General features: G+C 28.6%; 26 protein-coding genes across 31 annotated transcripts; 14 read left to right on the top strand and 12 right to left on the bottom strand.

The window, feature by feature from the left end:
* Window positions 1–1147: 1147 nt before the first annotated feature.
* Window positions 1148–198193, top strand: LOC123292520 (nephrin-like). The gene is made up of 14 exons (XM_044873233.1): window positions 1148–1192; window positions 38082–38110; window positions 112615–112823; window positions 145809–145919; window positions 177451–177657; window positions 186891–187042; window positions 188952–189096; window positions 190505–190635; window positions 192015–192174; window positions 194084–194683; window positions 195718–195951; window positions 196736–196896; window positions 196954–197170; window positions 198173–198193. The coding sequence occupies exons 1-13, from the start codon at window positions 1148–1150 to the stop codon at window positions 197158–197160; spliced, it is 2391 nt and encodes a 796-aa protein (XP_044729168.1). The 3' UTR covers window positions 197161–197170; window positions 198173–198193.
* A 6956-nt stretch (window positions 198194–205149) lies between these two features.
* LOC123293613 (microsomal glutathione S-transferase 1-like) lies at window positions 205150–207086 on the top strand. The gene is made up of 3 exons (XM_044874491.1): window positions 205150–205247; window positions 205328–205407; window positions 206764–207086. Exons 1-3 carry the CDS (start codon window positions 205200–205202, stop codon window positions 207011–207013), a joined length of 378 nt encoding a protein of 125 aa, XP_044730426.1. The 5' UTR covers window positions 205150–205199; the 3' UTR covers window positions 207014–207086.
* Window positions 207087–207190: 104 nt separating this feature from the next.
* On the bottom strand, window positions 207191–211654 carry LOC123291440 (DNA replication licensing factor Mcm5). Its single transcript, XM_044871729.1, has 11 exons — window positions 211413–211654; window positions 211126–211318; window positions 210428–210490; window positions 210183–210355; window positions 209883–210123; window positions 209322–209568; window positions 208746–208939; window positions 208089–208406; window positions 207900–208015; window positions 207569–207840; window positions 207191–207507 (listed from the first exon to the last, which is right to left on the bottom strand). The coding sequence occupies exons 1-11, from the start codon at window positions 211565–211567 to the stop codon at window positions 207278–207280; spliced, it is 2202 nt and encodes a 733-aa protein (XP_044727664.1). The 5' UTR covers window positions 211568–211654; the 3' UTR covers window positions 207191–207277.
* Window positions 211655–214215: 2561 nt separating this feature from the next.
* Window positions 214216–226736, top strand: LOC123292519 (centromere-associated protein E-like). The gene is made up of 13 exons (XM_044873232.1): window positions 214216–214420; window positions 214826–215078; window positions 215288–216137; window positions 216717–216971; window positions 217206–217361; window positions 218181–218320; window positions 218474–218647; window positions 219344–222611; window positions 223038–224582; window positions 224667–224686; window positions 224828–225208; window positions 225293–225334; window positions 226144–226736. The coding sequence occupies exons 1-13, from the start codon at window positions 214323–214325 to the stop codon at window positions 226276–226278; spliced, it is 7317 nt and encodes a 2438-aa protein (XP_044729167.1). The 5' UTR covers window positions 214216–214322; the 3' UTR covers window positions 226279–226736.
* A 722-nt stretch (window positions 226737–227458) lies between these two features.
* LOC123292240 (DNA repair protein RAD51 homolog 1) lies at window positions 227459–230102 on the bottom strand. The gene is made up of 4 exons (XM_044872816.1): window positions 229935–230102; window positions 229258–229611; window positions 228427–228765; window positions 227459–227822 (listed from the first exon to the last, which is right to left on the bottom strand). The coding sequence occupies exons 1-4, from the start codon at window positions 230019–230021 to the stop codon at window positions 227574–227576; spliced, it is 1029 nt and encodes a 342-aa protein (XP_044728751.1). The 5' UTR covers window positions 230022–230102; the 3' UTR covers window positions 227459–227573.
* A 981-nt stretch (window positions 230103–231083) lies between these two features.
* On the top strand, window positions 231084–237515 carry LOC123293512 (hormone-sensitive lipase). Its single transcript, XM_044874362.1, has 9 exons — window positions 231084–231304; window positions 233072–233525; window positions 234087–234273; window positions 234433–234560; window positions 234642–235201; window positions 235587–235781; window positions 236205–236887; window positions 237027–237152; window positions 237220–237515. The coding sequence occupies exons 1-9, from the start codon at window positions 231193–231195 to the stop codon at window positions 237298–237300; spliced, it is 2526 nt and encodes an 841-aa protein (XP_044730297.1). The 5' UTR covers window positions 231084–231192; the 3' UTR covers window positions 237301–237515.
* A 1966-nt stretch (window positions 237516–239481) lies between these two features.
* LOC123293515 (39S ribosomal protein L41, mitochondrial) lies at window positions 239482–240411 on the bottom strand. The gene is made up of 3 exons (XM_044874366.1): window positions 240143–240411; window positions 239959–240062; window positions 239482–239730 (listed from the first exon to the last, which is right to left on the bottom strand). Exons 1-3 carry the CDS (start codon window positions 240303–240305, stop codon window positions 239512–239514), a joined length of 486 nt encoding a protein of 161 aa, XP_044730301.1. The 5' UTR covers window positions 240306–240411; the 3' UTR covers window positions 239482–239511.
* Window positions 240412–240875: 464 nt separating this feature from the next.
* Window positions 240876–243615, top strand: LOC123292518 (protein crooked neck). The gene is made up of 2 exons (XM_044873231.1): window positions 240876–240965; window positions 241497–243615. The coding sequence occupies exon 2, from the start codon at window positions 241522–241524 to the stop codon at window positions 243613–243615; it is 2094 nt and encodes a 697-aa protein (XP_044729166.1). The 5' UTR covers window positions 240876–240965; window positions 241497–241521.
* Window positions 243616–244188: 573 nt separating this feature from the next.
* Window positions 244189–245977, bottom strand: LOC123293514 (N-alpha-acetyltransferase 20). Its single transcript, XM_044874365.1, has 5 exons — window positions 245808–245977; window positions 245630–245745; window positions 245434–245563; window positions 244569–244705; window positions 244189–244312 (listed from the first exon to the last, which is right to left on the bottom strand). The coding sequence occupies exons 1-5, from the start codon at window positions 245858–245860 to the stop codon at window positions 244227–244229; spliced, it is 522 nt and encodes a 173-aa protein (XP_044730300.1). The 5' UTR covers window positions 245861–245977; the 3' UTR covers window positions 244189–244226.
* A 1092-nt stretch (window positions 245978–247069) lies between these two features.
* On the top strand, window positions 247070–263071 carry LOC123293513 (REST corepressor 1). The gene is made up of 7 exons (XM_044874364.1): window positions 247070–247321; window positions 247518–247661; window positions 249555–249769; window positions 250345–250635; window positions 260915–261018; window positions 261746–261953; window positions 262024–263071. The coding sequence occupies exons 1-7, from the start codon at window positions 247213–247215 to the stop codon at window positions 262630–262632; spliced, it is 1680 nt and encodes a 559-aa protein (XP_044730299.1). The 5' UTR covers window positions 247070–247212; the 3' UTR covers window positions 262633–263071.
* A 14868-nt stretch (window positions 263072–277939) lies between these two features.
* Window positions 277940–289459, bottom strand: LOC123292454 (glucose dehydrogenase [FAD, quinone]-like). The gene is made up of 4 exons (XM_044873122.1): window positions 289410–289459; window positions 280422–281344; window positions 278996–279911; window positions 277940–278378 (listed from the first exon to the last, which is right to left on the bottom strand). The coding sequence occupies exons 2-4, from the start codon at window positions 281315–281317 to the stop codon at window positions 277992–277994; spliced, it is 2199 nt and encodes a 732-aa protein (XP_044729057.1). The 5' UTR covers window positions 281318–281344; window positions 289410–289459; the 3' UTR covers window positions 277940–277991.
* Window positions 289460–308724: 19265 nt separating this feature from the next.
* LOC123292516 (neural cell adhesion molecule 1-like) lies at window positions 308725–365059 on the top strand. The gene is made up of 15 exons (XM_044873230.1): window positions 308725–308825; window positions 341727–341818; window positions 341864–341980; window positions 348506–348823; window positions 350578–350729; window positions 352349–352493; window positions 354066–354196; window positions 358573–358732; window positions 359276–359575; window positions 360572–360704; window positions 360786–360940; window positions 361647–361700; window positions 361926–362123; window positions 363432–363613; window positions 364619–365059. The coding sequence occupies exons 1-15, from the start codon at window positions 308782–308784 to the stop codon at window positions 365057–365059; spliced, it is 2622 nt and encodes an 873-aa protein (XP_044729165.1). The 5' UTR covers window positions 308725–308781.
* A 9264-nt stretch (window positions 365060–374323) lies between these two features.
* LOC123293458 (keratin-associated protein 19-2-like) lies at window positions 374324–377723 on the bottom strand. The gene is made up of 3 exons (XM_044874286.1): window positions 377638–377723; window positions 376322–376481; window positions 374324–375017 (listed from the first exon to the last, which is right to left on the bottom strand). Exons 1-3 carry the CDS (start codon window positions 377650–377652, stop codon window positions 374650–374652), a joined length of 543 nt encoding a protein of 180 aa, XP_044730221.1. The 5' UTR covers window positions 377653–377723; the 3' UTR covers window positions 374324–374649.
* An 8352-nt stretch (window positions 377724–386075) lies between these two features.
* On the bottom strand, window positions 386076–391830 carry LOC123293798. Its single transcript, XM_044874709.1, has 2 exons — window positions 391807–391830; window positions 386076–386548 (listed from the first exon to the last, which is right to left on the bottom strand). Exons 1-2 carry the CDS (start codon window positions 391807–391809, stop codon window positions 386105–386107), a joined length of 447 nt encoding a protein of 148 aa, XP_044730644.1. The 5' UTR covers window positions 391810–391830; the 3' UTR covers window positions 386076–386104.
* A 3621-nt stretch (window positions 391831–395451) lies between these two features.
* LOC123292066 (ras-related protein Rab-8A) lies at window positions 395452–401209 on the bottom strand. 2 transcript variants are annotated; one of them, XM_044872581.1, is made up of 6 exons: window positions 400915–401209; window positions 400650–400710; window positions 398855–399200; window positions 397529–397531; window positions 395990–396135; window positions 395452–395666 (listed from the first exon to the last, which is right to left on the bottom strand). In XM_044872581.1, exons 1-5 carry the CDS (start codon window positions 401036–401038, stop codon window positions 396040–396042), a joined length of 630 nt encoding a protein of 209 aa, XP_044728516.1. In that variant the 5' UTR covers window positions 401039–401209; the 3' UTR covers window positions 395452–395666; window positions 395990–396039. The 2 variants fall into 2 exon arrangements, with proteins under 2 accessions (XP_044728516.1, XP_044728517.1); XM_044872582.1 differs by lacking the exon at window positions 397529–397531 and having other exon boundaries at window positions 395457–395666.
* Window positions 401210–403098: 1889 nt separating this feature from the next.
* Window positions 403099–407756, top strand: LOC123291403 (protein sel-1 homolog 1). The gene is made up of 5 exons (XM_044871677.1): window positions 403099–403363; window positions 404279–405264; window positions 405486–405714; window positions 406281–406966; window positions 407500–407756. Exons 1-5 carry the CDS (start codon window positions 403114–403116, stop codon window positions 407692–407694), a joined length of 2346 nt encoding a protein of 781 aa, XP_044727612.1. The 5' UTR covers window positions 403099–403113; the 3' UTR covers window positions 407695–407756.
* Window positions 407757–410321: 2565 nt separating this feature from the next.
* Window positions 410322–414226, bottom strand: LOC123292515 (39S ribosomal protein L37, mitochondrial). Its single transcript, XM_044873229.1, has 6 exons — window positions 414110–414226; window positions 413714–414018; window positions 413261–413641; window positions 412073–412389; window positions 411278–411438; window positions 410322–410603 (listed from the first exon to the last, which is right to left on the bottom strand). The coding sequence occupies exons 2-6, from the start codon at window positions 413905–413907 to the stop codon at window positions 410322–410324; spliced, it is 1335 nt and encodes a 444-aa protein (XP_044729164.1). The 5' UTR covers window positions 413908–414018; window positions 414110–414226.
* Window positions 414227–415435: 1209 nt separating this feature from the next.
* Window positions 415436–421461, top strand: LOC123292514 (zinc finger CCCH domain-containing protein 14). The gene is made up of 8 exons (XM_044873228.1): window positions 415436–415695; window positions 415773–415815; window positions 415883–416047; window positions 417370–418082; window positions 418245–418592; window positions 419004–419320; window positions 420102–420727; window positions 421178–421461. Exons 1-8 carry the CDS (start codon window positions 415660–415662, stop codon window positions 421459–421461), a joined length of 2532 nt encoding a protein of 843 aa, XP_044729163.1. The 5' UTR covers window positions 415436–415659.
* Window positions 421462–424260: 2799 nt separating this feature from the next.
* Window positions 424261–426495, bottom strand: LOC123292513 (pro-resilin-like). The gene is made up of 3 exons (XM_044873227.1): window positions 426432–426495; window positions 424940–425095; window positions 424261–424542 (listed from the first exon to the last, which is right to left on the bottom strand). The coding sequence occupies exons 1-3, from the start codon at window positions 426462–426464 to the stop codon at window positions 424261–424263; spliced, it is 471 nt and encodes a 156-aa protein (XP_044729162.1). The 5' UTR covers window positions 426465–426495.
* A 4021-nt stretch (window positions 426496–430516) lies between these two features.
* LOC123293173 (DNA ligase 1-like) lies at window positions 430517–435616 on the bottom strand. 2 transcript variants are annotated; one of them, XM_044873900.1, is made up of 4 exons: window positions 433211–435616; window positions 433026–433146; window positions 432231–432338; window positions 430517–430564 (listed from the first exon to the last, which is right to left on the bottom strand). In XM_044873900.1, exon 1 carries the CDS (start codon window positions 435449–435451, stop codon window positions 433313–433315), a length of 2139 nt encoding a protein of 712 aa, XP_044729835.1. In that variant the 5' UTR covers window positions 435452–435616; the 3' UTR covers window positions 430517–430564; window positions 432231–432338; window positions 433026–433146; window positions 433211–433312. The 2 variants fall into 2 exon arrangements, with proteins under 2 accessions (XP_044729835.1, XP_044729836.1); XM_044873901.1 differs by lacking the exons at window positions 430517–430564; window positions 432231–432338 and adding an exon at window positions 432796–432947.
* Window positions 435617–437175: 1559 nt separating this feature from the next.
* On the bottom strand, window positions 437176–442210 carry LOC123293336 (OTU domain-containing protein 7B-like). Of its 2 annotated transcripts, XM_044874119.1 has the most exons (4): window positions 442195–442210; window positions 441928–442122; window positions 440492–440903; window positions 437176–440223 (listed from the first exon to the last, which is right to left on the bottom strand). In XM_044874119.1, the coding sequence occupies exons 2-4, from the start codon at window positions 442109–442111 to the stop codon at window positions 438927–438929; spliced, it is 1893 nt and encodes a 630-aa protein (XP_044730054.1). In that variant the 5' UTR covers window positions 442112–442122; window positions 442195–442210; the 3' UTR covers window positions 437176–438926. The 2 variants fall into 2 exon arrangements, with proteins under 2 accessions (XP_044730054.1, XP_044730053.1); XM_044874118.1 differs by lacking the exon at window positions 442195–442210 and having other exon boundaries at window positions 441928–442173.
* Window positions 442211–444469: 2259 nt separating this feature from the next.
* Window positions 444470–448795, top strand: LOC123291722 (signal recognition particle receptor subunit alpha homolog). Its single transcript, XM_044872113.1, has 7 exons — window positions 444470–444610; window positions 445794–446175; window positions 446504–446560; window positions 446629–446767; window positions 446834–446996; window positions 447419–447728; window positions 447993–448795. The coding sequence occupies exons 1-7, from the start codon at window positions 444494–444496 to the stop codon at window positions 448778–448780; spliced, it is 1956 nt and encodes a 651-aa protein (XP_044728048.1). The 5' UTR covers window positions 444470–444493; the 3' UTR covers window positions 448781–448795.
* A 761-nt stretch (window positions 448796–449556) lies between these two features.
* LOC123293559 lies at window positions 449557–453553 on the top strand. Of its 3 annotated transcripts, none has more exons than XM_044874418.1 (4): window positions 449557–449583; window positions 450604–450712; window positions 451744–452083; window positions 453154–453553. In XM_044874418.1, exons 2-4 carry the CDS (start codon window positions 450620–450622, stop codon window positions 453363–453365), a joined length of 645 nt encoding a protein of 214 aa, XP_044730353.1. In that variant the 5' UTR covers window positions 449557–449583; window positions 450604–450619; the 3' UTR covers window positions 453366–453553. The 3 variants fall into 3 exon arrangements, with proteins under 3 accessions (XP_044730353.1, XP_044730352.1, XP_044730355.1); XM_044874417.1 differs by lacking the exon at window positions 449557–449583 and adding an exon at window positions 450447–450532; XM_044874420.1 differs by lacking the exons at window positions 449557–449583; window positions 453154–453553 and adding an exon at window positions 450447–450532 and having other exon boundaries at window positions 451744–452323.
* Window positions 453554–456696: 3143 nt separating this feature from the next.
* LOC123292512 (mutS protein homolog 5-like) lies at window positions 456697–463146 on the top strand. The gene is made up of 13 exons (XM_044873226.1): window positions 456697–456821; window positions 456896–457052; window positions 457136–457349; window positions 457859–458102; window positions 458174–458344; window positions 459012–459150; window positions 459383–459578; window positions 459913–460149; window positions 460222–460360; window positions 460988–461204; window positions 462000–462149; window positions 462298–462513; window positions 462886–463146. Exons 1-13 carry the CDS (start codon window positions 456787–456789, stop codon window positions 463144–463146), a joined length of 2376 nt encoding a protein of 791 aa, XP_044729161.1. The 5' UTR covers window positions 456697–456786.
* Window positions 463147–464291: 1145 nt separating this feature from the next.
* On the top strand, window positions 464292–473392 carry LOC123292511 (cilia- and flagella-associated protein 61-like). The gene is given in 18 exon segments (XM_044873225.1): window positions 464292–464404; window positions 464789–464923; window positions 466130–466283; window positions 466615–466790; window positions 467178–467449; window positions 467542–467780; window positions 468042–468112; window positions 468557–468742; window positions 468867–469074; window positions 469212–469462; window positions 469623–469817; window positions 470030–470301; window positions 470745–471119; window positions 471216–471388; window positions 471659–471877; window positions 472295–472402; window positions 472850–473113; window positions 473204–473392. Coding segments are annotated over 18 exon segments (3600 nt in total).
* Window positions 473393–474511: 1119 nt separating this feature from the next.
* On the top strand, window positions 474512–480725 carry LOC123291992 (diphthine--ammonia ligase). The gene is made up of 10 exons (XM_044872489.1): window positions 474512–474609; window positions 474827–475011; window positions 476365–476623; window positions 476806–477081; window positions 477813–477964; window positions 478039–478275; window positions 478762–479114; window positions 479407–479569; window positions 479634–479798; window positions 480290–480725. Exons 2-10 carry the CDS (start codon window positions 474894–474896, stop codon window positions 480715–480717), a joined length of 2151 nt encoding a protein of 716 aa, XP_044728424.1. The 5' UTR covers window positions 474512–474609; window positions 474827–474893; the 3' UTR covers window positions 480718–480725.
* Window positions 480726–487587: the final 6862 nt, after the last annotated feature.

Below are 487587 nucleotides of genomic sequence, written 5' to 3'. Positions count from 1 at the left end.
TGCCATTAATACTCTTTCATGAACACCACAACGAAGGTGCCTTTTGATTAAAAAATCGGCCCCATTACAATAACTTCCTATACTGGAAAATTAACAAGTGAAAACAAACAATTGACTGATTAAATTGTTGAATACCATGTATAGACAGTGTTGATTGTGCAGTCGTTTGTTTATATACGTCATATAAGTACAGCTGCTCTCTCACACAAATTAATAACAGTATCTTTCTTCTCACTTTCTCGGTGTATATACTATATGCAATAAACAAACAAACAAATACATAATATATGAGATGTATAAATTTAAAATCTATACCTGTATTTATACTAAATAATGTTTCAAAACCAAAACTTACATGATGGGTCCTACGTATCGGTTTACAAGATGGATCCTACGTACTCAATTGATGTATATTGCTCATTTACGAACTTGACCTCACTTTTTATGTCCTTAGCACACTGTACAAATTTCAGTTTGATATCTCTTTTCGTCTTTGAGTTATCATGTTCACAGACAGACAGACGACTACACGGACACCCGCAAATGGACTAATTAGATGATTTTATGAACACCTATACCAAAATTTTATCGTAGCATCAATATTTTTCAAGCGTTACACAGTGAAGTGATTTGACCCCGCCCCCTTTTATATAGAGCAGACCACTAATTTTATAGAGGAGGTAAAAAAACAATAGTAATTCATTATAAACCAACCCAGAGACAAATATGTCAGTTTACGTATATGTAAATATTGACAACCTCCAGCAGATCCTGATTACACACATTTATAAATTTTTTAACAATCTTGGATGAGCTATGTGTCTCAAAAGAAACTGTTTTTTGAAAGTTACGTCCAGAATCTTTTCTAATTTCTCAAAAATATTTATCAGAATCAAAGTTGTCGCGGAAAAAAGGCACACTTAGTACAGCGCATACAACCCTAAAATAGCAATAAATAATTTTTAATAAATGGGGCTAAAATATTACTATTAGTTTTTCAACGCGTTACATTAAATTTAAGTATGTTAAATGTACAAGATAATTTATGATAGCATTTCACTATAAACACTATACCTATAACATAGTATTCATAATATTGTATATATGTAATAATAATAATGTTTATAAAACATAACAAAGAGTTACAATGAAATCAACATATTATTTATTACCTGTTGTTGACTTATGGAAGGTAAATTAATTAACAAAAGTCAATATTTAACAAACACATTGTTAACAGTTCTATTAATAATGTTACCTAACAAATGAAACATACATTATTTATTATTATATTTACATTATATGCACAAGTTTTGCATATAATATATGCTATTTATATGTATAAATATATACATATTAGACCATGAACTCATGATGAAACGAAAGATGGATTTGTTTTTTCTGTATTTTTGCGTCTTGATATTTTGGTAATAAAGAAATTTGAATTTTTTATCGTGTCTATGTCTATTTTATTAACCGACTTCAAACAAAAAAGGAAGAAGTTATCAATTCGACAGTATTTTTTTTTTATTTGTGTTACCTTAGAACTATGGGTGAACCGATTATGAAGGTTTTTTATCTGTTTGAAAGCTGGTGCTTCCCGTGTGGTCACATTTCATTATGGTTATAGTTCTTACAACGGCTTCCATGTGAAAACCATTAAAGTCTTAAATTTGCATGCATGGCAAGAGGACGAATAACTCAATATCACGCCAACCGATTTCGATGATTCTTTTTTTTAGTGACAAATTAGTTAGTGTACTCACTAATCAGATTCACTAAAAATCACAAAATAAATCAAAAAACTTTTAACAAAAAGAAAACCGACTTCAAAAGAAAAACTTTTCCAAAACCAATTAATATGCTATTTAAAAATTATTATTCATATACTAAAAAGTAAAAAAATACTATAATATAATGTAGTTAAAATTAATGTTATTTTTGAAGTCGGTGTCAGCCAAGTTAATGTAGTAAACTGTTCTGTCAGAGTTGTTTTCTTGGCTGACACCGACTCCAAAAATAACAATAATTTTAACTACATTATATCATCGTTAGTTTTTTACTTTTTAGTGCATATTAATTTGTTTTGGAGAAGTTTTTCTTTTAAAGTCGAATTTCTTCTTGTTAAAAGTTTTTTTCATATATTGTGGGCTAACTCGTGCTATAAATTTGAACACTCGAACCACGATCTTCAATTTTCGTTGTTATCTTTACAAATCCGGAAATATTCACGCAAAAAAAATTATAGTTTTGCTTCGTTATGAGCTCACGGTCTTGAAAATAATATGTATAGTTCATTATATACCTTGGTTCATTTAAATCATAGATAGAATACAGCGTGGGTATAAATTCAATTAAATATACGTTTGAGTAAAACTGAGAAAACTTTTTTTATTTGTTTTGTAAGCTTAGCTTACATATTGTTTTTTAAACGTTTTGTAAGCTTATTGATTTATGTCTCAACATAATATTCGAAAATTCTCGTTTGTTACTAGTAAAACAGAAATACTATTTCCAGAAAAATATAAAGTTCTTGAAAATGAAAATTGAAAAATAACATTTCCACGTAGTCAATGATAAAACTACGTAATTAAGTATCGACGTTGACTCCACTATTTAGTTATCCCTGATCTATGTATTAAAATTCTATGGTATTTTACAAATGAAATGATTTTAATATAATATTTTATATTGACTGACATCTATCATATGTAGTAAACTCCATTATTTATATGGTAGATGCATTTAAATTGAAAAATATTATAATTAAAGAGATAAATAAAATAACACAATCTTTGATGAACAAAAAAAAAAAATTTACAATTATATAAAATTAATTTTCAAACAAAAATAAAAAAGTAAATATGGAAAACTCATCGATTTAATTTAATTTATAATTGGATATTTAGCTTTAAATTGAAAACGTAATCAAATTTCATACTATTTAAAAAAAAAAAAAAATAAATAAAAGTAATATTAACAAGTGAAAACAAACAGTTGACTGAGTTAATTGTTGAAATACCATGTATAGACAGGGGTGAGATAGACACATACATTTCTCGTACACATAACTGATATTCCCATATAATACATACTATATAATTTGCTCTCTCACGGGTAAACAGTGATGTTATCGAAAAAAATTTTCAAGCAAAAGTTGCTTATAAGGAACCTTTTTTACATTTAAACTTTTGTTCTATCTCTAACGGTTTACAAGATGGGTACTACGGACCCGTTTGAATGAAAATTAATTTTTGACTCTTTCTTTTTTAAGCATACATAGAGTAACGAATAGCTGTTTTTAATTAGGCATTATACACTAAGGAAAATGACTTTGTATAAAAGATTTTAAGTGTCCAGTATATTAAATTATAACCCATTAACATTAGTCTTCATAACAACACACCCACACCATTTTTAGTAACATTATAGAGAATAACTAACAAACAACAGGTTACCGTTAAAATAACATAAATTCATTAGAGAATACACTCATACGTCGCTTATTATACAATGTGTTCTTCTCTTCAAAAATATCCACCGTTTATAACTCTTTACCTGTTGTAATTATTGTTCTGAGTGAAAAAACGTCGATTTAGATATCGAAGGGGAAGTTAAAAAATGGTACCTAGAAAATTTTAGGTTTCACCCATTCTCCCCTAGCCACCCAACTTTGAAATTTCAAATGGCATTTCCTACCTTGTGATACCTCATTTGAAAAGGCATACAATTTTCTTTTCAACCATGATAAAAAAATATGAAACCGATCCCCATCCCATCTTATGGGTAGTCTATCTTGATAACCAATCGATCAATTTCAATTTCTTTTTATGGTTGAAGAGCCAAATGTACAGTCTTTCAAACTAGGTACTACAACATAGGGTGTCAGTTTGAAATTTCTAAATTGGGATGACTAGAAGTGAAAGGGTAAAATCTAAAATTCTCTTGGTATTACTTTTGAACTTTCTCTTCGATATCTAAATCGACGTTTTTTCACTCAAAACAATTATCATATCCGGTCAGGAGTTATTAAGGGTAGGTACTTTTGAAATGACACACTGTAAAGGTTATTTGTATGTGTTGTATCAAGCTAAATAAAATGTAACGAAAGATGTAACATAAAATTCATATATAAATAATAATAATAATCTTTTTAACAAAATTATTTTGTTTCGTGTAGAATTTCATCTCTAATATAGCAGACAAAAAAAAATGTACGAAAAACTTCTATTATTTCATTTAATAGAACTTTGGAGTCAGTCTTACTTTATACAAACTGAAACGTAAGTGGTTATGAATGAAAATATATTTTTTTATCTAGAAAATTAGACAAAAAAAATTGAGAATAAGGGGAATGTCACAACTAACTAAGTCAATTGATTAAACACTCTGTATGTATATGGGTATCCTTGTTAGATTACATATTATAGATATGTAATATGATTGTAATTCAGAAGCTTAAATTATGGCCAATATATGGAAAGGTTTCCGGCATAACTTGTTTATTTTTACAAAACTAGTTTTGTTTGTTTTTTTATGTTTTAAAGGTACCCATAGGTGTACGATCCATTGTGCAATTTCACATAGGTTCACGAATTAAGAGTTACTTTAGGCGTAGATTAAGCTATTACAATAACATTTGGCTATATTTCTCCGTCTTTAAATTTTCGTGATAATGGCAGGATTGTGAAAATAGACTATTAAGATTCTATGAATAGTTATTTTTCCAATTTGAATGAGCAGTAAACTTAACCAACACCCCCATATATAACGCACAAATTCCTAGTTTGCCTAGACTAAATACATTTAATAGAGATAGCAATAGATGGAAACTAGCAATCCCTTTAACAAGATACCTACTTGTTGAAAAGTTTAATCATTAACATACTTCAAGAAAATCAAAGTCCGTTTAACTCGTATTTCTATGACTTTTTCTGAAGCTCTACCATCAACTTTTATAAGTTTACTTAAAATGAAGTTATATTAAATAATTGACTTCAAAAAAGATTCTCTGTTTTTTCTGGATCTTTTTCATCGAAGATTTAATAAATTTATGAATTAATAATAATAACGAGTACTATATTTGCTATATGCAAACTTTGGTAATCATAGAGTTCCATTGATTATAAACATCAGAAAGGTGGAAGAAATCCACCCTTCTCATGTTATTGTGAATTAAGGTATTAATGAAATTTGAGTTCGTCCTCTTTGCTTTCTTTCTTTTCTCCTCTAAAAAAGTTGCCTTTTTCTTAAATTTCCTAATATTTCGAGAATAATGCCAGACAGTTTAAGCACTTTGCCATTGGGGAGGTATATTGTCCACGAAATACGCTAAATTCTTCGATATAACCACATCTCCACTGCTTCCAGAACTTTTTTTTGTTCTTTTTGTAACCATTCACGACTTGCATGTATACCATAAAATAGGCGACACACATTTTTGTTCTTTTTGAAATGTTTTTATTTTTCAGTAACGAACTGAATTTATTAAAAGCCATTTTTGCGAAGGACACACGCCTCTTGATCTCATTTAACACATCAGTCGTCTACAAGAGCTCCAAGGTATACATATTTGGTCTTACTTGTGTTTATCATTTAGATGTAGTGTTCCCATTATTAAATGTGTAAAATCACTAAACTCAACGAAAGTTGTTTTTGAAATGAGAAAAGTAGAAATTGCAAGCAAATACTTTATGAAACTCACGCCAATGAATCAATTTCGGGTTAGATGTACAATTGGAATTGACTTCAAAGACGTAATTAATGCCTTGCAGCAAAATTATATATGTATATTGTTAAATTTTATTTGTTTTATAAAGTAATTTCTATTCTTCAAATAATTTTTGTACTAAATATTTTAAATATTAAAATATCTAAAATACATTTCAAAGTATGAAAGAATCTTTAGTATAGGTAACGATGTATACATTTTAGTACTCTTGTAGTCATGTATTCTAGTTACTAAAAGTTATTGTATTGCCATGTAGAGAGAAAAGCATCGTTTCTTAACTCACAGAGAGTTTATACTGTGGAGAAGATAGATACTACAAGCATTAGTCGAATGTATGTGAGTAGTCATTCTTGTTTTATGACAATCCTCCCGTTGGGAAATCTATTTCGCTTGTAGGACAATAAGGAGTATGAGTAGTTTATTGATGGTGCTACGTATACATATACAGGATGAGTCATCAAAAATATGGAAAGAATTAGTTTAAAATGCCATCAAGAATCAGTTTTAATGAAATTTTGGCAAGGCTTTATAACGAAATTGTGATTTTGTTTCTATCGAATAAGCAACGATTGTTGTTTGTACTATATCATTACGGAATAAAATTTGGAGAAATTTTTATATGTCGGGGCAAGACCCTACAACTTCTTGGACCTTGGATATCTTCTTATTCTTCCAATAGCTCCACGTACAGAAAATATTTTCAAGCCTTAATAGACTACGAATAAATATTAACCAAAATTCAAAGTATTTGCAGCCCAAAAGTCTCTCATTTGATTTAAAGAACGGTATTACAAGGTAAAATCTGTGAATACAGATGGATGTCAATAATATGCATATGCAGGCTTCTTGTTTTCTTAAAGATTTTAAAAAAGGCATACCAAATGCAATATAGCTGATTGAAAAACAAGAAGCCCTGCAGCAAATAGTTATCAATTTTTCTCAAAATAAGAAGTTTTTATTAATGATCAGATTAATATGGCGTTCAAACGGACACTGACAAAAACTCCTCGAAAAATTACCTTACAGTTTTGTTAATAATAAATAATAATAATATTCCAATTGTTTTTGTTAATTTTTTATCGATTTTTATATATCACACTGTATATTATCTATATATGTACAGTGGGTGTCTTTTGTAATGCGACACTTTGATAGAGTATATTGAACTTGAAGTTTTTTAAATGTGAAAATTTTCACAAAAAAGTGAAGATTGTAACGATTATATCCCAAGTTTTTATCATACCAAACGATCTACTCACTTTGTCTCGTCTACACTAATTAATTAAAATTGTGAAACATTCTAGGTAAATTTAAATTAAAAATTAAAATAAGAGTGGTAAATTTTGTAATTTTGTTTATACAATTTATTCTGAATTGATTAAAAGGTGACCAGCAACTTACGTGGGAAACCTCGATATAAAACTTGATGAAAATCTATTTAAATATAAAATAAATAAATAAATAAATACATTTTTAATTTGTGACAATTTTTTCGAAATTACAGTTTTTCGTCATGGCAAAATTATATATGATAAAAAATTACATTTTCAATCACAAATTAAAACTACAAATGATAAAAATTTTGTTGAATTCAGGTAAAATGAAATAGTCGGTGAATAATTAATACAGAAACAAAATCAAAAGTTATTTTAGTTATTTATAACATTTTTTATTACCTGTAGTCATTTTTGCTATACATACATTTGCCGAATATTTAATTTTAATGGAATTCAACAGAATTTTTATCACAATTTAACTAAAATTTTAATTTGTATCGTTTATAATATTGCAAAGAAGAATGGGCTATTATCTCGAAGCAAATTTTCCACATAAAAAAGGGAAACAGTATTTACTTACGTTCGATTTAAAAAATAAGCCCAAAAGGCCAACTAATGTGATTAAATTTCCAAACTAATCGCTAGAAATAAATTTACTTATCTTTCTCCATCACTGTAGTAATTTGTTTTTTTTTTTTCATCATAAATTTGCGTTAGACTTTGAAAGTTACTTAATCTTCGGAATTTTGTACTGTGAATCATTGATTATATGATTTTAGTCTCTAATGGAGTTATGAACTTTCAAAGCTTTTGAATTAATATAACACAATATAACACAATATAACACCCGGTAATAGCCATATTCCGGCATACAGAAATCAAGAAATATACACAGGCATGTAGAAGTTGTTTTTTTCGTCTTAATCTTTCTTCTATACCTCAACCCATATACATTTTCTGACAACGGCAATCAGCTGACTTCATTGAAAGTGTACATCACGTAACAAGCAGCTTAGTATTACAGTTTCTCTTTTCTAACTCGTCCTGATGTTCTTTATAAAACTTTCATGAATGTCAACTATCCGGTATTCCTAGCTTCGACAGAAGATGTAGCTTTAGGAGAAATTTCATTAGAATTACACACAAATTCAAAATTGTAAATGAAAAATAACTGGCCTAGGTAAAGCATAAGTTTAATTTTTATCAGCTGTGTTTAGTAGGGTAAACTGTAGTAACTTGACTCATTTGTGCCTTGAATATTTTGTACTTTTTCGACAGAGATTGTTATTTACTGGGCAGTATTTGTATTAAAAAGAGAATGTTTTCGAATGTCGAATTATAATGTGTTCGAATAAATTAAAAATACTTTTTTTTTACCACAATGTAAAAATTTTGATCTTCTAGCTGTCTATTTACAAGCTTACCATTGCATATTGTTTTATATATTTTATTAAACGCAAATCATTGGCTATTGGTGAGTAAATTGTTCACGTTCCCCACATGGAAGTATTATTAACTAAATGTCGAAGAGAGCGCCATCAGGTACAATCAGCAGGAATATTATAGGTACATCATGATCCTGTTTTTAAATCGATAATTCTAATAAGATAACATTTGAATTCTCAAAAAAATACGAAGTGTTCATCAATAATAGTGCTTCAAAGTTTCCAAGATGATATTTTAATGCATGATTATAAAATAAGGAACATAGTTCCAAAAATGTTCCAAAAACATAAAAATGTAAATTTTAATTCTGAGTATTACAGCCAAGCCTATAAAATTGGAAAATTTTCAGATTTTTTTTATTACAATGTAAGACTCTATTTTCTGGCAGTGAGAATCTAGCAAATTCAGACTATGTACAAGAGTTTTATTATTTTTTCAACTGGTATTACGTCTCATTTATAAAAAGTTTGTACCACCAAAACATTGTGTTGTCTTCTTATGTCTAGCTGGTATCTAGGAGCACATACAAAGTCACAACAATTTTGGATGGTTGAATTCATCATCAACTGGGACGCAACATATTACAGGGGTTAAATGTGGTGCGTCACTTTTATATGATACGAAATAATAATGGTAAATGATCATTTATTCGGTTTTGGTCTCGTAGTTCGTAGCAATAACAATAATAAAGACCAATATGTTTGAATGACAAGAGGCGACGTGACGTCAAATTTTTTTTATGGCACAATTTATTTCAATTTTTTTGCTTGTCATAATTTAGGATTTATGTTTTGTTGGGATTTGAGTTATGGTTGTTTAAATGAATTGTTTAATTTTCTATGCCAAAATGTTTATACTGTAAGTCATTGGCGGCAATCAAATTCATTTGTAGAAAGAAAATGCAATGTGGGATTTCGGTTTGTATCGAATTATGGTAATAATAATAATAATAATGGAGTTTAACTTCCATTTCTCTGACATATACGCCTATAACAGAGGCCACCCGCATCATTATTTGTTTAACTACATACATATTTACAATTACATTTTGATTTGAGTATATCAGAAAAGGTGGTGAATTGTTTGACATTTACTATTAAAAATTTTTACAGAAATCTTTAATTTATGGTTCAAAATGATATCAAAGATCTGTTCCATCTATGATCATCATTTTGATCCATAAATTATAGGTTTCTGTAAAAATTTAAAATAGTAAATATCAGATTAAATTTAATTTATTTAATTTTTTTTTATTTAATGTATCTTTATAAATTATGGCTCATGTGTTATTCTGATGTCTGAGCTATATTGGTGTACAGTTTCATTAAAAATCATTTGCTATTTTTTGGGTGAAAGCGTATCAAACAAACAAAAATTCTTACTTTCACATTTGTAATAAATATAGGTATATGCAAAATAAAAATTTCAACATAAAAACAGCGATAAACGTCAAATATCCAGCGTAAAGTTGAAATCCATTTCAGACATTTCAAACATATATGTTAAAAATTGAAATGTTAGATTAAAAATACCACAACATTGGTGTATTTTCTGGGTAAATTTTTACCAACTGTTGTTACGTTCAATAACAAAAACCACAATACCACCATTAAAAAAATATATACATTTTTTGTTAGTTAAACAAAAATAAAATATTATTCTTTATGTTTGTTTGAAACTGTTATTAATCATTCAATCACTCTTTTATGTGAATTTACGATTTTTAATTTATTTGACACAGAAATTATATTATTTTATATATTATTAAAAAAACTCGTTGAAAAACTAAATGCCATCATGAGCCTCCTCTGATTTTCTACAAACTGTGTAAAAATACGTTTTCCGAGGATCGAAAATTTCTCACATCTCTCTTTCTCTTCGCAAAATATATCAATCTATAGCCTAAACATTAATGCTAAAGCTTATACGATTATCGTTCCACAAGTTATGGAGAAAGTTGAAATTTATTTCTCTGTTTCATACATGTGACGGAAGAATCGACTGTTGAGTGATATTATATAGTTGTTCCGAAAACAGACGTTTGTACACCGGACAATTCACAAAATATATTTTTATAGATTGTGATTAATGATTATGTTTTCTTTTTCCTAAAGATATTAAAAATATAATAAGCTTGATTTATTTATAAAGAAAAACAATCATTTTTATTTATATTTAATTTATAAATTTAATTCACTTTTAGTGATAAAGTTTAATTTTGAAAAATTGAAGTTAAAAATAAAATTTCATTATACTACAGAGTGCAACATTTATGGCTATAATTTATAAAATATATAAAAAAAAGTAGAAATAAAAATAAAGAAAATAATGTAATTTTCTATATGTATTTTTACGATAATGAAAAAATATTTGTGATACAAAAGAATACATTTTCCTGAATGTCTGTACTATGGGAATGTTGGCTAGAACACAATTAATCTGATCGCATTTTAATTTCTAAGGCATCCTTTTCGCTAGGTCATAATTACCTGAAATTCATATTTTTACCAGAATAGGTAAAATCATTTTCGAATTTTTCCGATACAGAATTTAAGAAAATATGAAACGAGAAAAATGTGACTGAGTGCTATAAAACTCATTTTATAAAGCACCTAAATTAGTCCCAAATTTAAAAAAAAATCGTTTTTATTGGAATGAAGACCGAATCTTTTTGGATTCGAGTTTCACTACCATGGGAATCATATCTTGAAAACGATAAAAACGCTGTCCATTTCCGAAGTTTAAAGTCGTTTATGATTGGATAATGATTTTGATAATTAAGGAAGGGAAACAAATAATGCCAGTTTTAAAAATTTTATTGATTTAAGTCAAAATTTTTGTTTCTATCCAAATGAAAAAATCTTATTTGGAGATTGCATAGTTTAGAGATTGAATGTCTTTCCATTTTCTTTCTTTAATTCATACTTGAAATATTTTTAATAATAAGAGCCTAAATGGCCTAGCGGTCTAAGGCGTCGTCTTAGAACGTTGGACTATTTAGACTTGGGTTTCGGGTTCGAATCCAGGCAGCGGCAGTGTGAGCAATTTATAATTAATGGGAGTGCAGAATTGATCACATTGTCGTCGCTTGGATAAGAACGAAGTTGCCGACTCCACCCACATCAATAATGTAATTGCAAATATGTTTGTAATTGAATAAATTAAGAGAAAGAATGGTGTGGGTGGCCTCTGTGATAAGACATATGTCACAAATACGGAGGTTAAACCCCCATTATTTGAAGTATATTATATTTTTTTTTCACGTGTTTACGATAGCTGGTATCTAAACACTCATATTATATAGCATAGACATACGGTGCTCAATCCAGAATTTCTTAAGATTTTTATTATTATTATAATTTTTTTTTTTAAATGATAAAAATAATAATTAACAATCTTTTAACATATTTCTCATTGCTTATCAATATTGAAATGAAATATATTTGAAAAGAAAATCAAGTAGGTAACATCCACAACTACATTCTACAAAGATATTCTACATATAAACAGCTATTCGTTGTGTGCGTAGTCATGGTAGGGATAATAAAATCGATGCCAGCGCTTTAAGTGAAAAATTTTGGAGATAAAGTGGGCTGTTATGACTAATTTGCAATTCTTTACATGTTAATGATATAGAAACTGTCAAATTAAAATGATTGAAAAACACTAATTAATTAAACTTAATGCATTAAAAATTGTGAAAATAAGAAATCAAATTGTACAAATATTATTTTTCAAATGTTAATTATCGTAATTATTTATTTAAATTTGTGAAACAAGAATATTAAATTTTAAATGTAAGTTTTCAATGCAATCCACACAATTATATATGCATCCATTAATTCTATAATTAAAGTAGTGTATCGTTGTCATGGAAACGAAATTCACGCTCGGAGCGAATACCGTAAGCATTGTTTTGTGATTTTATGATGAACATTAAAATAACAATAGATTTGTTTTCCATCACCTACCTGGCTTTTCTCTTTTCAAAGAGGCAAAAAAAAAAAGTATACAAAATATAGCTCTGAAAAACCATAAGTTAGTGTATTTATACAAAAGCACTGTTTAGATAGATAAATATTTTTCTATATAAAAAAAAAGTATAATAATAATCATAATAATCATTTCAGCACAAATGAAGAAACGAAAAAATTGTAATAAATAAATATACACAACTTTTTATATAGGGGATGATTTTTTAGTGAAAATATTCCTATTCCTATTATTTCCACAATGCACAAATAGAAAGTGAATATGGGAATGCTTTCTACTGCTATGAGTTGAATGTTTTCTACAGCATAAAATCAAATTTGTACATCGATCCCCGAATATGTACAAGATATTGCACATATATGCATATGTGCAATTTAATGTTCCATAAAAATTTAAGGCGAGATTTTTTGCATGCAAAAAGTTTAAATCAACCTTTGGTCAAAGAGCGTTTTTGAGATATACCACCCTAAGTTTTCAAACAAAACCAAAAATTATAATAAGAATGTTTACTTTCGTTTGTTTCGATTCAAAATTCTTTTTACAGAAATAAGATTAAAGGTTCTTAAAGACACATTCTTTTAGAAATCCTATTTCATTTCTGACCATAAAAATTTTTGTCATCTAATATCTCCAAAAAGAAAAGATTTTGACCTAATGTTTATATGTACTTTTTGTTTTGTTTTTATTAAAATATTATAAGATGCAATCAAAAACCAAACATTTACTATATTTTGTGTTATTTTTGTTCAAAACTGTATCATTGCATATCTTGAAAAAAATTACAGGTTTATTTGAGCTATCTCCTCATTTTAAGATAAGGATTATTTTTTTTGCAATATTAAGAGCACATTCTTAAATATTACTTAAAAAAATTTATATGATAAATAATAGTAAAGCTTATTTCGCCAACATTTTGCAACTAAAGAAAGAAAAAACTATAGTATCATGTATAGAATCCAGAAACGGACCTTCCACTGACCACTGAACAGCTCAAATCAGAAAGTTTGTAAACTATTCTGCCAATACATACATTCAAATAACCAAACTAGCAAAATTGTCGTGTACTAAAGACAAATCTTTTTGAAATTTGTTTATTCAAATATGGAAAAAACTGCACATTATGCCTGGAATATTGTGAAATTTGATGTGAAAAACTACACATCAAATCAAGCATCGTCCATATTCTCGTTCAAGTCTCGTAGGCTTTCTTCTGGTGATATTTCTCAAATATTGTTTTATCAAACTTACGTACTTTTCATATTCAGTGAGACTCTTATTTTGATACATTTTGATAAAAAAATCACTTATATTTATATCACCTTTCATAAATATAAATTAATGTCTCCGACGAACAATATTTGTTTTGTATTATATAAAAACGTCTATCTATCTGTGTATGTATGCTTTTTTGTAGCCAGTTATTGTTCAAAATTACTTTCAGTGACATTCATGATGATTCCTCTCATTTAGATCAACCATTTTCATTTTACTAATTAACTGAATACTTTATAATACAAAAATAATAATATAGTAATGGTAAGTGAATATAATTTATTTTTATCTTACATTAAATAAATTATATTTAATTATTACTATTGTTTGAAACGTTGACAAATGGCCATTGTCTGTCAAGAAATATTCAAAAAAAAATTATTTTTAAAACTAGGTTCATTATCTTGGGTAAATATTAATTAGTAATTTATGATCTAATAAGAAGCGGGACAGAACTTTTAATCTGCCTTTGTGATAAAAGCTTCATCCCAACAATTGTAAGTGAAGGTATTCTCCTCAAAATTTGATCTCAAAAATGCACTCGAAGAAACGGTTTTACACGAAGTGTTTGATTGAGACATTGTAAAACCAATTAGTTTCATTTGTTGGTATCTCTGACGATGATGGTTTACGATTTGTTTACCCTCTTAAAAAATTAACTCAGGGCCTATGTGGGCATTGGCACCCAGCTACGGCGCGTTTCAACGACTTTTACACAGAGTTCCTCTAGTATTTTTTGCTCAACTGAACCACACACACTCTTACCAACCAAAGCACTCCCACAATAAATGTGTTTGAGCAAATTGTTTTCGCTCAAACTGAGCTACGCACCTTCTCGCTTCATTCAAAAGTATATGTTTTTTCTTATGTGATGTAATAGTTACTTTGGTAAAAAAATTAAAAAATAATTAACTAAAACCACTTAGTCCCATTCATTAAGAATGCGTCCAACACGCATTTTTAAATAGCACTTTTGTGTCGCTCAACATATAAACGGGTAAATTCTTTTTCAGTTATGTATTATAAAAACGAACCAAACGGAAAGTTGGTGGGAAAAAATAGTAGACTTTTTATAATATCAGATACGTGATAAGGAAGGAACTATGAAAAAAAGCTTAAGTAACTACATTACGAATGTTCTTCCTCCATTTATTTTATGTCAAATTGTTAACTGTTTTTATTGCATTGTGAAAATAAACGTACAAGAAAACATATACACACACATCATTTTTCTTCTTCATCTTCGGGGTACTCCATCTACAAAACTAAATTTTTTTTTCCTGTTTTGGGACCGTAACTCAACTAACATGGTTTATTATTGCTATTTCTCAATGTTTTAATTCATTTTAATTCAGTAGCAAAAGTTGCAGACTTTAACAAGAGACGTCATGTTCTGGCATCAGATAAGACATAGTTCTTCGGGTTACTTTAATAGATAATTTAGATTCTCAACGGCAAGAGATAGAATGACACTTTAAATTAGAAAGTTGATCGTCATAAAAAAACAAACTATTTATATTTTTTTCGAAAAACGTTAGCTTTCGGAGGAAATGTGACTTAAAAATATGTCATTAATGCTTTTAATCGAAAAATATCTATTATCAAGGACAATAGAGGTCAGATACTAAAGCGAACACCAAACAACAATGATAGTAGGCGATTTCATACTTGATAATTGAATATTTTTGCTGTCGTTTGTTGTTCACTTTCGTGTCTGATCGAAGCAAAATAATTATTTGTTTATTAGAATAATTTACATTTAAACTTTTAATATTTCCGCTTTTTATTCCATTGTAACCTAAAGATAATACTGAAATATATATTTTATCAAAAAGTAGTCAAATTTTTTTTTTAAATCTGAATTAATAATAAGCTCTATTCAATCATATTATCATTATGCAAATACATTTGCAAATATTATTTCAAATACACATACATAATCAATGGTTATATTACGATAGTTAGAAATAATTTGTTGGTTCTCTGTCCGTTGTTCGAAAAAATTATATATTTGAAACTTCTTGCTTTAAAAAACAATTCTTGCTTTACAGTTGAATCTGGGCTTATTTTATTGTATTCCAAATTTAAGTAAATTGATTATGAACTTAACTAATTTCCATAACGATTTCTATTTCAACAAAAATTTTATATATTCCCCCATCCTGCTTAACCTACCCCGCTTAATCCATTCCAACAAGCCCCGGTCTGACCTTGGACTTATGGGCAGGCCTTCTGAATTGGAGCTCGCTGCGCCGCGCTCGTATGTTGCTATAATAACTACCTATTCTCAATATCTGAATTATAATAAATAATACCTCAATACTATTAAAAATGCAAAGTACATAGTAAGTTGTAAGTGGAACCCACAAAAACCGTTGTAGTGGACCGAATGGTAAATCTAAACCATCATCGAATCCACTTCCATCAAAATTTCATCAAATTCGGTCTGTCCGTTTAGGTGAAGTACAGTGACTAACATCTGAACACTTGAAATATGTATACTAGATGTATCAGATTGTATTTATTACAAAACGACTCTAACAATAAGTATTTTAGTTGGTTCATGAATTTTCAACGAGTTTTATCTATTTATTATAAAATTAAATATGTATGAAATGGCTCAACAATCAGTAAATATAAATGGAACAGTAGTACAGTAGTAGATCGTTTTAAGTATTCAATATAATATATGAACATTGAACATTCATATATTTTATATATATATATATATACAAACATGCATCGATACTATACACCATATTCAAAGCTCGTTCTGTAATAGGCAGAAAACAGGTCATGTGTGACGATTTCTATGAAATATATACCTATAACATGATATATATTTTGAGAAGTGAAGGGAAAATGAAAATACTCTAAATGTTTATGGTGATTTTTTAGTTACTTTACTTAAAAACGCAAGCATATTTGGTATTTGAAATTATTTTCTTTCATTTTATACCAAATTTCAAAAAAGGAGATAGCAAACAGTTTTTTATTCTGTCTCTCTCATCTCCTTCATGAAATCTCGATTAATCGGCATTTAAATATACTGTCCATATTTGAAATTACGCCTCCTCCCATATTTAAAAAATCCATTTTTAAATATTAATAGTTCATGAAGCTGTGAATTAAAAAAAAAATTTAATTGATAAAATTTTTTTTTTTTTTTTCGGAAATTCTCATTGAATATTAATGAAATAAAACATGCAACGAATAATAAATACACTCTTAGTAAAGGCCTTCAAAATTCTTACAATACAATCATTTCCTAAGTTTTTCTAGTTCGTTTATTATTGATATATTTAGACTTGACTGTAATGACTGTTTGTTTCATTGGACCGACCATCTTCGTTCAAGAAACGTCGAATCAAAATTTTGTCAGCACTCTCACCCAAAAAAAGCTCTTTTAAACCTCCGATAAAAAAAAAAGGAGTGTTAAGTTTAACTTCTTCTTTTTGAAGAGATTTTAACCTTCATTAACTTGAAAAAAGATGATATTCTTCAAACGACTAATCAGATTTACTTGAAACATAGCTAACATTAGATCCGATATTGTTCTAGAGGTTCCTTTTAAGTTTTATTTAACCTAACGGTTAGTTGGATTTTCATATATTTTGATGTCTGGTTCGGCTCACCATCGTTTAACCAGGTTTGAAAATCATCACAAGCATTTCAGCACTTTTTATTGAAAAGATATTTGACAATCTTAAATTCGCATAGAATTTTTAACCATAGCCAAAATAAAAAAATTTATTTTAAACGTTAAAGATTGATAAAATATTGAGGTATTATCTTACACTTTCAAATATAATTTCTATATGACCGTCCTCCACATCTGAATCATAACAAAACATTATTTCATTCTATTTTCGCAATAATATCTTCCAATGAAAACTAAAATTGTAAACACTTTATATGTATAAGGTAGAATGGATAGATTATAGATTTGAAAAACCGACAACTGGTATAGTGGTAGAGTATTCATATATATATATATATATATATATATATATATATATATATATATATATATATATATATATATATATATATATATATATATATATATATATATATATATTATGTACTGCTCACATCTGCAACGATAAAACACCCTGGATCTGTTTCAGATTCGATTTATGGCATGTTATTGGTTTTTGAATAAGAGATATTATATTGACAATACTAAAATTAAACTATTTATTCATAACAAAAAATATAAATCGATAAGTTTATATTCAACGACAACTTTACACGCTCGAAGTTCGATAATCCGTGATTATGTTTACTTTGTCAGAAATTATATTAAAATTGAGGAATAACATTAGTTGTTATTAGTATTAGTTATTTGGACATCTGATTTTATTATCACTATACATAATATTTGGATTCGAAATTTCGAAAATTAGGTTTGAAACTTGGCTTCCAAAAGATAGTCTAGGTTCTTCTGCTTATAATATAATAATATAATTCTGCTTATATCATTTTCGATTAACACCTAAACCGAAGTTTACACAGTTATTAAAATAATGATCCATTAAATTTGAGTTAAAGTTCATTACTTATTAGTTTGACAGCATTCAACATCCTTATTTTTTTTTTCTTAAACATTTTCATGTAATACAAATGTTAACCATATTTTATTTGACAAAGTATAAGACATCCGTATACAATGTGTTTTACTTTGAATGTAACTATCCTTGTATTTTATAGTATAGGAGAACAATTGCAATTATTTAAAATTTTTGGTCACGTCTGAAACGAAAAGTGTATAAACAAAGTAAATCACAGGAAAGTTGGATTAGGTATCAAATCAGAACATTTCAATTGATCTAGTTGGACGCTTCGTCTCTTTATTGCGTCTTCATCGGCAAATACAAATTATATCTTATTATCAATTACTGAAAAAAAAACTAAACAAAAAAATATTTTGTTAAAAAACCAATTATACATGTCACTAAACGATCGATCAACGCTTAGCTGAAACCTCTGGAAGCTGAAGCATGAATGGAATACATTGAACTAGATCATTATCACGAGCGAAGCCGTGAGCAAAACTACTTATACATGTCCTTAAAGTACACGTTACTTTGAACTTCATGGTAAAAATCTTGAATTTTTATTTGTTTAGTTTTTTTTAAGTAATTATACATTAGAGATTATAAATATAATTTGTACTTGTGAAGAAGTCTCAATAAACAGGCGAAACGTCCAATTGGATCAACTGTTCTGATTTGATACCTATTGCAACTTCTCTGTAATTCAGTTTCTTTTATTTAAATAATTGTTTGTTGCAGAATTTAGATATTACTCAAAGAACCGTATAAAATGATCTTCTGATGTTCAAAGTATTTCAAAAACTGAGAAAAATATATAACGCATTGTTGTATTACGAAAACTGATTGCAAAAATTTTTAATTCAGAATTAAATCATATTTGATTATTTGAGATATGAAGAAACAACTTAAGCCAACATTTTTCGCTACAAAACAATGCCTTATATACAAATATTTTTTGCGATGGGGCTTAAGACCCAAGAGGCCATGAAATCATGAAATGATAGCTATATCTCAACTCATCGAGCTTTAGATACGTCTCTTATAGCAGCATTGCATTTAGATACGTCTCTTAAAGCGGCAAGAAACTGGATCGTTTTCTCTACTAAAACCAAAATATGAGGAGGACTACTTTCAAAGAGAGGCACCCGGTATATACGTATTATTGATAAATTTGATATATATTTTAGTAAAAGTCACACATGTTTCATTGGCCATATGTTGACGAAAACGTGTTTCATTGTTAATAAAATCCATATCTTATCTAGATTATTACTTTCATAATATATCATTTTAATTTCATAAATTTTGAAGAAATCGAACAATATTACTGTTTTCTTCATATAAGACGTTGTAATAATTATTTCATCATTATGACCACCATAGATGGATAGATGTGTATGAAATATATAGGGCAAGGGTCAGTACACATTTTTTGCAACTCTTTAGGAGGCTGTTGTCGTAGTTACGTCAATGAAAATCCTTTGAAGTATAGAGTTATACCGGGCCAAACATATTTTTTGACATAAAAACAAATTTGTATCGATTGAAAAGTTTTAGTTTCCTAGGTAACCTAGATATCGGTGTTTGGTGCCTGTTGCAGTTTTTTTGGCGTTAACTCCTAATCAGCAAACAAATATCGTGCGATAAGGAACATAATTCCAAAAAGTAATATAAATAAAACACACATTCCCTGATCATATTTTTTGTAAAACTAAATTTAACAGAAATATTTTTTATGATTAATTCCATGAATTGTATAATATACAAATATTTTTCCAATTATGTATATTTATTATTTTCAGTAGCTTTTTCGCAGAAGTGGGTGTATTTAACCTCTAAGCTACACTTCCATGTTCCAACTTAAAATTCTAAAAATTGCAGAGAATTGTTTATTTCACCATCTGAGAAATTTTGTGGTAAAATGTGTAGCCCACAAGAATGGCATCCCTATTAACGGCTTGTTTTTTTTTTTCAAGTTTTGACAATATTGTTCAATTAGTACCGTTTTTGAAAGCAATTTTTTGGTTAAATTTGTTTTTTCTTCAAATTTTAACAAGTAAAGTTAAGTTATGTGTATTAATTAACACATTCATTCATTCGTGATTGGTCATTTCATTATTAGAGAGAGTTAAACTGCAATTCCAATTTAATAGTCGCCATGTTATTTAATTTTGAGAAATAACAATAAATTAATTACATCAAACATTACAAACATATTTTAAATGAAATAATTGAAATAATTGTTTTGTTGAATTCAATAAATACTTCAACCATGTACATATACCTACATACACACATAGGTATATTGTATATTATTATACAGGGCTATTTTCAATAATTACCTGAGTAGAATAGATTTTTTTCATGAAAAACAGAAATGCTTTTGTTTAATTTTTTGGAAATATAGGTCGAGTAGAGCCTGTAACTTGAAAATTACGCATTTTTAACAATAAAAACACTATGTAAGAACCACCGCACACGGGATCAGTGACGTCAATTCGACAAGCAATGACAATAAAACAGTGTCAACAATCGTATTAATATATCGTAAACATCAACTTTAAAGAAGGATTGTCAATATTATATCATTTCTAAAAGTGAAGAATAAAATGCCACCAAATTTGACCCAGGATTTTCAAAGGCAGATCAAGGAAATCTACCGAAAATAACTGTTTTTATGGTATGTACTCAATACCCTCCCCCTCGAAGCATTCGAGATCATATCGACAGTTTAAGGACACAAGTTGTTTTTGTACAGAAAACAAATCTTGGAACTTTTTCTTTGCTTAAAAGGTATTCTATTTTTTTTTTGTCCATGTCACCATAGAATACCTTTCTGTGTTGATGGAAGACCGTCATGGTTGATTTTTTTCAATGATAGTTTGTTTAAAAGTAGCAATTGAAAAGCAATGATTTTTTGTTCGAAGGTCATTAAGGGCATCCACACTTTTGGACATTTCCTTTGATTTTGATTGTCGAGAAAATTTGGAAAATCTAACTCTTTCAATAAAATGTGTGTTGAATGAAATTAAAAATCAAATTATATGAATTTTTCCTGCTATGTTTTTCGGAATCATTATTCAAAATATGAATAAAGATTTTATATTCGTAGTATTCCAAAACTTTGTACGAATATCGCCACCAAGTAACTTATAGAAGGTCTTATAACGTAGCAAAATAAACGGTGAAAGCCACGTTATAAGATCATTGAAAATGTCCAAGAGTTTGGCTGGAAATTTCTTATGTAGCAGCGTATGAAAAGAACGTTACTAATATGCAAATTAAATATAAATAAACAGATTTTTTAATAACTGCTACAAAAAAAAAAAAAAAAACTGCACCCAGGCACACTAGACAATGGATAACCTAGACAACTTTCCTCTACATGTTTAGTATATGTACACATATATATATACCCCAAACATCATATTATGACATATAGTTAGTATAATGATTTGTGATATTCATCTATTATTTTGAATTTAAACACATTAATATTTTCATTAAAATGTTAGCATATCAAAATTTGACAGAAATAAGCACTTGCAAGTATTTTCAGAAATGAGAAAATACATAGAGAGTAGCTAACTATAAATACAATTAAATTGTTTATACCGTATTGGAAATTTATCATATACAAACACATCAATTTTTAATAGACCATGAGCAGTGCTAGCATAGAAGATATACAGTATTTTACGACTTATATATGTATATAGTCGCAGAAACGAAACAATAAAACGGTTCAATGTTCGAATAATTTGAATAACAAGTCGGATTTGAATGCGGTTTTGGGCATTCGATTCGTTAGAGCGTCAGAAAATTTTGTGACCTAAATTGATTTAGAGGAAATTAAAATTATGCAATTTGCATAAATAATATGCATTTTATAATTGCCTTTTAAATTCACTGTAAATATACTAAATTCACAATTCAGTTAATAATGATTAAAATGATTTCAAGCTTGTAAATCGGGTGTTTTGGGATCAATGAGCACGAATTTTGCGATAGAAAGATTCTGTCGCGATATACGTGTACGACCACAAAAACCCCCGAGTAACGAATTTGGACCGATTATGTAACGAATTTCCCGAAAACTGCAGGTGACGAAAGGAATACCGTTTACTTTGAGTACCAGATACCAATTCTGACGCAACTCAAATCCTACCTACTGTTCAAATTTTTCGAACTTCACTGCCTCGTTTCTGAGACTAAAAATAGAAAAACTTTTACACTTTAGATTTTTAGCTTATACCCTGTTATTTGCCTGTTTATCGTATACTTTCTGCTGATTTTAGAACCGCACTGACCGTGAGCCCATAATGAGAATGTGTAGTCATCAGTCACGTCCCAGATTTTTTTAAACACGGTGTTTATTTTATTAATGTTTATTTATTTACAATGATAAGTTATTTTCTTATGTAGAGTTTAAAAATTCCCAAACTGGTATAAGAATCGTCATATAAATATCCCAAGCTAGATATTTTGATGAATGCTTGTCTACTTCAATGAAATGTTCCTCCTTTAATAGTTTAAAGTGTTTGTCACATTTTAATTGATAATATCATATAAATATGAGTAATTTGTATTAAAGCTCAGCGACTACGAGGGTACAGTGTGTCACATTTAAGATGAAGACCCTCGTATTTTCGTTATTTTTAGACATACTGACTTGCAATTTTACACACATAAACAGAGTATTGTATTACATTTTGTAAGATACTTAATTGCAATCTGAACTTTAAACTCAGCTTACTACTTTATAAATAGGGCCGATTCTTATACCTTGTTTAGCGTCAGCTATTTCGTAAAAAATTACTAGAAAAAGTTGCTTAGAATATTTTTTTATTCTCATATATTACTTTTCATGACAAAATTCACATTTTCCCTTTGCCGCATAAACGATTAAACGATTTTTACAATGCATAGATATGGTTAAAATATTAATACTTCTAATATCTATGCTATATTATTAGGGCAGCGAGCTTCGAGAGCCATTCGATGAACAACTCCATACCAAAATCCGTCTTATTTACCAAAGTAAAGCTGGTGTTTACGTGGCGATTTGAGCGAAGGCAAATGAGTATAGGAACAGCATGTGTAGGATTTGTTCACAAACATGGAATTGTCAATATTTTGTGTGCTATGGAAGTAAATAAAGCTATAGTGCGGAAATCCTTATTTTTAAAAATATAAATAAAACGGTGAAAAGGAGATGGAATAATGAATCAATGCATGAATTGCATTTTTATGCGTTTATAGAATTCATACATCTCACAGATAACATTTAGACCCATACCACTGAATAGAAGACACAGGACATTCAACATTCATGTGAATGATAAAATCTATTAATGATTGTATTGTAAGTAACAGATGAAAGAAACCACTTTATAATAATTAAATATAAGACAATAATAAATAATTAAATAAATTTTATAGTCGAGTAATTGATGTAGACGGTATTTGATTATATGATGCTTGTGTGCAATAAGTTTATTTAACCAAATAATACACAACTCTTATCCACTTCAAATATTTTTATTTATTATTGTATGGTTTTGAAAATTTATTGTTTTGATCGTTAGAAGTATCTACTTATTGTCTACCTTTCTACCTATTTTCTTAATGCCTTTTGTTGTATCAAAACAATTTATTATTTAATAAATAATTAACTACAGTTTAATATAAATCATAATAAAATTGTTAAAAGAAAAAGAAGTTCATATTGAAAAAGAAATTAAAAAGTAGTTTTTTTTTTTATAAAAGTTGTTATTAACAAAAGTAGCTGCTTAATAATAAATAACTTATGGAAAAAAGTGGCTTATCTCAGCCAATTCAAAAATGCACGGAATGGAGTCAGGTGCAGCTTTTATACCTATAACCAATCTTCTTCACGAAAATCTTGGTTCAAGGCAAGTAAGTAAAAAAATGTACCATGACTATTCGCTATGGGAACTGATTCTTGCGCCGTCTAGTGGTAGAAAATAGAAATTGTCTATCACAAGTCAAATTTATACATGGCTATGATTGAATTTTTTTTTATATTTTGATAATGAGTGCAATAAAAAAAATAAATTATTTTAAATTCAACACGTTCGTACTCTTATTTCTGTTAAAATTCGACTTGTCATAGACAGCTTCTATTTTCTACCACCAGACAGCGCTAGAATCAGTTCCCATGGCGAATATTGTCTGCAGTATAATACAAAAAACGAAACAAAACTGTATAAAAACAAAATCGTTAACAGTAATAAAAAGATAATGTTACAAATTCATAGAACTGTGTATTTTATTTTGCCTTTAGTCACTTTCAATAGATAGTAATCATTCAAAAATAGCTTTATATGTATTTCATATATTTTTAGTATTACAATCATAGAAAAAAAAACACGAATATATAAAAATAACTCTATAATATTGTTATATTTTTCCTTCATGTTTATTCAATTTAAGTAAATATAGAAGTTATAGATATCTTTTTTGCTAAATTTTTCACTACAAAGAACATTCACTTATATTAAACAGAGAATTTGAAAAATGTTCAAGTATTCTTCGTCTTAAAGTATCTTGAAAACCGAATGTATAATGCTTTATCAATACATCGTACTTTGTACTTTCAAATACAGTAGATATAACATTATATAGTAAGTATATCATTAACAAAGATAATAACAAAATATGAAACTTCTTCTTTCTATTTATCTCTTTTTTGGCAATTTTTTCGAAAACTATGAACTCAAAAACCCAATGTTCTAAGCCTATCGAAAAGCAATTGAGTTTTTAGACAAATATAATGGATTAATAATAATAATGGCCCTTAATTTTAAAATCAGTTGAGCTGTTTGAATGAATCGAGGTTAAAAAAGAAATTTACAAACAAATATATATGCATACTTCTTGACAGTCGGGTAAAAATACCGACTGAAGCAGTTATATCATACATCATATGATGTTGTTCCCTGGAGTGAACTGTTACGATTAAATGGTGAAAAGAGCGCCTTCATGTACAATTTGTGAGAGTGACTGTAGAAAATTTAGGAGGTGAATCATGGTGCATTATGATATTTTATCATGGTTCACATGTTCTCCAGTTCATACATTTTTATCGATACTTGTTTAATTTTTCAACTCTCCAAAAAATACATATTGTTTAGGAGAAAAAGTGCTATAAACAAAAAAATTTCCATCGTAATATTTATTAAACACATGAATATTCTCTATTATAAACAAATAAAGAATCCCTGAAATTTAGTATATTTATGTTCTGGCTAATCAGAATATGACAAACTTTTGGATATGATTTTGTTCTAAAATAAATCAAAATGTTCTTTCAAAATTTAACAAATTTATTGTAAAAGCAAGGAGACACTAATAGTTAATAATAAACATGTTTTTCAATAAAATTATTGATAGTATTGAACAAAATTTACTTTCATATTGATTTGAACCACGACAAAATTATAGAAATATGAATTATTATTATCATTTTTCTGTAACATGATAATGTTAAACTAAAATATATTTTGGTTTCATGTCCAATGTCAATTCAGCAGTAAAAATAAGTTAAAATTCAGAAACGCTATTCAGTCCCTTTTCCTTTAAAACGATTTAGAGCATTACATCCAATTTTTCAATAGAAATTTTCTTGATACCTATTTTCCTCACAAGACCTTAAGATATCCCCATGTCAAATATTATCCAAATTCAATCATTTAGTCGTAAAACGCAACCAGACAAACATTAGCCCACAATAATTTTTTTTAACAATTTTATTATCACCAAAAACTTCCGTAGATTTCCTTAAAAAAGAGAGAACAGTGAAATTAGCTTTTGTCTTTGCATCGTGTCAGCAGATCGTATCTGTACTACCTATGATAAATATTTAAACATATAAGTAATATTTACAACAAATAATAAATCTTATGTCAACAAATGACATAAATTTACATATGATTGTAGTATGGAAACAGTATGAAGAAAATAGATGGTAAAGATTTAATATTTATTATGTTTTTTTTTTCGTCTTTTTTATTTTGTTTGCAAAAGATTGGATACATGAGAGAGTGTTGTAGCTTCGTGTTGTAACTTCACCAAAACACATACTTTGAATTTGTTTGAGAACTTATATACTAAGCAGCTATCGATTAAAACAAAATTTAAATTTTTGTAATAAGTATTGTATTCTACAATAAAAACTGAAGATCACTTACATATGTGCTTTAATTCCTCCACTGATTGTTACTAAAAGTGCTCTCTCCAACTTTTACTCTTTTCGTCAACTTTTTAGTAGCTTCTGCAACTTTTTTTTTGTGGTTACAATCGAATCATATAGCGAAAGACAACAACGGTAGCATTAACTAGTGCATCGTTTTTTTGATTCAACGTAATTGAAAATGAGGCTTTTGCAAACTTTATGTTTCCAACATTTAATGAAAAACTGATATGTGAACTAAAATATACACCAAATAGAAGTGATTTAAGTAAAATGTACTTTAAGCCATTAAATACGATAGTGAATTAAACTGCAAAAGCAGTAAAACAAAATAATAAATTTATAGAAAAGGTAAAATTATTTATTGTTTACACCAAACACGTGGACAGTAACTCTCTCGGTTGCTTGCCTTCTGTTTAAGTTTGTTTTCGAATAGTTGATCTGTCATAGATATAGCGATATTTAAAAAAAAAAAAAAAACTAAGAAATTCTCCAAGGTACAACCATTTACCGTATGTATGCTAGGGAAGCAAAGACTATTTTATGTATGCCATTCATATATGTAGTATATTCTTGTATGTACACTGGAGGTAAAGTACGATATCTCCACAATACGTGATACATTTTAGACTATTTATGTATTCTAAAAAAGTGGATGTTTTATTCTTTAACTGTCTACTATTTGCTACATCAGTATATAATAGCAAAGTATTTTATGTACCTATATAGTAAATATAGTTTTGTTATAATCATAGTCTAAGAGCCAGTAGCCGACAGACTCAGGGTATTTTAACAAACCCTATATAATCAAGAAAATAAAACCGAATAAAAAAAACATAATTTTTTATCGAGTTACTCATATGATCAAAATATTATCATAATTACTGATATTTACATAGAATAATATATTTTTACAAGTTTAATACAATTTTTTACTTGGCCATATACAGTCTCATCATAAGACTACGATTTTCTATAACTTTTTAGCTTTTTTAATGCCATAAATATAAAACTATAATAGTATAGGTATAAGGCTGAAAATGGAGGCATTATCTTTACTCTATCTTGAACAACTCATTATCATCAAAAATATCAAACATGTTTATTGCTAAATTATTAGTAAGTTAAGTTAGGTTAGAGTGTCTGGCCAGGGGTCTGACACACTTAGACCATATGGTCCGTTGTGATACCGAAAAAGACCATCCCAGACCAACACTCCATGAACCATTTGGAGCTGTTTAAAATCAGCAGGAGTGTTTTGACGTCGACGGACTTTAGGTCGGAAAGGTCGTCAAAGAGAGGCTGGCTCAAGTAAGTCCGTCTTCTCATGGCAAATCTCCTCCTCCTCTCTACTGTGACAGCTCCTGCAGTAGTCGTGATACACTGCCAGGCGTGCTTAGTTATTATATTACATTAAAAATTTTAATACACTGATACGTAAATTAAAAGGTACGTTTTCAAGAGTTTAAATCGAGTAATTCTTTAAAAGACACATATTTTAATTAAAAGTAAAAACGTTTACTGGCACAATCAAATGCCATAGAATAATTCGAGATGATTTTCAGAAATCTATTAAATAATCTATAACCGACGTTTAAAACGTCAAAAGATAACAGCGATGTACCTACTACAGAAGATATTCTTTTTAAAGTCCCAAAAATAAAAATTTACGATAGTTTTATATGTTGTAAATAACGATATGATATGCTAATAACGATAGCGATATAACATTGAGCACGGTCAAAGTTTTGCAGCAAATTACAAAATCTGTCTGTTGGCCACGTTCTCTTAGGACTACATAAATCACTAAAGAAGATAATACAATAACTAAGATCTAAGAAGTGAACGAAAACTGAAAATGGAAAGAAACAAAAAATTTACGTCACCTTCCTTGCTCTCACTTATTCTTCTTCCATAACACTCGAAATAAGAATTTTACTTTTAGACTACTTTAGCCATTATTTTTTAGTTGTTATCTTTAATATCAAAGCAAAATCTATAATCCGAACTTCCCAGTAGAGAAATGTCATTCATATATCAGATATCTTTATGTTTTATGGTCACGAGAGTTTATTATTACAATATTCCTAAAAAACGCACACACGGATACACGAACAAAATCTTTCTCCAACGATATTTACAGTAAGGTAAGTGATATACAGTATACCAACAACGGTTACCTTGAGAACAAACTTTTCACTTTTCCACGGAGGAAAATTGTTTTGTTAGTATGATTTTTGGCTGATGTTTTCACTTTTACTCTTTACACTCTTTGTTTGAAAAAAAAACCTATTCCTTATAAATGAATTGATGATATTGCTATTCATTAGTATGTGGACAAATGTTACAGGAAAAGTTCATTGTTAGTAAGGGTGGATTCTTTCTAGACAGAGTAAAATCTTACTACAAACATCAGTAACAGTTGATTCAAAATAAGTTAACACACTTTTCCTAGCAAAAGTTAACTATGCCTGCTATGGATTAAGAGTTGATTCACTGAGAAGTTCGACAAAGTCATAGTTTTTGTTGTGATTGTGCGTTTGTTTTAATTGATATCTTGTCTGTTCAAAGTTGAAATGTTACTGAAAATATAATATTTTGAGCAAATATTACAGTTTAAGTTATTTTCCTAATAATATATAACTTTATTAGGACACACAGTCTTCTTTCAAATCGTATGACTTTATTTTTTTCATTATTCTGGGGCAGAAATGAGACGTTATTGATTTCCCTCCTTCCCGTTAATTAATTAAGCTTAAGAGAATAATTATGTCAAATTCCTTGTTGTATCAAATGATTGTCTTCATTTCTATTAGTTTTTTTTACCGTAAGGATATACGGACACTACCGAGTGTTTAGCGTGACTATCACGTTAAGATAACTTGAAGTAGATAATTACCGTCAACAGGATGTTATCTAAGTTTTTTAAGGAACAGGTAGTGGTTTTTCTCCGTGATTGCGTTCATTTAGTGATCCACGGGTTGGTCATTACTTGAATGGGTCAAGTAAGCACGGGTTTGCGAGTTTTTTATTTTTTTGGTTAACCTTGCCATAACGTTCATTCACTGAACCTCAAAAAATCTGCGAAAAGCTGAGAGAACTTAGATAATAATCTGTTCACGCTAATCATCTACTCGAAATTATGTTAAAGTGACTTTCACACTAAACGAACAAGAATACTTTTTTTTTAAAGTTTTTTGTGATATTTTTGAACAGAGAATCGATAATACTTGAAAAAGAATTTTTGTATGTACATGATAATTTTGATATTATCTTATACCGTCTATTGAGTTGTCACAAAACTGTACAACTAAATATGATATAGCAACATTATTAACACCCACCTAAAGGTAATAAATACAAATTAACTACATAAGAATTTGACACCTTAATAAAGTCTAACACGAATATAACTAGCGAACAAAACATGTGAGGAAGGTACAAAGAATATAGATGGATAATCTATAAAAAAATATGATAAAAGGAGAATGTAGTACGTGTATACGAACGAACGAGTTTGTGTTACTACAGTAGTGAAAAAGTGCTATGTGCCAACGAAACATTCATGTTTTAAGAACAATATATTATTATATGGATATTGAACTTTGAAAGAATTTACAGTGTGTTCCTTGAAAAACATATGAAAATCTTTCTAATTATTGCTGTAGCGGGCTTAACGTAATTAAGTGCGAGATTAGTGTTCCGTACTCGAAAAAACTAAAAAATTGGTGATGATCTTCAAAATCGATTCAGTTTGGAAAAAGCATGACGTATAATTTTAACATATGAATAATTACTATGGAAATGAATGGTCAAATAAACCTGGCTCCATTCATTTCGAAAAGTGTAATGGTAAAATAATTAACCTAAATTCAAAACAATAATTCAAAAGAACAAAATTAACTCAAATATTTCAATTTCAATTAAAATATTTTCAAAAATTTGTTCCAAAAAATGATAGCTCTTTAAATATCTTTTTCATCTCATCTGATGTCCTTGATCATCACTTTGATATTGATTTAAAAAGTGTTATAAGTTTAAAGTGTTTATCTGTGCGTCTGTGTGTTTCTCAGTAGCGTATCGTACTCCCTAAACGGTCGAACGACTCGATTGAGTACATTTTTAACCTCCGAACTTAAAAAAAAAGGAGTGTTATAAGTTTTTCTGCTATTTGTGTGTATCTGTGTGTATGTGTCTGTCTGTGGCATCGTAGCGCCTAAACGGATGAACCGATTTTAATTTTATTGGTTTCGTTTGACAGCTAATTTATCTAAGAGTGTTCTAAGCTATCAAGTACGAGTTAGGCTTCCATATCCGAAAAATATTAAAAAAGTGGCGACGGTGCGAGTTTATGGTTCCGTAAACGAAAAATTTGTCAGAGGTTTTTTAAATTTAGCCAATTTCACTTGTTAGAAAACATATGTTAATTTTTACGTTAATTCGCATTCTTATCCACAAACTTACATTTTTGCTGATACGCCACAACTCTAATACATGTAATGGTGCGTATATATCCTTATACATACGTATAAGGATAATGTTTCTTTAAAATGGAACAGCCTGTTATTAACTTACATGATTCTATGTATATATCCTTTAGGTTTTCGATATTGTATTATATAGTTTTGAATATTATGATTTATTACCGAAATAATGTGATTTATAACAAGTTACAAGTTACAGGTTATAGTAAAATGTATGATTATATAAACGATAATATATGTTATCGATATTGTAGATAGTGACCACTTTATTATTTCAACTTAATCATATTAATAATGTTGGTCAAAATTGATTGTTAGTGCATTTTCAGTAATTGTTGTAGATAACGGTATTTACTATTTAATAAGAAAGTTTATCTATCAATCTATATGTCTTATATTTTATTTTCCTGGCCTGTTTTATCCTGTCCACGTAAAATCTTCGTTATTCCATTGTGAAATTCACGAATTACCTTCGATTTTAAAGATTATTATCTATGCTGGCTAATGACCAAAAATAGAATCATGGTCATGGGAAATAATGTTAAAATTTAATTTTGTTCATTTTGTAATTTCTACATCTTATCTGCAATAAAATTGTCTACCAATAAAAAGAAAGTCAATTACTATTGATATTTTGTATCACTAATCTCAAGTATGTATTAGCCACGGCATTCACGCTGCGTAATTCCACATGGATCAAGCTAGTAAAAATATAGAAGATAATTGAGTGACTGACTACTAAGTTACAGTCCAAACTCTTTTGACACTGTAGATTTTCAGGAAGGATATTTTTATATTTAGCACCGGTGAAAAAAAGGTTGAAAGTTTTTATGAAAGTTATTCGTCATTTTTGAATCAACCACTTAACCGATTCAGAAACACACGGTGAAAATAAGGAGAATAAAAAGGGTAATAGAATTGAAGGCTATAATGCGATAGTCTTTGCTTTAAAAACGGGCGGATAACTGCTAGTTGATAAATTGGGAGTATTTTGATTAGCTTTTGAACCAGCGGTTATTTCGCCACTTAGCTCTAAGGTCATCTTACAAGTTAAAAAATGCAGTATCATGTTCTCAGCGATGAATATACACTCGATTTATTTTGGGAAACATTCAAAGCTCGGTATCAATCAATAGTCAACACCTCGGTACCAATCAAAGCTCTTGCATTCAATAGTCAACACCTTCAGTCCTAGTTGAACTATAATTTTTACTACTAATAAAATTAGTAGTTAGTTTTGAAAAAAAAATATTTTTTTCCATCTCTGAATCCATATAAACAATTTCATTTTTGTTCGAAAAAGAGTAAACTCAAGAGCACTGATTGTAATCAGTGCAAGTATAAACATTTTTTTCGCACGTTTAAAATACGCTGAGCTACTTTCAATTTATTGAGTTTTGATATAATTATAAAATGGGAAATTTAGACCTGAAAATTTGTAATCAGGTTTATCATAAGTTTCGAGACAGATTTGTTGCTCAAATTTTTTTTTGTAAAATAATAGATGATAGCATTTTTTTTTTTTTTTTTGATAATTTTTGTAGTAAATATATTTTCACGTGTTACTGTTCTAGAATTGCAATTTTAAAACCGAGGGAATTATTTTTTGTATTTATTGATCAAAATATCTTCAAATAAAAATTTCAGATAAATTAATTGTATTTTTCTTATAATAAAAAATAATAATGGTATATAATCTTGAAAATTAATTGTATTTTTCTTATAATAAAGAATAATACTGGTTTAAATCTTGACTAAAAGTAACACGATTATACTTACTTTAATGTATATCCATCCATTCATGCTTTATCCACACACAACATCTCACATTAAAACCATATAGATAGCATTGTAACCTCTGAGTATTGTTTGTAAGATGAATGTTTTAGGATGAGAATAGTAGATTACATTTAACAATCCATTTGTTATACTCAACAAGAGTAGTATCCAACATAAAGAGAGTAAAATATATTTAATGTACATAGAAAATAATAATATGCATAATATTTATAACTAACTGAGCCATGTTTGTTCGTTACCTGTGTGATAGTATGTGGTTACGATTGCATGATAATGTCACTTTGATATAAAAACTATCTTTTGTGCTAGTTAATGTATCACGCAAACTAGATGCATGTCTTCTGAGCTTGCAAGCTCTTGCAATATATTATTACATTGTGAGGTTAAAAAATGAACGAAATTTTTTTATATTTGTTTTTGTATAGATTTCATGCATTAAAATATCCTACTCGTTAGTCTCCCGTCTGCTAATTTGTTAATTTTTCATCTCTGCGAATTTTCGCCGTATCCCCTATTTCAGTATATTGAATATAATATGAAAGCAAAGAATCGTGGCCTGCGGGCAATGTTTGAATTTGAAATAATTGTGTATATTTTTAGAGGTAAGAAAAAACTTGATACTTGCAATAAAATTAGATAAAACGTCTGTGTATTTGTGTAGCCTATTTTTCTCTCCAAGTCAAATTTTAATACGAAGAAATATTGCCAAAAAATGCATTTCAAATGTCGGAAATCCAATATTTCGTGGACTTCAAATAAAAGTTAGTTTAATCGACATGGTGGGAGAGCAAATAAATGAATATCATATACTAAGTTTTAATATAATAAAGAATTTATTTGCGTTTCCATCATTTAATATAAAAATAACAATTCAAATATAATAAATAATAAGCTAAGAGTTTTGTACTCAAAAAAACTAAAAAATTGGCGATAATCTTCAAAATCGATTCAGTTTGGAAAAGGCATGGCATTATAATTTTAACACATAAATAATTACTATGGAAATGAATGGTTAAATAAACATGGCTCAATTCATTCCAAAAAGTGAAATGTGTAAAATAATTAGGTAATTCAAAACAATAGTTCAAAAGAACAAAGTCAACTGAAAATATTTCAATTTCAATTAAAATATTTTCAAAAATTTGTCCCAAAAAATGATGAGCTCTCAAAGTATCCTTTTCATCTCATCTGATGTCCTTGACCATCACTTTGATATTGATTTAAGAAGTGTTATAAGTTTATCTGTGCGTCCGTGTGTTTCTTAGTAACATCGTAGTGCTTAAACGGTCGAACCGACTTGATTGAGAACATTTTATAGCAAAGTTTTCAAAGTCGACAAAAAATAAATCGCATTTGTCGAGGGTTTTTTAAATTTTGAAAATTTCACTTGTACTATGAGTTTAGCGTCTATAAATTTTAATATTGACACATGACACGTAAAATAGAATATGGGTTGATTGTAGGTATAAATTGAAACATTTAGTAAAATCAATTATTCTGTGTGTGATATGTGAAGTAGATACTGTATATTCATTCTACAACAAGAACTCAACGACCTAGTCGTAGTAATACACAGATTACATTGAAATGGTTTTAGGGATTCAAATTAATAAGATATAGTCTATACACAATGATTATTATTAATAACCTACTATTATCAATTACATACATTTCTCATATGTGTTATTCGATATTTAATCGTATTAAATGGAATTGAAAAAAAAAATAAAGATGTATCAGGAATCTAACCCAGGTCTCTTGAATTCATGTAAAGCATTCCACCAACTACATTTCATATATTACGTAGTTTTAAGTGAATTTTTACTTTGTTTTTCTATATGAATCAATTTTTAAACTTATTATGTTTTTTGTGATCACTTCTTATTCGGCCAGTCATAAAATACATCCGATTTTTGTAATTTGTTGGTTAAAATTACGTTATATACTGGGATGGACTTTGAAAAAATCGAAAAAAACTCAAAAACAAATTTTGTTTTGGAATTTGATGAAACTCGCTGGATGGGGTAATTTTGATCCAAAAAGTATAAAAATCAGCTTAATTTAATGATTGGATGCAAAGTTTCTGAGATATCGCAATATTTGCATCGATTTTAGTCCGTATCTCAAAAAATATTCAGCCAGTCATCAAATGCACTCGATTTTGTACTTTTTGGGTCAAAATTACCCTGAGTTTTATCGAAATTGGAAATTAAAAAAATTTCTCGATTTTTTGAAATTTTTTTAACGGGTGCCCCTTTGAAATTTAGTGGATGGGTAATTTTGATGCAAAAAGTATAAAAATCAGGTTAATTTAATGATTGGACCTATAGAAACTTACAATGTCAGCGAGTATCATGGGCAAAACTTCATTTTCAAAACAGTTCTCCACCAAAAAATTAAAATCCATAAAACTGTGACTAAAAGGATGGATTAGTGAGGGCTATAACGTGATAGTCTAAAGGAAAAATTGCCCGGCAAAACGGGCGGGTATCCACTAGTAGTCTACAAAAATTTTGTAACAAAAATTAAAAAAAATGATTTTAAAGATTCGAATTGTTTAGTATGCTTGACATTCGTCCATCTTTCCGTTCATCATCCCTCCATAGTCGTTATCTTTTAGTAACAGAAGTAATTAACGTTTCATTCTGATTTAGGTATGATTACCAAAATGTCACTTAATTTTCAAGCTTCAAATAATTCTAAAGGCAAAATTCCATGATTCTTGGTATGAAATCACGGTTTTCAATCTCATAATTTGATCGGTCAATTGTGTGTCTTTGAATTTGTTCACCATTAACGCAAATAAATTAGTAACCGGCGATAGTCATTGTTTGAACGAAAATTGCTATTAAGTGAATTGAGCCTAGAGAAATTTCATATTTGGTTACGAATTATTCCATTGTCTCCTGGATGATATTTAAATGAAATTAATTGGTTGATTAAAACTGGTTAAACGGGTGCTAACTTCACATGTTACTAGATATTTTTTACAAATTTTAATCCTTGTGACATTAAAATTTAATTCAATCTATCCACCTCTGTATATTATATGGTTAATTAAGCACACGGCTATAACATGTATTTAATATCTGCATAATTGTCAATATAACCTAAATAAAATTAAAATTAAAAAAATTCGTTTCAAAGGATCTTCATTACCTTAGAGAATTCCCACTCTGGAAAAATTAAAAAAAAAAAAAACTCAAGTGTTTTCTTGAAATTAGTATAATTAAAATTCGCTCATTTTAGAATTCTGTATGCTAATTTTTAATTATTTCATAAATTTTTATATAAATAAATTTTATATAGAAAAGTTAACTGAGTATTCAAATTATTGTGTTCAAATTAATCTTTGATATGACGCGAATGCAGTTTTACTAACTTTATATTAATTACTCTAGACCTAAAAACGCAAGGAAAGTTTGGAAAATGGAAAATAAGCAACAAAAAATCAGCTTTTCGATTATAAACGCAAAGAGGGATTTTAATTAAAAGAAGGTTGAATTCAAAAGTTGTGGCTGATATAATTCTACACATTTTCGTTTATTTGACTCTCTAGCTTCAAAATAGCTGGCTGATATTTTCTACTAATACGACAAACACATATTTTCATATTTTTATACAAACTTTTATGTGTGAAATCCCAAGAATGTGCAATTTTTTATTAATTTTTTGGCGAATACTATTGATTAATGCGTCGCAGCTTCCAAATCCAGCTTTTAGTATAACCAAATCAATAATTTCTATCAGTGTAGCCATCAACGACCTTGGTCCTAACTTGCTGATTCCAAAAGCATCTCGATATCCAATTGTATTCCAATCGGCTTGATCTATAGCTAATTTTGCTGAAATAAAACATTCGCTAAAAATCACTGTTACAAAAAATACAACCAAAAATACCCACTCAATTAATTAAAATGTAAAAAATAAAATCGTGTCTGATTTAAACCATTTATTTTATTTAGTGAATGATGATTGTGATAATACATTACCAGCGAATGGGAGCTAGATGGGAACGAGGATTATAATAAAAAATATATAATAAATGATTATACTGTATTTTTTGTTGCATTTTTATTATACTGTGACATCAAGCATGTTGATCGATGCACAACAAAATAGAAGCAAATTCACAAAAAATTTGTTTGAACGTCACACCTCTTTATTTATCACAGAACGTCACTCTTCAATTCTGGAAAATTTCTCTACGATAATAAGAGCGTTGTTTCAAAGGTCAGATGAAAATTTCTCCCATTAAAGCCGGTATTTTGAATTACGAAAGTTAACGTCCTAAAATCACTAAAGAAGTAAAAATTAAAAATAGCAAAAAGTAGAACCGATAAAAAAAATTATTATTAAGCGATTATTTTTCACTTTAAAGTAATGAATACTATCAATAATTTCCTTGTGAGCAATAATGATTTGAAATCGACCATATTTTTGAGATAAAAATTGATTCATTGGCTTCGACTTCGAAACGTAAAACATAGCGACGGTTAAAAACATGAGTAGGAACACTTATTCACACAGAGTATTTTTACACGTTATCCTAGAATATTTAACACGCATATATGAAACTATGAAAATTATTAGAATATTTGAGTTCACAACGACGGGTGTGTCCTCACGCAGCTCAAAAACTATATCGTTACCTCGTGGAGGTCAAAAACTGAATTGAGTCAAACTAGCTTAAACAAAATTGCATAATCTGTTGTTTTATATAAAAAAATAGTTATAAATCTATAAAAAAGATTCAATTATTTGAATATTGAACCAATGGCGTCACCAATTATGATTTTTTTTAAATTTTGATTAATCTCCTATTAATTTCCTTTATTTTGATACCTTACTGGATGGGTTTTGTTAATTTTTTTTGGTAACGTATTACTATTTTGCTCCGCCATATTTTGTTTTTTCAAACAACTATCTAAGAACGCTTGAATTTTCGTGACAAATATAATGTTACCTTAACTTTTGATATCTATTGATATATTGGAATGTTAAAAAACATAACGAGTCGGGTAAAAATAGAATTTACATCCTTCATTTACGCTGACTTTATATCATATTAAAAAAAATTTTACTTTACATATAGTTAGCTTGACGTGCAGTTAAACTTTGCGCTTTTCTGCATATACTGCAATTTTTCATAGCCAATATTACGACGAACTTTTTCTAATCAATAGGAATAAGTATACAAAACAATAATTTAAAATCCTTAAGCTAGTTAAGAATTTTTTCTTTTTTTCTTATATTTTATCTTAATTTAAGAATACTAAAACTAATTTTATTTTTATTTTTTAGGTAAGAGAGACGTCAGAATATCGAGTTGTGTAAGTTAATTAAATATTTTAATACCTACCGACTATTACATGATACGATTACTGAGCCTTCTCGTCACATGCTCATTGCTTTGACCGATTTTATATGCATGATTGATTAAAAAACATAAATCATAATTAAAAAAGCTTTCATTTGTCATAAAAGCACACATACAAACATTTTTTAAATATGCATAATAATAGTACACAGAACACCCTAATGTGATTCCCATACACCAAATGATACACAGATAGGTGCCTTTGAAGTTTTCGAGCTTGTTGAATAAAAAACACTGAGATTATCAAATATTATCAAATAATCAAATATTTTGATCAAAGCTACTTAGCTTTCGTTTTCATAATGTCAATTATTTAGCACGCGATACCGTATGTTAGATAATGAGATAATCAAGTTATATGTCATTGAATAATCCATTGAAGACATATTTTTTCACAGAATTTCGATCTGTTGAGAGGTATCCCAATTTTACTTAAGATACCTAAAATTTTGCAAGACGAAGACACGTGAAATTCTCAGACGTGAAAGTCACAAATATAAGTTATCTTTTACAAAATGGTTACAAGACTTTTAAGTTAATGTGAATAAGCAGTAAAAATTCTGCTCAACGTGAAGCATAATAAAACGATTTTTCAATAATTTAATTATTTTACTTGTCAGTACTTTCAAAAATATGTAATTTTAATAGGCTTGAAAAGATTCTATAAAATGTTGAATGGTTCCTACAACTAAATAAAACGAAATTTGAAACGTAAATAAATATTCATGTTTCTTTATGTTTATATTATACACACAACGTAATTTTATTCGCCAGAGAAAATAAATCATTTGATACACCCAACTTTTATAATATTGCCAACAATGTGAGAAAAAATGTTCGCATATTTTTTTACCTGTTATTTCACCTTCATATTTGAATAATTTACTAAAAGCGTACATTGAAAAACGGAAAAGTCATGAAAACGGAGCACATAATTCAGGATAACTTTTAAAAAGTTACAAACAGAAGTTGTTTTTTTGCATCAAAGAATAAAAATTTGTTTTAAAAATATATGTTAACATTTGGCAAAATGGAGAAGAATCCTGTCTGATCAAGAAGAACCATACCTTGCATGCCAAAAAAGTTAATACTGTATTTTAATCGTCTTAAAAATTAACAGATTATTTTTTTCATGTTATTTGATTTTCCATTACGATTTTGAAATATTAAGGCGGAAAATTTTCAAAAATCACCATTTTTCCACTCCTGTATTCAGGAGAATTTAGTCATTAGAGTCAGCTTTTCTTCTAGATTTCCCCGAAGTAATTTTTTTGAGCTATAATCACTAGCACTATCTTTGTAGGAGTGCATAGTTAAAACTTCTATCGGCGAGAATAAATTAAAAATGAAATGCAAAACATGTATGTGCATTGAGTGGTCTAATAATAACGAAAAAGCATCAAAGTAAACATTGTGAAAATTTTTTTTCTCTGACATATCTTTGCCTTTGGATTTTCGTGGACCTATAATCCACTTTCGAAAATTAAACCATTGATTCTTCCATACCTCGTAAAACGTTCAACACGGTATATCACATTTACACATGGCATTAAATCTTGAATACACCTTCCTCATAAAATAACAGGTCTATATCACATTGTTTAAATTAAAATTTACTACTCTTATATTATTTCTAATAACAATATTATATTTATATAAAATTTTTATAAAATAAATTTTTTTTTAATATTAAAATTTTTTCTGTTTAAATTGAAAAATTTTTGCAGTTATTTATTACAAAATTAATTTTTTTACATTTGAATGATTAAAAAATACATATGTAAAAATATGCTTTTTAGTTTTTTGTTGATAATAAAAATAAAATAAAAACTGCCTTCTCAGGTAGCAACTTTTTTATATTTAGCTGGTACACTTTACAAAAATATGCAAGGGAGAGTTAGCACACTAGTCCTGTTCATTAATAATAATCAATTAGTACTTCATTAACTGACTCGAGAACGATAAAATATTTTAAGAAAGTTTTTCCTAAAAATATATATATTACTAGCTTGATACCCACCCGCTTCGCTTTAAAAGTAAAGATTGATAAAGATTGCTCTCAATTATCCCCTTTCTATAAAAAACTCGAAACAATACTAAGGATTGTTTTACACAGGTATAATATATGTATTGTTTTTATTTTTTTAAATGTATAATAGTCGTAATTATTCATTGAGTATATTAGAAAAGATGGCCGTGAAATATATTATATTGACTATTTTTACAGAAATCTGTAATTTATGGCAATGTCAAATGACTACTTTAACAGAAATCTGTAATTAATGGTAATGTCAAATTAAATTAATAATTTTTTTTATTAATATATCTTTATAAATTATATCTCATGTGTTATTCTGTTGTATGAGCTATATTGCTGTACAGTTTCACTAAAAAAAATTCGCTAGTTTTAGCGTAAAAGAGTAACAAACAAACAAACAAACATGCTTACTTTCACATTCCTAATATATAGAGATTAATCAAAAAGTTTAACATATGCATTTAAAAGAAAATGTGGTTAAACAAAAGTAAAATTTTCAACTTCTGCAATATTGCCTATATAATTTATCATTGCAGTACCTTTTACGGATTTGCAATGAAGTTAATGTAATATTCAAAATGCCTTTCTAGAAAGTTACTGAGCTATTCCGTACTTACACAGGTCAATAATTCAATTAAAAAATTTATTAAATAAAAACACTTATAGTCAAAAATTGATAATTCGCAGAAAAATAGATAATTTTTTAATCGAACTATTTTCATATTATTCTGTTGGTTTGTTCATGAGTGAAAATAAAATTTGTATAATTTTTTATTTACTCTCAGTATATAACAATTTTCCTTTCATTAAACTCAAATAAGTCTGTCTATCATTTTTAATTGAAAATCATACCTTTTTCATTAAAAAAAATATCAGATTTATTATTTGTTTAATGAACTAGAAATAAATATTATCTAACAATTCATAACTTGTAGGAAGAAGCTTAATGTTGGATTATTGAAACGTTGCGTTGAAAAGCGTTGATATAAAAAGTATAAATATATATATATATATATATTTTTTTTTTTTTTTTTTTTTAAAAACGTATATAAAAGCGAATGGTAGCTAGCCGATAATGAATATGCAAACTATGCAAAAAAATCAGTAAACTTTTACATCTTCTCAAGAGTAATTTTTACACTTCTGTTATTTTTGAGATATTGTTATAAAAATCCATACAATATCGTTGTATATACTTTTTTTGCGATGAGCACGATTTGCATATGATTTAAGTTTAAATATTAATGTTATTACTATTTGGCCCACTACCCTTTTATTTACTTCTACATATCTTCAATTAAAGGAAAACGTTATTAAATTCATTTGGTATCGATAAACCTAGTAAAGACTAGATATATTACTGTGAAGTAGTAATTTAGTCTCAAAATTGTATAATATAATGCATTGCAATTTGCCTACTTGTTTCTGACATGTTAAGGATTTGAATATTTTATTTAAAATGTCATTATTGAAGTGATATTGATATTATCTATTTTATGGGTACAAAATGTTTCAGTGAGAATTGGAACTTTTTGGAACAAATTGGCTGTAAGAGTGATTGATTGAAATTATTCTAATCAAAAAATCTACAAGAAGAATTATTCTTATCAAAATATCTTTTTTACAAGTGATTAATGTAGCTTCATTAATCCTAAAGCATTTTTATTTCGAAATAAATGAAAATAGAAAGTTTTCTTAAAAGGAGATTCGGCAATTTTTTGATTGCACTACATTTTAAAATTGGTAAATAACCGTTGTTCTTTTTATTTAAAAAAATAAATATGTTATTCTTAAAACTTTGAAAAGCCTGAATAATTTTTACAAACTATGGTGTCGAAATATCTTTAGCACATAAAGTTTACAATGATAGTTCTTGTGTGTTATCCGTACACGGCTTTGTAATGTTTTTGAATGTATTTTTTTGTCATACTAACTTATTTTTAACGTAAAACTCAGATTTTTTTTAAAAACAGTAAACAGCTAAACTCAAAAGGCTCCACTCCTTTCTTCTTTTACAAGGTACATTGTTTTAAATGTTGTACAATGTTACAAAACTACCACTAGATCAAACTATTTCAGTCCTACCCGCCAAATAACGTTTGGTATCCAACTTCGTACCAATAGCTTTCATGATTGTAATGTTGGTAATCAAAGTTAATACATATTTGAACCAGTTTTATGTATATTGGAAAAAGCAGTACAAGATTATGGACTTTATGAAATTTTCTATATCCCTTACAAAATTAATTTTTCCATATAGAATTTCTGTGTCACATTGTTAAATCTAGAAACATGTGACAATAGAAAAGGAATTTGGAACCCTTCATAATAACGAGATATACACAACCATGTACATGACAAGCACACTAGAAAATAATCTAACACAATGTGATGTGTCTCTGTAAATTCAACATTATACGCTTTGATCTTATTTGAAGAAGTAGGTTTATTTCACACACATAACATTATCATAATAATACTTACTTTACATTATAGCATTATCATTTGTTTCGACCATGGTCGTAGATATCAATTTCAATAGTTTAACATTTTTTTCTGCATTAAATTACAGAGTTATTTTATTATTTAAATAGGTTCAGGATCACGTACTGAATGTAAATGCAGTAAATCCTTGCAAAAGTAGGCGGGGGAAGTGTCTCCATTTTAAAGAAAACTGTTTTAGACTATACCTCCATAACCGTGCACATTTGACCAAAAATGGTGAATACCTTTATTGATAATTAAACCAATTTTTTTTGTATCACTAACCGTTTATTACCTATTCGCACCGTGCGTGAGTTTTTTTGGGGGGCGTTTCCATGGTACCGATACACTTTAATTTTAGAATTGTATTGCATTCATGTAAATAATATGCATTTTAAACTAACCGTAAATATACTAAATTCACAATTAAGTGATGAAAATGATTTCAAACTTGTTACTGTGGGTTTTTGTGGTTGCTGAACACAAATATCGCGACAGAATGGGTCTCCGAGGTATCTGGTGCCCAAAGCCAACAGTAACCCGAGTTTTCCGAGTATTCCATAATTCGTATTCAGCGATCCCAAAAACCCCCGAGTAACAAGTTTGTATTTATTTTCATCAAAAAATTTCCTGACGCTCTAACGAATAGAATTTCAAAAACAGCATTAAATTTCGAATTACTGTTCAAATTTTTCGAACTTTTAACGTGGTTTGTTCTGCGACTAAATAGTTGATCCACTCTTCTTATACGACCGTGGTGCACAGCAACTTTCAGTCACAAATAACATGAGAATGGTGTTATTCATTCACATATACTAGATAATACATTTTGTATATAGAGTTAGTGGTGTATTGTGTCACCAATACTCTTGTTTCGTGTGTGTTATGTAGTGAGTTGCTCAGTTGGTCACACATCTTTAATGATGGATTTGATGTTCACAGCTTTATTGTAAAGAGGAGTAATATTTACCCTAAATCACACATATCCACTATCTTTTATCGTTAAACCATCATTAATAGTAAATCCCTTCGGATTTTAACGTACATAATTAGTATTAGATGGTATTAAAATGGTATCCAATTGAATATATATTGAAATAAATTGGAATGTTAGTTATTTTATATCACACTACTAATTATTTAGTTTGTTAAGTTTATAATAACAGTATATTTAATACAGTTTTTTATAAGGATGTGTACTATTCTTAAAATGGGTGGCCTCTGTTATAGATAGACTAGTTTTTACCCACGGCTTCGCTCGTGATAATGATTCAGTTCAGTTTATTCCAGAAATGATTCATTAAATGAATCGTTTATTCACTTAACTTTGCTTATATCATTTTGGAAAATAACGCAGCCTTCGACCATAGTTCGCTTTGATCCTTCAAAGAATGAAATAAAAGAGTGATACAGTATACTTCTGGCTCAAATAATGAGCACATATATCAGTTCATATATCAACACATACCTTTAGTTCAAGAGATGGTATATTAAACAGTTTTGTCCACGATTTTTTCTGCTGGTTTGAACTTTAAGTATACAGCTGCATAGTCATTGTTTCAAATATTTCTTACAACGATACTTATATGTTCAAAGATTAAAGCTTACAAGCCTTAGAAAAGAAAAAAGAACTATAGGTGTTAGCTGGCACAAATATATAATATTTAACGGAAATTTTGTTTGCATTCTTATACATATAAAACAGGTTAATATAACAATTTTTGACAACAAAACTTTGTTAAAAAGTTGTATAAGACGTTTTTAAAATAAATTCCTTAATTAATGTCGTTTAAGTATCGTTGTAAAGTGCCAATCTACAATTCTTCAAAAAAATATAAATCACGACTCAAGTAAAAACAGTACAAAATTGTACAAAATTTATATAAGAACCCAAAACTGCAAAGTTTACATATAAAAATTAAGAAAAATGTCGCAATCATAAAAAACTAGAGGAACAAATGTGACATTAAAATGTAAAATGAAACTGGTATTTTTTTCTATTTTCATCCAATGGAAAATCAAGTCTAACCGATATGGTTTGCATTTTTTTACTTGTGGCACTAGCATCTTAGTGTTAGAATCCAATAGAGGTTCCTGTTTTTCATTTATAGACGTTTTAGACTATTAAAATTAGTAAACTTAGCAGTTACTTAGTTAATTTTGTCGCTTATTTAGATCTCATTCATTCAGTTTTGACATTATTAGTAATAAATAGTCTTTGAGATTTTGTGTATTCCAATTTATCTGTCTTTTGTGGCTTAAAAAGTTATAATGAAAATAGTAAATTTACAGATATCGTTGAAATTATACAATCACTATATTATATCGTGTAAGCAAGCAGCTCTTATTTTATTATTTTAATAAATTTATTTATATTACAAAAACAATTCGTTATTCGGAATTATTTCGAGTTGTTAGTCAGTTATATTTTAGGTATTAAAATTTAAAATTAAAATTACTTAATTAAAATTTGAAAGATGGATATAATATAATGATCTATCAAATAAATAACATGCGGTATTTGGATTAGACTTACCATTTATGTAAACATTTGAAAGTGTTAAATACCATCATTGTCAAATAAGTTAGTTGTTCATGCTGTTAGAAATACGATTCTATTCACTGCCATGGATGGCATGGTGTTAAAATTAACATTAGCTATATAAGGAATATACCAAATTATATAATAAACTAACAAATAAAGAAGGGTTCTTTGGTGTTGCTGTTTCATTTGAGTGTAACTCAATGTTAGAAATTTACACACAAAAAATTAATTATAGAATGTTCCGAGAGACTATGATGTAAAGCGTAAGACTAGACTATCATTAATATTCAATAAAAACTAAATATTTAAATTGGAATAAAAACAAAACGGTATGAGATATAACAGTATGATTTTTGTTATTTTTTATACATTGAACTATGGAATTTTTATTTAAAAATGATTTACCATCCAATTACATCATATACAAGCTGTTAATTTTAACGAATACCAACAGGACTCCTGAAAATATGGGAACAAAGCGAGAACATCTATGTTCAAACAGATTCATTATTTCATGAAAAATCCCCCGAACCAAAAAGAGGGATGTTATAAGTTTGACCGCTATTTGTGTGTGTCTTTATCTGTCTATGGCATCAGAGCGTTTGTTTGAAAGAAGAGTATCCTTAGCTATGTTTCAAGTCCGAGTTTAGGAATCCGTACCCGAAATAACAAAAAAAGAGGGAATGATATTGAAAATCGGTTCAGTTTGAAGAAGGCTATAAGGAAAAAGGTGATTTAATGGAGAATGTTCTTAGCTATATTTCAAGTGCAAGTTTAGGGTTTCATACCTGAAACATTTGTCGGGTTTTTTATAAATTTTGTAAATTTCACTTGTTGTTAAATACCTTCATGAATAAGTAAGAAAAACATTGTCGTTTTGGAATTGCTTGAGAATAATACATAATACATTAAGCATGTTCACATTTGCAATAATTTACAGTTTGGTGTAGTTTGTGGTATGGAAGTGTAAATAAGAAAAATTTTTTCAAAAACAAATCGGGCATTTTTGTTATTGCGAAGAGGTACACGAAATAAATTTTAAATAATAATGGCGTTAGGTGGTCGACATATTGAATTTTCATCATTGCATCAATATATCATCAGTCGAATCATCGAAATCGGCCCATGTGTTTGGTCTCTACTGCGCCACATAGGAACACATATACATTATTTTCATAATATGACGTCTGATGGTCGCAATATTGAATTTTCATTACGGCCATTTCTTCAGTATCACTCGCAAGGTTTAGACAAATCGATTGACGTCTGACTCATCAAAATCGGCCCACACGTTTGGTCTCTAGTGTGCCACATAGGACTACACATATATATAGACTGATAAATACATTACCACTCCTTTTGCGTTTCGCAGTCGGGTAATTTTAATAAAATTAAAATAAACGGAAATCTGTATGGATATACATCGGTGTATCGTACATATTTATAAATAAGAATATATTAAGAGAAGAAATAGGATAAGCCTAGTTATTTGTATGTTCATTTCGTCAACAAAATTATCATTTTAGTATGTATATACCATATACATATACATACAAGGATAAAGCATATAATATTGAATATAAATGAGGAATAGACACATGGTTTTAGTTGTGTTAATTATTCTATAAAATTTTACTGAATGATACTTCAAAATTAATATTTCATTCAGTCATTAAAATTTGTTATACCATCATTATTATTATTGATATTCAAGGTAATTAATTAAAACATTCGTGTATACTTGTTTACTTTGTATATATACAGGGTGTTCTCTTATTATAATCACTTAATGAAAATCGGGTTCATTTTACGAATGGATAAATATTTCCATTCCAAGTCCAATAAAAGCAATATCTCGGAATCTATTCGTCAAATCGTTAAATTACCATGATTTTTGAGTTTTTTTGTCAATTTTTGGGTCAAAATTACCTTATAAACTGAGTTTGATCGAATTCTGAAGCGGAAAATAATTTTCGATTTTTTCGATTTTTTTTAAAGGGGTACCCCTTAAAAAATTGCAAAAAATCGAAAACGAAATTTTATTTCCGATTTCGATAAAACTTTCATTATAAGGTAATTTGAACCCAAAATTTACAAAAATCGTGTTCATTTTACGATTGGATAAATATTTTTTAAGATATCGTCAAAAATCGGTCCGATGAAAGCAATATCTCGGAATCTATTCGTCAAATCGTTAAATTAACACGATTTTTGAGTTTTTTGGGTCAAAATTACCTTAAAAACTGAGTTTGATCGAATTCTGAAACGGAAAATAATTTTCGATTTTTTCGATTTTTTTTGAAGGGGTACCCCTTAAAAAAATTGCAAAAAATGGAAAACAAAATTTTATTTCCGATTTCGATAAAACTTTCATTATAAGGTAATTTGAACCCAAAATTTACAAAAATCGGGTTCATTTTACGATTGGATAGATATTTTTCAAGATATCGTCAAAAATCGGTCCGATGAAAGTAATATCTCGGAATCTATTCGTCAAATCGTTAAATTATCACGATTTTTGAGTTTTTTGGGTCAAAATTACCTTATAAACTGAGTTTGATCGAATTCTGAAACGGAAAATAATTTTCGATTTTTTCGATTTTTTTTGAAGGGGTACCCCTTAAAAAAATTGCAAAAAATCGAAAATAAAATTTTATTTCCGATTTCGATAAAACTTTCATTATAAGGTAATTTGAACCCAAAATTTACAAAAATCGGGTTCATTTTACGATTGGATAAATATTTTTCAAGATATCGTCAAAAATCGTTCCGATGAAAGCAATATCTCGGAATCTATTCGTCAAATCGTTAAATTATCACGATTTTTGAGTTTTTTGGGTCAAAATTACCTTATAAACTGAGTTTGATTGAATTCTGAAACCGAAAATAATTATCGATTTTTTCGATTTTTTTTGATGGAGTACCCCTTAAAAAATTGTAAAAAATCGAAAACAAAATTTTATTTCCGAGTTTATTTGGCCAATAGTGTGTGCAGCTGCCTTACTAGTGCTATCTTTCTTTACTTACATGACATAAAAAACATACAATTCCGTAATCAACACTTTTCTACAATTGACTCAGCCAGTTGTTTATTTTCTACTATAAAAATATGAAAAATAAGATATACGAGATTTTAGAAAGATCCTTCATTTCGTTATTCGGCATTCAGTGTAGACATATTTGGTATACAGTGACTAAATGCATATCGAATGACAAGATATATTTTTGCAATATAATAATTTATATACAAAATATTAATAATAGCTGCTGCCAACACAGAATAATAATAATGAACATAGTATGAAATTTTAAATAACTTTAATTATTATTATACTTCTTCTTCAACGAGAAATTGTATATACATGTACAGTGTGTTCAGGAGCAGGGTTAACAGAGCCATCAAGCCGTTTGAAAGATCCGTATTTATCAAGAAGTTTACAAATAAATATACATACATACATACATAAAACATAACCGCCGCGCTCCTTGATAGTCGGGTAAAAAGAAATTCTCTTTTAAATACGCCTCAAAGCCTGAAATGATTTTTATGTATTAAAAATATGTATTTCGACTTCAGTGAAGAATACCTAGAAATTCTCAATAAAAACGTTCAAATATTACATATTGTTCATAACATGTTTTCTTACTACGTTCAGATTTTAAAAAAGCTTTGGATTTCTCACAAATTCTTAATATATTTCATGGAAATCAAATCATAAGATGAATAACGCAAAAAGCATTGTTATTATTGTCGAAGTTGAATTTTAATAAGTCATATCGTTTTGTAGTTTTAGTGCCTACAAGAGACGGTATAAGGTCGATCTTTCACCATCTGATAACCAGATGATATATATTTTTTATGAAATTTTATTGATTTTAAAACACTCCCATCATACTTTTCTATCATTAAGTTTTGATAGCAGCTTCGATTGGTTAATATATCGGTGTAGACCTGTTCATGCCATATGAACAGCTTAGTCATTATAGGTAACTACAGCAATCTGCTAACCAGATAAGATAATAAAATTTTGAACATAGTGTGATATAGGCTTGCATGGGAAATATCTTTCATGGCAAAAATAAATTTGAAATTTATTAAAATAACTTTAATAATTAAAGACAGCCATGAATACTTTTCGATAGAAAAACCATGATATTAGAGTTTAAAAATCGACAAAATTTCATACAAAGAAGGTCTCATTTCGTTAGATGGGTGAAGATAATTCTTACGCCATCTCTTACACCAACTGTGACACACGCTGTATTTAACACACTTTTTTATAAGAACACAAAAAATTAATTAAATACGAGAAGAGGAAACATAATTAAAATGAATGATATACAAAAAAAAAAAACAGCAACAACAACAAAATGAAAATGTTTTTGAAAAAAAAAAATGAACAAATATTTTATAATGAGTTTGATACACATGCAACGCCATATACATTTTCACTGGTGTATCTTCTAACAGTCGTGTAATAACATCACATATATAATGTTATGTTTGTTTTTTCCTGTAAATATTACAAACAATATAGATATTATATGCTATTTATTATTAAAAATATAATGATAAATATTTGAGACAAAATATTGTTTTCTTTAAATAAGTTGTCATCTCTATCTGTATATATTAAAAATGCGAAAGTAAGCATGTTTGTTTGTTACGCTTTCAAACTAGCGAATGGTTTTTAATGAAACTGTACAGCAATATAGCTCATACTTTAGAATAACACATGATATATAAATTATAAAGATATATTAATAAAAAAAATTTAAAAATTTATTTTATTTCACATTACCATAAATTACAGATTTCTGTAGAAGTAGTTATTTGACATTACCATAAATAATAGATTCCTGTTAAAATAGTCAATATAAAATATTTCACGGCCATCTTTTCAGATATACTCAATGAATAATTACGACTATTATACATTTAAAAAAAAAAAAAGGAAAACCATACATATATTTTACCTGTGTAAAACAATCCTTACCATTATTTCGAGTGTTATAAAGGGGATAAGCGAGAGCAATCTTTATCAATCTTTACTTTTAAACCCAGCGAAGCGGGTGGGTATAACTCTAGTCATATATATATTATTATAACATGTAGCAGAATCATTATTATTTTTTATTACTGAAAGAGATACACGTTGAAAAATTATTAGACCAAAAGGGATATTTACACTGATAAGCACTTGACTGCAACCATCCATCAGTCAGAGTGTATTTACATCACTGCATACAAATCTGAGGTTAAATCATCCGTAATCAATGATTGAACACATATTATAATAATCAAAGGAGTAAACACTACCGCATCAATATGTTTTAAAGCTGCACATTAGAAAGTTACCAGTTAAAAAACGAAAGCACAATTTAAGTATTTCACATACAATTGAATAGCATTTCGTGTTAAACCATTAACTTAATGTGATGTTCAAATAATTTTTATTTACTTACTTTGTTATGTTTGTTTGTTTGTTCTTCTCTTATTTGGGATACTTTCCCCGACTTTTTAAATAAGTTCAAAAAATTTTGACGCATAAGTAATATAAATTTTGTAATATCATTTGTGTTGCGTGATAATGAATGTTATGCAACCCTTGGGCAAAACAGCTTTGAGTGTTTTGACGGGAAATTAAACAATTTTCAGTCCACATTTTAATCAGAATATGTTTTTTATATTTGTGAATCTATTTTTTTTTGGAAATTCACTCCCGAAGGTATTAAAATGAGAGCAGAAAGTTTGTATGAAACTTAATTTATAAATTTTGAAAAGTAAATGATATACAAGCTCATGGTTCAAAACAAAAGTTTTCTGGATGACTATTTCGAAAAATTCATTCTTCAAGGGGGTAAATAGGGGGTGAAAGTTTATATGAAATTTTGTCATTTTAGAGTTAGAAATGAACAAATTAATATATATTTGCTTATGCCTCAAAACAAATGATTAATGTTTTACTTATTTATTTCATTCTTTATAAGCGCAATAAGCTCCATGACTGAAGAGCGCGCTATATTGTGCGTATAAAGAGCGGATAATTGAGGTAAAGTAAGGTTCTCTAAATGAATCATTTATGGAATACATTGAAATAAATAGTTATCACGAGCAAATCCGTGGGCAAAAGCCAATTACCTATTCAATATGCCCAATATATTTACTATTTTTGAAAAACCAATATAGGTTAATTTGGCGACTTCTTAAAACTACAATATTTCTTTATGGCTTGCTAAACGTATGATCTGTGGAGATGAATTTTTCAAGAAATAATATCAACTTTAACCAGTTTAAAATACGCCCATTTAGCAATATGACCAGTTGAATTCTTAAAGAACTATAATTTAAGATTTGAATTTATAAATTTATTACCAGTTTCGAGATCAATTAATATTTTCGAACGAAAGATCCACAAAAATAGATCTTTTCTTTTAGCTGAAGCTTAAAACAGAATTACAACGAACTACGTAACTTTATCAAGAACTTTTCATTATGAATTTAACAAAGCTATATCCAAAATAGCTTTTTTGCTATTTCCATACACATAAAATTTTTGGAAATAAAACTGAGGATATTGAAAATAATTATGTTACTAAAACTATGGAATATGTGATGACATTGAATAAGTACGCAACAGAGTTATGTTTAAAGCAACAATTTACATTTTTACATAAAACTAATTTTTTATCATAGCGTTAAGATACTTTAAAATTAATGACAGTGATAACTTATCTTCATAATTTAACTAAATAATTTATGGGCACAAGAAATTAAATGAAGAGAAAGTTTTTGTGACATTCTCATTTTACAATTCACTCATAATAATAATGTACAAACAGATATCAATTATTTTTAAGTAAAAATAATATATCAACTCAATCTGTTCGTAAAAGTGTCAAGTTTTTATTTTTCGTAAAATTTGCGACCATAACTCTGAAATTTCAGGGTGAATTTTTCTATCAACTAATTATAGCAATGTTTATAACTTATGAAATCCAATTTATATTAGTAAAAAAGAGGTTATTCAAAGAAAAATAAGTATTTACGAAATGATTTAAATCGTTTAGATGTGCAATGTTGGCCTGTTGTTTGGAGTCGACCCCTTTCACTTTAACAAGAGCCAGGAACCCTCAAATTGATATCGATAGCTACAGTATATTTTTGCAAATTCAATAATATTTACCAACAATTTCCATCTCATAGGTATTTCTTGAATTCCCTTAAAAATAATTCACAAGTGAAATTTACAAAATTTAAAAAACTTCCGACAAATTTCGGGTACAGAATCCTAAACTCGCACTTGAAACATATATCTATGAAGACTCTCCATTAAATTACCGTTTTCCTTAAAGCCTTTTCCAAATTAAACCAATTTTGAACATCATCGCCAATTTTTAGTTTTTTCGGATGTGGAACTCTAAACGCGTGCTTGAATCCCCTAGCTAAGAACACTCTCCAATAAATTATCTTTCAAACGAAACCAAAATAATCAAGTTCATTCGTTAAGGCGCTACGACGCCACAGATAGACATACACACACACACACACACAGACACACACATATAGCGGTCAAACCTATAACTCCCTTTTTTTTAATTCGGGGAGCGGTCAAACTTTTATAACGCCTCTTTTTTATAACACCCCTTTTTTTGAAAATCTTGCAAAATTGGATATTGTAATTTATAAACAGAAGTATATATTGTAATGAATTGAACAATCGATACGTTAAATCAATTTTTTCAAAAAGGATTCGAATTGATTTTATTAATTGGTATGTATTTCAATGTGTATGTTTTTAGAAAATTGGTGTTACAATGATCTAAAGGAATTAGTTTATCTAGATCTTTTTCGAAAATGTAATAAAACGCAATGTTGTTGTTGAGATTACTAGAATTTATTCTAAAAATTCGTTAAATCTCACATTTACAGTGTGACTTAAAAATTAGGAAACAAATGAAAATTACAAGAAAATCGTATTTTAAGTTTATATCAGCGAATAAATTTTCCTAATCAAATTGAAGAATATTATTAAAAAGAAATTAATGATAAATCAAAGTGATTAAGAAAATCAAAAAGAATAGAAATTTTGTTTAGGCATTTAATATTTGCGTTTTACAAAGAAGCTTATTTTAATATTATTAAATATGTTTCATTTTATTAATTGTATACATTATTGTTATTTACTAGCTAATTAGTGTTTTTAGGAGCTAAAAATATGTTCCAAATATAGTATTCAATTGAAATTATGTAATTCCGCAAATACTTATTCGTTTCTATGACTAGAACCCCAGAATTTTCCAAATTTACTTTTAACTCCGTCTTGTGTCACTGATAATACTTTTCAATTTATATCTTTGCATTCAGCATAGAAAACTTGAACGATTATTTTGAAAAATTGTTTTGGATAACATGGTGGAGAGGCTACAAACACTGTGCTAGATGAATTAATAAAATAAAATGTAATGTGGCATTATATGCATATTTTATGTTTCAGCAGTAATGTCTGTAAAAGAAATAAAAGTTTACATAAAAGTACGTACATGTTTACAGGGCGATCTATAGTTTAACTCATTTTTATTATACAATTAAACAAGTGAAATTTACAAAATTTTAAAAACCCTCGACAAATGCGATTTATTCCTTGTAAACCGATTTTTTGAAACTTTGGTAAAAAATGTTCTCAATCAAGGCGGTTTGACTGTTTAGGGGCTACGATGCCACTGAGAAACACACAGACGAACAGATAAACACTTTAAACTTATAACACTCCTTCTTAAATCATTTTCAAAGTGATGGTCAAGGACATCAGATGAAATGAAAAGGATACTTATAATGCTAGCATTTTTTGGGATCAATTTTTGGAAACATTTTAATTGATATTGAAATATTTGAGTTGAGTTTGTTCTTTTGAATTATTGTTTTGAATTACCTAATTAAGTAACCATTTCAGATAAATTAAGCCAGGTTTATTTGACCATTCATTTCCATCATAATCATTTATTTATGTTAAAATTATACGTCATGCCTTTTCCAAACCGAATCGATTTGGAAGATTATCACCTATTTTTTAGTTTTTTCGAGAACGGAAAACTCTCTGTTGAATTACCTTTCAAATGAAACAAAAAAAAAATTAAATTGGTTCATCAGTTTAGGCGCTACGATGCCACAGACAGACAAACACACAGAGGCTCTGAAATGTGTCATTATCATACGGTGTTTATCAACTATGGATCGTAATAAAACTTATGTTCTTGTAAAATATATAAACAAAGCCATAAACTTCAATATTTCTTCTGGGTGGGTGGTATACGAAATAGAATACATTTAGTGTTTCTTTTTTTTTTTTAAATATATCAAAAATTGCAAATAATGTAATATAATGGCTTTTTTGAATATTTTATAAAAACATCCTTTACATATCTATTTGTAAATGTGTTACATTGTTATATGGAAGTTTCTAGAAAAAGACAATTGATGTTGTGTAGTACGTACAGTGGGCATAGTATATACTATCTATTACAATTACAGACATAAATGCATATATAAGTCTGTCTACATTGAAGTGTTGCGCTGCTGTTTTTTGTTTGCTGGTCTGTTTTTTTGCATCTTTATAGTTGTGCTGCTGTATACAACTACAAATACACACATAAAGACTCACTACCATTACTGGTGTTCCTAGAATTTCACAAGGATATGTTCTATCAAAAAGGATATGTGTTTGTAAGGTATATAGTGTATAGTCATAGTATAAAGTGAATTCATCTTCATTGTAGCTACACTACTACAATTTGTTAAAATGCATTTGTTTGCATATACAGATTGTACAACTACGTATTTAAGGATGTATGAGCATGGTAGTGGGGGCACAAATTTAAAAATAGATATTTTCAATTTTGATGATAAATTTATGTTATTACTTGACGATATAAGACGAAAAGTAAGAATAAAATTTTTCGATATCTGGCTTAATTTTCAAAATATCGAAAATTGAAAATTTTGTTTAATTATTTAGCTTTCGATATTTCGAAAACCATCGACACATATCGAAAAATTTTATTCTTATTTTTCGTCTACATTCATGAAGTTGTAACAAAATTCATCATCAAAGTTGAAAATAAGATAAAAATAATTTCAACCCTTAATCTACCTTGCTCTTACATCCCTTATATGGACGGTGACACTTAGTTTTTTTCTTTTCTAATTCATTGCTAATATGTTTACTTTCTATTAAAAAGTTTTTTTAAAATTTGTTTTCATTCATTCCAAATGAAAATTATCAAAAACTTCCAAAATATGTCGTTTTTTGAGATTCCTCCATAAGAGCCAATGTATTTTATATCGATTTTTAATGACTTTTTTCTTAAAAATTTGCACGGTTACCTAAGCTGAAATTTTAACCACATATTCTTTGAGTAAAAGACTACCTACAAACAAATTTTGAGCCTTTAAATCAAACATTGTTGTGATGCTCATACATCCTTAAGTAACTGATCGAAGTTAAAAATCAATTTGGTTGTTTAAATTTGTATACAAAAATTAGTAAACAAACACAAATTATTAATACATTTTAATACCTGAAAAAAAAAACTTCAGAAATGTACTATAACAAATCGTAAACTCACCCCTTCTCTAGTAACAAAGTACAGCCGGCTTAGTGGCTGAACGAGTAAAGGCGCAATCGCTATTCAAAAAGAATAAGAGTTTTAATCAATTATAATTAATGGTTCGACGAATTGATTATAATGTCGTCGCTTGGATAAAACGAAGTAATCGAAGTCCACCCACATCATAAATTTAATTGTCTATTCGAATGTCCCACCCTGTATTAATAAAATTTATATTTTGATAATATACATAGAGTAGATATAGTTTTACAACATATTTAAGACTTGGTTATAAATACGGTAAATAAATGGTGGAAACGCAATGAAATTATATTCACTATATCTTTTACTATTGTGGTGTATATTTATTTGCGCTTCCACCATATTTATTACACGAACCCCTTTAAGGATGTATGAGCATGACAACAATGTTTGATTTAAAGGCTCAAAATTTGTTTGTAGGTAGTCTTTTACTCAAAGAATATGTGGTTAAAATTTCAGCTTAGGTATCGGTGCAAATTTTTAAGAAAAAAGTCATTAAAAATCGATATAAAATACATTGGCTCTTATGGAGGAATCTCAAAAAACGACATATTTTGGAAGTTTTTGATAATTTTCATTTGGAATGAATGAAAACAAATTTAAAAAAAACTTTTTAATAGAAAGTAAACATATTAGCAATGGATTAGAAAAGAAAAAAACTAAGTGTCACCGTCCATATAAGGGATGTAAGAGCAGGGTAGATTAAGGGTTGAAATTATTTTTATCTTATTTTCAACTTTGATGATGAATTTTGTTATAACTTCATGAATGTAGACGAAAAATAAGAATAAAATTTTTCGATATGTGTCTTGGTTTTCGAAATATCGAAAGCTAAATAATTAAACAAAATTTTCAATTTTCGATATTTTGAAAATTAAGCCAGATATCGAAAAATTTTATTCTTACTTTTCGTCTTATATCGTCAAGTAATAATATAAATTTATCATCAAAATTGAAAATATCTATTTATAAATTTGTGCTCCCACTACCATGCTCATACATCCTTAAACAAATATTTAAAAAAAAGGCAAAAACAACCAGTGAAATATAATCGCACTGATGTATAAGGAATATATTTGATTTAGGGAAAAAAGACTGAATAGACTCCGAAAAAGTAAACCGAAAAAAATTTCTGTTATAGATTTATTCCTATTTTTAAGCGCAAAGGCTAAAAACTTCAGAACCCAACCAACTCGTTATTACAACAATAATCCGGGTCTATAAAATTTTTGGTTCATTTTTTACTACGCACATACTTTACCCATATACACAACATCTCAGTTTTAGGTCGAATTCATACAATAAGCTTCTATTCTATATAAAAAGTTTCAACTGCGTGTTCGTTCCGTAATCTTTCAATAAAATAAAAAATTTGTTTGAGAAACAAATAAATGAAAGAGAGAAAAGGAAGATGAATAGTTAAAGATGCGTGGTGAATTTATTCGTACGATATAAATGCATTATGAAGAGTATGATTTCAGTAAAAGTATTTATTTGATGATACACTCAATATTTTCGGTTTGTTGTTTAAATATGTAGGATGTCGTCTCATTTCTATCATATGTATGTGTATGTATGTATGTATGTATGAATGTATCTTTTTCACACAGTTTAGTTTTGTGTGTGAACTGTTGGTTGATGTGACAGATGCCCGCAAGCAACATTACTTGTTTTGTTGCTTGTTTCTTAATATTACATTTGTATGTATGTATGTGTCTTTAATTGTATCACATGAAAACTATTACTATAGTTTATTGGAAAATTTCACATCATCCTTTTTGTATGCAGTTTGTTTTTCTATTTTCATTTATGTAAAAGCTAACATTTTTTTTTTAAACTTTTAATAATAGTAGCAGACAATCTTTAGAGCTTTTTAATTGTTAAAATTGTCGCTCGGTTTCAATATACAAATAAAAGTCATTTTTATTTTAGCTATCTGCGCCCGTTAGATAAGAACTACTTACCCACTCATTTTGCGAGGGTTAGTTTAATAACGCACCGCATTTTAAACCAATCAATTTAGCTAAATGGCTGTCAAAATATAAACTAACAGCAAATTACTATAGTAACTTTTTTAATGTTCTAATTTTTTCAATAACAAATTTTAAATTAAAATTACCGTTTATTTTCACATTTTAGAAGTTTATTGCGATATACATGTAATAACATATTATTAGTGTAATTCTGCCATTTCCCAACTGGTGCTTTGCACGTATTGTGAACATTTTGCATGCGTGCGTTAATACTCTTAACCCACTGGTATCGTAAATCATAACACGCTTTTGCGAGTTACATTTAATTATGATACCTCTCAAGTTCCTAAGCAGAAATAAAATTATGTCCTTTGATGCAATCAATCGTTAAAATGTCGTACTAGTGACATTTCTTTAATCGTATGGCCATAGTTAAAGGGTGCGTTCTTGGGGCATAATTTCAAACAAATGATTGATTTTTCTATGACAAAGTATCAATGCACATTCTCTTATAAAAAATCAAATACAAATCTAATAATGCTTACGATCAAATAATATGTTAAGTACAATTTTTAAGAACCACTACTTTAGAAATTACATTACAGTTGGCCGGTAATAAACTAAGTAATATTAAGTTTTAAAAACTATACTGATTGTCGTTCCCTAGAAAAATATTTATTTATTCAGATTAATTTTGTTTTTTATTATTTCGAAGTTTTTTGTTAATCAATTTGAAAAAGATATAATTTATTCATAAAAAATTGACTTCGCTTCAATTTCATTTAGATATTTCTTGTTGAAAACCGTTTTTAAGATCTTTGCGAAAAAGATATTTTTCATAGTTTTCTCGCACAATTTATATTGGTACGATTGATGGGTTTTTTTTCGCACTAAAAAGTTATTTTTAATTAATTTTCTTGAATCATTGGGTGTATTTCTGAACATACGATAGTTTGTACTGGATATGGTTTAATTGTATCACATGGAAACCAACTTATAAGCATTTACTTACATTTCTTCTCTATGTTCAATTTTCATAGACTGTATTATGATTACGTAGGAGCTCTTCTGTGTCTGCAATGGTATTCAATTATATGAAGAATTCACGAAGGTGTTTATTGCAATGGTAGATGAGACGAGACTGTTGTAAGATATAGCACATTCATAGAGTGGTTTACGTATTTTGTTGGTATCTACAACTATTATTACTAATATACAGAGTATCACAGATTGATCCACGGAGGAAAACATCAGCAATTCTACATCGAATTTCCACCAAAAACATTCCTTTACAGTTTTTGGATACGATGTATCTACCATAAAAGATATACGACTTCTTAAATAATCGTTTTTAATGTTACAATTTCTCGATGAATCGATGAATATTAATCGGATGGACATTTTTATGAAAATTAAAATCCATAATAACTTAAAAGCAAAATAGACCATAAAATTTTATTATTGTTCAAAGTTCAAAAAAACCAAATTTGAATTAAAAAAAAAAAAAATTGCAGATATATTTCAATGTTTGATTTCTTGTCGAAATATCCCTTCGGGAATAATCACTTTAGAGAAAAAAATTCTTTGAGGATTAATATTAATTGACAGATTTTGTAAAAAAAGAACTTTCATTAACTATGCCTAGCCCGTTAAAGGAACATCGGATAAAAATACTGTAAAGGATCTTTTTAGGTGGATTTTCGATGCGATGTAGAATTTCTGGTATTCTTCTGCTTGTACTTATCTAGGATACCCTGTACACATAGCGATATATTTGTGGAATTTTAAATTATTAATTTAATTTTGTATTTTTATGATTCTCTTATTTGAATACAAATTTATCGGAGAAAATTTCAGCCAGATGGATGAAAGTTTCAACTTAAGAAATCTGACATATATAACGGAATATCTATAAGATTAAACGATTTATAAAAGCATAAATTTAATGCAAAAAATGAAATATAATTATATAAATCGCTTGAATGTTTAGAGCTCATCACAGAAGGAAATATGGTATGAGTTTACGTTTACACAATCATTTTTTACAACCTTCAGGATTATTTTATGTTTTACTTTTTCCTTAAATATTATATTATATTATAAAACTTGTCTCTGTAAGTCACATTAGGATTGAGAATGCAGCTGTAAAAATAGGCTTGCGATTGAGTGCAACAATTCTCATGGTTTATTAATTAACAGCTCAGTGGATTAGCCATGGTTATTCATTTTCATGGAAAGAGCGCATATACAGTGACTTTTGCTTTGTTTTTTTTTTTTTTTAATTTTCTAAATATTAGGAAAATATTTAGAAAATTTAAAAAAAAAAAACTAAACTAAAGAAACAAGCTGTTAGAAGTATCCCTACTTTTTATAAAAAATAGCGGTTTGATTATAAATTAAATAAATACGAGGAAAAATGATTATCATTAAATTATTGTGCTTTGATTTAATTGAAGTCCAACAGTTAATAATTAACAATTTTGTTGCAATACAAATTTTTAAACAAAAATGTATACGTGTTCTATTCTGAATTACAATTTAAAACTAAAGTTTTTTTTCTTCCAAGATATTAAAATATACATTACCTGTATAAAATATACCTTCATGAATGAGAATTATGAAAATGTTTGAAGATATACCGTCATTACGATCTTGTCTAATATAATTATCTTCATTCAAATAATACTAACAGAAACATAGATAAATATTACTCTTGTGTGGTAGTATCTTATGGTTTCTTGTCATTATTTTGTATACCGCTGTAAGTACAATTTTATGAAATAATAGAACTCGGCTACCTACTCTTTTATTTTAATCATCTACATATTATGACGTAGTAACAAAGAGGGTTTATAATTTTTCTAGAATATTTATAGAGGCGAAGATGCTGTTAACAAACTTATAATCTTAGTAATAATGAAAGCTCTTTATAATGATCAATCTAAAAAGTTATTTTCTTATAAGTGAAGGAGCCACCCAGACGCATATGAAGCATTCTATTACCTAATTGTTACTCAGAGCAGATGATTTATTTTTTTCCATTTTTTTTTTTACTACAGGCATGGGTAACAAATGCGAGTGAGATAGTGACAACCGAGCCAGTGACAGAACATAAACAGAAAGAAATACTAGTAAGACAGAGAGACGTTAATTTAAGTTAATTGATTGATTTTACATGCTTTTTTTTTGCACCTAAAAGAATAAAACGTTACTCAAAGCTTATGTATTATTATATCATAAAGGTGATTGGTAGTTACTTGCACATATGGGATATAATTTTAATCAAATTTTTCTAGAATATCTTCCCTGCATTGCATATTTGATATTGATTTAAGAATTTCTCTAAAAGTTTATAAATTGTACGTATAAGAGATAAAACTTTTTTATATTTGGTCGTTAAACAAAACAACATATTACTAAATTGATTGATATCATTTTACATTATTAAAAGCCTTAATAAACTTCAATATATATACATACAGGGTTGGATTAACAAAATAAACAAGTAAGACGTGCTAATTAAGTATTGGATGAGCTCTTATAATAATCGTATAATTTTGCAATGCTCTGCATCCAATGACAATATTTAGTTTTTCTTATTATTAACGTTTATAGGTATGATTGTATAGGTTTAAATAAATGATTGTATAGATTAACTCGTGAAATTCTTCTAAACGTCGGGATACCCGAAGCGTATTGATCTTTCTCAGAAATACAAATCCATGTTTTATCTGATAGACTAGCAAGACGGTATAGAATAAGCTTGAATATGATAGAAGACTTACAAGAGACGGTATCAGGTCGATCTTCACCAATCTGATAACCAGATGACACATATTTTTTATTTAGTTTTATTGATTTTTAATCACCCCTAGCATAGTTTTTCTACCGAAAGAAGTTCAAGGCTATTATAAAATAAATACCATTATTTTCGTAATTAAATCTTTCTTCTGATACCATTTTCGATTGGTTCACAATCGGTGTAGATCTGATACCATTTGAACAAGTATGTCAATATAGGTAGCTACATCGATCTGTTATCCCATCGAAATTGGTTTGCAAATCTATATCATTACAAAAATAATGGAAAAACCGTTCATGGAAAAAATTTATTAAACTTAATTTAATTAAAAGTAGTCATCGATAAAAAAACTGTGATAGGAGTGTTTAAAAATCAATAAAATTTCATTAAAAATATTACTCATCTGGTTATCAGATCCTACACTGGAGCACAACATCGACACTCAGGGTCAGAATTAAAATTCGTCGATGAACAAACCGTAACATATAATATCCTCCTTAAGACATAGGTTGTTACGTAATTTTTGCTTGGTCCCTAAATATTATCGAACTTATAAAAAACAAAAATTGTAAACAAAAAAATTACTGAATATTTTTAGAATTCGCTAAGGATTAATACGTCCCTGGCTTAGTTAAAAAGAACGATTACACGGAAAAGAAATCGCTTTTATAAAAATAAAAAGCCTGTTTTATACCTTCTTTTATCCTCGATGTCTCCTCGATTCTTACATGTTACATATAAAAATTGATAGTGGTTAATATTTAAGCACTTTATTTAATGTTTGTAACTTAACTTATATTTGTGGTAGGTAGATAGGTAGGTAGATGTATACATATATAATATTCATTCACTACAATATGTGGTATATATTTAAGTTATTATATAAAATTACACATTCATTACATTATAATATTTAAATATTTAAAAAGACATCATATACTCACTCTCACTCATATACAAGGTACAATATACCATTATACTCTACTTATTCTACTCACTCTACTCTCTTCTTATTCTAAAGAAAACCTACAACAATATAAACCAGCAACAACACCAAAATATATGGGATATTATGTACAGAGTGGTATACAGAATATTCGATTTACATCTAGGCATATAAATATCACGAGTTTGACAGAAAACATGCCTTAGGCAATGTATCTAAGTAAGAGGTATTATAGGTGTTAGATGAAATTGCAAAAATGACTTGTATCGTGGCTTATCTGTTGTACTTCATCTATTCAACTAAGAAACTCCCACTCTCCAAGCGTATTACAACTATGTTAACGCATATCGAACCTTCAACACATGTATATAATACCTCTCACTTAGATACATTGCTTAACGCATGTATTCTGTCATACGTGATATTTATATTAAATTTAAATCGAATATTCTGTTATGTATACCTTTGTATATTAAAACGATTTGGTAGTGTAATGACTTTGGCAGAATCTGAATATGTTTCTTGGGAAGTTTGGCTACAGTTATATGATGCAATTGTAGGTAATTCTCTATTATACGCATCACTTGTTTGATTATTGTGACGGTATTGAGAAAATCGAGCGAATACAAGTAAGCTTCTCTAACTTTAACTCCTACAGCAGCCAAGAAATACTTCAGGGTATTTGTTACGATTTGAATGTGGCTTACAACATATATCCATAAAAACTGTCTATCTGGCTTTGCTATGGCGGCAGAGATTACAAAGAATGGATCAGCATAGATTACCTAAACTATGTTTCAACCCAGCCTGATCAAATTGCTAAGTACAATTGGGCATTACAAATTAAAAACCTTCTGAAAAATATTGGCTGTAGAAATTTATTTGTTTTGGAAAACCTCAGAAAAAGTTACTACATACTTTGCATGCAATTCCCTCTGATTGGTTCCTATCCCTCGGCTTCGTACTTTTTGATTTTTCATTTTCTTATTATGGGAGCAAGGAAAGATTTTCTGGCAAATGTTATCGAAGTTGGGGGCCCAATACATTCAGGCCTTGTTTAATTATTACCCTTTAATCTTGTCTTGTTTAATCATTATCCTTTATTTATTAAAAATGAGAGGTATTTTTGTTATCATTCTGATTTGTTGATTTGTGTGTGTTGGGTATTTAATTTTCAAACATTTAGAATGTTTTTTATCCAGCTTCTTCCATCCTGTATTTTATAAAAGAAATATAAATGTAGTTTATGAAACCTTTATGTTTGTAGCAACAACAGCAAGCAACAGAATAAGAAGAAGAAGAAGAAGCATTTGTGCTTCACAATTCAGATAATGTACTTATGTATTAAATAAACTACTTGTGTTTGTGTATACATACTTATTTACTTTCCTATGTATTGTACCTACATAGGTAGCTAGGTATATACCTAATGTAAATCCACACAAATACCATTAACTAAAGGTTGTATATACTACCTACCTATATATATATATATATATATTTAGTAAGGTACTTCTTAAGGATAGGTACAGGTGTACATGCATATCTTGTACAGTTATATATTTATTTACTTATGTATCATAATTATAATGGTGTTACTAATATTAATACGGTTTAATAGTGTTACTGTTGTTAATAAAGTAATGACCGTATTATACAAAATGATCCAAGTATTAAAAGGCAGAACTACCAGCAAATGGTATATAACGTTAAAATAATCACAATTTCATAATACACTTATAACAGAGAAAGCGTCCTTTTCTCGATACAAGGTTCTAAAATTTTAGAAAACAAATGATGCTTACAAAATTTAAAAAAACCCCGACAAATTTTTTGGGTACGGAACCCTAAACTGGCACTTGAAACATCTATATAAGAACACTCTTCATTCAACTACCTTTTTTACTAAAGGTAATTTTTACTACTTTTTGAAGAATGTCACCAATTTTTTTGTTTTTTTCGAGTACAGAACCCTAAATTAAAATCGGTTCATCCGTTACGATGAACCGATGACCGAGGCGCTACGATGCCACAGACAGACACACACACATTAAACACCCCTTTTTTAGTTCGGGGGTTAAAAAAAGAGTATTTTTGTGAATATTGCCTAGTCAGCTTAACAACTACTTCATGACCTAAGGCTTTTGGCCTTAAATAACGAAAACAGTGGTAGTAACTTATGGGTATGCCATTATCATGATCCAAATTATAACAACAGGCTTTCAACAAATGGAATATAACGTCAAAATAATGACAATTTCCCAATACACTCATAACCGGTAGAGCTTCCTTTCTTCGATACACGATCCTGAAATTTTATAAGCAAAATAATATTTTTGTGAACATTGGCAAGACCTACTTAGAAAACTTTAAAACTTGACATCATAAGTTAAAGACTCTTTGTGGCCTAAGGCTAACGGTTCAAAATTACGAAACCAAAGGCAGTGCCACATGGATATGCCATCAATCCATTCCAAGAAAAAAATTTAATTTCGATACTTTATGCAATGCAATTATAGATTTTATTGCCAATACGTTATGCAATGTAATTATTGATTTTATTGTCAATACGTTATGCAATGTAATTATTGATTTTATTGACAATGCCCCATGCTTGGAGTATTATGAGGCAATTTTCAAATTTGCTCAGCAGTCATTTTGACAATAAGCGCAATAATATTCTTTTCTTTCTAAAATTTCAACACCCTGTCTCTAGAAAAGGGCGCTTTCGCGTTTATAAGTTTGTTGTGAAGGTCATTATTTATGCTTTCTCTACCACTTGATAAATTTTTGCTGTTTTAATTTGGTCGTTCCTGTACATACACATCCTTTCAATATGAATTATTTTACACTTAAATGTTTCTAAGTATTCCAGGGATAATACAGACCTTTTCAATGTCGATTATTGATGTTTGCATCGTATCTTTAAAGTATGTATATATAAATGCTTTAAATTCAAAGATGAAACTGGAAAATAAGGAATACCTACTGTATAAAATACTCTAACTTAAAATCATGCAGCTTTAATCGTATCTTCTAGTGATACTTTGTATTTCTCTTTTATTATTACAAACCTAATAGTCGAAGATACGGTACAACATCGGCCTTTTCACCTACCTGATAACCAAATGGCACACATATAATAAACACGCCTATGATAGCTTGTTTATTGGAAAGTGTTGATAGCTATTCTTAATTCTATTAATTTAAATAAATTTTTATTCGGTGACCATATCGGTGTAGTTACGTATATAGATTTATAGTAAGAACAGGTACGTTAAAAAATACGCGTATATCAAGTAGTGGTAAGAATAAATTTCATTATTACTAGCTTTGAGAATGTGAAAATTTTTGAAGTGGACCAAGACTTTGATCAAGAAAATTTTACAGTTACCTGACTCAAAGTCATTACTGCCTGAGAGCAGCCTGGACTGAGATTGATTTAATTGTCTGTACAAAAACAGGACCCCGCAAGGGTACTTTGAATTAATTAGTACACTCATTTACTTCACATATATAGAAATGTTTCTCCAAAATATTTTAAAATATCAGTAGGATAAACCCGGCCTTAGATGTTAAACTAAGCTCAGAGATAACATCAAACTAAATATAAAAATATCAGTTACAATTATTAGTTATATAAAAAACAAACTTAGATTGATATGTTAAAAGAAGAGTTGCTACTAAATCAAATCGTAGACATCAAGTACATACACACAATAATTCATTTATTAATTTATTTTAAAATAAAATTTATTTCACCTATCAATTACAGTTAAAAAAGTTAATTTTGATTTACTAATAAATTAATATCATACAATTATAATTAAGTACTTTTATACTCTTATTACCATTATAACAAAAAGTATCATTTGTAGTACTCCTCACTCTCTTTATCCCCCCTTACCTCTTACTTCTCTACATATAGTAAGTATCTAAGTATAATTATAACAAAACTAAATGATAAATTAATTATGTATAAAAGTAATTATAAATTTTGACAAATTTATATATAAACTATATAAGAGTAATCATTTAAAGTACTTTTCTTCTGTTCTGTTCATTATTGTACTTTGTAACCACAATGACACACACTCACATATAAGTAAGACAAGTTAAGTATAATCATAGTACCATTGAACTTCTTATACCTAAAGATACATGTTAATAAAAAGCTATAATATCAAGGCAGTACTGTCACGGTAATATTAACATCTGGTAGTGTCTATTGGGCTTTAATTTAAGCTGCGTTATTTTTAAATTTTTTTCTATGTAAAAAAAATTTATCATTCCAAACGTCAATGAAGTATTAGTCAATGGCATATTTCCTCAATGATGCAAACTTTGAATGGAAACCGGACAATATTCTTTGAGTGTTTAATAAATCACTACTTCTGACAAGGGTAGTGTCTTTCTAATCATTCTCCTACTTTATGTTCAGCATTCTAGCATGAATCCAAGTGATTCGGGATCGAGTCCTGGTGCAGGTGTATTTTTTTCAATTCTCTTTTTCTTTAGTAGGGTTTTAAAGGTGATATCGTCAATAGTAGAATCTTTATTCCTGATTTGGCTGGAAAAATTCATTTCATATCTTTTTTACTCAAAATGAGCTTTTCAATGAAATCGGTTCTTGGGGACTGAATTACAAAGTCATCATATGAATATATAATACACTTAGAGTCTATTAGAGTCTGATAGAGTCTATGAGAGTTGGTAATATAATATCAATGTGATAATATCAATGTACAAATAGCATTACAATTTCTTTAAAGATTATGCTTGACAAGATTTTTTTTAAGTAGTTCGATCTGATAAAAAAATATCAAGCTACAAGATAAGAAATTTTTTGTAGATATCACTATGTCAGTATCGGTGTGAACGCCATACCGGTTTGACCATTGCGGAAATAGTAACATTAGCAATAGTTATGACAGAAGATTTAGACCGATACTGGTTGGCGTTATCAAAATACTTCCGGTGGATAACTCTTTTCAGTTATGTAATATTACTTTTGCTCACATAGAAACTATTGTATCTGTCTCTATACAATACCAGCATTGTATTAAACGCCATACATTTCTTATCATGTACTTGTTCCTTACATATCGTTTAACATAAAATGCGAATAAAAGTGGACCCAGTAATACCATGTGTGTGCCAAGAATCTTCAAAATATCTGGACTAATTTACGGACATTTTCTCTCATTTCTATTCAAACCCAACATAATTTGATTCACATGTATACTCTGTGTCACAAAAAATGCACGGATGTCATATAGTACTAATGTAATCCAGGCATTTTTTTGGGAGTGAAACTTGAATTCGCATATAATTTTCAATTTGGTTAAACACGACTGGGTCAAGCTTTATTGGGTTAATTTAATTGCATGGGATTGATTTTGGATAGCTTAGTATACAGAAGTTTAATGTTTGTACATTGACAAAGGTTTCCACTGGTTAAAAGAACTTTGTAACATACATACTGAGAATAACCTAAATACATATAAATGAATAATGCTTCAAGTATGAACTAAGTGTGTGAACCAACCCATATAGATGGTATCCCAACAACATATTGGTGTTACTTATTATAAACACCAAAAAAACATTAGAACACAACACGCCATAACAACGCAGCTTCCAGAATGACTAGTTTATATATATGGTTTGTAAATGTAACAGACTTGTTACATTTTGCTTGTAATATATAATGTGGCACAAGGAAGGTTAACACCTACAAATGGAAACATTATTTAAAAGAAGTCAAGAGAAACAAACTCGTAATGTGAACTCCGCCCAAACATTCACTTAGAAATAAATACTGTTTGTTTGTTTGTTTGTTGTGTTTGGTATTTTGTTATCAATGAGTATAAGAAATATATAAATACGAACAAACACACACACACACACACACACACACACACACACACACACACACATGCAGATGTATTTTAAATGTACTCTACTGATCAAAAAAATTCATACTTTTTAACCCCCGAACTGAAAAAAGGGGTGTTTTAAGTTTTACCGCTGTGTGTGTGTGTCTGTGGCATCGTAGCATCTGAACAGATTTTAATTTCTTTGGTTTCTTTTGAAAGGTAAATTACCGGAGAGTGTTCTTAGCTATGTTTCAAGTGCGAGCTTAAGTTTCCGTACCCAAAAAACTAAATAATTGGCGATGATCTTCAAAATCGATTCAGCTTGGAAAAGGCATGACCTATAAATAATTACTATGGAAATGACTGGTCAAATATACCTGGTTCAATTCATTTCGAAAAGTGAAACGGTATAATAATAAGGTAGTTTAAAACAATAACTCAAAAGAACAAACTCATCCCAAATATTTTAATTTCAATAACTCCTCTATAGTCAACAAACAACTCTTCTATAGTCAACAAACTCAATCCAACCAACTGATAATTACAACAGTATTCCGAGTCTTTAAAATTTTCGGTGAATTTTTCCGATTACTTTAGAGAAGTCATCAAGTGACCGCCATGATTTTTGATCTTTGAGAACTACTTCGTGAACTACAACTTTTGATCATGCAATCAAAATTGCGTCGGTTCATTCAACAGCTAGCCTACGATAATGACAGATTTTTTTCGATTATGTCTCTGAGAATATCGAAAGTTATATAAAAACTAGCAATGTAAATTCTCGAGATATATTCGGCAAGTTATTTTTGTTAGTCATGCATATAAGAATTTCCTTGTCATGCGACTATTTAAATTCAAGCTTTGCGATAAAGTATTATAGGAATATCACAAATTAAAGCTCTCTACCGTGAAAAGTATTAAAGTCGTAATATTTACCCATTTTGAAGTACTTAACTATGAAGCAATGTATTTAAAAACAGTACGCTTATAAACCTTTTAAAAGTGATGCAGAAAGTGTGGGGTTTCAGTTGAACCAAGTATCAAAACTGTGCTACGTATCCGTATCGAAATAGATTTCTCGGATCACGATTTATTTTTAAACGGTTCGATTGTTTATAAATTCTATAATACATGTACCATGATACACATACACATTTAAAGAAGAAGGGTGTTATATTATTGTCGCTGCCAAATAAACAAAGTACCATTATTCTTACATGTCGTTATGTTGTCACAGACAGAACTTTAACAGCTTTCGTCTTTGCCCTTACACTTCAATGCTACATGTTATTATTATAGAACAACAAGATTGTTGTGTTTTAAGTACATGTATATGTGTGTGTGGGGGGAGGTGTGTATGTGTGTATGCTACGCTCAATGCTACGATGTAACGTCATGTATAAGGTACTTACACTTTAAACTTGTAAGTGTGTCGCGTCACACAGAGTGACTACGATGTGTCTTATTAAACAAAAACAGAACACATAGATTGTGTGTCAAAATGATACAAATATATTGCATTAATGATAATATAATTTAATTAGATATATATGAAGATTACTTTCATAATTAGTTACATGTCTTGACCGTTTCTGTTATGCTTTCGAAAGCTCCTTTATGTTAATAGTCATAGCTGAAAACATTATGATATCGTACTATACATATAAGTTATATGTCAGGGGTATAATAAATGTCTTAAGTTTGTAACACTAGGAAGAAAAGATTTCTACCGTAATGATAGAAATAAAATTTTGGTTTCCGCTTTTAAAAAATTTCCTCATTCAATCATTTCATTTGTCCGTTTGCTTGTATATCTTTCCGTACGTAAAAGTTTAAGAAAAACTCGCCTAAAAACGAAGATGCTAAAATGCAAAAAATGAACAATTAAAAGTTTTTTAGTTTGTATGAAAATTCGTCATTTTTTGAATTAAGTACTTAACCGATTTTCAAAATTATTCCATCTATAATAAGTTACAATACAGAGTTTCTGAGATGTCGCAATGTTCGGTTCGATTTTAGTCCGTATCTCAAAAACTATTCGACCAGTCATCAAATGCACCCGATTTTTGTACTTTATGGGTCAAAATTACTTTATATACTGAGTTTTATCAAAATTGGAGATACAAAAAATTACTTTAATTTTTTTCAATTTTTTTAAGGGGTATCCCTCTGAAAAAATCGAGAAAAATGAAATAAAAAAATTTTGTTTTGGAATTTGATGTAACTCGGTGGATGGGATAATTTTGACCCAAAATGTATAAAAATCAGGTTGATTTAATGATTAAGCCTATAGAAACGCTGATTTTTCACTTTTAAGCTCCTGGTTTAATTGAACTGTTATTAGACTTAATTGTGGTAGAAACTTTAAATATGGTTTACGACAGTAAACTGTAGTTTATTTTAAATTTTTAAGGGAGCATTCTGTATTAGAACGTATGAAATTTTAAGACTCAGTGCTCTCTAGTATTCTCTCTAATACAAATATTATATATTATTTACCTGTAAGTAAATACATCTAGATAAAACAGTATCTATTAGATGAATATAGTTAATAATATTGACAGAAACATCATTCTTGCATCAACAGCATTAGATATATATCCCTAGATATTATTTAAATATTTTATCATTGTTCATTACATCAACATTCAATTAAATCATACATACAATAATATACACGGAGAAATTTGTTTAGTACTAGATTTGTAGTACATTGGGTATTACTACACTGAAAGAAAAATGAAAATAATGACAACCTCATCCCGAAGTTGGCCGTTTCATAATGAAATAAAGTAAAAATACTTAAAGTAAAAATGCGAATTCCTTGATACAAAACCACTAAAATTAAATAAACAAAATCATTAATTCTTTGATAGAGATTGCATTTTAGTTTAAAGTCATGCATTTTATTGATGAAAAATAAAATTGTACTTAGTTGGAATATATAATCGTGTAAATAAAGCGAATGGATGAATTAAAAGAAAACTTCTTTGCGTTTGCTTTAAATAGAGTATTTGGTTATTATAATCGCATAACTATCATGTCTAGTCCATATGTGATTGAGGCAACTTCATGAAGGTTGTTGTTAAACGCAAAAAAAAAAATTGTTTTGGAATTTAATGAAAGTCGATGGATGGGGTAATTTTGATCCTAAAAGTATAAAAATCAGGTTAATTTAATGATTGGATGCAGAGTTTCTTAGATATCGCAATATTTGGATCGATTTTAGTTCGTATCTCAAAAACTGTTCGACCAGTCAACAAATGCACCCGATTTTTGTACTTTTTGCGTCAAAATTACCTTATATACTGAGTTTTATCGAAATTGAACATGAAAAAATTTTTCCGATTTTTTGCAATTTTTTTAAGAGGTACCCTTTGAAAAAATTGAAAAAACGCAAAAAAAAATTGTTTTGGAATTTGATGAAAGTCAGTGAATAGGGTAATTTTGATCCAAAAAGTATAAAAATCAGGTTAATTTAATGATTTGATGCAGAGTTTCTGGAATATCGCAATATTTAGATCGATTTTAGTCCAAAAAATCTCAAAAAATATTCAAATGCACCCGATTTTTGTACTCTTTGGGTCAAAATTACCTTATTTACTTTAGCTATTTACTAAATTTTAGCGAAATTGTAGATAAAAAAAAATTTTCTATTTTTTGCAATTTTTTTAAAGGGTACCCCTTTGAAAAAATTGAAAAAATTGAAAAAAACGCAAAAAAATTTGTTTTGGAATTTGATGAAAGTCGGTGGATGGGGTAATTTTGATCCTAAAGGTATAAAAATCATGTTAATTTAATGATTGGGCCTATAGAAAGTCACAATGTCAGCGAGTATCATGGGCAAAACTTCAAAAAAATTTGAGTTCCCCACCGAAAAATTAAAATCCATAAAATTGTTTGTCCCTGTGAAGCGTTTAAAACATAAAATCCAAAGATGTTTTAATGTACAGATATTTGTGGGAATTTGATTTCCTATTTGTATTTATTAGAAAACAAGTTTTGGTTGATCAAGTACGTATTTAAGATCAGTTTGTTTGAAATGAATTACGAATTTTTTCAAAAGAAAAACGGCTGCCAAACGAATGAATATTAGTCAAGAACGAATTGCTATGAGGAATTTAATATTCTTAAAAAAAAAACTTTCGAAATATGAATATTAAAAGTTTCTACATAATATAAAAAAAATTAAACCTACATTCATTCAAATATATTAAACTTTTTAATTTGATTTAACTAAAAATCAATAACCTTAAGAAAACATTCAAACGAATGGAATGTGCAAAGAAAGGCATTTTATATGTGATGTGGTTTGTTAGTAATATAAATCTTAAAAAGGTTTCAATCTGACAAATGTATAGTAAAATGTAGTAAAATGCTTGAACGACATACAATAAAATCAAATATTTTGCATATTGGTTGTAGGTAGATAGGTATGTGCTTGTGTGTGCTTGGTTTAGTATACTAAACATGTTCTCTAATAATACTATACCTTTGGTTCGTTCGGATAGCAGGTATAGTAAGCGTTTATACTTATACTTACTACATAGGTACGTATAGTACCTTCGTTTACATCAACCATTTCATTCTTATAAATGTTTGTGATAGAAAGGAAAAGATATAGATAATATTATAGAAGGGTTGCACAAACAAAATATAGAATAAATGATAGTTTAAAACAAGTGAAAACAAACAATTGACTGAGTTAATTGTTGAAATACCATGCATAGTCAGTGTTGATTTCTTTATTACACATACAAACATGTGACACATACATAACTGATAATCAAGTATAGTACATATGTAAATGACTTTATAGTGTTCTGCATTACCGACCGACATTTAGTGTATAGTTTGTACACATATTATAAAATTTCCGCCTAATTGGCGCCCTCACGGGTAAACAGTGATGTTTACGAAAAAATGTTTCAAACAAAAGTTGTTTAATTTTTGATAAGGAACATTTTTTACATTTAAACTTTTGTTCTATCTCTAACGGTTTATAAGATGGGTCCTACGGACCCAAGACCCAATTGACCTATGATGCTCATTTACGAACTTGACCTCACTTTTTACGTCCTGAGTACGCTGTAAAAATTTCAGCTCGATATCTTTTTTCGTTTTTGAGTTATCGTGACCACAGACGGACGGACGGACAACCGGAAATGGACTAATTAGGTGATTCTATGAACACCTATGACAAAATTTTTTTGCTAGCATCATTATTTTTAAGCGTTACAAACTTGGGACTAAACTTATAATACTATGTATATTTCATATATACATGGTATAAAAACTAAAAGTCAAGCTTTTGTAACTAGCTAAATTTCAATTATTCTTAAATTTAATTGACAGATATAAGTAAAAGTAAAGTAATTATAAAATATCTTAATAAGCACCCCAAGTTTTATTACGATAAAATTATTTTTTCTTAGTCACTCAATTTTTTTTTTTTTTTTTTAAACTTTTTGGTGCAGATGCTTAGAAAAACCTGGTTTTTTAAACTTTTATTTATTTTGTACTTTTGATTTATTACAAATGGGTATTTTTTAATTTCTTAAAACAATTATTTATTAATATTATCGAATTGTTATCTGCGCTTTCACCATCAAAAATTTTTTAGTTAATCGTTAATGTTGTCGATTTTGGTCAGGATAATAGGACAAACTTATTAAATTATTGTTTATTAGTTATTTGTGTGCGAAGTTTCAATTCAATCCGACGTTTTAAAGTGCGTGAAAATGACGTTCAAAGATTTCGTTATATAGATACCAATCTAATGTGTTAAAAATATCCAAAAATTTTCACAGTTTCTTACTATCTGCTTATAAAGAGGTATTTGGATTTATTCGAAATGTTCTGTAAGTTTCTGGAACTTTTTGGAAACCTTTCAATCGAATGATTAGGCATAAAATTGCACGAACCTCAGCTCAGGGTTCTAGCATTCATTCATGTTGTTTGTTCTTGTATTGGAAAATGAAATCACATTTATATTCCCAAGACTTACGAGAAAATCCAAAAGGAATACTTCAGATTTTGAAAGTGGAAGACAACTTACATTATTAAAAAGGGCCCTGATAGTCGACAGCTCAGAACTCAACCAGACCAAATACAACACTTCGGGTCTATACAATTTTCTGTCTTTTTTTTTCGGTCTATTTTGTCCGAACACCCTCGTTTTGTACTCCATATTGTTCAAACCTTAGATCGAAAAATCGTATAGGAAATTTTCTTCAATTCAGAATGTCTTTTGATTTATCTTTACACAATTGATGCCTTCTTGCATTTCTGTGGTTCAAACTCTTGTTGAGAATTCCACTACCTATAGACTCGATGAGTCGCCACCAAAAGAACAAATGAACTCGTGACTTTTCTCTTAAAATAGTATAAGTATTTAAGCTTGATTAAGCCAAGAATGTGTTAATTATTACACACAACATGAAATCATCTTCAACATTACTTATATGATAAAAATTTAGGAAAAAAAATCAAAATTTGTTCAACCATATTTAAAGAAACATATCACCAAAAGCATTGTGACAACATCGACCGACAATGATCATCACATTCTGGTGATAATGGCAGAATTATTCTGAACAAGAATAAGAGGCTGAACACTCACTATCGGTTTCGTCGTAACCAACCGTACATCGTGGTATACATACGTATACATAAGAACTAGTCGACTCATCACCATTATGTAAATAAAGTACCAATCATAATTTGCATATATTTAAGGAACAACTTAAATGAACATAATTTTAGTTCGCTAATGTTCTTCTTCTATCTATCTGTGCTATGTGTCCTCATCTACGTATCTACCTACCTACCTTCTACTTACTACCTACCTAGAGCATCATATACTCTACTGCTAGAGCTTCTTCTCCAAAATATATAACACATTCTACTTAAATATATCAAAACCACAAACCATTTAGACAATATATTATAATACTTCTTATTTTAAATGATTTTCCCATTGTCAGATTGTCGATACAGGCTGTTCCAAGAAAGAAGTGCCGACAATATATTTTTTATTCAAAATGAAGCCGGCATATGTTGAATGGATTGTAATTCACCGAGATTAAATAGCTACTGGTTGATAAACAATTTATACGATTTGATTTCCTTGTATGTTTTGGCCAAAGCAAAAAATATATGTATTAAAGATTGCTCATTCGTAGAGAAGGTTAGGTTAGGTTATATTGGCTGTCCACGAAGGACACACTCATGAAGGTTATAAAGAAGGACAAAGATCGCTATGTACTAAAGCATTAGCGCACCTGTCCCTGAAAATTTGTAGAATTTATAGTTAATTTTTAAGCCACCAGCCGCGCTGTCATCAAGAAGTTGTATCTGCGAAGTGGATGAAGTTAGTTGCATAATGTACAAATTGATATATCATTTCAAATTAGCGCACAACAGCCCGCCTTTATTGATACTTCTTAGCGGTCGCAGCGCCTCACTTATTTTATCCATATTTCGGGGACAATATTTTCTATAGCGATCGTTCTCCTTCTTATAAGCTTCATGGACACACTTATCGAGCCCATTGTGATACCATATATGTGTATTACCACCTTTCCGCTGATAATTTCATTTATATGCTCCTCAATTTCAGAGTCTGAGTGCACCTCCTTCATGCATATACTATGCACTACACCAGCCCATCACAACTAATAATTAAATTAATTTTGTTGCGACGGCGGGAATCGAACCCGCTACCCTAAGCATACCGTGGACGGAAATGGAGTTAACCAACTGGGCTAATACGGCAACTTAACCTCAATTGAATTTTTGTGTAATTAACCGCCCTAAAACATTCTGTAGATGAATGGTTAGTATAAATATCATGATGTTACAACCCATTCCTAGCCATCAACAAATTAATGTATTCGATACTTGTGGTAGGTATGTAACTTACATTGACTACTATCTACCTACCTACTGTTCATGAACAACATTCATTTTATTAAATGATTTGTGCTACATGTTTTAATATCAGTTACAATTTTGTTTCACTTGTTATATTTAATCAAATTATAAAATATCATTTCTACATCTTCATCAAATCAAACTTACTCTTAGCTATAAAAGTTTACTATTTAGTTTATATATACACATACCTGCAACGAATCTAAGAATAAGTATTATAAATATATAAATGTTTAAGACCGTAAGCATATAATGAAGAAAAATTTATATGCTTTTTTTATCCGGAAAATTGATGCAGTTAAGTTTGATAATAACCAAAATGAGAATTTGAATTGTCGAATTTATGAAAATGAAATGAAATTTTCGTATTTTTTGACTATTTTCTTTCTGCGTTAGATAATTTTAGCTCTTATTTTCGGCCAAATACTTTTTCTTTTGTATTATTTATGTTTTTATTTTAGATTTTATCCGAGCCTATGGGGACACCTACTATGATTAGGAAGTGGAACGGCTTGAAATCTGAAAATTTTTTGCTGAAAGTTTCAAGTTGACTACAACATAAGCTTTTGGGAATCGTTTTAAACTTCTCTCCTGTGTAATCAAACTATTACAAAATAAAATTGAAATAAAAATATTAAAATATAATTTGCTTTTTATAATAAAATTTCTAATTAGAAAGAAATAATATAATTAACAAATTAATAATAAATAAATAAATTATTAACGTTAAAATTTATGTAGTATACAATATTATAAAACAACACAAAAATTCATTAATTATTTGATGTAATTAGTAAATGAAACTAGATGAAACCCATTGAAAAATTAGCAGTACTATAACTATTTTATAAATCAATAAGCTTTCAACTAAAGAAAATTTTTATATTCATTTTAAAATGACAAATATTCGACATATTTATTTCTGAGAAGAATGTGGTGTACTCGGTAAACTTTTTTCTTTGTTAAAAACTGATAGATAATAAATATTTATGGATATATTTCAAGAAAGATTCACTGAATTATAAGAGTTTGTTACCCGACAACAGACCCTCTTTTATCCAGTTTTGAACAAAACTAATTTTGAATTTAATATTTAAATATTTTAAGTAAAAGAGAACGCTCTACCTACAAGAAGAGGTGTAATTATTAATGACAATGAATTCTGATAGGCGACAAAACTATCTATTCATTTCGGATTGATGTAGTAGTTTGTGTATTTAGCAGGAAAATCATCAACAATTTCAGAAAAATAAATTGTTGAAAATTTTATAAAATACGATAGCATTTATTAACTTCATGGATGATTTAGGGAAAAATATCCCAAATAAAGGTTTCAGCTTTATAAGAGCTTTTATGATTAAGATTTAACTTATCAACTCTAAGCATTAATTGGCTTTTAAAAGTGAAGAACATTTAACAGACGATGCTCATGTGGTTGGAAAATGAAATTAACTATTGTTCGAATCAAATAAAAGAAAATGATGGAAATATTCAATAGGTGGCGGTGGTTATTTGTATTGTTTTTTAATTGGGGGTTGAGTTTATACCCTTCACTGAATATTATTAGCATTATTAAAATATAATAATAATTTATTGAAAAAGGGTTTGATATAACCTAATTGTTTATATTTCCTTTTAAAAACAAATGTTATTAATTATTAGGTGGGAATATAATATTTTAATTAATAGGTCTCGAAAAGTATCCAATTTCTTAAAAGTGAGTTGTTTTGGTAGACATATTTCTATTATTAAATTAGCCTACGTATCAAGAGTACTGGATTTGTAACTAAAATATTAGCAGATTTCTTCATAGGCCTAAGGGCAGTGTATATTTTAACAAAGTTGTCAAAGATCTTATCATTGTTATAAAATGACAAAAAATGATTTTGTTGATTAAATTTGAATATCGTTACGGATATTTAAAATTTGCAGCTTGTATTATTAAAATATTTTCCGAGAATTCGATTTTTTGAATTTAACTTCCGGTAGAGAATACAAGGCCATGTTACTTTAAATTTTGTTTTTCATTAATTTATTAATACCTACTTTTCCTTTTTCAGGTAAGACGTTACATAAATCATTAATAACCACAAACCGTAAGTAATACATGTTTACTTCACAATAAAAATAATATTTCTGTGAACCTATTGTCAAAATATGATTCACGGGAAATTGTTAACGAAAAAATGACTACGGAAAAACTTACATTTATGCCTACACACAGTATACATCACACAGTAGACATCAATTTAAAAGTGGTGTTAAAACATTGTCCTGATGAAACATAAAGATATGTTGAAAGTTTCGATTAGGATTTTCGAACCCATTACAAAAAGTTTCCAATAATGGAAAGTTGATAGATTAATAATGTTATGAAGCCACAGATCAAAAGACACAAATCCTTTTTAATAGAAAACAAGTGAAAACAAACAATTGACTGAGTTAATTGTTGAAATACCATGTATAGACAGTTTTGATTACTCTGTCACAAATACACATACATACATTTCACACATACATAACTGATATTCCCATATAATACATAGTAAACAATTTGCGCATAATTTGCGCTTTCACGGGTAAACAGTGATGTTTCCTAAAAAATATTTCAAACGAAAGTTGTTTATTTTTTTATAAGGAACATTTTTTTTAATTAAACTTTTGGTCTATCTCTAAAGGTTTACAAGATTGAGTCCAAGGCAGAAACAAGACCCAATTGACCTATGTTGCTCATTTACGAACTCGGCCTCACTTTATACGTCCTGAGTGCGCTATAAAAATTTCAGCTTGATATCTTTTTTCGTTTTTGAGCTCGTGATGACAGACGGATGGAAAAAATGGACTAATTAGATGATTCTATGAATACCTGTACCAAAATATTTTTCGTAGCATCAATATTTTTAAGCGTTACAAACTTGTTACTAAACTTTATATACTATGTATATTTCATATATACATGGTATAACAACAAATTGTATCGAACAGTTAGAATGCGTAAAAAGCCGCGAGGTATAGCTTTATACTACACATACAACGTACACATTCTCATACATATAAATAATAGTTACAAGCAAATATTTATTTATTTGAATTTAAATCTTGCACACAAAAGGATGTCTATGTTATTCCTGAAGGATTATAAAACCAAGTTCAGCAATATAGTTTGTCTCTTGAACTTGTGGTTGAACCTGCCAACTATTGATTCAGTGTTTCAAGTACCACTTCAACAATAACTTCTTCAAACGCCTTCCCAATTCTCTCGTTCTCTATTATGTATACTTTACAAATATACCGGGAGTCATAACAATTTATGCATAATGTAGCTTTTTTATAAGCTTTATTACGTTAAATCTATCGAAATTTGGGATTAAGTTTTCAAAATTTAAAAAATAATCAATTGAAATTACTTTATTTTTCTTTTTTCACTGTGACAGGCTAGACCGACTATTTATCATTTAGACCGTGGAACACTTACAGATTTGAGTATATCATTGTATCGCTTCTGCCTAGAAAGGGACTTTAACTAAGCAAAATTTACGGCTATTGTCTTTTGTGGGTATCGTAGTATTCCCTTTCGTATTTTTGGTTATTAAAATACTCGTTAAACGCGCGGAATTGCAATGTTTCCTTAGTAAATCAAAACCTGAAAGTTGCTATTATTATTAGCGTTTGCTCTATAGTTTTTCAATTCTACATTTTACCAGAAAATGCATTAGCAAACATGAAAGAATCGAAAAAATTATAACTGTTTCGAGAAGTGAAAAGTGAATTTTTCAAAATGTTAAGCACATGAAAATTTAAGAAATTTTGCCTGCTTCTGTAATTTATTACTGTTGAATCCACTCCAAGATACAAGCGGGAAAATGGAACAATGAAATCAGACAGATTCAGGCCAGGAAGCTCTGATGTTTCAAGTTTCAACGATGATTTCGAAATATATTCATTTTTTGAACTTGCAGTAAAAATGGGATAAAAATTAATTGCAATCTTACATTACATAATTTTTTGTATTCAGAGAAATTCTGTACCTTTAAGGTACAAACGACTGATGCTTTATCAATAGTTTTTTTTTTTTTTTTTGTTATAATATTTCTTTTCTATTTGAAACAGCAACTAAAAGTCATTTGAAATATTCTTTGTACACTGTATCTACATAGACTGGTGACTGGGTAAGTGTTATTACTTACTCTTTGCATCGTTTTCATTATTCATTATAAATGCCGACATACGTACATATTATAGAATTCTACATAAATATGAGTAAAGGATATTTCTACAGCTCTTGCGAAACGAATAAAATCAAAGAAAAAATAAATTTAAAAAAGTTGTTAATACAAAATAGGATGCAGGGTTGAACCAGTTTTTGAAATGAAGTCCAAACTTTCTAATGTTAAAGTAATAGATTTCCTGAGCCTCATTCGTAAAACTAAGGTAACTGATGTCCAAAACTTCTTGTAAAATATTAAAGCAAAGGATTTTAAGTATAACATAGGATTATCTAAATGGAATTGTTTTCACAAAAAAGGAGTTTTTCAAGTTTAATTAAATCTAGAGACACGAATATCAACATCAACGCAGTGTTCAACTAGTTTAGCTTACTTTTGATGGGATGTTGCTGTGAATCAGGTCCACCTATTAACTATATATTGTGATTTCATTCTTATACTGAATTACTTTTAAATTAAAATATTTGTTCTGTGAATTATAAATATAAAATTGCAATTCTTATCAATTAAATAGTTCTTATCAAATAAATAAAAACGCAATAAATTTCGAGCAATTTACATAAACCTATACACTTCTATAACCGCTACTTCCCTTTTGCTTAGATTGAATAATATTTTATCACAAAATGACTACAAAATATATACCGAATTCTAAAATTGCAAGCATTTTTCATCACCGCCATCGACCTTCGGCTACATATGGCCGTGCCACCATATCTCGGTACGGATATGTGTTTTACTCGAAATTCATGATAACTTTTTGTGTGTTTCATGTTTCATTTTCAAGGTTTTTTATAGTACATTGAAAAGTGTATGATCTACTTTTTTCAAAATACGTCAAATTTTTCAATTGTTTAACGTAAAATATTCCGAATTTCAATCACCAATAGCTGGAAAAGTATTGACCTTACGAAATATACTTTAATGAAACTTTTTGCTTAGATTTCATCATTTTATCCATTTCTCTTGCCATTTTCAACATATGGCATTCCATCCTTCTTTAAGAATTGGTTACCATCCCCTAGGAAAAAGAACCACTAGGCATCATGTAAATTTTCATTTTGATAGAAGGTGAACAAAGCTTAGTCTCAAATTTCCAAGTAAATCGTTGATATAGGAAAATATTTACAGGTTTCAGCATCGTTTTACTGGAGTATTAATGTGGACTCTTATTACTTTAACATTTATTCTAAGATAGAAAGTATATGTAAAAAAACGAATTTGCCTTAACCAAGCCTTGAACCCATATTGGCGCTTGCTTTAAAATTAGACGCCTTAACTATCACTACTACAAAAAAAGCACAAACCATCAATTTAATATAACAACAAACTTGGTTAATTAACTAAACCTTAGTCAAGGGCTGATTTAAATCATTAGATCTTGGTCGATTACATTGTCAGCCTTAGTATTATCAACTTGGGTAAACAATCTTTTGTAGAGCTCTGTTGCAACGACCTAAAATTAAATGGTTTGAAAAGTTGTTTAAAAACAAACAATTTTAGTATCATTTAAGCCATTGTTAGTATTTAAAGTCTTTAGTAACGTTTGCCCTATAACTAACTAGTACACACATAAGTATAATATGCAAGCAGAATGTATAGTTTTCATTACTGTAGTTAATATTTAGTAATTATTATGATATCTAAGTTTTAAGTACTTACAACAACATAACACAAGAACTTGTTACTTTACTTTGATACGATACTTGATAGAGTGAGTGCATTTAACTAACCTGTACTATATATTTATTATACATATATATACATACATACATGAACATTCATTAGCCTTTTAAAGTTTTATAAAGTTCATTGATCAATGAATGTTGTATAAGGATATTACATTTCTCCTATCATTTCACTTACATCGATAGATGGGTGGGTATCTGAATGTCAATTCTCTGAAATCTTCAAATGTCTTAAAAATCTTAAAAATTTTAGTTTATAAAAAAAAACTTACAGCATTCAAGCATCTTAAAACCCAAAAAATTGTTAGTTACACATAGTTTGATTTTGTATGTAGGCTTACGCACATAACCATTCACTGTAAGAATCCATTTTTTATTATTACAAAATTTTGATGTTGGTGTTCATAAAATCACTTAATTAGTTCATTTCTGGTTTTCTGTCTGTCTGTCTGTCTGTCTGTGATCACGATAACTCAAAAACGAAAAAAAAATCAAGCTGAAACGTGCTCAAGGCGTAAAAAGTGCGATTTAGTGCGTAAATTAACAACATAGGTCAAATGGTTCTTGGGACCAAGAACCCATCTTGTAAACTTTTGGAAATAGAATAAAAATTTCAGTGTAAAAAATGTTTCTTATAAAAAATAAACAACTTTTGTTTGAAATATTTTTTCGTAAGCATCACTGTTTACCCTCCAAAACTATAAAAGATAGAGAGTTGAAAATTTGCAGGTAACATCTACAGTAGGCTAGTGAAACATTCTCGAAAAACGTAAACAAATTATACCGGAATTTTCAAATTCTTCGAAATATCAAATAAATAGCAGAAAGGTCGCCATAATTGTGTTGGTTTTTTATTCTCTTCTAATTTATAAAAAAAAAAAAAAAAAAACAAAAAAAACAAAAAAAAAACAAGGCACTGATATTCAACACTTTCTAAACAGGGTATTTCAACAATTAACTCAATCAATTGTTTGTTTTCACTTATTTAATAGAGATTTCCAAAAATACGGCAATTATTATAATCACAAAATAGAAATCAGAAATCAGTGGAAAAACCGAAAACCGTTTGTAAAACGGTGGTGGCGTCTTAAAAAAACTCAATCCACAATCTATATATAAAAAAAATTATATATAGAGGCTACGCTCAAACGGGAAACAAAGTTCTAGAGTAAATATAAATAAAAGATAGAAGTGGATTTTTAGACTGTCCACGAGAGATACACTCAGGCCATAGGGCTCATTGTGATTCTATGTATGTGTTTTACCACCTTTTCCGCTGATAATTTCATTCATCAGCTCCTCAATTATTTTCAGAAGCTAAGTGCACCTCCTTCATGCATATACCATGCACTACACCAGCCCACCACAACTATTAATAAAATAAATTTTTGTTGAAACGGCGGGAATCGCACCCACTACCCTAGGCATACCGTAGGCAATATAGAAAATAACGAATTTCACTCATTCCGTATTTTAAGTGAAACATTTTAGAAGTAAAAGTAAACATTTAACTAAGACCTGCTGCTAACAGCATATAATTGCAATATTCTTCCATCCATTAAATCCATTAAACTATTTTCAAACACAATTTATTTAATAAGTTGATAATTTTCTCGACAATTATATATTTATCGGTGTTTGCCGGCGAAATATTAAAAAAGTCAATAAATAATATATAAGATGCTTATTTATCGTTTCGAATAAGAAGGATAAAAATAGAATGAAACTGTTAATTTTATTTAAATGCAATAATTCCTGAAATAAGGATCAATTTTCTACGAACAAAAATTTGCATTTTTTAATTGTTAATTACATATAAGCGAAACTGATTCATCAAGAGACTTCGACACCAAAGTCGTTCTTCCTATTTATTAATAGGAAGGATTTAAACATGTCCTAGAAGGAAGTAGTTTCGGAATAAGGAATAAAGAATTTTCTCCACAGAAAATTGAGAGACGTTTTTTTTTTGCAACATCCTCAGTGCACAAATATTTCTTGTATATTTTAAAATTTACTGCAATAATCACAATTTTCGATATTAAAGAAAACAAACTTTTTAATAACAATAATGTAATCATAATGGATTTCTATTTGGTATTTTCAAACCGATCGATAAATATATGTGTACAGTCGCAGGCATTTAAACCAGATCACTTAATAATTAATTTTGAGATTATAAACATATATGTTTTACTAAAATTTGATAAAACTATGAGCCCCACACTTTTGTTTTTTTATATTAATTTAGTTCTGAATTTTGGCTTAGGTGTTGTAAAAATCAATTTCCCATATGACAACTTGTGGCCTAAAATATCACCCAGATAAAAGGTTTAAAAGTGGGTTTCAGTGGCCGTTATGCTATTTACAATCAGATACTCAAAATCTTAATGTTTAAACAGTAACATCAGGCGAAATTTGTAATTTATTATCATTATTGCGGTTAAATATGAATATCACAGATATGATATTAAATTGCTGTTGATTCGATCCATCTTTGAAAAGACATTTTCTTTGTCCACAAGTATACATTAACACATATGGTATGGTTGTATCGATATGAAATTGTACAACATTACCAACCAGAAGCAAAGCAAACACCAGTCAGGAGTATAGTCGTAACAGTATGTAGTCAAAAAGCAAAGACTTAAAATACAGTTGTATGTCGTCGAATAGAAAGAAATTCCCGTAGGGTATTACTTATCAGTTTGCATTGTAGGGGGTACATATAACACTGTATATAATATATTTACTATGTGTTTACAGAGTGTCCCCTAAATTATATACACCAAAATTCTGGAATAAATCGGCTGTTTTACAGTAATGTTATTCTTTGATATGTTCTCGACTAGCATTTAACAGTACTTGCTTTGAGCTCTATTTTATTTTAGCTAAAAAACATTACTATTACAAATTTTAGACATATTTTCAAATTTAATTTAATTTGAACTAATTGTTATAATTTATATAAAAGGATATTACAACCATTTTTAAAAAGTGGCTTAGTTAGATTCTATAGTTAAAAAAATAGGCAATAAAAAAACATTTATTTCATATTTGACGAAACGCACGAATAATTAATTGCTCTGTGCTCAAAACATTAGTTGGCTGTGTAAACAAATACCCTGATATTTTGTATTTTGAGTTTTTTAGTTTAAACAGCCATATGACGTAATAACATGGCTGACAACTCTTCATCATAATAAGGTATCTCAATAGAATATTTTTAGTTTTTTTCTTATTTAGTGAGTATACGGTGTTTAGTAGCAATTTTTCCTACAATAGATATTGTTTCGAAAATTTTAGGATAATTTTGACAACAACAAAATGTTAAAAAGAATGTGGTTACTAAATTTGAGTCCATTATTACAAATTCTATTTGAGATTAGTTGTATCTTTAAAGAGAATACATCTAATTTAGACAATATCGAATTATCTTTTTTAGAGATTGATACTTTCAAATATTTACTATTTTTACAAACTTTACTTGTATTAATTTACTTTTTTTGTTCTTGTAAATTTAAATACCTACTAGAAATTTATGCCCTGATTACTTTTTTGCGGATTCTAATATTTACAATAATATTTTGTTAGTGGCGAGTATTGATCCCTGCACTTCCTGTATTCTCTCCGTGTAAGGGTTTAATTTCAGACCGTTACCATGGTAACGATATACTATTTTATTAATATAATTTTATTAATGGGCATATAAGAAGTCTATGGATTGTATATATGGTTTATATTGAAAAAGTAGTACTATTTTTTAAACAAAGGAATACATTCACACGAACAACTTGTTTACTTAAAATTTATTTTTATGATACATCTTGTACGTAAATGTATGTGTTTGATGCAGATGTGTTGTATAGTCATATAGAAAATATTTCTAACACTACAAACTCAAACAAGCATGTATTTCATACAATATTCTACATCTATGTCTATGTAAAGTACACTTTTTCTTTTGTATATTTTACTTCATTTTATATACTATATGAGTGTGGTAAACACTTTTTATTACATTTACATATGTGTGTATATAACTACAGTATGTAACGACGATAGAGGTGAAAGAGGGTCAAAACTTAAGACTTAACGTAATAACGTAATAATTATCACTGCAAAATTATTTTGTTACATATGAACACTTATTCTTTATGAACACTTATACAAAATTTTGGTATAAGTTTCATAAAATCACCTAATTAGTCAATTCTCGGTTGTCTGTCTGTCTATCGTCGTTCCATCTGTCATCACGATAACTCAAAAACGAAAAGAAATATCAGGCTGAAATTTTTATAGCGTGCTGAAAACTTGTGAGGTCAAGTTCGTAAATGAGCAACATAGATCAATTAGGTCTTGTTTGTACATCACTAGAGATAGAACAAAAGGTTAAATATAAAAATGTTCCTTATAAAAAAATAAACAAGTTTTGTTTGAAACGCTTTTCGTAAACATCACGGTTTACCCGTGAGAGCGAAAATTATGAGCAAATAGTGTGTTATGTATTATATGGGAATATCAGTTAAATATGTGTGACATGTATGTATGTGTAATGTGATAGAGTAATAAACACTGTCTATACATGGTATTTCAACAATTAACTCATTCAAATGTTTGTTTTCACTTGTTTTGAAATGAAAATAGTGCTAGTAATGCTGTGGTAATTCAAACATATAAATTCAACCATGCAACCTTTTTTTTCTTATGTCTATATGAACTTTTGATGGACATTAGAAAAGTATATATCTACTAGAATGAACTGTTGGATAAAGACGCAGCTTAATTACATTGCCAACATATTTTTAAAGAAATGCACATTGTACTCTTTAAATCATTTAAAAGATTAAAAAATCAAAAATTATGGTACTAATACATCCTGTATAAAGAACATATTCGGTATACACTAACTTGGCAGTTAAAGCTTCCAGTATTATATAAAAAAAATGCGCACAAAATTCGCCCGGCGCTACATTCAAAATAAGAAAATAAAAGTTTAAGTTATGTATGAATGTTAGCGTATATTCATAAACGGGAAAGTGTCGTACCTTGGATTACAATTTACATTTGTATCCACCAAAGCCATTTTATAATTATAATAATGGAATAACTTCTCCGAATAACATCATTATTCCCACACACTATGTATTTTATGCCCAATATCAGTTAAAACTGCCTATCGAATGTCAGTAAGCTCCTTTACACTTGCACCATTACATGATAATCTATAGCAAGAAACTTAAAATTTGTAAAATTGAATACCAACCTATCAACAGATTGATCTCAATGATTAACAGAACATGTTACAGAACGTTGTTGTGATCCGAGGTATATTACGGAAATTCTTTTAGAGTAGAAGTAGAACTTTTCCTTTTACTTTCATCCTAATAAAAAAAAACACCTGAATAAACAATATTTCCGTTGCTTGACTATTGTTAAGCAAAATTTATTTTCATATGTTTATGTCTCATAAATAGTAATACCTTTCAAGAAACTGAAGGATGATTCAAGGTAAGACACTTTAGCCTTACACTATGAGCCATGGTTGCTGATACTTTTATAACCGTTGCTCAACTTATATATAGAATATTCTTATTTACATCTTTGGTTTTAATTTCATTTTTATGAACAAATAATACCAACTTTTTAAAGCACACATCTCTATCTCTATCTCTATATATTATAAATGCGAAAGTAAGCATGTTTGTTTGCTTTTTTTTTGTTTGTTACGCTTTCACGCTAAACCTAGCGAATGGTTTTTAATGAAACTGTATAGCAATATAGGTCATACTTCAGAATAACACATGAAATATAATTTATAAAAATATATTAATAAAACAAAAAATAATTTATTTAATTTGACATTATCATACAGATTTCTGTAAAAGTTATCATTTGACATTACCATTAATTACAAATTTCTGTAAAAATAGTCAATAGAAAATATTTCACGGCCATCTTTTCTGATATACTCAATGAATAATTACGACTATTATATATTATACATTTAAAAAAATAGAAAACCATACATATATTTTACCTGTGTAAAACAATCCTTACTATTATTTCGAGTGTTATAGAAAGGGGATGCGCTGGGGATTTAAACCCTGCGAAGCGGATGGGTATCAATCTAGTTTTTGTTATAAATGTATTGTTTCTATCGTATTTTTTATAAACAATAAACCTTAAAAATATTATTCATACGCATGAAGAATTTTCATTGCATGCAAAATTTTATGCATCTTTATTTTATTTAACATATTAAAGCCACTCTCAGGCACCTGAAGGGAACGTATTTCTTAATCTACGTCATATACAAGGTCGTTTCGTTGAAGATCAAAGTAATAATAAAAAATGTACAACTATCATAAAAACGAATCATGCTCGCATGTAGATATAACTAAACTGTATATGGAATAATCACAGCTACACTTGTAGGTTAGGTTAGATTAGGTTAGAAAGGCTGTCCTGGGGTGGGACACACTTAGAACATGAGGTCCGTTGTGAAACCGAAAAAGGGTTGGCTCATTCTCGCCCACTACTTCATGATATACTCGTCCTTTTTGTTCACAATTTTATGGATTTAATTTTTCGGTTAACTCTAACTTTTTTTAAAATGAATTCTATAGGTCCAATCATTAAAATAACCTTCTTTATTATACTTTTTGGATCAAAATTACCCCATCCAATGAGTTTCATCAAATTCCAACATAAAAAATTTTTTCCCCATTTTCTTGATTTTGTCAAAGGGTAGTACCCCTTAAAAAAATTGCAAAAAATTGAAAAAGTTTTTTATCTCCAATTTCGATAAAACTCAGTATATAAGGTAATTTTGACCCAAAAAGTACAAAACTCGGGTGCATTTGTTGACTGGTCGGATAGTTTTTGAGATACGGACTAAAATTGATACAAATATTGCGATATCTCAGAAACTCTGCATCCATTCCTTAAATTAACCGGATTTTTATACTTTTTGGATCTAAATACCCCATCCACTGAGTTTCATCAAATTCCAACATAAAAGTTTTTTCCCGATTTTATTGATTTTTTCAAAGGGGTAATAGTAATGAATTTGCTTAGAATGCACTCACCCAGTATATATCACATGATTACGTGATTATTTCTAACAATTTGCTCACCATGGCAAGCCACGAAAAGGAACTTCATTTCCAAAAACTCGCTGGTTAGAATTACTGCTGTTAGAAGGATTGTGAAATTGTGAGAAGTACAAAACAAAAAAAAGACGAAAAACCGACAAAAATCTCACGTGAATAAAGTAATATAATATAAGAAATTATATTATAGGTATATATTTCAAAAATTGTATAAAGGATACACAATTTATTGTCAAATTGTGTGTTTATTTGTAATTTAGTAAACGCGAAGTTTATATTTTTAGGCAAACATTTTTGAACGATATTATACTATTATATGCACAATTTCTATAGCCTGTCATTATATATACATATACAGCTTTATATATAGATATTTGAAATAGATTGACTTCCTTTGACAAAACGATTTTCATCCTTTTTTACTTCGTCATCAGCATTTTCCTTGAATAATATATACTTACACCACTGAACTCGGTACAAAATATATCAAAGCATTTTCTGGTTATAAACATTATTAAATATCTAGAATTCGTATAAATTTTCTTTTATAAAAGTTTAATTGAGATAAGTAGGACATACCTCATTGTACCTCTAAAATAATTTCATACTAGCTCGAACTGTGCGAAATTCTGCACCGTAGCTACCCTCTACCCGTGGGTAAAAACAACAAATTCGTAGAAAAGTGATCGTAAAAAACGTTTCGTCAAAAAATCAAATATTTTTATTATTAGGAGAAAATGTTTTAAAAACAGTTTATAAACAAGTGAAAATAAACAATTGACTGAGTTAATTGTTGAAATACCATGCATAGTCAGTGTTGATTTCTTTATCACATAACACATACATCCATGTGACACATACATAACTGATATTCAAGTATAGTACCTACGATAAAATTTCCGCCCAAATGGCGCCCCCACGGGTAAACAGTGATGTTAACGAAAAAATGTTTCAAACAAAAGTTGCTTATTTTTTAATAAGGAACATTTTTTACATTTAAACTTTTGTTCTATCTCTAACGGTTTACAAGATGGATCCTACGGACCCAAGACCCAATTGACCTATGGTGCTCATTTACGAACTCGACCCCCCTTTTTACGATAGATTTTGAGCTATCGTGTCCACAGACGGACGTACAACCGGAAATGGACTAATTAGGTGATTCTATGAACACCTATAGCAAAATTTTGTGCGTAGCATCAATATTTTTAAGCGTTACAAACTTTGGACTAAACTTAATATACTATGTATATTTCATATATACATGGTATCAAAAATGGTTAAATGGTTTTGAAATATATGTTATTACTTCTCAACTTTCGAAACATGTTTGCCTAATACACTTATTATAAGACTTATTTAAATTTATGTGATATTTTTTCTTTAAAATAAATTATTAGCCTAGCTAGCCTCTTTTCTCCTAAGTGGAGCATTTTTAGATTGTGAGTCTATTCTCACCATAAACCAGCTTGATAAGCTTGAAAATGGGGAATAAATCATGGAATTTGAGAAAGGAATAAGGAAGATAAGGTATGCACCGAAAAAAGCATGTCTTAATGTATACGAATTGTTTTGGCAAAATGTAGAGCTCTAGCGCCAGCAGTATACAATAATGCAATTCATTGTATCAGTGAATTAAATATCAAAGTATGTTATGAGGGTCGCATTTTCAACCGGAAAGCTACTTTCAAATTTAGCTGGGCATTGGTACTAGATGTTCCAACTTCGCTCTGCTGCTCATTTATCTCCAAACCTTAATCTATGACCAGTAATAGGCATTTCATTATTTATGTTTGTTTACTAAATTTGGTATACAAATTTAAACGTCAAAGTCTTTCGGCTATTATTAATGTTTTAAATATATACACAAATTACTTGTTGAGGTAATCTGAATTAACGAGAATTGACAATAATACGCATAAACCAGGAATCTTAGATTCATGCCAAGTATCTTAACCAACTACATCATTTGTGCTCTAGACAAATGTGTAATTTCTAAAAGAGACCCGGGTTCGACTCCTGGTTTGTGTATATTTTTTCAATACTCTTGAATTAAGAGTAGTTATTTTTTCACTAAATATAAATTTCCCAAGATTGTCCAGAAGTGTATTTTTAAAATTGAAATTTTCGTTTTTTCCTGTAGTGTGAAACTTACGTGACCTTGTGCGATATTGATTTTCGACCACTATTAATGCGGTAATAAGCCCTTAAAATTTCCAAGTAAAACAATCTTTATTTGTATTTCCATAATTGAAAGTCGCAAGAAATTGGTGTCCCATCCCAAAGCTGCAACGTGATAATGAATTATTTTACTGCCTTTGTTTTTAAGAATTTATGGTTATGATAAAATCCTACATAGACAGTAAAAAAATTAACGTTCATTTTATAACACGCACAAAATGAACAAAGGACAATAAGATATTTTTAAAGAAACCAGAAGAAGTTTAATTATTGTTACCAGTAATCCTACAAGAATAAACGTAAAAAAGAAATACCAGCAAGTTCAGTGATCCGAATGTGTAGTATATTTCGTATAATACTTAATGTATATATACTTGAAAAATTTATACGTAAATGATTATTTTTTGTCATTTTATATGTACTAGTCTAATACTTATTACCCTATAAACAGGATGATTTAATATGTGTATAGTTTTCGTTATCGAATGTAATGATAATAAAATATCAACATTATTGCATTTAAATGTACCCAATTTTAAAGACAAGCCTGTTGGTATGAGTGCTGGCTACATCACGTAACATTTTATTTACATGATGTCTAAATTTGTATACCATGTATATCTAATATACAAGGTATACAAAGTTTAGTCCCATGTTTGTAACGCTTAAAAATATTAATACTATGAACAAAATTTTGATATAGTTGTTCAGAAAATCGCCTAATTAGTCCATTTCCGGTTGTCTGTCTGTCTGTCCGTTTGTCTGTCGTCTGTCTGTCATCACGATTACTCAAAAACCAAAAGAGATATCAAGCGAAAATTCTAATAACGTGCTTAGGATGTAAAAAGTGAGGTCGAGTTCTTCCCATCCCATCTTGTAAACCATTAGAGATAGAACAAAAGTTTAAATTTAAAAAATGTTAGTTATAAAAGAATAAAAACTTTTTGCTTGAAACCTTTTTTCGGAAACATCACTGTTTACTCGTGAGAGCGCAAATTATGCGCAAACTGTATAGTATGTATTATATGGGAATATCAGTTATATATGTGTGACATGAATGTATGTATAATGGTGACAGAGAAATCAACACTTTCTATACATGGTATTTCAACAACTAACTCAATCAATTGTTTGTTTTTACTTGTTTTCTTATTAAAATTAGAAAGGAATGAAGTTCGTCTACTAACTCGAACCGTGACTAAAAACTGGTTAGAGAAGTAACATATTATCAATAGTAATTAACTTCATTTTTATTTATTGGCAATTTTATTACAGACATGAAATAAAAATTACATAACGAACAAAATTAAATGTTTTTCTTAAGCCGTTCATTTTTAGATCGTGAGAATATTTTATGTCAGTAACCAGCACGATAAGCTTGAAAATGAGGGTTTCGTTCATGGAATTTGATATAGGAATCAGGAAGATATCGCATGGACACGAATTACAGAATAGAGAAATATAATAAATAAGATAACTGTCCGACAGTTTTTCCATCGCTTTCATCTCAACAGATTAATATAATAGTAAAATAAAATGTCTTCAAAGTAATTTTTATACGATATGGTATTAAAATTTAAAAAAATTTTTTTTTTTACCGGACAGAAATTTGGTTGCTTTACTAGTGCGCATCCAGCGTTAGTTAACGCAACTGCTCCTAGGTGCAAAACGTACTTCAACGGTACTTCATATCTAATCCCTATCACTAAACGGTACTTTATCAATCAGGAAAAACATATCCGAAATTCCGTCGTCTTAAAATTGACACTTGAAACGTTGTCAGCTCCATTACCTCGACTGCTTATTTGCCTCTTTTTATTATATTATCATATGAATCTTTTTCCTCTTTTATATATATTAGAAAGAAATATATGTACATTTAGAAAATGATATGGAGAAGTTTTTCAATTTACATTTTTATTTTATAACTGTTTTATATAATTTTCAATGTAATTGAATTCGCAATTTAATTATATTCTCCTTTATAGGAGCGTTAAACAAAAGATATAACCATAAATAAAAGTGAGCAGATTTTCAAAAGTTCAAATCAAAATTTTACGAAAAACGGATACAATGAAATTCAAATTTTTAAAGAATTTGGCTCATTATATTCAAAGCTTATGACTGAGATACCTGCAAATTATACTCCGATTAATCAAATTAGATTTTGGCCATTATAACTCAATTTATTTGATATAATTGATTGGTATACATATTTTTAGCCCCAGGCAAAAACAAAGAGAGTTATTAGAACATTAAGATGCAATTTCCTCAACATAATGGGATATTATTGACCATTAAGTAACACACTCTGCAATTGTGGGTGTGTTCCTTTTCTGACCAACTGCGTTAATTTCCATTTGCGATAAAATATACAAAAGTAAGACTGACAAGACGTGCCACTAATATAATTTGATTTTTTTAAATTTTTGAAATAATTAGCATGATACTCAAGTAAAGACCACCGGCTTATAGGCTTCACATCCCTTGCTCCCACTTATCCTTCTTCTGTAACACTCGAATTACTTTTTTTATGAATTCAAACTATTTAGTCTTTCCTTTTAAAATAGAAATTTTCGGGCGATAACTATCAGTTAAGAGCTATATTATTGCAAAATCTACAGTTTTTTTTGCGTGAAAATAACCAAACAAGCATATTGACTTCCGCTTTTATGATATATATAGGGATATCTGGCGCGGTGTTTGTAACGGCGAAACTGTCTAGCCATTGTCGATTGTAAAATCAGCATTTTTTACGTTTTTTCGTGAATATGTACTAGCAAACTGTTCTTAGGTGTCAGATATATAATTGAATTACAAAATCCAGCAGTCTTGAAATCAACTTGTTCGTGGAACTGCTAGCTTTTTGTAACACTTCTTATAACGATGCTTGCTTAATGGTTCCAGGTTAAAAAAATATAGTATTACACTTTCTGTTCCTTAGTTTATTTGTGGTTTAAAATATTTACATTAAACCATAAAAATATTAACCATATTATCCATAAATATGTTGTAAAGAGATGTAGTTAAAGAAAATGACTTCTCAATAGACGAAATAAATTAGTGGATAAAGATCCGAAAATTTGGGTACCGATTTTTACCTTACTCATCAATTAAGACAGTAAATAATTAATTCAAAATACGCTAAATAACATAGCCTGTTATGAGGATGGTTATGGTATTAAGAGTATTTTTTATTTTTTATTACAGCCGAGGAATGGTCCTCAAAAGAAAATAATAAAAACATCCTATATATATGATAAATATAGTTATCACCCAACAAAAACACGATAACAGATTTGTATAGTGTGAGAGTAGGTACATAGTAGGTGCACACAGCCTGAGCCAACAGCTAACAGTAGCTATATTGGTAGATTGTAGTGAATGCTGAAGGAAGCACATCCATCCGTTTCTATTAAAATTGAGTTCACGAAATCAATATATTGAATGTGGAAATAGGGTGAAGAGGTTGGCAATGTAAGATAAATTGTTAAAACATTTAATTTCAAAACGAGCATATGTTTTTTTTTTTTTGCTTTGGATGTGTATAAATACATCTGTAGTTGCACCGGATGTATCAAAATATGTTCAATTTTTACAAAGCACCTAATCTACTGTGGTGGGGAATAGCTCAGAAACCCTCAAATAACAGTCAAACAGTTTAGAATAAAAGGCTGAAGTTTTTATGTTTTGAAGAAAACTATAATAGGAATATTTTTACGACAAACACACGCAGCACCTTTAAGAGAGGCAGGGTCAAATACGTTATTTGATGGTATGAAAGGGGGTCTGGTTTTAAAAACAAATTCATCAATTTAAATTTTACGTCTACCATTCATTAATTCAATTGGATTAGGTTGTGATTGTTCTTACGTTTCTTTTTTATTTAAAAAATCTTTGTAAGTAGCATTTTATTATTATTAACTAACAGACCCGGCAAAATTTATGCCACCAACAGTCAATGGATATTGTATACGCTGGGAAACTTCCCTTACCTGCATTTGTCTATCCTTTTGTTCACAATTTCATAGATTTGAATTTTTTTTGAATTTCTTTAGAAAATAAAATATAGCTTATATTATTTGCTGACAATTTTGCATTCTATAATCGAAAACATTTTCCATGGTATAGTAAGATCCAAAAATGTTTTTTTTTTTTATACAAATGGTTTTTTCATACAAAATGTCATCCTCTGTCCCTTGGAAAAAGTGGCTAAAAAACATGTTAAACAGCGAAATTATTTGAGTCTTTTGTGTCGGATATTTATAAAATTTTTGTGATTTTACCGAATGTTTACTGAATTTTATTACACCTTTATGTTTATCTGTTTCCTCACAACTTTTAAAATACTTATCGTAATTTCACAAATGAGGTACCGTTGTAAGCGTCTTAACTGTCGATTGTCCGTTTTAGGTTGCAAATGAAAAGCAGAATTAACGCTTCATGGCAATTTAAAAAGAAAACGTGTTTTTGTTTTCATAATTTAAACGTTAGGTTAGGTTAGGTTATATTGGCTGTCCACGAAGGACACACATAAGCTGTAGATCAGAGCCCATTGTGATACCATATATGTGTTTTACTACCTTTTCACTGATAATTTCATTTATCAGCTCCTCAATTTCAGAGGCTGAGTGCACCTCCTTCATGCATATACCATGCACTACACCATCCCATCACAACTATTAATTAAATTAATGTTGTTGCGACGACGGCAATTGAATCCGCTACTCTAAGCATACCGCGGAATTGGTTACGCCTTAACCAACAGAGCTAATAGAGCGGCATTTTTCAAACGTTAGTTCCTAGTCTTTGGAGCTGTCTCACAATAATTGGAAAAATGATTTTGATACATTCAGTAAGTAGGTACATAATACCTATATCGTAATAATATGTGTCTAATGGGGCGTTATAATGGATATTAATGTTCTTTTTTTTGCGTTTTTTTTTTATATTATTTTTACATAATATAACTTATATATAAATTATATCATACTGAAAAATGTAAATAAATTCAAATGATATTTTTGTTACTTTTCAAAAAATAAAAACTTTTCTTCGTTTTTTTCAGATAAACAAACAAAGTCTTCTTGAAAAATGAATATTATACTTTAAAATATATTTGTTTTAGTCATATTGGATATATTTATTTTTAATTTCTTTTTTTAATTTATCCCTGTACATGAATTACGGACACCCAACTATCTATGGCATAATACTAACATTGGATTAATGGATTATACAATTTTTATGGTATTATTATAAACTACAAGATTGTCTTAAAATTATTAAAAAGATTTTAATGGTCACAAGTGAAAACAAGCAAATTACAAAGTTATTTATTAAAATACACTGTTTAGAAAGTGTTGAATGTCAATGCTTAAATTACTTTTAATAAGAAAAGTTTAGCATCATGATAACCAGCGACTTAGTTCATTTTTACATCACTTGATAACTTTTGTCTCAAATATGGGACATTCATTTTTCATTTTGAATGACCTAAAACTCATATTTTACGTCCTGGGCACTTACTATAAAAATTTCAGTTTGATATCTCTTTTCGTTTTTCGTTATTTTGTCAACGAACGGAAAAATGGACTATTTTGATTTTATGATCACTTATACCAAAGTTTTGTTCGTAGCATCAAAATTTTAAGTGTTACAAACTTGGGACCATACTTAGTATACCTTGATATATATTTCATTTATACAGGGTATACAAATTTTAATCGTGCGTTCAAACCGTCTTTAATGCTAACAGGTTCATTTTATTACCATCTTATTTATCTTAAAAGATTTGTTAAAGAAAATAAACATGTTACGAACGGATTTGTAATTATCTATAAAAATTGTATTAAACAAACAGAAAAGTAACGAGCAATCGAAGAAGAGAAAAGTGACAAGTAGAAATATTCAGAAAAAATAAACCTCAAACCCTCTACATCATCAATCAATGGTAGTGACAATTTGGCACATAGGATAAAGTTTTTCAATTGTTATTGATTTTGCCACAAACTTTACACACATTGAAGAAAAAAAAATCTTTCGTCTTCACCTCGGAGAATGTATGTAGTATACTTATATTTTTAACCCGACTATACAGGGCTATGTGTTTGACCGATATGTAAGTATGTTCATCTGGACTTTTAGCTTCTAAACTACTTATCATAATTTGACAAATGAGGTATCATATCGAGAAGCGTTTTGATCTCCCGATGTTTATAGAATATGTACCGTCACATTAAAGCGAATACGACGCCCTCTAGAGGACATAAAGCTATGATAGCACTTTTCAAATATATATATATGTTGCTATACTTTCACACGAAATTATAACCACAAAATGGTTTAAATGAAATAACGTTTGAAAACTGAAACCCGGACAATTGCAGAATCGCGCCCTTAAAAGTATGAAAACAAGAAAATATTTTCATCTGAAATTGTTATGATAAGTAAAATCGTCATTACCGTCGGGGGGCCTCTAAGATTAAACAGTTTTCCACAATGCCAAAAAGAGGTCCCCCGCCTGTAATGGCGATTTGGCTTATCATAACAATTTCAGATGAAAATATTTTCTTGTTTTCATACTTTTAAGAGTGCGATTCTGTAATTGTCGGGGCTTTAGTGTTCGAACTTTATCTTATATTTTTTTGATTCACTAAAAGGATTGATTTTCTTTAAACATTTATATCACTTATTCATATAGAAAAAATACTAATATGAAACCATTTACATTCACTTATATTAGGAACCACTTTTACTACCTAGTTCTTCCTTTAATATTTTTCGCATAAAATACGAAAGTGAACTCCAGTTGATCGAGTTCGAATCTTCTTTTGGTGCTTGCCAAATCTTAATGGCCTTCAGAGCATTCATGAAAAGCAAACACGTTAAAAAAACATTCTGTATAATTTAAAAAATTATTACAAGTATTTATATTAAATTCAAAATGGCCATCTTCTAAATTTCATAAAACGATAAAAATGGATCGACATATTCTCTATTTCATAAAAATATATTCTATACATTGATGTGTATATTCTTCTGCCATTCGGAGACTATATCACGAAGGCTATAGTTATAACTTGAAGCTTTCATTTCAAATACATATTTTTTTATTTCTGAGGGAACATTTCTTTGGTCCCATCGGAGCTTCACTAAAACGTTATAGGCAACATTTATAAACTGGAGTTCAATGAACGCACATAAAGTACGTTATAAAATATGAAAATTGCTCGGAAATACAAATTTTTTGAACGTATGTAATTTTTTTTTAAATTACAACGTTTATAGTTGAAAAATTGCCTCTTTAACCAAACTTCAAGTTGAAAAAGAGTTATATTTTAATTTACAAATGTAGAAATGATTAGAGACATGATTTTGAAACACTAAGACCTTTATTTTCAAAATTCCGATAAGATCTTTCATTTATTAAAATAGTGTAATATTAAAGTTTACTCTAAACATTACAACATTTACATGAAATGTAAACCATTTTTTACACCAAATTTAATATTTTATTAATAAAGAAACTACCTACATAGGCTACAGGTGTTGCAATACGACTAAAAACCAAAATCAAAACATATAAAAGTAAATTTATGTAAACAATTTATGATTAAATTCTAACCACATGCTGATAGGCTGTAGGTGTAGGTTTAGACAACTATATCTGTGTATACAGGAATATTATAAACATGTTGTTATCCCATGGGATATCATGTAAATACAAGGTACACATCAGAAACTAAACTGTAAATATAACTCAAGAGATAAACATTGGTGCAACAATATGAACAAATATGAATATTTAGAAAACTTTTGAACAAACTATTTATTAGTCTAGGACTCAACTTTCTGTTAGGTATCTACTCCATAGAAACAAGTGTACAAAGTGTGTACTTTACTTTTTTTGGCTATGTGTTTGACCGGTATGGATGTATATTCATCTGATCCCTCCTATCTTATACACTACTTATCATAATTTAACAAATGAGGTATCGTTAGAAGCGTCTTGATCGTCTGCTGGCTATAGGTAGGCTATGTCACATTAAATTTAATAAGGCGCTCTCTAGAGGACATAAAGTTATGGTCGAAAAACAAATTTCGATTTAATGATAGCGTATTTGGTATCAAATGAAAGGGCGTAATTATCACTTTGCAAATACATATGTATATAATGTTGCGCATAATCACGAAATTGTAATCGCAAAATAGTTTGAAATGTATGTATTTTCGTCTGATCCCTCCGATCTTCAAAACTCCGTATCATAATTTGACAAATGATGTATCGTTAAAAGGGTCTTGGCCGTCCGCTGCTTATAGGCTATGTGGCATCATATCAAATTTAATAAGGCGCTCTCTAGAAGACGGTTATAATCTAGCCAAACGTTATATTCTATAATCTTACGCAGTCAGGCATTTTGATTTTGATTTTTTTTTTTTTAACATGCCAAGTATAATTTATTGTAAAATAGAGACGTAACATCAAGCATATTCATATTTTCTACACTTGCATGATAAAATATGGACACCAAACTACAATGTTTTATTACATCGACGCGTTTTTTTAGTTAAACATCACCTAATTTGAGAACTTGATTTAACTTTTAACACAACAAGCTGTATGCATACCTTTATAATATACATATAATATTTATATTTATACTAGCTTGATACCCGACCGCTTAACTGGGCTTAAAAGTAAAAACCACCGCTTTATGGCCTCCACCTCTTTTGATCTCACTTATCAACGTTTCACAAAACTTGAAGGTATTGTTTTACTTGTAAAGTAGTCATAATTCATTGCGTATATCAGAAAAGGTAGCCATGAATTGTGACATTTACTATTTTACAGAAATCTTTAATTTATGGTTCAAAATGATGATCATAACTCTGCTCCACCTGTGTCATCATTTTGAACCATAAATTAAAGTATCTTTATCTTATTAATTTATGGCTCATGTGTTATTTTTTAGTATCTGTATCTTATTAATTTAAAGCTCATGTGTTATTCTGATGAATGAGCTATAAAGCGTAACAAACAAACAAACAATCATCCTTACTTTCACATTTATAATATATAGACGGATACTAAACATAGAGGAGGATTAATTTTGTAACAAAGTGGTTTTGAAATACATGGAAAAGTACTTGAATACACAATAGATACAAATTTACTAGATATATATGTATGTGTGTGTTTGTGTGTGTGTGGGTGTGTGTGTGTGTATTTAGAGCACCAGCATAGCACAGAACATCATAATGTTAGACATGACCGTGTTTGGCTACAAAACTATTGCAATGTTTGGCATACATACATCACATTATGTTTTAGTTGTGCGAATTGTATTACCAGAAGGTAGAAAGGAGACTGGCCCACGCCTATTTATAGAAAATATCATATTTATAAAATATCATTATTACCTGATACTAGCTTGATACCCGCCCGCTTCACTCCTGATCTCGCTTATTCTCCTTCCATAATACTCGAAGGAATTGTTTTACACATCTAAAATATTTGCAGAATTTTCAATTTTGGTAAAACTAGGAAGCATAGTTAATCGTATGACACCCGGTTATTTTACGTGCTGGTAAAATATTTAGAATGTATTTAACATTTGACCTAGTGAATAAACAAGCAAACAGATAGAGTGATTGTTGAAAATCTTTATAGTAACCATCAAACCGTAGACAAACCAGCCTTTTTCAGTAAACATTTTACTTTGTCAGTTTATTGAGAAAATCATAATGCAAGTCTATACACATGCATGTAAATATTTGATGCATATAATTTCTCTTTGTGTGGCATAAATTTTTTGGAAAATACTTCCACAGCTTAATTAGATAAACAGCTTAAAATCAGAGGTGCACATAAATCCGATTAGAGTATAACAAGTGAAAGCAAACAATTGACTGGCTTAATTGTTAGAATACCATGTATAAACAGTTTTGATTACGCAACTAACTCTTAGATTGTCACACTTACATACATGTCACAGCTCACTCTTAGATAGCCGTCACTCTTAGATAGTCACACATACATACATGTCACACCCATATAACTGATATTCCCATATAGCACGTACTATACAATTTGGGTACGGGTAAACAGTGATGTTTACGATAAAATGGTTCAAAAAAAAGTAGTTAATTTTTTAAAAAGAAAATTTTTTTTTATATTTAAGCTTTTATTCTACCTCTAACGGTTTACAAGATAGATCTTACGGATCCAAGACCCGTTGAGCTATGTTGCTCATTTACGAACTCGATCTCACTTTTTACGTCTTAAGTACGCTATAAAAATATCAGCTTCAATATCTCTTTTCCTTTTTGAGTAATCGTGTTGACAGACGGCCAACCGGAAATGGTTTTAATTAGTCTCAACTTTAATCTTTCTAACTATGTAAGTTACTCATAGAAGCACTTAATTTTTGTACGAATTGTTAACTCAAAAGTGTAGGAAAGAATAATAGTTTTAGTAACACGTGAAAAAAAAAACTGCTTACTTTGTTTGATATGCCAGTTTTCTCCCAAGTTAAATTGGACATAATATTCCCAGCTATGCATCCTAGAAAATTAAAAAATAGATTAACAAAACAAAATAAACAAATAGAATAATAATTTCCATAAAATGTTTTTTAACAAAGAACAATATTATTTTTCCATTTACAATCGATTTATAAGCGACAATACATTAATACAAAAAAAATAGTCAAAACTATTTATTACGAATCTAAATATTTTGAAAGAAAGAATTAGATACCAGAAAAAATATTATATCTCGACAAAAAAAATCTTGAAAAAACAAATATTGCTTTAAAAAAATTGTTTCAATTTAGACGTTTTGAGGGGGGTTGGTATGATTGAATGTACATTTAGGTAGTTTATATTCAATCTTATTTTAAAAGGTATAAAATTTAATTCTTAGTTCTTAGAATGAAAATTTCTGTCGCCAAGTACTATCAATTATTATTTAACAGAAAATAATTAAGAAAGTCGATTGTGATACCAGCTTTTCGCTGATAATCCGTGGGTCGTATCCAAAGTTATGTATTCAATCCTAATGCTTCCTTATTGTCCCTGTTAATATAATACTTTAAAAAATAACTTTTCACAGTCGCTGCTTGGACCACTTAAAAAAATATAAAGCTATAACTATAACTATAACTAATATAACTATATATAATATATAGTTATATTTGTTATAAACAAATTTTGTATAAATTAATTTAATCCCGTGAGAATGAACGCAAGTTCGAAATTTTTTAAGATAAAATAAAAAACTCCTAGTCATACGCCAATAATAAAATTATTTTTTAATATTTTTGTTATTTATTATAATATAGTATGTACTACCAAAAACCTGTTATAAATTCAATCAATAAAAAAATATATATACAGCACTGCATTGGCCAAATTTTATCTAAATGTGCGCAAAATAAACGATCACATCGGCCGTGTATGTTTGTTTGCCTCAACGACGCTGAGTTAATGATTCCAATATCGCTGTAAATAATTTTCCCCGTAACATTTATAGCAAAGTTGATAACAACGTTGTAACAACTAATGTAAAAACAATATAATTGAAGTACCTAAATAAAACAAACAAAAACAATAAATAAATCATTAAAATACGTAGTTAAAATAAACTAAAACAATACAAATATTGTTAATATATCTGTTTTTTTACTTGTTGCACAATCCAGATATACTTGTATATAGTTTGATTGCTTCTATTAAGAGTGTTTGATCGCGAGCCAATACTGGAGTAAAATTTACAAAGACACACCCTGTTCTACACACCCCGTTGTCAAAAAGACTCGATTTTCATAAATTCGACACGCAGGGGGACGATTAAAACTACATTTTTTAATTAGTATTAGAATTACCTTTATCAATACTGGAGTATTGCTACAAGAACCTTTAAAATTTATTTCAAATTTCAAAATTATTTCAATACTAGCTGACCTGGCGAACTTCGTACCGCCTAACAGTCAATTCTTCTTTTTTTTTTAATTTTTTATTCTGCTATTCGGGACACCGCGTCAGCAAAGAGTCGTTTACATTTCATTTGACATTTTACCACAGACAATTTACATTTTACCATAGACAATTTGTTTTTGAGTAATGTTACAATAGTATAAATATTGATAAATATTGACATTAATAATTATACGATAGTAACGTCACTCAATTGTTATGCTTTCCCGGAACCTCTCTACTAACACTTAAACTTTATGGTATGGTATTAAAGTTCAAATTGACTTTTAAATATTATTACGAATCTTCTGTATGATAATATAGAAAAGTGTTGTTTGTAGACTTTTTCAGGCAATTTTTTAAATTTTTCTCTCCGTAAGAACCATTTTCGTACTTCAAGTAATATTATTAAAAAAGAATTAGCGAAATCGGTTCAGCTGCTCTTGAGATTTGCGCTTAACAACACATTCAGCGATTCATTTTTATATATAAGAATATTTCATAAAATTCACAAATATTGAATAATTTATTAAAATTTCAATGCATCTTTGGTATAAAATTGATTAGACAATGTTTAAAGCCATATGCACATGAATGATGCCCAATATTGTTCGTATCCTAAACACACATATATACATAATATGCTTTTCTACATTAGTGACATTATTATTGTGATACGTGTGTATATGTGTATGTGAATGCTTGTGGGTGTAACCGGATTTTCTTGTCCGGAATCCAATTTCCGAGTGATGTCACGTACGTCTACCGATTCGTAGTAGTTACATGTAAACGGTTGGCTGGCCGATCAGACGACCTATATATAATAATAGTACTATGGTTGATCGTAAGCGGTGATATTCATGGTTATCTTTCTTCTAACAACTATTACGACCAACGAATTTAATATCATCAATAGAGTAAGTAAATGGAAATTTTCAATCAACCTACAGATAAAGTAGATAGGGGAGTTTAGTACCTACTTTTAACTATTTTATTTTTTTTATCTTTTACTTGGAAAGTAAGTAAAATCAATAAAAGCTTAGATACATGAACTATAAAGATACAAAGAAAAAGTTTACGTTTCAATTATGCTCACTTGTTGATTTGTTTTTGTTTTTTAGATAATAGAGAATTTTGGAAATTATGATATTCTTATTTTTATATCTTGATAATTTTATTAAAAATAAAAAAATATCATAAACAGCTCCAACGATTTGCATGAAATTTAGTATGAAGAGGGGCGAAAAGTCGATCTACTTAGGTTTCATTTTTAGAAAATGTCACCTTATCCGTATTGTCAGGAAAAACTGAAACATAAACTGAAAATTATGACACTTCTTTGCTAATTGGTGATTAGTTAGAGAACTTGGCATCCCATAACGCCTGCTATATCGACTACATTCACGGTTTTCTGCATTCTAGAACGAATTCGCAAGTTTACTTTCTGTAATTTCAAAGATTGGCCAGATATCGAAATCAGGTCCTGTTCAGATATAAATATATTTTTTATTTGTGACAAAGTAAGCATTTGAAGCGCATGGTCGATAGTATCGACTCACACTCGGAGCGCAGAGTCTCATTGTCATAACCTGTGTTTTATCACCTTCCTTCGTGCATAAACGTGAGCCTGTCGAAATTCTGAATTGTGGGAATCAAACCTGCTACTATAGGCACTAGGAATTGGCAACGTTTAAACCAAGCTATTGGTGTTGGCTCTAAAAATATAAAGTTGTTGTTAAAAAAGTATAAAAACCATGTCGAGTTTTACTAATCTTCACGAAACTTTACTTAAATTACTCTAGTACTCACACATAATATACTTCATTTGTTTTCAAGGAATAATTACTTAAAACAAAAACGTCACCAAATATGTTACTTTTGTCCCCACTGTATGTACGCATCTACAAACATCCAAACACATCCCCATGCATACATTTTCTCTTCTCTCTATACAAAAGCTTTACAGCATTAGGTATCTTCATTTTCTATTGTGTAACTTAAATGTGTCTGTATTTGTGTATCAGTCAGTCACAGTCACAGTCAGTGTTTGTTTAGAAAGTATCTATTAGCTTTCTGCTAGAAACGTTTTGGTCATAGTCCCAAAATCGAAAAAAAAAACCATTTCTTCATTTTTTTCACGTGGAAATATGAGTTTCTGTTAGTTCAATAATGAATAGATAATTTGATTAAGATTCATCTTACTTCTTTCAGACAAAATTTTCCAGGATGTTTTGTGAAGCTTTTTGTCCGTTTAGCTTTATGCCATTTTTTCAAAGTTCGCAGGCTTCGCAGTTTCCTGGAGTGATTCGATGGCCTGGTTTCCATAAAAAGTTTACATTGGCATTTATCGACAACTAGTTTAGAGAAGAATAATAATTCTAAGCTACTCACGTACCTCGTTAATGACCATTACTTCCGCTTGATACACACTGCAGTGACTTAGAAATCGAAATAATAGCCTCAAATTTAGGATCACACATTAAATCCCGCAGCTTAGTTTTTCCTCTAATTTGATCGTTTTAAATTATTGGATCAGATAGTTATTGGTGCAGCCTCAGAAAGCCACATTCACCACTGTTTTGTATTTGCTATTCTTCATATTGTACAAAGTAAAGTATTTGTATGTATATTCCATTGGTTTGTTATCTGCATTAGCTGGAGATACACATGCTCCAAATAGATTCATGGTGCGGTTAAAAAGAGTATGCCACCAACGATTCTCTGCGAAAAAAAGTATAAAACCTTCTATTTCTAATGTGCGGAGGTATTGTAAGACGATTTCATATTTTCGGTAATGTATCAAAGCATTTACGTAAATATTGCAATTTTTATTGGTTATAGTTAAAATTTACTTTAAATATCATTTTATTATAATTTATGGTGCACAGTTTTTTAATTTCCTCTATTATTTTCAAAAAATCATAAAGAAATAGCCAATTTTCTTTTTGAAATTGCACAAATATTTTAAATAGCAAGTATATTTTTATCTTTACATTTTGTTGATACAATTTCAACTTTAAAACATTCCAAACTTTGGGTGTGTATTTATTTGGCATATACTTTGTTTGACCAAAAATATTCAAAAACAAATGGAAGAAAACAATAATAATAATATGTGTGTAGTTGCCGATATAGCAATCGAGCGGAAATATAATACAACTGCGATTCAATTTACCTCTTTCGTATCTGGAATAAAAGAGATTGAAAGAAAACACAATAGCAAAAAAAGAACATCTTAGGCAATATGAAGTGCAGTTTTCTGGGTTGGCAACTATTTGGAACTCGTTAGCGAGTTACCAAGGCCAAAGACAAAATAGCTTTATTCAAGCTTCGCATATTTATGTTTAAACTAGTTAGTCGGTATCAACAAATGAGCCATACTTTTTTCTTTTTCGTAGCCCAAATGACACTATTTTAATTGCAATTATCAAAATTCGAACAAGTTTTTACAGTTAATATTAAGCTCGTGGAAAAATGAGGTTTCCGGCACTCAAAAACTTTATAGAGGAAAAAGTTCTTATGCACGATTTTGAAAATAATTTCTCAATTTTTTTTAGTTGTGCTAAAATGACTGCCACCAACTACTACGTTTGGCTCGAGGCTCTTTATGCTTGTATTCATGAAAATGATAATATTTTTACCCATAGGGTGACTTTAATTTGAAAGGTCAATGCATATGCAGGAAATAAAACTATGAAACACCAATAAAACAAAATGATTATACAAACTATAATAATTTTTTATTAGTTTTTTTTTACACAATTTAATAATTTAACATTACTGTAAATAGAATATAAAAATTGTAAATAACATTTTTGTTTACATAAAACATGCAAATATATCTGTTTACACATAAATTAATAAAAATACACACACTCTAGAACAATTCAAATACAACACGAACATCCTCTCTAGATTCCTCTACCGGCGCGGCGCGTCAATACTAAAAATATATTTGCATTGTATCATTGAGTTAATATCATATGGCATGTATTAGCATTGAAAAGGAATCAAATCAAGAAAAAAAATTTTAATTTTTTTATTCACAAAATAGGAAGGGAAAAGCTCCTATGAGTTATTCGGATTTTTGGTTTCTTCGAAACTTCGGTTTTCTAATCTACTTAGCATAAATATCTGAACCTAAGAAAAAGATTTGGTCCTAATTAGATATGACCTAAACTTCTAATTTTGACCTAGCTTTTCTGAGATTGCAGTTATGTATCCAAAAATAAAATAAAATCAAATTATATTATAATCTATAACATGAACTGAATAGATAAACATTATTGTACCCGTTAAAATAGAACAGCCATTTGCTAACGTTTATAGAAAATAACTCTAATCTACTACCTTGTATAAATTATTTTGTAGCATAAATATTCAGCTTGCTTCTGTACAAACTATATTCCTAGATATATTTACGGAGTGGGCATAAATTAACTTCTTAATTCCCCCAAAAATAATATGAAGTTTAGGTTAGGTTAGAGTGGTTATTCTGGAATGGTTAGCCCATCTCCGATTACTACTCCATTTGAAGCTATTTAAGCCAGTGTCTATAGAAGCCGCAATAATTTTGCTAATAGAGGCCCTTGGAAGCGCTGCGGAACACCGATGATTGTACTAAGACCATATCTGTCTTGTTGTACCACAAGTACGTTCCTCCCTCCATCTAATATAGGCCCTTTTTAAGATATCTCCTTTGAGGAGTAACTAGTAGAACGCAAATGGAGCTTCCGAATGTCTTTTGATGCTTGTGTCTGGCAGTATTGTGTCTTTTCTAGCAAGCTCGCCGGCATCACAATTTCCCAGAATGTCTCTGCCCCCAAGTATCTATACCAGGTTTACATTTAATTGTTCCGGCAGCTCGTTTAAGATCATTAGATAGTCCAGTGCTACCTGTGAGGTTAGGTAGCTGAACTGAAGGATTTTAGCACTGCTTGGCTATCGGTGCATACGAGAGTGTTCAATCTTATACATTCACAAATCTCTTAAATCACCTCAGCTTGATACACGCTGGTTTAACCAGGTTCTCATCCTAATCCTGTCAGGAAAGTTTAACTACAACAAAAAACTTGTGGACGAAAAGGCGACCTTTGATTGGAATCGTTTTATGAAAACATATTCAGCAGTTTTCAGATTTAAGGTTCATTCTATATACATCACGTACATTAAGGGTCTCCGTATATACGAGTTATATTGAAATTGTATGTTTATACTAGCTTATACTAGATAAAGGCCAGTAGAGTATTTAGTCTTCATACAGAATGATTGAATCATGCAATACACGTCGAAGTTTATTAGATATTTAAGTTGGACAGGTTACTCGCTGAAAATCGCTGATTAAAAACAGTGATGTCAAAAATGTTTAGAGCTGTTCAATGCATACTAGTTAAAAGTAATTTAATATTTCCTGGCGGACAACCACTTTGTAATATCCTCATTTGTTACAAGCTTAAATAAAAAAAATAAAATAAAATTTAAAAATTAATTCTTTTGTATTAATTTTTGCTTAATATCAACTGTCCGAAAATTTTGATCAATCGTGTTCAAAGTCCTTCCCTTTCAAATCCCAATCCAGTGAATTCTTAAACCAGCTTTAACGTTTCCGTCTTCGTTCGTAAATAATAATTTCATTGTATTAAGGGATAACGGGATCTTTTGTTACAAATGGCATCTATGTAAAAACGATGATGGTCTTCATGACTGATGTCCTCCAACTGTTCCCCTTGAATAGTTTACTACAATGTAATATAACAAGAACCTTAGCCACTAGTAATAAGGTCTGCTAGTAATAAATAATTTTGAACTTGAACTAGGCACTATTCGACTGTAAATTATGTCAATAATATTATTAAATTGCATATCGCTTTCTGGATCGCCCTCCTTCTTTTGCTATAATTCAATCATTCTGTATAATGTTACAAAATTAATATTGCCAAACTCAGTATTTTAGTTACCTACTCAATAATGTGTATTGTATATAAGTACATAATATACATATATACATCCATTCATATGTGAACTCAATGGTATACTTTTATTTTGTGTAATTTAAAATAAAGTTTAATTCACTGCAACTTTTGTAATTGGTTTTTAGTAAATTACAGGTAAAGTATACATATAATTGTATTTAAATGTAATTCATCTACACAAAATTCGAACTAATTACGAATTCAAACAAACTCCAAATATATACGTACACTAGGTAGATATATACATAACAACTAATAACGAAATACGGATTTTATTTATGTTTTTAATGAAAAAAATGTCAATACACTAAATTTAAACTATTTCCATTTCTAATAATTACTTAGTTTACATAAATTGTTCAAAAAGAGTAATATTCAAAAACCTATATTCCTTTCGCACATGCATCATTCCGCATAATTCAGTGTCTGGCGCTCTTTACTTCGAGTAGAGGATATTCTAGTTCATAGACAGAGTCACGAATTGTAGTATAATTAAAAATGTTATACATTTTCATTCTAGTCCTTCTAGTCCGCCAAATGTGTAACGGTGTTAAGCAATTTACAAAATCTTAATAAAGACATGAACTAAAAAATGGTTTTAAGAAAAGTGCGTTATGTTTCTGGAATCGGACAACATCGGATATGCATCTTGAATCAGGCAGAAAAAGTATTTTCTTCGAGACGACTAGGTTTGTTTGCTGTTTTGATTGTAGTCACACTTAGACCACGCGGTTCAATATTTTACTTATTTTGCAGATTAGTTCAGCCTCTCATTTATTTGGAAAGGCTGAGCACATCTCGTTCATGTATATGTCAAGGTAGATAAATACATAACACCAGCAATTGCCACCTTTTAGATTAACTTTTGTTGCAACCGACGATGGGAACGCAACCCAATATACTGCTTCAAAATTTTGATACGCTTTAACCAACTGAGTTGTTCAAATTGACTTCCACTAGGACAAAAAGCTGAAAACCGCGAAGAAAGTGCAAATCATATGACAATATAATTTCATGGTGGAAAATATTCGATGGGAGCAGTTCTAAAATAGTTTTACAAAATTGAAGATGTTTTTATTTACAGTTTAGTTAATTAAGCTTTTAGTGTACCGTAACTAGGTGCTTTTAAAATTAGCCGGCCGGGCAGGTAGATTAAAACTTTGAAACGTAATAATTAATTGCGAAACGCTTTTGAATTCAACGATGAAAACCTAAGTTTTTGAGAACCAATACCCAAAGAAACATATAATTTACTAAACTTTTTAGATAGTATTACCCTTTGATCTTATTCATACTCTTAACAACAAATTTTTGTTGAAAATTATTATAGTAATATTATATTTTATTTAAAAAATTGTTTGAACTTTTTTCACAATAGTTAAACTATTCATTTGAATATATTTGTTCTTGTTAAAAATGCATTTAATTTAAAACAGTATGAATTTACAGTAAAAATTTATGCTAAAAAATGCTAATTAAATGAAATAGTGATTATGCAATTATAAAAACAGTTAAAAAAAATTAGTTGTATTTTTCTTTTACTTTTCAAGAGTCAGTGTCATCTTTATTCATGATAAAACAGTTGCTTTATATTGTTAAACAGAATGATATAGTAGAAATGTACAGATGGTCTCAAAAAAACGTATTCCAACTATGAAAAGTAATGCTCCTTCTTTTAATACTTCTACTATTATTATCATTTTCTGTATAAAATCATGGAACCAGCCACTGTTAAACGCTAGTTATAGTAAATATATTAATCAATAATTCATATTTTAGAAAAAAATCTTACGTACAAATCCAAAAGCAGATATGTCAATCTTATATATTATTACGTCTTTTTTTCCTGTCCACTGGATATATTCCTCATTCTTTTATCAAATCCCATGATTTAACCCCCCCCCCTTTAAGCTTATCGTGCTGGCATATAATTGACTGGCATATAATAAACGATCCGCTAAAATGTAAATACCTACAGATGGAAAAAATAGGCTAGAGAAATAGTAACATTGAATTTTGTTCATTTTGAAATTTGTATATCATATATGTAATAAAATTGCGTATAAATGAAAATAATGTAAATTAATGTTGATATTTATCACTGTTTTTAGCCACGGTTTTTAATTTTGGATATATTGTTGAGGATAAATGCTTATTTAATTTTCTAAGAAGCTTTAAATTAAAACCGATTTTTTTTTTCAAAAATGACAAAACTAGTTAGTGCGTGTAAGAGCATTAAATTTCACAGTTTTTCTTGTTTTTTTGAGACACTCTATATACCATCATACTGACAAACGGTAAAAGTTACAACTATAAAGTTGTTGTTTTTTGTCTTTAGAATGTTTTTTGCCAAGAGATTTTTATACAGTTTAGAGTAAGCTATGAATTTTAAATAGATAGTTTTTATGGAAAATTTTTATTTATGTATGTATGAATTGTAAGTGTAAGTGCATACTTCAAACAAGGCGAATAAATTTTTTCGCCCACACCTTTTGTACATCCATCGTTGTTCTGCTCTCTGTAAACTTTATAAACTATTTTTTTTTTAATTTTTTTTACTTGAATTTGTTGTGCATTTTTATTTAAAAATAAGTTTACTGTTCAAATTCAGTGAATGTTTTATTTTTTCAAGTTTTTTATTAATTGAGATTTGCATTCATTGCTTTCTGACACAAATGGTTTATCAAAGCAGTTTTTGAATTAATTATTGTCAGTTTTTATCCACTTATTATAAACAAAATAATAACTAAATTTGAGAAATTACATTATAAGTAAAAAAATTTTTTTTAACGTAAACAACAAACGATTGCGTAGTAAACACTGTCCATACATGGTTTTTCATCAGTTAACTCAGTCAATTGTTTATTTTCATTTGTTTTTAGCTATATTTCCCCCAAAAATATAAACTTATTGAATATTACTGTTATAATCTATGTATGAACATACATTTTAGATAAAAGTTGAAAATTGAATAATTTTAAAACAAATTTATTTGATATTGTAAAACAGAAATACAATTATCAATAAAATAATATTTTGTGTTGCAGTTATGATACACGCGGTAGACAAAGTGAGCATGCAAAACATTGGCGAGATGGTGAAATTCTAGATGAACGGGCGTACTTCCGCACGATTACAGAACCTGCCACATTATCCATTGACAATATCAGTGAACGTGATGAAGGTGACTACAGATGTCGTATTGATTACCTGAAATCGCCAACAAAGAACAGTCTGGTTCGACTTACTGTTATTGGTAAGTTTATAATTTATTCTTTAATTCATTCTCTGTTTTTTTTTATACTTTGATTTGTAATTTAAAAGGCAAAGTTATGTATTTTTCTTTCTTTTTTTTCGGAAAATATCAAGATTAAATATCCAATTAAAAACTTTCTATTTTGTTGTTTTTGTTTTAAATATTAAATACTTTTTGAAAGTTTTTGTTAAAAGATAAAAACATGAGTGTTATTTATTAAGTGATAAAAACGAAGAAAAACTTAAATTATTTATAATGTTTATTTTTCTTGTACACTCACGTTTAAAACAGGAACGTTAAAATATATAGAAAAATTTGTATTTATGTTACAAATATTTTTTAAAATAATATACATCTTATAGTTAAGATAGAAAGAGTGCCTTTTTGTTTGCTTCACAATAATTTCTTTTCTAAGTTTCGATCTTCAATTATAACTAGTTTATACTCAATGTTTAATATCTTGGATGGATTTTAACACTTCACATGAAACCACTTAAAAGTTAAAACAGTTAAAAGTTAAAAAAGAATCACAAAAAATTAAAAAAATTAAATTTTTTATGAATTGTTCGAATATAAAATTTTACGCAAATTTGTAAGGAGTGGTATTTTACAACTTTTTTTTTTTAATACCGGACTGACCACTAATGTGTAAGGTAAGATTTTTTAGATGAAATATAAAGGTACAATTAGTCAATATTGGGAATTAGTCGCAGAAACGAATCAATGTAGTTCGAAAAATTTGAACAGTAAATCGGATTTGAATGCGGTTTTCGGCATTCGATTCCTTAGAGCGTCAGGAAATTATGACCTAAATTTGGCCGCTAAACACGAATATCGCATCAGAATTGGTTTCCGAGGTGCCTAATGCCCAAGGTAAACGGCATCGTCCCGTCGTATCCTAGAGTTTTGGGAAATTCGTTATATAATCGGTCCAAACGGTGAAATTGATCTCCGAGGTATCTGATGTCCAATTCTGTCGCTATATTCGTATTCAGCGACCCCAAAAACGTTCGAGTAACGAGTTTAGACCGATTATATAACGAATTTTCCAAAAACTACAGGAGACGAGGGAGATACCGTTTACCCTGGGCATTATTCTATTTGTCTTATAAAATAATAATTTATTGACAAATAGAAGATGATAAATTTTCGATTCTTTAATTTCAGTAGTTGATTGACGGTATGCAATATTATTTTGTTAAATAGGAGCTTGGACTTTTCGTTGAAGTGTCCCCACAAAAATGATAATATCACCTGTCATAACTACCAAGAGCTTAGTGCGATTTTAAAACCAACAATAATTATCTCGAATAGAATAAAATGAAATTTAATTATTGATTTTATTATTAGTCAGTCTTATAAGTGTTAACGTCTTTTAAAAGAAAAATTCTTGAAATTATATAGAAATGTCATACCTATTTCATCTTGACATAAAATATAGAATTCTTCATCTACAAGATTCAACGTTATAATATTATGTGAGTATCAACTCATGTTACTTTCATGTTAAAACAAAATCATAAATGCTACTTTTTTACCCGACTGAGAAACGCAAAGGAATGGTAATGTATTAAAGTCTAAATAGGTGTTTTCCTATGTGGACACTAGAGAACAAATTCGTGGGCCGATTTTGATTATTCGGACGTCAATCGATTTGTCTTAACCTTGCGAGTGCTACTGAAGATATGACAGTAATGAAAATTCAATATGGCAACCATCAGACGCTATTTTGTGAAAAAGAATGTATGTGTGTTCCTATGTGGCCCATAAGAGGCCAAGCGCGTGCTCAAATTTTGATGATTCTGACATCAACCGATTTGCTTTAACCGTACGATTGCTACTAAAGAAGATATGGTAGTAATTAAAATACGTCCTATTATGAAAAGAATGTATATGTGTTCCAATGTGGCGCAATAGAGACCAAATCCATGGGCCGATTTCGATGACTCACGTCAATCGATTTGCTTTCATCTTGCGGGTTCTACTGAAGATATGGCAATAATGAAAATTCAATATGGCGACCACCAGACGCCATATTAATAAATCAATAAGTTCAATTATCAATTTTTTTTTAACTGTGCAACATTAATAATTCAGTTATACTGAATTTATTCAAATTCTTTACATTCAAACTAATATTATGCACGAAAGTCAAAAAATATGTTATCAAAGAGTAATAAATACATCCAAGCGTGCATAGATGACACATTGGATGATCGTCCAATGTATATAATACATATGCCATATTTTCCATTAGGTATGTTATTTCCATTTCACATTTTAAGTAATTGAAAAAATAAATAGTCACGATTTCTGTATCAATTTGACTTTTATATACTAACATACATTCTTCGTTTACAAGATCATCGTAGCGTACAGGGTGGATCATTTTAGTCTGTAATGGCTAATAGTTCGTTTTGTAGTTAACCAATCTAAAAATAGGACTAAACAATCTAGATTGGACCTAGCTCTTCGAGTTACTTAAATAGGACTTCAAAACTTGGACTTATTTATTGCATTTAATCGAGAGAAAACACGATAACTACGGAAAAATGCTTAAGCCAAAAGTTGTCAAGGGCAATAGAGGACATTCACCTGTGACGATGACTTAGACCTACAATTGTCGATAAATATTTAGTTTTGAAAAAAATATTTTCCCGCTGCAATTAGTTACCATCTGTGATAAAGAAATTTGAAGTGCCACTTCTGCATCACAAAAAGTAGACTGCACATTATTTTGCAAAATTGTCCGGTAGAGAATTTCCTAGTAGAGAAGTGGCTAGATGAATCAATTTATTTGCTAAATTCAAATCTTAATTATCAGGGTAATGATGTACCAAATTTTTTTTATTTACCTTAGCAGGTTTCATTGTGGTCATCTCGGCCAAGAAATCGAATCAATGACTTCGGATTTGAGTTCATCAATGACTTCGTAAGCTGAAATTCGTACATTCAACGATACGATCAGTTGGTCAGTGTAAGGAAAGAAATAATAAGTTCCAAATATGTCCCAAGGTGACTGTTGCTTAACATCCGCTGTTACATAATCTAGGGATCTCCATTCAACCTATCTTAGTTTCTAACGAATTTGGGATCAATGAAAAAACATACCAATAATTCATCAATTTATCCGAATAGGTGGGGACCTTGAGGCTCAGTTACTACCGTCCTACATTTGGATCTGGGTAAAATTCATATATTGCAGCAATAATTTCCCTTTTAATAAATTTTTCACCCACAAACACTGATTTTTATACGCACAAGTATTTTTTTTTTTAATGTTTGATCTGCAAGAAAATATTTCGTCGTACACTTTTTAGAAATTCTAAAATAAAATAATAAGTTTTGTTTTATTTTGCAATACTTTTGAAGTGCTTCTTCTCGCTATAAATAAACCAACTGTTTGTTATTTATTATAAAATAGAAATGAAGCTATATAAAAAAAAATATTTTCAAAATTTTATTTAACAAAAAAAAAAATTTTTATTTAAAAAAAATATGAAATTTATATTTATGCAAAAAACCGTGATAATTAAAATAAAATGATTATTTTTAACAAAAATAAAATTATGTAAACAATTTTTCGCATATATTCAGTCTACCAAAAAAAAAAAATATTTGTTAATTTTTGTTTTTTTTTTTTTTTTAATTAATTAATTAAAAGGTTTTAAAACTTAATTTATTACCACAAAAATAACCAAACCCAACAAACATCACATAACATATGAAAATATGTTGAGTGCTCTGGTCTCGTTCCGCCATCCATACATAGATACATACATACACATAATATTTGGGTTGATGGTAGTGGTATTTTGTCCTTTACACTTTATTAAAAATCATCATATCAAAAGCATATAATCATTTTGAACCCTTATCCATTAATATGACAAAATAATACAAGTACCAAACAACTTAATTAATATCATCATCAAATTTTATACAAAGTTACTGAGTATGTCAAAAATATATTTACCCATAGACACGATTTTTCATGAGCTACAGGAAAAGATTCGAATTGGGAACAAAAAACTTCTTTTCTAGAGAAATTTGCTTGAAATTTCAAGTTTTGATTTAAAAAACTTGCCATATTCAATAAACTATTTAAAATGCGAGCGATTACTTCTCAGTTCACGATAAATTGAGCTGGAATAAAGGAAACGACTTTTATTTTTATATTTTTCATATTTTTTTGAAGGCCTTATGATATTCCTAAGCCATAGGGGCCATTGTGCTACCATATTTTCGCTGAGAATATACCTTTCACTATACGAGCTCATTACATACCATTAATTAGATTTTTTATTTAATCACTGTTAGTTAACTAAATTTATACCGTAAAAGTGGGATTCGAACCAGTTACCCATTCGTACCGCGTACTGAACTAACTAACCAATTGAGTCACAACAATTGGCTTTCTATACATTGTATATATGAAATATATCAAGGTATACTAAGTTTAGTCCAAGTTTATAATGCTTAAAAATATTGATGCTACGAGCAAAATCCGTCCGTTTGAATATCAGTCCGGCCTTCTGTCTGTCTGTCTGTCAGACAACACGTTAACCCAAAACGAAAAAAGAAAGCAAGCTAAAACACACACCCACTTTTTCTACAAAATTTTCTAATTTTATTTTATTTTGAATGAGTGAATTCGTACAAAAACTGAATCAGAGAAATGATATTTTTTGAAAAAACAACGTATGATTAAACCGCGGGTCTGAGAGACCAATGCACGATTATGCGCACGTCAAATGACAGTGAAATTTTTTAAAACCGACATTCTATATTTTAAAACGACTGTGTTAGACTGATTTCAAACACTTGGTATCACAAAAATATTCCACGAAATTTTTAAATAAAAAGAGAGCTATATAATGCCCATTAATCAAATGATACAGTAGAGGATTTTTGCTGTAGTAAAAACAGATGATGTTATTAAAAAAAAAAAAAGAAAAAATAACTCATTCAAAACATATATTATACATGTGGAATTTAAACAAAAAACATTAGTCATTTTTTAATAAACATAATGTATTTGGATTGTTACTGTGGTGTTGTATTTTAAAATTTTCGAAACATTATCTATACAAGATAAATTTGCCATTGTGGATTTCATTGACTTCTTATAATAGAGAGGCCCGTATCCCGAAAAATGGATCGAATCTCTGATTTGGATACCTCACGCCATTTTTCAGTTTTGTTTCAGTTTGGCATCTTTCCACAACAGTATAAACGGCGTCAAGATCCAATTTGTGTAACAACAAATTAACCGTTTTATTTCTAAGGGGTTTTTACAATTGATGTGAGTAGTTTCCAAAGGATATGAGTGCCGGTCCAGTTTTGGAACTAGGGATCGAAATATAACATTGAAGTATATTTGGAACCTATTTCCAGTTACAGAATAACAGTGCATATTGCTGCACAATCCGCTAGTATAAAGTTTCAGTTAACTTTAAAGCTCATTTGATACATTTATACATAGACTTAGTGTTTACAAATTTGGACATTTGCAATTAAATGTAGTTGTGAATGCATATACTGACTGTTTTAAGTTATTAACAGCAGTTCATCAAATGGTAGCAAATGCTAAAACAATGACAATTTCACAAAGTGCTTATAGGCGGGAAAGCGTTCTTTTTAAATACAGGATGTTCAAATTTTAGACAAAAATAATAATATATACCAGGCAGCCAAGCAACTTCCTGGATGCTCCAAACATGGAGTATTGCATAACGTTACTATATTTGCAAGTCTAGCCCTTGTAATTTTTCTTTCTAGAAACGAGGTGACGGCATATCTTTCTCCATACCACTAGTTTTCGTAGATTATTACCATAAGTTTTAGATTATAAAGCATCGTTACTGTCAAATTACAAATTTTTCTACGCAGTCATTTTAGTAATATTCACAAAAATATCCATAGGTACTCTTCCAAAATTCAAACAGTCTGCATTTAGAAAAAGACGAATGCAACTTTTTCCTAACTCTGCAAAACTAGCGTTTTCACGAATGGTTCATCGAAACCAACTGATTGCAATCTGAATCGTTTAAACAGCAGTAGTTCAACTAGAAATCTATATAGATTTATAATGGAAAAAATACTTCGCTTTACGTAATATAACATTAGAGTGTTAATAATAATTGATATAATGGTAGCATATAGCATGACTACTGTCAATTCTTGATGAGAACACAAGTTATGCACAATGAATATTAAATATCTAACAGTCATGTCTATGGTCTATATATTATTGATATGTTCTGATTCCATACCTTGTGATTTAGTCTTTTAAAGTAAACTTTGAAGTAATAATCATGATATGAAATCAAGTTTTGTGTAGATCCGAAGATTTGGTTAAGCTAAAGAATTTATAATCGATTGCAATGTATTTCTGTGTCACAAAAAATGCACGGATTACATATAGTACTATATATAATCCGTGCATTTCGTGAGAAGACCCACTAAAATACATACACAAAGTTTCATCAAAATCTGCCCAGCCGTTTAAGAGGAGTTCAGAGAGTTGTACGCCATCAGCAGTGATTTAAAAAAACAATTAGCCATTCGTTACTAGACAGCAGGCAGTTAAGTAAAATAAAGTGCTACAATACACAACAACAAATTTTCATTATGAAGCATGATTGTCAAAATGGTGAAAGTTTCCCTGCCACAGTTCACAAAATGCGTTCAATTATGAGCCATCTAAATTGCCCAACTAAAGCCACTATGAGCAGATTAATGGAAAAATTTGAGCAAACTGGGCCTGTAAATGATTAGAGAATAGAAAGGCGCGCCCGTTTTGGTCGCTCGACTGAAAATATCGCAACAGCGCGAACAATTGTTGATCAAAGTCCAACCACATCAATTCGGCATACAGCTCAGGAAATTTGTGTTCCCACAACCACTATGCATCAAATCTTAACAAAAAATTGAAAGACTAGCATGTGGTTTCAACTATTGAATTACTGCATGCGTCATTTCCTGGTCGTGTTGGAAGCGTTAAAAATGAAAATTCAACGCTGTATCACTGAAATACTGCAAGATTTATGCGACACAATCGTTGAAAATTTCATGAAAAAAGGAGGTCTGTGCCAGCAAAGCCAAGGCAGTCATTTTCATGATATGTACGACATTATTCAATAAATGTTTCAAACTTATGCCACAAATATACATGTTTTATTTAAAACTCGAAATCGGCGTTCTTATTGGAACACCCATCGTATAAGGATAAAATCAAAGTCATATAGGTATTCTGAAATATTAAAACACTCGTAGATATTTTAAAGATTGCAAAGTCAAAATCTTGTGCATTTGTATGACCATGTACGATTTACTCTACAATGCCGTATTCAAAACACGTACATATGATTTAAAACTATATTACCTTGCATCAAGGTATTTTTAGTGTAAAGTAGAGATGCAAATGGGAATTTTCATTCTGATGAATTCCCAGAAAACATACATAATATACATACATGTAAAGTTAGATTTTCGTACATAAATGTTAGAACATATAAAGTTTTAATGATCAAATTCCATCCAGTTATTTTCATTGTACATAATACTTCTGTTATACAATGTGTTCTGAAATTTACATTATAGGATAGTAATCCTTTAATAAAACACTCGTGATTGATTGAATTCTACAAAATTTTACTTTGATGAGATTATTAAAGATTATTAATTTTTCTAGCAATCGCGTATGTGTGTCTCTCTAAATATACTGTAGTACACTCTGAAATATAACTATAATATGAAACGTTTAACCACTCAAAACATTACAGTCCATGCCACGACTAGGCCTCCTCTACATTGCTCCTCCAAATTATGTTATTAACTGCATCTCTCGCTCCCACTATTTGCAGATCATTTGTCACAACATCCACTGTATAACTTTTCCTGTATGGTATTATTATGTGTTCGTGACTTTTTTCAACCTTTGTGATTTTGCGTCAATCATTTACATTTACGTTATTGGATCCATAAGAAAATGTTCTTATTGGAACGATTTCACCCATTTGATAAAGTCCAGTTCTTTTAACTTGGACTAATCTATACATAGATTAAACAAGATTGATTTTTCTGTAATTTTTCGTCTGTACTACAAAACAAATGATTCATTTTTGTTGACTTTTCTACTTTTTATAACATTAATAGTTCCGGAAAAACCTCCCAGCGATGATAACTGTTTAAATGTTGTTTTAGGAATCAATTAATTAATTGATACTACAATTATTTTCTCTAAAGTTTCTTTTAATGTGTTCTATTTTAAGTTGTTTTACTTCACTTATACGTTTTGTTTAACGATGAAGATTTTCAGATTAGTTTATTTTCATTTTTACGTGAATGTAAACCTCAAATATTGCCTGATGAAGTTATAAATAATAACGAATCGTTGCAATATTTGACAATTTAACATTTGTTTTTATTTATTGTCATAGTTCTTGATAAAGCCCCATCACAATTAATTAATAGTACTTTGTGTTGTGCGAAAATTCAAAAATAAGTATTCTCAAAAGTGCACACGTATTTTGTAAACAAGCCAAGAAGCTCTTCGCATTACAAAATTTGTAACAAGATGTGTGGAGAGATATATGTAAGTATACCCAAATCCTTTTACACTCACATCTGGTAACAGATTTAAATAATTTTTACAAACTAATCCTAAAAAAAAAAGTTAATTAAATCAAAGTTTTTTGTGTTTGTATTCTTTTTTTTTTTCCTGAAAATAACATGGTAGTTTTTTTTACTCTATAATTATAATTAAATCTAATAAAATAAAATTATTAAATTTCTTTATATTCCCATACGTACATTTTACATGAAAAGTTTATTTAACAAATTTAAAATATTTTAAGCATTATAGTAAACAAGTGTACAACAATATCACACATTGCATATGCATAAATGTTACAGTAAAAGTGCAAAATATGATGTAATCTTAATTCCTAGTTTTCTTTCTATGATACAATCACCCGTCTAATAATCGTTGGCCTTAAATTTTACACGGACAGAATTTTATTATAAATACTGCTATCCAAGTATTGTAAAAACAGGCTAACTGATATCGATACTTGCAAAAACTATTATAATTGTTCGCTGTACCATACAGATAGTAAAGTTTACCATCTGTATTATAATTATTATCATCTTGTTGGTAACTTAAAGATCGTAAATTTTATCATAATTTATAATAACTGCAAAATTCATGTAGATAAATCCTACGATCAATGATGGTAACTGTTACCATCAGAGCTGATAGTATAATACATTCTTTTTTTGCTAATGTCGAGCGCTGCAGTCTCATTTCTATCGGTTTATTAATGCTGGGGTGGTGCTATATTAATGCTGGAGTGGTGCTTTTTAATAAATTTGTGTTATTATATTTTTACTGAAAAACCGAAAAAATTGTATTTTTTATATTTTCTGTGTAATTTTTACGATTGATGATTTTAACTACTTCCGATGGTAAAGATTACCATCTAGATAATAAACCGTACAATCTTCACTGTAGGAATTAACATATGATGATTATGCCAATTACAATCTCTATATAGTTGTATTCAACATTTTAACTTTTGAGAAGTTAGTAACCATATGAGATAGTAGCAGCTACAATATAGGGATTGTTACCGTAAAAATAAAATTATCTCCGTGTAGTTTTTTGCCTTGTATTCTTTCTTCTACCACGAGAAACAATTTTGAAAATAAAATATGAATCTTTTGTATTAGAAGTAGTTTTTAGTGATTTATCGGTATAAAATAACAAGTCCTCGAATATATCGCTAAACTTAAACGTTTACAGTAACATATACAATGCACGTACGGGTTACTAGAATACTTTATTATTCTATAGCTTAGAAACCCTATGGAACATATCATCAAAATGGAGTACCTAACATTATTCAGTAGAAAAAGTTGCATTGTAAAGCTACTGAAAACTAAAATTTTTGCACTTTATAAACAACTCGTAAAAAAAATTACTCATAAAATATGCATCTCTCTAAAAATAAAAGTGTCAACGTTTCGTGAACCCAAGAATCTCGAAAAATTTTGCATGCATATGTTAAAATTGTTTAGTAAAACAGTTTAGAAAGAAGATATAATGATTTGGAAATGAGAAAAAAAGCATTCTTTGTTAAATATTGAAATTTTTACAAAGGTCAAAGATATCTTGAATATCTTTTTTGAAAATGGTAAATCTGTTAAGGTTTTACCTACCTTTTAAGCGGAACTCGTGAACTCTGAAATGCTGAACACCGTATAAATTTTAATGCTAAATATCTTCATAATAAAGGATTTTATTTTAAAAGCAATATTCAAAATAAAATAAATTGACCTGGAATTTCCTGGTATCGTTCTTTAGTATTGAGACAGCACGAGTCTTTTCAATACAATTCAGTTGCATTAGAACACAAAATATATATATGTACAAAACACCTCCAACAAAATTAGCTATTTCATTTAATTAAAAAACTTCTCATATCTTTGTGAATAATTTTTTTTAAAAAGAAAATATTGTACAATGCATAACATTAAATTATATAGAAGACATTTTTAATTGCATAAATTTATTCATGTTTTAAATGACAGAAGGAAATATTTTCTAAATGAATAGTCATTTTCGTATAAGTTGTTCATTTACTTAAAACTCTTTTTTTTTCCAATCTAAGGTTTCTTTCGAATTTTTTCTTTACAAAAAAGTTGTATCTAGAAGTTGCATTAGAAGTTACCAACGATCAAAATTGCTTAGTTAATAGTTAATTGTACAGCTTTAATTGTTATTACATAGATGTCGTTTTTTTGATTGGAAAAAGTTTTAGTTTTCTAGAATACGGTGTTATATTTGTAGCTATATTCATAGTTTGTTGATGCCTTCCATTTTTAGCTCAAGCTCAGTTGGTTAAGGCGTAACTAATTACGTCCGCGCTATGCATAGGGTAGCGTGTTCGATTCCCGCCGTCGCAACAAAATTAATTTAATTAATATTTGTGATGGGCTGGTGTAGTGCATGGTATATGCATGAAGGAGGTGCACTCAGGCTCTAAAATTGAGGAGCAGATAAATGAAATTATCAGCGGAAACGTGGTAAAACACATGTATGGTATCACAATGGGCTCTATAGCCTAAGTGTGTCCTTCGTGGACATCCAATATAACCTAACCTAGCCTACCATCTAAGTTTTCACCCCCAAAAATTTATGTGAAATACACTAGTTTTTTGTCATAGTCACTAAATTTTGTGTACCTGGCAACCCTACAACAAGATTATATGAAATATCTTACATATATGTAATCTTATGAATATTCTTTAATAAAGTTAAGTATGAATTCCATAACTTTTTTAGGAAAAATTATTTTAAAATTTAAATTATTATTTCTATATAAACGAGTATTCTATATAAATGAGTATCTACTTGCTGACTAGTAAGTGTATGTATATATCGTCATGTTTTTAAAATTTTTAATTAAAACTTCCTCACACTGTATCCAAGAAGTTAGAGATTACCAACTATCATTACATCCAGAAACCTAAATTAAAAGTGTACATATATTTTCGACATACTCTGTATACCCACATTTTACGTTTTAATGAAGTAAAATAATAATTTGTGCAATAACAAGTGAAATTTACAAAAATTAAAAAATCCCCGATAAATGCGATTTATTTTTTGTAAACCGATTTTTGGAAACTTAGCTATAAAATGTTCTCAATCAAGTCGATTCGACCGTTTTGGTGCTACGATGCCACTGAGAAACACACGGACGCACAGATAAACACGTTCTTAAATCAATATCAAAGTGATGGTCAAGGACATCAGATGAGACGAAAAGGATATTTAGAGAGCTATGATTTTTTGGGACAAATTTTTGGAAATATTTTACTTGAACTTGAAATATTTGAATTGACTTTGTTCTTTTAAATTATTTGTTTTGAATTACCTTAATTATTTTACCATTTCATTTTTCAAAATGAATTGAGCAAGGTTTATTTAACCATTCATTTCTATAGTAATTATTTATTTGTTAAAATTGAACTGAATCGATTTTGAAGATCATCGCCAATTTTTAGTTTTTCCGAGAGCGGAACGATATGCTTGCACATAGCTTAGAACACTCTTCGTTAAATTAACTTTCAAATAAAAAAAAAACAATTAAAATCGATTCTTCCGTTAAGGTACTACTTACTTTTTTTTTAATTCAGGGGATAAAAAATCAATTAAATACTCTTTCCAGAAAATTCATTTTGAATATGCTTCACTCACCACCATACTACAAACATATATAAAACTTCATATTGTTCAAACTTTATTTTTGTATTATATATTCTTTTACAATATAAGTATAAATATATATCTTTATATTTATATTTATATATACAAATATGTTTGTATATTGTCGTAAAATTAGTTTTAAAGTGGTGGTCGCACATGCATTTGGCATTAAGATGTTTATTGTAAATGTTATATGAGAGTTTTTAATACATGTTTCCCTATACAGCTACATATACATCCTCCATATATGTTCTTGGTGTTTGTTGTACATTTTATTCTTCATCTTGTATGTGAATATTATCAATAGATGTCAACAATTTAATATAGATTTTCAAACTGAACCGATAAGGTTTGTTCAAACATAAGTATTTTGGCTACGTATAAGATATGGTACAGTCAATCTGGCATTTTGACTGGAAAAAATTTCAATGGTGGACCTGAGGTTATAGATCGTTAGGGGGGCATGTAAATAACTTTAAAAAAAATTAAGAGAATTTTTCGTTCCGCTGTTTTTGAAAAAATCCAAAAAAATGGAAAAAAAAATTTGGAATGTGTTTTTCTCGGAATCTATTGGTTTAAGGGAAAAGTTTTTCAAATAAAAAATGTAGAGGACATTGTCGGCTACATTTTATGTCATAGAAGCAACGTCATACGAGTTAAATTACAAAAAGTAGATGGCGCTAAAGTATCAAAAAAAGTGTTTTTCACAATTTTCATGAAGAAAAAATGATTTTTTTGTAAAAGTGTAAATAAGAAAGTTGTTTGACTGAAAATTATCTTCAACTTTTATTTAAACAATTTTTTTGTATAACTTACCGTTTATATCCAATAATCCAATATCCAATTTCGAGTCATGGGACGAGTATATCTTTTTCAATTCTCTTTTCATTAAACGATGATTTTATTGTTTTATTGTATGAAAACTCATATTAGTAATCTGCATTTATAAGAATGGAAGCTGACTGATCGATCAACGCACAGCTGAAACCGTTGGGTCTAGAAGCCTGAAATTTTGTACACACGTTGTAAGTAAGTAACGTAAGTGAGCACTGAGAAAGGATTTTCGGAAATTAACCCCTCAAGGAGTTAAAATGAGTGTTGGAAGTTAATACGAAACTTGGTTAATTTTGAAGTTAGAAATGTCATTTAGAAATATAATAAATGATATATGGTGATGAAAAGAAAATGATTGGGGATAAAAGTTTATATAAAAATTCGTCATTTTTGAATTAACTACTTCATTGATTTTAAAAATTATTTCACCTATAATAAGTTACAATGCAGAGCTTCTGAGATATCGCAATGTTTGGATCGATTTTAGTAAAAATCGAGAAAAAAAAAAAATTTGTTTTGGAATTTCATGAAACTCGGTAGGTGGGATAATTTTGATCCAAAAAGTATAAAAATCCAATTAATTTAATGATTGGACCTACAGAAAGTTTCAATGTCAGCAAGTGTCATAGGCAAAACTTCACTTTCAAAAGTTAGAAAATTAAAATCCATAAAATTGTGGATTAGTGGGTTACAAAAGGGCGGATTAGTGAGGACTTTAACGTGATAGTCTAAAGGAGAAATTGTCCAGCAAAGCGGGCTGGTATCTTATAGTTTAGTATAAAGGTAAAAAACTTAAAAAACGCACGCGGATCACAATTTTACTCCATGCTCTAAGAATAACCGACCAAGTCTAATGATTGAGGTATGGGTATCAATTCGTGGTATTTGAGTAATTTATTCAATTATTTCTACATTATATTTTAATATTTACATTTTTATAATTTTCATGTATACTCTATTATATATAAAAAAATTTACGACAAAGAATTGTGCCGTTGAGGAGGGCACTACTGTTCGTACCTACAATTTCTTATGTACATACATACATACATACATACATACAGTCACATGTAACAACAACAATCTTGTTCGGTCTTTGTGTATTGTATGTCGTTATTGTCAAGGAACATATCGTGTTTTCCTATTTAAATATAAATGAAATGTCACATTTTTCAAAAACTAAAAACATATGAATAAAACTTTGATAAAATACAAAATGCTTATTATTATTATTATTTATACTTCCAATACTATTTTATTATTTTCTTTTTAGAATTTTCTAGATATCGGTAATGCTTTATTCTAGATTGTAGATATTACGATATATACAAATAGAAACGAAGGCTAGCAATTAGGAAAAAATTACGCAAAATTAATCATTTAATATTATTTATATCCTCCACCTCTCTTAATCTCACTTATCCCCCTTCCATAACACTGGAAAGTATTGTTTAACGCAGCTAAAAGATATGGATAGTTTTCAATTTTTTAACTGTAAAATAGTTGTAATTCATTGAGTGTGTCAGAAAAGATAGCCATAAATTGTTTGACATTTATCTACTATTTTAAATTTTTACAGAAATCTTTAATTTATGGTCCAAAATGATGATTATAGATCGAGCAGATAGATAATCATCATTTTGAACTATAAATTAAAGTATTCTGTAAAAATTTAAAATTGTAAATGTCAAACCATACATGGCCAACTTTTCTGATATACTCAATGAATAACGACTATTTTACAAAATTGAAAAATGTGCACATCAAGAGAGGTGGAGGTATTTTTTACTGTTAAGCCCAGTGAAATGGGCGGGAATCATGCTAGTATTAATCATACAATAGAAAGATATAGAACTTATGAATATTTCCGTATGCGGAGCACCATCCAATTTCTTAACATTTAACACCACATCTTTACGTCATAGGCGGCAACCAGCATGGCTTGTGATTGGTCAATACCACCTTTGGCGCTCGATTATAGTGTTACTTGATTGGAATCTAAAATTTTACACCGAGCGGTTTTGTAAATAAAGAATCTATATTTTAATAATCAATAAATTTTATTGGAAGTATGTGTGTATAATATGTGTTATTTTTTCAAATGTTATATACATATTTTCATTTATTATTTATCAATTGATGTATATAGGATATATTTTCATGTAACATTTGGGTTGCTTGCTATTGTGAATTTTGCATTATATGACGTCTTTCATTAAAAAAAAAATAGATATTTGTTTCTCGAATACAACATCCCCTTTATAAAGAAAACTCTTTCCCTAAGAATTCGAAAAAGTTGACTAGTCCACAGATTTTCATTTCAAGAAGTTCGAATGGGGTTCATTTTAAGTGAAGTAATGAAATAATGCCTGCCAAATAAAGACAACCAAGTCTAAGAAAACATTAAATACACCTTTATTAATTTAGTCCTCTTGGATTTTTGAAAAATGTTTTAACTAAAAAATTTTGTTTTTTTTTATGAGGATCAAATTTCTCATTTAAGATGTTATTCTATCTCTTACCTTTTAGGATCTAAATTGACTATCAAGGCAACTCGGAGAACTAGGTCCAATCTGATGTAAGCTCATGATGTCCCACATCGAACTCTGCAACTTCTTTTTAAGTTATTTCCTGATTGGCCAACTATAATACGAGCTATTAGCCAAAATAGATTCAAACGATCAACTCTGTACATGCCATAGCGAACGAAAACAATCAGGCAACTCAGCTGCTGCATATTTTATATGCTTTTTACTTTTAAATAGACCCAAAAGCCGTTAGACAAGCAAGTCAAGGGAAATTTTCAAAAAATTTGACTCTTGGTGTTTAATTGTATGGTACCACATATTTTTAGGCAACCCGTTGGAAGAATGTATTGAATATTTTTTATTTCACAAAAATAATTTTCATACGGTAAGCAGATAATAGGCGAAGGTCTGTTATATCTCAATTTGGCTTTTAGGTCATAAGTTTTCTTGTTATGGACTAATTATTGTCAAAAGAAAACTACAATATCGTACCCCAAGATTAATATCCTTCATTAATAATTAAAATTTTGAAAAGAATAGTTAATAATTTACTTAGAAACATTTAATAATGGTCGTATTGTCTTAAAATAAATAATGTGTTAAAGAATATAATGCTTGATTTATTTAAGTATCTTTAAATCTTCCAAAAGTCAAAAGTCAATTAGTGAATTTCCGTTTCGATTGTGTGAAAGTTAATGTTTTGAATAGTTATCGCGTGTTCTATATACATAGTTTTAACCACTATTTTACAAAACAACACATGAAATATGCGAATCATAGAATATTCACCTTTATATTTTATAAAAATAATATTTATACTTCAATTATAACGGGTGTTTTATTTAACACCTTTTTTTAGAAAACTTCGAATTAAATTTGTCTCTGAAGAACCGGATGACCAGTAAGTACCATTATTGTCAGAATATATTAAAAATTACAAAATTTGAACTGAAAATACAGACAGGTTACATATGTAACATGTTAAATACATAAAAGCTTTCAAAAAATTAGATTGAACTGCTGCAGCTAGGGAAATTTTAAAGCACTTTGTATCATTTGGATTACGAAGCTAGTTTCAATGAGTTTTCCGTTTCGTAATAATAATAATGATAATAATAATAATAATAATGATAATAATAATAATAATTATAATAATAATAATAATAATATGAATGATTCTTTGACTAAAGTTTAAAACAAAGAATAATTTACATTTGAAAATGTGAGTAAATATAATTTAAATGTGATACGAAACACTACAATAATAAATGTATGTGAGTATGTATGTAAACGGGTTTCCATTACGAAACGGAAAATAGTAGAACTAAAATTATTCAAATTATTTAATTTGTGTTTCTAAATTGTGAATTATTGAATTATTCATTGTGCCAACATCATAAACAAGTCTGCAAAAACATCAGAAATACTGGATTTGATGCAAACTACTCTGTAATTCCAAGCGACAAGGTTATTGGATTATAAACTCCTTCAAATAAAACTAAGCATTTTATACACAAATTGTTAACTTCCCAGGGGAAGTTTATGTAATGGGGCCGATTTTGAAAATCTCCAGTTTGTTATATTTCCGCAGTTTCAAGGCCGCAATATCCGAATTAAACCTTTTCAATGTGATATCTGTGTCTGTGTGTGTGTGTACGTATGTGCGTATGTTCGTATGTTCGTTCGGGTTTTTTCGCCTTTTCGAACCAGCTACGCCATTAACACGTGACTATTCTGTGCTTTTTCGGCGCGTAATCGCGTATTTAAGAACTGTAAGAGTTTTTAGCAGAATTATTTGAGTGGTTTTTTAATGATAATAAAAAAAACTGGAAAAAACTGCATAAACTGAAAAGTGGATAAATCCACCATTTATCTATGGAGATAATGATCGTTCCAGCATAAGCTGCAGTCAATGTTCGAAGAATAATCTATGAAGGCTAACAAGACCTTTTTTATTGTTTTTTCCTTTCTGGGAAGTTAGGACTACAAGGATCGCACTCACACGACTTCAGTACAACACCGACTATATACTGCCAATTTTTTAATTTAAAGTATCAAGTTCGTTCTTAATGGAAAACTTCGATTTATATGTACCTAACCTATCTGCCTATATGTAATTACACAGTACAGACGTACAAATAATAATAAAACACCTACCTTTGTCTAAACACCTTCGAACTCATACTATTTATGTTACCTGCTACCTTTATCTACAGAAATAAACAAAATGTTGAATGAAAATCAAAGAGCACTTGATTTTAATTAAACGATCTTTCACAAAGTAAAGTATGTGTGTTTATATATATATATATGCAACCTACAATAAATAGTACAGTATGTTACAAAACGATTGTATATTAGATCAGCTACAACAAATCAGCGAAAAATTTAAACCATTAAATTAGAAAATAGGTGGTTTAAATTTCGAAAAATTGTATCTCTTAAATAAGAGAACAATTGGTTCAAATTTCGGTGGTCTCAGATAAAAATGTGCCTTTTCATAGAATTTTTGTAGCCCCTAAACGAATTCTAGGTAAATAATCGCACAGAAATCGTAATGATCGCACAGAAATTCAACGAACAGCATTCAAAAACTAAAAAAGTCTTTTGTAATGCACTTTTTCTCAAAAATAATTTTTCCCTTCCTTTCTGTCAAAAAAAATTCCAAAAGCAGTATATCACCTGAACAGAATTTGAACCAAATATAAATAATTCGACAATTTCCCAAATGACTTATTAGAACTTTCATTCCATAAATTTCCCATAAGATGATTTCGACTTTCTTTTCAAAGGCTAAAAATAACTGATGAATATACAGTCATTTCAATCCACAATTGCTAATTCCGTTTTTATAATTAATAAGTAGCCCTTAAAACTCAGTTTTTTGATAATATCAGTTTTCATCGATTGATTTGACTTTTGATTGATTTCGAATCTTTTTTTGTGGAGATACAGATTACATCTAAAATTCAGATTCTTTGATAATTCAGTTGTTACAAAATTCTGTTCCGGTGAGTTTAATTAATAGATATCATCTTCTTGGACTAATTTCATTCATTTACGTGTAACATCTCACTGAAAAATCATGTATTGTTTATTATTAAGCTATACAGATATTTACGAATAGCGGAGTATATTTTCTACAACTTTTCTAAGAGAAAATTTGTCGAATAAACTGTTTTAGAGATTGTGGCTACAAAATATGTTTCTTAAAATGTTTGTCAGTGTATTTAATGTAAATCCTGTACATACTTATACTCTTATACTAATCAGTAGAAATCTAGAAATATACATATTAGTTAACAAGCAATAAATAGCAATCAATACTATAATTATACATTTTATGAAGCTGTTTGTTAAAAAAACCTTCAACAACTTAAAAATCTTTATTAGTTCAATATTCTATTACTGTAAGAAATAAAGCCGGAAAAAGGTCATAAGGTTAAAGGCAATTCTATGGAATAATATGACTTTTTATGGGACCCGGCTAAAAGCGTATGAGTGTGTAGAACAAAGTCATATTGATTAGAAAGTGGGCTTTTTCTATGCGCACGTGTGTGAAATGGTAAAGTAATTAGGTAATTGAAAACAATAATTCAAAAGAACAAAGTCAACTCAAATATTTCAATTTCAATTAAAATATTTCCATAATTTTGTCCCAAAAAATTGATAGCTCTCCAAGTATCCTAAATATTTCTATTACAGAAGGAGTGTTATAAGTTTAAAGTGTTTATCTGCGCGTCCGTGTGCTTCTCAGTGACATCATAGCCCTTAAACGGTCGAACCGACTCGATTGAGGATGTTTTATATAGCTAAGTTTCCAAAAAAAATAAATCGCATATGTCGGGGGTTTTTTAAATTTTGTAAAATTTCATTTGTCTTATACCTCCATTAATATCTTATTAATGACATATTTATTTCACACATTTTTAATATTTAAATTGCAGACAATTTTATAATCATACGTAATATCATTTCATTCAATCCGTTGTAAATACATATTTCGTGTAACACAATTGTTATGTAAATGCTTAAAAAAAAAAAGAAGGCTTGATTATTTGAATGATACGTAGACAGGCGGCCGCCGGAACTATAACAATTTTGTACCATGCGGTGTCTACCTAGTTTCAAAACTATTAAAAGAATGGTACTTTAAATAATAAGTAGGATAAAGTATTGTACCTTGGCAATGAACCCTTCAGTTCGTCGTATTTTTTAACATGTCTGTTTTTAATAACTCGCTTTTGTATGTGCGGGTGGAATTTTGCAATTTTAAACTAACTTCCCGATAAGCTAGAGACTTAACAGCAATAATATTGAACCTAATAAAAATTGTTTAGGTTAATTGTAATAATATTTCAATCGGAGTATAAGATAGAGGAAAAGGCTCTCATTACTGGCAATGTTAAAAAAGCGTATACGAGTTTCAACGCCTTAATGATTGAATCCAGTCATAGACACTCTTCACCTCAATAATTTTGTTTAAAAAAAGTATGTTAGCAGAGCGTAGTTTCGATTTAGAGATTTCTGGGTTATGAGCCCATCATGCTCCCACTACGCCACTCTGATTCTATTGTAAATACTGATTCTGTTGTAAATACTGTATACGTGACCTTCTCTTCGATCTAATTCCCATTGATTTCAATCGCGTACCTCCTCTAAATCTGTTCCTTGGAATGAACTATAGAAATTATATATTAGATAGATAGGTTACATCTATGTACAAGCGGTGAATATGGTTCATAGTACATTATGGTCTTGTACCATAGAAATCAGAATGTTATTTAAATAATAAGCTATGAAAGCCAATAATTTCCACAGTTTTCTTTCAAAAATTGATTTTAAAACATATAATACAAGGTACAACGCTCTTTCATATGGGTAATGTATATTTAGGTGTGTAAGGTAAATGGGTACTTTTCGTTCAATTTTTATGATTTTAGTCAAATAACCTTTGTACCTAAAACCATAAAACATAATAGAGGTCATCGATGTTTATAATTTCACAAACAAACTGTTTAAGAGCAGAGCACATAAAAAAACAACGATGCCAATTATAAAGTTTTTGATTATTACCTCCATAATTTTATTTCCCTCTTGGATATTGTCAAATAGCAATAAGTAAATCGTCATAGTCGTTTAAGTCATAAACGGTTAGTGATACAAACAAAAATTAGTTTACAAAAAAGGTACCTAGGTTATTTAATTATCTACAATAAAGGTTATCACCATTTTTGGTCTAAAGTGCACGGTTATGGAGACATAGCCTAAAACGGTTTTCCTTAAAATGAAGACACTTCTGCCGCCTATTTTTGTAAGGATTTTGTACATTTACATTCAGAACGTCATACTGAATCTGTTTAAATGAAAAAAAAAAACTCCTGTAATTTAGTGCATTATGAACAAGAGTAACTAATTTCTATATAACCTGTAGTACAGCGGTCGGGGAACCGAGGTAAATTACCCCAAATGGGGTAAAAATGAAATTTTTAAGGGTAAAAATGAAACTTTTGTGAGTAAAAAGTAAATATTTTTAATATATTATATGGTATTACATTGATAAATTGAATAAATGATGTTTAAATTAAATTTTTAGTTATTGTTTTCTTTTCAAAATTATCATGGTGGCTATAATATGAAAGATGCTAAAAAGAGGCGATTTCATTTCGGTTTTTTGTTTGCTCTTCGCCATGGGGTAATATCAACTTATACAAGAATATTTTAGGGTAATGATTAAAAAAGTTCCCCGACCGCTGCTGCAGTATAAGTATTAAAACCAACTTTTATTATTCAGATATCTTGATTAATGAGTACTTAAATTGAGAGAGAACTTTCAATATGAAGAACGATGTAAATAAGTATAAATGATTTTTTCTTTTCTATATTTTTCTTTTATCAGTTTCTAAGGTTCATAACCTGAACCCAATCACATCGATTAAATGCTTAAATAAATCATTTTCTAACTGAATTTCCTTACAATTGATTATGTAGTTAATATTTCCCGTAAAAATGTATAATACACTTGACACCATACACAATAAATAAACATATATCATTGTTTTTTTATACCCTGTTTATATGAAACATATATCAAGGTATACTAATTTTAGTCCCAAGTACGGCTTAGAAATATTGATGCTACTAAAAATTTTGGTATAGGAATTCATTAAATCACCTAAGTAGACCAGTTCCGTTTGGCAGTCTGTCCGTCTATCATCACGATAGGTCAAAAACGAAAAGACATAGATAGAGTACAAAATGAGTTTCATTGAGTTCGTAAATGAGCAACATAGGTCAGTTGGGTCTTCTGTGGAACCCATCTTATAATCCGTTTGAGATAGAACGAAAGTTTAAATATATAGAAAAAAGTTCCCAATAAAAAAATAAACAACTTTTGGCAAAATTTTAGTGTCTATTTTCTCCAAAACTATAAAAGATAAAAAATTGAAAATCTGGCAATAATGCAAGCACTGTTATTCAGCATTGTCTATACATTGTATTTCAACAATTAACCAACTTAATTGTTTATTTTTTTTTGTTTTAAACTATATTTTAAAATTAGTTTTAAATTTCAAGTTATAACAAGTTAAATTTAACATTTTTTTTGAAATCCAATATACGTATAATGTGTTTTCAAACTAAATAATACATTATTATGGATATAAGTCACGAAATACAGATTTCTTTAAAACTTATCGCATATTATGAATATGTTATTACATATAGTGTAATAAAAAATGAAAAGAGTGATGATAGCGATTGATTTTTATATAAATATCAACTTATTTTTATCTAGTTAGAGGCCGATTTATGCCCCCCTCCTTATCCTCATGTAAGGGTATAGTCTCCCCCCACTATTTACGTAATAGTCTCTCTCGTTTTTTCCCTAAAACTCATAATTTGACGTAAATCACAGATTAATTCGCCTATATGTTGTTTTTCTCGATGTCGTGAAAGCTGAAACATTCATGTATGTGTTTATATAGAGATTCAGTTGGTGTCATTCATTTTCGTCGTTATACTAAGTTGGATGCTATAACCGATGTAGTTATAATCAAGTTTGACTGTACTACTATCAGCAAGCACAGTGGCATAAGCATATGTGAATAAGCATTAGTAGATAATTACACTTCACAAGCAAAAGTAATTGACATTTACATAAAATTAGACAGTTATTAAACTTAAATACAATTGTTACATCGTAATTAGTTCATGTGCCTACCGAGTGTTTCATTTGAACCAATCAACGCAAATATTTTGTAATGAGGCTCAATACAAAAAAAATTTTAATGAAAGTTTTTATTTTCAAAATTAAAATCGAATGAGGACACTGAATTTTACCTAAACCTTGCGTACCATTTAAAAGTCATTCAAGTGGAAACGTTTGGTCGATATGATCCAGAGAAGTCAAGTCAAAAGGCTTATAAAAATGAATATGAACTAAAATCGATCCAAATATTGCGATACCTCAGAAATTCTGCATCCAATCATTACATTAACCTCATTTTTACACATTTTGGACCAAAATTACCCCATCCACCGAGTATCATCAAAATCCAAAACAAAAATTTTTTTTGCGATTTTCTCGATTTTATCAAAGGGGTACCCCTTAAAAAAATTGCAAAAAATCGAGAAATTTTATTTATCTCCAATTTCGCTAAAACTCAGTATATAAGGTAATTTTGACCCAAAAATTACAAAAATCGGGTGCATTTGACGCTTGGTCAAATGCAAATATTGCGATATCTCAGAAACTCTGCATTTATAACAATAAAATTTTCACATCCGCTACTTCACTGGACGTGCCATGCAGATAAACTAAAGTGGTTGATTTTTCCCCTTCTTGATTAATAGAGAGAATATTATTTACATTTATGGTATAGCTGTATCATCATTCAGACTTTCAAACTATAACGACATAAACCCAACATACTACTTGTGAGAAGATAGCAGAATAATTAAAATTCTCTCTAATTTTATAAACCACATAAAGTTAACAAAACCTTGGTAACATTACAGACATGCAACAGTTGATCTTTATTTGTCTATCAAATTATTAATACGTGTTTTCCATATACGAAATTCACATCCCTTTTTCAATCCCTTAGGGGATGAATCCAAAAATTCTTTCTTAGCGCTCACTTACGTCATTCAAGGAACGTGTGCACAAAATTTCAGGCTTCTAGGCTCAGCGGTTTGAGCTGTGCATTGATCGATTAGTCAGCTTATATAAGATATATACTTCACAACAAATATTTGCCATTAAAAATCGTAACTTTATAAATTTATGGATAATAAAATACATTAGCTGTGTACAGCTAGCTGTATACATCTCTATAAATATGAAAAACATAATTTCTTCAAATTAAATCATAATTTTCTATGTCATAAAATATACCGACTAATAAATATTATTCCATGGATATATAAATTATGTTATAAAATTATACCCATTAATAAATAAAATAGTTAATAAATAATGCTTTTATTATTACAGACAATGTGAGAGTGTCTTTTTATACCATGCATATAACAAATATACATAGTACATTAAGTTTAGTCCCAAGTTTGTAACACTTTTATAAAACACGTTTATAAAATCATCTAAGTAGTCCACTTTCGGTTGTCCGTCCGTCTGTCAACACGATAACTCAAAAAACGAAAAAAGATACCAAGCTGAAATTTTTACAGCGCACTCAGAACGTAAAAAGTGAAGTCGAGTTCGTAAATGAGCAACATAGATCAATTGGATCTTGGGTCCGTAGAACCCATCTTGGAAACCGTTAGAGATAGAACAAAAGTATAAACGTAAAAAAATGTTCCTTATAAAAAAATATACAACTTTTGTTTGAAACAATTTTTTGTAAACATTACTGTTAACTCACGAGGGTACACATTAGATGCAAATTTTATAATATGTATTAATATGGGATTATCAGTTATGTATGTGTGCTCAGTCATGTATAGGTGTAATGTGATAAAGTAATCAACACTGTCTATACATGATATTTCAACAATTAACTCAGCCAATTGTTTGTTTTAACTTGTTAGTCTTATAAATTTAATATACAATAACCATAAAAACAATGTATTACCTACCTATATGGTATATACCATACATTCATACAACTTTTAACCTTATCAAAAAATCAAACGTCGTCTAACACGACGCGACGGGAAGCATTTTAATAACAATCAGAAAATTCTATCTGTGTATGTACACATTTTATGAAGATATTATTTTAAGATATATAGAGTGTATCATTAATAATGCAAAAATATATAAAACTAATTTTCTTGCACAAAAATAAAGAAAAAAATTGCATATAGCCTTTTTAAAAAAGACTTTTCGAACGAGATATACCTACGATAATGAGATCTTCTTCGATTCGCCTTGTTACAAAAATTGAGAAAAAAGATCCAGAGGAGACGTGGGACACTCAGAATTATATTCCTTTCGTTCCTTGGTGCATTGTAAATGTAGCGCTTACTTTTTTTATTTACAAGATATTTGTTTGAAAATTTAAGATATTAATCCTAGAAGTCAAATACTTGTTTGATTCTTTAAAGAAATTAAATTTTATAGCTACTTTTAGTTTATACTGAATGAAATAATTATAGTATTAGTTTAAAAAAGACATACGTCTGATTTAATAGTCAACCCAATTTGTGTGTACTTACGTTTGAATTGATTAGAATATTTTTTATGATATAACATAAAAATTGCATTGTACTTAAACTATATCTGTTTTCTTTAACTTTATATTCAATCTCTCGTTAAAAAATAATCCAATCTCTCGTTCATATGAAATTTTTTTCTTCTTTCTGGGCAAAGAGAATCACCTTAAATTTTTTTCTGCCCTGTATAAAAGGTGATTATTAATAAAATAAAGTCAAGAAAATAAAATCATTTTAATTCTTTTGAGAATGACTTTTCCATAGTGTCCATTTCCACGAAAAACACTTTAAGATTACCGCGTGCGCTTGCATGGTTGAAATGTAAGCCAAATTGAATTTTTTGGTTTAACAGGACTTGAAAATGGATTTCCACTAGTTATGAACCATTACTACTCAACGAAACTGACTTTAATTGATTTTATTGTTTCATTTTTTTTTTCAGGTAGATCACTTTCGTCGAATTGTACATTACAGTTTATATTATTTAAGTGATTTATTACTCATTTAATGAAAATCAAAAAGAAAAAAAAAGAAACTTGAAACATTAAATTGAAATGATTGCGTGAAAAGTATATTATTTATGTGATCATTAAATTTATGTCTACATGTACTAAAAAGTGTATTTGTTATTACTTTTATTTCTAATCAAACCAAAAAAATACGATTTATGTCTTAATTAATGATTTTGATTTACCAGACTTTATAAACGCTGTAGTCAATCAAATTAATCAAAAATAAAATGTGTAGGTATATTATAAACCGAATTTAATTTTTTGGTAACTTTTGTTCTCAAAAATCAAAAAATCGTTTTTTGATCTTTTTTTAGCACCAGCCACATGTTTTCCATACAAATTTAATTTATTTCAGTACCTATGTCAAAAATACGAAATTCCTAATCATTTCACAATATATTTTCTTAAATCGATGAGCAAACTTGGTAGAAAATTTGGGGTTTCTCAGGAATAAGTTTCAAGATGACGGCGAATGATTTTTTATTTGCAAAACTATTTTTCACCTAATCACATTAAAGTTATCACTAAGGCAAGCAATAAAACGTAAAGGCCACTTCAAAAATCTATTGAACAAAACCGCTTGTTTCCCATCATTTAATGTAGATATCCCCAAATTTCATCCTTCGTTAATATGAACTACATTTTCAAACGATTTTGACATACATTTCAGAACAAAACAACAGTTACATTCGTATGTAGGGAATAAGGGGAAAATTTTATTCATACATAGGGTTGAAATTAAGTAGAATCATAAAATATATATAAAATGGATAAAAAAATATTGTTTTGTATTCAAAACGCGAATAACACAATACACTGACTAGTTATTATTAAAATGGGTTTTTTAACCGATTCAGGTGATGAAACTTACTGTGAAACCAACTGTGACAACGTGCTAGAAAGATATTCACATTCATTGTATTATACCCTCTCCTACGGGCATCAAATAATATATCGTACAGTATGTATCAGGCCTTTAAAATGATATACCCTTGGCTTTATTTTTCAAAATTTTTCTTGCTTGTAATTCATATTTGGTATGAAAGAAAACATTCTAAGTGTTATTACTTTAACATTATATGATAAGATTATATTAGGAATGTAACTTATTATACTCTAAACAATACAAAAACAATTGAAAACAAACAATTGACTGAGTTAATTATTGAAATTCCCTGTATATAAAATGTTGGATTCCAAAAAACAACACAATTAACTATTTGGTTTATTGTGTTTTATCTTCTATAGTTTATATTCTATTTTACAAGACCCATTTGACCTATGTTGTTCATTTACATACCCAAACTCACTTTTTACGACCTGAGCACGCTATTAAAATTTCAGCTTGATATATCTTTGTTTTTTTTAATTGTTGCAAACTTGGGACTAAAATTACTATAAAAATGCGAGTCTTTTACTTCAGTATACTCTATGACTCGAACTATTCGTCGTTAGTTACTCAATTATTGGTGTAATATCTTCGCTTCGGTGAGCAACAAGTGTATTGTTTGGTTTTACAAAAAATAATATACTGATTGGCAATGATAATATTCGATGCCTTATCATTTATAATGAAATTAAAAGGTGATATGATGAGCAAAAATAACCTTTAGAGTAATGTCCAATTAAATATTGTTTGGCGACAAAAGTCTCTGAGATCCAGCGAAATTTGCATAAACATAACTTTAACACATTGTACATTGAGAGAAAGAAAGTATTGTTAAAAAAAGAACCCTTGAAAAAGTTTGATATTCGAATACGAACGTTCCGTAATGAGCAACACAAAAAGTATATGTAATGGAACCAGGAAAAAGAGGTTTGTTTGGATCATAATGGAGATGAGAGGTAGATGATACCATTTGATCACACCGTTTACTTCTCTTCATATATAAACATTATGGAACTGCTGCTATATGTGTGTTTCTGTTGATCCAGATGGTGTATCAGTATGACTGGAGTATGGACTGAATATCATGTTTATTATGCTAGAGAGTTTTCAAAATAATTCATACTGAAAATTATCGCATTTAGGTTACCTGCCATTATTTCTCTTGAAAATAACATCAAATTTGCCTGTATTATCCAAAAAATCGAATTTTTGGACTATATGACGTCATCAGAGTCCAAAAAATTTTATTTTGCTCTATCAAATCCAAATTTTATCCAATTTTGATAAACCAAGTATGTAATCCTACTAAATTTGGGTCATACTTTTCATGTTTGTGACCAAAATTAACCTAGCCCTAATAGGTTTTAAAAATGTTGAGTCCTGGACCCGGAATTAAGCACATAAGTTATAGTTAGCGAAAAATTTACATCACAGCTGAAAAGAATGCCCCAATATTAGTGGATTTCCAAAAAAATTCCAATAACGTCGGTTCAAATTTGCGTGTATTATCAAAAAAATCGAATTTTTTAACTTTATGACGTCATCAGATTCCAAAAAATTTAATTTTGCTCTATTACATCCAAATTTTATCCAATTTTGATAAACCAAGTAGGTAGTCCTACTAAATTGGGGTCATACTTTTCAAATTTGTGATCAAATTTAACCTAGCTCTAATAGGTTTTAAAATTGTGCAGTCCTGTTCCCGGAATTAAGCACATTAGTTATAGTTAGCGAAAAATTTACACCACAGATGAAAAAAATGGCCCAAAGTTAGTGGGTTTCAAAAAAACCCAAATTCCAATAAGATCGGATCTAACTTGCCTTTGTTATCAAAAAATCGAATTTTTTAACTGTATGGACTTTATATAAATTAATGAGCGCCTTTTACATGATTTTTAACTTTTTGTTTTATGTAAAAAACATACGTTTTGTTTTGCGCTTCTATCTCTTATGCTCCGATGGCGGGTGCCTCCTTTGCCACGCCCTATTTACGGGTCTAAACTTACCCTCGTCCTTGTGACAGACCAGCAAACTCCACCGTAAGAGGTGAATCAAGGAAAGCCGTTACTGTGCGTATTTTGTTTTGAAGTTATTACGGTTTTAAGAGCCGTAGGGTATTAGAAACCGAGCAATAATGACGCCAGATCAATGTTTTAATTAATATACAATCTTCCACGACACGTTTTTTATAATTTCCAATAGTAAACAAAAAAAGAAAAGAAGAATCAACCACAATAATTTTGCCCTTACAAAATTAATTTTCGAAGAGGTAAGGTAGGATAAAGTTTGATGTTGGGGAAGTACAGAGGTATCAATAAGCAGAGAACCCAAAAATTAGATTGTAGGTCTAAACAACTTCACTATGCTTCGTGTTCAGTCTTTTCAACTGTTCATCGAGTCTTTTTAATTTCGTATTATGTTTTTTTATTATGAAATTTAATTATTTAAAAAAAAACTCACACTATCAAAAATAGGTATAAATAGAGTTGGTAGTGTTGAATTTAATATATTTAAATTCTAAAAAAAAAACATTATTTTTTGTAAATTAAAGTATAAATTATAACAATAATAATAATTAATGATTTTATTTATGTATAAATGTGTTATATATTATTTTATCGTATAATAAATTATGGAGATATCATATATTTTTTTGTAGGATATCGATTATATTTACACCTCAACTATTAAAATAATTATTTTAAACAACTCTATAAACAAAATTATAATACAGAGTGTTTTTGAAATTTAAAGAATTATTTATAAAAAAACATACCAAAATTCATTATAAAATTGCAAGTGCAACAATCCTTCCGAAAATATAATTGTTTGTGCTAAGAATTCTCACAATATAAATGTTTTCAAACCCTCGACAAATGCGATTTATTCTTGTAACTTATTTTTGGAAACTTAGCTATAAAATATTCTCAATCAGGTCGGTTCAATCGTTTAGGGGCTACGATGCCACTGAGAAGGACATAGACGCACAGATAAACACTCCTTCTTTAATCAATATCAAAGTGATATTCAAGGACATCAGATGAAATGAAAAGGATATATAGAGAGCTATCAATTTTTGGGGCAAATTTTTGGAAATATTGAAATTGAAATATTTGAGTTGAACTTGTTCTTTTGAATTGTTTTGAATTAGGTACCACTTTTTGAAACGAATTGAGCCATGTTTATTTGACCATTCATTTCCATAGTAATTATTTATATATGTTAAAATTATATGTCATGGCTTTTCCAAACTGAATTGATTTTGAAGATCATCGCCAATTTTTAGTTTTTTCGGGTATGTAACCTGCTCAAGCTCCCGCTTCAAGCTCGCACTTGAAACATAGCTAAGAACACTCTGTTAAATTACCTAAATTAAAATCGATTCATCCATTTAGGTGCTACGATGCCACAGACAGACAAACACACAGGCACACACACATAGCGGTCAAACTTATGACATCTCTTGTTTTTAGTACGGGGGTTAATAATTACCAAAAGTGCAATTTTATATACGAGTGAAGACTCAGAAAAGCGTGATTCAACATAAAATCAGTGTCCTTAAAAAATATAACAATCTGTATATGGATATGCATATCGAAGCTTATGTTTATTCTATGTTAAAACTATCCTGTTTGTTGTTATATAAATTAATATAATATACCAACATCATTAAATTGTATCAATATAAATATAAGCGTATACGTAACAAGGAGAGAACAACTTTGTGAATTAGTTTTATACGTAGGTACAACGATCCGTACACCTAAGTAAAGTTCTCGTATCAGTAACGAGTACATCATAAAGCACCTTAAATTTAAAAAAGTAAAATGATAGTAGGTAATCTATAAATAAATCTTCTCTATAAATCAGGGATGGCCAACCTGCGACTCTTTCAAAGATTATTTGTGGCTCTCGATAAATGTAACCGAGATCCCTTTTCATTTTTGTGTTGTTATATTAAACCGTATATGTTTCAAAATGTCTTTTAAATTACTGACAGCAAATACGAAAGACTAATTGCAACTTTGTAATCAATTTCATTTCCGTCCAAGTTAAGAATGGCATGACTATCGAAATGACCCATCGAAAATGGCGCGAACGAACATGTGCAACAACTTTTATATTTAAACATTTCTACGTCACCCACACTTTGCCTAAATAACGTTTGCAATCTGTGAATTATTTTGTATACTTTATTCATTTTAATTAACTAATATTTAACTTTTAAAAAAAGTTTTCTCGGCGAAATTCAATATTATTTTTATTTATGGCAGGCAGTCAAATTATATGAGGGTAGATTTGGTACATAGACTTAAATTGGGAAATTGTGGCTGTTTCCCTATGAAATAGGATTATGAACGTTTGAATTTTGGGTAGGCTAAAAGTTGTCAAGATAAAAAAATATTGGCGACAGAGCAAATCAATTTTCAAATTAACGAAATCAATTTTCTTTATATAACAGGTTTGAAAGAGGTTTTTTTTTAATATCGGCTATTTAAAAAAAATTTTTTGTTTCTTTCAAAAAATTCTCATTTGACAAAAATTCATTATTCTTCCGAGCTTATCATATTCTCTAAATGTTTTACTGTCATCCTTACCTTTTATCATTTATAAAGAGTTTATTAACGCTTTTGTAACTGCTCAAGGAGCTTGGACTATAAACATAATACAGAGGTGGGTGTATAAAATTGTTTCATGTCATTTGTAATTAAAACCTGAACGAGATTGATTTTGTGAATACAAATAAATTGTAATTTTGTTTTATACATATATGAGCTATAAGCCATAGGTGTGTATTTATACGTTCAAAATTATAATTAAAATATTGTTATTAATGTGTTTGGTTTAACATAAGTGTACACAGGTGCGAACAATCGTATCGATATATACGACTGAATTTAGGAATATATTTTGTATAAATTTTAAGGAGTACTAAATATTTTATAAATTCAATTTTACTCAATATAGATAGATTTGAAATCGAAATCAAAACAAGACTATGAAATAAAAAAAGTACGAGCAGGGTAGGTTGAAATTTTGTAGTTAAATTTTCAATGTGGACGATGGATTTTGCTATAACTTCACGAATTTAGACAAAAAGAATGAATAAAATTTTTCGTTATCTGGCTTAATTTTTGAAATACCTGAAAAACCGAAATTTTCAACCTGATTTTGAAAAAGGAACACCCGGTATGAACTATGTCCCTTTCCTACAAATAACTGTATTAGTAATTAATTATCAATATTAGTTTTGTATTTGATACTTTTTGCATTTCTGTGCGATGGTAGAATCTTGCGGATTAAATTATCATTTTTGAAAAGTAAGAACAGCTTGGTGATTGCATAAATTTTAATGCAATCAGTGTATAAAATATGACCCATATAGACGAGATTATTTAAAATGTTAATGGAAACTAGGAATTACGAAGGTTTTTCATATTTCTAATTATAAAATAATTTCTACTTAAGTGAAACAAACCATTACCACAATTTATTCATATGTCATAAATAGCAATGAGGTAAATGTACATTATTACGGGGTAGTACGTAATTCCGGGAGTTTTTTATTTTAATAAAAAAATAAGAAAACTAATTGACAGTAAATTTTTAATTTTAAACAATAACACAGCTTTTAGAACTAAAATATGAACCAAAAAAAATCGATACGTAATCAATTAAATACCCGTACCGATCGAAAAAGAGAGCGATGAAACTAAAAAATTTTTTACATAATAAAGAAAATTTAAAATTAAGTACAAGGAAATTTTATGTTATATGATATTTAATATCCTGATCAAACAAATTGTGGGTAATGTACGCACATATTGGGTTAACTAAAAAATAAGGAGTATGTCTTTTTTAAACTAAGATTACAATGAATTCATAAAGTATAGAAATCATTAACAATAAAATAAGTATTTGGCTTCTTAAATTAATACATTAAATTTTCCAAATTACAATTAAACAAAGAGTTATACACCAAAGTCAAGGGAAAATCACAGCAGTCATAGAATCTAAAGATGATAAAACTTTATTTGGTGTCTAACCGAATGGTATTACTATTTTGAAATCGATTACAAGTGATTTGCGTGGTTTTTCATTTTTGATGTTTTTATTGTATAATTGACGTGAACAAAATAAAATGAATCATCCTATATGTTTGATATATTAAAATATCTGTAACTAGTACCACCATGTTTTACTACATAGTTGAACTCCAGATTATTTACTTACACGACATAGCTATAATTCTTGTGTTTGTTTTAGTGCCACCACAAAAACCAACTATCTTTGATGACAATGGTAAAGAAGTACCGTCAATAGCTGGTCCTTATGTAGAAGATGGTGAAATGAAACTCACGTGCATGGTTTCAGGAGGTGAGTACAAAGTAATACTATAGTATTAGTAGTTGTAGTAGACGAATAAAATTTTATGACTCAATTTTACAAGATGTTACAAAAATGGTAAATAAAATGTTCCAATTCATGGGACATATTCGAATTCATGGATTCAAAATTAAAAAATTATGGTATAAATGGCTGATTATGGGATTTTACCTCCATTTATCAGCACTGTCAAGTATTAACTATATATAAAATACAATTATTTCTTCAAAAGTTACCGCTTTTGCCTTACATCGAAATGAGGAACATACAAATTTTCCAAGTTAAGGACCTAAATGAATATGATTTTTGAAATTTGTGATAATCGATGAAAAACTGTCTATGAAAATTGTTTTTACTGAAATCGAGAGACATTTTTTTCCATTATTTTTACAGTTTTCTAAAAGTCTGTTAATAAATGTTTTGTCTCCAATAATAACAATATCTTTATTCTGGACTTATTCAAACCCAATATAATCAATGCTATAAATACAAAAATGACCCGCTGCACTATTCTTGCCACATTTATAGCCTCACAGACCTAAATTTGAAAATCCAGAAAGTTAAAGGCATAATATCTTGAATTCTTATGTCCAAATGAAGGTGATTAGCTGGTTTTTGTAATTTTTGGAGAAAGGGTGGAGGCAAAAGAGTTGGTGGAAGAAGGATCCGATATACTGTTTGCTACCAGCCTCACAGGTCTCACTTTAAAATTCCAAAGACTTACAGCGTATTAAAGTTGAGATTACGAAAATTCGCCGAGCTGAATACAAATGTAGCGTTACCGGGCGATTTCGGGTCATATCATTTATTAAAAAAAAAATGGAAACATAAAAAAATAAAAAGTTCAATAAGAGACCAAGAGGACCCAAATATTTCTTCCTCGAGGTTGCCTTAGCTTATATTAATTTTTCATGACTATGTTTGCTAATTTTACGCCCTTTGGAGCAAGGTCTATCGCAGGTGTATAAATATCTTATTCATAGAATGGCTCTTAAACAAATTTAATTAACGATTTAGAAGTAAATTATATGTGCACTGTTAGGAATCTATAGCTTTACTTAAATTGAATCGATACGGTCTCCATCTTGAAAACGTTTTTTCTTTTATTTAAGTTGAGCAACTAGAAAAATTGCCTGTATTTACAAATTTGACACATTTCAGAATTGACATCGAAACATGCCATTTTATTTGATAGTAGATACCATTCTGTATATATTATATTAACTATTCGTAATACAAACACCGTTATACATAAACCGAAAGTATGTATGTCGTTCCTTGAAAATAGAATAACATAGAAATGTCACTTCGAACTTGTGTCATATGTGTTATTCGTTATGAACGTGATCATTTTGTCATAATATATTGATAAAGACTACCGTATTTCAATCGAATTACATGAAATTTGTTATAAAAACAATTTCTTTTTCAGGCAACTATAAAATTTACAAACGTCGTACTGTAATTTCATGGTATAATCACGTGGGTCCTATAATTCTACAATGAGAGTGTACTATAGACTTAAAATAAGAGCATAGATTAAGAAATTATAGTTCAGCCGAAATTCTATTTAAATAAGTTCTACAGGTTTCTGCAATTGCTAAGCCAACAATGCAAACTCTTACTCGAATGCAGTAACATATGATAAACTTCCCAAAACTTTTGCTTAGAAATATTTTAAGCTCTAAGCAGAGCTATTTATTTTCTTTACCCACATTCCAAGCCCCGGTCAGACTATTAAAAAACCGGATATCGATACGGTAGATGTTCTATTTCTTTTTCTTTCTCAAAGTATTAGTTGTCATTAGTTATCTTTCATTATTTAAAGTTTATCGATCCCAAAGCAATGAAATTACTTTACTTATGTTTATCTTACTTTATGTTTTAAAAATGGTTCAACGTATAAAAAAATTTTCAGCCGAAGTTTGTGGAGAATTTTATCCTCTACAACTTATTTGTAATAAATGTAAATACGATTGAAAGCAAGGAAACGAGACATTCCTCGACCCTAAATATCGGATAATGCTGGCACGTGACCATATGTGACTTTTGAGACAACATTTGTACTATTAAAATAAAAGTTTGAACAAATATTCAACTCATTTTGTTAGATTCCAAGGTAAAGCCCTAAAATGATTGGACTAATATACTATAGAAATTCGAGTAGGCTCTTTAAAATCGATAAATCAAAATGAAGAAATTAGTTAATTTTTTTCTGAACTAATCTTTCCTTTTAGATGATATACTTGGTATATACTTATTGATTGGAGTAAAAGTTGTACTTTTGAATTGAACTTAGTCAAAGCAATCATTTACACAAAATAAAACACAATACTTGGAGCTAAATAGTCTGATATTCATTTTGTGCAGTAAAAGATAGAAAAACATGTGTTTCTATAGTAGTTGAGAGTATCATCAATAAGTTTTACTATATGCTTATTGCACTAAGTTTTCGAACGGAAACTGAGGTACATATGTATGTATTCTATATACATGTTTTCCGTTCCAAGTTCCATAGCTCCATCTGTGTATAGGTACTACGTATTGCATATTTCTAGGTATGTTCTTCTAACTGTTGTCGTACGTTCTAAGTTATTCACCAACGTGATCAGATATATTTTAGATATTATATAACATAAATTAAGTTATATAAAAACTTAACTTTATATAATATAGTATGTACAGGTTGTCACTTAATCAATAAAACTTTTATCACGTGTTGGTGCGAACCAGAATATTAACACCATAAAAAGAAACTAGTGAGTTTTGGCTTCACCTACTACTTTCTATTTTTAACATAGTTGCAATTTTCCTTTTTTTTAATTTCCATATTCTCAGCTACTGTTGCTACAAAACACTCCCTCAAGATTCGATTATTCTACCCACGCCAACTTAAATTTGTTGGAGGATGTTATTGAGCATAAATGTAGAATATACAAAATAAGTTTAGGGAGAATATGAAACTTAAAAATAGGGTTTCTGAACTGATAACAGTTGTATGTAACTTAATTTTTGCTGCAATTTTTTGTGTAATAATTTTTTTCATTAAATTTAATATTAGAGACCTTTCTGATTTTTTTCCCTTCTTCTTGAGTGACTATTTTGGCCAGTTTGCCTGTTTGATTTTGAGGTTGCTTTGTCTCTATATCAAGCCTGGCTTAATCAGAACTTGATGGTTATCAAATATGTTTTCTATTAAAAAGTGATCGTCACTTGAAGAGCGGTGGCTTAGTGAACGATCTTATATTCTTCTATAAAAGTACAATAATTTGTAGCACTCGATAGAAACCTTCATGATGAAGTTTCTGGAAAAGTGACTGGCTTGGCATCGCAGTCATAAGATATTGTCAATCGTTACTATCGTTACAGAATATAGAACTGAAATATTTGATTTAAACATTTTTCATTTGAAAATTCCTTTCTTGAAACCCCCAGATTACTCTGGTCCCATTGGGGTGAATATTTAATGATTTTCAAGTTTTTAAATTGCTCCAATAACGCCTGTAAAGTTTGATCATTAAATTTCTCTGTATACGTAGGTACTTGTTTATGTAATTGGACAAAAACCAAAAAAAAAAAATCATTTAAAAACAGCTTCGAATAGAAAATAGGAAGGAACTTTAGATATCCCATTATTTTTCTTACCACCTCCCACTACATAAACCTTCCGGTTTTCACAAGTATTTTAATTTATTAATAAAGTATATTTAACTTTTCTAATGTCGAATCCTCTAAACACGGTGTATACAGAATAATGTTTACACACGAAGGGAGAGATGTAAGTTATATAAAACTCATCCTCTTACTCGCACACACATATTAAGATAAGAAACGTGTACAACTTGTTAAACAAATTTGTAAGATGTTATAAGTTATTACATAACAACATTAAAATGAGTATAAAGTAGCTAAAATTATTCAGATATAAGGAAATATGTCTAGAAGAGTATTTGCGGTTATAATTTCTGGTTTGATTACAAATAATATTAGAGCTTGATGGAATTCATAGATTTCTTACCTAGTTTTCGAGATATTGTGGTCTGAAGGTGAAACTAACAGACGACTCAATCAAGAAATGGCATTCTCATTAAGTAAGAAACGGGGCGAATAGGAAGAAAAAAGGTCAATTTCAAAAATTTTTATCGAAAAGAAGGCAAGTGCTGTTTTTATATAATCAATCGTAAATTTATTATTGCCTTCCTTAATCAGAGTGACTGGAAAATTTAAAGTTAGCTTCTTACAAACCAAAATAGTTGTAACGTGACGTTTTTTTCTTTTGGAAATCAAAATACGGAACAAAGGAATAATTACGGGCAAACTTACTCAATCGACCACAAGCTTGTGGTCGACTTTTCAATGAATATAGTTTTGGATTTTTAAATGTTTCATTGGATTTATCACAATTCAATTAAACTTAAACTTTGGAAAATAGGATGGGTATTTCTTAAACATTTGTCAGTTTCTGACTGATAAAGTGACAGAGGATAAGCAAAGGTTTAAGAAGGACTTTTAGCTTCAGGGAACATGTCTTGGGCATACCTTAATTGGATTATGAGAGTGTACAGAGACATATTTTAACAATCCCGATAAAACTTAAAAGTATATATACGAACAAAAATTGATACAACATTAATTTTATTCAAAGAGAGCTCACCAATACTCTTTTCAGGCAGGAAATGTTGTGCATATTAAAACCGGAAACATTAAAACTTTATTTAATAAATTCTTTTGTATTTGTCATTCTACATAACACTATTTTGTATATAAAATTATAGGTTAGTTATGTTAATTGTAATAATTCTATATTGTAATAATTGGTGGTAAAATTATTATAATACTTGAGAAACTATTTTCTGAATGATAAAATAAGTTGATATCAATATTTTCTTTACACAGTCTATATTTTATACATAGTAATATTCTATTCAATCTTGGGATGTCAACAGTCACGATTCCCATGTCATAGCCATTTTTCAGAAATTTTTTAATATCATGAATATACAGCGAGTTCCAAAAGTTGTATAATAGGTTACAAAAATATGTTTCATAAATATACAGCGTGTTCGTAGCTCGGCGGACATAGTTTAAGTGAGTATTTTATGGGCACTGTTTAATTTAACCAATAAAGTAAATACATAGTTGAGTAAAGGTTTTAAAATGAACCTTCGCTTCATCACAATACACTATTGCTCTTTTAGTACTTAAAAACGTAGCTATTTGAAGAATGTTCTGATCCTCTCGAGATGACCCAAGAGAGTTAGTTAATAGGCTAGCTAGACCGCTGATTGCTGTTTCGTAGCCTGATTAAATTTCGAAAGGTAAAATTATTTTTTCCGGTGTCAATTATTGAATCTTTGAATGAAGTATATCTAGAAAATAAAACTTCCATATTATCCATTCCATAAAAAACAAAAACATCTATCCATCTATATTGTAGGGGAAGGTGTAGTACAAAAAAATCTTTTTAAATAATACAATGAAACTAAATATGTAAAAGGAAAAACGAGTCGCATCTTTGAAATTTTTCCACAGTTGTTAATTAGATTTGTTAGACACTACGACCCCTCGATAACTTTAACAATTATTAAACAATTTAACAAAATTAAACTATGTATATATTGAACAAGTGAAATTTACAAATTTTGAAAACCCCCAACAATTTTTTTCTGGTACGGAACCCTAAACTCGCACTTGAAACATACCTAAAAACTCTCACCATTAAATTATCTTTTTTCTTAGAGCTTTCTCCAAACTGAACTGATTTTCAAGATCATCGCATATTTTTTTGTTCCGGGTAAGGAACCCTAAACTCGCACTTGGAAAATAGCTAAGGACACTCTCTATGAGATTACCTTTCAAATGATAAATTAAAATCGGTTCATTCGAACACTCATTTTATTGGTTCGGGAGTTAAAAACAAAAATACTTAAGTACGGCATGTTCGAGGTGGAAGACAAGGTGCAGTATCATTTGCCGTTCCGAATAGTTTATTGTTGCACAAATTCCCTGCTGCATTTCTTCAGACCAATAGCTTATATACAATATTATGCGATTCGTAAAGAGAAAGTTTGGTAGACTCGCAAAAAGTAAACCACTCACGAAGTTTTAAGTTTGCATTAATCATTTACTAGGAAAGGGTGCTGTACCGCGGGCTACTACATCTTACCCTAATACATGTTTGAATAGTTTACTATCTCTAATGGTGTTTGTACCGACTAACTATCTGTGATGTTAGTTTTGTTACTATTTTGTTTTGACATTTTTCCCGTAAATTTCTCTACATTATATCCTCTTCTGTCTTATAACGTATATTATATAGGTAACATTTTCTGTTTTACTAACAGTTTATTTCTGTTATGTGGTTTAACTTTGTAGACATCTTTTGGAATGTATGATAGTATGTGCCTTACTTACTATATACTATACTATTATATATACAATCAACCATTGTACAATGTATCTACCAAACTACCTACCTACAAAATGATTTATCATGGTTATGAAAATATTTTATGCTACATAGAAGGAAAAAAACTTGAGTAAAATTCATGTATAAAGTATGAAAACTATTTTGTATTGTTATACACTCTCAATTGATAGTTGTGAATATAAAATGAGTAGGATGAGGCTTTTTATTGGTTGATTAATTTTATACGGGATGGTCTACAGGGTGGACCATTTTAATGTATTATTGGTAATAGGTCGTTTTGTAGTTAATACATCAAAAAATAGTTTAAACAAAAGTTGCAGAGTTTGATGTATACATCATGCTCTAATATTTGTTCGAATCTAGTTATCCACGTTGTTTAATAGCCAATTTATATCCTAAAATGTAAGGAATAGAATAACACTTTAATTAGAAAGTTGATCCTCATAAAAAGTCACATTTTTATACCATGTATATATGTAATATATATCAAGGTATAATTAGTTTAGTCTCAAGTTTGTAACGCTTAAAAATATTGATGCTACAAACAAAATTTTGGTATGGTGTTCATAAAATGACGTAATTAGTCCATTTACCGTTGTCCGTCCGTTCGTCCGTCTGTGAACACAATAACTCTAAAATGAAAAAAGATTTAAAGCTGAAATTACGGCATACTCAGGATGTTAAAATTGAGATCGAGTTCGTAAATGAGAAACATAGGTCAATTGGGTCTTAGGTCAGTAGGACCCATCTTGTAAACCGTTAGAGATAGAACAAAAGTTAAAATGTAAAGAATTCCTTTCCGTTCTTTATAAAAAAATAACTTTTGTTCGAAATATTTTTTCGTAAACATCACTGATTACCCGCGAGGGCGCAAATTGTATAGTATATATTATATGGGAATATAAGTTATGTATGTGTGACATGTATGTATGTGTAATGTGACAAAGTAATCAACACTGTCTATACATGGTATCTCAACAGTTAACTCAATTGTTTGTTTTCATTTGTTTATTTAAAACATTTTTTCGAAGATCATTGGCTTATTTACTTGCTAAAATCTAAGCATACAAGGAAATGATTATCCATATGCTGTTGTTTTCAAGTAGAATATAAACACAATTGTTTAGTGTAAAAAGTAAATAATTTTTCTTGTATTATTTATTTATTTACAAGTTAAATATTGCGTATCTTGTTTATGTATTGGGTATTTGACTTACGTAATTACGTCACTAATTACTCATCTTAAATTTTTCTTTAAACTATAAAGCCACTTTAAATATAGTCTAGTAGATCATGTAACCGGCTTGCATACGTCCAATGCAGCTAGTTTTTTTAGAGAATGGAAAAATTACATGTTACATGTTATAATCGATGCGTATGATCCAAGGTATATAATAATGTGATCCATGGAACATATAGTCATTAAATACAGTTTTTACCATCACTTATTTAATATTTATATTCTCGAAAACATACGTACGGCATAGTAATAAAGGCGCTATGAAAAACAACTATTTCCTTTTTTTAATGGTTATAAAAATCATATCACTGTGATTTTTCGTTCGCTTCTTGTATTCGATTTTCTGCACCTTTCTTTCTTATATTTCCATTTTGTTTGTCTAGTCATAAATAAAAACTTCTAACAAGTTGTAATTGAGTGAACAGATTATAATTTTCCACTGTGTATCTTAGTTTTATTGAATGTATGGAGGGTAGAAATAAGGATAAATAGGTTTGTGCATCAAAAAGTGTCCGTCGAAAAGCAGCAAATGAGGATGGCGCTGCTGTAGCAGAAGTTTAAGTTTTAAAAAAAGGTCTCAAAGTAATATGTATAAGATAAAGATCTAAACAAGTTGTAGAGAAAGGCAGAGAAATCCACATCTTTTGCGCCTATACAAGCGTCAGTCTAGTCAATTTTAGAACTATTATTTGATATTTTCAGCTGGACACTTTTTTTAAGATGATCTTCCTTACTTCTACGATCCATAATTGCATGGGTTTCATCCCGTCATTGATTCTAATACAATAACTTATAAATTAGGAATCACTGTGTATATTATAAATAATGTTATATATAAGAATCATATAAGTTGCACGTTGCTAAAGCTTACAGCTTAGGTATCACCCTATCAAATTGACGGTAGTCATCAGTGATACTGGCTGCCTGCCACTTTTCGTCTTTAGATTTGTGTTATATATATTATGTCAAGATGAAACCAAAGTTATAAATTTGACGTAAACTGTACATATATAAGTGAAACGTAATTTTAAATAATGTCACACAATGTTTACAACGTAAACAATATGTTTACTATGTTTATATTTTATGTTATACAATTCTTTTCTTTTTTGTAATTCTCAAATATAAATAGGCATTGAATTTCAGAATTCCTTCAAAAGCAAAAATAACAGCAGTGCTAAATTTACCGGCAGTCCGAGCACGTTCCCTTCTAAAGCGGCTCTTGCTTTTATGGGCTATATTATATAATTGTAAAATTTAGCGCGTATGTTTATATTATCATGTATCAATCGAATGCACCAAGGTGTATAATTTTAGTTTTAGATTCAAGTTACATCACTTTTCGTTTTCGAAAATTTAATGATATGTTTAAATCTGAAATATTAGACGAATCATTTTAGACGAAAAAAGTGAAAAATGAGGATTTTTGTACCTCAACCTATTGGTTGGTTATTCACTGATCAGAATTTTGATAAACTAACCACTCCCCTCCCCCACCTGAAGTAGTTTACTCTCTACTGGTCCAAGACAGCAATATTCCGCAAATATTCAATAAAATTGACAAAAAAAATATGATCGGAAGTTTTTAAAATCGCGGACTTCCGGTTTGCACTCCCCTCCCTCTAATATAATTCATAATTTTGTTGAATATTTGCAGTTGTTGTTTTGGACCAGCGAGGGTGAATTGCACTAGGATATGGGGACTATATCAAAATTCTGACTTCGTTTATTTAATTATCAGATGCGTAATTTCGGAGAAAATCGCTTTTTGTATGAGATTTTGGTTGATATTTCAGAAATTACGCATCCAATAATAAAATGAACACCATTTTTGAACTTTTTGGGTCAAAATGACCTTGTATACTAAGTTTTATCAAAATCGGAGACATAAAAATTTTTTCGATTTTTTGTAATTTTTTTAAGGGGTACCCCTTCAAAAAAAATCGAAAAAATCGAGAAAAATTTTTTGAATCCAATTTTGGTAAAATTTAGTTTATAAGGTAATTTTGACCCAAAAAAAACAAAAATGGCGTTTATTTAATTATCAGATGCGTAATTTCGGAGCTATGATTAGCAATCTCAAAAGCCCCCGTGAAAACTTTGTTGACCCATTTTGTTGAATATTTACAGAATATTGCTGTTTTGGGCTAGTGGGTCGAATTACTCTAGAAGGGATTAAAAAATCGGAATTCTGATTTTGGAAACGTGATCATTGACCCCAAACATCCCCGAGAATAATTTGTTGGTCCATTTTGTTGAATATTTACAGAATATTGCTGCGTTGGGCCAGCGGGGACGAATCAACCCAGCAGCGTATATCCACATTCTAACTTCGGAATCATGATATGTGACCCCAAAAATTATTTTTATGATTTTTAGTACGTTTTATTAACAACGTGGTATAATAAAAAAAATATTAATTTATTTTTAGGTTAGTCTGATACAAAACAAGAAACTTGCGTCTTCTCTATTGATATTACATTTCGTGTCACACCTTGTAATTTATCTTCCTGTTCATTTCCTTCATATAATAAAAATAAAAAGTTTTCCAAGATTGTTTTACGTTCAAGTTGTTTTTCATATAATCAATTCTTTATGTTATTATTTTTATTTAATTATATTTTTATATAACATGAAGATTACTGACAAACGAAAAGAAAACCGATTACATAACAATTTTGTGATAAAACTGAATCAAAACACTTCGAGATAATCTATCGTTAAAAATAATTTTTAATTTTCAATAATTTTTCAATTTTCTTAATAGAAAATTCGCTTAATTAACGCAACTACTGCGTGATTACTTTTAACCTTTTTAAAAGAAAAATTCACACACACAAATTTTGAAAATATTTATAATCACGACTTTAATCTTTTCACTCGAAAGTAATGTTCCTCCCCGAAAATGAGTTTTCAACGGATTTAAAAGTTTCCAGATACCTACTTTAATTGCAAATACTTTAATTTTTAGCATTTATTTTTAACCTGAATAGCGTTTATTTCTAGAATAAATTGATAAATCGCTGTAAAAATGAATGTGTTCTCTATTTAATGAATTTTCCCCTTTTGTTTGAAATCGGTTTATAAATCCAAACGTTAATTACTTGAAGTAACAATAACGTTTGTTTGATTGCAAAAAAAAACTTTTTTAATAAAAAAAAAGTAATTTATTTCTGTTTTCTATGAGTTATTTTTATCTTTTGTAACTATCAATAAAAATACATATCTTGATATTATTAATATCATAAATAAGTATCAAATACCAAGAAATGATTAACACCCATCTGCTAAAAGGTGGTATACTTTAACCGCACTTAATAAGTAAATTAAAATAGAAAGGTTCAATTGAGGATTAAGATTTTGATACAAACATCGGAAGAAAGATACCTGAATAAAAACTTTTAACAGACACTCTATCAATTAGAATCAATATTGAAATGGAAAAATTCAGAATGAATTGAAATCCTCTTAATAAATTTTATCTTCAAAACTTAAACCCAGAAAAAATTCGAGCTAAATACAAAAATAGAAAAATTTGCAGATATGACACACTTTTTAAGTTGAATATTGGACATGTGTTTTCCCGATCATGTTAACATATTGAGATCGAACTGAATAAAAACAATTTAAAAGTTTTTACAATTTTTACAGAAAACACGATCAGAAATTAAATATGTAACTAAATTTATTGCTTACAACTTATGTAAGAAAAGCTGCTTACATTGCTTAAGGTGTTTCGATACCAAACAACTGAAATTTTTTGTGTCAATTAATGAGTATTTAATACGCCTTCTGTATAAATCTTAAGTCGATTCTCTGTATGGTTTAAGAGAAATTAATTATTAAAAACAGCCCTTATTACATGGTGACATATGAACAAGTCATAATAAATGTTGGGTTTTTAGTCAATACCTAAGTGCTTTTAAAAATGTTTTACCATTTACATAAAAAAACTTTTATCAATATATCAAATTTTTATGTGCTGAAAAATGCTTTTGGCACATTTTTCCATATCATCATTCCGAATACAACACGTATTTTTACGACCATCATTTCTATATTTCAACAATTTGCCCTCTTGATGTAAGCCATTGCAATGTTTTTCTTCGGCTAACTTTGGCGAGTATAATCGATGAGGATACTCTGGAAGAGTATGGATGAAGTCTAAGAAATATTCAAGAAGTTTATCTAGTCCTATGGTATATTCCAGAAAAAAGTCAGTAAAAAAAGTCTCTTCTAAATCTTCACGTTAATAAATACCTACAGCAGATATTCTAAAAAGAAATGGAAAATGTGAATGTAATCAAACCAAAAACGTAGTCAAAAGTCAATCGTCGTCAGTCATCCATACGAGTAAAATAAAAACACATACCCTCACATAAACAAAAAAGAATAACCAACGAAAAATAAAAAGGAGCCATTTCATTTTTTTTCTTATTGGTATTCCGTACCAAACTCAATCAAAGAAATTCATTGGCAATAGAGTGCAATAGGACAAACAAACACTAGAGTTTTCAAGTATAGAATCAACATATTTGAAACAAATTTTTACATACACGTGAAAAAAGGATTTCTTGACACCATAAATATTTACTTAACTCAGGAATATTTTTGCATTTTAAAATGAAGAAAAAAATTTCTTGGAGCGAGATGATATTTTCTTTAACCTAAAAAAAAATTATGTATATCAAATCTTCTACCACGTGGTGCAAAGCATTTCTTATTATAACATGTATATATGAAATATACATAGTATTTTAAGTTTAGTCTCAAGTTTGTAACGCTTAAAAATATTGGTGCTACGAAAAAAATTTTATAGTGTTCATAGAATCATCTAATTAGTCCATTTTCGGTTGTCCGTCCGTCTGTCCGTCGTCTGTGAACACGATAACTCAAAAAACGAAAAAAGATATCAAGTTGAAATTTTTACAGCGAACTCCGGACGTAAAAAGTGAGGTCGAGTTCCTAAATGAGCAACATAGGTCAATTTTGTCTTGGGTCCGTAGGTCCCATCTTGTGAACCGTTAGAGATAGAACAAAATGTTAAATGTAAAAAATGTTCCTTATCGAAAATAAACAAACTTTTATTTGAAACATTTTTTTGTAAACATCACTGTTTACTCACGAGGGCACACTTTAGATGAAAATTTTATAATATGTATTAATATGGGAATATCAGTTATGTATGCGTGCGTGATATGAATATGTGTAATGTGATAGAATAATCAACACTGTCTATACATGGTATTTCAACAAATAACTCAGTCAATTGTTTGTTTTTCCTTGCTTAGATTAACTTAAAGATATTGACTTATCTTGGTGTGATTAATTCAGAAAAGAAGATTATAAAAATCAGCAAGTAATGCCCTTTCGAAAACTTTTGCCAAGTCTATTTAAAAAAAACTCTTTTATAGCTAATAAAATAACGCCCTTAATGTTCTTTTTCTTTCAATCATTATGTTATGCAATATATCTTTCAGTAATTAAAGCTCATCTTATTAAGGGGATACTGTACAGAATTGTTTCAAATTTAAGATCAGTGCTGCCATGTCTACAATGTTTTCACTTTTTTTTGGAATCTTTAATATAATTTTCAGAGTATGAAAATATTGATTAATAAAATCTTCAGTATATAAATAATAATGGAGTTTAACCTCCGTTTCTCTGACATATACGCCTTATAACAGAGGCCACCCACATCATTATTTTTTAATCTTTATTTATTTAACTACATACATATTTACATGTACATTTTGATGTGGGTGGATTCGGTTACATCATTCTTATCCAAGCAACGACAATGTGATAAATTCTGCACCACCATTAACAATAATTGTTCACACTTCCGCTGCCTGGACTCGAACCCGCAACCTCCCAGTCAGTAGCCAAACGGTCAAAGACTAACGCCTTATACCGCTCGACCACTTTAGTATATGAAAATATTGATACACGCTCTGTCGGTTTTTTTTAAATCATTTATTTCCCCCCGAAAACATTCTATTCCAATTTGGTGGTTCACTGTATATTGTGTGCTATGTTCACGTATTTTTATATAATAAATGAAAATCTATTAGGTTTTTTTTTCCTCATGTATTTTATTTTGTTTCTTCGTTGTTGCTCTGAAAGCATATACCGTTTTCCTTTTTGAACTTTTTTCGTATTGATCTAAAAACAGAATTATGATATTAAAGGATATTTGATTTACTTTTTTTATTAAATATACTTTTACACTATGCTTGGTTTATTAAGTAGCAAAACATACATGAAAAGGGATTTTTATCCTTTAAGTTTTTTGTTTATAAAATAGAAAATTTGCTGTGAAAACATGATCTGTATATACATGTTGAATATTTTTTAGTTATTCGGCGTTTACCAAAAACAGATAATAGTTTTTAGTTTGTAAAAACAATTTCACTTCAATGGTTGGTTAAAATATGTGTAAGATTACTAATATAGACTTAATTATCAATGAAATATATCATCCTATCTGCTATTTGCTGCAAAGATTTGATTAATCTAACTGTTTAGAGAATGAAGTTTTGCCCATGATACTCGCTGACATTGTAACTTTCTATAGGTCCAATCATTAAATGAACCTGATTGTTATACTTTTTGGATCAAAATGACCCCATCCACCGAGTTTCATCAAATTCCAAAACAAAATTTCTCTTCCTTTTTTCTCGATTTTTTCAAAGGGTACTCCTTAAAAAATTGCAAAGAATCGAAAAATTTTTTTGTCTCCAATTACGATAAAATTCAGTTTATAAAGTAATTTTGATCCAAAAAGTACAAAAATCGGGTGCATTTGTTGACTGGTCGAATAGTTTATGAGATACGGACTAAAATCGATTCAAAAAGGACGAATTTCCATACAAAAGAATCTTCTTGCCGGTTTGAACTTTAAGTATATAGCTTTAAAACCATTGCTTCAAATATTTCGTACAACGATTAAATATAGTCTCAGATTTTCGATCAATATATATATAATGAAAATTTATTGAATATTGTAAATATTGTATATTTAAAAAACCTTGGTAACATCGACTACTATACTTTACTATACCATGTGTGTTTGTACCATCTAGGCATATTCATATATGTAGTATGACAGAATACATCCGTTTAGTAATGCATCTAAGCGAGAGGTACGATACGACAGATCTTCTGTTGTATGCATGCAGAGAGTGGAAGTTTTGTTGCATACAAATATTATTAATTGACTAAAGAACTCCAACTCTCCAAGCGTCTTCCAACTAATGTTCAATACATGTATATAATACCTCTCGCTTAGATGCATTACTAAACGGATGTATTCTGTCATACTACAGATATGTATATGCCTAGATGGTACAAACACACATGGTATACTTTGTATAAGCTAAAGTATAAATAATAATAATATAATGATGAAAGACCAAACCAATTCCATTGTCTTATTTTGTCATTTGATCTCTAGTCGCTACAACACCAGCCACACTGCTATATATTGTCAGTATTGAAAGACAAAAGCGTTATGCACTTACATGCTCGAATACTTATTTATATTTTATTATTATAATGCAGATGTAATGTTACAAAGAGAAGCAAAATAAACAACTTACTACGAAACATTAGTTCGTCCTATTGACAGCTTCATGGTTTGTGCTAAAAGTGCTAAAACTCAATTTGCAGCTATAGGATGGAACAATCTGTCCCCAGTATAATCTTAGTCGGGGCTCCAATTTTCAATTTTATGACAATATTTTGGGTTTTTAATTAACTCCTAGGGCCAGTATGTACAATTTCTTTTAGATTGGATGCGGCAGTAATGCTCGGTACTATGTTTAGTGCACATTATCAGATATTCTTAAAAATCGTATAGGATGTGTCATCTTATATAAAATATATGCTTTGACTGCTGTCAGACTTTCGTATAAGAAATTCTGATCATGCGTTGTCAGCTTACATTCAACTCAATTTACGTTAATCGTTTTGACAAGACATAGCTAGCTAACTCAATTCATTTTTGATTGAGACATTCAGTAAGTACACAAAGTATATCGTATTCGTATGAAGACTATAAGCAGTGTTGGATTTACCGGGAAGCAAAGGAAGCAATTGCTTGGGGCCCCGCTTGGACAGGGGCCTCAAAAAATGGAAAATTTTGAAAACACATTCGATAAATTTGAAAAAAAAATAAATAACACATGAAAAAAAGAAAAAATCCATGTCAACAATATATATATTGTACCAAATCATTTTCAAGGATGAACTGTTTTCAGCGTTTCCAAATGTTGAATGCCTCATCAGGCTATTCCTTACAATACCGAAAGCTAATAGTACAGGGGAGAGATCGCTCAGCGCATTAAAACGCGTCAAAAATTATTTACGCTCATCGATGTGTCAAGAAAAAGTTAGTGATTTAGGCTTACTGTTTATCGAAAAAGACAAGCTTGAAAAACTTGACTTTGATGATGTCATTCATCAATTTGCGACTGAGAAAAGTAGAAAAAAGTTGTAATTTAGATAGTAAATTATAAGTTAACTGTAAAATATATTGATTATGCAAAATTAACTAGTTATTCATTATTTTGAAATATCGGGGGGGGGGGGTATTTTACAATGAGGGCCCCAAAAACCTGAGGTTGCTTGGGGGCCCGTCAAAGGTAAATCCGGCACTGACTATAAGCAATCCTTACAAACTAATAATACAACAGCATTTTGTGTAAACAAATACACTTTATTAAATAAATAACTCGTAATTAATAATTTCATAATAATGAAACTTCTAATGTCACATCTGGTGTTATATTATGAGAGAGAATTTTGTACTCTTACATTGTTACAACAGTACAGCAATACTTACAATACCCAGTCAACATTAAATATCCACCATACATATACAGTCAGTAGTTACAGTCTTTATACAAATAATATTTCTTATATATATTACTTACATAATAACATAGCATTGTTTTATAATATACAAGATGCTCTTCTTAAACATGTCAAAAAAAAAGTTTGTTTCCTTTAAATATAGGATTTCATGGCTGAAAGGTGACGTTATTTAGCGATCCTGATAATAATAACGATCACTGATTAAATATAGAAGTTAACAGATGGTCCCGAAGATAAACGAGAGAAAATCATCCGAGATTACTGCCTAGAGAAAAGAATAACAGTCAAATATGTCGTAATATTTATCGTTTTGTACCCACATTTGATCTCGTTTACCCAATAAAAGGAGAGATGTAAACTTTCAAAAGACTACATTCCAAAACATGGACAGATAGATAGCAATGAATCAATCTACCTCTTAGCAGCAAATTTCGTCTCTAGTTTCAGAACGTCAGAAATTTAAAGAGACTAGTTTATTTACTATTTTTATGTAAAAAAAACTCTCTACGGAAGTCTGACGGAAATCAGCTTCAACTCAAAACGACGACTCAGCTACTTCTCATTCTCATTTAGCGGAAAATTCACTCCCTCATAGGTAAATTGACAAAATTTACTACAGAAGAGTTAAAATAATCTATACAAAAGGTTTGATTGGTCCATTTACCCATGTTACCCATGTAATAATTTATGGTGGAAGCGACGGGAAGAGAAGAAGTAGATTAAACATTTTAGTTTTTCAATATTTTCGGAATATTTATATAATTTTTAAATTAAAAAAATATTGAAATATGTTCAGGATTCGATCGACACAATACTTGTATAGTGACTGACAGTCTATTTAAAAAATGATATAATATTGTGACACACAAAAATAGTTTTATCCAAAAAACTTTCAACCTTACTTTGTCCTTAAAATTTTAGGAGAGTATTCTTTAATTGTAGAGACATCAAGACAAATTTTTATGCCGAAAAATTCGATTTTTTTGAAAATGCCGTTGATTGAAATTATATCAACCAAACAACACGTTAAGTTAGTGTTAATTTCTCGGCCAACCAATTTCACTTCTCTAATAACAATCTGTATACCTATTTTGTAATAATCTTGAGTACGCAAACAATGAATGAATGTTCGATAGAATTAATATAATATAATGACTATTATTGTATACATATTGTATGAATAAAACTCGTCAAATCCATGTCAAAGTATACATAAAGTAAATTAATTGCCATAGCATTTAATTAATTTTAACAAAGTGTCTATTTGCACCATTAACATTCAAATAATAGCAAATATTATTTGCACGTAGACATGCTTAAAATGTTTAGTCAAATTCTCTTCAAATATGAAATTTTAATACACGTTCGGAATGATTTTTAGTGGACCTGACTACACTAACTGATTTATTGAAAGAATTATCGAAATCGATTGGCGTCATATTGAGTTATTCGTCCATTTGTCGTGCACATACTTAAGACTTATATGGTTTTCTCATAGATTTCATTGCCATAACTGGACCAAATTGAAATAGAACCACACGGGAAGCACCAGCTTTCATATAAAAAATTGTTAGGTTGTTGTTTTTCAATTGCACACTTCTCTGTACCATCCTGTATATAATTTTAATTGTGATATTGTTCTAACTCAAATAGTTAGAATAATTAAAAATTTTCAAATATTAATATAATTCAAATAACGAAGTAGCGCCGGTACGATGCATGGTACACGTTACATTACATAAATTTTTTTCTGTGATAGTTTCGAATGTTTCCCAAACTACTTAAAACTATACAATGCATTATTAGGAATTATTTTAAAAACTTTGAAACCTACTTAAAATTTTATAAACTGTATTTGACGTACAAACTACAAACAAAAATAGTCAAACACTCAGAGTAGGTAGGTAACAGTTTGTTATTTTTTAATATATAAGTTATTCATAAAACTTTTTTAAATTGAATATTCAAGTATATGTTTTATATAAAATACAAAATTTTTAACATTATATACTGTATCTAGGTATAGTACGTCAACCAGTCAAAATTAGGACCATTGCCACTTAGTTTTTCCTTTTTATATTGAATACGAAAATTATCTCTTTTCGATCTACCAGCGAGATATCCACGACCTTCTAAATGACTGTTATTTTCTTCTGTTGTGAGAATCACTGAACTTAGATTTCTTATTTAAGATGTATTATAACTTTTTTGACCTGCCTGCTTTCCAGTTAGACCAACGAGTCATGCAAATCAGCTGAACACGCAAAAACTTTAGGTCACCTTGCAAAGACTTGTAGAATTCGTATCGGATATGAAGGGTACGTATTTTTAATGGCAGATTCAGGCACACTCTATTTAAAAAAAAAAAAAAACTTTTTTAGAATTTTTACGTTTAATAAAGACATTTTATACGTAAAAAATTCCAAAAATTAGGTAATTTGTTACCTTTATAAATCAAGCCCCAATGGATTTGATCTTTTATTTTTAAGATCGGTTAAGTAATGAATTCCAAAATGATGGATTTTTATACAAACTTGTCTACTCGTCTACATCACGAAATGAGTAACTATGCTAAATTTCAAGTTAATGTGCTTATACATAACTAGCGACCCGCCCCCGCTTCGCACGGGTGCAATGCTGATACTAAATACACTACAGAAAAACTGTGAACGTTGTATATAAAAACATAGCGGCCCGCTCTGGCTTCGCACGGGTATAAAATATATAGCCTATGTGATTAAAATCGATCCAGTAGTTTTGATTTATTCATTACTTCCCGTGGCCCGCACGCGTTAAATTTGGAGTAAAACCTTTCCCTTTACCATGAAGATTTCCTGCTATCTTTGGAATATCTAAATTCATACACTACATTTTTACTTATTTACTTTTTACATTTTTAACTATTAACCTCAAAAATAGCAGTACTTCTCCACTATTTAATGGATGTTATTATACATATAAACCTTCCTCTTGAATCACTCTATCTATTAAAAAAACCGCATCAAAATCCGTTACGTAGTTTCAAAGATTTAAGCATACAAAGGGACATAGGGACATAGGGACAGAGAAAGCGACTTTGTTTTATACTATGTAGTGATGATAAGCGAAATTTTCCAAATCGTATGCTTCAGAATATTAAAATTGTACATATCTTTGTTGAATTCAAATGTAATGATGAACTTTTATTTTGTGGCATCATTGACCGGCTTCTTTTTTGTTAAGTTTTATTTAGTAAAACTTACCACATGTAAACAAAATTCATTGTTCGAAACACATGCTTGGTTGATTGCATATATATTACGTTACCGCACTACAGTCCAATTGGATATAATCACTTCATGGAACTTCTGTAATTTTATATATGACGAAAGAAATAGTACATTGTGCGACAAGGGTGATGCCAAACACCGCCTTAAATAACGCCTCATCCCGTGCCACATAATATTTTTATTCATATTATAGTGTGATCAAATTAACTTTTTGAATAATTTAATTCTGAGTTCGGAGAAAAAAATTGAATTTAGTAGATCATTATGATACAAATTGAAGAAACTAAAATCTAACATTTTTTGATGGTCGGAAGGGGTCCAAAAAAAATGGTAAAGTGGCCTAATCCGGTCTTTCGCGTCAGACACCGTCGGATTGAGTTAAAAATAAAAAAGTGTTTAATAAGCTTACGCGCCGTAAAAAGACGAAAAGAATGAGCTGAGAATGAACCCGATTGGTCCATCGATGTCCCCACAAATTGCAAAAAACCATCGATTTTGCTCGAAATTTCAAAACTTCATAGCTCTTGTTGTTTTAAAGATTCAATGCTGAGATTTAAATGGATTGTAGCTTTTGTACCCATGAAGTATCACACACAATTTCAGCAAGATCGAATGTATACTTTTTGCAAACCGCAGCTGAATGCAAAAAACAGGGCTTTTGTAAAACAACCCTAAAAAAGTGGTGGCGCGGTAACGCGCTATTTTTTTTACGCGATCATATGCTTCAATAGTTAAAGTAATACATACTAAAGTGTCAACCTCTCATCTTAAGTAAAAGTTACTAAAATATTAATTTTAAATTACTATTATTTTAAATTATAACATTAAAAATAGGATGGGAGTAATGGGAGCAATTATTAAGACTATAATGTCACATAACTTCTGTCTCTTAATAATTGCTCCCATTACTTCCATCCTATTTTTAATGTTATAATTTAAAATAATAGTAATTTAAAATTAATATTTTAGTAACTTTTACTAAAGATGAGAGGTTGGCACTTTAGTAGGTATTACTTTAACTATTGAAGCATATGCTCGCGTAAAAAAAATAGCGCGTTACCGCACCACAACTTTTTTAGGGCCATTTTACAAAAGTCCTGTTTTTTGCATTCAGCTGCGGTTTGCAAAAAGTATACATTCGATCTTGCTGAAATTGTGTGTGATACTTCATGGGTACAAAAGCTACAATCCATTTAAATCTCAGCTTTGAATCTTTAAAACAACAAGAGCTATGGAGTTTTGAAATTTCGAGCAAAATCGATGGTTTTTTGCAATTTGTGGGGACATCGATGGACCAATCGGGTTCATTCGCAGCTCATTCTTTTCGCCTTTTTACGGCGCCTAAGCTTATTAAACACTTTTTTATTTTTAACTCAATCCGACGGTGTCTGACGCGAAAGACCGAATTAGGCCACTTTACCATTTTTTTTGGACCCCTTCCGACCATTAAAAAATGTTAGATTTTAGTTTCCTCAATTTTTATTATAATGATCTACTAAATTCAATTTTTTTCTCCGAACTCAGAATTATCTAAAAATTGACGCCATTTTTTTTTTATTTGATCACACTATTACTGCAATTTTTAACGTCTGAAGCAAATCAGAACTAGATATTTTCTGGCTAATAATGAAAGAATATGATATCTCTAAGATTAATTAATTGATACCATATTAGAATTGTAATAAACACTATCTTTTTTACCGTGTATCCAATCCAAATTGGCTTTGTTTATTCCATTCTTTTATAAATAACGCCATATACCATAACAGCATTGTAATAATCGCCATGCATTTCAAACCGTGTACAAAACTGAACTTTTTTCAACTTCATTCAGTTGACAAAAACAGATTGGTTTCTGATTTCGAGAAGAAAACGATCGGTTCTGTCCGCCAGAAGTCGCATTTACTTGAAATTGTCTAGTTTCAATTGGCTCAACAGGATCATCCGTATCATAGTCTATTCTAAACTCATGATATCTATTGAAATATCTGGCCGTATTTCTTTCTCTCAGCACGAAATTGTTGATACCTCAGTTTTTTGATGTGGGAAGTTTTAGTTTCATACTCCACCATTGTGTAGCGTAACGTTAAACACCTTCTTTAAAATAGAATAAAAGTGGGACTCTTCAGATAAATATTTCGAAAATTCGGTACTTTCTTAATATATGGTTACTAATTCAAATGATATTGCAGTTTTGAAGTCTTGTAGGTGCAAAACTTTGTCAACTAATAACCAATCAAAACGCCATATTGTATATGTGCCATTGCTGGTTTCCTTGTAATTCACCAAAATTTAAAATAAAAATTCATAACAGTTTGCGTTGCCTGTATCTCGAAAACTACTCGTTAAATTTTTTTGTGTTAGTTTGGATCAAATTTACCCGAATAACACTTTGGGGTAGTTTGAAAAAGTTTTACAGAAAAAACTATTTTCCTATCTTATCGTGCAGGATCCTTTAAGGGTAGAAACTTAATACAAATTAATACAGATATCTGAAAACTAACTAACTCGTAGTTAGTTAGAGAATAGTAAACGCCAAGTTTCTATGTTAATTTATTTAAAACACTTCTGAAACATAAGTTTCGACAATTTTTCGGTGATAAATTTGAGACTGTAGGGAATAACCTGCTAAAGCATAGAATATAGTTATTACGTCAACGCAAGCAGAAACGAAAATGGAAGTATTGAAAAAAAGAAAAATGTATGATAACAATAGTGAAATGCTTGTGAATAAAACTTGTATTCAAACTTCGTCTTCATGTTTCATATGACCCGACCATAAAGAATAAATAGTTGTGAACTAACTCAAAAAATAGAGAAAAAACCCTTTTGATGACTGAGTATATCAGAGAATATATGTGTATATCTGACTGTATACTTCAATTCAAAAAAAAAACAAATATAAAATAATCAATATTTTTATACCCTGTATATATGAAATATATATCGAAGTATACTAATTTTAGTCCCAAATTTGTTACGCTTAGAAATATTGATGATACGATAAAAATTTGGTTTGGGTGTTCCTAAAATCAATTGATTAGTACATTTCCGTTTGCCCGTCCGTCGGTTCGCCTGTCTGTCTGTCTGTCTGTCAGTCAACATGATAAGTCAAAAACGAAGAGAGATATTAAGCTGAAATATTTATAGCGGGCTCAGGAATAGTGAGTTTGAGTTCGTAAATGAGAAACATTGATCAAATGGGTCTTGACAACCGTCTTGTTAACCATTAGAGATGCTCATTTCGCTTATTTCAGTATTTAAAAGGGAATTCCAAGAAGAAAAACTGCTTTTGTTTTTAGGGCTTGTAATATCTGTACAGATTCTCCAAATTGAGATAACAGGTTGGAAATTAATATGTAAGTTGGGTTAGTATCAAGAATGTGTCTTTTGGGATTATCGACTCTCAAGCCCTGTTTCTTCTATGTCAAAATATTATGCTTTCTTGCGGTTTTTTGCACACCTCCAAAGATCTTCCAAATAATGTTACACAGAAAATTTATATATAAGTTAAGTCGGTGTCAAGGAAGTGCCTTTTGGTGATACCAATTTTCCTTCCCCCTTTTATAAAATAATGGGATAAAATTCGAGAAACCTCAAATTATTTCAAAACGGTTCGATATAAAAAGCTGAAATTTTAATCAGTTCCAACGAGCTATATTACAACAATACGAATCTTTTTAATATCTCTCACGAAACCTCCTTGGGAGGAGCAAATTGAGGCACAGCTTTATTTTTTAAATGCAACGGAGGGCCCAAAAACTTATCCACGGATTTTTTAATAATTCGGTACGGTTTTAAAAATTTGTTTTTTGCGAACTTACGACGATTTAAAAGCGTTCGTTTTTAGTAGTTTTTTGTTACATATTCTGTGACGTTTTTCATAAATTAAAGTTATTCGTTTTTGTTTGAAATTAGATCGTTAAATTTTTTTGAATCATAATATACATTGTTATAGTAAATAGTAACATCATCTTTTTATAGCAAACTACTCCATCACTGTTCAATTTTCTTGTTCGTCGTCTCGAATTACAAAAGATTAACTTTTTTCTCTTGATTCTATGATGTTTTTCTTTTTTCTTGCTCATACAAAAAAATAATACTATATGTTATATATGTGTACTCATATGGGTTGATTTCTTAATTAAATTCTCTTACATGATAGTTTAATTTCACTCTTTTTTGGAAAATTAACAAAATCTTTACAATATGATGGCAGTTGCATCACTAAAGTAAATTGAAAAGGTTCGTTAACATCAAGATCATCGCTCAGTATCTTAAGTATAGTAACAAATTCATGGAAATATGGCTAACTGTCTATTATGACAACACAATTGTCTAATAAAGGTACAACTCTCTATAATTCATAAATATAATGCGTATTCGCACCGTGAGTGAGTTTTTTGAAGGCGTTTCTGTGGTAACGATATATTACTTTAATTATAGAATTGTATAGATGCATATATAATTGTATGGATTGCATTTATGACTCACATTGAAAATTTAATATTATTGTCTCAAAAATTTAAATAAATAATTATGATAATTTACATTTGAAAAATAATATTTGTGCAATTTGATTTCTTATTTTCACAATTTTTAATGCGTTAAGTTTAATTAATTAGTGTTTTTCAATAATTTTGATTTGACATTTTCTATAATTTTAACATGCAAATTAGTCATAACAGCCTCCTTTAACGCCAAAATTTTTCCCTGAAAGCGCTGGCATCGATTTTATTGTCCCCTACCATGACTAAGCGAAAAAGACAATTGTCTAATAAAGGTAAATTTTAATTCAAGACACGCAAAAATTTATTCCATTTGCCCTAAAAAATATACAACTCTCTAAATCATAATTATAATGCGTATAGGAAATAATGCACAATATATTTGCAATTAAATATTGATTTAAATTTAAAGCCGTGCTCTGTTCCTTGATAAAATTTCCATTGAAATAAATTCATTTTATTCTGATATTTAATTAATTACATTTTTATTCAATTACATATTGCCAATTTAATTCCTTTTTCCTCCATATAGGAGACATTCTACTACTTTTTGTGACACTCTCAATCGTATCTCTTCTAGATTTTCCGCTAAATAACCGAATTTTTTTGACACATTTGAAGGTGCCATTGCAAATAAAAATTTTTAAAATAACTATGCATTTAAAAGTAAGCGATTAGTCGAGAATAACGAATTTATAGATTGATTCAATTTTTCACAAAAACCTTCCTTTGGCATGTACATAATATTCTTACTTCATTTTCATTAAAAGAAATGGCCAAAAAAAAAATTTCCCATTTGATATTGCGACTCAATTCAATTTTTTGGCGTTTAATTTTGGTATTTCAAAATGTCGATAGTATTTAACTGGTAACTTAAGTGACTCGTTCAGTCTTGGAAATATTCTGGTAAAAACCATCATCAAAGTTTTCTTCTTCAAATATGAATTCTTCAATGTCTGGAATAGACCATAAGAATTTGTTGTTATTTACCAAAAAATTTTATGTAGGAGTTAAAAATATATCATATAACATTCCTTAAAAAATATATATACAGTAAATACGTAGTCGCCATACAGAGGTTGTTTGGGGCTAACATCATTTTTTATTTTATTATAAAAATCCACAAATTTTATTAGTTTATTAAAAATTTAAATTTAAATATTTTAATATTGAAGTGGGTTTGAATTGTATGTACATTTTTGAACAAAAATGAAATCTGTCAATTCCCTTATGGGCTTGAATGACCATATTTACACGCTATCGCTTTAATTCTTAGTCAACCGGTTAAATACTGTTGTTAAAATATCGTATAGACCTCCTATTAACCCGCAGCATGATATTATTTGCTTTTGATTTTCAACAAACTATTACCCAGGCTTCGGCGAAGACTAATAACCAAGTTTTTTGTAATGCTCGACAATTACCAGCCAGGCGTTAAGCAATATTGGTACTAATGCAGGAAATCCTGCAGATGATCAAAATTTTTCACAACCTGGTCTTTTAATATCACCTATTCAAATAATTTTATTTAATTAAATTTTAATATTGGGGTGGAATGTTAATGATAATATTTATATGTATGTTTATTATAAAACAGGCCCTAATGCTATGAAATTATAACGATTTTAAGCAAATATCGATTCTAATTTTTTTGGAATTTGTGTCGTTCCTGGTATTTTATGAAAATACTTGAATTTTATGAAAAACAATATATTATATTATTTATTTATTATAATGTTATACAAAATTTGTTATGTAAAGTTATACGATAAAACGTCAGTAAACGTGTATACAAAATATTAATAAATGTTGAATGAGAGTATGAATTATGCAATCAAAAAAGGTATCGTATAAGAATATACTTTTGGATCAAAACTAAATTAAACAAAGCAAATTTAGTGGAAATTTTGGCTTAAATATTTTCTAGAGCATGAGCGTAGACTTTATTTTTAACGTAATCGCAAAGAAAATAGTCCAATGGTGTGAAGTTAAAAAACTACAAATCCGATTTTAAAAATTAATTCACGTTCCTTAAGTTACGAGTGTTGGCAGTTTGTATGAAACTTGGTCAATTTTGAAATTATATGATCCAAAAAGTATAAAAATCGGGTTAATTTAATGATTGGAAGCAGGGTTTCTGAGATATCGCTATATTTGGATCGATTTTAGTCCGTATCTCAAAAACTATTCAAATGCACCCGATTTTTGTACTTTTTGGGTCAAAATTACCTTATATAGGTTCAATCATTAAGGAACTAAAGAAAGTTACAATGTCAGCGAGTATCATACGCAAAACTTAAAGAATTAAAATCCATAAAATTGTGATCAAAAGGGTGGATAAGTGAGGGCTATAACGTGATAGTCTGGAGGAGAAATTGTCCAGCAAAGCGGGCGGGTATCTGCTAGTCTACAATAGTTTTGTGCTTGACCACATTCCGACTGAACGTAAAGAGGAGAATTAAGATACAGGACGTTACTGTGAGCAGTTTTCATTTCTTAGAGATCTACCCTGTAGCAAGCTTAATGATGAGAAGCCCTATCTAAAAAATTTTTGCAAATTTACAACACATTTTTGTGCTTGTGCCTTTGTCCGCACTGTGCGTTGCTCCTTTAAAAGAGCTTTTAAATACGGTATTCTAAAAAGTTAATATATACAATAAGCATGTTATTCAATACTATAAATAATGAACAAATTGTAATATAATACATTATATTTCTGTGTATATTATTAATATTATTATGTATATATACACAACCAGATGCTTTAATTAAATAAGAAATTTCATTTTACATCCACAATAACTTCATCGACGATTCAAAACGTATTATAATCGAAGAATGTTTGTACGGATGGTTTAATTTTCAAATGTATAAGTAAAACAAAGGTTTATGCACGAGAACTTTTGAATGAGAGATTCTTTTCATCATACAACCCTAAAAGGATTGTAATCAGTCTTTATTATTAATATACTTCAGACTACAGAGAATTTTTTCGGCATTAAATTACAGTAGTTATTTTAACGTACTGAAAGTAAATGCACAAAATTCTCACAAAATTAGGCGGGGGAAGTGCCTCCATTTTAAGGAAATCCGTTTTGGGCTATATCTCCATAACCGTGTACTTAAGACCAAAAAAATTAATGGTCTTTATTGTAGATAATTAAATTTCCTGTCTTTTGTAATATTTTTTTTTTGTATCACTAACCGTTTATGATTTATACGACTATGACGATTTACTTATTGATTATTTAGAACCTAAAGGCCGAACAGTCAAAGACATTAGTCTTCGACCGTAGGACTACTTAGACTTTGGTTGCGGGTTCGAATCCAGGCAGCGGCAGTGTGAACAATTTATAATTAATGGGGGTGCAAAATTGATCACATTGTCGTCGCTTGGATAAGAACGAAGTAACCGATTCCACCCACATCATAAATATAATTGTAAATATGAATGTAATTTAATAAATAAAGATTAACAAATAATGGTGTGGGTGGCCTCTGTGATAAAGTGTTTGTCATAAAAACGGAGGTTAAACCCTATTATTATTATTATTATTATTGATGACCGAAATCTCTCCTAACATTTTTTAAACAATAAAGTATGTATTTACGAAAATCAAAAAGGGATTACCCAAAAGTTTATAACGCTAGATTTTTTTTATTCAGTAATTCAATTGGAGGTTGTTTAGAGACCCTAAATCTAATTTTTCGTGTTCGAAACTAATTTGCAAAGTACACGCTACAATTAATAGAAAAAAAGTTATTTGTGTTCAAATACAAATTTGTGTTTTTCTATTCATTGTAGCTCTGGAAACCGTTATGACATTATTCGAAAGGAGAAAATGCCTTCTTTCAAATCCCGATTTTAGTTTTTATAATAAAAATGACGTATTTCAAATAGGATATAGAAATGGATTCGTAATAATAATTTTATTAAAATAAATATATAATATAGAATAATATTTAAATTACACGTAAATTATTAATTAATATTCATCCTTAATAAGTTGTAAGTGAAAAATACATAAAATAAAATCACAGGTGTTGTTTTATAACCTATATTTGAATTTAAAAAAAATTTGGCTCAAGTACAAAATTTTTCCCATACCTACACGGGAAATATCAAATAAAATCATTGATACATGGAAAAATATCTCTACAGTATGTCCAATTAATTCGGCGCCAAATGCAAAACTTTTTTATTATTTGTTTTATGAAAAAAATTTTTCATGATAAAAAGTCCTGCATAAATTATCAATTATAATACAGAGAATAGAGAACAGTATTGAATAGAATAAGATCGGATCAAATATGGTTGCGTTATGAAAAAAGTCGAATTTTTTTACTTTATGACGTCATCAGAATCCAAAAAATTTTATTTTGCTCTATCACATCCAAATTTTATCCAATTTTGATAAACCATGTATGTAATCCTACTAAATTTGGGTCATATTTTTCAAATTTGTGATCAAAATTTACCTAGCTCTAATAAGTTTCAAGAATGTGGAGTCCTGGTCCCGGAATCAAGCACATAAATTATAGCTAGGGAAAAACTGACATCACAGCTGAAAAGAATGAACCAAAATTAGTGGGTTTTAAAAAAAATTCCAATAAGATCGGATCAAATTTGCCGGTGTTATCACAAAAATCGAATTTTTGAACTTTATGACGTCATCAGAATCCAAAAAATTTTATTTTGCTCTATCACATCCAAATTTTATCCAATTTTGATAAACCAAGTATGTAATCCTACTAAATTTGGGTCATATTTTTCAAATTTGTGATCAAAATTAACCTAGCTCTAATAGGTTTCAAGAATGTGGAGTCCTGGTCCCGGAATCAAGCACATAAATGATAGCTAGGGAAAAACTGACATCACAGCTGAAAATAATGACCCAAAATTAGTGGGTTTCAAAAAAAATTCCAATAAGATCGGATCAAATTTGCCGGTGTTATCACAAAAATCGAATTTTTGAACTTTATGACGTCATCAGAATCCAAAAAATTTTATTTTGCTCTATCACATCCAAATTTTATCCAATTTTGATAAACCAAGTATGTAATCCTACTAAATTTGGGTCATATTTTTCAAATTTGTGATCAAAATTAACCTAGCTCTAATAGGTTTCAAGAATGTGGAGTCCTGGTCCCGGAATCAAGCACATAAATGATAGCTAGGGAAAAACTGACATCACAGCTGAAAAGAATGACCCAAAATTAGTGGGTTTCAAAAAAAATTCCAATAAGATCGGATCAAATTTGCCGGTGTTATCACAAAAATCGAATTTTTGAACTTTATGACGTCATCAGAATCCAAAAAATTTTATTTTGCTCTATCACATCCAAATTTTATCCAATTTTGATAAACCAAGTAATGTAATCCTACTAAATTTGGGTCATATTTTTCAAATTTGTGATCAAAATTAACCTAGCTCTAATAGGTTTCAAGAATGTGGAGTCCTGGTCCCGGAATCAAGCACATACATGATAGCTAGGGAAAAACTGACATCACAGCTGAAAAGAATGACCCAAAATTAGTGGATTTCAAAAAAAATTCCAATAAGATCGGATCAAATTTGCCGGTGTTATCAAAAAAATCGAATTTTTGAACTTTATGACGTCATCAGAATCCAAAAAATTTAATTTTGCTCTATTACATCCAAATTTTATCCAATTTTGATAAACCAAGTATGTAATCCTACTAAATTTGGGTCATATTTTTCAAATTTGTGATCAAAATTAACCTAGCTCTAATAGGTTTCAAGAATGTGGAGTCCTGGTCCCGGAATCAAGCACATAAATGATAGCTAAGGAAAAACTGACATCACAGCTGAAAAGAATGTCCCAAAATTAGTGGGTTTTAAAAAAAATTCCAATAAGATCGGATCAAATTTGCCGGTGTTATCACAAAAATCGAATTTTTGAACTTTATGACGTCATCAGAATCCAAAAAATTTTATTTTGCCCTATCACATCCAAATTTTATCCAATTTTGATAAACCAAGTATGTAATCCTACTAAATTTGGGTCATATTTTTCAAATTTGTGATCAAAATTAACCTTGCTCTAATAGGTTTCAAGAATGTGGAGTCCTGGTCCCGGAATCAAGCACATAAATGATAGCTAGGGAAAAACTGACATCACAGCTGAAAAGAATGTCCCAAAATTAGTGGGTTTTAAAAAAAATTCCAATAAGATCGGATCAAATTTGCCGGTGTTATCACAAAAATCGAATTTTTGAACTTTATGACGTCATCAGAATCCAAAAAATTTTATTTTGCCCTATCACATCCAAATTTTATCCAATTTTGATAAACCAAGTATGTAATCCTACTAAATTTGGGTCATATTTTTCAAATTTGTGATCAAAATTAACCTTGCTCTAATAGGTTTCAAGAATGTGGAGTCCTGGTCCCGGAATCAAGCACATAAATGATAGCTAGGGAAAAACTGACATCACAGCTGAAAAGAATGTCCCAAAATTAGTGGGTTTTAAAAAAAATTCCAATAAGATCGGATCAAATTTGCCGGTGTTATCACAAAAATCGAATTTTTGAACTTTATGACGTCATCAGAATCCAAAAAATTTTATTTTGCCCTATCACATCCAAATTTTATCCAATTTTGATAAACCAAGTATGTAATCCTACTAAATTTGGGTCATATTTTTCAAATTTGTGATCAAAATTAACCTTGCTCTAATAGGTTTCAAGAATGTGGAGTCCTGGTCCCGGAATCAAGCACATAAATGATAGCTAGGGAAAAACTGACATCACAGCTGAAAAGAATGTCCCAAAATTAGTGGGTTTTAAAAAAAATTCCAATAAGATCGGATCAAATTTGCCGGTGTTATCACAAAAATCGAATTTTTGAACTTTATGACGTCATCAGAATCCAAAAAATTTTATTTTGCTCTATCACATCCAAAATTTATCCAATTTTGATAAACCAAGTATGTAATCCTACTAAATTTGGGTCATATTTTTCAAATTTGTGATCAAAATTAACCTAGCTTTAATAAGTTTCAAGAATTTAGAGTGGTCCCGGAATTAAGCACATGTGATAGATAGCGAAAAACTTTGTATAAAAATCTGTGTGGATTTGTTCAGTTATCTATATGACAAAAGTAACAGGCCATAATTGTATTTTTATTTTTTAAAAAGAATATACTAATGATTGTAATTGTTTTTTTTAATAGGTCGGCCAGAGCCTTCAGTAAGATGGTGGCGAAATGGTACTTTAATTGATTCAACAGATCGTACCACATCATACAAAAATGTACGAACAAATGAACTTCTTGTACGAAATTTACAACGAGAAGATCAGCATGCTGTATACACTTGTCAAGCATCGAATAATAATATAAGTCAGCCAGTATCCGCATCAGTTACCATTGAAATTTATTGTAAGTATGAAAATTTTTATCAATATTTTTAATTCATAAATGTCCATAAAAACCCAAATTATGAATACCAAAATAACAGTCCGCCGATATAACGATAGAACATGAGTAAAATGAAAGTGGTTCTTGACATTATCTTCAATCCTGAAGAAATATAAAATTTTATATTATTGTTTCTTGTGGAAAAAAAAAATGTTCCAAGTTTTTTGACATACATTTTTTAAATGATGGATTTTATAAAAATATACTTTCAATTTTTGACGTTCTATGTAATCGATCATTTTACAGGCACAAAACTAGACCTTTTTTTCCATTTGGCATATAATATTTGTTTCAACAATAAAATTTTTATAAGAAATATAATAATGCTTTATTTTTTTAAGCATACCGTATCTAATTGTCTACAGTACAGATGGGAGTATGACTTCGTTCACGAAACTTCGTGAGTGGCTTCATTTTAGTGTAATCTACAACATTTTTATTTACGAAAACTTTGGAAGTTGGGGCGTTAGCATAATAAAAGATATAGTCGTTAAACTGACGTAGGTCTGAGAAAACGGCTCATGAAATATGTAGGCCAGTATGTACATTTAATTTTACTTGTATTTATTAAACAATTGTGTAAAAATGAACCGGATGTTCATAAATTTTCAAATCCCCGTTTTTTCGACATGTTGGGGATGGAGGTCACACCAAACGGCCCAATATTTTTGTGGGGCACCATTTGCGCTGTTGTCTAATCAAATATAATGTATGCCAACCTTATTTTTTCGATAAGAATTTTTATTTGAATAAGAAAGAATGGAAATTTGCTATTGTCTTTCAGGGTTTAAAAATACATGAAACACTGAAATTTCATCACAGAAATTTACGATTTTACGAAGCACTGTTGAAGTTGTTTAGGTTAAAAATACCAGTACGATCAATTTATTTCACTTATTTTATCAAGTGAGTTAAAAAGCGCGAGTAGGTATCTCGAAATTATTTTGTGCTCGATTTACTTGATGTATGGTTTTTGTTCAAGCTTATCTGAAGGTCTCTATTTTTAAACAATAAACAAATAAAATATAACTTGTTGTTTTTATACTCGTGTGGTTTCGATTACAGCTTTAACTCATATTTCCTGTCATGTAACCATACATACATAAGTCTATATCAATATCCGGTTACAGTAAAATAAATTCATATTCGAATTTTTATTCTAATAGTTGTACGCAAATCTTTTCTGCTAGGCCGATTATAAAAGGTTTTCCATTAAGAATTTCCAAATTTTAAACTAATATTCAACAAGCTCGCGTATGCGATGCCTCAAATACTTCAACGAATTTCAATTAACTGGTTCAGTAAACAAGGAAATAAGACGCGAGCGTCGTCCAAACAAAAGATTTGAATAAGAGCTAGAAATATGCGTTCGAGTCATAGAAAAATTGTTATTTTCTCACAAGAGCTGTCCAGCAAAATCGCAGTTACTAGTTAAAACAATAATGTTTACAATCAAAATTTTTTTAGTTTTTATAACTAACATTTTTTGTAATTAAACTTTTCTTGTATCTCTTACAGTCTAAAAGGTGAGTCTTTCGGGTGAACATATGATCCAATTGAACTTTGTTGCTCTTGAAAACTCAAAGTAACTTTTTACGAAAATAAAAACACTTAAAATTGCAGCTCGATATCTCTTTTTTTCGGACAGACAGGTGGACAGGTTTTAATCATCAATATTTCTAAGCTTGGAACTAAACTTAATATATTCCTGATTTACTACATACACGGAGTATATTAATATTCTTTAAGTTTTTCTTGCATTCATAAGTAATGTAGAATGTTGATTCGATTCCAACTAAATTCATTTTATTAATAAATAATATCTATAAATCGTGAAAGGTTACACAAACGTCCTTGCTTTTATGAAAACAACGTTTATAATAAAATAGACCTTTTTTTTCAATGTAGCAATATATTTGTGAATAAAAAAAGAACTTCAAAGAAATTTCTCGTGTAAAAATAAAATTGTGAAGATTTGTATAAAGCAACTGTTTGTTTTTAATCAAAAACTTTTTTTATTTTTCTTGAAAAATAAATAAAAAAATGTTATCAGTTTGTAAAATAAATTTAAAATTATTATAACAGATAAATTAATCAATACAACTAAATTAGAAAATTCGAATACCTAATTTACACAATAGCGGCGGGAATTACTAAAAAATTATAAAATTTATATAATTATTTGGTGTAAAAATCGATTTCAAAAACTATATTTGAGCTCTCTAAAATGTATTCTGTAAGAAGAGCCAATTAGATCAACCCAAATGAATTAAAAAAATTAATATAAAACGTGAATAAACCAAACGTTATTTAAAAAGTGAAGCTCAGTTCAATTATAATAATGATGGAGCTTAACCTTTGTTTTTCACACCATGTCTATAACAAAGGCCACCCACATCATTTTTTTTAAAATCATTAAAAATATTTAAAAAATCTTTGGAAAATATAAGTGAATGTTTAAAAATACAAATAATTAATATAACATCTAATCAAAGAAAAAAATTAACAAAATAAAAAAAAAATTCATTTATAAAATAATAAAATTAATAATATAAAATAATTACAACAAAATTTTCTGCTTTCTTTTAATTAGGAATAAAAATTATTATTTTGTTGTGTAATTTAATTAGAGTCATTAAATAAAAATCATTGAAAGAAACTTTTTGCCCTAAATGGTTTTATTATAGATTTATATAATCGAAGATATACATTCTAGAAAATAATATTAATAACTAAAGTATATCTTTGTAGAAGCTTGCGACTTTGTTGCAATATGTAAAAAGCACGTATGGTTTAGAATATTATTTATGTATTTTTATATAATATGTCGAAAATTAATAACTTTAATTTTTTTTTTCAATGGCTAAAAGTCAAGCGTTTTTTAATTAAATAATGGAAAAAAATAATCACGAGCAAGGCATGTTGGACAACATTTATCTTTAATACAAATATTTGCCATAAGATTAAGGTAAAATTATTTTACTATAATAGCGATGTAAAACAATTCTCTTTTAAAAAATGATACATAACTTTGGGAACATATTTCAATGGTCTAGATCTTTTGGTTTGAGAACAATTAGGTAACACTAATATATGTAAATCTATAGAGACCCCAACGACAAAAATTATATTCTACGATTTAGAGTACCTTAAAATGTAAGGATTCGTTGAAAAATCCAATAGTATGAAAATACTATACCTTTGTGATATTCGTATTTACAACTTAGAATTATCCGTTGAAAATAGGGATATTCATGATTTTTTTTTTCATTCAGAGATAACAAAAAGTGAAATCAAAATTAAAATTGGCCAAGAAATAAGGATGCTATATTTGAAATTACTAATTAGATAGAGAGATAAGGGATAGCATTTGACTCTGTTTTGCTAGAAAGAGATACAAACAAATCTTTGATGGTTTTTATCTAGGTTGTTTTTATAGTTTTACGAAAAGTAATTTTTCTCTACTCTTTCTAACATAAATGAGAAAAAAATATCATGAATATTCCTTGTTCTACTGAATGACAAGTCAATTGTAAGCTCCAAAAAAACTGGCATCATACATTTCATGAGTGAATAATAAAAATTACAAATTAAAATATTCCTCTAAGTAAATAAAATTCGTCGATAAAATAAATTTAGTTGCAGGTGGATATTATAGAATATAAAAGTAAGAATATAAAAGGTGAAAAGACATGTGAAACCTTGGTAAAAAAGAAAGGTTGAAGAGAACAACTTTACCACCACTAAAAACTATGCCAATAGAATGATGACTATAGAAGTTTCATGATTACAGAGTGCTCAAGAAGCTTTTGGATCGAAAGTAAATTAAACGACTTTCTAATCATAATTCTAGATAGTGAACTAAGAATGGAATTTTTTCAAATAACCAGAAATTCTTTACGAACTTATTATTATTACATTAGCATGTTCTTTTTATAAATTAACAGAATTATCTGAACACTAACCGAAAATAATTACTCGTCAATTTGGCTAATTCCGACTAATTACAATTGCTTACATTTTATTTTATATTTAACAAATAGAATAAAAGTGTTCGTATAACCTTTATCAACTTGTATTTCTCGAAAACGGAAAGGAAACCAATAAAACATCAAACTATAATGTAATTACAATGATTCTATACTCTCAAGCTTTTACGTTAAAAAATATTGATGATAGAGACAAAATTTGTTAATCAAGTTGAATCCTCTCGAATAATTTTTAACACCAGTTAAATTTTAACAAATTACTCTCAAAAAAAATTTTTTAACTCTTTGTATCGATGGTTTACCACCAATATTGTATGTTGGTAGAAACTCCTTTGAGTCAGTTAACTCCCAGTACTTATATCGCATACCAAATAAGTATATAATACTCCCATTCATGTATAGGTAACATGTATAATAGCTAGCTGTGTAGATTGTTATACGAAAGACTTATTGCCTGAAGGTTTCACGAATTTTCGTTACGATGGTATCATATTCTTTCAGTTTTTTTTTTTTTTCATTTGTCTATATTACACACCGATAAAAGTATATTTCAATTTAATATAGATTTGCAATATTAAATTCATTAAAAAGTACATAATGATAATAATTTTACTAGATAAATTAAACGAATTTTCTCAATGGACCTTTTTTCAGAGAAAATGCGGATAACTAATAACAAGACGGCATATTCAAAAGGGGTATATTCAAAAGGGTTCAAGTAAAATTCACAAGTAAAGTTATTTTCATAAAAAGATAATCCGCTATTATTCGAAACAATAACATCTAGTCAAGACACTTGTAACTGATTAATGAATTTTGTTTATCAGTTCTACTTGTAGGAAAAAAATCCTACCCGGCTTAATATTATCAAGTAGTCATAGTGTCCGCCAAATTCCCTGCTACATCTTTTCAATCCGTCGTTTCGATAAAATTCGTAGAGAGAAGGTTTGATAGAGTCGCCAAAATCAAGCCACTCACTAAGTTTAAAGTATGTATGTATTGATCATTTAAAAAAAAGGATGTTATCCCCCGCACTAAATCTCGTTTTGCAAAATGTTTATACTGCATCTTCTAGTAAATTCAAAAACAAAAATCGTCTTTTCATCGCTCCAAGAAAAGCTTGTTCTCAAAATATAATCCTGATGATAAAATTGTGTTAGCGAACATTTCGGAATCCATTTGTTATTATTAGGTTCATGATAATAGTATTTGATATTAATATGCAATTTTCTACTTTGTATTCTTTAGTAGAAAATGAACTGAAAATGTTGAGGCGGTATTCCAGCCTAAAAGTACAGATTTTTGCCACCTGTAAAAATTTAAAAAGAAAAAATTAACAAATATTTTTAGTTTGCAGTATATAACAGATATTTATTGATATTTTAACAAACAAAAAATTTTCAAAATTCAAGCTACAGCCTGATAAAGTGGGAAGTAAAAAAAATGGTGCGTCCCGGTTGACACGATTCCAATATTTCTAGTCACCTAAACAAAAAATAAATAAAATTCTAACTAAGTAAGGATGTCATTATATAGACCCTACCTCAAAGAAAAATAAATCGCAAAATGGCGGTTGTTGAAATAAAAAACTAATTATTTTCTTTTATCAAATTTTTTTAATATAGTAATAATGAGGTTTAACCTCCGTTTCTCAGACCATGTCTATAACAGAGGCCATCCATATCAATATTTTTAATCTTTATTTATTTCTTTAACTAAATTAGAATATACAATTAAATTTCGGGGTACGAGTGGTAAAGAGCGAAATGTTGTGATCCATCAAAATATAGTCACTGCTGAGGACATGCTTAATACTACAGACAAAAAGACTATACATGATGTAGCCAATTACTTACGTTCCATTTTGAACAAAATTGAAAAATATTTAAATTAATTATCTAATGCTTTTAATATTTTGGTACCTGTTATTTGTAGTGTTGTAGATATGTCATTCATAGTTTTTCTGTATTACATTAATTTCCTATGTTAGAATATTTTTATTTTATTTATTTATTAATTAATCTTTTTTTTTTTTCTGATTATTTTGGTTATACCTTTTCATTTTTTTAGTGTTGTTTTGGAAATACCATATAATGTGATATATAATATTTTTGTTATTGTTTCTTTTTGTAAGACGTTTGTAATATTGATTCTATGTATTGATTCGCTCAGTAGAGTACATCAATTAATTAATAAATTCACAAATTAAATTTATGATGTGGGTGGAGTCGGTCAGTTCATCCAATTAATTTTTTTGTTCACACTGCCACTGCATGGACTCGAACTCACAACCTCCCAGCTAGTAGCCACAGTAATTTAAGACGCCTTAACAAGCTCGGCTACTAGCCGAGGTATTTTTTAATAAATCAAGTAATATTTTGAAGAAAAAACCCGTGTTGAAGAAAGATATTTCAAGAAAAAAGCGTTATAGTTCATTATACTTCATAAATACTCCGTAAGTAATGAAATTTTGGAAATTCCTTTGGAGGATATAATTTTTAAACATATAAGCATTATAATATGCACATACAAAAAATTATTTTTTCAATATTCTAGACTAGAATACCCCCTTAAATAAAGATAACTTATACGTATTATACATAAATCATAGACTAGGTATTTTATTAATATACTTTATGTAATATTTTTATATTACATATTTAATAAAGTTACGTAAGTACGTTATCTTTTCTTTTTCGTTTTTCATAATAAAATCAATAGAGAGATAGGTACAGATCATTCAAGAATATGACGATCACATATTTTCAGTTACAAACAACTTTGGCGCTACAAATTAGTTTTCAAAAGTAAAAAAATTTAAGTTATTATTAAATATTATTATTAAAATTTACATCCATATTAATAGTTGTTATGTAATGTGTTGTGAATGTTCGGAAAAAAAATAAAGGAAGATATACTTAGCTTAACTTCTAATATTGCGCCCGCCACACACAAGCGCCAAATCAATAAAAGATGGCCTAAAGCCGTTAGTAACGAAAAACCTTACGAAACCTGTGCAAAAACAAATGTAGACGTTAAATAAAATATTATATACAAATGTATTAGCTTACTTTTCTAAATCTGTATTATTATACATACAATCATATTTTTTTATTTAATTTGACCAGATCAATCTATACCTTTGATAATTTGAATTTGATAGCTAAAGAGATAGACGAGCATGTCAACAAAATTCCATGGATATTTTCATGATTTTACGAAACAATAAATTACTAAAGCTTTTCTTATCTCTTTACAATCTAAACATCTCTGTTCATCTTTTACAATAATAAAAATATGAATTATTCAATATGGCAAGGTAAAAATAAAAAATATATATATATCGATGATAAATAAATACCATCGTCTTTCTACCAAAAATCAAGCTATAAAAAGAAAATGATTTTCATTCTTTTTTTATATGAAATAAGTAACTCGTCGTATTACCTCAACTTACCAACCACATAAGAAAGCTCCTGCCACCATCTGGGTACTAACATATCATATTATCTATATTGATGGCCACATATTATTATGTTAAGCTACCAAATCAAAATAATGGTTGAAATATGATATAAGATTTGGTGAAGAAATATCATGTAAAATTCAAGTAGTAATGTACCTAAGCTTCGGAGTAGATGTCGGTTATTCAGATTGGTAAATCCACCAAATTTTTAAACGATCTTATTTACCTGCTTGAAATTCCATATGTTTGCTTCCAATTTTATATTTCCAAATATTTCTACTTAATAGTAATAATACTTCTACCGATTTTAATGAAGCTTAAAATTACAAATTCAGTGAGAGAAATTCAAATTTCTAAAACGGAAATTTAAATTTTAAAACGGACGTAACGTCATAATATGTGGCTTGTCAAAAGAGGTTATATATAATGTTATTATTTCTATAGGCTTGTCAGACTTGTTGACATATTGTATGGTATTAATTACTTATATTTTGTATGATATTACCATGAATATATACTATAATTACTACATCGATGAGTATTACACCTGTAATAAACAGTACATTGAACTGTTAAAAACTGACAGATCACATCCTTAATTTATGTTGACTCATATTTCTTCCTTGCACTCCGAAATTATCTGCAAACCATTGGCAAAAAACTTGCCTTTCTTGAGATATTTAAAAAACTCAATGAGAAATGACAAAAACTCAAAAATTTCACTTGATTTTGTAACCCTCTTTATTAGAGCTAGACCTTATCAAGATTGACCAAATTCAAATCTGCCATTGACGATACTCGTATAAAGACTTATGTAAGAAAGAAGAATAAATCTCTAGTGTAATCTTTAAACTAAACTCAACTAAATTTAGTATTACTATCTTTACCTATAGTAGATTTGTCCTCATTTTTTACAGCATTATTATTTTTATTAAGTGTTACGCCATCATTACAGTTATATTATTTATTTACGAAACGATTTAAAAATTTAGAGGAAACTAAATGAACGAAAAAGAATTGATAAAACTGTTATTTGTAGATTTTTATACACATAGAAATATAAGTTTTTTAAAAGTTTTATTTTTTTTTTTTTTTTGTTGATTTATTATCCAAAAATTTATCAATCATTTGAAATATCTTGATATTTTAAGACATTTAAAACTTTACATTTTAAAGGAATTGGATCCTATAAAATGTATAGTTTGAATGTTTGAAATATCTCAAAAATTGTAATATCTGCGCTAGCCTATTTTTTTCTTTATCAAATTCCATGATTTAGACCTCATTTTTAAGTTTATCGTGCTGATTAACGACGAAAAATTGATCTAAAAATGGAAAACACTTATGAAAAAACAGGCAATTTGTATATCATATCTGAAATAAAATCGCCTATAAATAAAAAGAAAGTAAATTACCACTTTTATATTACTTAGCCTGTTTTTATCCACGGTACGCACTGCGAAATTTCGTACGAGACGAGCTAGTCTCAATTATTTTGATAGTCCAAATCGTAAAGTTGACCTAATAAATGTATATTGCTGATAAATTTAATAATCTGTACATAACCTTTCTCAGCTGTTATCTTTGGAAATTGCCAAATTAATTAAATTATAAGTATAATATAAACTGCTCACAATTCCATTTATGAGTTGATCCAATTCTCTATATTCATTAATCTAAAATGAAGAATTTTATACTTATAATAAGTTTTTGTTTATATTTTAATAATTTATTTGCAGTTAAACCAATCAGCGTTGAAATTTTAAGCAGCAATCAACCATTTTCAGCGGATAGAAGTTATGAAATACCATGTCAAAGTGTTGGATCACGACCACCAGCGCAAATTTCTTGGTGGATGGATGGTAAACAATTAAGCAACCATAGCCAACAGGTAAAAAATTCATTTTTGGATTCGAAAAAATTAACATAAAAAGTCAGTAAATTGAAATACATCGCAGCCTTTTTACAAAACACAGCATGATCATTTCGACCAAAGTATACGCGCAAAGAAGGTTCATATACATGAAAAACTTCGATGTAGAGGTGTTTTTCTGTCTTTAATTATCTGAACACCCAGTAGGTATATAGAGTTTATATAATCGATTTTTCGTGTCTTAAAAACAAACATTTTAAATCGATATTCATTTGTACCTATAATTCACAAATGTGATATAAATCAAACAAATCGATGTTAAAACGTCGTTTTTGAAATAAATAAACATACAAACGTTTTTAGAACAATAACATGGATGGTTGAATATAGAATTGAATGATTGTCGAATAACATTCAAGATGAATATAGTTCGGTTCAAAAACTATAAAGACTTATAAACGCTTTCAAAAACACAATCAAAACTTAAATCTAGATAGTAATCAGATTCTAGAACAATCTTTGAGAGATTCATTTCGATATTATTTTAACTACACTTCTACTTTTTAGAATCAAAACTCTTTTTTTTCGCTCAGTAAACAATCGTGTGCTACCTTGTCACATTTTTTTTCGGTTTTTTTTAAATATTCTTTGAACATCCAATAAAAGTACCAGCTCTTGTGCTGAATAGTGCAGCTACAAATAGGATTGTTTATTTCAATGCTTTTTTCATGCTGATAAGCTTATCTTCGCTTGTTGAAACTCTAATTAACCATTAGTTGATCATCGGCTCTTTTCTTGGATATAATGTATAGATTTAATAATAAAATGGGAAAATTGCGAAGCGTAAAAGCATTGTTTGTGCATTAAAAGCATCTTAGATGTATTGAGAAAGATCATTGCAGGTCGTCATATTTGGTCGAAGAGTTTAAATTAATCCAAGTCTGTGTATTTCTAACTATAAAAAATTTGTCTACAAATTTCAAAATTAAAAAAAATTGCGAATTTTCTTAATGTTTGTTATTTTCTATGAAATTTACAATTCTCAACTTATTTGGTCGAAAAAGAACCAAATCCTTTCCTTTCCTACGTTCAATAAATTTAGGACCGTTACTTTTGCGTAACAATTTATTAACTTTTTGATGGTAGTGTATTTTTAATATAGTTCAGTATTGTTCATTTATACCGGGAGTTTGTTTGAAAATTTTCCAATTGAAATACATTTTCATGCAAATTTATTATGACAATAAACTCCCCTGAAAACACTCAAATCAAACATATTCAAAATAAATAAATTTTAATGTAATTATTCAAGAAGCTTTCATTCAACTGCGGCAACTTCTTTTAGCACAGCGGTACGAAGTTCGACACTCTCCGCGTGGACGGAAAAAATTTTTTTTAATTCTCACAGGTGCATCTGTAAACTTAAACTACGCAAATTCTCTCTTTAGCATAATTTAAAAGTAACTAATGTTAACCAAGATATTATAAAAAATTAAATTATGATTCACAAAGATTTGCTTCGTTAAGAATTAGTTTTAACTCTAGCAAAAATCGTTCTGGGGATCTTTTTCTTCACAATTTTTCCATTCAAAAAGGACTACTTTCAAAGATTTCTATTACAGAATTTTTTTCAAAATTATACTTTATATATACCTACTCCCAGGTAATTATTCTTAACAAGAAGCTGCTTTAAATTCTTCTTCTACTAAAATTTTAGAGTGAAATTTTATTCTTTTTGTGCCTTTTTGTACTTCCAAAAAAGTATTTAGGGTATATTCACTAAAAAAAGGTAATGCTACAGACAAATTGAAAATTTTCAAATAAAACATCCGGTATAACAAATAATAATAGAATGAATGAAGTAAGTATACATATAGACTATATTGTATGATGCTGACTAATGAATGTGGTTTTGATGTGTTTACAGAATTCAGCGGATGGGAACGTCAGCACTTCGACGTTAACGTTAATGCCCACACGCTCTGACAATGATAAGTCCCTTACGTGTCGTGCAGAGAACACCCATGTACATGGTGGTGTCGAGGAAGCAACATTACGGCTGAATGTTTTCTGTTAGTTTAATTATTATTACAATTTTAACTTTTGTACACAATATTTTCACAAATTTAAATGTCACTTCACTAAACAATTCATTTCATTTGTATTAGGTATTACTAACAATAAATACACAAAGATCGTGAGCCCATAATGAAGTGCTTCGAATTAATCATTTCGAAAAGGAATTTTTAGATAGCAGAAATTTTGCAAATATTAAAAGATATGAAAAACGACATGCGCTTAAAAAAATACTACATTTTCTACATATTCTTTTTACTTATTCAAAAGTAGATGACTTTCTTTTCAGACAAAAGCTATCGTCAAAAACATGAAAAATTAAATACTCGTTTTCCATTAAAATGACGTTCGTTAAATTATTATTATCATGAAAGTCAATTTAATTTAATCAATCTGCATGTAAAATAATCACAGAATTTTTACTTCATTATAAGCTCACGGTCCAACAGAGTAAACCACCAATACAAATTAGTAAATGCGCTTCAAAACATTTAACAGATTTTAAATATTATTCTGTGTCAAAACGTTTAAGTAAAAAAAATTTAATGAAATGACTGATTGTATTCAAAGTTTAGTAATTTAAAAAATGTTAAATAATTTTTGAATGGTTGTGTTCAAAGTAAGTTTTTGTATTAAAAAAAACTGCATATACAATCTTTCAAGTAGCTCAGACACTTGCCGCGAATCTAACGGATCCATTCTCAGAAATAAAACGAGTCTCAATAAGCTACTTTCTACGGGTTTCGGCAAAGTTGATTTACTTATAAGGTGTTTGTGTCCATATAATATTGTAAAAATGTTTTGGACTATGTTAATAATCAAATAATGTGTTATTTTTAACTCTAGTATACAAAAAACTATTTCTCGTAGTAAATACTATGTATCAATGCTGTGTTAATATAGATGTCTCTTTTCAACCACCTATTGTTTCTGTTCAACTCAGAACAGATGGATCAATCTTCAGTTAGTTTTTAAAAATATCTGAATGTTAGTCTTTTTTTTAGAATTTAAAAACTTGTTAAAAACACATACTCTCCTATGCTCTCCATGTTAATTATCCGAGCTTTAATTAAGTTTATCTCGAGTTGGTCGAGATGCGGCCAATCGATTTCAAATTTTTATGGTAATTGTATTATAATATCCTTAATAAGTATAAAAATTTAAAATTTTCTGACACTATGCCTATAGCGAGACAACAGCGACAGCCTTAAGTATTCCTACTTTAATCCCCAATTACGTTAAATGCTTTCGAACTAAAAAAACATTATGTGGGCATTCTGAATACACATAAACTTATGGCCTTCTGTTAATTTAGAAGTATTTTAAACATACTATATAAATATTGTAAATTCATTTATATTTTTCAATTTTAATATATTTTCTCTCATTTTTTTCTCCATACAGTTATACCAACTTTAGAATTACAATTGGGAAAAAGTTTAAATCCAGACGACATAGAAGAAGGTGATGATGTCTATTTCGGATGTGAAATAAAAGCAAATCCTCAAGCGTATAAAGTGCTTTGGAAACATAACGTAAGTAATAAATAAATTTCGTTTTATGTTATAAATTATCTTTCGTTTGACAAAATAATTCAAGTTTTTCCTTTTTATTTATTTTTTATTACAAATTAATTTTTATTTTTTTTTTTGATAAATGTTTTTATCATTTAAGTAAATATTTTATCAAAGAGTTTTCAAACAGTCAAGGAGCCGTTTATGCCTCTCTATTCAACGGGACTATCTATCTTGAAATTCAGAATGCATGGTCTGTCAATTTGGCTGCTATAAAGGCAAGTCACGAAGTCTATAATCAAGAAATCTTTGGCAACCTTGCCTGTGGCGGAACGCACATTATTCAAAGGTATTTCAATTGATTCCGACGGCTAAACATCTCTTGAGTGTTTCCTTGGGATTATTTAAAAAATATAGTAAGTCTCGCTATCTCATTTCGAATGTCTTCGCTCTAAATTTGAAGCCATAAAACTTGAAGTTTTCGAAAACGACTCTAATCATTCATCAATATTTCTTGCACCAAAACCTTTTGAAAAATATGTATCACATTTCTGAAATGCGTATAATAATAAGAATAATAGGGTTTACCGTTTCTCTAACATTTACGCCTATAACAGAGGCCACCCACATCATTATTTTTAATCTTTATTTATTTAACTACATCCATATATACAATTACATTTATGATGTGGGTGGAGTTGGTTACTTCGTTCTTATCCAAGCGTCGACAATGTGATCAATTCTATCGCCCCCAATTATTATAATTGTTCACACTGCCACTGCCTGGATTCGAACCCGCAACCTAAGTCTAAGTAGACAAACGGTTAAAGTGCGTATAAAAAACTACGAATATTCGATTTCGTTTATCATTTAGAATTTGAAATGTCTAGAAAATAAAGCAATATAAATGCTTCCCACCAAATTTTAATGCAATCAAATTTTAGGATCCACTAACCAAAAACGTGATTTTAATTTTTCGACGAAAAAAACGATCAGTCGACGAAGTGCTTCTAGGAATTTTCAATATTTTGTATCAGAATTTTTAGTTTCATATAACTATACTGTCCTCATGTACATACAAACAGTAATGCTTCTGCAAGTGTATATAGAAAAAAAATTTCAATTACTTTTCATACTACAAAAAAATGGATAATCATTTAAAAAGAAAGAAAACCGATCTTTTTAAAAAAATATACACCATTTTTAGACTGTTATTTAAACTAGATATATTTTTCTTTCATACATTTAAATCAGTTATTCAATTTACAAAAAAATGTAAAAAAATAAAACTGAATAAAAATGAACAAAAATTCCGAAAATCAAAGATTTCAATTTAGATTTTGTAAAAGGGTATAATAATATTGTTGTATACTCACATATATATGTGTTGTTATAAACAGGGGCAAGTTATTCAACATAATCAAAAAGCAGGCGTTATAGTCAGTAACCGAGATTTGGCATTACAAAATGTTGGACGCAATCAAGCAGGAAATTATACTTGTGTTGCATCAAATGTTGAAGGAGATGGAATCAGTAATACAGTGAATCTGAAAATTATGTGTAAGTTATATAATGTTGTTTCTTTTATCCAGTATACTAATATTATAAATGTCAGGTTTGTTTGTTTGTACATTTGTATGTTTATTTTCATCCTTCTTTTGCGTCGAAACGGAAGATATAAGACGATTAAAGTATTATGTAAATCCAAAAATAAATTTATTGTTTTAAATTCTAGGCCGATAATATTTTATTTGGAAATTTACAAGAAATAACCTGCCTGACTCTTGTGAATTCAGTTTTTAAATTTTTATGACAGTTTTTACAAATGAATTGAGTTTCATTCAATAATTATAAAAATATCACCTGTTTATGCAAAAATGTCAACTTGGCTTTTATAATAATAGCAGTCACATACGGGTACCGGCTTTTTGCAATTCTTTCTTCTTTTTCACGTATCATTTTCTTTAGATAAATCAGAGACAGACGTTACATTTTAAAATAATTGTTTTAGTTGCACTCGCAGCTTCACTATATTAAGTTTGGTAAATTAAGACCTTTTACCTTGATAAAAAATTTTGGAAATACATTAATGGAAATCAAATTTTTCAATTTTTTGTCTTCTTCGATTAAATAATAGAGCCAGAGAATTTACAAATGCCAAAGGTTGAAAAGTGGAGTGTAGTTTTGAAAAACCAACCCACGTTTAAAAACTTCCTGGTTGCATTTTTTTATTACCAATAACTTTTTTTAACGTATAATGGCAGAAAAAAAATGCTAAGCAAAAAGGGCAAAAATTGAGAAACTCAATTTTTCATCAACGCTACTCGGGCCACAATTAAAACCTCAAATTGCTTAAGTTACCAAGCTTGCCAATTCTCCAAATGGCATTTAAGAAGAATCAGAATTTACTTCATTATGAAATCACGGTGTTTTAATACAGGGTGTTTTTTTAGCTTGACATTTGCAAACAAATTAAAAAATAAGTCAGGTACAAAAGAATTGTTTCAAACGAAAGTTTGATCGTATGAAAGCCTCGATTCCGATTCCAAATGCATTCTTATTTTTAATGGTGAATAGGTTCTAGGTTAAATGGTGTTAATTGCACCATTCAAACTTCATTTTTTCAAATGGAACCTTATATTTTTTGTTGGTGATTCGTATTTTATAAGTGAAAAAAGATAACTTTTATCTGAACAAAAAAATTTTTAATACATATTTTTTATGATCTGAACAATAAATAACATATATTTACTTTGATTTCTTATACGTAAGAAAATTCGTAGAATGTGAAGAAGTATCTTTTATTTAAATTTCTTTCATAAATCTTTTATACATCTTTTGCAAATGTCAAGTTAAGCAAATGTCAAGTTAAAAAAGCACCCTGTCATAGTTAGATGTTTATAAATGAAGCAAATAAATGGTGGAAATGCAATTAAATTATGTTATATATGAATTATCCCTATAGTATTTGTATTTATTTGCGCTCCCACCATATTTATTATATCAATAGACCAAAATAGTTGTAAGTTATCATGTACACTCACTGTCAGAAAAAGTGCCACAGTTAAAACATTCTAAGCGTACGCATCATATGTTATGTTATAATAGTAACACTTAGAATGTTTTAAAACGAGCATTTTTTGTGACATTGAGTATACGTTTGTGCTTGCTTCTTTTCTACATTATTGTAATATAGGGTTTATATTTGTGCTTATAATGTATTAGACAAGGAATCTATCATCAGACAAAGACATACGTATATGAAAACGTAAAGCTATTTTGGTCTATTTGTTTGAAAAATGTATTGTTATTTTTTAAAATCTTGTCGAATTCCTTAGCTATAGTTTATGCACTAAAATCTTCTAGAAAGAAAACTATCAATATGTAAAATAGTACACTCAAATAAGTCGATAAACACAGGGTATAATATTATTATGGTATAATAATTCTTTCAATATTTTTCTTCCAGTCAAACCAATTTGCCGAAGTGATCAAAAACGTATATATGGTGTAGCTAGACATGAACAGGCTCAAGTATTATGTGAAGTAGAATCATTTCCACCACCTGAAAGTTTCAAGTGGTCATTCAATAACACTGCAGAAACGATCGATGTACCACAAATTCGTTTTAAATCCACTTCAGTATTATCCATGTCAACATTACAATATACACCCGTTACCGAAATGGATTATGGTACAGTAATGTGTTGGGCAAATAATCTTGCTGGCCGACAAATTGAACCGTGTGTTTTTCATATAATTGCTGCGGGTAAACCCGATCCACCGTTTAATTGTACATTAGCAAATCAATCAACTGAATCGTTACAAATTGAGTGTATTGAGGGCTTTAATGGTGGTCAACAACAAAGTTTTATGGTTGAAGTGTTTGATCAACAGAATGATATTTTACAAGCAAATATTACGGGTAGTAATATACCAATATTTACTGTAAATGGTTTGGGTGCTGGTAAAATACTTAAGATTCTTGTATATGCTGTCAATTCAAAAGGAAGAAGTGAACCGGTGTTGTTGGAAGGTTTCACATTGAAAATTGCAGAGAAACAAACTGGTAAATCAATTAATGTGTTTATAAATCTATTATTATTACTTTTATTTTCTTTCCGTTCAGAGTTTTTCTTCTATAGGGTGGGGTAGAAAAGTGTGTGATTTTCAAAGCATGGTGAAACAAAATCTATTTTCTTTTTTCCAAATATTTTTTTGTCATCAGTAGTCCAACTCCCAATCAGTAGCCCAACGTTTTTAAGACGATTTAGATCGCACGATAACTGAGCCAGCTTAATTACATAAAATGCATTCACGAAAATTGACTTAATGGAAGCGAGTTCAGTAATAACTACAACGTAAAATTTTGACTCCCAGGCGTACACATTAATCCTGGCAACCAAGCTATTCATCAAATTATTACGTGCCGCGTGATTTTAACCTTCTATATTATCATTTCCGTTCTTTTAGCGCTTTTGTTTCCATTTCTCCTGATACTCTTCTTTTCGAGTAAACAAGTTGTTAGAACGGACTTATCTACAACGTATACTTAATTAACCTTATTTACTTATTTTCAATTTACATTTTACCTGCCCTGGGTTTATTTTTTGAAAATCCTGTTAATTTTTCCAATTTTCATTTTTCACACCCAAATACAGTGGAATAAGAAAAATTTCTATAGTCCCAGGGCAGGTAAAACTATCTGCCCATTAAAATGGTGAAAATAAAATTGCAAAATTTTTTTACACAACAGCCTTAAAGACTTAAATGATTTTTTATGTATATTAGAATCGTAAAAATTAATGAGTATTTTTTAACTGGGTTTTCAAAATCACATACTCCTTTGTCCCACTCTATATTTTTGTTATTTTAACTACAAAAAAATATATAAGTTTGAAACAGTTTAATACAATATAATGTTTCGTATTTAAAATGGCCAAGTTTGTGGCCAAGTCTGTTTGCCTAAACTGAGGGTTTCGCAGTATGTATTACAAGTCAAAAAAAAATTTAAGTCAAAAATTAGAGTCAATTAGCCGATCTATAAATGAATAAAATGAAATAAAAATTATATTATAGCAAATTTATTTTTCCATAATTTAGGATCACCAACAGAATTTACACCTATGTTATCAGTATTAATTGGTATTATGACAGCATGTTTATTCGTCACAGTAATTATTGTTGGTGCGTTAAGAATGAAAGGTCGACGACAACCACCACATCAACCATCCGTTATGCCCTTAAAACAAAAACCACCCATATCATTACCTCTTCATTCAGAATCTGAAGAATTAAAAGATGATAAGAATCCGGATGTTATTCCAGCAAATAAAGGTATGCAATTACTACATTTTCTATTTCTATTCTATTACATATTCTGTAGATAATACATATTTAAATAAAATAACGATTTTATCAAAGGGATACTCAAAAAAAATTGCAAAAAATCGAGAAAATTTTTTTATCTCCAATTTCGATAAAACTCTGTATATAGGGTAATTTTGACCCAAAAAGTACAAAAATCGGGTGCATTTGATGACTGGTCTAATAGTTTTTGAGATACGGACTAAAATCAAAACCAAATATTGCGATATCTCAGGAACTCTGCATCTAATCATTAAATTAACCTGATTTTTATACTTTTTGGATCAAAATTACTCCATCCACCTAGTTTCATCAAATTCCAAAACAAAAGTTTTTTTGCGACTTTCTCGATTTTTTCAAAGGGGTACCCCTTAAAAAAATTGCAAAAAATCGAGAAATTTTGTTTATCTCCAATTTCGATAAAAATCAGTATATAAGGTAATTTTGACCCAAAAAGTACAAAAATCAGGTGCATTTGATGGCTGGTCTAATAGTTTTTGAGATACGGACTAAAATCGATCCAAATATTGCGATATCTCAGAAACTCTGCATCCAATCATTAAATTAACCTGATTTTTATACTTTTTGGATCAAAATTACCCCATCCACCATATTTCATTAAATTCCAAAACAAAAATTTTTTTGCGATTTTTTAGCAGAAACCTTCCCTATAAAATAAGAGATGATTCGGATAAAAAATTATCCGAATTAAAAAATATACTAACGACAAAAAATAATACAAATATCTTTTTAGATTCTGATTATCAATTAACTTCTGCAACACAAACGCCCGGAGAAAGAACGTATAGCGTTCATTCGGACGATCTTCATACGTTACAAGGTACTCCAATACCAACAATTGAACCTGTAGTATTTCAAAATGGAATTCCACGAGATCAAAAAATTATTTCACCGGTAAGAATTTTTGAAAGCAATAAGAGAAAATTTTATTACTTAATAACTTTGTTATAGATTGTTGGAAATGAAGTAACTTATGCAGAGCTTTGTCTTGGTCGACCATTGACAGAGAGTGCAGCAAGAAAAGATGACACAACAATATACGCTCAAATCGATCACAATCGACGACCACCTCCACCGCCTGTTGGAGTTTATCATCATAGGGAAGTAGTTACAGTTCGAACACCGCTCATGGGATGTCAGCAAGAAAGTTGCGTTTAACTTATGACAGGTAAATAATTGATTTAACACTTAACAAGTTTTGTTCAGTTAGGTATACAAAATATGGTAGTAATAGATCATGGGACATCACTTTTCCACTTCTACCTCGTTGGGGGACTGAAAAACATATCAGTGTTAATTAAGTGAGCGGAAATAAACGTGTAAATAAAATATTAGTCCACGGGGCAACCGCCAAAATGTACTTCTTTTTTTGAGTCTTCTAAACTTTCTTTCTGCTACTTTTTTAAAAGTGCTGCGTTTTCAAATGAGTATGATAACGTCATATTTAAGCTATTTGTCTGAAAAAATGCAGCAGGAATTTTGTCGAACACTTTGACCACTTGATAATATTGATAATTTTAAACAATTCAGCCAAATGAACTGTGTATGTATTGAAGTAAAAATGAATTAAATTCAGCAAGTTCGAGGTGGTAGACAAATTCATCGATACCGTATTTTTGTCAGTCATAGTGTCCGAAAAATTTCCTGCTGCGTTTTTTCAAACCGATAGCTTAAATATAACGTTATCATATTCATTTGAAAACGCAGCACTTTCTAATAAATTCGTAGAGAGAGTTTTGTAGAATACACGAACCTCGAAGGGCCAAATTCCAAATTAAAATTTTTTCGCTGGATATTTACCATGTCAACCTTTGTACTTTACAACATTTTGCTCTTCTTTCAATCCACATGCCTATCGATTCAATAGATATGTTTTTGTGCCTTTCTGTCGCAAATTTTCCCTAATTCTAGCCAACAAAGGCATCATTTTCACATCCTTTCTACTTTCTAGACATAAGAAAAGGTCGAGAGATTCTGTTCCAATCAATAGACATGTTTTTGCGCCTTTCTGTCGCAAATTTTCCCTAATTCTAGTCAGCAAATGCATCATTTTCACATCCTTCTTACTTCCTAGACAGAAACAAATGTCGAGACATCCGTTCCAATGTCATATTACGATCTTCAAAATCTCGTGAACGACTTTTATTTAATTTTTTTTCTTTTTTTGCAGTTTCTCCAAGGACCAGGAATTTATATAATTTATAGATTGAAATAAATAATAATAAATAAATTTTAAACGAAATCTAACTGAATTGAAAATTTGTACAGATATTATATATTAAATATTATATATAAATATATAAATAAATTAAAAATAAAATAAATCATAAAAAATCAATAATATCTTTATAAGTCAAAATATTTTAATAAGAAAATATTGTTCTATAAAAACTAAATTTTTTATTTATTATTTTTAATAAATAGTATATAAATTTAGGAATCAAATTTAAGATCACTTGTAATTACTAATTAATTATCTTAACAAAGTAGAGATGAACTGATTAATTTTAGTTATTAGTTTTGTTAATATTTTATTTAATAAATATTCTTACCAAACATAAGACGAAAAGGAGACTGCACATTACACAAAAAGACCGATTTCAAGCGAGAGAATTGACAAAATTTATCAACAACAAGTGAAAATAAACAATTGACTGAGTTAATTGTTGAAATACCATGCATAGTCAGTGTTGATTTCTTTATCGCATAACACATACATACATGTGACACATACATAAGAGGCCCTTTTGAAACTTTACAATACTAATAATCTGAAGAACTACCAGTAGATTATTCTCAAAACCTTATGTCTTAAGAGAATCATACGCCTGAAGCCTGAAGAATTGTAACAGAGAATTTAAAAAATGCGCACAATTAAACAATTAGTAGTTGGTCAACAAAAATCAAATATGGCCTGAATAATTTTTTGAGGTCGTTATAATACATTGGTGTCTCTTTTGGCAGTGCCCGATCCAGAGGGGGGGGGGAGTGATCCGGGCAACCGGATCGGCAAAAAAGTGGCGGCAAAAGGGTGTCTTTTTTAAGTTGACGTATGCTTGAAACTCAAAAAATTAGTTTTATTGATAAAAATGCTTCAAACGAAAAATATTGGGTGTGTAGGCGCACATCTTACGTAGACATTAAACGCGACCTAGGTTTTCAAGCTCACTCCATAACTGGCAATCGATAGATGAACGCTTCAAATTAAAAAAGTTGTTTATGATTAAAAAAGTAACATTTTTTGTTCGAAACATTTTTCAGCAAACCGCACAGTTAAAGTAAAAACGGATTGAAGAGTTTTACCCAAAATTGTAATTTCGTACAATCGTTTCTGCAAAATCTAGGCACTCATCGACAAAATTTTCCAATAAAAATGGTTCGTTTTTCTATAAAGACCACTTTAGTTCAAAGTGAATGAACAAACGCACAAAAAGATAGATTTTTGCTATCAATTACTGTCCAAACTATTCGAATTACAAAAAAAAATGTTTTCGTATTTATAAAGAACAACTTTCTATTTTAAAGCCTTCATCTGTTTATCAGTTATGAATTAGAGTCAGGCTTTAATGTAGGCTGAAAACCTAGATCGAATTCGATACCGGTATAACATGTGTCTCTTTGAAACTAATATTTTTCGTTTGAAACATTTTCCTCGATTCAATTTATTTATCGAGTTTCAAGCATATGCCAATTTAAATAAGATATCTTGTATATGGTATGAGTGTAAGGGGGCGGCAAATATTATTTTTTGCCCGGAGTGGCTAAATAGCTAGATCGGGATCTGTGTTTTGGATAAATAAATGAGCAGCAAGCTATTCGTAACTTTTTTATTTCCTTACTTATCTATGATGGAAGCGAGTAATTTTAGTTTATAAATTTTATGAAAAATGGCGTATTAAATACACCAATTTTGAAAATGTACATAAACCACGATTCTATCGAAATGAAATCTCAAAAACTTTTTATCGGAGGCCTATAATTTATTTAAATGTCTACTATCTAAGAATTATTCCCACTAATTAAATCATCTCTACAAATTAATATAAATTTTCTTGTACATATCAACCTCTCCCTTATAAATATTAAATTTGTAAATGTAATTAAAACTAATAAAACGCTTATAATTTCATAAGCGTTTAAAATAAAAATTTTTTTAAATACAATGATAAATATGAAATGGAATGTATGATGATTAATTGATGAAAATCAATATCTTTTTTTATTAATATTGATGAATAATTATTATAAAAAAGAAAATTGTATAAAATATAGTAAAATGGCGTTTTATATTTTATTAAGAGCCAAGTTATTTCGATTAAGACGAATTAATAATAATTACACGGTTCGAATGTAGAAAGGAAATTTTGATTTTGTAAATATATAAAAACAGCAAATAATTTTTTAGATTAATGTATTTTTTTTATTCGTTCAAAATAATGAATTTTCCAAAAAATTTTCAACATATTCGAATCGTCGAATTAATATGTAATATATTATTTAGTATGGTAAAACAATTTTATATTAAAAATTGTTTACCATAATGACAATAGATCTTTTCATCGATTTGCTTTTGTTTCGGAAAGTTGTCAAAAAACTATTCAAGCTAAGAAAGTTAAATATATTTTATCTTTTTCAAGCAGTGTTTTTTGACAAGGATAGAATATTTAAGATATGTCTTTACTTGATTGAAAACAGTCCGAAACAAAAAAGAATCATTTTGTAAATGAAAAGCCCTATTAAAATCAATAGATCGCATCGGCTAAAAATTCAACCTCATGATCATGATCTATAATTGAGTAATTCTATGTGACACAGAAGCGTGTATTATAGAGAAATTCCATATTTTAGAATTTAATCAAAAATCAGTGGCGGGGTTGCATGCCTATCAACTAAATAGACTAATAATTTAATAAAATTTAAAAAAGACAATGCATCGCTTCGAATAGTTAGTCTTTTGTTCCTAATTTTATACTAAAATTTTATAATTTTTGAAAGAAACATTTTTTTAGTTTAAAAATTTGTTTCAAAGCATGTAAATTTCAAAAATCGAAAACAATCATAGCGAAATCGGTAGAAGAGTACTTTCAGAAATCAATTACATACCCCTATTAGCTTCAGTTATCAATGATTTGGGTCAAAGATTGTACTGGACCAATTTCAAATGGGAGTTTTACTACCTGAACCAAATGTTCGTGTCCAGGGCATGAATATCGATATCCAGGCAGTGAAAAAGTAGTTCAGATGTATCGGCGATTCATTAATGATAGTGAAAAATGTGCTTGTCAAAAATAATTCAACAAAAATAAAATTCTTTCCGCCATCACGATTCTATTAGAAACTACAGGTTGCAACATCAGACCTACAAATTCCAACATCAAAAGTTCTCTATCGAGTATAAACAATTAGCTTAAATATAACTATACTTTAATCAGGACCAAGAAAAGCTGAAAAGGCCTCGGGACAAAATCTTTGGGGGTCCCATTCAAAAATGACTCGTTATAATATAATATTGATTTTCGTTATATGATCTCAATTTACTCCGAAAAAGATAAAATTTTGATCATAAAGAGACCATTTCTAATCGAAGGCGTAGACAAACTATCTTCAATGTATAAAATGTCAATTGTTTATAAAACAATTTCTCGTGTTTTGTAATAAAACAACTATTTTTACACGCTTTTGTGTATTTATAAACAAATTGTTTATAAAAATGACATAGTTTTTATTGTGACAATAGTTTTTAAACAAACATACAAGAAAAAACTTTTAAATTTTTTTTAATATACTTTCTCTAATTATAATTAAATGAATACTTACAGTAATTAATTATATTTATAAATAAATTAATAAAAGAAATTATATTATATAGTTATAATTAATTAATTAATAATAAATGAATAAGGCGCAAAACTATATTGACAAAATTTTACTTATTCATAGATTTTTGCAACAACAAAACAAATGTTTTTATTATTGTTTAAACATTTTAGTAAACGAGATTATATAAACTTTGTAAATAGCTGTAAATATTTCTATAATGTATTATTACTGATAATATACATATATATTATAATAAATGTGATACTGAATGGTACTACTTCAAAAGCTTTTATTTTAAGAACCTTTCCTTCTTAATGAGCCTGGACAATATTTTCATGTGTCCCATAATTTTTCTGGAAGTCATTTTTCATACGGTAATTAAGGCTTAAAATATATAAAAATCTGTTGTGAGCATCGTGTGACCTTATCCGAGAATAATTTTAAGATCTCAGCGTCGCGGTAATAAAAAAAAATTTTTTCCAGGGTAATAAAAAAAGAAATCTTTATTTATTAGAAATTTTGGTGGGGAAAAGGGTATGATAGTTTGTATGAAAATTCGTCATTTTTGAATTAATTACTTAACCGATTTTAAAAATTATTTCCCCTATAATAAGTTACAATGCAGAGTTTCTGAGATATCGCAATGTTCGGTTCGATTTTAGTCCGTATCTCAAAAACTATTCGACCAGTCATTAAATGCACCCGATTTTTGTACTTTTTGGGTACAGTATATAAATTTCTCGATTTTTTGCAATTTTTTTAAGGGGTACCCCTTTGAAAAAATCGAGAAAATCGCAAAAAAAATTTTAGTTTTGGAATTTGATGAAACTTAGTGAATGGGGTAATTTTGATCCAAAAAGTATAAAAATCAGGTTAATTTAATGATTGGATGCAGAGTTTCTGAGATATCGCAATATTTGGATCGATTTTAGTCCGTATCTCAAAAACTATTAGACCAGTCATCAAATGAACCCGATTTTTGTACTTTTTGGGTCAAAATTGCCTTATATACTTAATTTTATCGAAATTGAAGATAAACAAAATTTCTCGATTTTTTGCAATTTTTTTAAGGGGTACCCCTTTGAAAAAATCGAGAAAATCACAAAAAAAATTTTTGTTTTGGAATTTGATGAAACTTGATGAATGGAGTAATTTTGATCCAAAAAGTATAAAAATCAGGTTTATTTAATGATTGGATGCAGAGTTTCTGAGATATCGCAATATTTTAATCGATTTTAGTCCGTATCTCAAGAACTATTAGACCAGTCAACAAATGTACCTGATTTTTGTACTTTTTGGGTCAAAATTACCTTATGTACTGAGTTTTATCGAAATTGGAGATAAAAAAAATTTTTCGATTTTTTTGAAATTTTTTTAAGGGTCCTTTTGATAAAATTGAGAATATTGCAAAAAAAATTTTGTTAGAAAAAAAGTATAAAAATCAGGTTAATTTAATGATTGAACGAACCTGTAGAAAGTTACAATGTTCAAAAAATTAAAGTCCATAAAACTGTGAACAAAAGGGTGGATAAGTGAGGGCTTTAACGTGATAGTCTAAAGGAGAAATTGCCCAACAAAGCGGGCGAGTATCTACTAGTAATTGATGTAAATCATTAATTCTTATTTAGTTAACTGATAGGTATTAAAGATTACAAATCCATTAAAAAAATTTGATATGACGATAAGAAATTATTTTTTCGATTGGTACAAAGTGTTTCGTTTTCATTAATTTGGATTTATTTAATACCTAATTCAAAAATTTACTCGTTTATTATACCTTCACCCAATTTTCGAAATTTTCGAAAACGAAATGAATGGCGGCCAAAAGGCATAATTAAGTTGGCTTTTTAAACTCTTCTAATTCATAAAAAAAATAATACAAGTACTGACATTCAACACTTTCTACATATGGTATTTCAACAATTAAGCTTTACAAACTTGGGACTAAACTTAATATACTAGGTATATTTCATATATACATGGTAAAATATCACCAAGTTTTTAATTTGAGAGCATTCCCTTCTCATAAATTCCCTTTTTCCCATTTCGGCGGCTTTTTAGTTCAACTACAACTAGCTTTTGCCTGAAGAAAATGAATGTATATGACAAGTAAGTACACTGTACCTTTTTTGTAACGTCATGTTTGATGAATGTACTGTATTAAGTTTAAAAGTTTTTTACCTCTGTAAAATATTAATATGAACTAAACGAATCATTATAATAGAAATTTTATTGATTATTTTAACTAATAAATGCATATTATTATTATATTATTGAAACATTGACTTTTAGTCTAAGAGTCCACGTTAGATTACAGGGCAAGTTTACTTCCGACGTATAGAACACCCCTAAAAAGAATTAAAAAACCAGGCCTTGCATTAGCATTACAATGACTAAAGAATGTTCACGTTTTTCTCTAAAATAGTTTGCTTTAATTGTTTGAATTTTAAGAGTAGTTCACAAATGTCAGAACCCTTTTTTGTCTGTATGTACATACGTGTACCAATAAATATTAATATTTATCCTGAACTTACCATTCATTTGGTAGGCTAATCAATATTTGAAGCCAAAATTTCATCGACCACAATACTTTTCACAGACATCTTTCTTTTGTATTCTCACCTCAGAACATACCTCTCTTGCTTACTCTTATTGGGGGGTACGAAAACTACCTGCAGAGCTTACTGAGTACAAAGAGCAATTGGTGCCCACTAGTTCTCTTAACCATCCCATCATAAATATTTAAATAAATTTTTGTTGTGAAGACGGAAATTGAACTCTCACTGGAGCAGTTGATACTCCTTAACTTACCTGAAATTATGCCATCATAGTTAAATCAAAACAAAAACAGGCACGAATTTTAATTAAATCTACGAAATTGATGCACTTTATAGATCAAGAATGGACAAATATTATCAAGATAACTAACTAAGATTAGCAATTAATCATAAAACTGGAAGATGCAAATTTGTAAGCATAATCGCAATATTAGCTGATTTTCAAAACGAGCTCAAATGTTTAAAGAATACTCGTTTTAAACTTCCTCTCTGATTAACATATACCTTTTGGAGCAGTTTTCTAGTAAAATTAAACTAAGCGAGAGCTCTTAGACTATGTAATACGTGTATACTATTTTAAGAATATGTGTCGTTTTGACTAATAAGTAAAAAAGTGAAATGTATTTCGTTTTTATCTATGCTCATACGATATTTATTAAACACAATTTTTTTCTCCAATAATTAGAAACTATTTTGTATTCGATTCGAAAAACACTCATGGCATCTAAACCAGATGAACTTCCGGTACAAATTACGAATTGGTACGATGAACCCGTTTTTAAATCTTATTGTTTTTATGCATCTTTATTAGCAATAAAAATGTTGCTAATGGCATCGTTAACGGCATTTCAACGTCTCAAGCGAAAGGTTAGTTTATTTTAATATTTCAAAATAATTTTTAATATTTTAACAATAAACATAAAAAATTTTGTTTTAAACTTAAATAGGTATTTGCAAATCCAGAAGACACAATGGTTTCTGGGGCGAAAGTGGCGCTAGATGATCCATACGTGGAACGTATAAGAAGGTAGGTTTCACCAAAAGTTTATGTATGTGTGTGCCTATGTGCGATTAAATTTATACATTCAAAATATTGACTCGTGATAATTAAAGATAAAATTTTATTTATTTGCAAGGGAGTTTCCCTTTTTTTTTAATTGTATGTTGTTTGTTACCTATTGCCATTGATTTTTATTAATTTCACTCTTAGTTTTATAGAAAACAACTGATAAAAATTGAAAATAGAGGTAGATATCATAGAATAATATAACCTTGAGAAAATATTTTTCAATTTAACTCATATAACCTAAATAAAATCAATATTCAACTAAGTAAATCAATAATATTGCAAAAAAAATGATAATAAAAATGCTGCTGTCTCTTATTATCGAACTTTACAAGAATCAAATATTTTCGAACATGGGCTATAATACGCTCTCCGGACCTTATTTCCAGACGTAATAATATTAAATTATAAAATAGTAATTATGCTCGAACAAAACTTTTTGTGAATTTTAATAACTTAACTAAATTGTTATTCAAGAATTTTTCATCTAAATAAATAATTTATATAACTTTTGAAGAAAAACGGCATTTATCTAGAAGCTATACCAATCGAGATGTAAGTAACAATGATAAGTACTGTTTATGTTTATACTGTTTGGAATAATTATGAATAATTATTTTTCGTCGAAATAATAATATACCTTGATTGCCAGTAATCATATTATTTCATAAATAATAAATTATTATTGATATGCAAATTATATTTCTAGCAAATGTTAAATGTTCGTCTATATAGGTTATTTCAATAGTTAACTCAATAGTTAAAAAAATTAGTAAATAGGCATCTTGTATGACATAAATGTTAAATGTTCGTCTATATAGGTTATTTCAATAGTTAACTCAATAGTTAAAAAAATTAGTAAATAGGCATCTTGTATGACATAAATGTTAAATGTTCGTCTATATAGGTTATTTCAATAGTTAACTCAATAGTTAAAAAAATTAGTAAATAGGCATCTTGTATGACATAAATGTTAAATGTTCGTCTATATAGGTTATTTCAATAGTTAACTCAATAGTTAAAAAAATTAGTAAATAGGCATCTTGTATGACATAAATGTTAAATGTTCGTCTATATAGGTTATTTCAATAGTTAACTCAATAGTTAAAAAAATTAGTAAATAGGCATCTTGTATGACATAAATGTTAAATGTTCGTCTATATAGGTTATTTCAATAGTTAACTCATTAGTTAAAAAAATTAGTAAATAGGCATCTTGTATGACATAAATGTTAAATGTTCGTCTATATAGGTTATTTCAATAGTTAACTCAGTCAATTGTTTATTTTCACTTTTTTTATTCTATATTTTGTTTCAGAGCACATTATAACGACATCGAAAATATTCTACTGTTCATATCCATTGGATTTTTGTATTCATTAACCAAACCAAAACCAGTTATCGCCGTGAATTTATTTCGAATTTTTACAATTGCAAGATTTCTACACACAGTTGTTTATACAATAGTTATAATACGACAACCGGCTCGAGCATTATGTTGGATGACTGGATACACGATCACCATATTCATGGCCATTTGGTGTATTAAATCAAATTTAGCACCTTAAAAAAAGTAGTTTTTTTTTGCAAATGATATTGTGGTTTCAGATCAGTGCGTAATAAATTTATAGACAACTTGGACGTTTCGTTATCATTTATCAATTAAATTAAATTCTAGTTTAATTTTATCACCTTATTAGAAGGATCGAATTGATACAACATCGAGAAATAAAATTGATTACAAGTTTTGTAAAACATAGAGAAAATGGGTTTATTTTAACTTAAAAAGAATATTACAAAAATAGTATAAAATTAAAAAAAACTTGCAAAATTTAACTGATTCTGTAAAGCATTTTTCTTTGAAGGCGATGTTGTAATTGGCCTCTTCGAATCATTGTTTGAATCACTTTAATAATGGAACGCTCAGGATATTGTTGTCGTAGAAAATCTTGAATAATATTTTGTTCTGATACTTGTGTGCCAATAGCAAATCTTCGTTTTAATTGTTTTTCAATTCGAGATAATATCTCTTGATCTTCTTCCGTAGTAAAACCTTCAGCGCCTAAAAGATAACATCAATCATTTACAATATTTATTATGATGCAATAATATTGAAAACTTACCAGCAAGTGAGCCTGTCATTGCCGCATCTAATGTTGAAACTTGAAACAAACGTAATGCTTCATTCACATGAGTTTCAGTAGCAAATGGTTGCAATCTCATTTTTGCAAGACTTTCGGAAATACGAATTACAGCTTCTAATTGACGTACAGTAATGGGAATAGCTATGCGCTTCTCTGTCTCTTTTTCATGTTGTAAAGTACCTGAACGCATTAATACATAACGACTTTTTAATTTTTCACCAGCCTCTGCACTTAAACGTGGTCCACAATGCCTAAAATAAGTTGTTTTTTAAAATTTGTTTATATATACATTTATTTCTTCTTTACGTACGTTCGACAGTAATTGATGTATTTTTTAAGCATTTCCAATGGAATTTCACCTTCTTTAGGTTCCTCGGTTGTTTGTCCGGCACTCATATGTACGTTCATAATGTGTTTGGCTAAAGTCTTTAAAAAAATTCAAATTAAATTAAAAACTAGACTACTATAATTTCTAAAAATAAAAAAAAATTATACGTACCACATCACGTGCTTCATTATGTTCATCTTTAACAATAAAAATCATATCAAAACGTGATAAAATTGTTGGCATAAAATCGATATTTTCTTCTCCTTTTGTATCGTCCCATCGACCAAAAACACTGTTAGCTGCTGCTAGCACAGAACAACGTGAATTTAATGTTGTAGTAATTCCAGCTTTGGCAATTGATATAGTTTGTTGTTCCATGGCTTCATGAATAGCAACACGATCATCCTCACGCATTTTATCAAATTCATCAATACAAACAACGCCACCATCTGCCAATACCATTGCTCCACCTTCCATGACGAAATTTCGCTGTAAGAAATTTAAATTTTTAAACTTAAAATTCCATAAGAAATTTACGTTTTTTCCTTAATAGTTCGCATATTTGAAGAGAGGTAATATAATATAAACAAACAAAAGAAAACTTTTATCCGAAACTGAAATGATGTGCAAAGTTTCTGATATTTATAGCTCCAAAGAAAGGCGTTTTCCAGACACATGTTTATAATTCCAAATGCTTTTTTCAGCGTGGCTTACCACCCATGATTGTTGACCATTTGTTCATACATGGCTCACTACATTTGTACAATCATTTTTCAAACATACGAACTTCAAAGTAATTCAAGTGATTTGTTGTTTGTGAATAATTACCGTAGCAGGATCACGCATAACAGATGCAGTTAGACCAGCAGCAGAACTACCTTTACCACTAGTATAAACACCAATGGGCGATACACGTTCAACGAATTTTAACAGCTGAGATTTAGCTGTACCTGGATCACCAAGTAATAAGACATTTATATCACCACGTCGAGCTAATCCATCAGGCATTCTTTTTCTGGATCCTAAATTCATTAAAAAAATTAATTACATATTTTTGTTTTTGTAAAAATATTTCTAATGCAAATTAAGCTCCCTATTATCGATTTTTAGGAACCTTCAAGTCTTTTGATATTGCGATTAAGATGTCTCTAGAAAATACATCAGGCACGTACCTTTTTTGATATAATAAAATATTCAGAAACTCGAAAAGAGTTTCTTGCTTTTATTGACTTTGCGACTTTACATGATGATCAAAAGTTTAAACCTCCTAGAATGATTCTTGCGCACGGGACTATCACTTCTCTATTATTGTAAAAATGTATTTCCTTGTTGAAAAAAGTATGTATTTCGACTTGGACTATTTAAATAAAAATTTTTTTTTAGTAAAATTAATAACATAATTACCTCCAAATAATAAACAAGCAATTGATTTTTTAATATCAAGAGCCCCGTATATACTTGGTGCAATACTTTGGGCGATACGATCATATAAATTTGGTGATGCTGCAAGTCTACGGAATTGTTCTTCTTCTGTGGCAGATATTATACCACCAGTACGACCGGCAGCTAAATTTTCTCCAAGAAGTTTTAATCCTAAAACTCGTACATATGATGAACGCACTCCAGTAATATTTTTTTCTTTTCCTTCTTGCTATAATTCGTAAAGTAACAAATATTATAAATAATTAAATTAATTATAAAGAATCAATTTCTAATCAATCCCGATATACATTGAAAATTTTTAATCGTAATAAATGGGTTTAAATCTTTAAAAATTAATATTTTTTTCAAATTAATCTAAACTGGAAACCATGTTCCAATCTGAATTTTCGAATAGAACACTTTTGCCAACGTGTTTACAGATAAAAGTAGTTAGAGATAACTATACGATCGATTCTACAACTGCGACGTGGAAATGTTATTTTAAATTGCAAAGGAGAAATAAGTTATGATAAAAATTATTACCTTTGAAGCTCGCCCTAATTTCTTAATAGAATAAATACCAAGAATTAACACTCTATTTCCAGGAACCACTTGTTCGCACAAATATCTGTCCGCATAAAGTGGAATATGTCTCGGTATTTCACCCTGAGGAATTGAATCTGGTAACTCTTGCAATTTTAACGTTTGAAAATCAACACAATGGCATTTATCTGGTAAAATAAAATATGGATCCAATGGACATTTTGGTCTACCAGCTTGTTCCCTAAAATTTGTTATAAAATAAAAATAAAAATCGTAACATTTGGAGTAAAAAACACTTACGTATTACATTTTCGTGGCATTGCGTATCCTTCTAAGCCCGGCTTGATTGGTAAATTAGGAATGACATTACTACAAGATCGACACTGAATTGCAATTTTGGTAGCCTTAGCTCGAACTCCCGATGCACTTACAATAATTCCAGGTATCTTAACTAATCGTGATACAACTTCTGACTAAAAAAGGTGTAATAAAAAAATTAATTTTAAAATAATTTACAAATTTTGTATATTAAATAGATAACCTACTTTCATATCACGTAGTCCTGCTGGATTTGCATCAGATGTAAGCATAATTTGTATATCTTCAATCTAAAAAAATAATTATGCAGAAGTGTTAAAAATAATTTTGTAGGAATGTTTAGCTAAGAAAAAGGTAAGTTTATTGTACTTGGATGTTTTGGAAATTCATTTTTGCTGAAATGTTTCGGAAAACGAAAATTCATCAAAAAACTTTTAATTTCGAAAGCTCATCAATGTTTTCCTAATATTTTAAAGATCAATTAAAAAAATTTCATATTTTAACAAATAGATAGGTACTATTTCATGTAATTGTGTCAGTTCATTCGACTGCTTACAATTAAGATAGAATAATTTCTACATATCGCACTCCTAAATGGCTCAAATTCTACAAAAATCCTTTAAGAAAATTTTAATTAATATTACTGATTGTGCAGGTGTCGATCTCAGATTAATGGAAAACAGAATGGGATTATAACAGCAAAATAAAAGGCACCCATTTTTACTCAGTAGAATGTCTTCTACTTGAACACAAAAGACCAAACTTTATAGAAATAATATGACATACTTCCAGTCCCTAAACAATAAAAGTGTCCTTAAATACATAGACCTAGTCATTACATCTTCGAACACCTTTGTCTTAACCCACCTCTAAAATTTTTCGAAAAGGAAAATTAAATCTCTATTAAACTAAAATCTATATTTACTTGTTCTTCGCCCTCTGGTCGTGGTGAAGTAATTTCGTCAGCAACATCACGGGCAGCTTCTTCAAATATGGGAACATGTTCACTAGGTTGTTTGTATACTTTATCAGCCAAACTTTCATCATAACTAGCCAAATCTTCTAGATTAACTTCAAGATAATATTGACGCAAATTGTAATTTCGTTTTAATGCATCTCTAAGGATAAAAAATGTTTGGTTAAAATACGTTTATTCATTATTGACACCATTAAATTTCAAAGAACATATTTAATCGTAATCTAAGGACATACCTGTATTTGTAGTTGAAATTATCTTCATTAAACTGACGAATAAAATCTTTGAACTTTCTCTTAACTTCTTGTAAATTCACTTGACCTTCGGTTCCAGTATTAAACTCCCCTAAATTATCACTAAAAAATACTCCACCTTGATCAAAACCTTCCATTTGAAATAAAATTTAAAGGAAATTTCAGAAAATTGAGAATAGTAATGAAACTTAATCAACCTTCTGTTCTAGCATAAAAAATAATCGCGCCAAAATTAATAAGAGTGCCAACCAAAGTTTTTACATTTAATTATGTTGGCGTTCTAATATTAATATCAGTATACTGTCTAGCACAGTTTGGAATTTCAAAGTATGCATAATTAACATTACCAACGACGACGTTACCTACTCAGCAGCACGCTGGTATTTATAAAAGAACGCATTCGCAACCAAGAATCATAAGAATGATAAAGATAGTACCAACATAATCAAGTAAAATTAGAAATTATTACTAGCATGTCTATCTCTATGGTATTATTATCTCTATGAATATATCAGAGTATCTTAAGTTTAGCCCCAAATTTTAACGCTTGGGAATATTAATGCTACAAACAAAATTTTGGTATAGGTGTTCATATAATCACCTAATAAGCCCATTTTTGTTTGTTCGTTTGTCATATGATAACTCAAAAACTGCAGGATATATCAAGATTACATTTTTTTGGGTATTAAGGGGCTAACAAGTGACTTTGAAATCGTAAACGAGTAGTAACTCAATACCATATTTTGCACCGTAAAAGATTTAAAATTTAAATGAAAAAAAAAATGTATTTTCCCAAAATGTTCTTTATATAAAAATTAATAACTTTAGTTTGAAATATTATTTCATAAATATTGTTTTTCCGCGATGGTCCAAATTAGAGTCAAAGGTCAATTTTCGGGAAAAACATTTACATGAATCTTCTTGGTTTTTTAAACTTATTTATGAAAGTTTTAAATTCTGAGTTCGAAATTTAACTTTAGAAACAAATTTCTTCGAAGAAATTCCGTCTCTATTGTACATAGTACAGTCTACAATACATACATTAAAATTTTCCACTTTGTTTTTTATGTGTCTGTAGTACACTAATAAGTGTGGGTAAAAAAAAGGATAGCGCTAAAGTAATAACATATCACCTCTTTGACTTACACTCTGTTTAAATAAAAATTTAAATCACTCGTGTACAAACGGTCGGGTTAAAATGACTTTTTAAAAGCGTTGATGTGCAAAGTACCATTCACGTGTTACTGCGCAATAAAATATTAACGTATTTATGTGACAGAAATATGAACAAAGTTACAAAAACATTTTTTTAACTTTTTTAATTTTATATATATATATTTTTAATTTAATTCAAAAGTGATTAAAATGAGTGACAATATAAAAGTTGCTATTAAGGTTCGACCTTTAATAGCACGAGAAAGGGACGAAAATTTACCTGAGCAATGGATCATACAAGAAAATTCATTAAAACCAAAACTAAGCTCTTCAGCAAATGAAGTTTATTATTTTGGTTTGTATATTTATTGTAATTTGATGTCTACAAAAATATCAAAATGAACATAGCACGTGTTCAATATAAATAAATTGATAAAAAAAGATATCATTTGCTTTTATCAATATTGAAATTTGTTGTTAGGGAAAATTATTTTAATCGCGCAAAATTTAAAAAAGTGATCTTAGCTTATATATAACCTTGTTTTGTTGATTTTTATGAAAACAAAGTTTTAAACATTTTATTCAAAATATTTTTGTTAAAACATTAGGATGTTTACGCTATTAATTATTACATAAACTTGAAACCAAACCAAAAATTATGAATACTGCAAATAATGCATTTTTTTAAAATGTGTAAGCAAATTATTTATATACAGATAATAGAGAATTTTGTCCGTCACGTCTGTGGACACGATAACTCAAAAACGAAAAGAGATATCAAGCTGAAATTTTTATAGAATCCACAGGACGTAAAAAGTGAAGCTAAATTCGTAAATCGGAAACATAGGCCAAATGGGTCTTATATCCGTAGAATCAGGTCCGTAACTAGGGCGCGGTAAAGGAGGCACTCGCCACCAGCCACACGGTAAAGAGGTAAAGAATCATGTAAAAGGCGCTCATTAATTTACAATTTTATAAATATCATAATTTGGATGATGGAGCAAAATTAAATTTTTTGGATTCTGATGACGTCATAAAGTTAAAAAATTCTACTTTTTTGATAACACAACCAAATTAGATCCGATCTTATTGGATTTTTTTTTGAAACCCACTATTTTTGGGTAATTCTTTTCAGCTGTGATGCCAGTTTTTCGCTAGCTATCACTAAAGTGTTTAAATCCGGGACCAAGACTCCACTTTCTTGAAACCTATTAGAGCTAGGTTTATTTTGATCACAAATTTGAAAATTATGACCCAAATTTAGTAGAATTACATACTTGGTTTAACAAAATTGGATTAAATTTGGATGTGATAGAGCAAAATTAAATTTTTTGGATTCTGATGACGTCATAAAGTAAAAAAAAACGACTTTTTTGGTAACACAACCAAATTTGATCCGATCTTATTGGAATTTTTTTTGAAACCCACTATTTTTTAGTCATTCTTTTCAGCTGTGATGTCAGTTTTTCGCTAGCTATCACATATGTTCTTAATTCCGGGACCAAGACTCCTCATTTTTTTAGAATCTATAAAAACTTGTTCCTTTTTAAGGATAGTAAAAAAGATAACAGTAGAAAAGTAAATCAAAATTATTTTACAGACCATGTTTTCGATACAAAGGCAACAAATATTGATGTATACAATGCAGTGGTTGCACCAATTACCGCTGCTGCTGTCAGTGGATTTAACGGAACTATTTTTGCATATGGTCAGACATCATCTGGTAAAACTTACACAATGACGGGCTCAAAAAAAGAATGTGGTATTGTTCAACTAGTCATAAACGATATCTTCAAACTTATAGCAACTCATTCTAATCGAGAATTTTTATTAAGGTAGGTTTTTTAAAGTTTTATCAAGCGGTTCCACAAATCTATTATTTCCTTTTTTCATTATTTTAAAATATGATTTAACAAAATTATCTCTGAAAATATCTGTTCTTTTGCACCTGCATAAATCTGCAGGACGTCAGCTTCAGAATGCTTGGGTCCAAAACTATGGATCCATCAATCCTGAGAGAGATCCTGACGGAAAGCTTTGGGCTGGTGTTTCGTCTCAACAGAATCCTATAGCTTCATCTGATTTTAATGGCATCTCTCACCCGAAAACGCCTCGTTTTCGGGTGATTGGTTGTTCTCAAGAAGGCTTAGAGAACCCGTTGGCCTAGGTGCTAGAGATCCACTTGCGGTACCCCTCTTATATATTATACATAAATAATAGTAACAATGGTTTTGTTTTAGAGCATCTTTTATAGAAATTTATAATGAAAAGATTCACGATCTACTCGACTATGACGAAAGTAAAAAGGAGAGCAACAAAGAAACAATTAAGGTTCGGGAAGAGGACGGTGTAGTTAAATTAAATGTTAAAGAAGAAATATCAGATACACCAGCTAGTTTAATGGATATAATGCGACGTGGTGAAAAAAATCGGGTTATTGGTGAAACAAATATGAATGAAAGGAGTAGTAGATCACACACAATCTTCAGAATTGTAAGTTTTTTTTCTTCATTTTCAGTAGATTCAATTTTTTCGAAAATTGTTAGCTTTCGGAGAAAATGTGACTTAAAAATATGCCATTATTGCATTTAATAGAATTACGCAATAATTAACTCTTTTCATTTTTTTTTTCTTTTCAAAATAAAGAAAATCGTGGAGTGAATCCTTCAAAATAATGTTGGATATATTTTTTATATTTTTAGATAATTGAATCTCGAAACTCAGATACAAATGATCCAGATGGTGCGGTTCAAGTAGCCCATTTAAATCTAGTGGATTTAGCTGGATCTGAACGAGTTAGCCAAACAGGTGCTAAAGGTGTACGTTTACGTGAAGGCGCACATATCAACAAATCATTGTTCACGCTAAGTCATGTCATCAACCAATTAAGTGAAAATATTGACCAAACAAAATTTATAAGTTTTCGTGACAGTAAATTAACCCGCATTTTACAATCTTCATTGGGTGGAAATGCAAAGACTGCTATAATCTGTGCAATAACACCAGCATCATTAGATGAATCAATTTCAACGTTAGCGTTTGCATCACGGGCAAAATCAATAAAAAATAAACCAAAAGTTAATGAAATTATATCGAATGATACACTACTTAAACGTTATGCAAAACAAATATCAATATTACAGGATCAATTAGAGCGAGAACAAAAAGTCAATTTAAATTTGAAAGAAGAAACTTCGTTAGCGAATCGTCGACTACGGGAGCGAATATCTTTATTACAAAAGTTTATGTTACGACCACAAACAACACCCGTGAAACAAATATTACCAGCAATCGGATCACTTGTACCTGAAAGTGTTGAAAAAACAATACGCAGACAAACATGGTGTGCACCAGCTAAAAGTTTATTTTCATTGCCACGACCACCGCAGGAAGTATTTACTGAAGATGTGAATATGCGTATGTTACGAAGTAGACTAAACGACATCTCTTTGAATAGTTCCTCAAGTTTTATTTCCGGTGAAAATTTTGAATTTGATAAAGTATTCAATTTTAATAATAGTTTATTACTAAAAGAAAACAATCAAAACAACGGTATGCATATCTATTTATTTATATTAGTTCAATCATAATTGAGGTACTAAAACCGAGAAATGACTATAAGCTCGGAATTTAAAAGTACGCCTCTGAATAAAAACGCCTCTGATTTTTATGGAACCGAGCGCAATTTTTTCGTAAAGCTAGCAAAAAAATTCTATTTTGATCCTTTCCAACACGTCAAGGCCCAATATCTCGGAAAAGGATTGGTTACCTTCTAAGTGTAGAAGAAATAAAAGTTTTATTACTAACTAGCAAACACTTAAGATTTTTAGAATTAAAAAAAAAAGCCTAACAGCTCCTAGACAACAAAGGAAGGGGTATCGTTCACTTAAGAAAACACTGATCTCAAGTATAAAGAATAGACCATGAATTTCACAAAATTTTCGAAGCACTGTTTATGATTTATTTTTTCTGAATCATATTAATAATTTGACCTTGACGTCCTTAATTATACGTAATTATGAAATAAGTTCATTACTAAATACGTATTTATAAAAATTAGCATAAAATGTGGTTTTACCTTTATAAATTTTAATGAATGTTTTATTAAAATTATTATTTTTAAATTTTTAGATAACGAAACTATACCTATGGAACCATTCGAATTAGAATTAATTGAGAGTGTAAAAAACAAAGTAAATGAAACATTAACATCGATTCCATCAACAGGTGTGATTGAAGTGGCTCAAAAGTCTGAAACAAATGAATCTGAAGTAGAAAAATTAAAAACACAGTTAAATTTCTATCAGACGGAATATGAAACGCTAAAAGAATTTGTAGAAGATGAAAATTTCATACTTAAAGAGCGTATTAATGAATTAGAAAAACGTAATGAAGAAATTCTTGTAGATAATTCAAAGTTACAAGATTCAATAAATACAAAAGATGTTGAAATAAACACTTTAAATATAAAATTAAGTGGTTACGCGTCAGCTAATCCATTGCTTGGTAGTGAGCCAATTGACGCTGCAATAACAAGATTAATGCAGAAGAAAGATGAAATTTTAGTAATAAAAAATGATATAAATAAAACTATAATTAATTATGATGTACAAGATATAGATAAAAACACAGATTATTTAAAACGTTTACATAATGAATTTACAGAAGTTTTGCAAGTATTTGATGCGAATGCAAAATTAATTACTGCAATGCAACGACTGAATCATCATTATAAGACAACTTTACAAAATATAAAACTACCACGTAATAAGTTAGGTAAGTGTACAATTAAACTTGTTTACATACATTGACTGATATTATTCTAGGATATGGCACGTAAAAAAATCTATTAACTCTATCTTTCTGCCGCGTAGTAAATAAGTTCATGAGTCGATGTTGAGCATTTAATCTCATAGGACGTATAGAGAGAGTGTAGAATTATGGGGAAAAAGTGAATCCTAACCGCCTGGAAGTAACGATAAGGCAAAGGAATCATTTTTTATAAGCCGGGAAAAATAGTAGCAGGCAAAACTTTTTAGCGGTTTCGAAGGGGGTGGGGTTGAAGAAAACCGAAAAAAATGGATCCTAATTAGTTAACTCAAGTGCGATTTTGTTGTGGCAACATGCACTATTATAGAAAAATAGTGACAGACATCCTAGATTAGTAGTATGACGGTTGTTTGAAATCAAGTGTTGAAAAAGTCCCGAAAACTGCTGTAGAACAAAGTAAGTAAAAACTTAAAAAAAATTCTACCGCTCACCAAAAAATTTCCATAACGACCACACAAACGGTACACAATACTATAACTCAGGAGCTTATTTGCTACGCGACAGATAGTTAGAGTTCATAAATTTTTAAGTGCTATATCCTAGAATATATTGCAAAGTGGCAGCTATAAAATCCAAAATAAAAGGAACATTATCGACGTATATTATTATACCATGTATATAAGAAATATATCATAGTTTATTAAGTTGCTGTCTGAATGCAATCAATAAGGGTCACAACTAAACGCCGATTATGTAGAATTTATGTCAGATATTTCCATTCTATTTTCAAAGATGAATACTAATATAAATGTATGTTTCAATTAGGTACAATTGAAGAGGATGAAGATTCTGAAGAATATTTAAGTAGAATACATGAAATCATAACCGATACTAAACGTTTACAAACTACCATTCGGGAGATGAGTACTCATATAGAATATTTACAAGAACATAATCATATAATGGTAACAGAATACGAAAAATTACGTGATGAATTTTCAACTAAAATTAAAGATCAAATAAATGATAATAAAAAATCACAAGTCACTATCGATATGTTAAAATCGGAAAAATTTGATTTAGAACAGAAATATATGAAATCAATTGAATTTGCTAAGCAAATTGAACAAGAGAAAGAATTTTGGGAAGAATTACAACGTAAAAATAAAACTTTAAAACAACAAATAGATACATTACAAGAAACAAAGAATGATTTTGATATAAAATTGCGAAATCTAGAGGAAACATATTTAGCAAAAATAGAAGATATCACCAATGAATTCCAAATTAAAGTAAGCAATCTTGAAACGTCTAACAAAACACTAGAAAGTGAGATAAACAATTTAAAAGAAAACCATCAAAGTTTAGAAATCAATTATAAAGATGTTCAGAATAATTATAATGAAATGCAAATATTACATACCAATTTTTATCAAGAGTTACAAAAATTAACAAATCGATTCGAAAAATTAATTTTAAAAACATCATTTTTTGTTTATGGTACTATTGATGAGAACTCGAAAGAAAGTCAATTAGTAGCGCAATATCAAAATTTAATTGAATGTGCTGAAAAATATTTACAAAATGAAGATATTATTAAATATGAATTCGAAAATAAAATTAGTGAATTAACATTACAAATTGATAAATTTCTATCCGATAATGATCAGAAATGTTATAACTCACTTAACAAAGAAAAAGAAATTCAGCCGCTGAGAGAAATTGATGAAGAGGAAAATTCTCTACTAGAAAAACTAAAAATGAAGGATCTTAAAATTTCTGAATTACAAACACTAATTAAAAGTATCAAAGACGTTAATAGCACTCACGATGTAATACTTTGTCAAGAGGAAATTCCATGTATGAAAAATGGAATTGAAATATTGGAATCCAACAAAAATTCAACTAATAAAGAATTTGAAGATTTACATTCTTTAAAAGAAGAACTGAATTTGAAAAACTTAAAAATATCCGAGTTAAAAGAAGAAATTGAAGAAATAAAACAATTCAATCTAGAACAAAATCGAGATATTGCGGATTATCAACAGAAAATAAAGAATTTATTAAACGAATTGAATGTTTCCACAAATTCTTTAAACGAAGAATTAAAACTTAAAAATTTAAGAATATCACAATTGGAAGAGGAAATTGGAGAAATCAAACAGTTCAATTTAGAACAAAATCGGGATATTGTAAATTATCAAGAAAAAATTTATGCCATGAACAAAAAAATGGAAGAATCAGAGCTAAAAAATAAAGACCTTGTAGAAAAAATAGTTATAATAAAAGATCTCGAAGATAATTTTAATTCTACCAAAGAAGACTTAAAATTGAAAGATTTTAAAATATCAGAATTAGAAAACCAAATCGAAGAAATGAAACAAATTAATTTGGAACAAAATGAACGGATAAACAATTACCAAGAAGAAATTCAGATCGCAATGAAAAAATTGGAAGAATTAGAAATAAAGAATAATGAAGTTACGGAAAAATCAGCTGCAATAAAAGAACTTGAAGATTCCGTAATTTCTACCAAAGAAGAATTAAAATTGAAAGATTTAAAAATATTAGAACTTGGAAAACAAATTGAAGAAATGAAACAAATTAATTTGGAACAAAATGGCCAGATGAAAAATTACCAAGAAGAAATTCAGAGCGCAATGAAAAAGTTGGAAGAATTAGAAATAAAGAATAATGAAGATACGGAAAAATCAGCTGCAATAAAAGAACTTGAAGATTCTGTAAATTCTACCAAGGAAGAAATAAAACTTAAAGATTTGAAAATATCGGAATTAGAAAAGCAAATTGAAGAAATGAAACAAATTAACTTGGAACAAAATGAACGTATGGACAATTATCAAGGAGAAATGCGAAATGTAATGAAAAAATTAGAAATAAAAGATAATGAAGTTACGGAAAAATCAGCTATAATAAGAGAACTTGAAGAATCTTTAAAGTCTTCCAAAGAGGAATTGAAATTAAAAGATTTCAAAATGTCAGAATTAGAAAAACAAATTGAAGAAATGAAACAAGTTAACTTGGAACAAAGTAACCGTATGGACAATTACAAAGAAGAAATTCAGAGCGCAATGAAAAAGTTGGAAGAATTTGAACTGAAAAATAACGAACTTTCGGAAAAATCAGCTGTTATTAAGGGGCTCGAAGATTCTGTAATTTCTACCAAAGACGAATTAAAATTGAAAGAATTAAAAATATTAGAACTTGGAAAACAAATTGAAGAAATGAAACAAATTAATATGGAACAAAATGACCAGATGAACAATTACCAAGAAGAAATTCAGAGCGCAATCAAAAAATTGGAAGAATTAAAAATAAAGAATCATGAAGTTACGGAAAAATCAGCTGCAATAAAAGAACTTCACGATTCTGTAAATTCTACCAAGGAAGAAATAAAACTTAAAGATTTGAAAATATCGGAATTAGAAAAGCAGATCGAAGAAACGAAACAAATTAACTTGGAACAAAATGAACGTATGGACAATTATCAAGGAGAAATGCGAAATGTAATGAAAAAATTAGAAATAAAAGATAATGAAGTTACGGAAAAATCAGCTATAATAAGAGAGCTTGAAGAATCTTTAAAGTCTTCCAAAGAGGAATTGAAATTAAAAGATTTCAAAATGTCAGAATTAGAAAAACAAATTGAAGAAATGAAACAAGTTAACTTGGAACAAAGTAACCGTATGGACAATTACAAAGAAGAAATTCAGAGCGCAATGAAAAAGTTGGAAGAATTTGAACTGAAAAATAACGAACTTTCGGAAAAATCAGCTGTTTTTAAGGGGCTCGAAGATTCCGTAATTTCTACCAAAGAAGAATTAAAATTGAAAGAATTAAAAATATTAGAACTTGGAAAACAAATTGAAGAAATGAAACAAATTAATATGGAACAAAATGACCAGATGAACAATTACCAAGAAGAAATTCAGAGAGCAATGAAAAAATTGGAAGAATTAGAAATAAAGAATAATGAAGTTACGGAAAAATCAGCTGCAATAAAAGAACTTGAAGATTCCGTAATTTCTACCAAAGAAGAATTAAAATTGAAAGATTTAAAAATATTAGAACTTGGAAAACAAATTGAAGAAATGAAACAAATTAATATGGAACAAAATGATCAGATGAACAATTACCAAGAAGAAATGCAGAGAGCAATGAAAAAATTGGAAGAATTAGAAATAAAGAATAATGAAGTTACCGAAAAATCAGCTGCAATAAAAGAACTTGAAGATTCCGTAAATTCTACCAAAGAAGAATTAAAATTGAAAGATTTAAAAATATTAGAACTTGGAAAACAAATTGAAGAAATGAAACAAATTAATTTGGAACAAAATGGCCAGATGAAAAATTACCAAGAAGAAATTCAGAGCGCAATGAAAAAGTTGGAAGAATTAGAAATAAAGAATAATGAAGATACGGAAAAATCAGCTGCAATAAAAGAACTTGAAGATTCTGTAAATTCTACCAAGGAAGAAATAAAACTTAAAGATTTGAAAATATCGGAATTAGAAAAGCAAATTGAAGAAATGAAACAAATTAACTTGGAACAAAATGAACGTATGAACAATCAACAAGTAGAAATGCATAGCACAATAAAGCAATTGGAAGTATTAGAACTAGAAAAAGAACTAAAAATGAAGGATTTAAAAATTTTAGAATTAGAGCAACAAATAAGTGCTCACGATGTAAATCTTTGTCAACGGGAAATTCAAACTATGAAGAACAAAATTGAAAGTTTGAAATCTAGCAAAAATTCAACTGATATAGAATTGGAAATTTTAAATCCTTTAAAAGAAGAACTTAAATTAAGGAATTTAAAAATATCAGAACTACAAAAACAACTAGAAGAAATAGAGCAAATTAGTTTGGAACAAAATGAACGTATAAAGAATTATCAAGTAGAAATAAGTAGCACAATGAATAAATTGAAAGAGTTAGAATTGAAAGATCAACTTCTTATGGAAAAAGCAGTTCTACTAAAAGATCTTGAAGATAGAATAAATTCGGTAGAACAAGAATTAAATTCAAAAACGTTAAAAATATGTGAATTAGAAAATCAAATCGAGGAAATGAAACAAATTAATGTAGACCAAAGTGCGCGTATAATTAGCTCTCAAGAGAAAATTGAAAATATGACAAAAGATTTCATTCAATCGAATTTGAAACAAAGCGGCATCGAAAGTTTTAATCAAATTTCTGATTTAGTAAATTGTCAAAATGAAACCGATGAAGAAAAAATACAATATCTTAAGAACAAATTTGAAGAAATTAATATTAAGTATAATAATCTTCAAGAAAATTATTTAAAACTTGAAAGTGAGTTGGAAAAAAAATGCAAAGATTGTAAAGATATTTACAAAGAAAAAATTCATAAACTAACGAAAGAAAAAGAGAAATTAACCAACAACAATAAAATTTCTGCGAAACAATATAAAGAAGCTCGATGTGAAATTTTACTTCTTAAAGCAAAGTTAACAACGTTAGAAGATCAGTACAAGCAGAAAGAAATCGAACGGGAACAATCAGAATTAAAATTTAAACAGTTGAAAGAAGAAAATCTCGAGAATAAAGAAACTATTATCCAAAATTTAAAACAAAGAAATGAACGGTTAGAAGAAAAATTCATGAAAAAACATGAATTTAATCAAAAATTAAAACAAGAATTGGAATCAAAGAAGAAGATTTTATCAAATTTAGAAAGACTGAACGATGAACTAAGTGAAAATCTCTCATCGAAAAATATCATAATTCAAAATTTAAAAGAAAGTAAAGAAAGTTTAGAACAGAAACTTAAAGGTTTTGACGATTATGAATCTCTAAAACTGGAATTAGATATAAAAAATAGTAAAATATTTAATCTAGAATCAACAATACAGAAACTTGAAAAATTAAATTGTGAATTAAAAGAAAGTCACTCTTCACAAGATTCAATTATTCGAAATTTAAAAGATAATGTAGCAAATTTAGAACAACAACATTGTGATTTCAAAAACAATATAAAATCTTTAAACGAAGTATTACAATCGAAAAATATTGCTATATCAAATTTAGAAGCAACAATATTAGATTTGGATAAAGTACACCAGAAACAAAAAGATAGACAAACAACTTTAGAAAAGAATGGAAATGATTTTGAAAACAATATAAAATCATTAAAACAACAATTAGAATCAAACAAGAAGATTTTATCAAATTTAGAAAGACTGAACGATGAACTAAAGGAAAATCTCACATCAAAAGATATCATAATTCAAAATTTAAAAGAAAGTAAAGAAAGTTTAGAACAGAAACTTAAAGGTTTTGACGATTATGAATCTCTAAAACTGGAATTAGATATAAAAAATAATACAATATTTAATCTTGAATCAACAATACAGAAACTTGAAAAATTAAATTGTGAATTAAAAGAAAGTCACTCTTCGCAAGATTCAATTATTCGAAATTTAAAAGATAATGTAGCAAATTTAGAACAACAACATTATGATTTCAAAAACAATATAAAATCTTTAAACGAAGTATTACAATCGAAAAATATTGCTATATCTAATTTAGAAGCAACAATATTAAATCTAGAAAAAATAAATCAGGAAAAAAAAGGTCCCATTTTACAAACATACTTAGAAACAAATACAATTGATTTCGAAAACAGTATAAAATCATTAAAACAAGAACTTGAATCGAAAAAAGATATTATATCAAGATTAGAAGCAAAAATTTTGAATTTAGAAAATTCGGAAAAAAGAAACCTTGAACAAATACAACATCTTAACAAATACAACACCGAACTAACAGATAATACGCCTTCAAAGGGAACAGGATCAACGATTACTACTCCCAACGAGGGAACTGCTCTCGAAGAGACTATAGAAAAAATGAAAAGAAAAATGCGTGGCTTACAGAAAAAAGTAATGGATTTGGAAAGAGAAAACAAAATATTAACGAACCGATTAGAAAAAATGGTACAACGCAATGATGAACAAGCTGAAATATATAACATACAATTAAATACAGAGGCTGAATTTTTGGAAAAAGAAATAGAACAGAAAAACGAAACGATTAAAAAATTGGAAAAAGATAAAGATGAATTAATGAAACAACTTGAAAATTTAAATAATCAACTAGATTTAAAATCAAAAGATTTAAACACTAAAGATAAACTTATAAGTGATTTAAATAACAAATTGTTACCATTAAAAAATCATAATGGTCCACATAAAGAAAATTATAATCAACACGAATATGATTGTGAAAAATGTAAGATTGAAATACAAAAAATAATAAAAGAAAAAGATCGTTTTATGAAAATTAGTGTAATGAATTCAAAATCATTAACGCAATTGAGACAACAACTTAAAACCAAAGAAACGTCTGAAAAAGAATTAAAATTATTGTATGAAGAAATTAAACAAGAAAATAAAATTTTAATTATGAAAAAAAATGAATTAATTGAGAAAATTGAACAAAATCGTTGTGAAAATTGTTCCAAAAATAATGATACTACTATTCAAACAATTAATTTAAATAAACAATTAGAATTAGAATTAGCATCATTAAAAACAGAGAATGAAATGTATATAACGAAAATTCATCAATTAGAAGATAAAATTAATGAACTGAGATTACCCGATCATCGTAGTAACACACCATCACCGAATACGGTACGTAAAAATCGTTCAAGTATATCAAAACGTAATGAATTATTTGATGAATCAAGAAAACTTCGAATGGAAAATGAATTAAGTGCGGCTCAACAACATTTAGCGTCCAACAGCAATACAGTATGCGCAACACCAGTCTCTAAACTTGATCGTGGTGTTCAAGTTGATACTACTGTAAGTATAGTTCAAATCTTTTACTGTATTAAAAAAGATTCAAATTTATTTGTAAGGAGTAATACGTTCTGTTTTCATTTTTAGAATGTGGGTTATGCTCATGGAAGCGGAATTGTTACTGAATATGTAAGTAAAAAAATATCTTTACTAAATAAATAAGTAAATACATATTTTAATTCAGGGAATAAACTGGAAAAAAATGTCGATAGTGGAAAAGTTGGGAAACTGCAACGATTTTAATGAAACTTTTTTATAGGACCCCAAGGAACATTCAGTCAAATAATCCTAGTCATTTGGATCAATAGAACTCCCAGTGGGAGGGGGAGCATATGTGTAATAAAAAACGCTTAGTTTCTTGGGTTGTTTTATTCTATAACAACGTATTTTTTGTTTTCTGATACAAATTTTGTCATCCGTTTCGCAGATTAATTGAATTACAAGGTATTAGTAGTTTCTAGAAACTATGTTCAGAAGAAAATTTTTAATTTTTTGTATCTGACAAAAATGGCACGATTTTCGGAAGACGTGACAGAATCCGTATAATCTGGCATCGGATTCGCATTAGCGACCAAAAATATCTCTCATAGTTTTAAAGATAAATACTTAATTTGCCGTTTTTGTGCCAAAAAAGTGAAATTCTTGGTTAAAAATGACACGATTTTCGGAAGACATTACAGAATCAGTATAATCCGACAATTAATTCGTAATCAGCGACCAAAAATACCTACTACTTAAACCAAAATCAACATTTCAAAAAAATTTAGGCTGCATATGCCCTCCACTGGGACCCTATGCCCCCCTATGACTAGGTTAAGTTGACTAAATGTTCATTGGGATCTTATAAACACATTACAAAAAAAATTTCATTAAAACGGATGCTGTTTCCCCACTTTTTCATGCATTATGATGATTATTAAAAATTTTTATCTTTTCAGCACTATGACAAAGCACTTCGTGAGGTAACAAAAAAAAAAGAATTTTATAAAGAATTAGCAATCATAAGAAAGAGAAATAATGAAGAATTGCAAAATAAACTGTGTGAGGAATGTCGTACTTATATCAAAAAATAAAAATGCAATACAATATATATGTCTGTGATTTAATTTTATTAATATTATAATGTGTAAAGTGTGTATATTCATATCAAGAACATATGTATTAAGGACGCAAAACTAGTTTGGAGAAGGTATCAGGAAAAAAACACCTATCTTCCTCTTGGTCGTTGTGTACTTTGTATTGCGCATCAGGCTCTTTTTGTTTTCAATTTTTTATCTTTTTGAATCAATTGAAAGTAATTGAAAACATGTTATCAATACCCCCTAGAGCACACGATAAATACTTAATTTGCCGTTATTGTCACTTAGATATGCCTGACTTGATTCACTTAGACAGCCTGACGCGCAGTGCAAAGTACGCATCTATCGGTGACTAGACCCCGCCCAGACAGGTACCTTAAATTCAGCCACGGGCGCTTATAGCTCGAATAGGAGGTGTCATGTTCTTATTATGTATGTTCTTGATTCATATATTTTTATATTTTTGATAAAATACTTAACTGTAAAATTTTTTTATTAAATTAGAAAACTCGTTTTATGAGTTTGTAAACGTTTATTAGTTTTCAAAATAATAATTTATATTTTTAAAATATGTGTTTTTATTTATTAAATTATCCTGTCAGCAATAAGCATGAGATTTAGTTTACGCTGAAGCATTGTTTTTGAAAAATTTGCAGACACTTTTCTGTAGGAAAACTTGTACAAAAAATTTTTTTTTAAATGAGAGCGACGTGGAGGTGGCGATGAATCACATTTCAATATACTGTTACAGTCATAGTTTTCAAACAGTTCATTGGAATATGATTCTCTTACTCTCACGCCGGCGTCGCGATTTTAAAAATTATTTTGATAGATTATTACCAATTTTTGATTTCATATTATAGTTCATTTGTATATGGTTCTCTTATCATCTCGCCACTTGTCTATGGCTCTGGTTGGGAAATTCTTAATAAGATAAATCAAAATTGCCTATCCTTGCTTTCCTCCTTTCCATCCTGTGTTAATAATGATAGTACACGGTGTAAATGTGTCAATAGATAAAAATTGAACTTTTCATTGCAATTTTCATGCAATGATGCACAAACAACTCAAACTGGGTAGTTAAAATTAAAAAAATACACATGTTTATTAAAAAAAAGGATGTATTTATTATGTTTAGTAATATTTAAATAACAATAACAAAATGAAAATATAATTGTATCACATCATTTTCATTAATATGCAGATATGCGTTTCCTTCCAGAAGAAATGATTAATTATTCGTTTTGATGTGAGTAAAAAACGCAACTATAATCAAAATATAATTTAATTTATTCTTTAGCATCATTGATTCCTTCATTAGAGATAGCAAACATTGCTTCTGTTTCGGCTAGACACGGTGAATCATATATTTTACAAATACGTGTTTCACCACGTCCTTTGCGTAAATATAATCGTGTCGTTGAGGCATGTGCTAAAATATGTCCACCAATTGGTTTTTTTGGATCAGCAGCAAAAACACTTGCAGCGCCATCTACTTGTGCAACTACTTGATTCGTTATCAATACAGCAACGCCATACTATAAAATTGAATTAAAATTATTATTTGCTTTCGAACGAAGCGAATTATAATCAAAAATTGAAGCGTTCACAGCGGAAACCAACGAAATCGTACCGAGCCTATGTCATTCGGAAGGTTTTTTTATTCTCTACAACTTTCTCATTTAATTTTCCTTTTTTGCTTTGTTTTTTCTTTTTATAAATGTAAAAAGCCGTTTTAAAAACTTTTTTTAGGTTGTGCACCAGCTGGAAAAATGCAAAAATCTTTCTATTTCTCTTACAATTTTTTCTTTTACACAACTAAATTTTTTGCTACCCGATAGCATGGATAATGTTTTCTTTCGTACTTTCCCTGGAGTAATTCAGTCTTTTGTAAGTAGTATATTGATTAATTGAAAAAACATAACTCAAGAAACGACTACTTTGACTTCTACGAAGCTATAGGCGTCAAAAATTCGTGCAAAGATTACATTTTGGATTTATACCAAATCGGCTGGGTTTTCAAAAAAATGTTTCGAACAAAAATGTTAATAGTCTTACGAGAAACAGTTATTTTTCCGTGTTAATCTAGTAGCCACTTTGTCAATAAATTAAAAAACATTCTATGAACTGCTGTACACTTACCTCATCAGCTAAACGTAACAGCATTCTTAAAAATCTAGATAAATGTGTTTGTCGAGCACTCAATTCACCCCGACCAGAGTAATCAGCACGATACAGAGCTGTAGCACTATCAACTATTAATAAGGCATATCTTGATTCAGCCATTAATGCAGCTGCTTTGATTAATAATTGAGTTTGTTGATCTGTATTATAGGCTCGAGCACACGCCACATTGTCTAACACAGCATTACCATTTAATTTGTAACGTTCAGCAACAGCTAAAAGACGTTCAGGTCGAAATGTTCCTTCTGTGTCTATATATATACATTTTCCTTCTCCCCCATTTTGATCTATTGATAACTAAATACAAAAATTTTACTATAGTTGCAGCACTAAGGCACAGTATAAGACTGACAAGCGAGCTCCATGAATTCACTTCGAGTTTTGGATAGAATTGTATTATGCCCTACTGGCAATGCAGCAGGTACGCTGAACGCCTAAGCTTGGCAGTGTATCACGACTATTGCAGGAGCTGTCACAGTGGGAAGTAGGAAGAAATGATGTCTCATCTACTGTCACTGATCAGCTCTTGTCATGAGATGGGCTCACTTTTGTCAATTTTTTGTAATTTTCGTAAAAATTTTGGTTTCCAAATTTGATAAAACTTGGTATAAAGGGTAATTTTCATGCAAAAAACTAAAAAATTGGGCTAATTTAACGATTAGATGTGTAGTTTTTGAAGTATCCCTTAAATTCCCATACAAAAAGTTGTTCTTTCGGAGTGATTCTGAAGATACCTTAAAAAACTCATCTAATGGTCAAATGAATTCGAGCATAATATTTAGTACACACCTGACATGTAACAGCTAATGTATGGCACAATTGAGTTTTACCAGTACGAAATTCACCAAATACTTCTGTAATTGATCCAGTTTCAATTCCGCCACCTAATAATCGATCCAACTCTTTTGATCCAGTTGTTAATTGAATTAATTCTGAACGTTTTTGATGTAATTCTGTAGCGGTTGTAAAACCAAAAAATGATGGAACTAATTTACCAGCTTCTGCAATTATTTTATCAGCTTTTGCTTCTGATATTCCTTTGATTGTAATTAAAAACTTTTTTGGTGCCATTGCAATTGATTCAACGGTATGATAGCCAGCTTCTTCCAATTTTTTAATATCCCCTGCAGTAATTCCATTGCCCTACAATTAAGTAGATAATATAATTACAGCGTCTCTAATACTTCTAACATCATTCATTTAACTTTGTTTTTTAAAGGTCCTCCTATATTATTTTTATCCAAAGTTGGACAAAACCTTTTTAGATTGGAAATTGTCACATATGCGAGCTTTTGAAATTTAATTAATTATTTAGTGTTAATTATAACATTTATGCAAAAAATAATGAAAACAAGTTTTTTATGTGTAAACTAATTTATGATTTGAATGAAATTATTTGAAATAAATGTTCAAATTAAGTATGGAATTAAGCCCTAGATAGTAAACATACTTTAAACTTTACTTACTTCTAGCTTTGAAATAGAATTTAATGATCCATAATCTGCATCTTCTTCGGCTGCAGTTGCTGTTGATCCAGCAACCGATTCAGTCATTTTTATATATTTTAATTAACTTAATTTTATTAATTTATAAATTTTTACCGCTTTTTAGTGTTTCTATCTGTCATTGAATTCAAAGATTCAAAACACTGGAAACTTTCTTTGAAAAAAGTCGATGTAGATCACACTACAATCGATTATTATTATTTTGGCGCTAAAATATTCTAAATACAAACATGTTAATCATTCATTTATAAAAAAAAATATAATTATTACACATTATTTTAATTTGAGCATAATTTATTAAATAAATTAACAAAATTAATTAATTCATAAAATTGTATTATATTCATCGGACTTCTTCATACAATATACAACAGTATTGGAAATAAAATTGAATCTTATATTTCGAAAGATGATCTATTATAGGTAAAGCTTAGGCTAGGAACTATAGATTCTAGGACGTATTGTAATTTAACATTGTAAACTGACGATATTAATAAATAATTTTCAATTCAATTCAATTCATTATAACTTTTTCATAAAGGTTTACGATAATATTTCCATTTTATGTAATAGTGTCCCATTTTTGAACGCAAGGGCTAAAAACTTCAGAACTCTACAGTCGATGAAGGATAAACTCAACCAAACCAACTCGTAATCAAAACAATATAGTTATCAAAAAATAAAAAATCCTGCTGGATTCGAACTAAGCCTCATGCTTTAACTCGCTCAGCTTTATGATGTTCAAAGAAATGACCATAATATAACATATAAATACAAATGTAAAATAAAAGGAGGAATACTTTTAAAAACATTTCGTAGAAAATTTTCTTTTCGAGAGTACGAAACGATGTTGCCGACAACATTAACGACGAATAATCATTCTAAATCATATTATTCAAAACCAAAATTTTCAAGATAAAGAATTATACATCAATTAATCTAAGTAATAAAACTATTAATAGAATCTAATAATTGTAAGAATATTTTTATTGAATTAAATCGATTGACAGTAGTGAACTAATAAAGTTGATAGATAACGTAAAATTTGTTGTTTACTTGATAGGAAATTTTGATAAAAACAATCAACAAATATTTCATCGTAATGTTATTAAAAACGCCAACGTTATTTAAATTGTTGTTATTTCGAATAAATTCATGTTCACAGCGTCAATTTACACATATTTTGAATATTTACAAATTAAATGAAAATCAATCAATAATGATTTGTAATTCGATATCAATTTTACGCAATGATCATTTTTTATTTAAACAATCCTTTTATCGACTCTCAGGTGGGAGATTAATGACAAACAAAACAAATAATGGCACAGGTAAAAATAATTTTTTTTAATGTATTTTATGGATTGTAAGTGATATGTATATAAATTTGCAAATGGAATATTAATAATTTTGGATAAAAACCTTGAACCAAAGTTTGTGTTGCATGTCAATTACGGATTTTTTTTAAATGGTTGAACAATAAACCCCCATACATAGTCCTGTTTCAATGTCTAATATAAGTAAATAAACGCAAACGGACGTGGTGTTATTAGAACAATACTGCAACGCAACATTCGAAATCATATTGCATTTACATATGAATGCATAAATATTTATTAAAGAAACGATTAATATATTTTAATTTGGAGCGTCAATCAAAATCAAATTAAGTGAGCGTGACTAAAAAATAATCACATTTTAATATGCATGTCCATGTCCAACAATTTCGACAATTCCATGGTTCATGGTTGTATAAATTTTAAAACAACGTAATATTTGTATTTTATAAGTCGAATAAACATTTGGTGATTAAATTTTTTTTTAAATATTTATATTAAAATAAATTTAAATTGTGTTTGTAATAAGTATTTGTATTTGCATTTGTGTGTTATTCGTTTTTTCATTTATTGTTGACAGATTTGACATATGACAGATGTTTTGTATGGGTTGGGTACAGTTGATTCATTACTAATAACTTTTAAAGTAATTCATTTGCAACTTGTGTTAAAAATAAATAAAAGATCCCGTTATACATTTTATTATAATGTAAAATTGGCGTAAGCGTAAGAAAAAGGCTTAAAAACTTCGATTTCCTGCTAAAAAGGTTAGATACGTATTATTTATATTTTAAAAAAAGTTATGAATATAAAATGATGAATAATTAATTCATAAAAATTGAGAAAAAGTTTACCCGGAACAAACCGTATCTCCTATCTTTTGGTTGACAAATATAGAAAATAGCTTTTCATCCTCGAATTTTCATACCAATTCTTAAACTAAATTTTTGTTTCTAGTTTATATTATTTCCAATATCAGTTTATTATTTTGTTTGTCGTCTTTTTGTCGAAATCGAGCAACGGATACGCTTTTTATGGTATTAAGATAGCTTGAGGTTTGGATATTAGCATAAACTCTTTTAGAGTAACACTTTTTTTTCAGAAAAATGGTTAAATTCTGTTTTCAGATTTTATTTATCCCAAGACATCTAATTTTTTATACCATGCATACATGTAATATGCAAGGTATACTAAGTTTAGTCCCAAGTTTGTAACGCTTAAAAATATTATTGCTATGAACAAAATTTTGGTATAGGTGTTTATAAAATCACCTAATTAGTCCATTTTCGGTTGTATGCCCGTCTACACGATAACTCAAAAACGGAAAAAGATATGAAGTTGAAATTTTTACAGGGTACTCAGGACGTAAAAAGTGAGGCCAAGTCAAATGAGCAACATAGGTCAATTGGGTCTTGACCTATGGGTCCGTAGGACCCATCTTGTAAACCATTAGAGATAGAACAAAAGTTTAAATGTAAAAAATCTCCCTTATCAGAAAATAAACAACTGTTTGAAAAATTTTTTCGTAAACATTACTGTTTACCCGTGAGGGCGCAAATTATGCGTAAATTGTTACGTATGTGTGACATGTATGTATTTGTAGCGTGATAGAGTAAGCAACACTGTCTATGCATGGTATGCATGGTATTTCAACAATTAACTCAAACAATTGTTTGTTTTCACTTGTTTAAAAATTTTTAGCACTTTTAAAGAATAACATCTTTTAATAATTGTAATTGAATCAATTTAAATTAATAACAGATAAAGAATTTCAAGCGACCATGTTAAATACGGCCAAAGACCAAGGAGAGGGTTCACCACCGCCTACATCAACATCAAAACAGGACGAAGATAAGAATATAACAAATGATGGGGACAAAAAGGAACAATCTGATGATATATTTGTAATCATAGATATATTAAAAGATTTATCTGAAAACAATCAAAAGTATTTCCGTGCAGATGATACAGAGTTTGGCCAACGGATATATGAATCATATGTCGGCATCGATTGTCATCTAGAAAATTTACGTCCAATAATTGTTGAAATACAAGAACTAGCGCCTAAATATGATTACGATGTGAACGTACCTGGTAATGGTTATCGTTCCTTTTTAACAGTTGTGTATCGTGGACTTCAACATACGATCAATGTGACTAAACGTATTGTATTAAAACGTGATCAAATGTTATTCCGTAAAAGTGTTTATGTTAAGTAAGTGGCTTAGTTTTTAAATATGTAAGTGATTTTCAGAGCAGCCCTATTTTTTAGGACTCTATGTTGTTATCCGTAACTGAACAATAGAGAATTAGCATTAAAACTTATATTTTCTTTATGTTATTGTTTCTTTTATTAATCAAAAAAGTTATATTTTTGAATAAGAAAACGACTTGGTTTTCACGTCTTGATATCCGTTGAGGCTGGGATCCAATCGGATTTAATATAGTGAAAACAAGTTAAGAAACAAACCATTTATCACTCTGCATGTTTTTTTATAATTTTTCCTCGAGGAGGCGCTACTAAAGCGATATGTTGACGTCACTGGTGTTTGAATTTACAGTTTAGGAAAACAATTTTCAATTGTAATATTACATAAACAATTAATTTAAAAACAAAAAATTAATTTTTCTTGATAATTTTTAGTTAACTTTTGAAAAAATAAATTTAAAACATGCAACTTCTCTATTTTTATTAACCATCCTACTCTAAAAGTCTTTGATAATTTTGATAGCACATAATAAATATAATTACTGATTTCTTGTTCAATCTTTACAGGGAAATAGAATCATGCTCACACTTATTAGCAAGTTTACAACAATGTTTAGAATATTTACGAACATTATCGAAATGGTCTTCTGTTGGTGAATTGTTTCCACGTGAGAATCACACTCCTTATGATCTACTGTCAACACAGACGCATATCAATCAATATTGTTTCTACGGAAGATGTTTAGGATTTCAAGTAAAGTACATTTCTTAATAGGCTCTTTGCCGTTCTTATTTTTTATGCTCGATAATTCTTAAAATTTATATGTACTGTAAATAAGTATTTGACAGAGGAATCGAGATATTCTAAACTATTTATATTAAATTAATATCTAATGTTAAATTTCTTTTGTAGTTTTGTGAAGCAATGAGTAATGTACTAAAAGTGATAATATTATGTATGACTAGTTTCTCGGAAATTTATTTTAACCGTAGTAATAGTTTGTTTTCAAAAGCTACAAATTCTATGTGGGTATCCGGACGGTAAGTGGCCTTCATTTGATCAGATTTTGATGAAACTAATTTCAAAAAATTCCGCCCAGTTTACTTATTTTAATTTTACAGATACATACTTGATCCAGAATTACGTGCAAAACGGGTTGTAAATTTATCACAAAATGCACCAATCGATTTTTGTAAATCATTTTGGTTTCTAGCAGAGAGTGAAATAATGCAAATGATACCAAAAATTACACCAGCATCGTCAGTGATACAAGTGAACAAAATAATATCCATACCACCAGAACCATTAGAATATTTGAATAAAACAACAAAAGAACGTATTCAAATTCCAATTCCACAAGCTCATATTGGAATTAAACCTATACAAGTACGTTTAATAAGTGCATGTAATCGTGAAGGTATGATTGGAAGTAGCAGTGAGGATCCAAGTACAAGTACTTGTAGCGAAGCCAGTAAAAGTTTAATAATACATTGTCATGGAGGTGGTTTTGTAGCGCAATCATCACGATCACATCTTGTATATTTAAAAGAATGGGCAATACAATTGAATGTACCAATATTGTCTATTGATTATAGTTTAGCCCCAGAAGCACCGTACCCACGAGCTGTACAAGAAATATTATATGCATACGTATGGGCGTTAAATAATAAAAATTTATTAGGTACAATTATTATTATAAAATGATGTATTCAGACAAGAAACAGGCATAAAGGCGTATTAAATGGAAAATTTTTTAAAATTTCTACTTCCATTTACGAAGTAGGAAATATTTTAGGAGCCGAAAGTAGAGCTGAAGAGGCCGTGGGGCAGAACCAAATTTAGAGACCCCACCTTTATCGATTTGCTTCTATTTTTTCGATTTTTTTGGGCACCAGTTGTATAAATTCTTGCCATTTTCAAACTGCGGGTTTTATAGAGTCAGAGAACATTCTGAAAATGAAACGCCAAATGGAAATCTGATTTTAAATGTCAATTTTGTCTGGATAACCATTTCTTTTTTATATTAGCAAGAAAAATAAATAAATTAGATAATTTTTTTGAAATAGGTACTACAGCAGAGAATATAGTCTTCGCAGGTGATTCTGCTGGAGCAAATTTAATTAACGTTCTGGCCATAAAATGTATAGAATTAAATATACAACCTCCAAATGGTATTTTTAACGCATACGTACCAGTAATATTAAATTTTAAACCAACACCAGCCCGAATGTTATGTTTAATGGATCCATTGTTACCATTAGGTATGTAACGAAAATGTCATTTTTCTCAGTGAAATCGACTTGTTCTCGAACAATCGACAATCGAGGCTGTTTTAATGCTATAAATATTTATTTAACAAACTTTACTTATATTCTTATATGGGTAGCAAGTTACTACCAGCAACTTACTTATGTGCTTAGATTTAGATACGTATTTGACGTATATCAATTGAAGTGAAGTTTAAAGTAATTGATATAGCAAACGCTGGAGGCGCAAAATTTAAATTTAATCTCCTTTATTGGCATAAAATAATTTTGTACGCCAAAATAAATAATTTATTCACCATTTTAATATCCTCTGGATTCCTGATGATCCATCCACAAAGCAAACTTTGCGAACTTTGATCTTGACCTTATGTTTCTATTTCTAAGAAAGTAATTATTAATTAGGAATATTCATTTCAGGTTTTATGTTACGTTGTATTAAATCCTACACAACATACGATTCCACATCGAATATTAGTACACCATCAGAAAGTTGTGGTGGTGGTGTAAATGATGGTACAGCCCGAACACAAACAAATAGTTTTGAACAAATAACAACAAGTGATTTATTAAATGCACATAAATCACAGGTGATATTATGTACAAGTGATAATGATAATGTTGAAATAAGTACAATAAGTGATGATACAATAATCAATGATAACGATTGTGATTTATTAGATGATGATAATGATTCTGATTGGATTAAATTAGATACAAGCCATGAAGATCATGAGCAGTTAACATTGATACATGAATTTGATTGTAACAATCAAAGTTTAATACAACGGGCTACCACATACGAACAACAACAGCAACAATTAAATATGATAGCACCAAATAAAATTAAACAACGAATGACAAATTTAGTGAACGTTATTACAAATACATTAAATAAATGGAGAACAACTACAAATACGGGTCCTGAAGCTAGTAATACAGAAACAGCAACAAACACGGACGCATTAATCAATGATATGGATGATAACAATGTAGAGAATGTGATTAAAGAGTTTAATATAAATGTTCCACTTGATCCATATTTATCACCGTATTATGCATCCAATGATATATTAAAAAAATTACCTCCAATTAGAATATTAGTAAGTATTTACAAAGCTAAAAAAAATCGAAATATCATTTATAGACACTTATTCCTTTTCTATGTGTCTTACTCAAGAACTTAGTACATGACGACATGGATAACTGCTAATAATTTATAATTTTATTTCCCATTTTCAGACAGTTGAATTAGATCCATGCTTAGATGATTGTGTAACATATGCTAAAAAATTAAAAGAACTAGATTGTGATGTTAAATTAGATATTTTAAAAGGTTTACCACATGGTTTTCTGAATTTTTCACTGGTATGTTACGCAAATTTTTTGATAATTAAGATTGAAAACTTATGTATTATTATTTTTTGTTTTTTAGTTTTCAAAAGAAGCTCAGGAAGGTTCTAAAAAATGTATTGATCGTATTCAAGAATTATTGAATTCAAATCAATCTCATTAATATTAAATTAATTAGGTCGTGTCTATTATCGCGTTAACATGTTGGCTCTTAACTCATTTAACATTGATTACGTTAGTTGTATTATTCAAGGCAGTGGCGTAAGGATTATTTATTAATCATTTTTTAGGAAGTTAGGCTGCTAATAAGATCTGCAGGTTTTACAGTCGACTAATACTGAGTTGATCCAAATCAACTTCAAAATATTTATAACTCGGCGTTAGTTGTCTCCGTAGCGTGCAGGGCTATACTTTCTTTATAGAGAGTGGTTGCATTGTAATTTTTAGTGGACAGTAAATTTTCATTTTAACTGAATTTAAAACTATTGTAATGTATAGAGTCGGTCTTAAAAAATCAGAGCTCTATACCAGAACTATATCAATGGGTGTTAATTGGCTGATATGTATCTCAAGTACCCAAGCGCCTATCCTAAGAAATTGCTCAAATTCTAATCCAAGTGCGTAACTTTAAGTTGTTAATGTTTCCGTTTACTTATTTCGTTTAAAAATTATATATAAGAAAGAAAATTTTGTACGGCCTATTATTGATCGACCTAATATTAAAACATGAGTCTTGAAAAGCGGTTTATAAAGAGTAATTCTTTTAGTACTGGTTAAGATTAAGTAGGTCTTAAAAAAAGAAAGCTCTGTACCAGACCTAGATCATAGTTGTTAATCGAATGATATGTATCTCAAGTATCCAAGCGCCTATTCTAAGAAATTGCACAAATTTTAATGAAAGTGCTTAACTTTAACTTTTTAATGTTCCCGTTTATATATATTTTTGTATAAATTATATATATGTGCGGCCTATTGATCGACCTAATATTAAACATACGACTTGAAAAGCGGTCTCGAAAAGAGTTATTCTTATAGTACTTGAGAATTGGCAAAAAAAAAAATTCTCAGATCACATTGTTTTCGAAAAAAAAAAAACGTTAGAACCAAGCAAAACTTGTCGTCAAATTTCGAATATCATAACTAACGTTATTTAAAAAAATGTGAAATCAGATTATGTGTTAACCAGGAATCAGATACGGCCAATATCTAATATTTTAGTGAGATAACATCTAAAATACTCTATTAAATAAATTATGGCCAAGGCACAGAGAAAATGATATGTCGCAGTCGTCAAATTTCATAAAAATGTTTCAGTCATTATTATTAAAGTGATCACGTTACAGATCTGTAAATTTTTACATTTGTATCAATTGTTACAGAGATTACGCTGTAGTGTGAGATGTAATTAGAAAATGTTTCATACTTTGACAAATCATTCTGTATGTGCACTTCGGCTTCTAGTATTATATTTTATTTGTACATAAATTGTATTTGAAATGAAACGCTTACACCACATAGATTGTTATATAATATGTGATAATGTGATGCGCTTAGTGCTTAAATTCATTATTATTTATAAATATTAATTATTATTAATTAAATTGATTCATTACAATACTCAAATTATATTTATTTTCAATATACGCATTTTTTAATCCTTAAATCCTAATTGATACCACCCCACAATTTGATTCTATTCTACAGCCGAGTTAATACTGCAGGGAGTATATGAATGGCCCAAAGATAAAGCCCTAAAACATGCTTTCAAGAAACAAAAAATTCAGTCGGGTAGAATGTGTACTAAAATTATAATAATTATAGGATGTGTACTAAAATTATCCAACACCAGCTCAGCAAATGCTTGGTAAATAAGCTGCTTTACCATAGTAACCAGTCAGCATACTGGATTGAATTTCAAAGCAAAAAGCATAATAATTTTTTTTTTAAATACGCTTTTGTAATTAGCTGGACTAAAAAGTACAAAATAAAACTTCTACAAGATTTCAATTATTAAAAATTTTACTGACAGATATTGGTAAAAGTAAAGTCATTCATAAATATCTTAAAGAGCACCCCACGCTTTTTTAAGAAAAATGATTTTTATCTTAATTACTCTGTTTTTTAGTTCAGCTAGGTACAATTTAAACGATTATTTATTAATATTAATTCTGGAGATCCTGGTCAAGATAATCTTGATAAGTGTGCGAAGTTTCAATTTAATCCGACATTTTGAAGTGGGTGAAAATCACGTTCAAAGATTCCGTTACATAGATACATGCCAAGCTAATAAAAGCGTGTTAAAAATAGACAATTTTTATTATTTTCATGATTTATTAATAACAGTACAATCTAAGATTTAAAAAAACAAATATAACTAAAAAATATCTGAACCAGTTTTTCTAGCCAATAGTTTAGCTGTGTCAGCATCTAATAATTCTTCATTTGATGGTTCTTTAGATGTGCCATCTTCATTTAATTTGTTCTTTTCAAAGTCTTCTTTAATTTTTGGTGCATATACTACATTGAATAGATCTTCACTTGTAAATGCTGATTGTGTTACATCTGCAGTTTTGTATGACACATACGGTTTTAACTGAAATAAGTTAATAGTTCAATCAATTCATTTTATTTTTTGATGTTTTTTACTAGTCCAAGAGCTCATTGACTTTACTTGTGCCAAAAAATATCTCAAAATTGTTAATCGATAAGGATATTTGTTCCAATGAACGTTAATGTTTAATTACAAATTTGCGAATATTGTGATCTAAGACGAAAGTAAACTGGATATTTGTTTATTTAGGTATGAAATATTGTTTCTTACCTTAAAATCGGTTAAATCAGGTACAATTAATTGTGGTATCATTTCAGGAATTGTTACAAATTGACCATGTTCATCAATGTAACCTACATCTCTCACACCTCGTTCTATTAAATAAATAAACAAGTTTAATTTATCAATTACTTAATTACATACCGATAAATATTGATTAGAATTTAGAACATACTATCGATGGGTATTTCTGGATCTGGTTGTAAACGTTGACTTTCCTTAAATATTCGCGTGCCTCTTTTATTATGCAATAAAAACTTTCGAAAATTCCGTTTGCCATAATTAGTACATGTAGTACTTATTGAACGTTTTATTATATTTATTGTTGTACACGACATATCTTCTCGTTTTATTTATCTAATATTATTATGTCTTTTGATTTTAATTATTTTTTTTAAATTAACCAGTAAATCGAGCATTGACTATTAAGGGCGATAGACGTCAAACAAATATAGACCGATATGTAAATTAACTAAAGGAGTGAAAAACAAAATAATTTTTTTTCGTCCAACTTCTTTGATGGAATTAGTATAACTTGGATATATATATATATATATATATATATATAGGTTAAATCTTAAGAAAAGTCATAAGAATTATATAAGGGTAATATTCCACTTTCGGTGGGTAGATTTCGTCAAACTAATTTTTTACATTGAAAATTGTATAAAATCCAATTTCGATTATTTAACGGATTCCTCAGTTCTGTTCTGCGTCACTACAGTTTAACGCAACGGTTTGAAAATTTTTTTTTTTTAATTTTATTTAAGGTCGCTTTTAACGGCTAGGTCATTAGCGCCCGCAGAGATTATACATTATATGCATAATATTTTGTTTGGAAATTATATGCATCGAAAACCACATATAAAAAGCCTTTCTTGTCGGTCTGTATTTAATATGTAGTCTGTGGCTACGTCAATTCAGAATGTTTGACATTTGCACATAACCTTAATTATCATTAATTTTATACGTTAATGAAAAAATAAATAATTTTAAAGGTAAATAAATTAAAAATATTGGTTATTTAAAATATATTGCTGTTTAAATATTTCTTATTTTTATCTAGTACATTGAAATACTATATTTTTTACTTTATATTAGTTATTTAGATAAGATTTGTAGACTGAAGTTACTTTTCACTAAACACAAGTCTCAAACAAAAGTACTTTTTTAAAATGATTTTGGAACGCATCTTAATTGTATTCGAATTATGACATTGGAAATTAAAAAAATTATTTTGTTTATTCTAATCAGTATTGCATATTACCAGTATTACCACTACGTTGTGGAACAAACTGGGCTTAATCGGCTTCATTCCAAATATCTAGGCTAAACTAAATGGAATACCGCCCTATTCGCTTGGATTAAGCTAACGCAAACTTGCCTAACGATTCATGGCACCCCCGATTAATCATTTTCATTCTTCATTCGGAAATATTTTAAGTTCCAAAAATTTGTCCAGTTAATGATCTGGGAGACCATCTGTATGAGTTGAGTGTAAATAAAAATAAATTTTATTTAAATTATAGGTGCGAAAGAAAATTTACCTTCGAAATGGAAACAAAACCGCAAAAAATGCCAAAAGTGGCAAAAGTTAAAAATAAAGCACCAGCTGAAATACAAATAACAGCTGAACAATTATTACGTGAAGCAAAAGAACGTGATTTAGAAATCTTACCTCCACCACCAAAACAGAAGATCTCTGATCCAGCAGAATTAGCTGATTATCAACATCGTAAGCGTAAAACATTCGAAGATAACATTCGGAAAAATCGTTTAGTCATATCAAATTGGATTAAGTATGCTCAATGGGAAGAATCACAAAAGCAAATACAACGTGCTCGATCGATATACGAACGAGCTTTAGACGTTGATCATCGTAATATCACATTATGGTTGAAATACACTGAAATGGAGATGCGTAATCGACAAATAAATCATGCACGTAACTTATGGGATCGTGCTGTTACAATACTCCCACGTGCCAATCAATTCTGGTACAAATACACGTATATGGAGGAAATGTTGGAGAATGTAGCTGGTGCACGGCAAGTTTTCGAACGTTGGATGGAATGGCAACCAGATGAACAAGCATGGCAAACTTATATTAACTTCGAGCTACGTTATAAAGAAATCGATCGAGCGCGTGCGATTTATGAACGTTTTGTAATTACTCATCCAGATGTTAAACATTGGATCAAATATGCACGATTTGAAGAGAATCATGGTTTTATCAATAGCGCACGTAACGTTTATGAACGTGCTGTTCATTTTTTTGGTGATGATTATATGGAAGAGAAATTATTTATTGCATTTGCGAAATTCGAAGAAAATCAACGTGAACATGATCGTTGTCGGGTTATTTACCGATATGCTTTAGATCATTTACCAAAAGATCGCACTCACGATTTATACAAAGCGTACACAATCCATGAAAAAAAATATGGAGATCGTTCTGGAATTGAAGATGTGATCGTGAGTAAACGAAAATATCAATATGAACAAGAAGTAACAGCGAATCCAATGAATTATGATGCTTGGTTTGATTATCTACGTCTGGTAGAAGATGAAGGTGATTTAGAAGTAGTGCGCGAAACATATGAACGAGCTATTGCAAATATACCACCGACTAAAGAAAAACAATATTGGCGACGGTACATTTATTTGTGGATTAATTATGCACTAATGGAAGAATTAAATGTTGAAGACATTGAAAAATCACGTCAAGTATATCGAACCTGTTTGGACTTGTTGCCACATAAAATATTTACGTTTAGTAAAATATGGTTGCTGTATGCACAATTTGAAATTCGACATAAAAACTTACAACAAGCACGACGAGCTTTGGGTACAGCTTTAGGTTTATGTCCACGTGATAAACTGTATCGTGGTTATATAGAATTAGAAATACAGTTACGTGAATTCGATCGATGTCGTATTCTATATCAAAAATATTTAGAATTTAATTCAGAAAATTGTATTACTTGGATGAAATTTGCTGAATTGGAAACGCTACTTGGTGATATCGATCGAGCTCGGGCTATTTATGAATTAGCAATTGTACAACCACGTCTTGATATGCCCGAATTATTATGGAAAGCGTATATTGATTTTGAGGTAAATCAAGATGAAATTGATCGTGCACGATTATTGTACGAACGATTATTAGAACGGACAATGCATGTAAAAGTTTGGTTATCCTATGCTCAGTTTGAGCACTCAAATAATGATTCTGATTCAAATGTACGTATGGCACGGCGAATTTATGAGCGGGCTAACGATCATTTACGACAAGCGAGTCAAACAAATAGTGAACAGAAAGAAGCTCGAGTTATGTTGTTAGAAGCGTGGCGAGATTATGAAATGGAACACGGTACACCGGAAACAAGACAAAATGTGTTAGATAAAATGCCTAGACGTATTAAGAAACGGCAGAAAGTTATTGCTGAAGATGGTAGTGAAGAGGGTTGGGAAGAAATATTTGATTATATATTCCCAGAAGATGAATCGTCTAGACCTAATTTGAAATTGTTAGCATTAGCTAAAAATTGGAAGAAAACGAAACAAGATCAAACAGTAACAGATTCCACAAATAAACAATCATCATCAACAGATAAACAACCAACGTCTCCTGAAATAGAGTCATGATTAAAATAAAAATATTGTATTTTTATTTGATTAAATTAAGTTCTTTTTAAAAAATTTAATACTTGTCTTAAATTATTTTCACGTATACCAATTACTCCCTTCAAATTAGGTGAAATTTACTGAAATTTTGGAGACAACAAAGTCAGCTATGCCAATTTTTAGCTTTTTACAAAGACATAGAGAATGGACTGGGCAATACCCGCACAAAATTGATCGCTTTGTAGAAGGAGACAAAGCGACTGTGCGGCCAATACCTGCCTCTTTTTCATTGATCTGTAGAAATTTTAGAGACAACTACTAGCCATCCATTTACTTTATCTCTCTCATATTTTCTTGTCCGTATTTACTATACAGTTGAATAGGGAACATTCAGTCCATTCTCTATGATTTGGTTTTTTTGGAAAAATCAACGATCGGATAGTCGGATACGAGTCTCAAACATTGCCTTTACTTATTATCTGTCAGTTAGCCAGCAATGAGCAAACAAAGATTAAAAATTATTTACTGAAAGAAAATATTAATATTTAAATCATACACAAACATTTGATTTAAAAAAAATTATTTATTTGAGTTTTGAATTAAATTATTTATAAAATAGTACAAACTTAAGTTTAATCAACATCTTCGGGTCTGACTGGTTGCGTTAATGGTATGACTGACTTTTTTTCAACATCTCGTGAACATGCTTTTCTCATATCTGTAAATATCAATAATATTAGTATTGTAGCCAAAATAAACTTTACAATAGGGAATATTCATGAAATTTAAATTTGGTTCAAATATTTATTATGCACATGTTTTTCTAAATGAAATTACTCGATTAGTCTAATTCTTTTCAACAATTTTACAATTTAAAAGAAAATAGAATGAATCTAATGCACTCATTCTACTAGATAGATAATTCGAATTCAATATTATTATAATATATAAAACAATGAATAAAATATTTTTACCATAGGCGTCTTCATCAGGATCACCAGCATAATAATCTAGAACGACTCGATATACAATATATCCTAAATTTATATACATCCGTATTGCTACTTTATTACTGATTCGTACAAATAAATCTACAAAATACGCTCGTTTCCTAAAAAATTTAATTTTATAAATTCGTAATATGACACAATTTTTTACAATATTATGATTCCTCGTATGTGCCCCTGTTATTCTATTAAGAGCTGAGATAAAATTTAATTTTTAACAGAATCGATTATTTAAGTTTGAAACTCAAGGAACCATAATATTTCCACGATATTAGGGCCGGATTAATCCTCAACGGGGCCCATCAATTTGGAGGCCCTTTTTTTTCAAGTCCGCTCCCTTCTTTTTTCGATTAAAAAATACAAACTTATATCTTTCATAAAAATTTTAAAATTACTGTGATCAATAAAATTACTATCTACATTTTAAACATGTCGTTTTCTACATTTGTTTTCGGCAAATTCATCAATTATATCATCAATATCGATTTTGTTCCATAAATTTGACTCAATGCAAAGTATACCTAACATCTCGAGTCGCTCTTGCCGTGTTGTAGCTCTTTCAGCAGCTTTGATTCTTTTTAATTGCGAGAAGGATCGTTCGGCAGAATCTTGTCTAGTGCGTCGGTCGTCGCCTTTTGAATGCGGTCAATTGAGTTTTATTTATTTGAGTAAAATTTATTTTCAGTTCTGATTGTATTTTTGTTTGTAAGAAAATTTTAGAAGTCTTTTTCATTTTTCGGGGCCCCTGTAAAATCGGGGGTCCCAGGCAACTGCCTATTCTGCTACTTGTTAATCCGGCCCTGTACGATATTAAATACATAACATTTCTTACTTTTCAGATAGTTCTTCCAAAAATGACATTAATGTAGCGGCAATACCTAATCGTCGAAATTCTGGAGCTACTGTTAAAGCTGTTACATGTCCATGCCAATTTTCTCCTGACCCTTCGGCTTTACCCATTACTCACAATAACATATTACTCTTAGTAAATATTTAATTTCTTATAAAAATTATGAAAAAAAACTTACTATATCCCATTATTTCCCCTGATGGTGCTTCAGCCACTTGGAAATATTCCGGCCAATGAGCTAAATACTGCATATAAAATGATAAACCATAAGTTTCTGTTAATGGGTCAAAATTTCTAAAATCAACAAACAAATACGATAATGTCTTTTTCATTTTAAAATAGATGATTTGACTTACAAATTGTTAAATTTGAATAAATCATCACAAGTAAATGGTCGTAATGTAGTCATATTGATGTAAGTCTCTTATTAATTATTTGGAAAACATTCAAAATTTATAAATACTACAAAAAAGTTTTCTAAGGTGGATAAGGTTAAGTTAGATTTGAAGAGAATCCATCATGGAATAAGAAATAGATCTTTTTCCGTTACCTTGTTATATCAAAATCATTGACATTCTAAAAATACTTAGAGACAGGATTTTTATACGAATATCTTAATCTAATTTTGAATTAGTAAAATAATATAGAATTTTTATTTCTTCAAAAACTTACATTTCTGTTTGCGTGCAAATGATTTTTTGATATTATAAAATATTTTTAATTTTATTTCATGTTAAATAAACGCACATTTTGCATTCTTTAAAATATTGATAGTATTTTATGTAAACATGTTCTTTAAAACCACTGCGTGGGATGAAAATCAGCATCAATATTTTTAAGCGTAACAAACTTGGGACTAAACTTAATATACTATGTATATTTCATATGCATGGTATAAATATAAAGTAGAAAATTTAATAATAATAATTTCAGCTCTTCATAACTTTTATATGAGAATTAATATTTAACGCAATTCGAGCATTTTGAAAAATTAACAATAAAGGAAGCACCAAGAATGAAGTCTACTCAGAGGCTGCAAGAGTTAGTACGTCATATAATTTTAGATTTTTTTTCAACTTTTGAATTAATTTTAAATGACTTTCTGTGTTGATAATTTACTGCTATCCTATATACCGATTTTTGCAAAATCGATTCTGTTTACTTATACACATGTAAATTCGTTCTCTACAATTTACATGTTACAATTTAAATTACAATTACTCAAGTATAGAAAATATAAATTTTGAAAATCTCGTACATTTATAAGAAATTTATTTGACATGATTTACAAAAACTTATAATATTTTAATAATTTTATAAACATGATTTACAAAAACTTATAATATTTTAATAATTTTATAAACTGTAATATAATTAAATCATATGGCTTTGTATGACCTAAATATGTGGTGCCACATGGTGTTCAAATAAATTACTATTTATGTTTAATAAAGCTTCTTGTATAAAATGAATGCAGCATCATGAAGAATAAATGCTACATGCTCTATGAAACTACAATGCTTAAATGAATTATAAAAGTATTTCTACAAGTGAAAAAGTGTAACATTGAAAAGCAGTGCTAGTGTGTTATGTTATGTGTAATGTAATACACTGAACATTGGTTTGGTAGTAGCTACGCTTGTTTGTCGTTTAGATAATTCTCCTAAATCAATTTATTTCAATTAAAAACTATTCAAATTTAATTTTTTATTTTGTAAATTTATTAAAAAATTGTATAAATAATAAAAAGGTATATGAAATATGGTGCTCGCAGAGAAGGGGTCTGAAAATGCACGAAATGGCAGAAGATCTCGGGGGCCGAGCCCCAATGGACATGTTGTTGCAGAATCAACTAGTGAAGATGAAAGTGGTATATAATATTTTTTTTAAAAATAATTTTACACCATTTTATTAATAATTTGTATAATTTTTTTTTAAATAAAAATTTTGAAAAAATTTTTAAATGTCGAATTAGGCTAGAATCAAAATTTATTGAATATTGAAGTAAAAATATTTTGTACAAATTGAATTCTAGTGAATATATCGTTTTATGTTGTTGTATATAGTGCCAGTTGATAAGATTCGTGTTGGACGAGACTACCAAGCTGTATGTCCACCATTACAGCCAGTTGAAACAAGGAGGCCCGATACATTACAAGATAGAGCTTTATTAGTGTGGTCACCAACAGTCGACATTCCGGAAACAAAATGTAAGATTTTTAAAATATAATAAATATTGATTTTTGTATCCACTTCAAGTTTATGGGGTGAAAAATAGGGCATTCTTCTTGGGCTAATTTTCGGAGGAGACATCTTCTAAACGATTTCTATAACACAGTTTTGTTGCATTGTATTCTAATATATTCTGACGGTAAAATGAAGTGTCATGATAGTGCTTAAACGAATTCAGAGAAGAAGTTTTACACGATTTAGATAAATAGGTCATTTATTTTCAATTTTGTCCCCTAATTTTGAAACGATTTGTTTTAATGAAAAATGTGTTGAGTATTTTCCTTCCCAAATCAAAAGTTTCAAAAATTTTTTAAGACTTAGAAATATTTGAAGCTTAGTATGACAAAAAAAAAACAACAACAACAACAAAAAAGCTTAAAAACATGGATTGGTAAATTTTGCCCTTAAATTACGTAAATTTATAAATCATACCAATTCGTAAATTGTGACGTTTGGTGTTTTAGCAAACGAAAAAATATATTTTGAGATTTATGTTTAGTACTTTTGTTTTTTTTATTAATATGTTTATTATTTCGCTCCGATTCACAGATTATTTTCGTATAACAAAATTTAATTACATTTTTCCACCTCACATCTTTTTTGAAATAAAATATCAGTCTAAACTTATTACTTCGATTTAGAAATGAATCAATTTTAAGTTTAATATACGGCTTTGATATTAAGTACATATAAAAATTATAAAATATCAAAAACTGCACCATATTTTCACAATCAATGAATTTGTTTTTGGAAAAATAATGTTTTAGGGGACTTCTTTCATCTAAGTTTCAGATCAAATTTAAATCTGTATACCATACATAAGAATCGGTCGGGAACATACGAAATCCTACTTACATTAGTTTTATAAGTGAAGTCATTTACGCTAACTTCTATAACAAATCGTTTTATTTGTTTATCCTATAATTTTCCCCGTTTGTTTTAATGTGTGCAAATATATCAATATTAAATTGCAAAGCGCCCACAATGGGGCGATATCGTCCACGAAACACACTGCTCTTTAATATAATAATTGTGAATATTTATATCATATGTTGGCTATATTCGTTTTCGTTGTTTAGACGACTACGCTCATAAGCGTACTTTTTGTTGTTCGTTTTGGCTTACGTTGTTCATAAACACACACGAGTACGTCTTATGAGCACTCTCGGAATCATAAAAACCCTAAGCGAGCTTTGTGACTGTGTTTAAAGCGTGTGAGTATCCAAAACGAATATAACCAATATCACTGACGGTTCATTTATCAAAAATACCGAAATTCATTAATTTATAATATAATTAAAGCCTTAAACAGAAGTTTGAAGTAAATAAGCTCGGTTGAAGTGAATTGCTTTATTGGAGTACAGTTTTTAAATATAAATACAATCGAAATTCAATAACTCTTAAATTATCTACTCGACGAATTATTAAAGCTTCTATTCGACGAATTCTTTTGTTTCTTGAAGTTTAGAAAATCTTCCAAAGGCGGGACTATAATTTCATTATCTTAATTACTCGAAGCTCGTAGTTACCTGCGAAGGTCATCTTCTCGGAAAATATCGAGAAATCGGAGTTAGTTTAGAATAAACTTTTTTGGATATCAATAAATTCAGAGAACTGGAATTTTTGTATTTTTTCCGTCAGATTCGAGTTATTGAAGTCGATTGTAATATCCAAACGTATGGCTGGGATGATAATCTCATGTCATGTAAAGAGATGATAACATTTGCCATACGTTTTTAGCAAGAATAAGATAATAAAGGGGTCATATAATTGACACACATACAAATTAGGGATGCTATTTTTGGTTAGTGAACCCTGAATAGTGAATAATTTTGAGTATTAACTTAATCAAGTCTTAATTCATATTTTAGTGGATGAATACATAACGTTAGCAAAAGAGAAATATGGCTACAATGGTGAACAAGCATTGGGTATGCTATTTTGGCATAAACATGATTTAGAACGTGCTGTACTTGATTTAGCTAATTTTACACCATTTCCCGATGAATGGTCTGTTGAGGACAAAGTATTGTTTGAACAAGCATTTCAATTTCATGGTAAAAGTTTTCATCGTATACGACAAATGGTTAGTTTATTTAAAGTCAAATTATTGGTCTAGAAACTGATCGTAGTAAATTTTCTTAGATGACTTCTTTTAATTTAATAAGCTAATCAATAGAAACAAAATGGAGTTTTACCTTGCAAAAAATGAGTTGCTTTTGGCAAGATATCTCAAGTAAATAAATTAACGTCTGTAACGAATTATTTTATTCGTCTTTTGACCAAACCTTGACGGCCAGCGATTGGACCATAATTTTTGTTTCAATAATTATTCGACCTATTAACGGCCTATTCAGTAACAAACGTGTTGAATTTTTGCGTCATTGTTATAAATTTATTGCGGAAACGGTAATTTTTGTTAAAATTCTTCTGAGAACTTTTAACGAGAGTAATCAAGATTGTTTAATAAGATAAAAGATTTAAAAAAATGTTCTTCCTATTTTCATATTTTGCATAGTCAACTCCTGCAGAGCCTCCTCTTTAATAAACGAGAACTACCACTTAAACATGACGTGAACAAAAACCGTTGCTCAATTACTACGATCGGTAATTCTAATAAATAATCCCAAGAAAAACTAATTAATTATAATTAATTTATAGTTACCGGATAAAAGTATTGCTAGTTTAGTCAAATATTATTACTCATGGAAGAAAACACGTACGCGTACAAGTTTAATGGACAAACAAGCACGTAAATTAACAACACAACGTGATGGCACAACAATTGTAGGTGGTGTAGTTGTTTCTGGTGGCGGAGGTGGTGGTGCTACAACTGGTGGTGTCATAGATATAAGTGCAACGTCTGATGGTAACACATCAGATAACGGTGGTGTTGGTACAGGTGGCGGGGGTGGTTCAGCATCAGCTGATGAATCAGATACAGATGATAAGGTAGGCGATCACACAACTAATAATGCTATATTAGCATCAATAAATAATGTTAATGTAACAACAACAACAACTACAACAACAATAATCATATCACAATCACAACAATCGCATACAACAATTAATCGTCCATCGTTGTTATTAAATACAAGTAGTACTATAAGTAATAATATTAATTTAAATAATAATAATAATCATAATAATAATGATGATACAACAACAACTACGTCATCATCATCGATGATCGTCTCACATGTAGGTCGTTAATGTTTTGGATCAATTTGTTTTGCTTATTATAGTTTTGACTATTACAATATTCATTCAATAGTAGGTACATAGTTTTTGACAGTTTCATCCGTACGAAGAGTCTAGCGAGCGAAAATTATATTGGATTGTGAAAGATCCTTAAAAATAAGTATTCAAAAATACACAAAAAAAAAATTTTCATAATTATACAGAACACTATTTGGGCTGTAAACTAGTTTAAAATGAATATTATTTATACAGATTGAAGATGAATTTTGAACGATTTTATGCCAAAAACCGATAGGCCCGAGCTTCTTTATAATTATAAAATTTCGATCTCTAAATTTTGTCTGGAAAATAAACGATTTCTTGGAAAAAGTTACTTCCACTTTATATTACAGAATAACTCTTAATATTTAATGCGCATTATTTCCGATTTATTTTTAGGTTTTATATTTTGCGTAATAAAATATCAAAATAAAAAACAAGTAAAAATTAACGATAAACGACAAGTAAAAAAAAGTCAAAGAATGGTTTATGATTGAAAATTGTGACCATTATGCTTGTACGGTTAAAACTGATCAGAAACTAGTGATCTAAAAATATTCTTACATGTTTGAACTTCGTTTCGATCCAGGCTTTCAAGATTTTATTTTGCATCTCAGCAGCAAAGATTTGGTTCTAATTTTTGTTATCGGTTGGTTTACCCCTTGTGTAAATTAAAAATATCCAAATCGTATTTTCTGTATGCCCACAAATTCATTGTATTATACTCGAAACAACGGATTTTGTATTAAAAAAAGATACAAAAATGTCTTAAGAGTCTTTGGAAACAATTTAAAAAAATAAAATACGAACTTTTTCCTAAAGGTTCCTAAGAGTTCCTCAGATTCAATTACGATATCTTTATTCCGGAGTATGGTGGTATTCAGATAAAATCGATTATCGATTTGTTTCACTTGTGAAAATTTAAAATTACCACATTTTAAAATAGTACAGTGACTCTTGGCTCTTTGTAAACTTTAATATATCTAAACACGTGAAGGCCGACTTGCACGTATGATTTTACTTGTTCGTTTTAAATATTGAAAAATAATTATGTATATAATTTTGAAAAAAAAAAATTATTTATGTGCGGGTGATTACTTTCAGTTAGATGCATATTGTTTTGATGACGATTAAATAATAACACAACATAACATTTAAGCAGATCTATATCAGTCATCCATCTTGTTTAACCAAATCAATCATTAACGTAATTAGAATTATTATAAAAAATTGCTATTCAATATGAAATTGATTGTAAAATTTTAGCCTTTTTTAATTAAAAGTTTTTTTTGAGATGTTTCAAATTTTTAGTAAATATGTAAATACCGATTTCAATAGTAGACTCCTGATTTCCAACTTTTTTAAATTCAATGGCCACGTTTACACGCTGGATCTTAAACGGAAGTTTATTAACTTCTTTCTAAGATTTAGCATGTAAGTGTACATGTGGCGTAACAATAGATCAGGGTAGTTATGAGATTTTGGTACGCTTTCAGTTAATACTGATGCTTTTTAGACTACAAACAACGACCGGGGTTGAACACAATAAGTGTTTTGATCCACGGCGGTCTCTAGACATTTAGCACCCCGATATATATTGATAATTTATATAATTAAAATGTAAATTAAAGAAAAAATTACCCATAAATTATTTAGGCGGGCGGTCACTATTGTAGTTTTAAGACTGGCTTGGAATAAAAATTCGATTAGAAGGAAAAAAAAATTCGATTAGGGGGAAGAGAGTGATTTCAGTGATCCAGTAACTGTACTATGAAAGATAGTTGATTGATGAACTTTGTAATAAGTGTTGTTGTTGAACATCATTGAAAATTAATTAAAAATTAATGAATAAATAATTTTTGATTAATGTTGTGTTATGTTGTGTTGTTTTTTCATCATAAAATGTGTATGTACACTAAAATGCGATAACTATAACCAGTAAGTCACAGACTAAATGTACGTATTGTATATATTATATGTAGCATTCACTTAGACTGTGCTCCAACTGGTTTTAATTTGATTATAACTGTACATTGAAATAAATAATATTAATTGATATAACTAATTGACGATCATTTAATAGGAGCTCCTAGGCTACTTACATACGTTACAATTTTTTTATCGTACGCCTAAAAACCTCGCATAATATAAAATGAATCATCAAACAGTTCAAAAATATTTTTTTACTTAACACTTCGAGAACCTGTAATATTATTTTGAAATTTGAATCATTATATACGCCTGATGTTCTTCTCAACGTACTTTTAGCTGAATAACGGACGTTGAGAATAATCATGTCAGTTGATTTTAGAGCATTTCAGTTAACCACTGCCATTATTAAACAGATTTTTAATCTAATAAAACGTGTATTTTAGCACTTCAATATTAAAAGGAAACGATCGATATGTATATGTCGAAGTCAAACAGCATAATTAGCCGTTCAGTTAACAGGCTATCTTTTTTACTAAACGGCGTCGCTCAACAAGCGTTAGGGTTTAATACAACATTTAATGAACTGGTTGGCTGATGCTCAGCCCATTCATTCAATAGGGTCACCATTTGACAAAGAAGATGAAATATCTGACATTTGAAATTGTTTTTTTACGTAATTTGAAATTTAGCCGTTTAGTAAAAAGGCTAGGATGTAAATTGTAAGGCTAATTAAGTTAGTCAGTTGCGTCATATATGTTGTAATTTGAATAAACCTTCTTAAAAGAACTTTTCCATCGTTGATTACGAAAATACGCTTAGCTCTACCCTCTTTGTTGTAATGACAATGAATGATATCAAAATGGCGATTAATCTTTGAGATCGTACCATGTAGTACTCCCGATGTTGATCTTGGTTTTACCAAAAGAAAAAAATTATATGAAACGATACAAAATTGTAACGTATGCAAACCTTATATTAAATTGTAATAGTGTAATTTATAAATAAAATAGTCTTTGTAGTATGTAATAATGTCTTTTTAAAATTATTTACTTTATTAATATTATTTAAAATGTCATTGATTTGATTTAGAATCGATATTTTTTTTAATTATAAAAAATATTTCTTCAAATTTTAATATTAATTTTAAAAGACTGATCATCAAACATTATAAATAAAGATGAGGTGAAGTGGTTCAATTAATTATACATCAAAAAAATATTAATTAAATTTTATTTGATTAATAATGATTAATTAAAATTGATTTAATTAATAAAAAAAAAAAAAACATTTCATATTATAGACGCACGTCATTTTTATATACATACATATACATTTGATTTAATAAGTTTATTAATTTATATCATTTATTATTTTTAATTATATTCAATTTCCATTATTATTAATAATTATAATTAAATACATTTTTTATATTGAAAAAAAAAATTATTTTTTATATTAAAAAACAAGAACTCTTTATAAAAAATATAAATAATAATAATTTAATTAATCATTTTAATTATTAAGAGTTTGAGAATCTATTTTTGTGTTATTTATAACAGAACAAAACAAAATGATTTTGATCAAAATGTTCAAAATGGATGATGCTAAACTTAAAAAAAATCTTGTATACAAAGTTGAAGAATAAGGGAATTTGAATATAGTTTTTTAATTCCTACACATGAATTATTAATTTTTAATCAGTTAGTGAACTTCTTTTTAATAATTAAAATGTTGTAATTAATTAATATTTATATATGATTATTATTATTATATTTATTGTTTTGATTTTATTTTTATTTTATTTTATATAAATATTGATACATACAATAACCATATAAATACATATTGAAAATAAAAAAAAAATTAGAAGATAGATTTATAAGTAAAATAAATAAACGAATATTCAAAAATAAAAATAAATGAAAACAACAGATTCACAATTAAAACATTATAAACAAATAATTGATTGTTATTTAATAATTATATATAAATATTATTAACATTATTATAATTATTAATAATATTTTTATCTTAATGAATAAAGTAAATTATACAATAGCTAAGTTAAGTTGTACATTTATTATGAATATAATAATATAAAAATTATTTTTATATTATTATTTATTATACAGAATGTTTGAAGGAGGTGTGATTAAGTTAAAAATTGAATTAAGTAGTGGGGAAATTTAATTAAGATTGTTTTAAATCAAATTTAGCAAAGTTGATGATGAGTCAAGATGGATCTATTCGTTTTATTCTTCTAAAAATAAGAAAGGGACAAATAGTAGTCTACTAGCAACCATCTTGTTACTTTTCTACAAGTTAATTCTCAATTTTCATGCCTCGCATAAAAAGTTCCACTTTGAAAAATATATTTATGATACAAAATTTTCTATAAAGATGATTATTATTTTTAATTTAATGGTAAAATTGCTGTTTATTTTATAATGACCTAATTTTCGGCAACGATAAATAATTGTAATACTATAATGTCTCACAATCAATGCATTTGGAGAAAATATTAAATTTTAATTAAATCTTATTTTATTTTTGATTTTCCGGGTACTCTTTCGCAACGCCTCCGACAATGTAAGTTTCTAAGATACACAGAGTTATTTTTTATTTTAAGAGAGATACGTACATATTTTTTATAAAATGTATCTTGTTTCTCTTTTGTATAAGAATTTTTTTAAGAAGATTCATGCCTCAAGATTTTGAGGCATTTTGTATAATTTGTAGTTAAAAATTTATTTTTCTCTTCGTATTTCTATAATAGAAACAAATTTGAAAAAAATGCTGAATTTTCCGAAAAACCGTTAAAATAAGAATAGTAATTTTATTGTGATTAAAAGGTCTTAAATAACCAATCTGATAAATGTCTCAATATTTAACTATCACAACCCCCAAACACTCTGTTTAAATATTAATTAATATTAACTATTTTTATGTAATTATAAAAACTTTTTTTTTTTTTTATTATATTAATGAATGTAATTAAAATATTTTGTAATTAGAATATACATACAATACATACATATAAATATATATACATATTATATACAATTGAATTAAATATTAATTATTAATTAATGAATTAATACATATAAATATAATATAATAATATTAATAATAATTAATAAATAGATAATATTTTGTTACGAATATATAATTGTTTTATTTATATTGAATCCATTATCATTTCTATCTTACATCTTCACATATATTCTCTTATCATTTTATTTTTATTAATAAATATAAATCAAATTAATTAAAATTAATTTTTAATTTATATTTATTAATTAATTAAAAATAAAAACACTTCGTTTAAAGTGTTCTCAAATTGATATGGTTTTTGTTGTCGATTGATTTTTAATTGTGAATCTGTTTCTTTTTTTTTATAATTCAAAGTACTATAATTAATATTAATGAGTAATCACTTGATTTTATTAATTATTATTATTATATATTATTATATTATAGTAATTATAAATAAATATATAATATGTAGTATATAAATTAAATATAATTAGTAGTGATTATCATTAATATTATTATAATTAGCGAATTATAAAATAATGAATGTATGGATGTTGTATTATACAAGGTGAAAGCATAGTTGAACAATTTCAAATTTCTTTTATCAAATTAATCAGAACCGTGAGAACGGGGGTATTTGTCTCAACTACCCCTCTCCCCCAGTAGAGAATCTGTCCACATAAATTTGAACTAACAATTTGCTTGTATTTTTCCTAACAAAATGAAAAATTTTGATGAAAACTCTTGTGCTCAACTTTTTAAACCATACGATGATTCCCGTGGAATCTCGGTCGACGAAGTTAAACCTTGGCGAAAACGCATTGGCGAACAGAATGTCTAAAATTCATTCGAAGCACTCGATATTTGCAGTGAAGATGCGTTTCCAAATGTCTTTTCCAAGAGATTCTTATGTAAATGAATCATGCTTGGCATAACAACTTCTTTCTCTATAAAGGGCGTTCGCCTTCATGCGTGCGACAATTTTTCAATTTAGTGACAGATTATATGAGAAAATAATTTACCAAGTGTCGAACACCAGATAATCTGCTTTGCGTGTGCAAGAATGTCGTGTCCATGTCCTCTTTTTCCCATTTGTAGGAGATAAAAGCTTTAATTTGATACTATTAAATTAAATGCCTTAACACAAAATTTAGGACTTTGCGCTCTTAAGATTTCTAAAGATAACCTTGTAAATTTAGAAAGATATGAATTAAAAACTAGAAGTGATCGCCTTTTGCCTTGAATCTGCAGCCTTTAATACACGTAATAAATTTAAATTTTAGGTTTTATTTAATTTAAATAATCTTCAGATTTCTATGCCACACCTTGTATAAACTATTTGATTTTATATGACGTTGTATTTTGAGGGTTCCACTCTTTTTACACGACTCTACTGAGGCACTATGAATGTATTTTGTAATTGAGTTATCAACTAGAAGAAAGAGTATTCCGCTGACGTAGGGAAACCAAGCTGACGTAGTTATATCAATGGTTAATATAACTTGTGTAAAAAACTATGCTATTATGTTTTTCCGACGGAATAAATTTACTATTTGGTGGTTCGACAAAAGCTCCCACCAAAAAATTATATGGTAATGCTATTATTCTTCGAAACTTTTCAGACTCCATAGAGAAGAAAAAAAAAGGAAGAAATGTTATGTCGAAAACGAGTTCGGTAGAAACTTTTTCTTATCTCTTTTTACTGAGTGGTCTGTAATATAGCTAGAATATTACTGTTGGTCGAATAGCGTCGTGTACAAAGAGCTTCGATGTGTCTTGTTAAAAGAAAAATATTTTAACAGTTTCACCTTATAGTTTCTTGTATTACGGAAGTTATAAAATATTTTTAGAATTTTCGATAAATGAAGTAAGGTATCACAGAATTAATTTTGAAAATTGGACTTCCAGCAGTAAATTGATGGACATATTTTAGTTAGTGACAAAATATATATACGTTTTTTTTAAACCAACAGAAGAGAAAAAAAATAAATTTTATAAAATATCAAGTGTAATGAGGAAGATATAAAGGAATAGTCAAATTATTAAAAGTTTAAAATCAGTGGATTCACAAAAAGTTGCTTCCGAGTTTACCAATCAACTAAATAATAATATAATAACAAATTTGTCCTCACAGAATCCAATTTTACATTCTGCCTTTTTAGACATCATAGGATGAACGCAAAGGACAAAAAACCCGCACATCCGTACTAATTCGACCTATTAAAGGCATGATCAACCTGCGGATTACAGGGTGAGTGAACTATTCAACGAGTTTTTTTGTCCCATTCACCTCGTGATGGTGTCATGGGTTGATCATGCCTTTAATGTGCTCGAGTTAGCATGGACTTGCGATTTTTATACGATGTATATATGAAACATAACATGGTATGCTAAGTTCAGTCCCAAGTTTGTAACGAATAAAAATATTGATGCTTCGAACAAAATTTTGGAATAGGTGTTCATAAAATCCATTTCTGGTTATCCGTCTGAATGAAAAAGAGATATCATGCCAAAATTTTATAGCGTGCTCAGGACATAAGTAGTGAGGTTGATTTCGTAAATGAACAAAATTGGCCAAGGTCTTGAGTCCAAAGGACTCGCCTTTTAAACCGTTAGAGATAGAACAAAACTTTAATTTAAAAAATGTTCCTTATAAAAAATTAAAAACTTTTGTTTGAAACATTTTTTCGTAAACATCACTGTTTATCCGTTAGGGTGCAAATTTGATTAGAATATTTATATAGTATGTATTAAATGGGAATATCAGTTATTTGTGTGATAGCCACAATCGTGTTATACAACACGACTGTGGCTATCTTTCTTTGCTTACAAGACGTAAAAAAAACGAAACGATTACTTAATCAACACTGTCTATATATGGTATTTCAACAATTAATTCCGTCAATTGTTAGTTTTCACTTGTTTTGTCGAAATTTAATCATCATCCCAATTACACTTAGACGTAACTTTTTGCGAACCCATAAATTGAACTGGCATACTTTAGGTATTATTTTTAAGTTATATGTTATAGTGGTTGGTATGTGTGTTGTAGAAATGGACAATACATCGTGGTATTAGACGTAAAAGTGGTTGTGGTTCACCATCACATTGTATTACAACTACAACTAGTAATATCAACAATGATAATAATACAACAAATACAACAACAACAACAATTAAATCAAATCTATTGCAACAGGTTTGTGTTTGTTGTTGTTCATTATCATTATACCTACCTATCTACACAAATTATATTTACCTACATTATACATTATACATTATATTTATATTATATTTAAATCATACTACCTACCACATTATATTTTTAATCATTCATTTATATATTTATTATTATTTTTATGTTATATTTTACTATACTATTATACTATGCGATATTACTATACACTATTTATAGTTATCTACTATTGTTAATCTAGTATATAATAAAATAATTCATATTTATTGAAAATCATTCAAAATAATGAATTTGATCTAAAAAAAAAGGATTTTAAAAGAAAAAGAATTAGGACATGTTTTGTTTAAAAGAGACATGTTTTTCTAAAATCGCGTTGGTTGTTCGGGGAAGTCCTCTGGCTCGAGCTATCGTTGTTAAACAAAAACGTAGATGGATACATTCATCAAAGAATATATCGTTACTAACATACTTGCTCTATTTTGAACTTTTTCAAGGTTCAAATTGATCCAATTGCTTAAAAACGAAAATCTATTGTAAAAATTGTTGTGAAATAAATTCTCTTTTGACGGCTTCTCTGCTAAGGACTTCCAGGCCTTTCTCTTCCGTATCCTCTTTGTGTTATTTTCATATTCTTTGACTATTGAGAATGCCAAGACTTACTGTACCTTTTTTTTTTTTTTTTTTAAAATTTCTTCTTTTTTCAGAAATTATATAAATTAGACTGTCATATATTTGAATAACGTACAAATATGATACAAATGTCAATGTCAACAGACTGTAATTTTTTGCTACTTCCACGCATTCCTTTGTAACCTCACGGCTGTAGACACATCCTGCTTTGTCTTATGGATAATTCCCATCTGGGAGTAAATCTCTACAGCCCTTTTGTAATGCCACCAGTTTCATCTACTTTTCCTAAACTACCTTTCTCTAAAGGTGTTCCAGGGGTCTAATAATCTTGATAAACATAAGAATACCTCTTGGCGACACTTAATCAATTTGATCTGGTTGTCGATAATTTTCATTGAAATTTTAAATCAGAATGTATGAGAATAAATCGGTTATTACACGCCATCTTTTTTACCAAAAGAAATTCTTAAACTGTTGACTTTCAGTTCATAGAAAAAAAAGCAATCGAAAAAGCCAGTGCCGGATTTGATGATAGCTTGGTACAAAATTGAAAATTGATTTTTTTGATAAGTTTTCAATATTATTTTATTATATGTTCGTTAAAAATAGTAATAACAGATTTAGGTATATGCTCACTTAATCCTCGCAGTATGGCCCACGATCAAATAATTTTTTTGTATGGAGGTTTACGAGAGTGGGCTTAACACAATGCTTCGACCAAGAGTGGGTCTTGTTTAATTTTGTAATGTTATTAAATAATTTTGGATTTACGATGCATAAGTGATCACATACCTAATAAAGAATGCTTATAATTAATATTTATTATTTATATTATTAATACGAAGCATGCATGTTATACTGCTATTTATATCATATTATTATTAATTTTAATTATTTATTATTATTATTTATATTTATATTATTTATAGTTTGCTTTGATTTAATTTAATTTACTATTAATTGATCATTTACATTTATAAAGCACATATTCATTCATTATAATGAGTTAATAAAATTCACGATAATTGATTATATTTATAATTAATTAATATATAAAATGAATATATTTGTAATTAATTGATTAAATATTAATTAATTGCAATTTATTGATTAATTATAATATAATTAACAAACAATATAATATTAATTATATATTTTATTATTTAATACTATTTTTATATTATATATCTCTAGAATGAGGCAGGAGGTATTTGTGGAAATTGTGGAGTTAGCTGTTCCTTAACACATCATTCAACAAAGGGTCAACAATTATGTCATTCATGTTATCAACATTGGAGGTAAAAATCATAGTAGTGGGGACGACTAGTAAAAATACTTGACCGATAAGCTTATTGATATAAAGATTTAAAATAATCGACTAACGGTCTTTCATTTAGAGATCTCTTATCCAAATTGTTATCCCAATTTCTTTAACTTGTTTTCACTTCTTCCGCTTATAATACAGTAACCTTGTCGTTTGCAAGTATGGGGTGTTCTGTATCAAATCCGGTAGTTCCGATTTTTTGCAGACTTGTTTATGTTGTTGGTCTAATGAATAATTCAAGTTTGTGACCTTGAGCGCTGAACGGAATTTTGTCTAAAATCGAAAAAGCCGTGAAAATTCGAAAAGCCGTTTTTAAAGTAGATTAAATTTGCTACAATATGATACAACAATGGACTCTGCAGACCCAATACTTTCCGAAATAAAGCCTTTCAAAATTTATCAACGGAATTTAATATATCACAGCTAACGTCAAATCCGGTAGTTCTGATTTTTAACAGGCTTGTTTAAGATGTTGTCCCAATAATAAACCAAGTTTGTGACCTCGAGCGTTGAGCGCAATTTTGTCAAAAATCAAAGAAACAGCCACCTTGAATAGATACGAACAAGGATAATTCCGATTACGACTTTGCTGTTATAAATACTTCTAAAAATTACTAGCTTAGAGACTTGTATTTTTACGGTTGCATCTTGTTAGTTATAAAGTATATTTTGAATCATAAATTACATAATTGTATTTAAAGACGTACAGGTACAGCCCGTCCAACATCTGGTCCAGGTACACATACTTCAGGTAGGCGTGGAGGTGTTGGTAGTATACAACGGCATAAGCGCCGCCCACCACGTGGGATGTATATTAATCATGATGACTTAGTTGCAATGGCTGCATCACCACATGGCCAATTAATGTTACGTGCCATGGATCGTGAAATTATATCATTAAAGCGTCAAGTAAGTGCCTATTTCCAAATCTGATTTTTTTTAATTTCCCCGAATAATAAACATCTCCTACATGTTATAGGTCCAACATAATAAACAAATCATAAGCACATTAAAGAAGAAAACATGCGATGGTATACAAGATCTACAACCAAATATCCAACAACATTTAAACATAATAAACAATACAACAAATATCTCAGCGCAACAATTAACACAACAGACACAAATCAATGCTAAATGGACACAAGATGAGTTACTATTAGCGGTACAGGGTGTACGTAAATATGGTAAAGATTTTAAAACAATAGCTGATGTGATTGGTACCAAAAATGAAGCACATTTAAAATCGTTCTTTACCAATTATCGTAAACGTTATCATTTAGATGATATTATTAAAGATTATGAATTAGAACATGGTGTTATACAGCCTTTAAGTAGTAATACTGAAAATACTGAAAGTACTGAAACGGTAACAAATAATAACGATACAAATGGCAATAAAATGGATATAGATACAAATCATTCAAATATTAATACTGATAATGATAATAAAGTTGAAATCATGGATACAACAATAGCAACAACTACACCAACTACAACAATTACAGATTCAACATCGAATGGTGTTAGTAATGTAGATAATTTAAAGAATATACAATCAAAATCTATTAGTTTACCATCAAAATGATTTTATATAATATTATATTATTATAGTTATAGTTGATTATTAACTCAAACGCTGAAAGAATCGGACATCAAAATATTTATTCTTTTCTTTCGCTTTTACATTGAAGTACAACTAAGTCCGTTTAATCTATCCACCTAAAAAATCTTCCCAGGAAAGCTCTCAAATAAAATTCTTCCTTTACAAAAGCTTTCGAGCTGGAGGCCGGAGAGGAGGGGGCAACTTACGATAACCTTACATTTAATCTTTTGTTCTGTCTCTTACAGCTTACAAGATTTTATGAATCCAAGAGCCAAACACGCTATAAATATTGTTGAGATTTTTTTTTCATTGAGAGCTTTCCTGGGGAGATATTTAGTTGGATAGATAAAAATGGCCCACCGTGTATATGATTTTGTTAAACCACCATTTAAATTATAAACTAAAATACATAAACTAACAATCAACCTTTGATATTTAGTTTTAATATTCTTTATTTCAATAAGAAAACGAAAAAATGAATAAGAATTTTGCATTCCAATTTTTTTTGCTTTTGAGGCTATTTGTATTATATTGTAATTGTATGAATAATTAATTTAATTTTATATTGAACACATAAAAATGCAAGTTGGTATACTATTTCTATCGAGTTGTTTATTATTTAGAATTTGGATGTATAATAATCATGATAAGGTACAAAACAGCAAAAATATACATTAGTTATACATTAGTTTATTTTCGAGTTAACTGTCTCTAATTAATGCATAACGATGTGAGCGTTATGCTGTCCCGCCAACTTGGATTTATATTCGGTGGACATCTTTGAACATATTCCAACAAGAAAATCACTTTAGTATAGAAAATTGCAATAAAAAAAATCTCGGTAATGGCCTAGTATCAGCAAAAATAATTGGATTTTTAGAAAATTGGTAAGAGCTTCCAATCATTGTCGATAGGTTAGATTTATAGATTACCTGTTTAATATGGAAATACGATTCTAGTTTAATTATGAAGATTCTGAAATATAATAGTAACTATCTTGATTCGTAAATGAAATTTTCGAGAGTCTTTGCAGGGAGAATTAACCACAGTGTGATTAACCCTGAAGTAAACCAACAAACTTGAAAGGCCAACTTATTTATAAAAGCGTAGGAACCTTGCTTCAAATCCATGATAGGGTGTTATTAAAGTAATTTTTTTACACAAATAAATAGTTGTGAGGGTCATTGAACAATGAAAATATTTTATTCTGGAAAACAGCTTTTAGTTATCATTAATCTGTAGTTTTATGATTAGAACAAACTGTTTTCGTGTGGAGAATGTCTCAAAAATCTTCGATGGCAGGGTGTTTAAACCACAAGCAATTAATATTTCAATAAAGAATTTTAATCAATATAAAAATAGCTTGGTAACAAATGTATATCAACTCTTGTATTATACAACTATGGGTATTTTTTTTTATATTTTTTTAAATAATAGATATTTAATTCAAATCGGTAATTTTCGTTTTAATTATATTAAGTAATGCATTGCCACAAGAGATTATGCCACTGAAAACCTTGCCTCATGCAATACAGAAGTACAGAAAGTATAAAAATATATGGCTCGATGAAGCATCCTGGCAAGGTTTACGTCTTGTATAACTTGTATAAATAGGTAGAAACTTTGCCAGAATACTTTATCAAGCTGTATGCTTGTATTCTTTGAATCTTATACCATTTTGTGTCTCTGGACTTTTCTGTATGCGTGACATTGATCAAACGTCTGCGCGGCTACCCGTGAGGCAAAACTGTCTGCCGCCGCCTATTTACTCCAAAAGTTAGTGACCGTTGATTATATAGTTAGAGGTGCACGGACGTTTTGATATGATTTTTAGATCGCGAATCTGTTTTTCGTCATTAGCCAGCACGATAAGTTTGAAAATGAGGGGTAGATCTAGGAATTTGATAGAGGGCTAAAAAAGAATTCGCCATATGATAAATAAACAGGCTAGAGAAATAATATATAAGAAGATGTTCAAAGTCATCCGGAGCACTTTGAATTTTATAACCAACTGTTTTCGAACTTTTTAAGTGCTTGTTCTAAATTATCATAGGTATTTAATATTAATTAAACGATCTTCATATAAATAATCTAATAAATATTATATAATAAATTGTAATTAATTAGTAAAATTAGTAAATTAATTAGATTCAAATATATATTGACTTTCAATTCAAATGCTTCATTCATTATAATTAATTTAGTATGATAAATATTAAAATAATTAGATATACATTAATCAATTATATACCTAACAACAACATATTATATATAATATTTTACTTGAATTCATTCATTATATTTCAGTTGTATTCAATAAAGTGAATATATTTATTAATTTTGTATTATTTTTACCCCGAATATACAATGGCGAGGGTTATGTGTTTGGTATATATGTATGTATGTTCAGCTGTTCCCATCTAGCTTCTAAACTACTGACCATAATTTTATAAATGAGGTATCGTTAGAAGCATTTTGATTGCCCAATGGTTATAGGCTATGTGGCATCACATTGAATTGAATATGGCTCCCTCTAGAGGACATCAAGTTATGATCGAAAAACGAATTTCGATTTAATGATACCGTGTTTGGTATCAAATTACAGGGCGTACTTGCCTCTTTTCAAAAATATATATATTGTTATAATTAATAACGAAATTATAACAGCATAATAGTATAAAGTGTATCTATTTTCGTCTGTTCCCACCTAGCTTCTCAACTGCTTACCATAGTTTGACAAGTGAGGTATTGTTAGAAGCGTCTTGATTGTCCGTTGGTTATAGGCTATGTGGCGTTACAATTAATTGAATATGGCGCCCTCTAGAGGACATAAAGCTATTTTATTAAGCGGTACCCCTTTGAAAAAATCGAGAAAAACGCAAAAAAAAATTTTGTTTTGGAATTTGATGAAACTCAGTGGATGGGGTAATTTTGATCCAAATAGTATAAAAATCAGGTTAATTTAATGATTGGATGCAGAGTTTCGGAGATATCGCAATATTTGGATCGATTTTAGTCCGTATCTCAAAAACTATTCGACCAGTCAACAAATGCACCCTATTTTTGTACTTTTTGGGTCAAAATTACCTTATATACTGAGTTTTATCGAAATTGGAGGTAACAAAAATTTTTCGATTTTTTGAAATTTTTTTAAGGGGTACCCCTTTGAAAAAATCGAGAAAATCGGGAAAAAAATTTTATTTTGGAATTTGATGAAACTCAGTGGATGGGGTAATTTTGACCCAAAAATTATAAAAATCAGGTTAATTTAATGATTGGATGCAGAATTTCTGAGATATCGCAATATTTGGATCGATTTTAGTCCGTATCTCAAAAACTATTCGACCAGTCAACAAATGCACCCTATTTTTGTACTTTTTGGGTCAAAATTACCTTATATACTGAGTTTTATCGAAATTGGAGATAACAAAAATTTTTTGATTTTTTTGCAATTTGTTTAAGGTATACCCCTTTAAAAAAATCGAGAAAATCACATAGCTATAAAATATCATAAAGCTGCAAAGTCGCCAGCCAAATGGGTGATCGCAGTCGAGGGAAACAAGTAAAGAAGGCGCTTATAGTTGTCTCTGTCTTTCTTATACGACTACAATTTCTGCCTCCTTCTACCTCTCTCGATGCGGTCAAGAATTTACTTATTGCATTTCCTATGTCTATACAGCTCTATGTTATTAACTCTATGATTCAAACAACAGAAGAATTAAGAGATAGGTAAACATAAAACCAAAAGGTGGCAGCACCAATGGTACAAAAGTATGTTATTGTTAATTAATTCAAAAAAAAAACTAAATAGACAGAAATCGGTGTAGTAGTATACCAACCCAAATTGTATCATTTCTTATCACTTGTCGAGGATTAGAGGATAAAGCCTTATTATAACTCATGAAGATCTTCTCAAGGAAAACATGGATACAAAGAACTGCAGTAGAAATTTTTCAAAGATATTTGGTTTTATTTATTATATAATAGATGTAAATGATACAAAACAAATCTATATAAAATAATAAATATCATCTATACTCGTAATATAAAAAATATAAAAAAAATTCCGTAACAATATCATATAATATAATTATATACAATATAAAACTAACAACACAATTTATTATATATGTTTGTTAAAATATATAATATACCTATATTGTACGTATATATGTATAATATAAAGTATAATATATACAACACATATGAATATATGTATGATACGGAGTGCATACAAAAAATTTTAACAAAAAGAAAACCGACTTCAAAAGAAATACTTTTCCAAAACAAATTAATATGCACTAAAAAGTGAAAAAATAACGATAATATAATGTAGTTAAAATTGTTGTTTTTTTTGGAGTCGATGTCAGCTAAGGAAACAACTCTGACAGACTACATTATATTATCGTTATTGTTTTACTTTTTAGTGCATATTAATTTGTTTTGGAAAAGTTTTTCTTTTAAAGTCGGTTTTTTTTTTGGTTAAAAGTATTTTTTATTTTGTGATTTTTAGTGAAACTGAAGTATACGAACTAATTTGTCACTAAAAAATCAATCATTGAAATCGCTTGGCGTGATATTGAGTTATTCGTCCTCTTGTCGTGCATACTTAATTTAAATTTAAGACTTTTATGGTTTTCTCATGGATGCCGTTGTCAGAACAGGAATAAAACGAAACGGGACCACACGGGAAGCACCAGCTTTCAAATAGATACAGAATCATCAAAATCGGCTCATCCAGTCGATAGTTCTGAGTTAATGTACATAAAAAAAATACAGTAGAATTGATAACGTCCCCTTTTTTGTTTTGAAGTCGGTTAAAATATAGGTGCCATAGAAATTTTGTAAAGTTAAGCCTAATAAAACTAATTTTAGAAGAATTGAGAAAAGCAATAGTTAAAAACTGAAAAAGAAGTTATCCATACTTTTTGTCCACTTTGTATACATATAGTAAAATGGAACGTGTATTTGTTTGTCCGCTTATAACTTGAGTTTTATGAAACCAATTTCAATGCAGTCTTTGTAATTTGTATCCTCAGTAGTCAGCTGTGTTTGATAAAATCAAGCAACTGGCCATTCGATGGCCCTTAGCTGTTTTCTTCTTATTTGTGTAGGTAGGTACATAATATATGATAAAAATATGGAAGCGTTGGGAAGTTGACGAAAAACGAGCTAAGTGTGATCATACGGAAGAATCGTTTAATTTAAGATAAAATTAAACTAATTTTCTATAAGGTAGCAGTAACTATGATATAGTAATTTGCTGGTAGCAGTATTTGTTGATAAATGGTGAAAGCGATGGGCAGTTGTATAACAACGTATAAATATATATCAACGCTAGTGAGATAAGAACTACCTATTTCACTCATTTTGCGCGCGTAACCCAATCAAATTACTGTTGAAATCGAAACTAATAACAAGTTACTAAAGTAACTTTTTTAATTTTCCAACTCTCTCAATAACTCACAAATTTTAAATTATAATTACCGTTTATTTTCACATTTTAGAAGCGTAAAGAAAGTTTTGTACGATACACGTGTGATAACGCATGCTACGCACTCGTTGTGTAAATTTTGCATACGTACGTTAATACAGTTATTATCCCACTTGTATCGTAAATATTTATTATTATTCAATTACAATATATTTATAGAATAACAAAATAGTGGATATACGTCTAATTGAAGCTTGTTTGTGCGATTCAATAGTTTCCGAGCTGCGTGAAAAGTGAACGCCTCACTTACAAGGGTTTTGGTAAATAAAAAATTTGATGGACTAAGTATAATAAAGCTATACACCAATTTCTATAATATTGTATGTATCAACGACAATCTATGCAGGCACGGGACTATTTCAAAATATTTTAGAAAACTCGCTAGCAGAGAAGCGCAGTTTACCGATTGGTGGCAAAGATGTTCATGACAGTTTGTTATAGAAAGCTTTTGAATCTACTCGGGCAACGCCGGGTATTACAGCTGGCACATATATACACATTTCAAGGAACTAGTACCAGAAATGGTATACCTCCTAGAATGAAATGTTTAGTGTTTATTGTACAAGTACTACTGTTCATACTCGTAACGTATACATCGCGTACTACACAGTACACAGTAGTATACACCGATATACTGACATACTGGGTGCCGGGTGGTATATAGTATAATATATTCACATCAACCACCAATTGGTTAGTTGTGTTCTCTAGTCATCGACTAAAGAGTCGTCGATTCACCGATTTACAGCCAACGAATATTTACGAATTTTAACATATATAGTAAATATTATATAATGTACTAGAAATAGACAAATCTTACCCGCTAAGAACATTGTCACACATACAGTATGTTTAGTTCAGGATTACCTAACAGTAAGAGAGAGCTGAAATTTTTAATCTACCCTTTTTTAATATATCAAATCGAGTTATGCGTTATATCAAATATCTAAATATTTCTGTCCCGCGATTTTGTTTTTGTGTGTGTGCTCGAAGGAATGCGAGGGTGGTTTAGATTCTTCACAATTCGGTCCACTACAAAATGTTTATGAGAGTTCCGCCCCAAAATATTAAAACGCATGAAATAAATGGTGGAAACGCATATAAATTATATATTACATTAAATCTTATTATTCAAATGCATTTATTTGCGCTTCCACCATATTTGTCTAGAATTTTGAATAGCGTATCAAGAGGGATAAAAAAAAAGAAATATTTGGTTTTTCATGTAAAATAAAATGGTAAGAAGTTGTTAGTCAAAATTTTCAATAGTTTAGGCGCTATGGCCCTATAAACAATTAATTTGTTTATAACAAATTTCCCCCCACTCAGCGGATCAAAATACGTCGAAATACACCCCTTGTTCAGTAGGACCTGTACAACCAGTTATTAAAGGTCTTATAATGCGACCATTTTATCGTCTTAGCGCTGTCGCCCATTTGCCTTGTGAATTATGCTAGTTGCAAACTTATTTATCTCTAGTATACTAACAATATAAGTCAGTGATATGGTATGAATGTCTATATATGTAATAGGTACTATATATAGCTCTTCTAGCTCTCACATAAGTAATAAACGAATTGTACTGACTAGTGACTAGTGATGTAGAGATGTACAAGTAAAGCGCATGAATATTGAGCTATATAATATGTTTATGGTGTAGGATGTAATGTAACGAGCACGAGCACGAGCATTTTAGCTAGGTTATACCAGCAGCTACAGCTCTAGACTAGTTCACTCGCTAGGTCTCAAGTGTGTTCGTTGTATCAGTAATGTTAGAGCTGGCTACAGTAACGGAGCTACTGCTATACTCGCTGTTGTTGGTCATCAATACAATAAGAGAGCAGCATATACACAACTAAAAATTAAAGAGTAAAGCCGTGTCAGTGTATATAACGTGCGTGTGTATATGTGTGTTATTGTACAGTTTATACATGTCGTAGTGAGGAGCTAGAATAGTAGGAGAGGTGAGAGAAGCACAGCAGCAGCAGTGAGCTTGTAGTGAATTAGTGTATGTGAGATGTGACTATATATGAGTGTTGCTGTGTGATTCGAACTAACCAAACTTAAATGTGTGATATTCATATATATATATATTCGTACATTTTCGTATTTGTATATTCGTACCCGTTTATTCATTTATTATTCGTTTCGTCCAATTCACTTACTCACACACATATACTAACTGACTAAATGACTAACAAACAGACTGACTAAACAATGCTAACAGAATTACTAGATAAAGGAGCTATATGTATGTATATAATGTATTAGATTTGTAATATTGGTAGTGCGGTACTATCCGTATTATATATATATATATATATATATATATATATTACTATATTATAAACTAATTGTAATTGGTAACATTATATATTATATTTTATTTATAAATATAATATGAATAATGTGCCAGAATTGTTTCAAATATATTATATATTTTTTGAATAATTTTAATTAATTATCTCATTTATATTATATTTTTATTCATTATTTAATGAATACAATTAATTATCATTTTCTCTATAAATGAAAATATATTTCATATATATTTTTATTTTTTTAATAATTGCATCAAATAAATTTATTGTATAATCCTTTAAAATATAATATAATCTTTATAATACGTATTATATTATATTATATACCATATAATATTTATACCTAGTAGAGGTATATAATAAGATGTATATATTATTCATGGGTGCCCACTTGGATTTTCTTCAAGATGAGGAAGGTTCTAGTTGTTGCGAAGAGATATGATTTAATATACTTTATTTAAACTATAGCGAAGTAGTCTTCAAAATTTTAAATGAATGGTTAATCATTGCTTTATTCGGATGGCAGTTGTTAATTTTTTTTGTAAATAAAAGCTTATTACATCAATTTCTTAAAACTATAATGATAATAGGGACTCATTTGAGAAAAGCTTCAAGTATAGTTACTTCGGGGAAGGAACAGCTCAACATCAAAATTGTGTAAATTTGTATAATATGCAAGCTTTGTACTGGCGTAAGCCTATTTATGGTGCAATTTCAAAATGTTTGAGCTTAAAGAATTTTTCACATGTCAAATTAAAGCGTTACAATAAACAGTGTTTTAAGAAAGGTTTTTGTATAATGTTAGCGAAAAAAATGTGTTTTTTATGGGTCTAAAAGTCGTATTCACGGTTTAAGCTGATGAAAATAAAAAGAGATTAAAAATTTTGTGTTCATATTTTTTTCGAATATTCGCAATTTTACACTACACAAATATTTATCAGTGATTTTCGTTGAATTTTTCCTGGTAAAATTGTTAACGGCATCTATTTCGACATCCATGTGCCGGATATACCATATTTAAAGAATAATAGCAGAAAATTACATTTTGAATAAAGATATTTGGCTTCCATTTGATCCAAAACATTATTTTTATTTCGTTTTGTATAACTCTCCAGTTATCTATCTCTAAAAAAATTCATCATGTGCGGATTGAGAAAAATCTTCAATGCCAGGAAGAAGTAAATGCCTCATCTTGACTCCGGGCGCCTATGATAATATAATAATATACGTATGTGTCGTCATTCGTTTTCGTATATCGTATCTCGTATCGTATATAAAGCTCTTCTCTCTAGCTCTTCTAACTAGTATGTTCATTTCACTTTAATTTTAGCTCGGTATGTTCAGTTCAGTGTTGGTTGCTTCATATCATCATCATACCATTTTATTACTATACTATCCAACGGTACAATCAGTGAGATCGTTTCGTCTCGTTTCATTTCGTATGATCTCGTCCTATTCCATATCTATTTTCGTATTTTTTTTCTTCCTTTCTTTGTATATTTTTATATTTTTATTTTTAAAATATATTTCTATTCTATTTCATATATATATATATATATATATATATATATATATATATATATATATATATATATATATATGTATATATATATATATATATATATATATATATATATATATATATATATAATATATAATATAACATACCTATATAATGAATTACAGAACTATTCCAGTGGTTATTGATATGAAATAAATAAATATTAAAAAAATTATAAACTGACACAGACACGAGGAAAGTACAGTACAAAAAAAAATGAATAATGACAGTCCCAGTCACAGTTCCAGTCATTGTCACAGTCCATTACCATAAATATAAATAAAAAAAATTATAAATTAATTTAAAATAAAAACATCACATTATAAAATTGTTACAATTTTAATAATTATTACTGAAATGTTACTAAATAAAAAAAAATTAATAAAGAAAAAATAAAAATAAAAAAGTGATATTTTAGTGAATGTGTTATTTGTTAAAATAAAAAAAAAAAATTAATAATAATAAATCATATCAAGAATAAAATAAATAAATAAATGTTATTGTTATGGCTACTTATAAATATAAATTAAATAATATTTTAATAAATAATAATAATAATATTAATGTGATATTTATAATAATATTATTTATAAATTATGTTCATTGTCAAACGATAAATAAATCAAATTATTTAAATTTAAATAAACATAATAATAATAATAATAAAATGTTAATTAATACAACACAATTACCATCAATATCATCAATAACAACAATTCCAACAACATTAACATCAACAACAAGAACAACAACAAGAATTAATAATAAAAGATTAAAAACCATATCATCACCTGCAATAACATTAACACCAACATCATTAACATTAACAACAACAACAACAAAAATACATACATTAACAACAACACCAACCATACAAACAACAAAATCAACACCACAACAACATATAAACAATATAATAAGAACAAGAACAAGAATTAAACAATATAATAAACATGATGTAAATTATATAATAAATAATAAACATGAACATGAGCGTAAACATGAACATGAACATGAGCATGAACATGAACATAATCATAATATAATGAATGATGATGTAAATATAATATTAAATAATAATAATAATAATAAGAATCATAATGTTAATTTTAATGGTGATAGTGTTGTTATTACAAATAGTGATATTGGTACAAGTAGTAGTACTGATTACAATAAACATTTATTATTACAACAACAACAATATCATGTAAATAATAACAAACAACATGAACATGAACAACAACAACATCATCATTTAAATAAACATTTATCAACATCATCATCAAGTGATGATCATACATACACATCATCAAATATTAATAATAATTATAATAATAATAATTATCATTTTAATAATAATAATAATAATAATTTAATATCATCTTCATCTTCATCATCATCCTCATTATCATCATCATTGTATTCATCAATGTCTTCCATTAATTATAATAAACAACAACAACAACAACAACAACAACAGCAGCAGCAACATAAACATAGTAGTAATAATTCATCAAAAAAAGGTATGTAATTTTTTGTATTATTTATAGGTTAATTGAACTAATTAATTTTTGTTTGTATTAAAAAGATTTTAATATAAAATAGTTTCAAATTTAATATCAATGGAGTTTAACAAATTTCGTTAATTTATCAATGATTTATCTATATATATAAAAATTCACGCTGACTGATCGATCAACGCACAGCTGAAACCGCTGGGTCTAGAAGCCTAATATTTTGTACACACGTTCCTTGAATAACGTAAGTGAGCACTAAGAAGGGATTTTTGGAAATTCATCCCCTAAGGGATTAAAAAGGGGATGTGAATTTCGTATATGGAAAACCTATGTTAATAATTTTATAGATAAATATAGATTAATGGTAGCATGTTTGTAATGTCACCAAGGTTTTGTTAACTTTCTGTGGTTTATAATATTTACAGAGAATTTTTAATTATTCTGCTATCTTCTCACAAGTAATATGTTGGGGAAACGTCTTATTATACCTACGCGAAATATTTTATATTCACATACTATATATTTACTAAACATATACTCTAGTCGACAAGTTGAAAAGGATGAAAAATAGAGGGACTACTCTTAAGAATATGCCAGAAGCACATCAAAAATTGCAAAAGTTATAAACAACTGCAATAAAAATTGATTTTTGTTTACGAAGATCGTCAATATCTTGTGACTTACTAGCTTGAAATCTTGATGAGTATAGAGATAAGGGGCGTAAAAATACGTGTGATTGCTCGTTTGTTTCGGAATGATGTCGAGAAAAAGGTTTTGGAAGCGTTTTTTAGTACATAAAAAATTGCAAACAATTAAACAATTAAAAATGACAAAAAGGTATACACTTTTTCGCCAATATTTCATAAACTATTAAAATTTATGGAATTTAAAAAATAATTTCTTAAAGAGGTGAAAATTTCCAATAAAAAACTCTCATACATTAGTGATTGATTGTATGTCATATTGTAACGGAATTTTTGAACATGATTTTAATCCCTTTCAAAACGTCGGATTAACTCGAAATTCGATATACTTATCAAGGACCGATGGCAATACAATAGGTAATACAAGTTTATTTGATTATCCTGACCCAGGATTTTCAAGATTAACGATTTCCATATCTGATATATACATTTATTTGCGCTCCCACCATATTTATACTGAATTACTACATAGTATAAAACAAAGTCGCTTTCTCTGTCCCTATGTCCCTATGTCCCTTTGTATGCTTAAATCTTTGAAACTACTCAACGGATTTTGATGCGTTTTTTTTAATAGATAGAGTGATTCAAGAGGAAGGTTTATATGTATAATAACATCCATTAAATAGTGGAGAAGTACTGCTATTTTTGAGGTTTCTAATGTGATGTCGTAAATAATTAAATAAGTAAATAAGTAAAAATGTAGTGTATGAATTTAAATATTCAAAAGATAGCAGGAAATCTTCATGGTATAGGGAAAGGGGGATTGTTTTACTCCAAATTTAACGCGTGCGGGCCACGGGCAGTAATGAATAAATCAAAACTACTGGATCGATTTTAATCACATAGGCTATATATTTTATAACCGTGTGAAGCCAGAGCGGGCTGCTATGTTTTTATATACAACGTTCACAGTTTTTCTGTAGTGTATTTAGTATCAGCATTGCACCCGTGCGAAGCCGGGGCGGGTCGCTAGTATGTGATAAATAAATAATAGTATCAAAAACTAAAAAGCACAACTTAGCAAAAGCAGAAGGAGAAATACCATAAAGTATTCAAAAACGATCACATTCTAAAATAGAACGATGATAATTTAATCTCATATTCTTTATTTGATGACGATAATTTTTATTTCGATTTTCAGTTCAGAAATTAATAATTTTTGTTAATATTTGAATGAATTATTACTCTATAATATTTATGTACCTAGATATATTATGTAAAATAATTATTTGATTATTACATATATTTAAATTTGAATATATTATAATTATTAAATATAATATTTAAATTATATAAAATATTATGTGTGTGTTGTGTGTTTTTGTTTGTACTTTTAATTATTCATTAAAATTAATTAATAAAGTTAATGTTAGTTAATACTAATATCAAATATTAAATATAGGTAACTATAATAACTTTTATAAAATATGCTTACTTTTATTATAAATAATCAGTTTATATAAATAAATTATTTTTATTTTCAATTAAATTTATTGATTTTATTATATAGGGTAAGATGTTGTATCAAAGATATAATGTAACTACCTTTATTCATTTTCTAGTTTCCTGACAGACATTGCTGTAAATAGTAATTATATCAAGAAGAAGGTGATTATATGGCAAACAATGTAGAGATTGATTATCCATGTGCATTTGTTTTCAAGTAAAGCAGAATTAATATTTTCTAATGTTTCAAAGTACAAAACTTGAGTACAAAACTTTTAGTTTAACTATTTATTTATTTACAAGCTGAACTTTGTGTTTTGTGGTGTATGTGATGTTTAATTCACCCCGAGTTTTAAAAAATACTAGTTGAACTTGTTACTAAGAACTAGAATACCTGTAAGAGAACCTTTTAAACTTTGCGCCACGGTTCACACATCGTGTACCATGAGTCAGTTTAATATTTTAATTATCGAAAAAATTCATAGTGTTAAGGGTGCAATAGTGCCATAAACAAAGTCAATTTCAATTGTGATATTCTTAAAAATGGCTTTAAAAAAATATAAATGTTAATTTTTAACCCTGGCACTATACTTTACCCCATTATGATAATATAATCATCAAATGTTTGAATTTACTAATTTACTTAATCAATACAATTTGTTTATCCTAAATATTTATTTTAGAAATACAAAACAGAGTAAATTAGGTTCAAAAATGTATTAAATTGTATTATTTGTAAACATATCAATGATATATAATATATACAGAATTCATATAATGCCATTTAACATTTATATATATAAGAATTCAAGCTGACTGATCGATCAAAGCAGTCAAGCAAGTTAGAAACATAGAACTTGATGTATGAGTTCATGGTTTGAGACAAAAGTTTATTTTACTTTCTTCATAAAAATTCATTCTTTAAGAGGATCAAATTGGAGATGTGAAATATGAAAGTTTATATGAAATATGAAATTTAATAAGTTACAATGCAGAGTTCCTGAGATATCGTAATGTTCGGTTCGATTTTAGCCCGTATCTCCAAAACTGTTCAACCATTCATCAAACGCCGATTTTTGTACTTTTTAGGTAAAAATTTTATCAAAATTGGAGATACAAAATTTTTTTCGATATTTTGCAATTTTTTTAAGGGATACCCCTTTGAAAAAAATCGAAAAAAACGCAAAAAAAAAATTTTGTTTTGGAATTTGATGAAACTCAGTAGATGGGGTAATTTTGATCCAAAAAGTATAAAAATCAGGTTAATTTAATGATTGGATGCAGAGTTTCGGAGATATCGCAATATTTGGATCGATTTTAGCCCGTATCTCAAAAACTATTCGACCAGTCAACAAATGCACCCTATTTTTGTACTTTTTGGGTCAAAATTACCTTATATACTGAGTTTTATCGAAGTTGGAGATAACAAAAATTTTTTGATTTTTTGCAATTTTTTTAAGGGGTACCCCTTTGAAAAAATCGAGAAAAACGCAAAAAAAAATTTTTGTTTTGGAATTTGATGAAACTGGGTGGATGGGGTAATTTTGGCCCAAAAATTATAAAAATCAGGTTAATTTAATGATTGGATGCAGAGTTTCTGAGATATCGCAATATTTGGATCAATTTTAGTGCGTATCTCAAAAACTATTAGACAAATCGTCAAATGCACCCGATTTTTGTACTTTTTGGGTCAAAATTACCTTATATACTGAGTTTTATCGAAATTGGAGATACAAAAATTTTTTCTATATTTTGCAATTTTTTTAAGGGGTACGTACCCCTTTGAAAAAATCGAGAAAAACGCAAAAAAAAATTTTGTTTTGGAATTTGATGAAACTCAAAAACAGTATAATTGATGTAATTGATCCGAAAAGTATAAAAATCAGGTTAATGTAATGATTGGACCTTTAGAAAGTTACAATGTCAGCGAGTATCATGAGCAAAACTTCATTTTCAAAAAAATTAAAATCCATAAAATTGTGAACAAAAGGGTGAATAAGTGAAAGCTATAACGTGATAGTCGAAAGGAGAAATTTTCCAGCAAAGTGGGTGGGTATCTGCTAGTAACAAATAAAAGTGTCGCATTTTTATTTTTCTGTGTATATGCTTTGATTATAATCCTACAAACAAAAGGAAGTGAAATTAACGGCTTAACGCCTACGTTAAATATATTTATATGTAGGCGAAGACTATTGGTTTATTAATAATAAATAACACACTTATATTCCATTGAAAATTAAATATATTTTTGTAATTAATAAATTATTTCAATAAATTAGATCATTTATACCCTAAAATTTACCAATGTTTATGAGGACCCGGGGGTCCGTGTGATCCATGTGGACCGTGTGGACCATGTGAACTCCATGATGGTAATCCAGATGAACTCCATGATGGTGATCCAGGATAATTATGACGATTCCATTGAGGACTATTCCATGATGGATTATTCCATGGATAGAAACCAGTATGTTTTTGTTGCATCCACATACCTAACCAATATTCTTTAATAAAATCAGCACCTTTTTCACCAATCATAAATATTGGTCCTTGTGTATTACTCGATGGTAAATATGGCATCACACTTCCGTCAATAACACGTACATTCTTTAAACCATGTACTAATAATTTCGGTGATACAACACTCATCTCATCCTTCTCGGATCCCATTTTACATGTTCCAACCTGTTAAAATATTAAACCTGTTAAAACAATTTCTCCAGATATTTTTCTTTAGGATATAGTACTAATTACAAATTTTACAAAAAAATTCGAAAGTCGTAAAATTTATCGAAAAAAGTACGGTGACACAAAATAAAGCTCTAAACAAATAAGCTCAGGAGTTTGTCTGAAAAACTATCTATATTTTCAACTTAACCCTTCAAGAACGTTGAATGCTTTCGCCCAACCTTTCTCTCTCACTAAATTTTTTTTCTAACATCACGGAATTTGAGTCATTTGTGAAATTTCTAAAAGAAGAGAAATTACTAATTTTTAAAAGGTGCATATCTTTACGAAAGTTTGATAAACACCAAGATTTTGAAAGATAACTACAATTTAGACCTTTTTATAAAACTTGATGAACTTTGTTTGCTCATAAAAGGTATCAGAATCGAAATTGGTTACTTTTCCCCACTTGTTAATGGTGCGCCGATAAAAAAACAGATAACTGGTAGCAAGACTATTAAACAAAAAATAAAAGGCGATCTTTGAGAAAAGTCACTAAAAATTTAAATCAAAGTAATTTCGATGAGAAAAATTGATGTAGGCTTTGGGAAGGATTCGAATGCGAATGTACCAACCTGGTGATTTTCTGGACCAGTATTATGACGAATTGCACATTCCCAATATTCATCACTGAATTTAGTTAAACTTTCACAATTTGCAGGCATTGTAGGTTCAATAAAGTAAATTTGATATTTATCTTGTAGTATTTGTGCTTTTGTGAAATTATTCAAAACCAAATTAATACCGTCAATGATTACTTTAACATCATCGATTTCCGATAAATATTTTGGTTGCATTGCTGGTGGTTTTGTTAAATAATCTTTGTCTGAAGCTAATTTTAAGTATCCTTTAGATTTTGGATGTAAATTAACAACACTGATTGAAAAGAATTCAGTTTGTTTTGGTTTCGATTCTTGTCCTTCACATTCGTGTTCAACTTCAATTGCACCATCACCACAACTTGCATAAAATCCACCAAAGAATAACTGTAAATCTGGATAACTTGCATTTGTATATTTTGATGGGAATATTCCAGTTAATTGTGCCATTCCACTGCCAGATAATGGTCCATTTCGTTCAAATAAATATTCCATTACTGAAGCATAATTAATATGATTGGTTTTTGTTAAATTCTTTAACAAGAAACTTAAACCATATGCAACATGATTTAACAAATTTTGACCAACGCCTGGTAAATCATGAATTGGTTTGATTCCTGCCTCTTCTAAATCTTTTTTCGGTCCAACTCCACTTGCCAATAATAGTTTTGGTGAATTTAATGTGCCACTTGATAAAATAATTTCTTTTTCAACATTTTTAATTTCATACACTTTGTCGTTGTTATTAATTTGATATTGTAAACCATAAGCAGCTTTTGTTTTTTCGTTGATTAATAATTTTAAAACGGTTGTATTCAAAAGGATGTCTAGATTTGGTTTCTTGTAATGTGGTCGTAGATAAGCTTTAGCTGATGACAGTCGTGTTCCATTTCTATAAATAAACATTTTATTTATAAGTATCTTATTTTAGGTTGAAAATAAGGACAATGTTGAATAAGTTATATTATCCGAAATAAAATTTCGCCCATTAAATTTCATAATATGGAGTCTATGTGCCTGGAAAGGAAATTTCGCTTGAATCCTAAGTAGAGATTAACAGAAATCAATTTTTAATTTACTTTAATTTTCTAGATTCTAGGCAGACACATTCGAGGCGCCCCATCTAGCTATTTAGCCCCTCCGGGCAAGAAATAATAATTGCCGCCCTTTACGCTCATATCGTATACAGTCCCGACTATCGAGATTACTGTATATAATATTTTAATATTTCAGATGACCCCCACCCACAGAATATTTTAATTTTAATGGCCATATCTTAAAAATTAGGCCTCAGATCGAAATTTGATAAAGAGCTTTTTCGTCTGTTTTAATAAGCTTATTTTGCAAGTCCGGAGTTCTGCAGTCAATTAAAAAACAACCTGTATATTGATTGCATACATACCTATTGTTGGTCTGGGTAATTGCAAAACCAATTAAACGTTTTGGATCATTTAAATCATCAGAAACTGGCAGACCTTGTTGTTTTGCAGCCGCTAGGATATCATGTGCAAACGGTGGTTGATATGGGAATTGTGAAACAGTCATTGGACCAGTTGTACCATGATATTTTGGATCTAAATTTAATTCTTTCATTTGTTGAGTTGATTCTAATTTCTTAAAATATGGTAATACATTGTTCCAATTCCATAAATGTCCATCTTGATCATTAATCAATTGTTCCCATAAATCATAATCATATTGATTACCACGTAAGTACATCATTCCATTAATAACACCTGTTCCACCCAGTACTTTACCACGTGGCCATGAACAACGTTTTTCTGGTTTGCCTAAGCAAGCATGTTCTTGCGGTTCAGTTTTATAATTCCAATCCATACCATGTTGCTCACCCCAAAAGCTGGCTGTCATTGATGGTATTGTCGCTCCTGGTGGTTCATCATGTCCAGCTTCAATCAATAATACATTCCAATGATGGATTTCTGCTAAACGTGCAGCAACCACATTTCCAGCTGATCCACCACCAACAATAATAAATGAATAGTTCTTTTGATTTAAATAATCATTTAATTTATCATAGTTATGATTAAATTTTTCATTTAATGATTTAACGCGTGCGCATGGATCCACAATATCACATTGTCGGCGTACGTATTTCTCTAACAATGACATAAACAATATAACCGATGGTAATAATGAACAAGTTGCACTTAAAAATGGTCCTAATTCGTTCACATCAAATGATGGACATTTTGTGAAACAATCTCCAGCATTACTTGTATGGTATTGTGGAGGATGATATTGTGGATAATGATGGTAGCTTGTGTCTAATTCATTCATCCTTGTAATTGTGTTTTTATCAATTCACTGTAAATGAAAGTAAAACTATATTTAATTCATTATATTTATATGAAAGTGTCGCTATAACTATTTTTATAATTTCATTAATTATTTATTTATCACAAGAATTCTTGCAGAGTAATAATACAGGTTGGCATAAAAGTCTTTGAATGACAGGGTGTCAACCCAAAATTCCTTAATTTGAACGGATTAAACAATCCAGACAAGTTTGTAATATATTAAATGGTAAATTAATTATTTTAATTGTTACTAATAGTAATTCCTATTAGATTCCTATTAGATTTTTTTCAAATCGACCCCAAAATGTTCTTCGAATCGTTCTGATCAAAAGCTATATAACTATAATGTATGTGTAGCTTTGATCGCCTGAAGCTCGAAAACTACTCGTTAAAAAATTTGTGATCGTGAGAGCTGTGATCAGAACGATTCGAAGAAAATTTTGGGGTTGGTTTGGGAAAGTTTCACAGAAAGCCATTTTGCTAGGTACTCTCGTTAAGACGTTAACTCTCGGAAAACTAGTCGTTAAAAAGTTTTGCAGTCGTGAGAGTATTGAGATCAGAACCTAACTAGAAGCTTCTCACGATATTTCAGAAGTCGGAATATACCAAAAAGTGATTACGAATAGAATAGGTCATAAATCTATTTCATAAAAAGTCTATTTTTTAACTGGTAAGAAAAAATTAGTAATAAATTTGTTTTGTTAAAACAAACATATAAAAAAGGAATTTCTAGGAGTTATCTATAGGCTGTTATTAGGTGCTTGGTGACTTTCAGATCACATATAATAATAATGAAAATGATGATAAATTGAAGAAATTTATGTAATTATAAAAAAAGAATATAGGTATTATGTTAAAAGTTTTCGTTGATTATATTAGCAGGCCCGGTTTCCCTTTTTGTTTGTATTTTATTTAGTAAAACGTTTGGAGAAACTTCCTTCAAATATTAAATTCATTAAAACATTTAGACAATTAATAAAGTCAATTATAATTTATTGGATTGAGTTCAATTTTGTGAATTTCTACACAGGGCTAGTAGAAATTAGTAAAACAGTCTTTTTTTTACCTAATAGCTAATCCGGTTCTGTAATTTTCGCAATGCATTAACTTATACGTGTGTGTAGAATACAAGTATTGATAATAAGAAATTTATCAATAACTAATTAGTGAGAATTAATTGCAATAATGTATTTTGCTTATCATTGTATCCGGTGAAAACTGATATAAATATATGCATAAAATATCGACTTTTGAGAGTAATTAATTTTTAAAATATACGCAAGAAGTTCCAAATAATATAAGCAGTTCGTATAAGTATTTAATAATAAGATATTATGTTAAAAAAATTTCTTAAGGAACTGGCTTAGCTTTCGAATCACTACATATTATAAAACAAAGTCGCTTTTTCTGTCCCTATGTCCCTATGTCCCTTTGTACGCTTAAATCTTTGAAACTACGCAACGGATTTTGGTGCGGTTTTTTTAATAGATAGAGTGATTCAAGAGGAAGGTTTTTATGTATAATACATCCATATTATAGTAGATTAAGGGGTTGAAATAGGGGTTGAAAGGGATATGCTTAAAAAACTAAAAAAGTTGTGCATCGATTAAGCTCAAATATTGACACGATATACAACCAGCTTCAAAGATCTATTGTTTTTATCTACTTTTAACCTTCGGAGGGTAGAAAGGTGTAGCGAGAAAGTGGGAAGGAATTATCGAATATTTACAAATATACCTAAGTGGGGTATCAAATAAAAGAGCATGACGTGTACATTACAAAACTGTTATCCAACGCAAGGAAATGAAGTGGGGATGTTGCCCAGCAAAGCGGGTAGTTCACAGCTAGTTCGGTATATTATTATAGTAATCGATATTTTTAAAAATAAAGCAGATATTAAAAATTTGTATACTTATTTTTCATCAAGTTATAACAAAATTGACAATCAAAACTGAAAATTTTTGATAAAAATGTTCAATCCTTAATCTATCCTGCTCTTATTTCCGTAAAACACTGCCTAATTATTATTTTAAGTTCAACAGCAACAGAAAAGCTCAACATCCCCGAACACGTCTCGTAACTAGTTATTTAGTTTGAAGAATATTTCCCAAAAGGTTTTGTTTAACTTCACATTCTGTATATTTATTTCGTTCAAATCTTGCAGCTGCCATTTCACCTGCCTCATACATAACGTGTACGTACATATACTATATAGACATGGCGCTGGATGGAGTTGAGTGCGCAAAATATGAGGGCTGCATTCTGTTTATTGACACATGCTTAGAAAAGTTTACAGATTAATATACCTTTTGTTGCCCGAAATGTTATTGCTCCATTTTCCGAAACACAAACCGATAAACATCTATTTAAGAATTGAAAAATCTAGAATCAAGTAACCTGTAATTACTTATATGAAAGAATGTTCAAAGATTATTTTAGAATTTTAATAAGCTTAAAAATTTAATTTTTTAGCTTTGTTTTTCAGATTTTTAAATGGCCTTTTTGAAGTTTTTTCAAAGTGTAAATGATTCAAGAAATCTAGGGTAGCTTTACTTTGTTAAAAAATTGACATTTAACTGTTTCTGTGAAGGATAATACTAAAAATGGAAAAATAATGTTTCTGGCAACATCCGGAATAGTAATCTATAAGATTTTCTGAGCATGTATCAAAAGACAGAAGGCAATCCTCATATTTAGCATACTAAACTCCTTCCAGCGCCTGCACTAATATGTATTTATTTTAAACTCTCATGGCAATATAAAATTAGCTGTGTTTCTTTTACAAAATAAGTATACACTTTTCAATTTATACACTTTAACAGTAAAATAATCCAATTCTCGCTTCTGGATACATACAAAATTTTTGGCAAAAAAAAACCGACGAAAACTGACACCAAAAGTAAAAAATTATTTTTAATTTATTGACTCCTATCAATAATTTTCTTCTGAGCAATTACACTGTGAATTCAGCGCTAACCATATCCTTAGGTAAAAATCGATTATTTGGTATTGAATTCAAAACGTAATTGGTCACAAGGAAATTATTGATTGGCTGGAGTTGGTACTTTAAAAATTTTTTAAAACTTTTTTGTACATTTTTCGTTGGTTTTTCAAAATTGGTCCACATTTGGCTGAGAAATCGGTGAATATACATAAGAATCGGTTCACAAATGAAAATTCGATGGGCTTTTCCAATTTTAAGGGTAAACATTACAATCATTGAAAATTTTCTATTCTTTTATGGCTCAAATTTTTCTACTGAAAAATAAATTGTATCCTATTTTCAATAGAAAAAAGAATTTCAATTTGGTTGAAACTTGATTAGTGGCTTCCTAAGGTATTGTCTGTTACATTCCGAAGTATGGTATAAGTTTTTGTTCATCTAAGCTAAATGTTTTCCGAAACATTCGTGAGGAAATAATATTTTCTGCATTTTGGAAAAGGTTTTATTTCCGAACAAAACTCTACATTTTAACCCAAAGTTAGATTTTTATAAAATCAATAAATTTGCCGCAATTTTCGAGTCACGAATCCGAAAAAGGAAAACTTTAAGTTTTTTTGCTGGATAAAATTTTGATGGGTCAAGTAGGGTGTCCGAAAGTCCGTCTTTTCCACTACTTAAGGGACGTGATTGGGATTAAAAAAAAAGAGAAAAAAATGGTAATTTTCTTGCACTTGTCTTTCTTAATTAATTCCGGATCTACATTTTTACATCTTTCTTCTTCTTTAGTACGTAATCACATTCCGAAGTGGAGTAAGCGAATTTTCGGCACACTTTGTAGATAATCGATTGAACAGTCAAACAATTTAAATAATTTTTAATATGTTTTTGTTTTTGAAGTTAAAGTTCACGAGGCAAAATGAAGGGTCACATGTTATTAAACAATAAAAAACCAAATAAAAAGTAATTTAATGCGAGCAAAGCCGCAGGGCACGGCTTGTATGTTATATTTTACAATTTTTGCAATGTATATAATTATATTGGTAGAAGAGATACACGAAAAACAAGTTTAATTTGAATGTTTATGGTGATATTTGTAATGTGGTCCAATGATTATTGAGTTGATTTGGTTAATCATCAATTCAATGTATTATTATATGTTAATGTTAGTTAGTAATGTAGGTATGTAGCTGTGTAAAAATGTACTTATATGTACGAATAAGTTGACCTCAGTTAACCTATATTCAAAAATTTTATATACATTTTGCATATTATATATTATTTTATTGATTTCATTCAAGTAATTTTTAACAATCTTTTGACCTCTATATTTTAGGAAGTTGCTAAAAATATATTCTATAATGTTGCATTTATTACATAACTAGGGGTTATCTGCCCTACACCTCCTTGGCTTTCACTTATATCCCCTTTTATTGACAATTTCATGGGTTTCGATTTTTTGATACGGAACCTTAATTTATCTGAACATAAAATACAGCTCATTATAGTTGCTGATAATGTGGCATTTTCCTTTTCACTTAGGAGTTAAAATTATCAAAAATTCGTTCTTTGTGAGCGTCTCCATCACGAATTGAGTCAATCGGATGTACTGTTTTAGAGATCTCATGTTGAGTTAGTCAGTGAGTCGGATATGGCATAAAACATTATTTTTTAAATTCCTTGGAAAGTGGCGCATATGCGATTTTTTTTTATTCTAAGCACGGGTCTGCAAAAAACTTTTTACCAAAGGTGCTGAATCTAAAAATAATAAATATCTATTTCTACCTATCATGTTAGATTTGCAGGTTTCCCCCTGAATGAATTCTTAGAATTTTCTGAGATTTGCAAGAAAATCTGAAGTGGTAGAAGTCTTATAATGTGCTATACAGTTTCAATGTAGTTAAAAAATGCCGGTGCAGTTTTTTAGATCTGTGATAACTTAATTTAAAAAACTCACTTTTCTCTTTGTTAGTCAATTCTTACGAGAAAAATGTCTTGTAAAATTACGAATATTTCGAATTACGAAGATAAGTTGTGATTCAATTATTTTGAACACTAACAATTTTAAATCTGTTGAACAATGTTTAAATAGCTATCAATCATTTTCTCACATATGTTATACAGAGTGTTAAGGGAATCATTTTCCACATTTTAAATATTAATAGTACCTAAAATTTCAGCATTAGAAAAAGACCAAAAGAAGTTTTCTCAGGAGTATTTAAACAACTAACCATGTAAGAAGCTCAAAATTATGGTCTACTGGAGTTAAAAAATAACTATTTGTACCACCAGGAAAATTTCGATATTAATTTATTATTAATATACAATTTATATTAGTAACTTGCTTTGGTGTTTGTTGCTGTTTTTATATATTAATGTTAAAATCGTGGGTTAGGTCCTCTTCACGCATTAACAAGGTCGAAAATCTTATTTAAACACAAAGAGTATAAAATAAGCTTTGAAATTATCCCAATTTGAAAGTTTATATACTTGTATAAAAAACAAATTTTCGAAGAATGATTTCATTGTCATCCGGTAAATTTAATAATTATTCATAATAACAAATTATGTTTAATTATTTGTTTACCAATTGTTATTTATAATTATATTAAATACCTTTTGTTAATTGTTGTTAACAATATATAATTTGGTGTTTATCTATAACGACATGAGATCTGTTGAAAATTAGTGCAAATCATTTGAAACAATATACATCTATTTCCTAAAGTTATAATTTTATTAAGTTTAAATAGTAAATACATGTATTTGCTGGTATAGGAAATACATTTTTATTTGCTTCTATGAAAGATACGATAGCTTATGAATTCAAATATTTGAATCTGTTGGGTTTTACCCAAAAAATATGTGGTTAATTTAATTTTTTTATTTAAATTTTTAATTTAACATAATATCAAAGTCAAATTTAATGCTATTTACAATTTATTTTGTAAAAATAAAGACAAATATATCATAAATATAACGGTTTGATTTTTTTTTAAATTTTAATAAATGGTGTGTACGTTTAGTCGATAATAATTATACAGCGTGTCCTGAAAAGGTCTTTACAACACTTTACGACATACAGCCCAGCTCGATATAAGTCAATTTAGCTCAACTTGTCCTAATAAAACTTGCCCTGTTTTGGGACTATACGCTTTTAAAATTGCTATTTTGAAATAGCTTTTCTTCCATAACTTTAGAATGGATAATTTGTTGGAACGGATTTTTCATTCGAAACAGCTGATATCAACCTTACACTTAATATCAATTTTTGGTAGCTAACCCCACCCCCCCCAAATTTTTACGCCCACTAAATGAAGTTAATTGTATACTACAAAAAAATGCTTTTCATAAACATAAATTACTCTCATGGTTTACTCAAAAATTGTAATTACAATCTTTGGTAGCAGCAATTTTGAGACAAAAACTATGTTTCGAAAAATTATTTACGTTTAAATCAGGTATTTTTAAGATAAAAATAAGGATAAAGCAACAGTAATTATTGATATCGATACGCTATCTTTTTGATTTTTGTGTGAGCGATTTTTTTGCATTATGAAAACTCGCATTAGAAATGCTTACCATTCACACGCATACAAAGTTTTATATGACGATTAAAATTATATCGAAATCCATCTATCAATTTTGTAGATATTTGAATTGAGCAAAACTATCGGATAAAAAATAACATGATTGCAGCACAATTTGTAACTACACGTTTTCTTATTAGGAATAGAAACAATAACAATCTTTTTAGAAACAATTTTTTTAGGTAGATTTTATTCAAATTTTTTCCACTTTATATTCATTTAAATTTTAAAGGTCAATAATAAAAAATATTGTAATTTTTGAATCATTTCATGTGGTTTTTAAATAAGAAACAAAGAGTATATTAATAATTTTGTGATGTGTTTGCACTTAATGAAGTTGTTACTTACAAAATAGTATATTTAAAAAAGAGTAGTAGTAGTACATTGTAACAAAAAGTCGAAACAATAATTACTTTTAAAACTTTTTCTAACTAACATTTCTAACTTTTTATTATTTATGAACCTATTATTATCAACAACAAAAAATTATATTTTGTGTAAAGAACAATTTTATTTCAAGAAGCACAGTTTGTTTAATCACATAAAAAAATAGTTTGATAGTCTCTTAATTATTAGAAATAAGGTTTATTGGACTCACACATTGTTTTTAAATCACAATAATTAATCAAATATCACTCTGTAAGTTGAATGAGATCTAAATTTTTTCGCCTTTTTTTGTTGTTGTATATTAGAATGTCTTCAATAAATACGGCAGAATACTTTTTATAATATTTTCCTTTAGGTAATTTAAGACAATTTACGGGAGTTTATCAAAATTACTTTTTCGAAAACTATATTTCAGATTTTAATCAAAACTCAAAAAAATTATTTACATTTATTGTTGATTTCACAAATTCAATTAGCCATATCTATTCTCTGTTTTAATAATGCGAATGAATTATTATTAACTTGTTAATAATAATCCCCCTCTCAAATTTACCACATTGCTCCTGCCGGGTAGGTTTGGTTTGAAATAAGAATCAATAGTGCCACTTTTTGAACCTGCCCATAAATTTTCGAACTTTTATCTTTTCAAGTTTGGAGGAAAATGAATATTAAAGTTTTTCTCCAAATTGCTCTATTGAGAAAAAAATGATGTATATAAAAAGTTTGTATTGAAATTTTTCTATCTCTTAACAGTTAAAAATCGCGATTACGAACTCAACATCACTTTTACGTTCTGAACACATAAAAACATAAAAATTTCAGCTCGATATTTCGTTTTTGAGTTTTCGTGCTGAAGGACAGTTAGGCAGACGGGTGAAATACTAGAAATGAACTACTTAGGTTATTTTAAAAAAACATCTATACTAAAAGTTTGTTTATAGCATCAATATTATTTCTAAGCGTTACAATTATGGAACTAAACTTAATATACTCTTGATTTATTACACAAATGGAGTGCTTAAAAATATGTATCGGAAAAAATGAAAATAAAATAAATAAATAATAATTCAAGATTAAAACCTTGATTTTTCATGTTAATTTAAGCATAAATTAAAAAAAAAAAATTATAAAAAATATTGCACTTTAACACATACCTTTCTAATAAAATCGAACATTAACTAAATTAATTAATTATAAAAAATTAATTAATTAAATTAATATTGTTGTGATTGATATTTATAAATAAAGTTGTTGATTCAAACACAATAATATTTAACAAACTAAAATGCTTCTTTTTATTTGTATACACTTATATATATATTAATACACCTCTATATTATATGATACTCTTAATAATATGATATCTACATGATTATTATCTGTGATTCATTGAAGTATTGAGGTACCTAGGGACTACCTGTGGTGTAAAAATTTGTGTACTAAAAAATTATACTAACATTACGTACAAATAAATGATATAAAACACTGCAAATGATTACACTCCAACTTGTATTCCCATTTTTATCATTAAAAATCAATTTTTCGATTAAAATTTCGGACTTTGTAGATTTTTTCGGTTCGATTTCGGCCGAATTTTTATTTTAAAGCATGTACATTCCAAAAAATACACAAATAAACCTTTTATTCGATTTTTTCTCTTAAAAAAAGTTGAATGCAAAAAAATGTTTTTCTTAATGTACGAGGACGGATACTTTTGGAAAAAATTTTGAGCAGAACATGCAAAGAATTTCATAGATACACTTTGGACCCCTTGTGGGGCCCATTTCGAGGGCCCAGTGGCTAACTGCTCCTTTGCCACCCCTTAAATCTGCTACTGTCAGTATCAGTGTGAAGGCCATACTGGTTTGACCATTGAGGGAATAATAAAATTAGAAATTATAGTTATGCGGACGAGTCAATGCGCTATGGGCGTCAGGCTTATACTGGATGGCGGTATCCACAATACTTCTGATAGATAGCCCTATTCAATACTGTAATATTATTATTACTTTTAGAAATATCATAAAGGGTTGGTATAAAGTTAAAGACTCTAGGCTAATATCTTGAAGCTACGCACCAATTTTCAACTTTGTAGCTTTTACAGTCCCGGAGAAAAACTCTGGATAGTATTTTGTGTACGGCGTACCTCACAATATTTTTCCCTAACTCGATTACAATAACTTCTACTTATCATTATTGCAGAAATGGGAACAGAAATTAAAACAAATTGATGAATACTACTGAAGTCTCATTTATATGAATTACTTTACTGTATATCTCGTGTTCATTCAAAGATTCATTTACGGGACCTTGTAAATTTTTTGCCGGTGTCAATTTAATATATTTCAAATTCTGGCATGTTTATTTTTGTCTAAATTTGAATGCATTACTTTATATTTGTTTCAACCGGTACCTTTTTTGAAAATCTCTCACAGAATAATTTATGATAAGGGAAAATGAAACATAAATTATCCCAATGTTTTTGAAAAAATGAGAAGAAGGTTGAAAATTAACATTCTGAGTTGCGCGTGCATTACTGTTGAAAATTAATGATTAGGAAATAACAAATATTCTTTTGTATTATTTTCATTCGTTTCTCAGAATTCAAAGAAAGTGTTTTATAATGAACAAAGTGGGGTTTTTTGGATTGATACTTCTTGAATCTTGTTTAAAATGAAAATTTATGATGAATGTTATTTATGACGTCTAAAATGTGTTAAAAGGCGTTGTAATACTAAATTAGCAATTTTTCTCTTTCAAGTTTTAAAAGTTTACTATTTAAATGGATCGATTAATTCCATCAAGGTCTTACAGAATGTCATCGTACATTGCGATCTTGTAATCGCATGAAATCTTTAATTGTGATCTCGGTTTAAACGCTCGGTTTTTTTTTGTAAAATTTTCAGTCGAAAGCTTGACAGATTGAAAATTAGCATTCTACAAGCTTCGGATAAATAATTACTAACCACTCGAATCAGTACTGATCTATTACATATAATTTTAAAGTCCTCATTAAATCAATATTCAATGATAAATATTTAATTGTTTCGATTATCGTCGTGTTGATACCAAATCGGCTGGTTTAATTAAGTTAATGGTTCTTAGGTTAGATAAAACTTGAATAATGGGCATCTATGAATGATAACAATCTAGAATCATCTAATATATGTAGTATTTCTCAGCGGTTCTAGGAAGATTTTTTTATTCGAATGGGTGTACCCGGGAAAATACCTTTTCTAAATTTACCCTTTATTGTAAAAACTACAAACAACATTTTTGTATAGGAAATGATAAGTTCTCAATTGAAAAGGTTTAGGTTTTGTTGAAGAAAAAATTTATGAGAATTTTATAAATTTTGCCAATAAAATTTTGCTATGAACATCTGGTTTTTTGAAGAATACGCTTTTATTAGCTTGGCTTATAAGTAAGAATGTACTGAAGTTGTTCCCTTCAGCAATATGAAATAAATTATCTACTTGATGTCAAAAATAATTCCTAAAACGATACGAAATCGATACTTCAAAGGTGGAGATGACATACACTTGATTACGCTATAAAAATTGGTTGTACTAGCTTGTGGGCTAAAAAGTTCAAAATAATTTTTATGATAATATAATATTTAATGTTAAAAAAAGTGAAGTGATCGATATTTAAAATAAAAATTAATTTCATCTTATTCTGAATATGAATTATAGAATTTAATTTCCACACAATTATTAAATACTATTATACCTATGTGTGTTTTATTAAATTTACAAATTACGTTCATTATAGTTTATAATATATTTAATACAATAATGTAATATTATTATATTATATAATTTATTTATTATTATATTTGTTGCTGTGCATTATAAATTCAATCAAATCAATATTAAATAGATTTATTATAATTAATTAATAGACTAGTATTTATTTATTTTATAAATATATAACAATTATATTAGCTCACAATATTGATATAATAGTACACACAAATAGACCATAAGCCCATGTCTACAAAACTTACTGATTACTGCTGATAGCATCATCGTTGAGACTTTGTATATGCATTCTTTATGTTCTATTGCACAACTTTTTACACAAGAAAATTCTCGGGGATCGGGAATTTTTATTAAATTTTCTTTCTAAACTTTGAAGAGATGAAAATCCGTACTTTGTTAGTTTAACTACTATATTAAATCTAGGTGAAAATGATTGTTCTATTAATTATTCTATGGTCTTCCTGTTAGAATAAGTTTTTCTATAAGAAAAACACGGATCTTCGCCAATTTGCAGGTCAAAAGAAGAATGAGAATGCTTCTCCATCGATAATTTTTTGTTGGTCCTAAATAAAATATACAGGGTGATTGAAAAAATTGGATTGGAAATCTGTGTAATCAAGTTTCAATGATGATATAATTCGAAAGCTTTTTAAGCGTGAGCTTATCGTCTAATAGTTATTGTGTACAGTAATAGTGCTAGTTAGATCTCGTACATATCGTAGGTACATACACATTTATTAATTATTATATAATTATTATCTACTTATTTATCAATAGTATTGTTTTTGTATGACGTTTATTTTATGGAAAATCCATAATTATTATGATTTAATTTGGTATTTACTTCAATTATATTAGCTCTATTATATACAGAATAACTAATTGATTTATTTTATTTCTTTATTCTTTGATTGAAAATAAATTAATAATAATCGAGTGTCAAAATTTTATTTTTATTGTTTGTATTAATTATTATAATACACAGTGTCCCAACTAATATATTGGATTTAGTTATTTAAATATCTAAAACTGAATAATAAAATACATTTTTATTTTCTTAAATCCACTTTTAATTATTTTGAATAATTCTTTGCCGATCGTTTCATCTTACTTAAGACATTTATGTGAGTACGTAAGTAACATTAATAGAAAAATTTTCTAAGTTTATTGTTATACTACACCCAAAGCCCCAATTCCTATGCCTCTTTTGTGCTTTTTGCAGTATATCTTAATGTTATTATGAAACGTTAAGATTTGTTAAAAATTTCGATTTGAATTTTAAGATCAATTACAATAACTTTTTTATACTGGGACGTTAATTAAAGCAGTCTAAGTTAAAATAGGTAGTTTTTGGAATTTTATCGGAATTTAAAAGCAAAGTAGCCTTTTTTTGAACAAAATTTAATTTTTGTCTGCCGGTTTTTGAGATAATTCCTTTTAAAGACGATCGAAATTCTTGGATAAAATTGCTGGCTATTTGAATTAAAATTTACGAAATTGCTTACATTATATTATATTCATTTTCAGATTATTGGATTTTTTTTAATTTCTATTTTTACAAAAAATAATGCGACATTCTTTTATCTAGTTAAGATAGAAATCTCAAACTCAATGTCCTACTTAAATAGAGTTATAAAAATTTTATCTTTGTGCACTTAATTATCAATACCTTGATGAAATTTTTTTGAAGTGTTTTTCCAGATATTTCTTGTTATCGAAAATATGTGTATAAATTTATCTATTTAAAATATAATTATGGAAATTTTAATTATTTATAGAAAAGCTTGATTTTAAAATCTGATTAAGTTTGGCTTTTAGTATACATGCATTTTAGATTCTAGAAATATCACTTCTCTAGGATTGTATTAATTTTTCAATATGGTATATTGGTTTATTTGGTATTTGGTGTAGTATCTTCGATATGAGATGTTTGTCATACATGTGGAAAAAGCTTTATTTTTGATAAATAATATAGACTACGTTCAATTTAAAACCATAAACTTGGTTGTGGTGCTTGAATATTTAAACTGTGTTTATTCCATCTACCTTCTATGTATAATTAACGAACCACAAATAATATCAGATGGAAAGCCGCAAAGTATTTTGTTTTTAATTAAATTTATAAAAAAACAATTAAATTAATTTGGAAAATATATTCTATTTTCAGGTGATAAACTTACTCGATTTTCTCATGGCGTTTTTATGAATTTTTAATTAGGAGAAAAACCTCGTGTTATTCGGTATAATTTTAAATAAAAATCAGCATTGAAATTTTTATTTACAGTAGACCACCTTGTTTATGATAATTCTTGTTTAACCCAAAGATCAAACAAGCATGTATGTGCAAGGTACAAATCATCAACTTAATCTGCATGGGAGAGAGTACTACCAGCGATCAAAATTCACATTTCTGTGTTTTTAATTCCTACTTTTTCAAATTTAAAGTTGAAAATTGTCTCTTTTATAATAAGTATTTGTTTGCGAATTCAATTATTAAACTAATATACCTACTTAGGTGCCACTCCTTTCATCGATCGCAACATATAATACTCTCATATAATGTATAACAGTGAAAGGTTTACGATTTTCTCTTACGGACATCGTCATCTGAACATGCAGGCTCAGAATCAATGGTATTTTTAACGACTCGTAGTGAATAAGAAGATTTCCTTTTTCCACTATATCACATTTACCTATATGGATTATGCGCTTTGTGGTAGCTCTTAAAAAGGAGGAAATAATTGTAAAATTTTGTGCGTACCTTTTACCATGTGTCAGTGGCACAGCACTTTTTTATATTTCATGTAAATGGCTATGCGTGTTTTCAAATTTTACTTCCTCAATATTTAAGGTTTAAATTTGAAACAAGACGTACATAACATAATGTCGACCAATAAGCAATGATTTAGAAAAAATTTGATTTAAAACAAAAGATTCAACTGTTGAATAAAGGACGAGTTAAAGAAAAAAATTAGTATTAAACACTAAAAGATCTTTTTACTAATTACTCGACTGTGCGACGCAAAGTATTGCTAATGTGCTTATCAGTCGATATATGTTTCTTACTTTGTAACACAATAGAGATCAATCGCGTGGCCCGATTTTGATGATTCTTGCGTTAATCGGCTTGTCTACATCTTGAGAGAATCACCGAAAATATAGCAATTATAAAAATTCAATATGGCGACCACCGACGCTTGTAAAAACGCGATTGTAAAAACGAAAAAAGATGGTGATCGTGGGATCACCGTTAGGAACGAAGTTCTTCGCGAAACCTGTAAAAAATCAAAGGAAAACGTTAAATCAATATTTATATACAATTTTAACTTACTTTTTTAAAGCTGTATTATACATATAATCTGTTTTTAAAAAAATAAACAAAACATATAATTGATTGAGGTAAGAATCACTAAAATTGGCTCACGCGCTTGGTCAACAAAAGACCAGACATATATACACAAAAATACGAAAAAGTGTAAAAAAAAAAAAATAAAAACCCGACTGCGTTCAATAAATACTGAAAAGTCCAGTAGTTTACATAGTGACTTTAACAGTCGAGATCCTTTATTGGAAAGATTTGAGCATCTCAAAATTTTAATGGGTCCCGACTGTTCATCTAATATGTATTATCTTCAAATATAGACGGAGATATTAGAATGATTCCTGGTAAAATATATCCGGGGTAGTACACCTTACCGTATTATAAATGAATATTTGTTTTTTTGTAATCAAAAAATCAATAAAAACTCAAACATAATGAATATTTAATTTTTTTTTGTATTATTTATTTATTAATTTATTAAATTTAACACAGTATTTATATAGTTATATCCCAATATAATAATCATGTTTTATTCAACAATTTAATAGAATTATAGTAACTTTATTTCATTCGAATATAATATTTTATTTTATTACTGAATAAAATAAATAATAATTTTTGTATAATACGACATACATTGAGGTTTTATTTCAACAACAAATTATACGTACATTTAAATTTATTATTTATATCCGGTATCCGATATATACGTTATAGTGTCATAGTTAAAATTGCATCTATTTGAAGAATGGAAAATTTGTATATTTCGAATTACTCAAAATATTAAGAAAAAACAATAAGAGAATAATATTGTTTAGATGTTAATTTCTTATCAAAACCCTCCTTTTTAATTTAATTTTTTCCTATTTTCCGAAAACGTGTAAAGGAAAAGCACGTATCGTTTTCGAATGATGAAATTAGTATACAATAAAACTTTTAATGGTAGATTGAAGGCTAGATGATATAAAAAAATTCATTTCGTACTTTTTTTTGTCGAAATGCAAAATAAAACCATTTTTCATAGTTAACTATTAACAATGCGTTTTTCATTAAAAAAATTTGCTCAAAAATATGACGTAGAAGTAGAACTTTTTTGTTACTTCAAATGAGCGGTTTGAAGTTTTGTGGTCTTCACGTGTTTTCTTTCTTCAGATATTATAGCTACTGACACTGCACCGAAATGTTCATTTTGAAGTATAATGTAATGCTATTGGCATTAATATTGGCGTATTGGCATTTTACTTTTCGATAGATAATTTAGACCAAAATTTGTCTTGGTAACTCATTAAAAATAAGTGTTTTTTCCACGTCCAATGGATAAATGGATTGATTATTTAAAAGACTATTTTACTCTATTTTGAAAACGTTTACATTAGGTAGGTTAGGCTATTGAGGCTGCCATGGACTGAAAGTCAAGAAATAAGACTGGCTCATCTTAGTAGCTCTTGTAGTAGACGAGACGCACTAGAGACCCAGACGTTCCGCTTATTTCCTTCCTTGCTAGTGCTAAGTGATACATGCAACCTAAGTGAGGCCATGTTCAAAACGTCTACAATTGTACTTGATCATAACTGTCTTGTAGTACCAGAAGTATCTTCTACCATCCAATTACCTCATAATAGCTTTTATTAATATGAATTTGAAAACTGGAAGTCTTCCAGCCTCCACTAGTTTTCGAAATATTTTCTTCTTCTTTTTTCGTTTTTTTTCAAAAATCTTTCATAAGGCTCTCTATCTTTTATAGTTTTGGAGAAAATGGACACTAAATTTTTGTTTACGAAAAAATGATTCAAACAAAAGTTGTTAATTTTTTTATAAGAAATATTTTTTACATTTAAACTTTTGTTCTATCTCTAACTTTTTACGTCTTGAGCACGCTATAAAAATTTCAGCTGGATGTACCTTTTTGTTTTTTAGTTATCGTGTTGACGGACGGACGGACACCTATTCTTTCTTAAACATTTACCAATATTTCTAAGCGTTACAAACTTGAAACTAAAATTTATATACCTTGATGTATATTTCATATATACAGGGCATAATTATGAAGATATGGAGTAAAACATAACGGTTGTATATAAAAATACAAAAAACTTTTTTCCAAAAATTCAGGTGTTACTCTAGAAACCAAATAAGTATAACTTAAGGATGTATGAGCATGACAACAATGTTTGATTTAAAGGCTCAAAATTTGTTTATAGGTAGACTTCTACTCAAAGAATATGTGGTTAAAATTTCAGCTTAGGTATCGGTGCAAATTTTTAAGAAAAAAGTCATTGAAAATCGATATAAAATACATTGGCTCTTATGGAGGAATGTCAAAAAACGACATATTTTGGAAGTTTTTGATAATTTTCATTTGGAATGAATGAAAACAAATTTAAAAAAAAACTTTTTAATAGAAAGGAAACATATTAGCAATGAATTAGAAAAGGAAAAAACTAAGTGTCTCCGGCCATATAAGGGATGTAAGAGCAGGGTAGATTTAGGGTTGAAATTATTTTTATCTTATTTTCAACTTTGATGATGAATTTTGTTATAACTTTATGAATGTAGACGAAAAATAAGAATAAAATTTTTCGATATGTGCCTTGGTTTTCGAAATATCGAAAGCTGAATAATTAAACAAAATTTTCAATTTTCGATATTTTGAAAATTAAGCCAGATATCGAAAAATTTTATTCTTACTTTTGGTCTTATATCGTCAAGTTATAATATAATTTATTATCAAAATTGAAAATATATATTTTTTAAATTTGTGCCCCCACTACCGTGCTCATACATCCTTAAACATCAAATTTTCAACAGAAATTAAATATAATTTTCGATTTTCCATGATTATATTACACTAAAATAATAAATATATTTTATCTGATACAATAATCATTTCTTGTTTATTAGTATTATTAGTACAAAACCTATACGTATACTATTATAGGTAGTAAGGTAGGTACCCTAAATAATCTCAATTACAGTATAGTGTTTTTAGGTAATCAAATCAATGGATTGTATATTAAAACATACAAATGAACACGTACCTACATTTAGGTAGTTTACACATTAACGTTAATAAATATACCGATTGCTTTTAACTCACGATAAAAAATAATAGTATGATCAATTTATTAAACACTTATTTAGGATGTAATGACGATTTATTTAGGATGATATTTGATTTTATTAAAATTATACTTCCTTTGTTAATGTCCTTAAGATTTTTTTTATAGTTTATGGGCGCATCTTTTTACAGATTGTAAAATCAGGTAGTTTTATTTGTTACAAAAATAAATAAACCGTGGGACACCACGGATTTTTTACCTCCGAGCTTCTAAACTACTTATTATAATTTGACAAATGAGATATTAGTTAGAAGCGTCTTGATCGCCCGCTGATTATATGCTGTGTGGCGTCACATTAAATTGAATATGACACCCCTTAGAGTAAAAGTTATGATCGGAAAACAAATTTCGATTTACTTATAGAGTGTTGGGTATTAAATTAAAGGGCGTAATTAACACTTTTCAAAAATATATTTATTGCTATACTTAATTACGAAATCATAAACGCATAATAGTTCAAATATATGTGTTTTCGTCTGTTCCCTTCTAGGTTCTAAACTACTTATCATAATTTGACAAATGAGGTATCGTTAAAATCATCTTGATCGTTCGCTGGTTATAGGCTATGTTCCGTCACATTAAATTGAATATGACGCCCTCTAGAAGACATAAAGCTATGATAGCACTTTTCAAATATATTAAACTTTCTCAGGAAATAATAACCCCAAAAAGGATTATATAAAATAAAGTTCGAAAACTAAAACGTCGAAAATTATAGAATCGCGCTCTTAAAAGTATGAAAACAAGAAAATATTTTCATCTGAAATTGTTATGATAGGTAAAATCGTCATTACAGTCGAGGGACCTCTAAGATTAACCAGTTTTCCACAGAACCGAAAAGAGGTCCCCCGATTGTAATGACGATTTTACTTATCATAACAATTTGAGATGAAAATATTTTCTTGTTTTCATACTTTTAAGAGCGCGATTCTGTAACTGTTGAGGTTTTAGTTTTCGAACTTTTTTTATTAATTAATGACCAATATTTATTTATAGTTATAAAAAACAATATGTATACCACAATGGTTGGATTGATTTAAATACTTAATATATTCATAATATAATATGTTAATTTTTTTTAAATAAATTTATTATTTTTAACCGACTTTAAAATCAAAAGATTCATTAATTAAACCAATTTTAAGCTTTTTTATAATTAAAACAATTAAATGTTTTGAATTTATAATAATTATTATAAGAAAAACAAGGGAAATCGAATATATAATGTGGAATATCCGTAAAAATACTATTTAACTCAACTTAAAATTGAAATATATCTCACTTCAGTAGATATCCATTCTTGATAGATTGATAAAAGAATCCTTTCTGTGAAATCATTCGACCAAAAATGTGAATTTAAATTACTTTATACATTATTTCGAAGAAAGTACAAAAACTTATATATATGTATATACTATGCTTTTTGAAATGCTTAGAGACTTTCATTTCGGGGTCCTCTTTGCTTTGGAGGTTTGGTGTTTGGGTAAATATTTAACAACAAACGAAAAGGAGGAGTGAAAGATTAAAAAACGCTTTATAGGGTTCAGAAGGAATTTTGTAACAACAGAAGTGCATTCACATAAACCTAGATAGCTATTAAAATACTTTTAAGATTGGAAACATGGTGCGTTTCATCATAAAAAACCAGCACCTACTCGTTCAGCATAATTACAGCAATGATTTCTACCAATTACATGACCCTCATGTTTTTCGTTTCGAATCTAACTATTTAAATAGATATCAAAAAGTAAAAATTATTTTATACTTTTTAGTCCATTATAAAAATATGGTAAAGGTACATTAAAAATTCTTGTTATTTTATTTTTTTTATCATAAAAAAGTTGTATGATAAATGATATACATATATACTGAAATATAGATTAGTTAGTTTATAGGTATATAATTATTAATTAATAATAAAAAATACAGCCTTGAAGTTGAACATTATCATTTACATAATATCTAGGAAATATTACAGGTGTTACAATATTTATTATATAATTTTAATAAAACTGTTATTCAAAGTTCATAAGTTTCTTAGGTACACATTAATTTATTAAACAACTTGCTGAAATTACCCAAGGCTTTACAGACGGGTTACACTTGGTTTATTTACTATTTTCTTAGAAAGAACGTTGTTCGAAATTTTGTGAAATAATGTATAAATATAAAATAGAACCTATTTTTAACCCCCGAACTAAAAAAAAGGTGGTGTTATAAGTTTGACCGCTATGTATGTGTGTTTGCCTGTGGCAACGTAGCGCCTAAACGGGTGAACGTGCTTAGGATTCCGTGCCAGAAAAAACTAAAAAATTATCGATGATGTTCAAATTCGGTTCAATTTGGAAAAGACTTTTTTAAAAAAGGATAATTTAATGGAGGATCTTCATAGGTATGTTTGGAGTTCGCAAAACTCCCGACAAATTTTTCGAAATAATTGAATATCAAATGTGATTCAAAAGCAGTATCGGTACTCGTGAAGCGATATCTATATATTTTTTGAAAAACACTTGTGGAAAGAGCCCTCGAAAATAACCATGTAGTTTATACGGTTCGTAGACTATCATAAGGCACTTTATACTCTGAAACATGACCTACTCACGGAAACCTTAGATAAGGTTACGGCTCAAATCAAACTAATGACTTTTGTATCGCCAAGAAACTTCATTTATAATTTAAAGCGGTGACACAAACTGTCTTTTATCCCCACTATTATAGAATATCTACAGTATAACTAAACATAAACAATGGAATTAGCTTTTATTTTGATATTTCTATAATGAACACGCTAAGAATAAAATACCAAAACAATTAGTCATTATTCTTCTTAAGTCTGGACTAACAAAAAAATTGTTTTCTTATAATAATTTTAAATATATACATCGATCATTAACTTTCACAGATATCGATGCGGTCTATGAAATATTAGTAAGGAAAAATGGAAAAAAAGTTTTGATATTGACCTGATTTTTAATATGTTGTCGTTTTAATCGTATTGAACATGGCCCTGCCTCTATATCTCCACATAGAGGCAGAACCTCTAAACAAACTTTCATCGCTATAGGGAGCATATTCAAGCCATTTAATGTTGTATGATACATTGTAATAAACGAAGTGATAAGAACGATTTATTAGGCAAGTAAAGTATATTTAAATGGTGTATCGTCGTTTTTATCGATACGCCACGCCACGTTTGTTCAAAACGATGTAGTTATAAATAGTTTTCACATCTATGTAAATATGCAATTGAGGTCCGCTGATACTAAGACTACCTACTTTATGAGGCTTTTGATATGAGTCTTGGTCATACAAAGCACATAATCTGACTTTTGAGCTTTAAAGGTTAAATGTTTTAGATTTATAAATTTTCTCTAAAAACTGTTTTACCTTACAATTTTTTGAAATCTGACGATGTTTGGTTTTAAGACCTTTATTTTCTAAGCTACAGTTTTTGAAGATGAAAATTTACAAAAAGAAACCTTAAATTCCATCATTAATCAACGTTTTTTGTAATTTAATGAGTAGATTGTAGTAGTTAACCATCTCATGGCATCTTAAATTACGAAGGTTTAAGTTTGTTTAAGGACGTTTTAAGGCATTCACCAGTGGTGGATTTAGGCTTGACGTCGCTCTAGACACAGTTTGATGTGATTATTATAACTATTTATTTTTTGGTATCCTAATCCAAATATTCTATTATCAGTTCTAAAAAAAATGATTATTGAAATTAAAAATTAAAAAATCATATATTTTTAAAATTATGCCGCCCCTAAAATTGTACCTTAGGCACGAACCTCATGTGCATAAGCCTAAATCCAGCTTAGGCGTTCACACAAATGTGTTTTTTTTTCATTGTAAAAACTTTACTTCTTATTAATGATCAATAATTAAAAGTTACTTAAATGATAAAAAATTTCAAAGATTCTCTGAAAATAAAAAATGAGGGATGAGCTGTAGTTTCCGCTACGCACAACTTAAATACATCACTGAAAAATTTAATAGTTGATTAGGTTACGGAAATCACAGGTTAATATTATGGTTTGTTTTTAAAAATGATATCATTATTTGATGGAATTTGGCCATACAATTACTAATTAAATCATATAACTTGTTTTTTTTAACCATCTTACTACTGCTTATCCATTAATATTCATCATATAATATACAGTATTGTCAAGTTTATTTTGTTCCCACAAATTATTTTGTATCCGATAGCAAGCACATATTTTAGTATTTTTCAATGAAAATCAATGGTATTATTATGATGTTTGCGGCATCGAACTTTAAAAAATTTGGGTTAAATTGTTGATTTGATTTTAAAAATATAGTTATCCGAACCCGCATATTTCTTTACAAAAAAGGCACTCTGTGATGCCTCGGGCCTAGGGCGCCATCACTATCAATTCCAGCATGGTCGTTGGGTTTGAGTTTTAATTCTTATGAATATTTCTGAAAATATACAAATTCATGGGGCCACTTACCTTTTGCTATACCTAATAAGACAATTTAAAAATACGTAATAAAATTTTAATGTTTTTGATGCAGTAACATCCCGTAAAATTTGTGTGTGTCTGATGTCTAATTTCATAGATCTTTACGCTCTCTAAAATATTTCAAATTAGAAAATGTTTTCTACGAGTACGCCCCTGCTATTAGGTTATCAAAATGACATTATTTGATGAGCTTTACCACCATGATATCCTCTTGATATCGTGCAGACAGAAATTGGAAAATTTTGCTGAATCATACCTTCAGCTTGGTTATAATTTCCGTGTGCACAATAAAATTAACTACACTGTACATTAATAATTTTATTGAATATAAAATTAAATTTCAATGCTAATAAACCGCAAAGGTAATAAATAAAAATTCAAGCAACATTGCTACATTTAGACTAACTTGACTGACATTCTATTTTAATATACAGAGTGGACCATTTTATTATATTATGGCTATTTTCTCGTTATTTTGTTAACCAATCAAAAAATAACTTAAACAAAAGTTGCAGGGTTTGATGGGGAACATCATGTTCTGGGTCTACTTCTTCGGTTTACTTTAATATAGTCAATTAATATTGTAACAGGTGAGAGATAGAATAACAGTTTTAATTAGAAAGTTGATTCTCATAATATTAACATTTTTTTACTTAAGAATATAATATGTCATTATTTATTGCATTTAATTTAAAGAAAATACACTAGCTTTAGAAAAATCTTTGTACAAAACTAATCAGGTCCGAAAGCTAACGATTTTCGAAAAAATGTTTTAAATAAAAAAAATGTTTGATTCACTTTCTTATTTAAAGTGTTATTCTATTCTATACCTTACCTTTTAGGATCTAAATTGATTATTAAGCTAACCCGGAGAACAAGGCTCAAGCTGTTGTCAGAACATAATGTCCCCCATTAAAATCTGCAACTTTTTTTAAAGTTATTTTTTTATTTGTTAACTACAAAACGAGCCACTAGCCATAATAGATTGAAATGGTCCACTCTGTAGAGTTCACAATATACTCGTATAATTCAAACATTCAACATAAATTCAAGTATAAAAATAGATTAAAGAGTTGAATGTCATTACCTATGTAACTAATTATAAAATATTAATTAAATTTATAATACTTATTTAATATCATCTGTTTAATATTATGATCATTTACTTTATCATGATTAAGATTTACTTCAGTTTTAACTTAACTTAATTTATAACGTTGTAAATAGATTTGCTGATGTAAAAGTTTAGGGTAGGTTTGCTACAGTTTTTTCAACGAAAAATTTTGCGACCAAGCCGTATGGTAGCCCAAAATGCAACTTTTTTCTCGTAATATATGATGGCAAAATCATTAGTTATGTTTAAAATGTTTGGCAACCTTATTATATTATATGATACCTTAATTTGTGTTTCTGAGACCTTAAACCATGACCATAAACTCTTAAAAATAACGTGATAATAAATGCACTTCACAGAAACTTTTGAAAAGTAAGTTGTCCAAGAACATTTCCTAGCGTAATTTATACTAAAACAAGTGAAAACAAACAATTGACTGAGTTAGTTGTTGAAATACCATGTATGGACAGTGTTGATTACTCGATCACATATACATGTCACACATACATAACTGATAAGCCCATATTAATACATATTATAAAATTTGCATTTAATGTGTGCCCTCGTGAGTAAACAGTGATGTTTACAAAAAGATGTTTCAAACAAAAGTTGTTTATTTTTTGATAAGAAACATTTTTAACGGACGGGCGGACAACCGAAAATAGACTAATTAGATGATTCTATGAACACCTATATCAAAATTTTTTTCGTAGCATCAATATTTTTAAGCGTTACAAACTTGAGACTAAACTTAATATACTATGATATATTTCATATATACATGGTATAATAATTCAATCAAAATTTTCTGTATATTTTAAATTATAAAATTTATTGAACAAGCAATTAGTAATACTTTGTTTTATTTAGTTCATTAATTCAATGTATTCAGAATAATCTACATCCAATTAACATGGTCAAATCATTTGTACAAATCTTTACAGCTTTGTTTGCACCATATCTAAAGATCCTTTTACCGTTCAATATATGTCGATACCATTTATAACAAAATCTTGTTGAACGAGAATTTCAAACATAAATAATAGAACTTCCTAGAATTGAATTTGCATTTGATTTATAAATGCAATATGAAGTAAATACCTGACAATTCCACAAGTAAGAATAGGTATTTATTTTATTTCTGCTACAAAATGAAATGTTTTTATATTATGTGGAAATTAAACATAAAAAGCAAAAGGAAAATAATTGAAATCGATAACAGAACAACAGAAATATAAGTTCTTAAAGATTATTCTCCATCTCTGTTCTAGAAAATGGAGATTTGTGTGCAATTATTATGAAATACTGTATACGATATATGTTGTGTATTATTTATTACCTTCCTTGTAGAATTCTTAACTTTGAAGTTTTATAAAACAGTTTTCATTATGTATGGAATACAGTGATGGAAAAAATTTTTGAAACCTTTCAATTTCTTTTAAATACTTAATTCCTTTTATTTACAAGAAGACCTAAAATTTATAAGAATTCAACGTGATTATAATATGAATCGTTTAAGGTTGTTATGTACAAATTTTCTATTGGCGTGAAACATTCTTTGATTGGCGTGAAACTTTTTTACAATTGAATTTCGAGCACTGCAATTATACCTTTTATCCTAACGATTTTAAATTTGGATATGTTATGGGTATTCTTATTTAACCTGTTCTGGGTACTTCTATTCTTCGAAAATCCTGTTAATTTTTCCAATTTTCATTTTTTACACCACGAAACGTTTTAGGTAACTTTTCAAAATCCCTTGTATTCGTCTCGAAAATCATTTCGAATAACACATCATCTCGATACTCCGTTCCATTAAAAAACTTCGTTGCCACCTCCACCCATGGGGTTTTTTTTCGAAACAATTCCTATTACAGTCACCCTTATATAAATTTCATCTTTCTATCTTGAAATAATTTGAAAGTAATTTAAAGGTTGGCGAACTTTTTCCTATGACTGTATAAAGATTGGTTAGCAAAGTAAATGATGTTTATACAGTTGGCTCAAAAAGTCCTTTATCACCCTTTAAATTCGTTATTAAACACTATATTCCAGAAATTATAACTATACAAATCTGTTTGCGAAGCAAAACCGTCTCTAATTTTCTCAATTTTGTTTAACATTATAAAAACTTCTAAAGCTATTACACCGATATTTTAATTGGACCTCTAAGTTTCATGATTTCACGATAATGATACAAAAGCAATTCAAATCACCGATCGTAGAAATATGAAATTTAATGCACAGTTTCAGTTTTTATATAAATACCAAATAATAAATACTTTTATTTTTAATTCGAAGATATTTTTTACGCTTTTCTCCAATACCTTACAGTTAAGGAGTTATATATAATGTTAATATTATATTTAATAAAGTAAATATTATTCTGAGTAAAATGATGTACTTTTTTGTTCATGAATGTAATTAATTACTCTATAATTGATTTACAATATTTTCGAAGAATTAATTATCAATTTTTTCGAATTTTAACACAAAGAATGACGCACACAATTAAATTTGATTTTATACACTCGGTGAATTATAAAAAATCCTTAGAAAAAAAATTTTTGAGTATCCTGAATATATCATGATATGTTTCAAGTACTGAGCTCTCTGGAGTGCGAGTAATTTTGATATTAGAGTTGTCAACTTGGTTGGTACGTGTGTGATAAACAAATTCAACTAGGGTGTGTGGGGTGCTCAACACTAGTGCCTAATGAAAGGCATTTGAATTTTATGAAAATTTGCATTTGGGGGTGTTGAAGTAAATTTTGGTGGACGAATGATGGACAAGTTGTAAATATATATATCAAGTGGTGCAATTATGCGCTTATAGGATAATATTATATTGTACAAAGTATTAAACAATTTAATCACCTTAATATTTTCATTTAAAGTACAATTATTTGATAATTAAAAAATCAAATCACATTTTCAATGAATGTACTTAAATTGAGTCCACTACCTGAAAAGATATTAAATTTTCAAGGTTGCTAATTTTTAAGATGTCTACGTATTTAAATGTTGATTTAAAAAAAAAGATGTTTTTCCCATTCATTTAATTAAAGATGTATTGATTAGATAATAATTATGAATCGATACCAATAAATAGGTACTTTCAAAATTAATATTGATAATAAAAGTTAATTATATCTTGTACAATCAAAATAAACACAATTATCTGAATATATAAAAATACCGTGTCACGATGTTTGTTTACACTAATCTCCAAAACCACTTAATCGATTTCAATGAAATTTCGTAGATTGCTAATTTAAGAGGTCAAATACTTGTTTGATTGTTTAAAGAATTAAATATTATAGCTACTTTATTTCTATACTTTATGAATTAATTGTAATATTAGTTTAAAAAAACATACTTTTGATTTAGTAGTCAACCCAATACGTGGGTACATTACCCAAAATTTAATTGATCAGGATATATAATATGACATAACATTAAATTTACTTGTACTTTCTTTAAATTATCTCTATTATGTTTAACTTCTGATAACTCACAACTAATTTTTGGAATGAAAAAACATAAATATTGGGCAAGAAATACAAAATGACAGATTGTAAAATGTTTTGGCATAGTCTCAAAACTCACAGCAAGCTGAGTCGATCGATTAGTTCTAGTTTCCTGGGTAACCTACATGTCGGATTTTGGGATCTATTCCACTTTTTGTGCAAATTTAATAATTAAACAATTAATTTCAAAATAAAGAATTGAAAATCTTAGGCTAATTTCTGCTCTTATTTATAAATATTAATAAATATATTACTCTTAATTATGTGTATTGAATAATTTATTGTATAATATTAATTGTTTGTATTATAATTGAAATACAGCAACAGTGGCCGAGTCAGCTAGTAATTTATATAAGAATAAAAATATCTACCAAATTTTATTCAAAGTCCAAGTACAAGGTTAATTATCTAATATTTGTAAATACGTATTTGTATAAAACAAAATAATGCAAAGAGATTAGAAACAAGTGAAAACAAACAATTGACAGAGTAAATTGTTTAAATACCGTGTATGGACAATGTTGATTACTCTATCACATTACACATATACTCAATTGACCTATGTTGCTCATTTACGAACTCGACCTCACTTTTTACGTCTTTAGGACGCTGTAAAAAATTGCAACTTGGTATCTTTTTTGGTTTTTGATTTATAGTGTTCACAGACAGACGGACGGACAGACGGACGTACAATCGAATATGTAATAATTAGATGATTCTATGAACACCTATACCAGAATTTTGTTCGTAGCATCAATATTTTTAAGCGTTACAAACTTGGGATAAACTTAATATACTATGTATATTTCACATATACCTGGTATAAAAATGTTCAATAATAAGTCTATCCTGCTCTTACTTCCTTAAAACACTGCCTAATTATTATTTTAAGTTCAACATCAACAGAAAAGCTCAACATCCCCGAACACGAACACACAAATGCGACTCACTGTATTTTATATAAAGACCCACAAATATTATAATAATATATCATAATTTGTATTTAAAATTTAATTAATATTAAATTAAATGCATTATATTTATTTAATAATAATGATAATAATAATAATATCTAATATATAATTATTATATTTACAGTTGCCGCCATAGATGTAATAGCTGTTGAAGGACGCACAGTGTCATTACCATGTAATGTAACACCACCAGGCCATGATAAAGTTTATATGGTATTTTGGTTTCAAGATGATGCTGGTATACCATTATATAGGTTAGTAGTATTATTACATTCTATATTTTAATTTTATTATTCAATGTGAAAGGTATTTTATTTTAAAGTAACCAGAAATATGTGCATCAGTGTAGTTTTGAATATATGCGACAAATAAATGAGTTTGTTTGAAATTAATTTGAATAGTTGTAATATGTAGCTACTTAGCTTTTTAAGCTTGTACACAAATCTTTCTACCCAATTTTCACCCATTTCTAATTATTATCGCGTCGGTTTGAAACTTTGAATAAATTTTCTGTGAATAATAGATAATACCGATATCATCGACGTTGAAAAAAAAAAATAACACTGATCTTTTACTCAAATACGGACTAAAATTTCAAGTATTAATTCTATCGAATTTTTTTTGGGTCTAATTTTCTGTATTTTCCGACGATATTTTTGAATTTCCGGTGGCCTACCTATTCCCCTCATGTGATTTTGTCCAAAAACAATATGGTTATTCTTTCTTTATGCAATAAATATATGTTCAATAAATATATGTTTAATGTTGGCACGCAAATGATAAATATTTTAAAAGATGTTATCATTTATATGTCAAAAAATAGATCTCAATTGACATTGAACTTCGTTTGACCTGCGATTTGTTTAATTGTAACTATTGATCAGTGATTATTAGTCTTAATTAACCTGCAGTTCCAATTCATTAATAGCTATACTACGCTTAGCCCGCCTGCTAAGTCTGTTAAGGCCACCCACAAGCCCATCCTCTGCTTAGCCCGCCCCCTAAACCCAAATATTACTTCTATCTCTTGAACAGGACTTCGGCCTTTGGCCTGGCTGAAACCTTCGACAGTGGAGCTCGCTGCGATTGTAGTTCTAATAAATACCTATTCATAATACTTGAATAGTAATGAATACTACCTTGATACTATTCAAATACCTGTTCACAATTCTAGATAAATATAGTGGGAACTTAAATAAATACATAACTACATAGTAAGGTAATATAATGCACTATTTATATGCGTTTCCGCCATTTATTGATTTTAATATTTTGTTTTAAATTTTCTAATGTTCCGCTCAACTTTCTCAATTTTTTCTTCCATACAAATCTTCTCCTGACTATAATTAAAACAACAATAATGAATTATCGAAGTTGTTCCATCCGTTATCAATTTATAGCGTGATCTGGAGGAATAGGGATTCATTTTTATATGGATATAAGTTATTTCAAATTATTTCTTCTAGTTATTTCAATTATTCGCTTATTATTTTCTTAAAATACATTCTGTTACTAACTTTTAAAGTTGTTGGAAAATTTGAAAAATTTTTAAAATTGAACCAGTGACTGATTCGCATACATTGAATTTAACTGTACATCGCTTGAATATGTATGTTGTCGGTAGCGTATGTAGCGATCAATATCTCACTCGTGTGTACATACATAACTCCACATTTCTACAGCGGTGATTTTTCAAACCAAGGGGGGTGTCTGGTTCAAAATTTTTGCATGTATAATAGGACTTATTATAAATTCAAATTTTTTTATGCGCACAAAACATAAAACAGTTGTAGAAATTTCTATCTGTATTGGATCTGCCAAAATTTTTCTCAATTTTCCAGTAAATGGATGAGTAAATGTACATTTAAATATGTTTTAATCCTAAAAACTATAAATGTTTCAAAACTGTAGAATTTACCTAGCTCATAATGATTCGCTGTATAGTCCACAAAAATTTACTGTAATTTTTTGTATATGAGCGGTTTTTTTATTTTTAAACGTTAAGTTAAAAAAATTTTTTAATTAAAAGAGTCGATTCTGATATAAAATTTACAACAGAACATTAAAGATTGTAAAAGACGTATTTTAAAAGGAATAAACTTTAAAATAAAAATTTCGAATATGTTGAAAAATTTTGAAATATTTAATAAAACATGATATAATTCATTTTTTGCTTCATTTCAAATTAGACTGATAAATGAGATAAAATAAATAAAGTTTTAGCTACCATAAATAAATAAAGTTTTAGTAACCACTAATTTAATATTGTTATAATTATTATTACCTATTTATTTGACTTACTACTTTGGAGGTTATCAATTTCAACTACATTTTACAAATATATTTATTTACCACAATTTTCATAAAATTATTCAAGTTAAAACTTATCGTACATTTATATAAATCTAGATCGTCTTTCTGACACAGCCTTAATAATAAAATTTGTTAGCTTATTCATTTATTTGCCTATTTGGCACTTTAGCCTGAATATTTCTAGCACGCAACTCGTTCAACGCTGGACAGTCAAACAACAAATGTCCTTCATTCACACTTTCGCCGCACAGCACACATACTTTAATCCCTTCTTCATTTTTATACTTTTGTTGTTCCATGTTCCCATCCAAAACTTACTTATTAAAAATTAAAGCAACAACAAACAATACATTTAGAAAACTAACTCGAATCAGCGGCTGGTCTATATAAAAAGTAAAGAAAAGGGTAGTACTAACTTTTTTATAATTATTGGGTTCCTACCAGTTCCCAAATGTACAACAGTTAATTAAATAAAAAGTAATAAGTAAAATTAAATTAAAAATAATTACTAGAACAAATTTAGAAAATTATAAAAATATAAACCAGTAACCCGAAAAATAATCAACAAGGGAGTCGAATCAAAGGTTTTTCCTTAAAAAAAAGCTTATAAACATGCGTGTTTTTCTTTAGTTATTGATTTCTCGAGCCCTTGAGGCATTGAGTTTTTTTCCCCCGTTTTGGCTCAAGACAAATTTCTCCAAAATTCTCGAGTAGAAACCCTGTTTAGGATTCTCAACTTTAGACGGAATAATTTTTGAAAAAAAAACAGTATTATTTATGAGAAATATTTTATAAATGTTTTAAAAAGTAAATTTTAATTATTGTTTTATATTTCTGGTTGCCCTAATTATAATTAATATAATTAAATTATATTAACTATATTTAATAAAAATATATTAAAAAAGTATGAATATACATTTTAATATAGTAATGTTATTAAAAAATACATATATTTATTAATATAAGTACAGGTAGCTGGTAGGTACTTTACTTTCTACCTTAACTATAAGATATAAATAAAGTTTACATATTAAAATACAAAGTTTGATCATAAAATTATTTACTTACTTAACTTTATTTTACTTCATATACATCTATATTTATTTTATCTTACATATTATATACAGGCTGTTTAAAAAGTGATCGCAAAAGAACAAAAGTTTTAGTTTATTGATTGTGAATCAACATGCCTAAAATTCAATTAATCTAACGAAAAAGTAATCATAAAAAATATGTCTCATCTGGTTATCAGATGGATAAAGGTCGACCTTATAACGTCTCTTGCACTAAAAATATTTTGTTCACAACAAAATTTCAATGTCAAAATTTCATTTGTCCAGATTAAGTCTTAAATTTACATTTAGGAACATTTAGGAAGTCGTAAATTTACAAACATGATAAATCCCAAACCATTTTTTGCGAATAGGATTTCATAGCATTTTTAACTTCCCAGTATAGGAGGTTTTTGTAATGGGTCCAATTCGAAATCGAAAATTTCATCATATCTTTACGTTTCATGGTTAGGACAAGACATTTACACCAATTTGGAGAAGAAGTGCGTATGTGTGTGTGTGTGTACATCGACATCGTTGAAATGTCGATCGAAGTGTATTAACGGCAATATGATCCGAAAAGAACGCGGACGGAATTTGTTACGCCATGAACAACTGAGCTACTGGGGTTGACAATGGCAATATGATACGAAAAGAATTTCATAACATTTACTCGAGTCGTTTCAAGTCGGTCGGTTTTACTTTTTAAAATATTTACAACTATTTACTATACTGGGAGGTTATTTGGGTGTATCTCAAGGGTCGTACCAGACCCTTCCCACGCCTTGTTAGAATTATAGATTAAGGGACGTAAGTGGATAAGCTTTAACAATACCATAAATAAACAAGTGAAAAGAAACAATTGACTGAGTTAATTGTTGAAATACCATGCATAGTCAGTGTTGATTTCTTTATCACATAACACATACAAAAATGTATAGACAGTGTTGATGCGCAATCGTTTGTTTTTTTGACGTCACGTAAATAACAAAAGATATTCACTTTTAAATACACACACACACAACTGATATTCCTATATTAATACATACTATAAAATTTGCACCTAATTAACGCCCTCGTGGGTAAACAGTGATGTTTACAAAAAAATGTTTCAAACAAAAGTTTTTTATTTTTTATAAGGAACATTTTTTACATTTAAACTTTTGTTCTATCTCTAACGGTTTACAAGATGGGTCCTACAGACCCAAGACCCAATTGACCTATGATGCTCATTTACGAACTTGACCTCACTTTTTACGTCCTAAGTACGCTGTAAAAATTTCAGCTCGATATCTTTTTTCGTTTTTGAGTTATCGTGTCCACAGACGGACGGACGGACGGACAACCGGAAATGGACTAATTAGTTGATTTTATGAATACCTATGACAAAATTTTTTTCCTAGCATCATTATTTTTAAGCGTTACAAACTTGGGACTAAACTTAATATACTATGTATATTTCATATATGCATGGTATAAAAATTCTCTTTATACTTTTTCGCTATACCTTAACTTGTTTGAGTAATTTGAGAGGTTTTTTTTGGCAATGTTTTAAACAGCAACTCGTCCATATTCAAATATTTGACTCAATTGGGAAAATCACGTTATTTACCTTTTATCGGTACCTTTCTAGACATGCTGTATATATTTTCATTATATCTATTTTTAAATATAATATGTATTTTATATTTTATGTTAAACCTAAATATTTATATTCCTTAATAAAATACTTTAATTATATTTTATTAAAACTTATCTTTTATATATATTTTTTATCAACTTTCAAATAACAAACTTTTTCATTTGATCTGTTCAAAATTATTTTGTAACATATGTATTATACGCAGAATTTGGATTAAAAAAAAACATATAACTATATGAAACGTTGTAGTTGCTTAGAGCAATATCACTTGTTTTCTTACAAAATACCAACAGTGAATATATTTTTACAATATTAAATTCATAAATAAGTTGGAAGGAAGATTTTATGTACTTTATTCTTCATGACCTCAAAATATGTCATTAAAATTCGTAACGTAGCCGTTGCATAATTTACCCAATTCTCGTAAGTCGTACACGTACCATGAAAATAAAGGCAGTCCAGAAAGAAAGCACTTCATTTTACTTGACTTATTCGTCTTAAGATATTTTGCCTGAATTTTATTTTTTTGAGTAAAATTTTTCTAATTAAATTATAAGACTGAATACTTTCAGTCATTTCAGCGTCCATTGCACCATACAAATACAAAATGCATTTTTCTTGATTTATTATTTTTGCTTATATTAATTTATTTCTCATTTTCGGAAGCGAATTATTACTATTTCTTCAATTCTACTCTGAAAACTTTAAGCCGCGAAGGTATTGGATGATAATGGTGTTGGCGCAGTGAACTATACATTTAATACAAAAAGGATATATTGCATTTTATTTATCCGCGCTTCCACCAATTTTGTCCATTTGAATAGATGGTGTATATTCTTTTTATTTATTAATAGAAAGCTCATGAAAATTATTAAAAAATCTTAATTTAAGAGTTATTTATACGAAAAATTTATGGCAAATGGTTTGAATTTAATTTAAATTTTCAATTTTGAGCCAAGTTTTTGAATTAAATAATCAGATAAAAAATTCATGGGTTTGATAGATAAAGATTTTCTCTACGCCAATTCAACGAATTTTCCAGTTGCCAAAATGCATTAGCCTATTATTTTTCCTTGATAATAGACCCATTAACTTTCATGTATTAAAAAAATTTACCAAGTCGAAAAATTGGATGAAGAAACACTCGCCACACAAAGCTACGATATGTAGTTTATTATATATTTGTGCTTTTATAAAGAAGAACTTTTTAATTTAAAGTATTCGTCTAATGTTTGCCAGTTATGAATTAGAAGGAGGTTTCAATTAAACCGGAAAACTTAAATTGAATTGAATATTCGTGTAAGATTTGTGTTTTTGAAATTAACGGTTTTTGTTTGAATTATTTTCTCGATTAAACATATTTTTCGAGTTTCACGCATATGTTAAGCTAAAAATGACACCCGAATTTTTGTTGCTTTTCGTATTTTTTTGGCTATCCATTTTTGCTCTCCGGCGTCCTCTAGACAATAATCTTTTTAAATAAAATTTTGTATATTTTAACCCCTAAATATTTTCCAAATCTCCACAAAAGTTCTCTGCTGTCAAAATAGTTAAATAAGTATAATAATAAAGTAAATATAATAAGTTGCCAGAAGCAACGAATAAGGAAATAACAATGTATAAGAAAATAACAATATGTACAATAGTTATTAGTCCTTTTACAACCACTTGAGATTTCTATCATTTGCTGAGTCATGATTATTTGATGATGTTATTTTCAATAGCTGTAATGGAAATTGTCACTGCCATATTATATTAAAATTTTTTGTCTTGTTTGTGCTATTTTCAAAATGGTCTTCGATTGATAAAGCTCCCATATTGACCTGTAAGTGAAAGAATATAAAACCTAGTCAAAGTACAATTTTAATTTTTCGTATCCATACAATTTTAAGTTTTACTTTTAACACATTTAATTTTTTTCAAAATAAAAATTGTCTTTTTAGTTTAGCTAAAATTTTGTTTAGTAGATAATGAAGTATAAAATTCAGAAAAAAAAAAAAGGTTTCAACGTATCAAAGAACACATTTAAAAAACTAATTTCTGTGTTACACTACAAACAAACCTATATAAACAGAATGTGGATTCCAAGTTTTTTATTGGAAATTTCATTTAATATGTTTTTTACCCGACTGCGTGACGCAAAGGTGTGGTAATGTGTTTATCGGTCTATATATACATATTTGTGTGTTCCTGTGTGGCAAATTAAAGACAAAACGCGTGGGCCGATTTTGATGGTTTTTACGTCAATCGTTATGGTCTTAACCTTGCCAGTGCTACTGAAGATATGACAGTAATTTTATTATTTGGCTACCACCACACAATAAGGCATCTGCTTTTAATATACAAATATTCCGGGCTCCGTGGATGAAAACGCAAGTTAATTAAAATTAATTTTGAATATTTTGCGAAATTTCCTAATGTTCTTCTGATATCTTCTAAAAAAAAAATCCTTCTTAAAACAGGGAAACAAAAGTAACATCAAGACTCTTGCGAGAGTCAGCACATGGCCTCGATTTTGGTTCATAGAAGTATTCTTGACAGAACAAAAATTGTAAAAACTAAATCATCTACACAGGTTTCACTAAAGTAATTACTTTAAACATTGCAGTGATTACATTTTTTTTTTAAACCGTTAACATTGATTATGATTTAAAGGTTGTTGCTGTTTTATGAACAATATAATTATAATTAATTTGTTGATAAACATTTATAATATATATTTTAAATAATAATAATAATTAATAACAATAATAATAGCATACATGGGTATATAATAATAACATATAATTATAATACAAAAAAATAAATAAATATAATTATAAATAATATATTTGCATATACAAGTTTGGTTTGGTGGAGGTTTGATAGATGATAGAGGGTGAACAATGGTAGGTAACTATTGTATTGTTATAATATAGTAGATACATGGTATGAGTATATAATGTAGGTACTACCTACTATTTACATATTTTATGTATGTTGTATATAATTTACATTAACATTTATATATATATATATGTATAGAAAATAAAGGGTAGATATATTTATAGATATAATAGTAGTATTAAAATACAACTACACAAAATATAATCTTGAAATACACGGTGGTGGTTTGCCGATAGCCCGATAGCCAGTAATTACAAGCACTTTGTTAAAATATATCTCCCGCAGGACTCGCAATAAAAATATTTAGCTAAAATTATAAAAAAATGATTATTATTAGTTAGCTAGACCGGTTTCGATTGCTTTGGCAATCCTTTTCAGTAGCATTGAACCCTTTTAAACTAATAAAATAACAAAATAAACAAGTGAAAACATATCATTGACAGAGTTAATTGTTGAAATACCATGTATAGACTGTGTTGATTACACTCTCACATTACATATACATACATGTTACACATACATAACTGATATTCCCATGCATGTATTATATGCTATATAATTTGCGCCCTCACTGGTAAACAGTGATATTTACGAAAAAATGTTTCAAACAAAAGTTGTTTATTTTTTTATAAGAAATATTTTTTATACTTGAATTTTTGTTCTATCTCTAACGGTTTACAAGATAGGTACTACGGACCCAAGATCCAATTACCCTATGTTGCCCATTTACGAACTCGACCTCACTTTGTATGTTATGAGCACGCTGTAAATATTTCAGCTTTATATCATTTTTCGTTTTTTGAGTTATCGTGTTGACAGACAGACGGACAGAGGGACAGACAACCCAAAATGGACTAATAGGGGATTTTATAAACATCTCTACACCAAAATTTTGTTCGTAGCATCAATATTTTTAAACGTTACAAACTTGGGATTAAACTTAATGTACTATGATATATTTCATATATACATGGTATAAAAATATATGTATACCGTCCTGTAACAAAATAATTGATAAATTTTACACGAAACAAACAAAATATTAAAGTAAAATTTTAAAGGATTAAGCCTGAAAATGAAAGATTAATTTTAAATAATAATGTAAAATTTGAATTTAGGTATTAAAAATATTAAACCCTTGAGAATTATCCTTGAGATATCAAATAATAAAATATATAAGGAAGGTAATAAATTTAAAAAAAATATAACCAAAAAGTAGATCGGAAACAGAAAGAAATTAGAATTGAGGTACATCAATTCTACAAAAGAGAATAAGTAATAACTTAAAATAATAATCATATAACAGAAAAACCAAAATAATTGTGAAATGAAAATAAGTAAACAAAAAATGGAAAAGATGAAAAAATAAATTTTAATGAAATAGGTACAAAAATAAATGGAAATATATTAAAAGAAAATCTGAAATAGAAGAAAATTTTTAACTAAACATGAAACAGAATAATTATTTTAGAATTAAAATGATCCTGACTAAACAAATTAAATGAAATGAAAATAAGCAAAATAAAAAAATCAAGTATTAGAAAAGAGAATTATATAAAAATTACCAAGTGAAGATATGAAATAGAAGACAATTTCTTTAATTAGTGCAACATTAACTACCTACCTGAAACAGACACACTATTTTTATTGTGGGTCCTAAGTTATATTTTAACAAAATGCATTATACAGCTCAAAGAAATAAAGCTCATGTTAATTTGAATAGTAATTACAAGCTTTTATTTACTTGCAATGATTGTATGTATGTAGGTTTGGGTTAAATATTGCCACTGATTTTTAAAGCAGCTATCGTCAACCGATTAAATTGAAATTTTGCATACTAGTTTAGGTTGTATGACAATGTATGGTTTAGATGACGTAATTCTAAATACAATATGGCGAACTAGTTATTTTGTATGCACTCCCACGATAAGGTAAGGTACATGGGTGTCGTACGAAAGGATTTGCTAAGAAGAATGCGTAGGAAAAAAATAAAACGGAAATAACAAATTTTAATAAACATTTCTTCTTAAATAATACCTACCGAACACCTACGGAAACCTATATGTTGTTTGACAAAGAAACATTACAAAATGTTTTTCTTAAAAATCCAAGAGAAGATTGAACTTAGAAAGATGATAAAGGATTAACAATCAAAAAACTTATTCCTTGCAAACCGATTTTTGGAAACATAGCTATAAAATGTTCTCATTCAAGTCGGTTAGACCGTTTAAGGGCTACGATGCCAATGAGAAACACACAGACGTACAGATAAACACTTTAAACTTATAACACTCCTTCTTAAATGAATATCAAAGTGATGATCAAGGACAGATTTAATACTTACAGAAAAGGATACTTAGAGAGCTATCATTTTTTGGAACAAATTTTTGGAAATATTTTAATTGAAATTGAAATATTTGAGTTGAGTTTGTTCTTTTGAATTAGTGTTTTGAATTACTTAAGTATTTTACCATTTCACATTTCCTAATGAATTAAGCCATGTTTATTTGACCATTCATTTTCTTAGTAATTATTTATATATTAAAATTATATGTCATGCCTTTCCAAACTGAATCGATTTTGAAGATCATCGCCAATTGTTTAGTTTTTTTTGGGTATGGAAACCTAACTATAAGCTCGCACATAATAATTAGCTTAATATAGCTTAAAACAGTCTCCGTTATATTACCTTTCCAATGAAACCAAAAAAATTAAAATTTGTTCTTCCGTTCAGGCGCTATGTTGCCACAGACAGACACACACACATAGCGCTCAAACTTATAACACCCCCTTTTTTAGTTCGGGGGTTAAAAACAAACAGTTACTTTTAGCACTATTAAATAGATTCCTGATCTTTTTTTAATTTTTTTTTTACATGTATATTTACTTTTGATTTTTAATCTTTGTCGTTCACTTCTAATAAACGGATATACCACGAAGGTGTCCAGACTTGTGCTCAATCCTGTATTAAAAAATAAAGGGTAGATATATTGTCCAGATAGTATAGTATTAAAATACAACTATATAAATATAATCTAAATGTGTATAATATAATACATATATCTATATATAAATATATTATATTTTATTATATTATATTATATGTTAACAACAATCTTAACTTAACATGCAATCATTATATTATACTATGTATATGTATCATGTATATAGGGTGTTTAATTTATCTATTTATATTTAAATGTATGTACACATGAGTTATTTATGATATTAAACAACTTCCTGTATATAATGTACAATTAAATACTTTTATAATGTTTTCATTACATTATATATACTTTTTAGAGAAAATAAAAAATTATTATACGTACAAACATATTTAACATTTTAATTGTAAATATTTAAATAACATAATTTGGAGTTAAACGTGTAATACGATATAATTATTTTTGTATAAAGTTGGGGTAGAGTATCGTATCTTGGATTACTTATTTACATTTACATGTTCTTTAAGACGTTAACAGTGGAAATAGTCTCTCTGAATTTTTTCGATAATGTAATTATTGAAAAGCTTATCGATAACAACTAAATTATTATATTATTAACTAGCGACCCGCTCCGGCTTCGCACGGGTGCAACTTTTCTGTAGACCTTTTCAATGTGTACAATACTTAGTACATTATTTTGATAAAACTCGTAGGGTTCAGCCTGCGTTTGCAATGTATGCGGAAAAAATGTAATTATTTACGACATCACTTTAGAAACCTCAAAAATAGCAGTACTTCTCCACTATTTAATGGATGTTATTATACATATAAACCTTCCTCTTTAATCACTCTATCTATTAAAAAGAAAGCATCAAAATCCGTTGCGTAGTTTCAAAGATTTAAGCATACAAAGGGACATAGGGACAGAGAAAGCGACTTTGTTTTATACTATGTAGTGATATGCAATCAATCGTGCAATATCACTATATTCTATGCATCGCACCCTAATTTATCAAGGTATCCTTAATCGATCGCACCCTAAACATGATAGTAGGGGAAGTTATCAAATTTTTGGAACTATTCAATATTTCAAAAAAATAACCGTTTTCCTGACAACTTGTAGGTGAGTAGAATGATCGAATTGCATTTCTTACCAAACAGTTCCCATAAAATATTACTGGTTCTTTTTCATTGCATCAACGATTAGTATGAAAACAAAAATCACTGGTAAAATCATCTAAATTAACACATTCAAGACCCGTCATATGATGGAGTATCGTTTTACCTATTATAAATTTATATACAAAATAGGGATCATTTTAACGTTTTTAAAGGTGATCATTTTACTCGTAACACATGAATATCGTCATAAAAAATGACGTTAAAATTTTTTAGGCCTATCAAAATGTGTTATAATATTATTAATAGTCAACAGTAAAACAACCAGCTGGCAAAAACTAACACACAGAAAGAAATTTTACTTTGAAATTTGTCTTATCATAAGCAGTAAAATTAACATTTTATTACGAAACACAAAATAGCCTATACATCGCCATAAGTCTTAGTTGAAAGATTAATTTGATTACGTGGAAACCATCTATCGATGAATGTACTAGATGGGTTTAATGGTTCAATTAAAACAACGAGGGATCATTTTACCCTGAGGGATCATTATATAGAACTATGTGCTTAAAACTTTGGAAACTCTATAAGTTTCTCTGATGAGCGCCGTTTTCTCTGAGCATCCTATAATAGACTCAATTGCTTTTTCGATTTCCTGAATAGAACTTTAATTGTTTTTTAGACTTGTTGCACAATTTTTTCAACATTAAATAGCTACCTACAAACATTGATCAGTCGTACACTACTTTGCTTATATCAAAAGTACCTGAAGAAGGATAAAATTTTACCCTATACTTAAAATTAATATCATATCAATAATCATTATTATTATAATCAATTCAATCAATAATAAGAAATTCGCAAAAACGAACTAGCTAAAGCAAAAATTTGGATGAAATTGACAACGAAGTGCGAACTTCACTCTTAACTAAGTCTATTTGTAAAAAGTCTATTTCTTATTGATTGATGATAAATGTCATATTTGTCAACCATATACCAATTTTTTGCTAAAAATTACCATGGGCGCAAAATGTTCATTTTTATATTGTGAGTTATTTGTATGTCAACCGATAAAATACCCTAGGGCAATGTTTTTTTTTTTAATATGTTAATATAATAATACTCCAAAATAGAATTCCTTATAGAACTAAAAATAAAGTCGAATACCTGAAGGCACCTAAAGCGGGCTATTCTAAGGGAAATAGAATTATCAAAAAATACATATATATTACAGGTTGATTTTTAAATATGTTGTTCTTAAACAAAAAATAGTTTTTGTAAATTTTAAAAGAAAATATAAACTTTTGTAGTTAGAACGATGATGAAAAAAAATATCATCAATTGTAATTCATTTAAGGACAGTATTGAGGCAGTTTTTGTCTTTTATTTTCGGGAGCGTTTCTCTAGAAAAGTAAGTTGAATTCAATTAATAAATGATATAATAAATAAAAAATTTTAAAAAAGTTAAAAAATTTTTACGTCCTGATCACGCTATATTTCAGCTTGTTATCTCTTTTCTTTTTGAGTTATCGTGTTCAGAGACCGACGGACAGACGAAAGGACAAACGGAAATGGATTTTCTCAACGCCTATACCAAAATTTCATTCGTAGAATCAATATTTTAAAGCGTTAAAAAATTGGGACTAAACTTAGTATACCTTGATATATTTCATATATACGTGGTATATATATTTCATATCAGACATTCTTTCGATTTCGTATTCAACTCAATATGTGCGTAGATTACCTATTGACATAACATAAAATTTTCTTGTACTTACTTTAAATTATCTTCATTATCTTTAACTTCTAATAACTCACAACTCATTTTTTTTAGTTAGTCTAGTTTTAGTTTCCTGTGTAAAGTACATGTCGGTCTTTGGGGTCGTTGCACTTTTTTAGTTTTATCTCTCAACCAGCCAACAAATTAGAATGTGCGATAAAGAGCCATTCAACCTAAAATAGCCCACTTTTTTAAAGGTCTTAAGTTTCCATAGACCATTGCAGATTTTTTAAAGATTGAACATGAAAAACTTACTAGACGCCATTAGTGATGTTCCCAGGTCACGTTAATAAAGGCTATTAAAAGTATAATATATTATTTAATATATTTAGTTTATATTATGTCTAATTCATATAAACCATACTGTATATAACTATATGTAGGTATATATATCATATACATACAAAATCAAATATAACCAAAAATATAAAGCTCTGTTCAGTATAAAATAAAGCTCTGTAAAATAAAACAACGCCTTTTTTTGTTGTTACATATACATACATATACATACCAACCTAAAATAAAATATAAAATGTTATGAAGGTATGTTATATAATGTTATGTTGGTACTTATATTGTGTTGTGTGTTGGAATTCTCTTATATATATATATATATATATTGTATTAATATGTATGTCTATTGTACAGTGAAAAGTTTTATAGCGACAGTACAAGGTTCTTTAATATACACAATCAAAAACAAATAGTTCGCATCTGATATTCGAGCCAAAAGTAAAATTTATTTAAAAAAGTGAAATTTACATAATTTAAAAAACTCCCGACAAATGCGATTTATTCCTTGTAAACTGATTTTTGGAAACTTAACTATAAAATGTTCTCAATCAAGGTTGGTGGGCTACGATACCACAGAGAAACGCACAGATAACCACTTTAAACTTATAATACTCCTTCTTAAATCAATATCAAAGTGATGGTCAAAGACAGATGAGATGAAAAGGAGAGCTATCATTTTTTGGGACAAATTTTTGGAAATATTTTAATTGAAATTGAAATATTTGAGTTGAGTTTGTTCTTTCGAATTATTGTTTTGAATAACCTAAGTATTTTACCATTTCACTTTTCAAAATGAATTGAGCCAGGTTTATTTGACCATTCATTTCCATATTAGTTATTTAATTTTATGTCATGCCTTTTTCAAACTGAATCGATTTTGAAGATCATCGCCAATTTTTTTGTTTTTTTCAGGAACGGAACTCTAAGCTCACACTTGAAACATAGCTAAGAACATATAAATATTATCGAAGATAATAAATGAAAACTCTAGGATATTTTGAAATAAATTTCGATTTTTGCACCAATTTCCTAGATCAGTTTTTTGTATTTTATAAATACGTATTTCGACTACCAAGAAAAATAGTCCAAAGTATTCTTCCAAAAACAGAGATACAACAAGTTTCAAGTCAAGTATTTGATTGTAACCACAAAATAATCGTTAATTTCGACAACATCAAATTTTCACCAAAATTAGGTTTTTTTTTTTCAATCACCTGTATCTTAAAAACGTCGAGGTTTAGGTTAAAATGTCATGGTACAAAAAATGCTTAGAGTACCCCAAAATAAAGGGTCCAATGACTGTTTTTATTATAATTTTTCAAAAGAGTTAGCTTGTGAGACGTACACATACTAAAAGCACACTTTCTAATTAATATGACTTATATATCCTAGAGTAAAAGTGACCACATACATTTTTAAAAGCCAAGTCGGTATAAATGCTTTTCACTGTAGATTATTACATTGAGAATGAGAAATGCGATAGAACACAACACTACACAATACATAGTACACACTACACACTACATACACACACACACACATACACATTCTGAGCTTGAAGTTAGAGAGTTAGAGTTAGAGTTAGTATAAGGTACAAGAAGAACTTACATTATATAAATAAATATATGATAGAACATATAAAAAACAGATGTGAATCTTGTATGTTTATTTATTTATTTATTTATTTATATATTTATTTATATATTTAGTTATTTTATGTTGTAAAATGGTGAGTATCAACATATAAAAAACATATGTTTGTGTTATATTATAATACAGGATGGTTTTTTTTATTTATGTACTGGTTTTTATGTACTACTTTATACATTACAATACACGGTGAATTTATTTTTATCATTAGGACACTTATCAAAAGTATTGAAGAATAATTATTTTACACAATTCATACAACTATATCTCTCCGAAAAATGATTGGATATTAATTTCTCTACCTTATTCTAAAGTTTTTAATCTTAGAAGATTTTTGAGTTTTCGAAATAGAAGATTAAAAATTTTCTCCTACCACTTGTTCATTTCGAAGATGCGCCAAATTGCCCTACCTGTTTTTTACCTGTAATGCTTTAATTATATATATTATACAAAATAAGTAAAATTTAGAAAATGTAAAAAGCTCCCGACAAATTTTTCGGCTACAGAACTCTTACCTCTCATTTGAAACATATCTAAGAATACTTTCAAATAAATTTTTTTTATTACATTTTTCCTCAAAGCCTTCTTTGCTGAAGTGATTTTGAAGATCATCGCCTATTTATGAGTTGTTTCGGGTACGAAACCGTAAACTCGCACTTGAAACATAGCTTAGAACACTCTCCAATAAATTACCTTTCGAACGAAACAAAAAAAATCAAGGCAGATAGACAAACAGACACACACTCACAGCGGTCAAACTTATAACACTTCTTTTTTGATTCGGGAGTTAATAAACCAAACTTGACTTTAAATTGTTGTGTTTGCTAAAATAATAATCGTACAAAAATCTCTTTGCCTTTTAAATCCTTTTAATTGAGATACCGTTGTAAAAAATAGGGACATCTTAAATCTCGCCAATATTTTTCTTGGTTTCAAGATTAGTTTTGAATATTTCAGTTAATCTTATTTTTTTCAATTTTATTGAATTTTTAGAGACAAAATAATGATATTCTATAAATAATCCATTATCCATTATAAATATATTATACAGTGTGTCCAATTAAGTTAGCATTATATGGAGAACTTTTTTATTATTTTATGAAAAAAAGTAATTCTTGATAAAAAGTCTTGCATGAACTAGAACACAATAGTGAAATAAAAAAAAAGAGTAAAGTATCTTTATTTTTTACAATATCGCAACAATTATTGAGAAAACATGATTCTAATTAAGAATATTCCATCTGCACATATCAAAACAGATTTTGTTATTTTTAGTAACTTTTCTCTGTACACGGTAAGAAAGAAAAATAATAAAAAGAACAATAATAATAATCTTTATTCTTGGTATAAAAGCACAAAGTAATCATTATCTGCAATCACTATTCAACGAATTCTCTTAGATGGTAAACATTTGTCTCAAGTAGAAATTCTTTTAATTTTTGCTTAAGGAGATATGCAAGGATTGAATAATACTAGAGACTTCAATAAAACTTAATAAATAAATTTTTTTATTAACAAAGTTTCCAAAAATCACAAAAAATTCTTAGTTCATCGGGCTTTTTATTATTATTTTATTGCTAAAAGTTGGCTGAAATAATAATCAATCATATAGGTTATCCTTTTCAATTGGATATTTCGATATCGAAAAATATAGAGAGTGTGATAAAAAAACTATCTTAAATATTTAGACAATATTGTAGTTTATAATAATATCATAAAAATATAAGATTGTCGATGATATAAAAACAAACTTTTAATAATTTAATTATGAGTTCATCGAAGATCCATCATTTGATGAACAGGGACGAGTATAGTTAGAGTATTGATAATTGACGAGAGATATCTATATTATCAAATTTATAAGCAGCACTTGCACACAATATATTATATATTTTTGCAGTTGCAGGATATTTTGTGCCCAACATAACTTTAATGTCTAAGTTATAAAATAATAAAAAATTTCATTTATTAGTAAATTGAATTGTTCCTTTTTTTATTCCATTAATAATGTAATCGAAGTTTATATAAACTATTGATTATTAATTTTACTAAATATATCAATTTACATAAATTTTATCTATCTTTTATTTAATTTTTTCATTATTGTAATATGTGAACCCATTATGTATACTCGTTCTGCACCTTGATAAAATCGTAATTGTATAATAAAAGCATAATATTATTCAATAATTATTTCAATAACCTATTATCTCAATAATCAATAATTCAAATTATTCACGCTTTTTTTCGTCCATTTACCATATTTACGGGTATTATTTAGTCGTAAATATGTCTCTATTCAAAATAAAACAAATAACGTTAAAACTCCTAATAAGCCTAACAACGTTATTGAACTGAAATATATAAAAGAGCATACATAATTGGGCCAAATAATATCTTCCGCAGACCGCACAACAAAAGAAATCAAAAATAAAATAAACATAGAATGGAAGAGATTGGTACTGGGTTCTAAAAAATATCCATGTTATATACAACTCGAAGGAAAAAAGAAAAAATTAAATCTAAAAAACTAAGAAAACAAACTAAGACATCCGATAAGAATTGAGACAGAAAAGTGGGCCCAAGAAGTGACGGAATGGTGCTCTAAATATAAAAAGGGTAGTGAAGACGCGCAATATCAAAAATCCGAAGATGATATTAAAAAGGTTTCAGGAACATTTTGGACGAGGTGAGCAAGGGACAGATCGTTGTGAAGAAAACTTGGGAAGGTTTATGCTGGGGAACAAGAATATCAAGAAACCGGTGTCAAAATAAGTACATTATCGATTATTAACTGCCCAGTATAGGAAGCTATTGTAATGGCACCGATTTTCAAATTAGAAATTTTCATTGACAACAATTTTGTGTACCTAGGTACGTTAGTGGTCATTTTTTCGTCATCGAAATCGAGCGAACAAAAATGATCGACTTCGTTGAGGTGTCGATCGAAACGTATTAACCTACCCACGGTTTGTTTACATTTACTTTCATAAACCAAAATTTCTTTATCGTAGGGAATCTCAGATTTAATATAGAAAGATGAAATGTAATTTATAAAATTGTTAAGAAAGGCTTTTATAACATTATGATAATTATTCTTATGTCACTGTTCATTCTATGTTGATTTATTTTATCATTAGCTTTTACTCGCAGCTAATTTTATCCTTTTTTAATACTTTAAGTAGGTACAATAAAATTTATTTATTTAAAATAAATGGTTTCATCAATTTAAAAGATTAACTGTAAGTTTATATTGACATAATAACTTTACAAAAATAAAAGTTCAGTTTAATAATTATCGAAAAAAGAGAATTCAGAGCTTGATAATAAAAGTAATTACAGTGGAGACTCGATAATTGGGACTTAATAAAACCAGAATTGTTCTAATTACTACTGGGTTTTAATGGAAGTGCCTTATTAATATAATATAGCATTGCAAAAACAGCATTAAAATGTATTTTTTCCAGCAAAACTGTGCACAGAGCATTGCCCGTGATTGTGATGTTATTTTTTTCTGATTAATGGACGTCTCCAAAAAACAGTTCGAAAAATTTTAATGATAGTTAAGTGTCATAAAAAAATCTATAGATTTGAAAAAAAGCCATTTTTCTAAGCAAAATGCAGGGTCCTTTTAAATTTTACTACGAATCATATTTATATCAGAACATGTTGGAAGAGCTAAGTAAAGAAAATTTCACAATACAAGATAAAAGCGAGTAAGAAAAAGGAAATATAAGAAAGCGATTTAATAAAAACGAAGTAAAAATTATGCTTAAAAAACCAAGTTATTGAAATATGTACTAAAAACTATAAAATAAATTTTTAAATGTAGCGTAAAATTTAATGTAAAAAGGGCGTAGTTCATACTTTAATAAAATCGTTTGTTGTCTTATTTCTTAAAACCATAACTTATTTTTATTGTTAACTTTACGATTCTGATTCGGGTTTGTTTAAATCCTAAATGGTCAACCATTATTATTCGTTTGTAGAGGATACTATAAAAATTTTCACCGTGCATGTCAGTGAACACTGAGCTTTGAACACATTATAATATAAACCGTGGTAGATATGGCCTTTATTAAGAACTTTTCGCCAATATTATTTGATAAGTCTAATTATTGTATTTCTATATAATTACTGTAACAAATTACAAATGTTACTAAAACATTTTACATTGTTTTTACAGAATTACGTATTAAATGAGACATTACAGAAAAAATGGTCAGAAGTTGCACCAAAATTTATTTGTAACAACTTATGATAAATGTTTATACTATATTATTAGTAATCGAAAATAAATTGTACAAAATTAAAAAAATCCCCACAAATTTTTCGAATACGGAACCCTACACTCGCGCTTTCCATTAAATTACTTTTTTCCTGAAAGCTTTCTCCGATTTTGAAGATCATCACCTATTTATGAGTTGTTTCGGGTACGGTACCCTAAACTCGCATTTGAAACATATCTAAGAACACTCACCATTAAATTATCTTTCAAACGAAACCAAAAAATCAATCAGTTCATTCGTTTGGGCGCTACGATGCCACAAACAAACAAACGGACACATACAAATAGTGGTCAAACTTATAACATCCCTTTTTTGGTTCAGGGGTTAAAAACAATCCAAATTTTGTGATTTCATTCTAGAAATAATCGGAAATTTAAATATAATTTCAAATAAATAATTCGAACATTAAAAAAACTTGCTGGCAATTTAAAATTGGACTTTGAGTTTCTTCTCAAAAGCCAAGTCGGTACATATTAAAAGAGAAAAAACATGGTCTCATGATAAATCATAGCAAAATTAACTCTCTATTACTTTGCTTTTTAGAAAGGCTTACATTATATAAAATGAAAAATTCTAAATTTTAAGATTCTACACTCAAATTTCTCCTTTTTTATGACCTGTTTTGACTGTTAATGATATCAATGGGGCCAGCCAATTCACCATCAGATATCCACACATAAAACACTTTATATATCTTTCGTTTTATTCTACGATTAATACTTTTCAAGATATTGAAGTTGCTAGCTAACTCAAATAAAAAAATATTAAAAAATATTTTGCTCCTAACAAATATAAGCAGAAAATTCTTCAATAAATTTTAATGGGGCGAGATGAAATGGATGATAAATTTTAATGGGCTAAAGATATCATAAAATTTTCTTTTCCATTTTTTTCGGGATGAAAACAAGAATTTTGTAAGAGGATGTTAAAATATATACTGTATAATATATATAGATAGATGTATATCTTTTTAAATATTCATGTTGATAGTAGGTAGCTGCTATATACTTATACTTATATTTACTACATATAAAAACTGTATATTTAATAATGTATTAGGTATTTGCTTTATATGTATGTATATATACTTTGTTTGTTTATTTGTCAGTCATTCTTCTACTTATATAAAGTATATACTTATATTTGTTATATACTTTGTAAGATATATTGTAAGTAGGTAGGTAGGTAGGTAGGTAGGTAGGAATATATACTTACAAAAACATTTTATGTACCCATTTGTAAGTATCTATCCATGTTTGTGTAGATAAAATCTGTATTTATTTGCAGATAGATATATCTACCAATCTGTTATTTTGTATGTATAAGCATTAAAATATAATAATAAAATCTATATTATTATTTGATTTGTATGTTGTTTAAGATAGTAAGACAGTATTCAAAGTTGACTTCTTTATTTTTTTTAATTTATTCCTAGTTCCCAACATTAAGAGAAAAATAATTAGATTTTTTTACAGTAAACAACAAAATCTAGACCAGCTCAAATCTTCTCAATAATGGGTCTCGGCTGTAGAAGCCGCTATGTAAAATACTGGACTCGTTTTTTCTTTTCAGTTTATATTAATTGAATTGGTCATTTCAAAAATCTCTTAACTCATATTTTTTTCCAACATGCTTTATTAACTGAAAATGGTTCCTTAAAGGTAGATAAAGGTTCCTTAAAGGTATTCTGAGTATATAATTTACGTAAGACAATACTAACTTTATATTTTATATACTCAGAATACCTTTAAGGAATCTTCACCTACCTTAAAGGATGTATGAGCATGGCAACACATTTTTTTTTGATTGTTTGATTTAAAGACTCAAAATTTTTTTATAGGCAGACTTTTGCTCAAAGAATATGGGGTTAAAATTTCAGAATAGATATCCATGCAAATTTTTAAGAAAAAAGTCATTGAAAATCGATATAAAATACATTGACTCTTATGGAGGAATCTCAAAAAACGACATATTGAAAGTTTTTGATAGTTTTCACTTGGAATGAATGAAAACAAATTTTAAAAAAACTTTTTAATATAAAGTAAACATATCAGCAATGGCATAGAAAAGAAAAAACCAAGTGTCTCCGTCCATATAAGGGATGTAAGAGCAGGGCAGATTTAGGTGTGAAATTATTTTTGTCTTTTTTTCAACTTTGATGATGATTTTGTTATAACTTCATGAATGTAGACGAAAATAAGAATAAAATGTTTCGATATGTTCCTTGGTTTTCGAAATATCGAAAGCTGAATAACTAAACAAAATTTTCGAGATATTGAAAATTGTAATTCTTACTTTTCGTCTTATATCGTCAAGTTATAATATAATTTACCATCAAAATTGAAAAAAATATATTTTTTAAAGTTGTGTCCCCACTACCGTGCTCATCCTTAAGGAACCATTTTCAGTTGAAAAAGCATATTGGAAAATATTTTGAAATGACCGATTCAATTCATATAAATTAATTTTTTGAATAGTAAATAGATTGAAGAAAAAAAAAACTTGCCGATTTGACTAGAGTGGTATAACTTTGATACTGTCATACTACCTTAAGTGTGTTTTGTTACTTAATATATTATATGTATATTATACATGTTATGTTTATCACAAATATAAACATTAAGGGGCAAATGAATTGACTAAATGGATATTATGTTTATGTATATTTTGTATATGTAATATGTACACAATGTATTAATATCTTTAATTATTCAATACCATCAATTATTTAAACCAAGTTGAATTATTTAAAAAATCAAAACACAAATAAAATTACTTCATTACATTTTTATTCAATTCTTTATTAAACTACCAGTAGTCAGATAAAGGAATACATAAAATAGCCAATAACAGCTCCGATTTTGAAGTTTTTTTTTTAAATGATTCTTTTCGTATATTATTTAAAATCAGAAACATTTCAAATTAAGGAAATAATCTGTAGAGGGAATATACAACGTTTCGACTGATATATCGACGCCCAGCTTAAATCGATAATTATAAAAATAAAAAGAATGAAATAGAAGATGAAAGTTGGTATGATAATATTGAATATCAGTATGTCAAATAAGTATGTAATTAAGTAAGTAAACATCATTTACGTTTCAAATCTACAGATTGAAGTTAAGACAAGTGAAAACAAACAATTGACGAAGTTATTTGGGGAAAGACGGACGGACAATCGGACATGGATTTTATGAACATCTATACCAAAATTTTGTTTATATCATCAAAATTTTTAAGCGTTACAAACTTCAGACTAAACTTATTATACCTTGATATATTTCATATATACATGATATAAAAATATCGAATATTAATTCTATTCACAATCGTACAATAAAGCTATATATAACAAGAACGATCTTTTAAAAATAAAATAACGAATAATGAAATTTTTCTGTTATTAATACGAAATAAAATTTATATTTCCTGGAATAAAACTATAAAGGATATAAATTTATTTCTAACGAACTAAATATCTTACAAATGATTGATGTAGGTGTTTATTTCCTAAGGATATCCAGCATCAATAAGTAATTCATGATAATAGCATAAAATGAAAAAACAATGAACTGTTTTCATATAATACATAGGAGTATTGGGAATTTTCATGAAATTTAAATTTGGTTCAAATTTTTTTTCTGTAACTTTATTGGCTGGGCAATTCAACTAAACCATTATTTTAGTAATTACTTAAAATTAATTAATAAAAGTACAAATTCAGTGAGAAAAATTCAAAATTTCTAAATCGGGATATTCAAATTTTTAAACGGGCGTGTGACATCATAGTACTGGCTTGTCAAATTTGTTGGCATACTGTATGGCATTAATTACTTACATTTGGTATGATATTACATTAATAGCTATTATTCTACGGCTTTTTATTAGAAAACTTAATGATAACGAGTGTAAATTCTATGTTGTAAATTCATTTTTTTTTAAATGTTAAGTATACATTGAACTGTCGCCAATTGACAGATCATGTACTTATACGTCATCAACGAAAAGCGCCAAAAAACAGCGTTTAACTATGTCAAAATTATGATGTATTTTAAATATTTTTTTACACTTAATTACAGCATTTTTAAACAGTATTTATATTTTTTACTTTGTTATAACGGTGTAAACAATGAATTAAAAATATAAAAAAATACATGAAAATTCCCTATTAACAAACCTGTATACTTGATCTTGAAAAATCCTTTTAAAAAAATCCGATCTACTTTTCAGTAGCAAAACTTAAATTTTGTTTTATCCGCCACGTTCTAAGCCTAAGGCTGTGAAAACACAGCCTCCCACACTCACACACATAAATATTGAACGTGATGTTCGTATCAAATAACAGATTTACTTTTATTTATATAATATTATAATATGAAGTATTATATAATACGATGTTTAATATATGCACAAACAAAATGTTTGTTTTATTTTAATAATAATATGAATATTTTAACTTTAATATGAATTATTTATAATTATTACATAAAATATTTTGTTCATATACAATTAATAAGTATATAAATATTATAATTTATTTATACAATGAATGAGAAAACGATACAATGTTATCCCTATCCTTATATATTATTAATGTGAAAGTAAGGATGTTTGTTTGTTTGTTTGTTACGCTTTCATGCAAAAACTAGAGAATGGATTTGAATGAAACAATATATCTCATAAATCAGAATAACACAAATATAGCTTAAAAAAAATTAATTAAATTTTGTTCTGACATTTTAATGCCCAATCTGTGATCATCGCTTTGAAAAATAAATTACAGATTTCTGTTCAAAATTTAAAATACTAAATGTAAAAAAATTCATGGCCATCTTTTCTGATATACTCAATGAACTATGATTATTTTACACTTAAAAAAGTTGAAAACTCTGCATATATTTAAGGTGTGTAAAACAGTCCTTTTTGGGTGTTAGGGAAGGGAGATAGGTTAAGGTGTAGTACCCCGAATTCATTTTACTCCAAATCACTCTGTAGCTTGCGAGCAACTGCATGAAGACAATATTTACTTATTACTAGGTAAGCCATGCAACCTAGAGAATAGTTATCAATGTGAGTTAAGTTTCAAGTAAATTAAAAATCGTTTTTTATGGTTTTAAAGTAAAACATTTGGCTTTTCTTTTCATTTATCTACAAATAAGCAAATGTTCTTTGTGTTTTCACTGCTACCTAAATCAGTGCTTATTGACGGGTATTTTTAATGCATTATTTCAGTTTTAAACATAATCGTAAAATTTGGAGAAGGTATAAACTTTATACATTAAAAGCAACGTGTTGTACCACTGAGACATAATAAAAGGTATCTACGCATTATATTTTACAATTATTTTCGCCCTTGTTATAAATTACTACCGTGTATGGATAGATTACCATAGCAAATGTGGAGAAAACAAATCTCATTCACTCCGAATAAATAGAAGTAACAGTCGAAGCTGTTACTGGACGCTCAAGGATGAGGATGCCTGTAAAAAAAACTTGTTAGATTTTCGATGTTTCAATCACATTTATGATATAATTGTTCTCTAGAGTGGAATCTGAAGATTTTACGTTGAACAGAACACTTCGGAGTGGTTTTACGTATATAACACTGTAATCAATGGTACATTATGATCTTTTTCTTTGAATCGAACTTCTGTACAGCGGAACACAAATTTGTATCAACTTATTTTTACCCGTCTGTCAAGGAGTAGTTGTGTTTTTTGCGTGTATCTTGTATGTATGTACGTTTATTTGTTTGTAAATTTTGTAAATAAGTATCCTTAGATAGTTGTTTGAAAAAAATGGCGGATTTTTGGCATGAAATATGATCGTTTTCCATCCACGTTAACTTAAGACTTAATACAAAGTTGGAAAAAGTTTAAAAAATAGTTATACTGCTTCGGTCATTCAACGGAACGACTACAGTATTTGTTTTTCTTATAAAGGAAATGAATACTGATATCAATAAATTTTGGTTATAAAAATGGCTACTTGTTGGAATCTAACAATTTTTTCAATAGACTGAACCTTTGAATCAATAAAATTAACTAGAATGCCTATAAATATTATTTATTAATACAATGAGTGAGAATTCGATTCAGTTTTATATTATATCAGATTTATATCAATTATAAATATTAAAAAAAAACAATTCCGCCCACATATTTACATACTTCGCTCACGACTGTTAAAGTAGCACAGCCCCCATAGTAAATTAGAATTATAAACTTTCGAAAAGAACACGTAATGTTGGTAAATTAAATTAAATCTTATAAAAATGTGATAAATTTTTTACGAGAGCTTAGGGAAAAACGCTGCAGCATAAGTTGTATAGAAGAAACTGAATATGAAATTACTCATTTTAGAGGTAAAGATGCGCCTAACACACCTATAAAAGTTTGTTTTTGCATCTTAAGTTTAATGCTTACTTTATAAATATAATCATACAGTTTTAATCTCATATGGATACTAGACTTATATATACATATATTAACACGTCAGCACTAATTTTTATATGCAAAATAATTTCTTGCAAACTTTTGAAAATCGATTTTCTCTTTCATACTAGAACGTTCCATGCAGCAAGAACTTTCCGACAAAGAAGCTATATTAATATGATCGAAAATTGTCACTTCAGTAGGTAGTGTACGAAGAAAAATATTTATGTGTAAAACATTAAACTACTTTACTCAACAAAGTCTTTATTTTATTGCTAAAATTTAATAGTGTCCATAACTCTTTAACTGTTGGGCTTTGGACACCAGTATATAAGGCACTTTTGACAAGAATACGCTCACAAGCTGTGTTCATCGAGTCACGGACACAATGTTTGCTAAAAGAACACTTAAATATTTACAATAATAAAGACCAATCGGGACCCCGATCAATCACCCACATTATACACATTTAACCACCTAGCCTATATAATTGATTTATTTTTAATCCAACTCTATAATAGAAGAGCCAGGCCAAAAAAAATTCATTGAATTTACTAAAGCTGGATCATTTGAGGCTTGGTTATAGTAGTTGTGTATACACACGTACTTCGGTCAGTCAAGCAAACGATAGAACAGGGGTTAGATATATGCTATCGAAACCGTTAAGTTTTTCGTGGTACTAAAATTAATTTACTAAAGCTGAAAATTGTTATACAGCTAGAATATTGCAAATAGATAACAGTTATGACAGTCAGTCAGTTAAACGTTAGAACAGGGCAGGTCAGTCAGCTCTTATTTATGAACAATAAATAGATAATATTCATTTAGATAACACGGAAATCATAAATGAATCTTATCTATTTATTGTTCATAAATAAGGGCTGACTGACCAGTACTGTTCTAACATCTAACTGACTGACAATCATAACTGTTATTTATATGCAATATACAAACTGTATAACAATTTTCAGCTTCAGTAAATTCATTTTAGTATCACGTAAAACTTAAGCGTTTCGATAGCATATATCTGACCCCTGTTCTATCTTTCTCTTGACTGATCGCAGTGTGTGTACACAAGTACTATAACCAATCCTCAAATGATCCAGCTTTAGTCAATTCAACGAGTTTTTTTGGCCTGGCTGTTAATCCACTAGCACATACGTCTTGCCTGTTCATACCGTATTTAATTATAACAATTTTTTATAGTTTTTTTTTTAAACAAAATTCATTATATATATATATATATATATATATATATATACCACACATATGATGATGATATGGATATATACATAAATACATAATCATATAACATATAATATGTCAAATAAAATAAAATGTAATAAAATGAAATGAAATGAAGTGTAATATAATGGTGTGTAGTCTTCATCATAGTAGTATGTAGTGTAGACTATATCACATACAAACTACCTACCTACCTACTACATACTACATACTATGTATGTAGTGTAGACTAAAATGTAGTAAGAAGTTGATGATGTTGAAAAAAGGAAATAACACTTAAATTTAATGGTTAAGAAGAAAAAAAAAAATGTAGAAAGTATTGTATAATGTTGAATGGTATTGTATTGTATTCTATTATATTATATTGTAGTGTATGTATGACGAAATATAAAAGAAACTTACTTATTTGATATTGGTTCTTTTTTTTTATTATATTATATATTATTATTATTATTATTATCATTATTATATATATACATATATAAAAAAAAAACTCGTGAGTATCAGAGCTCTATCACTAAAGTTATATTTCCCCCTCATAATGCAATATAGTTAGTTATATATAAAAGTTATATTATCAGGATTTCATCAAATAGTAGATAACATTAAATTAATGATAATTTCTCATTTATAGAGGGAGAAGTGGTATTTTCTAGATAGAAAGATGTTGAAATTTTAGAAAACAAGTGAAAAGAAACAGATGATTGAGTTAATTGTTGAAATACTTTGCATAGAAAGTGTTTAATGTGTGCTTGCATTATTTTTACTAAATTAGAAGGATTAAAAAAAAAATGTCATTCATAGGGACTGCCGATAGTAGTGAAAACTTAGAACTTTTAGTATCAATCTGGTTTTCACATCTATTGACACTCCGAGCAACAATTATATGTACGTTTATATGGTTTTTTATTATTTAAATATATTACGGGTTGTACAAGATTATGACAAAATTTAAATACAATTCAATTGAAATAACAATTAATGTACAATCATATGATTTCTGGATAGTATTTTTTACCCCTACCAAAAAGTGTCCAATGGAGCTCAAGAAGTTTTCACTTCAAAAAACAACACCATTATGACTATCTTTCGAAAGCATTTTTAGAACTTTTCTTCGTTTTTCGAGAATCTTTACACAATACCTCTGACTGACGCTTCGAAAGAAGTGTGGACCTCCCCCTCTTCCATTTACATACCAAATTTCATCTCATTTGAACTAAAAAACGGCGCTGGAGACGCCAAAATTAGCGAGATATCTCCAAAATAAAAACCCATGAATTGTGCTCTGGGAGTTATAAAAGAGATTTATAACGAGCTTCCATTCTTCCCCCACTTAGCCTTCAATTCAATGTATAAGTCTATATTTTCGGGTAAAATATAACTAAAAATTGGTATTCCATTGTATAATATTAACACTATATAATATTCACTTGTATTGATCATATTATACGATATATTATATACATAATATAACATAATTATATTCTATTACATATTGTTATATGTCAATAGATATAATAACCTTTTTTTATACAGAGTGTACTATTAAAAAATGAATCAAATACCGGTAAGTGTAATGTACACTTCTCTGTTGCAAAAAATGATAAATTTATAAAAAATTTCTTATAAAGGTATAGCAATATTAAACTATTTCTGAAAAAAGATTTAGCAATATTACAAAAAAACATGCCATACAATCAACTGACAATTCATTTTTAGTTATACAGGATTGTTTAATAAAATATTATCGCGTAAATGGGAAATATTATGTCCGAAAAGATGATACCACTTAAAACAGAACTCGATTTTTGTACTACCCGTTCGATATTCGGTGACCAAACTGATGGATCAAACAAACTTCCAAGTGATTTCGATTGGTCCTAGGAAAGGATGATAATTTGTCAATAGATTTTAGTAATTGGTCCAAATATGAAGTCTTAACGATCACATTTTTGATAGAATTGGATTGTAGTTGGTTTAAAATAGAGAACTTGTATGTTTTTTAATTTTATTTTTGTTTTCAAAAGTTTACTAAATGTAAATTCTCCAAATAGACACAAGAGATTCAATAATGGTTACTTTTTCCATCTTTGATGATGAGACCCTAAAAAAAATGTAACTATAGGAAATAAGCATGTATACAATGCAGATATTTAAACTTTGGACCAAAATATTTAGGACTTAAAATAAATATTTTTACAAATAAAGTCAAGAAAAATATTTATTTTTTTTAAAGTGAATATGAAAATATAAAAATATAAAAATGAAAATACGAATATGGAAATATTGAAATACTAACGGAATATGTAAACATTTATTTGTCAAAATACAGACATCTTCAATATGAAAGTTGCACTGAACTAGAATCCAAGAATGTTTTGTTTTCAGTATTATACATATTATACAGGTGGTTTAAAAGTGCTCTTTATACGTTGATATGCTCTTTATACGTTGATAAACGTTCTCCTAAATTTTATTGGATAACCATAGTATTTAAGTTCCTACCATTTCAAAAACGCTATTGTCAAGATTGTGTTTCATAACTTTTTTCTCTACGAAAATTTGCATTATTGGAGACTTATTCACCCGACAGCTTACAAATTTCAATGTTCAAGTGCTTTTTCAAGTTTAACTTAATTTTTGTATTTCTTTTATTCACTTATTGAATATTGTCCTCAATGAATATTCATTAATTTTAAGCGGTATAATGTTAAAAGTTTTCCAAGCTCTCTTAAACATAATTTCCTGGTTATGAAAATTTCGTACTGAAAAAAATTATTAAGCACGACTTTAAGAAGTCTTTTCGTAAACTCAACAGCCTTCAATAATTATAGGGTATTTAAATAATCAATCAGCTAACATCTATGGTAGCCTAACAGTTATATTAGTTGTAATATCATTTTTTTATGCAATTCTTAATATTGAAACGGGCACCATATTAACTATACACCATAATTAAAACTGACAGCATAATTATTAAATGAGTATATTAAATTTTTTTTTTAAATTAAATCTTTTAGATTAAATTATAACTTTTAAAAAGTAAAACTTTTAAATCTAGATACAACACATTGTGGTTAAAAAACAAACAAACAATGATTAAATTCGTGTATTGAACATTTTATAAAATAAAATAAAATGAATTAAGTTAGCGTGACTGATATGAACAATAATACTAATAAACATTCGACTACTTATTTATCTATCTATATCTATATAATACAATACAGGGTAAAGGATTGTACCATGGCAATGTATCTTGGAAAAATATTATATATGCAATTTCGTTTCTTATTTTCACAATTTTTAATGTAACAAGTTTAATTAATTGCCATTTTGACATGTACTATACAATTTACATGTAAAGAATTGCATATTAGTCATAAAAGCATTCTTTAACGCCAAGATTATCTACTGGAAGCGCTTGTGTCGATTTTATTATCTCTACTGTGACTACGCACCCAACGAATAACAACACATTTTCATATATGTCGTTTTCATGTTTCCATGATCACCTTAGATGCCAGACTTAATTGTATTCGTCTAAAAAGAACCTTCACAGCAGCTCACGATACCGTAACGTAAATTGTGATCAAAGGTATAACACTTTTCCATAAATATAAACACCTAACCTACATCATCTACCTTGACTATGTCTATTTACCTAACTAGTACTATAACAGTACTACCTACGTCTATCTAATCCATACACCTTTAATAAATAGTTTTATAGTAAATTATCTATTATTTATACAACACTAACAATATTAGATATATAAATATATAATCAAATTGTAAATATAATATACTATAATATATCTATGTATCATATAATTAAACTAAATCATTTTATAAGTAATTAGCTAAATAATCATCAGCTTGCATATTATTTATATACAGGTGATTCATTTTAAATTTAATACAGTTTATTGTTTCAAAATATTTTAACTCTCTAAAATTGAATTAGATGGGTTCTAGGTTTTGAAATTAGATGGGTTCTCGGTTTTTTAATAACGCACTTTAAAGTGAAATTGCTTTAACAATTTTTACAGATTTTGAAGGTGAAAGTGAGCTTTATCCAAAAAACAAATCCATAATTCTATTTACTCAATATATTGTTCTCCTATTAGTCCTCCTATCAATATAGATCATCAAAAATTGTCCTAAATGGACTGAACCAAATTTCTATGATTCTTTTTGCCAGCCATTTGGAGGGTCGATAAATATAAGTTTGATAATATAAAAGAATAAATAACGGCAGACAAAAGAGTGACGTCAAAATACGAAAATTGAAATTTGACACTCAAGTCACTGTTAAATCTTCAATTTTCTTGATCGCCAAACTTATCTCCGTCAATAGCAGACAAAGAGAACCATATAAATTAAACCCAATTAATGGTTTAGGTTAACGGTTGATGACATATTAAAGCAAATAATTGTTGGAAATTTTCTAATAAAAGCTTACTTTCGATTTGACGTCACACCAAATATGAATTTTTGTACTAATAAGTACCTATATGTTTATGAATAGCTATTATGAGTGTACAGGAAAACCAGAATTTTTCTAAACAAAAAAGTCTTGATAATGTAATTTCAGGTACACACTCGTATAAAATCTTAAAAAGTAAAAATCTGTGGAAAGTTGGGGATTTGAAAATTTGCGGATGGAGCACATCACACCCATATTGCAAGGTATACAGGGTGGACCTTTTTAATCTATTATGGCTTATTAGCTCGTTTTGTAGATAGCCAATCAAAAAATAACTTAAACAAAATTTGCAGAGTTGGATGGTGGATATCATGTTCTGAGATCAGATTGGACCTAATTGTCCAGGTTGCTTTAATAGTCAATTAAGATCCTAAAAGTCAACAGATATAATAAGGAAAAAAAACACACTAGCTACAGAAAAATGATTTAGTCAAAAGTTATCAAGAGAAATAGAGGACATTTGCCTATACTCGTGACTTTAACCTGAAATTCTAGTTGCAAAGTCATTAGGATCTTTAAATGATCTTGAAAGTTTACCTGGACTTAAAAGTTGAATAGCATTTATTGATTTTAAATAAAAATGTTAGTTCTTTAAGAAGGTTCAATTTTCTAATTAAAAGTGTTATTCTATCTCTAACATTTTCGGATCTAAATTGACTATTAAAGCAATCCGGAAAACTTGGTCAAATCTGATTGCAGAAAATGATGTCTCCCATGGAACTCTGCAAATTTTTTAAAAGTTATTTTTTGATTACTTAAATTCAAAACTAGCTACTAGTTATAATAGATGAAATGTTCCACAATTTATAGAGCTAAAAATAGGTAATTTTCCACTGTGGACAGTTGCTCAAAGTGCCCATACTATAATAAATAAATATAAATTTCTCATTTATCAAAATAAAAATCCTAAAATATATAAATAATGCTAATAATACAATTGTGTAAATTATAATTTTTAGTGTCTGATGACATATTTATTAATATTAATTTTTATATTTTATTGATTTACAGTTTTGATGTACGTGGTAAACCATTAAAAGAGGCACGTCATTGGTCAGCACCAGAAGTATTTGGGAGTCGTGCATATTTTAAAACATCAAACGGTAACAACGATGGTGATAACAATAACGATCATACACATAGTACAGATGTAGCACAATTAGTTATTAATGATATTAAGCGGCATGATGAAGGTGTTTATCGTTGTCGAGTTGATTTTCGTAATACACAAACACGTTCATTTCGTTATAATTTAACTGTTATTGGTAAGTACCTAATTCACTTATTCCATCTCTCTCTCTATTTATAAAAATAAAATACGGTTACATTTTTAATTAATTCATACATAAATTAACAGCAAATATCAATAATTTAATTAATGTCACACGTAATAAATAATAATTACTCTCACTGTCCCAAAATATGATATATTTATTATACATATGTTATGGCGTATACAAAATGTTTCAGGAAGTAGGGAAAATATAATAGCGTACATTTTTTGAACTTATTTGCAACAAGTGAAAAATTTTTCTGGGTATAGTCTCTGGGCAATAATTATATTGATAGAACTGTCCAGTTATGAACCCGGAAAATTTATAAATACCTGCTGTTTATCCTATTCTATTTGATTCTTTAGTCCACTCTCAACAAAGCGTCGTATCTATAGTCCGATATAAAATTTCAAATTTGAAAGTTTCAGACATTAAGCGTATTTCACTGAGCTGATATTAATCATTAGTTTGATAGGAAGTATTGAATACTCCTTTTTCATTTAATCAAAAAATCGATTAAAAATTGCAATTTCAGAGTAGGTATAAATAATTTCCTAGTTTATAGAGAAGTAAATGTAATAGGTTCGATAATAAAAATCACGGTTTTCAACATATTTTAAAATTTTCAAGTGAAAATAGCATCACAACATAATTTGGAGAAGAAGTAAGTATGCCTGAGTGTGTATATTTTAAACACAATATTTATAATTTCTGTCACATACATCGCTGTCGCCCCTGAAACATCTCGTACAGAAATATAAATCATATATTTTGCGCCAGATGGAGTTTTATTGATAATTCATCAATTTATTCATTTTAATTAAAATATTCCAAAAACTAGGATTTCAATTTCTTTTAAATAATTTTCTAATGTACTACATATGTTTCAACACAAACTGTTTATCGAGAGCAAAGCAAAATAGTATATCATAATTATTTACTCATCGATAAATTTATGACTCCTTCAGGAAGATATTTATTTCTGCGTTTTTAATGATTTTGAATAAATAAATACCAAATGAACATAAATAATTTTTTTATTTTAAGAAAAGACAAAATTTTAACACGTATCGATTGATGCAGTATTAAAACTTGTATGCTTTTCAGCTGCAATCTTTATCATCTCGTATCGTTTGTGCTCTGGTTAGTTAATAATAAGATGATAATAATAAGAACCCCAAAAATAAAATGGCTGTCAGACTTTTTCAAAATTGTTGGTTTTGTGATTAATACATTTTTATGATCAGTACTAAATTCTATGGAGATTGGTTGAAAAATTTTTCGTTTATACCTCTTGTTACTTATCGCCTGTCGCTCAAATATTTATTTCCGGTTTTGCTTATATTTTCCGAAAATCGAGATTATTATTATTATTACCTTCCCGGGACTTTTCTAGTTATTAAAGCATGACTTAAATTTATTCAAGCAAAAGGTAATTGTTACGTTAAATAAGTAGATAAACACACATTGTTCATAAATAAGGGCTGACTGACCAGCTCTGTTCTAAGGTTGAACTGGCTGACTGTCATAACTGTTATCTATATGCCATATGCAAGCTGTATAACAATTTTGAGCTTTAGTAAATTCATTTTAGTACTACGTTAAACTGTTTCGATAGCATATATCTGACCCCTGTTCTATCGTTCGCTATTGATATCAGTATATGAGTGTACACAACTACTATAACCAATATTCTAATGATTTTTTTGGCCTTGCTCTTCCATTATAAAATCTAGGCGTGTCTTTGGAAGGATTTTTTGCCTTTAAACAATTGGAGAACGGTCATGACATAATTACAATGAACTTGATATTATATAATAAACTTTTTCTTCCCACGGACAATAAATTTAAAGTTTGAGAAGTTTGCATGCACAAATACATGCTTTTTTATTCAATTAAACACTAAAATGGATTATTGCATGATTAGTTAATTATATTTTTGATTTTGTCCAATTCTTTTCACTCAAATATTTCACCTGTATTAGTGTGCGTGCCATGTCAACATGTCCAAAATGACATTTAAAATATATAAAAATTTAGAATGCATGTTGTTGATATTAAATTTGAATAGAATGAATATTTTGACATAATATTTTTTGAAAATGAGCCTATTTAAATAAAAATAATGATTAAACATAACTTATAGACATTAAACATATAAAAAGAATTGTATAATAATAAATATAATATATATATAAATAAAATAAAATTAAAATATAAATAATGAGAACAACATTAAAATGATATCGTATTCGTATATACACTACGTATCCGTAATTAATATAAAATAAGACATAAATATTACGTTTTATTTCAAATTCTATGTTTCTATTATATTCTATGTTTGTAGGTTTTTATTAACATTCTAATAGAAATTTATTAAGTCACCTCGAAAATCGATATAATAGACAGTTCCAGTACATTTTTCGATGTACCAAAAACACGTCGAATCGATTGTAGGGGCAAAAAAATTATTTCTATAATAAAATATTTACATTTAAAAGTGTTCTGCAATAAATATACCTACTCGCTTAAAAAAATTGTGACATTAACGTCATCTTTTATGACAATTCATAAAATATCAAAGAGTTTATATAAATAGAAATCGCCAGGACCCAAAACTTGCGATATGATGAATGAGAGAGAAAACTATCAGTGAGTTCTCTTGTATCCTCATTGATTAGCCGTAAACAAAAAACGCTATGTTTCTTGGCTTGTTTCCTTATATAACAAATGGATTATATTAATTATCCTGAAAATTATTGGTATGATATCTCAGAGTCAATTCCACCACATCTTCTTCTGTTTATATTTATTGGTGTTTATATTCTTTAATTACAATATTCATTATACTATATACAACAGGAAAAACATTACATTATACGTATTTATGTTTAAATTTTATAGTCAAAACCCTTATATAGTTTAAAAGTCTATGGTAAGTTTACTGCTGTCATAGAACACCCTCCAAATTTTAGGCTATTAATATATTTTACTGAAAATATAATTAATATAAGCAAAAATACTTGTTTAATATCATTTTTAAAGTCTTTCTATGCAGGAAAACACATTTACACTGACCATTTGTTACTTCCAATCACGGTTAAAAACCAACTTGCAGTTTTATCGTCACAGATCCAGACTGAATGGTTCATAAGAAAAGCACATATTTAAATATGTTTAAAGTATTACGACCACCAAGGGAATTTTAGATTGAGGGTTGAAATTATTTGTACCTTATATTCAACTTTGACGATAAATTTTCTTATAACTTCATGAATGTAGACGAAAAATTAGTATAAAATTTTTCGATATCTGCATTGGTTTTCCGAATATCAAAAGCTAAATAATTAAACAATTTTCGATGTTTTGAAAATTTTATTCTTACTTTTTTGTCTTATATTGTGAAGTTATAACATATTTCATCATCAAAATTGAAAATATATATATTTTAAAATTTCTGTCCTCATTACCGTGCTCATACATCCTTAACAACGGGTTTTGTAAGGCCGCCTAAAACACCCCGATTTAGCTCATTCATGAACTTCACTTTTAAAAATATCAAAAGAAATCAAGTAAATAAAAGTAACATTCTTGGTGTAAGTGACTTTAAAGGGGCACATTAGAGATACCTGAAAAAGATTACTATTTGAACCCGCTGAAGATCAGCGAAGGATGTCGTAAGCTTTTCGAAATGTTTGCTAAAGAATTCACGATCCAAGTGGATTAATCTTTTAATCGAATGAGAAGGTCATATTTATAATAATTTATTTTCTAATTTATAAACACCTATTTTAAGTTTAAATCTTTGGATATTTCCGAATTTAAGCTAAATATTAAAAAATTTACTGTTATTTTTCCTTTCATTTCACCAAGCTCCAACAGAATTTATCATAAAAATAGTTAATATGCATATAAAACTTTTATCTTTTAAACTATCAGTAACAAACTGCAACAAAGCCTTTTAACATTTTCCGTTTTGAAATAATAAGTATATTAAATAATGCTTCTCTATGCTTTTTTCGAGAAAATAAACAATCTCAAAAATTGATTATACTTACATACAACAGGCAAGAACAGCTAGACACAACGAACAAAAACGTCATAAATATCTTTATATTACCTAACTACAATCCTTCAACCCCCTGCCAGTTAGTACATACTAATTTTGACCATTTTTTGTTACAAAACAATGGATATAGTGAATAATACGTTGTAGTGTTGTGAAACCCTTGCTAGAAATACGGACGGTCGGTCCCCTCCGGAAAACAGCATACATGAAGGTTTCATGTTCATGATACTTCAATGTAGATATGAAATAATTATTTCCTTAAAATTCATCCTATTTTAGGGAGAAAAATCAGTTTTTCCGGAATAATTCCCTCTCATTTATTGTAGACAAAACTACTATCTCGTTTGACTATTTTGCGTTATAAAATAATTTAGTATAAATGTGGTTCTCAACAGAGAAAAGATTGTAAAACACGATGTAATTTTAAGGAAAAGGGTAATCTTTCATCTATGCTATCTGGTTAAAAATAAAAATGTAACTAACAAAATTTTGGAAAAAAACTTCCTTTTAATATAATTTTTTTCAGGAAAACGTTATTTTTCATTTTCCGTCTCAAATGATTTTTGACCAAGTTGAATCAAAATTTAGAATTTTAGAAAACTTGGAAAATGTTGGTAGAAAAAATTCGATAATTTTTATTTACACACCTTTTCATTATAAATTTGAGATTCTCAACTAAAATTAACAACAGATTTTCAAGGTTTAAGAACCTAAGAATAGAGATAACAAACAAAAATGAAAATTTGGAGACAATATGAGCCTTTCACCTTTTTCTGCTTTACTGCACTACTATTAAAATTATCAAAAAAATCATGGTGTTAGAAAAGTCTACAAATTTATAAGACAATTATTGAATATCTTTTCTAATGCATAATAATAGTTGGAAAACTGCCGCTGTTGGCATTAATGCCCATAACTTCCTTTTCTAAGTAGGCAAGCGTTACAATGCACCCCTTCAAACCTTCGCATCCACTTAACTGGTTACAAATTTTGGACAGAAAATAGTTCTTGAGCCAAGTAAATGTCCTCTTTCAGGAAATCGATTTTTCTGTATGTAAAACCTAAAAAGTGTCATTATTTTGAACCATACTGTATAGCAATTATTTATGAAACATTTAGAGTTTAAACATTGATTTGAAATATAATTGGTTTGAAATATAATAACATAAACATAACTACTTTATCATTTAATGTACATATGTTATAATTATTATAAATATATTAAACATCCTGTATTTAATTATGTATACCTTTATTAACACTATAACTGTAACAGTATGTACTAATCTACCTACTAGGTAACCGACCTAAATATTAATTAATATATGTATATTATTATAGATATATAAATAAACCTAATTTTAATTAAAAATAAGAAAAGAAAAATATTAATATTTAAAAAAGCATTAAACTGATTTAATAAAGAAATGAAAATTACACGCAGTTCTCTCTTGCATTCAGGGCAAATTTATATTTTTGAAGTGAAAACTTCTTTAGCGGCGTTGTACACTTTTTTTGTAATGGGTAAAAAATGTTAAACTCGCGACAGAGTCACGTGTCCTGATCGAAAAAGCGTAAGACTATGTCACAGTCAGTACACAGGCTCTCGCCCGATCACTGAAGATCACTGAAGTTAAGCAACATTGGGTTCAGTCAGTACTTGGATGGGTGACCGCTTGGGAACACTGTGTGCGGTTGCCTTTTTATTAAAAATATAATTTTTTTTGGTTTTGTTTTTTTTTTTTAAGTGAAGGCTTCTTTAGCGGCGTTATACACTTTTTTTTGTAATGGGTAAAAAATGTTCGTTCATGAAATTGTCATGTTTGTGTAGGATAGCGCAATAAATAAATACTGTATTCTACCACATAAATGATAGTACTTTTATACTGATAATTAAAGCAATTCGTGCAAAATTATTCCCTGGCCATTCCAAAATATCAAAAATGCACAACGTTAATATTCAAGTTTTCACTTCTGCCGGAGTGCAACTCCCGGAGTGCAACATGTCGTTTTTTTTTAATAAATTGAAACTTGTTGGCAATGCCAAATGTACGTACCATATAAAAAAAAGCAATTCTATTTAAAAAAATTCTTTAAAATGATAAAAATCAATATCTTCTCGAAATTTCTTCAAAACTTCTATCATTAGCGATTTAGGCTGGGGGGTCGATATATCAGTCGCGATATTGCCTATTCCTCCTCCAGATTATTTCGTCCACCTGAAATGTTTCTGATTTTAAATAATATACAAAAAGTATCATTTTGAAAAAAAAAAAATCATCAAAATTGGAGCTGTTATTGAGGACTTCCAGGTAAAAACATTTATTGATGCAACTACAAGTTCTTTCAAAATATTTATCATCCAGAATTTACCATTTACCATATTAATTCCCAAAATTGATTATATGCTTAAATAAATGATTAATATTCTTTTTTTTTTATAGTGCCACCAAATGAACCACAAATATTAGATCGTTGGGGACGGCAATTAACAAATAAAACCTTAGGACCATTGGATGTTGGTGATGATATAATACTAACGTGTCGTGTGATTGGTGGTAAACCAGAACCAATTGTCCGATGGTTATTAAATGGTATCATTATTGATAGTGAATATGAGCATAATATTGGTGATGTGATTGAGAATCGTTTAACATGGCCATCAATTCAGCGATCGGATTTTAAATCAATATTTACATGTCAAACATTAAATACAAAATTAACGCAGCCAAAAGAATCATATATTATATTAGATTTATACTGTAAGTATTAAAATACAGGGTAGGATCGAGAACTGTGTGGTTTTGAAAGCGCTGTTAACTATATCGTATTATTTTTTTACCCCCTTAAATACATAAAAAAGTATTAAAAAGTTATAAGTTTGACCGTTAGTGTGTTTGTCTGTCTGTGATATCTTAGCGCCTAAACCGATGAACCGAATTTAATTTTTTTGATTTCATTTGAAAGTAAATTTAACGGACAGTTTTCTTAGCTATGTTTCTACTGCGAACTTAGGGTAAGATATCCGAAAAAAACTAAAAAATTGGTGATGATCTTCAAAATCAATTCAGTTTGGAAAAGGCATAACATATAATTTTGACATATAAATAATTACAAAAATTCGTCCCAAAAAATGATGGCTTTCTAAGTATCCTTTTCATTTCATCTGATGTCCTTAACCATCACTTTGATATTGACTTAAGAAGGAATATTACAAGTTTAAAGTGTTTAACTGTACATATGTGTGTTTGTCAGTGGCATCGTAGTTTGATTGAGAACATTTTATTATAGCTTTCAAAAATCGGTTTACAAGTATTAAATCGCATTTGTCGGGGATTTTCCAATTCTGTGAAATATGATGAATAATTTTATCATCTGAATAAGTAGTTACCTGAATGGACGGTTAATTAATAGAATTTTTGAACTCAGGTACATTTAGTTCTAATTTTCTTGATTGCTTTTTTATGAAATTTAACGATTTAATTTGTGAAAAATACGATTTACTTTATTTATTAAAAAACTCAATTTTTAATTTACTTGAAAATACAGATGATGAAATTTTCTTAAATAACATGTAAAAACATAATCTGATATGATTGATGGATTTTTGTTTTCCTAAAACAATTCAATTTGCCAGCATTTTCTAAATCACACACTTCTCTGCCCAATCCTATAAAGTATTATTACTATACAGATTTCTATACATATAGCTAGCGCTATTGTTAAATATATATCTGTACTAAATGTTCATAAATGCGCATAATTTCCTACGTCCATTATTCGAACGTTTTCAAAAAATCAATGAATAAAGCTCAAAATTTACAAATAACACCATTGTATAAATAAATGATCGATTAATAGTTTAATATTTGATAACAATTTTTTATATGGCACTATACACATTACAGTTAATATGTACTGTTGGTGTTGGCGCAAGGAATTTTCATCAAATTGGACCTAATTCTTCGTATTGCTTTTAAATTTACCTAAGCATAAAAGTTATTAACATAGATGAATGAATTACCTTCATTATTCTTGGTAACTTCTGAAGCTATCGTATTTTCTTTCGATTAAAAGACAATAATAACATTAAAAAAATGAAAGAAAGCTAACGATTTTCGATCAAATATTTTAAATAAACGTTAGTTTTTTATGAGGATCAACTTTCTAATTTATTAGTGTTATTCTGGTTCTTACCTATAAGGATCTAAATTGACAATTAAAGCAACCTGGAGAACTAGGTCCAATCTGATGACAGAACATGATGTCCCCATCAAACTCTGAAATTTTTGTTTAATTTTTGGGTTAATTATCGACAAAACAAGATATTAGCCTTAATAGATAAAAACGGTATACCCTATATATCTAACCATTAAAAGGAAAGCAAATATTGACTTGAGAATCAATAATGATTTCTTTTTTATTATATATGATATAGAAATCTGCAATATAAATGAAACGTTTTTAATAATTTATATTAAAAATTATATATTTATTTTACTTTTAAAATTTTCAGTAAGTCCATTAACTGTAAATATAATAAAACCAATAGAACCAACATATTTAGTGGCTGATCGTCGTTATGAAGTGCAATGTGAATCAACTGGTTCTAGGCCACCAGCGATTATTACATGGTATAAGGGCAAACGTCAATTAAAACGTACCAAAGTAAGTTTTATATAACGAAAGCTTTATATTATTTATAAATTTATAAATATGTCGATTAGATACGATGAGTTTTTTCAATCCTATTTTTCAATCGTATTGCTTATGTTATATTAAGGTAACATTGATATTAAGTTAAATGTGAAATGATTTTTTTTTATGAACATCTATCCGTATTATATTTAATATTTTCCATGCCAATGCAAAAGTCAATTTCCTTATTTTCTTGATAACTTAATCAAAATACTTAAAAATAAAAATCAAATAAACTGTGAAATGAGATATAATAATGAATTTTTAGTCTCTATAAACTACATTTACAATACAGAGTGTACCTAAAAAGCCCAAGGAGGTAAAGGATTTCAAAAATTAAATTTAAATTAAGTTATCTGTTACTATAAAAAAGGTGCAACTCCTAGACATATTTTACTCTTACATATGCTGCTACCAAGGATAAAGATTGCAAATTTTAATTAAACCATAAGAGTAATTGATGTTCATGAAGAGCACCTTACCATAAACCACATATTGTATGCCCATGAATTGATATTAATTATAAGGATGATATGAATTGTTTAGTATGATAAAACAAGTTTTACCATACCAAATTTTATCAAAATCGCGCTATTCATTCTAAAGCTAGAAAAAAACTATTTCAAAATTGCAACTTCAAAAGCGTATACCTAGCGCCAAAACGGAGCATCTTTTACAACTTTTTTAAAGTTGGAAAAAAAACGATTTCAAAATTGCAACTTCAAAAGCGTATACCTAGTGCCAAAACGGAGCAAATTTTACAAGGGCAAGTTTTGCTAAATCGATTTTCTAGACTTTAATGTGATAGATTGTTGTAAATACCTTTTAGGGACAGCCTGTAAAGAAACGTGATTTTCAAAATTAATTTTCTTTCATAGTAAAAATAAAATTTTTCGTTAGTTTGAACCCCAATAAATTTTAAATTGAGTTTCAGTATCGCTAAACAAAGTATATCTAATAAAATGGATTGATTTTCAATGAAAAATTTAGCAATAATATCTTTATAAGAAATTAAGGAAGTTATTCTTGAACTCTTGCTGAACTCTTGCTTGTCTCTGTTTCTCAAACACAATAGCTATTAATGTTGGTGAATGATAGAACAAACTTTTGATACTATTCAAACCAAAATTCATTAAAAATTTCGAATCCTATTATGTTTCCTATGGCTCAGTTGATTATAGCGTAACCTGTTCCGAACACGTTACGCTTTGGGTAGCGGATTCGGCTTTCGTTGTCACCAGAAATTAATTTAATTATTAATTTTTTGTGCATGGGTATATGCATAAAGAAGGTGAACTCAAGACACTCAAAATAATTGAAAAACTGAAATAATTATTACTACAGGAAGGGATACTACATTTTATGAATATTTAACATAGAAATATATTCATAAAATGACGCAAAATAAAACGACTCAAATGTAGTGTCAGTCACGTATAGAATCATCCTTCTACAACCTACCTTGGTACCTTATAAATAAAATAAACGTGCCAACAGACCCGTCGTTTATTTTGTTATTTATTATGAATATGGTATTGGCATTTACCATGAGCAATTTATTTATATGTATTTTTTTGTAAATGTTATAGGAAGATATAAAAGAAAATAAAACAATATCAGAATTAAGTTTTGTGCCAACAACCGAGGATGATAACAAACCAATCACATGTCGTGCAGAGAATCCAAATGTTACTGGATTATATTTAGAATCAACATGGAATATAAATGTTGTTTGTAAGTATACCAATATACAGAATGTTCAATTTACATCTAGGCATATAAATATCACGAGTATGACAGAATGCATGCGTTTAGCAATGCATCTTAGTAAGAGGTATTATAGGTGTTACATGAAATTACAAAAGTGACTTGTATCGTAGCTTATCTGTTGTAGTTCATCTATTCAACTAAGAAACTCCCACTCTCCGAACGTCTTACAACTATCTCAACGCATATCGAAGCTTCTACACATGTATATAATACCTCTCACTAAGATGCATTTCTTAAGGCATGTATTCTGTCATACTCGTGATATTTATATGCCTAGATGTAAATCGAACATTCTGTATATAAGAATATATATTGATGAATGTTAGATAGAAACAAATACTGAAAATTAGACTTACATGGAAAACAATTTTCTAAAACATTCGATGTTTAGCTCATTTTATTTGTACTTTCAAACAAAATTATTAAACAATAATACAAGTTATTATGATCGAATTTTACTGAAAATGATTTCTGTTTAACATTTCTTCTCAATTCGATCTCTTATTTTTGTACATGATTGCAACGATTTTTAACTATTTATTTTAAATCATTCCGTCCACTGGTCTAGTCTAATAAATTGTAGTTTATAAAAAAACACGCTTTATAAACTTGTAAGCTTAATAAATTCAATATTAAAATGCGTGCTCACTTATTAGCACAACAAAATTAAATAGAAATAATATCATGGGAATAAAGAAAAAATTAATGCATCTTTGAAAATTTCCTCAGTTGTAAACATTTTGTAAAAAAAGTCGACCTCTCAGGGGCGTACCTATCCCCTTTTTTGAGGGATGGTTGGGGGTTTTAATCAGTTTTTTACAAATTACAAAAAAACTATGCATCAAATAAATAAAAAAGTTCAATTAAAAGTTCTAGCAGAAGTATTTGTGCAAATTTTCGTTTTTTTCTACTTTCTAGATTCAAACTTGACCGAGATATGCCAATTTTAAAATTGAATTTTTTTTGCTCATTCAAGCATATCAAAAAGTACCCATTTGGTAAGCCGAAAAAAACAAAAATGTGCACAAATACTTCAACTAGAACTTTTTTTGGATTTTATGTTGATTTGAAGGTTGTTTTTTTTTGTAATTTGTAAAAAAATTATTTTTTGGTGAGTCTACCAAACTTTAAGCAAACGGTCTGAAAAAAGCAGTAAGGATACACTATGTTCACTTGATAACGATTATTAGACAGACCGATTCATAATTATTAGACAGATCGATTGCTTACATATACCGTTCGATCATATGTAAGATCGCAGCACTTTTGAAATCGCAGCACTTTCGAAAAAGTCGTAGAATTTTGGTAGACTTGCCAAAAAGGCGCCACTCACGAAGTTTTCAGTACGTATTAATCATTTAACAAAAACGGTACTGTCCCGCCGACTAATTCTTAAAAGTATAAAGAATTTAACTTGACAACCCAAGAAAAATCGATTTTTATAAAAACTCAGGGTGCTATAACACATTAAGTAACATTCAAAAATATTACCATTCACTTGTAATTAATATTCATATTCTTTTAATGCTTTTACAGATCCTCCAATAGTATCACTACGTTTAGGATCAACTTTACAATCAGACGATATAAAAGAAGGTGATGACGTTTATTTTGAATGTCATGTCAAATCAAATCCACCATGGAGAAAATTACAATGGTTACATAATGTATGTATGAACTATATATACCTACACATTTTACCTACACATATGGCTTAATTATATTAATTTCCTTTTTCATTAATTATCATGAATATTGTTTTTTAATTTATTGATTTTATAATAAACAATAAACGTAGGTATAAGTTTGACAAGTATATATGATATGTGTGAATAGATTGTTGATACAATCAGCGGCACAGTAGGTGGTCCAAATATCAATTATTCGATAATAGGCTTATTGGGTATGATGTATCAGAATTTCAAGTGAATTTTTGTAAAATTATTTGATAAATTGGTGTATTAATTCACTCTTTCTTGATTGATGTTACATCAGCGCCAAGCTTTGCTGTTTTGAAATAGAAGATGTGAAACAGAAGATAACAAAAATTTTACTGTTAATTTGAGGTATACGTACTCGTGGTAAATAACTGTGGGGGTAGGTTAGGTTAGGTTAGGCTAGGTTAGGTTATATTGGCTGTTTACGAAGGACACTTAGGCTATAGAGCCCATTGTGATACCATATATGTGTTTTATCACCTTTCCGCTAATAATTTCATTTATGAGCCCCTCAATTTCAGAGGCTGAGTACATATACCATGCACTACACCAACCCATCACAATTATTAATTAAATTAACTTTGCTGCGATGGCAGGAATCGAACCTGCTACTCTAGGGATACCGCGTACGGAATTGGTTACGCATTAACAACTATGGAGGTAGTCCTTCATCTTGATATCTAACTTTGATGCACGCAGGAATGGATTATTTTTTAGGAAAAGTTGGCACGGACCTACAGGCACGATATAAGAAAAGAGTGTGCATTTTAAAGTTTTTAACATAGCAAAGGTTCTAACAAATAAAGAACTAGAAACAATTTACCGAAAAATTGGCATAGCCTTAAGAATGCGCGAATCGAGGGTAATCAGAAAGTAGTGAGACGAGTTTTCCCTGTCTAAAGTAAAAAAATATCTTGGCCAACCACGACAGCTAAGAGATTAAATGCGTTAGTAATACTTAACATTGAATCAAAAAAGGATATATTCATGAATTTTTTATTAAAATCTCATTCATGTAATAAACAGCAGAAAGAATTATTTTTCGAATAACTATAAAAACAACCAAGATAAAAGTCATCAAAAATTTGTTTGCATTTCTTTTTAACAAAACAGAATCTAGCCTGAAGCTTATGGCAAACATTGTAAATGACGACAAATACTAGATCCGATCTCTCTGTCTAATTTCTTAGCTCATTCTTTCTTCAGATTACGTTAGTCTTAGATAATATTATTTTATAGAGTTATCGAGACGCTAAAATAGTTTTTTGAAAATTTTCGATCTTATAGACGTCACAACTATATACCCGAAAATGGACTTTTTAGGTGATTTAGGTAATATTTTTAAGCATTACAAACTTGAGACTAAACTTACTATACTTAAACTTAGTATACCTTGATATATTTCATATATACATGGTATAATAAAATTATATTTTTAATTAATCAATATAAAAATAATTGAAAAAAGCAATGGTTTATTCAAGTTTTTTTAACTCTAAACAATCTGTTTTTCGAAAACGAAGCTTGAAAATATGCAAGTTTTCTTCTGAAGCCTTTTTTTAAGGAGCAACCTTTATAAAAGCTAAACTTTTCAAATTGCCACTTGAAATTCTCTTAAACCAAACAAAAATAAGCTTGTCATCGAAATTATTATTTATATTGAGGCCACTTTTGATATCATCGACTGTATGTGTATAGATAGATATATAAGTTCTATTATTTATTTAATTTATTTTGTTTATAATATAAATAATAGATAGAACTTCTTATATATTGATTATAAAAGTCTTTATATAATTATGAAAACTTTATCTACACACATTCTATTCTATTATATTATTAGTTAACTTTTATTTTAACTTTTAAACAATACAAGTGTTGGTAAGGTTGTGATATTTAAAGTATAACATGGCTTATTCACACTATTGTAAACAATCAACTTTAAAAATGTGCGAGAATATTTTTCTTTTGTTTATTCATATGTACGAAAACTCACCCGCAGCTTCCACAGAAGCACTATTTATGTCTTTATGTTAATTGCAAGAAGATAAATAATGATGTCAACTCTCTCTTTATGAATAAACACTGATCAAACATGTTAGCGGTCAGTGCTTATTTGAGAAGTAATGCGAAGACAGTTGATTTTAAAACATTGCTATTCCAGAAATTTTAAGTTTGAAAATTTAAAAATTATTGCACCGTGGGACAGAAAGGGTGCTTTGTAAAATGATGAATATATACTTCCAATTTCGTGAGTTTCTTGGCGAGCCACCAAACTTCTCTTTACGACTTTTTTCGAAAGCGCTATGTTCTCAAATGAACAATATGACCATTTGATAACATTAATGATTATTAGACAATAAAATATTTTGTCCGACAAAAATTCTGCACCGGCTAGCTCGAACATGTGGTACTTTTGTACCACAATAAAGATAATATATAATAAAAATAAAAGTAATTTTGTCTTTCAATACATACGTAGCTCATTTTTGCTAAATTTTTTACTAATTATTAATGTTATCAAGTTGCCATAGTGTCCGACAAATTCCCTGCTACGCTTTTTCAGACCGATAGTTTAAATATAACGCCATCGTACACATTTGAAAACGCAGCTACAAAAAAAAATCGTGGGACAAGTTTAATAGACTCGTCAAAAGGAAGCCACTCACGAAGTTTCAAATATGTATTAATCATTTTACTAAGCACCCTTTCTGTCCCACGATCTATGCCTAAAATTTTTGATTTTATAGTATTTTATTTATCTGCGCTTCCACCATTTTTATTAAACTTGACTGTCCACTCAATAATTTTTATTCGCATCGTTGGAATTACACAAGTTAAAAGGATAGCACAATAATCTTGTATTTTACCATTAAAGTTTAGTTTTTCAAAAATGCTGAAACACGGCACTTTTAATCTACAATATACAGACAAAATACATTGTACAACTCATGCTTTTGGCTACTACTTTTATGGGATATCTACCTCATTTCCATTTTTATCTTAAATCATAGAATGATTAAGGCTTAATTACGCATCTCATATTAATAAATAGCTCTTTTGACAACATCTTTTTGGATAAAATAAGAATTATTATATAATTGTAGGTATGTCTAAATAACATTGACCTTATAATAATATAACCTTTCAATATAAATAATAACATAATAAATATCATATATGATATTATAGAAGTAATTATATTGAAAGGTCATATCATATAACTTACCTTAATGTAATAAAAAAACGTTTTAGTTTTATACATGTGTGTATAATTATTATATATATTCAATAAGGAAGTGTTTCAAATGTTATAATAAACTATTATTTTAGGCTATGTACACACTTATACAGAATGTGCCATTTTGGTCTATACACCTAAATATCTCGTTTTATAGCTAACGAATCAAAGAATAACTTGAAGTGTTGTAGAGTTTCATTGGGAACATCATGCTCTGACATCACCTTGGACCTAGTTCTTTGGGTCTCTTTAATATACAATTTAGATCCAAAACGATGAGAGATAGAATACCATTTTAAATTAGAAAGTTGATCCTCATAAAAAACTAACAGTTTTTGCTTAAAACACTTATTCGAAAAAAGCGAGCTTTTAGAGGAAACGCAACTTAAAAATTTGTCATTATTGCATTTAATCAAAAGAGAATACGCTGAAAGTTTATGTATAATTTTAGGTCAAAGTCGTGGACACAGGAGAATGCCTTCTTTTGCCGTCTTTTCTTTCGATTAAATGCAATAATGACATATTTTTTGGTCGCTTTTCTTCCGAAAGGTAACGTACTAAAATACAAAACGTGTTTTTCGATGCTATAAATTTCTGAAAATTTATTAAAAATACAAAACAATTCGTTCAAACAATGTTAAAAACAATTTTAAGTAGGTTACTATCTTTATTCAAAAAAGTTAACAAACATGGTTTTTGAATCGTTGTGTGCCTTAGAGACTAATATTTCCTTATTACTTTTTACCAAGAAATTATTTCATTCTTAATTCCCATAGGAATCCATAAAAATATATCAAATTTATACAAAACACAATACAGTTAAAATATTGCCTTAGGTGTTTTAACTAAATAACTCACTTTTCTCAATATTTGATTCTTCAAACTTTGATATTTCGTTCCTTAGAAGTGTTAATCATAAAAATTTGGTATAAATATTCATATGAGAGGTTACGGTTCTTGAAAGTTTTGTATGTCACGAAATCAAAAATAAAATTATTCCTCGGAGATCACTCCGAATGCTATAATTAAAAGTATATTCTATATAAACGTAATAACTAATAAGTAATATTTGTTTATTTTATAGAATAACATAATAAATCATAATATGTCAGCACGGATAATACGCTCAAATCAAAGTTTAGTACTACAACGTGTAACAAAACACAGTGCTGGGAAGTATCAATGTTCAGCGATCAATAGTGAAGGTGAAACTATATCAAATGCATTAATATTTCGAGTTAAATGTAAGTATTAATTAATTAAATATCGGGAGGGGGGGGTTGCAGAAAATCGTTTTTTCTGGCTATAACTCTTACTTAAAAAATAATTTAAAAAATTTGTTTACTGTATTTTCAGTAAATTAAGTTTAATTCATAATAAGTTTTAACTTCAAGAAGGTGTGGCCTTCTTATTGTGGATGATACATTAATAAGTTAAAAAATGCTAGCATACCCTATTGTGACTGAATGAATCACAGGAAAAAGGTGATTGGCGAAAAGAAAACATGAAGTAGTGATTGATAATACAATTTACTTAATTAACTTAATTGGGTTGTTAAACGAAAAATAATAATTAATTTTTGTATTTTATTTCAAATCTTTATCATAAATAATATTGAACTTCGCCAAGAAAACTTAAAAGCTATATATAAAATTAAAAAAAAAATTTACAGATTACAAACGTTATTTAGACACAGTGTTTTCAACCACCCAATATATCACAGTGCAAAATCAATTAATGTATGTGAATATATTATTTAGATAATTATATAATTCAATAATTTCTAGATGCTCCAGTATGCCGTAATGATCGAATCATTGTAATAGGAGCAAGTCGTTCGGAATCGTTAAATATAAATTGTGAAATAGATTCAGATCCACAAGTTTATAAATACAAATGGAAATTTAATAACAGTGGAGAAACGATAGATATAAATATGGAACGATATATAAATAAATCGAATGGTACGAATAGTATATTAGAATATACACCAATCACTGATTTAGATTATGGAACATTGTCATGTTGGGCAATTAATTCCATTGGACAGCAATTATTACCATGTGTATTTCAAATTGTTGCTGCTGGTAAGTTTAGTAACTAACTATAAGTATCGCTAGGGTTTCTTACTATCCAACAAGTTAAATTTTATAAAAAGCAAATACGTAACGAGGCTTGAGGTCTGTTAAACTTTCGTCCTGAAACATTTTCAGATTAAAGAAATAATAATCTTCATTTCGTTTCAAAAATCTCATCCCAAAACACTAAAGTTTCGATGTTCCAGACCCAAGGGTCATTTATCAATTGACAAAGTTTTCTTTTATTGAAAATGGTCTCTCCTTTCTCAATGCTTTCCCAAAGTAGTAGTCGCTTATGACCAATGGTCCTTCTATTCATTCATACAATCGTTCATACTATCATCTTCATACGGTGCTTCCCCATTCCTGGACTTGCTGCTATGCGTCCATTAATTTTCCTCCAGTACAACAAACATAAATTAAGTGCAAGTTGTTGTGAAGGTAAATTAACTGTAGGATCTGTCTGTGTTGTTTATAATTCTACCTGCCTAATTATTTCGAAAATATTAAAATTATTTTTTTGAATGTAGAATTAAGATTAGAAGTACGCAAGGGAGAAGTTTTGGGGTCAGAGCCCCGCCCATTGAGAATCTGTCCGCATTAATTTTGAACTAACAATGTAGTCCGATAAATGCATTCATTTATGAGACAATTTCAATAATCAGATTTCCATGCATGTTTTGAACTCGGTAAATTCTCTGACTTTGTCTTTGAGTCGAGTACTTCAAACATAAAGCCTGCATATCGGTGAAGCTATCGAACTCGCTGATGCTGCAAAATATATTTTGATTGAAAGAAGATGGATCGTTTGAGAATAGTTCAGATTATAACGGTGTAAACAATGAATTAAAAATATAAAAAAATACATGAATATTTCCTATTCCTGCGCACGGGCCTGATAGGATTACACACAAAAATAATTCAACTTTGAAGACCCTATACCAAGAGAAGACTGTATTGTGAATCATTTTAAATTATACTAATTATTAATTATTATTGTTAAAGGTAAACCATATTCAGTACGTAATTGTACGTTATTAAATCAAACATTAAATTCAATGAATGTACAATGTTTAAGTGGATTTGATGGTGGTCTACCACAATATTTTTTATTAGAATTATATACAACAACACAATTACAAACAACATTATCAACAACAACATTAATTAAGACAAATAATAATCATAATCATAATCATAAATATGGTTATTTAATATATAATCAAACAAATCAATATGAACCAGAATTTTTATTAACAAATTTACAAAGTGATGTCATCTATCATATTATTATATATGCGATCAATTCAAAAGGTTATAGTCAACCATTTATTATTGATAATATACAATTTATTGATTATGATAAACATACTGGTAAGTAATAATTATATATTATATAATATAATATATTTATAATATACAGGGTGTTCCAAGAGTAAAGGATGCCCTTGTTGCATCAGGTAGAAAATAAATTTCTAAGACGAAAAGTCCTCTAACATTTTTTAATCCAATGTACGGATAATTAGCTATTAATTAAAATTGGCAGCCAATCAGAAGTGCGCTTCAGCGACAAGACAGTAAGGGAGGATAGAAAAGAGCAAGAAACTACAATAGTGAGACGGAAGATCTTCAACGTCACCCCACAGTGTTGTAGAAGGCCAAAAATGCACCCAAAATTCAAAAAATTTAAGTAATTAAATCCAAAATTAAATCGTAGAGGTTTTTGGGGTCGCTGATTACAAATTAAATGTCAAATTTACTGAAATTTACCTCCTTCACCCCTTATAGACCACTCCTGGGGTTAAATTAACAATTTCAAGGAGCAGATAGTTGCAGCTGATTTTGTTTTACATAATAGCTAATACTTTTCTCAGTAATTATGTAGTCAAATAATCACGCATAAGTGAATTTAACCGAGGGCCATTTTTCATTTAAAATGTGCGTGTTCCTTCATTTTAAATTATAATTCTTTAGTCCATCAGGATTGAAAGCTTTCATTGATGCCATTTACAATGTTCAAATTTCAGATCACCGCGGGTTTATAAAATATAAATTAGTTAAATCTATTTAATTGTTTTAGTATTAACAAATGATTTATTACCAATATCGACAACAATTATTGGTGTATTTATTGGTATAACATTTACATTAATTATAATAACATTCTACATTATAATTAAAATACGTAAATCAAAGGATACCACACAATCATGTTTACTAGCTATACAACAGCAACAACATCAACAACAACAACAACATTTTATCAATAATAATACAAATAATAGATGTGAACAACAACAACAACAGCAACAATTAATTATAACACCAACAACAACAATTATATTAACAACAACAACGGTAACAACAACAACAACAGCGGCATCAGCAACAGCAACGACAATGGCATCAGATAAATCAAATAATAGTAATATGTTAATTATGTTGCAATCACAGCAACAGCAACAACAACAACAACAATATAACACATCATCTTATGAACAACAACTGCAACATGAACCAGATCCTGATGTTATATTACCATCCAAATATAATAATGGTACGTAAATAAATATTTATTTGCTCGTATATTCTATCTTCTTATACTTGCCGTTAATCGGCCGCTTGCTCGAAAATTCCAACTTTATAAACAAAAACCACTGCGCAATATTCCTCTTTCCTTTTTTGACTCCTTTCCATAAAGCCCCCTTAACATGCTTCCCTCAGACTCCGAATAGACTTTCAATCTGGCACACGTGGATCTCCTCTAATTGACTCCTTGGCTCGGGTAGATAGCAGATAATGGGGGAAGATTGTGCTATTTAAAGATTCCGACTGCTTGGTTTTGATCTTCGAACTCAGAGCTCGCTAAGCTCATAATACGATGGTATTTACAAGATAAACGTATTTTGCAACGGAAGGGGTGACAAAGAAGGAGTGGCTCACTGGGTCCTCGTAATAGGGCACCACTAACTAGGGTGTCCGAAGTCCATTTAAGAAGACTAAAAAAGGAGGGAAGACAATATTCGTATAAGAGGGCACGACAAGGGGGCACCAAGTTCATTAACGAAGACCAAACAAAAAAAAGTATCTATTTATATATTTTGCCCACTGAGTCTTTCTCCCTAAATCCGCCACTAGTTATGAGATTGCTTAAGCTTCTATTGCTTATATTGTATCACACATATTATAAGAAAAGATTCGGTACGAGTTCGATTATGACCGGGGATTGATTTCATTTTATTAATTATTAATGTTGTTTATCAGGTCGATAATGTTCACGTCATGTGGACATTATCGACGAAGAATATATGTGTCCATGGCAGGAAAAAATAATTTGGTAGATATTTATAGTATCAAATATTCATTCCACGATATTTGATTTTATAAGAAAATTTTAGAAATCTGTTAAAAAATTCAAACTATCATCAATGTTTTCCAATTTCTGGTTTGGCGGTTCCAGCTTTACATGTTTCGTAGCTTTATAGTTTCAGACTTTCGATTAATAAAGAGGCATTCCTAACATACTGCTTGTGAGAATAATAATTAGAATTATCTTTTGTAAATATTATAAATCACATAAAATTAAAAAAAAAACCTAGCAACCAAACATTTAGGCAAACGTTGATCTGTATTTGTCTATCAAGTTATTTACATGGGTTTTCCATATACAAAATTCCACCCCCCCACTCTTCCACCTCCTGGGGCTTAGATAAAAACCATCTTCGAAGCAGGTTGTATCTCTAAAAATTTAAGCAAAATCGGTGCAGAACTTTTTGAGTTCATAAGCAATACACAAACGAACATAACATTTTTATACCTATATATAAGATATCCATTAATTCTCTAATGCACTCTTCATTTGTAGATATATTTACAACAACGACATTAGCATCAACAATAAATAAATATCAACAACAACAACAACAGCAACAACCATCAACAATATTATTACGTAATGAATTATTAGATTTCATTAATCAATCTGATATAAACATCTTTAATAGTAAACAACAACAACAGCAACAACAATATTATATTGATACATTAGTAAGAATCTATATTATTAATTTATTTATTTATTAAATACTAGTAATATGTACTAGCTCGACTCGTACGGAATTACGCTAGAGAAACTAGAGAAATAATATATTAATATCAATAGCAATTTCTTTTCTTAATATTTATAGGCAATTTTATCACAGATATCATATACAAATTACATAATGAACAAAATTAAACCTTAATATTATTTCTCTAGCCAGTTTTTACCTAAGAGGAACATTCTTAGACCGTGAGTTTATTTTTTATCATTAGACAGCACGACAAGCTTGAAAATGAAAGATAATTCATAGAATTTGATAAAGGAATAAGGAATATCAGAATTCTGATTAAATCATCATTGATAGCTCAATCAGAAGTTGATTGATAACTCAAATCTGATTAATTTTTTTTACTTAGATTTCTTACAAAAATCTTCTTATAGAAAATGTCATCAAACACTTGCAACTCGAAAGAAAATAGTTGATAATAGTTTCCGGTCGAATATTGGTCCAAATTAGTTTATGCACAAAGCAACCTTTTAGGGAATAACTTTTAGATTTATCCCGAAAAGGAGAAAAGTAAACTCTATGGAATAGAAGTTTTATGATCTACAATCTATTGGCCTGGACGATAATTTGTATACAGATATACATTTGTATACATACAGTAGTTGATTCCAACTTTGATATGATTTGCTTTTCTAATTTGTATATGATCGTCCCCCCATTCCCCATTTTTATTGAGCCTTGAGTTTATTTCCCATTTTTATTGAGCTATATCTAGAAAAAAGCTCATTAATGTCATCATCGATCTCCTCCTTTAAATTTGTCGTACCTTACTTTTTACTGGGTACATTTAGGGAAATCATTTATAAAAACTATGAATGCACCAAGATTCGAACCTTGTGGAACCCCGTTTTAGTAATTTGTTATTTATAATACAAATAAGATCTGGAACTTATACACATTGTTGTTATTAAAACTGAATTAATTTTGATTAATAAAATTTTAGTGTAACTTGCCACAAGACCAACCATTACCCATAACAACATCCACACCAACAATACCACCAATGGGATGGAACGTATATCATGGTGGTGGTGGTACATTAAAACGTGGTGATCATCATCATATACCTAGTGATAATAATTATGATGTAAAAGATTTACACATTAAACATCATCATCAACAAGAACAACAACAACAACAATTTAATAATTTAATAAACAATAAATTAATAATACCATGTACGAATATTGATATAACATCAATTGATTATAGTAATTATGATACAAATATTACATCAACAACAATACCTTTATCAACAACAACATCAACAACAACAATAACAACACCATTAATAACAACAACAAATACAGCTGATTATGAATTAAATGGGCATGCCATTAAAGAACGATTGATGGCAAGTCGTATACCTGAAAGTTGTGTTTAATATTCTTTGGTTGTTATTATGAGTAGTTGATTAACAAATTCTGTTTTTAATTAAAAATATTAACAATAAATTCATTGAAATTGAGTTAAAAAATTGTTAAGTAAAGAAAATCAATCCAAAAAGCTGTCCCTTCTTTGCTCTTCGAATAGAAACTGATGCTGGTACTGATGGTTCCCCTAAAAGCCACTCCACTCAAACTGTACTACTCACCATTTTTGTACATAACTTTATGAAGATTATTTTTGCAAAAAGGCTAAAGTTTGGAAGAAAGCCTTTACCGTTTCACTAAGATTATGGGAAACCGCGAATACATAAGTAAAGGGTGCCGTTATGGATGTCAAGACTTAATAAATGATATTCTTTGAAATATTGTAGCCTACCTCCTTTCACGTCGAATTCCAAAAAGGGAAATTTTTTGGATTTATTTTATTATTATCAATTTCGATGAAGTGAACCGTAAGTATTAATTTAAAAGATTATCTATCGTTTTAATAAATGCACAAAGTTCTAATTTTGATAATATTTAATTAAATTGGTAAGTAACTTAGAAACGCTAATTATAGAATCAAATCTTTATTTAATGGGGCGGAAATTTTAATAACTGATATATTTAACATGTTCGTTGCCACATTGGTCCTATGGGACCAACACTGATGCAGCCTCAGCAATCCACGTTGGTCCTCTGTGTGCATCACAGAGGAGAAGAGCATCACGCTCTACACTGCGATGTATGTTGAGCGAGGCTAAAACGATCTAAGATATGTTTTGAAACGACGGAGCAAAACTGCCAGAACATGAAAAATTTGGTAGACATTCGGAAACGCATCATTATTGCAAATACCGGGTACTTCGAGTGAATATTTGGCACTCAAAATTTGAGAAAATATAACGATGGTCCAAAAATCGATCTATCATCTTCAAGTGAATCAGTCTGTATATTAGAGTCTGTTAAGACGCGGACCTTGGCTTCCGCGTAATTTTCCTGAACTTTTCTCCAGCTCTTCTTCTTTTGATAGCTTTGCCAAGATCCAGGTTTTCTGTTTGAAGTACTCGACTCAAAAACTAAATGTACCGAGGTCAAAATATGCATGGATATCTGATCTCAGTCAGTGGAAATTCGTCTCATAAATGGGTGCATTCTCAATGGGAGGAGTTCAGATTCTCAATGGGAGGGGTTTTGACCTCCGTGCGCACGAGCCTTTTTGATTTTTTTACTGAATGACATAAGTTGAATGACTTCTAAGTATTTTATAATTCTTCATTTTCATTCTTAATTCTGTAACGTCGCGTCAACTTGAATCGCTTAGAAGGACGACCTCTCCTCTGCTTTATCGGAACTTGTAGAAAGAAAATTTAGAAAATAATGTGTTTTTAATTTTTGTGCATTTATTAAGATTTACACCTTGCAATATAATGTGTTCAAAATTGTTTTCGATGATTTACTATTTCTACTACTCTTTAGTTTTGGCAATTTTTATTCAGTTTCTTTAAAAATTATAAATAAACAGTATTACCATGTTGTATTGTTTAATGAATTAAGTAGAATAAATAAAAATAAGAATAAAAATAAGCTTTAATTAAATAATATTAATTAATTTTAATTAGGATAAGTATCTACTCCATTTAAAATAAATTATCAATACATTTTAATAAATTCGATGAAGTGTCTAATCGCACGCTAGTCCTAGTATCATTTTTTATGTTTTTCTCACGTGAATAATGTTTTATTTAGCAGTCACCTTGAACTGTTTTTATATATAGTTAGTGGAACGCAATATACAGCGTGCCTTTTTTAATCTCGAAAACTTTTATCGATAAAAATGCTTCAAGCGATAAATATTGGGTGTATAGGCGCCCATCTTACGCAGACATTAAACTATACCTAGGTTTTCAGTCTCAATTAAAAGCTCATTCTGATCCTGCTGGTAATCGAAGTTGTTATTGATTAAAATGTATCATTTTTTGTTCGAAATATTTTTACGCAAACCGTACAGTTTAGGCAAAAACTGACAGAAAAGTTTTACCGAAAATTGTTTTTTCATATCACGATTGTTATTTCGTATAATTTTTTCTGCGAAATATAGGCACTCTTCGACAATTTTCCAATCAATCAAAAAAAAAAAAGGTGTTTTTCCATAAAAATCATTTTGGTTTAAATTGAGTGGACAAACATCCCAAAAAGCCAGATTTTTGCTATTAATTAAACTATTCGGTTTACAAAAAAGTTTTGCGTATTTATAAAGAGCAACTTTGTAGTTTAAAGCGTTCATCTAATGTTTATCAGTTATGAATCAGAGTGAGGTTTTAATTGAACCTGAAAACTAGATCGAATTCGATGCCAGTAGAAAAGGGGTGCCTTTGAAACAACCTACACCCTGTGTGAGATATGGTATTTAGTTCTGATTGGGTTTGTTAAAGGTATTTACAGAAATACTTTGACATTGCAAGGTCATAAATTATTTGCACTTACATGTGATAACATCTAAATACAAATATGATACATCTTTTGTCTTTTCATTCAATGAAAAAATCAGTTGAAACTAACAAATATGGTTTACATTTTTTTTAACTCGTTGCGCTGACATATTAGCGTTAAAATCCTGCTATGCCTACACCTAAAAAGAAATATGCTAGCGTGTAATTAGATAAAACCTATTAACACAATTTTGATTTGTTCAATTTAGAAATTAATATCATTTTTATATGAATAATGTTGTAAATGATATGATATTTATTTCAATGATGGTTGTGAATATAATTTTAATATATTTTTAATATAATTAACAAATAGTCAATAAATTAAAAAATGAAATCAATCAATCAATCAAATCCATATATTATAATTACTTAATTACTATTAGTTAGTGTATAAATGATACATTTTTTAAAAACGATATCGCAATTCGTGGTAGATTTTTAAGTTTTTTTTTAATATTTCATTTTAAAAAATCTTTTATTCAATATCCATATTCAAGTTTAATAATTAATAATTAATTAAAGTGCTCCACCAAAAAATTCGATATAGATTCTTCTGATAAAGATATAAATTATTTGAAATCCAATAAGAAGCGGTTGAAGCAGAAATTTCTACATAAATTCAAAGTTCGTATTACGCACCTATGGTTTTTAATAAAAAAATTATTTTCCAAGCATAAATATGAAGTTTAACTATAAGAAATTCAATAATTTTTCCCTAATTTGCTTCGAAGGTTCGTAGGAGACAGAAATATGAAGTTTCACTGTGTTTTATTCATTTAATTTTTCCTAATTCACTTCGTAGTAAAATGAGATAATGATTTTACAATTATGAATTGAAAAAGTGAATAGCTATTTTAGAGAATCAACTGTTACTCGTTTCGTCAGTAAGTGAACTGCCTATCTTAATCTTAAAGATTAAACTGTGGTTTTTTAGACACAGACTAACTTATTTGATCTAAACATATCTTATTCATATCATGGTACAAGTTTAAGTTTTTCAAAATTCATATCACAGATAGCATATCATATAATTGCCTAGAATTTTAAATTTTTACAATGGGAAATTTAGCCGAATTAATAAATATGTAACTCGTTATTCGTTCAAAAATTATTTATAATAGTTTCTTATGCACCCGTTAATAAATTCAATTTACAAATTATGAACTATTAATTATTCATACTATAATTACTTAATTAAAAAATTAAAAAAAAACACAGTTATTCCAAAGTTTTAAGTTTTCACTTTCGTCGTCAGTCCCCATGACTGACTATTTTCTTTATGTGTTTTAAATTAGTCAAAAAATATCGATTAAATTTTAATTAATAGAAAATTGTAAAAAATAACCAAAAATCAGGAATTGAAAATTGATTCTACCCACTGGCAAATTTCATTTGAGATCGTCGATTTCTATATCATTTTCAATTCTTTTATCCATATCGTTTTTTACTGGAAAAGAGTTTTAAAAAATAATAATGATAATTAATATAACATCATATTAATTATTAATTAATAAACATTAAATATTGAATTGATTTTAATAAATATAATTCCTAATTACAAAATAAGTGTTTTTAATAAAAATACAACTTAGTATTTAATTTAAAACGAATATCGAATATCAAACGAATTAATAATCAATTTTTATAAATAACCGTATTAATTAATTATTTAATTAATTAGGTATTATAGAGATATATTAAGTATTCTATGTATTAAATTATACAAAAAATACTTTAAATAATTTAAATATTAATAATGTCTGTCCATTTCTTAATATAAATATAAATTAAACATAATAAATACCTATATAAATAAATAATAATTAATTAATTAAAAACTACCTATTGAATGTACATTTATATATATAAATATAAATTTAAAAATTAAAAATAAATAAATGATTCAAACAGTTAGACTAAATGTGATAATAATTATTATTAATAAAATAAATAAAATATATGAATTAAATAATATTTACTTATATTATGTTTTTATTAATTATTATTAATTAATTAATGAATTAATTAATAATATTGTATATTTGATTTTGTATAAAATATAATAATAAATGTATGTTTTAATAATTATAGTAAATATGTATTTGTTGTATATAAAATTTACTAATAGTAATTTTTATTTGAATTGATTAATATAAATAGTTTAAATATAATTAATAAAAGTATTAATATAATATAGGTAATTAATTATACAACGTGTAACAACATCATTGCATTCTTAGTCTTGAATTTTACATTAACAAGTGACATTTAAAAAAATAAAAAATAAAAAAACCCCGACAAATGCGATTTATTCCTTGTAAACCGATTTTTGGAAACTTTGCTATAAAATGTTCTCAATCGAATCGGTTCGACTGTTTAGGGGCTCCGATGCCACTGAGAAACACATAGACGCACAGATAAACACTTTAAGCTTATAACACTCCTTCTTAAATCGTTGTCAAAGTGATGGTCAAGGACATCAGATGAGATGAAAAGGATACTTAGGGAAGTATCATTTTTGGAACAAATTTTTGGAAATATTTTAATTGAAATTGAAATATTTGAGTTGACTTTGTTCTTTTGAATTATTGTTTTAAATTACCTAATTATTTTACCATTTCACTTTTCGAAATGAATTGAACCAGGTTTATTTGGTCATTCATTTCCATAGTAATTATTTAAATGTCATGCCTTTTCCAAACTGAATGGATTTTTAAGATCATCGCCAATTTTTTAGTTTTTTCTCGTGCGAAAACCTAAGCTCGTACTTGAAACATAGCTAAGAACACTCGATGTCACAGACAAAGCACCCCATTTTTTAGTTTGGGGTTAAAAAAACCAGCCATGTGAATTGTGCGAATATAAATAAATTACTGGGCTTCTGTAACAAAGAGTTTGAAAGCTCTGTCTTTACATATTTGATAAGAATGCGGTTATGGTGTTAAACGGGGTACTTTGTTACTTTTTATCATATTTATTAATCATGTCAAATAAATGACAATAAAATTATAATTATCAATTGTAATTACCAAAAAAAATATAATTATTTACCTATAAAAAAAAAGGATGATAACAAAATAACCGTGATAATAAAATAACCGCCAAAAAAATTCCGAGTTAGTTTATACGTCTACACGATTTTTGGCCTTAAGAGAGTTGCGTTCACTATACAAATATTATATTTCGAATGTCTTTTAGTCTCGATAATCGGAACTTAATCCAGGACTGTTTGGATAACTGGGATTGTAAGCAAAATGCATTTGGAATGATTCTAGTCTCACAGGCGTAAAGAGCGATGTGAAAAAGGGTAAGATGTTCGTATTATTAGACGTTTAGCATTATCTAGTGTACCGATTATTGTGACTCTTCTGTATATTTGAATAAATTTTTTTGCGGATATTTTATCACAGGTTTGATTTTACGTCGAGTGAAATGTTGCGTAACCTAATAAATTACGGTGTGAATGGTATCGGTGTGTTTGTATGTATGTATGTATGAATTTATGTGTGTAAATTGTAAATGAATGCAGCCAACATAACAGTCAACGGTTATTTTATGTTGTTCTTCAAATAAAAATAATATCAATTATTGTACTTCAATTTAATTATAATTATATATTATGAATTTAAATAATTCTTTCATTTCAATAAGACCTAATTCTCAAATTTCCTCATACTCAAAAACAAGCCCATTCTGAAATTTCTTAGAGGAAAGTGGAGCCCAGGTCATGGAGTTAAGCACCTAAGTTATAACCAGTGAAAATCTGACATAACAGCTGAAAAGAATGACCTGAAATTAGTGGGTTTCAAAAAAAAATTTCAATAAGATCAAATTTGCCTGTGTTATCGAAAAATCGAATTTTTTAAGTTTATGACGTTATCAGAATCGAAAAAATTTAGTTTTGCTCTATCAAATCCAAATTTCAACCAATTTTGATATAACAAGTATGCAATAATACTAAATTTGGACCGTACTTTTCAAATTTGTGATCAAAATTAACCTAGCTCTAATAGGTTTCAAGAATGTGGAGTCCTGGTCATGGAATTAAGCACATAAGTGATAGCTAGAAAATACCTATTGTACGACTTATTCAACTACTTTAGCTATTTACTTACAATATATTGAGCGCCATCTAATAGTTTTATTGTGTAGTATAATGTACAACAATGCAAAAAAGGTAAGTAGTTTCATTCAAATCACAAGTGATTGTAGCACAAATAACTGTCAATAGTTAGCGCTAATGATTGGATGCAGAGTTTCTGAGATATCGCAATATTTGGATCGATTTTAGTCCGTATCTCAAAAACTATTCGACCAGCCAACAAATGCACCCGATTTTTGTACTTTTTGGGTCAAAATTACCTTATATACTGAGTTTTATCAAAATTGGAGATATAAAAAATTTCTCGATTTTTTGCAATTTTTTTAAGGGGTACCCCTTTGATAAAATCGAGAAAATCAAAAAAAAAATTTTGTTTTGGAATTTGATGAAACTCAATGGATAGAGTAATTTTGATCCAAAAAGTATAAAAATCAGGTTAATTTAATGATTGGATGCAGAGTTTCTGAGATATCGCAATATTTGGATCGATTTTGGTCCGTATCTCAAAAACTATTCGACCAGTCGTCAATTGCACCCGATTTTTGAACTTTTTGGGTCAAAATTACCTTATATACTGAGTTTTATCGAAATTGGAGATAAAAATTTTTTTTCGATTTTTTGAAATTTTTTTAAGGGGTACCCCTTTGAAAAAATCGAGAAAAACATAAAAAAGATTATGTTTTGGAATTTGGTGAAATTCGGTCTATGGGGTAATTTTGATCCAAAAAGTACAAAAATCAGGTTAATTTAATGATTGGATGCAGAGTGTCCGAGATATCGCAATATTTGGATCGATTTAAGTCCGTATCTCAAAAACTATTCGACCAGTCAACAAATACACCCGATTTTTGTACTTTTTGGGTCAAAATTACCTTTATATACTGAATTTTATCGAAATTGGAGATAAAAATTTGTTTTCGATTTTTTGAAATTTTTTTAAGGGGTACCCATTTGAAAAAATCGAGAAAAACGTAAAAAAGATTATGTTTTGGAATTTGGTGAAATTCGGTCTATGTGGTAATTTTGATCCAAAAAGTACAAAAATCAGGTTAATTTAATGATTGGACGCAGAGTTTCTGAGATATCGCAATATTTGGATGGATTTGATCCAAAGATAAATTGCCCAGCAAAGCGGGCGGGTATATAATTATATAATATTATTATTATAAACAAATAATTTTTAATTTTTAATAATATTGTCATCATTTTCAAATTAAAATACAATACAAAGACAATTTGATAAGTACTACAGAATTAGGACACGAGAATTTGTTGAATAATGTGTGTGAAAATAGTGAATAAGGTTATATTATAACGTGACCTTACACATCTTAGTTTTTACTAAACAAATAATAAAGAAATGAAGGATGGATTCTGAAACACCCTGTATTTTGAATATTTGCATGTTGTTAATTATTTACTGTAGTCCACTAATTATTAATAAGAGATTTAATTCATAATAATATATCCAGTATCTTACTTACTGTACTAATCCATAATAATAATTTATATATTGTCAATTGACATGTTTGTCATAAATGAATTTCACATTTATATCAAGCTGCCATAATAATGATGTCAATCAAGACAAAAACGTTAATTAGGATTACTTTCTCTAAATATTCTCATGACCTCTCTTTTTATAAAAATTATTACAAGAAAAATATATATTTTCATAATTTTAATTACTTAAAATTTAAAAATAATGAATTAAGAATTGAACAATTAACCATGAAGGATATTGTGTACAAATTTTTATCTATCATTTATGGTTCTTCAGCCTTCAAATTGATTATGGACTATACCATCTACCAGATTGCAATTAATTTTATCAATTTACCCTCGTCTTAATTGGTCTAGAGAAGGATCAATCAAAAAATTTTGTCTAAAAATTTCATAAATTCAACAGATTTTGACAAAAACACAAAATGTATGCTAAGTCGCTGCAAAGGAGCACCTTCTTCGACCTGGTGTTCCCAGTAAAGAGAGATATTGGTTACAAATTTTCTATTTTCCAGTAATAATTTAAGATAATGTCATGAGGAAGGAAGATTATGCATATATTTTTAATACATTAAGAGAAATTCGACAAGAAAAATAGCGCAAGCGTTAACACATTACAATAACCATTGAAGGTATAAGGCTTATCAGAGAGTAGAGGATAGGTGTCCTTTCCTGAATTTCCCAAATTTTTTGATGGTTGGTTATGTAAGTATGCTTAGGTAGGTAGACCTTTAGAACAAAAGGAGCTCCACGCGCTCTATAAGCTGGGTGTGCCCATGATTAGACCAAGAGACTAACGTTGAGTCTCAGATTTAGCGCTTTCCCATTTTGTGACTTATATGAAAATTATGAGCATCTATTCCGGTACTCTGAATAAAATATTTTTAGAGGAAACAGTTTTTGGAATAATTGTAAAAAATGCATGATTTTCAAAGAATAAGCATTTGAATTCATAGATAAATACCAGAAAATTTCAGGCACACTGAATTTTAAAAACGATATACCTTTACTTGTTTTGAATTAGTATCTCATATTCACAACTGGTTCTCCTATGAAGACTTATCTTTAGGAAGTAAGGAATGAAAAGGTAAATAGAAATAAAAAAGTCAATTTTTATAAATTTTACGATTTTTTTAATTTAAAAAAAAATAAAGATGTAAAAATTATTCTTTTTGAACACAAAAAGATGTAACGATTTAATGTAAGAAAACACATGAATTGATTTTTACTAATAATAGTTAAAAAACAGTGAGAAGCGAAAAGTGGAACCTATTATTCTTGAACACAAATGGGACACTGTGTTTAGAAGTTAGAACGCAATATGTTCTGCAATATGTATGACTTAACAGTTAGCAGTAATAACAATGCTTATTTAATTCCACTCCATTATATTATCTTTGGTTGCAAATAAAATCACAAAATAAATGATTTTTTTAAAATAACATTTAAATTCAAAAATGCCCATCAATTTATGTTTTTCTTACTTAGAACTCAATGGATTTTTTTATCAATAATGATGGCCATATCCTCCAAATCCACCATAGCTTCCATATCCACCTAAACCGTAACTTCCATATCCATAACCACCATATCCACCCAAACCGTGACCTCCGTATGATCCATATCCAAGTCCTAATCCATGACCAATACTATATCCTAAACCTCCATAATGGCTACCACCGCCATAACCAAAACTTCCGTAGCCTAATCCATGACCATAATCATCGAAATCATAGGATAAAGGTGCTGAATATGAGACTTTCGATATAATTGGTGAATAAGATTGATGGTAACTTTTGACAATTGGAATTCCATATCCATAGCCGTGACCATATCCTAATCCGGATCCATATCCATATCCTCCATAAAGACCACCTATATAAATTTTGTTCAAATATTATCAATCAATATTATAAATATATAAGAAATAATGAGATGTTTTGACATATGCCTATAACAGAGGCCATCCACATCATTATTTGTTAATCTTTATTTATTTAACTACATCCGTCTATGTGCAATTACATTTTATGATGTGGGTGGAATCGGTTACTTTGTTCTTATCAAAGCGACGACAATGTGATCAATTCTACCGCCCCCATTAATTATAATTTATTCACACTGCCGCTGCCTGGATTCGAACCCCCAACCTCCCAGTCAGTAGCCAAGCTGTCAAAGACGAACTCTTTAGACCGCTCGACCACTGAGCCGGTTTTAGCTGTTTTAATTATTTTCTGTATTATCCGCTGCAGTTACTAAAAACAATCCCGATTGATTCCGATTAAAACAAACGCTAAAAATTTACTAGAAAATTTTTAAAAGTTCCAGGATATGTCAGAATTCTTTTTGTATTTTTTGGTGATAATTCATCCGAATCGATCTTTAAGAATGTAATTGAACTATTTTTGAGCTCCTTGCGTAAAATTTTGTTAGCTCGCTAATGCTCTCAGTTATAGTTTGAATAGTACCTACATAAATTCTTAAAATTCTTCACAATCTGTCAAATTATTTATTAGTTAAATCCCTTCAAACGCACATATAAAGAATAATAATTTCTTAATATAGATATTCCGTTTTTTCAGGAGGTTTTCGTATTCTGAATCTAAAGAATTAAATTTAAAGAAAATCATTGCATTTTACAATAGATGTATGGCTTCCGGGCCACTACCAAACCTTATTCTCTATTATAAAACTAACTACAGCAGAGTCCCACTAATCCGGATTCATTAAAAACCACGGGGTTTCGGATTACTGGATTTGTTCAGATTACTGGGCATGCACAGAAAAATTCATTATAAATAGAATAAAGCATTTCATAATGTACTAATTTAATAATTTCTATGTATTATACGTTTAATAACTTTTATATGACGGAGGAAAAATTACCGATTACCGAACGTATCGGACCAGGTACCGAGTGTTCGGATTACTGAGACTCTACAGTAAATCTATAAAATACTACTTACCTTTTTTATGAAATTTATGATTATGATGATGCAATGATGCTAAAAAATGTTTAGCTTTGGCTGGGATTAAGATGCGTTAAATGTGTACATTAGATGAAAACAAAAATATTACTGATGTTAGTTTTGTTAGCTAATTTTAAATTTAATTAATTAATTAATTAGTTAAAAGCATATATTAATTATAACAATCAAGTTTTATTACTATAAAATTACCTAAATGTCCACCATATCCATATCCACCTAAAATACCACGCTTTTGTGGATTATGTTTGGATGCGTCTGCGGCTACATTACTTGAGGCTTGTTCTTGTTCAATACTTTGCACACTTTGTAGTACGATAAGAAGTACACAACATATCCCATAAATTAAACTCTATAATTAATAATTTTTAATTAAATGACTATTTATAAGTATTGCATGTCTAACGTAAAAAGTGATTTTATTCAGGAGAAATATAGAAAGAACAAGTGAAAACATACAATTGACTGAGTTAATTGTTGAAATACCCTATATAGAAAATGTTGAATATCAGTGTAATTAACCGATTTCAAAAAAAAAGAAGGAGTCTTTTTCTTCATATCAGCATTAATTTACTAAATAAGAAAAGTTTAAAAGACACAATTATGGCAGCTTTTCGGACAAAATTTGTTTTGGTTTTCGAAAATTTTCGAAAGTTTTTTCTAAAACTTTTAGTCCATTTTCAAGAATCATTCACAAGACCACTAGTTGAAACTACCTGCAAACTTCCTTTTCAACTTCCTTTTGCAGTTTTGGAGAAAATTAAAACCAAAACTTTGTCCTAATTTGCGACCTCACGTGTAAACAATGACGTATACGAAAAAATGTTTCAAACAAAAGTTGTTTATTTATCTAACAATTTAAAAAATGGGTCCTATAAACCCAAGACCTAATTGATCTATATTGCTCATTTATGAACTTAACTTCGAGGGGGATTGCCCGATTATTTAAATAAATAAATGACTTCAAAAGTAGACATATTTAACACTGGTCTTATGGGAAAACTTTAGATGTTTTCATAAATTTCTCTAAAACTAATCAGTAGACTTTAAAAAATCTTAATAAATTATTGAAAACAAAAAGAACCCGTGTATAATCTCTGACTCTGAGAACCCGCTGTCCCGAATAATTAAGTATATATGAGCACGGTAGTGGGGACAATAATTTATATTTTGATGGTGAATTATGTTATAATTCGACAATATATTACGAAAAGTAAGAATATAAAGTACAAATAATTCCAACCCTAAGTCTAAAATTGCCTTGGTGCTTGTACTGCCTTAAGCATATTTTAAAACTTAATTTTATTTATGTCACTGTTACCGTCTGTTATCACTACGAATAGGCTTCGCACAGTTTTATTAGATCCACTAGAAAAATCCCTAATATCTCGCTTTCCCGAATTTCATCCGAACTCTTAGAGCATGGATGATTTCACTAGATCACACTAAAACAGCGCATTACGTTATTAAATTATGAAAAACAACAATAATACAGCAAAGAAGCTTACCATGGAAGAATTCATTTTCACAAAGGTATCTTATTATTGTCGATACAATGAAACACTTGTAAAAATCAAAACACTTGTGGATGCTTATAAATGTATCGGCATGTTATTTATATATTATAATTAATGGTGGATATGGAAGGAAATGAAATTTAAGAAAATTAATCCACCACACACAACTTTATAAAAAAAAAAAAACAACAAAAAAACAAAAATAGAAATCATCCCCCTCTTATTGTTTATATATTGAATGACACAAACTACGTAAATATGTTAGTTGACCCCTCAACACAATTCACATGATTGTTCATATAAAAACACAATTAATTAATATAAGGAACAAATTTTTATTTGGGAAGGGTACCTATTACATACACACTTCATGTTTGTTTATATTTATTTGTTTGTAAAATGGTGACCATCAACAAACAATATTCATGTAATTGATATTTATCATAAATTTTTATAATTATTTATTGTTTTATTACTTATGTTCGAGATACGAGTCAACGAATCGAACCATTCAACATAATTTTAAAGCTAATGATCCTGCTCATTCATAACTTTATTTTGTATATTTCGATTCATTAGTGAATTTTCTTTTGTGAGAAAATGTAGATATTGTTGTTGTTAAAAAATACAAGTAGAAGAAGGTGTCCTATAATGATTCCCCTAAAGAAAAATGTAGGTAATTTATAGCCAAACTATTCGAGATATGTACATATAACGTCGAAATATTTTTGGATTCTTTATTCAAATGTTGCAATATTGGCATGCCAATTTCTTCATATAAAATATTAATTGTTCTTTTACATTACATCAACGATTAGTATGAAAACAAAAATCACTGATAAAATCACCTTAATCAACAAATTCAAGACCTACGACCTAATGGGGAATCATTTTACCTATTATAATTTTACACACAAAATAGGGATCATTTTAACGTATATTAAAGGGGATCATTTTATACCCGTAACGACATATTTGAATATACTCTCATACGCCTATCAAAATGTGTTATAATATTATTAAATTTCAAAAGAATCCAAGAGTAAATCTCTCATTTATTTTATTTTATTCTTACTTTTCGTCTTAAATTGTCAAGTTATAACGTAATTCATCATCAAAATTATAAAAAAAAAATATTTTTTAAAGTGTCTCCACTAACGTGCTCATACATCCTTAATTAGTCGGGCACAACGGTTTTATTTTGTTTTAAATTATTTATTAAGGTTTTAACTTTAATTTAAATAGTTTTTTTTAATTTCTACGGACTAGTTTTGAAGAAATCTATATGAAAACATATCATCCATCTACCAATTTCCCATAAGACCAATGTTAAATATGCCTACTTTTGAAGTCATTTATTTATTTAAATAATCGGGCAATCTCCCCTAAAATTTTCAGGATTGATTTAGACTTAGTCCCACTATATATAAAAAAATATCAAGCCTTTTATCCAACGTTGCCCTGACGTTCGTACATCCTTAACTTCTAACCCAAATCATAAAACTGTAATATATAGATAAGTCAAGTTAATAAACATCCATTATACAAATTAACAACTCGAAAGTATCACTAAGGTCATATTTCTCCCTCATAAGATGTTTTTTATTGAAATGAGATTTTTGTCTTTTCATGCTTTTGAACACATGAAATATTTACATAAAAGAGTAATATATTTACTGCATCGACCTTCGATACCGTGCATAAGTCTATATTTTTTAATTAACTTAAAAGAAGCCTATTTACTAAAAAGAAAAAATGGCAATATATCTGAAAGCGTTAGAGCGTTCAATGTATATTATACATTGAAATTAATATCAAATGTTATTTTTTTCTAATTCTTATATTGTTCTTTACTTATTTCAAGATCATTTGAATGGCGTAATTAAATAGCATTAGGTGGGCACTGTTCACTTCTGAAAAAATTTGCATATTAAATTTCAATGTTAAAAGTCAGCGAAGAGTTTAAGCCTTAAAAGATACTCAAAAAGCTATACTCCACAAAATTGCGGAAAAATAACTTTGCTAATATTTAAAAAATAATATGGATTGTGATTTTGAATCTATGCTAGTTTTGAGGAAACGATCAAGGGCTTGAATTATAGATGCAATTTCTAAAACTGAACCGAAGTTATCTCTAATCAATCAAGACCTGCTTATGAGGCAAATCTCAAGCGTGCATTTAATTCTTATAATACATATATAAGTCCCTAATTATCTTGTTTAAGATTGGCAAGGATGTTCCTCCGCTACAATATTGTCAAAAGGTTTTGGCTTATTGGCACTGTAAGAGTATATGAGCTTGTAGTAAAATTTTTGCCAAATACTATATCAGCGGACACACAAAATACTCAATGTGTGATCAGTTATTTCCAAATTACAATACTTCTACTATCCGGTGGGTGCGTTATTATCTAGTGGATAATTTTGGCGTAACAGGTGGATATTTGGACTAATTTACAATTTTTATACCATGTATATATGATATATTTATCAAGGTATACTAAGTTTAGTCCCTAAATTTAGTTTGTAACGCTTAAAAATATTGATTCAAAATCAGAGCAATTATTGAGAACTTCCGAGTAAAAACATTCATTGATGCGACTAATAGTCCAAAGTTAATATATCTAGTTATTTTCTCCAAAGCCTATGTACATTTATTATGACCTATTTATTTTTAGATAGCCATTAGATAACAATTGCAATTTTTGGAGCAATTGATCTAAAAATAAACAGTATATTTAAGTTTATAAAGAAGTGAAGCGTATATTAAATTATTATGTACACTGCAGTATAATAAAATATAACAAAGTATTATAATCATCTATAATTTATTACGGAATACCAAAATATTAGGTTACGGAAATTGTAATATGTTAACTAACAATTATTGACTTTTTTTTGTTACGTCTAGTAAATAAATACTACAATTCGTATCATTTAGCAAAAGCGGAAATCAAAACATTACTATGTGAACCTATTTTTAGATATCTAGGTACAATGATTAGTTTAAATACTTAGATACCAATTAGAAATTCATCGCACAAAAGTATACATTATTCTATGCCCAGAAGCTGGGAAAATATAAATTAGCATATATCGCTAAAAGAGCTAAATTGAAAAGTTCTAGCTGAAGAATCAGACTAGTATCGTAAATAACTATTCTGTTCAGGTCTGTAACTAGAGCGCGACAAAGGAGGCACTCGCCTCCTAGTAAAGAACAAGCTAGTAAAGAATCATGTAAAAGGCGCTCATTAATTTACATAAAGTCATTAAGTCAAAAAATTCGACTTTTTGGTAACACAGGCAAATTTGATCCGATCTTATTGGAATTTTTTTTGAAAACCACTAATTTTGGGCCATTCTTTTCAGCTGTGATGTCAATTTTTCGCTAGCTATCAGTTATGTGGTTAATTCCGAGACCAGGACTCCACATTCTTGAAATCTATTAGAGCTAGGTTAATTTTTATCACAAATTTGAAAAGTATGACCCAAATTTAGTAGGATTACATACTTGGTTTATCAATATTGGATAAAATTTGGATGTGATAGAACAAAATTAAATTTTTTGGATTCTGATGACGTCATAAAGTTCAAAAATTTTATTTTTTTGATATCACAGGCAAATTTGATCCGATCTTATTGGAATTTTTTTTGAAACCCACTTATTTTGGGCCATTCTTTTCAGCTGTGATATCAATTTTTTGCTAGCTATCACTCATGTGTCTAATTCCGAGACCAGGACTCCACATTCTTGAAATCTATTAGAGCTAGGTTAATTTTTATCACAAATTTGAAAAGTATGACCCAAATTTAGTAGGATTACATACTTGGTTTATCAATATCGGATAAAATTTGGATGTGATAGAACAAAATTAAATTTTTTGGATTCTGATGACGTCATAAAGTTCAAAAATTTTATTTTTTTGATATCACAGGCAGATTTGATCCGATCTTATTGGAATTTTTTTTGAAAACCACTAATTTTGGGCCATTCTTTTCAGCTGTGATGTCAATTTTTCGGTAGCTATCATTTTGTGATTAATTCCGAGACTAGGCTTCCACATTCTTGAAGCCTATTAAAACTAGGTTAATTTCGATCACAAATTTGAAAAGTATGACCCAAACTTGGTAGGTTTACATACTTTATTTATCAAAAGTGGATACAAATTTTAAAAAAAATTATATACATACATATAATATCTCAACTGTTTAATTTAAATAATACCTAATACGAATAATTAATAAGCGTAGCATAACAGAAATAATTATTTCAAATTCATTTTTTTGTAGATGCGAAATTAAATTTTTTATTGTTTAAATTTAATTTTTAAAATTATAAATTAGAGAAAAAAAATTTGTTATTAGAACGAATCAATTTTTACAAATATCTAAGTACTAATAATTAATTAATGAATTATCATGAAGTTCAATGATTATCCCAATAACACCCTTCAAATAATCATTTTTTATTGAACAAAAAGAATTGCAAAACTAATTTATACTAATTATTGTCAGATAATTCATTTATCCACAATCATATCAATCAAAATTATAATACTTAACGACTAATAATTTTTAAAAATTAGCAAGGTTGTTGTTTCTTAAATCGGATGTGTAATTCTCTCTTCACCTCCATGTATAAAATATTTCCTGGATCATCCTCACCAAAAATTAGTGGGTTTTAAAAAAAAAATTCATGCAAATACTATAAAGTTTGGCCAAAATATCAAAAAAATTGATTTTTTGAACTTGATGACGTCATAAATATCGAAAAAATTTGTTTTTCTCTACCATACGCAAATTTTATTCAATTTGGATCCGTCAAGTACGTAATCTCACTAATTTTGGTCATACTTTTCAAAACTAGTCTCTTTAAAAATAAAAAAATAAAGTCAATAACTGTGTTCTTTGTGCGTGAAGTTTTCAAATTCTATAATTTTAGAATACATAAAGAACACAGTGAATATATGTATACAGAGGTAAGAGCAAAAAATTAAGTTCATTAATATGCTTTGAACATCGATGTTTATGAATAAACTTAGATAGCTAACTTAAACAAGTATAGAATTTTTTATTTCATTTCTAGAGTTCCATTGGAAGTCATATACATTCTGAAAATGGCAATTAGGTTCTTTCGTTTCTACTCGTGATATTTACATACTTAGGTCTCTGTTGATAATGGTTGAGCCTGCCGAATAGGCTAAGAGTGTCTTTGGATTTGACTTCATTGATTAAATTTGTCAAAGAAACCTCCTCTAATCGTTTTTAACTTGAAGATTTTTGCTCTCACTACCCAAGTTAGATAATCCTAGCTCTTGTAGTTTTCTAGAAAAGAGATCATCTCGTTTCTCTTAGGCTGAGCATCGAACAGTAGATAACGTAATCACCTTTTTCATTGGGAAATGCAATAAAAGTGCCTGTCATTTTTTCAAAGTCATCCAAAATTACAGATTCCTGTAATTATTTTAATAGTTACAAGGCAAACTTGTAACTATACTATTATCAATTCCGGGGCAGATTACGAGCTTTAGAGATCAAACTTATACATGCATAAATACGTAAAAAAAGTATAAATAAGTATGTACGTAGATACGATCAAACATTATGTTAGAGCTATCTAAATTCAAAATACACAACTATGTCATTGAATGGAGTGTTTATAATAAATCTTTTAAAAAATAATATAAGGTATTTAGGTCGATTTATCACGCTATACGGCTATACAAACAGTTAAAAGAATTGATGTATGTACCTATAAGCGAGGTCATTTTGTCATGAAAATGTTTTAAATACAAAGAAACCAACTAAGAAATTGTCAAGGAAGTGTAGATATTTAGGAAGTTCAACACAGTTTTATAAAAAAAAAACAAGGATGCATCATTTTCCACTCAAAAATGTTAATTTGATAATTAATAAAGATTTTTTAATTTTAATTATATTTCATAACAATAGCAGTTAAATTTTTTATAGAATGGAAACGAAGAAGTTAGTAGTTTTAGCTTTTTTACCTCGCTTTCGCAGTTTCTACCCTTATGACTCTAACAAAAATAGTTTCTTAACTCTTAACTATTATAAAAATTTAAATTTTCAAAATAATACAGAGTTTAAATAATGAAAGATTAAGGACACCTATTTTCATTGTTATAGTGGAGAACAGTGGCGTAGCTAGCCTTGACGGGGTCCCATACCAAAACTTTTCTCTAATGCTCTTTATACCATGTATATATGAAATATACATAGTATATTAAGTTTAGTCCCAAGTTTGTAACGCTTAAAAATAATGATGCTAGGAAAAAAATTTTGTCATAGGTGTTCATAAAATCACGTAATTAGTCCATTTCCGGTTGTCCGTCCGTCCGTCTGTGGACACGATTGTTTGTTTTCACTTGTTTATTCATAAATATTAAAACTATTCAATAAAAAAAAGATTACTAAAATTTATTTGAACGAATAGGCAGCTCTACTTTGCATATTCCATTCAAAATTATTACTACAAAATTATTAATTATTCCAAAATTACAAGTATTGGTTTTTTCGATTTTTTGGAATTTTTTTAAGGGGTACCCCTTTATAAAAAATCGAAAAAATCGAGAAAATTTTTTTGTCTCTGATTTTGATAAAACTCTGTTTATAAGGTAATTTTAACCCAAAAAATTCAAAAATCGTATTAATATAACGGTTAGGCAACTAGTTTTGGAGATATCGAGCCAAAATATGGGATAATGGGTGATAATTCAAAAATTATGCTTCCAATCATCAAATGAATACGATTTTTGAATTTTTTGGGTCAAAATTACCTTATATACTAAGTTTTATCCAAATCAGAAACCATAAATTTTTTTCGATTTTTTGGAATTTTTTTAAGGGGTACCCCTTTATAAAAAATCGAAAAAATCGAGAAAATTTTTTTGTCTCTGATTTTGATAAAACTCTGTTTATAAGGTAATTTTAACCCAAAAAATTCAAAAATCGTATTAATATAACGGTTAGGCAACTAGTTTTGGAGATATCGAGCCAAAATATGGGATAATGGGTGATAATTCAAAAATTATGCTTCCAATCATCAAATGAATACGATTTTTGAATTTTTTGGGTCAAAATTACCTTATATACTAAGTTTTATCCAAATCAGAAGCCATAAATTTTTTTCGATTTTTTGGAATTTTTTTAAAAAATTCAAAAATCGTATTAATATAACGGTTAGGCAACTAGTTTCGGAGATATCGAGCCAAAATATGGGATAATGGGTGATATTTCTAAAACTATGCTTTCAATCAACAAATGAATACGATTTTTGAATTTTTTGGGTCAAAATTACCTTATATACTAAGTTTCATTCAAATCAGAAACCATAAATTTTTTTTCGATTTTTTGTTCATGCATTTTCGTTTTTAGTTTATGTTTATGAAATTTACCAAGGTGTACTAAGTTTTGTCCCAAGTTTGTAACGCTTAAAAATCTTGATGCTATGAAAAAAATTTAGGTATAGGTGTTCATAAAATCTTTAAATTAGTCCATTTTAGGTCTGTCTTTCTGTCGTCTGTCCATCTGTCATCACGATAACTCAAAAACGAAAAAACATATCAAGCTGAAATTTTTATATAATGCATCTAAGTGAGCAGTGTTCTCTCCCACTCTATGCAGGCACACAACAGAAGAACTATTGTATAGCTGAAAAGACATCGAAGCCACGATACAAGTCTTTTTTTGCAATTTCATATAACATCTATAATATCTCTTACTTAGATGCATATGTGTGACATGTATACTCAATGTCACAAAAAATGCTCGTTTTAAAACATTCTAAGTGTTACTATTATAACATAACATATGATGCGTACGCTTAGAATGGTTTTAACTGTGGCACTTTTTCTGACAGTGAGTGTATGTATGTGTAATGTGAAAGAGTTATCAACACTGCCTATACATGGTATTTCAACGATTAACTCAGTCAATTGTTTGTTTTCACTTGTTTCTTCATAATGTTGCGACACTTACTTTTTAAAGCAATCGAGAGTTAAAATAAGTATAAAAATATATACCCATTAAATCATAAAATTGAAAATCAGAAAATTTAAAACGAATAAAAAGGTCGGCGTAAAAGAAATTCCCAAAATACCTCCAATTCATTAGTTTAGTTTTTCATTTATTAGGAATGAATTCTAATCCTAAATTAATTGGCTTAATTTTCTAAATTTATCTAGCAAATGTTTAAAGATTTTTTACAGGATGTAATAGAGAACCATGTAAGAATCGACGTCTGAGATCACTAAGACCCTTTATGCAATTTATGTTTCATGCTGGAAATCAGATCTTGTTCTACATGTTTCCACGGGTAAAATTTATGAAATTTTGCATAAAAAGACGGATTCATTTATTAAAATCCATGTTTGTATTCACGTTCTTAATTATAAAATTTTATTATTTAATTAATAATATTTAAAATACATTTCGATATTTAAAATGCAGGAACCCACCAGCCATGTCCTGCTCCCTGTCCACCTTTAGTTACACCAACTCCAAAACCTCCAGTCGGTAATACAGGTATCAGTGCATGATGATGATGAGGATGTAATTGATGTACAATTGGTATCAATGTATGGTGTGTTTCTGTGATAATTGCAATTTTCTTCTCAATTGTTTTCTTTGGTACAACAGCTATTGAATGTGCATTCTTAGCATGTTTTGTTGCATATAAAATATGATGTTCATTTTTATCAATAATGCTTGAAGTATTTGATGTTAATGGTTTTATTATGACATTTTTAATATGATGCGTTGATAATTCATGAACAGCAAATGTTGATGGTAATGAAACATATCCCACTCCCAATGCTGAACGTTTTCTTATTACGTTTGTCGATATCATTTGAGTTTGTGTAAAAAATAAAAAACCAGTCATCTGAAAACAATTTCCATTTTTTTAAAATTATATTTAAAGAATGGATGTAGAAACGGTTACGTTCTCGTTTATTTCATCATAAAACAAAAGTTATATTTCAGATAATCGATCTAGTGTAGCTACATAAGTTTAAAAATTAATTTTACGGTCTTCGATAATGTAGCTTCTTCAAATAACATGCTTTGAAAGAGAATAGAGAAGATTTCAAATAAGATGATATACATATTATTTTCTCAATATTAACGAATTTTAGATTTTTCTTTTAAAAATTTTATCGTCTCGTCTATAGCTTATGCGTATAATAATTTCAATTAAAAAATGTATATATAATAATCCAATTTTGTAACGTTGTAATTGAATAATTATTTTTTTGATATGCAACCAACCATAGACAACTAATTATAATATAGATAAGAAACTTGTACTGTTTTTACCATGTGAGTTCCAAAAACTTATCACTCTGTTCAAAAGATTTCACTACTGTAGATCAAGTTCTTAATTTATACAGTATAGGCAATGAATATTACAAAAACGTTGTATGTATCACATAAACTTTCTAAAATTTCTACAATCATTTTGATCATAGTTGCCTGGTCAAATTTGACAGACTAGTACAAAAATTTATCTGAAATAGTGTCAAATAAAATATTAATTAAAAATTAAAAAAATATTAAGATGGTTTTTCATTGTTGTGTGAAAAGATGTGTAAAAACACAGAAGGATATTAGTTTACATGTGATTCCTAAGAATTTTGAGGTAAGTAAAAAAATTGTTAACTTGGATAGAAATATTCTTGAAAGACTTAATTTTTCAGAAGTTTAAAAATTGGACAATAGCGATTGGTCGAACGGACATCGAATACTCGAAACGTGAAAACTATCGTGTCTGCGATTTACATTTCGCCGACAAAACGAAACTCCAGGCTTCAACAGGAAAATTGTGAACTTACTTAAAGCCTAATGCTTTTCCTAGCCTCCACTTAAGTAGTAAGTTAAAATCCTTATGTAACTAACGTATGTTTAATTTATTATTGTATGTAGGTCTTATAGAGGAACCACGAATGTAGACACAATTTGATTATAAGGTAATTTTTATTTATTTTAGGTTCACAATTTTTACATGCAGAGACCTCGAACATAAATTTGAACAAAACTGCATCAAAACGACCTGGTGAGTGAATTTAATTGTTAGATACTAACAATTATAATTTAAAAAGTAAATATAAAAATATAGTTATGAGAATAAAAATAAAACCTAAAGAGATATTAAATATTCATTAATGCATTTTTTAAATTGTTATGTCTACTGAATAAATCGCCATGAAACACTTGGCGATTCATTGAAACAAGTTTATTTCCTTAAACGCTTGGAAAATTTAGCTTTTATTAGCGTTTATTTTAAAGGAGAACTTTTGATAGCGAACCACCATCCAATTCTGTATGATTTTTCATGAGAAGGCATATTTTGTGCTCATTTACAATCTGTTTGGGTTCAATTATACTTTATTAAATCACAAAAAATGGAATTGTTATTGAAATTTAGGAGCTTTTGTACTTTTACACTATTTGACACCTAAAATCATAATATTATGTATATAGAACATAAGTTTTTTAATTGCTGTTCAAAAAATTTTTAATTAATTTTTATCAATAACGGCAAATTTAAATGAAATCAATTTTTAGGATCGCCTATGGCTTCTACGAGTCGAAAGATTATGGCCATAAATATCTGTTTGTTGCCAACCTTGTTTCTTTTTTTTCTATTTTATCAAAAATCTATATTTTATTTTCATAGATTTGAAGAAAAAAATGTATTTACTAAAAGAAGGAAATGTGAGAAGGGTGAAAGAACTATCGAAATCAGCAAGAAAATATTACCATATTGCGAAAGAAAGATGTTAAAACTTGATCGAAAGTTGAAAGATAAAAATGAAACATATCTTAAAAGATTGGAAAATGCAAACATTTATTAGTTTTAATTTTAGTTGTAAGAAACACGATTTAAAATTTTTATTTGTAAATAGAATTTTTTTAAGATTAGTTGTTTAATAAATTTATTTTATAATTTAAAAGCGTTTTTTTTTCTTTAAAATATTTAATTATTTTTTGTTTTACTGTTTTAAGCACATGATTTGGAAAAAAGATGTTTGATAGCATTTCAAATAAAAATTTGATACCAAAACATGTTCTAAAACAGTAAAACAAAAAAAAGTAAAAATTGAAATTGTATTTAGAATTTGGCATTGAGTATTTTAAAAAAGGCGGTCAATTGATTGAAGCGCTATCTGGTGAACAGAGTGAGAACTAAATCTCAAGTTTCCTTGGTGATGATAGAGATGCCCATCTATAGTATAATATAAATATTTATTATCTATGCAACCAACACATAAGTAGAACCGCTAACTTTCTTTAAAGTCTTTTTTTAAAATAACTGGTTTTCATAATTTTTTTACTGGTTTTAATAATCATATATCAAGGTATATAATATAAAAATATATTATGTACATAGATTTGCATCATGCACGTAACTATATTGAGGTATGTCGAGTCTGTCCATCAAAGTTTTTAATTTATTCGTTAGAAATAAGTACATTTACCTACTGGATGTTACCAGGTTAAGTAAGTAGCTAAACTTGCCTTAGTATCATGTTGCTTCATTTGGGAGCCAGGCTGCAGTTCTCAAGTTGAAATTTTGACATCATTTCTTATGACTTTAAATTGGGTTTGTTGACATTGAGTTTTACCAAGTATATTCGATGTTTGGAGTTAAGTTTAAAAAAAAAAACAATTTCAAAACCCAAATTAAGTAACTTGATAATAAGGCAAGTTTAGCCAAATCGACGTTATTTCAAACTGTACTAAACCTAGTAAAGCGTTATGTACAGATCTTTTGGGAACACCCGGTACAATTATAAGATGAGTTTTAAATATGTCTTTTTAAATGAATGTATTTTTAAATGATCTAAAATTAGAAATTATTTTCACCATTTAATTTATGTTGATTTGATGGTTTTTAATCAAACCTAGAATAGGGCCTTTTTTTTTGTTGAATTCCTGTATAAGTAGGTATGTTAAGTTGCCAAACTTGAGTTGATTCGAGTATTATTTTTGAGTCTTCTCTATGGTACATACAATATTTTTATCATTTTTAATTTTTACAAATAATTCATTAAAACTAAACTAATTTAAAATTAATATTGCTCTGATGGCGACAAAGTTCGTAAATGCAACGAAGAAATAATGAAACAGAACAAAAACATTAATTACAATAATGTAATTAATTACAATGTCTATAAAATACGACTCTGATATTATTATAAATTCAATTACATCTATTAAAATATTAGATTAGTATAAATATATGGTATAAATAGAATATTTAACATTAATCCATTTTTAAATTTAAAAGAGTTTGAATTTTAAAATTATAATTAAGTAATTTATTTTAATATAGGGGAAGGAAGGATAATTTTGCATGTTCGTGTTTGTACCCTAGTTTATACACTATTTTCACTGCATTCATTGACTATTCCAAGCAAGTTTCAATGCAGGCTTGCAGGTTACCACTCTACTTTTATGGTAGTTAAAGAATTTGAAGAGTTCTAAACGGATAAAAATGAAGAACTGTTTTTATAAGGGAACAAAAGTGGTAAAATTTTAGAAAAATTAGTTTCTTCGACATTGGTATTTATAATGAATGCAGTTATTGCAGTTTAAGAATCTGAAGAGTAATACAAAAAACTGCCTATCCCCTTACTTAAGAATGAAGAGAGTCAAATTAAAAGAAAGTTTCATCATGAATGGTCCAGTAATTTATTATATGATGTGTATGCAAGCATCCACACATCCACACAGTCAGTTTTGAAAGTGAAATATTTTGTTATTACAATTAGTTTCATAATACCTTAACTTTTTTTTTTTAAAAAAGGAAAAAAATCCTAACTAGAATATAATTAGCGGTGAATCCAAGATAAATTACAACTATTTAGTATTAAAGAACTATTAAGTCACTTATTTTTCACTCTGTTATAGCTACAAAATCAAAGAAATTCTCTATTCTGGTAAAGGTACCGAGGTAACAATGCAGGATGATTTTGCAAAAACGAAATTTTTTTAAATTCTAATTGATATAGTGGATCAGGGTTTACCAAAAAATAATTCGTAAGGGGAAAATAATAATAAAAAATTAGGCGAAAAGAATTATATGTGCAACAACAGCTTTTTACGATATGTTGCTTCTAAGTTTTTTTTCTAGATAGCAGCACGGCCCAAACTGCCCACGTGACCTAATTTGACGCTCAAATTCAACGTCAAGCATGAAAATACACTTTTATAATAAAACAAGTGAAAACAAACAATTGACTGAGTTAATTGTTGAAATACCATGTATAGGCAGTGTTGATAACTCTGTCACATTTCACTTACATACATATCTGACATATTTAACTGATATTCTCATATAATGCGCAAGTGTTGATGCGCACTCGTTTGTTTTTTTGACGTCACGTAAATAACAAAAGATACTCACTTTGATATTAATACATACTATAAAATTTGTACCTAATAAACGCCCTCGTGGGTAAACAGTGATGTTAACAAAAAAATGTTTCAAACAAAAGTTGTTTATTTTTTTGTAAGGAACATTTTTTACATTTAAACTTTTATTCTATCTCTAACGGTTTACAAGATGGGTACTACGGACCCATGACCCAATTGACCCATGTTGCTCATTTACGAACTTGACCTCACTTTTTACGTCCTAAACACGCTGTAAAAATTTCAGCTTGATATCTCTTTTCGTTTTTGAGTAATCGTGACCACAGACGGACGGACGGACGGCCGGACGGACGGACGGCCGGACGGCCGGACGGACGGACAACCGGAAATGGATTAATTAGGTGATTTTATGAACACCTATACCAATTTTTTTTTTGTAGCATCAATATTTTTAGGCGTTACAAACTTGGGACTAAACTTATAATACTATGTATATTTCATATATACATGGTATAAAAACGACCCATGCGCATGCTTTGTTAGTGTGGTTTATTACGTCATCAAAATAGCGCGAAATATTGGCGATATTCATAATATTATATTTTAATTTTTCATAATTTAACAAATTCAAATTTAAACCGAAATAAATTTACTTTTATTCCTAACGAACAAAGTAACCAAAATTGTTTAGTAAATAATTGTTAAATTAAACATTTTTTAAATAATTATTAATTATTGTAATTAATTAATGAATTAACTTACCATTAGTAATGATAAAATTGAAATCATTACAAAATACAATTGAATATTTATAAAATAAAATAAAAATAAGTTTCGTGTCAATTTGACTAGGCGTCTTTTATTTTAAAAGACATTCTCTTGTCCACCGACTGTGTTGTTGATATCTGGACTTTACACACAAATTTAATTGAATCAAATCATACATACTTTATTATTTTAATAAAGTGATATATTTTACAGTTTTATAAAAAAACCATTCACCAGTCTGTTGCTGATTATGGTATTTTTATTCAAATGTTACTACCATAAGTGTTACTATAATATTCGAATTTATTATAAAAAATTATTTCAGTAGGGTAATTTTAAAATGTAGGCTCTAGAATCTAGACTGTTTGTAAATGTAAAATTTCAAGTTTCCAATTCTACAATGATCCTGTTTAAAGATTTTTTCTTTACTTTATCGTTAGAAATAAGTCATATTGAACAATAAACAGAATTATTAAATCTAGTTCTATGTAATTTGTTTGGAATAAAGTACAAATATTGCGGTTTTTCCACTAGGCCCCACCTTCCCCTACATGTTCAAAACGGTCCAACTATTTAGAGCGTAAGGCACAAACAAAACAAAGTGTTTATGTGTTACCAGTTATAACTATGAATAGAATACAAATTTTATTTAATTACATTTTAAACCATTTAGTTAGTTATAAAGTTAATCCCTTCAGTCAGAAACAGAAAAGATAATAAATTGCAATAAAAATCTTCCTCATGAAATTCTACACAAAAAGCTAATACTTACCGACATCCAGCAAACAACGTCCGTAGCTTCGAACAGTTTGTAAACTGCAGAAAATTTCCAAAGCAAATAGCTGATAATTGATTTGTTTTAGGCATAGATAAAAGGTTTGAGTTATTTTAGGACATAAATGAATAAGAAAACAAAATTTTTAATTTTTTCTCTATAAAGGCTGTGAATTGAACGTCCTTTTTACTTATATATTTTATTTATGCCATGATTGATGAAAAAAATGTGTATAAAAAATACACATAAATTTAATACCCGTTGCGTAATTTTTCTATAAAAGAAATATATATTTTCACAGTATATGTTCTCGCTGTGAAAAAAGTACGGACACAACGGGTTATCATCTAATCACAACCAATATTAATCCAAAATAAAATATAGGACAAAGTTTAGAAGGTATGTCAAGTAAATAGAAACGGTATTCTCTTATAATTTGTAATTTTTTATTATTTTTTTTTTAAACCATAAATACACCATATTTAAAATACCAGAATATGTCTCATCATTCTTATTTGACTTGGTCAAATTTTATTATACCTATAATCTAATCTACTCTTAATTTAAATATAATACAAAACAAATTACTTTATTACGAATTTTTTTTTATATAATCAAATTAACATGATTTTTGCTTTAACATGTGAGTTACATGTGTTAATTCAACGTTTATGATCAAAGATTTACATTTATTTAATTAATCAGGGTTCTTTTTAAAATTCATTAACCAGTTCATGAATAAAACAAATTGATTATTGGTTGTGGAACCGAGCTTTAAACAAGCAATGAATGAACTAGGAAAAAGCTTTTAACAAATATTTAAAAAACAAAATTAAAATTAATTGTTTTCCGTACTATAAATATAATTTATAATATGATATTATGATTAAACTTTTCTGCATTCACGATGTTAGTTGTGAAAGCTGCTTTCAAGGAAGCAAGTATCATAAAAATTATCACCGTGTAAATAAGCTTGAAATAAAAGTGCATATTTCGCAAGATAGTTAAATATTCGTCTAGCAGGTCGCAATGTATGTATGATTTGCTACGAAAATTTCTTTATAATGAAAATTCCTTTTATTATTAAAACCACAGCCTTCATTTTTTCCCAATAATTTTTTATATCATCATTTAACACTTATTAATTTATTTTTTTAAGAATATTCTTTTCTACAAAGTCGTAAGTGATTGGTTGAATGTTGAACACATGTGCAATGTAAGCCATTATTGACATTTACAAAATCTTTAATATAGAAGATGTCAAAAGAATGGACTTACGATTCAAATTGTAGAGTAGGCTATAGCACTTAATACTGTGGGAAATTTATTTAATACTGAATGATTACCAATATCGAATTTACTCGACCCAATTTTGGCCACTTAATGCGCAGAAGGTCATACACAAAATAGATTGAATTCAAAAAGAAGCTTAGGTTGATTCTATTGAATTGAATTAAAAATAAAATATGAATTGCATTTCTTTTATTTTAAATTTAGTTTTATAAATTTTAGTTTTATAAGTTTGGCTTATCAAAATCCAAGAAAGGAGAATTTTCAAACCTCGATGGACTTGAAGCCATAATTTTTTTTCTGTGATTTACTGAACTGCAACAAAATTACTAATAACACTCCACGACATGGAGCTTAATAAATTTCGATCCCACGGAGTGAAATATCAAACTATCTAAACAAACTCAAAATCGAATTAAAAAAATTGCAGAAAATGCAGATAATTAATAAAAAGATCGATTTATCAATCCATTAAGTTAAAATAACAAAAACTCCAAATACACATGATCTAAAACAATCGTGAATTAACATACAGGTGATAAAAATTTCACTATTCGGCTAGATTTTTCTTATTTGTGATGTATAAATCAAACATTATTCCCTAATTAATTATATAATAGATCGTGATATCGTATCGTATTGTATTTAAATCTGAAAATAAATTAATACTTTTATTAAATAGTTTCTTATTTACTTTTTGTTTGTCGAATTCGAACGAAGAGACATTCATTTGATTGATACAAGAACAATATTATTATTGTAATATGTAGTATATGTAGAGCGCTCTATATTACGTAATATCGACTGCCATTTTTTTAAAAATAATTCTTATCAATAAAATAAATAAATCAATTAATTTTACATTTTTTAAAAATGGATAATTTATCATTAAAATCTTAAGAGGATGTCAAAATGATGAATTTTTTGCAAAAGAAAATCACTCTTAGTATCGTCTACTTAGATTTCAAACTCTAATAATTAAAGTTATCAGATTTTTAATTTGACGATCTCCTTCTAAAAAATTCGTTAATTCAAGATTAAAACGATTTTCTATTGTACGTATGAGTAAAACTGAGTAAAAATAATTATGTTTTGTTATGTTAGCAAATTAAGAGGTGAACCACCTTAACAGAAATATAAAAAAAATCTGCCATCGATGATTAATCGTTCGATTGACACAAAGTCGATAAAAGGTATTTGTATTTTACTTGAGATTGTTCAAAACTCATTACAGTAGTGTGGTAAGACATATACGAGACATTTTGGGATTGCGTGGTTGTTCATATCTCCTGCAAATTGTATCTTGTACACAAAACTACATTTTGAAAATCTATTCCTCAAATTAAAAAATAGCAGTCCATATTACTCGTACTTACATCGTGTCTTACAAGTAAATAGTAGGTATGTACGAACTAATTAAAGTGAAGTACATAAAAATATAATGTTTTGTGTCTTTTTTTTTTTTTTTTTTTTTATTTTTTTATATAAATTATTTAACTCATTGTTAATTAATAAAAGTAAATAATAATAAACAAAGAGTTAAAATAAATTTATTTAAATTTGATATAATTAAATATATAACCGAGTATCAAAATTGTTTATTAAATTTAAATTATACTTTCAAGTCTGTGCTTTGCATTCTTATCAAAATGACGAATTCTAATAATATGTAATATCAATTCATTGATTACATATTATTATTATTATTATTATAATTATTTATATCATTGTCACAGTTATTTTTTACTTATTTTATTTCTTCATTTTCGTCATGTTTGATCATCATATCCTACAAATATTAAAATAATTTTTATTATATTTATTGATTATCCATTATTATTTGTAAGAAAAAAGAGAGAAAGAGGATTTCCTTTAAGGAATTTTGCGAAAAATATCGGAAATATTTCATTTGTATCAAATGATAAATTATTTATGAAGAATTGTGTCTCCAAAAGTTTTCATATAAGCGAATTCCCGATAATTTTTGGACAGAATGTAAATAATCTGGAAACACGCTATGAAATATTTGTTTTTCTAGCTTGCGATCTATGCACTTGCTTTTTATGTGTACACTCTTTCACTCTTTATTCGTTGTAGTTGGTAAATACTTACCTATTAAAAGGTATACAATATTAATAATTCACAATATAACTAATAGACGGTCAAAGTAAAGTGCATCGTGATAACCAACTCGGTGGCTTTCTTTGTGGTTCAGATGCTTTCAATTGATGTCCACCTTTTGGGGGATTACTGGCCTCCTAATAAAAACAAAACATTCATTATTTGTTTAATAAAGATACTAGAAAGTATGCAATGTAATTATTATAAATTATAATTCTATTTTAGTAATTTCAATAAATAAACAGCTTTTAAAAACAATATTTATAAAAAATAATATTTGAAATGTGTAAATAAAAATTATATTTACAGTATTTAAGGTTGTTCGATCACTAACGCGAAATTTAAACATAAAAATACAAAATTGTTTCCAAAAAATCATTTTTTTAACTAATTTCGAAAAAGCAATATATTCTTCAAATGCTAGCTATTTTTCAATATGTTAATTATCCTGTCACCCACCTAGTGAATCCCAAATAGCCTTGGAATAATAAATAAAACCCTTTATAAATGATACAAACAGAGGCTATCTTTTCATAAGATATAATGATTCCTTTTATTATTTACTTCATCATGTTAGTCATATTATTGCAAATAAAATTTGCCCTACGAAAAAAAAAGCCTAAGGATATTATTGTTGAAATTTTTAAATTGAAAAGTAATCACAGATGATATTGAACACGAAAACTTGAACATTCGTGATCGTGGAGAAAACTTAAAGATAAAATCGAGTTGAGTGATCGAATAATCTACAATAATAAGAATAAAAGATAATATTAAATGATTTCACCTTATATTTGTGGTTTTAAAGGCATTTCAAACCACAATAATAACAAACATTACACATATTAATATCACAAACAATCATTCAAATATCAATTTAATTCAATTAAATATTCACAATAAAATGCATTCACAATATTAGAATGAAACAAATATTTAAGATATTTTTTAAAAATTATTTGTATTTATTTACTCGCTGATTAATGAAGTAACAGACGGATGCTGTTGCATTGATAATATACGAAAAGAACGGCAATTTTATCACAAAAATTCAAATCGGGCAGTTTTTATGAGTAAATCAGGTTCTACTCAAAATTTCAGAAAATATAAATTCTGAGCCACGTTTGCTATGTATTCGATTTGTACGTTTCTTTTCAAGATCTTCGAATTATCAAAAACAACTTTAAGATATTTCAGCTAAGCCTATACCCCCCCCCCCCCCCAAATAATTGGTAGTAAATCAAAAATATTTGTTTCAAATCAATTATAAATTAAAAATAAATACATCGACAACAAACAGATTAGCTTTAATAGTAGATCAGAAAATCACTAATAATTTTGAAAATTTCTTAGCATTCGGTACTATAATTATAATATTAAGTATATCCAGCAAAATTCTGGCTAAATGTTTTCTTTTTAAATGATTCTCGAATTTAAAAAATATTTTTCAGCGATCGAATAGTATTTCATAAAACATTTCAATTTTCTAGTTAGATATAAGCAGAAACATGCGTTTAAATAATATTTTACCTTCTATAAATTAAAATTATATTCCCAACACATTGAAGGAGAAGCGTATGTAAGTCATCAATAGAAAAATAAAAAAGTCTCCATTTAATTATTTTATCAATTCAGTAATTAATAATTAATCAATTATATGAAATCTCTTTTCTACTCATTACATAATATTGTATAAAGGTGATTCTAAATAAAATTTAACGAGCAATTTATTTTATTCGCATCTTTTTTGACATTAATGCTAGATTGAAGAACGCTAATCAACTCCGTTTGTAAAGGTATAACCTTGTAGGAGCCATTTTCTAACAATGGATGGATAGACATACAAAAATTAATTACATTACATAGCACTTTTCATACAAGATTTAGAATCACCTGTATAATATAATTAACTAATTTTACCAATAAATATTTACATATTTCTTTTGATAAATAGTAAAAGAGACTTATATAGAAATCAATTAGATGGACCAATTATTTATATTTATAATAAATTAAATTATTTAAATGTTTTATTTATTTTTAAAAACAAACAACGCGGAAGAATTGATTAACGAAGAAGAATATTTATAACTAAATCAATTAACTCTTCCACTTTTCTAAAAGTTCAAACATCTTTTTTTTTTTAAATAGACAGAATTGAGAAAGTTTGGTAGACTCGCAAAAGAAAGCCACTCACAGTGTTCCAAGTTTTGTTCATTTAACAAAAAAGGTGCTGTGTCGCGGATTACACATAGTTATCGGTACCCAAAACTTCATTATACGAAACTCAAGTTTGATACTGCAGAACTATTTTCCCTTCGCCCTGTGGGCAAACTAAACAAAATAACTATGAAGTTAAGACTAAGATCCTAAAGTCTAACGGTGGTGTTATTGATGCATAAAGGTGGAATTTCCTAGCGAAGTTTGTGGGTAAAGCACACATCAAGTTTTATATTAATTGAAACCATGAGCTTTTTTTAGTCCCCGAACCAAAGAGAGTTATAAGTTTGATCGATATATGTGTGTGTATTCTTAGCTATGTTTTAAGAATATCGGTTCAGTTTGGAGAGAGATACAAGGAAAAAGCCGCATTTGTCGGAGGTTTTTAAATTATGTAAATTTCATTTGTTATAAACATACAGTAGTTTATAAGTATAAATAATTAAATCCATTCGAAATTACAAATGATTAGGGTAATTATGCAAAAATAAGATTCGCTTTTTTTGGAAATAAATTATCGAAAAATTTGATAAGCATCAAGAACAGTTAATTTTACGATAATTTATAGCCGATAATAGACTCGCTCTTTTGCATGATTATCATGTTTAAATTATAATAAAATACTTCTGTACATACCAATTTCTTTTCCATTTTAGCTTTAATGTCCCTAGCTAACGTAAAGAATGCCTCTTCTACATTAATACTAGCTTTAGCACTTGTTTCAATAAATTTGATACCATATTCAATGGCAAGTTGTTCACCACGTTCTTTCGTCACTTGTCGTTTATCATTCAATTCACATTTATTGCCCAATAACATTTTCTCTACATCGGCGGATGCATTCTCTTCAATATTTCGTATCCAATTTTTGATATTTTCAAAACTTTTCTCATTTGTTATATCATATGCCAACATAATACCCATTGCACCACGATAGTATGCTGTTGTTATTGTACGAAAACGTTCCTGACCGGCTGTATCCCTATAATAGATATTTATTTTAAGATATTAATATATTTTAATCGATATTCATTTCGTTGGAACAATTTTGCAATTATGATTTTCCTTGTATTTAAATAAATCTTACCTATTCCCTTTTCACTAAAATTTCTACCTTTCACCAAAATATGAGAATAACGAATTTTTTCAAGTTCAGAGCAGGATTATACACAAGGCAAAGTAGATAGATGCCTACACGCGGGAGTTTACAAAGGAGCGCGCGCGTAAAAATTACAGTCCGTTGATATTAACATTTTCACAGTTATTCAAATGTATGACAGTCTAATTCGTATAACTTTTACAGAAAGGGGGAAATTTTAATAAAAATGAACATCAAGCCTTGGAATTATCGATAGTCAAAGAAAAAGAACACAAAGAGGATACGGGAGAGAAAGCTTACAGTAGACGAATTTGCCGCAAATATTATTCTTCATTATCTGATCGAGAAACATTCAGATTAACAGTATATCTAGTAATTATAGACACTGAAGAAGTTTAAAATAGAACAAGTATGTTAATAACGATATAGGTATACTGGTGGTTTAGAATTAGAGAAGTGAGGTTTTTGATAAATGTATCCATCTACGTTCTTATTTAACAACGATAATTCGAGTTGGATAGCTCCCCTCAACAACCAACGCGATTTTACAAGTTCTAAGAAATTGAAACTAAAGAGTTAAAAAGAAGGTATTTGTTGATAGATTTTTATTAAGGGGGGGGGGGTGTAGTGCTAATTTTTAAAACTGATTACAGGCTCCAATTTTCTTAATCCGCCTCTGATCAAGTTTAAATTAAAAGTAAATACTTTAACAAAAACCCTTTCCTGTGCAATCGAGTTGGATTGCCTCTTCTTCCGTCCTGAAGTTTTAATTGCTCTAGTATAAAAGCAGTGGTAGCCCTAGCAAGTTTAAATGATTTTGGAAGATTTCATTATGGTGCCCAGTATAATTTATAATCTCTGCCATGAAACAATATTCATGAAAATGAAAATTTTCTTATAGTTTTAAGCGCCTTCCTTACGGTGGCTCTTGGTGTGGGGGACCACTCTCTCACCTGAGAATCGCAACTTTATAAACGAGATAATAATTACTTAATTTAGCCTTATTTAGACTAAAGCTCGTTTAGGTGAAGGTATTTTCTAGCAACAAGTTATATCAAAAGCTTTATGTATTCGTCTAATAAAATAATTTACTATGTAATAAACAAAATTTAAAAAAAACAAATCTGCAGTTTCAATACTCAAGAAAAACCACGAAGTTAAAAATATATCTGTTAAAAAATATTCCAAGGATTATATTAAGGAGTAAAATCTATTTGCTTTAAACTTTTCATACTTTCCAACGAACTTTTGTCTCATATAATTGAAACAAAACATCATAATTACAGAAGTATTTTTTAAAGAAAGCAAATGATTAACAGAAAATAAATTTACCATATTTGTAGTTTAATTTTTTTTCCATCCAATTCAATAGTCCTTATTTTGAAGTCAATACCTAAAACATTTCAAAGTTCTTTATAAATTATAACCTGTAAATGATGTGTAATTATTTCAAGCAATAATAATACACTTCTAATAAAAGAACAAAAAAAAAAATGTATACACTCACACGAACAGACATAAGAAAGAAGAGTAAAATAAATGTTTCTGGTATGAATTAAAATCCAAATTGATCATAATTATTAATAAAATGACTCACCTATTGTCGAAATAAATGATGTATTGAAAGAATTTTCAGAAAATCGAAATAAAACACATGTTTTCCCTACACCCGAATCACCAATTAACAATAATTTAAACAAATAATCATAAGTCTTTGCCATATTTCATATAAAATGTTATGTGTTAAAAATGAATGATATCTTTGAGCGCAATTGAGCAAATATAACCACTAGTTTATTACTTTTTTAGAGCACTTGCTAACGTTATATATTTGGCTGATGTTACGTTATCCGTCACCTCCGTGTTGAGTCGTTCACTCTTTTGTCGTGAACCCGTCAGTCAATGACAACTAGCGCTGCTCGTGTTCAATGTTCATATTTTTGAGAAATGACAACCAAACAGTCAGCATGTTCAGTGACAATCAAAATGTTTTTTATTGAACAATGAAGAGTCTAGCTATATTTATATTTTAAAATATTGCGATGCTATTGGAAGCATTTCTAATGAATCAAGTTTAAAAGTTCTTAACATATTTTATGAGTGCTGCTATCAGGGCTGCCAGTAGAGCCAACTTATTTTATACCGCTCGGTCACTGAAATTATACAGAATCAAATCTCATTATACAAAGCGACAAAATTTTTTAAAAATAGTATGTAAACAATTCCAGTACCAAGTGGAGCTGGGTTATAAAGTCACTTTTACGTTTACTTGTAATGCTAACGAATATTACTCAGAGAGCGCCAATTTCGATTAGAATAGTTTTCGAAAGAGCGACAAGCGCGTCACGCCATCTACGATTAAGAAATGTTCGATCTCTCGTTAACTCAAATAATCGGAATTCAACTCTCACAAAATTCCCTTACGTTTGAATTTTTATTTTTGCATCCAATTATACGATGCAATCTGTTATACAAACTGGATACATAAAATAACCATATTATACACTTTTTGTATCCGATTATACAATCTGGCAGCCCTGGCTGCTATTACCACAGCACCCGCCACAGATATTCATGATTTTGATAAAAATTAAGCCACGGAAACCACAGAGATATGCACGCAAGAGAATATTCGCAATCTGTGGATCGAACTGTATCCATATACAACATACTTCGATTTTATATAGTTTAATAGGGATTTCATTTGTCACTCATCAATCAATTTCGAAAGGAAAATCCACTAGCGAAACCTCAAATACAATTATCCTCCCAATAACTATGGTTTGCTTAGTAATCACTAATCGTTATCATTTCGTAATTTAATGCCTTTATATAATAGAGGTCTGGAGTCCAGACCTGGACAACCTCATACATTACTTATATTAAAAGAGAGATACTTCACCGCTTGCCTCTTTTCGTGATTATTTAGAAATTTAATTATTTAACAGTGTGGTAATGAATTCATTATCGCACTTGTATTATAATGAATTAATTACCAAACTCCAACTTACTATCAAAATGTAAACTAAGAACTAAAGTAACTTTTTTATTGTTCCATTCTTTTCAATAAGCCAAAACAAATTTTAAATAATAATTATAGTAGATAAAGTTTTGTACGATATACGTGTGCTACGTTAATGTTCGCACGCCTACGTTAATAATGCTGTTATCTGACTAGTATCGTAAATAACTCTAAAAATTTTTGCCATACACCACTGTTGAGTGTCGAGCACTAAATAATCTGAATACGACACTGTTTATATAGTACGACAATAAGGAATGTAAAATTTTTACATTGTTAAAATTTTGGCTTTATTTTGATAATCGATTTAAAAATAATATATTTTATTGCATTTCATAATATCTAAAAATGATTTGAATAAAAATATTTTATTCAAAATTGCCATTTTTGGTTTATATTGGATCACTTTTGCATTTTGATTTGCATTCAATGAAAATATATGATCAAAAATTAAATTTAAAAATTGTAACCGTGAACAATACTTTGAATTTGAAATAAATAATAATAATGATAAAATTTATGACGTTATAAAAAGTACAATTGAACTATTGAAGTGTTTTCAGTACAAATTGAACACGTATATGTCTTATGAGTAGTCAATTTATAGAAGAAAGATAAAATATAACAAATACCATTTTTCTATGACGAATGTTATCAAAAAGAAAAAGAATAGTCTAGCCAACTGATATCCAAGTGTCAACATAACCATTAAATGGAAATTTTATATAAAAATGAAATAAATACGTAAACTGATAGTTAAAAACGTTTAAAAAAATGAAAAAGTTTAATATAATTTTAATTTTATTATTAATTGTATGTTTAAATATTGTTTTGTGTCAAGAACATCATATTTTAGGCCCACCGAAAACTAGAAATAATAAAAAACAACAAGATGTTGACGAAGATGATGAATCAACATCATCTTCATCGTCGACACGTCGTGATCAGTTAACTGATGAAGAGTTTATTGTTTTAAAAGTTATGTCTGCACCAGATTTAACTAAAGAACAGGAGAAACGAAAAGGTAATAAATCATTAATCTATCATTTAGAATATTTAGATCAATAATACAATCGAACTTGGATTAAACTTATGCTACCTGGGAGAACCTTCCAGTTCTGCTTCTTTTTCTACGGTTACGCTTACGGTTCTGGAAGGCAAAACCTGGAGTGAAGTCAATAGTCTGGCCAGCAATCGTGTTCGCTGGAGATCCCCTAGGGATTAAAGGAATTAAGTCAAGTCACCTAGGAGAACATTGGCGTTATATAACTGCCTTAATATACACAAACAAAAACAAGCAATGAACAAATTCCATATGGCTAATATATTCACCCGATACTTTGCAAGCACTAGTTAACTTCCCTGCTCTTTATTTGGGAAAATAAAACTTTAGTGATAGTTCAAGATACCGGGAATTTATTAAGGCTTTTTATTTTTTCTCGTTATATGAGCCCAGGTGTGAAAAAGCATTCCTTTAAAGGTTTTCAAGGATAACTTTTGGTATCTGGTAATTAACCTAACTCATAGTTTTCTCGTTTACTCAGTTTCGACTACATGTACTGACTGATATACTTCTATCTATTAGGATCCACTTTATCTTTGTGGAACTGAATTTTTGTTTGTGGTGACTGAAATATAGTTATTCGAATACATATTACATCTGTCGCTGTCTTTGACCTTTTTATTTGAAAAACGAGGAAGATATTGATTTTAAACAGCGAACACGACATTCATTGACTGTTAGGTGGTACGAAGTTCGCCAGGTCAGCTAGTGAATTAGATACGATTTTGTCATTAAATTGCATCAGCAATCGTAAATCCAATAGTCAGAGAAATCGTAATTCCGCAATCGAGTAGTAATACTATCGGCATTCTTAAAATCGCTCGACATTTGTTACCTACTGTTATAATATCATAATGTTATGTAAATAACATTTAGGTGATTCTTCAGAGAAGAATGAAGATAATTCCATTGATTCAAATTCGAAAGATGCAGAGAATGTTGCCTTATTAAAAGATGGTGCCTGGTTAACACGAATGGTACAAGAAATGAGTGGTCTTCAATATCATTTAAGCGACGACGACCTGGATAAAGATTTAACTGATATATCAGATTCTTTAGATGCTGATGCAATTGATTCAGATACCGCATCATTGTTATTAAATGATAATGGGGACGAAAGTGATCAAACACCGCCAGTGGTATTAACAGCCGAAGAAAAAGAAATTCAACAAATATACGACAAAGGAATGTCAATCTTAAATAAAACAAAATCAGACAAAGTAGCTGCATATGCTTTATTATCCGAAGCAAGTGTTCGTGGGCATAAAGATGCGCGAGCCGCTATAGCATGGGCACATTTGTTTGGAAATCCATTAGATCAAAATCTTCAACTAGCCAAAGAGATGTTTACTTCTCTAGCAGATGAAGGACATTCTGGTGGACATATGGGAATGGGATTTTTATACGCCACTGGGATTTTAGTGAATGTTAGCCAAGCAAAAGCATTAGTACATTATACACTAGCTGCTATTGGCGGTGATGTTTGGGCACAAATGGCAATTGGTTATCGTTATTGGTCTGGTGTAACAGTGACATCGAAATGTGAAAAAGCATTAGATTTTTATCGTAAAGTTGCAAATAGAGTCGGACAATCAATATCATTTTCGGGAGGTGCAGCCATACAACGAGTACGCTTACTTGATGAATTAGAGAATGGTTACACATCGGGAGTAGTTGATAACGATTTAATTGAATATTATCAACTGTTGGCTGAAAAAGGTGATATTCAAGCACAAGTAGCCCTGGGTCAATTACATTATCAAGGTGGGCGTGGTGTCGATTTAGATTACCAAAAAGCATTACATTATTTTACGCAAGCTGCTAATGCAGGTAATGCTGTTGCTATGGCATACTTAGGTAAGGTTAGTATGATTTTTACAAATTTAATATTTTTAAATAATTTATAAATAAGATCAGAATTTAAGGGTTAAGGGAATTCCTTCGTTCTTTTAACAATGGAAATTAAACAGAGATACAAACTTTTATGATTTTAAAACATAACCGCAAGCTTTTCAAACCCCAAATGTATTTATTTTTGTAGTAAATTTATAAAAGTTTATAAAATAAAATTATGCAATTTTAGATATACTTGGATGGAAGCGATGAAGTGAAACAAGATAATGAAACAGCCTTGAAATATTTCCGAAAAGCAAGTGAATTAGGGAATCCAGTTGGACAAAGTGGTCTTGGATTAATGTATTTATATGGACGTGGTGTTGATAAAGATTATCCAAAAGCTTTAAAATATTTTACATTAGCTGCTGATCAAGGTTGGGTTGATGGCCAGTTACAATTGGGGAATATGTATTTTAGTAAGTATTTAATCGACAAAAAAAAAAATATTTATTGTATTTGTAAGAAAGTAATTATCTTGTGCATGAATGTTCCTAGATGTGTTAGGATACTTCTGAGTTTTCGAAGAACTGAATTGTCTGGCACTGAATAGCAAAGTCAAATCTCTTTACGCCTGAGCATGCGATTCTATAATATGATGCTTCGTGGTTTTTTTTTTAAATAAAAATGTTTAAGTCCAGATCTACCTTGCTTATTTTGCGGAAGTCAGGCGCCAGATTAAGTTTTCCATAGCCACAACTAAATAAATTTATTAATTGTTCCCACTATATGAATTACTTACTTGGAAATATCCTAGGATCCTTCTTTTTTAAGAAGTCAATGAACTGTTAGGAGGACTCATTGAGGATAGTTCTGTGTCACTTCTGATTTCAATTCGATGTCTTGTCTTACAACCTTATTTGCTTATAATATAATCGATTAGCAGAAAACATTTCTGCCTCTTAATGATGGGTGTTAGGACTCGACTGTTGCCTTTTTTCTTATCCTTTTTTCATATTTTATTAATAATTTTGTTTATTTCTAGATGGTATTGGTGTTCGTCGTGATTATAAATTAGCAAATAAATATTTTAGTCTAGCATCACAATCAGGACATGTGTTAGCTTTTTATAATTTAGGACAGATGCATGCTGCAGGCAGTGGAATGATGCGATCATGTCCAACCGCAGTCGAATTATTTAAAAATGTTGGTGAACGCGGTCGATGGAGTGAATTATTAATGCAAGCACATGCTGATTACAGAGATGGTCGTTTTAATGAAGCATACATTCAATATGCATTATTAGCGGAGCTAGGATATGAAGTAGCACAAAGCAACACAGCATTTATGTTAGATCGTAATGAAGTTCCAATGTTATCAAATGATGAAGCATTAATACGTGCATTATTATATTGGGGACGAGCAGCTGCTCAAGGTTATTCACCTGCTCAAGTTAAATTGGGTGATTATCATTATTATGGTTTGGGGACACCAGTTGATTATGAAGCCGCTGCTCAACATTATCGTCTAGCTTCTGAACAACAACATAATGCTCAAGCAATGTTTAATTTAGGTTATATGCATGAACAAGGTTTAGGAATGACAAAAGATATGCATTTAGCTAAACGTTTATATGATTCTGCCGCTGAAACAAGCCATGAAGCTAAAGTTCCTGTTGCATTAGCATTATTAAAATTACAATTGATGTTTAGTTTACAATCAGTACAAGATGTAAGTTATCATATTTTAAATTAATTGATGCACTTTTTCTAATTTCCACGAGAAAGAGACAGTGATATATTTTATTACAAATGTATTATTTTTTATGAGAGTCGTTAACTTAAAAAGGAAGGGTAGTTTACCAAAAAAAAAAATAGTGATACCAAATTTTTGGCTACCCTGTACATTATTAAGAAGTTTTAAATATACCTACGTAATTTTCAGAATAAGCAAAACTTCTTATAAAGAATGACTTTTTTTCTTAAAATGCAAAATAAGAAAATTTACAAGTATAGTTACCTCTATCCGGGGACACACTATATATCACTCGTTTCAACTTAAAGAAATTTATCAAAAAAAATTATGAAACTTTGTCAAACGCCTTTCATATTTGAAGGAAATATTTGTCAAACGCTTTCGACTAATATGTATAATGAATTTATATGATAGTATGACAACATGTATAAAGGATATGTTAGAAAGGAGACCCTAAGAATACTGAATCTAAAAATTGTTTAATGATTTTCAAAAACTTTTTTTTATAGAGTCCAATGGCAATACTATTAAATTTAAATGAAACGTTAGGTTCCGATTGGGATATTTACTTAATAACATTATTATCAGCAATATTGGGTATGATAGTGTACTACCGACGACCGCAGCCTCAACCATTGTTACAGCAACAACAACAAAATGTACAACAGCAACAACAAAATAACATACAACAAGGTGTATTGTAACAGTAAACAAGTCATGTAATATTTATTTCATTCTTATTAAATATAATTTTTTTGTTTTACTATTTCGTCTTATTTATTACTGTGACATAAATTAATTCTAAATTCTAGAAAAGGTGACGAAAGACTCCAGGGACTTCTGAGACACTGCTGCTCACGGTCGATGAAAATTAAAGTAATACTGTATTTTGAGTTTCTAAGATTTAACTCTGAAGATAATCTTGTTTTTGAAAAGTTTTCTGACTCTTCGTCTATAAACATTCCTTACGCTACTTTCAATTACCATGGTATTCCCATACATGTTTATTTTTAGAAATTTATTATTCGAAATAATTATAAGTATGTGAACATTTGGCTAAAGTATTTAATTTTTGTTAATTCAAAATTTTAAAAGTATTTTAGGAATAACAATTATTAAGAAAAAATTTTGAACTAAAAATGTTATAAAAGGTTTAATGTTTGAAATGTAAGTATTGCCACAATAATCCACTAAAAATGGTCACTGACTGCAATTTATACTGGGTGGGGCATAATAGCTATTTTTTTATTTTTTATTTTTTTTTTTTGGTAGTACTCTGTCCTTAGAGAATGAATGAAGGGTTAGTGGTTTGTTGCCATATACTCCTTAACTCAAAGCATTATTTTCCCAACTATAATAATCATAATGAAGTTGTCATGTGGACGTAAAAACAACGTTTTACGTCAACTTCCACGCCGATGAAATCTCCGTTTTAATAACTGAAATAAAAGGTTGGTTCGGGTTCAATTCATAATGTATTGCAATAAATCCCACATCTTTCTCTTTTCCAATAGCCGTGTTTTATACCTCACCCTGCATTGATATTTGTTTAATAAGCTGGGAAATTTTGCATTATTAGTTAATTATGATTTGAAATTTTTTTCTACTTGCAATCTATGCTTGATAAAATGAGTTGCCAATGTACAGTCGAGTTATTTAGGAAAGCTGATTTCCATCTGCTTAATTTCCACCTTTATTTCCAACACCAAACGAAAATGTTTGTTGGGAAAATCAGGTTTCCAAAACGCACTGTGCGCCTCTTTTTATAAGAAAATATAGCTATAGTTTTTAGGAATTTTTTTTAGATAAATCTATTCATCGTTTTATAACACACATTGGTTTTGTAATTATATGAAATGAATAATAATAAAAATTATAAATATAATAAAAAAAAATTAAAAAATAATAAATATAAAAGAATAAATATTAAGAAACTTTATAAAAAAAATTCAAAATTAAAAAATAAACAATTTATAAAGAATAATAATTATGACGATGAATATAAAATACCAACAAACAGATGCAGAAGTACAAATACATTGAATAATGAATTAAAAAAATTAATTAATAATTTATTTATAAATAATTGGTTTGTTGTGCTAATATTGAAAACTATATTCATATCATTCATATTTTATTTTACTTTTCTGAATGGTTATTTTAAAAATGTATTCAGTGATCTTAGTTGTAACGATAATAATCAATTAATTAACGAAGATCAGCATATTAATATTAATATTGATGAAGAGGTCAGTCAGGATTATGAAGATTATGGACAAAAACATGAATTCCATAATAAAATTATAAAAAGATTATCAAATTCGTTAACAAATAAAATTTATAAATATGTAAACAGCATCAACTATCAGAGGGTACCTCATTTTTTATAACAATCATTGAGTTTGGTACATCGATACAGATGATAATAAATTTTCAAAATTTGCCGTACTGGAATCGATATTAAATTTGTCGCCGTGAGTATACTGGCACATGGTTAATATTTTATGTTTATACTTTTTAGGTATGGAATAAAAAGAATACAAAAAATAAAAATATTTGGAATTACATAAGTCATAATGCAGAAGCAATTTATATATTTATATCAAATTTGTTGAGAGTATTGTTTAAAAAATGTTCACATTATTTTATTTATCGTAACATTAATCTATTGCTGATCTTCTATTATTGTTTGTGTCGTAGAAAATCAACTAGATCACAATATACGTGCAATCATATTGTGTAAACTAGTTCATTATTTAATATTTGTATCAAATATCACTGACTTTATTATATTCACTAATTTAATTTATCAAATTTATTTTATTTCGATATCGTTTCACCCATGGCTTAGAAATTCGAAAAATTTGAGGCGTATTCTAGTATCACCATATGATTAGTCAACAAAACAATGGCAAAAATTTACCATTTTTAATGTATCAGCCGTTAACTATAAATTAAAAAGTTTGCAGCGCTGTAAATAAAAACCTATACATTATACAGAAAAAAATATTAAATAAAAGTTAAAGAAAATATCATAATCTACGAAAAGGATCTATTCTATTTTTATCGTACGACGCACGATTCACGAGATATTTGATAAAACGTCTTTTTCGAAAAAATGGTGGCTGAATCTTCCCTCCCAACCCCGAATTAACATTCGGAAGACACCCGTGAACATATTCCAACAAGGAAATCAGTGAGTATTGGCACCCAAATATCGATAATCCCCGATATTCAGCTAATTAATGAAAAAATGTATAAATATGACTAATTTATTTAATTAATTTTAAAAAAAATTACAATTATTTATACAAAACAAATAAATACTTTATTAATGGTGATTATAGAATGCGAATAAATAATCAATAACCTGTGTATTAAAATGATGACCATGATGGCTTTCAGCTTTGCTGGTACATGTTGGTCTACCATTTAAATATTGGCATTGATCAAATAAATTAATTTTATCTGATGTCCACCATATATTTTGAATATTATTTTCTAAATTAATTGTGTTCACTTGTAAAATACCAAATTCATAAAATTGACCATCACTTGTGACACTTTGTATTGTTATTGGTTCGGATATATCTTCTGTTGTTTTATTTATTAGCTATTTAAAATAGAAAAGTCATTATTAATTTTTTAAATTATTGTGTCGAGGACAGACCTAGAAAGTCAGTTGCGGCACTTATCCCTCTTATTAAGGTTGTTTTCTTGCTATAGGCAGAGTGTTCGAAAATTTTAAATTTTTTTCTTTTTAAGGATATTATAATACAATTACCATAAAAATTTAAAGTCGATGACTGTCTCTAATTCTAGATATACTTAATTCAAGTTCGAATAATTAACATGCAGAGCATAGAAGAGGTTGTGTTTTAAAACTAACTGAACATTGATGTATTTGGTCTGAGTTTAAAAAAAAAAAATTATTGACCGCTTTATTGTTGATAAACTGTCGAGAAACGACTATAGTTAGAATATTGAAGAGAGATAACTATATTAACAAAATTTTAAACATTTCGTACACTATATATTGTATGAGTAACACTTGAGTGGTACATAAGAGGTAAAAATAACACATTATTTCACAACAAGCATGTATAAATATTCTTATCGTGCATATAGTCCAAAAATTTTTACAATATTGTAGTGAGACAAACACCTTTATTATAATTGCGGCTTGTTTTTAGTCAATCAATGATTGTTTTAAATTGTTTTTGGATAAAGAATTAATTTCAGCCTTTGTGATAATGGTTTTGATACATACATATGATAAATACTTACATTAAATTGTTGCACATATGCCGAAACAGTAGCATATAATTTCATTAACGTTCGACTTGTGATTTGTTCATCAGTAACTTCCGTTTCATATAAATTATGTACATTACATTTATTATACGACACAAATAACGTATGTGGAATATAATTGGCATTATTTATTGCTAAAAAATAATATTAATTACTTAAATATAATAATAACGTTATTTGTAGATAATAATCAGGGTGGCGATTAAAATGTTCTTACAATTCAATTAATCTACGGAGGTCCAATGTTAAATTTGACAAATTGCTATCAGAAAACAAATTGCAATTGTTATCTTTCGTAAAACAACGACTATAATATCATTAAAATCAAGGGTTTCTGCAAACTGAAGGTTTGTGAACCTATTACTCATAACTTCACAAAATATCAACTTTAAAATCGAAGAAGAAAAAAAAAGTTATAAACAAATTTAAAAACGACTATTTTCGCTCATTTTTTCAAGTTTTCTCGGCACCTACGCTTTAAATCGGACCAGACGTCAATCGGTTTTTAGAGATCTATAACATTCCTATTTAATTTTTAGGCTAACTTAGCCATTGATTAGTCGTAAACTGTGATCCGTTTCGCATGTAATTATTCAACTATTTCATGATAGTATGTATGTGATTTTAAGGCTAATAACACGTCTATAACACAATCAGAAAATTTTTTAATAATTTTTCCTGATTGAGATTAAATTTACTTGAAATTTTCAGGTTTTTTAGTCGATCGCCACCCTGACCTATATAATAAATAAACAGACCAATACTTACGATATATATTACGATTAGAATCATAATAAAATGTTGTTGGTATTGAAATATTACATTTTAATGGGTATATTGAATTATTATTAGCTTGTTTTTGATCTTTTTGAGTTTGATTATTTAAAACATATTGTTGATAGTCAGATATTAGTGGTGATAATCGTTGATTCGATGTTAATAATTTATCAATATTAACATCTAATTGATATAAAAGTGAATCTTTTTCAAATGATGTTAATATTGTACCATTATTTAATAAGTATTTATTTTTATTTTCACTAAATGTTTCACAGATTTTTAATAATTTTGTTGTTAATAGTTCTCTAAAAACAATTTAAATTAGATAGTAAGAGGGCCCTCAATTGAACATCAATTATTGCCATTTTCGTGATATAGCGATTCAAAGAATTGAACAAATTATTTTTTCGTAATACATTTTTGAACCGTTATACGAGTAAAAATATGAGGACTTATTTTTGATGAACCAGCTTCTTCTTCTTGGCGCTGTCTTTTCACAGCACCAATGCTACTCTTTCGAGTATAATTTTTTCAACACTGCACATGAATTTTTACAGATGTCTGGTCTTTCAGGTACTCCGAAAATTCACCACCTCTTTCAATACTTAAGACTAACAGTATTTTGAGGAGTAAGAAACCTTTGGAACGAGGCAGGTATACGAGCATCACCACGCTGACAATTGAATGGAAGACAGATGTTACTCAGGCCATGCTACTAAATAAAAATAGGGACGGAGTTCTTTACGTTGATTTATATTCTAAAAATTTTAAAATTTGTATGTATAAGATATAGGGACTCATATTTTTACTCGTATAACAGTTCAAAAATGTATATAAACGTGCATATTACAAATAAAATAATTTTTTTAATTCTTTGAATCGCTATATCACGAAAATGGCAGCACTTATGAAAAAAGGTGCAGAGACACATTTTGTAGCAAATTTAATGGACTACAATTTTTGCTGTCAAACTCACCGTTTTGCTGAAAAACGCGAAAAACTTATTTTTGCAAACTTCCCTCCTCAATAAAATTTATTGCACAAGAGGGATTGATGGGGACTTTTCACAATTCATTTATAATAGTATCCAGAACATTCATACCAATTTTAAGCTCTATGGGAATTTTTGTAACCTTCAAAGTGTAATTTGACTGGATAGTGTTAAAATTAACTTACATTTTACGTTGATAACTAATACCATATTCTCTAGGGAAATTCCATGCAGGTCTTGATGGATCCTTCTTTACAGGTAACTTAACTTGTTCACTGTCATATAAATGTGACGATTTAATTGCATCTTCTACTTGTTTATATAATAATTGTTTACTAATATTAAATTTCTCTTGTTTATTAGATAATAATTTATCTAATACATTCTGATCAGTGGTATCCAACTGTAATGTATTTAATAAAACTTTTGCTTGTTCAACTCCACCAACTAGTACATTCGAATCATTAAAAACATGACAAATACGATCTTGTTTTTTCAAATTATTTGAAGTATCGTAATAATAAACTGATTTTTTATTGATTTCTTTGAAATCTACTGTACTCACTCTAAAAATGATTTAATGCACGTAATTAACACATCATGTATGAATTTAATTAAAATAACTATATCAAGCTTACTTTAACAATTGTTCTTTATCTTCTGTTTCAAATAATTGTTTTGGATCTTCGATTTTGATATCATTTCTAATTTTTAATAGTTCATTTTGAATATCTTGTGTTGTATCAATTGGTGTACGTTTTCCTTGGATAATCCAATGTTTCTTAAACATTCGACCAATATGTTGCCGATATAATACTACATTCAATCTCATTTTTAATTACGTATCGTTAAAATTTTTAGTATTATTTACTTCAACTTTAATTTTACTGTTACCGTAATTTTTAATCGACTTCAAATGTATCATGTATGATACTAGTTGCACCTAACCTTAAATAAAAATATATTTATTATGTAAATATATTTTAATAAACAAAATAAAAAGAATTTAAAAATTATTAAATTTATAAACATACTTCTTCTTTTAGTAATTATTTTCTTACTTTTCAATAATTGCTTAGTTATATCATTTTCATTTAAAAACTAGCTGTTACCGCCCGCTTTGCCGAGCGATTCCAAATTCCCAACTCCTAAGTTTGAAATCATTTGAAATCGTATTAAAAGACAAAAAATTGAAGTTTTGTGAACCTATTAATCGTAAATTAACCAAATACTAACTATAAATTGAAAACGAAAAAAAGTTATAAACAAACGACTATTTTCGCATCCAAATTGGACTTAAGATGGGGGTTTTTGAGATCTATAGAGTTCAAATCTATAACTTTCCCATTTAATTTTTTTGCATTAGGTTAGATTAGGTTAGGTTACCTAACTTAACCTACCAGATGTCAATATAAGGGGTTTTTTGAGATCTATAGAGTCCAAGTCTATAACTTTCCCATTTATTTTTTTTTTTTCATTGAACCTCAACTTTTTTTTTTACAAGAAAATCGTTTTTTTGAGCTTTGGGAATTGTTTGATAGCAATGTTCACCTCAAAAACTGTGCGTTAACTTTCTGTAGATGCACTTGTTCGTTATATATATTTTTCTATGATACGAAGGAGATAGATAATTTATCCTTTGTCATATAAAAAGCAAGCGTATTTTAGTTCTATGTTGAACTTCTTTCAAATTATCATTTTACTTAAATTGTATTGGATGTGTGTACACTACAGTCATGTAGAAAAACTAGCAACTGTCAAATTAACGCCAAAGTACACGCAATGTTGATTTTTGCGTATATCGCGGAAATTTTAGCGTCAATTAAAGTAGTTCGGCTGTCATATGACATAGGCAAGTTAGATAACTACTTTATATTCATTGAATTTAAATCTAAATTATAAATAAAAATAATAACTGTTGTTAATTGCATAGAATTGTATAATGTTCTATGGTTTATTGTGATCAAAAGACTGAACGATCATTTACCGCAAAAATTAGTGAACATTCATCATACTTGCTCAAACAGCCGAACTACTTTAAGTGTACGTCAATTTATCAGTTGACGTAAATGAAGAATAGATAACACTCATCCTCGAATACATCTAATAATAAAAAATAATATATTTATTTAAATATTTTATTTGTTGGTACAAAATAATTCATTTTACAGAAATCATCTTCAACTAAACTCAGAGATAATACATCATCTCTATGACCATTCTATGACTAAACTGGAAATAAAATGGCGTTAGAAATTACCAACCCAATAATTTTCTAACTAATTACTTCAATATTTATTTTCGAATTTTCGTAGTGGTACCGTAGTTTTAAATTCACCCTGCTCCTTGCAGGTAATGGTATGCGTGTTTGGTGTTGCAGTGCTAAGTAAATATTGTCAATAAAATCCAAAATATTGCAAATAAAATAAAGTATAAAAATAGTGGACAAATTAATATTTATATGATCGAAAAGTATTCATTTACAATATATTAATGTATTTCAAGTGCGTTAAAATCTAATTAATGAACTAATTATAAAATTGTTTTGACATTTGATTGATTAGAACATTAATAAATATAAAAAATGGATAAAATAACAGAAGTTGGGCATAAAATGCGAGTAAGTAAATACTTAAATCGATTTAAATTAAATAAAAATGCGATATTTTCAATAATCTAACGAATCGTTTTTTTTAGTCGGCGATCAAAGCAAAATTAATTGAATTGGGTTGTTATGTCGGTCAGTATTTCAACGAATTTTAATTTTATTTATATAATTATTTTAACTCATTATTGATTTAATTTAGATGATGAATTACCAGATTACATAATGGTAATGGTTGCAAATCATCGAAGTAAGGAAATGATGTTAGAAGATTTACAATTGTTTCTTGACTCGAATACACAAATTTTTGTGAATTGGTTACACCACGTCTTACAGAAATTACATGAAGTTACTGTCAGTAGCATTGGTATGTGATTTTTTAATGTCTTAATTTTTAATTAGCAAATAAGGGATAGCTGACTAAGAACCTAGCAACAGTCTCATAACCAAACAAACAATGTCGATTTATTTATTTGTTTATCCTTGCCTTCTTTCACTTCAAAACGGAACTTTAGATCGGCATGTTTTATGTATACAAAGATAGCTGAAGGTCCGGAGAGCAAGTTGAAATATTTTTATCTCAAAAACACATTCCAATCCTACAAGCTGTTTTTTAGTTTTTGAAAAAGGCCACAGAATTATGCCCAGCTGAGAATAAAAAGTTAAAAAATCAATGAACTCAGTCTTTTGAAACTAACTTCTCTGTTTTATTTGTGTAACCACGCAAAGCTAAACATAAGGGGTAAACGGAAATACCAAAGAACGCGAGATCCATCAGCACTTAGGTGCTTTTTTCTTATCTTAGAATTAAATTCAAATATTGTTCCCACATATTTTTTAATATAAACGTAGTAAACACTAATCGTATCCAAAAAAGGGTATATTAAAAGACTAGGAGCAATAATATTCGACGAAATTTGAAAAATTGACATGAATTAGGATCTTCCAATGTTTTGTTTCTAAGAAACAGATTTTCAAAATAAAGAATTTATTTTATATCAAGTATGATTCAAACAGATCTATTGAAAAATGTTCGTTTCTGCATTCTTCTTGAAAGTGAGAAAGACGGTAAAGTAAATAGTATATTTGTGGTGGAGGGAGAGGTAGTTTGTTTAGTAATGGAGTTTGTTTAAGAATAGCATTCTTAGTCGTCATCGAATATAAAATAAAGCATTCCTTTAGCATAAGTTATCCATGTTTAAAGGATGCTGTTTTTATTACTATGACACCGCGAGAGTGTTTTAATTTGAAATTAATTATATTTTTTTACTGTGGATAGGTTGAAAAAATCTCAAAAATTCATAATTCAAAAATAGATTAAATATTATGAAAATAGAATAAATTATTTATGTTTTAAAACGAGTGTGAGCAAAATGCTCATTTTGCGAGTGCTGACGGGTTAAATCTCTTCTAATGCAAGATCGACCCGTGTTAATTCATATCAATTTAACACAGTTCGGTCTTTTTTTGGTAACTCGCGTTAAAGAGTGATATCCTTATAAAATTTGATAACTGTAAACCTTTACAACTTTTGAACAAATGATAATCTACGAATAATACGAACAGTTTAGTATTTGGAACAATCGTCTCTGTTATCCCCATAATTCACACTCCCTGTGTTGGTAGCCCTAATAAAATGGGTATTTGCCAAATAATTAACTAAGTTGCATAAAATATCTTATCTTACAGATATTCCCAAAATAACTAAGCAAGAGGCACGTTTAAAACGTAAAATCGTTGAATCGAAAAAAAATAAAACCAATGAGAGTTTAATTGATGACGAGTTAAAAAACTCAACAAAACATGAAGTGAAAATTAAAACATTAAAAACAGAAAATAAAACAACGCCATCCTTAACAGACGATTTACCAATATCAGCCAAGACAATCGTTGAACGTCAACGTCGAATCTCATTGAAAACTAAAGAACAAGAACCCGAAAAAGAAACAATCGTTTCAGATAACAATCAATTAGAATTAGCTGAAATAGAAAATAAAATATTAGAAGCAAAAAATAAATTAGCTGAATTAGAAAAAAACGATAATGATAAAAATGTAATTGATGATGATGAATTTATCAATATTGCTGCACATGATGATGAATTACAATTTGATGATGATAAGGACGATGGATGTTTAACGCCACCTTTATTAGAGCATCATCAATCATCACTTAAAATGAATAAAACAAGTGAGAAGAAAGTATCGATATTAGATCGTTTAGGTGAAAAGAAGCAACATAAACCAATAACATCTGTAGCATCATCATCCAGTGAAAAGAAAATACGGTTATCGGAAATCAAGAAGATTGAAAATGAATTATTATATGGAAGTTCAAAGTCAAAAGAAATGCACTCAAGTTCTAGTCAAATAAATTCTAAAAGAGATTTAAAAAGAAAATCTGTAAGTGTAATATTTTACCTCTGAGAAAAATCTGTTTAAAAATTAGTAGTATTCTTTTTTTGATTTAATCTTTCCTCAAAAAATTTAAGGGTGCTCATACACGATAAGAATTGCAATATTTAAACTTTTTTTTTAAATATTTAACTTTTAAATTAATTTTAGAATGTCCACGAACGTATTGGAATAATGTCATCAATAGTAAAACCAATATCCAGTAATAGCAACAAAAGAAGAAGGGAACAACACACCGATGATGATGATGTAGATAAAGATGCGGATACAACAACAACAATATCCAGTGTTATTAAAATAACACCTAGAAATTCAAAATTAACAAAAAATAAAATACAACCAAATAGTAATTTATTATTAAAAGCAATGGCTGATGCACATAAATCTATTAATATTAGTAATATTAATAATAATAATAATAATAAACCTACAACGAATTCAACAACTACTAGCACAGCAATTATTACATCAAGTGACAGAAAAAATATTAATAATAAGGTATGTAAGATGGTTATGTAAGACCTGAAACAAAACTAATGTAAAAAACATTCTGTTCCATCTCCCCTAAAATTTTCAGAATTGATTTAGCTCAGTCCAATAAAAAAAATCAAGCTTTTTATTTAAAGTTGCCTTGGTGCTCGTACATTCTTGAGAAAATGGCAAAAACGCGAATTTCTAACAAATCATTCAAAATCGTATATTAAGGGCGTTATCACAGATCATTTTAAGCCGATATCTCAGAAGAAACATATCGCTGATCCTAAAATAAATCATGATATATATATAAAATTGTTAATACCCGCTTCACCAAATTTTCTGGATCTGTGCTTGCTCTTAATACTCTGTCAACTACTATATTGATTGTGAAACATTTTAAAATTAATAATTTTATAATTTTTATTAAAACAGAGAACATTAAATGATACATCGAATGAAAATAAAAGTAAGAAGAAAGAATTATACACATCACATTACAATAAAAATAAAAAAGATATTAAAACGGATACCAATAAAAAATTAATTCAAAATATCATTATTAAAGTAAATACAGCAACATCGAATGTTACTGATAATAATAGTGATCATAGTAAACAAGAGGATGATCATGATAAACATATTAATAAAGATGTTCAAGATGAAGAAGAAGAAGTTGAAGAAGAGGCAGAAGAAGATGAACAATTAATATTACCTACTAGTACTACAAATGATCATGTTCAACATGAAAAGTAAGTACAATTTTTATTTCAGTATTTCTAAGAGCTCTAATTTGTATTGATATCTGACATATGGGCGGGGCTAAAAGAACATGGCTGACATAAAGTGACAAATTTTAAAAATAACATAGCAATACATACTCTTTGTGCAATTTTTCAATATGAGAATGATTAATATTAATGAAATTTGTTGTTGGGTCAAATTATGAAAACTCAGATCTGTATTCGTATTGGTACGACTTTGGCAATTTTTCACACAACACTTTACTTTTCTCGTGCTTTTAAATTGAGGTAAATACTTTCCAGACGAAATAATTTAATTTTTATTATCAATTATTTATTATTGTTGTAATTATAACTTGCAAAAAGTAATCAACTCCAAACTTTTCAATGCTCAACACTAACAGCTGTAACTTGAAATTAGTTTCTACTTTGACAACCAGGTGTCATGTCTCCTTTTGTCAAATCCCAATAAACTAGAAGTTATCTAAAGTCTTAAACATTTTCGCCCTAAAAAACCCCTGCATACTCATTTTCATGAAAATCGTTGGTGCCATTTCCAAGATCGTTGATAAATTACTCGTTTATAATATATAAGATTTATTGTTAAGATAGGGACACTTTGGACATCAAAATAATCGTTTAGTATTGTTTTTTGTTTTATTTTTCGTTCAATTTTTTAAAATCAAGTTCATGCGGTCATTTTTTATCAAATTCTACGACATAAAGCGTATATGAATTGTTTTATTGAATAAAAATATTTTAATATATTAAACTTGTAATCAATTTTTAGATCAGAACCAAAACAAAGATTTATAGTAACATTAAATGGTGTTGATGAAAATAAAATATTTAAAAAATCATTAAAAACAAAAATAAAAAAAGCAGAAAGTGATAATGATAAACTACTAACAACAACAAATGATAATGATAACGATAATGATATAAAAGAAGAGGAATATATTAAAAGGGTTAAAATTAGTAATGATGATATAGATGATAAAAAAATAGAAAAGAAAAAGAAGAGAGCACCATCACCAATAACATTCAACGAAAGTGATTTTAACACTAAAACAAATTCCTCATCAGTTAGTACAACAGCAATTGGTACTGCAACAACCATATTAAAAAAACAAAATAAAAACGATGAACAACGTGAACATAAATGTAAATATTGGCCTAGATGTAAATTAAAAGATGGACATTGTGATGGTAGGCATGAACCACCTGCAACATTACCACCAGTTGTTGTGAATACAAGTCAGCAACGATGTAAAACGTTTCCATTATGTAAATATGGACAGCATTGTTATTATTTACATCCATTATGTAAATATAATTTACAATGTACGAGTCTTAATTGTATTTATAAACATACAAACAGGAGTGCAATACAAACGCAAATACCACCATCTATAGGTAAGTGGAAGTATTTCATATCGATATACAAACTGCGAGAGTTAGAAACGAAAAAGAGAGTAAAATTTGTTAGCACTGGGCATGGTAAGATATGAGTACTTAATATTAGACCTGTTTGAAGTTTAGTGCAATTTTTCATTACATAGATTAAGCTTCTCCATCGTTTAATTGTATCAGTTTTCCACAACATTTTAAAGAGTAATAGATTTTACTTTACAAAAAATTCACACGTCAAAGAAATTTAGATACATTTGGATCTCATTCTTCACGAGAAGGATTGATTACTCTAAATTTGCGATTAAAACATATAGAATAATGCCCAAAATAACTGATAATAGTCCTAAGTTAAAAATTTGTTTGTTAACACTGAGCAAAGGCAATCACAATCATATCAAAATATAACTAAGTGATCATATTTTAATATTAAATTATTCGGTTAAATGTTTTTAGCATCAACAGTGGTTGCAGTACCAGTTCCAGTAACAGTACCCATACCAGTGGCAAATAAAATATGTAAATATTATCCAAAGTGTACAAATGTTCAATGTAAATATATACATAAGAAACCAACATCGTTACCAATACCATGTCGATATGGACAATATTGTTTAAATCAATACGAGTGTAATTATGATCATAGCATTATTAGTTCTAGTTCTAGTAGGATAATTAATTTTAGTTCATCATCTATGATTTCTAATAAATATAAATTAAAATGGAAATCAACATTATAATCGTAATTAATATATAATCATCTATTCTTTGTTATATAATCAAATATATTATTTAAAGAATTATATAAAAATTTATATTTATCATATTTATTTGTTAAAACATAATAATATTATTAAGTTATTTGAAAATAAGATTACAACATTACAAACGGTTTTTTTTTAATTATTAAATTGGGTGAAATGGTTTATGACGTTGGGGGGATAGCTACATTGCCAGATTAACTCATAGGGCCCCTAGGAAATACGAAAATCAGACGATTTATTTATTTATTTATTTTTTTTGCCATCCTAAATCAACATGGGGCCTATCCCTTGAGTGGGGCTCTTCATAAAATTTGTCTTTTGTCCCTCTTTCTTGTTACTTTATGTAAATCAAATTGGCACCACCTTGTGGCAAACTTCTTACAATTTTTCCCGTGGCCCAAAGCCAATGCAGAGCCCCTAGGAAGTTGCCTACTCCGTCTACTGGTTACTTCGTAACTTGATAGCACAATTAATAAAAACTAGTAATGATGTAATTTCTATTTGTATTAAAATGCGAAAGAGAAGGGGCAAATAAAATTTAAGTGGTTATTAAAATCAATATTCGGTCAAAATTTCTCCTTGAGAGAAAAATAGATTTCGTGGACCGAAGACTTTGAACATTTGTAATTTATATTAATGCGGCACATTGTATACTTAAATAAAACTTAAAATTCGTCCAGAAGTTTAAATTAATTTTTTTTACTATAAATACGTATTTCTATTACATTTTAGTCAATATCAGTACGAATTAGTATCTAATCGTAAGTATTCTTTTGAAATTTGGACTCTAAAATATATGCTACTCGTCATTATTTTTACACTATCACAGTCAGAAAAAAAATTACAATAAGCTAATTCATTGTAATCACATTCATAATTAATTTTTGTATTTGATTATATTTAAAAAATTGCTCTCAACTTTGAGCAGATCGTTCCAGATGTTTCTTTTGTCCTCTCGTTAAAATTTTAAAATGTTGGAAGAATTTGACACTTTTGCCAATTGTATATTATTAATAATATGTTACTTTCACTTCCTGCTTGTCCCCATCGACGTCGTATGCTGTTATATCTTGTATAAAAAACGAAATTGGGCAATTAAAATATCTTTTTGATTCGAGACATTGAAAAAGATCCATCGACAAGGAGGATTTCATTATGTTTTAGAAAATCATCAATTTCTAATATTAGGAAATAAATTTTAGTATAACTTTGAAATAAAATTATACACAAGTAGAAATTTTTGCGAAGAATATACTACAAGTCGTAGTTTGCGTCATATCTTACCGTTGATTTCACATGGTTCTCATTATTGATTAGCTCGAAACAAATGCAATAATATCTTCTGTAAAAAAAATATCGTTTCAAAATTCGTTGTAGTATAGTGATCTTATTTTGAAATGTTGTTTGCCTTTCAATTATATATTATAAAATATAGAGTTTCGAAAAATTACGAACAAACTTAATAAGTGATAAAACTAATTAAAATAAATAAAATAATTTAGAGAAATTGAGTCCGAAAATTTTTTTGTTTTTGAGGTACATGTGTATGATGTACATACTTTTCAAGATATTTTCATAATATCATAATAAAAACTAAGAGGGAGGGGTACCGCAAATGAGTCTCTACCACTTAAAAAAGAAGTCCTCTGTTCCCTCTTTGACCACAAGTGACAGGTTGATCGCGAAGGCTAGAATTCTTCGGATAGGAGACTATTTTCAACAGATGAAGCTATAAAATTCTATCGTGAACAGTTTCGGACCCAAACATTCTGAATTTAACGCCCTGCAGGTTTCTACATGTGCAAATATGAAGGTGGTAGTTCAATCGAAAGTATTCAGTCAAAAGCCCCACCACTCTTCTGAACTGTGCTCTAGTAAAGTTCAGGTGAGTACAGTTGAATGGCCTGGTTGTAGTTATGCACAGTTGCATACCTACGTAAAGTTCCAGGAAACATACTTAGGCTCTTTGAATACTCTTTTACTAATAACAAATAATACTTTTAAAGACCCGTCATTTTTGAGGATTAATGTTGTTGGTATTTTTTCCGTATTTTAATTAGTTTTATCTCCTGTTAAGAAATGTTTGCTGTATTATTCTGAACACTCTGTATGTATCACTAGTCCAATATACATTATATTGATTAATTAATTAATTGATAAAATGTACAACGTGTACATTACTTAATAAATATGTACAAGTGTACAATGTGTACAGTATTATATGTGTGTAACACTTTATATTTAATAGATAAATAATGTTCCATTATGTTTGATTTTATTCAGTTTCTTACATTTAGAATGAAGGTGGAGATATAACAGCCCTTCATTTCTGACCCACGAAAACTTTTACTTTTAAGAAACCTCTCTCTATCACCTGTGGCTGTCTCATTCTGTAACCACAAAATTTTAAGCGAGATCTAAGATTTAATGTTTCTTGAAGGCCGAACGTTTACTTGATTCAGCCCTTTAGCCCTTCTTAAGAGGTTTTCAACTAAGAGTGGATTTTCCATATATATCTCCTCCTTGATTCTCTCTTTGACCCACATTTAGGAGTGAATTCACTGGTATTTCCACGATAATAGTCGATATCAAGACATATCAACTGACAGTTAAAGCTTTTCCAGATTTGTGACCATTCTGCCATAAGATCGCCAATATTCGGAAGAGAGTGTTGGAATAAAGCGAAAAACACTTGAGAAAAAAAAACATTTATTGAATAAATATAAAAATACAAAAAAAATAAATAAATAATAAAAAATAAATAAAAATCAAATATTAATAACCGCCAGATTGTGGTGGACCGTATTGTTGTGATTGTGGAGGACCATAACTGTATTTATTGTAGACTTCAGGATAATGTGCTTCACCTTCATATCTTACATCTGCATGGAAACCACTTTTCCAATCTGCATAATATGTGACAATTTGTACACGACCATCTGGTAAGTTCACACGGTATTCACCGTGGACAGCATTTCCATCACTTGTTTCTTTACGTCCATAATCATTCCCGCTGTAATCATCTTTTACAGCATATCCAAATTCGTATGATTTTGGCTAGAGGAAATTCATAATATTTTAGAATATTTACACTTCCTTCATAAAATATAAGATAAAATTCGTCGAATATTCATCGTTTAATAAGAGTCAGGCATTTGAATATAGAATTTAAAAATAGGATTACCTCGTCGAATAATTTTTGTTGCCATAATACAATGGCTACCTTACGTACAAGGGGGGTAGTTATTACCTGAACGCATTTATTCTTTGAACTGTTCTAAATTTACTGATTTATTTATTAGTTATTACCTGAACGCATTTATTCTTTGAACTGTTTTAAATTTACTGATTTATTTATTATTTATTAGACTAGGAAGAAGATACGAAATTTGAGTTTCACTTATGGCCCGGACATGGACCTAAGCATAATATTTGAATTGAGCCAGTTACGTACCTCATGATTGTCATAATGATCATCGTAATGATGATGATCATGATCGTCTCCATATGAAGATTGTTGATATTCTGGGGGTCCATACTTAGCTGGAGGTTCTGATTTACTTGATTTTATTAAAATAGTCATGAATAATATACTAATTAAGGTAATCATCTGTAAATCAAACAATAATAATTAGAAAAACATCATTCTGTTAATTAAACATTATTATCAATCGTTGATAATGCATTTTTTACACCAAATCAAGGGAAAAGTTTCGCGTAAATACATTTCTAGAATAACTTAGACCTAATTAACACTTGTAAACCGATTTAATGTGTTCGTAAACAAGGAAATGATATATGTAAATTAATTATAATTATTAATTTTATGATAATTTATAATCTTGATATTTAAAACTATATGAAAGAGAGGAAAAAAGTTTATAATCTTCACTGTGGTCATAGCTATTAATTAAAGCGTATATTATGTTACATCATTTTTGTGGTAACATTATGTAAGAAAATCATCAAACTCAACAATGTTTTTCCAATGTCTTTGAAGTTTATCCTGAATTTATTTCTTTTTGTACACAAGACCAGTGCCGTAACTAAACATCTTCCGCTTTCGACAGCACACAAAACTATCTTTGCTTAAGAGATACAAAAGTTTAATTTTTCAGAACCAACTTTTGTTTCAAAAATTATTTCATAAATTGAATGAGTTGCTACAATTTCAACTCAAATTCACATAATATTTCATTTATTATTATCCCTATGATATTTTATGTAATTAAAAATCAAACAATCTTAATAATTAATAAACAGCTCAAAGATTGATAATAATTAGGCATATGCATAATAAAAAAATTAACTCCGTTAGTTATTATTTTCACGTGTTTTAAATTTTATTTTACTTAAGTATGCCTAAGGTCTATTTCAACGCGGTTTTTTTATTTGCAGTTTTCTAAGTTATATGAAAATATAATCTGTATAGTTTGAAGATTGCTTACACTTTCATAGAAAAAAATCGTGACATGTTTCAGTCGATATGGTCATTATTAAACGGTTTAATTATATGGTTATATTGATATAAACATGTCACGATTATTTCATGTAAAATTTTGAAAAATGATTAATTATTTTTAGTCCATAAAAACTTCAGGGTTAATCTTTCACCCCTTATTAGGTAAATCGCCTCTATCCATAATATTGACATTTGAAAACTGTAGAAAATATGATAATGTTCTTTGTAAGAAATTGAAAAGTAATTAATAAAACATAAGGATAACAAATGAACTTGTAATAATTTATTTTAAAACTTTTTCTTTTTATTTTCTTTCACCCCCTTCATAGATGATTAGTTACGGCACTGATAAGGCACACACATAAACACACCAAACGCACTTTCGTAAAATAATTAAATTTTTTTTGCACGTTTCTGATTATCAATTAAAATTTCACAATAATTAATAAAATTAAATTAATAAACAATGATAAATAAAACACACCTTATAATTAAAAATACAACAATAGTACAACATTATGATGATTATTACTGTAAGTTAATTGTTGTATTGTATTGTTTGTTGTAGATTGTTTTTTTTGTAATAAAAATTTCATCTTATATACTAGCATGCCATGGTAAGTAAAAATAATTATAATATTACACATAAATATTAAATGAAACAAAATGTAATCATGGAATGGGAAATGGTTTGAGATTGTGATATTTGATGAGATCAAATCAAAAGAGATGAGATGTTTTCTGTTGTGTTGTGTTCTTGTGTGATAGCTAAAATTGTAATATTTATGTTACTATTATAGATATATTATACAGGCTGTATGGAAAAACGTTCGTGGAACGTTTTATACATTTGTATCTGGATAACGGCTTTTTGAGTTGTCAGTTTGGTCTTGGAATGAAAGCTTCTGTCTTGATGTCGGTAGTAAATTTCAATTCGAGTTTAGCTTATTTCTTATATTTAAAAGTGGCTGCATACTTTGCTTTTCATAAATTGTTTCTCTAACCACATTTTTTAAGTTTCTTTATATTTTGATTTTACGACCTAGAGAATAAGAAAGAACAAATAGCTATAATCTGAATATTCCGAAAAGACAGAATAAGGTAATATCCAGTGGATGATAGATAACAGGACAAGCAGGGTGACAGAAGGATTTGGATGTGGAAAAATAATAAAAAATGGAAGGAATGATGGCATGGAAGGAGGTCTCAGCAAAATGAGAGAATGTTCTTCGTGGACCAGAGCTATCTATAAAATGAAGCACTACCGGGTTTTATTATTTAATTGTTAATTTAATTTTAAGACTAATTGGCCATTTGTGTCATTAGGAACTCTATTTCGATTGTCGTTTGTTTTCCTTCTATCTTCAAATCATTCAAATAATTTCATGTAAGTTGTTAGTACCTGTCATAATCACGCATGTCTCATATTTCGAAACATTCATGTTCTAGTAGTAAATGTTATATTTCATTTAATTTTGAACATCTTTTTAGGAGAAGCGGAGCTTCATCCTTCGGGATGCAGTTCCTGTCGAGGCAATCATTAATTACCCCGACTTATGCGAAATTTTCTTATGAATGTTACATTTTTCCTGTATGAGAATATTCATTATAATCCAATTTTGTTTATCCAGGCAACGGCCAAATGGGTAATATCAACTTAGAGCATCTTACATACAAATAACATCGATCTTATCAGCTAGTGGTGATAACAAATACAAGCGCCTATTTTTTGTCAAAGTACTTTGGAAACATTATGTATATCATTGTGGTAATTACCGGTAACATTATGGTAATATTTACTTTTAATACTACCAGTTGTTTAGTCATATAAGCAGTACCATAACCTTAATAATAAGTTACAATGCAGAGTTTCTGAGATATCACAATGTTCGGTTCGATTTTAGTTCGTATCTCAAAAAATATTCGACCAGTCAACAAATGCACCCGATTTTTGTACTTTTTGAGTCAAAATTACCTTATATACGGAGTTTGATCAGAATTGGAGATACAAAAAATTTCTCGATTTTTTGCAATTTTTTTAAGGGGTACCCCTTTGAAAAAATCAAGAAAAATGCAAAAAAAATTTTTGTTTTGGAATTTGATGAAACTCGGTAGATGGGGTAATTTTGATCCAAAAAGTATAAAAATCAGGTTAATTTAATGATTGGAAGCAGAGTTTCTGAGATATCGCAATATTTGTATCGATTTTTGTCCGTATCTCAAAAACTATTCGACCAGGCAACAAATGCACCCGATTTTTGCACTTTTTGGGTCAAAATTACCTTATAAACTGAGTTTTATCGAAATTAGAGATAATAAAAATTTTTCGATTTTTTGCAATTTTTTTAAGGGGTACCCCTTTGAAAAAATCGAGAAAAACGTAAAATATATTTTTGTTTGGAATTTGATGAAACTCGGTAGATGGGGTAATTTTGATCCAAAAAGTATAAAAATCAGGTTAATTTAATGATTGGATGCAGAGTTTCTGAGATATCACAATATTTGTATTGATTTTTGCCCGTATCTCTAAAACTATTCGGCCAGTCAACAAATGCACCTGATTTTTGCACTTTTTGGGTCAAAATTACCTTATAAACTGAGTTTTATCGAAATTAGAGATAGTAAAAATTTTTCGATTTTTTGCAATTTTTTTAAGGGGTACCCCTTTGTTAAAATCGAGAAAAACGCAAAAAAAATTTGTTTTGGAATTTGATAAAACTTGGTGGATGGGGTAATTTTGAACCAAAAAGTATAAAAATCAGGTTAATTTAATGATTGGATACAGAAATTCTGAGATATCGCAATATTTTGATCGTTTTTAGTCCGAATCTCAAAAACTATTCGACCAATCGTCAAATGACCTCGATTTTTGTACTTTATGGATCAAAATTACCTTATATAGGTACTGAGTTTTATCAAAATTGGAGATACAAAAAATTTCTCGATTTGAAGAGTTGTGAAACTGCTTACGCAACTAAACCATGACTACTGTCTACTTCTTTAGTAGATAGACACTTTTATCGTTAAATTAGAGACTAGAAGATACAAAGATAAGTAAGTATACATATAATAGGATGATAGAATGTAATATAGGTATAATGTAATATTGTAATATATTGTTTGTAATGTAATGTAATGAGTATTATTTAAGTGAATGGGTAAAAAATAAATTGTTATTTAGAGAAGATCCATCTTTTTCTTATAATTTCTTCATCTTTTGTTTTATTTTGTACCCTATTATATATACTTACTTCTGTTATATTACATAAAATACTAAATATGTATCATTTTGTATCACATAATAATTTATTATTATTATTATTAAATGCTTTCATAATTATAATCAATTTATTCAACACAAAAGACCTTCTCATCAATGAGACATTACTTTTTAAACACACTTTAAACAGGTTGACTTGAAATAATAAAAAACAACTTATTTAATAACTGTAGGAAATTACTTTTCACCCAATTTTAATAGTCACGATTGTTATTAAGTGGTGCAAATCGTAACTTCATATTGTATTAGTAATCTAACATTTTAAATCGTTATAATTACTTGAGTATATAAAATGCTAAATTACAAATATAAGGGTAGGTAACAGATGCAAACAGACGTATCGATTTTTCTTTAACAGTAAAGATCTTGGTCAAACAAATCGTACAGGAATGCATGAAAGATTCAAACCATTTAAAGAGATAATTAATCAATATGTGTTTTAATAAATGATAAGGTTGGAGCTAATAAACCCTCAGGCTGAAATCTGAACATAGCAATTAAGAAGACAAAGTGAATGTTTGAAATTTATATTTTTAATTAACATTAAGTATAAATATTTATTTAATATATTAAGTTAAATTATTAAATCTATAAATTTCAAATTTTATTAACCATAAATTGAATAAATTTGAAAAATTAATTAATTAATTTAATATTTAAAAATAATACTTTCTTACAAATAAAATTATTTCCCTTTGGAATGTTTCTGATTTTTAATAATATACAAAAGAATCATTTTAAAAAAAAATCAAAATCGGAGCTGTTATTGAGGACTCCCTAAGAATGACCGCGTAAAATATTCATTGATGCGACTATTAATTAATATACCCCTGTTTAGGACCAGGTAGTGTGTTAAATTTTATAAACCATATATTTCAAATTTAATATTGTATGCAAATAATAAATATGATTTATAACTACACTAAAAATAATTTATTTGTGTACAGTAAATAAATAATAATAAAGAAATTGTTAAATAATTTACATAATTTTAAATAAAATGAAATCAAAATGTAAAGTAATACAATTTTAATAGATAGGTATGTATATGAACGTGTGTGTGTATGTGGTACATTGCGTTTCAAAATGTGGTCGACCAATGAAATATATAAAATAATTTTTTTTTATTAAAAAACAATGCAAATTTTTTTTGTGATATTACAGTGCCACACAACCTCTATATACAGGCATACAATTTTTAGAGGATGATTCGCGTAAGATTATCTGGTCAAATTAAACATTTGAAGGTACAAAAACTCGCACCCAGCTCAAAGTTAGTAGGATTGTTCAAAACGACATCATAAATGAAATCTAAAAAGTTCTCGTCGACCCGATACCTGGAAAAAGTCACAAAGTTTTATCATAAAATTAGTTCAGACGAAAATTGTAGATCAGATAATTAAATATAAAAAATGTCTCAATATTTTTTTTCCCTAAGAGACACCGTTTTTGAGATATAATGATTCTAAAGTCTCTATACGTTCTTTGTAGGTTTTGAATTCCGTTGGGTAATTTGAAAGTTCTCCTCAACATCGTAATTTAAAAGTTTTCATGTACCCAAAAGGGGTAAATATGAGAGATAATAATGAACAGTTTTCTGATTATTTACGAAGTATTGAGAAGTTTTCTCATAGATTTACGGTTTCAAAAAATCCAATTGAAAGGAAAACTCATAAGTGCGAGGTCTTTTCCAGATTAAAATTTTTGTTCTAAAAATTAATTAAATATGAGATTCACTTATTTATTATAAAAAACTATATCCTGAAAAAAATGACTAGGACAAAATATTTTTGCTGAAAACATAAAGACATCTGTCTTTATTTTACGTATTACGTCATTGTACTCTGTGTATAGAGGTATAAAACAATGAAAATAAAAATGAGAATGTAAAAAAAGTAAAGATGAACCAAAATAGTGATGAGTAAATTATTTAGTAAAAGTAATGTAAAATGTAAAGTACGTGTTACATTCATTGTAATATATAGATATTTGACGTCGTCATGGACGCGCAAACAGTATCTATTTGAAAGTGGGGCGATTTATTTTTTGGTTAATATACGCATAATAAAATTCCTTAAATACCGCATTACTTCCGTTTTAGTTATCATATCATAAATTTGTTTGCAAATGTAAATCTACTACACTTAAAAAATTACGACGTCGTCACAAAATTCGATTATAACCTTTCACGCATGTCATTATTTATAGACGGGGATAGCCATGAGAGTGACTTAACATAACGACTTTTCAGATTAATTTTGCTGATCAGTGATTATGACTAATTAATTAAGCAATGAATTAGGGATTTAGGTGGAAGAGATCATGGATGGGAAACCCATAGACAGGTTAATTTGCTATTGCAGCAAACGCTATCATCCACTATCACACGTATCTACCTATCTAACGACAAGATAAGATCATCAAATGTAAACCGTGATGAATAGAAACTCTTTAATGAATAAAAACAAAAGTATACAATAATAATTGTAATATAATAATTTTTTGGTGAAATATTCCCACAGAAACACATAAAAAATAATTTTCACAATCTGTAGTTATTAACAACTATGAATACATTATACTTTATGAGTATATAAATTAGATTTTATACCCATCTTTATTTTACAATGATTATTTTTCAATTGTATTGCCAAGTTTTTCAAAAATTGAGGTCGATTCGAAAATTATCCTTAATACTAAAAGTTGGTAAAAGAATACATGAACCACAAAGACTTGGAACATCTAAAGAAATTAACAAATAAAAATATTTTATTAAATTTAAGTTAATTTTTGATATTTTAAAAGTTCCGTCTTAATGAGCAAAATCGGAACCCCAACAAAGGGAAGTTTAAAGGAAAGGTTAAATATAAACTTTAAAATTTTCCAATTCACACTAAAATAAAAATTTGTATCATTTAATAATATATCAAATTGTAGGACAAAATTTGTATAACAGTTTTTTTTTTTTTTGATATTTGACATTTTAAAATTATTTTTTCTTACCCCTATTAATTTAAAGAATTGTTGTTTAAGAATCCATCAGTTAAAGCTGTCGATGTTCTATAACTGTGTACGTATTCTGTTAGGATGGATGAAGTCTTGAATAAAAGTCTGATTAAAATAAAATGAAATTTAGTGAGTAGATTAATATTTAAGTCTCTCTGATTCTAATTTCATGGGCACCCGATCTACTAATATTAAGGGGGATGGGAGAGAGACAGTATATATAGCCATCTATTTCCGACAAAAAGCAACGGGAAAATATTTTTTTCTGAAACTACAAGATTAATATTTTCAAATTTACAGGTGTCACAGGTGTCTTTCGAATCACCAGAACATTTTTTTACATTAAAAATATTCTTGTTTTAATAAATTCGTTGTTTAGTGAATTGTAATCGTTATAATTTTAATAAATAATCAAGTACCTAAATTTATATAGATAATGGTAGTATGTAAAATACGCGAATTTTATTTATAAACAATTTTAAAACACATCTCCTAACTTTAAAGAGCATTCATTTATTATGCAAAAGCTTACATTAGCGATTACCTATATACTAGACAAACCCAATTCTCGGTTACAAGTGATCGCACCTGGATTGATATATTCATCTTAATCTGGATTTCTAGTCTTTCGAAAGGATTTCTATTCTTCAATTTTCAGTTATACCACTACGAATTTCCCGTATTTCGAATGTGAGGTAGCATCTCTTTCTTGATCTTATTAGTAAAATTAGAAATGTCGATTTTTAAATTTTGTAAGGTTAATAGTTAGTATAAATTACATTATTGACTCACCTCTTTCAGTCTTGCCTCTGCTACTCAAATCGTGGTGACTCATTCGTGTATGCTTGCGGATGTCAAGGATAGCATCACATTGCCTTGGTTTCCACAGGTTATCACTTTCAAGTTATTTGTGCTGTTTTATGATAAAAGAGTCAGATTTAATGATCTTTTAACAAATACGCACGCTCTTTTCTTACCTTTATTCTGAAATTAATCTCTTTTAGAAATCATGGTCTTTAGGTTAAGACCACACTCAACGCCATTACATAAAGCGTTAGTCCCTGACAGCCGTGGTGCAGCTAATGGACACCGCCGGTAAAATTGCTAGATTCTTTGCTATCTTTGTCACGAGGAAGTCTAGTTTTCAAGCTACCTAGCCCGAATTTGATGCTTCCTCCCGACAATTTTAAAGCTTTCAAAGATTCGTCGTCTATCGCTAGGACTAAGTCCAGACCCATACCATTGTTACATTCTGTGGAAGAGATTACCTTCCAGTTTTGAGTTTTAAGAATCTTATTTTGCTTCTCAATTATCTTCAGTATGGTCTCGTCATTAGACGGAACTGGAGGTGGTACCCATACTGAAATTCTATTTCTAACTCGAAGATGTGATTTTGGTACGACTTCAAGTTTCGCCCCTGGCCATATATTGTCGCAGTCTCGAATGACTTGCGTTAGGAAGTCTCGCGACTTTCTATTACCACATCTTATGACTTTGACGCCTTTATGCCATCCCGCTCCATTGAAGTCTACCTCATCACCACTTCCACTATCAGTTTCCGCAATAGCCAACAAAATCTTCGATTCTACCTTCATCCACTTTTCGACTGACATTTTACCGCCTGGGTGAGAACGATCAATGACGGCTATCTGACAGTCTTCAGGTGAATCAAAGGCCTTCGAAAATTTGGCTTTTTTCACTACGTTTTCATCTCTGTTGCTAAAACTTATTCTCTTTGCCGCCTTCAGTTCAAAATTTGGCGATATGGGTATATTTGACTTTGGAGATTCCTCTGTAGCGTAGGTGTTTTGCAGATTTTTTATAGGTATAGACTTGTTGAAAGAAGAAGGTTCTCCCTCTTCCGAAATTGTCTCTATATTTTTCTGCTTTTGCTTAAGTTCATCTTCATACTTACAGATCTTCTTTTTGTTAAGTTTGATGAGAGCTCTGTCCCTGTCAGTTAATTCTTCATCCTTTTTATTTGCCATCTTTTTTAGGAAATACTGAGCGTTTCGGAAAGCTTTCCTAGCCTTTTTCTCAGCTGCCTGTTCCTTTTTCCCTCTTTTCGTCTTTACAATCCCAGCTGAGTTTGTTTCTGAACTCATAAAAGAATTGGTCTCCACACCCTTATCTGTGTCTAAACCTATTGCTTCAACAATACTTCCTTTTGACGAAAATTCGTCGTCAATTTTTAAGTCAATCTGTAGCCCTCCCAACAAAGAAGAGGTGCTTCCAGAACATCCTTTTGTTAAATCATTTTCGTTTTTTATTTCAATTGACATTTGAGGAGTATCTTCGACAGCCAAATGGCTCACTGTCGGGTCCGTTTTATGATCGAGTAATAATAAACTTGTTTTCTTTGCCGCCTTCAGATCAAAATTTGGCGATTTGGGTATATTTAACTTTGGAGATTCCTCTGTAGCGTAGGTGTTTTGAAGATTTTTTGTAGGTATAGACTTGTTGAAAGAAGAAGGTTCTCCCTCTTCTGAAATTGTCTCTATATTTTTCTGCTTTTGCTTAAGTTCATCTACATACTTACAGATCTTCTTTTTGTTAAGTTTGATGAGAGCTCTGTCCCTGTCAGTTAATTCTTTATCCTTTTTATTTGCCATCTTTCTTAAGAAATACTGAGCGTTTAGGAAAGCTTTCCTAGCCTTTTTCTCAGCTGTCCGTTCCCTTTTCCTTCTTTTCGTCTTTACAATCCCAGCTGAGTTTGTTTCTGAACTCTTAAAGGAATTGATCTCTGCACCCTTCTCTATGTCTAAACCTATTGCTTCAACAATACTTCCTTTTGACGAAAATTCGTCGTCAATTTTTAAGTCAATCTGTAGCCCTCCCAACAAAGAAGAGGTGCTTCCAGAACATTCTTTGGTAAAATCATTTACGTTTTTTATTTCACTTGACATTTGAGGAGTATCTTCGACAGCCAAATGGCTCACTGCCGGGTCCGTTTTATGATCGAGTAATAATGAGCCCAATGTAGAAGAGGCGCTTTCAGAACATTCTTTCGTAAGTTCATTTACGATTTCTATTTTACTGGACTTTTGAGGAGTATCTTCGACAGCCAAGTTTTTTACTGTCGGCTCAGTTTTATGATCGAGTAATAATGAGCCCCCCCCAGAATCCGATTGGGGCTCGGCCACTTCTAAGGAAGTGGGAGGATTTACCATTTCTGGATTACCTCCTGGGGTAAATCTATTTTTATCACTCTCCTCCATTTTAGTTTGTAATTTTATAGAAGATTATTCCCCTGTCCGCGGTCGTTTATTCCGCCTAAGGCGTTATTCACGACTGACCAGAGAGAGTTTAAGCTCTTCCTGGACGTTCCACTATCCGCAACCTGTGGACGCGCTCGGTGGCATGGGAAAACTGCCCAGCCCTCCAACGGGAGGGCCCCGAGTTAAGGATTGACATCCCAATTCATGTAGTTTACCCGCTACTAACTTGATAAATAATAAACTAGTAATTATCACTTGATTTCTTAACTTGAAAAAAAAATGTAAATAAAGTATAAATATACATAAAAGATAAAGAACAATACCAAAACAAAATAATTGTAATTAGTAATTACATTAAGTAATTGTGTTTGTTTAGTAATAGCTTTAACTTACCTATATTTGAATGAATTGAATGGATCAATTACTAGATAATTATAGATTTACTACAGATCTTGTTGTAGTAATAGAAGGTGGTTGATTACATTACAAATATTATTATTCACCTAATTTAAAAACATAATTTTCATTATTAAAAAATATAAATTCAAATATAAGATAGAATGATCAAATTGCTATTTTATAGCTTTATTTTTGTTTTTGACATTTTAACAACAAAACGGCAAGTTTTCCGAAATCTGTTTTTATGATTTAACGATAAGGTTATGTCTAGTTATGTTGACAAATTATGGGTGCGTTCCAGTTGTCATAGTTTGGATACAAAATGTATCAATCTCATTCACACTACAAAATATTCTTTATTTACAATTTGTACACATTCTCGTATAGCCGTAATCATCATCATTACTTGAATTGTGTTCGCAGTTCAATGTTTTTCGAATTGGTATCAATATATGAAAAATTCCCATGACGCGTATTTTGTCAAGTTGATGCCAATTTGACAACACATCGAACACAGCTTTATGAATTAGCCTTTTTCCTGGGAAGATTAAAAAAAGATCCTCTAGATGGCAGGATATATTTGTACCACCCTAGTGTTGCCATCTAGCATATCTTTTTTTAATCTTCCCAGGAAAAAGGTTAATTAAAGCATTATATTTTTTAAATAATACTAATAAAAATTTTTAACTAACGACATAAAACAAATTATAAACATTATCATTAAATTCGGACATACAATAATTAATAATTCCAGAATTCTCTGAAGATTAAAAAAAGATCCGCTAGATGGCAACCCTAGGGGGGGGGGTACAAATATGTCCTGCTATCTAGAGAATTTATTTTTAATCTTCCCAGGAAAAAGGCTAATTGGATTGAAATGAAATAAGATTTTTAAATATTTCTGTTGATCACGACAAAATTTACACCATCCATCATTTAATTAAAGTGAGGATTCGGAATGAATTTATGTACTGAGAAAATAAATATTTACGCAATTTCATGAGAAAAGCAGCTCAATTTTATTTCCTTTTTTACTAAACATATCGAGATAATAAAAATATAATGGCTTCCTACGAAAACATAATCCCACATACTACCTTTTGTGTTGAACCAGCCCCTGATGCGTTTGCCATTGGCCGGCAAATTTTTATCCATGGTTATAAATTCTACACTAAAATATATGCGATAGAAAAAAGGCTTTCGCAGAAAAATAAAATAAAATTTTATAATTAACATTATATAAATAGACTTTATTATATATATTTAATATAAATTAGACATTAAAAACTATATTTTATGACTAATTATAAGACTAGAGTGTGAGTCAATGAGTGTGTTTGTTAGATATCAAATATATAAAATCTACAAAATATATTTTTATTTCAATAAATACTAGCTGCTTTAGTTAATCAATAAATAATCTAAACATCTGTAAAACTCTTATACACTTTTTCTTTGCAAGTCTTTGCACACGAAATAAGTTTTATATCAATGAAAAATATAGAATGATTTGTTAACTCATCGTTGAGCCGAGGAGGCTTTATTTTAAAAAAAATTACATGGGGTCAATTCATCTTAGTTTTAGGCCTATAATAATTTCTAATTCTTTTTCTTCAAATTTTTGCATTATTACTGAATAAAACCTGGAAGTTAGGAGTACTTAAAAGGTAGAATATGGCAGTAAAAAGTGTAACGTCAATGAGAAATTACCTTTACAAAAGGCAAGAAAATAACATCTATTTTTAATATTTAATTATAGATCTATTTAATACGATATTTCTTTAATATTTTTCTATAACTGAAATATCTGTACAATAAATAATTTAACTCAGCTGTAATTAAGAAACTACTAATCTAATAAAAAAAAACCTGGAAATAGCAAAAATTATTTTCAATCCCTATTTTCAAATGTGATAGGGCGAGCGGCCACACTTTCAAGATAGATTTGCAACATCTCCTCTATTGATTGGCTCTTATTATTAAAAAAAAGCTCATGAGTAGACACAAAAACCCGTCTTTTTTTTCTAAATTACCGAAATAGGGAAAAATAAACATGGCTCTAAAAAAAGACAGTATTTGGAAACATAATCCCATACTAATAATTTTATCTGTAAATCATAAAAAAATACCATTATGGCGGTGTTTGAAAGTGTAAGGATGGAATTGATAATTTTTATCATCTGTCACAGTTTTTTATTAGTATTTGCTTATTTGCATCGATGAGCTAAAAAATCACCTGAATAAAACTTGCTTGACTTTTTGCAAAGTCAAGTCCATTTTTTACTTGTTTGAGATTTGAGGCATAAATAGTGAGAAAAGATTTTAAGAGAGCTACAATATAAATAATAATAAGAGTGTCTAGCGTTGTTTATGTTTAAAATTTTTCCGATGAGTTTCGATGTGCTTTCAATCATTTCGAAAAAGCTCCTGAGTACTTAGGTATTTAAATAGAATTTTTTTTAAAACAACGAAATTTCTGGTTGTGTAGAAATATATTCGTAGGTCAGCTACCGAATGTAGGGAAAAGAACGTCTTTCTTCGAAGTTTTTCAATAAAGTATTCGAAATTTACATCAAATACACTTCAACAATAAACAGGTTATGATATACACGAAAATTTTCGGAGCTACTAGCATTTTATTAATTTAGATATCGTTCGGTGGATAATAAGCAAAGGCACTGTTGAAAGCTACTATTGTAAAGAAAGTCTCTATTGTAAAGGGAAAGGGCAGCTTTTATTTAGCTACGAATGGTGTGATCGAACTTTGAATGGATTTTAGTTCGTAGATATAAAAGTCCATATTCCATGCAAACTTTTGAAATTATAAAAGAGAATATTTTATAAATATTTCAAAATACACCTTGAAAGTTTGTTGTAAAGCTTTAGATTCGAATACAACACGCGAAAAACATACGAAACAATAATAAGATGGATACTGAATTCTTTGGAACGACAGATTGTTTTTTTGAAAGCATTTAATTACAATTTAATAGTTTCTAGAACTGAAATTATATATGGAGCATCTTGTGGAATTCAAAGTTTCTCTTAATCGCTAGACACTCTTTACAAATCAAATTTATGTAATAGTTGTAGTTTGAGTCGAATCATTTGTATTAAATAATTGAGTGCCCGTATCATTATAGAAGGTGGATTTTGATAAGTACAAGGTGGGATTTAATAAAGTTGTTGATGGTACTGAACTTCGACTAGTATTCGAATTTGAACTATTATCATGACAATTTGTATAAAATTTTGATTTACCAGTACCATATTGATGACGATTTATTTCATTATTATTATTTAAAATATTATCTAATTCTTGATGATACTGTAGATAATAACAATCCGGGCACATGTAACACTGTTCACTTGTACCGGTTAATTTATGACAATTGATACATTCGTAATAATTGAATGATGTGGATGGTAACTGTTGTTCGATAAAACGTTTATATGCATATTGTATGTAGTTATGTATCATGTCATCGTGATATTCATGTCGTACGATATTTAATTTACAACATAAAATTATATTCGATTTTAATTTATTATTTGTTGGTTTTAAGATTTTATTAAAATTTTTCTTCAATTTGGCGCTCATTGTTTTACCGATTGAGCCGAATTGTTTAACAACTTGTTGTGGAAAACATGAGTTTGTAATATTACATTCAACTGTATCTAAATATTCTTGTAACATATGAATATTGTATTCATAATTATTCATATAATTCACATATTCAATTGTATTCCATTGTACATCTTCCCCCGGATCATAATTATATTGAAGTGGTAACAAAGTTATATTTGAATCAACTATTGGTATCATTTTATTATTTAAATCATCCCCACCACATTGTATTACTAAGGAAGAAAAATGTCCATTATTGTATGTAAGCAACAATGGTGATTTATAATTATTATGTGTTGTAAATGGTAAATAAATTCCACCGAATGTTATCGGTGATAATGGATCACCATTTAGATCGTTTAATATGGTATTCGAGATGATAATAATTGGTCGTTTTAAGATGATTGAAAGTGCTAGAACATGAATCTCTTCTAAACTTTGATAATGGTTTGAATTTGTTGAGTGTGTTGGTTCTATTGAGGCCATATTTATTATGTTGGTCCATTCCACTAACCATTCTTGTTCATTTAACGTTAATGAGTTTTGTTTGTTGATGATAGTCTGTTGATAACGCCATCGACGGTATAATTGTGATTTATTATTGTCATGTTTTGACTGCTGTTGTAATAAATATTGATATAATGTTTTACGTAATGTTAAAAGACGATCATGGAATCCCCAGATTGAGAGCGATGCTGCATGCAGCAAACAATTACCATCACCATTTGTTGATAATGGCCACAATCTATTTTATAAATTTAACTTATTAATCACTTTATTAAGTAATTAAAATTCTGTGATTAAAAAATGCAAGCATTGCAATGGCAGTAATGAAAATGAAGACGATATTTAGAAATGAAAAATTTAGAGAAGGAAATATTGGTCGCAAATTTTCTGTGGAGGTCGGATAAATTTTTACGTAAAGATCTCAGTCTAGTTAGTTAGTTCTTTACATGAGAGAACATTAAATAAAATTGCTATTATATTAACGATTAGGTAAAATGTGTACTTACTTTTCGCCAACATTATATGAGAGCCACCAATTTAATCGATTAGATGATTCTAATGAAATTAACGTAGACTTTTCAATCAAATCATTCTCTAAGAATTGTTTAAATTCATCTCGATGTTCACCATCTCTATGATCTGCATGCTCATATAACGTTAAATCTGGTAATGTAAAAGTATATTCTGATTTTTCTATTTCAATTCCTTTATTTTTATTTCCATCTATCTCGGATATTAATTGTAATTGATGATCGTCTTCTTTAACTTGTTTAGATGTTGTAGCATGTTCAGGTATTTCTTGATCACAAATGTTCTTTTTTAAATTACATTCAATAGCGTTTCGTGCACGTAATACTATTGGTAAGTTGTCTGTTGCACGGGATATACCACGTCTTAGTTTTCTATTACCTTCTTTATCTACAAAGACAAAATTATTCTGAAATTAATTTCAGAGTCACAAAATTGAATTTGTTGATTTCCTCGATTTCTTTGTGTTCGATTTGGCTAAGGTATTGGTATTTAAATAATTAATTTCCTTAGTTGTTATTTTCACTTTAATTCTAATTTTAATTTCAGAGTCACAAAATTGAATTAAGGTATGTAATTAATCTGTTTATTTGTTATTAAAGCAAACACGTGATTTTTTCAATTTATTCATAAACAACAAATTAATAAAATAACTTATTTATATTTTAAATAAGTGTCGCAATTAAAAGTTACAAAATAAGTGTCGCGACTATGTGAATGTGTCATCTTTTAAATGAAATAATAATGAAGTGGGTTGAATTTACAAAGTCATTGAACAAAAATTTTAATTTTTTTTTAAAACTTTATTTTAAACACAAACTTGTCATATGCATAAGAGGAGAGTGAGTTTAAAAGAACAAATATATCCAGACTAGCAATGAGAAATGTAAAAGAAATTAGTTATCGAATGAATCCGTTTATATCGATAAACCAATAGGTTTAAAATGAAATGGAGTAGCCCCGGAATATAGTCCCGAAAGCAAAAATTGGATGATTTATATGACTCTGTCCGATTACTGGGATTATGGTATATTTTGGGGTAAAATATACCATATAATTGTTCTGGAGATAATGCATGGGAGTCATATGTAGAACACAGGCGTTATATATTTTAAATTTTCTTTAGAGTGTCGGAAAAATTCTTACTTAATTAAAAAGCGCAGGTATTTCGAATAATTTCGATTTTTCTTTTATTATTACACCTGATGTGCGTAGACATGACGACTGAGAGCGTAGACTAGAATGTTGTTTTTAACTTTAAAATAATTAAATTCATTTCAAAACACTACAATGCTTAATTTTACTTCAAAATACATCAGAAAATACATTAATATTGGATTGTTTCCAAATGAATATCATTTAAGTAATATTCTCATTGATTTTTTATCTAATATTCTATAAATTTAATACGTACAATTTAAATCATCAGTTCCTGTTGGTAAAGGTTGTTCTTGATTCGTTGTGGATAATATTTGCTGATCAGAATCTTGATCAACATTATTTAACTCATTCCAATACAATAAGGCACCATTTAAATCCCAGCATTTCAATTGTAATAAAGTATGAGCTAATTCTAAATCACAACCAGTTTGTTCCATAAATTCGGTAACTATTTTCGATTCCATTTTAAAAATTTAACAATACTCAATCACTCATTCAACTATAAATAGATAATTCTTACTTTAGTAAATAGAACCTCAGGTATACACATTTTTTTATTAAGATAATCTAATTAATAATTTAAAAAAACTAGTTTATTAGATTATGATTCATTGTATTTACCTTTAAGAAATTATCAATTATTAATATAAACAAATTAATTATAAATATATTACACAATTGTCAACTGAATCACAATGAGTTAGTCGCATTTATCAGCCATTTTTAAAGTATCTTTTCAAATAATATTTATTATTTGTTTGTATACACACTAGAATCACAAGAATTACAAATATATACAAGGTGTTTAACGTGTGTTTATCTACATAATATTATGAAGTACGCTGTATGTATTAATTAATCAGCCAATAATGCACTTAAAATTCATTATTAATAAATCATAACTAATTATATGACGTAGTATTTATTTATTTCCTATCTCAAAAATATCTATTTCTATATTAAGCATTGAAATTAATTAAAAGGTAACATGTGATTATAGCCTTCAAGATGTTATTTACTGCTAGAGTGGATTCCATCAATAACTACCCCATATACTCGCTATCTCTAATGAGTAATGGTGGACTTATGGAATCTATAAGCTATTGGACAAATCAATGACCTAGTCAAATAATCAACATTTATTTAAGCCTGTTTACGACTGCTAGTAAACAGGCTTAAATCTAAAAAAAAAATAGCTTTAGTTCCTGGTTTATGGAATGACTAGACGATTGAACGTCAAACGAGTGGGCCATTTTTTATTAGACAATTGCGGGAAAAGCATTTTATATAGTTTTCTAGTTGCAAATATTTAAAGAATTTTATAACCGTTTAGTAAAGTAAGCGGGTATCTGCTAGTGTCAAATTTAGAGTCTCAATCTCAATGGAATCAGCTCTATAGTATAATACATAATGTGTACAATAATACCACACGCTATACAAACATGTAACACACATTGCATATACTATTTAATAAAACCAAAAACTGCATTTTTGTCTCAAAAGCATTTAGATTTCGAATAATTGATAAAATAAATTGTTGGATTAATTATTCTTAAAAGTAATAAATATCAACTCTAATAATTTTTTGGTTTCATCCTAATTGTAATTATTATTTAATTTGAAAAAAGTTCAATGTATTATTAATAGAAGGCAGCTCCTGCTACAAACAATATTTTAAATAATAAGCTTATATATTTTTTTTAATTATAAGGATTCAGAAATTCATTAACAATATAACTTGCATTATTCAATTTTTATAAATAATATGAATATTTTAGCATATAATTTTTTTATTGAAAATGACTTTGCACTATCTTAATTATTAATACCAGAGAGTAATTATGTTGAGATATTGTTACATAGTATACATTAAAACGTTAAACGGGTGGTGTTTAGCAACACCAGTTGTGATTGGCTTTTGATTGCGGATTTGATTTGCTTGCCGATTGCGGATAGGAAGCCACAACGCGTTAGGTCGTTATGCCACAACATGGTCCATTAATGGATTTCACTGCCCTTTTTTTGTACCCAGAACGACGCTAGCTTTGATCTGTGACGTAGCCGACCTTACTTCAGGAGCAGCTCTCCAACAACTAACCTTAAATCTACTTTAAAACAACTAGCTATCGACCCGTGTGGAATTCCTCAGTGCGGTAGTCCTGGCTAAAAACTGGCTAGAGAAATAACATATAATTTATAATTTAATTTTTTTTTTATTTATAGGCAATTTTATTACAAATATGATGTACAAATTACATAATGAACAAAATGAAATCTTAATATTATTTCTCGAGCCTGTTTTTTTCCTAAGCGGTACATTTTTTAAAACTGGAGTCTATTTTTCTTCATTAACCAGCACTGAATGAGGGGTAAATCATGGAATATGATAAAGAAATAAGGAAAAGCGTGGCTAGAGAAATAATATATAAGAATGTAGGTATACAAAATTCGTTGGAATATTTGCTATTCGAAACTCCACAACATAATATTTCATTTATGCTCTGCAGTCACGAACAATCGAGAACATTACATTCCTTCTCTACGTATTCTCTTTGATTACAAATAAAACGTGTACGTGTAATAAAATTAAATGACAGGTATTTACGTCTGTTGACTGTTGGTATTACAGATCACATTGATAAATACCAACATTACAGGGGCACAAGTGTATATTTTGGCAGTATTTGATGTGTGTTGTGTTTTATAAAAAAAAAGTTGTACCTTCGAGAACATATGTTCTTTTAAATATATAAATATTGTGTTGATATACGTAGATTTTACATTATTTTATTATTAATTATAAAAAATATTATTTAAAAATGTTAGATTTATTTACAATATTCAGCAAAGGTGGTATTGTATTGTGGTGTTTTCAAGGTACATCACAAATATTTACACCATCTGTAAATGCACTTATTAGAAGTGTAATATTACAAGTAAGTTTTCTTATTAGAGATTAAAAATTCATGACAAGTTTACTTCCATCATAAATTACCTTCTCAAAATACGTTTATGACATTCTTTTTAAAAAACTGGTACACAGAATCATAATGAAGCTTATATGACATTATACACATGTGTGTAGATGACAATACAGTCAAAATTTATTAAATGATTCACTTTGGGATAATAATGTTATTTTTGTAAAATTCGTATAGAAATTGTCAAAATTATTTTCGTGTGCCAAAACAATGTCAACCTTGGGTGTACTTCAGCTTTTATGTTTACTCACTAAGTGAAATACTTTCAGGGCCTTATGAATGAGGGAAATTTGTCACGAGCTTTCCGGGAAATATACGTACACCTGTAATTATCGAATGTCTATATTGGATACTTCTGCGGTGTCTTATAAATCTTACTATTTTAATACGGCCTTTAAATCCACTTAATAATCAACAATCATTAAAATTTGATTATGTTTATTAATTACTCTGGTATCATCGATTTTATTGATGCTCTTGAAAAGATAACAAGAAAAAAAAATTTTGGTGATCTCTGTTTTTGAAATAAATAAAGTAAAAGAGACCCAAAAAATACAAAAAAATAAGAAATTTTCTAGGAATTTTGAAAGTTTTTATGGTCAACTTTGATGTTAAATAATTATAAATATAAAATAATATCCGATTTCTATTCGAAATCTTTTATGTACTCAATCCAAAAAGTTGAATCTTATTGTTATCAGGCTTGAATATTTGATAATTATATTTCAACACTACAAATAATACCATAGAGCTGTATAGACCTAGGAAACGCAATGAGTGAATTCCTGAACGCAGTGAGAGAGGTAGAAAGAGACAAAAATTGTAGGCGTATACGCTGCGATCAACCGTTTAGGCGGCGACTTTGCAGCTTTATGGTATTATTTCTAAGCTTTAACAATATTTGAAAGTTTTTGGGTTTACTTTAATATTTGATAATTATCGGTGTCAGTATAATTGGTGTTATAGATTATATATATAGGGCTAAAAGTCGTTACCTGTTGAAAGCAGAAAGCTAATCTTTTTTGCAATTCGAAATTTTTACCTGTTTGTTTTGAGATCAATACCTTTACAATGTGTAATGACTTTTGGCGCATTCTATATGTTAGTTATATAAATTAATTACTTTGATTATTTAAAGGAACGTACTGGTTTTAATAAATTTGATCATAATGGGTTAACATTACACTACAAATTAGATAATGAATTCGAATTAATATTTGTGGTGGCATATCAGAAAATATTACAATTATCATATGTTGATAAATTCTTAAATGATATTCATTTAGAATTTCGTGATAAATATAAAAATGTTTTAACGAATACTTCTACTATACAACATTGTTTTTATGATTATGATTCGTTCAATAACAACTATAAGCAAGTTTTAAAGAATGCTGAAAAATGGGCATTACAACAAGCAAAAGCACCGAAACAAATGCGTACATACGAGGAATCTGTTAAATCGAAGAAAACTGTTGCATCGATGATTGAACGTAAAAATGATGATCAGAAAAATACCAGTAAGTATTTTGATTATATTCAGCTCGGCATTAATAAAGATATTATTTCGTATAAAAAAAAAAAATTTACGGTACAATAAGGATATAAAAAGTATGGAAAAATCTTAAAAAGGTTTTAATATACAAGCGAATATTAATTTATTATTTGCAATGGAAACTCAGCTAGTTTTGTAATCAAATGTTTGACCACATATGGTAATCGTCAAATTTGTTGATAAAAAACGACCTTTTGGTCATTTTTCGGCCACAAACTAAAATAATTTTAATTCTATGTAAATTTGTTTATTTATCTTTCATTGATCTAAAAAAGTACTTATTTGAATTTTAGATAAAAAGCAAAACAAGAAAAGTGTAGCTTTTCAAAATGGCGACATCGATAATGAATGTAAGTATTCAATTTACAAAGCATTAAGTATATTATTTAAAAAACTAAAAACAATTATTTCACTAAAGCTAAAGGTAAATTATTAAATGATGAAAGTAAGGATGTAAACGTGAATGTATTGCCCGAATCACCAACAAGTGAAGATGTTATAAAAGCTAATCGTTTGAAATTAGCACAGAAATTAAATAAAACTAAAGCGGAGAAAAAGTAAGTATAAATTTAAACGAAAAGTAAATTTTTAAAAATTTCAAATAACAAATATTTTTATCTAAGGAAAAGTCCAAAATCACCAACATCACCATCGGAGGGTAAAGGAGGTAAAAAACCACGTGTATGGGAATTGAGTGGTAAAAATAGTGATTTAACATATCTAGAACGAACAACTGATAAGCCACCATCCGACGACGATGAATATGTGTCTTCAGTTAATACACATGTAAGTTTTTCATATTAGTTTACACAGCGCCGCCATTAATTCAACGTTCGTTGTAGCTAACGTGTGTTATAAATATATTGTTTCAAATAAGATTGAACACATTCTCATTTTGTGGAATAGGCTTTGAAATTAACGAACGTTTCATTAGTACAGAAGTACACGAGCGTTTAATTCAGTGTTTGCAATTAAAATGAATTTTTACAAATATGTGAAATAATCGCATGACTATTTTGACCAATGAACATTTTATTCGATTAGACCTTTCAGCTAAGAGATGCCCTATCTAGCACTTAAAATAAGAGCTATCGAAATTTACCCCAAAATATAGAGCTTTATAACAGTTTTCGGCCGATATGAATTGAAAATGTTTTCGAGATATCGTCCGATTTCAGATAATTCTAGAATATCATTTCTTTTTTTAGTTGATTGGTAAAATGCAAGGTAATATTAAAAATTTAGAAATTGACTCATCAACCGATGAAGACGATGATGATGACGATGAAAATGATAACGATAATGTTAAAACAACAAACAATAACAATAATAAAAAATCGAAAGGAATATTTTCATTATTTAAAACATTAGTAAATACAAATCGTACATTATCATTAGAAGATATGGCACCAGTACTAGATAAATTAAAAGATCATCTTATATCGAAAAATGTTGCTTCCGATATTGCTGATAAATTATGTCAATCAGTTGGTACACGACTTGAAGGAAAAATTATTGGTATGTTATAAAATCTGTTTTTATTTTTAATTAAGTCCCACCCAAGGACAGCCATTCTAACCTTTTAATTAAGTAATAAATATACGAAATAGCTTATGAGTAACGTTTTTATGATTTAAAAAAAAAACTAACAAGCTAATTTTTAGTTAGAAAGTAGCCATTTGGTAGAAATTCGAATCATATAAGTCAAGAGTGGGGAATCTTTTTGTATACAAAATTTATTCAAGCGTTTTAGTTTATTTATTTATTAAATTTTCATAATAGGTACATTTGATACAATTACTACGCATGTCAAACAAACATTAAATGATGCATTGGTACAAATCTTATCATCGTCACGTCGTATTGACATCTTACGTGATTGCTTAGAAATCAATGAAAAATATCGTCGACCATACGTCATTGTATTCTGTGGTGTTAATGGTGTCGGCAAATCAACAAACTTAGCAAAAATATGTTTCTGGTTAATTGAAAATAATCAACGTGTTTTAATCGCAGCATGTGATACATTCCGTGCGGGTGCTGTAGAACAGTTACGTACACATACAAAACATTTGAATGCATTACATTCAACCGGAACGAAAGCAAAATATGTGGAACTCTATGAAAAAGGTTATGGTAAAGATGCAGCAGCTATAGCAATGGAAGCCATTAAATACGCCAATGATTCGAAATATAATGTAGTATTAATTGATACCGCTGGACGTATGCAAGACAATGAACCATTGATGCGTTCATTGACTAAATTGATAAAAATCAATGAACCAGATTTGGTGTTGTTTGTTGGGGAAGCTTTGGTTGGTAATGAAGCTGTAGATCAATTAATCAAATTTAATAAGGCTTTAGCTGATTATTCATTACAAACACAATCGCCTCATTTAATTGATGGTATTGTATTGACTAAATTCGATACTATTGATGATAAAGTGGGTGCTGCCATTTCTATGACATATATTACAGGTCAACCAATAATATTTGTTGGTACTGGACAACAATATACCGATTTAAAAGCATTGAATGCTAAAGCTGTTGTACATGCTTTAATGAAGTAATTTTTTTAATTTATATTGAGATTATTATGATTAATTGTAATTAATTAATTGTTATTTTTATTATTTGTTCTTTATAAATAAATATCTATATATCTATACAATTTTTTTATTATTATTGTAGCTACTAGGACTTTTTACAACTTCACAATTTCATCAAATTCGTCAATGATACAAGAATACTTAGGTTGAAAATTCCATCATAAGTCGGTCGATAGAAATTGAAATGGGGAGATTTTGTGTTGGGAGAAACTTACGCACACAACGTATCTGCTTCCATAGCCGAGCTATTATTCAGTTAGTATGTTTATCGAAGCTACTTTCTAGTCAGTGTTTATTCTGACTAGGGAATGTACCTCTAAAGTTCATCTTTCATGTAAAATTGGATGAAAGGAAGAAAAATGAATTCAAATCAAATCATACTGGTCAAAAGTTCAGTTCAAATCATTGTCTGGTGTCAATGGCTCTGTTAATGGATAATTTTAGCGAAGTTATTTAACGCAAAAGTGATTAAAATTGGCCCACCGGTTTGTTCCTCCTGTGTTAATTAAATTTACTCTCCATTAGCAGTAACTAAAAGGCTAAAAATAATCTTTCTCGAAAGATGACACAGGGAAAAATTATCATTTACCTTTTAGTATACATAGAATTTTGTATTTTTTTAAATTAAATATTGTTTACGAGAAAAACAATCATAGTTTGCATTATAATTATATAATATGTCAACAATATATAATTATATTTTATACATGTCATATTAAAGCACAATAATTAATTATTTTATGAATATTCAATTTTTATATCAAGTAAGATAATTTTAACTATTTTATATAAATAAAAAAGAAAATTTCAAGAGACTAAATCTGCTAATAAAAACTAGTGGCAAGATTTTTTAGACATTTTCTCTTGTACAGTGAACTGATGACATGGTCATAAAAATTAGTTTTTTTTATTTTACTGCATATATATAAAGGTGAATACCGTGAGGCAATTTAGTCAACATTGAAATACTTTACAGATCCTTCGAAGGCAGTAACGAGAAAATGAGGCATCAAAATATGTCAATCTTTATCTTACATCGGCAAAAATATATTCAAAATACACTATAGCTAGATTTGATCTAGCTAGAGTGGCATTTGCTCTCCGTAGAGCAAATTCGAGCGAACTGATTACACTGAACCTAGTTTTTGCTCTACCTAGGGCAATATGGTTTTCCTGACATCACCTAGATCAGTTTCTCGTTCATGATACGACTAAATAGAGATAATTATTCTTACTTTTGTGTACATTGAAACTACTTTTTGCTCTTCGCTCTCTAGCTAGACCGTAGAGAAAATTTACTAAAAAAGCTCTACGTGCATCAAATCTATGTGCCTTATCAGTATTATATTATCTACATCATAATTTACGTTTGAATATACCAATTTTTATATTTTAATTAAAAAAATCAATATTTTCGATATAAAAATCAATAAAATTCGTCTGTGATCATATTGGTCTAATTTTAGGGTGACAGATTTTTTTTTAAACGGATGACAATAGTGTCTTTCATAATAGAAATGAAGGTAATAAGTTGGGTATTTATATTTATTTATTTATTAAAAATATTACAAGGTTATTTATTGTAATTGTAAAGTAATATAATAGAAGTATAGGTAATACTGTATAGAATTAAACATTAATAGTGAAATTGTAGTTATACTTGACTATCATATCAACTAATACAAACATTATTGATTTTATTAAGATAAAAAGGTAATAATTATATAGGTATTGATTGATTATTTGTATGTTTTGATCGATAAAATAATATAACTTAATTATAGGTTTTTGATTGATAATATGTCTATAAATACAACTAATAATGATAATAATACATTATTATATCAACAATTAAAAGTACCACAACAGATACAAATTGATCGTTTAAAACAAGTAAGTTTATTATTTATATTTATGTTTGTAATATACAAGGGGGTCATTTTAAATATGTTCAAGTAAAATAAATCCGTTTCTTAAAAAAGTATGATATGTTTCCTAGTTTTCGAGATATCAAACCATGAAATAGAAAATTCGATAATTTATTAGCTAAATAAAGCGCCCTCACGATATAGACTATTTCAATGGCACTTAAAAGTGAATTAACCTATACGTCATTGAACGCACAGGCCACAAAATTTCGATTTACCTTTCTTAATTTGTAAAAATCGAAACTGAAGCTAATATCCATAACAGTCGTTCCGAATTAGATATATGTTTCTCGATATATCAGCTTTAAATTCGTTCAAATAATTCCTATTTTCATTATTTTTGGTTCAAAACTTAATAGATGATATTCATTCAAATCGAAATCAATAATTTGTGTGTTCTGTATACACAAAAATACAAATAGAATACAGTTACGAAGAGGTTATTACATATAATTTGTGTCACTCTCATAGAGCAGGAGTGACGGAGTTGGTTTACGACCTAGATCGTATATCTAAAAGACCCGGGTTCGAGTCCCTGATTCTGTGTAACTTTCGTTTCTCTCTATTTGTTTCAATGAAAATTCGTAATGTGTTTTCTATTGAAGTGGTCTCACTCTCATATGTTAAGTTGTATATATGTTGAGATAGCAAAAGCCATTAAAAGTATAATGTATGAGGGATTTTAACTTATATAAAGTACACAAAAATTTGAGATAAATGTATAAATTTAACTTCTTAATATAAGTATGTACTCTGTACAATGTTATAAATTTTAATCGCGATATTAAATATTCAATTTTACTTATAATTATTTTTCAAAAAATTTAAAGATTAAAGATCATCTTTATTTAATATAGTATATGTTAAAATAAATAATAAACTATAAATATTATTTACTTTTCCTAACGAATGAAGTAAAATGTAAATAATATTTGTTATTATTTCTGACGAAATAAAGAACAAGCTTCTGAAAATTTTTGTCTTGTTTACAAACAGGAAGATGACGAACAATGGATATCTGGTGAAGAATTGTGTACAGAAGGGAGTAGCACAGATTCTGATGAAGATAAAGCAAATACAGATATTAAACAAATTTTACAACAACAAAAACTACAATTACAATATCAACATAAAAATAAATTCAAACAAAAGAAGTATTCAAATAATATAAATAACAAAAGGAAATATAAGCCATCACCATTGTTAAATGACTCAACAACACAATTATCAGACGAGCCTATAGCAACAAATAAAAATTGTTTAACTGTTGAGGATGCCAATATGGATGCAGGAGCTGATGCTGGGGAATGTTCATCGTGGCGATGGCGTCCAAAACGTGGTAGTATTAAATTACCTATTGATTCTACTGTCACGTCAGATCACAATACAAATGACACAAGTACAGTAATTGCATCTACATCTTCTGCATCAACTTCTACACAAACTAACTAATTAATTAGTTATTAGTTATTTATTTATTAACAATTTATTTATAAACGTTTCCAAATTTTTATTTAAGTTTTTATTTAAAAAAGTGGACTTTTTTAGTTCATTATAGGCGTCTTCAGCGCGTTACTAAGTCACATAGCATAATTATGCGTATGATCTATTATAGTGCTTTGTTTACGTTTGTTTCAAAATAGCGCATTAAATGGTGGAAATATAATACATATTTTATTTATTTTTGATTTTTAATTATATAAAAAATTGTTTGAATTATACCTCAAAAATTATGTATTTGATAGCATTGGAAAGAAAAATTTTCCAAAACCATTTTATTTTGTTTCCAATTTTAATTAATTTAATTGGAATTTACAAACAGACATACTTGGCATTATTATTACTCAAATTATGATAAGTAGAATCCGAGCTGCCTTGCAAAAAAGGTGGCGGACTTAAAAACATTATAATATTTCTGAAATTTCAAAAATTTATAAAGATTTTTAAGCTTCTGTTTTGGAAACAAGACAGTTCGCAGCGGCGAATCTACTTAAGGGCCTTTTGGGCTGCCCAGGGTCCCATGGATAGAAAAGGTTCCCAATATATTTTATTGTCCTATTTTTTACCATACCATATACCTATATCACTGTAGAAAACATTTTTTGACTAAATGGCGATTATTTGAATAATCTTAACTAGCCCAGGGCAGCAAAAAACGATCCGCCCTTGACAAAACTAATTGTGTGTATATCTGATTATTTTTCGAGGAGATAAAGAGCAGTGTACATAAGTAGATAATTTTTAATAAGTTAATAAGTTTAAATTAATAACAAGTGGAAATAAAATAGAATTTTGTCTGAAATTTTACGTCTCTAATTCATTCAATTTCCATTCTATTTCAAAATCCATCGAGATTATTTTAAATTTAAAGAACAATTATCTATATAGAAATTTTTTATTAAGCAGCTGAACAATTGACAATTCTTGAAAGTTTTAATAATTTACGAAAAGAAAGTGACTTAAACAAGTTTAATGAAGAATTTATTAATAAAAAATTAAATGAAATTAAACTATTTGAGAATAAAATCAACAAGAATCATGTTCACAAAATGGTAAAATATTTTATAATTTTTCTGTTTATAAGTAAATTAAATACACTAAGGAAAACACTTATATAGTGGTACTGTTACACGACTTCACCAGGACGGCCGTTTTAATCATATTGAATGCCGGAGTGCATAATTCAAACGACGCCGATTTTTTTTTAGTCTTTGTAAATCAACCTGGCGCTTGACAAATTTATCTTTTCTCCCTTGTTTCTTTAGACTTCGTAAATATATCTGGCACCTCCTTGAGTTGTTTATTATTACTTACCATCACAATTTGGTAAAGTTTGTGTATTCACAAAAAAAATTTGGCCAAAGTGCTCATAATACGTAAAATCTAGTTTTTCTATCTAGTTTAAGTTTTTCTAAACGTTTTAACGTAACAACTCTTTATTGATCAAACTTTACTTGTTTTGTTATTAGAGTGAGTCAGACTATTGTATTGCTGAATATTTATATTGTAAATATATTAATTAATTAATTACTTTAATTATATATGTTTAGAAATTGTTTTTATCACGAATACAAACTTATCAACAAATTAAAAATTTTAATTTGAATATAAAAAACACTCATTTATTTTTAAAATTATGCAAGCAAGATTTTGCCAAGTATCAAAAAATGCAAGGTACGTAGTATACCCTTATTCCTTATTATAAATACGAAAGTAAATTTGGCTGTCTGTCTGTTTGCTTGGCTTTCACGGCTAAACGACGAAATTTGATGAAACTACGTATGGAGATATTTATTATTATTTATTTACTTGCTTCCGTGGTGTGTATACTAATTTTTCTCTCCGTCGGAGGCAGAAAGTGATAACTTCGTTTTGCCCACCGGGCAGAAAGTTGACACTTTTTGCACGGAGGTGAGAAAATATTATTAAATTTTAGAAAATAAAAAAAACATTAAGTGTAAAAACGTAATGAATAAAAAAAGAATGAATGATAAGAAACAAAAACAATTAACATGTACAAATAATGTAATTTTATACAAACGAAAGCAATATTTTATACAAAACATAATCAATAGAAACAAAAAATATATCAAGGAATGTGAAGATCGAAGAAGATTACATCAACTTTTAGTGGATTATGATTGTTCAGAACACAGTCATGGTAAAGTATAGTTTGAAATGTCTTAAAATTCAGGTGTTATAAGTTTGACTGCTATGTGTGTGCGTCTGTCTGTCTGTGGCATCGTAGTGCCTAAACAGATGAACCGATTTTGATTTTTTGGGTTTTGTCTGAAAGGTAATTTAATGGAAAGAGTTCTTAGCCATGTTTCAAGTGCGAATTTATGGTTCCGTATCTGAAAAAACTAAAAATTGGCGATGATCTTCCAAATCGGCTCAGTTTGGAAAAGGTTTTAAGGAAAAAGGCAAATTAATGGAGAGTATCCTTAGACAAGTTTCAAATGCCAGTATAGGGTTCCGTAGCCAAAAAATTTGCCGGAGACTTTTTAAATTTTGTAAATTTCACTTGTTATATGTATATATAAATTTTCTGAAGTTATTTATACTAATATTTGCCTTATAATAAGTATTTGAATATTGCTATATTTGTATAGATTTGGAAAATGAAAATACAGATAGGGATGTCCCAGAAGATCTAGAAATTGAAAACATTGTAGACAATGTATTTTCTTATGATAAAGATTTAAAAGAACAATTAGACAATATTAACGAAAAATTAAAAGTAAGTTATTAAATCCCAAAGATTCTTCTTAAATGAAAAATATTGAAATAAAAATTATTAAATTTCAGATGTATTCATTCCAATCAGCATGCTTTGAACAGAGTGATATATTAAAGAGTGTATTAAATAATAAAAAGAATTTCAAACCTAAAGTTAACAATGGTACTACCGCCAATGATGCAAATAGTTCAAATCCTACAAAAAATAAATTATTAATTATTCGGAAGCAATTAAATAAAATTGATCAAGATTTAAATGTGTATAATCAGAAATATTTGAATTCCGTTGTACGTAAACGTTCTTCTTGAGTCTGTCCACAAAGTGAATTGCTTGTTGCTGGCTTTGAGCGCCAAATTAGGCTTCCACCTAACCGTAAAAATAGAGTTACATCCAAAGTCAAATAGTAACAATGATTGATAAAAAAGTTTATTCATATCGAAAGTCGATATCTTGAGATATACATACTAAAAGTACCATGAGAATAAAAAACTAAACTATATGTCTATGGTTTTTTATGATGTGATGCTGCTAAGTTATTTTCCAGGTGGCCTAAACTAATCACGTGACCTAATTTGGCACTTAATGTTCAAACTCAGACATCTCAGAGAGATGTCAGCCCCTTATTACACCTTAAAGTTTGATGAAAATACACCTTTATTGTACAACAATGAAATAAATTAACAATATTTTTTAGATTTTGCCTTTACCCGAAGAACAAATGTCAACGTTGTTACAGAATTGTATTGGAAATTCAACAAAAAAAGATCAGAATACATATTTATCACCTGATATTTGTCAAAAGTTGATCGATGATGCTAAAAATACTATACCAAAATTTAAATATAAATATAGCGGTTTTATCGACGATGATCAGGAGCATAGCAAATTAAAAAAAAATCAAATCAATTCATCAATCAATAAAATTAATCAACAAAACCAACGTGATCATGATATTAGCTCAATCAATGAATATTATGAAGAACTGTTCCCAAACAAACCAAAATGTAATCACGTAAAAAATAAAGCTGTAAACAAGAGAAACTGGCTTTCTAAAAGCAAAAAACAAAAATTCAATTCGTAAATTAGAAATTTATAATATTTAATGTTCTATTAAATCATTATTTTGTTAGTTTTAGAAAAATCCATATACTGTTAAAATTAATAAAAATTGTTGTTCTTAAAATTTAACATCAGTAGTTAGTTTATTTAATCTTTCGCAACAGATTCATTTTTCAGCCGATGATCGTTTATGCTATTTTGTGTCAAATATTGCCATAAATTATTATTTTATTCATATTTGTTATTTTATTTAAAACACTTCACTTTATTTATTATTATTAGAAGACAAATAAAAAAAAAAAAAAAAACAATAAACTGAATAGAAATAATTCAAATGGTACCTAATTCCCGCCATTTAAAAAAAAAATAATTTATTGTAAGTGCCTTACCCCAGGGGGCTTTTTGGACAACATTTCATGTACAGTAGAGTTGCCTATCTATTTATGTAATAAATTATAATCTGTGGAGGATATATGCTTTATTATACATTTTAATATGCTGTACTATATTCTATATTTGGCATTCTGAGAATAGTTCTTTTTTCTATCACTAGACAGTGTCTTTTAGCATTATAATTCATATATGTTTTGATTGCAAATTGAAACTTGAATTCTGTTGTGAGTGTGAATTGTAACAAATGAAAATCATGACATTTTTGGAAAAACAATTGAACGAATGACATTTAATATTTTAGTTAAACGATAGATAAAATATAGTTGTGGGAAAGTTTAACTGTGATCATGGACACAACAAGTTCAAGTGATTTACAAGAAAGGTAAAAACAATTTGAATTTCGAATATTTTGATGTTAAAAATACTAAAAATATTTTATTTATGTTAACATCGTAGTGTTTGCATTCCTCTGCTAAATGATAATAATGTAGAGGATGATATTCAAAACGAAGACAAACCAGAAGATGAGAATGAAGTAGAATCAATTATTTTAAGTTTAATTTATGAAAAAGGAAAATTGGGTGCTGCTTTTTATAATTTAGAATCATATCAGGTACCAAAAATTCAATTTGTGTTGACTAATCTAAGTTCTTTTTAAAGAATAAAAACTTATTTCCTTATTCCTTCAATTTTTAGATTTCAGTCTTACCAGATATAACTGATAGCATTCCACATTTACACTTAACAAAAAGTTTATATCGACAGATAAAACCAAAACGAATAATAACTATTAATAAAATATCGGATATCTTTACTAAAACTCTTGTAGCTTTCATTAAAAATACTGAAGTTGAACAATTAATTGAAAAATTACCAGAAAATTTTCAATTACTATCACGAATTAATCATTGTAAGTATAGTTTGTTAGTGTTCTAGTTTGGAAAATTTATCAAAATTGTCTTCAAGTTTGTTTACCTTTTTAAGCATTTTAAGCATATTAAGAATTTCCACTTTGTCTCTACTTTCTAACTCCTATAAACATTGTTCTCTCTTACAGCATTCTAGACCTGACAAATAAAATTTAGATACTATCCAGCGTGTTTTATTTATTTGTGTACACTTCACTTTAAGTTTAGATAACCGGACCGTTTTTACTAGTCCGCGGGACAGGACCCTTTTAGTTAAATGATTGATCGATACTTGAAACTTTGTGAGTGGCTTCCTTTTTGGCGAGTCTACCTAACTTTTTCTCTACGATTTTTTTCGAAAGTGCTGAATACATACTTGAAATTTCAAATGGCTTCCTTTTGGCGAGTCTACCAAACTTTCTCTCTACGACTTTTTTTCGAAAGTGTTGAATACCGTTTCTAATTTGAGATGCCGTGATTAGATAATTTTTATTCAATGAATTATTTTTAGCCTATGATACATGTAAACGTCGGGTATTGTCTACACAATTGAGTACTGAACCAGATAATTCGAGTGACGAAGATCGTGTACAATACTTACAAACAATGTTAGACTTTTCTAGTGAATTAATGATTCATAGTCTTGGTGTTCTATTAATGTATGTAGACAAATATTGGGGTGTTTTAGAGCATCGTCATAATGCCCAACAAACTTATAGAAATTCTAAGTTTTATAGTATCAATATTATATCGCTGTGAGTACAAAATTTTAGAATTTATTTGGTTCCAGTCTCTTTTAAGTATAATATTAAATTTTATTAATTAGGGACACTCTGGTTTTAATGGATGATGAAACGTATAAAGCTTTGCAAATTTTTGATCGATTAGATCAAGGGAACAGTTTCCAAAAGAAAAGTGGTGGCTTTGATAGTCCAAATATAAGTTTATTTAGTTTATTCAAAAATTCACGTACAGTTTTTGGTCGACGAAAAATGCGGTAAAAAATTTAATTATAATTTCTTTACTCTATTGAAATTTTTGTAAAGGTTTTTTGTTCGAAATATTTTATATATTCAGCTAAATGTACTCAAAGTATTAAAGGAACGTTTTTTAACACAATTTGGAACCGCAAAAGCTCATTTGAAAACTTATACTTTCTAGTTTTGGAATCTATTGCTCAAAAATTTGTATCACTCCTTGCCACTTTGCTTGGAGGGTCGAAAGTATGAGAAATGTTATCTCAAGTTTAGAAGCGTAAAATTTTAAGATTTTTTTTATAGCAAATTTGTTAATACCACTCCAAAGCTTGCTTATATCCTCAAAAATTTGTATCACCCTCTACCTCTCTTTGCACTGAGGGTTGAAAGGGTGAGAAATGTAAAAACGTAAAAAATTATCAAAATTATTTTACAATTAATTTGCTAAGACCACTCGTTTGTTATTTTCCTTGAAAATGAGCTAGAAAAAGTTCTTGTACGAGTTTTTGGAGTAAGAAAATAGTAGTCCGATGATTTTTGGTAGAGATACAGCTGTATGAAATTTAGGTAAAATTTTGTGTTCCTTTAATACTTTGGTTGAGTATATTTTGTGAAAGTTATTTTCCACATTGTAAGTGTAAGAAAAGAAAATGTTAATAGTTATTACTATTTTGATTATGCTTGAAGGGAAATTTTTATGCACCCTATCAATGATTATGAAATACTTCGTGATCGTCAAGTTGTCATTGATTTCTTTCTAAATGTTAAGAATGAGGATATTTTAAAAAATATATGCGACAGTTTAAGACATATTACTAACTTAAATGTAAGTAGAAATATAATTTACGAATTTTTTTGACCGACTCCTGAGAGTAAACCATAAAATTCCATTTCTTTTCAAACTTTCATCCTACTTTCATTTTTCCAGCCGATATTTTCCAAAATATTGGGATTAACGTCGAAACCTATACATTGGAAAATTTTCTATAAGGTAATTGTTCTAAATTATAAGCACGAAAGTAAAATTGAGAATATTATTCGTTGAGATTTTATTTTAGACGATATCTAGTTGTATCGAAATTAGTGATTTACTTCGTGCCCATTATAATTTGTGTACATTGTTTCTAAATATTACAAATATTGATAATAATATCTTATTAAGTATTACAAATTGTATCTCAGAAGTAATTGATTTGAATTCAGAGGAAAACAATGTTTGTATAAATCCGGGAATTGATGCAGATTTAGATGCTAGTAAGTATATTTATCTTTAAATGTTTATGCTAAATCTAGAGTGAAATTGGCAGTAAGATGGTCTAGAAAAACCTATAAATTTTGAATTTTGAGATTTTGTAATAGTTGGGGAATTTAATCTGTGTATGACAATATCAGTTATGTATGTGTAACACCACAGTCGTGTTGTATATACAAGACTATCTTTCTTGTAATCAACACTGTCTATACATGGTATTTAAGTAAATTAACTCAGTCAATTGTTTGTTTTCACTTGTTAGATCTAGATTTAGGATAAACTTTTGTTTATTAAAGCCCTCTTCTTAAAGTAGTACATTTTTAAAATATTGTTTAGAAAAAAATCAATATACTCAACTTGAAAATATAATAAGTAATTTGGCAAGTGAAGAAATTAAATTTTTACCACGGACCATTCAAGGCTGTCGCATTTATTATATGGCTGAAATTGGCTACCTTTTACAAGTAAAATTTTCCAAGCCAGAATTAACCGTTGACGATATTAAAAGTGTTGAATTCCCTGTAATGTTTCAAACAAGAACTCATGTATATTACAAAAGTCCAATATGTTCACGTAAGTTTTCACTTATTTTTTTCTATTAATTTCAGTAGTTCTTATTAAAATTTTGTTCTTAAATTATTTCAGAATTAGATCAAAATTACGGCGCTATAAAAATTGAAATTATTTCTCATGAAGTACGAATTTTAATACGTCTAGCTCATTTTATTGAGAGATATTATTCGTATATACAAAATTGTTTGACTCTAATTGGCGAATTAGATTGGTAAAGTAACAATTTAATTTTTGCATTCACTTTTTAAAATTGAGATCCGTGGTTCCTTTGAGCAATAGGTCAAAACTATGCAAAAAACTTATTTTGAAACTTAAAACTTAAAGCCTATGATGTTTTTAAGGACGTTCCCAAAAAAATTCAAGCATAGGACATTACATAACATTATTATTTTTGCAATTAAACCAATGGCGTTGGAAATTTTTTTTTCTAGAAACGGGTTAACAGTACGTCCATATCTTTCCCATAATCCTTAAACCATATAGAAATCTTAGCCCATCAATCTTAGTTCACCATGTGTTGAAGTTCTGCTGTTATAACTTGAACCATCCTGTATTCTTTTATTTTATTTGTGTAATTTTCTCGAAAGACGAGAAAAATCTAAGGTTTAAAGTACATGTATACACCCTATTAATAGTTACTTTAAAACTCCTATTCGCTTACAACTTGAATTTTATATTTCCAACCTTAAATTATTTTTCTCCTAAACAATATAGTAAATATGGCGAAGGCGCAAAGAAGTGCAAAATACATAATAATAACTTGTTTGCTACTTTCTTTAATTGCATTTCTACCATTTGCTAATTTTTACTTTAAAAAAATTCATGAATTTTTTTGTAGTCTAATCACAATGGCAAATGTAGCTAAAAATTATGAACTAGTTTGCCCAGAAATCACACATGAAAAAGTAATAAAAATTGTTGATGGCCGTCATCCATTAATGGAACTTCATACTAGTAACTATGTGCCGAATGACTATTGTTCATCTATTGAAAATGGTCTAGTACATATTATCACTGGACCAAATGCAAGTGGAAAAAGTGTTTTTATGAAACAAGTAACGTTCGAGTATCAAAAATAACACAGTTGTAACTAGATAAGCAATAGTTTTATACGCGGGAAAATAGAATGAGCATAATTTATTGTACTCTTAAGTTAAAAGTAGTATTTCAATAATTACATCCAAATTTTATCCAATTTTGATAAACCAAGTATGTAATCCTACTAAATTTGGGTCATACTTTTCAAATTTGTGAAAAAAAAACCTAGCTCTAATAGATTTCAAGAATGTGGAGTCCTGGTACCGGAATTAAGCACATAAGTGATAGATAGCAAAAAATTGACATCACAGCTGAAAAGAATGACCCAAAATTAGTGGGTTTAAAAAAAAATTCCAATAAAATCGGATCAAATTTGCCTGTGTTATCAAAAAAATTGAATTTTTTAACTTTATGACGTCATCAAAATCCAAAAAAATTTAATTTTGCTCTATCACATCCAAATTTTATCCAATTTTAATAAACAAGGAATGTAATCCTACTAAATTTGGGTCATACTTTTCAAATTTGTTATTAAAATAAACCTAGCTCTAATAGATTTCAAGAATGTGGAGTCATGGTCGCGGAATTAAGCGCGTAAAAAAATATGTATACATTTACTTGATTTTTTACCTCTGTAAGTAAAAGTAATTGCTCTCGCAACTGCATAAGCGAGAAATCAGTTAAATCCCTCAAGAGTAAAACATTGGAAAATTTAAAACGTAAAACATCCCCTATCGTTAAACTCTCGCTTATCTAGATTCGACTGTATTCGAATTCTAAAAAACAGTTTTTTATTATTTTGTTCCATGTAGGTAGCTTTTATAGCATTTATGGTTCATATCGGTAGTTTTGTACCTGCTAGATCTGTTACAATGTCTTTATTAAACGTGTTACATACTCGAATTAAGACCTTAGAATCATGTTCGGCTGGGGTTTCAACATTTTTAATTGATTTACGCCAAGTAAGTTAAATTATAAACAGTGTAAGATGCCTAAATCAATTTCTGTATTATAAATGCGTATTTCGACTACAATATAGTCATCATCAGTACGAATTAGCTAGAAATCATTTTCCTGAGATATGTGTAACAACTGTTTTTTTTATTTCAGATGGCACATGCCATGTATACTTGTGCAAATAAGTCATTAATTGTAATTGATGAATTTGGTGTTGGCACAACCGAATTGGATGGGGTTTCAATATTAATTGCGTCAATAGAATCGTTCATTAATCATACCGCTGAAGAGGTACCGCACATGTTAATTTCAACACATTATACACAGCTCATATCACATTTTGAAAATTCACCAATTGTACGAAATTATGTAAGTTATTAAAATTTTTATTCCAAACTAATCTGATTCGATTATAGCTGCAAAAAGTTTTCGATACAAATAGAATCTTCTAACTTTTTTTAGTCAAACTTATTGTTAAGTTATACCATAATTCAAGATCAAAATTGAAAAAATAAATATTTTTTTTGTGCCCCCACTACTGTGCTCATACATCCTTAATTAAATATGCCTACTTTAGAAGTCATTTATTTACTGAAATAATCGGGAAACCCCAACCTCCCCCCCCTCATAAAATTATATATCTGAATTGATTTCAGAACTTTATAAAAATTATGCTTCTTATTTAAAATTGCCTTGGTGCTCGCGTACGTCCTTAAACGTAATATTATTACAACTTTTCAGATGATGGACTATACAATTGATGAAACTACTGAACAAATAATTTTTTTGTATAAAACTGTGTTGGGGAAAACAAAGTCAAGTTATGCAACTCGAGTGCTAGAAATAGAAGGATTTCCGGCAGAAATTGTGAATCGTGTTAAAGAAATTATACCAGCGGTTAGAAACGGTGAAACATTCATTAAAAGGGTACCACAACCAAATTTAACGAATCGATTTTTAAAGGAATTCAATAAGCGATTTAATAACATTAGTAGTCCTTAATGTATATTAATTTTCATAAATAAAGATTTTCCATTTCTTAGTTAATTGTGTTGCAATTTAATTAACGATAAATTATCCGTTACGTTATAGACCCCACTTAACCACCTTCTTGTTCAAAATTTTATGGATTTTAATTTTTTCCTTAAAATAATCTGATTTTTATACTTTTTGAATCAAAATTAATTTTGAACCCCATCCACCGAGTTTCATCAAATTCCAAAACAAAAATTTTATTTGCAATTTTATCAAAGGGGTAGTACCACCCCTTCAAAAAATTGCAAAAAATCGAAACATTTTTTGTATCTCCAATTTTGATAAAACTCAGTATATAAAGTAATTTTGACCCAAAAAGAACAAAAATCGGGTGTATTTGACGACTGGTCGAATAGTTTTTGAGATAGGGACTAAAACCGAACCAAATATTACGATATCTCAGAAACTATGCATCCAATCATTAATTAACATGATTTTTATACTTTTTGGATTTAAATTACTCCATCCACCGAGTTTCATCAGTCAGCTTGAATTCTTATATATATAGATAAAAAAATAAAGCAACAACACTCAGTGTTTTCAAGCCGTCACCCATTCCAGAACTAAGTTTGCTCAATATTGCTTAACTTCAATGATAGGACGAGAAACATGATTATTGTTCACACAAAAATCGCTCAACTGTACTTAAAAAAAATTATAGAGTTGCTAGTCTGCAGCCATTCTTAACGCTAACGTTAACGGTGTTATCATTAAAGTTCTCTTCTAACTTATTCGGCTTCCTATCCACACTCATAAATGGTGTATTTAGGACTTTCCACGTTTTACTGGACTTTTGGCGATTAAAAACTCAGAATCCATGGTAAAAACTGTATACCTATTTATTAATTAAATCACTGAAAAAGTTATGAAAACTATTCAGAATTTAGTTTTAGTTATCTGCATCTCGATTAGAATGGCTTCTACTTCTTATAAAAATTTTCCAAAAGTTTTGGCAAATTTACCCGAATCTTCCCCAATTTTGATGATTTCACCACCACAACTTTGTATTAATTCAGATATCTGGCCTACTTCAATCTTTATTGTTTTCATAACATGTCAAATAGTTTTTCTATTTTCTATTTTATTTTCTACCAATCTAATATTTGTATACAATGGTAGTTAAAGGAGTTCGACGTGCTGAGATAGAAGATATTCCAAATATTGAAGCACTTATTAATGAGGTATCCGAAGCATATTTTGGTGATGTTAATGTGTCTAAAATAATGTAAGATAAGTTTAAGATAAAAATAAAATCTCAATTCGCATTATGAAGTAATATAATGCAACTGTATGCTTCCGTCTGGTTCCCTCTTTTTGAAGTGACTAGGTCTCATATGACCAAGCAGACGTGCATATGTCATTCAAAAACTTTTCTGTTTGTTTATTTTGTGAAATCTGCAATTTATCATATTTCGCGAATAAGTTTTTCATAAACCAGCAGAGTGAGTACATCTTTAAAACTTGCAAACATTAACACGATAGGAATTTGTGAGATCTTGCAAAAGTTAGAGTCGAAATTCAAATTACTTCATTAATTCAAATGTTGAGATGGTTTTGCATGAGAGTATCTGTATCATAATTAAATAAACAATAATTATATCAATTGCAGTGAGCACTCATTTTTATCAATTTGTCTTTACAATGAGAAACAAAAGATTGTTGCGTTTATGTCTTTAAACAATGCTCCAAATGTTCCTGCAATACCCTCATGGGATTGGTTGCCTTGGATTGAAAATTTGTATATGTAAGTTCAGAATAACGATTAAGTACTTAAATTATCCAACAATATATGAAGTAAGAAGAGTTTTTATGGCCGTTCTTGTGCATAAAACAAAGAGGGAATGTCGAACAATGTCGACTCCTCAATATTTCATCGTGTTTAACAAATAAATAGACCCAAGCGTGTTATTAACTCTTTGGTGTCTTTGAAATATACAGCCAGGAATCTATAACTTTTATGTTTCACTCGCTTTAAATAACTGTCTCAGGTTATTAGGGTCGAAAATATATTAACCTAAAATTTTGATTCATATGTATAGGCTGAAGAATTTAACTACGCGTAACACTTTATTTATAAATTTGATGGCATGGAAGCTGGAATACTGTAATGAGTTTTTATCAACGTTTTTGATAACAACCTTTTATTCCTACCTATCTATTCAAAACATTATCCTAGTCAGACCACCTGGAGCTCCAGATGGTAAGTATTTATTAATTTATTAATAGCCAACAATTGATTTTCGATGAAAATTCGTCAACATAAGGGTATAAACAATATATCTAATGAATATATCTTGCCAAATTAAAAAGCTCTTAGGTTTTTTGCAGATAAAATGTAAGTAACGATTAGAAGGAAACTTATGTCTTATGGGGTACTTTAAAGGTACAATTCCGTTCAAAACTAGACATAAGGTCGCAACGGGTTATACAACGAATACCATCTTATATCTCCATTACAGCGCTGAATATTTGTAACGTGAGAGACATTTTGGATAATATATGCATATATTTCTTCTAGCATTTTTTGTTGATGAAAATTTTTCAAGAGTTTTACCTCAAAAATTCAGAGATGCATCCAAAGTTCAAATATTATTTATAACATCACGCCAACGATTTGTAACACGATACAAAATACGACGAGCTGTGTAAGCATCAGAGAGACGGGTAAAGTTCCGCAACTGGGAAAATTTTTTATTGATATAAAAAAAGATCTATATTTCAGTACACCGGTGTACATAATCTATAGTTCTAAATACTGAAAGATTTTCAGAGAAAATTTCTTCGTACTTAGTTGAAAAATATGTATTTAATATCGATACTTTAGAAACATAATATGGATATTTTTTTATATCGATACAACGATAAAATATTTTTAGTTGAAGGAACTGAACCAATTTCATGAATCCAGTAATCTAATATTCTAATTATTTAACAAACAAACATTGTGCAGGGAGGAAGACAATGATGATATTGTCCCATTAATTGATGAGTATTCAACCAATTTGAAAGATTTTTATGGTGAATTCTATGTAGCTGAAATTATTCAATCAATAGAAGATCAAAAGCTTCGAGAAACAAGGGACAGAAATTTTATTGTTGCTGAGGTTGATGTTTTATTAACTAATTATAACGAAACAAAATCTGAAATTTTATCCGCCATCCCTTATTTAGAGGTTTTTCTAAGGGTTCAAAATAAGGAAATTAAAAAACGAATAGATTAAGGGATTTTAAAAATATTCTATAATGAAATTTTTGATAAATAAAAAGACTGAACAATTTCTCATTTAGTCTCAATTCGACAATGCATACAAGCGCTTTCAATCAATCGCTAAAAATATTTATTTCTTTGATCAGAAATTCTTATAGTTAAAAGAGCCATTGACAAAACAAGTTGCAAAGCTTGGATTGAAAATAATATCAATATCAATATTTCAGTCAAATGGTATTGCTGTTGGAGTATTATGTTTAACTTCAATCATTGATTATGATATATTGAATCAATGTTTTGAATTAAAAGCGTATAATGGATTAAAAAAGGCAAATCCTAAGGATCAAAGTTTTGAGGATGTTACTATTTCGGAGACTGTCGATGATACAAAAAGTGAAAACATGTAAGCACTTGTTAGATATTTTAAGCTTTTAACACTCTTGGATAAAAAAAAATCCAAAACACCATAGCTTTGCGAAATTGTATGTTTTTTTTTTTATAGAAGAAAATATTGAAAACTCGTGCGTGGAATTATTTCCCGTGAAGACTAAACATTTTAAGATACTTAAGATATTTTTTGCTTAAAATTTAAGTTAAATAATTTCTACAAATTTTTTGTTCATCTAAAAATTTTGGATACTTTGCCTTTTTGTTTGGTTTTTTGAGGTCGAAAATATAATATTCGCCCGGAGATTGAAATACATTTAAAAAAATTGCAGTGCCTCAAAGATCATGAAATTGGAATTTTGTTTGAAAACTTATATATTTTATGATACTATTTCTCTTTTAGGGAGGATACTGTTGTACACAATCTACTAACACAAACACCACCAGAGTTATCAGAAGGAGTTATTTCAGAAGTGTATTCAGATGGTGAAAATCGACTCGTGTCAGAATCAACAGAATCCACTGATAATTTCTCACTAGTTGATTCATTCCCATCTTATAACACAGGGTTGAACCTTTCAGAACCTTTACTCACAAAGGATGAATTGTTACCCAGTAAAGTTCATGTGGCATTTAGTTTTGTTTTATTAAGCAATCGTGGTAGTATGAGTTCAAGTAAGTAAATATCTTAAAGGCATATATTGTATTCAAGTTCTAGAATATTACTTAGAATAGAATTGTTTTTAAACATTTCATTTTATTTGTAGGTATGCACTCGTTTGCAGTTGATTCGCATCGGGAAATGACAACTACAGACAAATTGCCACGATATTTTGGTGAAGAAAATGCATTTGCAATTGAATTGTTTGCTACTAATGTTGAGAATGAACGAGCAATTACACCAGATTTGATTGAAGCTTGTTTTGAATGCTATCCAAATCGTGAATATTGTATTTTATCAATCCCATCAACGTATCCGCCTTGTCCTTTGTTACAGCGTTTCGTCGTGAGTATCAGTCTTCAGTACTGAATTTGCATGCCATCAATTATTATAGCTTGACTTTGTTTGCAATACCTTATGTTACAAAGTCTGGCAATAAAATATCACGGAAAACCACTAAAAGAAAAATTTCCGTATTAATTCTTAAAAAGGCATGCAGTTGAAAATGGGAGAACGTTTTCTGGCATCATTTCCTTGTCTATATGTTTCTTTCTAATACATTTCAAATTAAAACAATAAAATCTAAATTAAAAATAATTTTTCTAGAAAGTTCCACCACGACCTGGTATTATATATCCTCATGAATTGTATATACTGCATCGAAGCTGTTTGTTTGGGTATCTTTCAATTTTATTTACTCCCGTTATTTAAACTTGCAGTGGAATTCGTTTATTATGATGGAGTTTTTCATGGGAATTTTCTTAACGATAAATACATCGTAAATCCAGTCAATATTAGAGTTATTTTTTAAAAAAAAGTTCCTTATTAACACTTTAAAATATTTTCATTATATAACAATTTTTATTATTTCCTATTAAAACGATTAGATGATAAAAACTGTTGAGCTTCTGATTCGAAAAGTTGAAAGCTCAAACTATATGAGGTGTTTATGATATATAAATGACTCGTTTAAAATTTCGAAAAAAATATGAATTTTACTGAGTTCGATTTTTTTGGATCGGTCAGTTATTATCGTTTTTCACTATTATGTCATTATTAAACAAATTTCACTGTTTGTCATGTAGTTATTTTTTAATTATTTTACATGCCCATTTTTTTAGCGATATTAATGTACGTGAAGCATGTATAGAGGATATATTATCAATTAAAAATTTGCTCCATCATTCTCATCATCGCTTGAATGAAATTATTTCTGATATCACACAATCGATAAAAGACTATAATAGTCCAACAAAATCCTATGTTTTAAATGTGCAGAATGCTGTGGTTGGATGTATATGTCTTCGGTAATACCTTTTACTTAACACTTTTATGAAACCACTCCTTGCTCTCCGATCATATTTTAGTATTATTAAAGTTTCGTTCTTCATTCAATCAGTGTTAATCATAACTTATGTTTAATGATTTTAGCGAGGAACACGAATTGGATTATATAGTCGCACATTACGAAGTGGATGATTATATACAAATGGAACATTATCCATATGGATCATTTGGAGCAATTGTCCATGGAATTATTTCACCAATGTTTCAAATACATAATCGTTATTTTTTTAGTGAAGTTCATCGCTTAAGCGATTTACCAATCTTATATTATTGCCTGTATTCTGACTTATCTGTAAGAATTAGCTTAATTTTAACTATAATTAAAAGGAGTAATTATTCCAGAGCTATACAACCAACATTTACGAAGTTAATGTATCTGATCGGAATAAAACTTCCGTGTAAATTAATTAATTATTTTTCTGATTTCAGGATACAAGTTTAGCAAATACTGTATCTGAAATGATTCCAGTTAAACCTTCGTTACGTTCGGAGTATCACCCCAATATTGAAAAAGATGGTGATGTTCCACAAGATTTTATTTTACGTGAAGCTCCCCCATTTGCTTTACAAGTAATGAATTTACGTCATTGTAGCATACCAAAAATGGATGTTAATTTAAAAATTGTTGTGGTTGGTGCAAGTGATACGGGTTTATCATTTTTAGAAAATTTAGTTTATGGGTAGGTTAAGCTTCATCGTAGTTTTATGTACAGATTTTTAAAAATAGGTAGATTTGTTGGCTATATGCAATCCTGCGAAAAAAAAATCTGCCATGCAAAGTTTCGAAAAAAGCAAGTGTAATTAGATATTGTGTAACTTTAATGATCAATATATTTTTAGACAAACCGCCTCGTACATTACATTTACAAATATTACATTAGTCTCAACTCATGGCTTCAATTATTATTTACCACCAAATAAGGCAAGAGATTTACTGTTCCCATTTGAGGGAATGTTTAATTATCAACGAATGTTACAAATCTGTTTACACGCTTATGTACATTTAGTAAAAGGTGTAATGAAAATTATCAATAGGTAAGTAATTGTTTTAAATAAATCTGAAGATCGGAAATCATAGGTTTGCGTCAATATCGGACAACCAAATGATTTTCTTGATTTTCTAGCTTGGCCTAATGCTCACTAGGCATCCAAGCCTCAACTAATATGGGCTCGGTTGTTATTTTCTTTATCGTTATAATAACTGACTGCTACTGTTATCACAATTATTACTTTGCATGTACAAACAGAAAAGAAAAGTATATAATTTTGGATGATGAGACCATCTTGCCATATGATTATCTATATTTAACATGTGGAGAACAATATTATGCACCAATTAACCTGTAAGTATAAACGGAAACATATTTTAAGCTAACTTTCTATCTATAATAAAGACTTTTTGTTATTAGCCTTGAAAATGATGAATTTCCAAAGAATTTGTTTGTGATAAATACAGAAATTGATGGTCAAAATTCATTAGTGTTATTGAAGCAAATGGTGGAAGAACATAGCAAAGAATGTACGTAATTAGAAAATGTAATTGTTGTTAAAAAAATCCATAAATATGTATAAATTAAATGACTCGGTGAACTTCGTTTCAGCTACAATTTATTTAACTGTATAACTATTGATCATTGATTATTAATCTTAAGTTCCAATTCGTTAATAGCTATAATGTGCTTAGCCCGCCTGCTAAGTTCGTTAAGACCACCCGCAAGCCCACCCGCAAGCCCACCCCCTGTCTAGTCCGCCCACTAAGCAAAAATTTTACTACTATCTCTTGGGCAGACATTCGATCTTCGGCCTGGTTGAAGCATTTCGAGTGCTGTGCAATTTCGAAACACCTTATATAAGTATTTACTATAAAGTGAACTACATAAAATGATCAAGGTAAGAAAACAGGATTTGGTATAGGATAACTTTTTAAGCCAACGAAATGGTATTTTTCTCTTTCCCTTGTAGTATCATGTGTACCCTTAACGTTTGCAGATACTGTTATTGTATATGGTGCTACAATAGAAGCATATTGCTGTTTATCGGCATTACGGCAAATTGGTATACCTGGTAAATATATAATTTTCGTTGAACCATTTCCAACTGCTGAAAATGAAGTATCTCTTTTTAATGATGGGGAAGTTGATGAAGCAGTTGCTGATTCAATTGAAAAAGAAAATATTAAAGTATATTCATCGTATACATTGAAGCAATGGAATTATAATAAAACTACAAAACTTTTACAATCCGTAACGTTTGAATCTAAATTTAAATTAATAACTATTTCATGCCTTGCTATGTTTTTCTATGATCGAAAAATAGTCAGTCAGGCGAATGTTTCCGGTAATTATTAGCATTATTTTATATGATTATTATTTTACCACTAGTCTGTTTGTCAGTACAGTATAAATCTTCTCTAATTTTTAATTATTTAAATAGCAATAGTACACGCTGGTGGGCTGGTTTACGATGGTCGTTTAGTAATTGATCCAAAATTTAAAACAAACGTTCCATATATATTATCAGCTGGATCAATAACCAAATATTCACGGAGATATTATGCAGACAGTTTGTCTCAAAAATATTTCAATCATTATGAAGTTGGTGAAAGAGTGAGTATAGTTTTCTGATTACCAGTGATTTTAATGCTTGGCTTTCCTTCTAGTTTAAGAGACGGTATAAGGTCGATTTTCACACGCCTATCATAGTATTTCTATCGAAAAGTGTTTATATGAACAGATCTACACCGATCTTTTAACCTGAAAGATAATTTAATTAGGAAAATAATGATATAGGATTACTTGCAAGAAACTTTATGTTTCGCTTTTACACCTGGTAATTATCTAGCCGCAATAAAATAATATTTTATATTTTAATTATAGCTTGCTTTATATGCGAAGCAAGAAATGGATCCAACTTATACGCAAACTAAAGAATCAAAATCGGAATCCGAAGTGTCAGTATCACAAAATATATTAACTCCATTATTTTCGAAGCCCCGAATTATATATTGCACTTTGCCTGGTAAATTAAAATATTTATACATTACAAAACCTGGAATACCTATTTCAGTTGAGGTAGAAATGAATAAAGAAAATTACGTAAGTTAATTTTGTCTGAAAATGAAAAGCTTGTAATATAAGAGTTTTCTAACGTTTTCTAGAAAATTTTTATTTGCGCTGCAATTCAAAATTAATGAAATTATTCATTGAACATGATATCCAATAAGATGAGGCCGTGGCTAAAAACAGGCCAGAGAAATAATATAAACTTTAGTGATAAATATCAACATTTTATATTTATAGGCAATTGTATTACAGATATGATATACAAATCACATTTTGAACAAAATTAAATATAAATATTTCTTCCCTAGCCTGTTTTTTCTTTCCTAAGCTATAAATTTGTTAGACCGTTAGTCTATTTATTTATTTATTATCAATTTTTAACCCCTCCTACAAAAAGAGGAGTGTTATAATAAACAAACAATAATTGATGCCAATTGAAATAATTTTTAGGGGCGTGTACTGATAACTGGACAAGCTAAAAGTTCAAAAGAAGGATATTTTCGTTTACACTTAAATGAAAATAACTTTGTGGAAACCATAACATGCTTGACAAAAAAAGTAATTAAAAAAATTTATTTTCTAGAAAGATTTTGTAGTTTAAAAGCCCCGTCCTTCAAACTCAACTCATCCCTTACCCAAAAATCATCGGCTTGTATCTGGAAAAACAACCCACGATTTCTGTACCATCTAAACTACTGTACAAATTTCCATTCATTTGGTCTTATACTTCAAAGGAAATTCGAAAATATTCTTTATAAGAGTGAGATAAGAACTACTTAATTATCCACTCATTTTGCGTGGGATAAATAGTTCATTACCGGAAGCATTTTCAATACACAATAGCCCAATCATCTTAGTAAATTCATTTCGGAATTTGAGATATCTATAGCTATAAACTCGTATAAACTTATATTAACATCATTTTAGTGATTTTCCCAATATGATTTCTCTTAAATAACTAAGATTCTAAGTTTTGTTTAATATTAATAAAATTTTTGGCAATAGGAAATTGATGTGCAGAACATGATAAAATTGTGGGGTAAACATGAAAGGTTACTAAATAAATTAGTACAAAGATTTGAAATGGATTTAGTACCTGATTTATATGAATACTTTCGTGAACCATGGGCATATGCTATATTTCATGAACGTTTTGAAGAAGGAATTGAGAAATTTAATAAACTTCTTTTGCATGGCTTAAAACCAGGATTCCCTAATACAATTATTACGAGAATTATTGAACTTTTCCAAAAGAATGAGTGGCAAGATGTAAGTTGTATAATGTGTTATACGTTTCACTTCTCTTGGTACTCCATTAAGGCACTCATTTAATTATCTAATGAATTAATTATTTTTTAGCTTACGCCAGAGCAAAGAAATGAAATTGTTGAATTATACGAAAAATCTTCTCATAAATTAAAAATCGAAGAAAATCTGTTACAATTCTTATTGACGTACGATGCGCATTTGCCTGTTTATGCCCATCCACTTAAAGCTAAACTAATTTTACAAGGATATGAAAATAGCCCGTTGCACTTTCCGCAATAACTTTGTAGATATATAAATTTAAATACAATGTATTAATACTGACAATTTAACATAAATATTTTTTTGAAAATTTTTTTAATGTATTTCATTTTAACCTGACCATGCTCAATTTATTTAGTATTGAAATTTTCGATAAATGAAATCTGTGTAAATTATTATTATTTTTTTATGTTAGGCAAAATGCACTGTATATGTGCTATCACTATTGCTGAGGCTTTGATAACTTTGCTGGATGAAATAGATGAAATTTTATAAAAAAAATATATCATTCGATAGCTTGTAATATCTAGGTTTTGAATCAATATTTCCTATATTTTTATCATGCCTTAATATTTGATGATCAGGGCTGAAACGCTGAGAAAATTTATTCATTAATTTGAGAAATTTTCGATAAATGAAATCTGTATAAATTATTATTTTTTTGTGTTAGGCAAAATGCACAGTATATGTGTTGTCACAATTGCTGAGGCTTTGATAATTTTGCTGGATGAAATAGATGAAATTTTATAAAATAATATATCATTCGATAGCTTGTAATATCTAGGTTTTGAATCAATATTTCCTATATTTTTATCATGCCTTAATATTTGATGATCAGGGCTGAAACGCTGAGAAAATTTATTCATTAATTTGAGAAATTTTCGATAAATGAAATCTGTATAAATTATTCTTTTTTTATGTTAGGCAAAATGCACTGTATATGTGTTGTCACAATTGCTGAGGTTTTGATAATTTTGCTGGATAAAATAGATTAAATTTTATAAAAAAATATATCTTCCGATAACTTGTAATATCTAGATTTTGAATCAAATGAGCAAATTTATTCATTAATTTGATATGAATTTAAAAAGCGTATATACGGAGTGCATAAATATATTTATATAAGAAATTGAGTATGTTCATTCAAAAGCTTGTTTATTTCTCTTTAACATGTACTTATTTTGGAAAACTTTATTAGCCTTGATTTAGAATAACTAACTTTTTATATTTTTGTTCGTACTCAAATAAAATGTGGCGCTATAAATTTGAATTTCTACTTTATAGATTTCTTTTTGGTATTTCCAAGACACTAACATATTTCTTTATTTGTACTGCAGATAGCAACACAATAGCTACATCATTTATCAAAGTTAATTTTTTTTTTCAACTTATTTAAAATTCTTTTAGAATATTATTTGTTTATTGACATGAAATATTAATCAGTTAGCTTTATTTGAGTAAGTATCTTTCCTTTCTTATTTAAATTTACTTGCATTTTAATTTTTATTGCAAGGTAAGTAAATAAAACTGTTTATTGGTTATGTTTATTCTTGATTAGTGACTGATTACAGCTCAAAGTTCATAAGTTTTTAAAAATTTGTAAACAGCGGAGCTGCTGTTGTATGATTTATAATTGTTAACATATGTATTATATGAAAATTATTTTGTTTACAGAACAATCAATGAAGAAATTATGAACATCATTTTTAAAATTATTTAGTGTTGAATATATTATTTCAAAATGAGAGTCATTGGCTTAATTAGTGGCGGAAAAGATAGCATTTATAATATTATGCAATGTGTCGCAGCTGGACACGAAATTGTGGGATTAGCTAATATGGAGCCACCTCCCAATAAAGGTATTTTGGATTTTTAATCATTTTGAAATTGATATTAGAAGAAAGTTTTTTTTATTGCCATGCTTGATTGATTCACTAAAAATAAACTAATATGTTTTGATCATTTTGTATTACATCTGTAAGGTTTTCTATGATAATAATTTGAAGATGAGAATAATTTTCGTTAAATATTCAACCAAAAATTGATTTTGAACGAATAGGGAATATTCATGAAATTTAAATTTGGTTCAAATATTTTTCTTCCGTAACTTTAATGACTGGACATTCCAACTAAACCATTATTTTAGTAATTAATATCTTAATTCAAATTTTTATACGGACGTGACATCAAAGTACGGGCTTGTCAAATTTGTTGACATACTGTATGATATTAATTACTTATATTTTATATGGTATTTCATTAAATTATACTATTCTACGGCTTTTTATTAGAAAACTTAATAATAACGGGTGTAAATTCTACACACATCTACACATGCTAGAAGATTGCAGTTGTTAAATTTAAACTCCTCTGTCAAGAGAAAAAATAATCCTAAAATAACTCTCAATTACACATTTTAGAAAGTCGAAGATGCGGGTTTTGACTTGTGTCAGTTTCATTTTCTTAGCCTATATAATTATAGACTCACTAGCGAAGCTGCGAGCAATATTTAGTTTTTTAACACATATGTAAAAAAATGGGCTTTGAAATATAAAGTTTATACAATTTAACTAAATTTATGATTTATTTAATGAAAAAACAGTAATTGTTTATAACTTTTCTCAATTAAAAAATAACTTGATTATGAAGAATTTTATCGCAACAATTTGTACAAAGTAAATATTAATTATTGTAACAAAAGCAAATTGAATTGATAGTAGTTTCTTATCAGTAATGAATACTGTTATTGTCCATGCAACAGATTTATTTAGAATTTTTGTGTTTGATGATGATACCTTTATTGTCTGATGCATATTTAAGGGGCTATATTTTTTGATATTTTGTAGTTTGCAAAGTTAGTATCGTTTGCAGAATTCCCCAAAACTTACCAAAGTATTGTTTTTTCTTAAATTCCATTTTTCACTTTCTTGTACGAAGTAAAGAAAGTATTGCAATCGTGAAAAAATTAGGTTCTCACAGGAAATATACTTTTTGAGCATTTTTGAATCCATTTTTCTAGGTGCATTTACGATTCATGCTATTTTCATTTTCTTTTCTTAAGTCGAAAATTTCTAGAGGTATTTGCAATTTAATGTTCAGCTACTAGTATTTTTTTATGCATGAAGTTATTATTATCCGCATAACTCATGTATCAACGATTTTTTGATAATAGTAAGACTTTTAAATTAATGGTTTTTATTTTAATTGAATAGATGAATTGGATAGTTATATGTATCAAACAGTTGGTCATGAAGGCATTATTCAAATAGCGCGATCGATAGGGTTACCATTAATACGATATGTAACCGAAGGTAAAGCTAAAACACATGAAAAAGACTACGTACCGTCTGAAAATGATGAGGTCGAAGATTTATTTAAATTACTTCAGCATATTAAAACAACTATAGAATTTGATGCTGTTGCTGTGGGTGCTATTTTATCCGACTACCAACGTATTCGCGTTGAAAATGTGTAAGTAAGCAATCATATCATAAAGCTCAGAAAATTTGGCCTCAAGGCAATTCCTTAAAGTTGGCAATTATTTTTTTGTTAATTTAATGCGCTGATGGATTCAATGGTCCAACATTTTTCTCGTTTAGATTGCAGTTTCTTGAAGGTTAAACGTTTAAATAATGGTTCTTTTCTTTATTTAGATGTTCCAGATTAAATTTAGTAACATTAGCATATTTATGGCGACGAAACCAAACTGAATTACTCAATGAAATGATTGATTGTGGTATTCGAGCAGTTATTGTTAAAGTTGCCTCTTTAGGATTAGAACCAACCAAACATTTAGGTGTTCCATTATCTGTGATGCGACCACATTTATTACGAATGCATGAAAAATATGGTCTACATGTGTGTGGAGAGGGTGGCGAATATGAAACATTTACAATGGATTGTCCACTATATTCAAGCACTATTGTTGTGTGAGTGAAACAATATTTTGAGTTTCATCGTCAGGTATTTATTCGGATCACATCTCACAATTTACCTCTCATTTTATGAATCATAGCTTTTTTCGTTACAAATTTTCTTTCTTTTCATTCAAATTGTATCATTATATTATTGCTTATTATCTTCGAAGTAATTCTATACTCTAAAATTTGTGTACCCTGTGTATGTATCTATTGGCAGCGGGCATAATAAGTGAAAGGGGCAGTTAAATCGACCGCACCGCTGTTATTTTATATTTGCAATAAATCGTGTTTTGTTTCGAGATTTCAAATTAAAATTATTAGAAAATTACAATACACTTAAATAAATAGGAGACGAAATTGCATAAATATAATTTATGGAATTCCGCTCCCGTAGTTACCGTAACTCGTGGACCCTGTACCCGTGGTAGCAATTGTGGTGTCGATTGAACTGTATTCCTTTCAGAATTTTTATTGGAAAAGTATTAGCCAATGATTGAGGTTAAACGTCTAATCGTATTATTCGAATAACGAATTAAACAAGCATAAATGTACAAAAGTATAAAATCTGTAACAAAATAACCGATGGCGCTAAACTGTCATAGATATTTTGAGAATTTTATGATAGTTGATTCGTTTTTTCTCAAATATTTTAAACTTACACAGGGTATATAAATAATTAGTAAGTACTTAAAGTAAGTACTTTTTTTTTTTTAATTTAGAACTAATATTTGTATTTACAGTGATGAATCAGAAACAATTATCCATTCAAATGATGCCATTGCTCCCGTAGGATATATGTATTTTAAAAAAATTCGTTTAGTTCCTAAAAACAACCAAGCCGAAAATTTAAATAATGAAGAAATTATTAACGACCTACCAAATCGTATCGCTCGTACGTAGTAATTCTTATAAACTTATTTCGATTCAAATAATCTTTACTTTAATTGGTTTTCATTTCTTTGATAGCTTTTAATGTAAAAACTCCATTATCATTCGTTGAGGATATTACTAATGATAATAGTGTGGAATTAAATGATGATTCCGATGATGAAAATAACGAAAATCTTCAAACAGAATTAATATCAACGTCACATGTACCAAATTATGGCAAGACACCTGGAGGATGGTTATGGTTGGGTGATTTAGTTGGTGAATCAGAAGATATTACGGTAGCAATGGCACAAGCATTGGAAAAATTACAGTGTAGGTAAATGTGTCATTAATTTAACTTGTATCAATTATAACTTCAACGTGGAACATCGAAAAGAGGCGAAGTCTTTTACCACAAGTAAATTTTCTTTGGTGTAAACCTGTTGGTTGTAAAACTTCAAAGTTTGAAAATTATTTTACACAACGAAACATGTCACTTACGTAGAATAAAATAAACTTTGCACAACTGAGTTCTTGAAAAAAAAAATGGAATCCTCAAAATGAAGCTCTCTGTAATAAGTAGATAATGTTTTATCCGATTGTCTTCCATAAATAAACTTGCTTTCTCTTTCTTCCTCGCAAATACACTTCGGCATTTGTTATTGCGAAACAGAATCTTCATTACGTTACATGACTTGAGCAGATATGCCTCTATCGAATATGTTTTGCGTTGATTTACGTTATTTAAAGAGAGTTTATTTTATAGTTTCAAAGAAATTAAAATTTTACGTTGCTTGACAAAAATTATGATAATTTCAGCTTGTATTCATGAAGCTGGTTATAAAATCCAAGATGTTTGTGCCGTAACGATGTACATCAGTGATATGACTCAGTTTAAAGCGTTGAATGAAGTGTATCGTAGAACATTTAAATATTCGAATCCTCCGACTAGAGTATGCGTCCAGTGTCCATTAAATAGAAACACACCTATACTATTGGATGCGTTGGCGTATTCCAAAAAATTATGTGTTGCACAAACAAACGTAAATGTAGAAGAATCAAATGGATCCGGCGATGAGAAAGTGACATGCCCCGCACGAATCACAATGCATGTGCAAGGTATATCACATTGGGCACCAGCGAATATTGGGCCATATAGTCAAGCGGTTCAAGTAAGTTTCTTTGAAAAATATTATTTCTAAAGCTAAGATTATTCGATTTTTCCATGACATATATTATACTTATAAAAGAATTTTTTGAGCTGATAAGAAGAAAGCAACCTTTCTTCTTTGAATACTTTCATAAGCTTAAAGGCTCATTGGTGCTTCGTTTTTTGATGAAATAAATTAATATGTGATAGTAAAGCAGTAAAATTTTTTCTTAGTAAAGTAGATATTATATTAAAACTACACATTGAGAAGACAACGTATCTTGAATTACAGAAAATTTTAAAAATTGTTTAAGGTTGGTGAAATATTTCGCGTTGCTGGTCAAATTGGTATGGTTCCAGGAACGTTAGATTTGATTGAGGGAGGTGTATTAAAACAGTGTCGATTATCACTACGACATATTGGTCGTATTGCAGCTGCACTCGATCCAAATATGCAGATACGGGATGTTGTACAAGGTATGTTTGTTTCTTCTTTCCAAATTTATTCCAAATTGATAGTATTTATTTTTTACCGCTATAGGTGTTTGTTACGTAACGAAATCTAAATATATTCAAATTGCCCGAGAAGAATGGGAGAATCAGACAAATAATGCGATTGTTGATTATGTTGTGGTCTCATCCTTACCAAAATCAGCGAAAATTGAATGGCATTTATGGGCACATAAGTACAACAATCAATTTGAATGTAAGTTATTTACTTTTTAATAATACCAATAGCACTAGAGTACCCTTTAACATTTTTTAAATAGTTATCACCCTAAGGAAGTCGAAGTAAGTTCTCCTTTTTAACCTCCGACGCGTGTGTCTGTGGCATCGTAGCTCCGATACGAATGAACAAATTTTTATTTTTTGTTTGTTTTAAAATTTAATGAAGTGTTCTCTTGGTTATGTTTCAAAAAACTCGGTCCAGTTTGGAGAGAGCTACAAGGAAAAAACCGCGTTTGTTGGGGGTTTTTTAAATTTTGTAAATTTCACTTATTAATCGTGGGAATTTATGAATTTCTTTTATAGAGACTCAGTTTTATTGAATTTTTGTAAATACTACTAAAATAATGAATCCTAAAAAATGAGTAACTGACCTCGATAAACTTTGGAAAGAATCTTTTCATAATTTTTCCGTTCTGAACTAATTTTATGCATTTGAAAATTACTAATTTTTTTTTTTTTAAATTCTAGATCAAGAGACTGGTGAATGCATTGATAATTATTTATTATCGATACGGCGTCGATTTAACTATGAAAATAATGTAGCAGCAATTGTGTGCCATATAGAACATCGTAATCGTGAACAAGATTCATTTTTACCAGAAGGTTGTTTATCTTCACGATTAATAATCGCTACTATTGAGTATGCTTTAAAGAAATTAAATCAAGATTATGTACCTAATACCGATTTATCTGGTACCGTCGATTCTGACCAACATCCACTTTGTAATTTACGATTTTTCTACCCAATTAATAATAAAAATATTGATGTAATTGAATTACATCAAATATTAATTGATAATCGATTAAAATATAATATTGTATTCACAATTATACCAGTCTTACAATTACAATCGGAAAATATTTTGTTATCGATTTGTGGAGTACGATATGAGTAATGTAAAATTCAAGAAATAAAATTGAAAGTTACATTTTCTTTAAAAAAAGTTTATATATTACAATTTTTACTATTACATATGTTTAAAATAAGAAAATGTAACTTTTGAGGAGCCAATTAAAATTGAAGAGAAGCAGAATTTTTTTTAAAATAAAAAACTGAATATTAGCTTAGTTGAAAATTTAAAATTATACAAATTAAATAATTTCGGTTAGAGCTTATTTTTCTAAAAACCGTAAAAATTTAAAAGTACTTTTAACAGTAATATAAACTTCCACATAAAAAAATTTGCTCTATTCGAATTATTTAAGATTAAATAAAAATTTTTCTTCTATTCTGCTTTTATTTTCCTATATTCTGTTTCATTATTTAGGTAAAAATAAATTATTATCAAACGTTGACTCCGCACAGACATTTTTTTAAGGTGATGTGGTTTTTGTCGATTTTTGGTTGTACAGAGAGCACAATCTGATGCTCAGTCTTTAAAAATTTACGATATTAATAAAATAATTGTAAATGAGAATGAATTAAAATGTAATAAATAAAAAGTGAGAGTAAAGGTGTACCACTATCCTTTCATTCACGTAAGAGGTACATCTGCAAACGCATAAAATATTTTATACTCTTACTCACAACTACTAAACTCTTAAACATTATTTTTGTAATTCGAAGAATTTAAGAATGAAATTCTGAGTCATAATTGAGTAGTTAAGTAGTTGAATCGAAAAATAAACATGATACATCAATAACGGACCTAATAATCTATACGCCTTTCTTAATTTTTATATGCGGTTCTTGGAAAAGAAAAATACCATGAGTGTAGTGATTCCAAATAAAAACAATCTGGTGTACATAATGCAAGTTGCTACGAATATTTATAGGACTCTCAATGTGAATCGAATACAACTATTTTATATGAAGAATCTTAATCTGTAATACTCAGACATTGGGGTTCCCATTTTAGATGAAAATTTCTCCGTGATACAGCTTGTAGGAGTGGGGTTGAATTGTGATCATTTGCTAGTTTCTCCAAAAATATTAAACATGTATTGAACAAATATTGTTTCGTATTTCAAAACAATGTATTTTTATATAATTTTTAGACCGTTACTAGATTTTTTGGACATTCAGTAAATGCAAAAACCATAATTTGTTCCGAAACTAAAAAATGGTTTCGATTTCGCGAATTACCAAGATCGGTTCATAAGTTTTCAAACCTTAAGAAAATATCAAATCGAAGCAAATTCAAATATAAAAATAATAATTTTCAAAATAATCACTTCGCCAAACAATGTTTACAATTTCATCAAGTTCTTAAAAAAATGAGTTTTCGATGAACTTCTATTTGAAAAGCAGCATCTCACAAAGTGTAAACCATTCTGATGAAAACCGCATTGATTGAAATTATTATTGTTTACACCGTTAATCTACAACGAACTTAAGTTATATTTTTTCTAAAAGTTTTTTCTAGAACTTCTAGAGAAATTCTATTTTTTTCTAGAAAAGTAGGTAAGATGAACAGAAAATGCCAAGAGAAAATATTTTTTTTTTTTAAAATTACTTAATCTAAAAGTCGTAAGACTTAAACTGAAGTAGCAGTACTGTTGGAACAATTAAATCAAATCTATGCTGCCCCGCAAAAAAGTGGTGCAGCTAAAATATTTTAAATTTTCTCGAAATTTCAAACAGGTAAATGATTGGATCTGAGTGAAGTATATATTATTCGATAACTTTTAGTTTCTAGTTTTGGAATCAATACCTCAAACATTTTTATCATCCCTTAATGCGCAGGGCTGAAACTTTGAGAAAATTTATCTTATTATACTGGACCACAATGATGCCGAGCCGGGTACAATTAATAAACAAAAATAAAATTAAATACCTCAATAAAACATTTTATATATTTTTAAAACAAATTTTATATGCATGAGTGCGGATAAATAAGAAAGTGAAATATAAAATTTTAAATTGTGGATTGTTATCATGCAAAATTATATTTGTAAAGAAAAACTTATATACAAGAATCAAAATATATAGTCTATTGAAATGTTGTACTTTGTGTTTTTCAGTTTTCTCTGTACCTATATTAATGTTGATATCTAGCAGATAGTACAATAAAATTATATTAACAAGTGAAAACAAACAATTGGCTGAGTTAATTGTTGGAATACCATGCATAGACAGTGTTGATTACTCTATCACATTACACATACATACATGTATACATACCTACAATTTACGCCTAATTTGCGCCCTCACGGGTAAACAGTGATGTTTACGAAAAAATGTTTCAAACAAAAGTTGTTTATTTTATGATAAGGAAGATTTTTTACATTTAAACTTTTGTTCTATCTCTAACGGTTTACAAGATGGGTCCTACTGACCCATAGGCCAAGACCCAATTGACCTATGTTTCTCATTTACGAACTTGACCCCATTTTTTACGTCCTGAGTACGCTGATATCTTTCAATTTCAGCTTGATATCTTTTTTCGTTTTTGAGTTATCGTGTTGGCAAACAGACGGACAGACAACCGAAAATGGACTAATTAGGTGATTTTATAAACACCTATACCAAAATTTTTTTCATAGCATTAATATTTTTAAGCGTTACAAACTTGGGACTAAACTTAGTATATCTTGCATATTACATATATGCATGGTATAAAAATCACGGCAATAAGGAAAAATGTGTTAAAATCTTTGAGATTTGTCACAGTTGCTTATTTAGCTGTAACAACTTCGTACAAAAAAATGAACTACTCAGAGGGGAAGGGGGGGCTTAAATCCCTTTTTGGGGAATTAAAATAATCAGGTTTTTATAAAATAGAAACAACTAACCAATAGTAAAACTTCAAATAAAAGTTGTAACTGTAGTATGAATCTATGTCAAACTAATCGTCGTTTATGCTGAGTTATTGACTAAAATTGTTCCGAAATATCGCCAATTGTATACGATTGTTGGCACATTTCAAAAGTTGCTCAACCAAGCGCCAAAGGAAGCCAATTTTTATTTGATATTTACTCTAGAAAATGATTTTTATCCAAATCTCGGAGACAAGAATGATTCCCTATTTTCTTCAATTAGCTTTAGGGTCAAACCTGTGAAAAGATCGAGAAAAACACAAAATTTTTTATTTTGGACTTCAGGTAAATCTTGGTGGAAAGTTTTGTGGTTGTTATTTTGATCAGAACGATCTGATGAACATTTTTTGAAAAAGTTTCACAGAAAACCATTTTCCTAGTCATATTCTAAAACTGTAATGTACTCGCAGCTTTGATTGCCTGTAGCTCGAAAAGTACTCGATAAAAATTTTTGTTGCCGTGAGAGCTTTTAATCAGAATGGTCCCAAGAACATTTTCAAATGGGTTAGAAAAAGTTTCACGGAAAGCCATTTTCCTATCTAATCTTGTGGGGTCCTTTGCTTTGCTTCAATTATGTTAAATTCTTTAATTTTTTTAAAATGAGTATTTTTAACATGCCGTATATTTTAACTTTAAACATCGCATGACTTATAAAAGACGGGTGTGTTTTGGGTGGGTGACTCAATAAAAAACCATGTGGTTTTATCGTATTTTATAATAAAACCTACGCTTACTCACTTAGTCATATACTTTAACACAGATTTTTTGCTTTGATTTACAAATTATATTTTACATAAACTTATACTAAACAATATTTTGCGTGAATATATTAAAATTTATATGCAAAAGAAATTAAATTCGTACTTTTCAATATTTAAATAGAAAAATAACGTGCGATATCATTTTCTTCTTGAAGGGAAATCTAACTTTTTGTATTGAAAGCAAGCACCAACTGCAAACATCATTGAAATACGTTACAAAATGCTAAGACTTAAATAATAATATAGAGGATATTTGGAATAAAAAATTTCTAGAATATACTGCTAAGTTAATTGGGATGGAGACTTCTTGGGATACCTATGAGTTTGCGTAAAAATCGAAAAATTTTTCTATCTCCAATTTCGATGAAACTTAGTATATACGGTTATTTTGACCCAAAAAGTACAAAAATCGAGTGCATTTGACGACTGGTCGAATAGTTTTTGAGATACGGGCTAAAATCGATCCAAATATTGCGATATCTCAGAAACTCTGCATCCAATCATTAAATTAACGTGATTTTTATACTTTTTGGGTCAAAATATGCCCATCCACCGAGTTTCATCAAATTCCAAAACAAAATTTTTTTTTCCGTTTTTTTCGATTTTTTCAAAGGGGTACCCCTTAAAAAAATTGCAAAAAATCGAAAAATTTTTTGTATCCTCAATTTTGATAAAACTCAGTATATAAGGTACTTTTGATCCAAAAAGAACAAAAATCGGGTGCATTTGACGACTGGTCGAATAGTTTTTGAGATACGGACTAAAATCGATCCAAATATTGCGATATCTCAGAAACTCTGCATCCAATCAATAAATTAACGTGATTTTTATACTTTTTGGGTCGAAATATCCCCATCCACCGAGTTTGTTCAAATTCCAAAACAAAATTTTTTTTTCGATTTTTTCAAAGGGGTACCCCTTAAAAAAATTGCAAAAAATTGAAAAATTTTTTGTATCTCCAATTTTGATAAAACTCAGTATATAAGGTAATTTTGACCCAAAAAGAACAAAAATCGGGTATATTTGACGACTGGTCGAATAGTTTTTGAGATACGGACTAAAATCGATCCAAATATTGCGATATCTCAGAAACTCTGCATCCAATCATTAAATTAACGTGATTTTTATACTTTTTGGGTCAAAATATCCCCATCCACCGAGTTTCATCAAATTCCAAAACAAAATTTTTTTTTCCGTTTTTTCGATTTTTTCAAAGGGGTACCCCTTAAAAAAATTACAAAAAATCGAAAAATTTTTTGTATCTCCAATTTTGATAAAACTCAGTATATAAGGTAATTTTGACCCAAAAAGTACAAAAATCGGGTGCATTTGACGACTGGTCGAATAGTTTTTGAGATACGGACTAAAATCGATCCAAATATTGCGATATCTCAGAAACTCTACATCCAATCAATAAATTAACGTGATTTTTATACTTTTTGGGTCAAAATATCCCCATCCACCGAGTTTGTTCAAATTCCAAAACAAAATTTTTTTTTCCGTTTTTTTCGATTTTTTCAAAGGGCTACCCCTTAAAAAAATTACAAAAAATCGAAAAATTTTTTGTATCTCCAATTTTGATAAAACTCAGTATATAAGGTAATTTTTACCCAAAAAGTACAAAAATCGGGTGCATTTGACGACTGGTCGAATAGTTTTTGAGATACGGATTAAAATCGATCCTAATATTGCGATATCTCAGAAACTCTATATCCAAGCATTAAATTAACGTAATTTTTATACAGTAGAATCTCGATAAGTTAAAGTCCAAGGGAAACAAAAAATATTTTAAGTTATAGAGGTTTTTAGTTATCAAGGGTCTATGTTATTGAATGCATCAGAAGCATGGGTTCAATAAAATACTGAAAATTAAATACATATGTAATCATATTTATTCACATTACTTACATGTACTCATTTTAAGACAGTTTTATCACACAGTAAGTAAAGCGATGTTTTCAGAACAACAATCAAAAAACTTATGATGCAAGTAAGTCGTTGTCACAAAGCTAACCACCCCAAAGCTTTGAAGAATTTAGATAAAGCAAACAATAGGTAATGTTATTGTTTACGTTAACAAGTAAAAACGTGCAAGCAATAAATATCGAAACCATTTGTTTTGACACTCTTTCAAAATGACTCATTCACACAATTTTATGTTATAGAGGTTGTGGAAACATTTCTTTTAGTTACTGAGGGCCTAACAGAAATTATTTATTTAAGTTATAGAGGTTGCGTATTTTAAGCTATAGAGGTTTTGGGCTCTGATGGGAAGGGAACGTAGTATTTTTTGAAGTAACTAAGGTTTTTATGTTACCGAGGTTTAACTTATCGAGATTCTACTGTACTTTTTGGATCAAAATTACCCCATCCACCGAGTTGCATCAAATTTTTCTCCAATTTCCAAAACAAACATTTTTTTTGCGTTTTTCTCGACTTTTTCAAAGACTTCTGGAATAATTTGTATAGCACGTATATTCTAAGGAGCAGAGTAAAAGCGGACAGACTAGAGATTTTTCGTAATTGTTGAATCATTTACAAAATTTCTGTTTTCACTTATGTATTCCAATAATACAAAATTTCATTTTAATGAATTTCCTACAATTTCTATTGAAACACGAATAAAATAAACTTCGTTAAACTGGACATGCGTTATAACCTCAACAGTTTAGGTCAGGTGAGCGATTTATTTTGTCTGTATAATACAACGTCGTATACTAATACTGTGTAACGTGTTATGGTGTAATATGTATTATGTATTACATACCAACGTCCAATAGACTCCGACCAATAAATGTTCCATGTATTACGAAAGGATTTTCCATTAAGAGTGGCAACAGAAAAATGTATAAAATAACATCCAAAATAACACAAAGAAAAACTTTTTGCAATTTGCCATTCCCACATAGACTCACATAGATCGAGTTTGGTACCATAGTTGGCATCATTTGTGCTTATTTTGTTCTTAAGTGTACCTACTCGAACTAACTTCACATTTTGATGACCTTTAATATTCGCCTCTGATTATGTACTGAACCAGTTAAGCTTTTTTTGCCAAATTATATAGATATTTACGATATGAGCCAATGAAAATCACGTAGTATTCAGTAAGTAGTTCGAACTAAGACAATTTTGCATATTGTTGCATGGTAGTTAATCTTAATATTTATTTCATTTCACTTCTCCGCGAAGTTGCGGCTACCATTTGGTTAGTTAATTATCTATATATCACAAAAACTGACATAA

The sequence above is a fragment of the Chrysoperla carnea genome, chromosome 2 (assembly GCF_905475395.1).
Source record: "Chrysoperla carnea chromosome 2, inChrCarn1.1, whole genome shotgun sequence".
Classification (NCBI taxonomy): Eukaryota; Metazoa; Arthropoda; class Insecta; order Neuroptera; family Chrysopidae; genus Chrysoperla; species Chrysoperla carnea.
The sequence above is the reverse complement of the archived record's forward strand: the minus strand, read 5'-3'. Positions and strand labels throughout refer to the sequence as shown.

Coding starts and splice junctions, on each gene's coding strand:
- LOC123292520 (XM_044873233.1), top strand. CDS start 1,148: ATGAAATCAACATATTATTTATTACCTGTTGTTGACTTATGGAAG. Junction 145,920..177,450: donor CACGTGCATGGTTTCAGGAG/GTGAGTACAAAG, acceptor TTTTTTTAATAG/GTCGGCCAGAGCCTTCAGTA. Junction 189,097..190,504: donor ATTACGGCTGAATGTTTTCT/GTTAGTTTAATT, acceptor TTCTCCATACAG/TTATACCAACTTTAGAATTA.
- LOC123293613 (XM_044874491.1), top strand. CDS start 205,200: ATGTTGCTAATGGCATCGTTAACGGCATTTCAACGTCTCAAGCGAAAG. Junction 205,248..205,327: donor TTCAACGTCTCAAGCGAAAG/GTTAGTTTATTT, acceptor AAACTTAAATAG/GTATTTGCAAATCCAGAAGA. Junction 205,408..206,763: donor TACGTGGAACGTATAAGAAG/GTAGGTTTCACC, acceptor ATTTTGTTTCAG/AGCACATTATAACGACATCG.
- LOC123291440 (XM_044871729.1), bottom strand. CDS start 211,567: ATGGAAGGTTTTGATCAAGGTGGAGTATTTTTTAGTGATAATTTAGGG. Junction 208,940..209,321: donor TGCTTGTTTATTATTTGGAG/GTAATTATGTTA, acceptor TAATGAATTTAG/GATCCAGAAAAAGAATGCCT. Junction 208,407..208,745: donor TTATGCGTGATCCTGCTACG/GTAATTATTCAC, acceptor AATTTCTTACAG/CGAAATTTCGTCATGGAAGG.
- LOC123292519 (XM_044873232.1), top strand. CDS start 214,323: ATGACGGGCTCAAAAAAAGAATGTGGTATTGTTCAACTAGTCATAAAC. Junction 216,138..216,716: donor AGAAAACAATCAAAACAACG/GTATGCATATCT, acceptor TTAAATTTTTAG/ATAACGAAACTATACCTATG. Junction 216,972..217,205: donor TATTAATGAATTAGAAAAAC/GTAATGAAGAAA, acceptor TACAAGATATAG/ATAAAAACACAGATTATTTA.
- LOC123292240 (XM_044872816.1), bottom strand. CDS start 230,021: ATGACTGAATCGGTTGCTGGATCAACAGCAACTGCAGCCGAAGAAGAT. Junction 228,766..229,257: donor CATTAGCTGTTACATGTCAG/GTGTGTACTAAA, acceptor TTTTGTATTTAG/TTATCAATAGATCAAAATGG. Junction 227,823..228,426: donor TGTTACGTTTAGCTGATGAG/GTAAGTGTACAG, acceptor TCAATTTTATAG/TATGGCGTTGCTGTATTGAT.
- LOC123293512 (XM_044874362.1), top strand. CDS start 231,193: ATGATTTGTAATTCGATATCAATTTTACGCAATGATCATTTTTTATTT. Junction 234,561..234,641: donor TCTATGTGGGTATCCGGACG/GTAAGTGGCCTT, acceptor TTAATTTTACAG/ATACATACTTGATCCAGAAT. Junction 235,202..235,586: donor AAATAATAAAAATTTATTAG/GTACAATTATTA, acceptor TTTTTGAAATAG/GTACTACAGCAGAGAATATA.
- LOC123293515 (XM_044874366.1), bottom strand. CDS start 240,305: ATGTCGTGTACAACAATAAATATAATAAAACGTTCAATAAGTACTACA. Junction 240,063..240,142: donor TCCAGAAATACCCATCGATA/GTATGTTCTAAA, acceptor TTTATTTAATAG/AACGAGGTGTGAGAGATGTA. Junction 239,731..239,958: donor CTGATTTAACCGATTTTAAG/GTAAGAAACAAT, acceptor AACTTATTTCAG/TTAAAACCGTATGTGTCATA.
- LOC123292518 (XM_044873231.1), top strand. CDS start 241,522: ATGGAAACAAAACCGCAAAAAATGCCAAAAGTGGCAAAAGTTAAAAAT.
- LOC123293514 (XM_044874365.1), bottom strand. CDS start 245,860: ATGACTACATTACGACCATTTACTTGTGATGATTTATTCAAATTTAAC. Junction 245,564..245,629: donor AGGGGAAATAATGGGATATA/GTAAGTTTTTTT, acceptor TGTTATTGTGAG/TAATGGGTAAAGCCGAAGGG. Junction 244,313..244,568: donor TCCTGATGAAGACGCCTATG/GTAAAAATATTT, acceptor TGATATTTACAG/ATATGAGAAAAGCATGTTCA.
- LOC123293513 (XM_044874364.1), top strand. CDS start 247,213: ATGGTGCTCGCAGAGAAGGGGTCTGAAAATGCACGAAATGGCAGAAGA. Junction 247,322..247,517: donor AACTAGTGAAGATGAAAGTG/GTATATAATATT, acceptor TGTTGTATATAG/TGCCAGTTGATAAGATTCGT. Junction 247,662..249,554: donor CGACATTCCGGAAACAAAAT/GTAAGATTTTTA, acceptor TTCATATTTTAG/TGGATGAATACATAACGTTA.
- LOC123292454 (XM_044873122.1), bottom strand. CDS start 281,317: ATGAATGAATTAGACACAAGCTACCATCATTATCCACAATATCATCCT. Junction 279,912..280,421: donor ATTACCCAGACCAACAATAG/GTATGTATGCAA, acceptor GTTTATTTATAG/AAATGGAACACGACTGTCAT. Junction 278,379..278,995: donor CTGGTCCAGAAAATCACCAG/GTTGGTACATTC, acceptor ATATTTTAACAG/GTTGGAACATGTAAAATGGG.
- LOC123292516 (XM_044873230.1), top strand. CDS start 308,782: ATGGTATTTTGGTTTCAAGATGATGCTGGTATACCATTATATAG. Junction 341,819..341,863: donor ATATTTTAAAACATCAAACG/GTAACAACGATG, acceptor CACATAGTACAG/ATGTAGCACAATTAGTTATT. Junction 363,614..364,618: donor AATATTATATTGATACATTA/GTAAGAATCTAT, acceptor ATAAAATTTTAG/TGTAACTTGCCACAAGACCA.
- LOC123293458 (XM_044874286.1), bottom strand. Junction 375,018..376,321: donor TGGATATGGTGGACATTTAG/GTAATTTTATAG, acceptor AAATTTATATAG/GTGGTCTTTATGGAGGATAT.
- LOC123292066 (XM_044872581.1), bottom strand. CDS start 401,038: ATGGCAAAGACTTATGATTATTTGTTTAAATTATTGTTAATTGGTGAT. Junction 400,711..400,914: donor ATCATTTATTTCGACAATAG/GTGAGTCATTTT, acceptor GAAATGTTTTAG/GTATTGACTTCAAAATAAGG. Junction 399,201..400,649: donor AAAATTAAACTACAAATATG/GTAAATTTATTT, acceptor TATCTATTATAG/GGATACAGCCGGTCAGGAAC.
- LOC123291403 (XM_044871677.1), top strand. CDS start 403,114: ATGAAAAAGTTTAATATAATTTTAATTTTATTATTAATTGTATGTTTA. Junction 403,364..404,278: donor AGAACAGGAGAAACGAAAAG/GTAATAAATCAT, acceptor AATAACATTTAG/GTGATTCTTCAGAGAAGAAT. Junction 405,265..405,485: donor CTATGGCATACTTAGGTAAG/GTTAGTATGATT, acceptor ATGCAATTTTAG/ATATACTTGGATGGAAGCGA.
- LOC123292515 (XM_044873229.1), bottom strand. CDS start 413,907: ATGAGATTGAATGTAGTATTATATCGGCAACATATTGGTCGAATGTTT. Junction 412,390..413,260: donor ATTAGTTATCAACGTAAAAT/GTAAGTTAATTT, acceptor AATTGTTTTTAG/AGAACTATTAACAACAAAAT. Junction 411,439..412,072: donor TTCTAATCGTAATATATATC/GTAAGTATTGGT, acceptor ATTATTTTTTAG/CAATAAATAATGCCAATTAT.
- LOC123292514 (XM_044873228.1), top strand. CDS start 415,660: ATGGATAAAATAACAGAAGTTGGGCATAAAATGCGA. Junction 415,696..415,772: donor AAGTTGGGCATAAAATGCGA/GTAAGTAAATAC, acceptor CGTTTTTTTTAG/TCGGCGATCAAAGCAAAATT. Junction 416,048..417,369: donor AGTTACTGTCAGTAGCATTG/GTATGTGATTTT, acceptor CTTATCTTACAG/ATATTCCCAAAATAACTAAG.
- LOC123292513 (XM_044873227.1), bottom strand. CDS start 426,464: ATGTTGTACTATTGTTGTATTTTTAATTATAAG. Junction 425,096..426,431: donor GTTGTATTTTTAATTATAAG/GTGTGTTTTATT, acceptor TTTGATTTACAG/ATGATTACCTTAATTAGTAT. Junction 424,543..424,939: donor ATCATTATGACAATCATGAG/GTACGTAACTGG, acceptor AATTTCCTCTAG/CCAAAATCATACGAATTTGG.
- LOC123293173 (XM_044873900.1), bottom strand. CDS start 435,451: ATGGAGGAGAGTGATAAAAATAGATTTACCCCAGGAGGTAATCCAGAA.
- LOC123293336 (XM_044874118.1), bottom strand. CDS start 442,138: ATGGAATCGAAAATAGTTACCGAATTTATGGAACAAACTGGTTGTGAT. Junction 440,904..441,927: donor AGGAACTGATGATTTAAATT/GTACGTATTAAA, acceptor TTGTCTTTGTAG/ATAAAGAAGGTAATAGAAAA. Junction 440,224..440,491: donor TCATATAATGTTGGCGAAAA/GTAAGTACACAT, acceptor TTTATAAAATAG/ATTGTGGCCATTATCAACAA.
- LOC123291722 (XM_044872113.1), top strand. CDS start 444,494: ATGTTAGATTTATTTACAATATTCAGCAAAGGTGGTATTGTATTGTGG. Junction 446,768..446,833: donor AAAACTAAAGCGGAGAAAAA/GTAAGTATAAAT, acceptor TTTTTATCTAAG/GAAAAGTCCAAAATCACCAA. Junction 447,729..447,992: donor ACTTGAAGGAAAAATTATTG/GTATGTTATAAA, acceptor TTTTCATAATAG/GTACATTTGATACAATTACT.
- LOC123293559 (XM_044874418.1), top strand. CDS start 450,620: ATGTCTATAAATACAACTAATAATGATAATAATACATTATTATATCAA. Junction 450,713..451,743: donor AAATTGATCGTTTAAAACAA/GTAAGTTTATTA, acceptor GTTTACAAACAG/GAAGATGACGAACAATGGAT. Junction 452,084..453,153: donor GTGGCGATGGCGTCCAAAAC/GTGGTAGTATTA, acceptor TTTATTAAGCAG/CTGAACAATTGACAATTCTT.
- LOC123292512 (XM_044873226.1), top strand. CDS start 456,787: ATGGACACAACAAGTTCAAGTGATTTACAAGAAAG. Junction 459,579..459,912: donor TGATGCAGATTTAGATGCTA/GTAAGTATATTT, acceptor AATATTGTTTAG/AAAAAAATCAATATACTCAA. Junction 460,361..460,987: donor CTAATTGGCGAATTAGATTG/GTAAAGTAACAA, acceptor ATTTTTTTGTAG/TCTAATCACAATGGCAAATG.
- LOC123291992 (XM_044872489.1), top strand. CDS start 474,894: ATGAGAGTCATTGGCTTAATTAGTGGCGGAAAAGATAGCATTTATAAT. Junction 476,624..476,805: donor CGTATTCGCGTTGAAAATGT/GTAAGTAAGCAA, acceptor TTCTTTATTTAG/ATGTTCCAGATTAAATTTAG. Junction 477,082..477,812: donor TATTCAAGCACTATTGTTGT/GTGAGTGAAACA, acceptor TTGTATTTACAG/TGATGAATCAGAAACAATTA.